We start from the raw sequence: 576716 nt of genomic DNA, 5'->3' as shown, positions 1-576716 counted from the left end.
GATCATTGATTAATTAATTTCAGGACAAATGTGTTCAGTAGCCTAATCATGACAGCAGAGTTGATAAGGCTGTCTATACAGTTACTTGCCATTAGAGGGTGCGTAAGCGATGCATGTCATTATCCGGTTCATAGAAGAGCCGCTCTGATGCATAGATCAGAGATGAAGCGGGCTTAATGTAAACAATGTTGGAGCATTTTCTCTATAAATGAACATTCAAGTTTTCTGCACACACTGTAATAGTGTGTTAAAGTACATGACAACAAGCACTGTTTATCTCCTTGTTTCATCCCAACCTACAATAACGTCAGCGATCGCCAGGAAAGCACGAAGATACATTCAGCTGACATCACACTATCACCAGAGAAGCGGTAGCCTATGTTATGCACTGTGTTTACGCAGCGTGTTATGATTTGACCAAAATTAAGTCAAAAGATCCGAAATATCCCACGATCCACAACGTGAAGTTTTAACGAACTCAAATATGTATATAAATTATATATCTTAAGTATCTTAAGATAGAATTTACTATTAACAGTAGTTTCATTAACAGTAATTAAACAATTCCCCAATTCGAACTTAACATTGCCTAAATGTGTTTGAATACACTGAACTAAGAATATCTTAAGAGGAAAATGCCAATACTTGCATTTCTTAAGTGTATTAATTTAAATTACATGTAAACAGTAGGCTAGATGCACATATTATTTGGAGTTCTCCACGTGCGTTTTGCGATATAAACGGTAACGATTAATTGATCATTAATTTCCATGACGATTATGTAAATGTCTGAAAACTGACATCCCTAGTCGGACTAAAGCATGACATGACATTTACATGACATTTTAAAATGATGAATTATTGTTTTTGTCTGATTGAGCTTAAAAACTGAACTTTAAAGGGCAAATAAACATGTGAGCACATGAACAGGGTCAGAAATAAACACAAGGCAAAATACCACTGAAGGTGACAAGAATGCCTCAGAAATTTTAAATATGCTGGCAAAAAATGGCCCAGTGGTGAATTTTTTAAAATAAAAATTAAATTAAATTAGACCCATCTAGTGGACATCACACAACACAAGTTGACCTGTAGTGGTCAGATTAGTGCACTGCATATTTAAAAATCTGTATTCACTATCTCAAAAGACAAGTGTTAATATAAGTGTAGATAACATGGTGAGGTGTTATGATTAAAAAAACTAAAATGACAACACTGAAAGCAAGAAACAAAAATTGGCTGAATTTGAAAAACACTCACCTACACAACAGTTGTTGCATTAAAATCCACGGTGAAAGTAGAACATTTAAGTAGAAAGTATAATTTAACATTGCGACCAGCCAATTATGATCTTGGGATCTTGTGCATTACATACAGCTAATTCTGCATTTGATGTTGATGTGATTTTATAGGCAACAGGTCTCAATTTTCAGACTGAGAAATTAACTGATTAAAGCTGAAGTATGTAACTTTTTCGGTGTTAAAATACTTTCTCCTAGCCCAGCTTAATATGCAGAGACAACAATAAGCAAGCGAATTGTAGGTTCATTTTCTCGAAAACTGTAAAACACGACAAAACAGCACTGACTCAACTAATGGTGTGAGTTTGGGGCAGGACTATCTATTTATTCAATCAACGGCAGACGGGGGCGTATTCGAAAAGCTGTTTGAAAACACTTTATTTTTGCAAATCCGTTCACTGCCGCTAGTTGCATAGAAATTACACACTTTAGCTTTAACTGAAGTGTTTGAGATAAATGGATGGCCACTGTGTGTTTTTATATTGTAAGATAAAATGCTCCACCTGAAATGAACTCCAGGGGGCAAATATTGTCCCTTAAAAAATTACATTTTGACACCGAATGTGACTGTGTAGAAAGGGGATATGGTAGAAGTGTGAGAAGTGTGTATGCCGTTCCAGAATTTCATGATTAACTGAGCAGATCTGAGCCATTCTGCTCCACCTCTCTCTTACAGTTAAGGAAACAACATGAACCTTTCATCTTTAGAGTTCAATACTTCCACACATCACTCATTAAATGATTAAGAGATGCCTGTCCCACAGGTTTGAGCAAGTACTCCAGAACGCAAAACTCTATAAATAAGACAGAAACGTGTTCCAACATGCTCTCAGATAATTCCAGCAATACAGAGCAGATAGCAAGAACCTTTGGGCCAAATGTGGGAGACAACGGTCACATCTGGCCTAGATCTGGCATGGCTGAACACGTGTGGGCCAAACTTTCACCATATATGTTTTGCCACAGCTTTAGAACTGGAGGGAATTTTCTCTTGGGTCACAACTGGCATTGAGGTATATGGCCCAGATGACAACACATATGTGCGGCTTGGCTATGCCATGGAAAACGTTAACTTGTGATTGACATTTGGTTTATATTTAATTCTATTTTCTTCCTAAAAGGTTGTGAGTGAAAAAGATATTGTCCATAGATGAGATTTTTCTAATATGACTACCTTTAATACACTTGACACAACATGAGTTATGTTTAACATTATCTTAAATGAAAAATACAAATAATTGTAAGTACACCACATCATGTATTAGACAATTCTAACCACTTCCAATGATACTACCAACATCAACACACTAATGTTTAACATGTTATTTTCACTTCAAATTAAAAAGATTGTGATTTAATTGTATGGCTTATGCTTGACTTATTGTGCAGTAAATTAGAGTATTGAATAGACTTGGTGTTCTTCTGGTTAAATTCTGGGAGAATACTGGCATTTAGTCTATCAGCCATATTTGGGCCACATAAGAGCCGTCAGGCCTTAACAGAACTCAGCCAAACAAGAATTACATATAAGGCCCATGTATGGGCCAAACAAACTTTGATAATTTGGCTTTCTACTGGTGGAGTTATGGCACTGTTTTGGTTCAGTTCTGGCAAAAAATTTGGGCTGTCATTCACTTTCTGAGCTGGGCCACATTTCAGCTGTTTATCTGGGCCAAAGCTGGGCCAAAGGAAACTTGCTGACTAGGGTAGATTTCAGGCTTTAAGCAAACACTTGCCTTGGTTAAACCAGTTTGTTTACTATTTTTTAGAATGGCTAATAACTCAAATTAAAAGCTCAATGCCAAAACCTACTGAGCTCCCTACTTAGACAGTATTTTAACCCTTTAACAGAGACCTCAAACTTTTGGTAGTGATTTCCATTAAATAAATAATCCAAGATGGCGGAAGAGTGAGAAATGCCAATTACAATTACATATATGCTTTTGGCAGACGCTTTTAAAAATTGACTAATTTACTGTATATCTGAATGAATATTGCATTTATATAGCGCTTTTATGATACAACACTTAAAGCATTTTACACAGTGAACAAGGGAATCTCCTCAACCACCACCAGTGTGCAGCATCCACCTGCATGATGCAATGGCAGCCATAGTGTGCCAGTACACTCACCACACACCAGCAGTTGATGGAGAGGCGAGAGTGGACTGATACTGCCAATTAATGGATATTTGTGTGTGCACTGTATTTTTAAGCTTATTAGAGTATAGTCTTGTTAGCCTAGTAACATGCTAATGCCAAACTCTATAAAGCGCAACAGTGCCCACTTTTTCAGCCCTCTTGGTTCTGGAAGTATTTTTCCCATTCATTTCTTCCATAAGGATTTCATAAAAGTCTTCCTAAAAGAGTTCTAAGCCATGAACCGAACCAAACTCCGAGCTGGAGTTTTACAAACATTACAAACTTTGATTTGAAGCAAAAACGTATTTGAAAATCAGACAGTGAGAAAAAGGTACAAGACTGTTCATTGATTAAAAACCTCAGAGCTCATGGTAGGTCTGTCTTTAAAGGTTTATAAGTTATTGTTAAAAACCGATTCGCTTATGGAGAAAACTAATGGAATTTTTACATCCAGAACCAGACTTTAGTACTTGAGTCTCTCATGTGCTTCCTGTGTACTTTAAAAACATCCCCACTGTTAAGGATGCTAATAGTGATTAGAAGTGATGAAAAGGAGACAAAATAAAGTTTCAAAACTCCCCACGAAACAGCGCTGCTCTCTTTTTCATGTTGTGTGCTCTCCCTCTCCCGCAGACCGACACATGACCACGCCCCCCATGCCACAACCAATAAAACACGTTTCACATTTCACTATCCTCTAGTGAGTGACTGCTTTAAACTGGAGGGAAGACGACAAGCAGACAATCTTGCTGTCTCACATAAGTAGATGCGTCACATAAAATTCAGTGCATCACTGGCAGTCTGACTAACCCAGCTAAAATAAAAACTGCAGCAAGTCAAACTGAGGGATCTGATGGACAGATTTCAATTACTACGTCCTACCCACAGATCTGCAGACCTCATTCTCAACCATCCAACACATCAGAATGAAACCTGAGCCTCGTTTGGACTACAGCTCTGTTCAAAACATAGCGAGATGCCTACATAGACAGTATTTTAAGGCATCATAGGTAAGCTTAAGACATGAAGGTCATGCAAGGTCAAAGGTCACACATTCACTCCATTTACCTCTCACCATCCTCTTTGAGTTTGCGGGCGGCTTGTTTGGACTGTTTGATCTGCAAGTCCAGCCGGTGTAAGTAGTCTTTCGCAGACAGCTCCTCGGCCTGCACGGGTCGGGTGTTGGGTTCTGGAACTCCTGGTTCTGGTGGGGGTGACGAGACGTCCATATCCTGACTCATGCAGGGTGACTCCTGCGGCATGCTTCCCTCACTGTCAGGCGACTCCAGAGACAGTCCATTAAAGAGGGAACGTTTTTCTGACTTAACGGGAATATTGAGTGTGTTTCGAAGGAATATGCAGTCATTGCTGAAAAGCTTATTTACTCGTTTGATTTGCTCCATCTGTATAAAAAACAGACATGAAAATATGAGCTTTTTATTTACAAAAAACAGTGTCTAATCTTAAACCTATCTATCTATCTATCTATCTGACAATGAACTTTAATCCTCGAAATGTGTCAACTACTAAGCAAACAGTCAGTGTGTTCATGTCAGCACGTAAATCTTGTTATTTCCTGCTGTAAAAGTGTAACACTGCAAATAGTTCATCTGTACACAAATCTATCTATCTATCTATCTTCTGTCTGCTTGTTCAACATTAACAGCATGTGCTTTTGTTACAGTTACTTAATCAAACTATATAAGTAAATATTTGCTCAGAGATGAAGAACACCAGTGGTTGTCAACTGGTGGGTTGCAGGTCTGACAAGGTTCTACTAACTCTAGAACTTACAAGCTAGCCAAATAAGGTAGACGTCAACATACACAAGTTGAATGACATCTCCTAAAAAACCTAAGCCGACTTGCCAAGAGAATATGCATGGTTTGTGTCGACCATAATGTGTTTTATGCTCAAGACACATTTAGAGAACAAAACTGTTTTTTTAGTTGACTTTTGTGCAGTAAACAATGTTGGTACTATGTTGGGTCACCATTTGATATCTAATTATGTTAATTCTGGTCCTGAAGCAAAACCAGTTTGGACCCAATGGCCATTAGGTTTACATTTCTCAAAATCACCTAGACATCTCGTAATATAGTGAGTAATAGCTGGGTGTGTGTAGTGTTATGATCAAAATCAGTTAAATCTCACATTTATTTTCAGTCTCATCATCAATGCACAAGCTGCCTGCAGGGTCAGATCACATGCAATCATCTTGTATTTGCATAGTCATATCATTTGAGATTAAAGGTCACACACAGTACATGCATCTGTGTATTTAGATTATTTTGCTTTTTGTTTTTTCCAAATGCGTAAACATATTTATTATCAATGAGTTTTATCTATCTTGTTTCATCATCACTGCATAAGTTACACTTAGGGATTTACAACATGCATCATCTCATATATTTGCATATATGGTCATCCTCTGTAATTAAAGGTCACATAGACTGTCTTATATGCCTAACTACTAGACAGCATTTTTGTGCATCAATGGTGAGTTTGCACGTTCAAAAAGCTGCACGTGCCTAAGATGCCCAAAAATGGTTCACTCACTTGAATGATGACAAAAATGTTGCACGTGGTTTAGATGCACAAAAGGGCTAAGTAGGGTGGCAACTACATTTTGAGCTACAGCCCGTTACAGCATTTTTTAGCATCTTAGAATGCACATATGATGCCAAAAATTGCTGTCTTAAAAGTGTACACAGCCCATGACAATGTGGACATCATAGTACGTGTATATGATTTCCAAAAATGCTGCAGCACGATGTCCAAATATGCTACAAGTGCTGCTAATGACGCACAAAAACACCTCACTGGTACCTCACATGGTTTTGAGCCACAGCCTCATCTGTATGTGTGTTTAAACTGATATTAGAATTATAATCTTACCGTAACCCCGTATTTGAGCGCTATGCCCTGCAGCGTGTCCCCGTCTGTGACCCGGTGCTCTATGTATTTCTCACCTACCGGCGCCGTGACGCTCGCGGTGCTGCCATACGAGCGCGTCTTTGTTCGGGCCAAACTCTGCGATAACTCACTGTCCGACTCCGAACCGGACCGGGATCTGGGGAACAGCGGCTGCCCGTACCGTCCGCATCCTCCATCATCGCGCAGCTGAGGCAGCACCGGAGAAAACTCCGCCATCTTCAATCCGTTATTACTATAAAAGCTTCACCACCGAATGATGTTATTCACAGGATAAAAATATGCATGTTTCCAGCGTCACACCGCACGCAGCGCATTTTTAGCTGTGATATTTAGAGGAAACGGGAGAGATGAGTGATTTTCCAGGCGCCATTGTGATTACCGTGAGCCTGCGCGAGGTACGCGGTCAGTCCGGTGAAACCTGATGTGCGCGCGCGTGTGTGATGATGACACACATCTACGCCGCCTGAGATAGAGAATGAGCGCGTCGCGTCTTTCAGAGTTGCGGCTGGAATGTGACGTCGGTAGCCAGTTAACTAGTCAAAGACTTATGCGAACGGCGTGACGCGACGCAACGCAACTGTCTAGACCGCTCCCCAAACGACGTCAGCACCCAGTCGACCAATCAAAGAGTTTGTTTGTTGCGTCGCGCCGCTAGCAGGGTAAAAAGCAACGTTGAAAATAGTAAGCGGTATTGATGAGTTGTGAAGCGTTTTTAGGGGGATAATAGAGAAATAATTTATTTAAAATAAATTTAAGTTTGTAAATGAGAACAATATCTTTTATGTCCGTTTGTTTAGGGAGGAAACCTTCTGGTATTTGACACTCTCAAATGCTTTAAGCTGCTTTCATATGATCAACTGAACATGTGAATATATGCACGTAACATAACCGAACATAAATTAAAAATGGCACTGCATTGGACTTTTTATAATAATAAAAATAATAATTATTAATGATGAGGATTTCCTTTGTGTTTTGGTATATAGAGCACAAAGACTGTAATTAAAAACAAATACAGAAAGGTGTTTTTTTTTTTTTTCATTCTCACCTCTGAGCTGTTTCTGGTAAACAGTAAACCACACATGACCTGGAAAGAGAAAGCAGTTGTCTACAGTTTGCGGAATTGTGGTAGCACCACCGTCAAGAGAGGAAACTGACAGGTAGAAACCACTATACGCTTATATGCATGTTCATATCTGTATTCTTTGATTCCTTTCAGTTGTGTTTTTGCTGTGAATTTAAATTATACAACAATTAAAACTCAGGTGCTCAGCTTGCCGTGTATAAGGTGTAGTGGACTAGGTTGTTCAAAATTAAGATTTACAGAATAAACCCCCTTTCAATTCATGAGGTTTCATTTGAACTGAATTGGCCACGCTCCACAGGAAGTTGAATTAGAATTGGAATTGGAATGATAGGAAGTGGAATTTACTGAATTTTGGAAGGAATATGAAGGTCCTGCTATTCTGCTGAACAGAGAGCAGTGTGTTACCCAATCAAATCATTTGACATCACCAAGGGCATAGATTCCAGGGGGGATGGGGGTAGGTAACCCCCCCAATTATAAAAACAAGCAAGTACAACCCCCCAATATTTATACTATGATCAATGGAAACATGTAAATGCTTCACGCTGCAACCCCCCAATCTTCAAGACAAATCTACGCCATTGAACATCACCCAGGAGAATGCGGTCCTTTCTGCCTCGTACAGGACTATACTGATACTACACACAAGCACAAAGTGACAAAGTGGGTTTTTACATCTGGAAGACATAGTTTTTTAGATTGTTTGCTAATCTGCAATACAACGTTTCCTCTCAGATGCCAGTAAGACATTCAGCAGTTGTCTTTGAGACATTACAGTTTACATTTATGCATTTGGCAGACACTTTTATCCCAAGTGACTTACAGTGCTTTTATTACAGGGACAATCCCCCTGGAGCAACTTGGAGTTAAGTGCTTTGCTCAAGGACACAATGGTGGTGGCTGTAGGGATTGAACCAACAACCTTTTGCTTACTAGTTATGTGCTTTAGCCCACTACACCACCACCACTCCAACATTATGATTCAGAATGTTTGTAAATCTGATCTTTTTAAGATGTTTAGCAGACGTTAATTAGAATGTGATGCTTTTCATGTGAAACCCCCTAAATAGTCATTTCGGGGATGTACAGTACGTGTGTTATCCAGGACACGAGCAACAGTATGAGGCAACAGGCTTTTATACAACAATTTAAGTCAAATATTGTTAGTATACATTTCAGACATAAATTGGCCAGTTTGTACATTTCTTCTCTACCTGCAAAAATTGTTTCAACAGAAGCCAAAGCATCAAGTAAATTCATTTTCTCCATTGCTCCCCTGATAGCACAAGTACACCACCCAGACATCTATTTGATGTGTGTGTTTTGTAAGAAAACATAAATAATTAATTTGTTTAAGAATCTTGTCTGCGTTTGACCACCAAAATAATGTAGGGAAATATATGCGAGATAAATGACACCTGAGCAGACTAGAAATCTGATTAAAATTCTCCACCATTCAATTTGTAATACAACAGGCTCAATGTATCTGCTAATAATTTATATGCAAGGAACTTAGCTCAATAATGAAATTAGTGACTGATTTGGGGAATATTAACAGAATCGATGTTTACTTCCGATCCAAGTCTTCGGCCAAAGATGAGTTGATCGGAACGTAAGATTAATTCTTACAGTAATACTACTTTCATGGCCATTGAAAATAATATCCCAAATAGATTGAAATATGTTTTATGAGCATGTAGCTTAGGATCGACAGATTTCAAGGGACTGATATGATTTAATTAAATACACAGTCAACTTCTCTTTGAATACAAACAAGACTTTATTAACTAATCCATAACGTAAAACTAACACATAGACAAACAAACATAAACACGGGTTGGTATGTGTGTTATTACAAAAGATGAGTGTAAAATTATCTGTAACAGAACAATGAACATGATGGAGTCTAGAGACCTTGCCTTAAACCACCAATACTTCATTTAGTATGTTGTGATTTGATATCGGGTAACTCAAATTATTTAAAGAAAGCACCAGATTTCAGCGAATGTCTGGAGGTACTTGCGTTGCGTTGTTTGCCGTTGAAGTCGATGTACTTTGGCTTGGCTTGTGGAAGTTCTTTGTCTGTTGCATCGAGGGATTGATGATGGAATGACCAGGTGGAGCCCCGGAAGCGAGGACTCCCACCAGGGAGAACTTCCCGGGATTGATGTACAGGTGTGTGTGTGAACGAAGAGTCAAAGGAGTGAGAAGAGAGTTCGTTCTAGGCGGAGAGGTTTTGTTGAGTTGAGGTTGGCCACACCCCAAAGGTGTCTTGAGCCAATCAGAAGTGTCTTTTGCTGGGTCATTTCTGTCCAAGATAATTAATTTATGGCCCATTGTTCTGTTTCCCACTCAAAATAGGGCAATGTTTAATCATGAACTAAAGATTGCACTAAAGAATATTAGAAAATAACCTTCATTAGCATCCGAGACATGCAAAATGAAACTCATTGATAGTAAATATGACATACTTTCATGAATATTCAACATGATAGTTACAAAACATAAAAACACCTGATTAAAAATCATAATGGTTAATTAATTGGTTTTACAACATGGATAATACATTACATGTTATGAGACACATACTTGTTGGTGTTATCATCTGCATAAGATGCATTTGTCGATTTTTGGTAAAATCCTACATACGGTTGTGTATTTGGATAGTAGTGAAGTAAGGAAAGTCCAAAGTCCATGTCAAATGTTCAAGAATTAAGCTTTATGTGAGATGGTAAGCCAGAAACATGCCACATGATTAGTATAATTATTTTAAGTGTAGAGAGTTAGTTAAATTGAAGAAGAATGGATTTCCAAGGGTTTCCATGGCGATTATAAAAAGAGTTCCCCAGCAAATGGTCTGGTCAGTCATGTGATGAGTTGCGGGTTTATCTGATTAATATCAAAGACCGAGGAGTTTCCCTATGCTTCCCCCACAGTTAAGATTTGCCATATGTGACAAACTCAGACTTGCTGGCACCAGTCCTAATTTCTTTATAGCCCAGGAGAATGTCAGTGTATTATTCTGGATTGAAGTCATTTTGCATAGAATTGTTCAATTTCTTGTAGTTCTCTTCTGCTTCGCAGTCCTACATATTCTCGAGCATAGAAGTTCGAAGTGGAAACATCAACAATCGCTGGAAAACAGGCAGAAGAAGCAGACAAACACAACAAATAACAAGACAACACCTACATCAATGGCTAAAAGACTGGTGCAGAGTAATGGATTGTATGGTAATAGTGTTCTAGCGTTGATATGTTTCTTGGGACTTTGTGGTACTATTTGGAGTCTTCTGTGATCTGTCGGTTTTGGAGTCATCTGTAATTATCGTTTGAGGTTCAGGAACCGGTAGATAATTTCGATGAGATTGGAGTAAATTGTCATGAATACAAGAGATTGATTGTATTGTCGAATCGATTGGGAATCGGTTCAATTAGTAGGATTCCTTCCTAAATGTTTCTGTTATGATTCAGAACCAAGGGTGTAGGAATACCCGTTTAATAACAGGAGAGACTGAGTGCTGTTTGATGCTCTTCACTCTGGACGTACTGTAAGGCTAAGTGTGAAGGATCGTGTTCTTATATACATTGATCCGCATGGTTAAATTGTGTAGCATAACACAGTAAGTTTCTTTACTTTAGTTGGGACTGTTTCTTTTCCACAATATCATGGCTAAGAACAAATTACTTATTCGCACTAGGCATTCTGAACCCTCACTGAATTCAAGGTTGGCTCATGAATGAAAAGCGTAAGGAGTCAATCCTGATTTAGTGCCATTGACTTCCTTACTGGCTAATTAATTTGGCTTAGCATTTTGATTTTTTTTTCCAAGAGGTGAGAATGTTTCCTATAATGTTTTATGTTCAGATTGTATACACATCTAATGTTCATCATGATGGCGCCACGGATGGCTGCCTCAGTGTGGAGCTCCTCAGTTCTTTTTTTGTTTTTGTTTGTTTGTCCTGGGTTTAGTTTAGTTTACTTCAGTTCAGCTTTCAACACCATCATCCCAGCTATACTCCAGAATAAATTACACCAACTCTCTGTTCCCATGTCTATCTGTCAGTGGATTACCAGCTTTCTGACGGACAGGCAGCAGCTTGTGAGACAGGGGAAACTCACTTCTAGCACCTGTACAATCAGCACTGGTGCACCTCAGGGTTGTGTGCTCTCCCCACTACTCTTCTCCCTCTACACCAATGACTGCATCGCCAAGGACCCCTCTGTCAAGCTCCTGAAGTTTGCAGACGACACCACTATCATCAGCCTCATCCGAGATGACAACGAGTCTGCATACAGAAGGGAGGTTGAACAGCTGGCTGTCTGGTGCAGTCAAAACAACCCTGAGCTGAACACCCTCAAAACAGTGGAGATCATTGTGGACTTTAAATTCTGAATTTAAGTCATTTTGCGTAGAGTTGTTCAATTTCTCTTAGTTCTCTTCTGCCTCGAAGTCCTACAGTTTACATCATCAAAATTTCAAAATCTCTGGTAGCCCTTCGGGCAGGCAGTCTTCAGATTTTGGTAGCCCGAAATGAATTTTACTAGCCCAAATAAAAAAAAGACAATTTTTTAATGTAGAAAATTGGTTAGGAGTCAAAACATCAATCAATAACTTTTTCAAAACACAAATATCAACAGTCGGATATAAAATAATCAAATTAGAATCATCAATACAAATATGCATCTGGTTCTAACTGAACTGAAATTTCTATGTACTTGTATGAACAGTATGGAACATGAATCAGTCTGTGTCAGAATCTGAATCTGAGATATCAACTGAAGTCACAGATGAGAAAATGCCACTCGATGTTGAGGGAATAGCATCTCCTTCATCAGCTTTCTTCTCCTGTGCATCAGTTTCCACTTCTCTGCTCTTTGTTCTTGCTGGGGTTTTATGTTTCAGGTGTCTTGAACCTCTTCCAGAAAACATCCAGGAAATAACTGCCTTGTCGGGGCAAAAAGATTCAACCGATTCCCCATTTATGGAGAGTTGCATGAGGTCATTCAGTGTTTCAGACTGTAGAGAAGTACGATATGATGTTTTCACTCAGTTCATGCAGGAAAATCCTCTCTCACAGATGGCTGTCGATGGACTTAGTGTCAGCATTAATTTCACCAACAACAAGATATGAGAGAGGTGTTATGGATTCTCAGTGAGGAGATCTTTGTACAAACAATCTAGCTTGCTACCCCGGTGCTCTGAAAGCCACGTTTTTAGATCCATCCATCCTTGTGGAATTTTCTCCTTCTCTTCCTCATTTAGCAAACTGGCAAAATGTGTGACAAGATAATCCACCTCTTCATCCCCATAATTTGCCAGCTCTTCTCTGGGGTGGGGAAGAATGGAAGGGTCAAAAACTTTGAAACAAGAGAGATGTTTTTCAGACAGATTTTTAAATCTGCTGTCCATGTATTTAACTGTGTTGTCAATAATCATCTGAAACTCTGCACCAATGGTGTCTTTGTCTGTGCCCTCACCTCTTCTAGCAGGTCGCTGGCTTTTTGTGAGCTGAGTTCCACAGTAGCACATGCTACCATCGTCTTTCACTGTGAACTTTGTGTCCAAGGCTTTCTGGTATTCTCCTGGTTATGTTTTCAGGCTGAGTAAGCGTGATGTGGTGCTCTCAACTAACTGATTTGTTCGCGTGATGTATAAGTTGTCATGCCGAAAACCAGTACTGCACTTGGATAATATGGTGCTGTAGTCCAACATGAAATGTAGGAAGTGAACAAATGTCTCGGTCTTCATCTCCTGCACCACCCCCTTTGCTTTTGCAGCATCCTCTGACTTAATATCACTTCCTCCTGCCATATTCTCCATATGCACAACAGTGGGAGTGTAATTTTTTTCCACAGCCTTCAGACATCTTAACCTGCTTGGGAGCCACTGTGTGCTTTTCAGGCCACTGAAATGTGCCACTTTCGCATTAATTTCACTTTTCACTTATTTCAGTCAGTTCTCTTTGCTTCTTTGGGGAATAGTAGTACATCTTAAAGATGGTTTTCAGTGTGTCCTCAAATTTTACCAGGTACTCACAGCCTTTCACACTATCCAGTACGGCTAGCTCTAATTTGTGTGCCACACAGTGGATTATCTTTCCTAAAATTACTGGTTCCAGTGACAAAAACACTCGTCGAGTCAGAAATAGTGGGGAATTGACGACACACTCGACAGAACATTGTGTTGTTTACCTTGTCATGTTCCAACCACAGAAATTATTTTGTCCATGACACCAAAAATCTGCGCTTTCTTTTTGCCTCATAGTCAGATTTTTCTGAACTCTTCCACTTTGTGGCTGTCTGCTTTTCTTTGTCTGTCCCTTCTTCATCCTGACCTGTTTTTTTGGGCCGAGTAGAACTGAAATACCGCCATAAATCCATGCTCCTCTTAACATTTGCACACACGCACACACAAAAGTGTCAATGATTTTCGCAATTTTCTCCACTGCGCACGCAATCTCTATCACTTAGCAACAGTAAATTAAGCGAGAACGACACTGCTTTACAGGAGGTGGCAGCACCAATTGTCTTTCCCAAATGTAAGAACTTGCAGTTGGATGCAGGAGGGATGGAGAAATAATGACTCTTAAAGCTTTGGCGCTTTTCTCTGATTGTTCCGGTAAATTCCGGTAATTGTTCAGGAGTGTTGAAAACAGTGTCACCTTGTGGCAGGTCAAATTTATAGCAGCCATAAACCCGAGGGCGTAGCTCTGTTGTTTTATCTATTAAGCACAAATAAAAGCCTGACAACGCTAAATGTGTTCATTTTCTGATGGAATAATTCACGTATTAAAGTGTTGCAATAAATTCAATATAATAATAATAATACCAGAGTTTTTTGGGGCAAGTAAATGGTGCTCTAATTATTTTATGCTGTTTATATAACAGAATATATGATAGTGTGTGTGTTAGCACATGGATTCAAACATTCTGACACGCAAAGTGAAGCTTCGTTTTTTATTGATCATGTGTTTCTCTTAAAACAATAGATTCTCGAGAAATTGCGCTGTGTACTCGATACACGTTTTGAAGCTAAACTTCACTGTGGACAAATCAGCATGATCAAAAACTTCCGCGATCATATTTTTCCTTAAAATATACAAGAGAGTGATTAACGTGAATCAAGGGAGGAATTTGATTACAATATTTCAGATAGCCCGTTGGGCAGGCCGGTGATGCATTTTGGTAGCCCGACTGGAAAACACAATAGCCCCGGGACGTCGGGCTAGCGATTTTGCGAGCCCTGGGTACAACAGAAAAGAGCTTTTGCCGTTGTTTATTGCGTAATTGTTTAAGTTTGGCTTCTTCCAAATTTTGTTTCCCACATGAATGTGTGACATGTCGTAGTAACAAATGCCTGACTCGGAGCTTCACAGGTGCACTTGAAGGCAGCAACTTTTTGGCTAATATTGCCCACAATCCCTTGCTCGACGGAAGAAGTGTTCGCTTGAGAACTACATATGTCATACATGAAAAGGTATGACAGTGTTTTACTCAAATCAATGATTCAGTGACTTACTAATAACATAATAGATGCTAATTAGTCGCCACCTGCTGGTATGAAAATGTCATCTGCAGAAATGGGAAACGAATCAGTGAATCAAAATGAATGGTGAATCACAAAGGGAGCACAGAGAAAAGGAGTGATACAAATACTAGTGCTGTTAAAACAGTATGACAGCACAATATCTGCAAAAAAAATAAATAAAAAAAAGATGTTTAAAAGACATAAAAACACCAAAGAAAAGGTGACCAGTCACTGCGTATATAACATACACTTTCCATTATACTGATATACATTTTTATCTAAAATCCTGAAAAAAGGCCGTGTTATTTGCCAACTACTGTAGGCTATTCAAACACATCTTTTTCATCCTCATGACCACGGTAAATGTCTCTCTGTAAAATGCTCTATAAACAAATCATCATGCCCTTCCATTTGAGTTATGGTGCTTTAATATTGTGGTCTGACTGGATAAATGACGTCATATGGTTTTAATGACATTAGTGTCCAGTGAAGAGCAGAGCGAATACATGTTTAAGTCTTTATTAGGAGCAGCAGGTGCTGCACATGTTACCTAACACCCTCAGCACACAACAGACCTGCCACTCTGCTTCTGTTCTCCTGTAAAACGTATTATAGAATGACTGAATTCATCTGCGTCATGTTTTTGTTTAGTTAAAGCCACTTGAACAATGCTTCCATAATGTCATTTGTACATTTAGTTATAAATATTGGGCCATTCATACACACATGCACATTCTCTAATAGAAAACAGTGTGGGAGAGGGGTTGTGTGGTTATGCATATTTTAAAATGAAGTTTTAGGGCAGTATATGATATTCATTGCTTCTGCAGCAGAGATTACCTGTGCAGGCGAGGAGAAATAGCCAGAGATTGTTCTGAAGCATGTCTCCTTATGATGAGGTTTTAAAACATCTTAATGACATAAAAATTCAATACATTGCATTGTTTACAATCAGATCAAATTAAATAGCATTACTTAATGTTATATATGGATGTAACAATGTTTTTACAGAAGATTAACACTGACAGAAGCCGGAAGTTGTGAAAATGTGAATCGTGTTTGCCCTTGCAAATCTTGTTGCCAGTTGCCACACTTCTGTGTTCTGGATGGTTGCTAGGGTGTATTGGGTCGTTGCTAGGGCATTGCTTATGTGATTGGTAAGGTGTTTTGAGTTGTTTTTAGCATGTTGCAGTTGTTACTGTTTTTTTTATATTTATTGCGTTACTTTGTGATTGCAAGGTTTTTCAGGGTGATTGCCAGGGTGTTCTCAAGTTTCTATTATATTATGATCCCCTTAATGTAAGTCTATGAGATATTTTCACCAGGTAAAATCAAAAATGAAAATTCATAGCACACCTTTTCTCAACAAGTCACATGATTTGAGGTATCATTCATATTCATAGCCTGGGATGAATTGCACAATTAAGTTTAATACTAGGGTTAGGGGTTTGTTAAAATCCTTAACCCAAAGTATAAACAATAAAAGTGATGCTTGCCTTCGTAAACACCACTAATAAGGACAAATGGTGTGATGAATAGAAATGTCAAGGTTTGTTTAAGCACAAGCAATCAGTGTTTGAAGGGTCACAGTGCTCTGTTTTGAGTTCTGGATGTTCATACGGCAGGTGTTCAAGGGCTCTGGAGGATTATGCATCTGTACCTGCTCACAGCATCTGTCCGTTCTCATGTGTTATCACTTTCCACAAATAAGGTTATTTGGTAAATGTGGTAAGATGAAGTTGTTGTTTTTTTTTCTTCTTCAACAAATGGTCAGTGAAAGGAGGTGCTTAAGGTTGATCATGCTCAGGAGGTTCAGATAAATATTATATAAATGGTTTTATTTTCTATTTACTTTATTTGAGGTTTTCCATTTTTGGCAACCCTGTTACTAAAACTTGCATGTCTAAAACCCTGATTTGTTTGTTTTTGTCATTTTCTAGGAATTAACACTTACATTTTATTTTAAAACTAAATAGATAAAATTAGAAAAAACCTACTGTATGTCAGAATGGGTAACAGGGTAACAGAATTAGCCTAAATTAAGTTGTCACTTTGTAGGTACGAGTTAATTTGGGACCAATGTTGGAACTGTATGTAGTTGTCGATAAACTAAAATTTTCTATAGATTCGATAAAAAATATTTGTTTGGCCATTTGTTCTTATAATAACTTTGGGTAGCAGAGTTGAGTGATTGATTCTGATGAAGATTGTGTAAGTCCTAATGATTTTACTTCTGTGGTGCCACATTTACAAAAATAGGGGTAGATTTAGGTCATGTCCCTATCAACATTAAGAAAATCAAAAATGTCCTGATCAACATTTGGGCAATTTTACCACTTAGAAAATACTTTTTATTTTCATTTGAATGACTATTAAAAATTCTCAGTATCATTATTCATGTGTAAATTATTGTCTGACATCTTCTGTAGCAGCGCATAAAATATTGTCATGTTGAACCTGTGGATGCACCAATCACAGTCGTGTTTACTGTATAAGGGCTTTTTTTAATAATTCTCTGGAGATTACACGGGCGGATTTCCATTTGTATTTTAGGTCCAATCCTTTAAACTAATAGATTTAAACAAGAATACTTTTCATGGACAAATGTTTCCTACCTAAGACTAAGTCAAAAAACATCCTGAGTTTTGTATGCAGCCCAGTGGAAGATTTTGACGGGCAGTAAGCGCCCTCTTGAGAAAGACACCTTTGAATTTGAGTGACTGTGCCCAAGCACAGGGGTTTATATTCTGGGGGGATGGGGGGGAGCTAACCCCCCCAATAATCAAAACAAGCAAGTACAAGCCCCCCATTATTTATACCACGTGCAAATGCTTCACGCTGCAACCCTCTCACTAATGTTCAAGCCAAATCTAGACCCTTGCCCAAGTAGGTATAGCTGCAGGAGACCTCCAAATGGGGGCGGGATCTCCAAAAGAGGGCATGGTTACTCCAAAAAGGGGTTACATCAACTCTAAAAGGGGGCGTCACTTCCACTCAAGGTTAAGGTAGATGCAGGATTTTAAAATGCAAGTAACTGCACAGACAACTGATTGCCATCCCATATTAATAATTTGGTGGTGGCCAGTGGGGCTGCACAATAAATATATCTTTTTTCGCAACACAAATTAACTTGCGGTATAATTTTAATGCATTCATCCGTAAGTGTATAAAGATACAAGGAGCAGAAAATATTAGGCACACATGTAGTATGTGTGTGTCTCTATGACAACATATAGGCGTGTGCGTGAGAGAGTCAAGCAAGCAGCTCGTCAGAATGAGTCAGTCTATGTCAGCGCAAGGATGTAGGCATTTTAACTAACATTTCATATTTTCTGCACACAATGTATAGCATTCATTTAGCCAAGACATGTTTTGTTTTGCACATCAGGGAACAACATCGGGGTAGATAAGAAAAGCATATTTTGTCCATAAAATTTGACCTTCATTATCAAAATAGTGCTAGTAAAAAAAAAAAAAAAGGCTAATATTTAATATGGTGGGGCAGAGGAATAGAAATTGTGACTTGTTGAAAGAGGAAATATTGTGCCTATAGACACTATACTGTACTTTCTCACATTCTTGATATCAACATTTTGAATAATTTCCTCCTTGCAATATGTCCCTACCAACTTTCAAATCAAGCCTACACCCTTGGTTATGTCTTTTTTAATGGTGGAAACTCATACAGTAACAGGATTGCACGCAAAATGTGGGACACAGTTAAATATTAGGTTGGTAATTAAAATTAGCTAATAATACAAATTTACTGTCATCCTCTTCTCCTTCAATCCACAGATCTCTGTTCTCTTGTCGGTCTTGGTCTTCACATCATCTGTGTCTGAAGTCAGGCAGGCAGGTTTGTGTGTGTGTGTGTGTGTGTTCGAGCAATGTATCACATTATCTCTTCATCAAACACAAAAGCTCCAGATTATACCTGTACATATAATACGTATAGATTAGGAGTTTGTTCCAACCTTTAAAGTAATGAGCAATAGTAAAATCAATTGATATATAGCAAGCATTATGAATACATTGTGTTAAAACTTAAAAACACACCTTCACACAAAAAAAATTTAATGATATAAAAAAAATAAATAAAAAAAACAGCACAGAGAAATACTTAGGAAATACTTCCCCCTGCTGGTTACTGTTGTCACTGCATTTAATTCCTCTTTCTATCTGTAGATGGCACACATGCACTGATAACTTTATTCCTCATTGTTTCAACTACCAAGCAAACAGTGTCAGTCTGTCTGTCTGTCTGTTATTTAGTGTCTCTTGGACATCTGAGCTTAAAACAGGCTTTCCATGCATAGACCACAAACAGTTTACACGTCAATGTTTAACTTCTGTCACACCTAGGATTTGTCCTTTGTATTGCAAGGACATTTAACACAAAGCACTCAGTGTTTACTTGCATACTGTGGATATGACATCACACACACACACACACAGATGTGTTTGTGTTCATTCACGTGGATCTTAACAATTCAGGCTTTCTGTCAAGTTCTATGATGTAAAGAGTTATTAATGGGTCATTCCTGGGATTCAGTAATATTTCAATGTGAATTTTTTTCCCCCGACTACATTTGATTAATTGTCTGAATACTCCAAAGCATTAGACACATAATAACCTCCAACAAATCATATTTTCCCACATCAGGCATCAAATCCCTTTTATTATTTCCTTTTTTATTTTTTTTTATTTGTACACCTTTTTTCTCAACCCTATCACGGAAGTGATTTGAAATTGATTCTTCACAATACTTGTTATAAAATAAGCTTCTACCTGCTGCTTATGTGTCCCTCATATAAATTTAATGACTACAAATTTAAAATTTCTGACAGTTTTCTTATTTTTATGTGATAAAGCTACAAAAAGTCAAATTGTGTGTCTGTGGCCTCATTGTTTTTTGTAAAAAATGTATTAAATTCAGATATGTAACTAAAACCCTAACTTTTTAGTGCTAGCCATTAACATGTCAGGCTGTGCTTAGCAAACTATTCACATTGATTTTTAATTGTGTTCCCATTTTAATTATCCAATATTATCACTCTTGTCTCAACCCCGTCACAACTCTCCCACCACTAGATGACTTGCACCCCGTTTCATTAAAGTAAGTACATGTAATGTGTAATGCATAATATATGGACTATTCTTGTTACAACATTCATAAATGAAGTGAATAACTCTGACAGTGAAGAAATGTAACAGGGTTGAGTGTGACGGAGTTGTGGATTTTTGCTCAAAATGGTCACTGTTCCTTGTGTGATGTAGAACAGAAGACCACATAGCATGCACGATATTAATAAATTCATATTTATGGATTAACATATATTGAAAAGTACTGATTTAATATCTTAATTTCATGTGACGGGGTTGAGTTGTTAAATTTGATCATACCAATCTTACTGTAATACACTTAATACACAATATGAATACAGATTATATTTCTTTCCTGTTTCTGTACCACGCTGTTGAAGACAGCTGAATGATTTCACTGCTGCTGTAATGTGACAAATGGGTGGAACCCACATTTTTAATGGGCTGAAAATGCTTAGTGTGATGGGGTTAAGTTCAGACTGAGGGACAAACTTTATAGCCTGGTTTTTATATATATAAAAAAACATGAACAGCAAAGGAAAAGAGATACACGTTGACATTAATGACAAAAATTATAGACAGTGTGCACTGTTTATTATAATTGTTTTCTAGGTGCAAATTTAGTGAAGTGCCTCAGTGATATGACAAAATGCCTGGTTTAAGATAGAAAGAAGACATTCTTTAATGATAAAGATAGTTTAAATGCACTAATTCTTTTCATTCATTATAATGGACATATCAACATCTTGTAAAAAAGCTTTCAACATTTCATTTTAATGAACCACCACTTCATAAGGTCTGGGGGACTGAAATATTACCGAATCCCAGGAATGACCCTAATAGATTGTGACTATGATTCCGTTTCAAAACTTAGTGAGCTGTATCATGCTCTCTACCATTTGAAACTGCCAGGAGCATGCCTATGATATGTTAAAATACTGACCACGTAGGTCACTCACTAGGTTTTGAAATAGGCCACACTCACTCACACTCTCTCTCTCACACACACACCACTCTATTTCCCAAATGAATCCCACATTCCATCATTGAGCGTCGATCCACTGTCAGGATTATGGCTTGGAACATTCTGGAGGATCTGAAATGTGATTCCATGAACAAACCCAGCTAACAGATGACGCATTTGATGCTGTCTGCTGAGATATGTGGTTTCTCCTTAACTCTGATACTATTACGAGTTTACAGAAAGGCCCATAACCATCAGTGTAGGACAAGTCTGATCACAGAAGAACATGAATACATCTGGTGCAAATACAGAACTTCAATGACGTCAGCCTCAGAGCTGAACATTTTCCATCCCTGTCTAATACACACATATAGTAATTTCCCCTGAAGCAGCAGTGAGGTTTGAGGGTTAAGGGTGAAATAAGCTTTATAGTTTTGAGACACTGCAGGAGTGATCACAGTGACATCATGTCTTCCCTTGCAATAGTTTGCGATCCCTTGAAATAGTTTGCGTTCCCTCGCAATAACTTTTGCATTCCCTCGCAATAACTTTTGCGTACACAATAAGTTTTGCGTTCCCTCGCAATAGTTTTGCGTTCCCTCGCAATAAGTTTGGCGTTCCCTCGCAATAAGTTTGGCGTTCCCTCGCAATAAGTTTGGCGTTCCCTCGCAATAAGTTTTGTGTTCCCTCGCAATAGTTTGCGTTCCCTTGCAATACCTTTTGTGTTCCTTTGCAATAGTTTGCGTTCCCTCGAAATACCTTTTGTGTTCCTTTGCAGTAGTTTGCGTTCCCTCGAAATAGTTTGCGTTCCCTCGCAATAAGTTTTGCATTCCCTCTCAATAAGTTTTGCATTCCCTTACAATAAGATTTGCGTTCCCTCACAATAGTTTTGCGTTCCCTTGCAATACCTTTTGTGTTCCTTTGCAGTAGTTTGCGTTCCCTCGAAATAGTTTGCGTTCCCTCGCAATAAGTTTGGCATTCCCTTACAATAAGTTTGGCGTTCCCTCGAAATAGTTTGCGTTCCCTCGCAATAAGTTTGGCATTCCCTTACAATAAGTTTGGCGTTCCCTCGATATAGTTTTCGTTCCCTCGATATAGTTTTCGTTCCCTCGCAATACCTTTTGTATTCCTTTGCAATAGTTTGCGTTCCCTCGCAATAAGTTTTGCGTTCCCTTTCAATCAGTTTTGCGTTCCCTCACAATAAGTTTTGCGTTCCCTCACAATAAGTTTTGCGTTCCCTCACAATAAGTTTTCGTTCCCTCGCAATACCTTTTGTATTCCTTTGCAATAGTTTGCGTTCCCTCGCAATAAGTTTTGCGTTCCCTTGCAATAGTTTTGCATTCCCTCTCAATCAGTTTTGCGTTCCCTCACAATAAGTTTTGCATTCCCTGCAATAGTTTTGCATTCCCTCGCAATAGTTTTGCATTCCCTCGCAATAGTTTTGCGTTCCCTCACAATAAGTTTTCGTTCCCTCGCAATACCTTTTGTATTCCTTTGCAATAGTTTGCGTTCCCTCGCAATAAGTTTTGCGTTCCCTTGCAATAGTTTTGCATTCCCTCTCAATCAGTTTTGCGTTCCCTCACAATAAGTTTTGCATTCCCTGCAATAGTTTTGCATTCCCTCGCAATAGTTTTGCATTCCCTCGCAATAGTTTTGCGTTCCCTCACAATAAGTTTTGCGTTCCCTTGCAATAGTTTTGCGTTCCCTTGCAATAGTTTTGCATTCCCTTACAATAAGTTTTGTGTTCCCTCAATAGTTTTGCGTTCCCTCACAATAGTTTGCCTTCCCTCACAATAGTTTGCGTTCCCTTGCAATACCTTTTGTGTTCCTTTGCAGTAGTTTGCGTTCCCTCGAAATAGTTTGCATTCCCTCGCAATAACTTTTGTGTTCCCTCGCAATAAGTTTTGCATTCCCTTACAATAAGATTTGCATTCCCTCGCAATAGTTTTGCGTTCCCTTGCAATACCTTTTGTGTTCCTTTGCAGTAGTTTGCGTTCCCTCGAAATAGTTTGCGTTCCCTCGCAATAAGTTTTGCGTTCCCTCTCAACAAGTTTTGCATTCCCTTACAATAAGATTTGCATTCCCTCGCAATAGTTTTGCGTTCCCTCGCAATACGTTTTGTGTTCCTTGCAATAAGTTTGGCATTCCTCGCAATAGTGTTGCGTTCTCGCAATAGTTTTGCGTTCCCTCGCAATACCTTTTGTATTCCTTTGCAATAGTTTGCGTTCCCTCGCAATAAGTTTTGCGTTCCCTCGCAATACTTTTGCATTCCCTCTCAATCAGTTTTGCGTTCCCTCACAATAAGTTTTGCGTTCCCTTGAAATGTTTTGTGTTCCTTGCAATAGTTTTGCATTCCCTCGCAATAGTTTTGCATTCCTTTGCAATAGTTTGCGTTCCCTCACAATAGATTGCGTTCCCTCACAATAAGTTTTGCATTCCCTTACAATAAGTTTTGTGTTCCCTCAATAGTTTTGCGTTCCCTCGCAATGTTTTGTGTTCCTTGCAATAGTTTGCATTCCCTCACAATAGTTTTGCATTCCCTCTCAATAAGTTTTGCGTTCCTTTGCAATGGTTTGCGTTCCCTCACATTAAGTTTTGCGTTCCCTTGCAATAGTTTTGCATTCCCTTACAATAAGTACAATTGCGTTCCCTCGCAATACGTTTTGTGTTCCTTGCAATAGTTTGCATTCTCTCGCAATAGTTTTGCATTCCCTCTCAATACGTTTTGCGTTCCCTCACAATAAGTTTTGCATTCCCACCAAAAATCCCACCATCTGGTTTCCACAAAAAATGTTGGTTACTACAATCAATATTACTATAGTAAAACCATGGTAAATATATTCAGAGGAAACACAAAACTATAAACTAACATCCATGTAGTAACATGTTTTTGGCAGAAACCATGATTTTACTAAAGTAATACTGTAGTAAGTGTGATTGCATTAACCATGTTGTACTATACCATGGTTTTACTATAGTAATATTTTAGACTGTATTAATCATAGTTTTTAATGGAAATCTTGTTTTTACTATAGTAATATTGTAGTAACCATGACTGTAGTAGGCTAACCCATGTTTTTTGGCAGAAACCATGGTTTTAATACAGTATACTGTATCTTTATAGTAACCATGGTTTTATTATAGATTAACCATGGTAAGTCTTGTGGTTACTATGGTATTACTACAAATACCATATTTACTATCCCAATAGTGACTAGTATCTTTCAGATTTTCCTTAGTACTTGAATAGACACTAATAACTATCAAGTTGTCATTCTGACCACTAGTTACTACAAATATTTAATAACTGTTATCTCATGCATAAGTAGATACCAATAAAGCATGAAAAATGTAATTATTTATTTTTAGTTACTACTAAATATAACCAATAGTGATTCTGACTAGTCATTACAAATATTCAATTAGAAGTAATACAAATTAAATAGATACCTTTAGTCACTATTTGAATAGACAAATATGTACTAATGAACAGTTACCAATACAATATAGGGACTAAGTCACTATTAAAAGTTACTAATTACTAAAACAAGTCCTACCTTTAAAAAACTAAAAATAATTGTATGTGAATGTTAAAGGAGCTTGCCACATTAAACTGGTAAGACCTGAGACTCTCCTTTCCATCAATGTATGGATCTTCTGTACCTTTTCCACTATTTTTTGCAGTTTTATTTTGTTGAGTAGATTTCACACAACTATCATAATTTTTTATATTTTGCCAGAGCTCTTGTTTCAGGGTTAGAGAAAAAATAAAAAATAAAGAATGAGCAAATCTGTAAAAACAAACATACACTTTATTGAGGACATATGATACTTAACATAATTGTGTGTTATTAACAGTACATAATAAGATTTCCTCTTCTGGAGTCCAGACATGTAGTATTAACATACAAAATCTCAGCATTACAAGCGGTGTATACAATACATGATATTTTGATGTATATCTTTATATGTGTGGAGTCATCTGAAAAGGATTTGAGATGGATCCTTCAAATAAACTCGTTAAGACAGAGCTCCTGCTTACGAACAAAAGCTTTAGCAAATAATGAACCATTAAACCCATAATGAATTAAACATGGAATGCAACATGAACAATAACCTGAAAAGTCAAACCTCACAATTTCATACAATTCAGCATTTGTTCACAAAGAAAAATAAAGGACAAATCAACAGAACAGTATAAAACGAAACACATTAAATCAACATGAGAAAAGGAAAAAGTAGAAGTTGGTCCAAGCATTTGCTTTAGAAGCATGTTCCCCTGTGTAATCCAGCTATATAATCCATACTGGCATGCTCAGATTGCTCAATCAGAGATGCCGTACGATGTGCGAAAAGGGAGGGTTCACCACCTTTCTCAAGAATACGCTTCTGTGCTCTATATTACACGTGTCCACAATCAATGAACTTTACAGGACGTGCAAGCTCACAGAAAATGCCAAGCAATAAGGATTAACTGGTATTTTATATTGTGTAGTTTTGAAAGCATGTTAGATAGCTTTAGTGAAAAGATAAAGCTTTGCATTACATGCAAACATGCATGAATGTGTGTGTGTGGGGGGCCGGGCACTGAATACACCAGGACCACCCCTCATCAGGACCGTGCACCACGGAAGTGGTCATTATTTACAATTAAACCGTTTCTTAAGCCTCTCTCTCATTTCTTAACTACCTACAGTTCCCTATATTCCTCCTCAGCACAGGTTTTAAGATCTTAAAATAATCTTTCTCCGTCTCTAGGCACAGAGATCCTACATGAACTAATCCTTAATAAATGCAAATAAATGAAACCCAAACTCCTACTTCTGGCCAGACCGCAGCTACAGTCATGAAAATGAGAGTATTTAGGTGTTAGTCTTTGGCATGGTATTAGAAAAGCCATTTCACATTTATCTACAGTAGAGATACTCATCTAAATCTACAGCTGACAACTACTGTACATCACATAGAAAATATCCCTTAGTACATTGCCGGGTGAGAATAACTGTTTCGAAGTTTACGGATTTTAAGCTATTTGTGAAACCAGTCAACCCTGGACCTGAAACCTGCACAGATGCTTTGAGTGTCAAATGGGCCAGAGTTCTCATTGGTGCTGATCTACAATGAGTTTTGCTTTCCATATCTCAATTAAATTAGATGAAATTGGGGCGTTGATCCTAAATTAGCCCTGTAATTCCTCAGACATATGTGCAGCCTGATAGTAGCTTGTGTGTCTTGGGAGTAGACGTGAATTTTACAAGACAATCTAATACACTGCGCACACACACAAAAAATTAAATAAAAATAAAAAAATCAATACAAATCAATCCTTAAAGAAAAAATTATCAGAAAAGCAAAATTGTGTTAGATAATAACACAAGAAGATGTTTTTTAGAGAAAACATCTTCAATGAAGTTTATTTTTCTGCACAAAATTCCATTTCACGCACAGTCAAGTGAGCCCATATGGATGCGTTTAGCACAATGAACGACAGGCGCATGTGAACATCACACGTTCTGTGCCACTGATGAAATTTGACGCAAGGACAAAATAAAGATGTATCGGCACGTGGAAAACCGAAGTACTACGGCGGTCAAATTACTTTGACATTTACCCTATTTGCATTTTTGTTTCTTGTTTTAAGTATAAATCTCACATATTTCTTTTTAATTTACACAAAAAAATATTTAAGCCTTTTTTTAAGATTTATGCATCTTAATTTCAGAACAAATGTATCAAATTAAGTAATCTTTGAAAAAATTTAATTAAAACAAACTTAAGTTTTATTAATTTAATATTGTTAAAGATTATTCAATTCAATGCAAATTTGTTATGACGCTGAAATATGTAAAATCTTAAAAATAGATTTTCTTTTTTTTTTTTTTTTTAACTATATGCTTCAAACAAAACAAAAATAGGCCTAAAGGTTTTCATATTCTCCAAAAAAAAGTCTTAATATATTACACAGTTTGCTTTTTAAAAATTTAATTTTTTTTAACTTGTTTTAAGGATGTTCACATGAAACGACAAATATTTTAGCCTTTTATTTTATTTTTTTTTATTTACGCATTTCAATTTCATAACAAAATTTCATCATATTGAACTATGAATGTTTATTATTATGTGACTATTATTATATTTTATTAAGCATTACTTAATTCAATTTTAATGGAATTCAGTTATGAAATGTAAATGTGTAAATCTTAAATAATTTTTTGGAGTGTACTGATAAAGGAAATAATTTTAGCAATGTAACAATGTCTTAAGTGCTGGATATGGGTATTTATTTTTTTTTTTTTGTCTTATTTTTCGGTAAAAACATCCAAACATCTTAAAATAAATAAATACTTGTGAAACAAAATGACAGGAAATTAAGTCTTATTTTCAGAGAAATCTTACAAAATTGAGTATGGGTTTTTGCTTATATATATATATAAAAAAAAAAAAAAACTAATTGCAAATGAGGTAAAAAACCAAATTTGTCTTATTTTTCCTTTGAATCAAGTTTTTTTTTTTTTTCTTAACCCATTGGCAAATAGTTTTTTCTTGTTATAAGCAAAAACGTAACTACATTTTGCTAGACTTCTTTGAAAAGAAGACTTAATTTCCTGTCATTCTTTTTTGCAGGTTTTTTATGTTTGGATGTTTTTACTGAAAATCAAGGTAAAAATACTATTTTTTCCTCCCCTTTTTTGCCATGCATGTAAATGTAGATGTGATGTGGTTTGTGTTAATACACCTATGAAACAGATTTCTTGAACAAACCTCTATGTGCTGTATGTATTCTTGAAAAAGTGCATGAATGGTCCTAAACTCAAGAGTTCCAGCTGCCCGACAACATCCACACACAGTCAGCGCTGAGAGAACTACAGCCACACAATCATCTTACTCACAGTGAAAGTTTCTGAGGTGTCCATCAAACTTCTTTAAGGAGTGTCCATTACGATCAGCATCACTCTCACTGGCCGACACTGCTGTGTGCGCTCCTTCAGACCTGTGCTCCAAACACAGACTCAACACATCTAGATTTAGCTCACATTTAGCAGGGAACACAGCTGATCCAGTTAAGCTGAGTCTAGATTTGAGTCAGCATGGGTGACAGGTTCTGACCCCATCCAGCCATTACCACATGTAACCATATTTAAACAGTTGTTTGATTTAGAGAAATTTTAAAAAGAAAAGAACAGAAAAGATTTTACATTTGCAAAAACTGAAAAAAGTAGAAGAAAACAAAACGAGTTGCAGTGGTAAAAACAAATGACCATAATAATAATACATGACAAAAAAAGATCACTGAGTATTAACAATCCAGTTGTGTCCCTTCTTCAGGTAAAACAGCTCCCTCAGAGGGTTTGGCACAAGACTCGAGAGAGAGTGTGAGAGATACAGTATAGTCTACATGTCTCTCTCTACTCGCCTCCGCCGCACTGAAAGAGAGGAAAAATAGACGTGTTAGTAATCGTATCATTTCACAGAGCTCAGTGTCAACATGCCGTGTGAACATGCTGTGAGCTAGGAGAACCTTTAATGAGATCTGCCCATTTAAGAGGCTTAATGAATCAAATGTGTTAGTCAAACCTTTATCCTGTTACACCGCTTCACACATTAACGAAATTTCAAATTTAAGGTGCGCTCAGCAAGTTTTGTGTTTGTCACACTGACACCTAGTGACATAGATGCAGCATCACGCAAGAGCAAAAGTAATCTGATTACAAAGTAATTACTTTAAGTCAAAAAGTAGTGTAACTTTACATTTAAAATTTTATAATCAGATTACAGTTACTAACGTTTAAGTTAATTACTTTAAAGTACATCACTTGAGTGTAAAAACAAAAGTAATGAGTAATGGGATTACTTTTTCATGAAGTAATCATTAAAGTAATCCAACAAAATGACAGCCACTTCCTCTTTAAACCATGCTGTTTTGTTCAATTCTAAATAAGGCCTGAATTGACTGCAGTGTGGATCTGATAACTTATCAGACTCGTATAACCTGATCCAATGTACAGATGAGTCATACAAACACTAACAAAACCACACACATTCTCAGAACATCACCTTATAAGACCTTCCCATTCGTGCTGTTAGATGCATGCCGAACATCAGAGGTTAAAGGTTAAACCCCATGCTCTTACACTAATACCTAATGATGCGTGTGACACTGGAATAGAGCTCGATGCATGGCATCATGTCTTACACTCCTAAAAGCGTGTAAAACACAGTCTCTCTGTGTGTGTGTGTGTGTGTGTGTGTGTGGGGTAATATAATAAGACTTGAGTGCAGGAGACAGATCCAAACATCACACACACAGAGAGACAAGATAAAGTACCATGAACAATGCAGTAAAGATTCTTTAGAAAAAGGGTCATATTTTACATATATTTATCCACATTTAATGTTAGTAAAGTTTCTTACACCTAAGATAATATTGTCATAATTTAGTTTTATGACCTTATTGCACCCTCTCGCTGAACCTTAATTAGGCTGTTTTTTCTACTGTACCTTTAAGAACTCTGTATGTAAATGGATTCTGTTTGATTGGCTGATCTTTTTGCATGAGAAATGAGTAACAACATGGCTGCATAACACTTGTGTTACTGAATACTGAATAGGTGTTGATGTGTACACATGGGCAGATGTGTAGTAATACTGTATATGGGTGTTGTTTTCAACTTCAAGCACTTTCATGTCCCAGAGGTTTATTTTTATAAAAACAAACAAGATTTCAACTTTTTTTCCATTATGTTATGAAGGTCTCATTAAAACTGAATTGGAAACTTTTTACCAGGCCTTATTAATTTATTTTTTGGTACTTTTCAAATGTGTTTTATGTACAGATTTTACTATTTTAGTTTAGTCCCTGACCCAGACTTTCAATATTAAACTATGAAAATCCATCATAAAAATAATAATCATTACATTTAAAAAAATATTATCTAACTAACTATTAAAAACAACTATCATCTTAACAAAGAGTGAAATATACCATTTAAATATTTATTGTCTGAAAATAATTTCTAGAATTTCTCAAATTATGACCCCAAACATACCTCCAAAGTTGTGGCAAAATGGCTTAAGGACAACAAAGTCAAGGTATTGGAGTGGCCATCACAAAGCCCTGACCTCAATCTGATAGAAAATATGTGGGCAGAACTGAAACAGCATGTGTGAGCAAGGAGGCCTACACACCTGACTCAGTTACATCAGTTCTGTCTGGAGGAATGGGCCAAAATTCCAGCAACTTATTGTGAGAAGCTTGTGGAAGGCTACCCAAAACATTTGACCCAAGTTAAACAATTTAAAGGCAATTCTACCAAATACTAACAAAGTGTATGTAAACTTCTGACCCACTGGCAATGTGATGAAACAAATAAAAGCTGAAATAAATCATTCTCTCTACTATTATTATTCTGACATTTCACATTCTTAAAATAAAGTAGTGATCCTAACTGACCTAAGACAGGGAATGTTTTTAATTAAATGTCAGGACTTGTAAAAAACTGAGTTTAAATGTATTTGACTAAGTTCTTTGTAAACTTCTGACTTCAACTGTATATATATATTTATTATTATTATAACCATCTAGAATTGATGGTTATTTGTTTTATTTGTGTACAATAATGTGCTTATCTGTGTAAAGTTAAATTGTAGCACAGGTGCAGTGACACCCAGTATTTTCACAAAGTTTAATAGCATAAGTATTTAAATGCATAGATATTTTCATGTTTAGCAGTGAAGTAAACATACTAGCGCAACAGCATTTCACAACGCTAGAAATGTCCCACCCCTTACTGAAACAGAAAATATGATTGGTTAACAAATATCCAATCGCGTCTGAAACAAATGTTCTGAGTGGTCGCTCAGCTGAGTCGGACTGTCTATCTTGCCGTGCCTTCGGGTCAGGGCTGCCGCCTCCTGCAGCTCCGTGTGCATTTAGAGAGAATCTCTGTCCACTTTTTAAAATAAAGAAAAGCATAATTCACTCAACGGTGCTGCAGCATCAGATTGAAAAGTTAAAGGTCAAAAGCCAACTCATGTTCTGGTGGTCATACGTATCATTAGGGGACAATAATGAAGGGGCAGTGGTAGCTCAGCGGTTAAGGCTCTGGGTTACTGATCAGAAGGTCGGGGGTTCAAGCCCCAGCACCGCCAAGATGCCACTGTTGGGCCCTTGAGCATGGCCCTTGACCCTATCTGCTCCAGGGGCGCCGTATCATGGCTGACCCTGCACTCTGACCCCAGCCTAGCTGGGATATGTGAAAAAGAAGAATTTCACTGTATATGTGCAAATGTATAATGTGTGATAAATAAAGAAAATTATTAATTATTTATTACTCATTTTAGCAGAGCAAACGCAAAATCCTTAGAAAGATACACTCACTGAGCATTTTTTTAGGAACACTTTGGTCCTAATAAAGTGCCAGATGTGGCTGGTTGTAGCCTATTCCCCTCAAGGTTTGACATGTTGTGCATTCTGAGATGTTATTCTTCTCAACACAATTGTACAGAGTGGTTATCTGAGTTACCATAGCTTTTCAGTCAGCTAAAACCAGTCTGACCATTCTCTGTTGACCTCTCTCATCCACAAGGCGTTTCCATCCACAGAACTGCTGCTCACTGGATGTTTTTTTGTTTTCTCTATACACTCTAGAGACTGTTGTGCGTGAAAATCCCAGGAGATCAACAGTTACAGAAATACTCAAACCAGCCCGTCTGTCACCAACAATCATGCCACAGTCCAAATCACTGAGATCACATTTTTTCCCCATTCTGATGGTTGATGTGAACATTAACTGAAGCTATTGACCCATATCTGCTTGATTTTATGCATTGCACTGCTGCCACACGATTGGCTGATTAGATAATTGCATGAATAAGTAGGTGTACAGCTGTTCCTAACATAATGGTCAGTGAGTGTAGGTGGACATAGGTGGAGTGTAGGTGGACATACCGCGTATACTTGTATATGCGCTAGATTACACTACTGGTCATTTCCATCACAGAATTCTATGAAACATAATACAGAATTTGAGATGTGCTGGAAATTACACAGTGGTGGGAATATTTATGACTTTCAAAAAAATGACAAAAAGTCCATAAATCTCCTGCGATGCAAGGAGATAAACATTGTTAGTAGAAAAAAAAAAAAAAAAAAAAAAAAAATTATGTGCATTATGTTTTAATGAGACTTTACTTTCTAGAAATCCTCAGTGCTAAAACTGCCCAAAGTTGAAGAAACACTCAGATTTAATAAACTGATGTTTTTTTTAAATGACCCGTTTCTGCCATTTAGTTTCAATAAATGTTCTGAGCTAAGTGAGGACGAAGTTTTGAGAATGTTTGCGTATGTCTACATACTGTAATTCATCAATCCCTTTAATTTTTACACGTGCAGGAAAAATTCAGTTTTACATCATATGTCCCCTTTAAAGCTTCACCATGGTAACAGCAGAGAGAGTAGAATGAGGGAGGACCAGTTATGACTCGCAGTAAGCCCCTCCTCTCTTCTGTCAATCAAACTCCTGTCCGTTTCTGTTGCGTGTAACCCATGTGTGAGAGAGAAAGTGTTCTCACCCTGGTCGTTGTTTTTTGTGATGGCTGCAGAGGCACGAGCTCTAGGACCCTGCTGAGTGAAGTGATACCCGAACTTCACAATGCTCATGTTCTGTTCCAACATCTTAGCGATCTCTATCTCTGTTGATGTGCCAAGCTGCTGTCGCTGAGAACCATTAACACACACGTCAGAGACATTTCTATCATATGTGATTACATAAGCCCACACACACACACACTTCTCACTATGAACAACATTTGCATTCATTTGCATAGCATCTTGCACGTCAGCGTTTTAACACATTTCAACACAAGATGCAGTATGATGCTATTATTGCATGTCAATCTTCCTACTTTATTGTTATCAAAATTAACAATCAATTATTAATTAACATTAACACCGCAGGTCTCCAAATACCATGTGCACGTAGCCTATTTTTTTTTACAATTTAAATATACTTATGAAATGCAAGTGGTAGAATTTTCATTTTAATACATTTTCAGTCCACTGTAATTTATTGCATTTATGTTTAGTATGAACTTAATTTAATTTATATAATTTATTATCGTTTATAGTAAATACTGTTGAATGGAAAACAGATCTGACTTTCTCCAATAAAACGTTTGTGTGGAAAAATATAAAACTATCGATTAAACGTTGTTGATAAAAGTGCATCATGGTAGCAGGTAGTACCTGGAAAGCGTGATTGCTGCGACTCTCTGATTGGTGGATCTTTCTCTTCAGGATCATGGGTAGTGTAGTTTCTTCACCAGGATTTATGTTATTTAATGTAATGTGATTTTTAAAAAGCAATGTTGAAATAACAGACTGATGGCTATGACAGAAGCATACACCATCAATTTACAACCCCTAAGCTCACGGCAAGTCTGTTTTTGGAGGGTTTAAAAGTAATCGTTAAAAATCAATTCCCATATGGAAAAACAAATGGGATTTTTACTTCTGGAACCAGACTGTTGTGCTCTATAGTGCAGGCCAGTACTTATTTGTTCATCTTCATTAAAAGTGAAATGAAAAGGCTAATATTTATTGACATGAAATGAAGTTGTGTGAGTGTGTTTGTACCTGGTTGTCGATCTTGATCTCTGAGAGCGTGTCATTTTCCCGCAGAGCTTCTACCAGAGCCTGAACTCCTACACTTGTGATGAAATTAGACTCCAGGTTCAGACTCCTCAGGGTCTTATTCTCTCGCAGCATATCGGAGAATGCCTGCATCAACACACAAACATCTTTACAGACAACCACATTTACAAAGAACAACCTCAAAGTTGTTAACTGGTTAAACAGCCTTCTTCAGAGGTTAAACAAATCCTATTTACAGTTGATGATATGTTGCGCCAGCACAAACAGCAGTGATGGCAAAACAACAGCACAAGAAAACACTTACAACACAAACGCTGTAATGCCATCAAATTAATCTGGTTTTGAAATTCCATGATTTCTAGAGTTTACTTTGCATAATAGGTGGCACTCGAAGCACAATTAAGACACATCCCTAAAGTCAGCAGTCATTACATCTCATTACAGATCTGAATTGAATCGGTCCCTCACCACGGCAACGGGGTCGTTGCTCCTGGTGGCAGCCATACTGAACTTCTTCACATGAGTGTTCCTCTCCATGGCTTTGGCTAACTCCTTCAGAGTCGGGATTGGAATGTTCTGGAAGAAAAGACAGATTTGTTATGCACAATTAAACCATCTGGCTCATATATGAAATCAATAGACTGGAGGACAGAAATCAATTGTCAAATGTCCAAGCACTCGTTTTAATGCATTCAGCATAGTAAACTGGGTTTCTTTACCTTTATGTTGTTGAGATTGACTTCCGTTAGTGAGGAATCATTGGATTTTATCCGCTGTAGAGTTTCCTCCACATTTGTAGGGTTTGGTGGCTCATCAAATACTGGCTTTACTTTCTCTCCTTTAATAACATCTATGACAGAAGTACATACACAAATTAGCTTTAACTGTGTCAAATTAGTGTGAGATAGTTAAATATAATATATAAAAGAATATTCTGATAGAAATATGACATTCAAAAGTGTATAAATGGATGCGTTATAAATGTTTTCTGCTGAAAGAGGAAGTGAATGAACTCACTGTTATAACCATCTTTACTGGTGCTGTCGTAACTCTGCGTGCTTGTCACCAGTGTGTTCACGCCAAGAATAGCTACACGAAAAACAAAACACATGAAGGAGTGGGGTGTACATCCAAAAAAGGTTGAGATCTATAGCAAAAATATTCTCTAAAAACACACGAATGAGCATGACTGCAAGCAAAAAAACAAACACATTTTGCTTAAAATTAGCCATATTCTACATATTTATAGCATTATATTTCAGAAAATGCCATTTTTTTCAGCTTAGTTTGAATTAATGGTTAAGTGTTGTGAATTTTACGAGTATGACATAGTACAACCCCAATTACAAAAATTTGGGACAATATGGAAAATGCTAATAAAAACAAAAAGGAGTGATTTGTTAAATACTTTTCACCCTGTGCTATATTGAAAGCACTACAACAACATATTATTGTTTTACCTAAAAGCATTGAATGCTTTTCTTTTTTTTTTTTCTTTTTTTTTTTAAAATACACTCAAATTGCAACACACTCCAAGAAAGTTGAGACAGGGAAATTTAGGACTAACAACAATCTGATGAGCTGAAATAATAAAGCGATGTGAAACAGGAGATGTTTAACAGGTGAGGCAATCGTGTTATAGTATATAAAAGGAGCCTCTAATAAAAGCCCAGTCCTTCAAGAGCAGAGATGGGTCAAGGCACAGAAATATGCAAATAGATGTGTCAGCAAATAATCCGGCACTTTGAGAACAATGTTCCCCAAAGACAAAGTGGAAGTATTTTGGGCTTTTCACCCTATATAGTGCACAATATAGTTAAAAGATTCAAGGAATCCAGTCAAATCTCGGTGCGTAAAGGGCAAGGCCGAAAAAAACTTCTGAATGTGTGTGATCTCTGATCCCTCAGATTTCACTGTCTTAAAACATAGTTCATCTGTAAAGGATTTCATGACATCGGATGTCATTCATGGCTCGGGAATACTTCGGCAAATCTTTTGACAGTCAACAGCATTTTCCGCTGCATCCACAGACGCAAGTTAAGACTTCACTATTAAAAGGAGAAGCCATACATCAGCACTGTCCCGAAGCACCGCTGACTTCTCTGGTATCGGTCTCATCTGAGATGGAAAGTAGAACAGTGGAATCGTGTTTTGTGGTCAGACGCATCCACATTTCAAATTGTTTTTGGAAAAAGGAAGAGGACCATCCGAGCTGTTATCAGCATCAGGTCCAAAAGCCAGTGTATGTCATGGTATGGGTATATTGAGGGCACCATTAATGCAGAGAAGTATGTACAAATTTTGAAGCAACAAATGCAAGATGTGTAGGATGTCCCTGCATTTTCCAGAAGGACAATGGCAAACCACATCCTGCCTGGATTACAAGTGCATGGCTGTGTAAGTAGAGACTGTGGGTGCTAGATTGGCCTGCCTGCAGTCCTGATCTGTCTCCAATTGAGAATGTGTGGTGGATTGTGAAGCGCAAAATATGGCAACGAAGGCCCCGTAAAATTGTGCAGCTGAAGACCTGCATAATGGATGAATGGGGGGAAATTCCGCTTGCTAAACTCAACAAACTTGTGTCTTCAGTGCCCAAATGCTTATGAGTGTTATTAGAAGAAATGTTACACAATGTTAAACACTCGACTGTCTAAATGTTTTGGAATGTGCTGTAATCATCCGATTTCAAATGAGTGTATATTTAAAAAAATAAAAATATTTATAATAAATTCACAAGGTAAAACATCAAATAATGCGTTGTTGTAGTGTTATAAATGTAGAACAGGGTGAATCGAATTTACAAATCACACTTTTTTGTTTTTATTAGCATTTTCCTTACTGTACCAACTTTTTGGGAATTGGGGTTGTACATCAAACTCTTAAGAACCAAATCTGGTTGTCCATATTAATATCCCTTTAAGAGACAAAATTGTCTGACAGAAATGGGACATGACAAGCAAAGGATTCTTCTCAACATTTATTTGCAATCCCTCAATACTATTTTTATATCTTAATATGGATGAGTTATATTCGGCACAGCTGACTAAAAACACTAACTGCATAGAGAGAATAAGCGTCTGTGGTTTATAATGAAGCATGCTGGGAGGGAAAGCAGCCAGGAGCAATCATTTAAAGCAGCATGCTGAAAGAGACAGAGGGTGTGTTTGCTATGCTATATTCTTAAGCTGTGAATAGTTGCAGCATGGGCGTTCAGACCCCCAGAGTCAAGGAGGGGATGTGAAACGATAAAAACAACAGAGAGAATGACAGAAAATACTAGAAACAGCTCGTGCTGTTAAGAGTTCGCTCTCTCTATTAAACAAAAAAATGTATTTTTTGTATTAAATTTTGCATAAAAATGTCTTTACTTTTGGCAGTCCAATCAAATAACGATGAGTTAAATAAAAAAAAGAGATGTTGTGCACAGTATCCATACTGTACTGTATACTGCAGAAACAGTACGAGCAGTATGTTAGTATGATATTCTGAACAAAGTCTCTGTGTGTCGTTTTGATCATTTCTCTGTTTGTGAGTCTGTCACTAGCTGTCTTTATGGTATGATTTCTTTCTGTACCTGCCAGATCCCCCAGTTCAATGTCAGTAGCGCTGGACAGTGCCTCTTCCAGTTCCGGGTCAAGGGTTGTGGCTTCCTCCTGATGCAACTCTATTGGCTTCTGTTTGGGCACCCACACCTTTCCTGCAGGACCAAAAGAAAGTAGCGATCAGTCACATAAATCTGTCTATAAACAATAGGGCTGGGTGATATACTGAATATTCATGATATATTTATGATGATTTGGCTGCCGATGTAAAATCAAGCAACACGCTCTTTAAGAAACGTAATGTCCATTTGTTGCTTCCATTGTAAGGGTCTCACTGTAACACAGATTTTTGCTTTTTTTAAAGAAAAGGAGGGACAAAGCTAAATACATTTTTGTGGTCAATATTAAATCAATATTATGCTACAAATGCTGTTGATTGAGCTCAACTTGTATTGAACATGGAACATTCCTTTAATGTTATTATTAAGCTTTACACAGAGTTTATAAGGATGAAAGTGAAGCAAAGCAGAGCTGGTATAGTTAGAACAATCCAGGAGCAAATTGCTCTACCTTCGGACATCACCATAAACACGACGGATAACGTACATCTGATCTGCACCGAATTCAGCACGTAAAGAATATAAGAAATGCACATGGCCGTAAAGTTTTCCACATTGTTGTAGCTGTTGTTTGCGTCTCCCTGTTGACAAGCTAGTTAACTGACTTCTTTGACGTGCTACTTTGACACAAAATGTCAAGCGGAAAACATCTATGTGACGTCCTTTCTTCACACGCTTACATATTTGATTACGGATAGTGTCATGTAAACTAAATGAAGACTGTAGCTCGACAACGCGATAGTTTGATTATAACTGCCCATGTAAACACACTCAGTAGTGATCCGGTCACAATGTGTCTTGGGTGCATTTACACTTGCCATTTGTTGTGGTCTAGTGCTATCTGATAGCGATCTGATCCAGGTGAAAATGGGGCCTTTGTGAAAAACAGCATGGACAACATGCTTTGATTATTTTTAACAAGATTTTTACTGTATTTTTCATCTTGCATTAAACATTATGAATCTACTTGGCTTAACTGTTTATATCGAGATCACAAGATATTTTTTGAGCTACATCATCAGCCCTAATAAAAACTGAAGACCACAGCACAGCAGCAGAGAGAGAGACATTGGGCTATTGGTCATTCAGACAAGAGTATGAATGGCTGGTGTTGATGAACTGGACACACAGATAATGATGGCACACAGGCCCATCATGATAACAGCTTCACCTCATAAGACTGCATTTATGTGCTATCAGACTCTCTCTGAAGCTCATAATGAGGCTGTGTAACATGAGCCGGTCTTGTGACGAGCTCGCTCTTTCTGTAAATTGAATAGCACAGTCTACAGCCTCATTCAGGACATGTGACTGCTGCTGAGCTCTCTCACACTGTGTGTTTGTCTATGTGAAGTGTGGGAGAGGAGATGTTCTGCTAGACCAAAAGTATCTCTTTTGTTTATCTATTCATTTTAAGCACAAATCATGCCGATTTTCAAGGTATTCCAGTACTTACATTTCTAAAAGCTAAAATCAAGCACTTTAAGCATTTTAAGGACCTTGTGTGAACCCTGACACCCTGTCTACACTGGAAGCTTCCGCTGACACGCTGCAGCGGCATGAGGCTGCCTACACTGGACACGTTGACACAAACGTTCTAAACCGTTTCATTTATGTAGCTGCACCAGCGCATGCAGCGCAAAATGGAACGCGACACCCGTTTATTGCCGGAGCGATGGGCGTGCCGCAACGGACGCTTCCAATGTAGACAGCATCATTGATTATAATGGGGTTCTATTGCTTTTGACGCGACACGCCACTCATGTCCGGTGTAGACAGGGTGTTACATTTGTTCTTTTGTACATTCATTCTTTCATACTGTACATTTGTTCTTTCTGGTTCATTCTTTCTTTTGTACATTTATTCTTTGGTACATTTGATCTTTCTGTTTTGTTCTCTTGCAGCCCTTTGTTTGCTTATTCTCTCTTTTGTTTGTTCTGTAGTCATTCTCTCTCTCTTTCATTCATTTTTTCATTCTTTTTTGCTCTTTTGTTTGCTCTTTCCTTCTTTCTCTTTCATTCTCTTTCTTTCAGAGGATACTTTGAATGGCTAGAACGCTCCATCATGCACAATATGCAATGGCAGTTGACAAAATAAAGCATACCCAAGGCAAAGGAACAGTTAACCCAAAAATGTTAATTCTGTTCTCAGTTACTCTCCCTCAAACAGGTGGTCATTCTGACTAACATCTCCTTTTGTGTTCTAAGGAAGAAAGAAAGTCACACAGGTTTAGCACAACATGACGGTGAGTAAATGACAACAGAATTTTCATTTTTGTGTGACATCTCCCTTTAAGTATCACTAACAGCAGTTGCATTAACCGAAAATTCTCCGTCATTTACCAATTTCTTTAAAACATTGACGGATAATACCAAATGCTTTCCATCATTTCGACACATACGGTGTATAATATTATATATAAATAAAAGAGAAAACTGTTTGCATAATTTTTTATTTAACTCTCTCTCTCACGTTTATTGCCTGGTATTAGGATGCATTTGGGCGATCCAATCACAAGTGGACACGCGCCATTGCCATTTACAGAAACATCACCATTTACACCTAATCGTATTATGTGTCCCTTTTGACCACTTCTGTTAGGATTTAGAGGGGAGTGCCCCTCTCAATGACTGCATACATCAATCATTACAGTACACCAGTTTATTACTGCATGATAATGAATTGCAAAAAGTACAAGAACAAAAAGCGTGAAAATAAATGAAAAAAAAAAAAATATCGGCTCACCATTTCTGCCACAATTGCTTCTATACGTGCATTTAATCTTAATGCAAACATGATATTTGGAGCTGAATTTTCCCTGTTATTTCCTATTTAACTGATCAGATGTGTTTGCTTCTCATCTGACACTTCAACCCTAAGATCCTTAGAGGACAAAAATGTCCGCATCAAAAACGTCATGGTTACTTGTGTAACCTCCGTTCCCTGATGGAGGGAACGAGACGTTGTGTCGATGTAGTGACACTAGGGGTCACTCTTGGGAGCCCGAGACACCTCTGGTCTTTGATAAAAGGCCAATGAAAATTGGCGAGTGGTATTTGCATGCCACTCCCCCGGACATACGGGTATAAAAGGAGCTGGTATACAACCACTCATTCAGGTTTTATGCTGAGGAGCCGATATAAGGTCTGGCCATTTCAGCGGGTAGTTCAGCACTGTGGCAAGAGGGACACAACGTCTCGTTCCCTCCATCAGGGAACGGAGGTTACACAAGTAACCATGACGTTCCCTATCTGTCACTCACTCGACGTTGTGTCGATGTAGTGACACTAGGAGTCCCTATACGAAATGCCACAACTGGCTGAACTGTGTTACGTGAACTGGCGGTGTGTGGTGGGCAGACTACTGTGTGCCTCATAGCCAGCACACCAGGTCGACACGTAACCTCACCCAACATAGTGATGAGTGTCAAACGGCCCTTTTTGGGGACAAGTCGACTACCCAAGAGATAGAGACAGGCTTAACCCAGTGATGGCCTCTTTTCCCCTTCTCTTTTTTCCACTCCCTAAAAAAGAAGGGGGATTATCCGACTGGGCCGCCAGGTCTAGTCGGGGGGTGTCTCTCCCAAGGGGAAGACACAGCAGAGACCACACCTCGCCCAAAGAGAGGGGGGGATATTTAAGTGGAAGGATACGTCACATGGTCTTTCCAACCATGTGGAGAGTCTTCAAGGTAGATCCTGCCCAATGGGGGAGGAGTTACTACAAACATGGAGACTGGGGCAGAGGGGCTCTGCCCAAGGAACGCAGTTTGCCAACAGGGAAACGAATTAGCGGAAGATATGTAAATCGCATGGGGTTAGCCTTACAGGGAACCGCCACATGCAGAGCACCTACCACAGAACAGGACTCTTAATTAGCACGTGTACTGGGCCGGCAGCGAATCTCTCCGAAAACTCGACTGCAACAGGGCTCGGAGGAAGTCAACCAGGGAACAAACTTGTGAACTCAACTGGAAATTAATGGCGCACGTCTTCAGCTCAAAAGTAGGTGGAAGGCGCTATGTGCAAGCCATACACCTGGCTGGCTATCCCGGGCTTATCCGCTTGTGTTGCGTGCCACTACCTGGGATGAAACCGGTTCCACCCGGAGGTTGTAGAACCTTGCAAAGGTGTTGGGTGTCGCCCAGCCCGCTGCTCTGCAATGTCCGTTAGAGAGGCACCTCTGGCCAGGGTCCAGGAAGCCGCTACACCCCTGGTAGAATGGGCTCATAGCCCTACCGGGGGCGGCATGTTCTGGGCGAGATATGCCATAGTTATGGCGTCAATGAGCCAGTGGGCGATCCTCTAACCTGACACTCGCGGCCGCCTGGGAAAGCATGTCTGTCATTTCGGCATCGGCCTGTGACTGGGCAATCGTCCTCGAAGGGGGAAGCCCAGCTGAGGCTTCTGCGTCCGACTGGACAAGCCCGCTCTCCGATGCTGCGCTCGAGAGCTCATCATCTTCGCAGGCTCCGAACAAGAAGCCAGACTCGCCGTGAGACGAGCCGGCGAACTCATCTGGAAGCCCGATTGGGGCAGACGAGCGTGCGGGGGAATGGGAGGTCCGGGGGGGGTACCCGGCGGAGACGATCCCATTGGGGTCCCCAAATCGCCCCCAGTGCTAGCCGCACTGGCCTCATACCCGTAGGTAGAAGGACCGAGGCTTGCTTTTCTTACAAAAGCAAGCCACGACCGCAACATTGCCATGGTCATGTTCTTGCAATGAGAACATGAACCATCCACAAACGCTGCCTCCGTGTGGGTCGCGCCCAGACACGAAAGACAGCGATCATGACCATCCGAAGTTGAGAGATAACGACCGCAACCAGGAGCAACACACAATTGGAAAGGTATCTTTAAAAAGATGTGTCTTTAAAAAGACGTTCCGTGTGTGCCGCTCTTTTAGAGAAATATATACTCTTTTAGAGGAAAAAAAGCTCTTTCAGAAAATATACTCTCTTGTTTTTCTGCCGAAGCGCCCAGGGGCATTCTCTGCAGTGCACCAGTGCAGAGGAGGGAGAAGCCGCTGAAATGCCGACACAACGTCGAGTGAGTGACAGATAGGGAAACTGCCATAATAATATTATATTTTAATATTATTTTCCACTTTCACTGAGTGAATTTTTTTAACCAACATCAGTCCTATTCATAACTACCAAATATTCTTTCATTTTCAGAATTTTAACCCTTTAAATGCCAGTTTGTTTATATAATGACACTGTTGTTTTTTTACACACACATTTCTCAATACACACATACAAAACATACTCTGACATCCATACCAACACACCCACACAATTTTAGCTGCATCATTTATTCAATTGGCCTGCAGTGCTCTATAATACAACAAACAGAAAATAGGAAAAAAAAGCATGTATTTGCTCCATAGGCTAAACATGAGAAAAATGGCACCATCTGGTGGAAAATATTTAAAATTTTAATTTTGAAGCCAGGGCTCCGGAATGAAAGCATAATATCACAGAATTCATGATTTTATGCTTTAATGGCACTGGGATTAAAAATATTGTTTTAATGGGTTTCAATGGGGACATTTTTGTCCTGAAGGTCCTGAGTGTAACTATTTTGTGTACACAGTGTATTATAGATGCATTATAGGAACTGATATTCCCCCCAAAACACACACCTTTGGCAAAATGTGTGCTTTTGGCATTAACACAGCCAAAATGATTGAAAAAAAAAAAAATTAAAATGTCCCAAAGGTCACACAAGGTTTAAGTTGATACACTATATTGCCAAAAGTATTCGCTCATCTACCTTTAGACGCATATGAACTTAAGTGACATCCCATTCTTAATCCATAGGGTTTAATATGACGTCGGCCCACCCTTTGCAGCTATAACAGCTTCAACTCTTCTGGGAAGGCTTTCCACAAGGTTTAAGAGTGTGTTTATGGGAATTTTTGACTATTCTTCCAGAAGCGCATTTGTGAGGTCAGACACTGATGTTGGACGAGAAGGCCTGGCTCGCAGTCTTCGCTCTAATTCATCCCAAAGGTGCTCTATCGAGTTGAGGTCAGGACTCTGTGCAGGCCAGTCAAGTTCTTCCACACCAAACTCGCTCATCCATGTCTTTATGGACCTTGCTTTGTGCACTGGTGCGCAGTCATGTTGGAACAGGAAGGGGCCATCCCCAAACTGTTCCCACAAAGTTGGGAGCATGGAATTGTCCAAAATCTCTTGGTATGCTGAAGCATTCAGAGTTCCTTTCACTGGAACTAAGGGGCCAAGCCCAGCTCCTGAAAAACAACCCCACACCATAATCCCCCTCCACCAAACTTCACAGCTGGCACAATGCAGTCAGACAAGTACCGTTCTCCTGGCAACCGCCAAACCCAGACTCGTCCATCAGATTGCCAGATGGAGAAGCGTGATTCGTCACTCCAGAGAACGCGTCTCCACTGCTCTAGAGTCCAGTGGCGGCGTGCTTTACACCACTACATCCGACGCTTTGCATTGCACTTGGTGATGTATGGCTTGGATGCAGCTGCTCGGCCATGGAAACCCATTCCATGAAGCTCTCTACGCACTGTACTTGAGCTAATCTGAAGGCCACATGAACTTTGGAGGTCTGTAGCGATTGACTCTGCAGAAAGTTGGCGACCTCTGCGCACTATGCGCCTCAGCATCCGCTGACCCCGCTCTGTCATTTTACGTGGCCTACCACTTCGTGGCTGAGTTGCTGTCATTCCTAATCACTTCCACTTTGTTATAATACCACTGACAGTTGACTGTGGAATATTTAGTAGTGAGGAAATTTCACGACTGGACTTGTTGCACAGGTGGCATCCTATCACAGTACCATGCTGGAATTCATTCTTTCACAAATATTTGTAGAAGCAGTCTGCATGCCTAGGTGCTTCATTTTATACACCAGTGGCCATGGAAGTGATTGGAACACCTGAATTCAATTATTTGGATGGGTGAGCGAATACTTTTGGCAATATAGTGTAACAGGCAACCGGCAAAGATAAAAAATAAATAAGTCTTGTTTTAGCTCAGCGTTTGAGGTAAAACTTTAATTGCGCTTGAGTCAAAAATATACAATATATCCACTGTCGTGTATTGCTTATGCCGTTATAATGGATGCTACACCCCTGAACGTAGCCTCAGTATTTATGAAATGCAAAGAAGTATGATGGAAATTTTCCAACTCAGTGTCAGAATTACGGATAAATACTGTTTCTAGCACAACCTCTGATCACCAGTAGTAATACAGTAGTGATGCTTGTTTTTGCAAAAAACACCCATTACATGTTCCTGAATTTAATTCTTCAATATTCTGGATCAAGATTTGTGCAGTTCCTCCAGTCCATCCATTAAAGCATGTATGGAACATTCCACTTCTTGACAGATTCTGAGAGAGATTTTTAAGGGTTGCTGATGTAACAAATGATTCTAGACATTTATGTATGATAGAATCTTTCCAAACATCAAAAAAACTGCTGACAGCAGAACTACAGCTCACAAACCTCTCTTTACACAGAGAGAAACATCTAATTAACCCTCAGCTCTGGCCTGGGCCTACACAACAAACACACTCATACTTAGTTCCCTTCCTTTCCATGTTCACTAAGTGTTTCTGAGAGCAAAGTCAATCAGTCAGACCTGTGAGCACTGGAAACACATTGCCGTTTTCATATAATTCAGAGAGACTCCAACACATTCATTATTACTATGAAAGATGCATTTTCATAGTGGCTCGCATGTTCACGCAAACAAAAACAACTGGATGCCAAGCAATGGTTAAAGGCAGAGGTACTCATGTTATCGTTTATAATCAGATTTATATTCGTGGCTTTGACGTTTAATCCATTCTTTTGCCATTTCTTTTCCTCTATAATGGTCCAGTAACTTAACAATACTGAGAATTACTGTAAAGGCTCTAGAAAATCGACACCTCAAAATTCTTGCACGTTAATAATTGTCATGACAACATCACACGGGCCACAAAAAGATGTTTTTTGGGCCGGATGTGGCCCACACGCCGGTTGAAGAGTACCATGGATCTAGGGTGTGCTTACATAGAAAAACTGCGCAGACGGACGCAAAACAGACATCTTCAATAAAAGCATGTGAGGAAGTTTAGGTGTGGGTCATGTAAAATATATTATTAACACTATAGCTATTTGTACGTGGGGCACAAGCGCTCCAAAACAAAATGTTAGTGTAAAGCCTTGCTTTTGTGTTCCAATAAAGTCATACAGCATAGGAACAAAATGAAGATGAGTCAATTGACAGAATTTTCAGGTGTTAGGCTCTCAAGAGTCATTGCTTAAATCTGTGACTGCTGCTCTTGAATTCCTAACTGGAAACTTGTGTTGTTCACTGTTTCCAAACAGAATGGCTACAAGTGTTAAGACCTTTCTGATTGTTCTGGACACAAGAGAAGGCTTTGAGTTTTAGGTGTGGCTGAATTCCTTCACGGTGGAAATACTCTGCATGCTACAAACATTTTATAAGTGCAGGCAAGAAATCAGAATCAGAATGAGCTTTATTGCCAAGTATGCTTCCACATACAAGGAATTTGTCTTGGTGACAGAAGCTTCCAGTACACAACAATACATAGATAATAATAAAATAGAATAAAATAAAAAGCTAAAAGAAAATACAAGTATAGAATATGGAGACATATTAGTAAAAAATCATTTCATGGTGCAGAGCCACTGGTGAGAGAGTCAGAGGAAGTCTGTATTGGGGCTGTTCACATAGGGTGTGTTTTTGCATTCTGGTTTAGCCATTTTTTAATAGCTGGTCTATGCACACATGTTCTAGATGGATGTTTCTGATAGCTATCTGAGCACCAAGGTTATTATAGTTTTGGGTTTTTAATTTAGTTTACATTTTTATTTCGTTTTCAACTTCAAATGATTATTTAGCTTACTTTCAATTATTTTACCAACTGTATTAGTTTTAGCTTAGTTTTTCAAATAATTTTAGTTTTTGTTTTTATTTTGGTCTCAGTATATTTTAGTTTTTATTTTTTATTTCTATTTTGCTTTGCAGGTGCACTTTTAAATTTGTTGGGTTTTTACTTTTCAGATACGTGCCACATGTTTTACTCGAGAAACAACTAGACATTTTGATTTATCGGCCAAAGCACAATATACAAAAAAACTCCCAAACGCCGCTGGTATGTCTCCTTCCGGTTTCTCGTTTGAAACTCATGGCCAGTAGATGGCATGTTTGCGAAGCAACAAAATGTAATTTTTGTTTTAATTTGGTTTTTCTAGGTTATTTTTTGGAATTCAGTTTTAGTTTCAGTTTCAGTTAACTACAGTATAATAACCTTGCTTCAAGACCTGGTAATTAAAATGAACAACACAGGGTAGAAATGTATTAAAATGGGTTCTTATGCAACAGAAACCACTAAGAACAAGCAGCACTGAAGTCAAAACAGCAGGACAGCATGATGTGGATTAGATCACCCCACAACTATTTTAACAAGCACAAATTAAAACTTGCTTTAAGCTTAAAATGTGGGAATTCTTACCCACTGCCATATTCAGACACTGTTAGGACTTTTATCATAAGATGCACGAGAATTAATGTTTAACGTCAAACCCTGACGCATATCAGATTTGCAAGCTCACAAAGTATGACTTCAGAAGTCTTGGAATATAGCACACAAAATCTTATGGACTACTTCTATGATACTTGAACTGTGCTTTTGTCCATTTTGGAGCTTGACAGTCAGTGCATTTACATCATACATGCACTTTAAAAGTTTGATTTTAGTCATGTTAAAACAAGAATTCTGTGATACCGAAATCGATTTTGACAAAAGTATAGCTGATTTTATTGCCACTTACTCATCTTACAAATCAATGTTTTGCTTAGAAATGTTTAAATAAATTTATATTTTATTGTTCTAAAAATAAATGATTTCCATTGAACATGGATAAGATCTGTTGAAAACATGACAAATTTAAAGAGAGCCACAATAAAGATAAAACAAGATAAATAATATAAGATAAATACAAGATAAAAATGTTATTTATAAAATAAATGATAACATGAAATTGATGTGAAAAGGTTATTTTGCACTTCTGTTTTTGCAGTTCTAAACAACAGACCTCACATTTTTCATCTGATAAAATATTGCAAATTCATATTATGCATTCGACAGACTTTTTCAGATTTTAGCAATTTATTTGAGGTATTTCTTTATATTACACACAGGTAAAAATGATTAACTTCATTCAAGTAATTCACGTAATTATAAAACCATTGGTTTTTCATGACCAATAAGCCGATGGTTTTAATTTGGTCAATAATTGGCAGTCTGATACGTTGGGGAATCCCTAAATAATATATATATATATATATATATATATATATATATATATATATATATATATATATATATATATATATATATATATATATATATATATATATATACACACACATACACACACACACACACACACACACTCAGGTGCATCTCAATAAATTAGAATGTCGTGGAAAAGTTCATTTATTTCAGTAATTCAACTCAAATTGTGAAACTCGTGTATTAAATAAATTCAATGCACACAGACTGAAGTAGTTTACAGTCTTTGGTTCTTTTAATTGTGATGATTTTGGCTCACATTTAACAAAAACCCACCAATTCACTATCTCAAAAAATTAGAATATGGTGACATGTCAATCAGCTAATCAACTCAAAACACCTGCAAAGATTTCCTGAGCCTTCAAAATGGTCTCTCAGTTTGGTTCACTAGGCTACACAATCATGGGGAAGACTGCTGATCTGACAGTTGTCCAGAAGACAATCATTGACACCCTTCACAAGGAGGGTAAGCCACAAACATTCATTGCCAAAGAAGCTGGCTGTTCACAGAGTGCTGTATCCAAGCATGTTAACAGAAAGTTGAGTGGAAGGAAAAAGTGTGGAAGAAAAAGATGCACAACCAACCGAGAGAACCACAGCCTTATGAGAATTGTCAAGCAAAATCGATTCAAGAATTTGGGTGAACTTCACAAGGAATGGACTGAGGCTGGGGTCAAGGCATCAAGAGCCACCACACACAGACGTGTCAAGGAATTTGGCTACAGTTGTTGTATTCCTCTTGTTAAGCCACTCCTGAACCACAGACAACGTCAGAGGCGTCTTACCTGAGCTAAGGAGAAGAAGAACTGGACTGTTGCCCAGTGTTCCAAAGTCCTCTTTTCAGATGAGAGCAAGTTTTGTATTTCATTTGGAAACCAAGGTCCTAGAGCCTGGAGGAAGGGTGGAGAAGCTCATAGCCCAAGTTGCTTGAAGTCCAGTGTTAAGTTTCCACAGTCTGTGATGATTTGGGGTGCAATGTCATCTGCTGGTGTTGGTCCATTGTGTTTTTTGAAAACCAAAGTCACTGCACCCGTTTACCAAGAAATTTTGGAGCACTTCATGCTTCCTTCTGCTGACCAGCTTTTTAAAGATGCTGATTTCATTTTCCAGCAGGATTTGGCACCTGCCCACACTGCCAAAAGCACCAAAAGTTGGTTAAATGACCATGGTGTTGGTGTGCTTGACTGGCCAGCAAACTCACCAGACTTGAACCCCATAGAGAATCTATGGGGTATTGTCAAGAGGAAAATGAGAAACAAGAGACCAAAAAATGCAGATGAGCTGAAGGCCACTGTCAAAGAAACTTGGGCTTCCATACCACCTCAGCAGTGCCACAAACTGATCGCCTCCATGCCACGCCGAATTGAGGCAGTAATTAAAGCAAAAGGAGCCCCTACCAAGTATTGAGTACATATACAGTAAATGAACATACTTTCCAGAAGGCCAACAATTCACTAAAAATGTTTTTTTTATTGGTCTTATGATGTATTCTAATTTTTGAGATAGTGAATTGGTGGGTTTTTGTTAAATGTGAGCCAAAATCATCACAATTAAAAGAACCAGAGACTACTTCAGTCTGTGTGCATTGAATTTATTTAATACACGAGTTTCACAATTTGAGTTGAATTACTGAAATAAATGAACTTTTCCACGACATTCTAATTTATTGAGATGCACCTGTATATACACACACACACACACACATATATACATACATACATACACACATGGCATTTTATATAAACGCTTTAGTAAGACTGAAATCATATTGTAGTCTTTGAACCGTAATTGACTTTGATCTTAATTTTTATTAGTATTTTCCACCTTTTGTCATAGATAGATACTTGCATAATGGCAACTGGAAGGGTAGTTGTAGGTTTGACCACTTCGTTATTTTAATTGCTTTCTCGTTTTGTTTGAAGTGCAATTTGAACTTAGAAATATCTTTGGTTGGGGCCTGGGTAGCTCAGTGGTAAAAGACACTGGCTACCACCCCTGGAGTATGCTAGTTCGAATCCCAGGGTGTGCTGAGTGACTCCAGCCAGGTCTCCTAAGCAATCAAACTGGCCCGGTTGCTAGGGAGGGTAGAGTCACATGGGATAACCTCCCCATGGTCGCTATAATGTGGTTCGTTCTCGGTGGGGCACATGGTGAGTAGAGTGTGGATGGCGCGGTGGATGGCATGAAGCCTCCACACACGCTATGTCTCCGTGGCAACGCGCTCGGCAAGCCCACGTGGATAAGATGCGTGGGTTGGCAGTCTCAGACGCGGAGGCAGCTGGGATTTGTCCTCCGCCACCCGGATTGAGGCGAATCACTACACGACCATGAGGACTTGAAAGCACATTGGGAATTGGGCATTCCAAATTGGGTAAAAAAAAATATATATATATATCTTTGGTTTGTTTTCTGTGTTTCAACAAATGAATTTAATTTTTAAAGCAAAATCAATAAAGCAAGAATATGGGGCCTGGGTAGCTCAGCGAGTATTGACGCTGACTACCACCCCGAGTCGCGAGTTCGAATCCAGGGCGTGCCGAGTGACTCCAGCCAGGTCTCCTAATACAGTGTTTTTAGTAGTTTTCGTGGATCCATGTGAACGGGGATCGTTTTGACAGCGTTGTCATCTGTATGCGAAACTTTTCAAAAATGCAAAAGGAAAAACTTTTCCGTTTTTAGTACATCGTTGTCGTGTTAACATACCCTCAGTCAAGTGATGATTTACAGTTAAAGGTGCATTCAGTAATTTTTTAAGCATGTAGTCTTAAAATTACGCTGACACCAAAGGGGCCTGGATGTAGCATCTTTCAAACACAATAATGTTCAGTTACCAGTGTCGTAAAAAAATCACTATTCACAGTCAGCCATGATTAATTTAATACACAAGTGAAATTGTCCATTAACATGGCGGTTACTGAGATTAAACAGTATTCGACTAGTCATGTGATCATACTATGGCAGCCCCCATGAGGGGACCCTCTTCATGTATAAAACAGCTTTTATAAGATTACTGATATGACTGGATATGTCATCTCATGTGAGTGCTCATGATTTTTATACATAAGTTTAAAATTTACTATTCATTTCTTTAGAAGTAAACGTTATTAATGAGGAAAGGAAATACTGAGTACACCTTTAATGATTTCAGAGAATCTGGGAAGATAATGTCAGAATTGAAGACAATCCCCAATCATCTCTTGAACAAGACACTTACCCTTTTACAGTAATAATTATCAATCCTGTATCGCTTGAGATAACATGCCCTCTAAATAACTGAAAATAACTAGATTTGTTTTTTACATTTCTTGAAGAAAATGTACATTCTGTACAGCACAAAATATACACACAACCCCCTTCTGTACTGGATCTGAAGGGGACTCTTTGTGTAACAGACCTCGCACTGAGAACAGAGGGAAAGCGTTATTAAAAGTACTTTATTTGGTGGTTGTTTTTTGTTCTGGTACAGAGAAAAGCCTGCAGCACAAACAGAACCAGTCAGAGGCAGAAGAGAGGAGCTCGGCCTATCACATGCAGGTCTCTTGAGCTCGGCTGATCTTGGCTGAACTCAACCTTCCTAACTACTTCCTGTCCTTTCCAGATCCAATCACATCCTCTTCTTTTCCCTGTGGACCAACACAGATGAGTCTTTCTGCTCGAGCACTGTCACAGCCAGTTTAACACTAAAGGACCCCAGCAAGACAGCAGAGCAAACAGAGAGGAAGTCATATAGACTGGAGTCTTAATGAATCACTAGATTTCAGCAGAATAAATCAACACTGCATCAACAAGTGAATATTTTAAGGGGTTGGCTTGATACCAAAAATTGCTTAGTGATAGACTGTTATGTCAGCCAGGCAGATTAAATAGACATTTTGAGATGATCAGAATCAGCTGTTAACTGCATCCAATTGGATGATTAACACAAGTATTATTTCCCCTGTGTTTCAACCAAAACAAACTGACAGCCCTGCCAGATAATGCATTTTATGTTTTCAAATGTTTTAGAGAATATAGAGGGGAAAATTTTTTAAAAATAAGTGTTCATTTATATTTCAGCAGTTCTGGTGTAATCTCGTTCAAATTCCAAACTGAAACCAGAAAGAAACTGCATTTGCACAATGTGATGAGTGTGATTCGGAGGTTGCATTTTCCCGTCTAACATTATATGTTTACTCCCCTGATGGTTAGGTTTGGGGTTTGGGTTAGGGGGTTCAGTTTATTAATATGCATTCCTCTTCACTGTATTACAGCCTGTACAGCTGAAAACAACTCACTAATGGATCTCACACATGCCTCCCCACAACACTTACCGCTTTGGCCACTGGGGGCATTGTTTCAAATGTCAGTAAGCACAGACCAATCAACCTACTGTTTCCGATTTCACAGTCTTGCTCCCAAACAAACAACTCTTACCAGCTGGTTCTTTTAGTGAATGAAAAACATACTGATCCACAAGTCATCCATTTTATCATGTTTGACTCAAAATGATCCAAGAACTGTTACAGTGTTATGTGTTGGCTACTTAAAGGTATTTCACCCAAAAATGAAAATTCTCTCATCATTTACTCACCCTCATGCTATCCCAGATGTGTATGACTTTCATCTGCTGAACACAAAGATTTTTAGAAGAATATCTCAGCTCTGTAGGTCCATACAATGCAAGTGAATGGGTGTCAACATTTTGAAGCTAAAAAATCCACACAAAGGCAACATAAAAGTACTCCAGACACTCTGGTGGCTGAATCCATGTCTTCAGAAGCGACACGATAGGTGTGGGAGAGAAACAGATCAATATTTTATTTTAACTATCAATTCTCCTCCCCGTTCAGTCAATCTCCACATTCACATTCTCCTTTTGTTTTTGGTGATTCACATTCTTCGTGCATATCGCAACTTACTGGGCAGGGAGGAGAATTTATGATAAAATTATGACTTAAATATTGATCTGTTTCTCACCCACACCTATCATATCATGTCTGAACACATTGATTTAACCACTGGAGTCATATGGATTACTTTTATGCTCCCTTTATGTGGATTCTGGAGCTTCAAAGTTCTGGTCCCCATTCACTTGCATTGTATGGACTTACAGAGCTTACAAATATTCTTCTAAAAATGTTTGTTTGTGTTCAGCAGAAGAAAGAAAGTCATACACATCTGGGATGACATGAGGGTGAGTAAATGATGAGAGAATTTTCATTTTTGGGTGAAATACCTTTAAGTAGCCAACACATAACACTGTAACAGTTCTTGGATCATTTTGAGTCAAACATGATAAAATGGATGACTTGTGGAAATGATGAGAATTCTCTTTTTTGGGTGAAATATCCCTTTAAGGCTCATGCGACTTAAACCAGAGTAATTACTGGATGATTGTTGATATGACATTGTGTTGTTAAAGACACACATTATGAGTGGTTGTAATTAGTGGTATTTTACAAAAAATTCATGAATAAAAAAAAAATCAAATTTCTTTTTTTAAAAGTCTGTGAAAACAAACCTTTTGCAAGAATCTGTCCTGTTAAAATATGAAATATAAATAGTAAAATATCAAATATAATTTGGTAACAAAATCCAATAAGTATTGACCCTTTGCTAAGCTCTGCCCCCCTTGGTTACGGCTGCTCGCTCTGACAAGCTCTGCAGAACTCCCCATAGGAATTAATGGGAGATTGGCAAAATATTCTCACAAACGGAATTGAAAATATTCTTACGTGGGCTGGTATGAAGAGTGACATTGTAAGGCATTTGTAACAGAAATCATTAAATTACACAGTAATTTGATTGAAAATTGTACAGACTGTGAATCAGAATAAAGAAAAACGATTACTGTCAATTGAAAAGAGAAAAGCGTCATTTGATGGCGATTACACAACTGATAACAATAGTGTAAGTGTGTAACTTTATAACGTCTCATAACACACTCATTTTGATGCTGTGAACTCTTTATCTACTATAGCTTTTACTATTACATGAATCAATACATAAATGAATAAACGTTCAGTTAGTTATTAGCTTTAAATGACCTTGGAGCAAATATAGGTGTCGTTGCAGATGTTATACATGTTCATTTGGGAATGAGAACTAACACAGTTTAATCCATAGCATGCTCTTCTCGACATTTATTTAAAAAGTTTTGTTTTAAAAAAAGAAAAACACTGCGTGTATCCTCTCTGGGTAAGTGACCCAGCAACATCGTGTTTGACATTTTTTTGATAATTTTGATCAAATTCCGCTTAAAACTACTCAAACACACACCACTCCTGTAGGCTCTCATTGGAAAATAGCAAATGCGAATCAGAGTAATGGCGGCCCAGCAACAGTTGCTAAGATAGGATTGGTCAGAAACGATTTTAAGGTGGGGCTTAGCGAAGGGTCAATTGCATTTCTTTTTTCCAAATACATCTTCCTCAAAAGTACTTAAGGAATAATTAAATTAAACCATTAAGGAACCGGAATTGTTTATGATTACATTTCCTACCGTCTCATACCGAAATGAGCTAAATACAGGTATTGTATCATTTTAATTCATGGTATCAACACTTTATTGTGCCAGTATACAGTACCATGCAACCTTGTTAAGGATTACACTCACCATCAGTCAAGCAAACTGACCAATCAGGGGTATCCCAGAATGCCTCAGTAACAAACCCTTTATGTGTAATGCCTGCCCACCCTGACAGCATTACCATAGTAACATACAGTAAAGAGAGCGATACGCAGCACTTCAACAAGCTCTCTCATTCTCTCTCATTCATCCCTGAGGAATTCCAGCAGTTCCTGTTTCCTCCTCCGTTCTCAAATGTGGCATTAGACAAATGTTCTCAAAGTCCAGTCTCACAAACCCTAAGGTAGGAGCTTTGAAGAAATATTTCCAAAAAAAACGTGTGGTACTTTTACAGAATAAAAGGCAAAAAGAAGCACATTCTTACAGAAGGGAGATGCAGTTAACTGTCCAGTATGGACACTGCATGATGTGTGTGTGTGTGTGGGTGTGTGTGTGTGTGTGTGTGTGGTAATGGGAGTGTCTGTCTAAATTGCAGTTGTGTGTCTATTGTAAACACAGATGCTTGAATTAATGATGGGACATTTCCTCAGTATTCAATGACCCAAAGAACCTTAAACTGTGCTAATGAGACATGACTAACAAGAACAAGAAAGAGAGACAAAGACATTCTGCTCTCTAGATATGTCTCAAGTCCCACCTTCAATGTAAATCTATGTGATTTTTCATCTGTTTACATATTATTACATTATTAAAGGAACAGTTCACCCAAAAATGGAAATTCTCATGATTGCAAGCTTGATTACACTTCCTAGTGTAATCGAGGAGACTGATGTCAAGATTTATAGTGAAAAAGGAGTTACATTTTGGTCTTTTCTCACCCAAAATCGATTGGATCACTGCTTTAGACATTGATTAAAACACTGGAGTTGTATGGATTACATTTATGTTCCTTTATGTGCTTTTTGGGGCTTCAAAGTTCTGCTCACCATTCACTTGAATTGTATGGACCTACAGAGCTGAAATATTCTTCTAAAAATCTTCATTAGTGTTCTGTAGAAGAAAAAGTCATACACATCTTGGATGGCATCAGGGTGAGTTAATGATAAGAGAATATTCATTTTTTGGGTGAACTATACTTTAAAATTAATAGTACGTGTTTCCTCAAAAAGCCGCACATGTCTGTAGCACAAATTGTCCAGGATGAGTTACATGCCAGAGCTGAATACTTAAGGTTTGTTTAAACCCTTTACCTTAAGTATGAGCAACAATAATAGTGATGCATGCCTTTAGAAACATCACTGATCAGTCTTGCTGCAAACTTAATACACACACACACACACACATCCACATTAAAGGATTTTTTTGGATTGTAATGCATTACAAAGTAATCAGATGCACGTGTATGTATGTATGTATGTGTGTGTGGTTATGCTGAATGTAGGAATATGATTTTAAACCCATTTGAGATGATGGACTTAACAGATGAGAAGCTCATGTCGAGGAGAGAAACTCTCACACTCAAGAGAACTTAATAATGTATTCCTGAGGAGTTTGACTTTCTTCTTTAGAAACAAACCAGAAAATGGCAGTACCACAGAGAAAACACTCACAGCAGTAAAATTCTCCAAAATCATTCAGATCTATTCAAGAATGACCACAGATAACTAATATTTGTCATTAACATCTGTATGGGATGTTGTATTGGAAGTGGCAGTAGGGAAATCTTATGTTAAAGAAAGACAAGAGTGTTTGTTGCATCAAAGAGGGAAAAGATGTCAAACGAAACTTAGAGTACTACACTCATCGGTAGCTGATAGCATGATCAAATCAGCTGAAATGTTTAAAGATGAAGTTTGTAATCTTTTTGATGTCTTATTTCCCAACATAATATGCAGTGACAACCATAAACAACTGTTTATACCAAATTTTTTTTTAGTTTCTATATGTAAACATGCTAGATGGACGTCGTTGAACGTTGTGCCAAATTTGAGCTTTTCAAAATGTATCTCAAGACACCTGCGTTCTGTTCCATTCATCTAGCTTTTTTTTTTTAGCAAAAACATGCCCAATAGAAAGCCATTCGTAGGTTGATTTCCTCGAAAACTTTAAACAATGTGTCTTTGTGGACCAATAAAAATATTGCTCTATTGGTTTGTGCATCCGACCGGCCAACACAGGCTAAACCAGTGGTGTGAGTCTGGGGTGGGAATATCTGTATGTTCGACCAATGAGAGATAGGGAAGCTGTTTGAAAACTATTTTTATTTTTGCAATTTCATTTCGTTTTACTGGAATGTGTCGGTCCATCATCTTGATAGAATTCATAAGAATATCCCAATTCAAAAACTAAAAACATTGTACATGCACACAAGTAACATACTACAACAACGATCAAATGGACCCTCTTCACAAAATTCAATTTCCACTAATTTAGAAGAGGATAAATATTAGGGATGCCCATGTCGATATCGGATTATGCTACTGATGCTATTTAGTTTCAAATCACTGATAATTACTTAAACAACTTGGAAATAAATTTAAAGGAATATTCCAGGTTCAATACAAGTTAAACTGAATCGACAGCATTTCTGGCATAATGTTGATTACCACAATAGTTCATTTTGACTCGTCCCTCCTTTTCGTTAAAAAAAGCAAAAATGGAGGTTCCAGTGAGGCACTTACAATGGAAGTGAATGAGGCCGATGTTTGGAGGATTTAAACAGAAATTTGAAGATTAAAATTTGATAAAAGCACTTACATTAATTCTTCTGTTAAATCTCATATATTATTTGAGCTGTAAAGTTGTTTAAATAATAATTTTTATAGTCATTTTAGGGTTTGTTGACATTACATCGTCATGGCAAGTTGTAAAATTGGCTTTAACTTTACACAGAAAAGGTTAGTAAGTGATTTTATCACACTAAAATTTAGTGTTAAATTAAAAAAAAAATTACATTTTTACACACTTATTGTTTACATCTTGTGGCTAAACTTTTGAAAAAGTAACATTTACAGATTGGCCCCATTCACTTCCACTCACAGTACCTCACTGTAACCAAGAGTTTTGCTTTTTTTAAAGAACGAGTCAAAATTATTTTTTGAGGTAATCAATATGCCACAAATGCTGTTGATTGAGCTTGACTTGTGTTGAACCAGGAATATTCCTTTAAGTAATAATTTCACTCTCTCAGGGTTCATACAGGAATCACTGAATGAAAATTAAGGCCTTTCAAGTACTTTTTCCAGCACAAATGTTTCATTTTCACTTGTATTACAAGTGACATGAACAATATTTACAAGTCAGAAAGTTGCAATTAAACTAATTCCAACAAGGCATAAATGGACCATTAACAAATGTACAGGAGGTAATAGGCCAGGAAAAGTAATGCACTATGTGTAGTATGTGAAAATATATATTATACACAAGCTGTGGTTGGTTGCTTTTCCACGCACAAATTACCACGCGCCCCATTGAGAGTGAGAACCACTAATCACGACCACGAGGAGGTTACCCCATGTGACTCTATCCTCCCTAGCAACCGGCCAATTTGGTTGCTTAGGAGACCTGGCTAGAGTCACTCAGCACACCCTGGATTCAAACTCGCGACTCCAGGGGTGGTAGTCAGCATCAATACTCGCTGAGCTACCCAGGCCCCAAAAAGCACATTCTTAACTTTTCCACTTTAGCTTTAACAAACTCATCACTTTCCTTGCTGTGTTGAGCTTTAAGGCGAGTAAATCAAAGGAGTTGTGATCAAAGTTTTAGCGGTACTTCCACATCGTGAAATGCTAGCAGTGGAAAGCGTAGAAATTGCAAATCTGCTGTCATTGTCGTCCAATTCAAAAGTAATTCAACACAACTGTTATTTCCTTTCACACACACAGCCCAAGTTGTAAGCTAATTGTCTGATGCGATTTGTTTTACTCCCTTTTGATTGACAGGAAATAATCGGCACTGATCATTGGCTGTTTTTAAACGATCAGTTGATTGTTTAATCTTAAATTGCTTTTATCAACTGATACCGATGTTTAGCCCATACATCGCTGCATCCCTGGGAAATACACATTTTTTCCCCCTCTAATTTTATCACTGTTTTATGGAAATGTAACATTTTTTTTTTTTCTCAGGAGCAAAAGAGAACCCTGCAACGGACCATTCATTATTAAAGACCAGTTACACACACTATCAGCATAAAGACGCAAGTGTATGAGGGTGTGTCCATCAGGTGTGCACTAGCAAAATCTAAGCTTCAGTAGATAAAATCAATGTGTGCGTATTAACTGGGCGGGACATTTACATGCCAAGCCAGTACGTGTACACACATAAAGATATGGAGTGTCTAAGCGCTCTGCAGTGTGTGTGTGGTTATGTAAGAACATACAGTATTAATGAATCATATGTGCAGAGACAGCAGAGTCTAAATCACTCCAGGAGCTTAGACAGCACTCACACAAGTCTCCTTCATAGGACCTTCCACCATAGTCTATCACTGCTTGGCCTTGCAAACTCCCCTAAATTCGTTCTAATAAACTCTCCTCGAAGAATAACGCAGCTAATCTTCAAGAGTCTGGATCATCACTGAGGAGAGATGAGATCGGTTAGCCTGTAACTCGAGCTTTCATGAGACTCTGAAACTGTTCCTAGGCTCTGAGCAAAGCACTATTTCCTGTCACATTCTTGTACCTTTCCTCTCTCCAGTGAAGGGGACAAAATCTTCTCTGTCTTCATACTCCATGGCCTCTTTCTCCAGATACTGCAGGAGATTGTCGCGGTTAAATGGACCGGTTGCCGTCTTTGAGGTCTGGTCCTTCTGTCGGAGTCCGGCTGGCAGTAAAGCATTCTGCGTAATGAATTCGGAACAGATGTGGTGTCAGTTACACTGCCAGTCAAAAACATTATCGCCAACACATTTTAAATACATATTATAGATTTGTATTTCTTTGGTAAGGATCATAGCCACACCTAAATCAAAACTTAGTTGCAACAAATTTGCATGTCTAAATTGCACACATATTTCTGCTCAATACACTGAAAAAACTAATTCATTGGTTTAACTTGATTCAATTGTGGACATTGGTTCCTTAACATGATATTAAAATGTAGGCTCTACTCAAATACTTTTTGTAGCATATTATATAATTTTGTACTCTATGACAATTGTTCTGCTGAAGGTTTACATATCCCAAGTCAGTCAGTATAATAACTGACTTGAAATGATCCCTCAGTATTTGCTTTATGAGAAAAGCAATACATTGATATGTCAGTAGTAGCACACCCAACCTGGATTTAATCATTGGCGCCACTCTTCTCCACAATGGTAACCTCCAAAAATATTCAACATAACAGAAACTCCTCTGAATTACAACATAACAGAATATTTAACAATATCAAGTCTGCTACTGGTCTCATTTTGCATAAAAATACATTAAAATAACACTTTATTTTTAAAATGTACTCTCCCAATTGAGTCCAATGCAATGCATGCTGGGAAATGGAAATCCCCTGCTCATTTTCAGCAATATGTTGATGCAACCAATTGTATTCACATAGTCCAACACAATTGGATTAAATAAATGTAGACGGATTGTACACAATGAAATTAAGTTGAGAACAAATGCCAAAGAATTGTGTTAGATTAACCTATTTTAATTAAGTTAATTGAGCAAGCAGTAAAATCACATTGAGTGAACACAATCTGTTAAAAAATCTTTTTCAACATTTCATAGCAATGTGATCATATCACTTTTGATGTCTGTGCTGAATTTAACTTGGACTTTATGCAATATAATTATGTTCTCATCTCAAACATATATGTATCGAGTTGATTTAAAGTGTACTGGTTTAGTATTTTCAGTAGAGCTGCTGTCTATTTTTTTCAGTGTTGGAAGATCTTGTCTTCAGGGGAGAAACCCGACTCGGTTTACATATAAACAAACAGATGTCGAGTTGTTTATGAGAAATCTTGTACACAGCCGAAACCCATCACAGCAGATTTACACAGGCTGATACACTGCAGAAGTGCACTTCATCCACCATATTTTTCACTTTCTTTTTATTTATTTTTTTTCCCCTTTTCTCCCAATTTGGAATGCCCAATTCCCACTACTTAGTAGGTCCTCGTGGTAGCGCGGTTACTCACCTCAGTCAGGGTGGTGGAGGACAAGTCTCAGTTGCCTCCACTTCTGAGACAGTCAATCCGTGCATCTTATCACGTGGCTCGTTGTGCATGACACTGCAGAGACTCACAGCATTTGGAGGCTCATGCTACTCTCCGTAATCCACACACAACTTACCACGTGCCCCATTGAGAGCGAGAACCACTAATCGTGACCACGAGGAGGTTACCCCATGTGACTCTACCCTCCCTAGCAACCGGGCCAATTTGGTTGCTTAGGAGACCTGGCTGGAGTCACTCAGCACACCCTGGATTCGAACTCACGACTCCAGGGGTGGTAGTCAGCGTCAATACTCGCCGAGCTACCCAGGCCCCCTGATCATTGGCTGTTTTTAAACAATCGTAAACACATGGGCTCTGAGTGCATATAGTTTTACCATTCAGTGCAAATTGTGGTTGTGAATTTCAACGGTTTCATCACACACTTTTATCAACTTTAATCTGGTTAAATGCACGATTCTCTGCTTGTTATAGACCATTTTCTCTTTCTTTGCGGGTACATAGACATGTCAATCTCACATCCAGTGTGACATATAAACATTTTTTATATATGTTTTATATTTATTCGTTATAATATATATATATATATATATATATATATATATATATATATATATATATATATTATTAAAATACAGTAGCCTGAAGATTTATTAAGGTGGAACATTCCAATACTCTCATTTTAAGTATTTTTATTCACATTTAAGCTGAGTGCACATGGTATCTGGTGTCCAACTTATACCTTTGCTGAGTTAAGGTTAATTCATTGGTTTCTTATTTTAAGGACTGAAGATTATGTCAATTCCTAAAACTGACATCCCTAGTCAAGTCAACATTATTTTTTATAGCACTTTCACAACACACATTGTATCAAAGCAGCTTTACAGAAAATTATGCTGTAACAGAAAGTGAAGATGTAATCATTAGACACATTTCCACTGTCGGGCCAAATGAGGGCGTGTTAGTGTGTGCCAGGGCCAGTTGCGCTCCCACTGTCACTTACTGGGCTCAATCGTGCCTCCTCGGGGCTTACTGAGGGCCAACGGCTAATGGCCGGCCAATTACCCCTGGGCCAAAGAAGGCCAGCTGGGGATTGAGACAGGTACCATGTCAAAGGCGGAGTTTAGTGAGACACTCATGCTGCGTTCCATTCAAGTCGGTTGTGGGATATTTCTACAAATCCTTCAAATCCCAAAGACGTAACATTACTTCACATTAATCAACTCGAAGAGCCTTGGATGAGTGCATGTTGGAAATATGACGTTTTAATTTAATTCTCAGTTGGCTGGGGTTTTTTTTTAGTCTTGTAAAGTTGCCATTCAGGTTGATGCACATGTTCCAATGGAATTGTTTAATATTCCCTAAATTATATTAACATTTGCTATTAAACTTTATTTTGCTATGAATCATCATCTACATGATTACAGCTCTGTGGAAATGAATTTTCTCCACGACATCTAAAAGTTTCACGTGAATGCATAGACGTTCATTGGGCAAAATACTAGTGTCACAATAACATGTCTTAAATAGCTTTTTGTCGGGTGAAAATGAGAGCATTGATGAGATTTGCGTGTAATTTACTTCAAGGTAAGCTGCAGATGCGCTGCTCACTGTAAAACAAATAATGTCAGCTCTGTCAGCAGATGTTTCGTGAGGCAGCTGCTGTAATCTAGAGACCAACAAAACATTAATAATAATTCTGATGCCATTCGGGAGGGACTCTGTAATCACAGTGTTGTATTTATTGTTTTTCACTTTCCTGAGAATGAGAATGTATACATATTCCAGCGAACTATTTGCCTTTAGCCTATTATACAACACCTAAACCCAGTGAATTCTTAGGGCCAGCAAAGGCTTCTCTGCTGGCCTAACATGCCAAATAAATAAATATTTTTCATCCTTTCATTCTCAATCATCTTTTTGCCTATGTATTTTTAATCACTTTCCACTCTTAATTAATCTACAAACAAATAGAGAAAAACGAAAAGTTTATTCAGTCAGAATTTCTTCCTTGATGCTTACAAGCAAAGTGTGACAACTGTTTCACAAATCACATGCCCGAAGCAGCGTGTGAGTCTGAGCTCCACCCCGTCAGGCCTTCAGAATTTCCACAGAATCCCTCAACAGTGCAAATTAATGGGCACTGTCAGATTCATCAGCCAATCAGATTGATTTATTTGTTCTTGGTTGATGTGATCTTTAGGATATGTCCCGGTCTAGGCCTTCTAGCTGGCCTTGAGTGACGCAATCATGCTTTAAGTGATGTACGTAATTTAAAAGCGAAGAGCGCGTGATCGTCATCACTGCCGCTATCGCCATTGAGAAAGGGATCCTTATGGATTTAAAAACACGAGATGTTCTGCATGATTGTGTGATTGCTTAATTTATTAAACAAAAAAGGAGGACTGATTTTCATTTCAAGTATATTGGTAAGTGCTTTTTGCATTGTTATAGCAACATCAGGAGTTTTCTAAGTGTAAATTAGGCTGCTTGAGCATTCAGTGTTGGATCAAGTTTTGAAAAGTGCTGCGTTCCATTCAACTCAAAGTTGGATTTTACAACTTCCTACTAGGAAAAGTGCAATGGAACGCATCTTGAAGTCAGAATTACAACTTGTAGGCTTGTGCAGAAACTCTGATTTCGCCAAGATGCAGATGCATGATGTCACAAACATGTGGACACACAGGGAGATATACAAAGTAAGTGATAAACATTCGCTTTATTAAGTAATATTGATAAATGAGCTCGTTTCCACATTACATGATATTTAAGCTTGTTTAACAAATGCCTGCAGAAACAGGTGTATAAAACATTGTAAATTATAATCTCTGTTGGTAATCGTACACCTGAAGCACAAATGCTAGCGCTGCAGCATTGATTATCAGTTAGGTTGCTAGGAGACATCTCTAATGAGAGTCAAACCCCTGCTAAGCTAACGGGAGCATTGCAGTTCCGAATATCGGGGAATGGAATGCATTTATGATCAGAGATATCAAGTAGGAATATCCCACAACTTGAATGGAACGCAGCATAACCGTGTACACTGACGAAATGAAATTTATTGCAAGCAACATTTAAATCGCAAATATTATTAGATAGATTTTTCCAGGTATTATATACCTCTTTGGTAGATTCATATGAAAAATTATGATTTTTGAATGTCTGTTCGGGAGACGTTCATTTCACAAATCAGCAGTTAAAATTAGGCTTACTTGAGCATTAAGGGTGTGTTCACACTTGTAGTTCAGTTCTCTTTGTCCGGACCAAAAAAAGAAAATGATACATTTAGTCCTGGTTCGCTTAGCGAAAAGTCACAACCTGATTGGACAGCTTTTATGACGTATATTTTGTGACAGAACTTGCCAAACATCCAAAACAATGCTGGCTGCTGGGCTAAATGCACTCGTTGGTATTATACATACTACAGTATGTATATATGGTGGTATTTTTACCAGCTGAGAACAAACGAAGAGCTAATAAAATGTGTAAAGGAGTCAAAACAGCACCAGGAATTCCTCTGTTGCAGACACAAATGAAGATATGCTGCAAGGACGGCTGATGGCGGTTCCGACGCCTGTACTGAACTGTAATGGGCAACATAACTCCTATGATGAGAAGAACCAGGTATGCTTGAGGTCAGTATTAGGCAAATTACTTCCTGTTTTTGGTCTGTTTAGACGTCTTTGGTCCATGTTGCGTTCATATATCAATCGAACCGCACCAGAGTTCGTTCAGGTGGTCTCAGTCTGCTTGTTTGGTGTGCACCAAGGTTCGGATGGCAGCGTTCACACTTGTTCAAATGAACCGCACTAACAGAACAATCGCACCAGAGTTCGTTTTAATCGGACCAAACCTGCCAAGTTTGAACACACCCTAAATGTTGTTTTAAGTTCTGGTTTTCGTGCGTGGACGTGTTTTTAAAATGTCAATTGGTATTATTTGATAGCTGCGACATAATATATGATGCCCAAAGTTATAGGGTGTCTTATTCATTGTGAAACTGTTTTCTTAATGGCATGAATCACACTGAAGGCCTAGACTTTAAATGCATGGCCAGCCACTGCCTAAACCTTTAAACTATAGGTCTAGATTATTTATGTTCTCTATTTGAATCAGAGGTTGTCAAATTATTTTACCTATTATTATTATTGTTGTTGTTGTAATCATTATATATATAAAAAAACATGGTATGTGATTATTATTGTAAAATAACATTTTTGCAAATTTTTTCTCTGTTGAATATTTTCTCTGTAAAATAAAGATTAAATAAAAAAATAAATGAAATAAAAAATAAAAACAAATAAAATAAAAACAAATCGGTTCTGCACATCGGTTATCGGATATGTAAACATACAAATAATAGTATCGGTTTTAAAAATCAATATCGGTCGATCTCTGCTCTCTGGGTCCTGACATGTTTGTGATGTCACGTACTTGCATCTCGGCGAAAAAAAAATTGCGGACATATTATAAATTTGTTAAGATGCACAATGGACAAATTGGTGCCCAAAGGAAGAACTTTCCATTATTCGTGATCATGGACGGTGTGCTGGGACATCGTCCTGCTGGAGAGACCACTCTGGACACCATGGAAGTTACAGTCAGTGAGTTGTCAACATTAACTTATCTTGCTAGCTAGCTAACGTTTACATACAATATAAAATTTATATTCTAGATAACATGCATGTTTGGTTTGGCTTGTGAAATGGGTGGCATATGTCTGTCATTTGCACCATGGCAGGGTATTAGGCTGGGTTTTAGGGCAATGCTGCGGGGATTTTGGCCTGATGGTGGGAATGCAAAGTGATTACGGTTTTGCGGCTCCAGGTTCGAGGCAATTGTCTCCGGCTGACCAGTTTATGGCCCTGGCTCGCACTGGCTCGATAGTGGAAAAGTGGCTATTGTGCAGTTTGATGATCCTCACCTTTCAAACTAATCATGTGTGATCGAATAGGCCTACATCATCAACAGAGTAACACGGATGTGAATGATGGCTGTCTCTCACCTCTGGATCGATCTCCTCCAGAGCACTCTCGAGCTGCTTAAGCTCCTCCTCGGACAGCTTGTCCAGAATCTCATCCTCATCAATCTCCTTATACTTCTCCAGATCTTTTTTAAACGGAAGAGCCATGATTCACACCACCCGTTGCGGAGAGGCTGCCGTCCAGTTTGAGGGTGTCTACGCACAAACACACAGAAAAATTCAATAAAACAAATATCATAACTGTCTCTCAGTGGAGGTGTTTGAAGAGGTGAGATGACATGGGCCACACACAACAGTCTCAATCATGCACTCAAATCACACTCAATCGGTTTCATGCATTCTTCAATATGCTTGAAAACAAAACAATGCTTCAACAATGAAAAATGGATACTTAGACAAATGCCATTCGCTTCTATTAGCCTACAGGTAATAAAATATTTCCATTTTTGCCAAGTAACAAGCAATTGTAATGGCGAAGGGTCATTAGATCTGATTATGATTATGCACTAATGATCTAAAAATATCTAAAGTCTGGGTGTATTAAGGAAGAGATGACAAATTTGGCTCAATTTTCAAAATGTGTGAAAAGGTAACTTGTTAGTAGGGAATGTATTAGCAACATGACCAAACATATGCAAATAAATGTGTGCGTTCCACCAGAAACATACTCTATGCAAGTATGCAATCTCAGACACAAATACCTGGCCAATGCATTGCAATATAATAATCAATATCCTCCTAATGCTTCATAACACTATTTTTAGCATTATGAAACTGTATGAAAGGAGACTGTATCCTGTAATATTAAGTACACACTAGGGCTGGGTGATAGCACGATGTTATCAGATATCGACGATGTCTTAAAAAGATCCCGATGCCGATTGCGACACTCAACACCAGATACCAGACGATGATTGACAATATCAGGAAATGGCAAAACCATGGATAAGGGAAGTCGCCAAATATATTAAACAGTGTCCAGGGTGTAAAACTACCACCCGCCAAATGCGACGAGGCCGAATCCAGTTCACAAGCTCCTCGTCCAAATGTATTTCATGCGCAGGTAATTTTGCTCAGGGTGACCTGTAAGACGTCTCGGAGTGACACCTGACAAGAAATGCTGTTAGTCACAAAGACACACGCTTGATGAAACACACTTTATTATATTTTTAAGAACAGACAAAAGAAAAGCTGTCAATGCTCGTGTCTGATTCGCTGTTTGTTCAGAGGCGTGCAGCGCGAGCTGGAACAGGTCTCGTGTCTCATGGAACAAGCGCATGTAAAGAGTTTTCACTTTTTTTTTTTTTTTTTCATTTCATCTGAAAACTGTTTGCAAGAATAATGTCATCTATGAGAATGCTGCAAATGATCTCAGATCATCTCAGGAGGTGCTGTGAGTTTAGTTCACTTTATTTCCACGCAGTTAGCATGCGTTGTGAACGCAACTCTGCAGGTTCAGTAATGTATATCTTTGAATTAAAGAAACAAAGACGAAAGTAATTAAATCGTAAAATAATACAAGACATGTTCACCTTGAACCTAAAGTGTAGTATTATTTTCTTTTCTTTAGGCAGCATTAACTGTATTAACAAAACACAATACAAACAAATTCGATAAGAACACACATTTGGCTGCATTATTTTGGGAACACAAGGGAATTTATTAGGCTTATTTATTTTGATTATTAGTGTCTTTAGTTCTTAATCTGTAGGCTATTAGTAATTTTTCACCTGTTGTCATTGACAGATGCTTTCGTGATGGCAAATGGAGCCGTTTGAGATGGTAAATGTTTGGATTTGGGGAGGTGGTTAAATAATACTTTGATCAATTCGTTATTTTATTGCTTTTCATTTAGTTAAAAGTGCAATTTGAATTTACAGTCTTTTGTTTATGTTTTTCGTGTTTCAATAAATGAATTACATTTTAAAAGCAAAATCAATAAGCAAAAAAATTCAGAGACCCTCGGCTTTGGGTTGATGATATAACTGTATATTGCGATATTTGATCAGGCAATTAAAATCATTTTTACATATCGCCCAGCCCTAGTACACACACTTGCAGTCTTACGTTACGTAACAAGCTGATTTTTCCACTAATCAATGAGAGAGAGGTACAGACACATGTTCTCCGTGTACGCCTCCCTCTCGGAACCTTTAACCCCGAGGTGAAATTAAACTCTGTATCTGCTCCAGATATCCTCTTTTTTAAATAATATTTGTATTATTAATTCTATTTAACATATGTAACCTTAATAAGACTAATATGTAATTTAAGCACAGCCTCTGTAAAAATATAAAGCCAAACGTGTAAAAATGATGATCAGTTTAATAGGGGAAATATTAACCGAACAGTCATTCCAGTGTCGACCAGCAGCATCAGAACTGTTTAGTCAACTAGTCTCGCACATCCCTAGTTGTACGCCGTTGTTGTGCCTGCTATTTGCTTCGATAGCGTTGTTAAAGATAAATGTTACCTTATACATCCTTAACATTGCATTCCTTTAAAGGAGATGGGAAGTTTACTCAATGAGCCTTTAAAATATAAAGTTTACAAGCGCACGCACAAAGTGAGCTGCAGCGACACCGGCAAAAGCGGAAATGATTCTGAATATGTCAGAAAAACCAGCAAAGAGACTGTCTGAACATTTTGTTAATTTATAGAGATAAATGGACATTAGGGTTGGGCCGACAGACGATGATCTTGGGGATCGACGATGGTCAGAGTGATCGCCAATAGCTGATGCCTTTGACGATGTCAAGACGATATTTGGCTCGTTTTCCCATGTATTAAATTATTATTATTATTATTATTATTAAGCTATTATTATCATCAAATTAATATTACAAATAATTTGACCATAGACACACAGACACGCACTTGAAGAAACACTTTATTTTATTAAGAACAGATGACAGAAAAGCCGTCATGCGCATGTATGTTTGTACAGAGGCGTGCAGTCTCGTGGAACACGCGTATCTAAAAGGTTCTCACTCTTTCTTTGTTTCTGTCTTCTGAATTTTTTTTATTTTTTTTATTTATTTTTTTCCCCAAGAACAGTATCGTCTATGAGTGCTGCAAATGACCTCAGACATCTCAGCTCAGGAGGTGTTTTGAGTTCAGTTCACTTTATTTCCACAGAGTAGTTCATTGTGACCACAACTCTGCAGCATATACATCTGTGATTAAAACATCAAATAATACAAAAACACATTTATCTCGAACCAGGATTTATATTTCAGTGATTATTATCATCATTATAGTTATTTTTACACTTAGAATTGTTTTTTATGTCTTCATTTGTGTTCAAAAATGTTGCATAGTGAGGATGTCTTCAAAAATAATGCCATAAATAGTTTTCATGTATCACTTAATGTCATACAAAGTCGGTGTGACACCTTTGCCTTTAAAACAGCACCAGTTCTCCTCGGTACACCTGGACACAGTTTTTCTTGGTTGTTAGCAGATAGGATGTTCCAAGCTTCTTGGAAGTCTCAACTGCTTCTGTCTCTTCATGTAATCCCAGACTGACTCGATGTTCAGTGGGGGGCTTTGTGGGGGCCATGACATCTGTTGCAGGGCTCCCTGTTCTTCTATTCTAATCTTTTCTATTTGCAAAAGTAATGTTTGGGAGTCTAACATTTATATATTGACACACTAAAGCTGAAGATATAAAATAACCATCTTAAGACAAATGTCTTTTGTGAAGCATCTTATGTGCCTAAGATTTTGCACAGTACTGTGTGTGTGTGTGTGAGATATATATATATATATATATATATATATATATATCTCATGAAGGAGGGAACAAAACGAATTTATTCACACACATGATGTATTTTCCTGGACAATGAAATACCCGACCAGTAGAGAATGCACAGATGAAGTAGGTTAGTTTCCAAAGAGATGCTGCCCTTCACAACTGTATAGCCATCTTTCAAAAAGTTGAACACACATTTTAATTGCACTTAGTTTTTTTCCAGTTTCATTTGAATTTTTGGTTAAAATAAATAACAATTGCTTTATTGTGTAGGCTTAACCCTAACCCTGCTTAATGAAAATTACCCCATAGTACCACCTGCGATAGTACAACGAGCGGTAAAAGCAGTGTTCATCGGTTTCCTGTGTTGTTGTTTTTTTTCTGTGACCGACCGACCGACCAATCAAAACTTGGTCGACCAAGACTCTTTTCATCGGCTAACATCTGGTCAACTATTAGGGGGCAGCACTAATTTAAGCACTTTCATACATTTCAATGTGGACAAGCAACTTTTAGAAAACGGCAATGTGGATGGAGAGCATTTGAAAGTGAAATTTTCAAATTTATCCGGATTAATGTGGACGTAACCTTATAGGTCAAGTCACTCAGTGGTAGGACTGTGCAATATGGCCAAAAATATTACAATATTTTTTTTTCATATTGTTTGATATCGATATTTATCACAACGATATACATTTTATACTATAAATGGGAAAGGAAATGCATTCCACATTTTTGTTAGACTTCAAGATTGAAGAGTAAGCAGGGTAAACTTTTGGTTTGAGTAGTATGCTCAGTTTAGGATTTAATCCTACATAAGGTGTGCATCCTCTTTTCAATTCATCTTCAGCAGACGTTTGACTCCACTGAAAGACTTTGTGACGTTCCACACTCCAGCTCAGTAGGTGGCGGTAATGCACCATAAGCTGGAATGCCAACCGGCAATAATATCACAAGAAGAAGAAATACTTTCTTGCCTGTGACAGTGATTTTATATGATGATAATATCTTATTTCAATATATATATATATTTTTTTATTTTTTTTTAAATACCAGAACCGAATGATGTTCTCGGACGTGCATTCTTCAGCAGATGCCGACGCAACACCATACAAAAATACTTTAATGATTTCCTATGCTACCACTTAGCGCAACAGCAACACCACTACTATCAGCAGCATGAAACATACAGCATGACCAGTGTAGTCCGATTCTGAACAAATGACTCTTATGAGCCGGTTATTTTGAATCTATACAGCAAAATATATATCACTTACTCCCGAATGAATAACTCTCAACAGTCGCACCATTCCAGTGTATAACCGCAAATCGCTATTTAATATGCCTAATGTCCAACTCGAAACGAACCAATAACTGTGATTTTACTGTGCTGAACAATGCAGTCAGTGCTCAGACCCATGATACACAAGGAAACTCTGACAGCCCAAAAATACTTCAATGAGTGATGTCATCTATGCACCAACTCAAATAACTTGTAATCTTTGGCTCATAACTCAAAAGGAAACACCTGGGTTCCACCACAACCCAACTATTCAAAATAGCGCATACTAGAGACTTATTAGATTTTGCCAAAGTACATAATGGCGGTCTCTGGGAAACACCACAGCACAAGACTACAGTTTATTCATGGAGCATGCAATTATGCTGTTTCATTATGTTTGTTTCATTACAGCCCATTTATTTGAGCTATTCTGACTGAGTAATTACGCAACACAAACGTTTAAGAGTTTATGGTAAAATGTGAATGTGTAGACAAGCTGTTTGTAACTGTGAATTAAAGAAATAAAGGATGTTACTGTTGGACGGACTGTTCTTTTACCAGTACTGGTGCCAAACCCAATGAATTAAAGCCGCATGTCGATCGTTTATTGAAACTGCATGTGTGTAAAGAGTTTAAACACAGCGCTCTGAATATTAAGCCAAACCTGAAAGAAAATACTTTGTTCAACTCAATCTAACTTATGAGTACATATAGGCTAAGCAAACCAGACTTTTACTAAGACTAAGAAAATCCTGTGGTAAATCCAGATAAAGTTTAAATCGCAGTTAGGCTGTTCAGCAGGATTGGTGTCAGCTTAACTTTCAAGTCTAAGTTGAGATGTGAAAGACCCTCACCGGGGTTCATATCTATAATATTCCCATTCATTTCACATTATAACAAGCCAAAGCTGCATTGAGGAAATACATACTAGAAGGAGCTGGCTGAAGAGCAAGTACCCATTGATTCGAAAGACTTCCTACTTGGTTTCCTACTCTCTACTAGTTACTAGTAGCAGACACAGGGACAGTCCACTTTGCGCAAACTGGGGTTTATTGTCTCAAGGGTTGGTGCTAAAACTGGGACATGAAAGTTCCTAGGTCGCCCCCACCTTGAAGCAATCTTAAGGGGTTTATTTAGCAATAATTACCAACCGACTGTACATTATCCCGCTTATTACATGGCTACCTACTCAAATACTTAAATGGACATTAAACGTTGATTTACCTTAAATTTATGTTATTATCTGAGAATAAAGAAATCGCTGCATCCCTAAAAACAGCTGAATTCCACCTCCGTTTTGCGTTGGTCAGAGTTCTGCTGGTGTTTATTTTGTGAACAAATATCCATCTGACTGCTCATTATCCCACTTATTACACAGCTATGTGCAGTATAATTAAATAAATAGACATTCAACATTGATTTCAGTTTAAATTACTTTATTAGCTTACTTGTAGAGATCCTAGATTGATACAAGATGTAGGAAAGATTAATCGCTGGTGCCCTGGGTTGTGTGGTTATTTCAAAATATCAGACCACTAGATGGTGCGATTGACCAATCTGATTGACTGTTTTTAAATTGAGTATATCGGCACTTTTCAGTAATCGGTCATCCTGCTCTCTAGATATCATATCTGTATCGGACATTGAAAAACCCATAACAATCAAACACTACTAGACAGGTGGACAGACCACGTCTGTGTGCGTCTTCTGCACAAGTGCCTGCCGTTAACTGTCCTAAAGCAGTGAGCTTCAGCTACCTTGCTACCAACCAGAACACCCTAGCCTAAGCACATAGCAACACCCTAGCATTGTAGATGTGACATTTGCATGGGCAAGCACCATAATATAATAATGCTAGTGATGTTATTCTCTGTGGCTGTCTGTCAGTCAAACCTTATCCACACCTTTAATCCAGTATACAGACAAACTACAGAGAAAGTCTGTCCAACTATATCCCCTGCTGTCTGCCATAAATGCATTACAGGACAACCCCATAATAAGGATGAAAAGACTCGGGGCGAAAGGTTACACAACCAACCACAACACACATGAACAAGACATCCGTACCCTGTAGAATGTTCTGGAGCAAAGAATGACAAAATGTTGTGTAGTGATGCTTTAAATGACTCAAGAAAGGTCATCTGCTGGGGATTGATCTTAGACAGGAACCCCGGTGTACTTGCACTCCAATAAAATAAAAATAAAAAAATACCCACAAAAACCAGAGGAGATCTGCTTCATTACAGAAATTTACTGAATGGAAAATTCTAAACTTAGCTGGACTCCTGAGGGTGACAACATTAATAATCTTTTCTTTCGCTCTTTCTCAGCCGTTACTTCCTCTGAAAGACAGAGACAGAGGCTTATGGAAACCAGATGGAGGGTGTGTTTTGAAATTTTTATTGTGTAAGAGGTACAACTCATCAGCATTGTTAGAGACAAGTGCTCTTTAAAGTGCTATTATAGGAAGAGAAATTACAAACATTGCAAACAAACTGTCCATTTCTCTAGCCTTTAGTGAGTATCCTTGCTCTGACTACAGAGAATGCAGATCTTTCCAACTCCAAAGAATATAACTAAGTAGGACTGGGTCAAAATATTGCTTTTCCAATTCACTCACTCGCTCGCTTGCAAAAATAAAATATACTTCATATTGTAATATATTTAAAAAGACATTGAACTTAAAAAGTTTTAGATGTAAAAAGTATGATTTTCCTGTATAATTAACAGTTGAAATTTATATTATGTTTAACAAGATGAGAGTACATGCAAATGATTTTACGGTAAATTACTGTAAAAATTACGGTAAAAATAGTAATCAGGCATTCCCAGAATTCCCTGCGTTACCCATCATATTTCATTATATTTTATGGGAATAGTTATGTTTCTTCTTTTTTTTAATATCAGTTATGTACTTTGGGGTGTTCTGTGTTATATTTGATGTAGTTTAGTTTACTGCATTATTTTTATTTCACATGTGTTACCCTGATGGTGTTTGACACTGAGCACTGTCTCTACATGTTTATTGATCATTGCTCCTGGAAGAGCCACTATTGATGAAGTTCATGTCATCATGTGCCTTTCTGTAATTACTATGGCAATTAACAATACATTATAAAGTGAAAAGCAGATTTTTACAGTTTCAGAAGTTTAATATATTACATTTATCCTTTAATTATATAAACGACGGTACTGCACCGTAAAATATACTGTAAAAACAACAGTTTTAACTGTGAAATTTACCGTAAAGTTGTTTACATTTTTACTGTATTTTTTTACATAATTATTCTGGCAACCACAGCTGCCAGTTTTTTCGTTTGTGTAAAAACAATGGGATTTGTTTAGTGTTGAAAATCGTGAGATCCCTGCATTCTGTTGTGCTTCATCTAGCTGACAAGTGTCACCGGCTCTCAATGTGTGGCAGACAAAAATACAAAGTTACATGTACTTCAAGCTTGAATTGCTACGATGGTAGGAAAATATGTAGGCCTACTTTTATTGTGCAAGGGGGCACAATTAGTTGCGTTCATTTTCCAACACGTTATTTTTTATTTAACATAAACCTTCAATATCCCACCCCTCAGTCACAGAGCCACATCTCATGTCAGCTCTCATCTAAGCCCAAAAAACAGGAAAGGATGCTTTGCAACCACTTCCTATATCCCTTCAATAGTTTCTAAATGGATTCTGTACTGGCAGACCTGTCTGAGACACTAAACACTCAATAAGCTCATCTTTTTGCTTGTCTATTGACCCTAAATATTACTGTTAATTCACTTTCATCTGGATACATTTTTGCCCAGTTTATTTCACCTTTTCAAAACAGTATCAAAGCCTCTTACGAATGCACACAGCGATTTAGAATTTACCACAACAAAACACAAATAGGGCTGAGCCGATACAATAAGATAGAAAAAATATCACGATATTTCGATATCAATATTAATAATAATAATCTTTAGATCCCTGTATCACAATTTTTATATTAATCTATTTCTGTATTCATATAATGTCCAACATTTCAATAATGATGAAGCAGCTCAAACTGTGAGAGCAACATTTCTCATTTCGGTTAAAGGTGCTTCTATGATGCGCGAGAGACACTGAAAATGAACCTGCATGATTCAAACTCTCTTGCGGACACGCTGCGTCTCTCACATTCTTAGCGCGGTTTCAATCATGATACCGTTATGATACAACAATGTATCGCAATATATTGAATTGTGACATCTGTATAGCAATATGTATCGTAACGTGAGGTGGTTTGAAATACAAAGCCATAAATACAACTATATTATTCACTGTTTTCTAAGCTTACAATACAATACATAAATATACGGGTCACGATTATCTGCCTCATCATAAATATACGTGAATGTGCGTCTGCATTTGTAATATTTTTTTAACTGTCATTCTGTAATGATGACGCACAAATGATATGTGCTATCATCGTATTATTCATCTTTGTTAATCAATTCATTCTTAAATCTTTTAACAAGTGAAAATATAACTTTTCAACATGTCATTCAATTTTTTTGCCAAACTTTATTCAACAGCATTCTTGCTTGTGAAATATTGCTTAATTATTACTATTATTACAGTGAATATTAAATTTTACTCTACAGTTGCTTTATATTTCTGTCACAATTTCTTCAATTTCGGAGCTCTAGCTAATATTTTGAAACATGCTTTTATTATGATGTGCATCTTTTGCCGGAAGCTTCACTCTACCGGATAAACAGTTCGCAACACGGTCCAGTGTGATCATTGAAAACTTTTAAGTCACGTCTGAAATCTCATCTGTTTACACTGTTCTTTGAGTCTGACAAATGAAATGTAGGACACCGTTTTGGAGTGTTTATATTTTAGATTACTGGTGAAATGTTTTACATTTTATTACTGTAAAGCACTTTGGTCAACTCATTGTTTAAAATGCTATATAAATAAAGTTTGAGTTGAGATTAAAGCGCAAATGCTGTGATTTAATTATATAAATATATATTTTTCATGTGCTGCGTGGTTCACAGTGGATTAGTGCTCTGCTCTGTCATCTTATACAACTTGAATGATTCTCAATGTCTGTGGAGTTTCCAGAGTATGAGCGGTCAGATTTATACATTCATTTAAAGTGTGTCAGTCATACTGCGTGTTGGTACCAGATAGAGTGTACTACCAGTACTGCAGAAACACTGGTACCATTACATCTTTTTTATTTTAGTACCAACTTGGTACCGAAGTAACGGTATTTTTACAACACTAGTTCAGCAACAAGATAGAAAGCCGAAGAAAAGACAGCTGATAACCCATTAATCGGAGGTTTAATAAACAGTATATATTGTTGAGAAGATTTGTTTGCATTCCCTTTTGTCTCAAATGTTCACACACCTTTCATAATTTATATAAATATAAGAGATAAAAAAAATATTTAGTTCTGCTCTTCACAATCTACTTTACAGATATTTACATATAGTATGCATATGGTAGGGTGTTGTTTTCTTGATCAATGAATGTTTGCACCTTGTGTGATGAGTCCCTAAATAGACCTTTTTCACACTCTGGGTTTTGGAACACGGAAGTAAATGATTGCAGGGTAAACTTCAACAGCGGTGAATGGGAGCAAATATCATTTTCACCCCATTTGCTCCAAGACCAAAAGAAAAAAATCCACTATTACATTTGGATGACTTTCCAAAAGAAAAAATAAAATAAAATAAAATAGAGAGTGATTGATTAAGACAGTCAGATGGGACAAGATGCCAAATTTACTGTCACTCTCTCAGCAGCTGTAATAGAAACCCCCTCACAGCTGTGGCAATTCATTTTTTTTTTAAACTAATTCCAGGGTAATATAACACAAAGCATAATGTTATAAACTTACACTCAATATTTAAAAAAAAAGTTCATATAAAACAATTTGCTAGATTTACGCTGCTAAAAACGCGTCACAGTCTGTGAAAAAGGTCTACTGTCCTAAGTGTCAAAAGCTTGATTTTTATATATAAAACACACACACACACACACACACACACACACACACACACACACACAGTACTGTACAAAAGTTTTAGGCACTTGTGAAAAATGTTGCATAGTGAGGATGTCTTCAAAAATAATGCCAGAAATAGTTTTCATTTATCAGTTAACATCATACAAATTCCAGTAAACATAAAAAAGCTAAATTAATATTCGGTGTGACACCTTTGCCTTTAAAACAGCACCAATTCTCCTAGGTACACCTGGACACAGTTTTTCTTGGTTGTTGGCAGATAGGATGTTCCAAGCTTCTTGGAGAATGTGCCACAGTTCTTCTATCTGTTTTGGCTGTCTCAATTGCTTCTGTCTCTTCATGTAATCTCAGACTGACTCGATGTTCAGTGGGGGGCTCTGTGGGGGCCATGACATCTGTTGCAGGGCTCCCTGTTCTTCTATTCTATTTGCAAAAGTAATGTATGTATGTATATATATAATACAGTACTGTATGTATGTATGTATGTATATATATATATATATATATATATATATATATATATATATATATATATATATATATATATATATATATATATATATATTTGAATTGTTTTCAATATTGCCTTAGTCTTTCTTTACTGTTACCAGATGGCCCAGACACAGAGACTACAAGAGTGCAAACTGAATGAAATCCCAGATGCAGTTTATTGTGCTACTCCAATCCCAATCAATAATTACCAGAAGAAAAAAAGTGGTACACATGGGACTCTTATTTTGAAATGCTTGTGCTCCCAGTTGTGAGCTCACTGATGGCTGATTCACTGAGAAAGTGAATCTGATTCAAACTGCTTACCTGAGCACCAGATTTCAAATCATCAGTTCTTTTCGGGTGATTCATTAAAAAAAAAAAAGACCCGATTCAAAAGAGTAATTTGTTCACGACTCTCTCGCGCTGGGTTTATTGTTGCGTGCGGAGCAGCGAGCTCGTCATCACAACAGAACAGGTGTAAAGCGGTGCGAGACACATTGGCACACGCTCTAAAAATGTATTCAATAACTCGCAAGAGGATATCTGACGAAACCGCATATGAACGCACACAACCCGACTGTCGCCATTGACGACTAGATTTTAAATTATTGTCACAATCAAGTATTTTTGGTCGCATTTGTGACCATCTTAGTCCCAGTCTGGAGCCCTGCACTATGTAACTTTGTGCTTTCTAGCGACATCTGTGGTTGAAATTAAAAATTGCAAGCAATCTGCGGAAGAACACTTTTTGTCGTGTATCGACACTGCTCTTCTGGTGGATGAATCTCATGATTTGAGGTTACCTAGACATCACCTGTGTAATCACGACTGGAAGATATTCAGAGCCAGAGACATAACGTGCAGTTTGCATGATTGATATTATGTTGTTATATGATTAAACATTTAAAAATTAAATATTACTTGCTTTGAAGAAGATAAACAACACTCTTATTTGCATATTTTTAATGAATGAACTGTACACTTTTCTGACACTACCTTCGAAGCACTTTTACACAGATAACAGGTTAAACTCCTCAGTTGCCAGTATAGTTATTGCATCGATTATTCAAGTGTTTTATCTATTACTAATGATTGTATTGTACTACACTTATAAATTTAAGAGGCGAAACTCGAGATATGGCTGATACAGTTCAATGGAAGACTTCATAATTTGTTACATTATGCACAGCCCAAGTTTTAATCATCATCTAGTAAAAGATATTATTTTCGTTGAAAGATGTGTCATATATTTCAGAGTAAAACTGACTAAAATGAATGAATATGACATGTCGAAATACAGACTATTTTTGAAGGACATTTTTGTAAAAAAAAAAAAGACAAACTATGACTAAACTGAAAAACTGTGAGAAATAAAAATGAACACTTGTACAGCCTCAGTTGATACAGCAAGTGAAATGCTGTAAACTAAAACATAAAACAATTTCAGGAGCATACTGCTGTAAATGTAGGAGCAATTTGCATCATCACACATATTTACGATGGCATCTTTTGTTATGAGCAATCTGCTGCGTTTTAATATAATATTATTAGGCTATTATTATGCATTAAATCCCATGAGTCAGTTATGTGAGGTCACGCCCCGGATGGAGACCACACCCGACTAACAAGCGCTCACACTCACAGCTGCGCGAGATGAGTAACCCGAGTCATCATAGTGGTAACCATGACACCTGCATCAGCTCGTGCACGTTATTAATCAATATTTAAAACAGCACTAATACAAAAGCTAAATTTATTTACAACTGGTTTTAACCAAACAAATCTTTCACATTATACAAATAAGTAAAAATAATACAAATATTGAAACTATTAAATATTAATATTTAAACCAATTAAAACTATTAACATTTGACCATTTTTACAGTCTTATATGTTGTATTAGGTCCATATTAGTTGCATTGAAAATCCTCCTTATCAAATTCAGTTAATTCACTGTATTTCAGGTTGAGCTATGAAACATCAGGCCGAGTCAGACTCGTTTTTATAGTTATCTGTAATGTAGTTTTGACAATGATGGGTGTGCAGCGCGCAGCGCACATCACATGTGGACTCAAGTGTTCCCTGAATAAGATAAAAGTGATCATGCATCAGGTTAGAGAGATTAATACGCATATATTAGTGGGTTTAGAGTGCTATTTTATGTTACATAACATATATGTTAGACATACATTTGTGCTATAGGATGATCTCATCCAGTTGGCCCGTCTGCTCGCGCTCAGAGACTCAGTGCTCGAGCACTTAGCCAGCTAACCCCATAAACCACACAAACAGTTAAATTTATATCATTTCACTATGTATATTGCTCAGACCGACAGAGGACAAAGCGTATCTCTTACCTTAAAGAAATTCCTCCACGCGTCTCCAACCTTTCTCCTTCTAGTCCTGGTCGGAAACCTAAGAAATTCCCACACCCGTCTTCACTACTGTCTCAGCCCAAGGGCGGTAACACAGGAAACCAGACACTAGTAATGCCCTGATTATTGACACTTACAACAGCCAATCAGAAGGTAAGAACACGCTCGTTACTAGTTTGCCTGCCTACAGGACACACACAACCAATCAGAGAGCGTAGAGTTGTGGGAGCGCAAAGAAGCATGGGATATGAAGTCCACAGATTGCGTCATTGCGGGACTTCCTCGAGAACAAATTTCTTGCTTCCTTACCAAGTTGTTAGTCTTTTTGGGGCGCGATTCTCATGCAAATATCTTAAACTCATCAATAATGCAAATAATAACTCATTTAAAAGAATAACTAAGGGATTTCAATCTCGGTAAACTTTCAGATTCAGTATGTCTATGTATCAATGTGAAAATTTGCTTTTTTTTATTTTTTGTTAGACACAACATTCATTTTTAGTCACATGGATAGCTATGATTTTTCTTTCTTTCTGAATTAACCCTTGTGCGACCTTCAGGACATTTTTGTCTTTTTCATTTTCGTTTTTCGATCATTTTGGTTGTGTTAATGCCAGCGGCATAAATTTGGCCAAAGGTGTGCATTTTTTGGGGAATTTTGATATTTCAACCTCAGTTCCTATAATACATCTATAATACACTGTGTACACACAATAGTTACACTCAGGACCTTAAGGACAAAAATGGCCATTAATACTGCAATATTTGATCCCAGTGCTATTAAAGCATAAAATCATGAATTCTATGATATTATGCTTTCATTCCGGAGCCCTGGCTTCAAAATTTACATTTTAAATATTTTCCACCAGATGGCGCCATTTTTCTCATGTTTAGCCTATGGAGCAAATACATGCTTTTTTCCTATTTTCTGTTTGCTGTATTATAGAGCACTGCAGGCCAACTGAATAAATGATGCAGCTAAAATTGTGTGGGTGTGTTGGTATGGATGTCAGAGTTTGTTTTGTACGTGTGTGTGTGTGTGTTGTGTGTGTGTGTGTGTGTGTGTAAAAAACAACAGTGGCATTATGTAAACAAACTGGTATTTAAAGGGTTAAAATCTTGAAAATGAATGAATATTTGGTAGTTATGATCAGGACTGATGTTGGTTAAAAAATTAACTAATTGAAAGTGGAAAATAATATTAATATTTAATATTATTATGGCAGTTTTTTGATGCAGACATTTTTGTCCTCTAAGGACCTCTGAGTAACTTTTTTTTATTGACACACAAGGGTTAATGCAGTGCTTGTATTGAGCTTTTGTATCTACATTTAAAGAAACCCGATTTGACTGTAATTATTATGTGAGTAATTCTCTGGAGTACTCATGTACACATTTTTATTTCTGTAAAGGGATTTTACTGAATAATAAAGGGCCAGCAATAAGATTCTTGTAAGAACCTATAGGAAAACTGGTCAGATTGGTGCACACAGTGTTAAATGAAGTGTCGCTCCACATCACATCCACCTGAAAGAACATTCCTTGAGGGAGGAATGAGCTATTTCAGTGCAAGTAGTTTTTTTTATGGGGGAGAAACTCACTCAAAAAAATAAAAAAAATAAATCTTTGGCTGAACTTGATACCATGTCATTTCAGTTTAAGTACTTTAAGTAGAGGGAACATAACTGAATCAAGTAAACCTACAAAATTATACATGTCAAAATAACTCAAATTCAACTCTTATAGTGATATGCTAGTTAGCATGCTGAATACATGCTGGTGAGAAGCACTACTGAGTGAAACAAACAAAGCATGATGGGAACTAGAAATCCTCAGCCCAGTTTCAGGTAACCAAATAAAAATAATCATGTTCTCCCAGTGCGAATGAATTTAGAAAAGTTTATTTTAGATTAATCAACTCAGTTAATTTAAGTTCCCTTGGTTACATGATTTATTTTATTTTATTTATTTATTTATTTATTTATTTATTTGTAGTAATATGAATATGGGAGGATTGAGCAAAACTGATGATAGTGAAAGTTTTTGAGTGTATGCTCTATGCTGTATAAAAAGCAAAGATCTTGCTTTATAATGAATTAAAACTGATAACACAAATACTTCATCTGGCTCTTTTGTAAAAAAAAAATTCAAGGATAAACAATTAGCTATACTTGATCTGAATCAAAGATTTTCAGTCTGTATGCTTACTGTTATAATTAGTCTTGGCTTTAACAGTGACCTTTGTATTTTTATCATTACTATAAGGCTGTAATAAACAAACTTACAATGAACAATACATTAACAGCATTTATTATTTACAGTTAATGTTCTTTTCAACATATACTATTAGTTAATTGACATTACAAGTTGTATGTTAACATTAGTTAATGCATTACTTACAAAGCTAATTATAATTAAAGATGAATAAATGCTGTAAAAGATTGTTGTTCATTGTACTGCAAGCTCACGTAATGCATAACCTAATGCTGAAATACAGAAACTTGTTGTAAAGTTTTACTGCTTTAATCTATTTAAGTGCCCAGTCCTGTTATAAAATCCTGTGCATCTGGTTTAAAACCTGGAGTGACATCAGGTCTGTTTATTTCCACACCTTAAGCCAGCACATTCAGCTTTACATCATGTTTAAAATTTATCCAAGAAAATCACAGCACTAAATAAATAAATAAATAAATAATTAAGCCTATTTTTTTTATATTTACGCATTTTAATTTCATAACAAAATTCTATCAAACTGAATCGTGTAATCTTTAATAAAATGACATGTAAAAAACTAAAATGTTTTACTAATTTAATTTTGTTGAACATTACACAATTCAAGTTGATGGAATTTTGTTATGAAATAGAAATGAGTAAATCATGAAAATAGGCTAAAATATATTTTTGAGCAGGTAGGTTACGTATTGAACAATGCAAGCCTTCCAAACTGACACAAGGATAAATGTATGCAGTAAACAAATAATATGCACTCTAGATTTTATTTCTCGTTAAAAAAGTCTTGCCTCTAAAGACATGAATACATTTTTTCACAACATAATACTGTTCTCTGACCTAAATGTTGAAAATAATCACACAATATTCTGTTGCTTAATTTTCATTTTATTGTTTTATTTTATATCCGACCAGTCATAATGTTTGTCCAGAACAAGTATAAGTTTCTTTAATATATTTATCATTGGACATGCTAATTTTCAAGAATTAAACAGATACACAAAAGTTTGGATACATCAGACTATTTTACATATTTTATAATAATAGTAAAGACATGTAATCAAAACTATGAAATAAGACAAATGGATGTATAGGAATTATAAAGTGTCCAAAATAGTAAAATAAATAAATAAATATATATAAAAAAAGTTAATAAATAAGTAAATAAATACAAATATTATATTTTACACTTGTTGGTTGCTTTTTAACTAACTCATCCATTAATACATAAATAAATAAATAAATAAATACCTATATATAGATTTATTTTTTAAATATACATGTTTGCTTTGTGAAGAAATTCACACATAAGCACAATTCGCATTAGTCAACAAAGCTAATTTCAAGTATTTACGCAAAATTTGAGCTAACACTATGAGAAAAATAAATTCAGTCTGTCCAAACTTTGACTAGCAGAGCAAATGAAAACTCAAACTACACATAAAGCTTCCAGACAAGAAATTAATTGGAGGTGTTTGGCGTCATCTTGTGGTAATAATCGGTCACTGCAGCCACATGGCTTTTATTCTTTAAAGTGTCAGTGGGGCTTTTATTTTATAAACCTTCACTCGGATATTGATGATTATTGAGGATGGCGGACATGGACGAGCTGTTCGGCAGTGATGGCGACAGCGACAATAATGAGCAACGAGGTGCATTAACCTACACATCTATCTTTTAAATTGTGCTCATTGTATGTGTTCAACATGTTTGCATGACCTCATCTCATATCTCATGTTCAACTTTTAGCCGGTCAGTTCCAGCACTGCACAGTTTTAATGGTCGCATTTGATCAGGAAGATCAGATATTAAAAGTAATTTACCATGGTAACCATAGTTCCCGCCAAATGACATCGTTACTACATGTTTTATTACAGTAGTTACAATAGCTGTGGGAATTATGATATTTTAGTGGAAACTCCACGGCAGACTTTTCACGATGATGCATTTTAGTGTCCCAATACTTTTTGTAAAGCAAAACAGGCACAACACATGTTTTTGTATAAAGGTTATCTGACTTAAAACTACTAGAGAATTATAGGAATAGTTTACCCAAAAATGAAAATTCTTTCATCTTTTATTCACCCTCATGCCATCCCAGATGTGTATGACTTTCTTTCTTCTGCAGAACACAAAAAAGATATTTAAAAGAATATTCTCTGTCCTATTGTAGGTCCATACAATGCAAGTGAATGGTGACCAGAATAATAATAATAAAAAAATAAAAAAAACACATAAAAGCAGCATAAATGTAATCCATTGGACTCAGTGGTTAAATCTTGCCCAGTAGGTGGCGATATGCACGAAGAATGAACCGCCATAAACAAAAGAAGAAGAATGCGAAAGTGTAAATTTATAGTATAAAAAAAAAAAGGACTTGAATATTGATTTTTCTCAACCACACCTATCATATCATTTCTGAAGACATTGATTTTACCACTGGAGTCATATGGATTACTTTCATGATGCCTTTATGTGTTTTTTTTGAGCTTCAAAGATTTCGTACTCATTCACTTGCATAGTATGGACCAACTGAGCTCAGCAGAAGAAAGTCATACACATCTGGGATGGCATGAGTAAATGATGAGATCATTTTCATTTTTGGGTGAATTATGAATAGGTAGATAATGAAACCCATCAAATGTCTGCCAATTTAGGAACAGCTTCTTTTGGAGGTGTAAATGAAGAATTTGACATGCAGTGATGCCACACAAAATAAGTTATTTAATTAAAACTGTATTGAGTAATCTCTTTAAATGTAAATTAATAACCCCAATAACAGTATCAAGGGAAATAATTGACAAGAATGATTTTTTGTTATAATCGCACAGGCCTGTTTTCCATTGTACATTTTTGCTGGTCATGGAAAACCTAGAAATTGGGCTTTTTTATTTTTATTTAGTAAGTATTAAACTAGTAATGCTTTGTTGTGTTTTTCAGAGTCCGACTCTGGTTCTGGCTCTGATTCGGAGCACGAGAGACCCAGATCTGCCAGCAACGCATCGGCCAGTGAGAGTGACCGAGATCACGATGACGACGAGGATGAGGACGGGGGAAAACCCAGCAATAAAGAACTGTTCGGAGATGACAGCGAAGACGAGCACGGCAGCCAGCACAGCGGCAGCCAGCACAGCGGCAGCCAGCACAGCGGCAGCCAGCACAGCGTTAGCCAGCACAGCGGCAGCCAGCACAGTGGCAGCCAATCAGAGAGATCGGGCAACCAGTCAAACGTGAGCATGCACTCTGACAACGAGCGCAGCGGGTCAGAGGGTCATCACGAGGAGGAAGAGGAGGAGGATGATGACAACAGGGGTCACAGGTCAGACGCTGGGAGCCTGGCTTCAGGGGCAGGAAGTCCCCAGTCTGATAGAGGTAGTGGAAGTCCGGGGTCAGATGCAGGAAGTCCACGCTCATACGCAGGAAGTGGTCATTCAGATCCAGGCACACCTCATTCAGACGGAGAGGGTTCTGGGAAAGACACGGCTCATTCTGGAGATGAGAACTGGGGAGGTCATGGAAAGAGCGACCAGTCAGATGAAGAGAAACTGCAGAACTCAGACGACGAGAGGGAGCATTCGAATGATGAAGGGGGGAGACGCATATCAGGTCAGTGAGACGAGTTCAACTTGTGCTGATGTAACGGAGTTGTTTACATCTAATGGACTCTCTTCACATTTTCATGTATTTTTTATTAGTGTCAGCGAGGGTTATATAACTTAAAGAATAATGTTCTAAATTTGAACAAGTTTGCTATATTTACTCTAAATGAAGGCAGAAATGACCATCACAGACTGTGAAAATGGTCTATATGCTCTGTTTATACCTTAAAGGAAAAGCTCAACATCATCATTTACTCCCCCTCATGTCGCTTCAATCCCATATTTCTTTCTTCTGTGGATCACAAGAGCAGAATTTGAAGAATCTCCAAACAGCTTTTTCTCATATAATGAAAGTGAATAGTGACTCTGGGCTGTTAATCTTCAAAATGGACAAAAAATAAATAAATAAATACAACAACATAAAACCAAAGTAAAAGTGGTTATTGTGGCTTGTGAACTATATATCAAGTCTTCTGAAGCCAAACAATCACTTTGTGTGATGAACAGATCAAAATTTAAGTAATTTATATTCACTATTAAACCAAATCATTGATCAACACCAGTTTGTAATCAAATATGGTAACTATAGTTTGATGAGTTCTGGCTCACATGTGGTTTGATGTCATAAGACACGCAAGAACCAATTTGATGTTATTGATCAACACCCAAATCGCTGTATTTGACTTGGGCGTTACAAACGGGAGTCAATCAATGATCACTTTGTGTTCCACGAATAAAGTAAGTCCTATGGGTTTGGAGTAAATAGTGGGTGAGCTATTCCTTTAAGAGACAGAGGCCCCATTTACACCGGGTGTTAAAGGGATAGTTCACCCAAAAATGAAAATTCTCTCATCGTTTACTCACCCTCATGCCATCCCAGATGTGTATGACTTTCTTTCTTCTGCTGAATACAAACAAAGATTTTTAGAAGAATATTTCAGCTCTGTAGGTCCATACAATGCAAGTGAATGGTGATCAAAACTTTGAAGCTCCAAAAAGTACATAAAGGGAGCATAAAATATATCCATATAACTCCAGTGGTAAAATCCATGTCTTCTGAAGCAATATGATAATATTAACATAAATATTTAAGTCCTTTTTTTCTGTTCGTCTTGACATCTGCAGTTTCCTTGGCTATCATGATTTCAAGCTCAATTACACTTCCTAGTAGGGATGCTCCTATTGGTATCGATATTCATGTCCTATGACTCGATCAGTAATTTGGCCGATCACATAAACCGATCGCTTATGATGCAAAAGACGTGCAGCTCCTTTAAGAATCAGCAACACTGTCATGACATCACAGAGTGTGGGGAATACTGGCATAGTGTTGTAAGACAACAAACTTGATTCAGCAGTTAAGAATAGAGGTCGACCGATAGTGGATATTACCAATACCGATAACTAAGTTGGGCAGTACCTGCCGATAACCGATTAATCAACCAATAGTTTTTAAAATTGATACTGAATGAAAAAAATAACACTGAAGTAAAATAGTGCTGAACTTTATTACAAAAATAAACAGTACTGAGTGAACCATGAAAGTGTACTTTTTTTAATGAAGTAAATATATAAATATTAATGTATATATATATATATATACAGTATATATGAACTAATATTCAAATTTTAAAGTCAGCTGATTTTTAAATTTATGTTGTTTCCTTAGTCCACAAAAGGGCGCAATAAATACATAAACCATTCAGCACTGTTATATTATTGCATTGAGTATTCCTATACTGGCTGTAAAAAAAAAAAAAAAAAAGAGCATTTCATTTTCAACTAATGTGCATAAAATAAACAAATAAAAAGTTTTAGTCTGTCCATATTCTCAAATGTTAAGTCAAAAGTCAAATGAGGGGGGGAAACGCTTCAATAGACAGTTCACATGGTGTTACACTTGCACTGATTCCTACTACTCCAGACTCAAAACTTCATAATAACAGCGAAATACCACATTGTGTTTTATTTATTACAGTTGTATGTAGAGTAGCAATATTCACAGATAGCAGTGGTATTCGGCTGAACTCGGTGGTGAAGTGGCTCAGACTATGAGCCCAGGCCAGGGGCTGTTCAGTCAGACAGAACACAGCAGAATGGAACTGACTGCGAGGATCTCGAGACACACATTTCCAAGTTGAACATCTTTCCTGACAAACCGTTTAAAAAAACCTCACTGCTTAATCTGAGAAACGCTTATAAGAGAGCAAGACACAATGACCAAAAACCTCTACTAACTGTAAGGGGCTGTTCACACCAAAAGCTTTTGCAGCCATCCATTTGTTTTTCTATATAAATGCGCGCTAGACGAAAGTCTTTGTTTCCATTTGTTTTTATTTATTCATAAAATATTGAGAAACCTGCTTTCTGTTCAACTGTATTTGTTGCGCTGTGTCTAGCCTTTTTTAGCGCAAGAATGTGAAGAATCAGAAGTCATCGTATTACAGTGAAGATAAAAAAATTAAGTTGAAATCAGATGCATTTCTGATTTATGTTTCTCTCAGCTGCATGAAGATATTCATTTGCTTTCTCATGTCACTAGCTTTAAATATGCAATTTAGCTGGCTAACGAATGCATAAACGTGACCAACTGGATATAAACAAATGCAAATAGATGGTAACAATCGTGACATTGAAACATTTGGGTAGGACTTGCGTGTATTTTTGTCACATTGTTGTAACCGCTTGAGGTTGGCTTTTATGTTAGCATCCTCTCAGCCTTGTTGGCAAACATACTGCTGTCCTCTACTAATGCAGCATCTAGTCAACAAATTAATTACTATATAATGATATGACAACGTGTACTGTAGCGTACTGTATACATACCTTTTCGTTGTTGATGTTTTAAATCCTCATCTGAAGTGTTTCGCTTCATTCAGAGTGTAGTCTCGTGTCAAAACAAACACCACAAGGCATCAGTGAAGTGATAGTATTTATTTCACCTCTAGAGGCCGCTCTCATACTGTATAACGACAGCGGACCCTTCCCAGCTGCTCCAGCACCGGACGCAATGGGGAAAAACTATCCGTGTGGATTTTTGCAGATAACCGATAGTTCCAGAAATCTGTTATCGGTGCCGATTAATCAGCAAAACCGATATATCGGTCGAATTCTAGTTAAGAACTATGCAGCAGGAGAGGTATGGCGAATATGAAATGTTTGTGTACTGTACTTTTAATGTGGCGTTTCACACGTAACAAGGCAAAGGGAAAACAGCACTAGCTGTGAAACGGTCTGTGACGAGGAGGAGGGAGTGGCCATGCCTTGAAGATGCACGCTCTGTGCTGAGTTGCACAATCAGCGGGAGAGAGATAAAGAAGGAGCCGGGGATGCCAGAGAGAGATGCACGTGGCCCCGCTGTGTGTGTGCGCGTCAATGTGTCGTTATGTTTCAGTTTTATGTTGGTGTCTAATTAAAGTCTTTGTGAGTGTTAACCCGGTTCCTGCTTCCTCCTTTCCCGATGAACAAGAGGCTTGTCTATCACACTGGTGCCGAATCCCGGGTTTGGCGGAAGACGCGCCGTCAGAGAGCCCTCGCTGCTGATGGAGGATTGTGACGGCAGGAGGCGGAGGAGCCCGCTGCCGTCCGCCAGGAGGCCCCCAAGAGAGAGCACGTGTTCCCCTCTGTGACATGTTCTTTCAACTCTCTCAAGGAGGAAGAGGGAGACGGGTAACAATTCAAGTTCAGGTTTTTTATTGCTAACACAAACTTCAAAAAGCTTTGCGTCTGCTGGTCATTGACCACACACGAACACACTGCTTCATGCCACTCTCTCCTCCGGTGGTCTGGATTGCCCTTTTAAATCCCTCTCCGCTCTCACTGCAAACACAAAACAGCTGTTAGAGGTGATTTCTCACAGGTGTCAATCCTTACCGTACTCACTCTCTCTGCCTCACTTTCCACAGACATCGCTCGGCCATGCCCCATCACCACATACCCCCATCACCCAATTCGGTGAGCCATCCGGCCTGTCACTTACTCCCCCCACCATTCCTGGAGAGGAAATCCACAACAGCCATCTGTGCCCCTGGCCTGTGGACCACCTCAAACTTAAAGGCTGAAGAGCTATATACCAATGGGTGATCCGCGTGTTGGCATCCTTTATGCGATGGAGCCACAGGAGCGGGTCGTGTTCCGAAAAGAGGGTGAAAGCATGTCCCAATAGATAGTACCAGAGGGTGTGAACCATCCATTTGATGGCCAAACACTCATTCTCGATTGTGCTGTACTTTGTCTCTCTCATCTAGAGCTTGCGACTAATGTACAACACAGTGCGCTCCTCCCCCTCCACCATCTGGGACAGTACAGCTCCCAACCCCCTGTCCAATGCATCCGTCTGCAAGATAAAAGGGAGAGAGAAGTCAGGAGAGTTCAATATCGGACTGAGAAAGAGGCAAGAACATGTCTGAGAATTTTCCTTGCAACGTGGCAACTTCCCTGACTTGTGACGGTGAGAGGTGGTCTCCGCAAGCACCTCCCTCTCCGGAACCACTGGCTGCTGGTTGTTGCACGTATAAAATTCGAGGCTCTGATGCTGGCATACAGAACAGTCACTGGGTCTGCTCCAGCATACCTAAAATAATTTATGCAGAGCTACGCGCCCACTAGAAGCCTGCGGTCGGCTAAGGAACGTCGCCTTGTTGTACCAACACAAAGAGGCACCAGAACACTTTCCCGGACTTTCGGCTTCATCATACCACGATGGTGGAACAACCTTCCCAAGTCCATCCGTGAAGCTGACTCACTCTCTGTCTTCAAAAAACGACTAAAAACACATCTTTTCCATGAGTACTTAACCAGTCATTAAAAAAATAATAATAATAATTCTTGTTGCACTTTATTCTGTTTTTAATACTATTCTGATGCTAGTGAAACTTTGTAATACGGCACTTTTCGTACCACTGTCTCCTTAAGATGATTCCCTTATGATTTCCTCCTTTGTAAGTCGCTTTGGATAAAAGCGTCTGCCAAATGAATAAATGTAAGAATGTAAATGTATCTGTTTGCTTGACCTCATAATCGATTTCCCCAACTCGCCGTGTGACCTCAAAGGGCCCTTGCCACTTGGCGAGTAATTTAGAGCTCGATGTGGGGAGTAATACAAGAACTTTATCTCCCGGTGAAAATTCCCGTTGCAGAATATGCCTATTATACAGCTGGCTTTGACGTTCTTGAGCCTGGAGCAAATTCTCCTGTGTTAATTGGGCCAATGTGTGGAGTTTTGCTCTCAGGTCAAGAACATATTGAATTTCATTTTTGCTGTTTGAAGGTCACTCCTCCCAATTTACCATAGGACGTCGAGCACACATGCGTGGTCAATGCCCGTACAATAATTAAAATGGGGAAAACCCCGTGGAGGCTTGCGGGACCTCTTGAACTGAAAATAATAGGGAGGGGCTCGAGCCAATTTTGAGCGTCTTCGTGCATGAACTTACGAATCACATTTTTTAGTATCTGATTAAATCGCTCGACCAAGCCATCCGTTTGGGGGCGATAAACGCTGGTCTGAATCGTTGTAATCCCCAATAATTCGTACAGATCGTGTAGTGTGCATGACAAACATCATGCCTTGATCAGTGAGGATATCTTTCGGAATCCCCACTCAGGAGATTATGCTGAAGAGTCTCTAAGAGGCACTGCTTCCGGATATCGCGTTGCGTAGTCCACCAGAACCAACACAAAGCGGTGCCATCTGCTCTAATGGCCCGACGAGATCCATACCAATTCGCTCGATCAACAGAAGGGGATGCAATGGTGCTCTTGGGGTGGCTGGTGGATTCACCATCTAACATTCACGACATGTCGCACACCATCTGCAAACATCCCCGTGAATGCCTGGCCAATAGAAAAGGGCCATATGGTCCTCAGCCAACTAGATCGCCTCTAGCGACGCCAAACGGTGGCACAGGACCCACTCTGCCATCCCCTTTGGCAGCTGCGAGACGAACAGCTCCAGCACCACGATGTTGATGACGTCATCGGTGTCGCCGTCCTCCTTAGCCAGCAACCACCACCGGCAGGCGTCGCAGAGCTGTTGTGCGAAGGCGTCAGTGTGCATAAACGCTGGTGGTGCTGTTCCGGCCTGTGGCCAACCCATTGCAGGATGGCTTTCTTCAAATCAGCATACTCCAGGAGGTTGGCAACTGGGAGTTGTGCCATGAGTTGGGCTTCCCCAGACAGCAGCGTTAGCAAATGGACCGCCCACTGTGAGCGCGGCCACTTCAGGGTTCTGGCCGTGTGCTTGAAGAGCTCCAGGAAGGCCTCCGGGTTGTCTTGTGGTGTCATCTTCACGAGCGTATCATGGGGTCCTGCCTGCTGATGGGGTTATGGCTGAAGCCCACTCCTGGGGCAGCAAGCTCCACAATACCCGCCGGTCCTCCGCTTGGGCCTGGAGGAGCACCTCGAAACAATTCTCTTGCTCCATCCTCAGCTCCATGAGGGCCTGGTGTTACGCTCAGTGGATGCTGGCGAGGGACTTGAAGACTTCCAGCGGCGAGGACGTCATGGCAGTGTATCCTTCCTCCTTCCCGGGTTTCGGCACCACTGTGACACATTCTTTCAACTCTCTCAAGGAGGAAGTGGGAGACAGGTAACAATTCAAGTTGTGTTTTTTTTATTGCTCACTCAAATTTCAAAAAGCTTTGCATCTGCTGCTCAATGACCACACATGAACACACTGCTCCGTGCCACTCTCTCCTCTGGTGGTCTGGATTGCCCTTTTAAATTCCTCTCCGCTCTCACTGCAAACACAAAACAGCTGTTAGAGGTGATTTCTCACAGGTGTCAATCCTTACCGTACTCACTCTCTCTGCCTCGCTCTCCATAGACGTAGCTCGGCCACGCCCCCATCACCACACCCTCATTGAAGTTCAAGCAGCAACAAGTGAAAAATTAACTATTAATACAATCATCCAACTAAATGAAAAGGCAGGGAAGGAATTTATAAATATAATAATTTTTTGTACAATGTTAAGATGTCATAATATAATGTATTAAATATAATGCAAAAGTAAAATAGAAATAAAATAAGGAATAATAATAATAATTATATGAAATAATGACAATGAATCAAAAACCAAAAATTTCACATTGTTTAATTGCACCTTTGGGTGATCAGTTTGTCTCCAGTTTGACACTAAGCTTAATTTTTATAGGGCTATCTATCTTGATATAGAGAATATTTTGTTAGCCTATACTTGTTTTAAAGTCTTTTTTTAATAAGCTTTTTTTAATAAGCCTTTTAATCTTTTTTTTTTTTTTTTTTTGTGTCATCAAAAACTAGGCAAAGTGATTTGACTGGGGAGAGGAAAATTGAGTTAAACAGTGACAGTGTGCAGGAAGCTTACATATAGCCAGTTATGACAGAGATCCTGATAAAAGGTGAAATTATTGGTATCTATATCAGAAGATCGGTATCGGCTGTAAAAATTCTGATCGGAGCATCCCTACCTCCTAGCGCTTGGCGCATGTGCAGAGTGCTAGATGGTGCTATAGGAAGTCTAATCGAGCTTGAAATCATGATCGTCAAGGAAACTGCCTAGGTCAAGATTTACAGTGAAAAAGGAGTTACAATTTGGTCTTTTCTCACCAAAAATCAATTGAATCATTTCAGAAGACATTGTTTTAACCACTGGAGTTAAATGGATTACTTTATGGTGCCCTTATGTCCTTTATGGAGCTTCAAAGTTCTGGCAACTATTCACTTGCATTTTGAGGAACAACAGAGCTGAAATATTCTTCTAAAAATCTTAATTTGTGTTCAGCAGAAGAAAGTCATACACATCTGAGTTAATGATGAGAGAATTTTCATTTTAAGTGAACTGTTTCTATATCACCATGTGTAAATGGGGCCAAAAACAAAATATGTCATTGTCTTGTAACAAGAATCATTCTGTGTTTTCGATTAATTTCAGAATCTATGAAAGGCAGCGATAGCGAGGAGGAATTCACATGGAAGAAAAAGAAAAAAATAGCTTCTGACTCAGATTCTGATCCAGAAACACAGAAAGGTGAGTGACAGACGCTCGTTATAATGAAACACAATGTCATACACAAACAAGAAACACAATGTCATACACAAACAGCATCTATTTTAAACTCTCTCTGCATGTGTGTGTGTGTGTGTGTGTGTGTGTGTGTGTGTGTGTGTGTGTGTGTGTGTAGATAAGAAACCAGAAGCAAATGACTTGTTTGGGGAAGCAGATGATATTTCATCAGACAGTGATGCAGAGAAACCCCCCACACCTGGCCAACCAATGGTGAGACACTTACACAGCACATTTCATATTTAAGCACAGTGTCGGAGCTTAATTTATTTTGCGATTAAACACGTGATCTAAAAACACATAACTGCTTCCAAACTGTCAAGAACAGAGGTTTTCAAACTGTTCAATGCCAAGGACCCCCAATATGATGATACCTGCAAGGGACCCCCCCTTCCTAAAATATAAAGTTAGCTTTATATTTTCATTTACAGTATAAATACCCAATTGTTCTGTGTAAGAAAAATAGTGTACACAAAAATAGAAAAAAAATTGTGATATTACAAAGATAACATATTAGCTTAATTAAATGATTGGCTTTTATATTGTCATTGTGCTTAAAAAGACCTAGAAATTATTTTTTTTAAAAATATTTTCTGTAAAATATTATCTCCAAACATATTTCTTTTTTAACTCTAGAGTTAATATTTTTTCTTATTTTATTGCTAACGTTTGTAAATAAACCTAAAGATAAACATTTTCAATCAAATTTAATTCAATTCAAACTTAATGTAATTTTCATAGCATGTTCACAATAATTATTGTTCTAAAGCAGCTTTACAGAGAATATGGTCTTACCCAGTGAGCAAGCTAAAGGTTCAAGAAATATTTTTTCATCACAAACCTATATGCATTTTGTTTTATTATTATTTCTTGCGGTTAAAAACTGTCTGTAGAACAATGAATAATAATCTCATAATTTCCAACCAGTCTTTTTATTATTATTATTAACATTATTATTAACATTATTTTTATATTTTTTCCCACTTTTATTTTAAATATTTTTTAACCAACCCTCTAGAGCCCCCGAGTCCTGTCCATATGCATATTTATTTCCTAATCTGCACATTCAAATAGTAATTTTTAGGCTATTAACGTAGTCTTATATGTAATAATTGTTTTATGTATAAAACATTATTTTCATAGTTCACATATTTAATCCTTTAATTTTAAAAATACTTAATAGGATGGGACACAAAAAAAAGAATTTATAAAAAATGTTTTTTATAATTTTGTATTTTTTTTCCCCCAATTTGGAATGCCCAATTCCCACTACTTAGTACGTCCTCGTGGTGGCTTGGTTACTCACCTCAATCCGGGTGGCGGACGACAAGTGTCAGTTGCCTCAGCTTCTGAGACAGTCAGTCTGCACATCTTATCACGTGGCTCGTTGTGCATGACACCGCGGAGACTCCCAGCATGTGGAGGCTCATGCTACTCTTCACGAATCCTGCACACGCGCCCCATTGAGAGTGAGAACCACTAATCGCGACCACGAGGAGGTTACCCCATGTGACTCTACCCTCCCTAGCAACTGGGCCAATTTGGTTGCTTAGGAGGCCTGGCTGGAGTCACTCAGCACACCCTGGATTCAAACTCGCAACTCCAGGGGTGGTAGTCAGCATCAATACTCGCTGAGCAACCCAGGCCCCCCCCAAAATTTTACATTTAACTTTTATTGCTTCAAGCTCAAATGACATGTTAAAGCACGTCTTGTAAAACCAGCTGTTGTAAAGGCATGTCACAACTTTACTAGGTGCTAAAAAAACAACAACTATGCTGTACAATTAAATGGGTCATATTCTACTCTTTAGTTGCATTTATTTTTTCCCTGATGTCCACTTTCTCCAAAAACTTAATAATTCAGTTTTTCAAGACATTTTTCCACCATTCTTCTCTCTGACCTTCCGTACTTCTGTGCTGTGTTCTTAAGAGTTCTAATGAAATTCACATGTATTGATCGATATTGATCAGATCAATTGATCTGAACTGCTCTGAATGAATAGGATGCAGAGGACGGTCTGGAAGGAGATCAGCCTGAGGAGGAGCCAGTTCCAGAGACCAGGATCGAGGTGGAGATTCCTAAAGTTAGCACAGATTTGGGCAGTGAACTATACTTCGTCAAACTTCCCAACTTCCTTAGCGTGGAGCCCAGGTGTGTGAGTTTGTCCAGGAAAACTGAAGGGATGGCTGCATGTAGCATCTTAAAGACCGGCATCAGTGATTTGGTGATCTAACACCTCTCTCTCGCTGTCTCTCAGGCCGTTTGACCCTCAGTACTACGAGGATGAGTTTGAAGATGAGGAGATGTTGGATGAGGAAGGGAGGACGCGCCTCAAGCTGAAGGTGGAGAACACCATCAGGTGGCGTGCTCGCCACGATGAGGAGGGCAATGAAATCAAAGAGAGCAATGCACGGATCGTTAAATGGTCCGACGGCAGGTGAGGACACAAACACAGTGCAGATTTCAGTGTTAAATTTTCATGCAAAAGCATTGAGCAGCTGCTCATTAATGCACAGGAGGAGATCCAATGAGGCAGAAATGTGGTAATCAGCTCTCTCTCTCTCTCTCTCTCTCTCTCTCTCTCTCTCTCGCTCTCTCTATGCAGCATGTCTCTGCACCTGGGGAATGAGGTGTTTGACGTGTATAAAGCTCCACTGCAGGGTGATCACAACCACCTGTTCATCCGTCAGGGTACAGGACTGCAGGGACAAGCTGTGTTCAAGACCAAACTCACCTTCAGGTGCGTCACACGCACACGCACGCTTTCTTCAGTGGAGATTAGTGATGTCAAAAGAACCGGTACTAATCAGTCTTCCTACAGTATCAGTATTCAGTAGTACTAATTAGTGACAGACCGATATATCAGTTAGGCCGATTAATCGGTTGATCTTTAATGTTTTATATAAATCTACCAATAGACCTGCACTTTCTGTTTAAAAAATGTTCCTTTTCAAGTTTATGCAAATTTGAGTAAATATTGCATAAAAGTGTTTGTTTCACTTTAGGGACCCACTTTATATTAGGTGGCCTTAACTACTATGTATCAAATGGTTAAGTACAATGTACTTATTATGTACATGCATGTTGTTGCATTGTAATTACATTTAAAGTACTTGCATTTTATTATATTTGTAGTTACACTGTTAACGTTACCGCTAACCCAACCCTTACCCCAAAACCTAACTCTAATCCTAACCCCAACCCTACCCTTACTCCTAAACCTATCTGTACCTCAACCTCAGTAGCAGCAATTGTGGGAATTTTGCAGAACAACATGTAGTTACACAGTAAAAAACACAGTAAAAACCCACTTTAGAAATTGATTTGTAGTTTTTAAATTGTATTATGTTTATCGTCATTTATATCATCCATCAGCCATCCTGCTCTCTAGATATCGGTATAGGCATCAGCCATTAAAAAAACGTAGCTGTCGACCACTAGTACTAATGGCGCGTTCCAGCTGAAGTCCCCGAGTTGAATTTCCCCACTTATGACCTCAAAGTGTTCCAGTCAATCATACATGTACACAGAAAGAGATGGCGTCATGACTCAACAAGAAATTTGTGTGTTATTTTGCCAGTTATGGAAAATCTTAAAAGTCATGAACAAAAATTACTTGCATTCACTTTTTAAAACAGCCAATGATGAGCAAAATAAGGTTTTGCTTAAATGTAAATTTTATTTTACATTATAATTGTACTGAACATAAAGGAATATTCCAGGTTCAATACAAGTTAAGATCAATCGACAGCATTTGTGGCATAATATTGATTACCACAAAAAATACTTTTGACTTGCCCCTCCATTTCTTTAAAAAAAGCAAAAATCTGGGTTACAGTGAGGCACTTACAATGGAAGTGATTGGGGACAATATGTAAACATTAAAATACTTTTTCAAGAGTATAGACACAAGACATAAACAATATGCATGTACAAATGATTTATTGTGATAAAATCACTTACTAACCTTTTTTCTGTAAAGTTATAGCCAATTTTACAACTTCGTTGGCATGACGATGTAATGGCAAGAAACCGTAAAACTCTAAAATGACTGTAAAACTGACAATTTAAACTTTACAGCTCATATAATAGATGAGTTTTAACAGAAGAATTAATGTAAGTGCTTTTATAAAATTATAAGCTTCACATTTCTGTGTTTAAACTAGTGGTCAACCGATATATCGCCAAGGCCGATAAATCGGCCGATATTCTGACTTTTTTCATTATCGCATCGGCCAATACATTTTCCCGTATGGCTGATTTTTTTTTTTTTCTTTTTTTTTTCTTGAGGCCACCAAAAATCGCCTGCTTGCATGTGAAGCGACTGAGACATGTAAATGGCCAGTCACGGTTTGTTTTGTTGTTACATGCATCATGTTACTATAATAGGCCGGTGTGCAACACAGTGTCATTTAAACAGTCCGCATATCAGAGCCGCGGCAGACGCGTTTGATCTCAAAAAGTGCTCGTCTGTTTCATTCTCCCTCTCTCTCCTCAACAGTTCCCTCTAACTTTTAACTGTATTGTCTAATGATAAAAAGGCAAATATCTATAAAACTAATGTCATATATTGTCTGCAAATATGTACATATCTCATTAAAACAGATAATGAATAAACCAACCTCACACAACTTCAGCAGATCCAGCATCCTGTGTAACGCTCATAAATCTTCCTCTGATGCACATATTCTAACAGTTTCTCCCCAGCAGATCCCTGTCACCTTTAATTTTATTTTCTAATGATAAAAGGCAAATATCAATAAAACTTTGATTATATACCATTTGCAAATATGCAGATATCTTGTTTAAACAGATGTAATTCACGAACCTCACGAAAATCCAGCATTTTCTTCCCGTTGAGCGCTCATCTAATATCTTCCTCTGAAGCGTGTATTCTATCAGCCAGGATCAAAAGTTCCTCTCATTCACAAATCATGACGGTCTGACCTGTGACAATCCAAGCAGGCAATCTAGTCCGTTTAATCTCAGGAGATTGCTGCTGCTAATGCTGGATCTGCATGAACACGTAAGTGCAACTTCAAGGCTGCGTCCGAAACCAGGAAAATGCTGCCTCCGGAGGCTGTATACGGAGGTAAGATAAAATAAGGTGCTTTTCAAACTGTTCGGAGACCAGATTCCTTAAGAGCTCCATTCATTCAAAACAGCTGTCAGTTAAGCCATTAACTGATTGGGCAGCAAGGTAGCAAGTCAGCTGCCTATGTTTTCGGATGCAAGTCATTTTTATTTGTATAGCGCTTTTCACAACACACATTGTTTCAAAGCTGCTTTACAGAAAATCATTAACAGAAAATGAAACTAATATTTTTTTTTAGAGTCATCATTGTGTAGTTTGATTAAATACAGTATGATTGTAAATTGTGTATAAAAATTAAATAATAATTGTATTTAGAACCCCGGTGAGCAAGATGAAGGCGACTGTGGCAAGGAACACAAAACTCCATAAGATGTTGATTAATGGAGAAAAATAACCTTGGGAAAAACCAGGCTCACTGTGGGGGGCCAGATCACTGTGCAGCCCAAAGTAAAAGCGCTTCATGTGTGCTATAAGTAAATGTCTTCTTCACTGTGCACTGTATGTACAATTGGTTTGATTGAGGTTCGTGAATTACATCTGTTTAAACAAGATATCTGCATATTTGCAAATGGTATATAATAGAAGTTTTATTGATATTTGCCTTTTATCATTAGAAAAGTTACAGGGAACTGTTGAGGAGAGGCTGATAGAATACGTGCTTCAGAGCAATCTGCTGAAGTTGTGTGAGGTTGGTTTATTACATCTGTTTAAACGAGATATGCACATATTAGCAGATGGTATATATGATATTAGTTTTATTGATATTTGCCTTTTTATCATTAGACAAGCCAGTTAAAAGTTACAGGGAACTGTTGAGGAGAGAGAGGGAGAATGAAACAGGCGAGCACGTCAACATTATGAGCTCAAAAGTGTCTGCCTCTGCCTCTGATATGCGGACTGTTTAAATGACACTGTGTTGCACACTGGTCTTCACATGCAAGCAGGCGATTTTCGGTGCCCTCAAGAAAAAAATTGGCCAAATGGCAAAATGTATCGCCCGATGCCGATAATTAAACAAAAGTCGGAATATCAGTCGATTTATTGTCCGTCGGCGATATATCGGTCGACCACTAGTTTAAACCTTCCAAAAAATGGCCCCATTCACTTCCATTCTAAGTGCCTCATTGTAAACCAGATTTTTTTACAGATTTTTTCGGCCGATCCCGATCCGATACCAGTGTTGTTTTTTCTTAATCGGTTTATAATGTCTGTACATCACTGTGTGGAACTAAGCGGGGATTATGTTTTACATGAAAAGAAACACAACTCTCTAACTACACATTATTTCAATATAAATGTGCAGCCTATTAAGAAAACTTAAGTGTTAACTAGTCTACTAGATAATGCAGCAGCAAAATTAACAGTAATTCCAGTGAAAGTCTTCTATCTGGACTTTAAAGGATTGAAATCTCTTTTCTTCACTTTAATTGTAAAAGGATATCAGTCCATTTTACAATCACATGGTTATTTTCTAGAACCCGGTCAACTTAAATATTACTGTAATTTGTAAGATGATGATGATGATAATAATAATATATTGTAGTAGTAGTAGTTGTGAAACTAAATATAAGAATATTATTATACAATAATAACACATTTCAGTTGTAATTTCTTAACTTTAAATCCCTTTGGCTTTCATTTTGGCGGAACACTCCAGGAAGACTTTGTGTGTGTGTTTGTAGGCTAGTTCACTGTAGTTTAATTCGCTATTGTTCAAAATCTGGTGAAATGCTCGACCAGTACACTTGTCAGTGTATAAGCAAACCGAACTGTGGAGCATTGAGTTTTTGTGGAGCACTCGCATATTGCGCACCACTCTGAATGCTAACAACTGCAGCGCATCACTAGCCCTGCGTGTGAGATGCAACCACAGATCTGCTCTGATTCCTGACTGCAGCCGTAGGACGTACTGTCAACCCACACAATTGCTTGTCAGGCATAAGGGGAAAATCAGTGGAACAATAAAATTCCTCATTAATATTCACTGGAATGTAGCTCGCTCAACCCACTGATTACTGTGTCCAATTGTGGCTCTGTTGTAAAGCTGAAGTTTTTCTGTAACTGCTGGTTTAGGATCAGTTTATACCACCCAAATCCATACCCTGACAAATAATGGGAAGGGAAAAGCTGACTCACGAATAGATGGTCAAAAGTAGGTCTGTCAGTTATTTTAAAACAATGTGTACAATCTTTTAACATTTACCAGTGTCTGGCCCCGTAGATTTCCATTGTACATGCAATACTGCTTTTGCAAACTGAGGGTCAAAATTATTTTCTGTGGTAATCAGTACCATATAATATCATGTGATAGAGTACATAGGGCTTAATTATTTTGAATGTGGAATTTTCATTTAGTATACTTAATCACAAGTAGTCTCATGTTTTTAATAGTTAACATAACTTATCTCAATTTTTCATTTGTAGAAATTCGCCTCTAAAGTCCTCGAGTGTCTTATTGCTTTTATAAAACAGCGACTACGTAAATATTGAGGGCATGAAATTTCATTAAAATGTTTTTTCTGAGATACAGTATAGAAGATATAGTCCCTGACATAAAAAATCTCAGTGTGTGCTGTGCAGTGATACAGTAATAAATGAACAAATGTTTCACATCATAACATATTTTTATAAAGTGTATTTTTAGCACAGCTTAGTCACAGTATTGGCCAATCAGCATACAGTGTTGGAACTATTATTTTATAATGATATTCCCACATCTGTGATTTTTTTTTAATTTTTTTATAGAGACAGGACTTACATTTTTTTTTAAGTGTTTGTTTGTCTCCAATGTGAGTTTTAGCTCAGTTGATGGGTTATTATAGTCTGTTAAGAACAGCCACTGATCCACCAGCAGGAGTCACTGTGTTACCACGACTGCAAATCTGACACACACTCCTCATTAAAACACAAGTGTGTCGTTTCTGTGACACTGGTGTCACCAAATGGAATTGCAAAAATACTGATTATCTAACAGGTTTCCCAAACACTCCCTATGTATTGCATACTTATAGTTGCTTGTATATTAAACTGAGATATTTAACATTGAAATGAAAACTACACACATTACATTTAAAGAAAGAAAGCCGCTCTAAACATCTTAACTGAGTGTACATGCATTAGTCCTCATTCATGTGACAGATGCTACAACATACAGATAATTAATTAATCTGAAGCAGTTTATATGTAAATGGATGTGGATTTCTGCATGTATAGATTAGTTTATATCTGATGTGTGTGTGTGTGTGTGTGTGTGTGTGTGTGTGTGTGTGTGTATGATTTTTAGACCCCACTCCACAGACAGCGCCACACACAGGAAGATGACCCTCTCTCTCGCTGACCGCTGCTCAAAAACACAGAAGATCAGAATTCTGCCCATGGCCGGACGAGACCCTGAGTCCCAGAGAAATGAGATGATAAAGGTATCACAAAGATTTGAGGTTTAAGTTTAGCCCTAGACTGACAACATGTGAGACTGATATCAACACAAATACACCCAAAGTTCTTGGCTAATTAAACATAATCGTTGTAAGATTGTGCACGTCTTCTCTTATAAAACCTCTATTTCCTGCAGATCTTAAGGTTTTTATGACCAAAAGTTGTTGTGCAGCTGTCGTGCTGGGGAAAAAAAGCAATATATTTTAAACTTTGAAAAGGAAAACAATGCACACAACGACAAGGGTATTTTAAATTTCCTTTGCAGATAATCTTTTCACAACAATCTGATAAGATGTTACATAAGACAGTCATCCCATATCAAAGTGATCAGATGATAAGCGCTCAGACCAGAGCATCTCCATTCACAGCATGTTTCCTCTCTCTTACACATACACACACAAATAAAAGCTGCAGCAGGTAGCATGCATGGCCGTTTTATCTAAACTGCTTGTCTGACCGTTAAAGCAGAGTGCTGTGTATGCTATTATCTGTTTAAAGGTTAAGTCATCCACAAATGTGTAAGGGAGCGTCCTATAGCTTTCCTATGCAGCCAAGTGCATGCACTCCAAACTTCTGGTCAAAAGTTCAGTTTCAGGTTGCAGATGATGTTTGCACCACTCAACATGTTTGGCAGACACGGGACAGTGGTACATAGATTCAGAATTTATAATGTAGAATTTCATTTTTTGATTAAATCAAAAAACTCTTCATCAACGAACGTTTTCCTCAGTTATTTCAATGACTTAGGGATGCTCCGATCAATCAGCCACTGATTGGTATCGGTCAATATTCATGTCCTATGACTCAATTGGTGGGAGTGTGGGGAATACTGGCATAGTGTTATAAGCCAGCAAACTTTATTTCAGCAGTTAAGAACGATACAGTAGGAGAGGTATTGTGAATATGAAAAGTTTGTGTACTGTACTGTTAATGTGACGTTTCACACACGACAAGGCAAAGAGTAAATGGCGCGAGCTTTGAAACGGTCCTTATTATCGTTAATGGTGGCAGCTTCTCAGTAATAACGCGAGTTACAAGATGTGGTGTAATTCAAACATTCATTAAATATCTCCCAATTAAACAGCATTAACATTAGTAGCACCTGTAGAGCACAAAGGGTTATGAAGTTCCCAGTTGTGGAATCCTGGAAATGTAAGGGGAATTTTAAAATTGTGATTTCCAGGCCTGTAAAGCATTTTCACAGTTGTTAAAAATGGTCTGAACACTTCGGCTCTGTGACGCTATCAGAACATTGCTCTGTTTGTTTCAACGTCCCATTCCCGACCAGCCTAAAACTGCAACAATGGCTCATTTACATTTATGTATTTGACAGATGCTTTTATCCAAAGCGACTTACAGTGCACTTATTACAGGGATAATCCCCCCAGAGCAACCTGGAGTTAAGTGCCTTGCTCAAGGACACAAAGGTGGTGGCTGTGGGGATCGAACCAGCAACCTTCCGAGGTTCATCCCGTACCAGGCTCATACAATGGCAGATGGAGGGAGTGTTTTGGATAACCTGTTTGATAAATGAACAATATTTTGTGTAATGCGTAGTTAATTCTTTTTTTAATAACTTAAAATGGTTCAATATTTATATCAACATACACTAATAAATGATGTATTTATTTAACCTGTAATCGTACTCATATTCTGCATTTGTTGTAGTTGTCTTTGACCTTTGAGTGTAAATCTGCAGTGACATTACATTTTTGTGATCTCTCTCTGTCTACGTAGAAAGAAGAGGAGAGGTTACGTGCATCTATCCGCCGTGAGTCGCAGCAGAGACGCATGAGAGAGAAACAGCATCAGCGCGGTCTAAACGCTGGATACCTGGAGCCCGACCGCTACGATGAGGATGAGGAGGGTGAAGATTCCATCAGCCTGGCTGCCATCAAGAGCAAATACAAGGGCGGAGGAGGACTGAGGGGTGGGTGATTTATAAAATACATGTGCCAAGAGCTCCAGTACCTCTAAGAATACTAGCAGCAGCTGTTTACCACTGTAGCTAGGTAACAACTCAGGAGGAGAAGATGGCAAAAATGCATATATTTAACCATTAAAAGCTGCCTTTTCACTGCAAAGTTGGTGTCACATTAGGTGTTGATTCTCGTGCACTGCTGGCTAAAAACAAGACGCGTGCTGACTGTCATTGCAGTGGCAAAGCGGCTCTGATGTAGCATTTTATTTCCACAGAATCAAAGCCTTAAATCTAAACTTACCCACAACTTTAACACTATTCTTTTGCTACCTTGCATACACTGTTATTTCCCTTAGGAAATTGGTGCTGTGTCCGAAGACTGAATGCATACATCCTTACAATGTAGTATGCCAAAAACAGAATGCCAATGGAGTAGTATGTCAGTATCCTCAATATTCATCAAACGAGTAGGCGAGAAATACCCAAATGACCTACTACATCCAATGAGATTCTGAAGTGCACATCCACTGGACACTGTACTATCTCATTATGCCTCGGGAGCTGAGGACACATCACATTCAAAATGCTGAATTTAAAAAAACTGCAGAGAACCGTGAGTAGGGTGGCGCATTTAAAGTGTAAGTGCTATATATGCCAAGAAAGTTGTTCCTTGTGGATAAACTATACATGTCTAACAAAACCGGAGTAGATTATTTTGGCAGTTGTTGTTGTTGTTATGTCATATGTTCGGGTCACAGGACAATGCCCACATTTCCCAGATGGAGTATGTCCGAAATATATTCACACTACTCGACTACATACCTGAAGAATGTACTTTTTACCAGCCATGAAGTGCGTCCTTCATTAAATGCACTACTTACTCTGACAGTGTGCGATTTTGGATGCAAGGCTGGTTTACTTCTGTTTTGTTTTTTTGGTTTTACTATCAAAAGTTATGCAAGCATCATTCTGTGCATGTTCTCTCTTGTGGTTGTCTTTAGGGTTCGACAGATATTTAATTTTGCAGACACCGATAACTAAGTTGGTGGAAAAGCAGATAACCGATTAATATGCAGATCGTTTTTAAAAACGGTTAATTGAATGCGTTTTCTTTCTAACAAAATGTAGTAGTCTTTCCTTACGGTTCCAAAAGTTCCAAAAGTATCTATTGGCACTGATTAATCGGCAAAACCAATATATCGGTCGAACTCCTGTTTACTTTAATATGGTCTGTGTTTGCTTTCAGCACACAGTCAATAAAATTATCTAGTATATGGACGATTACAATTGGAAAATGCAAAAATTATTCCCGAATGCCCAAAGCCAATATTAGATTTTGCAGATACTGATATCTAAGGTGGTGGGAAAAGACGATAACCGATTAATCTGCCGATTGTTTTTAAAAACGATTAATTTAATGTGTTTTCAGTAACACTTTATAATAAGGTTCCATTCGTTAAGTAAGGGGTAATGTACAGTCAGGTGGTTGTTATCGCACAATAAACCCCAACAGGGTGATCAGGATCTTTTCTCTTAAGTGGTTTATTTTGCGATAACAACCGACTGACTCTCTGTGGTCATTAAAAATCCACTAGAAAAAGACAATAACCAATTAATCAGCCGTTAGTTTTTAAAAGCGATTATTTGAATGTGTTTTCTTTCCTTACTCTTTCCTTACTCTGCCAAAAGTTAAAAAACAATCCTATTAATCGGCAAAACCGATATATCGGTCAAGCTCTAGTTGTCTGTAATATGGTCTGCGTTTGATTTCAGCACACAGTAAATAAAATTATCTCACATATATATATATATATATATATATGATTAGAATTGGAAAATGCAAAAAATATTTTTGAATGCCCAAAGTATACATGTTGGTTACCCAGCAATAGTCTAGCCACAATGAAAGCTTGCAAATTGCATTTGAAATTACAATGAGTTTTAAGCACAACATTCACCATAAATTCCAGCACTATTGTACTGCTTATGAAAGACACTACAACCTTGGCTTCCCTTCACCCTACAGCAATTGGCTGCCATCCTGCGTTTTTTTGCCTCTCAGTTGCATAAAGTTGACCATTAATTTCTGATGCTCTCATCACTTGCTCCTGCCACTCAGCTCTCATAGAATGGATTGAAAACACCTGCTCATCTCCGCACCAGTGGACACGTATGTTACATTAGGAAGTAGGGCAGTTGAAGTGGTTTCTGATCGGTGGTCGAGTTCTCTATCTGTCGTCTAGATTGAATTCTCTCACTCCTCCTGTGGATCAGTGTATCTGCACAACTGATTCTCTGAGTGAGTTTGAGACCTGCTGCGATCAGCTAGAACATTCTGCACTGCAAAAACAGCTTGTGTTCCCAAAACAGCACGTCTTGCACACACACTTTCTCACTTGCAGTAACAGTTGTAGTCATCAGCCGATTACCTGCTGGTATCTTAAGACTGCTTTATGCCGGAGTCCAGCTGAGATTTAGATTAGTTTGTTCAGGTTTGTTTGTTTGTACCGTTAAGATGTATTTACTGAAAGAACATCTCTCTGGAATGAAGATATGCTCTGGAATGCTTAAAAATGGGTCCAAATTTCTGAGCTGATTCTAAATGATTGTTTGTGTTTGTTTGTGGGTCACAGAGGAGCGGGCCAGGATCTACTCCTCAGACAGCGATGAAGGCTCTGATGAAGACAAGGCCCAACGGCTGATGAAGGCCAAGAGACTGGATAGTGATGAGGTGAGACACATTAACACACACTTTGACTTCACAAGAGACATTGGAGTGTTTCTGTAAACAAACAAGAATTTTCTTTGTTTGGGATACTATGAAAAAATGCAGTACTATAACTTTCAGAACTCGCTGTAGTCCAAAAGTCCATCTATTAAAACTAAGCTGCAAAAACAGCTTGCTTGGAACCTTTCATAATTATAATGTCATGTCAAGAGCACATTAAGGCTAGAAACATACATTACTTAAGTACGTGAACTCAGACCTGAGCACTTGGCCAACGCTTGATTTCGTGTGATCCAGTTGAACATACTAACTAACGAGCGTTGTTGTGGCAGTAAAAAACCTCAGTACTCAAGGGGGTGATGGAGTTACCTTCAAAAGTCTGTGCCATAAAACCAGACATGATATTAGTCAATGACATGACGCTCATTTGTTTTGTCCGGATCTATTAAGTTATTGAAAAATAGAATAAAAACGCAATTCACACAAAACAATTACTTGAGTACACTTCTTCTACAATGAACATGTTTTCATTTATTGAGTTCAAAGTCATTCTGATATTTTTTCTGGGGCTTAAAGTAAAATAAAAAAAAAATCATGTGGTGTAACCGTCTGGAGACTGAAAAAAAGTCTCATTAAAAATCACTGAAATTCTTGAAAAAAGAAATGTTGGCTTGAGTAATATTATTTCTTTAAAAAAAAAAAAAAAAAATAGCAGTGAAACAATTTTGTTTTAAAATAAAATTAATATCTGAAAATCTTCTGTCCACCCTCAATCAAAGTCAGCTGGTCTAAATAACATGTTGGTTAAACTCACCGTAGAAGTGGACAGTTTATACTAATCTCGCTATAGCACCCCTTGTGGCAACGTTGAGAATGCAACAAGTATTTGCGTTGTGTTATGAATTGCGGTTAGACTGATTTTAGAACGCAACAACACACAAAATCGAGTTTGTGTAGCTGGAAGCATCTGCGTTCATGTACATTTATAGAGTATGTTTCTGGCTTAAGGGTGCCTAAACGCTTGAGTTTATACTGTGTCAGAGAATGCTGCAAATCAGTTGATTTTAATATGAATGGTGCTTCGCAAGGACATAGAGAAAAACCCAAGTGTTCGCAAAAATGATACTCAGGGAATTTTAACGCTGACTTTGGCCTCTTTTGACCAATCAGGATTTCAGACACACTGGTGCAGTAATGCTTTCCGAAATCCAGTTCAAACAAACCATTTTAAGCTGTGTTCAGTTACCAATTGAGTAATGCATGTTATCCTTTCACTCTTTCAGGAAGGGGAAAACTCTGGGAAGAGGAAGGCCGAAGAAGACGAGGAATCTGCTGCCAAGAAACCCAAAAAATATGTTATCAGTGATGAAGAGGAGGAGGCAGATGAGTGATTTTTTGTTTGTGTATTTTGTTTTTTTTATCATAAAGTAGGAGGTTCCAGAAAATAATCAGCAGTTGTTTGTGTGTATATTTTATAAAAATTCAAGATGCTCAACATTACAACATGTCAATAAAGAACAGGACTCTCACAATCAGTCACTGTTTGTGCTTTATTAAATACATAACTTTAAGATTTAATTGTAATATGTTAATTTTCCATTGTGTGCACATATAGTAATGAGAACACGAGGTTGATTTTTTTAAACCGGTTAGTTCTGGTTCTCTTGTCTTACCAGGAGTGCTGACATTCAGCACAACAGCACTGGTAAGATGATCATCCTAATTATAACCTGTAATTTATGAATGTTGTTGAGTGAAAGCACATCCATCACAGGTGCAGTTTATTATTGACATAGAGAGTGTCAGTATGAGAGTTTTATTTGCTGTGGCTGCTGAGTCAGCTGGAGAGAGATTGAAAGACAGCTAGTTTATGTACTGATCTGCCCCATGGCTACAGAATGACTGACACACAAACACACACACTTGGAGGACTCCTGCAACAGATGGTATGGCCCTCACAGCGCCCCGATCCCAACATCATTGAGTCAGTCTGGGATTACATGATGAGACAGAAGTAACTGAGACAGCCTAAATAGATAGAACATCTATGGCAAGAAGATGATACATTGATGGATGGATAGATAGATCATAATAAGTCCAGAGAAACTGATAATTTTGCAGTGGTCTCTTAATTTTTTCCAGAGCTGTATACTACATTTATAAACAACACAATACTAATGTTTTGTCTTTGCTGAAGCACCCCCAGATCATCACGATCCTCCATCAAATTTCACAGTGGGTGCATGACTGGCTTCTAGGCCTCTCCAGGTCTCTGTCTAACCATTAGACGACCAGGTGGAGGATTGGTGATGATCTGGGGCTGCTTCAGCAAGGCTGGAATCGGGCAGATTCGTCTTTGTGAAGGATGCATGAATCAAGTCACGTACAAGGTTATCCTGGAAGAAAACTTGCTTCCTTCTGCTCTGACAATGTACCCCAACTCTGAGGATTGGTTTTTCCAGCAGGACAATGCTCCATGCCACACAGACAGGTCAATCAATTTGTGAATGGAGGACCACCAGTTCAAGACCCTGTCATGGCCAGCCCAATCTCCAGACCTGAACCCCATTGAAAACCTCTGGAATGTGATCAAGAGGAAGATGGATGGCCACAAGCCATCTGCTTGAATTTTTGTGCCAGGATTGGCATAAAGTCACCCAACAGCAATGTGAAAGACTGGTAGAGAGAATGCCAAGATGCATGAAATCAGTGAATGAAAATCAGGGTTATTCCACCAAATATTGATTTCTGAACTCTTCCCAAGATAAAACAGTATTGTGTTGTTTATAAATGAATATGAACTTGTTTTCTTTGCATTATTCCAGGTCTGAAAACACTGCATCTTTTTTGTTATTTTGAACAGTTATCATTTTCTCAAATAAATGCTCTAAATGACAATATTTTCATTTGGAATTTGGGAGAAATGTTGCCAGTACTTTATAAAATATAATAAATATGTTAATTTTACTCAAACACATAGTAGATACAGGGAAACTGATAATTGTAAAAATTTTTGAAACAACCAGACTGTCTTTTTCCAGAGCAGCCTGTATTTCTCCTGAGGTTACCTGTGGGTTTTTCTTTGTATCCCGAACAATTCTTCTGGCAGTTGTGGCTGAAATCTTTCTTGGTCTACCTGACCTTGGCTTGGTATCAAGAGATCCCCGAATTTTCCACTTCTTAATAAGTGATTGAGCAGTACTGACTGGCATTTTCAAGGCTTTGGATATCTTTTTATATCCTTTTCCATCTTTATAAATTTCCATTACCTTGTTACGCAGGTCTTTTGACAGTTCTTTTCTGCTCCCCATGGCTCAGTATCTAGCCTGCTCAGTGCATCCACGTGAGAGCTAACAAACTCATTGACTATTTATACACAGACACTAATTGCAATTTAAAAAGCCACAGGTGTGGGAAATTAACCTTTAATTGCCATTTAAACCTGTGTGTGTCACCTTGTGTGTCTGTAACAAGGCCAAACATTCAAGGGTATGTAAACTTTTGATCAGGGCCATTTGGGTGATTTCTGTTATCATTATGATTTAAAAAGGAGCCAAACAACTATGTGATAATAAATGGCTTCATATGGTCACTATCCTTAAATAAAAGACAGTTTTTTGCATGATCAGTCATATTTTCAAAATCAATGCCAAAATTTCACAATTTCTGCCAGGGTATGCAAACTTTTGAGCACAACTGTGTATATACACCGATCAGCCACAACATTAAAACCACCTGCCTAATATTGTGTAGGTCCCCCTCGTGCTGCCAAAACAGCGCCAACCCACATCTCAGAATAGCATTCTGAGATGTTATTCTTCTCACCACAATTGTACAGAGTGGTTATCTGAGTTACCGTAGATTTTGTCAGTTCGAACCATTCTGGCCATTCTCTGTTGACCTCTCTCATCAACAAGGCGTTTCCGTCCACAAAACTGCCACTCACTGGATGTTTTTTGTTTTTGGCACCATTCAGAGTAAATTCTAGAGACTGTTGTGTATGAAAATCCCAGGAGATCAGCAGTTACAGAAATACTCAAACCAGCCCGTCTGTCACCAACAATCATGCCCAAATCACTGAGATCAAATTTTTCCCCATTCTGATGGTTAATATGAGCATTAACTGAAGCTCCTGACCCATATCTGCATTATTTTATGCACTGCACTGCTGCCACACAATTGGCTGATTAGATAATCACATGGATGATTGTTGGTGACAGATGGGCTGGTTTGAGTATTTCTGTAACTGCTGATCTCCTGGGTTTTCCACACACAGTCTCTAGAATTTACTCAGTGGTGCCAAAAAAAAAACATCTAGTGAGCAGCAGTTCTGTGAATGGAAAGGTCTTGTTGATGAGAGAGGTCAACAGAGAATGGCCAGACTGGTTTGAACTGACAAAGTCTACGGTAACTCAGATAACCACTCTGTACAATTGTGGTGAGAAGAATAACATCTCAGAATGCTACTCTGGTTGGTGCTGTTTTGGCAGCATGAGGGGGACCTACACAATATTAGGCAGGTGATTTTAATGTTGTGGCTGACTGGTGTATGTTTGTACATATCTGAATATTTTGCAGTACACTTAAATACTGTATATTGATTCTGTACTTATAATCAACAACTTTAAAATAAATATTTGCAATGGCTCATGGGACTGTGGTTCATTTCCTAATTGTACATGTTTAGTACACAGTCTTCTATCTTTGTCTTTTTGTCAGATTTTCAAAAAAAAAGTTATCAAATCAAAGTTAGTAATTTTGTGATTCACCTCAGAGCAGGTTGTTTTGGTTCTTGGCTTATAACTCTTTTATAAAGTACTATATAAAATCCCTATGGAAAAAAATAAATAAATGGCAAAATACTTTAGGTACCAAGACTGAAAATGTGGCGGACACTGTAGCACTCTATTAATGAGCTGGTGTGTTGTATCAGGTGTGCTAGATAACGAAGACATGCAACGTGCAGTTTTTAAAAACATCCAGTTCTTTCCCTTTTCCTTACATTCTCTCTCTGTATCCAGGAGAAAGTAACTCAGAAGTCACGCTTGCATAAATCACTTGATAGTTATTCCACAACACTCTCCTCCCATCTTTTGCACACAGGGGAAGACTTTCTTTTAATCTGTATTTTGCTTCAGGGTTGTACTGGAGTTATGAAATCATATAAACATGCATCATATCACACTGTGTCTGTCACACACTCTCGTGTCCTACTTCTGCATCAGTAAACACAGACACACACACATCTTTCTCAAACTGCTTGCGTCAGCAATAATGTGCATCCCAGTAACATAAATAATCATTTAAAAAATGTTGATCATATAACCATTAGTGCTCTGAGTATGTGTGCGTATGTTTGAATCCACCCCCAAAATGCAGTCTGTAATCACTGCGGTTTGAAAAGTGTGTATGTACATCCTTGTCTTTCTGATTTCATTATTTTTTTAAAGGTTAAAGGCATTTAAAGGTGTGTAGAGTCCTGCAGTGTGTGTGTGTGATTTATTAGCTCAGCTGACAGCAGCTGTGTGTCGGTTTCTCTCTCTCTCTCTCTCTCTCTCTCTCTCTCTCTCTGCAGTAGTGTTATGTAATGGTGTAACAGTGCTGGTAGCAGGGGCTACCCAACACTTACAGTCCAGTATTAATATATTACAGTATATATTAATATAGAAGTATGATATAAGTATTATATTAATATATACATATTATTTACTTTTAATATTTGTAGTATTTTAAAGATTCAAGTATTGCTAATTAATTGCAAAATTTTGCTAAATTAGCTGCAAAAATAAAGGGCATCTTGTGGAGCACTTGCTTCTGTTTCACACATGACAATAAAATACTGAGCACAAGCTGGTCCTGAATAAATTATTTAATCTGTTACAATAATGACAACTGTGCATGTGCACAATTTATGATTTAAATGTATCCAAGTAGCTCAAGTGTTTTGACTACGTTCACCAAAATTCGTTCAGATCCATTTAATGATTCGGTATGACCTCTGCAGCATATCATCACTCTGTCCCCACAACCGCCCCCACTTCTCTGCCCTCTATTGCTCATGTGGCCAGTGCTGCAGTTGCTGGCTGTGCTCAGTATGGAGTACTAGTTTACTGTGTAGTAATTATTACTTGGCTATTTAAAAAAAAAAAAAAAATGGATATGAAATATTAATTTGAGCTTAAATTGTTTTATGTGAGAAGAGAGCTTAGAGAATGTTTGAGAGATAGGAAACCAGCACAGCTATGTAGGAAATCACTTACCTAGTGCAATATCAGTTATACATCATTATAAATGAATCTTTGACCAGAAAATACCACAACTGACCAATCATAATCAAGTATTGTGGGATACAGTACCCAGTGCAGTAGGGGAGAGCAATGCACAAACTAACACAGGGCTAGTTGTAACACACATGGTTTAAAAGCTTCCACACACACACTGGGATGAGAATTTTTTTCGTTGCTTAAATTAAGAAAACTAAGATATCACTGAAAGTTTATTTTTGTGTGCAATTTGTTCTCTACATAGTGTTTATATGGCAATGAGTAAACAAATAAAGAGAAAAAGTTACCATGTCAACACTATTGAAAAAAATAATAATAAATGCGGTAAAAATATACAAAGATGAACTTTTGGTATATTTTCCAATGTTTTTTATTTTATTTTAGCACTTTTTTTCTTTTTTTTTTTCTTTTTTTTTTCTCTACAGTTGATATGGCAACAAGTAAACATTAAGGGAACAAAATTGCCATATCAACATTGTGTAGAAAAATGTTTTGAATGTCTTGCAATTTTTCCTCTGTAGTGTTGATATGGTAAAGAGTAAACAAATGGAGAGAAAAATTTACATATTAACATTGTGTAGAAAAAAAAATGGCTACAATTAAGAAAACTTGTTTTTAATGCAAATTTTCTGTACACAGTGTTGATATATGGAGGATAAAACCTGCAAAAATTATAAATAAATAACTACACAAATACATGAATAAATAAGTAACGTATAATTGACAACGGGCCATTGACCACCTGCATGTCGTGAACGCATTACCACCTTGGGTGTGCATTATTTTTCAATAATTCAAAGGGCCGGAGTCAATTATTTCGCTTACACCACGGTTACCATACCTTAAGACATTATTCAGGGTTTTATCTCAAAACATTTTCTGGTTTTCGTTCCTAAAACACTTTTTTGAGTGGTACTACTTTCTTCCACCATGGATTCAGCATCTTGCTCTGATACAGTCCAAGCCTTCATTGCTATTTTGAAAACGTCACTTTAGAACTAGCAACGGAGGATTGCGAGGCTTGCGCTGCTTTACTGGAGCACTTACTGGAGTACAAATGCAGTGCGTGTGTGTGTGTGTGTGTGAGATTGTTTTTGAGGGATCGAAAGAGAGAAACTCAGAAACTGAGAGAGATTGCTTCTGGGATTACCTTTTTTGTTGCAGCTCTCATCAGAAGGAACATTGCTTCAAAATTGGCAAGATGTAAGTTTATGCACTTCTCAGCAGAAGCGAGTGTCACCATTTTTGTATGTAGCTTTTCTCTCCGATGTAAACCTTAACAACTGTTTTCAACCCCACTTAGATGCAGGTGTGCGCTGATATGACAGCTCTGTTTTTCATGTGTCCATAATGTATGTGTCAACGTGTGTGAGAGCTTTAGAGGTTTTTTTTTCATGCAATGTATTGTCTACCCAGTGTTGATATGGCAACAAGTACACAAATGAAGAGAACAAATTACCAACATTGTAAGAAAAAACACATATTTATTCCAGACATGTGTAACATTAAAGTGAAAAAAGAAAAGTACTTTGAACCCCAAGTGCATTTATATAAACTTGAGGGGGGAAAACGGTATCAGGTTGTGCCCAGTTGTGTTGTACTCGTTGTAATCTAACACACCTGATTCATCTAAGCTCAGTAGTAAAGTACCAAAATGTGAAGTGTTGGGGCCTCCAAGGACAGGGTTGGGAAACATCCTCATTTAATATATTTGCCTCAAGGCACAGGACATTTAAATGATTTACTGGATTGTTTGTGTTCTGAAACTGTGCCAGAGCTGAAAATAGAGTTATTGCTTAGACAATCAATATGATCAATATGATATGACTTTTCCTTGTGTCACACCACCTCAGTCCACACCTGACCTCAAATGACCGCACGGGCAACAACAGTAGTTTTGAATTCTCAAATTGAACTATATTGATTTTCTGTAATTCTGAGCAAAGTGTAAATGTTACTGCATTGATAACACAATAACAAACCAAGTGTTTACTTTAAAGAAAGATAGCAAGGTTTTAGGTTTGAAATGAAAAAAACAAAACAAAAAAAACAATAGATATACTGTTCAAAGTGATGACACTAAAGTATCTGGACACTTTCTAATTGTCAAATGTTAGTAGAACATGTTCATGGTTAATGTGCTGAAGTACACCTGTGGAACTTGAGGGGAACTCACTTCATACATCGACTAAAAATCACCCTGACACCAGATGATTAAAATGTATTGCAAAAGTGGCTGAGAAAAGTGAAGACAGTTCTAAGAGATGCTCCAGTCTTTTATGCAAAAGTTACAAACCGAGCCATTTTTCCCTCTTTCATCATTATTTCTTTGTGTTGGCTGTTTTTATTCAATGACACATGGTCTCCTTCATTACGGTGACTATTTGGAGTTCACTTCACAGTAGTTCTCTGCCATTTGGCTTTCCCAGAAAGTCATATGAGCTCTGTATGCAGAAACGCCCCTCAGCCGGCTTGTTTCCCCTGTTCTTCCCTCAAGCTTGTGAGGCAAGTATAATCATACAGTAACAGACAAGAGAGCACAGTAACACCAGAAACAAATCACTGTCATGGGCTTTATGTTGCATTCAATTCAAAGTTGGATGCAGGCAGCATTTTTACTAGTTGTGATTCCATTGTTGATTTTAGGAATGGGCATTTGCAGGGGCCTGGGTAGCTCAGCGAGTATTGACACTTACTACCACACCTGGAATCGTGAGTTCGAATCCAGGGTGTGCTGAGTGACTCCAGCCAGGTCTCCTAAGCAACCAAAGTGGCCCGGTTGCTAGGGAGGGTAGAGTCACATGGGTTAACCTCCTCGTGGTCGCTATAATGTGGTTCTCACTCTCGGTGGGGCGCGTGGTGAGATGTGCGTGGATGCCACGGAGAATAGCGTGAAGCCTCCACATGCGCTATGTCTCCGCAGTAATGTGCTCAACAAGCCACGTGATAAGATGCGCGGATTGACGTCTCAGACGCGGAGGCAACTGAGATTCGTCTTCCGCCAACTGGATCGAGGCGAGTCACTACACTATCTAATTGTAGATATCATAAATATCCTGCATGTAATTAAATATCAAAAGCTTGAGATATGATGCATTTTATTTGTTTAAATAAGTGAATGATTATCATTAACACTGTGTCCTAACCAGGAGCGAGATGACAAGTTTTTTAGTTACGAGCAATTTGTCCGTCCACACTGAACATGAAACACAATCACAGCCAATCAGCACATGACATTTAATGTACAGTTATGAGGAGCGGGATTTTAGACCAATGAAATTTCACAGTGGGCGGGGCTACCGAACACATGCTGCAGAAATGTCATGGTTACTTGCGTAACCTCCGTTCCCTGATGGAGGGAATGAGACGTTGTGTCGATGTAGTGACACTAGGGGTCACTCTTGGGAACTCGAGACACCTCTGGTCTTTGATAAAAGGCCAATGAAAATTGGCGAGTGGTATTTGCATGCCACTCCCCTGGACATACGTGTATAAAAGGAGCTGGTATGCAACCAGACAAGTTCCGGCCATTTCAGCAGGTAGTTCAGCATTGTGGGAGGAGGGACACAACGTCTCGTTCCCTCCATCAGGGAATGGAGGTTTCACAAGTAACCATGACGTTCCCTATCTGTCACTCACTAAATAAAACATATTATTTATGATTGTATACTCTTTTTTTAATATGGAAATTACTGCAAATATAGCAAATAATTCAATCAAACAATAACATCAATACACTAAAACATTTTTTTATATTTAGAACCGCAGGAAGGGTCTGTGTCGAGGAAGGATCAAGACATGGAAGTACACGTTCTTCAGGTCTACCACCGCGAACCAATCTTGATGCCGGACGCTTGCCAGAATGCGTTTTTGCATCAGCATCTTGAACGGGAGTCTGTGTAAGGCCCGGTTCAGTACTCGCAAGTCCAAGATTGGCTGCAACCCACCGCCTTTTTTCGGTATGATGAAGTAGGGGCTGTAAAACCCCTTCTTCATCTCAGCCGGAGGGACAGGTTCTATTGCGCCCTTCCGTAAGAGGGTAGTGATCTCCGCGCGCAAGGTAGCAGTGTTTTCGTCCTTCACCAAGGTGAAGTGGATACCGCTGAACCTGGGTGGGCACCTGGCGAACTGAATTGCGTAGATGAGTCGGATGGTCCGGATCAGCCATCGCAACGGATTGGAAAGCTCAAGCCACACATCCAAGTTCCACGCAAGGGGGACCAAGGGGACAACGTTGTCAGACGTACCGGCAGGTGGGGCCTCACGGCGGGGCGGAGCTCGAGGTGCTACACCACGTCGTGGCCGTGCTGAGTCTAGGGACATCGAAGCACTTACCTGGCTTCTTATGACCACCCCCGGAACAGCCTGGGATGGGGGAGGAAGAGGCCTGTCCTCGAACCCCTGAAGACTGCCACATCGGGGGCGGCTGCGTGCCACAGCTGGGCGCTCAGGGGCGGGAAGACCACCGCTGGAGCGCCAATCCTGCAAGGAAAAACCCGTGGACGGTAGTCATGATGACGACTGTGCACACCGGGTATGTGACCCAGGGAAGAAGGAAACCGCACTTTTTTGCTGAAATGTTGGGTACCGCAGCCACTTGGGCATGCGGCTAAATAAAAAAAAAGGCAACAAAAGATTCTCAACCCAGCCCTCCACCGGGGGATGTAGTGGTCTTCTTACCAGCTCCAGGTGAGTGGGTTTCTTCGTCCCTTCCGTAGGAGGGTAGCTATCTCCGCGTGCAAGGTAGCAGTGTTTTCGTCCTTCACCAAGGTGGAGTGGATACCGCTGAACCTGGGCGGGTGCCTGGTGAACTGAATTGTGTAGCCGAGTCGGATGGTCCGGATCAGCCATTGCGACGGATTGGAAAGCGCAAGCCACGCATCCAAGTTCCACGCAAGGGGGACCAAGGGGACAACGTCGTCGGACATCTCAGGGTTCTTAGCGGCCGACTGTGAGACGGGTGGCGTCTGCTTCCTGCGGTGGGCTCCACGCCGGGGCCGGGGAGAAGGGGCGGGCTGCGGCGGAGCCGGTGCAGTCACCGCAGGGGGACGCCCTTAGCGACGAGCAGACGGGGTGCGGGATCTTGAGCTGCGCTGGGGCAGGATATGCCGGATAGCCTCCGTCTGCTGTTTCACCGCCGAGAACTGCTGGGCAAAGTCCTCAACGGTGTCGCCGAATAGGCCAGCCTGGGGGGCAGCAAGGAACCGTGTCTTGTCGGCCTCACCCATCTCGACCAGGTTGAGCCAAAGGTGGCGCACTTGGACCACCAATGTGGCCATCGTCCTTCATCGGAGAGCGAGGTCAGTCACCGAGCGCAGTTCCTGCATCAAATCTGGGATGGAACTACCTTCGTGCAGTTCTTTCAACGCCTTGGCTTGGTGGAACTGCAGGAGAGCCATGGCGTGCAGGGCAGAGGTGGCTTGTCCAGCAGCGCTGTAGGCTTTAGCCGTCAGGGACGACGTGAACCTACAGGGCTTGGACGGGTGGGGGGCCACCATGTGGAGGAACCACCCATATGTAGAATAAAAGAGCTACAGTTGTAAAGTTACTTTGTTTACCTTTAATTACTGTCGATAAGTGTTAAATGCAGAGCAGTTGAAGATAAGAGACTATGATGCCACTTTCTCTGGTCTTCAAACTCTGTGAGACCTCTAACCTACTTTATAGCTATACCTGTTATCCTATTAAATTTAGCTCATTTCTGTGCTGTTTTGTTTGGGTGTAAAAGATCACAGTCCACCGGTCTCAGCAAAAGAGCCTCCATCACACCAGCCTAGTTGGCTTTGGATTGCTGCCTGTAAAGCCACTTGTTGACATCATAGTTATTTGGTAGAATTCAGAAGGGATATTGTCCAAAGACAAAGTCATCTAATGTGCGTCACAGGAGATTTAGACAGAGCTAAAACACTTTTACAAGAGACGGTTATCAGACAATAGTTTTACCTGGCAGGTCACACTTGGTTAATGATAAAGCACTTTTTGAAGAAATTGGTATAATCAGAATCAGAATGAGCTTTATTGCCAAGTATGCTTATACATAAAAGGAATTTTTAATGGTGACAGAAGCTTCCAGTGCACAAAAAATACAACAACAAGACAGAGATAATAATAATAAAAATAGAATAAAAATAAAAAGCTAATAGAAAATATAAGTATATATAGAAATACACTATAAGACGAAAACATTTTTGCTGTTTCGGAAGGAAATTGGTACTTTAATTCACCAAAGTTGCATTCGACTGATCACAAAGTATAGTCAGGACATTACTGATGTAAAAAACAGCACCATCACTATTTGACAAAAGTAATTTTGATCAAATCTAGACAGGCCCCATTTCCAGCAGCCATCACTCCAACACCTTATCCTTGAGTAATCATGCTAAATTGCTAATTTGGTACTAGAAAATCACTTGCCATTATATCAAACACAGCTGAAAGCTATTTGGTTCATTAAATGAAGCTTAACATTGTCTTTGTGTTTGTTTTTGAGTTGCCACAGTATGCAATATACTGGCATGTCTTAAGGTCAATATTAGGTCAAAAATGGCAAAAAAGAAACAGCTTTCTCTAGAAACACGTCAGTCAATCATTGTTTTGAGGAATGAAGGCTATGCAATGCTTGAAATTGCCCTCCAGGAACCGAGTTTGACACCCCTGAGCTAGACTGTAAGGTGAGTGAGAAGTGCCTAACAAGACAGCCACAAACTGACAGTTAGATTGCCAAGGATCTGCAAAGCTGTCATTGCTGCACGTGGAGGATTTTTTGATGAAAACTCTGAAGTAGTTTAAGAAGTTCTGAAATTTTTTTTCAAATTCTAATAGTAATTTTTCACGTTATTAATGTCCTGACTGTACATTGTTATGAGTTGAATGCCACTTTGGTGAATAAAAGTACCAATTTCTTTCCATAAGAGCAAAATCTGTACATTATTCCAAACTTTTGGCCGCCAGTGTATATACACTACCGGTCAAAAGTTTTGAAACACTTACTCATTCTTTATATATATATATTTTTTCACATTGTAGAATAATAGTAAAGTCATCAAAACTATGGAATAACATAAATGGAACTATGGAAATTATGTTGTGACTAAACAAAATCCAAAATAAATCAAAACTGTGTTATATTTTAGCATCTTCAAAGTAGTCACCCTTTGCCTAGAATTTGCAAACATGTACTCTTGACATTTTCTCAACCAGCTTCGTGAGGTATCACCCTGGGATGCTTTTAAAACAGTATTGAAGGAGTTCCCATCTATTTTGGGCACTTATTGGCTGCTTTTCTTTATTATTTTGTCAAAGTCATCAATTTTAAAAACATATACTGATAGTGCAAGGGAATGGAATGCAGAAGAGGTAGGATATGTTAAATGTAATTGACTAAGCTGTGTATTGCATGTAATTATTGCTCAGTGGTGCAGTTTTAACTGCTCATGAGATGGATAGCCTGAGGGAAAAAACTGTTCTTGTGATTTTTCCAGCCCTTTTCCTCACTCTGGAAGTGTACAGTTCTTGAAGGGAGGGCAGGGGGCAACCAAAAATCAGCTCTGCAGTCCGAACTGTCCTTTGTAGTCTTCTGATGTCTGATTTCCTAGCTGAATCAAACCAGACACTTATTGAAGTGCAGAGGACAGACTCAATGACTGCTGAGTAGAACTGGATTAGCAGCGCCTGTGGCAGGTTGAACTTCCACAACTGCTGCCACAGTGCTGTTCAGAATGGTGAGCGGGGTCAGTGTTGGGGTGTTCCTCCTAAAGTCCACAATCATCTCCATTGTTTTGAGTGTGTTGATCTCCAGGTTGTTATGGCTGCACCAGTGAGCCAGCCGTTCCACCTCCCTTCTGTATGCAGACTCATCGTCATCTTGGATGAGGCCAGTGACAGTAGTGTCATATGCAAACTTCAGGAGCTTGACAGAGGAGTTCTTGGCGGTGTAGTCGTTGGTATACAGGGAGAAGAGTAGTAGGGAGAGCACACATCCCTGGGAGGTACCAGTGCTGATCGTACATGTGCTGCAAGTGAATTTCCCCAGTTTCACTAGCTGCTGCCTGTCCATCAGAAAGCTGGTGATCCACTGACAGTTAGACATGGGAACAGAGAGCTGGGTTAATTTATTCCATAGGAGAGCTGGGATGATGGTGTTGATAGCCGAACTGAAGTCCACAGAAAGGATCCTTGCATATGTCCCTGGTCTGTCCAGATGTTGCAGGATATGATGCAATCCCATGTTGACTGCATCATCCACAGACCTGTTTGCTCTATAAGAAAATTGAAGAGGATCCAGGAAGGATCCAGTGATGTACTTCAGGTGGGCCAACACCAGTCTCTCAAATTACTTCATGACCACAGATGTCAGTGCGACAGGTCTGTAGTCATTAAGTCCTTTGATCTTGGCTTTCTTTGGGACAGGGTTGATAGTGGAGTATTTGAAGCAGCAGGGAACTTCACACTGCTCCAGTGATCTGTTGAAGATCTGTGTGATGATGTGGGCCAGCTGGTCAGCACAGGAATTTGGGCAAGTGGGTGAAACACCGTCTGGCTCCTGTGCTTTCCTTGTCTTCGGTTTCCGGAAGACCCGGCACACATCCTCTTTACAGATCCTAAGTGCAGGTTGAGTAGCAGCAGGAGGGAGGAGGGTGGTTTCAGGAGGTGTTGGTGTTTGTGTGAAATAAAGGTCAGAGTGGGTGTGGGCTGTGGGACTGGGCTTTTCAAATCTACAGTAAAACACATTCAAATCATCTGCAGTTGTTGATTCCCTTCAGAGTTGGGGGATGGTGTCTTGAAGTTAGTAACATCATTCAGGCCTCTTCACACTGATGCAGGGTCTCAGAGTAGCTTCTTTTAGCCACTTTAATTTCTTTAATCAGTGTTTTTTTGGCCTGATTATACACGATTTTATCCCTGCTTCTGTAAGTATCCCCTTTGGCATGACAAAGCTGTCTGAGTTTTCCTGTAAACCAAGGTTTGCTGTTGTTGAACATTAAATAAGTCCTAGTTGGAATGAATATTTCCTCACAGAAACTGATATATGATGTCACAGTATCTGTGAGCTTATCCAGATTTGTGTCTGCAGCTTCAAAAACACTCCAATCAGTGCAGTCAAAGCAGGCCTGTAGTTCCAGCTCTGCTTCACTGGTCCATCTTTTTACAATATTTACTACAGGTTTAGCTGATTTTAGTTTATGCATGTAGGTTGGAATAAGATGAACCAGACAGTGATCAGAGAGTCCCAAAGCTGCACGTGGGACAGAGCAATATGCATTCTTTATTGTTGTGTAGCAGTGATCCAGTATATTTCTGTCCCTGGTGGGGCATGTGATGTGCTGTCGGTATTTTGGCAGTTCACGGGTGAGGTTGGCTTTGTTAAAATCGCAGAGAATAATAATAAGGGAGTCCAGGTATTGTTGTTCCTTGTCTGTGATCTGATCAGCCAGCTGTTGCAGCTCTGCGTTCATGCATGCTTGTGGCGGGATGTACAAACTTACCAGAATAAATGAGGAAAACTCCCATGGTGAGTAGAAAGGCTTACAGTTGATAAAGAGCACTTCCAAATTAGGACAGCACATCTTCTTTAATGTTGTTACATCTGTGCACCAACTTTCATTGATGTAAAAGCATGTTCCACCGCCTTTCGTTTTCCCCGTTAACTCCGCAATGTGATCCGCTCTGAACAGCTGGAAGCCTGGCAGATGTAATGCGCTGTCCGGAATGGCTTCACTCAGCCAGGTTTCTGTGAAGCACAAGGTAGCAGAGTTTGAAAAGTCCTTGTTTGTAGGAGATGTAGTTCGTCCGTTTTGTTAAGGAGAGAGTGGAGATTTGCTAGATGAATACTCGGCAGCGCTGTTCAAAAGCCGTGCTGTCAGAGCTTGACCAGTGTGCCGGCTCGCTTCCCTCGCTTGCATCTCATAGCGCGCTTTAACAACACAGCTGCGCCTCTGACTAAAATGTCCAGCAAAACGTCCAAATAGTTCAAAACCAGGAAAATATTGTCTGGTATGTGCTGCGGAATGTTCAGTAGTTCATCCCTGGTAAAACTGATTGTAGAAAAATAACTAAACACAGGACAAACAAACAAAAACAACAAAAGAATTGGAGAACTCCACACCGAGGTGGCCATCCGCGGCGCCATCTTGAGAAAGGAGTCTAACATAGGATATGACCTGCACATTTCTCCAACCAATTCTGAACATAAACATTAATGAGGAAAAGCCGGCATTACAAACATCTCTGTTACGGACATGACAGTAGTAAAAGTGGCACTTACATGAGGGGAAAACCATCCAAAATGCTTTGAAACATGCAGACTTTGACCTCTGAGACATCAGTATGGAATCCATTAAGGCCGCGATATAAAATTAAAATCGCAATATAGCCTTGCGCGACTACTCCATTTTAAATAGTTTGCATTTACGGCTTCAGTCAGCGATGCATGAGCAAGCGGTTCTCCCTAGCAGTGTTTGTGGCACATGCTGAGCAGCGCAGCAATATTAAATTATGTTTATTATTCACAATTCAAATCTTCTTGCCTCATATTACTGGACAGCGGAAGACAACTTTTCCAACTCTCCCCCTCTGTGTAAAACATGGCTGAATACACGGGAAGTAGGTACTCTTTTCGTCAGACCGGGGGGTCCACCTTGGTCGTTTTGCCATCCAACTCGGGGGGAATGCACCCCTAGCACTCCCTTAGACCTGGCCATGGCTGAATGTCAAACCATACTTTCCTTACAGCCCTATGGTTGTGTAATCAGTGTTTATCAGTCCTACATTACTGAGCCCAACCTGGTGTCATTTCCGTTTTTCCTGTAGCTTTTCACAATTGATTTAATGACAGCATTGCATGACTTGATGTTGATGTTTTTTGTGATGTGACCAGGGGTTAAATTGGGGCGGAATGTTCCGGAATGGCATTCCGGCTCCTCAGCATGGCGTTCCGGCTTCTCAGAATTGCATTCCGGCAAGAAAAGAAAAAAGTCCAGTCTGTGTCGCGTCGGAACCTGTTCCACTATAATTCACCTAGAGCAGCACTATTTTAAGACCACATGTGCTCTGCTGCCTACTTCAAGCAGTTTAACCATTGGGATGAGATGTGTAGCACCACACACCCCCTACCTGTGCATTAAACAATTTTAATGCACACATTCCAGCCAATAAATGGCACTTACATGAGTATTCAGATAGATCATGGAATAAGACCTGTTATTTTATGGAACCTTTTTCTCCTTTTGTGTTTCACGAAACAAATAACTGCAAATTCTGGAATATTTGGAATGACATGGTTTGTTACAACCCTGACTTTATGAAAAACACGGTAACCTGCAATTGTTACCTCAAAGACCTATACTTGATCCAACCCATAAAAAATACCATTGCTGGTGTAACTTAACATTTTTGACTTGAATAAAACCAGTTAATTTAGATGTTAGAACATGAAGCACATTTTCAGGTGACCTCACAAAAAACTTTTAGTGTATGTTCTACAGTGAAAGTCAGGGACTATTTCTGGTTGGCTGGGGGAATAATTGCTTAACTGTTCTGACTGGTGTTTGTATGAAAGCAGGATCTCTTGTTTGCTTCTTTGCTCTCTCTCTCTCTCTCTCTCTCTCTCTCTCTCAGGTAGATTCACCTCTCTAGAGAAGTCACAGCTTTGTTCTTATTTGTGCTCACTTGTATTTGCAGCTCCCTATGATATTTGTTGCTGTTTTGTTATTCGACTCCTGTGCATCCTTGGTTTTCTCATTGGAAATTTACAAGAATTTGTTTGAATAAACTTATAATTACATTTTTGTGTGTGAACCAGCAAGCCATAAAATAATTAATGGTGACAGAATGTTATTTTTTGACTGATCTATTCCATTTAAAAGATCTCATCTGTGCTTTTTCATTACTATAGGGTGACTTGTTTCTCTTGTAAAACGACCCATAATATACACATATACATTCTCATGGCAGTTTATAACCTACAGGTCTGTGGAATCTGTGACCTAGCTGTGATAAACACCTTGACAGAACTGTTATCTAACTGAAACGGAGAGAAACATAGCTCTGCAGTCTTCTGCTGCATCTCCCTGCCGTCTGACATGGCGATTAAGTAACAGGAGAAACATAGAATGAGAGTTACACAAGAATCAAGTTCTGGAGCTTCTCTATTTGTGTTCAGAGTGAAAAAAACGGGAGACAGACCATTTTCCTACGCTGCAGTGAGGTCAGCATCCCTCCACACAGCCAGAAGATGCAATCTGAAATAAGAGCACAGTGATGGTGCAGACGACCATGATGCAGAGTATAGTTTTTATGCCCACATCTCAATCTGCTACATTATCATGCATAATAATCACAATCATACAGGGTCAGTTATGACGCATTTAGTAACTAAGTGTGTCCTTGTACCAGCTGCAGTTTCCTGAGTTATTCAGAGGTGGTGGCAGCTCTCTTTTGTATCAAGAGTGTGAGTCAGTCCCACCAACACCAAGGACTCGAAAGAAGTTGACAATAGTGACTGACTTGCTCTTTTGAAGTTCTAGATTTTTCTGTCTCTTTTAACTCATGTTGCATGTTGCTTGCTACTGTACATAATTTCAGCTGCTCGTCTCTGCTAGTAGGTGGTCTACAAAGAAGGTAGTTTTAACATAAGTGATGTTTCTGACGTAGCATAACTTTGCTAACATGTTTGCTGAGCAGTGTTAATTTTACACAGTTTTTTTTTTTTTTTTTGGTTGAAATGATCTTTTTAATTTAGTCATTCACTTTAATTGATTTGACTGATTATCTAATATTTATTGAGGAAGGTAACATTGAGTTGATGCAAATGAGCACATTGAAAAAAACCTGTTACAGAAAACACATTCATTTTGCAATGTTTACGCCTCTCATATACACTCCCTTACAAAAAATCTTGAGTTGCCACAAACTTACTACAAAATTAACACTCGTTAATTTTCACATGCAAATGAGCTTTGCGGCAAACTCTTCATTGTTGCCAAAGTTTTGCTGCAGGTTCACCACAACTGGTGAAGAGCTGCAAATTTCTGGCAAACATTTGCAGCGAATCGCAAGCTCATTTGCATGGGAAAATAATGAGCACCGAATTTGCGGCAAGTTAGCCAGAACTCTTTTTTATAAGGGCTAGAATGGCGTTTTCCTCCAGTGAAAACAGAGAATTTAAAAAACGCTCTGCATTAGCGTATACTTTGAAAACGATGACATTAGGAAACTAAAAATGGATGTTTTAAGACTAACAATTTAGTGCAGACATGGCCAAAACTGTAACTAAACATTTTAAAAATATACTGTACTCAAAACACTTTTACATAGATAACAGGGGACTCTCCTCAATCACCACCAGTTGCCAGTATATTTTAATTTGATTACTGAAGTGTTTTATCTACTAATAATATTTTATTGTAGCCTTCTACACTTATAAATTTAAGAGGTGAAACTCGTGATATTGCTAATTCGAGTTCAATGTAAGACTTCATTATTTTTACATTATGTAGTGTTAATCTCGTCAACAAAATCACTGACAAAAACATTTATTGAGGAAAGCATTTTTGATTTCGTCAGCGATAACAAAGATGAGACGATAAAGCCGCATCATGAAGATTAATTTATTTTATTAAAGCATACTGTTGATGAAAATATGATGATAAAACTTATACTGCAAGATGTTAACAGTGCAAGATATAAACAGAAGAAGAAACATCTTGAGAATCTATATATAGAAGAAGATATTAGATATGGATTCCTCCAATTATCCAGTATGTTGGGGACTGAGTTGAACGTGCTAATACTGGCAAAATGTACCCTTCAAGGGCGCAAAAAAGGCTGTTTGGAAAATGCCCAATTTAATATCCATTCACAGAAAATTAATAAGTCTCTAAAGCATGTAGAATTCAGAGTACAGTAGGCTAACTTCTAAAAAGTAGCTAATACTTCCATCAATAGCCTACATTATTATTTCAGGAGCTCAAGTTTTTCACAACAAGGACAGTATGTATATTTTACTGTAGGTTTGATACATGTTTATATTAGAAAATGTTTAGGCCTATAATATTTGAATATTTGATAAAGGTTTGGTCTGTTACAGTTTGACACTTTTTTGTCCATTTTGCACATCAAGTAAAATATATTATTTTCGTGGACTAAAATTTTATGTCATATTTGTCAGAGTAAAACTGACTAAAATTAATGAATATAACATGTCGAAAAATAGACTATTTTTAGTCTGGGAGTCGGCCACAGGGCAGGAGTAGGGTCGGGAGGCCTGGGAGGTGGCCACGGAGCAGGGACAGGGTCAGGCGGCCTGGCTGCAGGAGGTGGAAACTTAGAGGGCGGATCCAGAGGCGGAGCAGCAGGAGTAGGAATTGAGATCCCGATGTCGGAGCTGGGTCCGGAGATGGAGCGAGCAGAGCCGTCAGAGGAGGAGTCTCAGGGGGTGAGGGTGGAGCCGAGGGAGGCTCGACGAAGTCGGGTGGAGAAGAGGGAGGCTCGACGAAGGCAGGCAGAGCCGAGGGAGGCTCGACAAAGGTAGGTGGAGCCATGGAAGGTGGAGCCATAAGCCGTGAGAGGCTTGAGGGGCGGAACTGGGGGTCTTAGTGCCTGGAGAACAGCCGAAGGCTCGAAGGACCATGGTGGAGCCGGAGGCTCGGAGGACCAAGTCAGCGCCGTAGGCTCAGAGGACCAAGGTGGAGCTGGGGAATCGGAGGACTGAGGCGGAGCCGGTGGGACTGAGGACTAAGGCGGAGCTGTAGGGATGGAGGTCTCTGGTGGAGCTGAAGGATCGTAGAGCCGAGGCGTAGCCGGAGGATCAGAGAGCCAAGGCGGAGCCAGGTGACCGATGGACCAAGGCGGAGATGTAGGGATGGAGGTCTCTGGTGGAGCCAAAGGATTGTAGAGCTGAGCTGTGGCCGGAGGATCAGAGAGCCAAGGCGGAGCCGGAGGCTCAGAGAGCCAAGGTGGAGCCAGGTGACCGACGGACCAAGGCAGAGCTGGGGGAACGAGGGACCGTGGTGATGCCGATAGGCTGGAGAACCACGGTGGAGATGAGGGGACGTAGAGCCGAGGTGATGATGAGGGATCGGAGGGCCAAGGCAGATTCCGGGGCTCGGAAGGCCAAGGCGGAGTCGGAGGGTCGACAGATCCCCTTGTCTGGGAAGTCACTGGGGGCAATGGTTAAGCCGGTGACTTGGGGGGAACTGGCTGATCAGAAGGAGGAGGAGGAGCTAATGTCCTGGGTGGAGCCAACGGAGGAGAACGGGCCATCGTGCTGGACGGAACCAGCAGTGGAGAACCAGCGAGTCCATGATGCTGAACGGAACCAGTGGAGGAGGAAGGGCTAGGGTGCTGGATGGAACCAGCGAGTCTATGATGCTGGATGGAACCAGCGGAGGAGGAAGGGTACACAGGGTGGGCACATGGGTGGGAATCAACTCCAGGTCTATTAGCTTAGCAAGAGCTGGCTCTGGGGTGGACGAGGCTTCAAGTATTGGCTCTGGGACGGTCGAGGCTACAGGCATCGTCTCTGGGACGGTCGAGGATACAGGCTTTGGCTCTGGGACAGTCGAGGCTACAGGCATGGGCACTGGCTCGTTAACCGTGGCAGGCATGGGTGCTGGCTCATTAACCGTGGCAGGCATGGGCGCTGGCTCGTTGGCCATGAAAGGCTTGGAGGAAGGAGCCGTGGAAGGCTTGGAGGAAGGGGCCATGGAAGGCATGTAGCAAGGGGCCGTGGAAGGCTGAGGGGGGTTTACTGTGGGAGGTGATTCAATGTGCTCATCCGCCTTACCCACAGTGAAAGGGGAGTCACAAAGTTTCAGAGCCACCTCCACATAGTCGCACAACATCCAGTGGATCCGCCGGAGGCATTCATGCCCTTAGTGCACTATGAAGATCAACCCTGAAGAAAACCACCAGAGAGTGGTCATCATAGTGCACCAAGTTAGCCAGTTCTAGAAACTCACGGACATGATCCTCAACTGGACGGTCCCCTTACGTAAGGAGGAGAATTCTTACAGCCGCTAGATCCATAGTGTGGTCAGTTCTTCTGTCACATGTTGTAGCTGAGATGAGATGGGAGGTGATGGATCTAATCGCATCCTTTTAATAAAGATGATGATGGTGACACTAACTACATTTCCATCCAAGGATTTTTTGCAAAAAAAAGTTTTAGCGCATCAAAATAAAGCTGATGGAAACGCAAATTATCGCTAAAATTTCACAAATGTCGATATAACATTTTTCCGTTTAACTCTAGTGTATAAACTCTATGTCGATACTTCAAATGTTGTGAAAAACTGGTTTGGAAACACTTTTTGTCTAGAAAATTGTCATTAACGCAAAAATTTTGTGTCACATGAGCCTGTGTTAATCATGACGATGGTATACATCCTTGAAAGTCAATTTATTGTACGTGATTATGGATTGATCTTAACGGCAAATAGATCCGATGCTGCAAATATGACACTTCCAGGAGTGCCAACACAAATATCTCGTATCATGCACATCAACAAGTGCATGGAGAACAAATGAATGGCCACTGTTTGTGATAAATTTAATCACGGTAGCCATCTGTTTATTTATTAAAGTTGCTTTTACACACCATTAAAAATAATAGACGGCAGTCACGGAATTAGCCCATAATACAAAAAACATTTCATTTCAAAGATGTTTTAAATTAAAAATAAATACACAATACTAAGAGAAAAGCTTCAGTGTGCTTTTTTGGAACACTAACATATAGCCCAATTCTATAAAATTATTGTTTAGCTTACTTTTGAAAAAAATGCCGGCACAATTCCCCATATTAATTTAAATAAATTACCAAACGAAATTGTTTTTATTTTAAGACCTATATAATTGCCTTTTCTTTACACAAACTTAAATTAGCCATACCCTGTTCTGTAGACGAAAAAAGTCGGCTGAATGACATTCTCAGAATGTTCTACACTTTTTTCAAGACTATTTGTCCAATGCTGAGTTCACTTTCAGAAAATTAGATTTTGAACATTTTAAAACTTTTAAATATTTTAAATCTAACCCTCTTTACCTCGGATCGCATTTGCTGAGCTTCTTCAGAAAATTTAAATTGCATTGTGACACTAAAATTAATTTTAGATGACAATCAAGTTCAGTTGATTGTTAAAAGTTGCTGGACAAATATACGGGGCATAATGCAGTTGTGATGGCAATGCTTTAGATTAGATGAATATCAGGAATGTATCATATATGTAAACCCTGATTTTACACCGCATCAATTTTTTCTTTAATAGCTGTGCACACAACATATACACATTGATGGATGGTCCTTATACTAAGACCGAAAGTTTCCCCCACTACTTGGTGCAGGTTGCCAGCTTGAACAGGGCCATGACAATTCGCCTTCTGGTCGGAACCGGTGGCAACCTGCGATAGGCGCAACATCAGGACCAATAAATACAGTCCTATCAGAAGGGGAACAGCTCCTTTTTGATTACAGTTCCTCATCTTCTGATTGCTTTTATTTGTGAAATTAAAATGACAGAAAGCTGGCAAATTTCAATGAATTGTCTCAATACTCTCCCCATTTTACCAAAACATCTGGGAAGCGAATATACACACATTAATGTATGGAAACGGCATATTTTGTGATACACCAAAACTTATGCGACAAAGTGTTTTTTTAGGCATGACGTCATCATGCACACCATTTTTATCGATAAAAGGCCATTTGAATGGAAACAGGCAGAAGACGGCAAATTTCGCAAAATTTATGCATTTTCACTTTGTCGATAACAAAATAGCGCAAAAAGTGGATGGAAACTAGGCTACAAATACACGTGAGAATATGCACAGAACAATAAATCATAAACTACAAACTAACACATGGGTTATATGGACTAGAACTGACCAAGAGTGAACAAAATATCAGGGTATATATACAAACAGGTGTTGATGAGGGAATGGAGAACAGGTGAGGAAGATGGGGAACAGATGGCTGTGATGAGGGCAGTGCATTGTGGGAAATGTAGTTCATGGTAAACTGATGACAGAAGACAAAACACTATATCAAAATAAGAGTCCTTGAAAATATAATGGTGACACACTGTGACACTGTGACTAAAATGAAAAAAATGAAAAAATGAACACAGCAGTTGATAAAGCAAGTTAAACTGTAGGCCTAATAACACTGTAAACTAAAAGCATACAACGAGCAATAAAGGGGATAAAATATACTTTATTAAACATGAAAATAATATGTACAAGAAGTCATTTTCAGAAGTCATATGTATTAGTAAACATGCACGGTACCCCTGACAACGTACTGTAGATACATCATGATCGGTTAACATGCGTGAAATGTTCGATTCATAAAAGCACGACAACCCTACCAGACAACAACTGCATCCAATTCCAAGCATTAAAGCAGGTAAATAATTAAGTCAAACTGATAACAGATAAACATCCATCCACACTGAAGTGATGCCATTGTGATCTGTGTGACAGTGACTGCCTGAACTGAACAGCGTCCTCAGCCGGAACACATGACAGCCGGTACTTCTTTGCTGTGTTTACGGACAAGATGTAAGCAGGAACGACATAAGCCAGCGATTCCGTGCCAAATCTGACAGCTCAAAATACAAATTACTTTTATAGGCTTACCTAAATGAATCGGTGTAAGGTAAGGACATTGTTTTGAACACTGATTGTTAATGTACTTAATTAATGATGGCAATTTGTCAATTTTTAACCAAAAAAATCTTACATAACCACTAAACATGAAAATTGCTCATATTTCCGATATATAGCCTTTTTTTACACTATCACCCATAAGTCCTTCTTCATTTTCAATGTGTGTTAGCTCTTTACAATTTAATTTTATATATATATATATATATAAATTATTAATACAAATATAATTAGTTATAATAATATAATTAAATATAATATAATAATATAAATATAATAATAAAATTAGTTATAATCTGACCATAACCTGACCATATCTGAACTTTTCCTCCCATACTTTCTGTTTGAACTTTGTATATAAATTGATCTAAATCATAATAGAAATGTTTTTGACTAACAATGAATGGTGCTGCATATGGCCAGCCCATCCCCTTGACACAGTTTTAAAACTCTAACCACCTTTTTTCTCCAGCGGTCCAACTCTCACTCGCCTCTCCCACAGCGAGAAGAATTTTCTGTTTAAAAGGGAAAACTACTTGACCCACTTAAAGAAATTTGAGCATACACATACAAACAGACTCATGGGTTAGTTTGGCCAGCATGGCAGGCTTCATAATTCAGCTTCAAGACTTATTTGATGTCATGACACAACTATTACAAAAATTCACACTATAACATTAACACCAGATGTAAAGTCGGTCAGCACTTTATTTGCATGTGTGTGTGCGTGTCTGTGTGTTAACATAAAAGGCATTTAACATTGTGATCTGTTGCCTCTGCTGTGGACCACTAAAATAACTCATTTTCAGCACATTGTTCTCACCCCTTGCAGAATGATAGCTGATTATGGTTTGATTGAGCTGAACAGACCTTCTATTGTAGCTCTGAGCCTGGATTCAGATCTCTTTCATAACCAGCATTTGACCACCTGCTCCATAATAATCTCACATTCAACATGAAACTGCACCTTAAGCAGTTTAGAGGGCTGATTTGCTAGTTTGAACACTTAAGGAAAGTTTCCCGCATCTTTGTCATGTGGCCCATTTTAAACATCAGGTCCAAGGGTAGAACCTCCACATAGTTTTCATTTTGTTTCACAAAGCTGACAAATGCAAACAGTGCAATAAATGTTGGGAGGTATATGTATACTGAAGTCTTAGCATGTAACAAAAAATATATGCTGTACATGTTGGAGATCAAGAGACGGTCATATTCTACACTTAATGGAAAATCCAGAAGATATCAGGTCAGCTTTCTTCCTCTCAGCTTGGCCAACATGATCACATGGGGACATGCTGCTTCTGAAAGTTCCGAAAATTTGGGAGGGTTACTTTTGACATTTATTCAACTACAGAATACACAGTGGCGAATTCTCAGGGCCAGCAAAGCCTTCTCTGCTGGCCTAACATGTCTAATAAATAAATAAATATTTTTTCATTCTTTCATTCTCATTCACCTTTTTGCCTATTTATTTTCAATCGCTTTCCACTACTAATTCATCTAAAAGCGAATAGCAAACAACGAATAGTTTATCCAATCAGAATTCTTTCCTTGATCCTTACAAGCAAAGCATTACGACTGGTTCACAAATTGCATGCCCAAAGTCGAGCGCTTCTGAAGCAGCGCGTGAGTCTGAGCTCCACCCCTTTAAGCCTTCAGAACTTGTACAGAATCCCTCAACATTTCAAGTGACTAGGCATCTAAAGTCAGATTGACAGATTCATCAGCCAATCGGATTGATTTATTTGTTCTTGGTGGGTGTGGTCTTTAGGATATGTCCAAATCGAGGCCTTCTAGCTGGCCTTAAGTGACGCAATCACGCTTTAAGTGATGTATGTAATTTAAAACGAAGAGCGTGAGATCTAGCTGACGAGTCGGCTGTCACTGCCGCTATCCCCATTGTGAAAGAGATCCTTATGTATTTAAAAACCTGAGATGTAAACAGGAAAGGAGGGCTGATTTTCACTTCATGTAAATTGGTCAGTGCTTTTTGCATTGTTATAGCAACATCAGGAGTTTTCTAAGTGTAAATTAGGCTGGCTGGAGAATTCAGTGTCAGTTTAAGTTTTGAAAAGTAACCGTGTACCCTTACGAAACACAAATTATTGCAAGCAACATTTAGATTGCAAATGTTATTAGATAGCTTTTTCCTTGTATTAGACCTTCTTGGTTTTGGCTTTCGTGCATGTTTCTTATTAATTGTGAAACAGTGTTTTCTTAATGGCATGAATCACACTGAAGGCCAAGACTTTGATTACTCAAGGTTGGTAACATAATCTAAATACTTTGGATTACTTCTTCAGCACACACATATTTTTTTTTCACACAAATCTGCCATCACAGTAACACTAAATTCACTTATATTTCAAATACATTCTGTAGTGTTAATTCTTCAGTAAATTTACTTTACATTGCCCTGATATCAAAGGTCTTACTAGAGAGAGAAATGTATAATATATATATATATATATATATATATATATACAGTATATATATATATATATATATATATATATATATATATATATATATACACACACACACACACACACACACACACACACACACACACACACACACACACAGATGAAGTCAGAAGTTTACATACATTCTGTTAGTATGTGGTAGCATTGTTTAACTTGGGTCAAAAGTTTTGGGTAGCCTTCCACAAGCTTCTCACAATAAGTTGCTGGAATTTTGGTCCATGCCTCCAGACAGAACTGGTGTAACTGAGTCAGATTTATAGGCCTCCTTGCTCACACACATTTTTTCAGTTCTGCCCACAAATGTTCTATCCGATTGAGGTCAGGGCTTTGTGATGGCCACTCCAATACCTTGACTTTGTTGTCCTTAAGCCATTTTGCTACAACTTTGGAGGTATGCTTGGGGTCATTGTCCATTTGGAAGACCCATTTGCGACCGAGCTTTAACTTCCTGGCTGATGTCTTGAGATGTTGCTTCAATATATCCACATAATTTTCCTTCCTCATGATGCCATCTAATTTGTGAAGTGCACCAGTCCCTCCTGCAGCAAAGCACCCCCACAACATGATGCTGCCACCCCCATGCTTCACGGTTGGGATGGTGTTCTTTGGCTTGCAAGTCTCACCCTTTTTCCTCCTAACACAACAATGGTCATTGTGGCCAAACAGTTCAATTTTTGTTTCATCAGACCAGAAGACATTTCTCCAAAAAGTAAGATCTTTGTCCCCATGTGCACTTGCAATCTGTAGCCTGGCTTTTTTATGGTTGTTTTGGAGCAGTGGTTTCTTTCTTGCCAAGCAGCCTTTAAGGTTATGTCGATATAGGACTCGTTTTACTGTTGATATAGATACATGTCTACCTGTTTCCTCCAGCATCTTCACAAGGTCCTTTGCTGTTGTTCTGGGATTTATTTGCACTTTTCGCACCAAAATACGTTCATCTCTAGGAGACAGAATGCGTAATGATGGCTGTGTGGTCCCATGGTGTTTATACTTGTGTACTATTGTTTGTACAGATGAACGTGTTAACTTCAGGCATTTGGAAATTACTCCCAAGGATGAACCAGACTTGTGGAGGTCCACAATTTTTTTTCTGAGGTCTTGGCTGATTAATTTTGATTTTCCCATGATGTCAAGCAAAGAGGCACTGAGTTTGAAGGTAGGCCTTAAAATACATCCACAGGTACACCTCCAATTTAGTACACCTCCTATCAGAAGCTAATTGTCTAAAGGCTTGACCTAATTTTCTGGAATTTTCCAAGCTGCTTAAAGGCAGAGTCAACTTAGTGTGTGCAAACTTCTAACCCACTGAAATTGTAATATAGTAAATTAAAAGTGAAACAATCTGTCTGTAAACAATTGTTGGAAAAATTACATGTGTCATGCACAAAATAGATGTCCTAAACAACTTGCCAAAAATATAGTTTGCTAATATTAAATCTGTGGAGTGGTAAATGAGTTTTAATGACTTCAGCCTAAGTGTATGTAAACTTCTGACTTCAACTGTATATATATATTAGGGCTGTCAAACGATTAAAATATTTAATCGCAAAATCTTTATAAACATGAGTTTCCAGATGTATTTTTCAGTCATCCACACAAAACCACAAAACCTACCCCACCAACAGAGTTGAACACAACACAACTCTTGTAAAATTATGTACAAAATATGGTAGTTGTAAGTGTATTATGACAGGATTTATTTGCTTCTTTTTATGGAGTTTTGACAGACATGCAAAAAAGTCTGCACTGTCATTTACAATTGTATGTGCGAAGTACATCAAAAACTCCTTTTAGACCCCGGCACAATTGTAACCGATGGGATTAAATGGGTTAATGACAGTGTAGATTACCTGCAGGGTTCCAGCTCCAACATCTGCATTGGCTAGGGCACTATCAAACACTGTGACAGAACCTTGGAGACAGCAACAGTGTTTCCGTTAGCCGGTAATCAGTACAGCCGCTCAATATACGCATATTACGCAGTCTGCGTAAGGCAACAACTCTCTAGGGGGGCACCAGAAACTCCACCGGCTGCCCTTACTCGCACATTATATGTTATTCAAGGACCCGGTAGCAGTCGCGGAACACAGATGATTGCCTAGCACTCATACTTTCACTTCACACTTGCAACTTTTGCCTCGGGCTTACACCGCACCTCGCAGTGCAAGGTTTGTGGTGTTAAATTTTGCGTTAACTTCGACAGCACTAATATATATATATGTATATATATATATATATATATATATATATATATATATATATATATATATATATATACGTATATACACTACCGGTCAAAAGTTTTGAAACACTTGACTGAAATGTTTCTCATGATCTTAAAAATCTTTTGATCTGAAGGCGTATGCTTAAATGTTTGAAATTAGTTTTGTAGACAAAAATAAAAAAGTATTTGAAATTGATGACTTGGACCAAATAATAAAGAAAAGCAGCCAATAAGTGCCCAGCATAGATGGGAACTCCTTCAATACTGTTAAAAGCATCCCAGGGTGATACCTCAAGAAGTTGGTTGAGAAAATGTCAAGAGTACATGTCTGCAAATTCTAGGCAAAGGGTGACTACTTTGAAGATGCTAAAATATAACACAGTTTTGATTTATTTTGGATTTTGTTTAGTCACAACATAATTCCCATAGTTCCATTTATGTTATTCCATAGTTTTGATGACTTTACTATTATTCTAAAATGTGAAAAAAAAAATAAAATAAAAAAAATAATAATAATAATAATAATAATAATAATAATAATAAAGAATGAGTAAGTGTTTCAAAACTTTTGACCGGTAGTGTGTGTGTGTGTGTGTATATATATATATATATATATTGTCATGACAGAATTTATTATAACATTTTAGCACACTTAATTTAAAACTTAATACAAAATGTAATGGTAACAGGTACATTCAAGGGATAGAAATAGCATGTTAGCGTAGGATAATGCTAAATGTTCACGTGATCATTTATACAATGTTAACTATTTTTGCTGCTCCAAACATACTTCAAAACTTACAAAGTGTAAGCTAAAAAAAGACATGTTGTACTGATTGTATCCACATACACATGGATTCTGTCCACTGAATGAGGCCCAAAAATATATTATTTGTAGTTTTCTATACTAAATCAAATCAAATCAAAATCAAATCAAATCAAATCACTTTATTGTCACACAGCCATATACACAAGTGCAATGGTGTGTGAAATTCTTGGGTGCAGTTCCGATCAACATAGCAGTCGTGACAGTGATGAGACATATACCAATTTACAATAACATCAAATTAACACAACGCAATTTAAACATCTGTTATACATAATTACACTCAACTTAAAACATCAGATTAACACAACACAATTTAAACATCTGTTATACATAATTACACTCAACTTAAAACATCAAATTAACACAACACAATTTAAACATCTGTTATACATAATTACACTCAACTTAAAACATCAAATTAACACAACACAATTTAAACATCTGTTATACACAATTACACTCAACAATATACAAATAATAACATACACTGTACAGTATACAATATGCTGTTTTTTTTTTTTTTGTTTGTTTTTTACTATATAGATACTATATAGATACACATTATTCAATAAAAATTAAAATATATATGAAAAAAGTATATATATAGAATGTACAGTATTGTACTGTATTGACATTCAGGCTGTCGGTTGATAGTCAGTTGTTAAGAGAGACATAATATAATGACAGTAATATAATTTATGACAGTCCGGTGTGAGATAAAAGAGTAATAAAGTGCAGGGCTGATGTATTTTGATCGTGGGAGATCAAGAGTTCAGAAGTCTGATTGCTTGGGGGAAGAAGCTACATGGAGTCGGCTGGTGCGGGTCCTGATGCTGCGATACCGCCTACCTGATGGTAGCAGTAAGAACAGCCCATGGCTCGGGTGGCTGGAGTCTCTGATGATCCTCCGAGCTTTTTTCACACACCGCCTTGTATATATTTCCTGGAGGGAGGGAAGCTCACCTCCGATGATGTGTTTGGCAGTTCGCGCCACCCTTTGCAGTGCTTTGCGGTTGTGGGCAGTGCTATTGCCGTACCAGGCGGAGATACAGCCAGTCAGGATGCTCTCCACAGTGCAGGTGTAGAACCGTGTGAGGATGTGGCGGTTCATTCCAAACTTCCTCAGCTGTCTCAGGAAGAAAAGGCGCTGATGAGCCTTCTTCACAACGACTGTGATATATACTAGCATATACTATGCTAAAGGCTACATTGGTTAGCCTTTCTTATACTATAAAAATCCTTTTTTTACTGCATAAAAAAATTGACAAACTATATACTGTTATATTTGCTATTCATAGTTTATCTGTCAAAGTGTTTCTAACTTTTTCTGTTTAGCTGTAGAAACATGCTGTATTTCCTATATTAAACTCTGAAAGGAAATTTCCTTAATGTCTCGTATAAATGTAACACATCACAATAAATTGTTCACTGCTGTTAAAACACTCTTCGGATCGCATCATTTACATGGATAAACTAAATATTAAATAAAATGTATTTAATTTAATATTAAAAATCTGTAGTATCACAAATACATAATATTTCAAAATACATAATCCTGTTACATGTATTCCGTTAATCCCCAACCCTACAAATTATTGTCAAGTGCCATCCCCCATCATACATTTTTGCATCAATTCAAGCACAAACACATTTTCCTCTAGAGCTACTGTTGTGTAAGCAGCCTCCAAGACAAGGGTTCTGGTCCCATGGGAGTAATCACGTTTACACAAACAATTGTGAGCAAGATTTTGAGGTAGCATTTTCGCTCTAAAAATTACATTTGTACTCTAGTTACAGTTGGGTTTAGGGTTGGGGTTAAGGGGTAGAGGCCAAAAACAACAACAACAACAACAAAAAAACAGCATAGCTGGTCACCTGCTTATGTTGTGTTTTGAATGCTGGTGTGCCAACAAGGCTTTTTGACTCACCTAACCAGCAAGAATTTCTTGGTTAACCAGCACTGAAAAATCATACTGGTCACCAGTTTCATCTGCTAAGGTTTGCTGGTGAACAACATGGCTATGTTGGTATCAGCTAGGCTAGGACCAAATCAGCACTAACCAGCAAAAACCAGCCTAGGATGGGAATGACATGCTGGTTAAGATGGTCTTATAAGCAGGAAGCTGAATAGTGTGCCCTGAGTAAAGACACTGTACTACAGGCAAAGATGTCTGAATGATGATAACGTGTAGAAGATTCACTGTGTGGCCATTACTTTAAGTTTAAAAAGGCTATGAATGCCATTTTTAGTGAGAAATGTTAGATATGCTAACACATCAAATGCTGTTACCCAGATTAACCCCTTTCAATGCTCTTTCACTCTTGACATTTCAGTGTCACACCATCTGCCATTTTTCCACCCACTCATTCTCTGTCTCTCTCTCACTCTGGCCTTATGGAGCACCATTCCAAGCAAACACCACAGTAGCTATAAATAGGGCCCTGCTTTTAAAGCCCTAGTTTTCTCTACCGGTCTCCCTCCTTTTCTTTCCCTCTGTTAGGTGCTTTGAAAATAGCTGGTAGAATAAATAGCCCTCTTCCATCCCCGCACTACTGATGGGTTTTCCACCTCAAATAGATCACTGATCCTCACATCTTTAAAGTGAGCATTAGACACCCATGGCTGTTACAGAGAGAAACCTGTCCTGGTGTAGGGTGGCTGATCTGTATTAAAGTCCCTTTCAAGGCAAGTCAGTCCACTCGGCAGCCATCTTGGGAACACTACCAGGCAGCTATTTTCTGTGGATACGAGCAGCATGAAAGTACAGCTCCTATCTACATGAATGGGATAGACCAAAATCAAGATTACAATAAAATAACATATTTCAAATCAGCAGTAAAATCATAAATGGTATCATAAATTGACTCCGTCTTAGGCTGAATAGTCTCTGGCTACATTGAGTAAAACAAGTCTAAGCAGTGCTTTGTCCTAATAAGGCTTCGCATTATGATTACATTTTCCAAAATGTATCTCCATGGCTATGTTCGGAAAAGCATACTACCATACTGCTTTTACTATTTCTGTTGTAGGCTTTAAAGTATGTGAACTGAGTATTGTATGCAAATTTGCTGTATGAAATACCTGGATAACCTACTATTTGACTGTGTATTTCCAGTGTGATGAATGAACTGAAAGCAAAATCAGCTGCTATTTCAAAATGATCACACAGGAAGTCAGCATGTTGTTTCCGAGAGTTCTGGTACCCTAGGATTGGCCACATTACGCCGACTCACTGACAATGGCATCTCCTATCAGACATTTTTGCATCAGGTCCAGTTAGTTTACCTTTCCTTGTGTGACTGGAGGCGCGTTGTGTCTGCTGCATAGGAGAGCCGAGTTCAGATCTTGTGTTAAAACCAGGAAGTAATCGTGTTTGCAATAATCAGTAATGATGTTGCGTTTTCCTTCTAACATTACATTTTTACTCCTCTGATGGTTAGGTTTTGGGTTTGGACTGGGGGGTTCAGTTTATAAAATATGCATTCCTCTTCACAGTATTACATCCTGTACACCTGAAAACAATTTGCTTCACAACTCGCTTTTGGCACCCCTCTGTGGATATTTCACCTGAAAAATGAAGCTTACATGTGCCCATATGCCCAATAACAGTTACCGCTTTGGTCGCTGGGGGCAGAGTTTCGTATTTTGGTAAGCACAGACCGATTTCAGCTAAAGAAATGTCAATCTACTTTTTTTCGATTTCACTGTGAGATCATTCTGACTATTTTTAACATTTTTTTCATGATTCATTATTTAAGTGGACTGCCAAGAGTGTGGACTTTTTTTTTAAACACAAAATTCGATAAAAAAAAAAAAAGCTAAATACTTATGTGCGTGTAATAACCCTTGTAAAAATCGAGAGTTCAGGCAATCTTGCGGCAAATTCGCAACTTGCAAATTAGCTTTGCAGCAAATTATTTATTGTTGCCAAAGGTTTGCTGCAGGTTCACCACTACCGGTAATGAACTGCAAACTTCTGGCAAACATTTGCTTGAATTGCAAGCTCATTTGCATATGAAAATAATGAGTGGGAAATTTGCAGCAAGTTTATCAGAGATTTAGATTTTTTTGTAAGGGCATAAAACCAGAAAAGATCCTGCAACAAATTGCTGTTTCACATACTATTCTTAAAAATAGTCGGCAGTGTTCAGTGTGTACTGTGCAGTATGCAGTATGCTAGTATTTAATTCCGAAAATAGCCATTGAGTTGATTTTAACTGACACTGTGTTTTCATTTATGTAACATTGGTGTGTTATCATTAGTGTTGTTTTCAAACCTTGTTCCTACAAACATCTAATTATTTGTTTAATGTTTAAGCAGTAAATGCAAGACATTGTCAAGTATGTCTTCTTGAGTTGGCAAGGAGGCATATACTAAGAGCCCTCGACACAGACAAAGACATGTAGTTACAGTCAGATCAGCTCTATATGATTCAAATGATTTTCCTAACTGTAAGGGACAAACAGCTGTGTAATGCTGCATTCACACTGCCAGCGATTTTATCACTTGAGGTCACTAGTCATAGTTCTGTTGGTCACTAGGCATTTCTACTGCTAGTTACTCTAACGTCATCTGTTGACTGCACAACTGGCCAAACATTTAAAAAAAAAGAAAAGCAGGCTGGTTTTGGCTAGTTTAACCCCCAGCCTGACCAGCCAATAAATAGCCAACTGACCAGACTGGGAAACCAGCTAAGACCAGCCAACCTTCAACTATTCATTGGTGCATGTTATTCCAAATAAATGAAATCTTTGACTGTGTAATCCAAATTATAAGAAATTCTGAAACAACTTTTGTTTTGGCTGTCATCATCAAGCCCTCTTCTTTTTCAAACCTTCCCCTCCAATCACCTGTCATAGAGACCCACTTGTCACGATCCAGTCAATTCCTCATGGATAAAATCTAGCCCACCCACCCACTCGGCAATACGTGGCAATATGGAAGTAAAATGGATTGTAAACACAGTTTGTTGACTTTAAAGCAGGGTTCAAAACATCACGTAGCACTGCCTCATGCGTGCAGTTGAAGCATACATGGGTTTTAAATGTGTTATGTAAAGGGTTGGTGTGTTTCTCAAGTGGGTGAGAAAATCCTTGCTTCACTGCCCATAGATGTATCCAAGACAGAGAGATGGAGACAGACAGCCAGAGCGTGGGAAGAATGTCTCAGGGTGCTGAGATGCTCCCAGTGTACTTAACACATACACTTCATCCCAACAGACTTCAAGCAGAACATTCATAATAAACAAAGAACAAACACTTAAAACACATGGGACAGAAAACACACCCTAAAGACCAATTCAGCAGTCCTCTAGAGCAGGGGTGGATCTACCGGGGTGGCATGGGATGGCAACTGCCACCCTAAGAAAAAGTATTGCCAACCTATCTGCCACCTAAGCATTTGGTATGCCAATGTACAAAATATAAATTAAAGTATATTATAGTTGATGCTGATGTTATTTAAGAGTTTATTCAGACTGATCTCACAGTATATTCTGAAACAGTAGATGGACTTTTCTTAATTAAAATCTTTCTGTGCTTACCGAAATGCGAAACACTGCCCCCAGTGGCCAAATCAGTAAGTGTTGTTGGGCATATGAGCACGTTTGAGCATGTTTGAGAGGAATGCGTATATTATAAACTGAACCCCCCAACCCAAACCCCAAACCTGAACTTAACCATCAGTGGGGTAGAAATGTAATGTTAGAGGGAAAAATGCAGCGTTGAATCGAACTCGTTACTAATAAAGCAAACGCAACTACTCCCTTGTTTCTACGTGGGATCCGAACACGTGTCTCCCACACTTCTGATGCAACGTGCTTGCGGTCAAGCCATAGGGGAAGGTAAACACAATTGAGCCGATGCAAAAATATCTGATAGGATATTCCGCTTGTCAGTGAGTCGTCATAATGTAGCTGATCCTAGGGTACCAGAACTCTCTGAAACATCATGCCGACTTCCCGTGTGATCATGTTGGTTTATTCATGTTGAACTGTCTCAACTCTAACCAAATGCATAAATTTACATTTGACAGACACTTTTATCCAAAGCGACTTAGAGTGCACTTATTACAGGGACAATCCCCCTGGAGCAAACTGGAGTTAAGTGCCTTGCTCAAGCACACAATGGTGATGGCTGTGGGAATTGAACCAGCAACCTTCTGATGACCAGTTATGTGCTTTATCCCACTACGCCACTACGCCGGGATTTCTAAATTTGCGAAAATGTCCGGGATTCGGCTTTAGTTGCATTATGATGTGCATCTGGTCTAATACTTCATTGTGTGTGTGAGCATATTTGCATTGCTTTAACCCTTCTTTGTAAGTCCTGCCTTCTCGCACACCAATTGGTCAATTATAAGAGGCTTGCAGCAACTATTGGCCAAAATATTTTATTTTAGTACATGGACATTCAAAAGAATGTTGGAAATTTGTATTTATATATTATATTTATGTTAGGCTAATAGAGTGTCTTTTTCACTGTATTAAAGTTAGCATTCATTGTAACACTGTTTTGAACACTATTATTCCACCCCCCCGCCCCACGGCGAAAAAAAAAAAGGTGTCCTCTTTTTGGAAAACCAGAATATGGTCACCCTAAATAAATTTCATTTCGTCAGTGTACACGGTTATGCTGCATTCCATTCAAATATCATGTAATGTGTAAACAAGCTCATTTATCGATATTACTTAATAAAGTGAATATTTATCACTTACTTTGTTTATCTCCCTGAATGTCGACTTGTTTGTGTGACATCATGCATCTGCATCTTGGCAAAATCGGAGTTGAGAATTTCTGCACGAGCCTACAAGTTGTAATTCTGACTTCAAGATGCATTCCATTGCACTTATCCTAGTAGGAAAGTTGTAAAATCCGACTTTACGAGTTGAATGGAACACAGCACTACTTTTCAAAACTTGATCCAACACTGAATGCTCAAGCAGCCTACTTTACACTTAGAAAACTCCTGATGTTGCTATAACAATGCAAAAAACACTTACCAATTTGCTTGAAGTGAAAATCAGTCCTCCTTTCCTGTTTAATAAATTAAGCAATCACACGGTCATGCAGAACATCTCGTGTTTTTAAATCCATAAGGATCTCTTTCTCAACGGCAATACCAGCTGTGATGACAGCCGACTTGTCAGCAAGATCTCGCGCTCTTCGCTTTTGAATTACGTACATCACTTTAAGCATGATTGCGTCACTCAAGGCCAGCTAGAAGGCCTCGACCAGGACATATCCAAAAGATCACACCAACCAAGAACAAATAAATCAATCTGATTGGCTGATGAATCTGACAATCTGAGTTTAGTTGCTTATTCATTTGCACTGTTGAGGGATTCTGCGGAAATTCTGAAGGCCTGACAGGGTGGAGCTCAGACTCAGACTTTTTTTTTTTTATTAACGTTTTTATTGATTCAAATAAACAGGATAACACAAACAGAGCATACACACACTGAATCAATTTATAAAATTATATATCCCTTCCCCCTCGAACAAGACCAGAAGGCATGTAATAAATCTCCATCCTCCAACTGGCAACGCCAACAGGTGGGTGTGTCTTTTAAACCCAGCCTATACAATCTAGAGGGGGTCCAATATAATCGATGCAAAATCTTAAATTGCATCAGACAGACCCTTGCATCTCTAGATGTAGACTTAATGTTTTTTAGAATCCTATTCCACACTCCCTCCTCCAATACCAAGTTCAAATCTTTCTCTCACAATCTCTTGAGAGAAGTCGAAGTTCCATCCCCCAGACTCTGAATTAACAGGGAGTAATACACTGATGCCTCATGACCTTTTCCAAAAGCAGAAATCATCTCTCCTAGAGTATCTGCTGCTTTAGGGGGGTGTATGCTACTCCCAAAAACAGTACAGAGCAAGTGGCGTAACTGAAGATACCTAAAAAACTGAGATCTGGGGATCCCAAAATATTGAACCAAATTTTCAAAGGATCTCATCACACCACTCTCATAAAGATCACAGAGTGTATTAACCCCCTCGCAATCCACTCTGACCAACAAAAAGGGGACTTATTAATGCATAGTTTGGGGTTTAGCCATAGGCTCGAGGCAACATTTAGATAATTATCTGAGTTAAACACTCTGGACACTTTTGTCCATACTGAGTGCAAATGTGAAATGACAGGGTGTGATTTAACTTCTCTGGTTAGTTTGATGGAAAGGCTTTGCAATAGCAAAATAGGGGCAAGCAGTTCTTGTTCAATGCAGAACCAGGGAGGGGCTCTTTCAGGTGGAAGCGTCCAATGAGCCAAATGTCTGAGACCGAATGCATAATAATAAAACAGAATCTTGGGTAGGCCTAGCCCACCTTTGTCCATCGGCCTATGTAATTTACTGAAGTGTAATCTGGGATGTTTACCATTCCAAATGAAGGACTTCGCTATGTTATCAAATTGCTTTTTTGGAATACAGCTCATTTTAATAATATTAACCTTCCCAGTCATCGATAAATGTAATGAAGCCCACCTGCCCAGATTGCTCAAAAATCTTTTTATTATAGGGTCAAAATTAACACTAACTAAATCAGACTAATTTGCTGGGAATAAAATCCCCAAATACTTAATGGCCTGTTTGGGCCATTGGAAGGCACCCGGCTGGAAAGCCATTACTGGACAGTATGCTGTCAAAGCCAAAGCTTTGGATTTAGACCAATTAACTTTGTATCCTGAGAACTTGGAAAAGGAATTAATAATTCTGTGGAGGCAAGGCCTCCACAGAAGGTAGTAATCTAGTTAATAGTAACTAGATTACTACCTAATCTAGTAGGTTCACAGACAAATAATAAAATATCATCTGTGTAAAGCAGAAGCTTATGCGTCATACCTCCCGCCATCACCCCTGGAAAATCATCCTCCTTTCTTATCGAGGCTGCTAATGGTTCCAGGGCAAGACAGAACAATAAAGGGGAAAGAGGGCAGCCCTGCCGAGTGCCCCTATCCAGAGTAAAATAATCTGAAATTAATCAATTTGTTTGTACTGCTGCTATAGGGTGTCTATAAAGTAACTTAATCCAACCAATAAATGTACTCCCGAACCCATACATTTCCAAAATCTTAAAAAGATAATCCCATTCTACCATATCAAATGCCTTTTCGGCGTCAAGTGAGATGGCAGCGACCGGAGACTGATCATTCGCCACTGACCACATGATATTGATGAGACGCCTGATGTTATCAGAAGAGCTACGGCCCGAATAAATCCCACCTGATCTATATGTGTAAGAGATATTATAACCTTACGTAATCGGTTAGCCAAAATTTTTGACAATATTTTTACATCTAGTTGGATCAGGGAGATTGGAAGGTAACTTTTACACTCGCTTGGAACTTTGTCCTTTTTAAGAATCAGACTGATCCGAGCTTGTGTCATGGTTGGAGGAAGCTTTCCATTCTTTAATAATTCAGTATAAACTTCTAACAAAAGTGGAGCCAGTTCTGTAGCATAGGATCTAAAAAATTCTGCAGCAAAACCATCTGGCCCCTGAGCCTTGCCTGTAGGTAGGGACTTAATTACCTCATCAAGCTCCTCCAAGGTTATCTCAGAATCAATAGAGTTTTTTTGCTCAATCGTCAGTTTAGGAAGATCTAATGGTTCTACAAAGTTTCTAATACCTTCATCAGTAGACGAAGACATGGAACTATAAAGATCAATATAGAATTCTTTAAAGGCATTATTAATATCAATGACTGAGGTAAAAATTTTACCACCAGCAGATTTCACTGAGGGAATGATAGAAAGAGACTCTCTCTGCTTTATATATCTAGCCAAAAGCTTCCCTGCTTTGTCACCCGACTCAAAGTATAACTGTCTTGCCCTGAATAACCAAAACTCCACTTTCCGCGACGAAATAGTATTATATCTATATTTCAATCGGGTCAATTCTTTGAGGCCATCAGCTGACATATGGCGCTTCAGCTCTGCCTCTACCCTTTTAATATTTCCTTCCAACTCCACGAGTTCTCGGGCTTTGGATTTTTTGATGAATGAGGCATACTTTATGATCCGACCCCTAAGAACCGCCTTAAGTGCCTCCCAAGCCACGCCCACAGAGGATACAGAGGACCAGTCTCCATATAAACATTGATTTCAGTCTTTAACATTTGTTGGAAATCAGGATTTTGCAAAAGGAACACATTAAGGCGCCAACTATATGATTTATTTTTCTCTATATGTGGCATCACCTCCAAAATCTCCAGGGCATGATCTAAGACTAAGATATTTCCAATTGAGCAATCCAAAACAGATGAAATGAGGGATTTGAATATCAAAAAAAAAAAAAAATCTATTCTAGAATAAATCTTATGGACTGATGAAAAAAAATTATAGTCCCTACCAGATGGGTTCAAAAGTCTCCAAATATCCGTTAGACCAAGATTTTTACACATCCTGTGAAGCATCAGTGTTGCTCTAAGGGGTTTACACACTTTTGCTTCACTATGATCAAGGACTGAGTCCATCAAAAGATTAAAGTCTCCTCCCAATATTATATCATAAGGGGTGCCAGCAGTTTGCAACATCCCTTCAAGATCTATAAAAAAGCCCTGATCATCAGCGTTAGGTGCGTAAATATTAGCCAAAATCAACCTTTGCCCCTGAATTTCTGCTAAAACAATAATGACTTTCCCTAATTTATCTTTAATCTGTTTGAGACATTTGAATTGTAAATGTTTATTTACCAATATAATGACTTCCTTGCTCTTACTTGAGCCAGCACTAAAAAAAACATGTCCACCCCATATCTTCCCAAATTTTTCAGCTTCCTGCAGGGAGAGATGTTTTTCTTGAAGAAACACAATATCATATTTTTTACGTTTAAGAAAAGAAATAACCTTCCTTCTTTTTATGGGGTGCCCCAACCCATTCACATTCCATGTGGAGAGAGATAGTACACTCATATTAACATTTGACATTTTGATATAGTAGAAAAAATAAACTGTGTGTCAAAAACAAAATTATACAGACCACATTCCCCATTAGTGAAACAATCAAACCCGAACTTTCCCCTGAACAAACCAAACAGAAAAAAGAAAAACGTGCGCATTAACCCCGCGCACAAAAGCGCCAACTGGTGAAAATCCCTCTAAACTCAAAAGGTCCATGAAGGCCCACGAGCCCCCACAACAACCTTGCCATCGAATTGCACAATTTTGCCTCACACATTTGTGAGGCAAAATTACATAACAGAAAATACTTTGTCAAATAAACCCAGCCAATAGGAAGAATGAACACAAAGAATGTGTAGATTCATTCACAGAACTGTCTCAAAGGTGTGATCTTCCACAAAACAAATTCCAGCCGATATAAAACTGTTCAGATTCCTCGGACAGACAGACAAATGTTCAGTGAGCCAGCTGTTATGAGTTCAGCGGATGAAGTAATCATTCCAGTGTCCCGTAAAAACACTCAACAAAACAAACTACAGCCAGCAGGAGGAATAAGCACGAAGAACGAACAGATTAATCCACAGCTGTTTCAAAGGAGTGTTATTCAATAGAACAAGCTCCAGCCGCTAGGCAGAACCAATGCAAAAAGAAACAAAACTGGCTTCCCAGTTCCCCGGATGGTCGAGTCAATTCACTCGGAGGCCGCATAAAAGTATATACTATGACTAACACAATCCGTCAACTTTATAAAAGAGATCCTTTGTGTGAGCATGTAGATATTTTGTGGTCATCCATAGTGTCCACTCTCAAACTGGCTGGGAACTTCAATGCAAAAGTAATCTTTCGTCAATGCAAAAGTTTCTTTAAGGAAAAGTGTTATTCACAAAACAAGCTCCAGCCGCTCGGCGGAGCCAACACAAAAAGAAAAAAGAAACCAAAATGACACCCAGCTTCCTCAAGAGTAAGTACAGCGAGTCGACCCACTCATTTGAGAAACACCCAATGGTTTACTCAGCCATTGATTCTATAAAAGACATTGCCTGATTGGGACAAGTAAATACTTTGTGACCGTCCTTCATTTCTGTTCTCAGTTTGGCCGGAAACATCAGAGCAAAAGTAATTTTTCGCCGATGTAAGAGTTTCTTACATTCCTTGAACCGATCGTGTTTCTCTCTTGTCGAACTCGCAAAGTCCGGGAACAAGAAAATATTATGGTTCTTCCAAGAAAGCTTCCCTTTGCTCCTCGCCTGGTGCAACACAAGATCTTTATCGGATGATCTCAGAAATCTGGCCTGAATCGATCGGGGCCTATCTTCCTCAGCAGATCTGTGAGCTGGGAATCTGTGAGCTCGCTCGATTTCCAGCTTGTGGCCTGTTATGTCGAGCAGACTCGGGAAAAACTCATCTAGGAATTTCACCATATCTCTGCCCTCCTCATGCTCAGGAATTCCAACTATTCGAACATTATTCCTGCGGTTTCTATTCTAAAGATCTTCAAGCTTTTCAAGGAGATGTTCCAAATCAACTTTGGTAGCGGGCGGATTAGCGGTTAATTCCCTCTCCGAAGATTCCAAATAATCGATTCGTCTCTCAACATCTGACACTCTTGTAACTAGTTCAGAGGACTTTATTTCCATCACCGTAATCGATCGACGTATTACAGTGAGATCCTCCAAGTCAGCAAGAATCTTCGTCAACATCACCGACATGTTGGACAACTGACGCTGGATCTCCTCTCCCGCTGCGCCATTCAAATCGAGTCCCTGGTCTGTAGGCCTGTCGGGGCTTTCAACCTGAACACGTAAGTGTCTTTTAATGTCTCCAGAGCCCGAGGATTTTGACTTCTTTGCCATGTTTTGCATCAAAGAGCAAATGTATAACTGGGTGTATCAAAATTCAGCAGATTATAACATGAAAATAATAAAAAATTTAGCAAAGTGCACAGAGCTCATCGCTCACATGTCTGCTCCTTGCATGGCATCACGTGACCTCGGGCATGCGATTTGTGAAACAGTTGTCACACTTTGCTTGTAAGCATCAAGGAATAAATTCTGACTGGATAAACTTTTCGTTTTTCTCTATTTGTTTGTAGATTAATTAAGAGTGGAAAGCGATTAAAAATACATAGGCAAAAAGGTGATTGAGAATGAAAGGATGAAAAATATTTATTTATTTGGCATGTTAGGCCAGAAGAGAAGGCTTTGCTGACCCTGAGAATTCACCACTGGTGATTCTGCATCTGACAGGCATAGTTGCCAAGTTTTCATTTCATTAGAGACTTTGGGGTTTTATAAATATGGGCACTCGCAGGTTGCAGGTTTTGGGGCTTATTTTCAGAATACAGTCACGTTTTTGGGAGCTTGCTGGTGTGTGTCCACCATAGCTCAATAATAAGGTCAGAAATCCCCACATACTGTTTGAGCCGCACTCTACATCAGCGGTCTCAAACACAAGTCCTGTCCGAATGCTGTGTGACTTGTGTTTTTCAATGGAAACTGGATGTGAGTGATACTATCACAGGGCAACCTAGTTAATTTTCACACAACCATGAAAATAATGGTAAAAAGTGACACAAGACTTTATTAGCTCTAGATTAAGATGGTACGTGCATACACTCTCTTCTTCCATAGGTACATCCAGACTTTAAAAATAAAAAAACATTCGACTTGCATAAGGTGACTTTTAGTCCAATCCAGCGCTCAATTTAAAATTAGTTTTACACCCCTATTCTACGTAATCATTATTTATCACCCCAGTTTGTTTTCTTGTTATGTCCCATGTTTCTGCCTTTCTCAGCCCCTACCCCAATGATGCTTAATAGTGTGATCTATTCATTGACTTTAGATTGCCAGTTCTATATTTGAAATATTTTCATTAATTCTATCAGGGATGATCACATGAATGTTTATATGAAACCCATGCCACTGGTATAATTGTATGCTCAATTGTGACAACTTCCACTTATAGTGTGGACAAAAGATCACATGTGTTCAGTGAACTGTATCTTTTTTCCTTGGCAATAACGGTGAAAATGTTGCATTGCTTTTTTGTAGTATACCGATATGTACACATATACAGATATATGACTTTAAAAAAATAAACCTACCACCTACTCTGAAAAATATTTACTGGAGTAAAATGTGAGACAACTAGCACCAGTCAAGCTTTAGAACATTTAGAATCCGTTAATGTGTATAGAAAATGTCTTAATGCTCTGGAGATTAATAGTTAGTTAATTATTTTTAATGTTATGTAAAAATGGCAAAAATATATATATATTTTTTTGCAAATTCATGGGCATACTGACTTAAATGGACTAGTACTTGTTGCAATAAAGCTTGGTATCCTAATCCAGAAGAACTATGCATGGGCGCTTACTTTGGTGTTGCTACCCCTTGTTGTACTCATGCCACCCCCTTGCCACCCAATACATAATTCTCTAGATTCCCCTGTGTACTTCCTCTGTAATTCCCTTAGTGTAAAGCCGTGGTCACACTACACTTCGTGCCCCATTCACTCCCATTCAAATGCATCCAAACGTGGAAGACTGGAAACACAAGCTTGTTCAAAGAAATTTTGCATTCCGCTGCAAAGGAAAGTTCAAGTTTGGCAAACTCTTACCTGAAAATTTGTATTACGAGAAGATTTGTGTATGACATGCTGTTGCAGACTAATCACACTGTTAATCTGGCAACAGTATGTCAAAAATTATTCCGCTGAAATCAGTCTGTGCTTACTGAAATTCAAACCACTGCCCCCCGTGGCTAAAGCTGAAAGTGATGATATCCAGTTTCCAGATGAAATGTCCACAGGGTGGTGCCAAAAGTGATTTTCAGTTTTAGTTATAAATGATGTAGTCAACAGGAAAGCATATTTTATTAACTTTACCCCCTAACCCAAACCCCAACCCGAAACCTAACCGTCGGAGGAGTAAAAAAGTAATTTAAGAGCGAAAATCCAACATCTAAATCATGCTCACCATTGTTTATGTGAATGTGATTTCTTCCTGATTTCCATGGGACCAGAACCCATGGCCTGGAGATGGCTTGCGAACATGCTATAAGTAGCACTATAGGCAAAGTTGAACACATTGGAATTTATACAAAAATGTCTGTAATCTGGCAGAATGGAGTCGAGTTCAGGGTACGTGAACATTCGGAATCTACAGGTTGATTTCCTGTGTAATCATGTTGGCTGTTGATAGAGTTGTATTGAAATCAGAAAATTCCTTAAATCAAATATGTTCTTGCCTGCTTGTTCTGATGTGCTGAAATTTAGATACTGAGGCTAAGGTTACAGCAAAGAAACTTTCTTTATTAGCATCTCTGTCGTCCAAAATAAAAAATCCATTGACTTACACAACACTTGTGCTAGTGTTTGAGAGACACAGTCCTTCACTTGAGCTCATGCCTTGAGCAGTGCCTGCCTCCGATACTCCCTCCAGGACATATATACCAGGCGGTGTGTGAAAAAAGCTCGGAGGATCATCAGAGACTCCAGCCACCGGAGCCATGGGCTGCTCTCACTGCTACCATCAGGCAGGTGGTATCGCAGCATCAGGACCCGCACCAGCCAACTCCATGACAGCTTCTTCCCCCAAGCAACTGACTCAGAATCAGCCGACAGCCTGAAAGACAATACAACATACTGTATATTTTGTATATTCTAATTTTATTGTGTACTGTGTTTTCTGTATTGTGTGTATGTGTATTCTATATTGTGTGTATTGTATACTGTACATTGTCTATTATTATTGTATATTGTGTTGTGTAATTATGTGTATATTAGATATGTAAATTGTGTTGTGTAAATCTGATGTTTATTGTCATGTCATGTCATTACTGTCATGACTGCTATTTTCTAGGAACTGCACCCAAGACTTTCACCCACTGTTGCACTTGTGTATATGGTCGTGTGACAATAAAGTGATTTGATTTGATTTGATTTTAACTCAATTCTTCCTAGAAATGTTTGTGAAATTATGTCACCACACCTTGTAGTCTGAAGTTTAGTGATGATTAACAGCAGTTTCACAACTTTGCAGTGACAGCAAAAACAACTAGGCTAACAAAAAAAAAAAGAATTATTCATGAGTTGAAATCAGATGCACTCAACCTTACACTTGTTTCACACCACACACCAAAGCAGTATTTATGCGAAGCTGCAGTGTAATTGTAGCAGAAGGCTCGTGATGAGCATACACACTGATCACGATTTTGTTGTGTGACTGAGTTGCAGCTCTATACAGAAAATAAAGCGATTTTTAGGTAGCTGTATTAAATATTTCCATTAATTACCATAAATTAAGTTCTAAACTAAAGTTCGGGAGGAGCCCGTTCATTCAGACCTGTCAATCACGCCACTAGCATATACTGCATAAGCAGCCACTTACCGTAGCCCCGGGACAATTCTTCCGGCATCCTGCCTCCTCCCCAACTCTCTCTTATTCTCCAATATTCTAACCTTCCTTCCTCCATGCTGTAGTGGGGCGGGGGTTCCGTACCTCAAATCAAGTCTCGATCGTGAGCCCCTCCATCCGAGATAGCAAGCAAAATTAGTTTACCATTAAAAGCCGAAGGCTGGATGGGTGGGCGAACTAGTGAAATTATAAAATAATTTTCAAAAGTTGTCCATTTACAATGATTACAAATTTGATTGTTGTGAACATGCAAATGGTGATTAATCTAAACGAAAGGGAACACAAACCCCAAAGTGTGTAGCTATAAACTGCTTTTTTTTTTCTCCCCCTTTTCTCCCCAATTTGGAATGCCCAATTCCCAATGCGCTCTAAGTACTCATGGTGGTGTAGTGACTCACCTCAATCTGGGTGGTGAGGACGAATCTCAGTTGCCTCCCTGTCTGAGACCACAAATCTGTGCATCTTATCACGTGGCTTGTTGAGTGCATTACCGTGGAGACATAGCGAGTGTGGAGGCTTCACGTTATTCTCTGCGGGATCCATGCACAACTCACCACGCACCCCACCGAGAGTGAGAACCACATTATAGCAACCATGAGGAGGTTACCTCATGTGTCTCTACCCTCCCTAGCAACCGGGCCAATTTGGTTGCTTAGGAGACCTGGCTGGAGTTACTCAGCATGCCCTGGATTCGAACTCGTGATTCCAGGGGTGGTAGTCAGCGTCTTTACTCGCTGAGATACCCAGGCCTCCGCTATAAACTGCTTTAATCATATGGATTCAATCAGTTTTAATACACAGAAAGTGTGTCTGTGTACCTGTCTGTACATATGAAACTTGCATCAAGCCCAACAGATGTCTAATTTCAAACAATGGGTGAGCAGTTTTCTCCAGCATTGTACATTGCTTCAAAAATCTATATTGCAAAAGATTTTCCAGCATAATGGTGAAGGAGAACGTAGTAGGTGCATCCCTACTTCCTGGTGGGACAAAAATATACTGATTGAAAGACCAATGTCCAAAAAACAATCAGATGCTTTTTCCAATGCAAGCAACGTCCATGAAGCTCATTTTGGATGAGAATTCTTCAGTTCTTAAGGAAGAACTCCATCTTAAGGGACCTGTCCTGACTTCAAGATAGACCACATATCTGAATGTTTTGTTTTCAAACAAATGTCGGCCTTCCGTACAAATAAAAACCTGCAAATTGCTAGATCAGAACGTCAGTGCACCCCTAACACCATTTTGGAAGTCAGACAGTACAACAATATATAACCATTAGCCAAATCAAACACTGCACCACCCTTTTATCTCAATTCTTCCTAGAAATGTTTGTGAAAGTATGTCACCACACCTTGTAGTCTGAAGTTTAGTGATGATTAACAGCAGTTTCTCAACTTTGCAGTGACAGCAAAAACAACTAGGCTAACAAAAAAAAAACTTTATTCATTAGTCGAAAACAGCCACACTTAACTTTACACTTGTTTCACACCACACAGCAAAACAGTGTGTATGCAAAGCTGCGGTGTAACTGTAGCAGAAGGCTCGTGATGAGCTTACACACTGATCACGATTTTGCTGTTGGAGAGTTGCAGCTCTATACAGAAAATAAAGTGATTTTTAGGTAGCTGTATTAAATATTTCCTTTATTGATGGCTATAAATTAAGTTCTAAACTAAAGTTCGGGAGGAACCCATTCATTCAGACCTGTCAATCACGCCACTAGCATATACTGCATAAGCAGCCACTTACCGTAGTCCTGGGATAATTCTTCCGGCATCCCACCTCCTCCCCAACTCCATCTTATTCTCCCATTTTCTAACCTTCCTTAATCCACGCTGTAGTGGGGGGGTTCTGGACCTCAAATCAAGTCTCGATCTTGAGCCCCTCCATCTGAGACAGCAAGCCAAATCAGTTTACCATTAAAAGCCGAGGGCTGGATGAGCGGGCGAACTAGTGAAATTATAAAATAATTTTACAATGATTACAAATTTGATTGTTGTGAACATGCAAATGGTGATTAATCTAAATGAAAGGGAACACAAACCCTAAAGTGTGTAGCTATAAACTGCTTTAATCGTATGGATTAAATCAGTTTTAATAATCTTTAAAGGTGCAGTATGTAAGATTCAGAAACCCTTGTTATTAATGACACCTGTGGCCATTAAGTGAACTGCAGCCAGCTACCTGTTGCTCGTGATCGCGCACACACTCCATAGGGACATGAGCATAGACCAAAACAATGACATAACATACAAAGAGACAACTTGATTTTATGTCATCTTTCTATTGCCATTATAGTTATGCTTATCAAAGAAGCCAATAAAATGTTATATTGTATTTTAGGTCTAAATTAACGACACATCTTTAGACCTATCACGTTGCATGCGCAGATTGAGTGCGGAGATGGCTTTCCAATTATCAAAATATGTTAATATAATTTATGAAATGTCCCTTTGTATCTGAAAAACTGAAAGATGTGAGAAAGATACATTTAAGTTGTACTTAATGGACTTAAAAGTGGTTCAAAGCTCTCGTTAATTTAAGAGTTTTTACACACTACTTAGATAACAATGTTTTTGGGACACGCCGTAGAAGTACTACTGAAGTGCTACGTGTCACGGAATGAGGACCCAATTGCAGGAGTGAGGCAAAATAATGATTTTATTCAATGAAAGAACAAACAGGGAAAACAAACTCACAAGGGAGAAAAACTGAAAAGCAAAACAATAAAACCTTTAAACTGAAAGAAATTACAGACCGGACTGGAGGCTGAGCAAACAAAACAGACTGAACAACAAGAGAAAAAAAACGATCCGACAAACAAGAGGAAAGGGATCACAATATATACAGGTAGAGCACACAAGAAACAGGTGAATACAATAAACATAAGAACTAGACTAGGGGTGAGGCCAGAGGGAACAAGGGGGCAGAGTTGGGAGTTCCCCGTGGCCATCGACAGGCCACGTTGAAGACCACAGGTGAAGGAACATTAGTGGTCGCCCAGGTGTTAGCAGCAGACTCGGACCCCTCATGGCGAGATGCAGCGGACTCAGACACCTCCAGGTGTGCTGCAACAGACCCTGATGCAGTGACCCCTCTCTTCCTTCCTCCGCCTCCTGGCGGTCAGCAGCGTCTGCTGCCGGTGAGGGAGAATCGTTGACCTTGGGCTGGGATGAAGGAAGGAAGTCCTCCGAGCCACAGGCTGAGATGAACTCATCCCACTTCACGGCCAACTTGATGGTAGCAGCAAGACTTCCTCCTTCACCCATATCTGGGACACAAGACCTGATGAGCTCATTCAGACCAGCCCTAAAGAGTTGCATAAGGCTGGCCTGATTGTGACCCAGACCCGAGGACAGCACCAAAAACTCCAACCCATAACCCCTCACCGACTTGTCCTCCTGACGAAGTCTGAGGAGCTTCCTGGCCTGCTTGGCTCAGTCTCATGTGCGAAGAAGGGAACAAAAAGAAAAACTCATTCCTAAACATAAACATTTGGCTTAGCCATGTGCTCATACACAGTACAAACTCACAAAGATGAGAAACAGACAAAGACAACAGGACAGACAGAGCGGGATCATGACACTACTAGTGTTCTACCTAGCCTTGGACTCTTCTTATTGTGAAGGGCACAGACATAGAGGCAACAAGAGTCCAAATGAATCAAATCTTTGATGCAGATTATTGTGCAACCAAAATCACAATAATAACCGGAAATAAATAAGATTTGGTGCATAACGTGGGACTTATAACTACAAGTTTGAAATTCACTGGGGACTCTTATTTTGAAATGTATGTGCTCCCAGCTTACACAAACACATAAGGGCAACAATACATGCAATTCTGCAATCGTCTACAGTGTATTATAATACAAACACTATAAAGTAAACATTGTCATATAATAAGTACTTTATTAGCAGTAATTCATCAATAGTAGATCATCTTTCATCAGCTTGTCAATATTGTCTGGAATTCCAGTAATCTGGTATTGTATGAATACATGAACATTAACATGAAATTATGATTATATTATATTTACTGTACTTAACAACAAACCTCTTCGGAGCGCTAATTTTTATAACCTTACTGTTACAAATTGGACCCCCCTCAACTCCGGAAAACTCATCAAATCTGCATTAATCATAAGCAAACAAAACAAAACAAAACAGTAGTTCCAGTAGTTCCATAAAGCAACTATCGGTGCCAAATTAATTGGTAACACCAATATATCAGTTGACCACTATGAATAATATAACCAGTTAATATGGGCGACAAAAAAATATGCGCTGCTCACGCATTGCTTTCATTTGCGGTGTGAAACAGGCCTTATAATTTGTCTTGTGGGGACTTGAATGAATCTGTGTATCCTTTTTTGAACCACTTGATCTACATGAACAGTCAGAATGAACCAAAAATGAATCAGACTTCTTAGAGGACACAATACAATGTGTGCACAATACATTGTGACATTAAAAACACCAATATAGCATTTTGTCATGCTACACCGCTACTTGTTGAGAAAAATATCTTGTTACTGGAAAAGTTACACTGTTTTGAAAACAGCTGTGCTACTGTCTCAGTACTGAAAAATTTAATTGTGTTGGGTAGTGTCTCTACTTTTAGTTAGTTACTCCCCAACACTGCTTTTCTGTGGGTGTTTTTACTATAAACAGCCCATGATACTGGTCACTTAATGGGGGCCCAATTGTTGTGACATCTCTGAATGATTCCAATCTGTATGAATCAGGGGAAATTTATTTCAGACCGTTGCATAAAATATATCATATGACATTTACAACAATTCCTGTATCAGACATTTATATACAGTATATACACGGTTACATCACACATAAAACAATAAACATCACACCCACTGATTATCTGGACTGACACAGCACATCCAGCCTACACCTGTGATTTTATGTGAAACACAGGTGTACAAAATTAACAGTTACCAATTATTTAATCACTTTTGACATTTAATCACATGCTGGATATGATAGATATCTAAAATTACATTTTCACTAGTTAAAATGCTAATTCTTGATATCAGCAATGGGATTACTACTAGTGAAAATACAAATTCTTGATATCAGTAAATACATTTGAAATAGTGAAAACATTAACTCTTAATATATATATATATATATAAATACATCATTACTCACGGAAATACCCATTCTTAACTTTAAAAATGGAATTTCAACTTGTAAAAACTTGAACCAAAAAACTCTTTTTCTCAAGCAGAATTTCTCAATTATTTCACAAGAAACTAACAATTACAGATAACAAATAAATTTCTTACTATTTGAAATTCCAAATTCACATATATAAGTACATATAGATATGTATTTCTTACTAGGTTTACATCAATAATTAAATTGTTACTAGTACAAATATCCATTCCTGATATCAACAATTGAATTACAAAAATTTCTGACAAGGGTGCAAAATACAGTTTCATGGCTGGTAAGAAATTTTCAAATGAGAAGAGTGGTCCTTGGTTAAGTGGGTTCAGGATTCTGCAGCTCAGCTGATGGATATGACCAGAGCAGGATGAAGCCTAATTCATGAGTAGCTAAAAATAGCTCACATTCCATGTCCTGTCTAACCATTATTGATCAGTGCATTTATACTGTAATGGCACTGACCCCATAGCCGAGAGAGAGGGATCTCAACACTGTGTGTCAGGAGCGGCTGTTATTGTTTAATCTGAGCTAACGATGGCTGTAACTGTAATGCTTATGTTCTGACCACAAAAGAACTGCAAGGTTGCCTTCAAAGTTGCACACAAAATCATCAAAGGTGGAGAAAGAGAGAGAATGCAGTAGTGTTGGGTTTGAGTCCACCTTAGTCGAGTCTGAGTCAAGTCCGAGTCTTTAAACAATTGAGTCCGAGTCCAAAAGGGGCCGAGTCAGACTCAAGACCGAGTCCATAACAAGCTGAGTCCGAGTCCGAATGAATCTGTACATGAATCTGAATTCAAATTGTAACCGTTAACTCAACATCAATATTTTAACCTTATTTTAACTTTCACAACTAAGAAAACACAATTTTAAATATAAATGTAACCAAAACACCTGAACAAACTTCAAAGTGGTTTCAGAATGAAAGCATATGCTTTAGGTGTAGACAAAACGTCTTGGTTACTGTTGTAACCTCTGTTCCCTGATGGAGGGAACGAGATGTTGTGTCCATGTAGTTACACTAGGGGTCGCTCTTGGGCGCCCCAATCACCTCTGATCTTTGAGAAAAGGCCAATTGGAATTGGCGAGTGGAATTCGCATGCCACTCCCCCAGACATATGGGTATAAGTGGGAGCTGGCTCGCAACCACTCATTCAGGTTTTGCACTGAGGAGCCGAGACAGGGTCCCAGCCATTTCAGCAGGTAGTACAGCATTGTGGCAAGAGGGACACAACATCTCATTCCCTCCATCAGGGAACGGAGGTTACATCAGTAACCAAGACGTTCCCTATCTAAGACGTAACTACAATGGGAACAGTCCGCGAGCTGTGGTCTTTTCTCTCTTTTTTCTTTTCTCCCCATAGAGTGAAGACTTTTTTAGGCTGGGGCCATATGTATTCACGTCGGGGAAGGAGTTCTTCCCCAGGAGGGAAAGATACCATGGAGACCACATCCTACCCAAAGGGGAGGTTAACATGTGGCCAATACGACACATGGGCTTGCCAGCCACACGTGGAAGAGGTGCTTTGGTAGGTCCTACCCGGAGGGGAGGAGCTCTACAAACACGGCGACCAGAGGCAAAGGGAGCTCTGCCCAAGGGAGACGCGGATTTACCAACAGGGAAACCGTACTGCGGAAAATACATCACAAGGGGTTACAGCAGTAACCGGCACATGTGGAGCACCTACCCCAGTACACGGCATCCTAGCACACGTACTGGGCCCGGCTACGAATTCCTCCACCAAATTCGCTGGCCACAGGCTAGGGAGGAAGGACATCCAGGGTCCACCATCTCGTGAACTCATATGGGGGAAAACGCACATGTCTTCCCCTCCCGGAGGGGAAAGGCACTGTGCGCAAGTGGTACACCTGGCCACCTGGCCATTTCAAGGCATACAGCTGCCTCATAGAGGGAGCCCTGGCCTGAGTGATTGTGTCTACCACCGCCGGTAGTAGGCCACTTAGATCTTCCGCGTCCCATCCAGGGGCCATATGTGGAAATTCCAGAGGTCTGGGTGTGGGTGCCAGATGGTGCCCCATCCCTGAGAGAGGAGGTCCTCCCTCAGGGGAACTCGCCAGGGAAGGGCTGTTGCGAGAAGCGTGAGTTCCGAGAACCAAGTCTGGGTGGGCCAGTACGGCGCCACGAGGATGACCTGTTCCTCGTCTTCCCTGATCTTGCACAAGGTAGTAGCCTCGGTATATAAAATATAAAATTATATCAGATAACTTTAATCGTGCAGTTCTTTTAGCGCCTTGGCTTGGTGTACTTGCAGGAGAGCCATGGCATGCAGGGTGGAGGCAGCTTGTCCAGCGGCACCGTAGGCTCTAGCCGTCAGGGACGATGTAAACCCACAGGCCCTGGACGGGAGTCTCGAGTGCCCACAAGTGCACCACGAGCGCCTTGTCCACCTGGGGGATCACCGAATACCCCATGGCCACTCCGCCATCGAGGGTAGCGAGAGTGGGGGAGCTGAAAGACCGGGACCGGGAAGTAAAAGGTGCCTCCCACGATCTTGTCAGCTCCTCATGCACTCCCAGGAAGAAAGGAACGGGAAGGGGCGTGGCTGTGGGCGGCGCCCCGTGCCCAGGAACCGGTCGTCAATCCGTGAGGGTTCAGGGGAGAGTGGAGGGTTCCATTCTAGCCCAACGCTCGCGGCCTTCCGGGAAAGCACGTCCGTCATTTCCGCGGCGGCGTGAGACTGGGCGACCGTTCCCGAAGGAGGAAGCCGAGCCAAAGCCTCTGCGTCAGACTGGACGAGCCCACTCTCTGATGCTGCGCTCGATAACTCATTGTCTTCCGGAGCTCCAAACGAGAAGTCGAACTCGCGCTGAGATGAGCCACCGGTCTCATGCGAGAGCCTGATTGGGGCAAGCGAGCGTGCTGGGGAATGGGAGGTCCGTGGGAGGATACCCAGCGGAGGTGGTCCCATTGATGTCCCCAAATCACCCCCAGTGCTAACCGACGCGGCCTCAAACCCGTAGGTAGAAGGACAGGTGTGGGGAGCCGCTGGGGTGGCTTGCTTTCTTACGAAAGCAAGCCACGACCGCAATGTTGCCATGGTCATGTTCTCGCAATGAGGACATGACTCATCCACAAACGATGTCTCCGTATGGGCAGTGCCCAGACACGTAAGACAGTGATCGTGGCCGTCGGAAGCAGAGAGATAACGACCGCAACCAGGAATAACACACAAACGGAAAGGCATACCTAAAAAGACGCGTCTTTAAAAAGACGTTCCGTGTGTGCCGCTCTTTCAGAAAGAAAATAAACTCTTTTAGAATATATTCTTTTAAATGTTCTGCCGAAGCGCCCAGGGGCGTTCTCTGCAAACCACAGATGCAGAGGGGGAGAAGCCGCTGAAATGTGCCGTAAGATCCAGCAGAGAGAGGTGAATGAACTCGGCGGATGAATTAAGCTCAATGAATAGAACCGCTCGGCTCTGAAGAGAAAATCTGAATGAGTGGTTGCATACCAGCTCCTTTTATACCCGTATGTCTGGGGGAGTGGCATGCAAATCCCACTCGCCAATTCTCATTGGCCTTTTTTCAAAAAAGCAGAGGTGTTTGGGGCTCCCAAGAGTGACCCCTAGTGTCACAACATCGACACAACGTCAAGTGAGTGGCAGATAGGGAACTGTAAAATAACATATTTTAAGCAGCTTGTCAATGCTTTTAAAATAGAAAAACAATAAATAGGTGCTGTTTATCTGTTTTTCAGAGTTGCAATCTGCTTTAGCAATAACACTTTTTTCCCACTATTTAAAAAGTTCCAGTTAATTCATCAAGGACCAGTTTAAGCTGACAATACTGCGTGGACCATAAGAGACTACAGATGCCTACATGTGTGGATACATTACGCCTAAAAAGACTTAATAACCCAATATTAATAATATTTTTCGAAATTTAAATTTTTATATGTTGTTTTAGTAAACTGTGAGAGACATGATGTGGGTGACATGATTTAATGAAGTTCTTAACCACGATGAAACAGCGACGCGAGCGATTTTACCAGTTGGCAGGTCCCGTGCCGTGCGAAACTGCCTTGTAGTTTCTAGTACATTGGCTATATACCTGTCTTTATGTGTTCGTCGTGCCAGACACCTCGGTAATCAATGTTATACAGCAGTCTCCATAGTAACATTCTAGCATGCTGAAACAAACTCTGGCTACATCTACGAAATCAGGCGATGCTACAACTGCTTGCAGACAGAGTGTCCATTTATTTCGGTTTCGTTATTTTTATTTATTTATTTTGTTCATTGTGTCACAAATCTAATGCCATGGACTTGGCTGGACTCGGAAAAACATCCCTAGTCCCAAAGGCTCGATTCCGTGTCAAGTCCGAGTAAAAATGTATCTGAGTGCGTGACAAGTCCAAGTCCATTAAAATTGGACTCGTGACTAGTCCGAACTCGAGTACCCCAACTCTAGAATGCAGTTCACATTTTGCTGGAACATAAGGGTAACACACTCTCACAAGGAAACATAGCTCTACCATGTTTAGCCACACACATCCAAAACATTGCTTTTTGTTTCAGAGGATTCCGTGGAGCCTTAGTAACCCTTCACCTTGTTGCAGAGAATTGGTTATCTTCTAAATTTCTTTCTGGTTGTGGTATTTTACATGTGATTTTGGCTGAATTTGTCATCCCTGCTGAAAAAACCCAATAGATATTCTAATGGTTTCCAATATAAAAACTATTATGAACCATCGGCAGATAACTATTAAAACCATTACCAAATGGTTTTGGTAGTGTGTTGTGGACAATTTTCTATTAGGATTGAATGGTTTGTATTGGTTTCTAATACAAATGTGTAGAGGTGAACCGTGTGGTCCCTAATGGTATACAATGGACATAACATGCCCCCAGTAGAAGCCACAGTACCTGTAGAGACCCAAAGGAACCATTTTAGTTTCCATTAAAACCATTAAAATTTCTGCAAAGGTTTTGATTGTTTTTTCAGCAAGGATGAGAAAACAATCTGAACATCTCTCAGAATACACACTACTGACAGCTTGCATATTGTATCAACACCTCTGTTACCCTTGCGCCAAGGGAAGATACTGAGATCTTTTGCCCTATTGAAATTCTATCAGGTAGCATTCCAGCAGAGGTTGGTATGTTAGAGACCTACAGAAAATGAGGAGGAAGCAGGCAGTGAAATTATAAGCCAATTAGGTGCTTTTAAGAGTCCTCCCATAAATTGGGCACTGGTTTTAACATCTAGTATAATGCAATGAAATATTTGCAACACACAGACATTTTGGAGCCTGAACTTTTATTTCCCCCACTATAGCAGTTAAAGTCAGCAGTGTGAAAATACTTTGGGTAATTTAAAGACCCACGAGGCACCATCAATGTTGATGGTTACACAGTTTGAAAAGTTTGTCGCAAAAATAGTGTCACTAAGGCAATATACACTTCAAACTTACAATAAAGCACCATCTCCACGAGCATCATCACACTGAATTTACGGAGATAAATGTAAGTGAAAATACAGTATATATGATAATAAATTATACACTGCCTGGCCAAAAAAAAATAAAAAATTGCTGTTTGGATTTGAATAAGCAGATACTTAAGAGCCTATGATTGGATCATTATTGCAGTGATTAATATGTTTCAGCTGGCAACCCTAACTGCTCTTTTAACCCTAAATGATGCAGTGTGTAGCTTCTCATTTCTTAAACAACCATGTCGGAAGACATATCCCATGGTCGTGGAAAAGATGTTACTGTGTTTCAGAAGGGGCAAATTATTGGCCTGCATCAAGCAAAGAAAACAACTAAGGTGATTGCAGAAATCACTGGAATTGGGTGAAGAACTGTCCAACACATTATTAAAACCTGGAAGGATAGTGGTGAACCGTCAGTTTCACGGAAGAAATGTGGTCGGAAAAAAATCTTGAATGATCGTGATCGGAGATCACTAAAACGCTTGGTAAAGTCATATCGTAAAAAATCGACAGTAGAACTCACGGCTATGTTTACTAGTGAAAGTAAGAGCATTTCCACATGCACAATGTGACTGGAACTTACAGGATTGGGACTAAACAGCTGTGTGGCCACAAGAAAGCCACTTGTTAGTGAGGCTAATCGGAAAAAACGACTTCAATTTGCTAGAGAGCATAAAGATTGGACTGTGGAGCAATGGAAAAAGGTCATGTGGTCTGATGAGTCCAGATTTACCCTATTCCAAATCGATGGGCGCATCAGGTTAAGAAGGGAAGCGCATGAAGCGATGCACTTGTCATGCATAGTGCCCACTGTACAAGTCTCTTGAGGCAGTGTTATGATCTGGGGTTGCTTCAGTTGGTCAGGTCTAGGCTCAGCAACATTATGCTGCAATAAAATGAAGTCAGCTGACTACCTGAATGTACTGAGCGACCAGGTTATCCCATCAATGGATTTTTTCTTCCCTGACGGCAATAAGGTTGTCGAAACAATGCCACAACAAATGCGCACCGTAATCAAAGCTAAAGGCGGTCCAACGAAATATTAGAGTTTGCAACTTTTTTTTGGCCAGGCATTGTAGATCCCCTTTCACAAAAAAACAACAACAAAAAAAAACAGATACAATACAGTTTTACATGATTTGTAATGACTCATTGTGTTTATAGGTAGACTAACGTAATGTTTATCTTAAAATAAATGTAAAAAAACTTTTTGACAGTTTGGCATACAATTCAATTGCAGTAGCGAACATCTTTTAGTCTAAATTTAGCTATAAATTAACATTAAATAATATTAGCAATGCACCTTAATATTGTGATTTTTGTTTTTGTTTTTGTGACAGTTATACCGTGACAATCTCATACCATTACACCCCTAATCACTAAGAACAATAGTTCAGATCACCACATGAAATAACATAAAAAAGAGGAAAACAAAACCAAGCATGTGACCTTCTGAACCTGTTTGTTATTGTGAGAATGGTAGAGAACATTCAACAGAACCTTCAGGAGAACATAACAGTGTCATGGAGTCTCAAAGACAGAGGGAGAGAGAGAGAGAGAGAGAGAGAGAGAGAGAGAGAGAGAGAGAGAGAGAGAGAGAGAGATGAACTATTGTAATCGTCATCATGTTGATTCTGCAACCCAAACGGCTGCAACTGATAAAATAGCACTACACAGCAGGCACATGTGACTGACATGCACACATTGAGAGACATGCTGTGAGATCTTAGCTCCCTCCAAGAGAGCCAGCATGTCCAGAAACATTTATTTATTTATTTTTTTACAATAGATTGAACATATCATGTAAGCCCCGACTGAACAAACAGCTAAGATGGTTTGCTGGTCTCTCAGCCTGGCCAAGCTAGTGCTTAGCTGGTTCAGCTTGGAGGGAGTTTGAAAAGACCTTACTGAAAACCACATATTTCTCACCACATACACGCACAGGTCATCAGTTGTTGTGCTCTTATTGGTTCTTCATTAAATGGTCATCAGGAGCCCTATTCAGACAAGATTTGTTTCCTAAACGACGTTTGAGTTAGAATTATTATCACCCGATGTCTGAGATTTCATGTACTGATTTGGACGGGACTAAAATCTCTGTTTATTACAGAGGTGAGACTGTCTGTTTTCTAGATATGGTGTTACAGAAGTTTGAACACATTTAATTAATTTAGGTGATAAAATTAACTTATCTGTTAAACTGTATCTGTTTACATTTAAAATTACTTACTTTAAACAATACATTTTAAACAATGAATTATTACATTATTAATTGTACTTTTAATTTATTAATTATACATTATTAATTGCTTATTATAAAAACCCTATTAAAATAAACCTTACATAAGATTATAAAAGAGGCTGCTTATAATAAACCCACTGAAATAAAAAATAGCCTACTTATCTGTGAATTATATAATTATAACATTATGTAATTGAGCTAAGGTGAGTATTTTGCCTGACACTGATATTACAGTCTTAGTAGTTTCCGTGATTTTGCACTACTTGTTGATTTTATTTTTGATTTTTTTTTTTGTTGGATGACAATAAAATTTACATCCATATTGAAAGGTGCGCAGCAGGCAGAAGACTGGCGTGCATAAGTACGATCTTAACGGTAGTTCATATTGGTCAAAATAGGAGAAGCATTGTGGAAATGGAGGTTGTGTGAGAAAAACACAAACTTGTCAGATTCAGACAGGTTAAAATCACAAACTGCGTCTGTGAAACAATTTCCCTAACCTCCTCAGGGAAAACCAGTCCCCTCAGGGAAATCCTGTCCCATCCGAATAGGGCTTAATAATCATTCCAATTATTTGGCCGTCGGTCAGCATTTCACACTACGCGATCAAAGACTGCTGATTTTGTCCAATGACGAAAGAAATCTTTTACGATTCCCCAAATCTAGACTAAATTGTGGCCAAAAATCGTTGGCGTACTCTAGGCTTAAGCTGCTAAAAGTATGAAAGGTCTTGATAAGACCTGTAATCCAGGTAAGATATAAACTAGGAAAGCTTTAAACACAAATGGACACTCCTCTAATTGGCAGTGATAACATGCACAAAAAAACCCTGCCTCTCATCTTTTGCCTAATGTGTGAATAAAAGTGCTTTTAATACTTTACATTGACCAGCTATTACCATTTCAAAACATAGTGATATCATATTTGTCTCATTACAGTACCTGAAAGCTTAAAAGAGATTATCCTAACATAATCTTAAAAACCACAGAATACATTTTGATTGAAACAAGATGGATTAGAATTAAAACTCAGATTATGGAAATGGACAGGACTCGTAAAGTTCAGGTCCAGTGCTGGGTTTGGACAACTTCAGTGTTAGATATAATATCTTACACAAGAGGGTTTAAAACAACTCAAGCCAAAAGCCTTTGGGCTAAATGAAACCAAATAACCCTGACCTTTAACCCAGGCCTTCCTAAGCTAAACTTTAAAATTCTTTTAACTATACGTTTCCAAAATCCGAAATAACCGCCAAATTCACCTTAAACTGCTCACCCACACCCGTGACTCTTAACACATATGCATGTGTTTAAATTGTGCCGTGATCAGTTTTTGTTTCTCACTAAAGACCAAAAGAACAACGCGAAAGCACAATTGAGAAGCACATTGAAAAGAACACACTGTTCCCTATCTGTCACTCACTCGACGTTGTGTCGATGTAGTAACACTAGGGGTCACTCTTGGGAGCCCAAGACACCTCTGGTCATTGATAAAAGGCCACAGCCGACTAGGGCTTCGGGTCAACTGGGAAAAGAGCAAGCTCCTCCCGGTTCAGAGCATCTCTTTCCTCGGTTTGGAGTTGGACTCAGTCTCTTTGACAGCGTGCCTCACGAACGAGCATGGCCAGTCAGTGCTGGCCTGTTTGAAGGCATTCAAACAGAAAACAGCGGTTCCACTGAAACTTTTTCAGAGGCTCCTAGGGCATATGGCATCCTCAGCGGTAGCCACCCCGCTCGGGTTGATGCATATGAGACCGCTTCAGCACTGGCTTCAGACTCAAATCCCAAGATGGGCATGGCGCCGCGGGACACATCGCGTGGTCATCATGCCGTTCTGTCACCGTCTTTTCAGCCCTTGGACCGACCTCTCGTTTCTACGGGCAGTGTTCCCCTAGAACTGGTCTCCAAAACAGGCTGGGGCGCTGTTTGCAACGGGACGGGCCCGCTGTGGACGGGCCCACGACTGCATTGGCACATCAACTGCCTCGAGTTGTTGGCAATTCTGCTCGCCCTGCGGAGGTTTCGGCCGTTGATCCAGGGCAAGCATGTGTTAGTTTGGACAAACAACACGACAACGGTAGCATATGTCAACTGCCAAGGTGGTCTGCACTCTCATTGTATGTCACAACTCGCCCGCCGTCTTCTCCTCTGGAGTCAGCAGCACTTCAAGTCGCTGCGAGCCACTTACATCCCGGGCAACCTCAACACTACAGCGGACGCGCTGTCACGGCAGGTCACCCTCAGGGAAGAGTGGACACTCCACCCTCAGGTGGTCCAGCTGATTTGGAGTCGATTCGGACAGGCACAGGTGGACCTGTTCGCCTCCCAAGAATCCTCCCACTGCCCGCTCTGGTACGCCCTGACCGAGGCCCCCTCGGCATAGACGCGCTGGCACACAGCTGGCCCCCTGGCCTGCACAAATATGCATTTCACCCAGTGAGCCAACTTGCACAGACCCTGTGCATGGTCAGAGAGGACGAGGAGCAGGTCGTCCTGGTAGCACCCTACTGGCCCACCCAGACGTGGTTCTCGGACCTCACGCTCCTCGCGACAGCCCCCCCCCGGCGAATTCCGCTGAGGAAGGACCTTCTTTCTCAGGGACGGGGCACCATCTGGCACCCGCGACCAGACCTCTGGAATCTCCATGTCTGGCCCCTGGACGGGACGCGGAATACCTAAGCGGTCTACCACCCGTGGTGGTAGACACGATCACTCAGGCTAGGGCCCCCTCTACGAGGCACCTGTATGCCTTTAAGTGGCGTCTGTTTGCTAAGTGGTGTTCTTCCTGACAGGAAGACCCCCAGAGATGCGCAGTCGGATCAGTGCTTTCCTTCCTGCAGGAGAGGTTGGAAGGGAGGCTGTCCCCTTCCACCTTGAAGGTGTACGTTGCCACCATAGCAGCACACCACGACGCAGTCGACAGTAAGTCCTTAGGGAAGCACGACCTGATCATCAGGTTCCTCAGAGGTGCCAGGAGGCTGAATCCCTCCAGACCATGCCTCGTTCCCTCATGGGACCTCTCTGTAGTTCTTCAGGGTCTACAGAGAGCCCCCTTTGAGCCTTTGCAGTCAGCTGAGCTTAAGGCACTCTCCTTGAAGACTGCCCTCCTGACTGCGCTCACTTCCATCAAGAGGGTAGGAGACCTGCAAGCGTTCTCTGTCAGTGAAACGTGCCTGGAGTTCGATCCGGGCTACTCTCACGTGATCCTGAGACCCCGACCGGGTTATGTGCCCAAGGTTCCCACGACCCCTTTTAGGGATCAGGTGGTGAACCTGCGAGTGCTGGACCAGGAGGAGGCAGACCCAGCCCTATCATTGCTGTGTTCGGTGCGCGCTTTACGCATATTTTTGGATCGCAAGCAGAGCTTTAGAATCTCTGAGCAGCTCTTTGTCTGCTTTGGTGCACAACGGAAAGGAAGCGCTGTCTCCAAGCAGAGGATCGCCCACTGGCTCATTGACGCCATAGCTATGGCATATCACGCCCAGGACATGCCGCCCCTGGTAGGGCTACGAGCCCATTCTACCAAGGGTGTAGCGGCCTCCTGGGCCCTGGCCAGGGGTGCCTCTCTAACAGACATTTGCAGAGCAGCGGGCTGGGCAACACCCAACACCTTTGCAAGGTTCTACAACCTCCGGGTGGAACCGGTTTCATCCCAGGTAGTGGCATGCAATACAAGCGGATAAGCCCAGGATAGCTGGCCGGGTGTATCGCTAGCACATAGCGCCTTCCACCTCTTTTGAGCTGAAGACGTGCACCATTAATTGCCAGTAGTGTTCACAAACTATGTTCCCTGGTTAACTTCCTCCGAGCCCTGTGGCAGTCGAGTTTTCGGAGAGACTCGCTGCCAGCCCAGTACACGTGCTAATTAAGAGTCCTGTTCTGGGGTAGGTGCTCCGCATGTGGTGGTTCCCTGTAAGGCTAACCCCATGCGATGTATATCTTCCGCTAATTCGTTTCCCTGTTGGCAAACTGCGTCTTCCTTGGGCAGAGCCCCTCTGCCTCAGTCTCCATGTTTGTAGTAACTCCTCCCCCATTGGGCAGGATCTACCTTGAAGACTCTCCACATGGTCGGCAAGACATTCCCCCCTCTCTTTGGGCGAGGTGTGGTCTCCACGGTGTCCTCCCCATGGGAGGGACACCCCCCGACTAGACGACTGGGTTAGCCTGTCTCTATCTTTTGGGTAGTTGACTTGTCCCCAAAGGGCCATTCGACACTCATAACTATGTTGGGGGAGGTTACGTGTCGCCCTGGTGTGTTGGCAACGAGGCACACAGTGGTCTGCCCGTCACACACCGCCAGTTCACGTAACACAGTTCAGCCAGTTGTGGCATTTCATATAGGGACCCCTAGTGTCACTACATCGACACAACGTCGAATGAGTGTCAGATAGAGAACGTCATGGTTACTTGCGTAACCTCCGTTCCCTGATGGAGGGAATGAGACGTTGTGTCCCTCCTGCCACAATGCTGAACTACCCGCTGAAATGGCCGGACCTTGTCTCGGCTCCTCAGCATAAAACCTGAATGAGTGGTTGCATACCAGCTCCTTTTATACCCATATGTCCGGGGGAGTGGCATGCAAACACCACTCGCCAATTTTCATTGGCCTTTTATCAAAGACCAGAGGTGTCTCGGGCTCCCAAGAGTGACCCCTAGTGTCACTACATCAACACAACGTCTCGTTCCCTCCATCAGGGAACGGAGGTTACGCAAGTAACCATGACGTTATAAGCCCATTTCTGCATGTTGCTTATTGTTTTAATCTGTTAATACCATGCTTGTTCCCAATTTGTTCTGTTTAATGTGGCGTAAAGAATGTAGATCCATACAACTTATCGAAACACATTAGAGGCCACATAGATGGCTCTAAATACCAGGCAATGACCCAGTCACATATTGTTCAGGCTGAGGTAACATTCCTTTAATGGATGGCAGACAGACGTGACAGCAGTGCTTACTGCACATTCCACTTGTTTCATTGAGTCTCTGTTGTTCTGAGAGCACCTACAGCAATGTTACAGATTAGCTAAATTAAAAGTTTTGTTGTTGATTGCCTATGGACATGTTATGGTTAGACTAAGTTAAACTAAAATGAGATTAACAATTAAAGGAATAGTTTACCCCAAAAGTGATAACTCTCTCATCATTTACTCACACTCTGATTTTTTAATGGAGATATGATGTGAATATCCGTACAATGCAAGTCAATGGGGTTGAAACTTTGAGGCTCCACAAAGGACATAAAGGCAGCATAAAATAAATCAATACTGCTCAAGTGGTTTAATCCATGTCTTCTGAAGCAATACGATCGGTTTTGGGTTACAAACAAACCTAAATGTATTTCCTTTTTCACTTTCTCACGCTTCCTTAAGCACAGAGCGTTTTATTGATCTTTATGTATGTATGGCACACGCACACACTTCACTACAGACCCAGATGAGCAATATTTATTTTTGCTCTCAGCCAGAAAGCTACTCAAGGTAATCAGACTTACTTGAGATTGTTTTATATACAGCAAATCACTGGCCCACAGTGTGTGTGTGAGTGTATCGGCAATAAAATGGGGACAAATCATGGAAACTGGATGAAAAAGCAATGGTGTGTTCATGGAGATAAAGAAAGAGAGAATTATGTAGCCGGCCTACCAATGGGCACCTTGCTGCCGTTACCAAGGCAATGCCGCAGGCATCGCACAGCCACTCTTAAAATCAAACACACATCACACAAAATATTATTTCACTATCTAAACACATCAGCATATCAAAAACACAGACATTACAAAACCCACTAACTCTATGCAAGTACACAAATTCAGCCCATCCACTTCAAGTGTGCAGTCCTATTGTACATACTTAAAGGGATAGTTCACCCAAAAATGAAAATTTATTCTCATCATTTACTCACCCTCATCCCAGATGTGTATGATTTTCTTTCTTCTGCAGAACACAAATGAAGATTTTTAGAAGAATATCTCAGCTCTGTAGGTCCATACAATGCAAGTGAATGGTGGCCAGAACTTTGAAGCTCAAAAAAGCACATAAATGCAGCATAAAAGCAATTTAATCCATACAACTCCAGTGGTTTAACCAATGTATTCAGAAACGTTATGATAAGTGTGGGTGACAAACACATCAATAATTCAGTCCTTTTTTTTCTTCTTTTTTTTTTTTTTACTATAAATCACTTTCACTTTAAAATTCTTCTTTTGTTTTTGCCGAATCGCATTCTTCATGCATATCGCCACCTACTGGGCAGGGAGGAGAATTTATAGAAAAGGAGGACTTAATTATTGATCTGTTTCTCACCCATACCTATCATGTCACTTCAGAAGACATGGATTTAACCACAGGAGTTGTATGTATTACTTTTATGCTGCCATTATGTGCCTTATACCTTCTGAGTTCTGGTCACCATTCACTTGCATTGTATGGGCCTACAGAGCTGAGAAATTCTTCTAAAAATCTTAGGCTGCATTCCATTTCAAATTTTTATCCCCTTCCCTCGCAAACTTCACTCCGTCTCATGGACTCAAATGTACATCACTGCTTACGTTGCACGAGTGTCCACTACTGGCACAAGACGTGCAATGGGTTTAACTGGAACACCCTTAACCCTTGACCACTTGGAGCATGTTGAAGGCTTAGTTTGTGTTCAGCAGTTGAAAATAAGTCATACGCATCTGGGATGTCATGAGGGTGTGTAAATGATGAGAGAACTTTAATTTTGGGGTGAACTAGCCTTCTTGCGTTACTATGGAAACCTCAGTGTTTACAGTGGCAATATAGTAAACTTTAAATGTATGTGCCATTTAAACCGGATGTGTTATTATTCAGGTAGCTAGCTATAAGCAGATTCACTGTTTAATTAACTAAATTACCCAGCAATTATCTCTTTAACTGTTGCTCTCCATGAGTGTATAGTTAACCTGAAAGAGACAACTGAAAGTAAAAGAAGATGACTTACGGTAATGCATTTACAAGTTTAAGGTAATGCCCACTTGCACCCCATGTGGAAATGCTGAGATTGCAACAAATCATGAGGTCTGTCTCTCTAGCTCACATCATAAATATGTTTGGGTGAACTGGCGTTCAAGCCAATTTCAAGTACTGTACAATGTACAGCCAGGAAAAGCCGGTTTATGAGGTGATAATGATTATCTAGCTGTGAGTGGCGACAGATTACTAAAACCCATGTTCAGAGGTCAATGGAACACTTAGCACAGCCACATAACCCTTCCTGTCTTCTCTTAGAATCTTGTGCCCTCAGAGAAGAAGTTTTATATTCAAATCGTTCACTCAGATTATAGAACTCTTTCACAAAGTCTTGCCTCTTTATATTTTAAGGAAAGATCTGAAATCCTCCAAATTCACAAAAGGCTTTCAACCTATCAGGAACACAGATATTTCTTGAAGAGGAGCCTTATAAAATTTGAAAGAGTCAGATGCTGCTGATACAAAAAGTGGTGCAATGTCATCCCATAAACCCTAACTCTAAACTGTAATTCTAACCATAGAGCCTAAAGGCACCAATGTACTTCTAACGAAATCGATGAATGAACAGGTGTAACGTAACAAAAAATAAAATAAAAAAAAAAACTGGCCAAATAGAAGATGTTTTTAAGATTGTTGTGGTGGTTCGAAACAGCTTGCCAGCGGGAACTACTGTTCCTCCATTCATATGCCATCTGCAACCGAAAGCTATTCACTCTTATGCCCAATGTGAGATATGCCTCTAATTACTATTCTTTTGTCTGTATTCTGCTCATTGACTCATGTCTGCCAACCTTTTATACACCCATTGTTGCAATAGTATCAAATGTCTTTCTTTAAAAAACAAAATAAAATACAGCAACATATCAAGTGCATAGAATGGCCAAGAATAGCGTGTTAGCGTTAGCATTAGCATAAACAATTACACATTATCTACTGCACTGGAGGAATCAAATGTTCCTTGATATTTTGACATATACGAAGTCATTGTAGGGTACAACGGGGTTAAAGGCTCAGCAGGGAAAAAGGCTTCTTTGATTTAATTTTCTCCCAAAACACGAAATAGCATCAAAAACTACCACAGCACTTTTCTAAACACCTGTTTGACACTATGAACTGCAAAAATTTCCTGATACATGAGATCATTGTGTACAATGTCTAAAGGTTGATTTTGAGGCAGTTTTATCTAATATTTAATATTTTTTTAATGCTGTAAAATGCTGTAATAATGTAGCTAATGAAAATCCCTAAAAATAACACATTTCTTTTGAGACAAAATACTTATCATTTTCAGTTTTGTTCAAGGTCATTAAATCAAATATTTGGGGTAAAAAGCCCCCCATTGCAGGGGCTAAAGGCCCCTACAGGGTTGGGAGGGTTACTTTTGAAATGTATTCCACTACAGATTACAGAATACATGCTGTAAAATGTAATTTGTAATGTATTCCATTACATTACTCAAGATCAGTAACGTAATCTAAATATTTTGGATTACTTCTTCAGCACTGGCAGATTTTTTCACTTATTTTGACTATAAAAAAGTACAGTACAGTAAGACAAAATACACTTACAGTATGTTAAAAATAAATTCTCTGAAAAAATAAATAAAAATAAACATCTTATGCAGTGTTGCTTATAAAAGAGTAAATTGATCTTGTTTTATGGATTTTTAGATATTTAACTATTTTTGCCGCTCCAAACTTACTTCAAAACCCCAGAATATAAATAACGACATCATCTTTAAACCCTGTAGGGGCCTTTTACCCCAAGTGTGGGGTAAAAGGCTCCCTCACCACCTTTTTTTAAAAACTGAATTTTAATCAAAACAACTATCCGTTCTTATTGCTTTTCACACAAATTATGTTGCTCCATCAATATTCAATAACAATAAATCCATTTTTTTTTATCTTGATACATTTTGTGACCAGAAAAAAGCAAAGTTTCCTTAAGGGTTGCCTTTATCCCCATTGTACCCTACTATAAAAACTGTAGCAGGTTTAGGATGAGGCTCAGACAAGAAAGAAGTTTTAGTTACCACGGAGAGGCCGTTTATTGAAAACAGCAATAAAGTGAACAAGGGAATGTGAATTTGGCTGTGCAGTGGAAGTGCTCTGAATTCATGTGGATAATATAACACAAGGTACAGTTATATAAATACACATGGAATAATGTACATTAAGAATAACAGATATATTATAAAATATGATGCAATTATACAAAATTATATACAAGAAAACACTGGCTCACAGTCTTTTCTTTATTTAAATTATTGCAATACTTTGTTACAATATCCTTGCATTAAAAATAGCAGTGTGGTTCTGCAATTCATTTGTCTACAGTAAAATGTTGCATGTAAAGAGTCTTTTTATGGGATTTTACTACGAGCTTAGTGCAAACGAATTGCCGAACCTCACTGCTATGTTTAATGCCATGAGAATATAATAGGCACAGGCTACATATTAAATAATGTACATTAAGACAAAACACCATAAGCAGACTTTTAAAAACAGACTGGATTTATGTTTGAACTGCAACTATATATTTTTAAGCATATCATTTTGAACAACTGCACCTAAAGAACGGAGTTGGTGTAAACAGGCCTTAAATGTTTGGATTCTTTGGATTCATGGATGAATTCTTCTGAGAACCAAGGATTCAGGCTTTACAAAAAAATGGAAATATGTAGCAGTGGCAAAAATACTGGGCACAACAGTAATGCCAGTGAGTAACAAGTGTAATTGTAATGTTTCATCCACCTGTGTATGCTTGATATGTAAGGAATTGTATCGTCAGCAGTTTTTATCGAAATCTTTTTACCATATTTAAGATGCAAATTTATCGAGGCAGATCCCCTCCACTGGTCGACTGGCAAATAATTTGAGGGCAATTCCCCAGCCGGCGAATATCGCTTATTTCCTGACACTGGATGCGTATTGAAGCCTGTTGATCAAACAGGGGAATTCCCGGTTTAGCCATCCCTTATAACACTCTCCCTAGAGCTTGAAACACATTTATTAACCCTTCACATTTGCAGCTTGTGTTTGACTTTTTCACTCTTTAAATAGCATTCTTTTATCACCAAATCTTGTATGCCTTGTAAGTATTGGGGAGAAACAATGTGATGATTTTGTTCAGTTTTCTATTGTTATTTCAGTCGAATAACTGTTGTAGTTTGATTGTATGCTTTACATAAATTGGGACATATGAGATTTCGTAAATCAATTGCAAGTTTTCATTTTCAATTCTTGGATAATACAGTTCCACACTTGTAATGGCGGGAGGGTGTTTGCTTTTCAATGATGTTAGCCAATCATAACAGTGGGCATGTCTTAAAGGTGAAGTACACACAAAACCAAGTGTTTTAGACAGAGGGCCAAAAACAGGGTGGAAAAAGGTCATGTAATACTATATATATAATAATTATTATGGAAGTAAAATTAAAATGGTAAATCAAATGCTCTATTGCTCAAATGATAAATCAAATGCTCAAACTTGATTTAATTTCCTCGTTACTGGGTAGTCAGAATTGTAATGAAAAGGAAAAGAGCTAAAATTGTCTGAAATGTCATTTTTGTAATTAATCCAGTACAGTGCTGTCATTATTAAAAACTAAATGATAAATGATAAATCAAAAGCTCAAACTGACATCTCAACTGATAAATCAAATGCTCAAACTAATCATTCAAATGATAAATCAAATACAAATGACAAGTTAAGTTAGGCTTGTCAATCAAGTCCTATTAAGCGTGGCTTATTGACCTGTTTCAGTGACGTCACTTTTTCCTCGCAGCCACCATATTTATGACCATCAGTGTGTGGAAGCAATGGCGGTCAATGGAAAAACACCCATAAAACGATATGAAGAAAAACATTAAAGAACTGTCCAAGCCAAGTCCCAGGAAAAGTATATACAGGTCTGAAGTCTGCATAAATACTACTGTAACAGTTAAAGGTTGGGCAAGGAGGAGGCGGGAACCGTCTGAACAGTAAACATAATGTTTTATGATAAAACACAACAAAAATCATAAACGAACAGACACACATGCAACGCGGCCTCTCTCTCTCCTCTCTCTGTGTCTCCTCTCGCCCTTTCCCCAGCCTCCCCTCGTCTCTCCCCCAGGTTTGCAGGAGGTGGGGTGGACCACCGGCTGATAGAACGGCCGGAAGGGCAGCGTTGAGATGGGGGGCGGGGGAGTTAGTCAGACCGGTGGCGCCCCGGCCTCAATCGGCCGGGGAAGGAGTGTGACGAGGAGGGCGTGGTCAGGCTGTGATGGAGCACGGCCGGCGCTGAATCAGCTGATCAGCGGGAGAGCAAGATAAGGGGTGGCCGGAGATGCCGGTTCGGGAGAGAGAGAGATGCACGTGGCCGAATTGCATGTGTGTCTGTGTTTGTTTATGTATGTTTTAAGTTCATTTATAACATTAAAGTTTATGTTGACTGTTCAGCCGGTTCCCGCCTCCTCCTTGCCCGTCCTTGAACAGTTACAACTACTTAATTTGACTTTCACAGACATTTAAATATATTTTATCTACGAATCATCTCCATACGCGAGTGAGTCTGATGTGTGACAGACTAGCACACACGCCCAGTGGTACATCACCATAAACATCTCTCATTCAGAAGTTACAGATGTTTTTGTACTGTTTACTGGGGAAGTGGTACAGGGCTGAGCTATATGACAAGAAGAGTGTGAAGGAGATGCTCAATCAAGCTGATGTCTCGATGAAAGCTCTGGAGAGAAGTGGGCTGCCTGGTAGGTTTAAGGTTTGGGGCTACCAGCATGGGGTTCTTCCCAGACTCCTTCGGCCTCTCCTGGTGTATGAGGTTCCCCTGTCTACAGTAGATGCACTGGAGAGAAAAATAAACAGCTTCCTCAGGAGGTGGCTATCAGTTACCAAGAGTTTTTGTTCCATCGACCTGTATAGTACAGGGAGTAAACTGTAGCTTCCAATAACATCAGTGGTGGGAAAATACAAGGCAACAAAAGCAACCAAGCCATGATGCTCTGGGAACGCAAGGACGATCGAGTTCACCAGGCAAACATCAGCATCCGAACAGGCCGTAAATGGTCTGCAAGCAGGGTATTGAAGCAGGCAGAAGAACAGCTACGCCATGCTGATATCATCGGCAAGCTTGGCCTGGGCTGTGTCACCAGGACCAGTTGGAAGAAAGTGACATCAAGGGAACGCCATTACATGATGCAAAGGGAGATACGGCAGCAGAGGAAGAGGAGAGACATGCCAGAACAGTAGCCATGAGACAACAGGTCTGTGTGGGTGTGAGAGAGAGGTCCCTGAAATGGCAAGAGATGTGGAGTATGGAAGAACACCAGATCAAATTTCTTCTCTTCTCCGTTTATGATGTTCTGGCTTCACCAAACAACCTTCATAGGTGGGGACTAGCAGAGAGCCCTGGTAGCTTGGAGCAGAGCTGGCCTGATGTAAGGAGGTTCCGGTGGAGGCATGATCAGGTGCTAGCCCAGTTGGCAGGTGGTCTGGAGTAGGCGCAGAGGAGGACAAAACAGAAGAAAAAAGCAACTGGTCCCAGTTTTATTAACTTCCTCAGACCATGTGAGAAGTGTACTGTGGAAGGGGGAGCATAGGGGTTCTGCCCACAGCAAGTGATTGGGAGATGCAGACAGACCTCAGAAGGCAGCTAAAATTTCCAGAGGAGATCGCCAGCACAAGCCTTCAGCCAGATATTGTCCTCTGGTCCTGTGGCACAAAGCAGGTAATCTTCATTGAGCTAACAGTGCCCTGGGAAGAGAGGATTGAAGAGACACATGAAAGAAAGCTGCAGAAATATCAGTTTCTCATCCTGGAGAGCCAGCAGAGGGGATGGAAGGCCTGGAACCTACCAGTAGAGGTTGGTTGCAGGGGCTTTCCAGGAAAATCACTCTAGAGTGCTTTAGGGTTAGGCTTGGTGTCAAAGGTATAGTGTGGAAGAGACTGGTCACTGATATTAGCAAGCAGGTAGAGGTGGCATCAAAGTGGCTTTGGCTGAATAAAGGAGAGCGTTGGCAGAGTCAAGCTGACAGCCACAGGTAGGGCAGAGCATATCAGTGTATCCACAGGCGTGGTGGAGGGGGCAGTTCCAGGACGCTGGTCTTTGCTGTCGAACCCTTCCGAGGTGTCATAGGCTTAAATCAATGAAACACCAATGAAGGAGAGAGCCCAGAGAAGCTACAAAGGTTGAACCAGCTGTGCTTTGTTCCTGCTATTGGAAGGAGCGATTATTAAGCCAAATGGCTCACAGAAGATACAGGAGATAAGACCTGTAAAGTGAGCAGGCTGTGATAACCCCATCGTATTGCTGATATTCTGATACTGGTCTGATTTGGTCACAATATTACAAAACATACAGTATGTGATAATCCCATCTGTATGAATGTAAGAGCTTCTTTTATCTCATGAATACACAGAAAGCAACCGTTTACATTGTAGTCTGTTGGTGTGAATAAAATCTGTGCTTCATAATCTTATGATGTGAACATAATTGACTAACATTAGTAAGTACACATTATATATTCAGGACTGTATATTTATATTATAGTACTTTTTATGTATTTAAATGTTACAATTATGATATACCTTTATACAGTCAGGGTGTTATGAATTGTAACATTGTCCTATGTGCATTTCCAGTTTAATTGTATCCAACTCATTTATAAGTTTAATTGATGCATGTAATGACTTTGACTATGTCTGAATATATGAGCAAAAATTAAAAAGTGTTTATCCGGGTTGTCTCCCTTCATCGCTGCTTGACTTGGGTGAAATGAAACCGTGTCACATGAAATATGTAACTTTATTGAAAGAAAAATAAAAATTTTCACTGGTAAGTAAACAGCACTATCAGTTTTTCAAGATGTATAAATAAGAAACCATAATTTTGCCAGCTTTTGTCACATTCCACAGTACAGCACACTGAAGGTATATGGAATTCAGGTCACAAACATGGCGGCACGGTGAGTGCACAGGTCCCCGTCAGTTAGGCGCTGATTCCGTGTTTTGATACTGGGAAACAGTTTCCGCTTCAGCATCTTATAGAAGTTTTGAAATTGTGTTTGAGTCCATGAAACAGATTTTAATTAAAAGATTGTCACAGAAATGAACGTTTCACACCTACTCCAGTCGTCTCCCCTGTGCCGGTAAACCCCGCCCATTTGTCTTGATTGACACAGCAAATGGCTGACGTAGCATATCATTTGTATTTGATTTATCATTTGAGAAGTCAGTTTGAGCATTTGTTTTTTTCATTTTAGTAGTCAGTTTGAGCATTTAATTTTTTCGTTTTAGTAGTCAGTTTAAGCATTTGATTTATCATTTGAGTAGTCCGTTTGAGCATTTCAGTGACTGTTTGAGTAGTCAGTCTGAGCATTTGATTCGTCATTTAAGTAGTCAGTTTGAGCATTTTATTAATCATTTCAGAATTCATTTTTATTTTTAATTATGACAGTGATTTACTGGATTGATGCTTAAAATGAAACATCAAACACAGTTGATGTTTCTTTTTCTTTTTGTTACAGATTATGATTCTCCACATTAGGAAACGAAATTATATTTAAGCATTTCATTGATCATTTAAGCAGTCCTTTTGAACATTTGATTTATTATTTTAGCATTTAAGCATTTGATAGGTCATTGCCGGCTCTAGCAGTGTGGGCAGTGTCTGAATGTTTGCAAACAGTATACCGTTGCTCAGCAGTTTTAATCTTTTTAGCTCTGAGCAAAGAACAAAGAATTTCAGCGTGAGTGTATCTGGGCCTTAACTCTACAGTCTTACCTACAACATACCCCGCAGGAAAGACAAGCAATTGTTGTCTTTTAGGGTGCTTCCACACTAGCACTTTTGGTGCGCACACGAGTTCGAATGACGTCAAAGTTCGGTTTGTTTGGGTGGTGTGAATGCTGTTTTCCGAACTCATATGCGCACCTGTGATCCGCACCCAAGTCTACTTTAACGAACTCGGGTTCGGTCCAAGCAATCTAACCAAGTGTGAAAGCACCCTTAGTTGCTGGTCCCCAGTATGGAATGCTGGTGTGATGGTATACTGTTCTCAAAATCATGTCATCATGTACTTGACTTCTGTGACTAGACATATTGAAAAACCTGGGTATGAATTGAGATCATTACACCAATAAAACAGTATAGGCTAAACCAGCGCCACACTAGCAGACCCCAAACAACTTGATTTTGGCAGAGGGTGTCACACATGCAGATTGTTTTGCTGAGATCTCACTCTCCACAGTTGGAGGCATGACAAATTTTCCAATACAAAGTGGAGGGGTGACAAACATACCAACTCACTGCATCTCTCTGATTCCCTGTCACATGAACTCACCAAAATAAGAACAGGAGTACCACGTGAGCATTAACAATTGTAAAAGAGTGATTTAGGGTGTTTTCTGACCTGTAGCTTGCTTGATTAGTTCTGAAACAGGATAAAATAGTTACATTGTTGCATTTTCAAGGTTAGGGAAATTGGTAATATTTTAAAACTGACCAAACTGTACAAATTCAGTTGTGGTTATTTTTATCAATCATTAGTTGCTTCTGCATTATTTCTGCATTAAAATGTACCTGTTATTTGTATGGTCATGGTCAAAAAGCTCTCACAGTCACGGTTCTTAGCACGGTCACAAAGCTCTCTCTCTCCTTCTCGTGCCTGCACACTTGCACACAAACATAAATACATAAATACAGAAAGAGAGAAGACAAATTTCAAAAAGTTGCTGATGCCATCCTACCTCAGTCTGTTCTACCGCAATCCAAAAGAGAGAAGCGATCACGAAGATTGACCTACAGTATACCTAGTACAGCCACCAAAAGGTTATGCTTACAAAAATCGAGAGTTAATGGCAAATTTGCCATTGATTATTTTCATGTGCAAATGAGCTTTGCAAATGTTTTTTCCAAATTTTTTCCAAATGTTTGCTGCAGGTTCACCACTACCGGTGAAGAGCTGCAAATTTCTGGCAAACATTTGCTAGTGGCAAATGAGTGGCAAATTTGATGGCAAGTTTGCTAGAATTTTTTTGTAAGGGTATATCCACGTTTTGGTAATGAATTACAGTGACGAGTTAACCTACAGATTTCTTTTCTGTCCAGGTGGTCCGAATCTGAGTGCGACTGCGTGTTCGAACCGAACCAAGGGAGAAAACTCACCAGGTTCCGAAACAAATACTGCAAATGAGCCAGGAGTGAAAACATCCTTAGGAAGTGGAACTTTGCCTTGTGAAAGTGCGTGGTTGTGTATTTATCCCATCTGGGATTGCTGTAGAATGCAAATGTCCATATGCAGCTTTCAGTTAGTGAAGAAATTACATTGAATAAAAACAGAGTGTTGGGGCTCTGCTTTCTGATGTAATTTTAGTGTTGGCAAAAAGGCAGGAAACACTTGGTGACAAAATCACAATGGATTACAGTCAGCGTTTGTGATGATATGCATTTGATGATATTTCATGTGATGAAAACGTTCAGATCGGCATGACATCTTGCCAGTTCTTCGGTAAAAGAAGAAGCCCATTGTTCACTTGAGGAAGACAGAAGACCCCGCCTCGGCGACAGAACGATTATTTCTAACAATTTTGATGTGCTTTTCCATTGCTGGAACTATTAAATCAGCAGGGAGTCCCAACGGTCAAGTGATTAAAGACCTCTCACTGGCAGACGCTAATGCGTGCTTCGTCTCCTTGGCTGGCAATTATGTTAATGAAACACAGATCTGAAAATCAATGGAAAAATCGTCTAGTGTGTCACCGTCTTAATCAGTGCCTGTAACTTAGCTGCAGAAGCTAAGGGCTAACTAATGGTGTTTCAGAATCACATGGCAGTGCTGTCTGGAAGGGTGAACACTCAAAACAAGCAACCAAATCGGGTCCGAATGGATCAGACGGAGATAAAGCCTCTCTGGGCATGACTGCAAAGCTTTCTTTCTCCAAGCTCTCAGAGGGGATTGTTCAAAGGCTAAAGGAGCCTGACTGGCTACCTCTATTGGCCCCCATGCTTAAGTCCTGTTGATAAATTGTATGGTTAGTGAGTGCAAATCCCCTTACATCACAGAAAATCCAGATTCTGCTGTATCCTAAACTGCTCTCAAGTGCACTGAAAAACACACAAAAGAACATGATGTGACAGTGATGTCTATCCTGAGGCAAGATAGGCAGTGGAACAGTGTTACATCACATAAGCCAGAATGCAGCCAACAACTCATTCACACAATTCACTGACCCCAGGCCTGTCCTAACTGAAAGAGACCGCCTGCTTCTGATCCCAATCCTGTCCCAACTGACAGAAAAAAACCTACCACAAACCAAGATCTGTCCTAAATGAAAGAGACAACCTACCTTCAAGTTCAAGTTTATTTTATTGTCATGTGCTCAGGATAACAAGTTACTTTGTACAATGAAATTTTTAGTTAGTTTGTTCCTCCCAATGCTCAGCAGAAATGAATAAATATAAAAAGTATAAATAACACAAAAAATCTGCAGAAATAGCAGAAATATACTATCAATGACCACTTTATTAGGTTCACCTGTAGGCCTACTTATTCATACGATTATCTAATCAGCCAATTGTGTGGCGGCAGTGCAATGCATAAAATCATGCAGATACGGATCAGGAGCTTCAGTTAATGGTTCAAATCAACCATGAGAATGGGGAAAAAATTTGATCTCAGTGATATCAACCGTGGCATGATTGTTGGTGCCAGGCTGGCTGGTTTGAGTATTTCTGTTACTGCTGATCTCCAGGGATTTTCAGGCACAACAGTCTCTACAATTTACTCTGAATGGTTCCAAAAACATCCAGTGAGTGGCAGTTTTGTGGATGGAAACTCCTTGTTGATGAGAGAGGTCAACGTAGAATGGCCAGACTGGTTCGAGCTGACAGAAAGGCTACGGTAACTCAGATAACCACTCTGTACAATTGTAGTGAGCAGAATAGCATTTCAGAATGCACAACATGTCAAACCTTGAGGTGAATGAGCCTCACGTCGGGTTCCACTTCTGTCAGCCAAGAACAGAAAGCTGAGGCTGCAGTAGGCCTATTATCTGTGTACCTCAGCAGAAATTGAGATTCATCAGACCAGGTGATGTTTTTCCAGTCTTTAACTGTCCAGTTTTGGTGTGCCCACTGCAGCCTCAGCTTTCTGTTCTAGGTTAAAATTCTGTTCTGTAAAAACTCTGTGCTGTAAGTAAAGGGTTAAATTTGTCATGTGACAAAACAACATGGCAGCAATAAAACTACATTCCACCCCCCCAAATAAAAAACTACATCTGATAAGAAACCTAATTAAGTTTTTACATTGAAACCTGTTTGAGTCAAATAATTAGAGTCTCTAGCTTCGTCCGATATGCCGCTTTTAAAATTTGAGCAATTTATCACGAAACACCATGCTGCTGAACACAATGTACACTAATGTGTACTTTAGCGCTATTTTTTCTTAGAAAACCTGAAGTATATTTACTGTGCATTATCACATTGCGAATCAATGGGTTTATCCAAAAGCTGAAAATGTTTGCTTTCAGAGGCTTTTCATGGAGTTAGAATGGAGGTGCATTTTGAACTGTTCTGAGACCATTGCAGACAGACAGCACACTGGAGGTAAAGTCATTCATTAAATAGGGAGCAAGGGAGCATCCTATAGCTTTCCTATGCAACTAAGTGCATTAGCTCCTAAAATCTGGTCAAAAGTTCAGTTTCAGGATGCAGATACTGTTTGCACCACTCAACATGTTTGGCAGACATGGGACAAGGATTATCAGTACACAGATTCAGAATTTATAATGTATAATATTATTTTAACATGGTTGGCAGTGATTGGATAATGCTGACCATTACTTTGAATCAGAATTATTTATGCTAATTTCTGATTGGTAAAATGCTTTAGCACTGGCTATCACTTGTTTGTGCAAAAAGAGAACATTGAGATTTTGCTGCCAAAGTAGAAAAAACAAAACAAAAACATTGTAACATAAAAGTTCGATCAGGTCAAATCATTTTTGTTTGTATAGTTTTTTTATTTGTGCAATACACATTGTTCCAAAGCAGCTTTACAGTAATAACCAACACTCCTGTTAAAATAATAAAGAATTTCATTGAAAAAATCTGACTTTCTATAGCTTACTATTATTTAAAATTTCACAACTTATTTCCGCTGTCCACATATGTGGACATTCATTTTCAGAAAAACAATTTGCTCTAGAAAAAAGCATGTTTATTAAGTGCTACTAGTTACAAATCAAAAAGGGAAATGGAAAATGCACACAGCAGTCACGCTCAGGTCTCAGGAGGTTAAATACAGAGGTTGGAGGAAGTAGGAATTAGTGCATTAATTCAATGACAATAATGTGCAAAATATTGTATGATATATGAATGTTCAGTCTTTGTAGAGTAACTTCATTTATCTGATGAACAGAGTCCCAGTGTTGTGCGAAGGATCTTGTGTCTGTGAAGTGTAAATATTAATGTATGTGGTGTGCCAAAGTTCATCAAACATTTGACTTTTTTCAAATGGGGGGGGGGGATTAGAGTAATGGGTGGGAATTATTGGCTTGAGTCTGATGGCCTGTGGTTTACCTTCCTTTTCCTCATGTCAACAATCATTTCTTTATTTTTATTGACATTCAGGAGGAGGTTGTTTTTCTCACACCAAACTGCCAGGTCTGCTACTTCTCTCCTGTAGGCCGTCTCATAATTCCCAGTGATGAGACCTATTACGGCAGTGTCGTCAGCAAACTTGATGATCGTATTGTCTACATGAGTGGAAAACACAATCATGAGTGAAGAGGGTGGAGAGTATGGGGCCTTGGGGTGGTGGGGGGGATGTTTAAAATCAGGGTGGTGGAGGTTCAGTTCCCCACTCTGAAGGTCTAGGGTCTGCCTGTGAGAAAGTTGAATGTCCATTGGCAAAGAGTAGGGTGCAGTCAGAGTGTGAGAAGTCTGTCTGCTAGTTTGATGGGAATAATCATGCTGAAGGCCGAACTGTAGTCCATGAACAGCGTTGTCACATCTCTGTCCTCATTTTCCATGTGGGTGAGAACTGTGTGGACAGAAAAAGAGATGTGTCCTCAGCTGACCAATTGTGGTGGTATGCAAACTGTAAACATTCTAATGCATCTGGAATGATGTTCCGAATGTAGGCCATGATTAATCTTTCAAAGCATTTCATGATGATAGGTGTGAGAGCTACCAGTCAGTAGTCATTCAAACATGTCACCCTGGTTTTCCTTTGCACTGGGATGATGGTTGTTGTCTTGAAACAGATGGGTACAATAGCTTGGGTGAGAGAAAGGTTGTATAGGTTCGTAAGTACAGCATCAAGTTCCATGGCACAAGCTCTGATTGCATGTCCAGGTATATTGTCAGGACCTGCAGCTTTGCATGGGTGTACTCAGCGGAGAGTTTTGCACACATCTTTGACGGACACAGTGCTAATGAATTGTGGGTAGCCGTGCCATATGAGGCTGAAGGCCTTTTCACACAAGCAGTGAAACAAGAAAGTGAAATGAAACAAATATCTTAGGCCTGAAAAAAACAAAAATAAATTCACTCCGTTACTATAGGTGGTGCTGATCGACAACCAAATTAACATTCAGCTGATCTGCCACATGCCTATCCCAGAGAAGAAGCAAGCCAAAAGTAAGTAAGATTTAGAAGTTCCACTTCTGTCTTCATTGCCAGTTTTGTATTGTTCATCCTTTGGCATTTAATGAAAAAAAAAAAAAGCTTCTGGCATTAGCAACACCAGTGCACTAATATGTGTAAATGCAGCTATATGTGTAAATGATCCAGACCAATCACCCAAAGCTTCTATCTCAGTCAATCTCGGTCAAAAATCTAGGGGTAACCATCGACAACCAACTCAATTTCACCACCCACATCTCAAAAACAGCCTGATCATGTAGATTTGCATTCTTCAACATCAGGAAACCTCTCTGAACATGCCACACAACTCCTTGTTCAGTTGCTTGTCACATCTAGACTGGACTACTGTAATGCTCTTTTAGCCAGCATTCCTGCATGCACAATTAGGCCTCTTCAAATTATCCAGAATGTTACACCAATCCTTGTCTCTCTACACTGGCTGCCGGTTGCTGCACATATCAAGTTCAAGGCTTTGATGCTGGCATACAGAACAGTCACTGGATATGCTCAAGCTTACCTAAAATCATTCCTGCAGAGCTATGTTCCCACCAGAAGGCTGTGGTCTGCAAATGAGCAGCATCATGTCAGTACCAACACAAAGAGGCACCAAATCACTTTCCCGGACTTTCAGCTTCATGGTACCATGATGGTGGAACGACCTTTCCAACTCCATCTGTGAAGCAGAATCCCTCTCTGTCTTCAAAAAATGACTAAAGACATATTTTTTCCATGAGCACTTGACCATACACTAAATATATATATATATATATATATATATATATATATATATATATATATATATATATATATATATATATATACAGGTGCATCTCAATAAATTAGAATGTCGTGGAAAAGTTCATTTATTTCAGTAATTCAACTCAAATTGTGAAACTCGTGTATTAAATAAATTCAGTGCACACAGACTGAAGTAGTTGAAGTCTTTGGTTCTTTTAATTGTGATGATTTTGGCTCACATTTAACAAAAACCCACCAATTCACTATCTCAAAAAATTAGAATATGGTGACATGCCAATCAGCTAATCAACTCAAAACACCTGCAAAGGTTTCCTGAGCCTTCAAAATGGTCTCTCAGTTTGGTTCACTAGGCTACACAATCATGGGGAAGACTGCTGATCTGACAGTTGTCCAGAAGACAATCATTGACACCCTTCACAATGAGAGTAAGCCACAAACATTCATTGCCAAAGAAGCTGGCTGTTCACAGAGTGCTGTATCCAAGCATGTTAACAGAAAGTTGAGTGGAAGGAAAAAGTGTGGAAGAAAAAGATGCACAACCAACCGAGAGAACCGCAGCCTAATGAGGATTGTCAAGCAAAATTGATTCAAGAATTTGGGTGAACTTCACAAGGAATGGACTGAGGCTAGGGTCAAGGCATCAAGAGACACCACACACAGACATGTCAAGGAATTTGGCTACAGTTGTTGTATTCCTCTTGTTAAGCCACTCCTGAACCACAGAGAACGTCAGAGGCGTCTTACCTGGGCTAAGGAGAAGAACTGGACTGTTGCCCAGTGGTCCAAAGTCCTCTTTTCAGATGAGAGCAAGTTTTGTATTTCATTTGGAAACCAAGGTCCTAGAGTCTGGAGGAAGGGTGGAGAAGCTCATAGCCCAAATTGCTTGAAGTCCAGTGTTAAGTTTCCACAGTCTGTGATGATTTGGGGTGCAATGTCATCTGCTGGTGTTGGTCCATTGTGTTTTTTGAAAACCAAAGTCACTGCACCCGTTTACCAAGAAATTTTGAAGCACTTCATGCTTCCTTCTGCTGACCAGCTTTTTTAAAGATTCTGATTTCATTTTCCAGCAGGATTTGGCACCTGCCCACACTGCCAAAAGCACCAAAAGTTGGTTAAATGACCATGGTGTTGGTGTGCTTGACTGGCCAGCAAACTCACCAGACCTGAACCCCATAGAGAATCTATGGGGTATTGTCAAGAGGAAAATGAGAAACAAGAGACCAAAAAATGCAGATGAGCTGAAGGCCACTGTCAAAGAAACCTGGGCTTCCATACCACCTCAGCAGTGCCACAAACTGATCACCTTCTAGGCAGTAATTAAAGCAAAAGGAGCCCCTACCAAGTATTGAGTACATATACAGTAAATGAACATACTTTCCAGAAGGCCAACAATTCACTAAAAATGTTTTTTTTATTGGTCTTATGATGTATTCTAATTTTTTGAGATAGTGAATTGGTGGGTTTTTGTTAAATGTGAGCCAAAATCATCACAATTAAAAGAACCAAAGACTTCAACTACTTCAGTCTGTGTGCATTGAATTTATTTAATACACGAGTTTCACAATTTGAGTTGAATTACTGAAATAAATGAACTTTTCCACGACATTCTAATTTGAGATGCACCTGTATATACTGTATACTGTATATACTGGTGGCAAAAATTTGGAATAATGTACAGATTTTGCTCTTATGGAAAGAAATTGGGACTTTTATTCAACAAAGAGGCATTCAACTGATCAAAATGTATACTCAGGACATTAATAATGTGAAAAATTACTATTACAGTTTGAAAAAAAAAAATCAGAACTTCTTAAATTACTTCAAAGAGTTCTCATCAAAAAATCCTCCATGTGCAGCAATGACAGCTTTGCAGATCCTTGGCATTCTAGCTGTCAATTTGTCCAGATACTCGGATGACATTTCACCTCACGCTTCCTGTAGCACTTGCCATAGATGTGGCTGTCTTGTCGGGCACTTCTCACGCACCTTACAGTCTAGTGATCCCACAAAAGCTCAATGGGATTAAGATCCATAACTCTCTTTTCCAATTATCTGTTGTCCAATGTCTGTTTTTTTGCCCACTATAACCTTTTCTTTTTGTTTTTCTGTTTCAAAAGTGGCTTTTTCTTTGCAATTCTTCCCATAAGGCCTGCACCCCTGAGTCTTCTCTTTACTGTTGTACATGAAACTGGTGTTGAGCGGGTAGAATTCAATGAAGCTATCAGCTGAGGACATGTGAGGTGTCTATTTCTCAAACTAGAGACTCTGATGTACTTATCCTCTTGTTTAGTTGTACATCTGGCCTTCCACATCTCTTTCTGTCCTTGTTAGAGCCAGTTGTCCTTTGTCTTTGAAGACTGTAGTGTAAACCATTGTATGAAATTTTCAGTTTTTTAGCAATTTCAAGCATTGTATAGCCTTTATTCCTCAAAACAATGATTGACTGATGAGTTTCTAGAGAAAGCTGTTTCTTTTTTGCCATTTTTGACCTAATATTGACCTTAAAGGTGCTATATGTAATATTTGTACTGTACTAAATCATAAAATGACCATAATAGGTCATTAGAGAATTAGGCAACATGCTAAGCTGAAATACTGGCTTCTCCGATAACAATGCTACAGCCAGTATATTCTATGTTGAAGTTTCCATTCTGGGCCGGAATTTCTGTTTATGTTTTGGCCTGTGTGATCCCGCCCACTGCCCACTCACCAATAGTGTTTTGACACCGCCGGGTTGCCAGATTTGAACAAGTTTGCAGGCAAACAACACTGTGTACTGCAGCCATGGAAGCCAGAAAACGAACTGGATCAGAGATAACAGATTCCACCCAACCTAAAAAGCCTCGCCATCCATCTAAAAACCACCATGACCAGAGGCGTAGTAAAACAAGGATAAATACTGGAGATGCCTTTGGAAGATGGAGATAGCTTAAAGCCCAGAAATCCTTTAAAACGGATGCTGAGTTGGCTAATTTGCGTGTCAACATTCTGGCAACCAGCATGAGCTTCGAGTCTGGGGTGGGGCAGACAACTCTCCAATATTTCGAATTTGGACTGCAGTACCCATTTCAAACACTTGTTGTCAATCTTACATATAGCCCCTTTAAGACATGCCAGTCTATTGCATACTGTCAACTCAAAAACAAACACAAAGACAATATTAAGCTTCATTTAATGTTCCAAATAGCTTTCAACTGTGTTTGATATAATGGCAATTGAATTTCTAGTACAAAATTAGCAATTTAGCATGATTACTCAAGGATAAGGTGTTGGAGTGATGGTTGCTGGAAATGGGGCCTGTCTAGATTTGATCAAATGACTTTTGTCAAATAGTGATGGTGTTGTTTTTTATATCAATAATGTCCTGATTATACTTTGTGATCAGTTGAATGCCACTTTGGTGAATTAAAGTACCAATTTCCTTCCAAAACAGCAAAATCTATACATTATTCCAAACTTTTGGCCACCAGTGTATATAAACTATAAAGAAACGTCCCTTTTTCAGGACACTGTATTTTAAATATAATTTTGTAAAACCCCAAATTAACTTTATCTTTATTGTAAAGGGTTTAAACCCTTGTTTTCCATGCTTGTTCAATTAATTCACAATGAATGAACATAAACAATTACTGAACATGCACCTGTGGAACGTTCATTAAGACACTAACAGCTTACAGACGGTAGGCAATTAAGGTCACAGTTATAAAAACTTAGGACACTAAAGAGACCTTTCTACTGACTCTGAAAAACACCAAAAGAAAGATGCCCAGGGTCCCTGGTCATCTGCGTGAACGTGCCTTATGCATGCTGCATGGAGGCATGAGGGCTGCAGATGTGGCCAGGGCAATAAATTGCAATGTCCGTACTGTGAGACACCTAAGACAGTGCTACAGGGAGACAGGAAGGACAGCTGACTGTCCTCGCAGTGGCAGACCACGTGTAAAAACACCTGCACAGGATCGGTACATCCAAATATCACACCTGCAGGACAGGTACAGGATGGCAACAACAACTGCCTGAGTTAGGAACGCACAATCCCTCCATCAGTGCTCAGACTGTCCGCAATAGGCTGAGAGAGGCTGGACTGAGGGCTTGTAGGCCTGTTGTAAGGCAGGTCCTTACCAGACATCACCGGCAACAATGTCGCCTACGGGCACAAACCCACTTTCGCTGGACCAGACAGGACTGGCAAAAAGTGCTCTTCACTGACGAGTCACGGTTTTGTCTCACCAGGGGTGACAGTCGGATTCGCATTTATCGTCAAAGGAATGAGCGTTATACTGAGGCCTGTACTCTGGAGTGGGATCAATTTGGAGGTGGAGGGTCTGTCATGGTCTGGGGCGGTGTGTCACAGCATCATCGGACTGAGCTTGTTGTCATTGCAGGCAATCTCAATGCTGTGCATTACAGAGAAGTCATCCTCCTACCTCATGTGGTACCCTTCCTGCAGGCTCATCCTGACATGACCCACCAGCATGACAATGCCACCAGCCATACTGCTCATTCTGTGCATGATTTCCTGCAAGACAGGAATGTCATTGTTCTGCTATGGCCAGCGAAGAGCCCAGATCTCAATCCCATTGAGCACGTCTGGGACCTGTTGGATCGGAGGGTGAGGGTTAGGGCCATTCCCCCCAGAAATGTCCGGGAACTTGCAAGTGCCTTGGTGGAAGAGTGGGGTAACATCTTTTATTGTTTATATCCATTTATCCATCCATCTTTAACCACTTATCTGGTGGCAGCAGACTAAGCAAAGTAGCCCATACATTCTTTTCCCTGGCCACATCCTTGAGCTAATCCTAGGGGATCCTGGGGCATTCCCAGGCCAGCCGAGAGATATAATCCCTCCAGCATGTTCTGGGTCTTCCCCTGGGCTTCCTCCCAGTTGAACATGCCCGAAACACCTCCACAGGAAGGCGTCCAGGAGGCATCCTAATCAGATGCCCAAACCACCTCAACTGGCTCCTTTCGACGTGGAGGAGCAGTTCTACTCCGAGCCCATCTCGGATGTCAGAGCTTCGCACCCTATCCCCTAGGGTGAGCCCTGACATCCTACGAAGAAAGCTCATTGCGGCCGCTTGTATTCACTATCTTATTCTTGGAACATACACAACTGGTAAATTGAGAGCTTTACCTTCAGCCTCAGCTCCTTCTTCACCACTATGGTCAGGTACAGTGACCACATTACTGCAGACGCTGCACCAATCCGCCTGTTGATCTCACACTCCAACTTTCCCTCACTCGTGAACAAGATCCTGATGTACTTGAACTCCTCTACTTGGGGCAGCTGATCTCTCCCTACTGTATCTATATCTATATCTATATCCATATCTATATTTTGTTGCAGTCTAATCTCTGTCTTGGATAGTATTTTTCTGATGCAATTTAAACTTTGTAATGCAGCAGTTTTGGAACTACTGTCTCCTTAAGAAGAATCACTTATGTTGTACTCTTTTTGTAAGTCGCTTTGATAAAAGCATTTGCCAAATGAATAAATGTAAATGTAAAAATATTATCACGCTCTCAGAAGAAAAAACTTTTCCGGTGCTCTGCCATGTTTGATGATTTTAAAAGGTTTTGGTCATTGTGAGATTAGCTAAACCAGCTGAACAGCAGCTTGGACAAGCTGGGAGATCATTTTGTCCTGAAAACCAGCTAAGCCAGCCTCCAAGACAATCTAAAACAACTTTAACCAGGCTTGCAAACCACCAGGCCGGTTTATACCGATCTTTTCAACAAAGAATTTTCAAGTTATTTATCCTCAAGCATTCTATCACTGACCTCAGCCATGTCCTAACCAGAAGACTACATCCATCCAATTAAATGAAGTGAATGTGTTGTTTGTGTTTGATTTGTGTCCCTGTTGCTCTGTGTGTTGTGACCTTTTCTCCAGATGATGGGGAAAAAACACATTACAGATAGCAGTGAAGGTTCTTCACTCATCCTTTGACCTCCTTAAACAGTCTGCTAACACACAAACATTCTGGGAAGTTCTCTCTTCTTCTTGGGGACCTATCAATCAGTCAAAGTCTGACTTCTTCTTAACCTGTAATGAGTCATTCATTATCATCATCAGCAGCAGCAGATATGCTTTAAAAGATAAACACAACACTTAACATGATTGAAACATTGACTCAAATCCCTTTGACCTCGAGGTTACCAGCAAATCTGGATAAAGGATCTGATTATGACCTTTTACCAGAGAAAGAGAGGGAGGAACATATAGATGTACACCTATTGCATGTCCTTGCAGTGAAAGGCTACTGAAATATCTATGTTGTCTGATCACCAATTATCTTGGATGAGATTTTGAATCACAAACAGCAGTGAGAATGTAATGAAAGTCTGGTGCAGGCTGGTACTATCCGGAGTGATGCAGATATTCTAAAATGGAGCTTTGAGATCATTTGAAAATCTAACAGCAAATTGGGATTTCTAGGTCTCAATTTTTCAGGTATTTACAGTTTGCCATCTACTTTTTACTATTTCTGGTGGTAGTACACAGCCCCCTAAAGCTGCAGACACTCTCTGTATGGTGCTCACTGCCTTTGGAAAGTGGCATGAAGTGTCAGTGTATTATTCCTCATTGATTCAGAGTCTTGGTGATGGGGCCTTAACTGTTCTTAAGAGTTTATGGGAAAGAGATCTGAACTTGGTATTGGAGGATAAGAAGTGGGAAAGGATTTAAAAAATATTAAAACTATGTCTAGGGATGCAAGGGTATGCCTTATTCAGTTTAAGATTTTTAATTGTTTCTACTGGACTCCCTTTAGATCAGAGATGCCCAAACTAGGGCACGCGGGCCAAAGTTGGCCCGTGATGACCTTTGATTTCAACCGCCTTGACGTATATGACAAGAGTGAAAAAAAAAAAATGCTATTGATGCAGCTATTCATTGCATTAATTTAGCAGATTGCAGAGTCATTTTTTTATATAATGAAATCATGAAGAAGGGGAACCAGGGCAACTTTCATATTTAATATAATACAGTTAGCAGAGCCTGAAATTCGCGAGGGATTGCGAGTATTGCGCACAATTTTAAGAATTCCCGCAATTTCCTTGTTGATAATGCGGGAAATTCCCGCACACTTTTATTCACTTTACAGTGCAGCTGCGAATAAATAAACAAATAGATACAGATGTACAAATCAAATCAATAAACTTGTTTTTGTAACAAACTGTAATTCAAGAAACTACGTGAGTAAATCCGCTCTATTTTTCACTTTCTCATGCAGCTGTCAGCAGTGTCAGAAGTGTAAGCACGCGCAGTGAGGGAGTGCTTTGTCACATAGTTACTGAACTTAAGATGCCACAGATGTACAAACCTTTCTTAATCTGTTAATTCGACATGAAATGGCGTTATACCGCGTCTCCGTAAGCGAACGACATGATAAACCTATTGTTCCTGTTTATAAGCAACAAAGCTGTGAACATTGCAAGCGTATGCGCCTTTCATATCTTGGTGCTCCCTCATCACTCATAATGCAGCACATTTGCAAGAAAGGCAGAAATAGCAAAATGCTTTGTGTAATGTACCAGCTGTTTGATGAAGAGAGACACTTTAACACCTTTTACATCTCACATTTCCATCTCTAGTTCCATCTAGGGGCAGAAATTAACGGAGGCTCTGGGCAAACACATTCCCCTGCAATCTGATATAGTTCCAAATATATCCATCGCGATCGTCATTTGAATTTTCTCTGAACATTATTTGTTTCATGCGGTCTGTTGTGCAGATGTTGTCGTGTCAGAGGTGGATGTTTACACCCTAAACAAGCACAGATGGGCACTCCGCTTCTCACGCTCCTCATCAGTTCGGTGCCGTGCTCCCACGCTAAAAATACCAAATGCTACAATGTAGTTAATAATAATATGAGCTAAAATAATATCTGGATGTGTTAAATAGCCTTGATGTTCAATAAAATATTACTAATGATCAGTGTTGGGAGGGTTACTTTTGAAATGTATTCCACTACAGATTACAGAATACATGCTGTAAAATTTAATTTGTAATTGTAAGGAGGAGGTGAGAAGCAGCTTTCCTGGTTCAGGTAAGGATTTATTTTCTCTCTCTGCAGCACAAATTACAGTCTCACAGTCTTTGCGTTATGCACTAAGTTAATCTACAATCACACACCGCTTCACAAAATAAACTCTCATCATTTGTAATAAAAACTCTTTGCTTCTTGTTCGGGTCTGTGGTGCCCAGGCTCTCTCTCTCCCTTCTATTTGCGGTGTGTCTCTATTTATGCCGCTCTCCCCGTGCTCACTGAAATTAGAGACAGGTGTTAGACATAATTTAGCTCAGGTGTAAGCGCCCTTACCGCTTTCTCTCTCTCCGGAGAGATGCTTGACCACGCCCCCGCTGCCAAAGTAATGTATTCCGTTAGATTACTGAAGGTCAGTAACGTATTCTAAATACTTAAAAATCACCGGTAGATTTTTTTCACTTGTTTTGACTATAAAAACTCTGTCAGTACAGTAAGACAAAATACACATGTTAAAAATACATTCTCTGAAAAACCTAAATATCTTATGCAGTGTTGTTTCTAAAACAAGATCAATCAAATTGATCTTGTTTTAATGATTTTTAGATATTTTTACAGGAAAACGATACAAAAATTATCAAGAATATGATTTTTGCCCTAATATCAAAGGTCTTACTAGAAAAAAAAAGAAATATAATGTGAATTTTCTTGATATGAAAATATGACCGTGCCTGGTAACGTGCATGTAAAATGACTAGAAATAGCATTTAATTTAGCGTAAAGCTGACAGTTTACACAAGGTTTACTTCTATTTCTTCTGCTCCAAACTTACTTCAAACTTACTTCTCTGTCTGCTCGTATGAATGTAACACATCATAAGAAAGTGTTTCACCGCTGTTCAAATGCACTTTGGATCACATCATTTATATGTATAAATGTTTTCCATCTGAAAGGACTAAATATTAAATGAAACAAATGACAATAAAATGCAAAGTAATCTCTTCAGTAATCAAAATACTTTTTGAATGTAACTGTATTCTAATTACCAATGACTACAATTACTGGAATACAGTTACTTATATTTTGTATTTTAAATACGTAATCCCGTTATATGTATTCCGTTACTTCCCAACCCTGCTAATGATACAATAATAATTTTACAGAACATGAACCACTTTTGGTGTATTAATCATATCTCTGACTAATGTTCATTGTTTTATTAAATTGGCTTGAAGGAGTTGCTAAATTGTTGTTTTTTTCATAAGCTCCTCATTCCAAATCTGGAGAAATGCTGCCATCTATTCTGTGTCAGTGCATTTGTTTTGTAGGCTGTTAATTTAATAGCCAAAATATTTGGAAATATGTGAATGAGAAGAAAAAATTTGTTTCAGTAACAATGCACATTATGCAATGTAGATATCACGCAATTTTGTAATTATTGAAACATCCCATTTAAAAATGTAATTAATTGTTTAAATTAAAGAATTTGACATAAAAGGATGACGGAGTCATAAGGCTAGAAAAAATTAGCTTTGTAAAGGTAAAAAAAAATTCCCCCCATATGAGCCGTCTAAGGGCGGGAATTCATTTTCAGAAATAAATTTCAGGCCCTGAGTTTGGTATAATGCAATGTTCTCTTTTGGCCCACAGCCCTCAATCAAGTTTGACTTTTGGCCCTTTGTAAGAAAAAGTTTGGGCACCTCTGCTTTAGATTGTTTAGGCTTGGTCTTAAAGACACACTTTGAAAGTGTCTTTAAAGACACACTGTGCTAAGATTCAAGAATTCTGGGTACAAGTCCAGAATTATATCGGTGAGGTTTTAGATACTCAAATTTAATTCTGCCCCAGGCAATGTTTACTGGGTGATGGGGCGGTCATTAAACTAGGTGACAAATGTACAAAAAGCTGGGTCCAAACTAGTGTAATGATTGGCAGACAGATAATTCTTAGAGGATGGAATTCAATTGGTGCTCCCTCATTTCAAGAACAGTTCACCGAATTGGGCAGGGTGGCGGCATTTGAGAAGATGTCATATAAACAGCTTGGCAGAATAGATGCGTATGGCAAGAAATGGGACAGGTATTTGGCCCTTCTGGAAGACTCTCAGTAAGGACCATGTGGAGAGAAACAGAATTGTGGTGGTAATTATAAATTCTATTCTTTGTGGAATTATTTATTTTCTCTTTGTTTGTTGGTTTTTATATTTTTTTTCATCTTTTCAAATATTTTCTTTTGTTTATTTGCTTACATGTGTGAATGGTGTAATATAGGCTTTGACCAAAGGGATATTTGTTGAGGGACAGAGTGTGGTTGTGGAGGGGTAGGGGATATAATGGGAGTTAAGTTTATTCTGTGTGTACGTATATGCTCTGTTTATTCCATATTTCACTTAAGAATCAATAAAAATGTTAATAACGAAAAACAGCACAGAAAGATGCAAAAATATGTTCGGTGTAAACAACCCTACAGTAATGAGAAGAATACAATAATGAGAATCTCCATTGAAAATAAAGGAAATTATTAAAAGCTCAAAATTAAGAAAACCAGATGCATTACACTGTAAAAAGTGGGAACCTTGAATTGCTACCCTAATGAGATACAGTATTTCTACCTGATCTAACCCTTAAAATGCATATTCAGGTTCATTCAGTGATATTAAATAATATTTTTGACTTGAATTAAACCAGTTAATTTGTTAAAGCACACTTTTTTTTTTCAGTGTATGATAATGAGAAATTTGGGGAAAATGTGCTTAGTTGTCATGATATCTTAATTGTCCTTAAAATAGGCTTAATTTTCTTATTGAAAGTCAATTTTATTTTATTTTTTGTTTTTTTCTCTTTTGATTTTGAGGTGAAATGTGACTTGGACAGGTTTTCATAGGTTGATCCATATGACAAGTGCTCAAAAAGCTTATGGACACTTAACACACAGGTAGAGTGAATGACTGAAAGACAAATAGATACAAAGAGAAAAAGGAGGAATTGAAGGAGAGAGAGAGAGAGAGAGAGAGAGAGAGAGAGATAGAGAGAGTCAAGTGTTCTGTAATAGGACTAGAGTTGGCACTGACTACAGGACCATACACAGAAGAAACTCCGCCCCCTTCTTTCCCAGCCTATAAGAGTCCACTATGGAGCCGGAGTCCAGAAACAGATGAGTGTTCTTCCAGACCACTAACACTCTAGACACCCTCTTGCTGTCTGTGTCAGCCTGTCATTAACTGGACTGGATACTATCTTTTGGATACTTTTGTTCTCTTCTTTGGCATATGTGCATGGATTAATAACATAAAAATGTGCTTCCAGCAGTCATTGAATGAATTCAGCCATGGTAAGTTACCCATTCCCAACTGACTAACTTGCTGAACCTTGCTGGTTAACTTGTGACCCTTGGTGGAAGGACACTAATGAGGTGACGCTTTCAAGACCACACGCATACTTTGAAGGACCTTTCTCGCTGTGTCATTCTCTCTTTGGTGACATGTAAAATAGACACACAGAATGTCGGGCTAATTTATGATGACAGGTTTGGGTAGGGTCCAGGGAACACAGTGAACATGTACAGCTTCAGGATTTAGGAGCCACAAGAAGGTCCCGGCATGTCTCAGTTCTGCATAGCACAGCCTTAAAGGGATAATTCATCCAAAAATGAAAATTCTCTCATCGGTTCTTCCACTTTCTTTCATGGAACAAAAAAGTAGGTATTTAGTAGATTGTCCAAGCTGGTCTTTTCCGTGCAATGAGGTGGATGTGGACCAGGGACAATTATGGTCACCATTCACTTTCAGATAACTCAGTTGAGTTACGCAGAAGAAAGGGGCTTGAAACGACATGAGGCTGAGTAAATGATGACAGAACTTTCATTTTTGGGTTAACTTTCCCTTTAAAACTTCCCTTAAGCCTGCACTGATGGATTTTATTTAGCTTCTTTTGAACATCATTAAGTGAATGGTTTTGCCCTGCGTATTTCCTAATGTAATTGTAGGGTGTAATAATCAATGATTTGCTATGAAGAGCCCTGTCTCCTTAATAAGATTCTAATAAGAGGTTGTTTGACAGCATGTATTCACAGACAGTAAACAGAGCATGGTACACAGGGCTTCTAGCAAGGAGAGAGTCGTGAGAGGGTGTAGGAGGCTCATTGGACCGTTATAACTGGCTCACTGGATTATGTAAACTATAGATCATGGAACATTCCTGTATGGCTTTATTGTTTTCATCAGTAATTTCTCAGAAACGTCAGGGACCACAACAGTAGGATGTCAATCATCTAACAGTTATGTAATTTATGGTGTCAATGTTGGGTGGTGGTAGTCCACTGGTTAATGATCTGGGCTGCTTACAAAGGTTTTGGAGTGGTGCCATGTAGGGGTGACCGAGAAGCAATAGAGTCACACTATCAACACTTTGCCCTTGGGGAACCTCGAATTGCTACCCTAATGAGCTACAGTATTTCTACCTGATCTAACCCTTAAAATTTATTTTATTGGTATAGCCTAATGTATTCAGGTTAATTCAGTGATATTAAATACTATTTTTGACTTGAATCAAACCAGTTAATTTGTTAAAGCACACTTTAACATTTTTTTTTTTTTTCAGTGTATGATAATGAGAAATTTGGAGAAAATGTGCTTGGTTGGTTGTTCTAGTTGGTAGGTTTTGTGTAGTTGCTATGGTGTTGCAAAGGTGTTCTGAATAGTTTCTACAACGTTTTTAGGCTCTTCTACAGTAGGTGTTTGCTAGGGTGTTTCTAAGCGGTTGCTAAGGTCTGAGTGGTTTCTTATGCATTTCAATGAAATTTTGGGTACTTGCTTGGGTGTTGCTAGGCACTTGCTAAGGTCTTCTGAATGGTATATATAGTGTTTCTACTGTGTTCTAGCTGATTACTAGGGTGTTGCTAAGTGATTGCTAAAGAGTACATAGAGTGTTTAGGGTGTTCTAGCTGATTGCTAGAGAGTTGCTAAGTGGTTGCTAAGCTCTTAGTGGTTTCTGGTGCATTTTTAGGGATTTTGGGGTAGTTGCTAGGGTGTTGCTAGGCAGTTGCTAAGGTCTTCTGAATGGTTTATAAAGTGTTTCTAGGGTGTTCTAGTTGGTTGCTACGGTGTTACTAAGAGGTTGCTAAGGTGCTCTACCTTTAAGGACAATGTCTCTAGGACATTGTTAAGTGGTTGCTTACTGCACCAAGTCAAAAGTGTCCACAACCAAATATCTATGATGTTCTGGTCTCTAGATATTAGTCTGGTCCTGTCAGTGCAAGTTTATGGGAATTTTTTGAAGTTTTGACATCTGACAGGTGAAAGTCATCCATCTGGTTGATTAATAGCACACCTTTCCTCAACAAGCCGCATAATTGCATTCATGTATCTTTCATTGCATTAGAAAAACAGTGTGAGACAAGTTATGCATCAATGTTTAATACTTAGGGTTAGGTATATATATATATATATATATATATATATATATATATATATATATATATATATATACACACACACACACACACTCCTAGCACACCAGCCACAACACAAGCCTAATATTGTGTATTTCCCCCTTGTGCCAGCAAGACAGCACCAACCTGCATCTCAGGATAGCATTCTGAGATGATATTGTCATGTGTATTTTGTTGATTCGTGTCTTTTATTTTGAAAAGTTTAGTTCCTGTTCCCTTGTCATGTGATTTCATGTTTTCCCTTCATGTTCATGTGTCATGTTTTCATTGGTTTATTGTTTAATTATCTTGTTAGAGATCTGTTTGTTCATTGGTTTATGTTCTCCCATGTCTTGTATTTAAGCCCTCATGTTTTCCATTGTCCCTTGTCAAGTATTGAATGTATGTGGATGTGTTTTGGTCAAGTCAAGTCAAGTCAAGTCAAGTCAAGTCACGTCACGTCACGTCACGTCACGTTCATCGTCACGTCACGTCACGTCACGTCACGTTTATTGTCAAGTTCAAGTTTAGTAAAGGTAAAAGTTAGGGTTATTGGTTATCACGTTTGTAAATAAACTGCACTTGGGTTCTCTACACTCTGTCATCATCTTCATCATTTCCAGCAGCCAGCAAACGTTACAGAATACTTGAACCGAATAATGAACCCAGCAGTTCGGCTCATACGCCTACGTCAGGGGAATCGTCCCCTGGAGGATTACGTAGAGGACTTTTGCGCTCTGGCCAGCCAGGTGGATTTTAATGTGGTCGCCTTCAAGGACATTTTTAGGGTGGGGTTAAGTGAGCCGATCTCCTCCTTGATGCCTGGCGGTCGCAGTTCCCTCAGCCTGGCTCAATATATCGACCTCGCCCTACAGATCATTGGTTCCACGTTCACTGTGGGGGAGGCGGATGCCGAGCCAGAGTTCCACAACATGGCCGCCGCCGAGCCAGAGTTCCACGTCATGGCCACCAAACCAGAGTTCCTAATCATGGTCACTGAGCTAGAGCCATATTTTGCTCCATGCCACGTCACAGCAACACCTCAGCCTGCTCCATGCCACGTCACAGCAATGCCTCACCCTGCTCCATGCCATGTTACAGCTACACCTGAGCAGTTGGACCTGGAGATGGTTCCCACCCTTATACCCACCCTTAGTTCTCCTGAGCAGGCAAGGGGAACTTTCGGCCCTCCGAGCTCTGGACTTCGTCTTGGCCTGTCGGTCCCTCGACATTGCCTCAGCTCTGCGTCCCCTCGGCTCCACTGCGGTCCTTCAGCTTGTCGGCTTTGCAGGGGTCCCTCGTCCCTCCGATCTGTCAGCTCCACCGGGGACCTCCTTCCCTACGGCTCCACCTTGGTCCTCAGTCCCACCGGTTCCACCTCAGTCTTCCAATCCCCCAGCTCCGCCTTGCTCCTCTGCCTCCAGCACCGCCTTGGTCCTCCCTGCCATCGGCTCCACCCTGGCCCTTCGAGTCTTCGGCTACTCTCTGTGCACCAAGTTCCATGGATCTGCCCCTTGAGCCTCTCACGGCTCTGCCTTCCATAGCTCCGCCCCTCGAGCCTCTCATGGCTCCACCCCCCATGGACTTTGCCCTGGTCCCATGCCCCACGCCCCATGCCTCAAGACACCCCCCACACACCCCTCTCCCAGCTCCCTACAGAACTTTGAATTTATGTCATATTTTACGTGATTTGTTTGTGTTGGGGCGTCAGGAGCCACCCCTTAGTGGGGGGGATATGTCATGTGTATTTTGTTGATTCGTGTCTTATTTTGAAAAGTTCAGTTCCTGTTCCCTTGTCATGTGATTTAATGTTTTCCCTCCATGTTCATGTGTCATGTTTTCATTGGTTTATTGTTTAATTATCTTGTTAGAGTTCTGTTTGTTCATTGGTTTATGTTCTCCCATGTCTTGTATTTAAGCCCTCATGTTTTCCATTGTCCCTTGTCAAGTATTGAATGTATGTGGATGTGTTTTGTTCTAGCCAAGTCAAGCCACGTTATGTTTATAGTCAAGTTTGTTTCACGTTTGTAGTTAGGGATATTTGTTATCACGTTTGTAAATAAACTGCACTTGGGTTCTCTACACTCCGTCATCGTCTTCATCATTGCCAGCAGCCAGCATACGTTACAGATATTCTTCTCACCACAATTGTACAGAGCGGTTATCTGAGTTACCATAGACTTTGTCAGTTCGAACCAGTCTGGCCATTCTCTGTTGATCTCTCTCATCAACAAGGCATTTCCATCCGCAGAACTGCCACTCACTGGATGTGTTTTGTTTTTGGCACCATTCGGAGTAAATTCTAGAGACTGTTATGTGTAAAAATCCCAGGAGATTAGCAGTTACAGAAATACTCAAACCACCCCATCTAGCACCCTGACTGTATGAGTCCGCTATTTTAATTTTAACCACGTTTTTTTGACTGAAATGTGTCGTCAAAACCTTTACTCTTAATGTTACATGGCAGATCCAAACAGACACACTACTAGACACTACAAAAGATCAGTAATACAGATAGTGTCTTTATAAAACATGAATCATATTAGATGATTTTAGGAGCATAAACCATAAATGAATACCCTATATTACACAGTGTACAAGATCTGCTATGGCATTAATTTGGTTTCACATTGTTAATGTATAAAATAAAAAAAAATTAATTCACTGCTTGTTAATTTGTATCTATTGTACATTAAAAGACCCTCTCCAGTCGCAATGTTTGCATAGGTCACACTTGTGTTGTGTGAGTTCATCTGGGTTTCTAGAGTGGCTGACCTATAAGACGTTTGGTGTGAAGCAGGGCTGTATGAAACTCTTCCATCATAAAATGTTAATTAGGGGTAACGCTATATGTCTCTTGAGTTGCACAACATCTTTGTCACCATTGAGATGGGTAAGAGCTTTTAATATTTCCAATTTCCAATGTGATGTGGTACAGACTTGGAAGCACATTATATAACCTCTATATATGCAGTACATCTTTAAACCTGTTTTAAAGACAGACAGTAGCAAAGCCTGAGGGACAGACAGATCAACAATCAGACAGATACAGTATATCACACATAATAGGGTCAGAAATTAAGCATGAAACAAAAATGCCACTGAAAGTGACACAAGTTGCAAAGAAATGTATAATGTGGTGGCAAAAAATGCCCCTGTTACATCTACTGTATTTCTTTAAAATTCTGTTCTAGGAATAATTAGTGTCCTGGTTAATTGTTCGCATGAAGATTTTATTTTAATTAACTGATTAAACATTTGACATAGTTATAAAAAAGCATAGCATGCAGTATGCCCTCATAAAGTGGAAAAAAATGTCCCTGAAAATCAAATCCAGGGGAACTTTTGTCCCTTAATAATAATAATAATAATAATAATAATAACAATATTTATTATAATATTAATTATTATTGTTTTTAATCATTTTAATTAATATTAATTTTAAATAATAATAATTATTATTATTATTATTGTTGTTGTTGTTATTATTATTATATTAAAAAGGTTCATTTTGTGGACAGAACCTAAAGGACGCCCTTATTATTATTACTGTTGTTGTTGCTGTTGGACAATTTTTATTTTTATGATTTTGTGATGAATTATTAAGTCATGGTGTATGTTACACAGGACATAGGCCTACTGTGCTTTTTGTAATCCCAAATGTTTTGTATTAATAAAGGTAATATAAAAATTACATAATGTGTTAGTAATATAATAATAAAATATGGATGACAAAAATGTTAATGCACACAACACGATGCCGAAAATAGTAAATGCCAAAACATTTTCATGCTGGCGTTCAAGAGGATATATTGGCTGTACATTGTGTGATGGGTCGGGCGCACACATGGCAGTGCTGTGGTGTTGTTAAGCGCAGTCATAGTGCGGCATATTCGCGAGCACATGGGGATACACATGCTGCTGATGCTGCGCCGCAATCCATTCATTCCGCACTGACGCAGGACATGCAGTCCTGATCATTCTCTTCCAGCTCATGTAGCTCAGCTTAGCGACGTTGAGTGTGTTTTAAACCGTGTTTGGTACTTCATCAGTCAGTGGACATCTTGGAGTGCTGTTGGACTTTCAGATGGCGTTTGGACAGCTCGTGTGCGCGGGTGTTGCAGCATCATCCTGCAGTCTTCTGTTGCAGTCCTCTGCTCATAGCCATATGAAGAGACTAGGATAATATAATCATAAAGATTATTCTGGAAATAAGCGAGACGGAACACGGTGAGCGATTGATCGACCCAACTGCAGTAAGTGGAGCTGGATAAGAACATTCAGTCTGCATATCAGATCAATAGCTTACCTTTGTGACATTCAAATATGCAAAGCTTAATGTTTTTCTGTATAGGCTAGTTCCCCGTTACTCTCTGTTTAATTATTAACAAGTGACGATGTTATCCAAAATGTGAAAATAAACGGAAAATGTGCTAATCACCCAAATAAAAAAGATAGGCCTAATAATGTAAACAGATACATTTTCAACATTAACAACCCTCAAATGCAAGACAGACTATTCCAAATTAACTGTCAACATAGACCAAGCACTATTAGTACAGCAGCGCTTTAATGGTATGGCAATAAATCCTGACTGATGGGAACATTGAGATCTTTAGCAATCTGCCCCTACCGGCGGATCCAATATCAGCAACGACTCAGTTCATTGAGAAATACAGTCGTAATTTTATTTGTATAGCGCTTTTCACAACATATATCGTTTCAAAGCAGCTTTACAGACAATCAGGCATTAACAGAAAATGAAACTGTAATATCTATGAAGTCTTAAGAGTTATTGTGTTGTATGATTAAATATGATTGTGAATTGTGTATAAAATAAATAATTAAATAATAATTGTATTTAGAACCCATGTGAGCAAGCTGAAGGCGACTGTGGCAAGGAACACAAAACTCCATAAGATGTTGGTTAATGGTGAAAAATAACCTTGGGAGAAACCAGGCTCACTGTGGGGGCCAGTTCCCCTCTGGCTAAACAACATGAATATAATGCCAATATTAGTTATTTATGTGCAGTGCAAGTCTTGCACACACATGTGTAAACTAAGTAAGTGTTAAGGGCCAGTGTTTAAACAAAGATTTTTTATGAACTGTATGATTAATGACTAATGTCTTTGAAGTACATCCTGGATTAGCTGCAGAAGTTCACATAGATGCATTGTCCTTTGTTATCGCAGAGGTATAGATTATGAGAAATGTTTCTGAGAAATGTTTCTGGTTCCAGCAGACCTAACTAAAGCAGCCTAATTATGAGTTGATGGATTAATTGGGTGTATGCCTGGCTAAATAGATGAGTCTTTAGTCTAGACTTAAACTGAGTGAGTGTGTCTGCATCCCGAACAATGTTAGGGAGACTATTCCATAGTTTTGGAGCCAAACAGGAAAAGGATCTACCTCCTTTTGTGGATTTTGATATTCTAGGAACTATTAACAGGCCAGAATTTTGTGATCGTAATGAACGTGATGGAAAACAGCGTGTCAGAAGGTCACTTATGTACTGTGGAGCTAGACCATTCAAAACCATTCAAGACTATTTAACAGAATTTTTAAATTAATATGAAATTTAACAGGTAGCCAATGTTACGATGATAAAATTGGGCTAAGATGATCATATTTCTTGGTTCTAGTCAGCACTCTGGCAGCTGCATTTTGAACCAGTTGAAGTTTATTTATTGAACTTGCTGGACATCCTCCCAGTAATGCATTACAATAATCTAGTCTTGAGGTCATGAACGCATTAATTCATTTTTCAACATCAGCAACAGAGAGCATGTGTCATAACTTAGCAAGATTTCTGAGGTGGAAGAATGCTGTTCTACAAACATTGGAAATTTGTCTGTACGCAACGTTGTCAAAACGATCCCCGTTCACACGGATCCGCGAAAACGACTAAAAACACTGTATTATGCATGCCAGGCCAGTAGTTGGCGATGTCACTTTGTAAATAAACACTACGCGCCTGCGCACATAAGCAGTCTTCCACAGAGCGGTGAATACAAACAATGAAGATGGCGATCGCTGGTCGTAGTAATGATGCAGTAAATCTACATTTTGCTGGAGAAGCGTCAATAAACTCAAAATCTTGAGCAGCACAAACACAGTCCTGTAGTCTGGCATTGTAGTTTTGAATGTCTTGCGTGTTGTTTTGAAGTACTCGCGCGCATGCCTATAGACTGAACACGTAATACGCGTGCGCCTGACGTCATCGTTTTCACAAATTTGCGTTTTTTTATGTTTACACGGAGACGATAACAGCCGTTTTCAGGTCCCAAAACGTCGTTGTCGTGTAAACGAACAGCCAAAATGCATAAAAAGTTTTCCGTTTTTAGTTGAAAAGGTTGTCGTGTAAAAGGCCCCTAAAAGCACTGACCAAATTACTCCAAACTGACCCAATTAAAGAACTAAAAATGCAATAATTATATCAATAAAAAATGAAGTAAGTCAATGTGATTGTTGACTGTAGAAAGACAGTATTATGACAAAAAAAAAATTTAATTGAATTCAAACTATTCATGTAGGAAATCAAGCACCATTTGGATACTAACTTTTATTATGATGAAAAGCTAAATTATACAATGTAATTTGTGTGGCTGGGAATATTAGGAAATGTTTAAAACAATAACTGTGTTTCCTGGAATGGTGAAAATTTAAGATGTATTTATTTAATTGTTTATTGATTTAATGTGTAACTACAATTTCATTATTTCAAGTGCTCTGAGGCAGGGAGGAGCGCAAAAGCGTTCAATACGCATGCGTATTAACGCGTTGCAGCTTAGGCGGTTAGATATAGAAACGCACAGTGCGCATGCGCAGCAGCGCTTTATATACACACAGGGCTTGAACATTAGATCTTCACACACACTGCAGTCAGCACGAAGTACTCGTAGGGAGCGCATGTATACCTGGCCAAAAGCGGTTAGGAATAAAGCATACATGACACCCGCGAGAAGAGTAAGTTCATGTATAATGTTTTTATTTTACATGTGACTGTGTCTGTAGAATATATGTGGTTATTTTGTAAGGTAAAACGGGTTATTTTAACAGTGAAGGGCGGCGCGAGGATCAGACGCGGTACAATAAGCTTCTTTGTTCAGGTGACGCGCCGAAGCGTCCTCAAATCATGACGATTTTACACTTGAATCTTGTACAGTGTATAAAACGTTCATTTGTGATATTAGTAGTTGTGTTTCACAGTTATAATACCTTTTCAATTGATTTTTTTAGGTGAATTGGTGTTGATGTTAGTCCTGGTCGCTATTCGATATTGTTTTTGGTTTAACGCCGATATAATTTTGTTTATATACCTTGGATTTTCCCTCTTTTACTGGGTAATTGGTCGTATTTGTGTGTTTTGAGTATAAACAGTGTTTAGACCCTGAGCCGGTTTAGCTTTAGCATGTAGCCTGACAGTAAAATGGAGGACTAACTGAACAACAAAACCTTAAAAACATCCTGATCAGCTGTACACTTCACAAAACTACAAATAACTAACTAGCACTCTGTTACGTATTAGAGTGAGTTTACCTCATGATTGTTATTCTCCTTAAAGCCAACATACATCTGATCCTGTTAACATACTATTGAATTATGAATTCGTCTGTGCTGTTCTTCCTGCTCTGTTCAAGTGTTTAATGTGGCAGCGTATTGTCAGTGAGGGTGTTTATTTGTCAATGAATAGTCGATGTGCGTGTTGGTATATAACAATAATCTAGTAGTGGGTTTGTTTTTGTAACGCACACACACAAACACTTTCTCTTTAAATTATAGTAGTCCTAATACTTATGGGTAATTGACAAGGTTGTCCAAGCTGTTAAAACAAGAAATCTTAAAAAATAAATAAATAATAATAAATAAAAAAAAAAACTGGTTTTAAACACTTGTCATTATCAGAAATGTAATCCTTTGTGTCAAATTTGGTTTCATACATTTTTGAAAAACTTCATAGCATTTTCTAGTACTACAAAAACAAAAAAACAAAAAACAAATGTGTGATGTGGTGTAACCAAGTAAAAAGTAAATTAATACTTTCTTTGCACCTTGAATACATCAGAGTAAAAACAACTTCATTAATTTCCAAAAAAGTTTTCAATCAAATATTTTTATGGTCAAAAATCATCAAGAATATCAAGAAGTTTTCTCAGGGTTACACCACATGACTTGAACAACATGTGCTTTTTCATTAAAAATGTCATAATGAACATCAGATGTTTTTTAAAACTTCACGCTCAGTCTTGAGGGTCTAAAGGTGTCCGCTCTGTTTAATGGTTATTTTGGTCAACATAAACCAAAAAATGGCTACCATGTTGATTTCACCCAATAACTTTGATTTGGTGGACAAAAGCGTTTTTAAATATATTTTAGAACACAATTGTTTCACTGTTTAGTTTAAGAAATAACAAAGATTATTGTGCACTAGTCATGCCAACTTTACTTTTTTTTTTTTTTTACGGTTTCTGGCCACCACATGATTTTTATTTTTTTACTTTAAGCCCCAGAAAAAAATATCAATATGACTTTAAACTCAGAAATGGAAAATATACTCCTCATAGAAGAGGTGTATTCAAGTAAATGGTTTGTGTGAATTGCATTTTTAAGACATTTTTTCAATGCATTTTAAATGTAATCGATCTGGACAAAAATGAGCATCACTTCATTGATCATTAGGACACATGAATATAATATGCACCTGTTACCCTCTGTTATTGTATTTTATGATTAATTCTGTGAAAATAATCCACGGTTAAGCGCATGAAAAAGGTTTTATTTCTAGATCGCTAGCCTACTGTCACTGACATGCATTTTTTCTACTCCAATAACTGAACTAGTAAAGGAAGTTTGTGCTTTTTCTATGAAGGATGCTTCAACCTTAGTGTTAAAGTTGCTCTACACACAAAAGCATTTTATGGGCAAAACCCTGAAAATTGGTTACATTGAAAACATGTACATGATGTAACTGAACACTCATCATAGCAATATCTTACCTTCTGTTCTCTTCTTTTTAATGAAAGACTAAATATTTTCTTGGCCATTTTTGAAAGTGCACGAAACTTTTGAAATCGTGCTTTACCTTGAGTGGCGTAAGTTTCATGTGAACACTAGGAAGGACAAATCAATGCATGGCTAAACTCCGACATACCTGTTTGCCGGTGTTTTCCGAAATCCTGAGTCTTTTCACTGTGGAGAGAGCTCACGCGCTCATGGTTGCCAGATTGCGTGACTAAAGCGTCACCGTGGCAGAATATTTCCAAACTGTTCAAGTTTGAAGATCTAATTGTGCGATGACACCTAAAGAAACTTGGCAACCCCACACATGTCGAAATGTAATTCTGACCGGCTAATTGCCCTTATTTAAAGTCTGTTATTTATCAAACAAAGAAAATGAAATATTTTACTTGCACGATTAGTTCCAAGTAATACATTACACAATTGATCTAGGGGGGATGGTGGTTTTACAAGGGGGATGATTTTTGGTATTTATTGCAACAAGGGGGATGGCATCCCCTGTCAACTTGAGCCCTGGTTGACAGCCGTTTGGCTATCATTTCCCTCACACACAGTACTGCAACGTGGCTGAATCATCACTAATGAGACCTATGTTAATCCATTACATATGTGTTACGATCAGTGCGTGGTGTGTTTTACTGTTTGGGGAGGAGAAACAGGAACCCATGACATCAGATAGCAGCGTAGGGATGTCAAAGATGGGGTACCAATGCACACAGGAAACATTCGCCAAGGTTTCAGTCATAACTGTGTAAGATGGAACGATTTCATTCAGAAAGTTCAGAACTGAACAATCAATTGTGTGTTTCTTAGTGTACCCACTCTACCCTGTTTTAAACAAGTGTGTTCAGTCTAGATTATGTTAAGTCCACTTCACTATCCTTTATACTGTCTCATTAAGTTTGAAAGTGGCTCAAATTCATTCCAGCATGGCGAGATACGTCTCGCAGTGTTTGTTCAATAGAAAAGGGAGAGTGTATAATAAGTGTGTGTGATGAATGGAATTATAATCAGCTTTGTGTTTTCTCTCCAGAGATGCAGCAAGTTGCTAATATGTTGTTTTTCTGCTGTTTTGTAGGGCACCCCAGCTTAAAATGGAGGATAGTTTCGATTGTGACTGCGGTGAGCTGGAGCCACCTGATCAGTGAGAAGGAACTGTCTCGCTGAGAACAGCAATTCCCTTCAGTTTTCCCTGGATCTGGTGCTTAGAAAAGTAAAAAGCAAAAAAAATAAAAAAATAAATAAAAATAGAATATTCACCATTTATTTGGACCGTTTGAAAATGCTGCTACTCAGAGCCAGTCATACACTGAAATTTTCTGCACTGTGACAATGGTTTTATAGGTAGTGACTTTAAATTACGTTCAGAGTTTTTTGATTGGCCTCCAAATTCATTCCATAACGCCCCATTAAACTTTGAAATAAAACAAAATTCTCCCACAACCTACGTAGAAAGCTGCTGAAGGTTTTTCAGATGATGACAACATATCTTTGTAACATATCCCAATCTGTTCCCGTTATCTCTCTGAATACGCTGTGACAGCCGGTCAGGTGCCACTCGAGTCCTCTGAGGCTTGAGGTTTCTCGTCTAGCTATAGTTGTTGCAATCAAAATCTGCTGCATATCGGTTAAATCAGAAATCCTTCCTGCTATAATATCTGCACAGAACTGCTCCACGTGACCAGAAGAATGGCAGAGAAATTTGAAAGTCTTATGAACATTCACGGCTTCGACCTGGGCCCACGCTACATGGATCTGAAGCCGCTGGGCTATGGTGGAAATGGCCTTGTGTTCTCTGCCGTTGACACAGATTGCGACAAGAGGGTCGCCGTGAAAAAGATCGTCCTGACCGACCCTCAAAGTGTCAAACATGCGCTGCGCGAAATCAAGATCATCCGCAGGCTCGACCACGACAACATTGTGAAAGTGTTCGAAACGCTGGGGCCCAGCGGTCGGCGGTTGACGGAGGATGTTAGTTCTTTGACGGAGGTTAACTCGGTCTACATCGTGCAGGAGTACATGGAAACAGACCTCTGTAAAGTACTGGAACAAGGCTTGTTGTCCGAAGATCACGCACGGCTTTTCATGTACCAACTGCTGCGGGGACTCAAATACATCCATTCAGCAAACGTGCTTCACCGTGACCTCAAGCCCGCCAACCTCTTTGTGAACACCGAGGACTTGGTACTGAAAATCGGGGACTTTGGACTCGCCAGAATTATGGACCCCCACTATTCCCACAAGGTATTTATTTTCCCTTCAGATTTATTTCAGAGTCTATTTTCAGATGGTTTCTTGTGTTTGGCTGAGATATGAATGGGCTTCCATTCTAGTGTTGTCAAAAGTACCGGTACTTTGGTACCAAGGCGATACTAAAATAAAAAAGATGTAACGGTACCAGTGTTTCTGCAGTACCGGTGGTACTGAGCACCGACTCTATCCGGTACCAGCGTGCAGTATGACTGACAAATGACAGCTTTAAAATGCTCACAGGCTTCATTTGAACACGTGCTCTGTTACTCCTTTTACATTGCAATGGAAAATTAATCCAAGTGACATGTCCTAATGTGATTTATTAAACCGCTGAAGGCTGCAATCTTAGCATGGATGAGCGGAGTACTTTGAATGTATAAATCCGACCGCTCTTACTCTGGAAACTCCACAGACATTGAGAATCATTCACGTTGTATAAGATGACAGAGCAGAGCACTAATCCACTGTGAACCACACAGCACATGAAAAATATATTTATATAATTAAATCCCAGCATTTGCGCTTTAATCTCAACTCAAACTTTATATAGCATTTTAAACAACGAGTTGACCAAAGTGCTTTACAGTAATAAAATTTAAAACATAACATTTCAAAATGACCACATACACAAACACCAGTAATCTAAAATATAAACACTCCAAAACGGTGTCCTACATTTCATTTGTCAGACTCAAAGAACGGTGTAAACAGATGAGATTTCAGACGTGACTTAAACGTTTTCAATGATCACACTGGACTGTGTTGCGAACTGTTTACCCGGTAAAGTGAAGCTTCCGGCAAAAAACACCCGTCACAATAAAAGCAAGATTTATAATAAAAGCTAGATGCCTGAAATTGAAGAAAATGAATTAAAATATATTACAACTGTATAGTAACATTTTATATTCACTGTAATAATAATAATAATTAATCAAAATATCACAAGCAAGACTGCTGTTGAATAAAAGTTTGGCAAAAAAATGCAATGACATGTTGAAATGTTCTATTTTCACTTGTCAAAAGTTACGAATTTATTGATTTGACACCATTTTGATGAATAAATTTAAACTTTAAAACATGTTTTGGAAAATAATAATTAAACTAATTATTAAATTAAAAATAACTAAACTGGTGTGTTCAATAGCACGTTATAATATTAGCATATTTTTGCTGTGGTATAGAAATTGGTATCGAGAACCGTGAAATTTCACTGGCATCGGTACAGACTAAAATTTTGGTACCGTGACAGCACTATTCCATTCATTGAGTCGTTGTGTCACAGGAAGTAAACAGTAGTGCTGCAAGAATCCCACAGTTCTTAAAATAACCCCTCAACTTCCTGTTTCTGTCAAACCCTTTCCCGTACCTTAACTTCCAGTGCAGTTTCCGCATGCAAGAAGTTGTATTCCACTACTGTGCAACTGGTAAGTGCGTGCCTTGTGTATTCTGAAAGGAAGCCGGTAGGAACACTTCAGAAACATCATGAAAAGAACCCCACAGGTGTTCTTTCATCATGCACAATGGAAACAGAGTAGAATTTCCAACATTTATTCACATTCTCAATTGGGAAATCTGAATAGGGTTTAGAATTCAGCAATCTGCTTTGCCATTCATGTCAATGTTTTTTAGTCTGTCTCTTGTTTTTTTTGTGTGTGGTTTTGTATGTACGTTGTGGAGAGCTGGTGGTAATTGTTTTGCTGGATTCAAGTGTACACGTGTCTTAAATTTGTCATCGGTTCTCCGCTATGGCCTCACATGATCCATATGCCAGCCAAATCTTCTCACGTGCATGTACTCCGACTCCGTCACCTCCTTGGGATCATTTTAGAGAGAGACAGAGCTGTTCCTGCTTAATTTCTGTGAATAGCTGCAAACTCTCGCCACACACATTCTGCTCTGGGTTTTTTGTATGGGGAACAAGGAAATAGAGGGACAGTGTCAGGTTCTGGCTCTGTAATTACTAAGCACAAGACTTTGGTGAAAGTGTCAGCTGCTCTGCAGACTTTTGATTACTTGCCAAAGTTTGAGAACTGAAAGATCCTCAGTTCAGATTAACTTGTTTTTTTCATCATATATGTTCTTGCTGAAATAAACTTCGAAAATAGAGGGTATATATATATATATATATGTATGTTAGGGATGTAACGGTTCGGTTTGTATCACGTTTTTAGGGTAATGGTTTCGGTACGGTTCTGTATTTGCAGTGTACAGAAAAAAAAAAAAACATTACTGCAAAATTTGGTAACATACACTTCAACAGGTTTGCCCTGAATAAAAATTATTGTTCTACAGTAACTATAGTTTAACTGGTATTTGTTGTAAAAACTTAGTAACCACAAAATCAACATGGCTACTGTCATGTTTACAATATATACTGTAGTATAATCATGGTTACTATATGGAAACTACAGTATAACTGTTGTAAAACCGTGGTTGATTGTATCAAAACCATGGTTTCTGCAAAGAAACCCATGACCGCAGTCATGGTTACTACAATATTACTATAGTAAAACCATGGTTTAACTAAACCCTTTTCTCGAATTAATCAACATTTTAACTTAATACCTGCACTATTATGCTACATGCATCGACATAAAATGCATTTCAAACTATACTGCACATATATTCAATATTCAGAAGCTGTACATCACTACAGAAGGAACATTTCTATTAAAATGGATACGAGGGATGCTGTGATGCGGTTCAAGTATTTTAATCATACGCGGAAATCACATCATCGTCAGCGGAGTAGGGAAACATATCATTGGCACTGAGCATCCCAGTCCCTTTAGTTATTGTTTTATGCCTGTCCGAATCAGCACTGAGTGCTTGCACATACTCCCTTTAATTTTTAAGCAGTTTCGGCTCATCTGCGGCTCTTTTCCCGGTGATTTCGGCATAAATGATCATATGTCAATGTATTACCAGTATACAGCACTCGTGTCGAGCGATGTCTGCAAACAGTGCCTGTTTTGTAAATGTTTTTTGACAGAAAATGTTTCCAGACAGGAGACGTGAATAACGCAGGAGGTTTCTCTATCAGCGGCTCATTTTCTCCACTTGCCATTTTCAACTACACACAACACATGCAGAACAGTGATGTCATCAAGTTGACCCACGTAAAACACAGGCGGAGTGTATCCATTTACAGATCCATTCAGGTGCATTAGCGGAGGTTGTAACTTCGCATGTCTATTTGACGCTTTATTTTCTTCACAAAACCTTGTGCTCCAGATGCGTCAATAAACTTGAGGTGAACCGCGGTGCCAATGCTTCCCGAATCGTGGGTGGCAAACCGTATGGTTCGGTTTTTTACCGAGAACCTTTACACCCATAATACATGTACATTATTTGTATAATTTATTATTATTTTTTTACTGATTTTCTGTAGAAAATCCTTCCATCTGGATGATGCCCATGACAGCCGTAGTGCGCCATTGTATGCTCGCCACACACCAGCTGTTGGTGGAGAGGAGAGAGTAGAGTGGTGCAGCCAATGGGATGAGAATTATTGGGAGGCCATGATTAAAGGGATAGGTCACCCAAAAATGAAAATTCTCTCATCATTTACTCGCCTTTCTGGCATCCCATATGTTTGACTTTCTTCTGCAGAACACAAATGAAGATTTATAAAATTATATTTCAGCTCTGTAGGTCCATACAATGCAAATGAATGGGTGCAAAAAATTTGAAGCTCCAAAAGCCATATAAAGGGAGCATAAAAGTAATTCGTATGAGTGGTTAAATCCATGTTTTCAGAAATATGATAGGTGTGGGTGAGAAACAGATATTAGCCTTTATTATACCGATATATCGGCATCGGCGTATATTTTTCCGATGTGCACCGATAGGAAACCTTTTTTTTTTTTTTTTCAGAACATATAATGCAGAAAACAATGCTTTAGAATTGGTGTCATAGCGTAGTTTGTCCAGTAGAGCACGCTCCGACTCCATTGTTTACAGAGCTGACTCTGAACTGACGGTGGTTCTGCAGACAGGGCGGAGTTAAACGGTGCGGATTTGAGCGATCTTTTCTCCGTAAATTGCTAACTAATTTGTGAAATACATATTGGAAAGTTAATAAATTACCCCATCATTTTATATAACTAATATAACGTTAACCCTGTCCCTGACAACCGTCACTCATGTCTGTTTGCTGTTAGCCAGCTATAGTTGTCAGTGCAGTCAGTAATGTAGCAGATTGAAAGGTAAACATCAGAGCATCTTTTTGCAGCTCAGCAGACAATGGTGCGGTGGTGGATTGTGTGTGGTGAGTGTTGATTTCACTCTATGTTGTTATCTAGTTGGTGAGATGCAATGCTGGAAAGTAAATAAAGTCCATCTTTTACTCTCCGTGACAATGAGCTTATAGCTAACTAGCTAATCACCTAGCTACTTTCATTGTTGTCAGCTGAGTGGAAGCTAATGAGTAAACATGTATTCACCAAACTGTTTTGTTCAGGATTCACAGTTTGGTACCCCTTCATCCGAACAATTCCAGTCGTTGCATTTACATAATGTAATATTTAAAAGTCTGGTTTTCCAGACATTAAAATAAAATACGTAATAAAAGTAGATTTAATAAATAGTATATTTACCCTGTGTAAATAATAATATATAGGAACTGTATCTAAAATAAATGAGGGGTGATGAATACTAATAAAACAGGCTGGAAAAATAGACATATATTCATTTTAATATCCTAATATATATATTATTTTGAATGTGTTGAAACTTGACACTGGGCGACGCACCCTAAAACGGCACCGTTAGATCTGTTTCATACTGAAGTAATTTTTTTTTCTCTCTCTCGTAAATGTAAATGAGTGTAAATGCCAACAACATCATACTGATGCCTGTCAACCAAAACATGAGCTCATTGATGTCATTAAATATCAGTCTGCTTTTTTTATTCCATCAGTTACTCCTGGTTGGAGGCTGCTGTAAATATTTAGTTTATACGAAGGGTTACTTCCACATAAATGTAATGGTGCAACGCTCAAATATTTAGTAGAGCATAAATTGTGACTTAGTGCCCATTTACGCCACAACTAGGCTAAGTTGTAATGTACGTATAGCTGGTGCAACCGGCCTCTGATGTTTATTTAGCTATTTATTTTATTTACATTTTCTTTATTTTAATGGTCAGCAATTGACTGATACTAAACAGTAATACTGATGTTTATTAAGCTATTTATTTTATTTTTATTTAATGTTTATTTTCTCAGTGTTCATTTCTAGAATTTGTTGACAGTGTATAATAATAATAATATAAAATGTTCTTTGATAAAAATATTTAAGAAAGCAGCCTTCTGAGTACCTTTGCATAGTCATATCGGTGCACAATCCACATAGAAAAGGACTTTTCAATCCAGCTCAAAAATTAACTATATCGGTGAATTTTCCCTCTCTAAAATCGGTATTGGTCTCAATCCCATACTGGTCCGGCTCTAGAAACGGATCAATATTTTAGTAAAAAAAATGTATCATAAATTCTTCTCCCTGCCCAGTACGGGGCGATATGCATGAAGGACTTAAATATTGATCTGTTTCTCACCCACACCTATAACATCGCTTCAGAAGATTTAACCCCCAGAGTCCTATGGATTACTTTTATGCTCCCATTATGCGGCCTTTGGAGCTTCAAAATTTTGGCACCCATTCACTTGCATTGTATGGACCTACTGAGCTGAGATATTCTTCTAAAAAATCTTTGTGTTCTGAAGAAAAAAGTCATACACATCTGGGATGGCATGAGTGTGAGTAAGTGATGAGATGATTTTCATTTTTGGTTGAACTAACCCTTAAGCAAGGCCAATGGGGGGAATTTTGCCAGGACATCGGGGTTACACCTCTACTCTTACAAAAAGTGCCCTGGGATTTTTAAATACCACAGAGGGTCAGGAACTCGGTTTAACATCTCATCCAAAGGACGGTGCCTCTTTAAAGTATAGTGTCCCCGTCAATGTTAGGACCCACACAGACCGCAGGGTGAGCACCCCCTTTAGGCCTCACTAACACCTCTTCCTGCAGCAACCTTAGTTTTCCCCAGGATGTTCGCTTCAAAACTGAAGTACACTTTGGTCTTTACTCGGCCTCATGCCATCCCAGATGTTTGTAGAAAAATATGTCAGCTTTGTAGGTCCGTACAATGCAAGTGAATGGTGGACAGAACTTTGAAGCACAAAAAGGCAGCATATAAGTAATCTATACAACTCCAGTGGTTTTAATCGATGTCTTCAGAAGCTATTTATTCTGTTCAGGGTCAGAACAGATCAAAATATAACACCTTTTTCACTATAAATCTTCACATCAGCAGGCTCCTTTGAGCAATTATGATTTCAAGCTTGATTACACTTCCTAGCGCCATTTAGGAAGTGTACAGGAAGTGTAATCGAACCTAGAGACTGCAATGGCAAGATATTCAGTGAAAATTACATTTTGGTCTGTTCTCACCTTAAGTGAATTAGATCGCTTCAGATGACAGGGATTAAACCACTGGAATCGTATGGATTACTTTTATGCTGCCTTTATGTTCTACACATCTGGGATGTCATGACGGTGAGTAAATGAGAGAATTTTCATTTTTGGGTGAATTATTCCTTTAACACAAAGTATGCACAAGAACTGTAATAGCGACGCTTTCCTTCGCAAGCACCACTAACAAAACTTTTTCATACTCCAGTCCCTCTATTTGTCTTTGCTACTCCCATTCCTCTCTCTCTCTCATTTTCTCTCTCTTTGTTGCGATGTATTGTCAAACTGCTGTGTGCCCACTTTTGCTGACCTGTTTAAGCAGTTTTGTGCATTGATAGATGGAAAAAGGCAGTCTGTGTGTGATGCCTCTGCGAAAATGACAATTTCCTGCAGTCAGCACTTTAGTGGTGGCTTGTGGAGTTTTGTGGAAAGCAAATCTCAACCCAATGTGGTCTCTAGTATTAAATTCACCACATCTTACTGCCAATGCATCTGCTTTTCCATTGCAATTTTTAGAATTTCTCTACATTAGATTATTAAGGGAAAAGTTCTCCCAAAATGAGAATTGTTCATTTACTCACCCTCAAATAATTCCAAACCCATCTGACTCTCTTTCATGGAACACAAAAATATATATTTTGCATGAAAAGACCAGCCAGAACATACTGTAAATCTCCTTTTGTCTTCCATGAAAGTCATATAATATGAAGGTAAAATAGTGCCTAAATGGTTTGCAAGTGCAGTGTAAGATTTAAGTGTAAATCAAATTTCAAGTGTAAAAATAAATTGCATGCGCATAGGTTTTTATAAAGGTGTAAATCAAGTTGCAAGCGTAAGAAAATAATATTAGCAATACTTTAATGCTTTCTTAAGTGTAATTCATGTGTTGTGGATTTGCGCAATGTGGTCTGTGTTCTTCGGACTTCATGTTTTTTTCACGCTTACACTTGACACTGTTTTTGCACCTAAACATGGCCAAAAACATTGCAAACCTACAATCAGCGATATGCTAGCAAAGAAAGGGTTTAAAGAACAGCAAAACGGATTGACCACATAGAACCAGTCTGTATGTGTAAAATAAACTACTGCAAATATATAAATGTGTTTGTGGCATAAATATTTTCCAGAAATAATCCGATATACACTGTTCCGTTTTGTTGAGCTCACACTTTTGTGATATCACAAATTTCTCACTGAAAAGAGTTTTGCAAGCGCAAGGGGGAAGACGGGTCTACCAGTAGCACAATAAAAGAATGTGTATGTATTAATATTTCAGTTTAATATTTAAGAGAGGAGAGATACCCAGAGGAATGACGCTGAGCCTTATGAAGCAGCTGTCTGTCACGTTGTTAAACCAATCAGGTCAGAGTAAACTAGTCAAGGAAAACCTCGTTTGTTTACTAGAAGCAGGTAGACCCGCCTTCCCCCTAGCTTGCAAAATTCTTTTCAGTAGTTTATTTTACACATACAGACTGAAGGTGTCTCGTTTTACACAGGACGCGGTCACTGCGCTTTCCCAATTCATTTTCAATGAGAGAAAGGCGGCAGGTGGCAAAACGGAGGTAGCAGTCGAAGTGGCGGCACTTTCCAAGCTCGTTCATGAAAATCCTGCCGCTTTGTGCACGACAGCTTGTGGCACACACTGCGCAAGATACAAATATTTTATCTGGCTACCGCTTGTCACTGACCAATCAGAGCTGAATTTATTCACAACCAATCAAACGACACATGGTTTTTAAGTAATCAAAAACAACATGGAGACGAATATACTTGCTGTTGCTGAATTTCCTCCTGACAAATAATGTTTCAGAGCATTTATAGAGACATGAATAGGAAAACAGCCTCGTGGAAAGCTGTGAGGGGACGAGTCGGTGGACGAGTCGGTGTACCAGGTGAAAATAGACAATGGAAACATGTATAGCTTATGTTTGGAAAATAGTAATGTATACAAATTGGCCATGGACTTTATACTTGAATTTTATCTTCTGCAACAGGTATCTGAAACATCAACTTTAGATAAACAGAAAATACAATTGCCCAGTGGATTTTGTGTTGTGGATTTTTAATGTTCATTTGTAGCCCTCCAATTTAAATTACTGATGTGATGTTATTTATTCTATACCAATTTGCCAATAAAAATATGAAGTAACATGCTGTCTGTTTTAGTCATTTAAAAAAATGCGGAACTTTTGAAATTTGGAGACATGTGGCAAGACACCATCAATATTTAAAATTACATTGTTTAGCCTTGATATTATAATTGTACATTATATAAAAAATAGCCAATTACAATATAGTTATAAAACATTTTATAAAAAAAAATATGTAGCATGTTATTTAAGTGCAATCACTTGCATGAAAACTAATACAATATTTACAGTAATCACCTCATTACGCAGTATCTGAGCTGAAGCAGTGGGTGGCATTATTGCACTTCTGGCGCATTTCGCACCACTTCTCGTGTGAATGGAAAACGGCTGTACAACGAGAAGCGGCAAGATCGCAAGCAAAGCCTGCTGCCCACCGCGTCCCGTGTAAATCCGCAATTAAGTGAATTACATTTAAAGCGTTAATGTATTGCTAATAATTTTTTCCTACGCTTGCAACTTGAAAACATTCTGTGTGCACGCAAAACAGTTTCGCTTGCAGTTTGATTTACACTTTCACAAATCTCACTCTGCGCATGCAAATCATTTAGGCACTATTTTAGCTTCATAATATAATATCTTTTGTCAGTTAAGAGATGGTAGAATCCGATAAAGCCGGTCTTCCAAATGGCCAACATTCAGTAAGAAAGGGTTTCTGTCACACACAAACGGGGTCAATTTTAAAGGGTAAACATGATCTACATGCAAGCTATAAATGCAAATGGGCCATTTAAGTGCTAAACATAAGCTAAGGCTCTCTGGCTGAGAAATGTTCCTGTTACGAGTATGGAATTACTAGTCAGAGCTGATGAAAGTGTAATTGGAGAATGTTTGAACATTGTTTCTCAGATCCGGAGAAAGGTAATGATTCGCCTGTGATTGGAGGCCCTGTCTCTAAAACCCTTCTATGTTCAGACTGTAGTGTAGGATGTGGATTATTGTATAATGTCAAAGATAATTTTTGCAAGAAGTAATTTTATTACATTCCTCCATATGATGTTCTTAAACTGTCTGACTTTTGAAAGAATGTTTTTAAAGAAAAAATACCTGTACCTGACATAAAATGATCTTTTTAAAGGGGTCATCTCATTGAGAACATGATTTTTCTTACCCTTTTAAAATAGTTATACGTATAATGTACATATAATTGCTGCTCCTATCCCTAGTGTGCTGCCTTGCTGTCTACTGCCTATACTGGTAGTTACTTTTTAAAGGCCAAAGTATACTTCGGGTTTCTGTGTGCCGTGTACAAGACTGCACAGTGCACGTGACACAAATTTCGTCATCAGCACAATACGTGCAGACTATTTTAAGATTTATTTTAAGATATTTAAGATTCTTATTATTCCTCCCATTTTCTGCCCTAAAAGTGTGTGGGTGGCAAAAACTGTAAGTCCTAGGGGTCAGGCGCATAAACGCACCCCCATCCATCTCTGTGTGGTGCTATAATAAGGCTATTTACATTTTGACCCATTGCTCTGGAACCTTAATGGCTAGAATTAGTTTCTTTTTCTTTTTTTTTTCTTTTTTTCTCTGAATCCTTGAGTCAAACCCTAAAATATCTCCGATTTCATTTCCATCTATAAAATTTTTCTGCCCTTTTGAATCTTCTGAAAAATCTACTTTTTCGTACTCCGTGTAGACTGTTTGTCCAATTCCCACGAAATTTCGTATACATCATCTATAGACCCTCATGGTAAAAAGTTACAATTTTGAGATGTGAAATCGATTTAAAGATATAAGCGAATCAATTTGTTCGGTTATGCACAATTTGATTCATTGACTAATAACCTGTCAACACAGCCCAAATGTGATTAAACCCGGTACACATAGTCAACAGGACATTTTGAGCATGCACACACATTTTCAAACAATGTTTTTTGCGTATGCATGCCATGTTTATTGCCTGGTGGTATTAAGATGTGTATTAGCAGGTGCCATCACCATTAACACCTGGTAATATGCGTGTCTCTTTACCAATTGTGTTTTTATTTTGAGGAGAGTCTCTGAATTAATGACTGCATACATAAGTCATTACGTTAGTATTTTACTGGATGATTAGTGTGTTACTTTAGTCTAATAAAGGTCAAAGTATAATTAGAATGCGAAAAAAGTGGTTCATCTTTTCTGTGAAGTACTTTAAGCACAAACATTACGTTTAGAGCAGAATTGTCAGTTATTTCAGAGGAGTAACTGCATTAGAGCTTCAGAGATGTGTGTGCTTCTCATCTGTGACATTTTATTGTGATATCAGGCACACAGACAACGCTCTGTGAAATTGTGCATGTATTCATGTGCGTTTTCAAATATTCCGATTGGACGTTTATTTCCTTTTATAAGCTGCATATAACTGGTAATGTTTTAAAATCTTGTATTCCCGTGGTTGATTGACAGGTAGAACTTTCAGCCAAGAACTCCTTGGTTTCAGCACTTGTGCTTGGGAGTCAAAAAATATATGTAAGTTGAGCCTATCCACTGTCATGTACTGTATATGCCATTACAATGGATGCTACGCCCTGAATGTACTGGTTTGTGAACTGCGCTTGGTCTGTGCAAGTTTCTCTTGTTGCCGCCTCCACGTGACATTACCAACGAGCTTACGTCATCCCCCTCATGAGCGCACGTCACAGAGGGACATGTTTTACAGAAGCAAACATTTGTAGTTAAAAAGTATATAAGTATTGTTTTGTTTCTAAAAATAATCAATCGTTTGGGTTCAGAAGAACTTTATTTGTCGACTGGAGTTGTGTGGATTATTTTGATGCACCCTAAATATGCATTTTGGACCGTCAAAAAATGGAGGACATTCACTTGCATTGTTTAAAGGAGGAGGCCTGAAATGAAATCCTAAAAGTCTTAAATTCTGTTTTGATGAAGAAAGAAACTCAGATACACCTTGGACGGCCTGAGGTTGAGTAAATTATCAGTAAATTTTCATTTTTGGGTGAACTATTCCTTTAAACATGTTACCCAAACTCAGTCCAACACTCATATCTCAATTAACATACTACATATTTTACATATTCACATAGCGTAGGGTAAATAAATAATTCAACTCACATTTGTAAGATGCTGTCTTCACAGAAGTTTCTGTAGTTGCAACGTTCAATATTACAATTGTTTTGTCCGGCCAAGGGGTGGTAAGCCAACCCCATGCGTCGAGCACTGTGTGCATGAAGTGTCCAATAATCCACACGTCATTTTGGTACTCGTAGTACACTTTGTTGCATTTTTCAGTGTGAACATACTACTCGCACTTAGTGTTGTCAAAAGTACCGGTACTTCGGTACCAAATCGATACTAAAATAAAAAAATGTAATGGTATCAGTGTTTCTGCAGTACCGGTAGAACTGAGCACAGACTCTATCCGGTACCAGCGTGCAGTATGACTGACAAATGACAGCTTTAAAATGCTCACAGGCTTCATTTGAACACGTGCTCTGTTACTCCTTTTACATTGCAATGGAAAATTAATCCAAGTGACATGTCCTAATGTGATTTATTAAACCGCTGAAGGCTGCAATCTTAGCATGGATGAGCGGAGTACTTTTAATGTATAAATCCGACCGCTCATACTCTGGAAACTCCACAGACATTGAGAATCATTCACGTTGTATAAGATGACAGAGCAGAGCACTAATCCACTGTGAACCACACAGCACATGAAAAATATATTTATATAATTAAATCCCAGCATTTGCGCTTTAATCTCAACTCAAACTTTATATAGCATTTTAAACAACGAGTTGACCAAAGTGCTTTACAGTAATAAAATGTAAAACATTTCACCAGTAATCTAAAATATAAACACTCCAAAACGGTGTCCTACATTTCATTTGTCAGACTCAAAGAACGGTGTAAACAGATGAGATTTCAGACGTGACTTAAACGTTTTCAATGATTACACTCGACTGTGTTACAAACTGTTTATCCGGTAAAGTGAAGCTTCCGGCAAAAGATGCACGTCATAATAAAAGCACGATTTTTGATAATTATGATGTCAAAACACTCAAAGACAGTATAAACTAAATTGCAACTTTTTTTGTGCAAGAAACGGTGACTTTCAATTTATAAGTGGACTTGAGGGGAAAAACTAAAATGCTACAAGAGTAAAATATTGCCCTTTTACATATTGCAAGAAGATTACTGTATTGAAGGGCAGCTGCTTGTTTTTCAGGGGTCTTTTCATGTTGAGCTGCTCTTCTCTAGATATCTGACCCAGTCTAAGGAATGTTTGGAATTCACGTGCGGATCAACCCCCCACTTCCCTTCCTTCTATCCTTCTCTTTGTCTGGGTTTGGCTAAGCGCTCTGGATTCTGGTCTTCCTCCAAGTGCTGTGTTTGTGTGCGTGCCATTGGGTTCAGACTTGTTCTGCCTTGTCGCTGCTGCTGTTTGAGGTTTTAGGAGAGTTTTTGTCGAGCTACCAGAGGCTGGTTTTTTCCCCACACAGCCGTATAGGGACTCCTCTGTTAGCTGTGCGCATGTGTATATGTATATGTTTAATGAAGTGTATAAAGACTCTTTGCATTTGACACACAGGGTAATTTGAGAGGCATAAATCAGGTCTGGTGTGTCACAGAAAGGATTTTGCATGTCTCAACTGTTTCTGTCACATTGACCTCATTATTTTACAAAAGATCATTCCACAACAAGCACTGAAATCAGTCTCAATTACTACACTTTGAATCTGACCCACTTTTGTGCTCTCTTATGACCCAAACAGAAATTGACAGGGGTGATTTTGTGTCTACAGTCTACATCATGCTTTCTTATGAGACGCTAGATCAACAATGAGGTGTTACTTCCCTTTTTTGTGTGAAATAAAGTGTTTTAAGTGTTTCTATCTGTTTCAGGATGTTACATGCCATAGTTTAATAGTTCAATTAGAGGGTTGTTCAAAACTTTAACAATAGCGAAGAGCAATAACAATGATGATTCTTGCCACTCGTGTGCTAAGTATGAAGTGTGTGAGTGTGTTTGTCATGTCTGTCTCATTTAAATGTCCTGCTTGTTGGTTTGGAGCCCCTCTCGGTCTGTGTGAGTCATCTGCCACCTCACGCCACCAGCGAGGGTGGATTTATTTAACATTCAAATGAGTTGCTTAAAATATGTCATGACTGGTTTGGTTCTCTGGAAGCACACTCTCTCACAACAGTGTCTTGCACACGTTTGTATTTCAGAGGGTCACCTCGTTGAACTTGCAGAGTGTGGCATTTGCATCACTTCCTGAATGAGCAAATGCTGACTGATTGATCTGTCTGTTGTGAAGTCAGTGAGAACCGCAGACAGAACTGTCTGGAAAAACCTAATTTACACTCTCTTGGTAAACATGTTCCTCAGGCCCTGTTTTTTGCAGTTGGGTGTGATTTAGACTAATCACAACACGCTCCAACAACTGCTTTAAATGAGAGGATGAGTTTTCTTTTCCAAATTTCCCACCTTGTTGATACCCAGTTTTTGTTCTTTTTAAGTCTTGTTAGAAAAATAAATTTTGAGCATCTTTTATGGCTTTTTAGTTATTTATTTTTTTAACCTGATTTTTGCCATGAAAATAATAGATGTACTGGTATTTGGTATTACTGTATAATTTACAAGCATTGGTATGTTTTCGTAGACACTTCAGAATAGAGGTGGGCGATATGACCAAATTCTTATCACGATATGAGTAATTTTATATCACGATAACAATATCGTGATTAGTTTTTTTTTTTTCTGGAAAACCAATACTAATCGGTTAACATAATAACCATATTGTAATGCCTATTTTTGAAAAATCTAGTGAGTGAAATAAATACTCTTATATAATTTTCTCTTTATTTAGGTCTTGACAAAGTTAAAAAATAAATGCTCAGTTTTAAATCAGCCTTACCATAATACTCAATTTCACATTGTGCCACATTTCATGTTGTTGACTAGTTTTAATATAAACTTTCCTCAAGAAACTGAAGACCATTTTAAAGTAACAAAATATTACATAATTTCTTTAGAAAATACACAACAAAACTATTTATAAACACTTCTTGCAAAAACAAAAAAAAGATTTAAAAAAAGACTGTATTAATGTGGAGCGCATCTTTTGAATTTCATAATATTCTTTAGCATGCTTCATTTTAAGGAGGTAAAACAGATTGTCACGCGACAGTTTGCGATTTTAAATTTTTCGAATCTGTCAGCTTTTATGAACAAGATGTAGCACCTGTTTTAATAACAAGCTCCCTTTCATTTTCTTTTGATCACTTCAGCAAAAATTAATCAAATGATGGAGACATACACATGTGCGGTGTAATCAAGCACACCTCGGCATGTTAAAAGATGTCTGGATCACAGTGACGCTGTAGAAAATGACATCTGGTCAAAACAACAAAAAAGATGCAGTGTTTTCAGACCTGGAATAATGCAAAGAAAACAAGTTCATATTCATTTATAAACAACACAGTATTAATGTTTTAACTTAGGAAGAGTTCAGAAATCAATATTTGGTGGAATAACCCTGATTTTCAATCACAGATTTCATGCATCTTGGCATTCTCTCTATCAGTCTTTCACATTGTTGTTGGGTGACTTTATGCCAATCCTGGCACAAAAATTCAATCAGCTCGGCTTTGTTTAATGGCTTGTGGGCATCCATTGGTGGGCTTCCTCTTGATCACATTCCAGAGGTTTTCAATGGAGTTCAGGTCTGGAGATTGGACTGGCCATGACAGGGTCTTGATCTGGTGGTCCTCCATTCACAACTTGATTGACCTGTCTGTGTGGCATGGAGCATTGTCCTGCTGGAAAAACCAATCCTCAGAGTTGGGGAACACTGTCAGAGCAGAAGGAAGCAAGTTTTCTTCAAGGATAACATTGTACGTGGCTTGATTCATGCGTCCTTCACAAAGATGAATCTGCCTGATTCCAGCCTTGCTGAAGCACCCCCAGATCATCAATAACATTTCTTTCAACCTGTTTTATAATGTAATCCAATACCATGAAAATACCATATACCATGATTTTGTAGTTTTACTATGAAAATGTGATAGTAGACATGTCTAGAAAATAGCCATATAAGCTTACATGCCGTTAAACAAACAAATAAATCTAGTTAGTAGGGCTTGATTCCGTGTGTAATTCATCTTGCACTGTTTGTGCTATGGACAAAGTGAATTTGTGCAGCTTGTTGAGCTAATGTGTGCTATTGCTTTTCTAATGCATGCACTAGCAATTTTCACACAGTGGACAAAAACAGGAACATCCCATAGACTTGCATAGAAGAAGGGACTCGAGACCCTCATATCCATGAAGAACATCATATAAATTTGCAGTTTAGGCTCTTTGGCTTGGGCAGTTGGACTAGTAAGCAACCACCAAAAAATTACTTGGATCACCTTAGCAACCACATGGCAATGTGCCAAACACTCAAACACCTTTGTGGTGGCAAGTTTTGCCCTGACAAGCACTACTCAAATTTCTTAATACACTGAAAAAATCTAGTTTACAATGATCTGTGATTTGAACCTCACACTGAGCTTCAGTTTAGTTTCATTAGCAGGCACAGGTTTGTGTTTAGTCCTTCAGCAGGATCTTTGTTTCCACAGTCTTTGCTGGAATTTGATTTGATTTGAATGTTGGTAATCCACTCCCAGGTAATCTGCTCTCATTGAATTATGTAACCCAGCGCTAGACCTTTTGCGCAAAAACTGTGACTATGACGATTGTTTCGTAATCCCTTTGGGCTGGTGTTCTTCCAAACACTTGTGCCATTTTAAGAGGAGCAGAGTTCACAGCGGTTGGATTGTGATGGTGTGTTAATTAATTTTTAATCTGTTTGGCTCTGCAGGTGTATGTGTGGAAGAGAGGATGATTTTGTTTATTATGTTTTTAGGAGTCAGTCGAGAGAAGTTGTTCAATGGTAGGTTCAGAGCATCCGTTCTGCTGTAATCTGGCTTTAACAGCTTGACAAACACTCTTAGTGAGGATCAAAGCAGATCTGTGACCGTAGAGACAGAAATAACCCTCACACTGAACAATGGGAAATATCCAGCCTGTGGAATCACTGAACTTTGAACTCTTGTGTGTTTTGGGTCACTGGATGGGCACTTTTGTGTGTTTCTGTGTGAAGAGTGGCCCAGAGGTTCAGATTGGTGTCACTGTCTTGTCACTTCACACGAGACAGATTATCCTGGTTCTTTGTCCAGAGGGTCTGCTGCTTATCTGTCTGTCTGTCTGGCTGTCTACTCCTTCAGTCGTAATCTGTAACTTGCGTCCTTTTGCCCTTTAGCCCTGGGTTTGCTCTCTCGGTAACTAGGGATGCAACTATATGGAAGTTCTAGGCTGAAATGATAACATATAATTTTAATCTTTTTTTTTTTTCTTTTTTTCGTCCAACCATTTAAACTGGAGGTTCTAGTTAATTAAACTGCTCAATTGACACAAAATAGGTGTCTATTAAAAGCTCTCATATGATCGTATAAACATACTGAAAATATGTTAAAACATCATTCAGATTGGATGGTTAGCTTATGTTATGTCAAAAGTGTCAACTCGTAAAATACAAGCACATTAGTTTCACACTCAAATTGGTGCTTTTAGCCAAATTTGCATCTCATGTCGCTCTGTTAGGATTATTTCAACATCTCTGTACTTTGTTTCGTTATGTTTGAGCTCATTTTAATCAGGATCATCTACTGTGTGTCTGATGCCACTTTTTTTTTTCTTTTTTTTTTTTCTGTCTTTTATATCAAATTATTAAAAATACATTACAATTGCAATTCACACAACAATTACTTGATACTCTGTGATGAATGTGTTCAGTTACGGAATTTTTTTGTGATGGAAAAAAATGTCATGTAATCTTCCGAAGACAGTTAAAATGTATTTTTATAAATGAAAGAAAATCCAAGAAAAAGGAAATGTTGGCATGAGTAGTGCAGAATCATCTTTTATTATTATTGGTTAACATGATTATATTTGGATAACTTTTGTCTACCAAACCAAAGTCATGTGGTGTAACCAACATGTTGGTAGCCATTGTGTTGTCATGTGACAAAACATAAAACACTTTAGACTTCTAGAGTTTTCATTTTGACACAACATCAGATATTTTGACATTTTATGATAAGGCTCGTTTTCAGTTTTTTTTTTTTTTTTTTTTATATACCTTTTATTTAATGGTTATACCACATGACATTTTTAAAGTCATTAAATCAATTTTTTGTAGAAAATGCTATAAATGTTATTCAAAAAAAAAAGTTTTTTTTCAGGCCTTTTTTCTGGAACTGTAACATTATGTAAAATGTAATTAATTTATAATGACCATAGTTCTCTCTCTCTCTCTCGTAGGGGCATCTGTCCGAGGGTCTGGTCACTAAATGGTATCGTTCTCCTCGTCTGCTCCTTTCCCCAAACAACTACACCAAAGCCATCGACATGTGGGCCGCTGGTTGTATCTTTGCTGAGATGCTGACTGGAAAAACACTCTTTGCAGGTACTTAAACATTTTGTGTATAAATGAATTGTGCAGTCTAGCCATTTGTGTCTGCCCTATCTGTTCAGTCAATTTTTAGTAGTTTATTTCATTGTGACACTGATTAGGTAGTGGAAGGTCATTGGTAAGCGGTGTGTTGTTTACTCAGTGCTAAAATAAACTGGGACAAGGTGTTTTTTCCACAGTAGTGGAGAGCAGCAGCTTTTATGTGAACTCCAACTTAATGGAAACTAGGACAGAATTGTTGATTCCATAAATGTTTTAGTGTATTAAAGTTTAGATGCAAGTTTGGGGTTACTTTTGAGGGTTATCACGGTCATGAAAACCTGGTTATACCTGGGAATTTTTAAATTGTGACATTTGTGTTTGCAGGAGCTCATGAGCTGGAACAGATGCAGCTCATTCTGGAATCCATTCCTGTTGTTCATGAAGAAGACAGACAGGAGCTTCAGAGCGTCATACCTGTCTTTATCAAGAATGACATGTCAGAACCACACACGCCACTCGCCATGTTACTGCCTGGTGTCAGCCCTGAGGGTTAGTTACACAAGCATATTCGCAGAATGCATACATTACCTAAAAACTTAGACCTCTCTCACTCTCCCCTCTTAAGACCCAATTCCTCACTAATCCACTGCTTGCTCAATCATTTTAGAAAAACATTAGGTGCGTGTGGTTTGGCATAAAGAATAACTGAATTTTAAAAATATTGAGCTACTACTCCCTTTTCCTTTAGAAGTAGCCTAGGCTAATCTCTTGTCCATTACTCCAATACAGCCTTGGATTTCCTGGAGAAGATCTTGACCTTTAACCCGATGGACCGGCTCACTGCAGAAGAGGCTCTTGCTCACCCATACATGAGCGATTACTCGTTCCCTCTAGATGAACCTGTGTCCACACACCCCTTTCACATTGAGGATGAGGTGGACGATATTTTGCTTATGGACGAGAGCCACAGTCACATCTACCACTGGGACAGGTGGGCTCACACCTAATGGAAAATTCCAGATTTAGTTTGTACTTCAGTGAGATCTTGGGTTAAAATATAGAGCAGATAGAGACTTAAGTGATTTGAGACTTGACAGCAGAGCAGTCCAATGGAAAGAGTTTTCATGAAATCACATGCTCTAATCTGATTGGCTGGGTTTACACAATTTCCAGGAGTCAGGGTAGACAGATTTTTATCAGTCCGCTGGGAGCCCAAGTTATGATATTTGGCTGCAACAATGAGCAAGGCAAAACCTCCATGGGAAAACAAGAACAAGTATTTGAGGATGTTCAGGAGTTTTGCGACGGCTGTAAGTAAACAAGATGATATTTACGAAACTGTCTCGGGTTTTGCAAGTCTGGTTGTCAGAAGTAGAGGTAGACCGATATATCGGTTTTACCGATTAATCAGTGCTGATAGTTTCTTTTTGGAACTATTGTTATCGGCAAAAAACTGTGTCAATAGTTGCAGATAGTTTAATAATTTCTTCACTTCAAAATAAGAGTCCCTGGTGTATTTTGTGCTCGTTTATTATTAAAAGTCCCACATAATGCTCCAAATTTTCATTTTTTTCTGGTTATTTTTGGAATTTTGGTAGAACAATAAACTGCATCTGAAGTTTTATTCATTTTGGACTCTTTGACTGTGCCTGTCATAGTAAGGAAAGAATAAGATTTTCTTTTTTATTAATTTTTTTGCCATTCTTAAAATTGATCGGTTATCAGCCTTTCCACCACCTTAGTTATTGGTATCGGCAAAATCCAGTATCGGTCAACCTCTAGTCAGAAGTTTGAGTCTTTGTTCATGCGTCCTACTTTGATAGCATTTGTAGAAGTTAGACTTGTGAGAGTCAATGATATTGGTATTTTGGCTGTCATGTGATGTTTTCTGACATTGGCTGTCCTCTTCCTTGTGCAGGTATCATGATAGTCAGTTCTCAGATCAGGACTGGCACCTGCACAGCACCCATGAGATGGAGGATGTGCAGCGTGATCCTCGAGCCATGTCCGACTTCACAGATGAGGAGGAGGTCCAGGTTGACCCGCGCAAATACATGGATGGAGAATGCGAGAAATTCCTTGAGGATCCTTTGTTCGACCTTCCTGAGCGCTCGTGGCAGCAAGATGATCACCACGAGAACAAGTATTGTGACCAGGAGTGCAGCTACACTTGCAACTACAAAGCTGTGTCCCCATCCTACCTGGACAATCTGATCTGGAGGGACAGCGAGGTGAACCACTACTATGAGCCCAAGCTCATCATTGACCTCTCCAACTGGAAAGAGCAGCAGAGCAAAGAGAAGATCGACAAGAAGGGCAAGAGCAAGTGCGAGAAGAATGGACTGGTCAAGGCCCAGATCGCCCTGCAAGAAGCATCTCAGAATCACAGCGTGGCAGAGAAGGACCGCGAGCAGGAGAAACACCACTTCGACTTTGACTCGTTCATCGCCGGCACCATCAAACTCAGCCTGCAACCGGAGCCCGGTGACGTGGACCTCCTGAACGAGCTGAACACATCCGTTTCTCAGCTAGACACCCGGGTCCCCAGCGGCTCCATGTCCAAATCCATCAGTCAGGAAAAGGAGGAGAAGTGTCTGGTGAACCTGGCGCAGCTCAGCGTCCAGGCGCCTTGTCCTTGGGAAAGTTTCACGGACAGTGGCGGCGATGAGAGCAGCATGATCGACGAGGCTTGCTGGGATGTCCGTAAAGACGAGCAGCTCCAGAAGGAGAACAGCAGCTGCCAGAGCAGTTACCTCGATCGGCTTTTCAGCAAGCGTGAGGAGGTAGAGTCTGAGTTACCAGAGCCCATCGAGGTGTCTGCTCCGGTGGACGACTTAATTTCCTGTGGTGCCGAGATCGTCTTTAACATGCAGCTGGAGTCTCTGGCCATTCCGGGGTTTGAGGGAGTGGACAACATTCCTCTGAAGTCCATCCAGGCCACGCTAACGCCCTCTGCTGTTAAACGCTCCCCTCAAATCGTCCACAAAACCTACAGCAGCATTTTCAAGCATTTGAATTAAAGAAAAAACCCACACCCATTCAAGCAGAGTCCAGCTTATTTTTTATAGAGTTCTGTATTTCTGTACTTGAATCATTTCATATCTTTTTACATATTGGTTACTTTTTAAGGAAACTTTTATTTTTGTTTTTTATTTGTGGATTAAATGTAGATGAATTCAGTATGTAAATTCGTGCTGGACTGTGTTCCCTGTTTGCACACATGAACAATGTTTTGGCCCCTACTGATCTTCAGTTTTCAAACTCTGATATAAATATTATTATTTTTTTTTTTGCGGCATGAAATTTGCACACAATGTACTGTAGATTCAGAAACATAATATGGAAAGACAGAGGAATGACTGTTAAGCAGAGAAATAGATGGTATATTCAATGTAGGCAAAGGAATAGAGGGCGGAATAATGCACTAAACGTGTGGGAGACGCCTTCCCTGAAATCATATTGTGATCTTCTGACTGACAACCAATAGGACAGACTTGAGCAAGTGCATCTTTGCCTTTCTCCTCGTTTTTTTTTTTAACTAAGGCTAATTTATTTATTGATTGACTTTTTTCTCCCACCTCATTTCCATTAAAAGCAAAGCCTTTTGCCATTTTGTTGATACTGTAAACTCCCTCAAACGTGATGCCAGCACAGCAAGCGTTAACCATAGGTTTGCGATACTTTAACTGTAGGTTCGTAAAGGCGTTATCTACCTCAAGGTAACAGCAGAAGGTTCTGTCTCCCAACTGTAGTGCTTTAACCAAACACTTGCCCTCTCAACAATGACTTCTGTTGTTTTTCATTTTGCATTTGCCATAGTGAAGTGTTAAGATCATTATTTATTTTAAAGCAGATGTGAGATATTTATTTTAAGAACATTGTAATTTTTTCAATGTGAGGCACTGGACCTCCATTCTGGTCCGTTTTGGCGCTCTGTTTGTGTAGCCTTGGATGATCGCTCATCCGTTTGAGTTGTACAGAAATTCATGATGCTTTCCCAAGTTCCAGCATTTTTTTTTTTTAATGAATATTCAGTATGAGGGTTTCTTTTTTTCTTTTTTTTAATTTTTTTTTTTTTACTTGTAGGTGCTTTTGTATGAGTGGAATATTGTTTAACGCATTTTATGCGCCTAAAAGTCTTAATTTGTTTTTTGATATATACATACATACATACAATGTTAGAATTGTGTGCATGGAAGAAAACCAATGGAAGGTACATTAAAATGAAGTTAATGTTGAAGTATATTGTAAGTCATTAATTTTATTTTAATTGTATGTTTTTATTACAAAAGCCCCCCCCCCCCAAGCAAGCATGGTTGAGTTAGGTTCAGATTTAGCATGTAGAACACTTAAAATATTTCTTTTCTTAATTTTGCTTTAAGTGCTGGTTTCTATTGTTATCATTTGTTCCATTGTAAAATAACATCAATAAAATGGCCAGCGAATATTAATGTCTTTTTCATTTTTTTTACATGGGGAAAAATCCACAGGGGCAAAAATATGTACATTATATTTAGACAAGGGATTTACCTTTCTTAGTGCACACCTGTGCAGCTACAGTTATTACACTATTGAAGAAAGGCAGGTTTGTGAAATGTTTCATGAGTCCGTCACTCATCTGGAATCTACAGCTGCTCATCTTTGGCAATAAGAGTCTTGTGAGAACTTATCCATGTAGATTCCAGATCACAAATATGTGACACATGTAAACTATTGTGGGCATGGTGCATTCAGTGACTGCAGGGAACACACCATACATTTGTGAGAGCAGATCAGGACACCATTAATTATTTTCCAACCCTTAAAAAGCATACTAATGTAAAAGTACAAACAGAACTCAGTTACTCCTTTTACCATGCCCACCACCCAACTGAACACACTATGTTACGGAGTAAGACCCTCCCTTCTCTAAACGGTACTAATAAGCTCACAGTTATGTTCATTAAATGCAACAGCCTTGTTATGACTTGGGTGTGTACTTTCAAGTATTTGCAGACACAACATATTTGAAATTGGCTGTTTCCAGTGGCATACTAGTGTAGTGTATTTTGGATGATGGTCATCTGGGTATTAGATGCACACACAAAAATAAAGATACTGCACAGTAAACAATATATGCCAGAAATGTTTATTAGTATGGTATGGCAGTATGCTATTTCCAAATCTGGTTTTGATTAGCCTAAACATTTTTAATTAAGGTCATCCTATAGGTTTCTTCTCTAATACAATCAGATTGTGAGATTACAACTAATAGTTTTCAAATAAATGTTCAATATGTCACATTATCGCTGAATCACATTTACCATGTCAGAGCTCAGATGCAGATAAGAGCTGCAGTGTTTGTTGATCATCAGTAGCGATCTTGTGATCCTGGGGCAGAGAAGGTGTAGCTTTTGGATAGAAACTATCTTCTTGATAAGTTTGTAATTAGCACACTATGGTAACAGCAGATCTCATTCAAATACACAGACTTAACATGGAGTGTTAATCTCATCTAAATGGCCTCATCATTCACAATGTGACCACATTGTCCTTATGGACACCAAGGAGCCTGAATCAGTGAATGTGTTAACACTTTATAAAAACTAAACCGTAAAAGTATTTGTAAAGCATCAGTTTATAGTTAATTCATTATTTCTAAATCATTGTTCCTACATTGTTAATACACTGAGTATATACAAATAATATGTTAACACTTAACAATAAAGTGCCATTAGTTAATGTGAACTAACAATGAATAACACTTTTACAGCATTTTTTAATCTTTAACATGACATTAATACATTTTTAAAATCTAAAGTTGTATTTGTTAACATTAGTAATATGAACTAACATTAACATTGAACAATTGTCATTTTAACAGCTAACAGTAAAAAAGCTTAATAAATGCTGTAATATATTGTTCATTGTTATTTAATGATACCTAATGCATTAACTAATGTTAACAAATGGCACTTTATTGTAAAGGGTTACCATTATTCTTTCATATTTACTGTAGCAAATGATGTATTATTGTTTAGTAAGTTCATTTGTCAGCAGATTGATAATGGTCATGTTTAGTTAACAACTTTTAAGAGTAATTGATTAATAATAAATATTTAATAAGGCATATACAGTTCTCATTTTAGGTCATGAAAAATACTTAGCGAACAATTATTCTGTGCTTTATTACAACCTTTATTAAGCATTAATTGCTTAATAAAAAGCATGAATTATGCTTTCATGTATATTCAAATCATTACACGCATGTATATATATATATATATATATATATATATATATATATATAGTCTTAATTAAATTAGATAATATATAATGTATTTTCTTACAAATACTTTACCACTGGTTTGCATCAAATGAAATAAGTTATGCATGGTTAACAAGTTGTTTACTAAGGATGGAAAACATTATTAAACTGGAATTTATTAACTACTAATAAATTGTTACTACAGTGAATATAAATGAAAAACATACTACTTGTACAGTATATAGACTATAATGTATTAATCTATACATTATCGGTTCTAATACACTACAAATACTCTATACTGTGTAGTTATTATAGTGTTACCATGAAGGGGTTGTCGTGAAAGCCCACAGTCCACTGCTGATATGAAATGATGTCACTTTTCATGCTCTATGTACGGTATTACATGTATATCCATTATTAGTGTCACTTTCAGGGTGCAGTGTCATTTGTGCTGAAATAATAATAATAATAATAATTTAGGATTCTTTTTATATCATTTTATATTATTTTATATTTATTATTCTACATTAAAATGTAGTATTTTTTTTCCTTCACTTACATGTACTTACACATGGAAAATGTTTAGAGTACACATGGAAACCCATCTCTCCATGGACAGGAATTCAGGTCAATACCAGCTGACTAATGTGTATCTAGAACATGTCGCATATCTCCCTCCAGGCCGTGTGGACATGGTAACCACACACTTGTGGCTGCTGTTCCTAAGGAAGAGGGTGTAAGGACGCACACATCTATGGGCTGGGCTGCTTGTCCGCTGAACTCAGTGTCTTCATTTAGATCAGATCATTCACTTCTGTTGCACTTTTTCTTGAGCAACTCTACAAATTATTCTTTGATGTTACGAAATCAAACAGCTCACATATTATTGATCCATATAGTGATTTAATAGTGCTTGATAAGTTTATTTGTCATATGCTCAGCTGGTGAAATGGCTGTGAAAGGTATGGACACCAGGCCAAATACGATGCAGTAGAGCGGATACCATCTAACACTTTTTGGTTTTCTTAAGTTTGTGTAAACGCACTTGGGGTTCAAAGTATTTTTCTTTTTTCACATTAATTTTACACATGTCTGGTACAAATATGGAGACTTGTTTCATGAATAAACCGTTTACTTTTTTTACCATCTACTTGGAAAAAGGAAAGTGAAATGTTACAACGTGCCCCGTTGTAACGGCTGAGGGGCAACGTGACCATAATGACAGCTTAAAATCCCCATCTAACAAGTATATCTGATCTACACACGGTCAACAACTTTGGGGGCGTGTTGAAGCGGGTTTCACCCAAGGCACCATACAACCACCATCCCCCCCTTTGGGGGCGTGTTGAAGCGGGTTTCGCACAGGGTGCCATACAAGCTAGAACCGCCACTGAGTGTTACAACTAGCCCCATGTTAAATTTGTGCCCGCTCTCCCCCTAATAATGGAAATAACAACATTTTGTTCATTTTCCAAAGAAAATACGGGTCATGTTAAGGTGAGTGGTTTTAAACAAGTTGCTCTGCAGTTCCTTAGGTGTTCCGGCTGATTCACTGGGACATTAGCTGCTTTTCCACCATCGGGTCAAACGGTTACCCTCCCTGAACGGTGCCGTTTTGTCCCGACCTGGGCTCATTGACAAAATATGGATTAGAATGGACTGACTGGGCAAGTGACTAATCGTGAATCGCCACTTCACCAGTGTTAATTTAGGCTTGTACAAGATGTTTCAGCACTAATTTACAATGACTGGATTATTTCAATCAATTCTTTCTAGAGCTTTCTGTCTTTAAATAAAAAAAAAAAAAAATGAATAAATTAGTGTTAGTGCATTGTTAAAATCTTGCAAAAAAAAAAAAAAACATTTCTTGTCATATTTTCTCCAACAGTATGTTTGAATTAATACCGTTTGATTATCACCATGATGTGTCTTTTTCGTCTCGTACTTGTTATCGTTGACAAAATCAAAAAACCCTTCATCAACGAACATTTTCGTCAATAACTTCGTAATGACATTAACATGTGCCATCATGAAAGCCATTCCACACGGTTCCCTGTCCTGAGTACGGTTAGCTAATCGCTCTGAAAAATGCAACCCACTCTCATGAACATTACGTGACCGTGGCAACATTTTACGAAACGAAATTATGTGCTTTATTACATGTTTGGCTGCAGTTTCCCAGTAAAATGTCAGTGCATCTTCTCAAGGTAGTCAAACACAAGAGTAGCAAAATAGCGCTCTCAACTGACAACTGTTACGAATGTGAATATGGCGTTAAACCTGACTGATCTGCTTCAACGACTACACTCTGAGAACATTGAAAAGCCTTCATGTAAACACAAATTGTTGCTTAGTGATTTTTGCATAGCGTCCCATCCGCGGCTGTTGTTTAAAGTCCCTGTTATTTTGTTTCCATTCCATTCCATCTGTAAACTCCTTTAAGGACAACTCTCGCCCCGTCTTTACTTCGTACTCGCATCCAGAGATGCCTGCGGTTACATTTGAGGAGGAATGGGCATGAGGCAAATATATTGTTAAATCAGACAGGGTATTAGACGCTGCTTCTAATTCTTTGTTTGCCGAGTAGAGTGAGTAACATAAGAAGAAAACTTTTCTGGCATATTTTTTAGATATCTTACAAAGCGGGGGCCTGGGTAGCTCAGCAAGTAAAGATGCTGACTACCACCCCTGGAGTCGCGAATTCGAATGCAGGTGTGCTGAGTGACTCCAGCCAGGTCTCATTAGCAACCAAATCGGCCCGGATGCTAGAGAGGATAGAGTCACATGGGGTAACATCCTCGTGGTCGCTATTATGTGATTCGCTCTCGGTGAGGCACGTGGTGAGTTGTGCGTGGATGCCGCGGAGAATAGCGTGAGCCTCCACTATGTCTCCATGGTAACGTGCTCAACAAGCCACATGATAAGATGCACAAATTGACTGAGATTCGTCCTCCGCCACCCGGATTGAGGCGAGTCACTACGCCACCACGAGGACTTAGTGCGCATTGGGAATTGGGCATTCCAAATTGGGGAGAAAATAATAAATAAATAAAAAGATTATGAATCAAACTCACATGCTTCAATGAAAGTCCAAGGCATTTTTTTTTTTACCTGTTTTATCATATCACCTGGAGAAAATCCGATGACTTGGAAAAATATAAGCACATCTGTCCACAACTAGCCACAAGGCCTGAGTCATTGGTCTTTATTAGTGCCAGCAGAGAATCTAAATATGAAACTTATTTTACTTTATTTGACACCAATAAACCACAATTACAGCCTCCAGATGCTACTTTTGAATTGTTCTAGCAGTTAATGTGCCTGTGTTTCCTGTGAGTATTTTGGGGTATGTAATGGCTCCCCCTCGCATGCTGTAATTGGCACTCAGTGAAAATGAACATTTGTGACCTTGAGTTAATGAGTGCTTCGTTAAGCTTCTATCAGCTGACTACCTTCAAAAGCAGCTTATCCTTTTGTTCGATCACCCTGGCTGTCATTATTTTTATCCTAAGCCATCTGACAGTTTGACTGTCAGTGAGGGTGAATGTGCCCATGTGTGAATGACACAAACCTGGTCCAACACACACACACTCGCACACATGCACACGCACGCACACACACACACGCACACACATTGAAAAGCAGAGCATGTTGTCATAGACTCTCACATGGGCTCAGTTTACTAGAGGTCACAGCAGAGAACTGTTGGTTGGCTGAAATGGATCCTCTTTATTGGAGATTGAAGCAAGTGACGCTTCTGTCACTATATACCCTGCTGTTGTTGATGCATTTAGCGTAGCAGTGTAAACGCTAGTGGAGAGAGTGCTGAAGTGTGGGATTTGAAATTCAGCTTGTCACTAAAACGAATAGGTCACCCAAAAACTGACAAATTTGGTAACCCTTTACATTAATGTTCCCTTTGATAAGGGTTTACAAAGAGCTTTATTAATGACTAATAAGTCATTTACAAATGCATTATATATCGTTGATATGCAGCTCTATCAACATGAATAAAAAGAGGGACTTAAATGCAAAACTTGTAAAATAATGAGCATTTTAACTTACCTTTTATAAATGCTTAATAAATATACTTATAATAATCAAAAACATAAAATGCCTTAATTCATGATTTATGTCATAAAACAGCAACAAAAGACTATCACAGTGGGCTTAAAATAAGGGATTATGTCACTTTCTGTTTATATTCATGACTGTAATGTCTTGACACACCTGTGTTGTCACTTTCATTGTCACGTTGAGATCAAAAGAATGGTGCTACTCTGAGTGCTGTCCCAACTTAACTAGTCCTAGTCCTAAACTAGTCCTAAAGTCCTCTGCAAAAACACTTTTCAACTCTTCATGTTCAAGCTCAAGCTGACAAGTCGACTGTCATCACTGCCACTAAGAAAGAGATTCTTATGGATTTAAAAACACGAGATGTTCTGCATGATCATGTGATTATTTAATTTATTAAACAGGAAAGGAGGACTTATTTTGACTTCAAGCAAATTGGTAAGTGCTTTTTGCATTGTTATAGCAACATCAGGAGTTTTCTAAGTGTAAATTAGGCTGCTGGAGCATTCAGTGTTGTTTCAAGGTTTGAAAAGTAAACATGTACCCTGACGAAACAAAATTTATTGCAAGCACCATTTAAATCGCAAATATTATTAGATAGCTTTTTTCCATGTGTTATAGACCTCCTTGGTAGGATTTTTGAAAATCAGTTCATTTCACAAAACAGTCATGCTGCAATTAATTCATTGTGAAACTGTGTTTTCTTAATGGCATGAATCACACTGAAGGCCTAGACATTAAATGCATGGCCCGCCAATGAGTTCATTGATAGTTCATGTTAACTAATGTTGTTAATTAATGTTAAAAAATGGAACCTTATTGCAAAGTGTTACTGAAAAATGACTTAAATTTCAGGTTGTTTCTCAGCAAAACATGTCATATGTCTTCAGAAGACTTGGAATATGACGCACAAGCATGGTGGTGAGTAAATTATGACAGAATTTTCATTTACCAAAGTCTTAACCCTCATTTGTGCTATAGACATGAATGACACCTCAAATTGTGTGGCTTGTTGAGGGGATATGTACTACTTTTCTAAGCAATCAGATTCATGATTTTTACCTGCTGCATGATAAAATGGGCAAAAAAATCCCCTTACATTGAAGGAGGAACCTGAGCCATATCTACATACGGAATATCATATAGAGACTTGGAGGTGGGCTCTTTTGACTTGATCCAGAAAGCAACCACATAGCAACCACCTGTAACACCCTAGCAACCTCACTGAAACATGCTAAAAGCCACTCAGAACACCTTAGCAACCGCAAAGCAACATCCTGGCAACCACACACAGCACCCTAAATTTGTGGTGGCAAGTTTTTGCACGAGTAAGGTGCACATTGTCTTAAAAATTATTATTATTTTCTTTTTTTTTATAATCTTTTTTATTCTGTTTCAGAATTGTTTTACAGTTTCAATTGCTGTATATTTAAAATAAAGTATGCATACAGCAATTAACTTTCAAAAATAAACCTATACTGAGAAATATTCACTGAAGTAAAAAAGTGTGACAACTAGCCCCCGTCTCCCTTAGAATTAGTCTTTCTCCATGTGTAGGAAGACCAGTGCTATAATCATAACTCATACAGGCCTTCAACAACAGCCTCTCAGAGCAGTCTGTCCCATGTATGTGTGTCCAAACCCGGTTAAGTATTATTGTTCAGTGTTAACAGATATAAAACTGAAGCACCATGTTGAAAGGCTCTATTGATGCAATATGATCTTGTGTTTACTCTAGTCTAAGCACTCAGCAACGGCATACAACAACACAGAAACACTGAATGCTATGAAAAGAGTATCATATGCAGGCTGAAGTCCAGAGCACAAACCATCATTATTGTCAAGTACCACTTTATCACAGCAAAAACTATTAATGCAATATGCATAAGAACACACTGTCCATATCTTTAACATTGTCCATACACAGACAGACCAGTTTTACCCTCATTTAATAGACATCTCTTTTTCCTCTGTGCTATTAAGGGAATATTTCACCCCATTATTTTATATCTGACATCATTTACTCACCCTCATGTCATTCCAAACCCATATGACTTACTTTCTTATGTGTAACATAAAAGGAGATGTTTTGCAGAATGTTTACAATGCTCTGCACAATGTATATTGATGACCAGGGGCTGTCAAGCTCCAAAAAAATACTAAACAAGTTCATAAATAAAAGAAGTGCATATGACTCAAAAGCTATATTCCAAGCCTTATGAAGCCTTAAGATAGCTTTGGAAAAAAGCAGCATGAACATTCTTCAAAATATTTTTTTTTTTAATAAAAAATCATCTGAATTTAGTGTATGCCCAGCTGGCTAGCCACATATTCCAGCAGGCTCTCACACACTTTTGGGCTGCATTTGAGAGCGCTGCAATTCTCAACCAGTCAAATGAAAGTAATGAGGATAGACTTTATGGTTAGGTATGAAATAAGGTAGAGAACCTTCAGGAGGTTCTAACACAGGACTTGTTAGACAGGTAGTTACTCGCCTTTGAAGCACCTGTTAACTGTGAACTCACTAAGAAGAAGATGACTCATGAATCATTCTCAGAAATCAAAGAACACTGAATCACAAATCCCTTATACATACGAAACTCTCTTCCATTTACAAACAGCAGTTTCTCTCTCGCGTGCACGCACACACACACACACACAGTGTGCACTCTGCATATTGCATACAAATGTGTATACAACAAAGTATCACATCATAGGAGTATTGTGTCTTTTGTCTTTTTCTGTTGTGTGCAACTTTGCATGCACAGGCAGTATATCTATGTGCAGTTATGTTGTAATGTATGTCAGTGCAAGTGTTTTAAAAATATTTTAGGCTTTATGCATTTCAATTTCATAATGAAATTCCATCAAACTGAATTGAGCACTCTTTAACCAAAAAAAAAAAAAAACTTGGATACTTAAAAAATTCCAGAATTGGAATGCCTAAATCTTTAAAAGATGGCTCGCAGAACCCGGATGAGCAGTCTAATACGTCTTAATCCCTGGATGAGCTGTTGTTACACAGCAATATCTGACCGCTGGATAACGGCATTGACCAATCAGAATCGAGTAGTCCAGAAAGCCTTGTAATAATGATGCTTATTTTACTCACCTTGTGTGAATTATCTTCATTGAATGAGGCATGGAGTCATTGATACACATTTAATGTCATATTAGTTGATATTTCATGCAGTCTTGAGTGTCCTCATATTTAAATGCTCCTCTAAATGCCTCCCACAGTGGCGTGGCCTTTGTGTAAATATTAAAAGTATGCTGTTGCTCAGCTGTTTCTAACTTCTTTTTGGCTTTGAGCGAATGAAGAAGCACTTTGCCGTGAGTGCGCCCGGGCCTTTACTTTCTCAAGACATATTTTTCGCATTTTAGTCTCATAGGACTTTTTTCTTACTATCAGTGAAACCTTTAAAAAGAACCATTTGATTGCACATATGGGGTATTGTTAACTCGTGAGGCTTTCCCATCCCGACAGTTCCCTTCTAGACATGACCTATGTTCAGTCCGAAGGGCACTGCAAAGACATAGGAAACAAGTGTACATCACATTACTTTGTAGGAAGTGGAAAAGGAAATTTACTCAGTACTACAGTAAAGTTTGGCCAAATTACAGTGAAAAAGAGTTGCAGGTCTGTCGTTTTATTCAGTTTAATTCCAAATCAACTTCTACAGAGCCCCTGCTCAGTGTGTAGGGAGCAGTGAACACTGTGTAGAGGCCCTGTAAAACAGAACACAGCTATGGAGTTTTCCTATAAGCACAGCAGTGACCTACTTGCAATGTGGGACAAGATTTTGTGGCCAATGGAGACCTAGACAGAGCTTTTTGGCCAAAATTCACAAAGCTAGGCTTGCCACAATTTTAACACTGCCAACACCTTAAAGTCACAGTAGCAACAGTGAAGTAGTTGTTGCTGGTATCATTCATTCCTTTACACCTGCAACTGAAAGGTTTAAACCCTGCAAGTGTTGATCCATGAACTATGACCCATTGTGCCCTTGAGCAAGACACTTAACCCTGGTTACTCACGGGGGACTATTACACAACTGGGCTCTTTGCAAGGTGCTTATATAGTAAAGGATCTGACAGTGGCGTGATGAGCAAAGTGGTTTCATAAGAAATGGCGAAAGTACAAAGGGATGATATAAGCATCAACGTCAAACACGCAATAGCATAAGACAAGTAAACAATCCAAACCTCCAAGTCAAACAACATGAAATGACAAGGCAATAATGACCAAGCCCAGCTCAGACAACAGAACACATGGGAAACTTTAAGGAATGCAGTAGGTATTGGCAACACTTCACAAAGAGCTTTTGATCAGTGAGACTAAATAAACAGTCAACATGAAACAGGTGAAAATTATGGTTGCAGAATTCTGGGGATGGTGGCCTCTGTTGGTGAGGCAGTGTAACTGCAGATATTTCAGAGGGCAGTTGGCCGCAAAATATAGGAACAGATATAACGGAAGCTTTTATTGCCAGGTTTCACAAACAAGAATGAAATTAGAGAGTGGAATTTTTCAGTTAATAATGATAACAATGTTGGTCTGTTCTTGACACAAAATATCAAATTGCTTCAGAGGACTCCGGTTTTAGCATAAAAGTCATGTGGATTACTTTTAATGTGCTTTATTGGTCCTTTTAGAGCTCAAATGCTCAAACACGGTTCCCATTCACTTTCATTGTATGGAAAATAGCATATCTACCTATCATATTTCAGATTTATTTCTTTTTTCCCCCACCTAGGATCTAACAGCATTTGATCTTAACATTGTTCATATATACAGTGTGTGTGTATATATATATATATATATATAAACGTCACATATTATTGCACGGCTCTTTGAAATACTTGATCCTGATTGGTCAATATCAGCATTCTGAGGTCAAATATTATTGATTAATGACCACTTAACTGTATAAATGACCGTTGTCCTAGGGCTAGGCTACTTATTTCCCACAGCTTTGCTAGTTTCATGTCTCTTATATCACACACTAATCTCCCCTCTCACATAATACAATTATTTCAACTTAAAAATCATTATTACATGTCCATTTATTTATTTATTTGGTACATAGTCATGTAAGAAGAGGGATAATGTACAGTCAACCGGTCATTATGTAAGTGATAATGTACAGTCACAGTCATTATGTAGTGACAGTCAGCCGGTTGTTATCATAAAATAATTTTTTTATTTTTTGTTTATTTTGCGATAACAACCGGCTGACTGTACATTATCCCATTTATTACATGGCTATTAACCAAATAAATAAATACATGAACATAAAATATTGATTTGCATTGAAATTATGTAAATTATATGAGAAGAAATAAATAGCTGAACAGCTGAAATCCACCTCCGGTATGATTTGGAGTTCTGTTGGTGTTTATTATCCAGCTCATTAAGAGATTACTTGCCAAATAAATGGACATGAAACATTGATTTGAGTTGAAATTATTTTCTTAGCTTACTTGTAGAGATCACACAGTGATCTGAGAAGCAGGAACGATGATACACAATACCCAGATGAGAGGTCTGATATGTGGATGTGCGGTTGTTACTGAGAAATATCAGACCACTAGAGTTCTGACCGTTCTAAATATGACACAGAGATAAAGTAGTCGATCATATTATATTTCAGAAAAACTGGCATTAACTGACGTGACTGTAGTAAAAGTGACACTTACATGATGAGGGAAAACCAACACTTTGAAACCTAAAACCAACGCTCTGAAACCTGCAGACTTTGACCTCTGAGATATTGATCCATTAAGGCTGCAATTTAAGATTGAAATCGAGATATGTCCTTGCGTGATAACTAAAGCGCAAAAGACTTTGTTTAAATCATCTTTAATGACCGATTCAGTCAGCGATAGGTGAGCGAGTGACGCCCTCTAGCGAGTGTCTACAGCACACGCCTCACAGCGCAGCAGTATTAGATGATGTTTATCATGTTACAAAATCGTCTTGCTGGACAGCAAAAGATACCTTTGATAGCATAAACATTCACATCTGTCTTGAACTTCATCATGATTATTTGTGATGTTGTGTTGGATTTTAATCAGAAGGAAGTTTCCCACAGTGCTGATCCATGTGTGGATATTAATATCAGTGTGAGCCAGCGGATAAATATGTGTCATGCTCTCAGTCTTTCACTATCAGTTACCAGCACAAGTAAATCATCTCACTTTCCTTAACATGTAAGGGCAGGGGATATTTATAACCCATCAGCATTCTCAAACACATGGGAATTGAGCAGCACTGCTGTATTGTGAATGAGTCCAGTGTCCCAATCAGTAGCGGTTCTAGCTTGTATGGCGCCCTGGGGGAGGGCTGGTGGAGATGGCTGGTGGAGTTCAGGGCACCCACTTTGTAACATGTCGCCCATGCCTAAATCCGCCACTGGATATCCGTCGTCCTTCAAGTCTCTCACGGCTCCACCAACAGGCTGAAGGACTGCAGAGGAGCCGAGGAAACATAGAGCCGTGGTGATGTCGAGGGATCGACAGGCCAAGGCGGAGTCCAGGGCTCGGAGGGTCCAGGCAGGGTCAGAGGGTCGAAAGTTCCCCTTGCCTGATCAGGAGAACTAAGGGTGGGTACAAGGCGGGAACCATCTCCAGGTCCAATAGCTCAGATGTGGCCATGACATGGCATGGAGCCGACTTAGACGTGGCTGTGTCATGGCATGGAGCAGGCTCAGGCGTGGCTGTGACGTGGCATGGAGCAGGCTCAGACGTAGCTGTGACGTGGCATGGAGCAGGCTGAGGCATGGCTGTGACGTGGCATGGAGCAGGCTCAGGCGTGGCTGTGACATGGCATGGAGCAGGCTCAGGTGTGGCTGTGACATGGCATGAAGCAGGCTGAGGCATTGCTGTGACATGGCATGGAGCAGGCTGAGGCGTGGCTAAAGATGGCACTAGCTCAGCGACCATGATGAGGAACTCTGGCTTGGCGGCTATGACGTGGAACTCTGGCTCGGCGGCCATGATGTGGAACTCTGGCTTGGCGGCCATGATGTGGAACTCTGGCTCGGCGGCCATGACGTGGGACGCTGGCTCATCGACCATGACGTGGGGCTCCGGCTCGGCATCCACCTCCCCTACAGTGAACGTAGAACCAATAATCTGCAGGGCAAGGTCGATATACTGAGCCAGGCCGTAAGTACTCTGACCGCCAGGCATCAGGGAGGAAATTGGCTCACTTAATCCAAAACGGAAACAGTCTTTGAGGGCGACCTCATTAAAGTCCACCTGGCAGGCCAGAGCGCAGAAATCCTCTACATTATCCTCCAGGGGAGGATTCCCCTGACGTAGGTGTAGGAGTTGGATTGCTGGGTTCATGGTTAGGTCAGGTATTTTGTAACGTGGCTGGCAAAGACACAGGAACGGACGAAGATGATGATGATGTGAAGAACCCATGTGCAGTTTATTTAACAAAAGTGAGATCCAAAAAAACCCTAACTATAAACGTGAAACATAAACATAAACATGAACAGGAAACATGAACCTTAACTATAAACTTGACTTGACTCTAGGCTTGACTTGACTATAAAACAAAACATGAACTAGACTTGACTTGACTTCCAAACATCGTACATAAACAAACATGAATCAACAAAATACACATGACAGGCACATGGCTGTAAAAAAAACAACAACAACCAAAAAAACAATTTTTTTCCAGTGGTGGAGATCAGGGGTGATACTAGGATTTAAATCTAAGGGGGGGCTTTGTTTTGTTTACATCATTCTAAATTTTCATTCAGAATATTATCATTTTCTATCATAAACACACTTATAAAGTGATAAGAATAATTGAAACCGCTTAAAGAACCATTCAAAGAATATATTTTCTATTTCTTAATTTATTGACAAAAATTGTAGAACATGAGTTAATAATTTTGCAACTTCTATAAATGAAAGTGATATCAAACTCCACAAAAACCTATTATTACAATAAATGTCATATAGAACCTGGTCTCATGAACATAATGTGACCGTGGCAACAATTTTGCAAAAACAAAATTATGTGCTCCATTACACTTTTGGCTGCAGTTTCTCATTGAAATGTCCATCTGGGGGCGCCAAAAGCCAGTGAAATCAAGGTGAAATTAATTTAAATATTAGATGAAAGTTTTAATGAGTAAAACTTACCTCCCTAACCTAAAACTTGAACTTAATCCTAACCAACAGTGATCCAATGAGAGTTACACAAAACAGACATCCTTACCCCAACACCTTAACCTAACCGATAGTGTCCAAATACAATAAAGATAAAAGAAAAGCACATTTTCTGAAGCAACAATATCATCTCGTGTCGCTTCTGTCACTTTCCTCCAAGCCCCAAGTCCAACACTATATCAGGTTAGCTACCGCAGAAGCTAATCACATTAGAATAAGTGTGTAAATGTATGAGTCTGTAATACAAGCGTTAAAATGTACAATTTATCAAATGATGCATTATAGCAAAAGTGTTTCGATATCATAACACAGCAGTGTAAGAGTAATTGTGAGAAAAATAAGTGTTAAAAAAGTCATAATCAGCTGTTTTACTCGTGATTTGTGTGAAAGTGAATAAAACGCACAGTTGTTGTAGCACCTCTAGTGTTAATTTTACCAGGAATTCTGCACGTAAAAGTCAGTTTGCAAAAATGTAGTTATAATAACATTTATTCTATGAGACAATGTTGCACATTTGGCTTGGTCGTTCTTTGGAGTGAATTTATTTGGAGTTGATAAAGCGCCACCTAGTCGTTCACAACCAAAACAAGTCTAATTATATTTAATTGTGCTATCATTTTAAAAGGCTGAGATGAATTTTAGTGGGGCTGAAGCCCTCCTAAATAGGGTCTAGTAACGCCTATGGTGAAGATACAGTTTATTTAACACACTTTGACCTTTAGTAACATCCTTTATGGGCTAATTTATAAGAAGGGGAGTCTGCTGCTGACTGACATGAGAAGAATAACTTTTTTGAAATATGAAATACTACATAATTAAACCAAGTATTAAACAGATATGTATTTAATATATATAATAGGGTACTTAATTGGTTTTCAACTAAATTTAAACAGTAAAACTGTTATGAAACACAAAATTATCAATAGATTTATCTAGATTTATCAAATAATTAGGATATAAAATATCAAATAATAACTTTTATACAATTACAACATCAAGAACAAGTGACATTTATGAAAAATATTTTCATTGTTAATTGTTCTGAGAATGCAAGTTCAACCTTTTGGTTAAAATTTACATTATATCCATTATATAGTTCATGATATTCTTTCTCTAATATCCTAATAGTAATATCCTAATGCCTAATAGTTTAACAATACGCTGGTGTCAGGAGCACAACCTCTCCCTCAACACAAGACAAAGGAGCTTGTGGTGGACTTCAGGAGAAAAGACAGAGAACACAGTCCCATCACCATCAATGGAGCACCAGTGGAGAGAGTCAGCAGCTTCAAGTTCCTGGGTGTCCACATCACTGAGGAACTCACATGTTCTGTCCACACTGAGGGGGTACAGTGTATTTTTATTGTATACAGTCTTCTTATTTTGTGTATATTGTATATTGTATATTATTAGGTGTATATTGTGTTGTGTAACAAGAAGTTTAAATTGTGTTATGTGTAAATCAGATGTTTATTGTAATTATCATACTGCTATGTTGTTGAGTGACAATAAAGGGATTTGATATGATTTTGATACAAGATACTTTTGAAAATGCATAAATCACATGACAGTAGACTGGTGAAACAGAGTGAATCACAAACTGACAATAATGATGTCCTCTAAAACTGCAATGTGTATCATACTTATAAAGTGAGGTGAAACTCAACTGTGGTGAGACATTCACATCTATGTAGTTGTTTTGTTATAAATGAAGGTTCTGCGCCCTCTACTGAGGAAACCAGAGCCTAGAGGGCAGAGATGTATTATACTTGAAAACAACCTCCGCAGCTCGATCTTTGGCTCTATCAAAATGAGAGCGTAACTAAAGTCTTTTTAGCTCAACTAGCGTGTTACGATAGAAAGTCACCGTTTGCGGATACCATACAAATGAATGGGGAGAGCCGTAAACTAACACCTAACTGTCGCAAAGTTTATCGTTGTAAACTCCACACATAGTTCACTCCAAAATGATTATTTATTGTAAAACATATATCAGATTAGCGATTATTAAGTGAGGAATTGTTCCCTCACAAAAGCAATGTATTTAGCGAATTGAAGCATCTCCAAAATAGACATATATTAAAAAATAAATAAATAAATAAAAAAAAAACGACCTCTTGTCTCCTCGCCATGGACCGCTGCGTTATGCATTGCTTTGCTAACCTTGTAGTCTCTGTAATAGAAGGGCTCTGTACAGGGCATGATGACGTTATGAAATGAATCTAGGATGCTCAAGCACTCCTCAGTTAGTTGAGGTATTTATTTTAATCAAGTTGCTTTCACCTACGAGGACGTGAATGATTAAATGCTGTAAAAAAAGTTCTCTCATATTTTTTTTCTATATATAATTTGAATATAAGGAAAATAAAAGGATATTACTTCGAATAAACCATTGACTCCTTCCCATTGTGCTGAAAGAATTCATAAAACAGTGACTGCAAAAATGCAAAAAAAAAAAAAAAAAGAAATAAAGAAAAAAATGCAAAAAAAAATGCAAAAAAAAAAAAAAAAAAAAAAGAAGGAGAAAAGAAAGCAATGCATAACACAGATAGGCCAACAATGTTGAAATATAAACATAAACATACTAAAATAAACGAGGCATTTACATATGATAAAAAAAGATTTTGTAGTTTTATAGCTTTTTTAAAGAGTTTAGTGTTCAGTTTTGTAGTAGAGTTTCTATGCAAGTCTTTAGGTAAATATTGCAAAGTACAGGATATACAAATACTTATTTTGTTAATGCAGCACCATGGCAAAATTATGATTTGATTTAGAGAAAAACAAAAGTCTGACATTGAAAATCTGAGATTGAAAATCTTATTTAAACCTAAAAATAAAACAAAGTTTTAGTGTTTAAAAACAAACAAACAAGACAAGTTATGATCATGTAAAATAAAGAAGAAATATTTAAGATTCAGCACTATTTCTTATTACTAATAAAATGTGAGCAAATGTGTGACATTGACCAATTCCACTGTACAAAAGGTCAGATTTCTTTGCTTCCATTAAAACACACAAGATGCTCCTTGGAACATTCTTAAATCATGCTGGATAACATGATCAGCAGGTTTTGTTTGTGCCAGCTCGAGTGCATGCTGTCATCAAAGCAAAATGGAGACATAATAAATACTAAGATATTCTGAAATGCATGTCCTTTTTTTAATTCAACATGTCACTCAAATTCTAAGCTAGAATTGCAGCTAATATACTAATTTGTAATGGGGAAAAATGAGACTAGAGTCTCTAACTCCACTGTACTTACATTTTCTGATATGACTAGGCTTGATATGCATAGGCATAGTTCTGACATATCCAGTTTGAAAAGTATTTGAACAGTATGTTCTATATCCCCAATTCATGTGTTGCATAATGTGCATGTATCACTAATAGTACAGTGTCATTCAGAGAGACAGGGAGGGAGTCAAAGGAACAGACAGAGAGGACAACAAGGGTAGGAGAGGAATAGAGAGGGCACTGAAGTCATGGCTGGCCTACATACCTTCTGTATTGTGAGGATCAGACAGATCAGATCTCTCTGTCTGAAGCGCACATCAGACACATGTTCCTCCAATGATTTTCATCTTCCTCCTTGCCCTCGTAACATCAATGGAGCGAAATGGAAATAACCCTCAGATAGGAAAACACCTGTCATCATGTCTAACCAAACATGACGCAGTATTAGCACTGCCTTACTCCACATTCGATTAGCACTAGACACCCTTGGCCAGGTTTGTGGCATATGGGTAATAAACAGAAATAAACAAATAAAATAATGTATGATTCATGTTTTCTTTATATGGTACTAGGCAGCACAGATGTGGACATGCCGGTTTGCCTTTGAACATTCTGATCTGTAAAAAATGTACTGAATGTGCAACCGCAAATAACTGGCACATGTCAGCATGTCCACATGGTTTCATTCTGTTTGTAATGTGCATTAATAGTCTTCACTTTATTTGAAACCTTAAAATTAAAGGAATAATTCACAAAATGAAAAACCAGTCATCATTTGCTTACCCTCATATCATTCCAAACCCAAATGACATTCTTCTCTGCAGCATACCAGGATGTTTTGGAGAATCTCCATGCTTATCTTTTCTATAAGATGAAAGTGAGTGGGGGCAGATGTTTTCAAGCTCTTGAAATTACAAAAAAAGCACTATGAAGGTACTCGATACAACTTGTGCACTATATTCAAAGTCTTATAAGTCAGGGTCAGGCAAAGATTATTCCAAGGACCCCCAAAATGATCCCTTCGCATGGGATCCCCCCACCCCCCCCCCCCGCCCCCCCAAAAAAAGAAAGAAAAAAAAGTCCCATTTATACTGTGTGAGAAAATGAGTAAGCATGATATTAAATAATTGGAAAGTGTTTGAATAAATGATTAAATAAATAACTGTATTAAACAAATAATAAAATTTAATAAAAAATCCTAAAAACTAAATCACTTTTATGGATTTTATATTGTCACTGTTCCAAAGCCAAAAGAAATGAATAAAATATTATCTGGAAAATATTTACTTTTGTATTAAGTTGACCACCACTATTAGAGTAATATTATGAGTATAAACATGAAGAAAAACATGTTAAAGTCAAATGTATTTGAAATCCTTAGAAAACAGAATGAAACAATAATAATGTAAAATTGGTAAATGTTCACTCAAAAAAAACTTTTTTTCTCTGAAGTTTCCCACGGACCACCAAGCATTCCCTTGTGGCCCCCTGAGGGTCCCTGGATATAATAAGTCATAGCCAGGCCGAAATTTAAGTCATTATTCACTGAAAACATTCCCCTTCGCCTTAGCTTTCAAATTTAATTTGCATTGTGTACTTTCAAATATGTCACATCAAGACGTATTTTACCACTTTTGACGTCAATGATGCCAAATGGTAATGGTTTCTTGTGTGTCTCATAACCAGTTGTGATGCACCAAGTTTGAATATGAGATTTAAGAGCTGCGGCAAACGTTCACAGCAAATAATGATTTCCAGTTATCTTCATAAGACTTGGAAAAAACACACGAGTCAAATGAACCACTTTTGTGGCGCTTTTGTGTCAGTTTTGGAGCTTGGGTCCGCCCTCGGTCACTAAATGCTTTCATTGTAGGTAAAATAACATCACTAACATTCTTTAAAATTTCTCCTTTTGTGTTCAGCAGAGTAAATGATGACAGTATTTCCATTTTTGGTGAAGTATTCCTTTAAATTCAGACTATACTTTCTTCCTCATTCATGTGTTTGCTTTGTGGGGGGGTTGGTGTTCCATTAATAATGTATTTGATGCTCACTCTCCTTTTGATGTCACAGATGTTCTCAGGTGATTTCCATAGTTACTTGATGTTGTTCACAAGTAATATTGAACACAATCAGCTGGCCCAGTGAGCTCACTGGGCGGAACATAAGTGATGTCATAAAGGACGGTCCTGCCAGGACTTGTTTTAATGTCAGGGTTTACTGTTTGTCTGGATCTCTGAACCCTACCTTTCCCAGAACTAAGGCAATTCCCTTCCAGTAACCCCAGTTACATCTGAGACAGCTGACTACAGCATCTCTTATAAACATGCTTTTGCATTTCCACTACCGGAAAAATTGCTGATGGCCTGGGTTTTAAAATCCAACCACTCACTGACACTGTGGAGGAAGGTTTTTACGGAAATCTGGGAATTTCCCATTTCTATAATCTCTCTGTAATCCCAAAAAACAAACAACTTCATAAACAAGGCTGGACATTACAACGGCCAGATGTTTTGATGTAGATTTTTGACATAAACAAGAACACATTGTGACTTTGTGAGGTTAAATTACGGTTGGTGTCCTTCATTTCATTAGCAACAATACTTCATGCCAACAATGTCATTAGCAACAATACTCTATTCATGATTACTGCCACAGGAAATGAGGTCAGTGCTGTTCCCTATGGATTCTTGCACAATTAGTAACCCTTAGTGCCTTTGTTTCATGAACACAAAGAGTTAGAACAAATTTTTCTTGCCTCTCCTTGGGTTTGACACTCAACATGACTCATTTTATGGTTTTCTGTGGAATGAATAAATGCATCTTGCCCTCGGCTGCCAAACTTATTATGATGTAAAAGCTGAATCTCAACACTAAAAGAACTCTTATTCATTTTGTTTGTTTTCTTGTTTCTTTGACTGTTTCTTTGCTGACTTTAAGAAGTAACAAGATATATAATATTGTTGTAGGGTCAAATATTGTCCCATTTTTGAGCTGCAAAATGGCAAAAATGTTCCATACTGAAGTGGCAAAATGCTCAAGCATTGTGTACTTGCATACGGGATGCCTATTGTCCCGTATTTAAGCAGCGAAATAATCTAGGGGATGGCAAAAGTGTTACATTTTGAAGCAGAAAAATGCTCAAGAGTACCGTATTCGCATACGGGATATCTATTGTCCCATATTTAAGTGGAAAAATGATTGAGGGTGATGGCAAAAATGACCAATATTGAAGGGGAAAAAGGCTCAAGAGTCCCGTATTTGTGTACGGGACGACCATTGTCACGTATTTACGTGGCAAAATGATCAAAGGAGATAGCAAAAACGTTCCACATTGAGGTGGAAAAATGCTCCAGTAAGTATTTGCTTAGTGAAAAATTCACTCATTTTACACAAACTTCTTCAAGCAAATCAATGTAAATGTATTGTTTATCATTGTATTTTAGGTGGTTTACACGCATGATTCTGTCGAACCCTGGTGCTTTTCCGTTATCATTTGCGTCACAAACGTGCACATGATGGAGAACACAATGCGGGTCGCTATATGTGTGTGTTTTTATTAATTTGGTGTCAACTTCCTGAACAAGTGCGGACCCAAGTACAGGTTGCTTTCTCACTCATGTGAACTGTGCCATAGTTCCTTTTGCAACCGAACTCAGACCACCCCCTACAGGTAGTCTCGGGTTCGGTACCGCGGTCCGCTCCCCAATCCGCAAAACAGCTTTCACATTACCAACTTTTCATGCGAACCGTGCCCTCTTTTGGACTAAACTGCCAGTGTGAAAGCCCCCTGAAATATATAAAAAATTTGAGAGTGAGCATGAAGACAATTTTCAATTTATCTCTTAAATATGGCAAACAAAAACTATTATATTAAACTATTATATAAAAAGTAGAAAATATGATTTGATGCTTGCCGACATGCTGCTAGGGTGTTTTGCATTGGTTGCTAACTGGAGCCCACCCTTAAGTCTGGCCCCTAGATATGCCTCATGACCTCAATTTCATTCTTGTTCTTAGCACAAACGGTGCAGAACGATTTATGAACATAAGTTTAATACTTAGCGTAAGGGGTTTATTTAAATCCCTAACCCTAAGTATGAGCAAAAGTAATAGTGACATTTGTCTTAGCAAACACTACAAATAACATAACGTCCTCAAAGACCTGATCCACCAAAACACTGGAATTTTAGCACCCTCCACTCCCCTGAAAATTCAGCATCTGCTGTTTGTATTAATGTACTGTAAATGAGGTTAGTGAATGTTTAAGCTTTAAGCATCCCCTGATGACACACTTGGATGTATGAAATAAACACAAGAGCTCTGCTCCAAAATCATATAGCTACTTACATCTGGTCCAGAATCTATGTAGCAGAATAGGCAGAATTTTAAGGCATCATAGGCACACTCAATAAGCTCAGTACATAAATTTACTCAAGAAGGCAACCGAAGCAATGGAGCGGAACAGTCCGGTTTCAGAAGCAAAAATCATTCAATTCCATTAATTTGTTCCGTAGGGGAACTGATTTTTAACTTATAAACCTTTAAAGACAGACCTACTGTGTGCTCCGAGCTAGTTTATTGTTGGTATATGCTCCTGCCAAAGCCGTTAGTCCTTTTTATTTCAATGTCACTTAAAAAATTTGTTCAATAGCAGAATTGCTGGTGAAGAACTACACTACCCATGATCCTGAAGAGAAATATCGACCAATCAGAAAGTTGCGGCAAAAGAGCTCTGCAACGACCGCCATAGCATTAGCTTAGCAACATAGCTAACACCAAACTCTATTAAAATTGTATTGAAATTAAAATGGTGAGTCATCCCATTTGTATGTTTTCAGCCAGAAAGCCTGAACAGACAGCAAGGCAGATTACTAGTTTTTGGAACTGAGCCAACACCTATAGTAACAGCCACCTTTCACTAAAGTGGACAAGGAAAATGTTTTGTGAATGAGAGGCATAATCTGATACATATCATGACAAAAGTCCCTCAAAAACTCTATTAATAGCTAACAGGGGCCAAAAGGCTCACTTGAGAACTGCAAACAGATATGGAAATATAGGACTTCTCACCTGTGCTGTTCAAACACATGCAGAACACAATTTTCCATGGAAACAAGCACAAGAGGTTGTATCGCATGTTTTATCAGATCCCTCATATCTGGCTATCATTTCAGTGTGTGATATAGATCACAGGATGAACCGCATGGCGTCCATATCTCCATTACATGCTCTGGCTTGCAGAGAGCACGTGATTGACAGCTATCAGTGGAGGCCAGGAAAAAGCAACGTGACACTGTAGCATGAAGCACCTCAAACGACACGGACAGAGTGTCCCAGACAGGTACAATGTACAGATCGACACTCTTAATACTGTTTAATATTTAAAGGAACACTGGAATAATGGCCGTGCTAGAGGAGAGGCTCCTTTACACACCTCTGTGGATGAACGGTGGAGGTGACAACCTAACAGGACGCGTCTAGATGAACTGTCTTTCACAAAATCTCTGTTATTATAAAAACTAGTTTTTAAAATATTTACAATAGTTAATACATTTCTAGCTATATAGTTTTGAGCTGAATACACAGAAGCACAGAATCATGAATTTTAACAAAGATAATATCCAGCAGAACATCTACAATGATGAGTTTATTCAGTGCTAAATGTTACAAAGCAGCCGAGACAATTACTAAAAACTTTTATCATTATTATTATTATTATTATTATTATTTGAGACTTAATAGTACTACATGGTATTATGGGAATTTAATGGCACTACCTTTAGCACAATTAGCAGACACTAATTGATTGAAAGTAACATTAACTAAGATTAATAAATGCTGTAAAGTATTGTTCATTGTTAGTTCATGTTAACTAATGTTGTTAACTAAGTTTTTAATTTTTGGGTGAACTATTGCAGAAAAAACATTTGCCAAGTCTAGTCAGAGAATGCCTCTACATGGAACAGTTTCATCCTTATTCCTCTGTTTTGGGGGACTTTGTTTCAAGCCTCATGACCACACAAGTCCAAACTTGAGATATTTAACATAGTTTCTGGTTGCACTTTATTTTACAGTATGTGTTCTTTCAGTATCCTTACAGTGTACTTACCCAAGAAAGTACTGAGTAATACCATGATTTTAATAGGATTACAGTTACGTCACTCATTTGCATTGCATAAATAAATATGGAATGAGGAACCAGATTTGTTCATAGACATTTCCTCTAGTAAAATAAAGTGTTAGATAGGAAGCTAGCTAAAATCTGATTACTGTTTTGAATCAATTTGAAATACTGTTTGTTAATCAGTTGGTCTAAAAGTCATACCTAGTCTAAGCCAAATCTTATAATAATGATAAGAAATGACATGAGGGTGAGTAAATGATGACCATTTTCATTTTGAGTAAAATATTCTGTTAGGATCATTAAAGCAGCATGTTGCAGCAAGTATATGTGGCTTTCCTCTATTTAAAAGGTGTTTAATTATAGGAGCTCAGGAAAGGACTAGGCAGACTGAAAATGAGCTGAAACAATATGAAATTGGCCCTTTCCTTTATGCAGCCAGAGAACATGAGACTTTATCACCAAGACAGGCTGGTAGTCTTATAAGCTTGATTACTGAAAGTCTGGGTGGGTTCTTATCCTGACCGACATTCCTGTTGAATATCTGTAAGAGGAACTAGGTAGCACTGTATTTTACAGTACTGTTCTACATTTACGTACTATATATGTATACACCGATCAGCCAGAACATTAAAACCACCTGCCTAATATTGTGTAGGTCCCCCTCGTGCCACCAAAACAGCGCCAACCCGCATCTCAAAATAGCATTCTGAGATGATATTCTTCTCACCACAATTGTACAGAGCGGTTATCTGTTACAGTAGACTTTGTCAGTTCGAACCATCTGGACATTCTCTGTTGACCTCTCTCATCAATAAGGCATTTCCATCCACAGAATTGCCACTCACTGGATGTTTTTTTGTTTTTGGCATCACTGAGTAAATTCTAGAGACTGTTGTGTGTGAAAATCCCAGGAGATCAGCAGTTACAGAAATACTCAAACCAGCCCATCTGGCACCAACAATCATCCATGTGATTATCTAATCAGCCAATTGTGTGGCAGCAGTGCATAAAATCATGCAGATATGGGTCAGGAGCTTCACGTCAACCATCAGAATGGGGAAAAATGTGATCTCAGTGATTTCGACCGTGGCATGACTTTTGGTGCCAGGCGGACTTGTTTGAGTATTTCTGTAACTGCAGATCATATATATATATATATATATATATATATATATATATATATATATATATATATATATATATATATATATATAGGCATCTTAACAATAAAAAACAAAGAAAGAATACAAAAACAGAAAAGAGATATGCAGGACAGGTTAGAAACCCTTATGGGCTTATTTGAATACCTCATCTTTTCAGTAACAAACATTTAACTCAGTATGAGAAAAGAAAGAAATGTAAAACAAACAAATATATATATATATATATATATATATATATATATATATATATATATATATATATATATATATATGCAGGTGCATCTCAATAAATTAGAATGTTGTGGAAAAGTTCATTTATTTCAGTAATTCAACTCAAATTGTGAAACTCGTGTATTAAATAAATTCAATGCACACAGACTGAAGTAGTTTAAGTCTTTGGTTCTCTTAATTGTGATGATTTTGGCTCACATTTAACAAAAACCCACCAATTCACTATCTCAAAAAATTAGAATATGGTGACATGCCAATCAGCTAATCAACTCAAAACACCTGCAAAGGTTTCCTGAGCCTTCAAAATGGTCGCTCAGTTTGGTTCACTAGGCTACACAATCATGGGGAAGACTGCTGATCTGACAGTTGTCCAGAAGACAATCATTGACACCCTTCACAAGGAGGGTAAGCCACAAACATTCATTGCCAAAGAAGCTGGCTGTTCACAGAGTGCTGTATCCAAGCATGTTAACAGAAAGTTGAGTGGAAGGAAAAAGTGTGGAAGAAAAAGATGAACAACCAACCGAGAGAACCACAGCCTTATGAGGATTGTCAAGCAAAATCGATTCAAGAATTTGGGTGAACTTCACAAGGAATGGACTGAGGCTGGGGTCAAGGCATCAAGAGCCACCACACACAGACGTGTCAAGGAATTTGGCTACAGTTGTCGTATTCCTCTTGTTAAGCCACTCCTGAACCACAGACAACATCAGAGGTGTCTTACCTGGGCTAAGGAGAAGAAGAACTGGACTGTTGCCCAGTGTTCCAAAGTCCTCTTTTCAGATGAGAGCAAGTTTTGTATTTCATTTGGAAACCAAGGTCCTAGAGTCTGGAGGAAGGGTGGAGAAGCTCATAGCCCAAGTTGCTTGAAGTCCACTGTTAAGTTTCCACAGTCTGTGATGATTTGGGGTGCAATGTCATCTGCTGGTGTTGGTCCATTATGTTTTTTGAAAACCAAAGTCACTGCACCCATTTACCAAGAAATTTTGGAGCACTTCATGCTTCCTTCTGCTGACTAGCTTTTTAAAGATGCTGATTTCATTTTCCAGCAGGATTTGGCACCTGCCCACACTGCCAAAAGCACCAAAAGTTGGTTAAATGACCATGGTGTTGGTGTGCTTGACTGGCCAGCAAACTCACCAGACCTGAACCCCATAGAGAATCTATGGGGTATTGTCAAGAGGAAAATGAGAAACAAGAGACCAAAAAATGCAGATGAGCTGAAAGCCACTGTCAAAGAAACCTGGGCTTCCATACCACCTCAGCAGTGCCACAAACTGATCACCTCCATGCCACGCCAAATTGAGGCAGTAATTAAAGCAAAAGGAGCCCCTACCAAGTATTGAGTACATATACAGTAAATGAACATACTTTCCAGAAGGCCAACAATTCACTAAAAATGTTTTTTTTATTGGTCTTATGATGTATTCTAATTTTTTGAGATAGTGAATTGGTGGGTTTGTTAAATGTGAGCCAAAATCATCACAATTAAAAGAACCAAAGACTTAAACTACTTCAGTCTGTGTGCATTGAATTTATTTAATCCACGAGTTTCACAATTTGAGTTGAATTACTGAAATAAATGAACTTTTCCACGACATTCTAATTTATTGAGATGCACCTGTATATATATATATATATATAAACAACAAAAATAATAAAAAATAAAAATTCCCATCATTAATTACAACAACTATAGTAATTAATAGGTACTAACCCTAAATCTAACCTGAACCTTAACCCTTATTAAATAACCTAAATTAGGTTCAGGTGAGGGGTTAAACTTAGGTAAAATCGTAATGACATGGTCCATTGGTTTGTTTACATGTCTCTATGGGAGTAAAATTTGTAGTTCTTTGTACGAGCTAACTAAAATAATTTATGATTTCGTCATATTGTACTATAAGTATATATACATGTATATGTCATTAGACTGCATTGGAATTTCAAAACAAAAGTGGATGGTGATTTATACTGCCCTGTTCCAAAATGGAAAAAAGCACTATAAAAGTAGTCCAAATGACTTATGCTATATTCTAAGTCTTTCAAAACCATATGACAACTTTGTGTGAGGAACAGATGGAAATTTAAGCATTTATTCACTGATCATCTTCCCCTCCACCATAGCTCTAAAATCTCACTTACGTTCATCTTTAATTAAAAAAATGTCGCCTTTAGATGTGTCTTGCCAGGTTTGGCATTTATGATGTGAAATGTGATGAAAAATAATAATAATAAAAAAATTGCAATGGTGGAGGCCAAGATTATCAGATAATAACAACTTAAATTTTGTTCTGTTTCTCATATAAAGCTTGGAAGTCTTGAAACACATATGTCATGGACTACTTTTATGACACCTTTTAGACCTGTTTGGTCTAAAGGACTAAAAGGTGTCATAATATGTGTTATTTATCCTATAAATCAACATCTGCTTGCCTTGTATGTGCCTTGGCATTCTGCCTAACATCTTTTGTGTTTCATGGAATTAGAATACAGTAATACAGGGTTGGAATGACATGAGAGTGACTAAATGATGACCGAATGTTTGTTTGGGGTGAAATATTCCTTTTAAAGTAAGTAGGAAGGTCTGGTTAAAAAAAATAAATAAAATAAAATACTATTATACTGTATCTGAAACCATTATTGCATTATTTCAAAGAGTCCATCAATTTCTAAAGGTGCCTTTGTTTAGGTTGAGTATAGTGCATATATTGTTAGTCAGTCTTTGTGGAAAGTGTAAAACCATCTGTGATGTCAGAAGCAGAGCAGGAACAGGATACAGCTCAGCGCTTTCATTGGTAGAAATGCTCAGAATTGCAACAGGAAAAGCGCTCTGGCCCTCAACATGTCACCCAGTGCAGATGGTGCTAGACCAAAAACACATCTGCAATTAGCTCAAAAGATGTTCTGCAACTGTCAGCAGTCTGAAACTAGAGCTATGTTTACATTTATGGGTCACTTTGACCCAGACTTTTGATTTTTATACTCTAAAGTCAAAAGGAAAGAGTTTTTCTGACAGATTTTTCTGGGTCAAAATGACTCAGATTGATGGAGCAGGTCACATAAAACATTGCGTGGTATATTGAATCAACCTTTGCATGTTAATTTCTTGTTAACTGATTTCTTGTTAACTTGCTCATCCTCATGTCTTTTGAAACAGACTAGAAGATATATTACAGCATTACTTTTCCATATGGGTCAACATGATCACAGCGGAAGTCGGCATGTTGTTTCAGAGAGTTCCGGTACCCATTATGTCGACTCACTGACAAGCACCATCTCCTATCAGAAATTTTTTTGCATTGGCTCCAGCGCATTTACCTTCCCATGTGTTGCCTGGGAGACCAGGTTTCGGACCCTGCTTCAAAACCAGGAAGAAATCGCGTTTGCATAATCAGTGATGCTCGCGAATCGGAGGTTGCATTTTCCCCTCTAACATTACGTTTACTCCACTGATGGTTAGGTTTGGGGTTTGGGTTAGGGGGTTCAGTTTATAAAACATGCATTCCTCTTCACTGTATTACAGCCTGTACAAATGAAAACAACTTGTTTCACAACTCACTTTTGGCGCCCCTCTGTGGACATTTCACCTGGAAAATGGAGCTCACACGTGCCCATATGCACAACAACACTTACCGCTTTGGCCACTGGGGGCAACGTTTCGGTAAGCACAGACCAACTTAAGATAAAGAAAAGTCAACCTACTCTCCGATTTCACAGTGAGTTCAGTCTGACTGAGACACTGGCTGTCGAGCTCCAAAAATGACAAAACAAGCAGCATAAATGTAGTCCACATGACCTGTGCACTTTATTCTAAGACTTCTGAAGTCATATGATAGCTTTGTGTCAGGAACAGACTGAAAATTAAGCTGTTATACACTGATAATCTCCCTTTCTGTTCCTAAATCTCATTAAAAGAAAAGTCACAAAGGAGATCATTGTACTATGTCAATTGTTTCTCCTAGATAGCTTTAATATTAGATGGAACATTTTGGCTGACGTCTCCTACTCAGACATTTCTCTCAACAAAAATGAGCTTCATTAGAGATCTCAACAATGAGATCAAAGTGAGTTGTTTTTAGCTGTAAAGCATCTAGTATGGTAAAGAGGAATGCATATTGTAACAAAGGATAAAAGTTGGGAAAGGAGGCAGCGAGAGCCAGCTTAACAATATAAATAATATTTAATGGTTAACTTAAACAAAAAGACAAACACAAACACATGCCGGGTAGCTGCCCATAACTCTGTCTCTTGAACTGCCGCCTCAGGTCACCTTTATCCCTCTCGAGGGCTTGATTAGCCTGATTAGGCGCCAGGTGTGCAGCATCACGACCCGGCCCCGCCCTCCTCCCTGCCACACTTATTTTTTTTAACTCAACCCCCAAACCCTGAACTTATCCAACCGTCAGTGGAGTAAAAATGTCATCTAGAGGGAAAATGGAACTTCCAATTTGCGGTAGTCATTCATTATGCGAAAGCGATTTTTCCTAGTTTCAACGTGGAATGCGAACCCGGAGGTGCATGACAAATCACATACTTCTGCACTATTCTATGCCATTTTGAAATGTAAGTAGTGTTAACACTGACAATGCTACAATGCAAGGGTACTGGAATATTCAAGCAACATGGCGACTTCCTGTGTGATTATGTTGGAAAAATTCCCACCACCGTGTCATTTCCAGCACATCTCAAATTCTGTATTGTGTTTTATAGTATTCAGTGGTGGCAATGCCACTGATGAAAATGACATTTTTAACTTTTGTGAAACAAAACTGTTCCGACTTCTAATAGGAGTAAAATCTATATAAAAGGCAAAATGCACAAAAAGGCATTTGAAAAGCACCTATATACTGTAATGAAGCCCTGGTAAAAAGTTTCCAATTCAGTTGTGACCTTCCTATATATATATATATACACATTATATATATATATATATATATATATAAGAATGTTAGTTTTAATAAAAATCAGCCCCCTTGGACATGAAAGTGCCAGAAGTTAAAGAAACCCAAAGATGAATGTTATGATATGGGAGAGTTCTGCAGGCTGAAAATTGTGAGTTATGTGCAAAATCAATTGTGCATGTTTAACATTGAGTTTCAGAATCATGGGCATTACTAAGAGTTGGTCCTCCCTTATATCAGCTTTCCTCTTCTAAGAACATTCTAGCTTTTTACTAGAGGTTGGAGCACAGCTGTGGGGATTTACTCTCATTCAGACACAAAAGCATCACTGAGGTGCCCAGAGGTCAGTGGGGCTTTGTCTGGGTTTCGTGCAAGCCAATCAAGTTCTTCCACATCAGACTCAGTACAGCGTTTCTTTATGGACCTCACCTACACAGGGCGATCAGTGCTGGAATAGAATTCTGCTATAAATGTTTGAGATTTCATGGCTGTATTCTTGATTTTATGCTCCTGAAAGTAATGGGTAAAGCTGAAGTATCCAGACCTGTTAATTAGAAGGCAGTGCCAACACAATTTTTGCCATGTACTTTATATTATATTCAAAGTAAATGTTTGCTTTTTGTTCACCATGCATATGCAAAATGCATGACTTATGTATTAGTTTTTGCTTCGATATGCTCATATAAAACTTTGAATTGCATAATTATCTGTATACAAAATATTAATGTCAACTATTGGCACCCAGCTGAAGATCTTTGCAGTTGTTTAGTTCAAGCAAATGCAGACATGACCGAGTTGAGACAATGAGCAAGATAAAGTCTGGATCACTTGTGAATGGAGAAAATAGATCCTTGTTCTAGTTCCCATCAGATTTGTGAATGAGACAGGGATAAGGCCCATACGAACCTCATGCAAAGCACTGACAAATTCAGTCAATCAATGCAAAGTGAAGGAGCGAGATAATGTTAAGAGGTGTAAATACAGACAGACAGATGGACAGTCACCCAGTTCTAATGCATGTTTAAAGAAATCCTGAAATATTCCAAGCAGAGGACATTCCTTTCTGTATTTATCTTCTGTAACATCAGCATTTGGTAAGTGCTGAGTGCTCTGCCAAGTCAGCTGTTCCTGGTTTTGAGAGACCAGGGAGAGAAATGAAAACATATTGCCTTTGCTCTAAAGAATCTAATCTTGACCATGCAACACTTCCTTTGCATGACTTGTGGTCAGTATTTTGCACTGGTGGCAGGTATTCTTTAACACACGCTGTTAAAGTGTTCTCAATCTTCCTGACCTAAAGAGAATGGAGCTATAATCCTCGTAACCCTTCAACAGGCCCAGGTGGATTCTGCAGACTTTTTCTTCACATTTTCTGTGCTGATTTTGGGGAAAAATCTGTGGAATACTGCAGTGTCGATTTAAAATGATGAGAATACTGTACACATATTGACAGCTTAAAGCAGAATCAAATCAGCTAAAATGTTTAATACACAAACATGCAAGGGACTGCGGGATGTGTACAACTTTGTGAGTGATGGGCATTCCAGTTCTAAAAAAAAAAAAGGTAGCCGACAAAACAGAACTGTTCTTTTGCAAGGATCTTTAGTGTACAGACTTGATGGAAACACAAAAGGATGAATGGCAGAAGCCGGAAATTCCCTCCAAATTAAACCAGACAGCTCTGTGTGTAAAATCATTATTGTAAGCTTACCAAAGTGACCCAGCATTAGGCTACAAAGCATTTTTGAACACAGATTCTGGCTCAATAATAATGGTATTTATAAGGTATTTTGTTCATTTCTGATGAGAAATCCATCGTAGTGTAGCTTCAAGTCTCCTGCTTGTCACACTTTTCTTGGACCATCTCCATTGAAATAAATGGATTCCAAAACTGTAGTGCGAGGGCCCTGAAATTGAGCTTGCAAAGCATTTACATTCACATACTTGCGCAAAGTACGATTCAGGCCAACATTCAAAAAAATATTGTAGCCTATTTTTTAGATTTACGCATTTCAATTTCATAAAATTCAATCAAATTGAATTGTGTAATGTTTAACTAAATTAAATTTAACTTAAAATATTTAGGTTTTTTAAATTATATTTTGTTAAAGATAACAAAATTCCATCATGTTGAATTGAGTAATGAAACTGAAATGCGTAATTTTTAAAATGAAAATGTTTTAAGTGTAAAAATGCCTAAGAAAAAATAAATGAGGTCTGATTTACATCCAATATAAAACACATTTTATTAAGAGAGAAGTTAATAAATAAAACAATGCAAAAATATAATGTTTTTAAATTGTTGGGAATTGCCTAAACAGTAATAATTCTGAAAGAGGTAAATAAATAAATTTACAATGTAAACTGGTCACTTACAATTGGGCAGAATATCACAGATGCTTGAGTTGAACAAGCTAGCACCTTTAACACAAATGACTTCCCGGACAAAACTGAGAGACATTGCAAAGGTGTAAACGCTTGTGCGTAAACCAGCAGTCAAGGCGAAAAGTGGTCAAACTCCTTATACCGTCAAGAATTGCTCTGTCATTATGAAGTATATGCACTTTTTGTCTAATGTGTTACAATGGTTTGTGACTGTGATCAGTGAAGCATCTTATTGTTTTTGTACTGAAGGCGTGACTGAAAAAACATTACAAACTGTGGTTTCATTCTCACAAAATTAACTGTAAATGCTATCTAAACTAACAAGGTTTACACAGGAACAAGTGTCAAAAGCAATTACAAAATCAAAAGCACCATATTAGATATGTAAAGAATCAGAACTTCAATCTTGTTTCCAGAAGGCCATATTAATAATGTACAATCAACATGTATGTATGAATGACCAGTTGCTACAGTTACAGGTGTGGACATTGAAAAATGTGCAAAAAACATTCGTCTGAGAACTTGACGACCAGTTTCTCTTTAAGAGCCATTTTTACCTTGTCCAATGACAGAAAACAAAAGAGCAGGTGTGTGTGAAAGAGAATAGCAACTAAAATGTTAGCGTACTAAGAGAAAGGTTAGGCCAGCTAAACCCACTCCGGCCGCTGCGAACAGTGCTGTCTTCATCGACGACTCTTGGTTCAGCTGTCTTGCGTTGTGGAAAAACCTGCAGAAACCCTCCTACAACAGACAAAACAGACCAGGGTGAGTTTCAGATTTCACGTGAACTTCCTACACGAAGATACAGTTGAAGTCAGAAGTTTCCATACACCTTAGCCAAATACATTTAAACTCAGTTTTTCACAATTCCAGACATTTAATCGTAGAAAACATTCCCTGTCTTACGTCAGTTAGGATCACTACTTTATTTTAAGAATATGAAATGTCCAGAATAATAGTAGATAGAATCATTTATTTCAGCTTTTATTTGTTTCATCACATTCCCAGTGGGTCAGAAGTTTACATACACTTTGTTAGTATTTGGTAGAATTGCCTTTAAATTGTTTAACTTGGGTCAAACATTTTGGGTAGCCTTCCTCAAGCTTCTCACAATAAGTTGCTGGAATTTTGGCCCATTCCTCCAGACAGAACTGGTGTAACTGAGTCAGGTTTGTAGGCCTCCTTGCTCACACATGCTTTTTCAGTTCTGCCCACAAATTTTCTATCAGATTGAGATCAGGGCTTTGTGATGGCCACTCCAATACCTTGACTTTGTTGTCCTTAAGCCATTTTGCCACAACTTTGGAGAATGTGTCTCCTTCCTGAGCGGTATGATGGCTGCATGGTCCCATGGTGTTTATACTTGCGTACTATTGTTTGTACAGATGAATGTGGTGCCTTCAGATATTTGGAAATTGCTCCCAAGGATGAACCAGACTTGTGGAGGTCCACAATTGTTTTCTGACGTCTTGGCTGATTTCTTTTGATTTTCCCATGATGTCAAGCAAAGAGGCACTGAGTTTGAAGGTAGGCCTTAAAATACATCCACAGGTACACCTCCAATTCAGTACACCTCCTATCAGAAACAAATTGGCTAACTGTCTAAAGGCTTGACATCATTTTCTGGAATTTTCCAAGCTGCTTAAAGGCATAGTTAACTTAGTGTATGTAAACTTCTGACCCACTGGAATTGTGATATAGTCAATTAAAAGTGAAACAATCTGTCTGTAAACAATTGTTGGTAAAATGACTCATGTCATGCACAAAGTAGATGTCCTAAACAACTTGCCAAAACTATAGCTTGCTATTATGAAATATGTGGAGTGGTTAAAAAATGAGTTTTAATGACTTCAACCTAAGTGTATGTAAACTTCTGACTTCAACTGTATGATCCAGTTGCATGACAAACGCAGCAGTATTTCTGACCCGTTTTGTCATCAAGTAGCTAAAAATCTCAACAATGAACGGGGTGTTACATAATACACCACCTACTTCCTCTCTGAGCATTATTATATAACCCTGCTATCAGGGTGTACAAAACATAAATATTTCACAATATTTCAAATTAAATGATCATCAAATCTGTGGCCTAACGCACATGCTACACATTCATGTTAGCTTAGCAACATGCTAACATCAAATTATTTCAATTGTGCATCTCCTGTTCATGCCATCCCACAATGCTATCTTATGACATCTAAACACTTTTACAATAGTGCATGACTTGTAAGGCAATACATTTTAATGTGTCCATTACATAAACTAAATATACAAGCTTGTTCAAGTGTGTTCAAATTGCACAGTAGCTCAACTGATTGAGCGTTGCACTATGGAATGCAAAGGACCTGGGTGTGAGTCCTGAAGAGCACGCAAGTCAACACGTGAACTGAAAGTTTTAAAGAAGCACCACGAAATGACGTGGTTGCTTCAGCATTTGTGTTTTCATATCACAATCGCTTTTATGACACTCTCGGTTAGGTTCAGGTTTAAGGTAGGGAGCTTGGTTTTTAAAACTCTCTTTTAATCGCCACACAGTGGACATTTCACCTCTGAACTGCTGGGAATCGTGTAAAGAACCATGTTATATCATTTTGCAAAGATGCAGCTTTCATGGGCTAAATGGTATTTTAAGGGTTAAATGTAGATATGACAGAGGCACAGACTGGCTTAACTGCTGTTTGTAACCATCTAAGGTGCCAAACAAACAGAAGAAGGCTTGAGGAGTCAGGCAAAGCAGCTGTCTTCAGTCAGGCACCTGCTGTGCTGGTCAAAGCGAGTGAGTCCAGGTGCGCTCACCCACAGTCATATGCTGCACATACTCTGAGTGAAGCACGGAGACCAACCGTGTGTTACACGCAATAGACTAAATGGCTGAGGGGCCTTCAGCTCTGCTTCAACTGCTGCCAAATAAAAGAGAAAATAAAAAACTGAAAAAAAGAAAGGGCTGTGCCAGAGCTCTCCAACTATTCATTCATGCAAATACAAGCTGCCGTTTGCCTTGACCCAACAGTGATAGCACTCGCTTTTAAGACACTACCATAATGCACCTAACTGGTTTATAGGGCTAAGTTCACCCAAAAATGAACATTCTGTCATCATTTACTCACCCTCATGACGTTTCGTGGAACACGAAAGGGGAAGTTTGCCAAAATGTCCCAAACGCTCTAAAGTTATTTACCAAAACTCGGTGCTTCTGCCAAAGCTCTCAATTCAAGATTGGTTCCTGTGTCTTGTACTCGTTAGAAACCAGTGTTGGGTGTAATCTGATTACAAAGTTATTAGTTACTGTAATCTTATTACTTTTTAGTTCAAAAATAGTGTAATGCATTAGTGTAATTTGTTTAATCAAATTACAACTACTGACTTTCTATTAAGTTCATTACTTGGGTTACATATTTCTAAAATAACATTTAAGTAGGATGAGGAAATATAGACATTATTTTGAATTTGTTGAACAGAAAAAAAAACGTTCTTGTGAAAAGTTTTTTAGAAAGTAACTTAAAGGAATTAGTAGTGCGATTACTCTCCCCACGAAGTAATGAGTATCGTAATCTGATTAAAGTTTTAGAAGTAATTAGTAATTAGTAGTGGATTTCTTATTCCATTAAATCATGACTTCAGAAATCATGGAATATAGCGCATATAAGTCATAAAGACTATTTTTATGATGTTTTTTAAGCTTTACAGCCCCTGAATACTTTCAATGTATGGAAAAGAGTAGCCTAAGCATTCTGTCATCTCCTTTTGTGCTCCACTGAAGAAAGTCATAGAGGTTTGGAACATTTGGGGAGTAAATGATGGCTGAATTTTCATTTTGGATAACATATTCCTTTAAGGGAGTGGCCTCTTTTTAAACGCGATGAAGTACATTCGTAACACAAGTTATTGACAGGGGCTTGGTCTCATTGCTTTTATTGTTACAGCTGAAATATTTCCCTGCCCTCTCATTTGACTGTTGACTAACATGTTCCTCTGAATCAAGCGTGTAATTATAGCAGATATCAGTCAGTATAAACAAAGTGTCCTGATGTTACCAAATAAAGACATGAACAAGGACGTTCAAATACTTGAAAGTTTGCCATGTTCTTTTTAAACCCAGAAACCCTGAGCTGGTTCAAATGCAGTTCTGCTTCAGCATAGACATTCCCTGAATTCTTTGGCTTGAGTCACTGTCTAATTCACAAATACAAGAGCGGCCACAATAAGGTGTTTGCAGCTCGAATCTAAAAGTTAGACCGGGATCTCACTACAGTAGGTACCTTTCAATTACAGTTTAAAATGTATACTTTAAGATGGAAAAACTTTGAACAACAAAGAGATCGTGGGATCAAATGCTTTGTGCAAGCACGCTGGGTTTTTCAAATTGCACACATGAATGATGAAAGAAATGTGATATGATACCTTTTAAACACCCACGCAGTTTCATTTTAAACAGAACTGGTGTGGATACACCTCTCTGGGTGTGGAAAACCCCAACTAAACACTCCATCAGTTCTACATCGAAACCAGTGGATCTGCGGAGGGTCTGCCCCTCTCCGAGTCCCTCTTGTATTGTTTTTTTTTTCTTCTTCTTGGGTTTAAACATTCTTCTTGGTCAGATTGACTTGTGATAGACTAATAAAAGGCCACAACAATTAATTAGCCAATTTTGGGCCAATCTGAGAATCTTATTTGAGTTTCCGATGTGGAAGTACCTCCTAAGAGCCTCCTAATTCTAAAATCTACCGGCAGCCATGTCAAAAGATAAACATTGTACATTTTCAATTTCCATTTCAAATTTCCTAATCCATTTTTTTAGTATTTCTAAGGCTTACCCAGCCTCCATTTTCCACCAGCCAGTCTTGTTTTTCCCCTCCCAGATAGTCAGCTATGGTCTCGGCCAGTCTCTGGGAGCGCTCGCAATTCTCTCCTCTGGAGGTCAACTCGCTGGCCAGCACACCAGCGAAAGTGAAGATGGAGACCACCCTACCCCAGTTCAGTTTTCCATCTACCACCAGTTCCCTCATAACACCCTGAAGACACTTGCTGGGATCCGATCCACAGGCGTCAATGAATTCTTGGGAGAGAGCTTGGAATTTGGTTCTGTGCTGTTGCTCCATCTCTTTGGCCAGGTATCTCATGGCCTCTGCTGACTCGCTGGGAGGCGTCTGTTGGATCCCGCTGCAGAACCCGATGTAATCTTCTACCAGCATCAACGTTTGTTCCCTCAACCAACAGGACATTTTCTAAATTAAGTCAGGGTCAAAATATATTAGACCAAGCTTTATGTCAGTTCAACAAATAGAAGTTTCAAAGTCAAGTCAATCAAACAAGTTTCATTGAAGTTAAGCTATGCAACATTTTTCTCTAATTAACATAAAGCATCTGAAAAAAAATACACTTTCCCTCATACATTCATAATGTTAGCCATCTGTGCTAAAAAAGTGCACATTATTTGTCAAATCCCCTTATAAGGTTTAGATGTAAACATCGCTTCCACCGAAACATCATGGTTACTCCAGTTTTTGTTACTGCTATTAAATTATAATAAATTATTATCTTATGTCTTTCAAACACTGAAGGCAACTTTCACAAATATTTGTCATTTTGATTTTTGTTTTATGACAGTGGTGGCTAATACTGTAGTAAATGTGATTTTGGCCCACACTATAGTAAACATCATGTCCAGAAGTCTGTGCATTATTGACCCTACAGAGCCCAGCTGACTGCATAAACACACTGAACCCAGATCAGTTCAGAAACGGGTAAATCATTCATTATAACGGCCTTCGTGGCTGCAATAAGCATCGGCTGTTATATAATTCGGGTCTGGGAGGAAAAACTCACCGGTATCCCTCTAAAACCGGCTTAAAATCACGTTCAGTTATTGAATTAACACATGAACCATCTAAAACAGCTTCATTTTGCGCGCAATGGTATGAAACACAAAGCCGGCTGCGCCATTACAGTACGAGCGCCACACAAAGACGCGAGAAAGCATCACAGAATTGAAATGAGCACGCGCCCTTCTATTCATTTGCATTCCGCTTGGATCTCATAGTCGTTTTGGCACGTGTTTGTGGAGTATGTCTTTCTAAAAGTGAGAATAATAAAGCCACTCACCCTCCCAGCGATGTCAGACTACGATCTCCACCGACAGTTGCGCAAACAGAGATAACTTCTCAGAGAAGACGCACTTGCGTCACTCGCTCGCTGTATTTACTTAGACCACGCCCACGGGATCGTTAATCCCGCCCAGTGCCATGACGCCTACGCTTAGTTCTTTCCATTTCTCAGGGGGTTTTTGTTCCGAACAAATTCTTGAACTGAATAAACAAATACAATGATAATATGATTTATGAGTTACTCTGTTTATACATTAACATACACTCTAATTAAACATTCTACTCGAAACCACTGGTATTCATGGAGATTTAGTGATTTCCTAATTGATTCTTCCATAAAATTCTTCAATAGTGTTTTATAAGCAGAAAATTGAAGTGCTTCTAAAATACTTCTTGAATATTTTTTTTCCATCCATAGACCGTTATATCATAGCCTATATATTGTTAATTATTCAAGTTTACATTTATAATTTTTTTTTCAATTTATAAATGGTCAATCGATATTGTTAGTTATATACAATATAAAACTTTTTTTTGAAGAATTTCAAAATTCAAAAATTCTATCAAATTGAATTAATCTTTCAACAAAATAAAAAACATTTTAACTTTTATTTATCTAATTTCGTTAAAAATTACACAGTTTTTTATTTTATTTTATCCCCTTTTCTCCCAATTTGGAATGCCCAATTCCCACTTCTTAGTAGGTCCGCGTGGTGGCGCGGTTACTCACCTCAATCCGGGTGGTGTCTCAGTTGCCTCCGCTCTGAGACAGTCAGTCCACACATCTTATCACGTGGCTCGTTGTGCATGACACAGTGGAGACTCACAGCATGTGGAGGCTCATGCTACTCTCCGCGATCCACGCACAACTAACCACGCGCCCCATTGAGAGCGAGAACCCCTAATTGCGACCACGAGGAGGTTACCACATGTGACTCTACCCTCTCTAGCAACCGGGTCAATTTGGTTGCTTAGGAGACCTGGCTGGGGTCACCCAACACACCCTGGATTCAAACTCGCAACTCCAGGGATGGTAGTCAGCATCAATACTCGCCGAGCTACCCAGGCCCCCTAAAAATTACACTATTAAATTTGATGGAATTTTGATATGAAATTGAAATGCGTAAATATTAAAATTGGCTAAAATATTTTTTGTGTATTGCTTATTTAGCTTTTTTATTTTTTAGTGTTATTTATAAATTGTTTTCTTTGCAACTAACTCAGATTTGTTGAAATTATATTTTTACATTTGAATGTGTTTGCTGTTGTACTGTATATTTTGTTGCGTTCAATATTTAAAGGTGCTGTAAGTGTTTTTTTTTTTTTTTTTTCATGGAAAAGTATGCAAAAATGTTTCCTTCTCCCTTAAAGATATGAATGAAATAAGTGTCCTGGGATATCTCATCAGACTCTGTGACTTTGTAAGCAGCAAACAAAATTGTGTCAACAGACAGTGGACATTGACGCTTTTCACCTGTCAATCATTTTGCTCGTTCTCATAGTGTTGTATTTGAAGCAGATCATTGAGGCTATGATGACAATGTTTGTCAGTTGAGGGTGCTATTGTGACACTGTTGAATTTAACAGCCACAGGAACAAGCAATGCTGCTCTTTTGCTCGGTTTTGGTCTCAAAATTACCTTTGGAGGGCGGAGTTTTGGAATGAGGGGGCGTGGCTAATTCAATAGCTCAGTTCTGAAAGCTTCAGAACAATAAAATCGCTTACAGCACCTTTAATAATATTCATTGTAATCATACTGTATAAACACACACACACACACACACACACACAGAAGTAGATAACATTTAATTCTGATTACAGTGACAATTAACAATATGAGACAACAGTAAATACATAGTGTACATACATTTGAAACATTTCACAATATCGGCTAATTGATTTTGATTGTCTACACATTTGACCTGAAGAAGGCCTATAGTCACTGGGCAGCTTTTAACAATTCCTTTTTTTACATTGTAGTGCAAGCAAAACTCATTCATAATGATATAATTGTGTAAGATAAATATATAAAATAGTGATAGTAAAGTGAATTTCAGAGAAAGTTCTGGATATAAACTCCTAGGTCTGTTGCACAAGAACTGATATCAACTCTCTTTAAATCATTACCATAAAATGTACCTACAAAAGTATTGACAATTACATTAAAACATTCTTTAGATTTGTGTAATTTACAAATTAATAAAATGGCAATCTATTAAACATTTTGTATTTTACTAAAATAGAAGGAAAATAGCAGGATAAAAAAAAAAAAATTTAGTCATTTGTGCTAAGATCAATAAAATACAGTAATTGTGTGTTGTGTGATGCTGAGAAGCCCCTCTACAAATATCTCTTCACACACATGTGCACGGCCAATCCTCAAGCCCAGATCTGTAGCAAAGAAATGAATAAGAGTTAATATTAAACTGTGTTCTTTATGTGTTGAAAATACAATCCTAAATTATCATCAAAATCACAGAAGAGGAACACACAAAGAGAGAAAGAGGGGTTTCTTTTCTTCAGTCATCTAAAGGGTACAAAAGAGAAGAGTGCGGGGAATGTATGACGTGTGTTGTGTGGTTTCTGTCACAGGACAGATACCACAGGTTGGTGTAAAGCACCTTTGACTGCTGCCAGTCATAATCTAGAGCTGCTCACTGATGCCAGTAAGGACCAAAACCACGGAATAATGGAAGTGAAAATGCAATGAATAAGTAGTTGGAACATAATATGTCCATGAACATCAGGATTTTATGTTCAAATTTAAATGAATGTTCAAGCGTAGTAGCAAATTTTAGGTCCTGTAACTGATCACCATTTATTTTTCACGATATTTAATCACATGTGACCTTCACTAGTTCCTTTTAATGGTCCTATAGTGTGACAAATTAACTGTCAAAAGCACAAATACTCCATATAGTCTCTCAATTTAAATGAGGACATAAAATAATACATAACAAATGATGAAATAATGAATAGTTTAAACTCCAGGGCGATACAAAACCCCTCATCACACAGTCGAGGGTAATTTTGCAATAATGACCGCCGGACTGTACATTATCCCTTACTTAGTTTCTTAATTTATTTAAAGCTAAATGTATATGGTCTTTTGAAATACTCTCCACTTGTACTTTCTATTTATATATGTCATGACTGTAACTTTGTGATGATTGTGAAACTTGACACATATTAGGTGATTTTCCTCAGTGGGCGAGAGGCTGACACTCACCCGCAGGGTGTTATCCCATGACCCTGAGCAGAACGCAGTACCATCAGGGGAAACTCTGACGGTGCTGACCCGGTTTTCATGGCCAAAGAGAATAGACACCCTGGTACCTTTCAGGACATCCCAGACGTTAATGGTGTAGTCATTATAACCCACAAACAGCAACCGGCCTGTGAAAAAGAGACAAAATTAAAGTTCCATGATAGCGGCAACATTTTTGCAATGTTGTGAAATGTCCACTGAGTGGCGCTAAAAGCGAGTTTAATTTTCTCCCAAATGGTTGAGGTTTTTAATGTTTCTGTTATATTGACTTTTAAATCAACAAAACCTACCTCCCTACCCTAAAACTTAAACATAAACCTATCCGATATTTTAATAAAAAGCAAATGTGTGATGAAAAACACAATTGCTGAAGCAACTATGTCATTTTGTGGTGCTTCTATGACACTTTCGGCTCACGTGTCGACTCTCGTGCTCTTCAGGACTTGTACCCTGCAATTTGATCACAACAAAGCTTGTAAATGTAGTTGGTTAAGTAATGCAAATGTTAAAATGTATCACCTTACAAGTCATGCACTATAATAAAAGTGTTCTGATGTCGTAAGATAGCATTGTGTGAGGAACAGGCCGAAAAGTAAGTGTTTATGAACTGATAATCTACTGTTTTACTCGTGATTGATTGAATAAAAGTCTTTGTTGCTGTAGCGCCTCTAGTGTTCATTTCACCGGGAACTGCAGAGATACGTACAACGAGCCACGTGAAATGTAGGTAAAGTGATTTTATTAGACCAGGTTGGATATTTTACCATCTAATGCAATGCCATTGAGCTACTTATATATATGGATATATTGTACTCTTATATGTTCATAATCACAAGTGAGACACATGTTAGACACATGCTATCACAGAGTGTAGGCGTCACAGCTGTGATATCTAACCAGCATTCCTTTGAACCCCATGTTTGATTACAGCTGGTATGAGTCAATATAAACTATGTGTACTGTTTAATAAATATGTATTGGCACACTGTATTTAGAGAAATAACCAGTAATATTTTCTTAGAATAGTTTATGGTAGTCATTGCACAACATGTAAGTGACAAATATGCTTCCCAACGACTAGTTAACATACAGTATAGGATGGGCATGAATCAGAATTGTTAAAAATAGTGTTTTCATCATTGTAGCATGTTCAATATTAAATATATATATATATATATATATATATTCAATATAAAGCAATAGTTCAATATTCATGTCCTCAGTGGAACAAAAAAAGGAGTTTTACTGAAATGTGTCAGATCTGAAATGCAAGTGGCACTCTAACACAGCTGAGCACTCCCCATATGCTCATCCATAAGCTTTCACTCTATTTTATGATCTCACACACCACAAAGTTCAGTCAAACATCTCGGCCTCTGAGTGGACTAGAAGCTAATTGAAATACTCAATTAAATAAAAAAAAGGAGATTAGCTGAAATGTGCCAGGTGCTCAAAGGGCTGTTAAGCTCTAAAAGGACAAAAAAAGCACCATTTAAAGTAGCATAAAAGTAGTTCACACTAGGGGTATGCACGAAGCCAAATACCTTATTCGAATATCGGCTTCAAAATGAATAACGAATTCACCCGAATAATCGAAAAAATATTCGGAAGAATGATCATCCAACGAGCACAGGCATAAAGCTATTTTTTAAATAAACATATCAAAAATGACAAAGCAACGATGAGTCTGTGAAGCCAATATTACTACAGTGTAAACCTATAAATGAAAATGCGCACGATGTGATTTCAAGTTCTGATCGGATGGCCACAGATTCAACTCCGTTTGCAGACAGTCTCCATTAATTGTGCACATCTTAGGAATCTAAGCTTGTAATAAGCCTTGAGTGTATCATAAAACTTTCTGATAGAGATTTACGGTGCTTTCAGTTTGTAGGCTATATTAATTTATTATCATTACTTTTAATATTCGTATTTGTATTTATATTCGCTGCAAAATGTGTGCTTTACATTTTACAATTGCTTGACACCTCGTGCCTCCAGAATAACGTTGTTATACTTGCACACTTCACAAACATAAACAAAAATTCTGTTTCAGCAGACATTAATGTCCGAAATACCTGGAGAAAACACAGTTAACAACATATTCCACAGTTTATGTAGCCGACATATTCAGCTTCATCTGGTGAGAAAAAATTAAGAATATATCAATAATATAATTACATAATAATACAAATTTAATAATAATTATTATTAATAATAATAATAATAATAATAATAATATTTAAATAGGCCTAACTGAGGCATACTTTATATACAGAAGCTATAGCCTAAATGTAAGAGAGTTACATTTTAAAATTAGTTTGACACACTTCCGATTTAAGCCACGCCCACATCCGGTTCTATCCGAATACAGATACAGATACAGATAATTTTGTCATAGTAACGGCGTCGCTGCACACCCCTAGTTCACACAATTTGTGTGCTATATTCCAAGTCTTATAGGGCTATACAATAGCTTTGTGTGAGGAACAGACACAAATTGAAGTCATTATTTACAAAAAAATCTTCCCCACCACCGCAGCTCTTAAATATCATTTGTCTACATTAAAACATACCATGTCAAGACATGCCACACCAGTTTTGACATTAATAATAAGACACGAGAACCAATGACGTTTGATGTCACTGATTTCAAACTTGATGACACGTCAAATATGAATAAATGTGAATGGAAAACACATTTGAGAGCTATGGTGGAGGTGAAGCTTTTCAGTAAAAAATTCTGTAAATTTGGGTCTGTTCTTCACACAAAGCTTTCATCCGACTTCAGAAGACTTGGAATATAGCGCACCAGTCGTATGGACTTCTTTTATGCGGCTTTTTGGAGCTTGACAGCACCAGTCACCATTCACTTTCATTGTATTGAAAAGAGCACCAGGAACATAGTCCTAAATTTCATCACTTGTTTTCCACAGCAGAAAGAGAGCCATAGAGGTTTGGAATGATGATAGAATATTCAATTCTGGTTGAACTTTGGCTTTAAGAGCAGAATTCTGTCTCACCACTGAGAGAAAAGTCCACACTGGAGGCTCCAAATATGATGCTCTCTTTGGCGTAGATGGCCACCTCACGGTCAGCTCGCAAGTCATACAGACGACACTGAAACAACATCACACATGAGCTCAGTATGGATTCAGACTGTTTGACATTACATTGATCAACGGATGACTAACAAGTCAAATGATTGGATTTAAAGGCAAAGACACGTTTACATGGACCTTGACCGGAAATATCAACATTAGACGAACACACAAACAAACTCTCTCACCTAATGCCATTAGCTCATCAACATTATTCAAAGACCAAAAGAGAAAAATCAGATCATTTAAGTCAACTAATCATAAGATCACTTGATTAACTCAACCAATTACCAAGACATTCATTAAAGTATGGCTCAAGAGGGTGAGTGTGGAGGCGGAGTATTAATCAGTCTACACAGAGGTTTAACATGACTGAAAAACAGTCTTTTGTAACCTTTAAATATTGAAAACTGTTTTGTGATGGAATGGTTTCACTGATGTTTAGTAGCACAGAAGAACTCACCGTAGAATCATCAGATCCAGATGCGAAAGCGTCTCCACTGGGATAATATCTGTAAACAGCAACACACACTCATATACTGTATAAGACTGAAGTTCTGAAAAAGACTTGAGCCTATCAGTATATCTATTGTTTTACCATTTGAAACCATTTTTTTTTTTTTGTACTGTTTTGCTTGAAAAGTGTGCTAAGTTTCACCATTTGGTTTGATATTTTGGAAATAATTAAATGACATTCATACATTTTAAAGTGCAGCTAAAGTGGCCAAATACGTTTTAGGGCTACTGAATATGGAATATTCCTTTCATTAACCTCTTCAGATCTGCTGCATGTTATAGCTGCCGCCTGCATTTTCCACATCCAAATATAAAAGCTCACCTTACCCACATACAGTGGACAAATTGGAAAATATAGGTCTCATTTTACAGAATCACACACCTTCCACAATGTTTCATCAAATATCTCGGCCTCTGAGTGGACTAGAAGCTAATTCTTGGTGTCATTGGAAAGTTGATATTTTTTGTTTATCACGTTTTTCTGTTAAACCGCATTTTTTTTCTGGACATCTAAGACATAACATTACATTATTTACCCCAACAAGCTCACAGACAAGTAGATAATAGCTCATTCTGAAGAAAACAGTCAAAGGGAAGAGCCGATATAGAGCTCGTGGCTACTTGGGGCTTGATTAGAGCAGACATAAGACGTTTGTTGTCTTACAGCGATCATATTTCACTTCGTGATTCTTTTGATAATCATTGAAACTGTGGTGTGATGGCAAAACAATACTACAAAAAACTGCATAGTTATATTCCTGTGAATGAATGCTTTCATTTGGTATATAACTTGTCTTGAAATACGTAAAAAAAAAAAATCCAACACCACCACAGGACAGCATTTATTTGTGACATTTTACAAGGTTTTGAGGTCTTTTATTGTTATTTTATGTAACATAAATGCAAAAGTGTCTGAGTTCCATGAAAAGTTCAGAAAAGTTCAAAAGTTCAGACCACTTAAGGCTATTTATATATACTATTGACATTTTAAACATAAACTTTTGACCTCGCCATGAACTGCTGGCAAATCCAGAGAGTAATGCAGAGCTAAAGAAGTTATGGCAAATATATGAGGAACAAAATCCCAAAGTGCCATTTGTGACAGGTGCAGTTTTACAGATACTGACTCGTCTCATATATGATGCTGCGAGTGACGCAATGTTTGTCAGAAACATGCAAGGAAAAAACATTGTCAAAGGGAAAACTATATTTTTTAAATAAAAGCAATGTAAACTAGTTTTATGACTGGTACATTTTCAATTGTGGCAACAAAAAAGACATTTGGACATTTGGACCCTGTACATCACTATGGGCAGCAACAGGAAGTGTAAGGCTGTGGGTCACTCACTTCACACTGTTGATGTCAGAATCATGAGTCTCAAAGGACTGAACGTTCTGCCCCGAGCGCATATCCCACACATTAGCCTTCTTATCACAGCCCTGAAACACACATACACAGCACTTTACAGACCAGCAGAGCAACACTCACAACAGGCTGAATCTCATGACAATGATGTGCTAAATATAGCTGCATTATATAAGCGGACACTGACTGAATCAAGAACATTACAGATAAAATCAGAGAGTTAGAGGGCAATTTCTATGAATAGGGTACAAATTGGCATCTCATTACTTTTTGTAAAACAGCACTAAATGCCCAAAACCCATGTTCTTGGGGAATTGAACTATTAGATCTCATAAAATATTATGTGACATAGAATTAACATTGCATGACAAGTAGAGTCAAATGTTACGGACCCACTTTATATTAGGTGGCCTTAACTACTATGTACTTAACTATTTGATACAATGTACTTATTATGTACATACATGTTGTTGCATTGTAATTACATTTAAAGTACATGCATTGAATTACATTTGTAGTTACACTGTTAACTTTATCCCTAACCCAATTCTTACCCCAAAACCTAACTCTAACCCCTAATCCTAACGCTAACCCTACCCTTTCCCCTAAACCTACCCGTACCTCAACCTCAGTAGCAGCAAATGTGGAAATTTTGCAGAACAACATGTAGTTACACAGTAAATACATTGTCTTGTATTTATTTAATGCCAGTACATAGTAGTTAAGGCCACCTAATATAAAGTGTGACCAATGTTACTTTAAAATTGTGAATTTGTCTGTCCCATCACAATTATGACAATTTGTTGAACTGATATTAAATTAATTGTAGGAAAAAAAGGTAACGTTGAGCTATGTCACAAATTTTCTTGCGGGGCCCCTTAGATGACAAGACAGAATTTTTTTTCTGAAATAGTTTTGCGCACCCTCGCAATAAGTTTTGCATTCCCTCGCAATAACATTTGCATGCCCTCATCTAGTTTGCGTTCCCTCACAATAAATTTACCATGTTTTACTAGAGTAACCATATTTTAACCATGATATTCGTAGTGAAACAGTAGTAATATTACATGAAAATTAAAACTATGGTAATAACCATAATAATTTTGTGGTTATTATTTTTTAATTACAAATACCATAGTTTAGCTTTGGAGCTTTCAGTTCCATCCATGACGAAGACACGTTACTCATCAGACAACTCAGGAAGTAGAATTAGGTAAGAAACTGGTCTTATATATGTTTTGTCTCCTATTTTGATGTCTGCTGATCAGACACGTCCATCCACACTGGTTGCCACACCAATGACTCGACCCATAGGCCAGGAACCACGGGGTAGTTGAGGATCCAAAATCAACACTGGGTTTCCTACTTGGCTGTTCTTCACTTCCCGCTGCCACTTCCCACAGGGGTGAAGACTGGGAAGATAGTCACAAAGAAACCTGGCCCAGAAATGATCTGCCAACAGTTGACTAGTTGACATTTCCGACAACATGGCCCGTGGCAGGGAGGCATCCAGCTGCCCCATCAAGTGCCTTAAAGCCATAAGGAAGGCATCAGTATCAAGATTCTCCAATAGGTCAAGATGCACACAATGGGTAGTTAAAAACATGAAAAGGATATCTTAATACTGAAAGGACCAAAGCACTCAACACCAGTGGACCAGAATGGAGGCTTGAAAAGACGTAACCTTGCTGGTGGTAGGTCTGTCATTTTTGGGAATGCTGGATTAGGTTCCCACTTGCAACATTCTGTGCAATTATATTGATGCTTTCGAATGGCTCCTCTACCCTTTATAATCCAGTATCTGTGCCTTAATTCACCATAGACTCTTTCTGGACCAGGATGTAGTAAATTCTCATCATATTCTTTGATGAGGAGCCTAGTTAGAGGGTGCTTGGCATCCAAGATGATGGGATGAATGGTGTCAGGATCCTAATCCTGTGCTCTTTAGAGTCTCCCACATACTCGCAACAGTCCAATGACTGGATCCAGCTCAGGAGATAATGGCAAGAGTCGAATTCGTCTGGGTATTGGCTGTCCTTTCCGTAAGGCATTGGGTTCTTTAGGGAAGCTAACTACTTGAGATCGCTGAAGAAGGAGAGTCTCTGCAGAGAGAGAAGTGGAGTCTTTGACAGTGACAGAGTTGCCTATGAATTGTTCAGTGGCAGAGAGCAAATCACGCCATGTGGAATGTTGAGAAGCATCAGGCAGCGTTATCACTTATGTGGACAATTTAAGGCATTGGGCTGATTTCTTCAACTCAGATTTCTCTGCAGTAGAAAAAAGGGAATCAGAAACTGATTTGGGAACAACTGGCCAGAAACACTCAGACTGAAGCAAGAATGGAGTTCCCATACTCCATCTACATTAGTTCCTTGAGTGTCTTACCTCTGGTTAAATAATCAGCTGGATTATTCTGGCTATCAACGTACCTCCAATATTCGGGATCCGTGAGTTCCTGGATTTCTACGACCCAAGTGCAGACGATTGACATTTAACCATGCCAAGACTGTTGTAGAATCACTCCAAAGAACACTTCTATTTATAGGGAGAGTGTGCTCAGTCTGCAGCATGTTTGCCAACTGAGCACCTAAAAGAGCTGCACTTAGCTCTAGGCACAGCATAGAGAATTGCTTCTTTGGTGCGACTTTTGAGAGGGCCATGACGAAAGACACTTGAGCATGAACATCTGAATCACAGACGCAAAGGTAACCCACAGTCCCATACACTCGTTCTGAGGCATCACAGAATATATGCAGCTCCCTCACGGCATCTGTTCGATCAGCACATGTAGATACATAGTATCCGGATACATCAATGCTGGAGAGGTCAGAGATTTCTCCCTCCCAATTCTGCCACTGTTTTAGAAGCTCAGATGGACGGAGGGGTTCATCCCAGCCTCTCTTAGTCCACCAAAGATCCTGGATTAGCACTTTTGCTCTGCTTGTTTAAGAAAGAAGGTATCCTAAAGGATTGTACTGTCTGGCCAATGTTTGGTAGATCTGACGCATTCTTGGGACGTCTATTGGTGAGACACAATGCTCATATCCTTAGGTATCAGGAACACAACACCAACTTAGTCCGAGGGTCAATTCTTCTGGATTGAGTCCTGCCTCTGAAAGCCATAAATCGGTGCTGGCTGATCATACCTCTGGTCAAAGATGTTGGACTGCCTCAGGCATGTTGATAGCCCACTGATGAATTTCAAATCCACCTTTGGCCAGAAGAGCATGGATACGCTTGAGATGCGCAATGGCATCTGCTGAAGAAGTCAAATTTTGCAGGCAATTAACAAATAAAAGGCCTTCATCACCGAATCCTGTACATCCTGATCATTTTTTAGGATATGCCCACACTAATCTCTGCATAGCGTAGATGGCACAACAAGAGCTACAGGTAGTGCCAAATGGCAAAACTTGCCATTCATAGATTACTCCATTTTCGTTATCTCACCACAGAAAATGGAGTAATGGTTTGTCCTGAGGTAGCAGGCATATCTGATGAAACATAGCCTTTACATCCCCACTAAATGCTATGGAATGCTCTTGGCAGCGGAGAAGGACACCAAGAAGAGAAGGGCCCAAGATTGGTCCTGGAAGGAGGCAGACATTCAAGCTTTGGCCATTTACTTGGAAAGAACAATTGAAATCCAGATGGTGCTTGCCACTGGGTTGCTTGATGATGTGATGTGGGAGATACCAAGACTCAGTGGCACGTAAGTCATCAACCAGGGAAGACACTTTCATCACACAGCCTGCTTCCACCAACTTTTGAATTTCCTGCTTATATATTTCAGCCAGTTCTTGATCTTTCCTCAACCGTTGTTCTGTGGCCCAAAATAGAGACAGAATGTCCTGAGGTGAAGAGGTTAAAGGTGGACTGCTGGGGCTTCTAAGTAATGGTATAGCATAACGGGATGCAGAATTCACTGGCAGGACAGTAGTTTGGGTTTCCAACAAATTGAGAGCATCTTGATGTTTTAAATGAGTCACATCTTTTTCTTTCCGGTTTGGAAAGGAGTCCATCTTCCACAATCGCTCTACACTCTCAATAAACTCAGCTGTAGTGGGACAAGCTATGGAACCACAAAGAGTAAAGAGGCTCCTAGTGAATTCCTTCCTGTCCGGGAATGCTGACAATGATGCAGAATGTGCAATACTCTTGGTTTGAGCTTTAACTTGAAGCTGTGCTGAAAAGTCCACCAAATTATAATTCTTCTCCAATCCATCTTTGAGAATTCCTTGTTTGATACAGTGCTCTATGAACCCTTCACGATAAGAAACTGGAAGTTTAGCAAGCAGATTATCGACATGTGATCCACATCGTAATTCACTGTCCATGGTGCTTTTCACTGACTGCAATAGACCCACCAGGGAATGGACTGAAAGAGCAAAGTCCTGGAAAGCACTGTGGTCACCTACTCTGATATGTTGGGACTGAAGGATGTTGGCAGTTTCATTTTGCACCAACCGATGAGGTTGTCCATACCTTCCTCACAGAGCCATAAGAGTTGCCGTGGATGGGTTGGCTGCATGCAGGTAGGATTTGGCTAATTTGTATGCACTAAGCAGTTTGAGATGGTCCAAAAAGATCTAGAATTTATACTGCTCAGTCAGGTGATCATGAATGTTCAACAAACTCTCCAGTGCCATGTCAAGCAGCACAAAATCACTTTTTTCCCACTGTCAAAGTATGGCAATTTAGATTGGGGTATAACATCCGCAGTAGATATCAATTCCATAATGCTAGCCCCTCCATCCGCCCATTCTGCTTTAACTTGCTGTGTTTGCTGGATAACTGGCTGATGGAAAAGATTTGTTTGATCTGGTGGTTGTTGAAGAGAAGACCCTAAACAAGATTTAGGATAGAACGATGGAGAGGAAAAGGTGTTGATACACCACTTGATTTCAGTGGCCCTTAGGCTAACGGACTCCTTTGCAGTGGCCTCTGGGCCACCTGACTGCTTTGCGGTGGTCTAACAGGGTGCTTGAAGATCTGCATCCAGATCTTCATCTGGTTTCTCACCAGTGATGAAATCAAACACGCCTCCTCTAGTTCCATTTTAGCTTTAAGAAGACATCTTTGCATGGTAACAGATCTATTCAATCTCTCACACTCCTTTAAGGCTTCTTGTGCCTGAGCATCCAGTTTACAAGTCTGGTTATCCATGTTCAATTCCTCTTCTATCTGACGTTCCACCTCCCGTAAAGCATTGATTTTCCTCCTCCAAAACAGCCATCTGCTATGAATTAAGGTTAAAGGCTGATTGCCCAGAAATACTACTCCCACTGGTGTACGTATAACTGGTTTCAGAGCCACTTGATTGCTTGTGTTTTGAATGCTTTGATTTGGGTCTACCATGAGAGACCTTACTACTGATTACAGAGGTGGTATTATGGTCACCATGGGTGTAGTTATGAGTTAGTTCATCAGGCAAAGGGTGCACCCCAGGTTCCAATGAGTGATTAATATCAGCAGGAGGAGGAGGAGGGTTATGTGACTTTGGTCTTTGCTGATGGCCATAACTTTTTATATTGACAGATTTGTTCATCTTTTGATTGGGAATGTCTGTATATCGCTCTGGAGGATGCCTCTCCCCAAGAGGTCGTGCAGGGAGCATGGTAGAGATGCTTTAGTTATTGCTCCATTAGAACATTTTGGAGCCTCAGGTAAGGTGACATCCTCTTCCAGCTCGTTTGATCTAGCTGGTGATAATTCCATCCCTTTGCCTGTCATACAATCACCCTTAAGTTCTGGCTCGAAGGACCATTGAAAGATACTGTATTAGTTGATTCGATTTTAAGGGTGCAGGATAAGGTGAACAGGCTGGTCACAATTAAGTGACTAGGATAGATTGATCACATAGAGAGACTGGTTGATGTTCCAATTACCCTTCAAAGGGCCTTTTATTTCCCACAAAGCAGAGACATCTTGAATGTCTCAATGGTGAATATGTAGATGGAGGTATTCGTATTCTGTGTGTCTGTGTGGGTGTGTATGTGTTAGAGGTCTGCAACCCGACAGGTTTTGGGCCGGGTTCAGGTCAGTTTTTTCAAGTAGGACTTCGGGTTCGGGACAGGTTCGGGTTTGTAATTAATGAAAAAATAAACAGGCTTACCGAACTTGTTTCACGCATGCGCTCTCACTCATAGACACGTGCGAACGGAGTTAGGGGCCGTTCACACCGAATGTGTTTTTGCGTGCGTCTGTTCTGTTTTCCCATTGTTTAAGCACATGCTGGATGAATGTCTTTGACATTTGCGACACGTCTCGTGCGGGACCTGCGTATTTTAAACACCATGTCAAGTTAAAAAGAACTTCAAATTGTCAAAAATGCATGCTGAGACACCTGCGCTCTGTTTCATTCTTTGCGATGCATCTAGATTTTTTTCAGCACAGTTGTCACAAAGATTCAACATTCTAAACAAGTTCAGGCTGCATAGAGGGACTGTTCTGCAATACTTTTTTCCCTTCTGCTCTAGTGTACTAAGGGGCTGTCGTGTCTTGTTAAAACTGTGTATGTTTACTGTTTCAGTACTGTTACGAATGTTGCCTATATGCTTACATAAAATACAGCCTATTGCAACAGTACTTCCTAGGAAAAGAGATTAGATAGTAAGCAATTTCGGGTTTGGATTGGGTTCAGGCTTAAAATCTGACGGTATCATTCAGGCCGGGTAGGGACGGGCAACATGGTCTCAGGTACGGGTCCCATGCAGACCTCTAGTATGTGTGGTTAACATCAAAAATGTTGAAGGAAAAGGAAGAAATGGCTTGCATGCTGTGCAGCGAATTCCATTCAAATGAGCTTGCCCCTGAACAGGTACGCTCCCGTCTACTATATTCATAAAGCGCCAAGAACGTGCACGTAATCACATGACCTGTAGAGTAGCTGGATCTACTTGACATATACTTTATAACGAATATTAAACTGTTAAATCGTCATTTATAAACCCCCAAAAATATATAGAATTTAAAGTGTCTTTTGACAGTAATATTGCAGTAACTATGAAAAGTAAGTTAAGCAACCATGTTTTTTTTTTTTTTTTTTGGCCGGAAACCATGGTTTTAATACAGTGTACTGTATAATTAAATTTTCATTTATTTATTTATTTTGGCATTTATACAATTCATGACAGTTTATTCCATCCAACATCATCCTTTTTATTTTTTTAAATGTCCGAAAAGCTTATTATGCCTACCCTTTTTACCTCTCTAGTTTTATATTCTCTCTAAATATTTCCATTTACAGTCCTATTCACAACTCATAAGAAGAAAAAGCAAAGAAAATATAAAGAAAAAAATAAGAGCAAGATGGCTGTTAACATTTATAAATTTTTACTTCACCCTAACAAATAAATTATTTGAAGCAAACAACAAAATTTACCATTTGCTTTAACTGCTTAATTTCTATATAACACATATGTGACACATATTATATTTATACAAACATATTTACATATCTACATAATACATACATTCTCTTACATTTATTAATTGTTTTACACAATTTTATTTCAATTTAAGCTTAAAAACCTACAGTGGTATTTGCAGTAAAATCATAACCTCAAACTTATGATTTTTATTATCATAGTTTTCATTTTCCTGTATTATTACTATGGTTTTACTACAAATATCATGGTTAAAATATGGTTACTGCAGTAAAACCATGGTAAATTTATCATGAGGAAATGCAAACTATTGTGAGGGCATGCAAAACTATTTCAGAAAAAAAGTTCCCGAACTGTGATCTAAGGGGCCACATATTTTCCCACATTCAACCCTGTTCAGTATGATTTCCCCCTAATAAAGCACTGGAACACTCAATAAATTGTGATATTCAGGAAGCAGTATCATACAAATTAGGGTTTTATTTAGATATTTAGACAAATTTTGGTAACAGGGTTGAAAATATTCCAAATAAAACAATCAGAAAACAAAATGGCTCATCTAATAATTAGTTTCTCTGTTCAGAATGTTTTTTTTTCACCTAATTTCACTGACCCTTTAAAAAGTACAAATAAAAATATTATTATTATAATTGTTTTTTGTTTTTTTTTACAAATTTCAAGCCCTATTTTGTACCCTATACATATGGAAAGTGCCATAATGTTAATACTGATGACAGATTAGAAATTATAATTAAAAATCCATGCTTTCCAAATGCCTTTATAAAATGAAGCGAGTATTCTGCTGATTTTGCTGTACAGATAGAAATCTCATGTGTGTAACAGGTGAGGGCGGTTGAGGTGTGTGTATGTGTTGAGTGTAAACAGGTGTGTGTTTTTTCTGACTGTAAACAGGTATATCTGACCCCAGACACAAAGGTGTTTCCTGTCTCAGAGGGAGCGAGGTCCAATGAGAGCACATCCGCCGAGTGACCGTGGAAACTCTGCAGCAGCTGCCCACTCTCAACATCCCATAATGCACATGTGCCATCACCACTTGATGTCAGAATCTGAAACACACACACATCTATGTTTGTCTCCTGTTTGCTTGTCAAATGGTTAACTAAGTACAGATAACTTGAATTCAATGCTTCTACATTTTGCAATGACTTGGATGGCTGATGACGTTTTCAAAAAAGGATATAATACTTTTATCGCCCTCATGTGGGGGTATTGGTCGTGACAATGATAGCACCAAAAACACTACTATATTCCCCATAACAAATATTGAGGTTTGAATTTGGTTCAAGAAAGGAATCGAGTCATGCAGATGAAATATTTCAGAGCACAGCATTACTAGGAAAAATGATTTACTATAAAAAGTCCATGACTTCTAAGATTTTACTCAAATCCATGAATTTTCCAGGCCGGAAAATTGCAATTTTAATATCCCTCGATATTTCCAGGTTGTCCATGACATGTTCTGTGGACACTGCCTCTTAAACTGGACCTATTTTACGATTTGAAGGTGATTTTTTACACTGACTCTATATCAGTTGAATATTTCAATTTAAATCAGTTCAGGAGGAAACCCCCAACAGAGGTTGTTATAACTGTGGAAATCAGTTATAACACTTTCTATTGCTCTTTAAATAGATGTATTCAATCCCCTACCTTGACATGATGACTAAAAATGGCATTTCCTCTTTTTACTTTTTATTGTAGCTTACAAGAACACAATCAAGAAAGAGGAACAAACTTTGACGTGAGACAATACAGAGAAAAACCCCCAACATGCAACTTCCTAAAACAAACACAAACCCAATGGAAAACTGCTGACGTTATTAATGCAAATTTCTATTCCAATTTCAGAATAGACAAATAGACAGGTCACATGCTAAAGAAATTCAGCTATTATCAGTCACATATTTTAAATATTCTTATTCGGGAATGTTCCACAGCAGGGCTTCATAATGTATCACCACGAACAATGTATAACTGTTCAGCTGCTATTCATTTCATTAAAGATCTTAAAGAGTATGTTTGTACATCAATTTGTTACTATTTGTTATAAAAATGTAAAGTATAGCTCTTTCTCCAAATTCTGACTGGATAGGCCACGGTCAAAGCCACACACTTGTGAGTGCACAGCAAGTTGCATTGTTCCTTGGCAGGTACAGTGTACAGTTAAAGGGATAGTTCACCCAAAAATAAAAATTCTCATCATTAACTCACCCTCATGCCATCCCAGATGTGTATCAATTTCTTTCTTCAGCAAAACACAAAAAAAACTCTGTTGGTCCTCACAATGCAAGTGAATGGTGATCAGACCTTTGAAGGTCCAAAAGAGACATAAAATATATTAAATATAGATCTGTTTCTCACCCACACTTTTCATATTTCTTCAGAAGACATGGATTTAACAACTGGAGTCATATGGATTACTTTTATACTGCTTTTATGTGCTTTTTTGAGCTTCAAAGTTTTGGACCCTGTTGAATTGCATTGTATGGACCTACAGAGCTGAAATATTCTTCTAAAAATGTTCATTTGTTTTCTGCAGAAGAAAGAAAGTCATACACATCTGGGATGGCATGAGGGTGAGTTAATTTTTGGGTGAACTATCTAAAATCACAGCAGGGGAAAACCAGCGCATTGCTATGATTGTTGTAATGAGTAATATGTGTATGTTCTATAAATAACAGTTATTATAAACTCATCCTTCCAGAGATGTACAGTTTAATTATTCAACTCTGAATTATTAAAAATGGTTTATCTCCTCACACAGTGCAGTACAGATTCAACACTCAGCTCAATGTACTGATGTCTGCAGACCAAACGACACCAAACAAGGACAGTTTATTCTCTGTGCACAAATGTTAAATTACATCTGAGTTTTGTTTTATGGCCTTTTGTTTTTCTTATGTCATGTTAAATATATATGTAATTACTTTATTAGGCTAATGTGAAAGGTGCACTAAGTAATATTTTGTTTATGTTTCGCCGACCAATTTGACAGTCGTCTTTGACTTTATACTGACACCTAGTGGTGTGGATGCAGTCGATCGCGTTTATGTGCGTACAATGCAAGTCAATGGGGTCCGAAACCTTCACAATCCAAAAAGGACATAAAGGCAGCATAAAGGTAATCCATACGACTTCTGAAGCGACGCGATCACTTGGGTGAGAAACAGCTTCTCTCATGAATGTGCCAAGGAGACAGCAGATGTCAAGATTTATAATGAGTAAGGACTTAAATGTGGTCTGTTTCTCACCCAAAGTGATCATATCGCTTTAGAAGACATGGATTAAACAACTAAAGTTGTATGGATTGCCTTTTAGGAGCTTGAAAGTTTTGGACCCCATTGACTTGCATTGTGTGGACAAAAACACCTCATTCCTTCTTCATAATAACTTTGTTTGTATTCCACAGAAGAAAGAAAGTCATATGAGTTTGAGAAGGTATAAGGGTGAACGATTATTTAGCATATTTAAATAAGAACATACCATAGACTTCTGTTGTTTTATATAAAGCTAATTATAAATATCATAAACCAGTGGTTCTTAACTTGCCACTGCTACGAAGACAACCAAGGCCCCTTCATGTAGGCAAAGATATTTCGATTATTTAGCATATTTAAATAAGAACATACCATAGACTTCTGTTGTTTTATATAAAGCTAATTATAAATACCATAAACCAGTGGTTCTTAACTTGCCACTGCTACGAAGACAACAAAGGCCCCTTCATGTAGGCAAAGATATTTCCTTTCATACTTCTTCTGTAATGATGCCAAAGCTGCTTGTTATCAAATTCTGTTAAAAAAAACTAGGAATGGCAATACATTAAAATAATTAACACAATTAACTTTGTGCTTCCAGAAACGTCAAGAAATGTATGTTCTTCCATAAAAACAGCTGTTGTATTGAGTTAGGTGTAGAAATATGATGTCAGTTTACATGTTGTACATCTTTATTTTTAGTATGTATATTTTTGTAGCATTTCTTAGATTTACTATAACAAGTTACATTATTATATTATAGCTTATTAACTTATTTTTAAGAATTTAAAGTCATCGTGAGACCCCCTTGGAAATTTACCTAGGCCCCCTGGTTGAGAAACACTGCTCAAAAGAAATAAACTTTTAGGAAAAAAGAAAAGACAAACATTTAGGACTTTCAGATTATATATACTGTATATTCAAAATCCATCTTTCCAAACAGGAATATCCCAATCTCCAAAGAGAGGTTTTGTCAGATTTAGATCACTACTGGAGCTAAATCTGTCCTCAAACTCAAATAGCAGAAGTATGGACGCACACTCACCTGCATATCAGAGTTAGTGAAGCTGCAGGAAGACAAATAGTTGGTGTGCATGGCCACAGATTTCTTCTTAGCTGCCAAGTTCTCATTTTTATCCAGAGAGAGAGGATAAACAGAGCATTTATTATCCAACCCACTGAGAGAAAGAGAGAGATTTTGCATAGTAAGGAATATTTTATATACCGAGTAGATAAATGGATTACATTACCAAATCAGAGATTTTATTTACAGTAGTTGTGTTTAATGCTGACTCGCTGTTCTTTTATAACACAGTGGATACAGCTGATATTGACTCAAACTCACCCACAGGCCACAGCGCAGCCAGAGGGGGCATACGCACAAGCCATAACCCAGGTGCAGGGCATAGTGACTGCATGCTCCTGTACAAAACACACACCACAAACATTCATTTCATCACTATTCCTACAAAACTGACCGAGATGAAATGTGAGGAGCCATGTGCAAAGATTTATTAACTATCAAGGTAACAAGATGTAGCCACCATCAAAAACACACAGCCAGAAGTGCAGTGATGGCACCGGCATGAAGTATAGTTCATAATTGATTCTGATAAGTCAAATGCGTCATTCTGGGCTCAAATATTTACGTTTGATGACCGTGGTATGGTGTGTGTGTGTCTGCAGGATTATTTTTGCACTAATACTTTAGACATCCATTAGAGTGCATTACAACTGTAAAGCATGCAGATTATACTGTAAAATGGCTGTAAAACTGAAAAACATCTCTCTACAGCACACACAGTTCTGTGCGACAGATAGACTTACCTTGTTGGTAGTAAATGCATCCCACACGATGACTTTTCCATCCTACAGAGGAGATACATTTCAGTGAAAAAAAGAAATACAAAATAAAATATAAAAAAATGAGTGGATAACTTAGCACATGGCATTTCCTTTTCTAATAAATGTTAAAGGAATAGTTCTTTAAAATGTATCATTTTATAGATACAATGCAATGAAAGTGAATGGTGACCACATCTGTCAAGGAAGATTTTCAGTGAATAACGACTTAAATTTCAGTCCGCTCCTCACACACAGCTATCCTCTGGCTTCAGAAGACTTGTCATATAATGCACAAGTGATATGGACTACTTTTATTATGCTTTATTATGTCAAAAGTCTTTTTGGAGCTTGACAACCTCAGTCCCCATTTACTTTCATTGTATGGAAAAGTGCAGCTCAGACATCCTGCTAAAATTCTCATACATGAGGGTGAGTTTCATTTCTGGGTGAACTATCCCTTTAAAAGCGATCGACCAATGTCTTTCCATGAAAGCAGGACAGTGCTTTGGTACTGTGATGGCCGATAGTGATGATAATACATCCTGTTACCTGAGAGGAGCTGACGATTCTTCTCTTGTCCCGGCACCAGTCCATGCACAGTACTTTATTACCGTGTCCCTTTAAAGTTCTCCTGGTCTTCATGACAAACTGACCCAAAGAATCGATCTTCTCTGCCACCTGATGTACTGCAGTTAGAAAAACACAAATCTTCTTTTACACACAGCTGCTACATGATTTATGATCTGCATTTTTGGGTGGTAATGAGGACATCAGAGTCCCCCAGGATTAAAATTATTACATGTTCATACTGTTACAGAAACCTGATAATACTTAAAAACAAGAAGAATTAAATTATTATGTTAATATATGGATTAATTTTAGGCTAAACGTGATATTTAAACCAAAATATAGGCCAACATCTAAATATAAAATCTAAATCGCACATTTGACAATTAAAAATGCAAATCGGTGCCAACAGACTAAAACATCATTCACAAATGATTTAGGATATGCTATGCGAACATCTTTCGATCGCACTAGATTATATTTTGGAGAAAAGCAGTCATGTCTTATATATGGCTGTTTCAAAAACCTAGTGAGCTGCCTACCTGGACAGGTTTCCTAAGTGCGATGCCCATAAATGCAGTCTATGTAGGCAGCTCAGTAGTGATCGACACACCGCCGCTGTGTTTTACTCACGCTCGACATCGTGCAGTTTGGCTCTCTCCTCCTCCAGTTTGGATTTCAGAGATTCAGACTCCGCTTTCAGCGTGTTGATGGTTTCGCCCTTCGCCAGTCCCTGACAGGCCATCTTTAATAAATCACCGGTACATGAAGAATATCAGTAAATATGAGCTGTGTCACGAGCTGGGCGACTGATACAGCTGATGATGCGCTGACGTCACAGCGAGCACGTCACGTGACGCGTCACCACCATCAGTATCACACCCCACTGACTGTAAAATACCCCAAATCACATTTAACCACATTTCTTCATTTTCACTAAATCAGATCATTTAACTGAATAAAAAAACAAACAACAAAATAATAATAATAATAATAATAAATGTTTGCATAAAAAAAACCGGATATATTTCTAAAACAGGCCTATAATGTGGGTTATTGATAAATAACGTTCAAATAATTTATTTAAAGTTCATTGAATAGTCCAGTGGTGTAACAAATAATTTTTCTAAGTACAAATATTCCATGTACAGTCTCTCAATTAAAATGAGGTAATAAAAACTGAACAATAATTATACAGGAATTTAAAAATGGTGTTTAAAATAGTTTTAGAGTATAGGAGAGGCTATAGCATGTTTCACATTATAGCACTGCTGGACATATCATGTGAACTACTCATTTGTTATATTTCTATTCTGTTCTGTTACTAAATTATGTTTTACCTGCCATTTTTTTAAAATATCCTGCATATTGTGTATATTATTTTTAAACTATTTATTCTTTCTTTCTTTATTTTTCATTTCATTACTTTTTTCACTTTACTTTAAAATTTGCCATATCATTAAAATATCCCGCATATTGCATATACAGTATTTGTTTTTATTAATCTTCATTGTCTTTTCTTTTTCTAAATGTATTTATATTTTTATTTTAGTCATTCATTTTTAAATTTTTTATTTTTTTATTTTCGTATTTCCCTTTTTTCACTAACCCTTAAATTTGTATTTTTGTTATATTTTTTGTTATATTTCTAAAATAATATTTGTACCACTACTACTAAAATAGTTTTTTTTTCCTGCCATATCATTAAAATATCCTGCATATTGCATATATTTGCTTAATTAATTTATTCTTATTTTTAAATTTATTCATTCTGTTTTTCATTTTCTGGTTTCCCTTTTTCAATCACCCTTAAAACTGCCAATTGTCATTTTTTTATTTTTGTAATATTTTTTACATTTTATATTTCTAAAATAAAATTTTTACCACCACTTCTATACTAAAATAGTTTTCCTGCCATATAATTAAAATATCATGCATATTGCATAAATGGTCAGTCCATGTACATTTGCATTCAATCATACAATGTTATTAAAAATAAAAATTATATATTACAGACCAACTCCCAGTCAGCATATTGCAATGTGATGTGGCTTGCGATCTCTCATGCATTGTCCATTAGAGGCACCTCGCAACAACACCATGATGTGCCCAGCAGCAATATTCTAATACATATAGCATGCATAGGTTACAGTTAATGGTGGTTCAGAACAATATTTAATGAAAATTGGGACAAATTTGCAGAGCAATCCCAACTCTAATTCTGTCTGATAGGATTAAGGCAGTACAGAAGACGGGGCGGGTTGACTGATCAGATGAAAGGGGCGTTTCAGTGCCGCTCACATGTGCATATCAAATTTTCAAGCCATAAATACATTTTTTAAACAATGAAAGAAAACAAAAATTAAGCCATTTCCCCTTTCTCTTTATTAATTTTTAAATAGAAAATGAAATAGTTTGTATCTGCTTATTCTATTCATCAGTGTTAAAACCAAAAAACACATTTTTCTTTTTTAATTTTTGGGTTTAAAAAGTAAAAAAGAATGGACGCAAAAGTACATGGACCTATATATTTGCATTTTTTAATTGTTCATTTATTTTTCATTTTCATATTCTTTTCTTTATTTACCCTTAAAATTGCCAAATGTCATTTTTATTCTAAAAGTATTTTATAAACTTGATGTCTGGATGTTGTTCTTGTTCAAATGTTTATCTGCAATACAGAAACACATACAATAGCTTTGTGTTTACCACATAAAAAGAAAGAATCATGTACATGTATTTCATTTTGGTGTTGGTGTTCTGTATAAGTGTCTGTGCTGTTCTCTAGAGGTCTGCTCATGACTGCATGTGTTATTAAAGAGCTCTCAGATAAAGCACTTTACATGCCTGTTATGACATGAGGAAATGTTTTCCAGTGTCCTTCACCACCATGAGACAAACAATCAAGGCCAATAAATCAACAACATTTAACAGAATATGAAACAACACTCGTTTACAATGAAACAATTTAATATAGCAGACAGAAATCAGTTTCTGAGAGATTCTGAGAGAAATCTTAAAATAAGCACTGTGTGTGATGACATACCAGCTCCACACACAGCGAGCAGTAGTTGACGGGCTCATTCTTCAGATAGATGTTCATCAGAGGTTTGCTCTGACTGCAGTTATCACACGGGCCAAACGTGATGGCCAAAAATGTCTGGTCGCACATCTTTGCGTCTGTTTGAGGACGGGCCTGTAAACATGAGGATAAAAGGATGGATGGATTCACAGCAACCAACAACTACTAAAAAAAAAAAACTATTTATGACCCCATGAACTCCAAATGTGACATTTTTATGGCTTTTTTTATTTCATAGGAATTAAAAACCACAAATTAGATATCCTTAATATCTAAATAGTTTCTCTTCTTGACAGCAATAAGATTAAATGGAGAGCAAATATAGACGTTTGTTGAAGTCTCTTGCTTCTCAGATGTTTCTCCAGAGAAAAAGACCCCAGTAATCTCACATGTGTTTCCTATAGAGATTCAGAGGACAGCTCAATAATGTTTCAAACTGTGCTCAAATTTGGCCAAGATACAAACTCTGCAATTAAAAATCAGAGATCCCAATATGAACCCACAATTTCTAATCAAATTCTCCTATTCTCCAGATTCTATACCACCTGTCTACAATTAGAAGTAACAAGTATCAAATCATGGTTCATAGCTGTTATGTAGGTTAAACTATTTAAAACTAGTTCAAAGAACTTTTGGGGTCTTTAAATGTTTATATAATAAGAAAGCAATTAAAAAGTGTAAATGTTGAACGTGTACTATCTTGGTATCAGTGTTGTACCCATGTGTTTTAAACTAGCTGGGTGATGAAAGTAATTACCCAAGTCCATGCAGTACCAACCAATAACAATATAATATCAAATAAATTATGTGTTCTACTAAGGACTGTGTGTGTGGCTACAATTGGAGAAGCATACTCTTACTATTGCTGCTCTATGTAGCATGTATACAGTGCACAGCATGCAAATGTTCTGGATGGATGACCTAATTGCCAATATGTGAAACAGAGTTCACTGCATGGAAAACTGTATCCCACAGTAATTCGCACAACTTTGTCCATTTCCGGTGTGACTGATTAACAGCAGAGATCTCTTTCATGTCTCATGACTTGACAATTTAACAGAAAATTGGAATAACCGTTTTTATTTTCAAGATGACAACGGGACACCTGAATTAAACATGCAATGTACTGTAATGAGGTCATGTGACAACAGTGTAGCATACTATAGTGCTGTTCAGGCTGTAGTCAAACACCCGGAAGAGAATTTGCATTTTGGAGCCAACAGTTCCCACAGGATTTTCCTATGGGTTTTTATAATGGCAGTTTTGGATTTATAAGTAAAATAAGGTCTGTGGTGAACATTACTTTAAGATACTTGGACTTTTTGTTTTGCAACATAAATGATACACAGTCATAACAAAAATTTGAATTTTAAAGCCACCATGTTAAAAAAAAAAAAAAAATACAATATGTCATTAACAAGTTGCTAGATGCTGCATAACATTCAACTCAGAAAGTCAGAATTCTAGACCCTACATAAGAGTTAATGGACCCCCCATAAAAGCCAAAATAATGTAAATTGTGGGGTTCCCTGGTTTTTCATCAAAACTAGAATCCTAGAAACATAAAGCTAGATTTTTTTTAAATGTTTGTTGTGACATAACACAACATTGTGTATTAGCCTATCTGTCCCAGCTTTCATAAATAATCCGAATGAGATTTTTTTACGTTGGAAAATTCTAAACAGCACAGTATTTTAGTAAATTCTCATTTTCACCTCACAATAATAGTAACATATAATCCTTCTTTGACGTATTATTGTTGGTACTCCAAATTTACTAACATAACATCATCTTTTATTTTAAAACTAAACTGTTGTAGAGGTTAATTAATATGCACGCCGTTAATACGCATTTAGTTTTGCCGGTATTTATTGAACACTATATATTAGCTAACAATAAAACAGTTGGAAAGTTATCATATGGATGTTATGTAGAGAAATATCTTTGTCCATTAATTATACTGTGCCTGTGACGAGCGGCCCTCCCTCAGTATCTTTAAATGCACAATAAATGATGATAAACGATAATGATAACAGAAAAGACAATGCATCATGGCATTTCATAATTCACACGAATTAGCTACATCGTTTTACTCTACCATACACTGAATCTCAGCCACAGTGACCACAATTTAAATTCTAAAAATGAATCTATTATTGAGCCTGACATCTTACTCTTTTATGAAAACTCATTAAATATCAAAATTACTACTTTTAATCAATATATAAAATTATTCTTTGAAGTTTTGGTAAGGATTCCCGTAGTGATTCTTGGGTAGTTGTTCTTGCGTATGATGTAATTATTCAGTTCAAACGGAGCAGACAGTCTTGCGCTTTCGCAGCTACCAGCATTTTTTCTTCCAGAAAAGGTCAGTGTAAGGGGACCCCCCAAGAGCTAAGACTCAGTTTGAACACAGGAAAAATGCAAGACAGACTTCCAACTTGGAAACTCGCGCAGAAATCTTCAACTCTGATTTCGCCCAGATGCAGGTGCTTGACATCACGCAAACATGTCGGCACCCAGGGAGATGCAGTTAATGATAAACATTCACTTTTATTCATTAAAATCAATCAATGAGTCAAAATTCCTGTTTATCAAACATTTGCAGAAACAGGTGTTCAGAATCTTTTGATAATAGTACACCTGTACAACAAATGCAAGTTTTGCAGGATTGTTTATCAGTTTGGTTGCGATGAGACATCAAGCTAACGGTAGCATGGCAGTTTTGTTTGCTTATACGACATCTTTGAGCATCAAGCAATGGAATGTCTTTATTGTTGGAGATCGGAGATATCAAGTCGGAATTTCCCACAAGAATGGAACTCAGCAAAAGAAATACCACAGTTTTCCATTTCGTCAGGCACGTTTACTTTCATGCTTGTGGTATTTGTAGTTCTTATCTAGTGACTTGTTAGCAACATCCATTTTTTAAAAAAAACAGTGCGGCTTTAAAATTCACGTTAAAGGTATGACTGTGTGTAACTTGTACAAAAAATCATCCAAGTATCTCCAATCAGTTTTTTCCACAGTCCTAATTTAGCGCTAGAACTTCCTGGTTGTGCCTTCCAATTTCTTCCATTCATTAAGTAGAAGTGACCCGTCTCTGCTAAATAATCTCTGGTAGTATTCAGTAAATAGTTAGCAATTATGCCATGCCAAACAAACCTTGTCAACAGCAAGAGCATAGATTTGGCTTGAACACTGGGGGGTTGTAGTGTGAAGCGCTTACATATTTCCATTGATCATGGTATAAATAATGGGGAGCTTTTAAATTAAATTAAAATACTTGCTTTTATGACGAGTATTCAAGAACTTTAAAAACCACACCATATTAACACGTTAACATAACACAATCACACGTACTGTACTGGAAATGACGACACAACATTACACCCGAGCTAAATAAAATTCAGAGTACAACAGTACTGCAAATGTTAATGCATTTGAAAACAATAATCATCTACACATTTTTAATTTGCCTTCCTACCCAAGCAAACACACCATACATACTGTATAAGATAATATTTACCATTTAACTGCATTCAAACTTACCAACACAATCTATGCACCCACATAGATAGTGTACAGTGCAGTTAACTGAATGTTTTTAAGGACATTTTGCCTTTATTTCTCTAAAGATTCTTGTCCCACTACAGACACATGTAAACATTTGTGATATTATTTCATTTCATATTAAAGTTGAACAGAATCTGTTTGTTTAAAAACATACCTTTCAAATGATTCTGACGTGTGCTGCCAGTATAGGCTGCAGTCTTCAGAGGGAGGAGAAAGGGATTGAACCTGCGAGAAAGGCAGGAGATAAGCTCCTTACAGGAGCATTAGGGTTTATACCCTAGAGAAGTTTTACCAGCTAAAATAGTAGCCAGTCAGAGACAGAGACTTACAAGCGCTCACAAATAGTCCTGATTAAGCTGGTTAAAGCTGAGGGCCTGTAGTTCATCAGTGAAACACTGATCTATGCAGAAATACTGTAGTTACAGTATGTGGTCCTGAAATAGCCATATAGATCCTGACATCTGCATTTATTTTATTAAGTGAGATAGCAATCAAAACAGACTGTGTTGTACAATGATGTATTACACACTGAAATTAAACCTTAACAAAATAGTGAGCACAATGTGAAGTCCAAACAGCACCTAGTTCAAATGATCACCCAATTGTTTTAAAGGAATAGTTCACTATAAGTTGGTCTGACCCAATCAACTATACTGTAAACATTTTTATTGTTTTGCAATAGTTTAACAAACTCTAAAGGGATAAATCCTGAGATTCGGTAATATTTCAGTCCCCCAGACCTTATGAAGTGGTGGTTCACTAAAATGAAATGTTATTATTGCATTTATACTATCTTTATCATTAAAGAATGTCTTCTTTCTATCTTAAACCAGGCATTTTGTCATATCACTGAGGCACTTCACAAAATTTGCACCTAGAAAACAATTATAATAAACAGTGCACACTGTCTATAATTTTTGTCATTAATGTCAACGTGTATTTCTTTTCCTTTGCTGTTCATGTTTTTTTATATATATATAAACCAGGCTATAAAGTTTGTCCCTCAGTCTGAACTTAACCCCATCACACTAAGCATTTTCAGCCCATTAAAAATGTGGGTTCCACCCATTTGTCACATTACACCAGCAGTGAAATCATTCAGCTGTCTTCAACAGCGTGGTACAGAAACAGGAAAGAAATATAATCTGTATTCATATTGTGTATTAAGTGTATTACAGTAAGATTGGTATGATCAAATTTAACAACTCAACCCCGTCACATGAAATTAAGATATTAAATCAGTACTTTTCAATATATGTTAATCTATAAATATGAATTTATTAATATCATGCATGCTATGTGGTCTTCTGTTCTACATCACACAAGGAACAGTGACCATTTTGAGCAAAAATCCACAACTCCGTCACACTCAACCCTGTTACATTTCTTCACTGTCAGAGTTATTCACTTCATTTATGAATGTTGTAACAAGAATAGTCCATATATTATGCATTACACATTACATGTACTTACTTTAATGAAACAGGGTGCAAGTCATCTAGTGGTGGGAGAGTTGTGACGGGGTTGAGACAAGAGTGATAATATTGGATAATTAAAATGGGAACACAATTAAAAATCAGTGTAAATAGTTTGCTAAGCACAGCCTGACATGTTAATGGCTAGCACAAAAAGTTTAATTAAAAATCTGATTTATTTATGTATTTATTTATTTATTTTAATTAAGAGATAACAGACACACAACTGGACTTTTTGTAGCATCATCATATAAAAATGAAAAGACTGGCATAAAGGTTATATTTGTAGTCTTTAAACTGGTATAAGGGACACATGAGCAGTAGGCAGATATTTTATAACTTTATCTTTTAAGACAAGTATTCAGTGCTGGGTGGAAAATGCAATCAGTAACATTATCTCATAGATTAAATTTTTGGGGCAATCTAAAACGATTACTTTTGGATTACTTTCGAATTACATAAGAGCTTCTTATGACATTTTTAAAAAGTGCATTAAAATGTACATAAATGAAATAAACTTTAAATCAAACAACAATGACAGTTGTAACATCTGAGGTTGTTACCCCTCCTACCAACCACCAGAGGGAGCCCTCTCCCGAATACTAACTCTGTACCATTTCTTCTTTGGTGACTTCCTGTTTGAACTATATAAATACCATGCTGTTCCATTTTGACTTTGTGAAGTTTTGCCAGTTTACCCTGCCATACAAAGTGTTTTTCTATTGCCTTTGCTTATTGTTTTCATATTATGACCATTGCCTGTTTTCCTGGATTTACTGCCCTTTGGATACCCCTTTGTTTTGTTTATATATATATATATATATATATATATATATATATATATATATATATATATTATGCATTTATTTATTTTGTGGAATTTGATAATTTTCCACAGCACACCTGACAGTCTTTCACAGCGCACTAGTGTGGTTGGGAAACACTGAGTTACTCAGAGTTTTGCACACGTCACTCAAATACAGAACCAGGAAATACTTCAGTGTTTCAGTTCAGCAAAAACGAAACTTAAGTGTTGTGGAGTTGTCGTATGTGTTTCTCTATCTGTTTACATGCAGTGAAATGGCAGAAGCCAGTATTTCAGTGGCTCAGGATCAGTTGAGTTGTCCAGTGTGTCTGGATCTACTGAAGGATCCAGTGACTATTCCCTGTGGACACAGTTACTGTATGAGCTGTATTACAGACTACTGGAATCAGGATGATCAGAAGAGAGTCTACCGCTGCCCTCAGTGTAGACAGACCTTCACTACAAAACCTGCTTTAAATAAAAACACCATGCTGGCTGAAGTGGTGGAGAAACTGGAGAAGATTAAACTTCAAGCTGATGTTCCTGTTGATGCTGCAGCTGGAGATGTGGAGTGTGACATCTGTACTGGAAGAAAATACAAAGCTGTCAAGTCCTGTCTGGTGTGTCTGAACTCTTACTGTTACAATCACTTCGAACAACATGAGAGTTTCTTTAAAGGTAAGAGACACTATTTGATGGACGCCACTGGACGACTCCAGGAGATGATCTGCTCTCAACATGGTCGACTGCTGGAGTTTTTCTGTCATGCTGACCAGAAGTGTATTTGTATGTTGTGTACGATGGATGAACATAAAAACCATGACACTGTATCAGCTGCAGCAGAGAGGACAGAGAAAGAGGTATGAACTCAAATTATTCATTGTATAATTGATGTATTAATACTAAATAGTCATTCTTAGGAAGCAGTGGCAATTGTGCCACATTTGTTTCCACATGACTTACTATTGATATAATTAACAGGACACTGAAGTAACTGACTTATTTATTGTTGGGGGGGGGGCAGGTTTAAATGGTTTACGAGTACTTTTTTTAGGTTACAAACTGGTAATTACAAGGGTATTATGTTATAAATGTGGTTTATGAGAACATTTCTAGTGTCCCCATAAATCAAATATCTAAACAATGTTTTTTTTTAAATGTAAAAATGCAGAAAGTGTTTTGTGAAGGTTAGGTTTAGGGGTAGGGTCAGTGTTAGGGGACAGAATCTATAGTTTGTACAGTATAAAAATCATTATGTCTATGGAGAGTCCTCATAATGATAGCTGCACCAACATGTGTGTGTGTGTGTGTGTGTGTGAGAGAGAGAGAGAGAGACAGAGAGAGAGAGAGAGAGAGAGAGTGTGTGTGTATGTGTGTGTCTCGGGGTGGAATCAGAGATCTCAGTGATTTTTTTTTACAAATGTTTTAGAGGATTTGTCTCTTTGCACAGTAGGATACAATTCTGAGTGCTTTTTTAAGTCAAGTCCTACTCTTGACTCCAGCTGTAAGAGTCGATGGAATGAAAGAATACAAGATCGCACTTGTTGTCACACACTGTTGTGTGTTTTTTTTTTTTTCTTAAGAGTTCTTGAAAAGCATGACAAAAAGACATAAACTCCTGCTATTATAAAAACATTAGTATGACTTAGTATGACTGTCCAAAAAAGTCCATTTCACATTTCCTAAATTGTTATCTGAAAATGTATGCCCCTCAACAACAATAGAAGTCATGTGATAATTGAAACACCATGGTGGAGCCGGGCATGGAACTGGAGATTTTTGTGGTGGCCATGGATCTGGAGACCACAGGGAAGCCAGCAGAGTGGGTGACCACAGTCGATCCATCGTACAAGGAGACTGTTGTATCATGAGTTAAAAGTAAATGACACATCAGGAGTTTTCGTCTTTATTGAGCTTCACAGATGCAGTGCGTTTCACAGAGTCAAAGTAAAAGTGAAAGTGGAGAGAAAGGGATTGAGCTTCAAACTTTTCTCTGACTATGTGCATGTGTATGTGTATCTTATCTATGGTGTGTTATGTGTGTGTGTGTGCGTGTGTGTGTGTGTGTGTGTGTGTGTGTGTATATGTGTGTGTCTTCGGCCAAGAGCCTTGAGGCCTAGGTGGTTTGCTTCTAGTTATCTAGTGTCTGCTGGTGTCTGGCACTGTGTTTCTCATGCTAGAATCCCACACATACCAAACCCCCCTCGCTATCACACAGGTGGAAAAGTACAGTAGTGAAATATAGTCTAAGCACAGTATGATGTACACAGTTCTACACAGAAAAATAGCTTACATAGAAAAATTTCTGCCACAAACTGGCTGCTCCTGCACTTTAAAAATGTGAAACAGCTCTCTACGACTGCTCATATGTTCTCTTATCTAAACTTTCCACCTGGAAAGCAGTGCCAGCTGCCTCCGCGAACGGGCGCCGTTCCGGCTTCATGCCATTAGAGTTCAATTTTATTTGAAAGCGAAAGAAACAAAGATTAACTATTCAATCCAACCAACATTTCAACCCCCAGCATTTTTAATCAGGTTCTGCCGCACAGGTGATGCCTGTCAGCCTCATTACCATGCCACAGCTTGTTTAGGGGGCGTGCTCTATTCAGCGATTGTTCGTCTTCTTCTAACATGAATATCACTATTGTTTCTCCCTCCAAAGGGCCCTTTGGAGCGTGATTTATTTCATTCTGAACACAGGGGCATCGTGCAACACAGAACTCCCTTCAATCGACCAATAATCTAATGACAAATTCTTTTCAAACCAACGCAGACATTTTAACGCAAGCTCGCTGCCGCGCAGCACTGGCTCTGACCATTCCACAGCACACTGCAGTTATACACAGCCTCTGTCCAAACAGACACGAGCCGAACTCAGCTCTGCAAGAGGCGGATCATGCGCCGCATTCCAACTCATTCATAATCATTCTGCAAGGTGTCTCGCGTCCTCTCAGCATTATTGACATATATTGACGTATATTGAACAGCAGGAGGCAGTCATACTCTTACGGAGCGAATGACCACAACTGTGTCCTTCAGTAATGATTGCAAGTCCATTTCTCCTGCAAATCTGCATGCAGTTCAGAGCCAAAGCTCTTATTTCTCAGATCATTTTATGCTGTTTCTTCACATTGTTTATTAAGACATACTATATTTCCCAGCACATTTCTCTTGCATTTCTGTATGCAGTGCAAAGCTGCAACTCAACGCATTTCTAGATAATTCACACCTATTGTTATGCGATGCATTTCCTATGCAAGATGTATATTGTACTACAGACAACAGTTATACTCCTAGCAGCGAATGGCCTCAAGTCAATCCTTCAGTGATGATTGCAAGTCCATGCATATCTGCATGCATTACAGAGCCAAAGCTCTTATTTCTCAGATCATTTTATGCTATTTTTTCACATTGTTTATGAATATGTACTGTATTCCCTAGCACATTTTTTCTAAAGTTTCACCTAAATATGATTATTTTGTCTTTTCTACAGCAACGCCTGAAATTGCGCTTTCCGCAGGGTCTCACCAATATTACTTCCAGCAGGTCTCTGCGAGAGCCCATTTAAATTCCTGTCACTGGATTGTACTCAGGTTTACCTCTCACTTTCTCTATCTAGGTGTCTTTTCAAGACTTCACCATTACCTACCAAGAAGCCAAAGTTTGGAACCATTTTAGTTAAGAAAGCACAACTGCGGTGCTTCTGCCTTCGGCTCAAAACATCCCTAAGCAGCACAAATATGCTGTCTACGTGCCACAACTGCGGCGTCCTTTGGGTCATGCAACTAACCCCCATGACACCACAAAGCAGAGCAAACATGATGTATAGGTGCCGCAACTGCGGTGTCCTTCGACCATGCGACAGATTCCCACCACACCGCAAAGCAGCGCAAACGTGCTGTACAGGTGCCGCAACTGCGGTGTCCTTCAGACTATGCGACAAACTTCCACCACACCGCAAACCAGCGCAAATGTGATTTACAGGTGCCGCAACTGCGGTGTCCTTCTGACCATGCAAAAAACTCCCACCACACCGCAAAGCAGCACAAACGTGCTGTACAGACCATGCAACAAAATTCCACCACACCGCAAAGCAGCGTAAATGTGTTTTTCCAGGTGCCGCAACTGCGGAACCTTTCAGGCCTTGCCACTAAATCTCCCACAACACCGCAATCATGTTTCCTGTTTCCTCTTATGTTTCCCCTTATTAAAGGGGCACAGCTCATAAATATATACCCATCACAAACTGCAATTCAGCAAGATTCTTTACTCTGCGCCACCCGCCATTCGAATGCAGTGTGGGCCCTCCTGTTTGAATGCTATGCAGGCTTTCCCATCGAATTGCAGTGTAGGCTCTCCTGTTCAAGTGCAGTGTGAGCCTCAGTGCATTGGTCGCAGGCTCTCATGTTCGAATCGCAATGTGAGATTTCATGTAATTCATTCCGTGGGCTCTCCCGTCTGAAACGCATTATGAGCTCTCCTGTTCGAGTGCAGTGGTAGTGCAGTAATCTTAAGAGCATTTTAGCTTTTCCCGTTAACCGTGGCATTGGCTTTTCCTTTGCTCATGGTCGAAATGAGCCCGACACACAATAAGGTGTGCCTAAATGTGATAAAATATGTGTGCCCTATTTGATACTGCAGCCACAGTGCCCCACCAGATAATGTGCTGCAGCGCCCACCCACGCTCGATACTGCCACAGCATCACCCCTTTCGCATTTTGATACTGCCGCAGCAGTGCCCTGCCATGACAAATGTAATAAAGTTGTATTCTTAACTAACCTTTCACTTCCCTCAAAGCTGCATATAAACGTAACTGACACGTTTTCGATAACTAACCTTCTGCTTCCCTTACAGATGTATATAAAGTTACATATTCCTAACTAATATTTGCTCCCCCTACAGGTAAGTACAAACTAACCTTTTGCTTCCCTTACAGGTGTTGATGATTCTAATGAAGTCTTTTGTGCCCTAATTAATACCGCAGCAACAGTGCCCCGCCATGACAAATGTAATAAAGTTGTATTCTTATCTAGATTTTTTGCTTTCCTCAAAGCTGCTTATGAACGTAATTGACTGCCGCAGCACTGGTTTAAACTCCGCTCCCGCAGGAGGCCCACTTTACTGCCGCAGCAGCGTTTTACCATGCTTCTGCCAAAGCCTTTTTGTCTTTGCTTCTCAGCAGCTGCAGCTAGCATTACAGGAGATAGTGGTCACCACCTCCTCTTCTCAAAGAACCATATTTCCCTATCTGTGGGTAGTCTACTGAGTGAGGCTACCCCTGTAAACAAGCCTCGTTCCTCTCGTTCTCATTTTCCCCGTTTGATTGCTTGCTGCTGCCGCTGCTTACCTGCTTCCTGTGACAACTCTCCTGACATCCCACCTCCACCCCATCTCCACCTATTCTCTAGATTCATTATCTAAATAATTAAAGTCCGGGGGGTAATCAGGACTTGAGTCGAGTCTCGAGCTCCGAGCCCTCCAGTATACGGACAGCAAGCCAAATACATTTACTGCTTCAACACAAGATTACATTAACATACAAACTACTGAACTAACGTTTGATTCATTCAACGGTTTACATAATGATTTTGTGATATGCAGTTTTATGAAACATTTTTCATGTTTCTGTAGTTCACATGTTAATGTATTCCTTGAATAGAAGTAAAGGTAAATGGATTTGGCTCATCCAACCCCCCCCCCCAACCTCCCTGAAAGCAACAAAAAGCAGTATAAGGAAGGACTCTCTGAGCTTTGTCAAGTAAGCGGGGCAAAAGTGCCACAAATAATGGACCAAGCAGTTACCAATTGCGGAGGCAGCCTCATGTAAGGGTTGGCCTGGGGATTATAAAGATGTGGTGATCTATGAGATAGAATTTTGAGAGAGTAAAGAAAATAATGAAGAGAAGATGGAAGCATTGTAGCAGTCCCTGATAGCACAGGTACATCACCAAGATGTTATTTGATGTGTGTGTTTACATCAGTCTATTAGACATATTTCAATAAGTATGTCTCGGATGTCAATAAGACTTTTATGATTTAGGATGTTTATAAGTCTGATCTTTTAAGATGTTTAGCAGATGTTAATTAGATTGTGATGCTTTCCAGTTGAAAAGGTCTATAAAACATCTCTGAGACCTCGCAGGTCTGCCCCAGGTGAGAATGAACCCCCTCCGCTCATAGACAGTCAGGCCCACCTCGCCCAGAACTTGACCTTAAGCCATCTCCAGACACAAGCTATTCGAATGGGAGAGCTCACTCTGCGATTCAAATGGGAGAACCCCACTGACGAGTGTGCTGTCACTCCTAACATGTGCTGACACATCTAACTCGTGTCGGGGGGTCTGGAGGAGCGGGTCGGGTGGCGCATCTAACTCGGTCGGTATCCTCCCCACTCTGCTCTTGGACTTGCGAGGACACCAGTGTGTGCACAAGGAGATAGAAGCCAGCTCCCCGAGGAGAGCCACGCTCTGCGTTTTAATGGCAGCATTGATGATGCTCCATTCACATAGAGGTGTCCCTCATCATCCGCTGCCCAAACAAGGCTCATTAAATAGCACCCCTCCTCTCTCCTGCCCACACCTGTTTTGGGCCCTCGGACATGGGGCGACAATATCGAGCGGGAGGTGTGGGTGGTTCCGCCACATCTCCCTCCCCACCTAAGCAATGCTGCTCTTAGTCAAGAGCCGGAGGTGCACACTCTTAAGCCGCCCACATGGGAATGATACTTCCTCAATCAGGCCCAATGGTCAGAGTGGGCATGTAAGGGGTACCTCTCCAGGCCAGCTTACCCCCTTGCTCGCACCCAGGTGGGGACAGTGAGAACACAGTTTAAACACGACAGCCTCAACCAACTGCAGGGTGAATGCTTATTAAGTGGCATTTACCCTTTTGGCAGTTGGGAGGCCATCTCAGTGGATTCTACATCCTGCTCCAGGCTTTCCATCTTACTGGTGAACGAGAGGGCAAGTGACGCCACTGTTGGTGCCCAGCTTTGCTGTCTTTGCCCACAAAAGTGCCTGCATTCTCCACCACTGTGGCGAGGTGAGCAAGAGACAGACACTGGCTGAAAGATGGCCCTCAGAAGCAGGGCAACATTGACAAGAGGGAGGGGTGGGTCATTCCGCCACATCGGACTGAAGCTGTATGCAGCCGAAGGGAGTTGTAGCATGGTCAGAGCGGATGCTGCTACGGCAGCGAGCTTACGCTAAAATGTCTGCTCTGGTTTGGAGAGATGGAAAGATGTTTGTAATTAGAGTTGCGGTTGTTTGAAAGGAAGTTTGCTTGTTGTGTGATAAAAAACGAGCTGCACGGCGAGGTCATCAAGGCTGAGAGGAAACACCTGAGCGGGAGAACCCAGGTTAAAACACTGGAATGCGTTGGAATAATGTCTGAATTCAGTTGCTAATCTTTTGATTCCCTCACCTTAAATTAAATATGTAATAGAGCTCAAGTGACATGAAGCTGGAGCAGTGCACGAATGAGGAGGCAGTCTCACGCTAGGGACCACTCCAGGTGGAAAGTTAAGATGAGAGGACCTGTGTACAGCCATAGGGAGCTGTACCACAGATACACAGTGAAGCAGTGGCTGCTTTTAAGAGGCAGCCTTAAGGCCGGTCTGTTTGGGTGAGGAAAGATTAGAATGAAGGAAGGACAGGGCAGAAAACAACAGCTAAAGTAGAAGCCGCCTTTGCCATGAAAAGACTGTCACATGGATCTGTGGCCGGGCCGGGCCAGGGCCAAATGCCGGAACTATTGTCACATTAGTGAGGTAAGCAGTGGTTTACATATGCTTACTCTGGCATTGTGATTGGTCGGATTAAATGAAGATCCTGCCGAACTCTGTTTGTAAATTCCATTTGCTGTTATTTCTGTGCTCAACAGAATCCAGATGAAACGCAATGACAAAACAATGTAAAAAATGTGGGCTTATGTATCACCCCTTCTGTGTTCAACAGAAACACTTGAGAGAGACACAGAGAAAATACCAGCAGAGAATCCAGGAGAGAAAGAAAGATGTTCTGCAGCTGATAGAGACTTTGGAGTCTCATAAGGTGAGTTTTGAGCAGAAGAGAAGTTTGAGACTCAGTTGGGACTCTCCTCAGTGCTGGAGCTCTTTCGCTGTGTGATTGTAATGTGTGTTTAACAGCGCTCTGCACAGACAGCGGTGAATGACAGTGAGAGGATCTTTACTGAGCTGATGCGCTCCATCGAGAGAAGCCGCTCTGAGGTGACACAGCTGATCAGAGATCAGGAAAAGGCTGCAGTGAGTCGAGCTGAAGGACTCTTGGAGCGACTGGAGCAGGAGATCGCTGATCTGAGGAGGAGAGATGCTGAGCTGGAACAGCTTTTACACACAGATGATCACATCCATTTCCTGCAGGTAACAAAGATCTAGAAAAACACTACAGTGCTCTTTAGCAAGAACATGCTGTTAAAACTACATTCACTGGCTCTTGAGTGACTAAAGATAAGTCAACAAGAGCAGCATAAATTTGACTGTAGTGCAGATTTAAGGCAGTAGTGTGCAGGTGGTGAGGTTTTTTCCCCTTTGTGTGTATTTTGTAGAGGTTCCAGTCTCTCCCTGCATCTCTAGAATGTACTGTCAGAATTACTTTCAGTTCCCCTCTCTCTGTTGAAGATATAAGACAATCTGTCTGTCAGCTGAGAGACAAAGTGGAGGATTTCTGCAAAGAGCAGATTAAAACGTTTTCTGGTAGGTTAAACACTGAACATTCATTTACTCTCACAAATGAGTCATAAATCATCTAATGTCTTGTAGAAAACGCCTTAGAGCATATTAAAGTGATTTCAGAATGGACACAGTTATGATTTTGTCTTTACATGAGAATGACACTGTTTATGTCTGTTGATTTTCAGTTACACACATCAACATTGTTCCGAGGATCAGAGAGGAGTTCCTACAATGTATGTCACAAAGAAAAAGCACAAAACATATTTAGTGTGCTAAGATACTTATAGAAGGTTTAATTTTTGAAAGGTAATGATGATTCATGTAACTGGGAAAAAAAAGTCATAAAAAGAGTCTTTTTCAGATTATGCAGTTAAAAAGCACTCTGTAGGAAAAACAGTTATGCAACTAATGTATAAAAGAACCAACATTACTGCTGCTGTCTTTAAATGCCTTGTAGTTTTTTAACCTTTAAAATAAACAGCCTTTCAGCCTTGAAGAACATGAGACTCACTAATGCAGAAACTAAAAAATATAGGAATAATTCACACACAAATACAAATTCTGCCATCTTTATCTCTAATTGTTCTGAAGCCGTATGATTTTCTTTATTTTGTGGAATACAATAGGAGATTTTTAAAAAGTCAAACTATATATTTAGCTACTAATTAAACAGACAGTATTTTAAAATGGTACTCAGCAAATATCAAACTCTGTAGCAACACACCTTTAGTGAGAAATAAACACTTGTTAACTGAACACATTACAGAAAAGATCCAACTAGTGATTTGAACCCATGTTGTTGTGTTGAGAGTACTGAACTCTAACTACACTTCTGGAGACTGGACCAGAAATCACAAACAGATTGGCAGATTGCGAGGAACAGTTCAGTCACTTAAACTAAAGTTCAGCAATGTTAATCTATGGATTAGCGTGCAGTCAAAAAACAAATAAAGTGTAAGCAGAAGTTCCCAAAAAACTCTTTCAAAGTAACAAAACAGGTGAGAGCAAAAACACAACTAAAACGTTCACATAAAATAAAATAAAAAAAAAAATAAAAAAAACGCTGAGGCCAGATCAGGAATTGATGCAGAAACAGATGCTTAACTATTCACTAGTTCTCTTGAAGTACACTCAAAGACTAAGGAAAACACATGATAACAATACACAAGATGCCAAAGTATTTAGAAGTGAAAACTTAATGAATAATAAAACATGGTCTTATTTGTACCTTACTAAATCCAATCCCAAAACCATAATATAGACTCTGGACTGGAAGACAACATTAATTATGATCATGTAAATTAACATATAAATAAAGGATCATCTAGTAAGATCTACTAAACACAATACTTGATACATGACACATTTATTAACAGTTCAGCTACATAAAGATCTTTATTTTCATGTTTAAATTTCACATTTACTGATTCTGGTTTGTTTTACCTCCATCAGATTTCCATCGGTTCACTCTGGATCCAAACACAGTAAATGAACACATCTATCTGTCTGAGGGGAACAGAGCGGCTTCTTACACTCACATACGCCAGCGGTATCCTGATCATCCAGACAGATTTGATCGTTTACGTCAGGTGTTGTGTATAGAGAGAGTGTGTGGACGCTGTTACTGGGAGATTGAGTGGAGTGGGAAAAAAGGTGTGTTTATATCAGTGTCATATAAGAGCATCAGCAGGAAGGGAGGTGATGAGTGTGGATTTGGAAATAATGATCAGTCCTGGAGTTTGTTCTGTTCTCACTATAGTTATTCATTCAGTCACAATAACGAACAGACTAATCTCCCTGTACGCTACCGCTTGTGTAGAATAGGAGTGTATGTTGATCACAGTGCAGGAACTCTGTGTTTCTACAGTGTTTCTGACACAATGACCCTCATCCACAGAGAACAGACCACATTCACTCAACCTCTATATCTGGGGTTTACTGTTTATAGTGATTCAGCAGTGAAACTCTGTGATTTAACAATATAGATTATACAGAAATTATATCAGTAATACTGTCATACAGCTTTAATCAGTAACAGTGAGATTTCTGATAAATAAATAAATACTACAACTGAAGGTCTGCCACTGATATCACAAGTCAGATATTACTGTAATAGAGTAAAAACCTCATCAGATTACAGTAATCTTTTAATGATTGTGCTTTAAAAGTGAGTTAAGGATAAATTAGAAAATTACACATGCAAACAATACCGACATAAATCACAATAGCAAATCATGAGCAAATCTGCTTAAACATACTAATAATGCCTTTATGAAAATTTTGAAATGCAAAATGGTTTGTATGAGGGTTAGGTTAGGTTAGGGTTTAGGGGTAGGGTTTGGGATAGGGTTTGGGAATAGAAAATATAATTAGCTCAAAAACAAAAAAAAAAAAACAAACAAAAAAAACAATTATGTGTGTTTTCATTTAATGATATTAATTCAAATTATATTGCAGTTTGAAATTTTTTTTTTTATAATCACTACTTTCAAAAGTAACTTTGAATTGTCATGAAACAGATTGTTAATATAAAATATTTTTTATTTGGATATTGGATTTGTTTGTATTCTTACACAAAACAATAAAACTGAAATTAAAAAGCAACCTCTCTCACTTTCACTCACAGATGAGCTTTTATGTAATGATGAATGTTTCACAAGCATTTGAGTATGACTTTGTTCCACAGGTTTGTTTGACCATTAAACATTAAAAAGGTTAAACACACTATGCGCTTAATATTACTGTACTGCACCATTGAATATATCTGTGAAATACATGTGTAAAGGTCTAGTGCTCCTTTTGAGCAGTCCATCTATGCTTAACACTCTGATGTATGATGTCCACTATAGTGATAGATCTTTAACATTTATTTTTGACCAATCAGGGTGTGATGTTCATATCCAAACCACCTTTGTCCTTTTCCCATAATTCTGTATGATTGTCCTCTTTATATGTCAAATTTTTTTATTCATGACAACATCAAATGAACATGGCTGATGAAAGTGGTGAACTCTAAAATAATTATCTACCTCCATCTTTTATTCCAGATCCAGACAGGTAAAAATATTTTCTGGACAATCTGTAAAAATTTATAATTAGGGAGAGATAATGATTTATTAAAGTATGTTTAAAAAAAATGCATAGTGTCGACTCCAACTCTCTCAAAATCATTTTGATAAGAGAACAATTGGGAATGATTATATTCTTGTTTTGAAATAAAACAAACAAACAAAAACACTATGATATTTTTTATTTTGCAATTTAATAATTCATGCATGAGAGGTAATATACACGGTATCAAGTAAATCATGACGTATGCACATATACAGTATAACATGAGCTTAGCTTTAAATAGGCAAGTCTAACATATATGTAAGGATTTTAGAGATTCAGTCAATAGAATAAAGGCAAGCTTCAGAAAGAATTTAAATTTCAGCCTGACCAAACTTGACAAACTAGACTGTTGCTTATGTAATAGATAAATTAATGCAAACACTTACAAGACAAAACATGTTCATTTTTTGTGCAAATGTGCATTCATTAATGCTGTCACAATAGTAAACGGGTAAGTTTTTCTGTGTGAGACTGACACATAGTGTCTTTTGTTTCAATTTGGGAATGTGTATTAAGTAACAGGTAAGTCACTTACAGACAACCCTGTTTTGCACATGTCACTCAAAGAACCAGTTCCTCACTTCATAAAAACACTAAACTCAAGAGTTGTTAAGCTGTTATATGTGTCTCGCTATTGGTGTGTACATGCAGTGAAATGGCAGAAGCCAGTATTTCTTGGGTTCAGGATCAGTTGAGTTGTCCAGTGTGTCTGGATCTACTGAAGGATCCAGTGACTATTCCCTGTGGACACAGTTACTGTATGAGCTGTATTACAGACTACTGGAATCAGGATGATCAGAAGAGAGTCTACCGCTGCCCTCAGTGTAGACAGACCTTCACTACAAAACCTGCTTTAAATAAAAACACCATGCTGGCTGAAGTGGTGGAGAAACTGAAGAAGATTAAACTTCAAGCTGATGTTCCTGTTGATGCTGCAGCTGGAGATGTGGAGTGTGACATCTGTACTGGAAGAAAATACAAAGCTGTCAAGTCCTGTCTGGTGTGTCTGAACTCTTACTGTTACAATCACTTCGAACAACATGAGAGTTTCTTTAAAGGTAAGAGACACTATTTGATGGACGCCACTGGACGACTCCAGGAGATGATCTGCTCTCAACATGGTCGACTGCTGGAGTTTTTCTGTCATGCTGACCAGAAGTGTATTTGTATGTTGTTTACGATGGATGAACATAAAAACCATGACACTGTATCAGCTGCAGCAGAGAGGACAGAGAAAGAGGTATGAACTCAAATTATTAATTGATGTATTCATTAGATGCAACAGAAACACTTGAAAGAGACACAGAGAAAATACCAGCAGAGAATCCAGGAGAGAAAGATGTTCTGCAGCTGATAGAGACTTTGGAGTCTCATAAGGTGAGTTTTGAGCAGAAGAGAAGTTTGAGACTCAGTTGGGACTCTCCTCAGTGCTGGAGCTCTTTCGCTGTGTGATTGTAATGTGTGTTTAACAGCGCTCTGCACAGACAGCGGTGAATGACAGTGAAAGGATCTTTACTGAGCTGATGCGCTCCATCGAGAAAAGCCGCTCTGAGGTGACACAGCTGATCAGAGATCAGGAAAAGGCTGCAGTGAGTCGAGCTGAAGGACTCTTGGAGCGACTGGAGCAGGAGATCGCTGATCTGAGGAGGAGAGATGCTGAGCTGGAACAGCTTTTACACACAGATGATCACATCCATTTCCTGCAGGTAACAAAGATCTAGAAAAACACTACAGTGCTCTTTAGCAAGAACATGCTTAAAACTACATTTACTGGCTCTTGAGTGACTAAAGATAAGTCAACAAGAGCAGCATAAAGTTGACTGTAGTGCAGATTTAAGGCAGTAGTGTGCAGGTGGCGAGGTTTTTTCCCCTTTGTGTGTATTTTGTAGAGGTTCCAGTCTCTCCCTGCACCTCTAGAATGTACTGTCAGAATTACTTTCAGTTCCCCTCTCTCTGTTGAAGATATAAGACAATCTGTCTGTCAGCTGAGAGACAAAGTGGAGGATTTCTGCTTAAAAGATTAAAAAGATTTATGGTAGGTTAAACACTGAACATTAATTTGCTCTCACAAATGAATCATGCATCAACTAATGTCTTGTAGAAAACACCTTAGAAAATATTAAAGTGATTTCAGAATGGATATAGATATAATTTTGTCTTTACATAAAAATTACGCTGTTTATGTCTGTTGATTTTCATAGTCACACACATCAGTATTGTTCTGAGGATCAGAGAGTTCCTACAGTTTAAGTCACAAAAAATAAAACAAGCAAAATACACAATTGTAGCACATGATTTATTCCCTAGCATCCAGATGGCACTAGGCACATGTGTGTCTTTATTTTGTAATTCTTGGCTGCATCCGAAACCAAGAAAATGCTACCTCCGGAGGCTGTATACGGAGGGAGGAAGGGACCAAGGCACATCCGAATCCAATGTTCGTGTCACATCCTGTCTACTGAGATACTCTCATCTGATAGATTTTTTTTTTTTTTTGTGTAATTAACATTTTTTATTGATTCAAAGAAAAAACACAACAGAGAAAAACACAACATATACACACTGTATCAACATTTAACTTTTAACACTCATTAACATCCCTCTCCAAATACCAACCCCACCCTACCTCAAAGAACACCCCTGTGGTCACATAAAATAATACTCACACACACAAACAATAAAATAAAAAAATAAAAATAAATAAAAAATAAAATATATAATAAACATACATAGTTAAACTAAACATCTCTCTCCTCATCCCTTCCCCTAGAGTCCTCCAAAACTGCCAAATACCTACCCCACTTCCTGAAAAATATCTTCTCCAGCCCCAGCCTTCTATCTATCATCTTCTCATAAGCCGCCACCCTCTCCATCTCCGCACACCACTCCTGAAATGGTGGTGCTCCGTCTGACTTCCATCCCCTTAAAATAATTTGTCTACCGATGATCACGTCAGTCAGAACCACATTTTTTATATATTTGTCGCCCGAATTTATAACTTCCCCATCGCCCAAAATGCAAAGTCTGGGGCAAAGTAAAAATTTAGTGCCCAGAATGTCATGCAAATACACTATATTGCCAAAAGTATTCGCTCATCTGCCTTTAGACGCATATGAACTTAAGTGACATCCCATTCTTAATCCATAGGTTTTAATATGACGTCGGCCCACCCTTTGCAGCTATAACAGCTTCAACTCTTCTGGGAAGGCTTTCTACAAGGTTTAGGAGTGTGTTTATGGGAATTTTTGACCATTCTTCCAGAAGCGCATTTGTGAGGTCAGACACTGATGTTGGATGAGAAGGCCTGACTTGCAGTATTCGCTCTAATTCATCCCAAAGGTGCTCTATCGGGTTGAGGTCAGGACTCTGTGCAGGCCAGTCAAGTTCTTCCACACCAAACTCGCTCATCCATGTCTTTATGGACCTTGCTTTGTGCACTGGTGCGCAGTCATGTTGGAACAGGAAGGGGCCATCCCCAAACTGTTCCCACAAAGTTGGGAGCATGGAATTGTCCAAAATCTCTTGGTATGCTGAAGCATTCAGAGTTCCTTTCACTGGAACTAAGGGGCCAAGCCCAGCTCCTGAAAAACAACCCCACACCATAATCCCCCCTCCACCAAACTTCACAGTTGGCACAATGAAATCAGACAAGTACCGTTCTCCTGGCAACCGCCAAACCTAGACTCGTCCATCAGATTGCCAGATGGAGAAGCGTGATTCGTCACTCCAGAGAACGCGTCTCCACTGCTCTAGGGTCCAGTGGCGGCGTGCTTTACACCACTGCATCCGACGCTTTGCATTGCACTTAGTGATGTATGGCTGGATGCAGCTGCTCGGCCATGGAAACCCATTCCATGAAGCTCTCTACGCACTGTTCTTGAGCTAATCTGAAGGCCACATGAAATTTGGAGGTCTGTAGCGATTGACTCTGCAGAAAGTTGGCGACCTCTGCGCACTATGCGCCTCAGCATCCGCTGACACCGCTCTGTCATTTTACGTGGCCTACCACTTCGTGGCTGAGTTGCTGTCATTCCCAATCGCTTCCACTTTGTTATAATACCACTGACAGTTGACTGTGGAATATTTAGTAGCGAGGAAATTTCATGACTGGACTTGTTGCACAGGTGGCATCCTATCACAGTACCATGCTGGAATTCACTGAGCTCCTGAGAGCGGCCCATTCTTTCACAAATGTTTGTAGAAGCAGTCTGCATGCCTAGGTGCTTCATTTTATACACCTGTGGCCATGGAAGTGATTGGAACACCTGAATTCAATTATTTGGATGGGTGAGCGAATACTTTTGGCAATATAGTGTAATTCTGAATCTTTAACCAAAAATCTTGGATCTTAACGCATCCCCAAAAAACATGGGTTGTGTCTCCAACTTCTGATTGGCATTGCCAGCAGGTGGGTGTGTCTTTAAGACCAAGCCTATATAATCTAGAGGGGGTCCAATAAAATCTTTGCAAAATCTTAAATTGCATAAGGCGAACCCTTGCATCTCTAGATGAAGACTTGACATTTTTCAGAATCTTAGTCCACACTCCATCCTCCAATACCAAATCAAATCTTTCTCCCATAATCTCTTAATAGAAGTTAAAGCTCCATCCCCCATACTCTGAATTAACAGGGAGTAGTACACTGATGCCTCATGACCTTTTCCAAAAGCCGCAATCACCTCTCTCAAAGCATCTGCCTCCTTAGGGGGGTGTGCTACTCCCAAAAATAGTACAAAGCAGGTGGCAATTGTAAATACCTGTAAAACTGAGGTCTGGGGATCCCAAAATGTTGGACCAAGTTTACAAACGATCTAAACACTCCATTTTCATATAGGTCACTGAGAGTAACAACCCCCCTCACAATCCACTCTGGCCAGCAGAAAGGGGACTTGCCAATACATAATCTTGGGTTCTGCCATATGCTCAAGGCAACATTTAAATAAGTGTCCAATTTAAACAATTTGGACACTTTAGTCCATACCGAGTTTAAATGCGAAATAACGGGGTGTAACTTAACTTTTCCGATTAGTTTGATAGAGATGCTTTGTAATGGCGAAATAGCGGCAAGAACTGCCTGTTCAATAACAAACCAGGAAGGGGCTCTCTCAGGTGGAAGTGATCAATGAGCCAAATGTCTGACAACGCATAGTAATAAAACAAAATCTTGGGTAGGCCTAGCCCTCCTTTGTCAATCGGCCTATGTAACTTATTAAAATGCAATCTGGGACGTTTACCATTCCAAATGAAGGACTTCGCTATGCTATCGAATTGCTTGAAATAAGAGAGGGGGATATCTACAGGGAGAGACTGTAGCAGGTAGTTAAATTTTGGAATACAATTCATTTTAATAACATTAACCTTCCCAATCATTGATAAATGTAATGAAGCCCACCTGCCCACATCGCTCCAAAATCTTTTTATTAAAGGGTCAAAACTGACACTAACTAAATCAGACAAATTTGCTGGGAATAAAATCCCCAAATACTTAATGCCCTGTTTGGGCCATTGGAAGGCACCCGGCTGGAAAGCCGTTACTGGACAGTAAGCTGTCAGAGCCAAAGCTTCGGATTTAGACCAATTAACTTTGTATCCTGAGAACTTGGAAAAGGAATGAATAATTCTGTGGAGGCAAGGCATAGATCTAGTAGGTTCAGAGACAAATAATAAAATATCATCTGCGTAAAGCAGAAGCTTATGTGCCACACCTCCCGCCACCACCCCTGGAAAATCATCTTCCTTTCTTATCGTGGCTACTAATGGTTCCAGGGCAAGACAGAACAATAAAGGGGAAAGAGGGCAGCCCTGCCGAGTGCCCCTATCCAGAGTAAAATAATCTGAAATTAAACCATGTGTTTGTATCGCTGCTACAGGGTGTCTATAAAGTAACTTAATCCAACCAATAAATTTACTCCCGAACCCATACATTTCCAAAATCTTAAAAAGATAATCCCATTCTACCATATCAAACGCCTTTTCAGCGTCAAGTGAGATGGCAGCGACCGGAGTCTGATCATTCACCACTGACCACATAATATTGATGAGACGCCTGATGAGCTACGGCCCCGAATAAACCCCACCTGATCTATATGTATAAGAGATGTTATAACCTTACTTAATCGGTTAGCCAAAATTTTTGACAATATTTTTACATCTAGTTGGATCAGGGATATTGGACGATAACTTTTACATTCGCTTGGATCTTTGTCCTTTTTAAGAATCAGACTGATCCGGGCTTTCCATTCTTTAATGATTCAGTATAAACTTCTAACAAAAGTGGAGCCGGTTCTGTAGCATAGGATCTAAAAAATTCTGCGGCAAAACCATCTGGCCCCGGAGCCTTGCCAGTAGGTAGGGACTTAATTACCTCGTCGAGCTCCTCCAAGTTTATCTCAGAATCAAGAGAGTTTTTTTGCTCAATTGTCAGTTTAGGAAGATATAATGGTTCCACAAAGTTTCTAATGTCTTCATCAGTAGATGAAGAGGTGGAGCTATAAAGATCAAGATAGAACTCTTTAAAGGCATTATTAATATCAATGGCTGAGGTAAAAATTTCACCACCAGCAGATTTCACTGAGGGAACGATAGAAAGAGACTCTCTCTGCTATATATATATCTAGCCAAAAGCTTCCTGCTTTGTCACCTGACTCAAAGTATGACTGTCTTGCCCTGAATAACCAAAACTCCACTTTCCGTGACAAAATAGTATTATATCTATATTTCAATCGGGTCAATTCTCTGAGGCCACAGCTAACATACGACGCTTCAGCTCTGCCTCTGTACATTTAATATTTCCTTCCAACTCCACGAGTTCTCGTGCTTTGGATTTTTTGATGAATGAGGCATACTGTATGATCCGACCCCTAAGAACCGCCTTAAGTGCCTCCCAAGCCACGCCCACAGAGGATACTGAGGACCAGTTGGTCTCCATATAAACATTGATTTCAGTCTTTAACATTTGTTGGAAATCAGGATTTTGCAAAAGGGACACGTTAAGGCGCCAACTATATGATTTATTTTTCTCATTATATGGCAACACCTCTAAACTCACCAGGGCATGATCTGAGACTAAGATATTTCCAATTGAGCAATCAACAACAGATGAAATGAGGGATTTGGATATCAAAAAAAAAAAAATCTATTCTAGAATAAATCTTATGGACTGATGAAAAAAATGTATAGTCCCTACCAGATGGGTTCAATTGTCTCCAAATATCCGTAAGACCAAGATTTTTACACATCCTTTGAAATGTCAATGTTGCTCTAGGGGGTTTACACACTTTTTCTTCACTATGATCAAGGACTGAGTCCATCAAAAGATTAAAGTCTCCTCCCAATATTAAATCATGAGGGGTGCCAGCGGTTTGCAACATCCCTTCAAGATCTATACAAAAGCCCTGATCATTAGAGTTAGGTGTGTAAATATTAGCCAAAATCAACCTTTGCCCCTGAATTTCAGCTAAAACAATAATGACTCTCCCTAATTTATCTTTAGTTTGTTTGAGACATTTAAATTGTAGATGTTTATTAAACAATATAATGACTCCTTTGCTCTTACTTGAGCCAGCACTTAAAAAAACATGTCCACCCCATATCTTCCCAAATTTTTCAGCTTCCTGCGGGGAGAGATGTGTTTCTTGAAGAAACACTATATCATATTTCTTATGTTTAAGAAAAGTAATAACCTTCCTTCTTTTTATGGGGTGCCCCAACCCATTTACATTCCATGTGAAGAGAGATAGTACACTCATATTAACATTTGACGTTTTGATATAGTAGAAAAAATAAATTGTGTGTCAAAAACAAAATTATACAGACCACATTCCCCATTAGTGAATCAATCAAACCCCAAACTTCCCCCTGAATAAAACAAACAGAAAAAAGAAAAATGTGTGCATTAATCCCGCACACGAAAGCGCCAACCGGCGACAATCCCTCTAAATTCAAAAGGTCCATGAACGCCCACGAGTCCCCATGACAACTTTGCCATCGGATTGCTCAATTTTGCCTCACAAATTTGTGAGGAAAAAATTACATAACAGAAAATACTTTGTAAAATAAACCCAGCCAATAGGAAGAATGAACACAAAGAATGTGTAGATTCATTCACAGAACTGTCTCAAAGATGTGATCTTCTCCAAAACAAATTCCAGCTGATATAAAATGTTCAGATATGTTCAGTGAGCTGGCTGTTATGAGTTCAACGGATGACATAATCATTCCAATGTCTCGTAAAAAAACTCAACAAAAGAAACTACAGCCAGCAGGAGGAATAAGCACAAAGAACGAACAGATTAATCCACAGCTGTTCCAAAGGAGTGTTATTCAATAGAACAAGCTCCAGCCGCTAGGCGGAACCAATACAAAAATAAACAAAACCAGCATCCCGGTTGCCCGGATGGTCGAGTCAGTTCACTTGGAGGCTGCATAAAAGTACTGTATATACCATGACTTACACAATCCGTCAACTTTATAAAAGACATTCTTTGTGTGAGCATGTAGATATTTTGTGGTCATCCGTAGTGTCCACTCTCAAACTGGCCAGGAACTTCAATGCAAATGTAATCTTTCGTCAATGCAAAAGTTACTTTAAGGAAAAGTGTTATTCACAAAACAAGCTCCAGCCGCACGGCGGAGCCAATGCAAAAAGAAAAAAAAAATGTCGCCCAGTTTCCTCAAGAGTAAGTACAGCGAGTCGACCCACTCACATGAGAAGCACCCAGTGGTTTACTCACTCAATGATTCAATAAAAGACTTTGCCTGATTGGGACATGTAAATACTTTGCGACCGTCCTTCGTTTCTATTCTCAGTTTGGCTGAAAACATCAGAGCAAAAGTGATCTTTTGTCGATGTAAGAGTTTCTTACATTCCTTGAACCGATCGCGTTTCTCTCTTGTCGAACTCGCAAATTCCGGGAACAAGAAAATAATATGGTTCTTTCAAGAAAGCTTCCCTTTGCTCCTCGCCTGGTGCAACACAAGATCTTTATCGGATGATCTCAGAAATCTGGCCAGAATCGATCGGGGCCTATCTTCCTCAGCAAATCTGTGAGCTGGGACTCTGTGAGCTCGCTCGATTTCCAGCTTGTGGCCTGTTATGTCGAGCAGACTCGGGAAAAACTCGTCTAGGAATTTCACCATATCTCTGCCCTCCTCATGCTCAGGAACTCCAACAATTCGAAAATTATTCCTGCGGCTTCTATTCTCAAGATCTTCAAGCTTTTCAAGGAGTTGATCCAAATCAACTTTGGTTGCGGGCACGTTAGTAGTTAATTCCTTTTCCGAAGATTCCAAAAAATCGATTAGTCTCTCAACATCAGTCACTCTTATAACTAGCTCAGAAAATTTTATTTCCATCGCTGAAATCGATCGACGTATTACAGCGAGATCCTCCAAGTCAGCAAGAATCTTCGTCAACATCACCGACATGTTGGACAACTTACGCTGGATCTCCTCTCCCGCCGCGCCATCCAAATCGAGTCCCCGGTCTGTAGGCCTGTCGGGGCTTTCATCCTGAACACGTAAGTGTCTTTTAATGTCTCCAGAGCCTGAGGATTTTGACTTCTTTGCCATGTTTTGCATCAAAGAGCAAATGTGTAACTGGGTGTATTAAAATTCACCAGATTATAACATGAGAATAATTAAAAATTTAGCAAAGTGCGCAGAGCTCATCGCTCACACGTCTGCCCCTTGCATGGCGTCATGTGACCTCCATCTGATAGATTTTTGATGGCAGCATAGATGTATCCTTTGCTGCCTATGGAATTCCACAATCCTGTGCGTGCGGATCCACGACGGTTGAGCTGAAGAAAAAAAATGGTGGCCGAATAGGCAGTTGATAGCCAATATATGTATAAGTGTTATAAATCACTTTTTCCAACTTTTGATTCTATTTCTAGCAAGAAATTTGTATTTTAGTTTTGAAATATACACTTGGATATTGCCAAAACTCTCTTGATTTTGTTCTAGATTATTAGACCATTGTGGTTCAGTTGGACTGAATGAATGTGTTACATTTAGTGGACACCAGATGGTGATAATCAGTTGCTGATTTCCTAACAATGATGTGACATTATGCAGCCTCAGTAGCCTGTACAAAACCAGTTTCTGGAGATACCTTCGTATGCAAACGCTGTCTGTTGAGTCATTGAATGATAGGGCAGCAAGGCAACAAGACAGCTATCTTTGGTTTCGGATGCAGCCATTGTGTCTTTTATCTCTGTCTTACCCATGATTGCTCACAGGTGTGTCTTGTTTACCTAGTTAGTCCTGGTGTATATAATGCCATCACATGCTCTGTGTTTTGGTCTGTTCTTGTCTTTTCATAGTGGTTTGTTTAGGTTTCCAGTGTTTCTTGTTCATAGTGTTTGAGTTTAAATTTATATTAAAATCCCTCAATATAGATTTGTTTCCTTTCATCTTTCAGCTTTACAAACATTATAGAAGAACTGACCCACTCATGGATCTAGCAGCTATAGAACTCCTGTCTTAAGGTTGTAACACCAAAGAGCAGTACACAGAACAGTTCAGTGCTCTTGCCCATGTGCTCAGTTGGGGAGAAATTGAGCTTATGGACTACATTAATTTTAGCCTCAACAAGCTCGTGAAATCCTGTCTGCCGGTAGGCAAATATAACCTTTCATTGGTGGAGTTTACCAACTACGCACTAAGGCTTACTTTCTCCTCCTACACATGGTAGTATGGCAGTTCCCCCATTGCTGCACCCAGCGCACTCTTGCCGAAGGAGGCAAGATGGAAAAGGAGGAGGAGGAAAAAAGGAAACTGCTTACCCGGTGCTCCCAGCCTCGTTGGTCCCAGCCTTGGTGGTCCTGGTGGTCCCATCTTCAGTGGTCCTAACTTCTGTGGCCTCTGTGGTCCCAGCTTTGGTGGTCCCAGAAGTGGTGGTGCAACCTTCGGTGGTCCCCGGTTCAGTACCATTGCCCTTGTCAGAGTCCCCTAGTGCCTTGACCTCGCCTGAGTCCCCTAGTGCCTCGACCTCGCCTGAGTCCCCTAGTGCCTCGACCTCGCCTGAGTCCCCTAGTGCCTCGACCTCGCCTGAGTCCCCTAGTGCCTCGACCTCGCCTGAGTCCCCTAGTGCCTCGACCTTGCCTGAGTCCCCTAGTGCCTGGACCTCACCCTCTGAGTCCCCTAGTGCCTCGACCTCGCCTGAGTCCCCTAGTGCCTGGACCTCGCCCTCTGAGTCCCCTAGTGCCTCGACCTTGCCTGAGTCCCCTAGTGCCTGGACCTCGCCCTCTGAGTCCCCTAGTGCCTCGACCTCGCCTGAGTCCCCTAGTACCTTGACCTCGCCTGAGTCCCCTAGTGTCTCGACCTTGCCTGAGTCCCTTAGTGCCTCACTCTCACCCTCTGAGTCTGCTAGTGCCTCGACATCACCCTCTGACTCTCCTAGTGCCTCGATATCACCCTTTGAATCCCCTAGTGCCTCAATCTCACCCTCTGAGTCCCCTAGCACCTCAATCTCACCCTCTGAGTCCCCTAGTGCCTCGACCTCTGAGTCCCCTAGTGCCTTGACCTCCCCTCCTAAGTCCCCTGGTTCTCAACTGCTTTTGCTTCAGGGTGCAGATTTTACATTGGGCATCAAGTGGCGACCCACCATAGTAAAAAACACAACCTGTGTTTAATGTGTCTTGGGTCGCATTTTGTTTTATCTTGCATAATTTTGTTCATGGGTTTTCAAGTATAAGGGCATGCATTAAGTGACATTATTGTTAACAACAAAAATATTTTTTCACCCCTTTTAAAAAAGTAGATGAGCCTATTTATTTATATGAGTCTATTATATTTATTGTTCAGTTTATTTCCTAATAACATAATTCAAATAGAATGTACGGTAACACTTTCTATGAAGCACATATAATGCATTAAACTGCATTCATAATGCCTCATAATACACCTTATAATATGTTATAACTTCTCATAAATAATTATAACTACAGTTATGATACATTATAAAAATTCCCCTATTCATAGTTATACTGTAGAGTATAATGCATAACACGAGCAACATCCAATTTTAACGCAGCAGAAATTAATAAAGTTAATCGTAAAAGTACTGTATAGTGTAAACAGTCCAAAGGCTTTCTGACATGATTGTATAATATGGGGTCTTTGCCAGTTTTAAGTTACAAAAGCAATATCTTCTTATAAACAGCCATAACGTCCTGGTTACTTGCGTAACCTCCATTCCCTGATGGAGGGAACGAGACGTTGTGTCGATGTAGTGACACTAGGGGTCACTCTTGGGAGCCCGAAACACCTCTGGTCTTTGATAAAAGGCCAATGAAAATTGGCGAGTGGTATTTGCATACCACTCCCCCGGACATACGGGTATAAAAGGAGCTGGTATGCAACCACTCATTCAGGTTTTGTGCTGAGGAGCTGAGACAAGGTCCTGGCCATTTCAGCAGGTAGTTCAGCATTGTGGCAGGAGGGACACAATGTCTCGTTCCCTCCATCAGGGAACGGAGGTTATGCAAGTAACCAGGACATTCCCTATCTGTCACTCACTCGAAGTTGTGTCGATGTAGTGACACTAGGGGTCCCTATACGAAACACCGCAACTGGCTGAACTGTGTTACGTGAACTGGCAGTGTGTGATGGGCAGACCACTGTGTGCCTCGTAGCCAGCGCACCAGGCCGACACGTAACCTTCCCCAACGCTGTTATGAGTGTCGAACAGCCCTTTGGGGATAAGTCGACTGCCCAGAAGATAGAGACAGGCTAGCCCAGTCGTGGCCTCTTATCCTCTTTTTTTCCCTCTCCCCAAAAAAAGAATTAACCGACTGGGGCCACCAGGTCTACATCGGGGGGGTGTCCCTCCCAAGGGGAAGACACCGTGGAGACCACACCCCACCCAGAGGGGGGGGGGGGGGTATTTTGAGTGGAAATACGTCACATGGTCTTGCCGAACTTTGTCAGAAGTATGTCATGTGGAGAAGTCCCATGGTAGGTCCTACCCTACAGGGGAGGAGTTTCTACAAGCATGGTGACTGGGGCAGAGGGGCATCTGCCCAAGGAAGACACAGTTTACCAACAGGGAAACTAATTAATGGAAAATATACGTCACATGGGATTACTTATGGGGAACCACCACATGCGGAGCACCTACCCCAGTACAGGCCTTAGTTAGCACATGTACTAAGCTGGCAGCGAGTTTCTCCGTGAACTCATCTGCCACAGGGCTCGGAGGAAATCATCCAGGGAACACAGTTTGTGAACACTACTGGGAGTCAACAGCGCACGTCTTCAGCTCAGGGGAGGTGAAAGGTGCTATGTGCAAGTGATACACCCGGCCAGCTGTCCCGGATTTACCTGCTTATGCGTGCCACTACACGGGACGAAACCGGTTCCACCCGGGGATTGTAGAACCTCACAAAGGTGTTAGGTTTTGCCCAGCCCACTGCTCTGCAAATGTCTGTTAGAGAGGCGCCGCTGGTCAAGGCCCAGGAGGCCGCTACACCCCTGGTAGAGTGGGCTCGTAGCCTTGCTGGGGGCGGCTCGTCCTGGGCATGATATGCCATTGTTATGGCGTCAATGACCCAGTGGGCCATCCTCTGCTTGGAGACAGTGCTTCCTTTCTGCTGTCCACCAAAGTAGACAAAGAGCTGCTCAGAAACTCTAAAGCTCTGCGTGCGATCCCATCCAGGGGCCAGACATGGAGATTACAGAGGTCTGGTCGTGGGTGCCAGATGGTGCCCCGTCCCTGAGAAAGAAGGTCCTTCCTCAGGGGAATTCGCCGGTGGGCTGTCATGAGGAGCGTGAGGTCCGAGAACCATGTCTGGGTGGGCCAGTAGGGTGCTACCAGGACGACCTGCTCCTTGTCCTCCCTGACCTTGCACAGGGTCTGTGCAAGTAGGCTCACTGGGGGAAACACATATTTGTGAAGTCTAGGGGGCCAGATGTGTGCCAGCGCATCTATACCGAGAGGTGCCTCGGTCAGGGCGTACCAGAGCGGGCAGTGGGAGGATTCTTGGGAGGCAAACAGGTCTACCTTTGCCTGCTTGAATTGACTCTAAATCAGCTGGACCACCTGAGGGTGGAGTCTCCACTCTCCCCTGAGGGTAACCTGCCGTGACAGCCTGTCCGCTGCAGTGTTGAGGTCGCCCGGGATGTGAGTGGCTCGCAGCGACTTGAGGTGCTGCTGACTCCAGAGGAGGAGACGGCGGGTGAGTTGTGACATACAACGGGAGTGCAGACCGCCTTGATGGTTGACATACGCTACCATTGCCGTGTTGTCTGTCTGAACAAACACATGCTTGCCCTGGATCAACGGCTGAAACCTCCACAGGGCGAGCAGAATTGCCAGCAACTTGAGGCAGTTGATGTGCCAATGTAGCCGCAGGCCCATCCATGAGCCAGCGGCTGCGTGCCCATTGCATACAGCGCCCCAGTCCATTTTGGAGGCATCTGTCGTAACCATGATGAGCCTGGAGACCTGTTCTAGGGGAACGCCTGCCCGTAGAAACATGAGGTCGGTCCAAGGGCTGAAGAGGTGGTGACAGATCAGCATGATGGCTATGTGATGTGTCCCGTGGCACCATGCCCATCTCGGGACTCGAGTCTGAAGCCAGTGCTGAAGCGGTCTCATATACATCAATCCGAGTGGAGTGGCCACCGCTGAGGATGCCATATGCCCCAGGAGCCTCTGAAACAGTTTCAGTGGAACCGCTGTCTTCTGTCTGAATGCCTTCAAACAGGTCAGCACCGACTGTGCATGCTCATTCGTGAGGCGCGCCGTCAACGAGACTGAGTCCAACTCCAAGCCGAGAAAAGAGATGCTCTGAACCGGGAGGAGCTTGCTCTTTTCCCGGTTGACCCGAAGCCCTAGTCGGCTGAGGTGTGAGAGCACCAGGTCCCTGTGTGCACACAACACAACCCAAGAGTGAGCTAGGATTAGCCAATCGTCGAGATAGTTGATGCGAATGCCCACTTCCCTTAGCGGGGCAAGGGCTGTCTCTGCGACCTTCATGAAGACGCGAGGGGACAAGGATAGGCCGAAAGGGAGGACCTTGTACTGATACGCACGACCCTTGATTGCAAACCGCAGGAAGGGTCTGTGTCGAGGTAGAATCGAGACGTGGAAGTATGCATCCTTCAGGTCTATCGCCGCGAACCAATCTTGATGCCAGACGCTCGCTAGAATGCTCTTTTGCATCAGCATCTTGAACGGGAGTCTGTGTAAAGCCCGGTTTAGTACTCGCAGGTCCAAGATTGGCCGCAACCCACCGCCTTTCTTCGGTACAATAAAGTAGGGGCTGTAAAACCCCCTCTTCATCTTGGCTGGAGGGACAGGCTCTATCACATCCTTCCGTAGGAGGGTAACGATCTCCGCTCGTAAGGTAGCGGCATTTTCGCCCTTCGCCGAGGTGAAGTGGACGCCACTGAACCTGGGCGGATGCCTGGTGAACTGAATCGCGTAGCCGAGTCAGACGGTCCGGACCAGCCATTGCAACGGGTTGGAAAGCGCAAGCCACGCGTCCAAGCTCTGGGCGAGGGGGACCAAGGGTACAATCTTGTCGGACATACTGGCAGGTGGGGCCTCGCGGCAGGGCGGAGCCTGAGGTGCCACGCCGTGTCGTGGCTGTGCTGAGTTCAGGGACATCGAAGCACTTACCTAGCTGGGACGGTGGAGGAAGAGGCCTGTCCTCGTGACCCATGGAGACTGTCACATCGGGGGTGGATTTGTGCCACAGCTGGGCACACAGGGGCGGGGAGACCTCCGCTGGAGCGCCGAACCTGCAAAAATGGAATGGTGGACGGTGATTGTGATGACGGCCGTGCACACCGGGTATGTGACCCAGGGAACAAGGAAACCACTCTTGCTGAACTCTTGGGTACCGCAGCCACTTGGGCATGTGGCACAATTAAATGCAAAGGTAACAAAAGATTCTCCTCCCGGCCCTCCACCGGGGGATCTGCTTATCAGCTCCAGAGCAGCAGGTTTCGTAGCCCCTGGGTCGCCTGTCTCAGGGGCGCTTCGAAGCCTTTCGCAGGTTCTTGGCAGCTGACTGTGAGATGGGTGGCGTCTGCTTCCTGCAGTGGGCTCCACGCTGGGGCTGGGCCACAGGGGCAGGCTGCGGCGGAGCCGGTGCAGTGACCGCAGGGGGACGGCGATGAGCAGATGGGGTGCGGGATCCTGAGCCATGCCGGGGCAGGATGTGCCGGATAGCCTCCGTCTGCTGCCTTGATGGTGTCGCCGAACAGGCCAAGCTGGGAAATGGGGGCAGCAAGGAGCCGTGCCTTGTCGGCCTCTCCCATCTCAACCAGGTTGAGCCAAAGGTGGTGCTCCTGGACCACCAAGGTGGACATCACCCGCCCGAGGGTCCGCGCCATGACCTTCGTCACCAGGAGAGTGAGGTCGGTTGCAGAGCGCAGCTCCTGCATCAATCCCGGGGTGGAACTACCCTCGTGCAGTTCCTTTAGCGCCTTTGCTTGGTGGACTTGCAGGAGAGCCATGGCGTGCAGGGCGGAGGCGGCTTGTCCAGCGGCACCATAGACCTACAGGCCTTGGACGGGAGCTTTGGGCGCCTGCGCCAGGTGGTGACGCTTTGTGGGCATAGGTGCACCGCGAGCACCTTATCCACTGGTGGATTGCCGAATAGCCCTTGGCCGCCCCACCATCGAGGGTAGTGAGGGCGGGAGAGCTGAAAGATCGGGACAGGCAGTAAAAGGTGCCTCCCATGACCTTGTCAGCTCCTCTTGCACTTCCGGGAAGAAAGGAACTGGGGCGTGGTGTGGCTGTGAGCGGTGCCGCGAGCCCAGGAACCAATCATCGAGCCACGAGGGTTCAGGGGAGAGCGGAGGGTTCCACACTAGCCCGACGCTCATGGCTGCCTAGGAAAGCATGTCCGTCATCTCTGCATCAGCCTGTGACTGGGCGACCGCACCCGAAGGGAGGAGCCCAGCTGAGGCTTCCGCGTCTGACTGGATGAGCCCGTTCTCCGATGCTGCGCTCGAGAGCTCATCACCTTCGCAGGCTCAGAATAAGAGGTCGAACTCGCCGTGAGACGAGCCGGCGGACTCATCCGGAAGCCCGATTGGGGCAGACGAGCATGCTGGGGAATGGGAGGTCTGTGGGGGGATACCCGGCAGAGGTGGTCCGATTGGGGTCCCAAAATCGCCCCCAGTGCTAGCCACGCTGGCCTCATACCCGTGGGTAGAAAGCAAGCCGCGACCGCATCGTTGCCATGGACGTGTTCTCGCAATGAGTATATGACCCATCCACAAACACTGTCTCCGTCTGAGCAGACAGAAGGCAAGAGATAACGACCGCAACCAGGAATAACACACAAACGGAAAGTCATCTTTAAAAAGACATTCCGTGTGTGCCGCTCTTAGAGAAATATACTCTTTTAGAGAAATATACTCTTTTATTCCTGCCGAAGCGCCCAGGGGCATTCTCTGAAGTGCAACAGTGCAGAGGGGGGAGAAGATGCTGAAAAGCGCTGTCAGATCCAGCAGAGGTGAATGAACAGCCGTGGGAATTCAGCTCAGTGATCATCGACCGTTCGGCTCCGAAGAGAAAATCTGAATGTGTGGTTGCCATACCTATTATATATATTACTAATACATTTAATACATTATAACTTCTGCAGATAAAATTGGATGTTGCTTGTGTTATAATGCATTATACTCCAAGGTATAACTTTGAATAGTTAAGTATTATAATTGTGGTTATAATTATTTATGAGAAGTTATAACATATTATAAGGTGTATTATGAGACATTACGAATGCATTATAATGCCTTTACTATGAAAATCAAATCAAATCAAATCAAATCACATTTATTGTCACACAGCCATATACACAAGTGCAATGGTGTGTGAAATTCTTGGGTGCAGTTCCGATCAATATAGCAGTCGTGACAGTGATGAGACATATACCAATTTTCAATAACTTCAAATTAACACAACACAATTTAAAGTCTAATATACACATAATTACACACAGCAATATACAAATAATAACATACACTGTACAGTATACAATACGCACAATATAGAATACACATTATTCAATAAAAATAAAAAAGTATATATAGTAGTATATATAGAATGTACAGTAGGCTGTATTGTACTGTATTGACATTCAGGCCGTCGGTTGATAGTAAGTTGTTAAGAGAGAATATATATAATAATAATATAATTTATGACAGTCTGGTGTGAGATGTAAGAGTGAGTTTAATAAAGTGCAGTGCTGATGTATTTTGATCGTGGGAGATCAAGAGTTCAAAAGTCTGATTGCTTGGGGGAAGAAGCTATCATGGAGTCGGCTGGTGTGGGTCCTGATGCTGCGATATCGCCTGCCTGATGGTAGCAGTGAGAACAGCCCATGGCTCGGCTGGCAGGAGTCTCTGATGATCCTCCGAGCTTTTTTCACACACCGCCTGGTATATATTTCCTGGAGGGAGGGAAGCCTCCCTCCGATGATGTGTCTGGCAGTTCGCACCACCCTTTGCAGTACTTTGTGGTTGTGGGCTGTGCTATTGCCGTTCCAGGCGGAGATACAGCCAGTCAGGATGCTCTCTACAGTGCAGGTGTAGAACCGTGTGAGGATGTGGCGGTTCATTCCAAACTTCCTCAGCCGTCTCAGGAAGAAGAGGCGCTGATGAGCCTTCTTCACAACGACTTCAGTGTGGATGGACCATGTGAGTTCCTCGGTGATGTGGACACCCAGGAACTTGAAGCTGCTGACTCTCTCCACTGGTGCTCCATTGATGGTGATGGGACTGTGTTCTCTGTCTTTTCTTCTGAAGTCCACCACAAGCTCCTTTGTCTTACTGACATTGAGGGAGAGGTTGTGCTCCTGACACCAGTGTGTCAAAGTGTGCACCTCCTCTCTGTAGGCTGTTTCATCATTGTCAGTGATCAGACCTACCACTGTCGTGTCATCAGCAAACGTAATGATGGCATTGGAGCTATGTGTTGCCACACAGTCATGTGTGTACAGGGAATACAGGAGTGGGCTGAGAACACAGCCCTGTGGGGTTCCAGTGTTGAGGGTCAGTGATGAGGAGATGTTGCTGCCTATTCTAAACACCTGGCGTCTGCTTGACAGGAAGTCCAAGATCCAGCTGCACAGCGAGCTGTTTAAGCCCAGAGCCCGGAGTTTCTCATCTAGCTTGGAGGGCACTATGGTGTAGAATCCTGAGCTATAGTCTACAAACAGCATTCTCACATAAGTGTTCCTTTTTTCCAGGTGGGAGAGAGCAGTGTGTATTGTAGATGCAATGGCATCATCAGTGGAGCGGTTGTTGCGGTAAGCAAACTGCAATGGGTCAAGAGAGAGGGGCAGCATAGAGCAGATATAATCTCTGATTAGTCTCTTAAAGCATTTGCTGATGACATCCACAATGGTGGATGTTTTAAAGCATGTGGGGACTACAGACAAAGAGAGGGAAAGGTTGAAAATGTCTGTAAAAACACCAGCCAGTTGGTTCGCGCACGCTCTGATGACTTTGCGGATATTCACCCGTCGGAAGGATCGGGTTACATCCGCTACAGAGATGGAGAGTGAACTAACCTCTGTAGCTTTGGCCGTGAGAGCTCTCTCCGCGAGAGCGGTGTCATTTCCCTCAAAACGAGCATAAAAAGTATTTAGCTCATCCGGGAGAGAGGCAGCGGTGTTCATGGCGGAGTTTTTATTCCCTTTAAAGTCCGTGATGATGTTAATTCCCTGCCACATGCTTCTAGAGTTGGTGGTGTTAAACTGTCCTTCAGTCTTGTTCCTGTACTGGCGTTTTGCTGTTCGGAGGGCATAACTGGCTTGTTTATGCTCCTCTACGTTCCCGGAATTAAAAGCGGTGGTCCGCACATTAAGTGCCGCGTGAACATCGCTATTTATCCATGGCTTTTGGTTCGGATAGATCCGTGTTGTTCTGGTTGGAACAATGTCCTCCACGCACTTTTTGATGAAACACATTACGCTATCAGCGTAAACCTCGATGTCGTCATCAGAGGCGGACCGGAACATCTTCCAGTCCATGTGATCAAAACAGTCTTGTAGCATAGAGTCTGACTGGTCCGACCAGCACTGGATCGTTCTGTGGGTGGGTGCTTCCTGTTTCAGTTTCTGCCTGTAAGCGGGCAGAAGCAGAATGGAAGAGTGGTCTGATTTGCCAAATGGTGGGCGGGGGAGGGATTTGTAGCCATCCCGGAAGGGAGAGTTGCATTGGTCCAAAACCCGATCCCTGTGAATGTATTATAAATATGGGCTTCATAGAAAGTGTTACCAAATATACTAACTTTGTCCATAAGGTAGAGGTCCAGACTTCAAAGCCTTAATGTACTTGCCCTTATATTTACAGTGCAATGACATAAACGAACAGGTAAGAGCATGGATGGCTCCTCATTACCATGGACAGGTCAGTGTGTCTGGTCTTTCAAATAATAATACTAAAAAATAGCCTCATAATAAATTACAGTATTTATGAAAAATTAGTAGCCTAAACACATTTTGAAACATTAACTACAACTGCCACTGTTGTGATATAAATGAGAATAGATTCATGAAACTCATGAACTCATGAAATAGTTTTGTAGAAATAGCAGTTACTGTTAACACTGTAAAATCTTGAAACAGTTTTATAAGGATAATGATGTGATGATGTGAAAAAAAAAACATATATATATATATATACTTTATTTTGGCACACACGACAATGTTTCTCTTTTCCTCTTCAGTGCTGTTTACCATGTCGGTGTGGTCTACTGTTTGAGAGGTTTGACTTGAATTCCCCCATAGCGCTTGAAACTAGAAAATTCTCACTAGAATTCAAATGGGTCACTTTAGTTTTGTAGTCTGCATGCCACAATATCGCCACAATATCGAAGGAAGCCCCATTTATGCAGGCACGCCAGAGTGCAGAGCAGCAGATCATTGGCGTGAGTGGTTCTGTTACACTTGCGAGAAAACAAACTTTAATTGCACCACGAAAATGTTGCGTTGCAGATGAGAAGCCTGTAGTGTTTACAGAGATTATCATAAAATTTGCCTCGGCAGTGCTAAATTTCATTTGGGTGGCCACCTAAAAAATGTAAATGGGAAAACCATTGCATTGTTCTTTTCCTGCTGTCCACGACCCAGTCTCAATAAACCTGCGAACCACTTATGTGTCGCAATCCACCAGTTGAAAAACACTGCCCTAGTGCCTCAACCTCGCCCCCTGAGTCCCCTAGTGCCTCGACTTCACCCCCTGAGACCCCTTGTGCCCTGATCTTGCCCCCTGAGTCCCCTTGTGCTTCAACCTTGCCCCCTGAGTCCCATAGTGCCTCGACCTCACCCCCTGAGTCCCCAAGTGCCTCAACCTCACCCTCTGAGTCCCCTAGTGCCTCGACCTCACCCTCTGAGTTCCCTAGTGCCTCAACATTGCTCTCTTGAATCCTCTAGTGCCTCGACCCCTGTGTCCCCTAGTGCCTCGACCTTGTCCCTTGAGTCCCTTAGTGCCTCGAACTCGTCCCTTGAGTCCCTTAGTGCCTCGAACTCACCCTCTGAGTCCCCTTGTGCCTCGACCTTGCCCCCTGAGTCCCCTTGTGCTTCGACCTCGCCCCCTGAGTCCCTAGTGCCTTGACCTCACAGCTACCTTTGATTTCGGACACAGTCCTTGTGTCTCTGTTCTCTGTCTTCCTCATGATTGCACCCAGGTGTGTCTCATTTACCTATTTAGTCCTAGAGTATATAATGCCCTCATGTGCTCTGTTTTTTGGCTGTTCTTGTCCTTTCATTGCTATAGTGGTTTGTTTAGGTTTCCAGTGTTTCTTGTTTGGAGTGTTTGATTTAAGTTTACATAAAAATGCCTCAGTGCAGATTCCTAGTGCCTCGACACTGCCCTTTGAGTACCCTAGTGCCTCGATATTGCCTTCTGAGTCTGTTAGTGCCTCAATCTCACCCTTTGAGTCCCCTAGTGCCTTGATATATTGAATATAACACTTAATCCTGCGAATCACTATATGAACAGATCCTTGAGAAAACTTTGTTATACATCTTCCTCTCAGGTGGTCTAAAGTGACATACTTAACCGTGGTTCTATGACTGGCAGAAGACCACCATGGCCTCCGATCACTCGAGGCAGGTTTACAATCTTCTGATGGATTTTTATTATTATTAATTTTTTATTTTTTATTCAGTGATTGTTGAGTCTGTGATTCAGGCTTTGACATTTTTGAGTCTGTGATTCAGGCTCTGTTTGCTATATGTCCCTTCAAAAAGTGCTAATTTCACTAGATGGGAGCAAGTATTAGGGCAGGGGTTGGGAACCAGTGGCTCAGGAGCCACAAGTGGCTCTTTGTTAAAAATCAAGTGGCTCCCCGGGTGTCTCACCATTCACCAACACATGATCATTGAAAACTTTCTAGTGATAATTTTCCAACAGAATGTGTGGGTGCGATTGCAAAGCTTGAAGTCAATGACACTGTTTTGATTTCCTTTCTTCCAAATTTGTCATACAGCCTACTCCTGGTGAACAAGGTTTGAAATGAACACCCGCCAAATGTGGATTTTTCATGCAGAGTATTTTGCTGATGTACCAGCCACTGTGGAAGGCGACCTGTAAGACTCTCGGAGTGACACATGACAAGAAATGCTGTTAGTCAAAAAGACGTGCTTGAAGAAACACACCTTATTATATTTTTAAGAACAGACAAAAGAAAAGCCGTCAATGCTCGTGTCTGATTCGCTGTTTGTTCAGAGGTGTGCAGCGGGACTCTGTCTCATGGAGCAAGCGCATGTAAAGAGTTATCACTCCCTTTTCTCTGTTTCATTCGACTGAAAACTGTTTGGAAGAATAATGTAATCTATGAGAATGCTGCACATGATCTCCGATCATCTCAGGAGGTGCTGTGAGTTTCACTTTATTTCCATGCAGCAGTTCGCTCTTACGCATTGTGAACGCAACTCTACAAGTTCAGTAATATATATCTTTGTATTAACGAAACAAAGACGAAAGTGATTAAATCATAAAATAATATGACACGTTCTCCTTGAACCTAAAATTATGTTCTATTTTCTTTTCTTTAGGCAGCATAAACTGTATTAACAAAACGCAATACAAACACATTTGATAAGAAAACACATTTGGCAGCATTATTTTGGGAACACAAGGGAATTCATTAGGCTCATTTATTATGATGATTATTATAATTATCTTTACATTTATAATTGTCTATAGTTCATAATTTGTAGCTATTAGTCATTTTTTACCTGTTGCTGCTGACTGATACTTGTGTGATGGCAAATGGGCCATTGGAGAAGGTAAATGTTTGAATTTGGGGAGGTGGTTATATATAAGATTTTTTAATCACTTCGTTATTTTAATTGCTTTTTTCGATTAGTTTAAAGTGCAGTTTGAATTTAGAAATATCTTTTGTTTAAGTTTTTCATGTTTCAATAAATTAATGTAATTTTTAAAGCAAAATCAATAAAGCAAAAATATTCTCCGACCTTGGGGATTGACCATATAATCGGATATCGTGATATTTTAAATGCGATTATTATTAAAATATATTTTACATATTGCCCAGCCCAAAATGGATATTACATTTTTCATGAACAATTGTAAAAAGTAATTTATGGAGACCTGCACAAACACGTGTACTCAGTTCCATATTGCAACATGTTACCTATTAATTACCTATTAAAAGTGATGCAACAAGTACCATTAGAATATCTACTTCTATCTTTTATTCCAGATCAAGGCAGGTAAAAAAATATATTTTTCAGTAAAAAAAACAAAACAAAAAAAAAAAAAATATATATATTTTTCAATATATATAATACCAATATATATATATATATATATATATATATATATATATATATATATATATATATATATATATATATATATTGGTATTATTGATGAAGTTTGTTGTGATTTACTTTCCATAAACTACATTTCAATTGGAATTTCCGTTCAACTGTTTGTGACTATTTCTAAAGCCGATCGCAAACTGGATGAGAAGAGCCATGCCTCATTGTGGATAGGACAAGGCATAGGTATCATACATGGGATGCGTCAGTGTGGTGAATAGAGGTTGCAGTCTAAAACAGTAAATCTAATCACAGTACAGACAAAAGTTACATGCAAAGGATTTTGCACTTCGTCAAGAACGAACAAAGTGATGTTGATGAGTTTGCAGGTTGGTATATGAAAATCTCTATATGAAGCCTGGGCTTTATTCAAGCCGTGAAACCACAAAAGACATTGTTACTGAAAAATGTATACACATTATACACAATCATTTGGCCTAGGCTGAAGTCAGAATGTCCCTTGATAATGATTTGAGTTAACTTGAATGTAATTTAATGGAAAAATATGTGAGTGGCCTGCATTGATACAGCAGAATTTTGAGCAGCATCCACAAGTCATAGATGCTTGCTGGCGACAAACGATGAACAGTGTCACCAGTATGCATACATTCATAGAAAACAATATTTATACATTTTAGGATGCTGTGTCGTCCACCTGACACATCTGGTTTGCGACACTCTTAAGACTATTTCATGAGTTAACAAGTTCAGAATTTCCTTGAGAGTATTGAGGTAATGATGCACAGCTACAGTATGCTCCTGGTCCAAGCTTGGGCATTTCAAGGCTAGACTACTTAAATGCTTTGTTGGCCAGCCTCCCAGCTAGCACAATTAAGCCACTGCAGATGGTCCAGGACAAGGCAGCGCATCTTGTCTTCAATCAACCAAAGCTGGCTCACATCACCCCACTCTTGATTTCACTCCACTGGTTACCTGTAGCCACCTGCATCAAATTTAAGGGTTTGACTCTGGTCTTCAGAACAGCCAATGGTATAGCACCCTCTTACTTCCATTCACTCCTTCAGGTCTATGTCATCACTCACTTTCTGAAATCAATGAACAAGCAGCATCTGAGGCCACATTTCAGAGGCACAAATTCCATTTCATGATCATTCACTTTCTCTGTTCCTCTGTGGTGGAATGAGCTTCCACCCTCCACACGATCTGTTGAAACCATCTCAACATTCAAAAACTAGCGAGCACTTAATCAGCCCACAGTAAATGCACTTACTATTTAACAATAATAATTAAAAAAAAACTTGTCTGTATTTTTCTTCTGCGCTAGCTTCTATGGTATTCCAGCTACTTTAAGAACTTGGCAATGCAATAATGCAGAGATTGTTGGCTTTTGTATGAAAAATTGCTTGCTATGTTATTTTGTAAGTTGCTTTGGATAAAAGCATCTGCTAAATGAATAAATGTACATGTAAACGTCAAGGGATTTGCCGTGTTGTCCATAACGGAGGGGCTCGAGCATGGAACTGAGCTTGAGATCTAAGATCCCATTTTTAAAATGATTATGAAATGTTCATGAATTATGAACTTGTTTGCGGAGCTCCCCTGGCACGTAGGGGTCCTAGGCTGCCATTTATATCACCTATGGGATGGGCCGGACCTGCTTCCATGGCCTCAAGGGTTGCTGAGTACAGCATTGCTGCGGCAACAGCAGCAAAAAAGCAGACACGTGGGAATAATAAATGCAATGTTGCAGCAGAGGTCTTTGATAACCATGTATCATAGACCTCCCGCTGGATGGCCATAGTGTGAAGGAAGAAAACCTCTTAGTCTACAATGATGGACTAAGTGCGAAGGCACATGGGGGAAGGTCGACAAGAACCCCTGTTACAAGCAACTTAAAATCCCCAAGAAATACCTTTGGTGCGTTGATGTATTTCTCACTGAAGCATGAAGTGCATGTTAAAAGGCTTTTCCCTTTTTTTCAAAAAGCCTTTAGGCTTTAGTGTACATCGCAGCCTGGAAAAGCTAAACACGTTACCCTTTTTCCTGTGCTTCTTCTCGTGCCAGCGCCGGTGTTCAGCCTGGGAAACTGAGAAGCGATCTCAATACAGAGCCCGACTGCTTTTCCACTGACTTGAGAACTGAACAATGATCTAACTGACCATGTTACTACATAGCCAGCCCACAAGAAACACAGCACATTGCAGTCTTTGCTTACAATGAGACTGGAGCCGTTGTGCAAGTCCAATGCAGATGAATGAGAAATGAGTGTAAGAAATCACAAGTACAATCTATAATTTTAGTACCGTTTTCAGTTACAATACACTAAACATAAAGAATTAAGAACACTTATAGCTCCCTCATTCCATTCAGAAGTGATCATCCCTATGCCCTATTCCCTTTGAAGACAATTAGCCTCCTCTGTGAGAGCTTTGGGAACTAAAAGGAGATAACAGTCTTTCAGAGCTCACTTTGTAAGTAATTCTTATTGATCATTCTGTTTGGAACAACCCTACAACATGGATTTTCCTTTCGAAGTGCCCTGCACAGGCATCATCAGCGCAGGTGGCATGCTAAACAGATGCAGGGCAAAGGTATGTTCTAGAAAGCATTTCATGGTCTTTAAATTATGTAATTGGAAGACCCCAACTTATTTTGCACACATTAGCTCACCATACGAACTGCGCAGAGGTAGCATTAGTTATGCTAATAAAATGTGTATTTTATTTACAAATATTCTTAAATCAACTACGTGTCACTATATGTGTCATAGAGAATTTTCCATAAATCACTTGTGGAGGAAGCAATAGATGAATCTGCAGACACAAAGGAAAAGTAAGATGACCGACAACTGCAAAGGGAGTGGTTAAGCGCTCATGGATATATATAAAAGAAACATGCAGATGTACCTGCTGAGAAGTGAAAACAATATACATATACATATAACCTGTTCTTGCTCAAGTTTTGCTCTAAACACTGTCCCCTCTGCCCATGTATTAATTACATGCTTATTATTATTTGTATCAAGCATGAGGAAGTATAATTGAGCTTCAAATCATGATTGCACCAAGGAGACTGCAGATTAGTTAAATTTTGGTCTGTTCTCACCCAAAACTAATCATATCACTTCAGAAAACATGGATTAAAACATCCGTGGCATGGATTACCTTTGTACTGCCTTTATGTCCTTTTTGGAGCTTGGAAGTGTTGGACCCCATTGTTTTAAGGATATTTTTGTTTGTGGCAAAATCGTGAATTTAACTAGATTTATTTTAATTGTGCAAACATTTATGCAATGGAGTAAGGAATAATAGACTACAGCTTTCTTTTGATTAATTTCTTGTACACAGTCAAAAGAATTGAAAAAACTAACATTTCTGTACATGAAATGGGAGCTCAAGGCCAGGCTACCTGACTGGATTATAATGTAATCTAAGACAACAGCCTTTTGCAATCACTTGCAATAGACCAACACATACCAACTAATAATAATTAATCAACTGGGGAGTGCATCCTCTTCTGGTTTTACAGTACACAATATGACAATATTATTTAGCTATGAAAAAGTCCATAAAGAGATTAATTAGAGGAATTGAAATAGTTTTGAGGAAGAGCGCCCGCTGCATGACTAAATTGTCTGAATAACAAGATCTCAATGGCAGAGAGGAGAGGAGACATTTGTGTTTGAGAACGAAATTCAGACTCAGGAAATGTGAGGTTTTAAAATCATTAGAATTCTACATTAAGACGGTGGTAACACTTTACAATAAGGTTCCATTTGTTAACATTAGTTAACAACATTAGTTAACATGAAATAACAATGGCCAATACTTTTACAGCATTTATTAATCTTGTTTAATGTTAATATATTACCATTAATGTTAATACATTTTTAAAATCAAGTGGTAGGCCTATATGTTAATATTAGTTAATGCACTATGAACTACTATGAACTAACAATAAACAATTGTATTTTTATTAATTAACATTAACATAGATTAATAAATGCTGTAAAAAATATATTGTTCATTGTTAGTTCATGATACCTAATTCATTAACTAATGCTAAATAACCTTATTGTAAAGTGTTACCAAGAATTCTGTAATTATTGATTTCCTTCTGTTAAAATAACGTTTGACTAAAGTAGACCTGGAGCAGGTACAATTTCAGAGGCAGCCTCATGCTCATGTATGCTCCAAACAAAGTCTGGAGAGCTCCTGATCAGTGGTGTTGTCAGGGCCATACACATGTACATGACGTATGCTTACTTTTTTCCAGGGCTGTTTGCGTATAACGACTGCTAAGGATCAATATTTGCATATACCCTCGGTATACCCACTTGTTTTGCAGCTTCAGATGTCCATAGTCTGTTGTTGTGTAAGCTTCCCCTTTAATTGCATCCCATGCTGTTTTGCTAAGCTGCCGATTCTTTGTTGTAATTTGAGCATTATTAATTGAATTCTACCATTCCCCTCCCTTAATAACCACTGTCATCACCATCACCGACTGAGGGAAGATATGGCAGTGAGTGGAGAGAGAGACACACTCACATTGAAGCAGTGTCAGGTAAAATTACTAAAAGCAAAATATAGTTATATTAGGATTTGAATTAATATATATATATATATATATATATATGTATATATGAGGGTGACATTATGACACATGTCAATTTGTTGAATTTGATGTTGTGCCAATTTATTTTTGATTTTGTATTTTTTTATTTTTTTTTTCATTTTATTATGGCCAAATCACCTGTTTGTAATTATCTAATTCTGATTTGTAATTATCAATGAACATGTCACGATATATTGTCCAGACAGAGTAAGAGAAACATCTTCAATGTAGACCAGTTCAGCTCCAATTCGTCAGGAAATTCAGAGGCAGAGACCAGCTCAGATCAGACCAGCACAGTGCAGACCTCCAGCTCAGGTCTATCCAAAGTAGTATGGCAATATGGATGAATACTAGAAGTAAAGCACAGTGGAATTGCTCAATAGCCATAATAATGCTTTTCATTTGCTTCCCAAACCTGCTGACAGACTGACAGACAAGCAGATAGATAGACAGATAGATAGAATATGTGTACCCATTCTCAGGCAGCTCTTGCCGATGATCTTACGATCAGTATTGTTTGCAACTTAGGGTGGCCAGATGTCCCGTTTTTCCCTGGGACAGACCCGTATTTAAGCACTTTTTCTAGTGTCCCGATTTATTCTGAAAAAATCGTGTTTTGTCCTGTATTTCCCCTCTCCTAAAATTTCTCTATCGTCTATGCGGCTTTCTCAGTCACGTGAGTACTCTAATCAAAGGTAGCCAAGGATACGTCTTGTAAAACCAATAACATCACTCCGTGTTATTTGAAGTACATGATTGGATTAAACTATCCAATCACAATCCCCTATCAATAGACGTCCAGTTATAGAACTGATTGAAGAGTCAGTCAGTTTGAAAGAGCACACAGATGAAATTTCGGCTGGAAAAATGTCAAGGAAGCGTGCCTGTACATTTAATGAGGATCTTCAAAAATAGTTTACATTTATGAGTCAAAGACAGAGCCTAGTAAAGTGAAGTGTGAGATTTGTGGAGCTCGCTTTTCCATCGCCAAGGCCGCACCGACATCGCGCAGCATGTTCATACAAAAAACTTGTGTGTCATACAAAAAAATCATGTGTATGCTGCTAAAAGTAAGTGTGCCACACCAAGTTAGTGATTTTTTTGTGAAGCAAAGTTCAGAATCTGATAAAGTGCATGCAAGTGAAGGACTTTTTGCTTATTATTCTGTTGTGCATGACCATAGTTTTCAGTCAGCTGACTGCACCACGAAATTGATCAAGAAATTGCATGATCCGAAATGTTCTTCTGCCCGCACCAAATCTGAAGGTGTCATATGCAACGCACTCGCTCCTTTCTCAGAGGAAGAAGTTCAGAGTGATTTGGACAAGTGCTTTTTTGTCACACTGACTGTGGATGCATCCAATCACAAAGACATAAAATTGTTCCCTGTGCTTGTGCGTTACTTTAATCCACTAAACGGAATAAAAGTCAAGATAATTGACTTTTCGTCTCTGCCAGGTGAGACATCGGATTTGCAAACTGTCATTGATTTCCAGTGTCACTAAAAAACATGGCCTTGATCAAAAACTAATTGTGCTCTGTGCCGACAACAACAACACAAATTTTGGAGGTGTAAAGACACTATCTGGAGAAAGCTGCAGTCAAAGCTAGGAAGGGAAATTTTTGGGATTGGCTGAAATGCACCCATCATCCATAACACATTGCAAACAGCAGTGGATTGTCTTCAAAAAGATTTAGAGAGTTTTGCTGTGAAGGTGTACAAATACATCAATATCTACACAGTGCGCAAAAGACGTCAATATCTACACAGTGCTCAAAGACGTTTATGATTTTGTACAGCTGGACTTTCAGAAATTACTGCAGCATGGCAACACATGTTTCCTCTCTCTTGGTCCAGCTCTTCAAAGAATACTACACATTTTCAATGGTCTGTGTGCATACCTTCTTTCTCAAGAAGTTTCTAAGAGACATTTTCAGCAATCCTTGCACAAAATTTAGGATTGGCTTTGCACTCAAGCAAACAGCCACTTTTAATCATGCACTGGAGATAGTAGAGCAAGACCACATATCAGCCACAGAAGTTACTTTGCACATTCATGACCTGAGAAAAGTCTTGCAGGCCAAGCTGGAGGAATCATTAATACCCTCTGACATTAAAAAGCAGTTGGAAGCCCTGGTTGAAGCTGGTGACATGCAAGCGGATTATTTCTTTTGTGCAGTGAGAAACTTTTATTCAGTTTTGGTGGATTACCTGCAAAATTGGAGCCGCTCATTGGAGAACACAGAAAAACTTGAGTGGGCCCTACTGAGAGACATTTCAGAGTGAAAAGACATTCAGAGCAACCTCGACCACTTCTGCTCCAGAATCCCTGCTCTCATTTTGATTGAAGAAACCACGCTCTTTGATGAGTGGGCTTGCACGAAAAACATTGTCACTCGTCACATCACTGAGGTCGTGGAGTTTGATTTATACCTGCCTGGGACATCTGCATCTGTGGAGCATGTGTTCTCATTAATGAACGCAGCACAGACACCAGTTAAATCTTGATTCAATGTAACAGTCATGAAAAAAAAAATCTTAATTTTGGACTGGACTGCTCTGCATTTTTCGATAAACTCTTGAAAGACAAGCGCACACTGAGAAAATTTGCTGCCAGTGATATGTACAAGGTAACAACAGTTACAGATGTGGATGCACCCTCTACTTCACATTGATCTGCACCTAGGTAAGGATACATCAATTTCATTTTTGCTGCGAGGGGGCTGTCCCATTTTCCACAAGCAGGAATCTGGCCACCCTAATTAACTGTATGTTAATATCATTCAATTTTTATTTAATCGTGACAAACTATACATCATAAGAAAGGTCTAATACTTCAACTTTGATATTTAGCCATTGTTTCACAAAATACATTTTACTGCCTGAGTAATTTCTTAATTTATGTCAACATATCAATAATTACCATTAACAATATTAAAATACTTCAAAATCCAATGTGAATAAATCTTAAGGCCGCTCTAAAAAGCATCAATGCAGGTAGCGGATTTAATAGACAGAGGCAAATAATTCCACAATCTAGGGGCTGCAATGGAAAAAGCACGGTCACCCTTGCACTTCAGGCGAGACCGAGGAACAGTGAGGCACAGCTGGTCAGTAGAACGCAAACATCTTTGGGATTGGTGACAGTTGATTAAATCTTTAATGTAGCCAGAAATTGACATGTCAGGCCCTCTAGAAAAACAGAAATGATTTGAAAGTGCACAGTGTTTACACCCTTCATGGAGGTCAATCTCCGAATGGCTTGCTTATAGTTGTCTCTGCACATTAATCTGGGACAGAAGAAAATTTTAACATCCAAAGAAATAATAGGTCACATAAAAAAAAGTCATAAACACCTCGACTTCTCTTCTGTTTTTTTTTGTGCTGGGTGGGGGTTGTTGACTTCCAGGGACTAGGTAAGAGTAAACCATTTTTTTAGGACTACACTATTACTGCTGACAGAGAAATACAGTAGGTTAGCTGTAGCACAGATAGAAAGTACTGGAACAGCTGCCACATGTGGAGGCAGCCACTTGCCATGGGACCTGTGTCTAGAAGGTAACCCCTCGGCAGCCAAAGTCTCACAAGAGTCACATTTGGTGTTGCTAAGATTAGGTTTAGGGTTAGATTTAGTTGTAGAGGTTGGTGTAGGGTTTCAGTGGGACTCCAAATAAACACCAAATAAAAATAGTGTGTGAACGTCACAAACGACTCTCGTGAGACTTGGGCAACCAGGGACTGCTCTAAGAAAAGAAAGATAGAAAAAAGGTGTGGTCCCTAAAATGGAAAGAGTAAAAATTGAGAGCTGCTGCGGCAGCTCCAATTCGACAGTAAAATTACTTGAGATGAGGAATAACTTGTGGGATGAGTAGAACAGCTTTTTGAGCACTTGAGCTTTGAGTAGAGAGCCATGGAAGTGAGCCATGGGGACAAACGGTAGGGAAGAAAAGGGTCAGTTGTAACATTTTTCACATTTCTGGGTAAATCTCAGAAAATAAATAAGCTGCATTGGTACACAAAAGAGGTACATTTGTAAGTAATTCAACCAATGAAATATTTCTACCTTTTAAATATTTGAAGATACTCTAAATAAAGTCAAGCAAGTGAAATGTTACAATCAACCCCAACCTCAGCATCAGTTGTAACATAATCTGGGGTCAGTTGTAATGTCTTGTTTCTGTCAGAGTGAGAGTGAGACAGAGACCCAATGCAGAAGAACAGTTCAAAGGATTTCTTAACAACAAATGTCAGAATAAACTGTGCTGGCGATGAATAGGAATCCCAGCTGCAGCTGCAGTAGCAGGAGGCGAGGAACATGTCTGTGTGTGCGTTGTGGCCGTGCAGCGGGCAAAGGATGAGTGTGTTCATAGACAGATGTATGCATTGTGGAAGTCAGGATCAGATCCAAAGGAAGAGTCCGTTGAAACGTGGTGTGGTGCCGAGAGCAAAGCCTGGATTAAGGAGTGCAGTTGTATTCCCATCACACGAGCTAAGATGAAGAATCCTCCACTGGCATTTCGTGGGAGGCGAGGACAGGCATACGGCAGACTGAAAGGTAACCACACTTCCTGACATGCAGGCAGAGACAGGCAACCAACAGATACACAAGACAGCACCAACTAGACAAAGAGAGCAAGGTTAGCCACTTGACAGCACAAGCAATAATCTAGCAAAGACAGTGAGGGCACACAAGGACTAAGTAGGGAGTGCAATCAGAGTGGAACAGGTGTAGCTAGCACGTTAATCAGCGGCATGATCAGCGCTTCCCCCGGGAACGATCAACATTCCCATGGAAACACTGATCATGTGTGCTGGCTCCGCCTACAAGACATGAGGGAGAGAGAAAAACAAAACAACAGAATAAACCGGCGAAATAACCGGAGCCGTGACAGTACCTCCTCCCTTAGGGACGCCTCCAGGGACCCAACACCTCTCCTCAGGTCCATAGCCCTCCCAGTTGGCCAGGGTATAGGTACCCTCTGCCTAACTTCGATCAGTCTCCTGACTGTATACGCTAGAGAGCCCTCAACAAGATGCGGGGTGGGATGGGAGTGGTGGGGTACAAATTGGAACGAAAAAACGTTTTTAATTTGGAGACGTGAAAAATGGGGTGATTACGTTTGAGGTGAGGTGGTAATTTGAGGCGGACCGCCACCGGACTAATGACCTTGGTGATGGGAAACGGCCCGATAAACTTGGGACCCAGCTTACTTGAGGGCAGTTGGAGTGGAATGTCCTTGGGGGACAACCAAACCTTCTGCCCGCACACATAATCTGGGGCGTTAAACCGGTGTCGGTCCGCTGACCTCTTGATGTGAGCGCCAGTCCGTACTTCTCTGGTGGTTTTCCAGGTGTGTCGGCACCTCTGAAAAAGGCATGTATGGACGGGACCTGAACATAGGGCTCTTGAGTGGGGAACAGAAGGGGCTGGCTGCCGAGGCTACACTGGAAGGGCGATAAGCCCGTATACATCGACGGCAAGGAGTTGTGAGCGTACTCGACCCAGACTAAATTATCACTCCAAGAAGATGGGTTATGGGAGGCCATACAGCACAGGGTCTTTTCCAGTTCCTGATTAGTCCGCTCCGCCTGCCCATTTGTCTGGGGGTGGAACTCAGAGGACAAACTCACTGTACCCCAGCTGTCGATAGAACTCTGCCCAAAAACGTGACACAAACTGGGGGCCTCAGTCAGAAACCACATCGACCGGAAGGCCATGAATGCAGAAGATGTGGTTTATGACTGCTACCACTGTCTCTAGTCTAGAGTTGAGGTGTTTTGCGCTACGGATGTACTCTAGTTTCTTATGCTCAATCCAGACCTCGAAAAGTATCTCAGAACCCTCTAACCAATGACGCCACTCTCACTCTACCGACGTTATAGTTCCATTCAGCCGGTGTTAAGCAGTGCGAAAAGAATGCACATGGATGCATCTTTCCATCCTAGGGAGAGCGCTGCAAAAGGACCGCTCCAACACCAATCTCGGACGCATCTGCCTCCACCACGAACTGACTAGCAGGGTCGGGAATAATCAAAACAGGTGCGGTAGAGAACCGCTCCTTTAGCTTGGAAAATGTGGCTTCAGCCCACAGGGACCAGCAAAAGTCAGTGCGGGTGGAAGTGAGATCCGTCAAATGCGCTGCGACTTGGCCGTAGTTTCTAATGAACCTCCGATAAGAGTTGGCAAACCCCAGAAACCTTTGCAATGCCTTGCGAGAATCTGGGGTTGGCCCATCAGAGACGGTTTTGACTTTAGCAGGGTCCATATGCACTCCCTCAGACGAAACGTTGAACCCCAGGAACGAAACAGACTCTGCATGAAAAGCACACGTCTCCACCTTGACAAACAGACGATTCTCTAGCAGTCGCTGAAGCACCTGCCTGACATGCTGTACATGGTCCTGGATATTCTGGGAGAAGATCAGAATATCATCAAGATAAACAAACACTAAACTATCAACCATGTCTCTAAGCACGTCATTTACGAACCCCTGGAAGATGGCGGGGGCATTGACCAATCCGAAAGGCATTAACAAATATTCTAAGTGCCCCCTATGAATGTTAAAGGCCATCTTCCACTCATCCCCCTTCCTGATTCAGACCAGGTCATAAGCATTGCGTAGGTCCAACTTCGTAAAGATGGACGCCCCCTGCAAGAGTTCGAAGGCTGAAGACATCAACGGCAAAGGATAATGATTCTTCATCGTGATATCATTCAGCCCCAAATAATCTAAGCAGGGTCTAAGTGAACCATCCTTCTTCTCCACGAAGAAGAACCCTGCCCCTGCAGGCGATGAGGAAGGGCGGATGAGACCGGCTGCCAGAGAATCATTGATATAACTGTTCATGGCATCCCTCTTGGGAGCCGAGAGTGAATCCAGCCATCCCCGAGGAGGAGAGGTGCCAGGAAGCAGTTCAGTGGCACAGTCGTACGGGCAGGACCGGCTGAACACCGCCCTCAAGTCATGGTACATCAACTGCACTCCGGACAAATCTGCTGGCTCATCCTGCAACAAAACACAAGACTGGACAGGGGAGACAGCAGAATTAAGACAATGTGATGAAAAATAAGAGCTCCAAACAAGAACAGTGTTGGTTGTCCAATCTATGTGTGGGATGTGCGTTACCAACCATGGATGCCCCAACACTACTGGGGTCGATTGATATTAGATAAGATAAAATGACAGATGTTCTGAGTAATTACCAGAGATGAGGGTGACTGGCTTGGTAGAATGGGTGATGACTGACAGGGGCGTATCACTGAGGGTGTGGGCAGTGATGGGTTCTTCCAACTGGACCCTGGGAAGCCACCACTTGGAGGCCAAGTCCATGTCAATGTAGTTTCCCTTGACTCTGGAATCCACCAGAGCCGAGAACTGTGTGGCTGGCAGAGCCGTATTGCAGCCAGGCAGGGAGAAGAGTACGACATCCAGGGGCTTTGTTTAAAGGTGTTGCGCTCGCCAGTAACCCCCTTCCTACTGATGAGCGGTGTCTTTTAACGGGCAGGTAGAAGAGAAATGGCCCAGCCGAGCATAAGAAAAGCAAAGTTCCTTAACTAGGCATCGCTGCTTCTTACGTGACATCGGGGTTCTCCCGACTTGCATGGGTTCAGTGTCAGGCGAGATTCAGGTGACCTAGTTGAAGAAGTGTGTCATACGGAATGGTCAGCTGCTCGAGAGGGTGAAGAGCGGCGTCGACGGTGATTGCGGGAAGATCCAAAGGATAAATCTCATCCTGGACATCGTCGGAAAGCCCACACAAGAACAGGTCCCACATAGTGTGGTCATTCCACTCGCAGGAAGCGGCCAGGGTGCTAAACTCAATCATATAGTCAGCGACTCGCCGATCTCCTTTGGACAGTCCGGATAAGACCCTCCCCGCCTCCCAACCTTGAGCCACGCAATCACGGTATGTCCGTACACTATTTTTTTTTTAAACAGAATATCAAATTTCTCTTTCAAACAGTTTTAAACAGCTGTTGTAATGGCTAACAATTGAAAACAAGATATAATTGAATGAGTATTTCAGTTTTACCATTCAATCTGATTTTGCATTTGCATTTGGAAGATGGTGAAAATAAAAATATAAATGCTAAAGCTTAATCAGCTTAATCCAAAGCTTATTTATTATTTATTTAAATTCACTATTCCGCCGTAGTTTTAACACATGATTGAGGTCATTTGTAACACTTACAATAGACCTTTTTTCACTACGGGTTTTGGAAGGCAGAAGTAAACGATTGCAGTGTAAACTTCGACAGCGGAAAATGAGAGATCAAAGACAATATTATTTTCACTTACCAAATAGAGAACGGTGGATTAAGACAGTCAGATTGGAGAAGATGCCACATTTACTGTCACTCAGCAGCTAAAACAGAAACCACTTCACAGCTGTGGTCACTTGTTTTTTTTTAAACTCATTCCAAGGTAATAAGACAAAGAATAATGTTAAAAATTTACACTCAATATTTAAAAAATACAGTATCTAAAATATGCATTTCTCTTCACTGTATAACAGCCTGTACAGCTAAAAACAACTCGCTTCAAAACTTGCTTTTGGCGCCCCTCCATGGACATTACAACCGGAAAATGGAGCTCACACGTGCTCCTTTGCCAAACAGCACTTACTGCTTTGGCCACTGTGGGCAGTGTTTCAAATTTCTAAAAGCACAGACTGATTTTAGCTAAAGAAAAGTCAGGTTTCACTGTGAGATCAGTCTGGATACCAAGCAAAAATAACCAGGCTTTAGCTGGCAACGAGTTGAAAGATATACCAGTCTCATGCTAACATGTAACGTTTAAAAGATATGGCGCTCAGCGAGTATTGAAGCTGACTACCACCCTTGGAGTCACTAGTTCGAATCCAGGGTGTGCTGAGTGACTCCAGCCAGGTCTCCTAAGCAACCAAATTGACCCAGTTGCTAGGGAGGGTAGAGTCATATGGGGTAACCTCCTCGTGGTCGTGATTAGTGGTTCTCGCTCTCAATGGGGCGCGTGGTAAGTTGTGCATGGATTGCGGAGAGTAGCATGAGCCTCCACATGCTGGGAGTCTCTGTGGTGTCATGCACAACAAGCCACGTGATAAGATGTGCGGACTAACGGTCTCAGAAGCGGAGGCAACTGAGACTTGTCCTCCGCCACCTGGATTGAGGTGAGTAACCGCGCCACCACAAGGACCTACTAAGTAGTGGGAATTGGGCATTCCAAATTGGGGAGAAAAAAGGAATAATAATAATAAAAAAAAGATATGGATATACTTTTAAATTATTGTTTTAAATTAAGCAGTAAGTCTATATTATGAAAATAGTCAGAATGTGCAGCAGAGTCAATTCTTCCACTAAGATACTATTACTTGCATGCAAATAATGAAAGAATGTTGTTATGCAACAAAAAATAGTGATAATCCTGTGGGTGCTGCACATTGACACACACAGTGGCTTGATGGACAGGTGTTTCATGTCATAGCTGTTAATACACTCAGCTAAAGGTCAAATGCGGTTAGCCTCTGCAGGTTGATGCTATAACTGCACCAAACATTAAATGTAGCCATGTATTCTGTAAACATATATTTATTTATTTAGCATATACATCCAGGTAGTATAAACTTTATTGGTTGCAGCATGCCTAGTCGGACCATACATCTATGTATAAACAAAGTTGAATGATTATAACTTTATGTATATTAAAAACAAAAGAAAATACAGAGCACCCAGATTGTGACTGAATTCATTTATTTAACTTCAACAGGTTTTGACATTATTATATCACTCCATGAATTGCATTGATGAACACATGAAATAATTCATTACACCTACAGGAACTACAAATTCTGGTGCTTCCCTTCTGAAATCCTCATCTGCCAAATCTTTCTAAACAAGTCAAACTGAGAACCAAACGCATGAGACGTTCAACTCATCTGCATTACTACAGCAATAACAATGTCTGTAAAAGCTTTTATGCAAGCATGAGTCTGAGCTGAAAATGACTGATACAGTGAGCTTCAGATTTGAACTGACTGCTGAACCATAATGTGGATGTAACTGATGTCAAACCAATCAATTTAGAGAAAACACTGAATAATTTCAGTTCTGAATGGTGACCAGTTTTCAGTGCAACAAGATTGAAGAAAGTTTTTGAAGACCATAAGAGTGCAAATGAATGTGTTAAGAGGCATTTGGATTTTTATTACTACAAATGTATTTTAAGTTTCCATTTGGAAGTATACCTGCTTTAATATTATGGGTTTATAGACAGTTAACCAGTGAAAATAAAGCAAAAAAAAAAAAAAAAAAACTAGAAAAGAAACTGATGTTACATTGACATGCTGTTTTTTCAGAGGCAAGGCTTTATATCAAATATGGAATATTTATTTTTAACATTTTCATTTGTTTGTGTTCCAGTATAATTTCATACTTTTCCATTTGACGTGATATGCATCTTTAACAGGGTGCATCTGTAATTCATTCATAAGTTTTATTAATGCTCTGTAAAAACTAAACAATAAAAATCACATCACATCATACACAGTACACACAATGGTCCCATGATCATAATTAAACTCCTGAATGATTCTGTGTAGTAATGATAGACTCATCAATCATTTTCTTAATCAGTATTTGTGTCTTGTTTTCCAGTACAAATACTAAACATCCTTTAGTTTTTAGTTTTTTCTTGTGGGCTTTTTTTTTTTTTTTTTTTTAAACATAAACCTCACTAAATTTTGTTAGATTTATGCCTAAACCATTACCAAATGGGGTTAGAAAAATAAGCTTAATTCAAAATAATTTCTTAAAAACAGTAATATCTTTTGGATATTAAGATATTTTTACTGGAAACAAGGCAAAAATACTGATTAAGAAAAATATTTTTGCAGTATAATGTATGTACACACACACACACACACACACTGGAAGGACTGTAACTACAGTAAGGCATGACATGATAAAATACAGCACACTACAGTGAAATAACATAACAAAAGATGTGTGGGAACGTCCAATAACACACTGAACTAGTGTGGAAGATTTTAAAGCTGAAACTCTTGCATTATAGAGAAGAAACAAAGCATAAACATGCTTGAATTGCTACTGTGTGTGTTCTGGTTTCCTCTTTCTTTTGCCTGACCCTAACACTTGGCTCACATGTGTGAACAGGATATATATGACATTATATGTGTGTAATGGAAGTGTGACTGTACTGGGGACTGCTTTAATTTCAGGAGTTACAAATCAAAACAAACAGCTATAAAAGACATCTGACACATTCAAGATAACACAAAAGAAAAAAAAAAAAGGTTTGTTCATAGATATATTAAATCATTCATATAACAGCAAATCCTGTAAAAGCAACAGTTTTATCTAATTTTTAAAAATGTTTAATACTGAAATAAATAACAGCAGGCTTCTGATAAACATCTTCATGTCTTGTTGAGAGTCAGTAGTGTGGGTTTTCTTAATAGTTTCTTAAGGGATATCCAGTGTTTACAGAAGACACCTGGATGGATCTTATGAAAACTGTCTAGATATGTCATATACAGGTCATATTTCAGCTCAAAATCAAAAGAAAAAAAATGTTTAGATAAACTGTAACATCACTGTAATGCCAATAAAAAAAAAAACCACATATATATATATATATATATATATATATATATCATTATTTCAATACACAAAATAAATTGTAAACTACATTTGTAAATTCAGCTGTACAGTCTATATCATGGTATTATCTGTTCACAGCAAAAAAAAAAAAAAAAAAAAAAAAAAAAATTCCTGAAACAAGATAAAATAAATATCTTGAACAATGACAAAATGACAAGATAATTTGTCTTTTTTCAGAGAAATCTTACAAAATTGAATAATGTTTATGCTTACAAAAAAAATAAAATAATAAAAAATAAATAAAATAAAATTGCCAATGGGGTAAAAAAATTAAATCATAAACTTGATGGACAAAAGTGTGTTTTTAAAATTGTTTTATTAAATATTTTTTTCTTCTTTTTTTTCCAAGCATACATCCCACAATATTTTGTTTATTTTTTGTTTATTTGTTTAAAAACAAGATTACGGATATTTAGATATCCTGGAAAACAAGACCAAAAAAAAAAAAAAAAAAAAACTTTCATAAAAAAGTTTATGATTTTAATAAAAAAATAAACCTTTATGTCCACACAGGATTATTATCATTATTCTATTACAGTAATGAGAATTTGGGGGGAAATTGTGCTTAATTGTGTCACAATACAAAAAATCTTAATGGTCCTAAAATGGGCATTTCTTTATGTAGAGTAGAATTTATTTTATAATTTAAATTATTTATATTTGATGTTTAATATTTAATACTAATGTTTAATATTTATTCTTTTATAAATTATATATTTATTAGATTTTTTCTTTGATTTTGGGGTCAAATATGACCTGGACATATCTTCATGACAAGAACATGGTAGAGGGCCCAAACCATCTAAAACCACATTAAACCTCATTCATAAGAATTGATCCCACCTAAACCGGGTCTAGCTCTGATGAAACCCGTGGAACCAGAACCCTGGAATCTCAGGCTTTGGATAGGGTTGAAACTCAAATGACCCCATCACCTGACCCCCCCCGAAACACCCCCAGTATGCCCTTGGTCTGGACTCTACCATCTCTTTGGAAAGGTCTACTGAATCAACGTCACCACATGCTACTAACAAATAAACATCAATGTTAATGAAGTCAACAGAGCTCCAAGGTCTTTTTAAACAGGTCTAGGCTCTTTATGTGATATGGATGAGCAACTGGATATCCATGTTAGCTAGCACTGGAGAGAAAAATATCTGATTAAGCAATAAATAAGATATCCTAGCATCATACATATTCATATATTCATATATATATATATATATATATATATATATATATATATATATATATATATATATATATATATATATATATATAAAAGATTATACAGCCCCATGACGGTATTCTGGTTGTGACAGTGGTCTGAAAAGGCATTTGTGTTAGAATGAGTGATTTTGACTTTCTCTTTTTCTTCCATAACGTTCTATTCATTATGCAAAACATCCATTAAATAATCCATATTTTGGACTGAATCTCACAAAAACACACCCGGTCACATTTGACCCCCCAAAAATAAGAAATTATATTTTACACAAAGAAATTGAAGTCTCATTACTGTAATGTGAAATAAAAAAAAACATTACCATAATGCAAATAAAACCTCATTCATAACCATAATTTTACTTTAATTTGACTTCAGTTACTTACTGTAATGTCTACTATAATTCTCATTCTCAATAATGATTTCCATTAGATTCTCATTACTGTTATACAATAGAACTATTGTATTTGTAAATAAAATCAGAATAAGTTAAAGGCAGTTCAACAAATACAAACATGATGTATAATTACTTTACCATTTAAATAGTACATAATGTTTGTTTTTTTCGCATTAAAATAATAAGAATAAGAATTTTTTTTTGCATTACAGTACTACAAATTTGGATGGGAATTGTGCTTGAAATTGTCATCAAAATATTGTCAGAAAGTAAAAAAAAATCTTATTGGTCCTAAGAAATAAGGCTTACTTTTGCTAAGTCAAAATAAAATTCTAATTTTCTTCTTTTGATTTTGGGCTGAAATACGACCGATAGGATATATTCTTGTCAGGTTTTGTGAGATTCAACCTTTGGACAAACCAAAGTGATGCGTGAAGGAAAGAGCAATAAGAGGGATTGGTGCCAATGTCTGAATTGTGTTCTCTTTGAGTGTGTGGTTTGTTTCAGTAATTATTTTTTTATTTTCTATATATTTTAGGTGTCTGTTCATGTCATGTGATTGGCTGAGGTGAGGTGATTGACGGGTCTACACACGAGTGAGGAAGGCCAGATTTAGGCTGCCAGGGATCTGAATGGTTTCCAGGGCTAGGGAGGAGGGGTTAAATGGGAAGGTCACGGGGTAGATGAGTTTCGTGTCCATCAGCAGCTGAGGTGACTCCTTTCGATCCCGTAAACGTGTCTGACAGAAGAAAAGATGCAAGTCAGAGCATTCACATATAAACACACATACACTGAGATTCATATATTCATATAAACAGCAAAAGAACCAGTATGAGTTCAGGTAGGGCTGGGCGGTATGACCATATATACTGTGCAGTTTAGTTGTTTATGGTTGCCAAACAACATGATCATGCCACTGTAATATTGAATTAAATTGTTGTGCGTTAACAAGTATAACAGCTTTGAATGTGGCTCATCCAATCAGAATTGAGAATCTGAACTCTTATTTGTTTTTCTGTTTTGGGTCTTTTGTTTTTAACTCAAGTGTGAAGCTGTTTTATATATATATATATATATATATATATATATATATATATATATATATATATATATATATATATATACATATATAGTATACAGTATGAATATAGTACATATGCAGTATATATACACTGACAGCCAAAAGTTTGGAATAATGTACAGATTTTGCTGTTTTGGAAGGAAATTGGTACTTTCATTCACCAAAGTGGCATTCAACTGATCACAAAGTATAGTCAGGACATTACTGATGTAAACAACAGCACCATCACTATTTGAAAAAAGTCATTTTTGATCAAATCTAGACAGGCCCCATTTCCAGCAGCCATCACTCCAACACCTTATCCTTGAGTAATCATGCTAAATTGATCATTTGGTACTAGAAAATCACTTGCCATTATATCAAACACAGTTGAAATCTATTTGGTTCATTAAATGAAGCTTAACATTGTCTTTGTGTTTGTTTTTGAGTTGCCATAGTATGAAATAGACTGGCATGTCTTAAGATCAATATTAGGTCAAAATGGCAAAAGAGAAACAGCTTTCTCTAGAAACTCATCAGTCAATCATTGTTTTGAGGAATGAAGTCTATACAATGCTTGAAACTGCCAAAAAACTGAAGATTTCATACAAAGGTGTTCACTACAGTCTTCAAAGACAAAGGACAACTGGCTTTAACAAGGACAGAAAGAGATGTGGAAGGCCAGATGTACAACTAAACAAGAGGATAAGTACATCAGAGTCTCTAGTTTGAGAAATAGACGCCTCACATGTCCTCAGCTGATAGCTTCACTGAATTCTACCCGCTCAACACCAGTTTCATGTACAACAGTAAAGAGAAGACTCAGGGGTGCAGGCCTTATGAGAAGAATTGCAAAGAAAACTTTTGAAACAGAAAAACAAAAAGGAGTGGGCAAAGAAACACAGACATTGGACAACAGATAATTGGAAAAGAGTGTTATGGATCTTAACCCCATTGAGCTTTTGTGGGATCACTAGACTGTAAGGTGCGAGAGAAGTGCCTGACAAGACAGCCACATCTATGGCAAGTGCTACAGGAAGCGTGGGGTGAAATGTCACCTGAGTATCTGGACAAACTGACAGCTAGAACGCCAAGGATCTGCAAAGCTGTCATTGCTGCACGTGGAGGATTTTTTGATGAGAACTCTTTGAAGTAGTTTAAGTACATTTTTTTCAAATTGTAATAGTAATTTTTCACATTATTAATGTCCTGACTATACATTGTGATCAGTTGAATGCCATTTTGGTGAATAAAAGTACCAATTTCTTTCCATTAGAGCAAAATCTGTACATTATTCCAAACTTTTAGCCGCCAGTGTATATACACACATACATACATTGTGACATACAGTATACCATGATTTAAAATTACTTATACTGTGATATAACATTTCGTACAGTCCACCTTAGTATGGATGTATTTTTGACACATACCTGTATTGTTCTTATGAAGTTTACTGACACGCGCTCTTCAAATGCATTGACAGGTGTGTACAAATTCAGCACCTTCACAATCTGAACAGAGAAAGAGAGAGATGATAAGTGTGTGAGGAAGATAGGTGTGTGTCCAATGTAATTTTAATGGCTCAACGGTAGAGGCGGCATAAAAAATTCTGATCGAAGTAGACAGGAAAGATCTCAGGTATCACTTCCTAGAGTAATGTGCTCTAAGAAACGCTGTTGTGCAGAGGATGATGTAACAACCTCTTATCTGCCACTGGCTCCAGTTAATGCTAATAATCAGACTCAGGTTGCCCTTTTCCCTTCAAAATCCACCACCAGCACTTTTATGTTTGTGATATTCAGCTACTGGTGGTTCACACTAAAACACTAGACATAGTAATCTATCTACCTCCTTTTTGTTTTCGGAGTCAGTTCCATTTTCAATCATGCATCCTGTTGAAGAATAATATTAATACAAGAACTTAATACAAGAGCTTACTCCTCAGTACAACAAATAAATGTTGTTGTACGAGTAGTATCTCTGTAACTGGATATTTCACAGGACATTTACATTTATTTCAAGTAGGATTTCACATAAAAGTTATTTTACTGTGATAATGTCCAGTAATAAGTCAGCAATATGACAGTTATGTTAATTAAGGTTTGTATACAGTAACTTCACTTGTAAAATGATTGAAGTTATCATGTTAATGTCATAAATTGTTTCAGAAATTTTCTACAGTTCCCTTAATAAAATTTACAAAATTTCCACCAATATAGCTTATCACAATTATTATAATTTTATTACTACTTAAAGACAATTTTAAATTAATTTGAGGTCTTCTTCAAAGAATGTGTGGGACCAGTTTGGTGTTGTATGTAGTTTTGTTACAGTAAATAACAGAATACATTGTTACAAATGAATGTTATTTGAGTGAAATTATTTAAGGTGGTTATTTAAGAAACAGCAATGGCTGTTTAAATAGATGGTTGTTTCAGTTAGGACCACCTCCATCAAGTGTATACCTTTACTGACAGCTGAAGCAATCTGTTGGATGTTCTTGGCTCTTTCCACCCCCATGGGTAACAGAACCGATCCAGCAGAATTACATTACAGAATCAGAATCAGAATGATCTTTATTGCCAAGTATGCTTACACATACAAGGAATTTGTATTGGCGACAGAAGCTTCTAGTGCACAAACAATACAACAAGACAGAGATAATAATAATAATAATAATAATAATAATATATATATATATATATATATATATATATATATATATATATATATATATATATATACGTATGTACAATATACAAATACAAATATGTTATATACAGAAGCAAAGGACTGTATTGGCAGAAGAGGTATGGTATGTTGGATAAAGATAAATAGACTAAGCTGTGTATTGCACATAATTATTGCTCAGTGGTGCAGTTTTAACTGTTCATGAGATTAATAGCTTGAGGGAAATAACTGTTCCAGTGCCTGACGGTTCTGGTGTGTGGTGCTCTGTAACGCAGACCAGAAGGCAACAGTTCAAACAGGTAGTGGACTGGGTGAGTGGGGTCCAGAGTGATTTTTCCAGCCCTTTTCTTCACTCTGGAAGTGTACAGTTCTTGAAGGGAGGGCAGGGGGCAACCAATAATCCTCTCAGCAGTCCGAACTTTCCTTTGTAGTCTTCTGATATCTGATTTTGTAGCTGCACCAAACCAGACAGTTACTGAAGTACAGATGACAGACTCAATGACTGCTGAGTAGAACTGTATCAGCAGTGCCTGTGGCAGGTTGAACATCCTCAGCTGGCGAAGGAAGTACACCCTCTGCTGGGCCTTTTTCACAATGGAGTCAACGTGGGTCTCCCACTTCAGGTCCTGTGAGATGGTAGTGCCCAGGAACCTGAATGACTGAATGCTGTTTAGAATGGTGAGGGGGGTCAATGTTGGGGTGTTCCTCCTAAAGTCCACAATCATCTCCACCATTTTGTGCATGTTCTGCTCCAGGTTGTTTGACTACACCAGTGAGCCAGCCGTTCAACCTCTCTTCTGTATACAGACTCATCGTCATCTTGGATGCGGCCGATGACAGTAGTGTCATCTGCAAACTTCAGGAGCTTGACAGAGGGGTCCTTGGTGGTGCAGTCATTTGTATACAGGGAGAAGAGTAGTGGGGAGAGCACACATCCCTGGGGGGCACCAGTGCTGATTGTACATGTGCTGGAAGTTAATTTCCCATCTCACTAGCTGCTGCCTGTCCATCAGAAAGCCGCTGATCCACTGACAGATAGACATGGGAACAGAGAGCTGGGTTAATTTACTCCATAGGAGAGCTGGGATGATGGTGTTGAAAGCCGAACTGAAGTCCACAAAAAGGATCCTTGCATATGTCCATGGTCTGTCCAGATGTTGCAGGATATGATGCAATCCCATGTTAACTGCATCATCCACAGACCTGTTTGTTCGATAAGCAAATTGAAGGGGATCTACAAAGGGTCCAGTGATGTCCTTCATGTGGGCCAACACCAGTCTCTTAAATGACTTCATGACCACAGACGTCAGAGCGACGGGTCTGTAGTCATTAAGTCCTGTGATTTTGGGTTTCTTTGGGACAGGAATGATGATTGAGCATTTGAAGCAGCACGGGACTTCACACTGCTCCAGTGATCTATTGAAGATCTGTGTGAAGATGGGGGCCAGCTGGTTAGCACAGGATTTTAGACAAGTGGGTGAAACACCGTCTGGGCCCTGTGCTTTCCTTGTCTTTTGTTTTCGGAAGACACGGCACACCTCCTCTACACAGATCTTAAGTGCAGGTTGAGTAACAGGAAGGGGGAGGTGTTGATGTTTGTATGAAGTGAAGGTCAGAGCGGGTGTGGGGTGAGATTGGGCCTTTCAAATCTACAGTAGAACACATTCAGGTCGTCAGCCAGTTGTTGGTTCCCTACAGTGTTGGGGGATGGAGTCTTGTAGTTAGAAAATTGTTTCAGGCCACTCCACACTGATGCAGGTTCGTTAGCTGAAAACTTGTTTTTCAGCTTATCAGAATAGCTTCTTTTAGCCACTCTGATTTTAGTAACTGATATATGATGTAACAGTATCTGTGAGCTCGTCCAGATTGGTGTCTGCAGCCTCAAAAACACTCCAATCAGTGCAGTCAAAGCAGGCTTGCATTTCCAGCTCTGCTTAAATATTCCATCTCTTTACAGTCCTTACTACAGGCTTAGCTGATTTTAGTTTCTGCTTGTAGGTTGGTAGAAGGTGAACCAGACAGTGATCAGAGAGTCCCAAAGCTGCTCTAGGGACAGAGCGATATGCATCGTTTATTGTTGTGTAGCAGTGATCCAGAATATTTCTGTCTCTGGTTGGGCATGTAATGTGCTGTTTGTATTTGGGTAGTTCACGTGTGAGGTTTTCTTTGTTAAAATCACCAAAGAATAATAATAACTGAGTCCGAGTATTGTTATTTCGTGTCTGTGATTTGATCAGCCAGCTGTTGTAATGCTGCATTCATGCACGCATGTTGAGGAATATAAACACTCACCAGAATAAACGAGGTGGTACAACATGGTACAATATGGTACAGATTGTTTCATTTGCATTTATGTACATTAATGTATTTTTTATCATTTCTTGACACTTCATATAACTTAGGTGTCAGGGTTCATGGAGAAGGTAGGACTCAGTCTCAGACAGAATTGCAAATTAAGTACATTAATTTGTAGTGAAAGTCCAATCAGAAGGTGAAATGTTGAAATCAGGGTAAGTAAAACATAGCAAGTGTCACAAAACAGGAGATCACAGACTGAAATCATGACAAGATGTTAAAGGAATGTTGAATACACGTTAAGCTTAATCAACAGCATTTGTGGCATATTGTTGATTACTAACCCTAAAACAATGAAATGACTCAAAAATGAGAAAATAAGATTTTGTTGAATTATGTTTTTTTTTTTTTACAAATAATTGATTACTGTACTCATATGATAAAGCATACTGTAATAATTTCACCTGTAGTAAGTCAGTCTGTCCAAAAGCAACCTACGCCCAATAGCAGTGTTTTTCACGATAGAACATACAAGTCAATTAAATTAATGCTCAGTGATGTTTTAGCGAAGTGTGTGGAGTTTTCAGACGGTCCCTTAAACACCACAGGTGAATAGCCAACGGATATCAAACTTGCAACCAACTTTACCTCGCTAAACCAGAGACATTGCCTTTATGCTTTACAGAAAACAGTGAACACTGAGCTCAGAATTACTGTCAAAGTGATAATACAAGTGGATAATAAAAGTATACCAGTACCTACAATGCATGACATGTATGAGTATGACAGGTTGTGTTGTGTTTCACTGAATTCTGTACTGTACCCAGATAGCAAGATGTCGATTCAACGTCTATTTTTAGTTGTAATGGTCGGGATCAGTCGTCGATCTAATTTCAATGTTGAATCAACATTCAATATTTTGTCAGTTCATCAGAAGGTTGTTATCCAAAAACAGAACATACAGTGCATCCGGAAAGTATTCACAGCGCTTCACTTTTTCCACATTTTGTTATGTTACAGCCTTATTCCAAAATGGATTAAATTCATTATTTTCCTCAAAATTCTACAAACAATACCCCATAATGACAACGTGAAAGAAGTTTGTTTGAAATCTTTGCAAATTTATTAAAAATAAAAAACGAAAAAATCACATGTACATAAGTATTCACAGCCTTTGCTCAATACTTTGTTGAAGCACCTTTGGCACCAATTACAGCCTCAAGTCTTTTTGAGTATGATGCTACAAGCTTGGCACAACTATTTTTGGGCAGTTTCTCCCATTCTTCTTTGCAGGACCTCTCAAGCCCCATCAGGTTGGATGGGGAGTGTCGGTGCACAGCCATTTTCAGATCTCTCCAGAGATGTTCAATCGGGTTCAAGTCTGGGCTCTGGCTGGGCCACTCAAGGACATTCACAGAGTTGTCCCGTAGCCACTCCTTTGTTATCTTGGCTGTGTGCTTAGGGTCGTTGTCCTGTTGGAAGATGAACCTTCACCCCAGTCTGAGGTCCAGAGCACTCTGGAGCAGGTTTTCATCAAGGATGTCTCTGTACATTGCTGCATTCATCTTTCCCTCGATCCTGACTAGTCTCCCAGTTCCTGCCGCTGAAAAACATCCCCACAGCATGATGCTGCCACCACCATGCTTCACTGTAGGGATGGTATTGGCCAGGTGATGAGTGGTGCCTGGTTTCCTCCAGGCATGACGCTTGCCATTCAGGCCAAAGTGTTCAATCTTTGTTTCTCATGGTCTGAGAGTCCATCAGGTGCCTTTTGGCAAACTCCAGGCAGGCTGTCATGTGCCTTTTACTGAGGAGTGGCTTCCGTCTGGCCACTCTACCATACAGGCCTGATTGGTGGAGTGCTGCAGAGATGGTTGTTCTTCTGCAAGGTTCTCCTCTCTCCACAGAGAAATGCTGGAGCTCTGTCAGAGTGACCATCGGGTTCTTGGTCACCTCCCTGACTAAGGCCCTTCTCCCCCGATCGCTCAGTTTGCCAGGCGGCCAGCTCTAGGAAGAGTCCTGGTGGTTCCAAACTTCTTCCATTTACGGATGATGGAGGCCACTGTGCTCACTGGGACCTTCAATGCTGCAGTAATTTTTCTGTACCCTTCCCCAGATCTGTGACTCCATACAATCCTGTCTCTGAGGTCTACAGATAATTCCTTGGACTTCATGGCTTGATTTGTGCTCTGACATGCACTGTTAACTGTGGGACCTTATATAGACAGGTGTGTGCCTTTCCAGATCATGTCCAATCAACTGAATTTACCACAGGTGGACTCCAATCAAGTTGTAGAAACATCTCAAGGATGTTCAGTGGAAACAGGATGTACCTGAGCTCAATTTTGAGTGTCATGGCAAAGGCTGTGAATACTTGTGATTTTTTTATTTTTAATAAATTTGCAAAGATTTCAAACAAACTTCTTTCACGTTGTCATTATGGAGTATTGTTTTTTTTTAATTTTGAGGAAAATAATGAATTTAATCCATTTTGGAATAAGGCTGTAACATAACAAAATGTGGAAAAAGTGAAGCGCTGTGAATACTTTCCGGATCCACTGTACTGTACTGTATATTCAACGTCGGAATGAGGTTCATTCCTCAACATGTACCGCTGACCAATTTGGTCAAAATCTTAACGTTCGTTCTATGTTGAATCTTGGTTAGAGATGTTGGAGTTCTGCGCATGCGTGTTTTTGAATCTACACCGGGCCAACCGTCAGTGGATGCGCCGCTAGAAAAAGGTAAGCATAAAAGTTCTTTTATTCATCATTTTTATTCAAGTTTTGTCAGTCTATCATTGAATATCATTTTAGATTTGAATTGTTTTATCCCTCAGTGTTTTAAAAACATTCCCGCTTGGTAATTTTGTAATTAAACGCCCTATTTGCACACTGCCCAGTTTTCCGTGAGGCAGCCGGTAACTGAGGTCAATTTAGATAATTCACAATGTTGGACTCATTTCAGTTGTTGTAGATGGTCAACTTCAACATGATCAATTTCACTCATATTCTCTAAACTTTAACTTTAGTCCATAAATGTCCTTTGACACTGCGAGCCTGCAGTGGTGCCGCACAAGTCATACTGAGTCAATAATACACAAAGTGAATAAATGTTAAAACTGTCATTACTTTCTCAAAGACTGTGACTGTATTTTAATTTTAGGGACAAACCTTGTGGCATTTTCTGCACTAATGTTCACAGAGGTCCAAATGAGCAAAGATAGACATCTCAAGTTATCTTTATAATATTACAATTGTATGTCTCACAGCAATATAACATACATTGTCATCTGCTGTACCTATAAATTGTGTTTTACCTAAAGTATTAAATATGATGATTTTATGATTATTATTAGCTGTGGGACTGTTAATAATACTGCTTAATAATGTCAATTTTTTCTATTTCAGAGAGACGTCCAGTGCCTTACCCCTGTTTCATTTGCTTCATGCTTCAGGAGGTAATAGTTTTTAGACAATAACTTTTTTTTGCATTGTTGAAACTTTTCAGCTGCAATTTATTTAAATAAAATAAAAAAATAAAAATGTAGGGATTGTCTTTCCAGTAAATCCACCCCAAAGAGGCTCAAATACAGGATACAGTGGTATTCTTTCTGAGTATTGTATTGTAATGCCAAATATCTCAAGATAATGTTTGATATACTGTAGGGTGGAATTATAATTCTAGAATTTACATTCATAAGATTTGATTTTATTATGGAATGACCCACTGTTGAAATGCAGTTTCACTGTGATTGATGTCTTTTTTTTACCTTTAGGGAGGAATGTCTCAACAGAGCAAAATCAAAGTCTTTCTCATCATTGATCACAATTTTCCACCTTTGCAAGCTAATATGGTGCAAACCAAAAAACAGATGTCAATGGAAATAAATGTTGCCTGTACATTTACTGACGCACATACTCCAGAAAAAAACACTTCAAAAATAGTTTGTAAGCCTGCTGATCATTAACCCTTAAAAGGGCAAGAACATAAAAATACCTCAAATTCATTCATGAAAACAAATTAATTTATTGCTATTTTCTAACATATTAATTTTTATTAGTTTTTTCTTCAACATACTTCTTTTATTGGCAGTTTCATGAAAACAACATGTAAAAGGAAGGAACATTTGCTGTGAGGTCATTGGATTTCTCACAATGCTGCCATGTTACTTTAAATTAAGATTGTGAATTTATGCCACAGTTTTAATACAGAGTCACATGACCTTAGTATTTGTAGGGATTCTATTTTCAATTATTTTCACAGAAATTTGGCCAACGTACTCACTGCTCCTCGCTTCAGCTTCTCAAATGTTGTGTCGCCCAGGATACAAAAACCTTTATAGCAGTAGTGTCTAGTAGTAGTCTAGAGCATACGCTGTCTGCCCACCTATCTACCTTAGGATTTTGTGTATGCACACCTGACATAAGTGATGATACGTATGGCCACCAGAACGAGTAGTCTTTTGACCCGGAACTTTCAATCAACTAACGCGATGCCGCAGCACCGTTGAGTGACTTGTGTGTATATATACATTACTGTGCAAAATCTTAGGCACATAAGATGCTTCACGAAACATTTGTCTTAAGATGGTTATTTATATCTTCAGCTTTAGTGTGTCAATATATAAATGTTAGGCTCCCAAACATTACTTTTGCAAATAGAAAAGATTAGAATAGAAGATCAGGGAGCCCTGCAACAGATGTCATGGCCCCCACAAAGCCCCCCACTGAACACTGAGTCAGTCTGGGATTACATGAAGAGACAGAAGCAGTTGAGACTTCCAAGAAGCTTGGAACATCCTATCTGCTAACAACCAAGAAAAACTGTGTCCAGGTGTACCGAGGAGAACTGGTGCTGTTTTAAAGGCAAAGGTGTCACACCGACTTTGTATGACATTAAGTGATACATGAAAACTATTTATGGCATTATTTTTGAAGATATTCTCACTATGCAACATTTTTCACAAGTGCCTAAAACTTTTGCACAGTACTGTATATATATATATATATATATATATATTTTCAAGTGTAAAAAGATTCTCTCTTAATGCGCAAGGAGCAGTGGGAGTGCAACTGATGGCACTGGTAAGACAGACAGTCCGACTAAGCTGATTCACCAATCAGAACATTCATTTCAGACGCGATTAGATATTTGCTAACCAATAATATTTTCTGTTTCAGTAAGGGGCGGGACATTTCCAGCGTCTGATGCATAAACATCCCTGGAGTAACCATAATTTGAACTGCAAATTTATTTCCCTGCTCAATGTAAATGTATGTATATACATTTAAATGTAACTTGTGCAGTTAAACCTTGTGAAAATACAGCATGTTATTGCACCCCTGCTAGTTTCTGATGTTTTTTTTTTGTGCCATTTACTGCTGTCGGTGGCACCTTTTTCTCGTGATATCAAATAATTTCAATTAAGTAGGAACAAAAACAATTTCACTATACACAGAAAAGCACATAATAGTACACAAATAAAACAACCATTCATTTTTATGTAGGCTATATATGGTAATACTAGATAACTTGTTAACGTGAACATTACTACACTCTTATTAGCTACAATGCTTAACAGTTTATTGCATATTATGAATGAGTTTATTAGAGTAATAATAAATGATTAACAATTTTCATAGTAGCCTAATAAAAGGAACATTAATGACACCTATTAATTTAAATACATATTTAATATAAAGTACCATTCCACTGTTCTTAGTAGTGTACACTACACCATGCCAGCAAGAAACTTACCCTCATATACATTTTGTAAGTTCATGTGGGACTATAATTCCAACAGTCATCTTTCTTACACATTTTACATATGTATTGTATATAAATGTAAATTAATTTTAGAGATCAGGTGGGGGTTGGGTCTTTCATAAATTCACAGTATGCCCAGCTCTTCAGACACTACTACACCACTGCTGTATAGAGTTTTAAAGGCATCATAAGAATTGTTATAGTATTGGGAATACTTCTGTGACCAGATAAGATTTGATACTGAAGTGGGTAATATGGCAATTTTTGATTTGCATTTAAAAATAAATAAATAAATAAATTATTGCAGGTCTTCTGTTTTTCTGTGAGCCCCAGTTGAATGCCGAGGACTTACAGATGTTGGCCTTAACCAGTGTCAACCTGGACAGGCATCTATTCCAGTCCTACCTGCACCACACAAGACTTTTATCTGCTTTTATTTGGATGGCTGTCTACTTGCAAATTCTCTTCAAAATTAGATATATGCAAATATAACTTGAATTGCAAGAGCAAAGAACTTGATCCAGTTGCAGAGAATCTCTTAAGTTAAAGGAATATTTCACCCAAAAATGAAAATTCTCTCATCATTTTCTCACACTCATTCCATCCCAGATGTGTATGACTTTCTTTCTTTTGCAGAACACAAAATTTTTTTTTTTCAGAAGAATATTTCAGCTCTGAAGGTCCATACAATGCCAAGTGAATGGTGGCCAGACCTTTGAAGCTCCAAAAAGCAGATAAAGGCAGCATAAAAGTAATCCATTCGATTCCAGTAATTTAATCTGTCTTCTGAAATGATCCAGTTTTGGGTGAGAACAGACCAAAATGTAACTTCTTTTTCACTACATCTTGCCATTGCAGTCTCTAGGCATGATAATGATTTCTAGCTCGATTACACTTCCTAGTGCTTGACAAATGCACAGATTGCAAGATGGCGCTAGGAAGTATACTCGAACTTGAAATCATGACTGTTAATGAGGCTGCTGATGTCATGATTTATAATGAAAAAGGAGTTACAGTTGAAGTTAGAAGTTTACATACACCTTAGCCAAATACAATTAAACTTTTTCACAATTCCTGACATTTAATCGTAGAAAACATTCCCTGTCTTAGGTCAGTTAGGATCACTACTTTATTTTAAGAATGTGAAATGCCAGAATAATAGTAGAGAGAATGGTTTATTTCTGGTTTAATTTCTTTCATCACATTCCCAGTGGGTCATAAGTTTACATACACTTAGTTAGTATTTGGTAGCATTGCCTTTAAATTGTTTAACTTGGGTCAAATGTTTTGGGTAGCCTTCCACAAGCTTCTCACAATAAGTTGCTGGAATTTTGGCCAGCAAAACTGAGTCAGGTTTGTAGGCCTCCTTGCTCGCACATGCTGTTTCAGTTCTGCTCACAAATTTTCTATCAGAGTGAGGTCAGGGCTTTGTGATGGCCACTCCAATACCTCGACTTTGTTGTCCTTAAGCCATTTTGCCACAACTGTGGAGGTATGCTTGGGGTCATTGTCCATTTGGAAGACCCATTTGTGACCAAGCTTTAAATTCCTGGCTGATGTCTTAAGATGTTGCTTCAATATATCCACATCATTTTCCTTCCTCATGATGCCATCTATTTTGTGAAGTGCACCAGTCCCTCCTGCAGAAAGCACCCCCACAGCATGATGCTGCCACCTCTGTGCTTCACTTTTGGGATGGTGTTCTTTGGCTTGCAAGCCTCACCCTTTTCCTCCAAACATAACGATGGTCAATATGGCCAAACTGTTCAATTTTCGTTTCATTAGACCAGAGAACATTTCTCCAAAAAGTAAGATCTTTGTCCCCATGTGCTCTTGCAAACTGTAGTCTGGCTTTTTTATGGTGGTTTTGGAGCAATGGCTTCTTCCTTGCTGAGCAGCCTTTCAGGTTATGTCGATATAGGACTCGTTTTACTGTGGATATAGATACTTGTCTACCTGTTTCCTCCAGCATCTTCACAAGGTCTTTTGCTGTTGTTCTGGGATTGATTTGCACTTTTCGCACCAAATTACGTTCATCTCTAGGAGACAGAATGCGCCCCCTTCCTGAGCAGTATGATGGCTGCATCGCCCCATGGTGTTTATACTTGCATACTATTGTTTGTACAGATGAATGTGGTACCTTCAAGCATTTGGAAATTGCTCCCAAGGATGAAACAGACTTGTGGAGGTTCAAAAAAAAATTCTGAGGTCTTGGCTGATTTCTTTTGATTTTCCCATGATGTCAAGCAAAGAGGCACTGAGTTTGAAGGTAGGCCTTAAAATACATCCACAGGTACACCTCCAATTCAGTACACCTCCTATCAGAAGCTAATTGGCTAATTGTCTAAAGACACGACATCATATTCTGGAATTTTCCAAGCTGCTTAAAGGCACAGTTAAATTAGTGTATGTAAACTTCTGACCCACTGGAATTGTGATATAGTCAATTAAAAGTGAAACAATCTGTCTGTAAACAATTGTTGGAAAAATTACTCGTGTCATTCACAAAGTAGATGTCCTAAACGACCTGCAAAAACTCTAGTTTGCAAATATTAAATCTGTGGAGTGGTTAAAAAGTGAGTTTTAATGACTTCAACCTAAGTGTATGTAAACTTCTGACTTCAACTGTATACTTTGGTCTGTTCTCACCCAAAACGGATTGGATTGCTTTTTGGAGCTTCAAAGTTTTGGTCATCATTCACTTGCATTGTATGGACCTACAGAGCTTAGATATTCTTCTAAAAATCTTCCTTTGTGTTCTGCAGATAAAGGAAAGTCATACACATCTGGGATGACATGAGAGTAAATGATGAGAGAATTTTGGGTAAACTATCCCTTCAAGAAAAATGTAGATATAATTGTAAGAATATTGCCACTAAGGGTTTGCTTAACTTAAAGGGAAAACTCTCATTATTTCCCTCATGATATCCCAGGTATGTATGACTTTCTTTCTTGAGCAGAACACATTTGAAGAAAAATATCTCAGCTCAGTAGGTCCTTAAAATGCAAGTGGATGGTGATCAGACTTTTGAAGCTCCAAAAATCACAGTCAGCATAAACGTCATCCATCCATATTTAAAGTACTTTTAAGTACTTTTTAACTCTAAACCATCGCTTTCGGTCAGCAGCCATATATGCATTCACGAGAGCGCTGCGTACACGTCTCTCGTGTAATGAATTTGCGCTGGCATGTTACAGCCGTTTTTCTCTCGAGACATCCAGGATAAGCACACAAACGCACCATTGTGAGTAAACAACCAGATAAATACAGATATAAACCAAAAATCAATGAAGATTCTTTACAGCATTCCTCCTACTCAGCTGTAAACAGCGCTGCTCTTCCACGTGTCGCATGTACATCAGTTCTCGTGTGAACATGCCAATGCGATTCCATCACATTTGCATACTACTGCTGACCGGAAGTGAAGATTTAGAGTTAAAAAGTATTTAAATATCGATCTTCTTGGCACCAAAACTTATCGTGTTAGAAGACATTAATTTAACCGCTGGAGTCGTGTGGGTGACGCTTATGCTGACTGTCTGTAATTTTTGGAGCTTCAAAAGTCTGATCACCATCCACTTGCATTATAAGGACCTACTGAGCTATAATATTTTACTATATTTCTTCAAATGTGTTCAGCACATTTCTCTATCTCTCCCCCGCCATTTTACCACCCTTGGTGAGCCAAGCTGCCTAGTTTGGCTATACCAATTCAGCAAGCTCCTATTGCCAACATCATTAAATATGATACTGGATTTTTTCATGTGCGCACCCAGGCATTTTAGAAATCCCAGCAGGGATTTTTAAAAGAGTCTGTACTGAGATATACATTTTGTTAAACAGTATTGGTATAAGATTTTGATATAACACCTCTACGTCATTTATTCAATACAGAACATTAATTTCCTATTAAACTTGCTCAACTCACAGCCATGATACATTTTACAGTATCTTAATGCATACCCACACCCATTTGTGACTATGTTTCAATTGTTTTCCATTTTGTCAACCACAAGATGTCACTGTGGCCTCCAAGCTCCACTATAGAGCACTCTGAGTTTGACTGCTATGCCTCAGGGATAAAGCACGCCCCCCTCATTACCATACAGACACAGAAATGCAGAAATAAATAAATGTGGAAATATATAAAAGTGGAAATTAAAATAATATGGAAATAAATAAATGTGGAAATAAATGTAGAAATAAATAATTAAGGGAATAAATAAATGTGTAAATAAATTAATGTGGAAATAAATAAATGCAATTATACTTAAATAAGGAAATAAAAGTAAAAATGCTTATGTATGTCAGATTTTAACATTTATTTATGTATTGATATGTGCACTTTTTCATTTTTTACATTTATCTGAAGATATATATTTTTTATTTTATTTTTACATGGTCACATTTGGTCCTCCATAGGCAACAGTACTCAAATAGGATGTGGCATTTAAGCGATGATTGATTGGTACCAGATTCTGACGTTACCATCTGTGTGCCTCAGCAGAAATCGAGATTCATCAGATCAGGCTACGTTTTTCCAGTCTTCAACTGTCCAGTTTTGCTGAGCCTGTGCCCACTGCAGCTTTAGCTTTCTGTTTTTTGGCTGACAGAAGTGGAACCCGACGTGGTCTTCAGCCGTTGTAGCCCATTCGTCTCAAGGTTTGACATGTTGTGCATTCTGAGATGCTATTCTGCTCACTACAGTTGTACAGAGGGGTTATCTGAGTTACCGTAGCCTTTCTGTCAGCTCGAACCAGTCTGGCCATTCTCTGTTGACCTCTCTCATCAACAAGCCATTTCCATCCACAGAACTGCCGCTCGCTGGATGTTTTTTGGTTTTCGCATCATTCTCTTTACACTCTAGAGACTGTTGTGTGTGAAAATCCCAGGAGATCAGCAGTTATAGAAATACTCAAACCAGCCCGTCTGGCACCAACAATCATGCCACGCTCCAAATCACTGAGATCACATATTTTCCCTATTCTAATGGTTGATGTGAACATTAACTGAAGCTCCTTATCCGTAGCCGCATGATTTTATGCATTGCACTGTTGCTACACAATTGGCTGATTTGAATAATCGCATGAAGAAGTAGGTGTACAGGTGTTCCTAATAAATTGTTCAGTGAGTGTATATATATTAAAAAGAATGACCCATAAACAAGTTAACATGCATACAACATATATTTCCAGAAAATTTTTATATTATAAATATAAGATATGAATAATATATGTCTGAAATGCCACCTATATTTTTTTATTATATATACTGTAAATTATATATATATATATATATATATATATATATATATATATTTTTTTTTTTTTTTCATTATACTTAAGAAACTAACTTTCATTTTATGGACAATGATTGAAGGACACTTCATTTCCCAGAATGCTCTAATTTGCTCAATATATTTAATTATATAATCAATCAATAGATTCAGATTTTGATGTAAATATTTATTTTTAGGTTTTAAAAATACAAGTTATCTGAAAACAATGTGGTGCTATATGGCAAAAACCAAATCTATTTTGAAGACTGTTAATAGTCTTGATTTTAAGAAATGTCCATTCATTTGGGGGAAAAAATGTATTCTGCATAATTAGTAAAAAAAAATGTTAAAAAAATGATGTAACTATCATTTGTCACATTGGCATTGGCTAATGAAATTCCACTGTTGAGTGATTGTGTTCTTTTAAATGCAATTCAGTTAATTCCATTTCCTGTCAAACTCCACAAGATGATTTAAAAGGCAGCCAAGTCTTGAATTCTGAATTTTGCTCAACCCTAATGGGTGTGTATGTTACCTGTGCAGTAGAGAGGGTGTTACACATGGAGCAAATGGCCTCAGCATCTTCATCAGTTTTCTTCTTCACCTGCAGCAACTGAGCGGCCTGAATGAGCGGCTCCAGCGTCTCTTTAGCGCCACACATCATGAGGTTCTTATCTCTCAGCCACTCCTCCAGCTGACTAACATTATACCTGAACACACAAACACATGAACCCTTACACTTGACATAAGATTACTGGACATAAACTGAAATATGGCTAACATCTGAATCCTAAACTAATTGGACATACACTTCTGACTTTTTCAATGTAACCGACACCTCATGGCTACACGGCTAGAATAGTGAAGTTAGTTCTGATACTTTGTTTTCTAATGCAGTACCACTCAGACCATTTTAAAGTGTGACTCAAGTTTTCAAAGACTTCTGGGGGGCCACTGTACATGTGCACACACCTGATCTGCATGCCCTTGCTCCAGGAGCACATGTCTTTACGCAGCAGCAGGTTGTTTAGTGTGACGGCTCCAATGATGTAGAACTGCTGTTTGACCACCTGTTTGATGAGCTCCGGGTCAGTGCCGTGCTGACACATGATGGAGTGGAAGGTGTTCAGCTGGCGGATGATGGAGTCCAGTGTGTACGTCCCCTCATCAGCAATACTGGACGTCCTCTTACGGAGACCAGTGGGCTTCACCCCAGACACGCCCTGAATGGTTTCATGTTCCAGCATCCCAGAGACTAACGATAGAAGACAGAAGGATAAATACAGTCAGATACAGTTTTGAGAGCCATACAGTACCTTATGCAGCATGACTCTATTCTATTCTATTTGCAAAATGAATGTTTGGAAATCCAAAAATTGCTACTTCCTAATGCAGAAGATTTAAAATAAACCATCTTAAGACAAATATTTTTGTGAAACATCTAATGTGCCTAAGACATTTATGTCGAACCTTGAATAAGTTTGAGAGAAACATTTGTGAGTGCTCATATCGTATTGTATCGTATCGTGAGGCTATGCATCGTATCGCATCGTGAACTTTGTGTATCGTTACATGCCTAATATATATACACACATATACATACAGTATACACCAATCAGCCACAACATTAAAACCACCTGCCTAGTCTCGTGTAGGTCCCCCTCATGCCACCAAAACAGCTCTGACCCGTCGAGACATGGACTCCACAAGACCTCTGAAAGTGTCCTGTGGTATCTGGCACCAAGACATTAGCAGCAGATCCTTTAAGTCCTGTAAGTTGTGAGGTGGGGCCTCCATGGATCGGACTGGTTGGTCCAGCACATCCCATAGATACTCAATCAGATTGAGATTTGGAATATTTTGAGGCCAAATCAACACCTTGAACTATTTGTCATGATCCTCAAACCATTCCTGAACAATTTTTGCAGTGTGGCAGGGCGCATTATCCTGCTGAAAGACGCCACTGCCATTAGGGAATACCGTTGCCATGAAGGGGTGTACGTAGTCTGCAACAATCTTTAAGTAGGTGGAACGTGTCAAAGTAACATCCACATGAATGCCAGAACCCAAGGTTTCCCAGCAGAACATTGCCCAGAGCATCACACTGCCTCCGCCGGCCTGCCTTCTTCCCATCGTGCATGCTGCTGCCATCTCTTCCTCAGGTAAACGACGCACACGCACCCGGCCGTCCAAATTATTTAAAAGAAAATGTGAATCATCAGACCAGGCCACCATCTTCCATTGCTCCATGGTCCAGATCTGATGCTCACGTGCCCATTGTTGCCGCTTTCGGAGGCGGACAGGGGTAAGCATGGGCACTCTGACCGGTCTACGGCCACGCAGCCCCATACGCAGCAAGCTACAATGCACTGTGTGTTCTGACACCTTTCTATCATGGCCAGCATTAAGTTTTTCAGCAGTTTGTGCTACAGTAGTTCTTTTATGGGATCGGACCAGACGGGCTAGCCTTCGCTCCCCACGTGCATCAATGAGCCTTGAGCGCCCATGACCCTGTCGCCGGTTCACCGGTTGTCCTACCTTGGACCACTTTTGGTAGGTACTAACCACAGCACACCGGGAACACCCCACAAGACCTGCCGTTTTGGAGATGCTCTGACCCAGTCATTTAGCCATCACAATTTGGCCCTTGTCAAAGTAACTCAGATCCTTACGCTTGCCCATTTTTCATGCTTCCAACACATGAAATTTAAGAACTAACTGTTCGCTTGCTGCCTAATATATCCCACCCCTTGACAGATGCCACTGTAACAATATAATCAATGTTATTCACTTCACCTGTCAGTGGTTTTAATGTTGTGGCTGATCAGTGTATATACATTGTATATATATATATATATATATATATATATATATATATATATATCACTCTACTATTGTATTCTAGACAACTGAATCATCTCTTAAACATGCCGATAGTGCGGTTGACTACAGAGCACATCTGGATATATACAAGGTTATAATGCTCTTCTCCATCATTTGATCATTATTTAATTAATTTCTGCTACCACAATAAAAATAAAATGTACACAAACATCTCTTTTAAATAAAATTTAGATTATCATCTACTTTCCTTGGGTGATAACAGCTAAATGTTTACTGCATCAGGCAAATAGTGCTGTGTTTTGTGAATAAGGCACTATATTTATATATAGTAAGTCTAATTAACATGGAAAGGGCTAAATGTTTGCACTAAAAAGAAGAACAATGACATAATTTGCCAGGGCAGTCTCATGACCTCAAGACATTTGCCTGCATCATCAATATATCATTGTTATGATGTTCTCACGTCAATTCGAATGATTCCATCAAAGGCTTTGCAATATTCGGATTTATCATGCATGTTTAACTGCAATCTGTTTCATCATTACACTTAAAAATATAAGTTTAGTTTCATTAAACTGTCATATTGATACTTTAGTTCCCTTAACTCAACCCCATTTGTAAACCACATCACTTCAGTTAATTTTGTTCCTGGTTAAACTGGATTGCAGGTGTTTAGTGAGAGTTTAGTGAAGGTCACATACTCACCGATCATGGGCTGCAGGATGTTCTCCATACACTTGATGAGCTGCTGGTAGATCTGAATGGCCAGATCACTCAGAACCTGCCGGTATTCGGCCAGGTCAAAGTTGGAGAGACAGTGATCGTTCTGTTTGGGGGAGTTATGCTTCATGAATTGCTGGAGACAGATGAAAGAGAGAGTATTTGAGTACCACTGCACACAGAGAGAGAGAATGTTGACACATTCACACTGCAATTAAATACAGTTGTCACATTCTGAGTCTTTAATCCAGTTCTGTGCACAAAAAGGTCTTGGTTACACCACGATTCTTCGAGAAGAGGGTCTTTGCTTTCATGACGACATAGAGTATTTACTACATCACTGTTACTGCATGTTGATCAAATTTATAAAAACTGTTTGGGCTTCTCCAAGTTTTCTGATTGGATGGTTGTATTAAAGCCATACCTTAAAATTTAAAACTCTTGTTTTGGCATGGTGATTGTGTGTTTTTCGAGTAGGCAGTCCTTCATTGTTGTCTGGAATGCATCAGGACACTTTAGAGTTTATACTACCAATGCAATGTGACCACATGCGGACCACCTCAGAAAGGGGTTTGAGTAATCTGATCACAAAATTTTTTGGACCCTATTTACTAAAGCAATAAGCGGTAGATGCGAGGCCATGCATTACACTGATTTGACCACAGGTAAAGCGGGGGAGGTGGTGTATTCTTAGGCATGACACAAAGCAGTCGTAGATTCGAGTGGTTTATTGCTTTTATAGAATGGCGGCAATAGCAATAAGACAATGTTTACAAAGAAGTTCACTTTATTTGTAGACTACTTTGTAGAATTCGTAAATACATTCTATCCATCAATCTATCATCCATCCATCTACATGTATATATCCATCCATTATCCATCCATCCATCCATCCGTTATCCATCTACTATGCAACCATTATCCATCCATCCATCCACTATGCATCCATCCATCCATTATCCATCCTCCATCCATCCAACCATCCAACCATCCATTCATCCATCCATTATCCATCCTCCATCCATCAATTCAACCATTCATTCATCCATCCATTCATCCATCCATTCATCCAACCATTCATCCATCCATCCATCCATCCGCTAGTCTGTCTGACTATCTGGCTAGCTGGCTGTTTGTCTTACTGTAACGTCTGTATAACCATCAAACTTCAAACATTTAAAAGTAGTTTAAACTTTCAGAGAAGGCTTTGCCATGCCAACATCAAAGTTTGGCTTGACACACTTTACTTATCTAGTTCTGTGTGATATGCCATTTTATTATGCCATTGTTGCCTGGAGAGCTTTCTTTGTTCTGTATGTTGCTGTAATTAACAACAAAGCCGTACATGAATATGCTTTGGAGTTATGAGTGTTGCCATAGAAAGGAAGTATTAGAATCTCTGGATGTTTTTCAATGCAAAGAATGCAGAGAATGGTCTTGCATTCTTATGAAGACCAGTCTTGACAAGCTACCTTTGAAGACTGAACTTGGAAGGACAGGAGAACGTAGAACGCATCTATTGCAAGCTTTGAGATGTGCTGCAATCTTCCTTTTGCACAATTGACCGTCACAGCACATTTAAAGCCTGTGAGAGAACTACTGGCATTATCACACCAGTGACAGCATTATTATAATCACACCAGTGAGGTTTTGCAGGACTATTGAGATGTTAAAAAAATAAATTCAGTAAACACTAGTTTCCTCCATGTGTTTATTACTTTATTAAAATGATGCCAAAAAATTAAATAATAATAATAATTGACGGAGTATAAAGATTCTCACGAGCCGTCAGACTTTCGTGAGCTTATAGCGGGAAACTCTCAAGGAAAATCACAACGATAAATGTCCTTCGTCTCCCACTGTAGTACCGGGTTCTTGCCTACAAGTCAGCATCTAATGCATCCTCAATATTCGGCCTGATAATAACAGGTACAAAGTTTTCTACAAGCGCATTCTAGAACCAAATTCATTGTCTAAAAATTCAGGTACTGACGACCATATTTCCTTTAAATATGTGTGGTGTGCAGGGAATTAAAATGGTTCAAGGAACGAAAAAGAAAACCGAAAATGATTTTTCTTTTTTTAGTAGAACATTACCAACAACCGGAACAAAGTGATTTTCAATTGTTCCACAGTGAAAACATTATTTTTAAATGCTGGTAACAGATTATAACCGGTTAATTTTGTTCTGATGATTTTTTCATGAAATTAAAGGCCAGAGGGTTTATCACAGTAAATTGTTGGATCTACACCTCTTCATGTTGCCTGAAAAAATGAAACATGTGCTTTGAACCTGAAGGAAACTGCTGCATCACACATTTTTTTGCCTAATTGCCTGTTGTGGATGTCAAATTCTGTGAATGAAGAACTTTTCAAAAAAGTACATTTCTCAATTGTTTCCAAGTCTTCACTGAATTATTGTTAGATATGATGCATTAATACAGATTTGATGATGCCGGGTTTTGACTCAGAAGCAGATCTGTAATTAAAATAATACTGTTAAATAACTGTATGCTTGTTATGATTTCTATGGTGATAAATCCACCACACAAGAAAAAAAAAATAGCTTATTTTCAGTTATTTTGATGAGGAAAGTGGCTTATTTTGGGCTTGTTTTTCCAGACCAGTTCACTTGTTTCTCTTGCGAGATCTGGCAACACTGTAATTAGTAATTCACCACCCCTGAGCATAGAGTACTGTCATTTTAAAAAGAACATTATTAACCGTTCTTTTATTTTATTCTAACTAGTAACCTTTTGGAAATGATTCTGCAGAACTCTGAACCGGAATGAAAAAATTACAGTTTTTGCTCTGAATGAACCGAAATGAAAAACATTTCATTTTTAGCTCCTGTTAGTGTGTACAGAACAAAACAAAACAACTAGATGTTAATTTAATTAACTCATTTTGACACTAGTCTGTCTCTTTCCACTGTAGTTTCTCTTAGCAGCCCTGCGGTCTCAGGATAACCTGTACATTACAGTCCAGAGAGAGCATAATCTTTAAAAGTAGCCACCTAATGAGCATAACAAAACAAACTCAGTTGATGGTGGTTTAATAACAATTGCCAGACAATTAGTCAACAATCTGGTCATTAATGCTAGTTTGTAAAAAAATAGCTAACACAAAATAGGTTAAACTATTGTTGTCCTCCATGCTTGAGCCCCAATAAACTGGTATAGTTACTGCCACTGCAATTGCAATTCACTCCAGCAAATACAACTGAAGTCAGAAGTTTACATACACTTAGGTTGAAGTCATAAAAACAAATTTTTTAACCACTCCACAGATTTAATATTAGCAAACTATAGTTTTGGCAAGTCATTCAGGACATCTACTTTTTGTATGACATAAGTAATTTTTCCAAAAACTGTTTACAGACAGATTGTTTCACTTTTAATTGACTATATCACAATTCCAGTGGGTCAGAAATGTACATACACTAAGTTGACTGTGCCTTTATGCAGCTTGGAAAATTCCAGAAAATGATGTCACACCTTTAGACAAATAGCCAATTAGCTTCTGATAGGAGGTGTACTAAATTGGAGGTGTACCTGTGGATGTATTTTAAAGCCTACCTTCAAACTCAGTGCCTCTTTGCTTGACATCATGGGAAAATCAAAAGAAATCAGCCAAGACCTCAGAAAAAGAATTGTGGACCTCCACAAGTCTGGTTCATCCTTGGCAGCAATTTCCAAATGCCTGAAGGTACCACGTTCATCTGTACAAACAATAGTACGCAAGTATAAACACCATGGGACCACGCAGCCATCATACCGCTCAGGAAGGAGAGCATTCTGTCTCCTAGAGATGAACGTAGTTTGGTGCGAAAAGTGCAAATCAATCCCAGAACAACAGCAAAGGACCTTGTAAAGATGCTGGAGGAAACAGGTAGACAAGTATCTATATCCACAGTAAAACGAGTCCTATATCGACCTAATCTGAAAGGCTGCTCAGCAAGGAAGGTGCCACTGCTCCAGAACCGCCATAAAAAAAGCCAGACTACAGTTTGCAAGTGCACATGGGGACAAAGATCTTTTTGGAGAAATGTCCTCTGGTCTGATGAAACAAAAATTGAACTGTTTGGCCATAATGACCATCGTTATGTTTGGAGAAAAAAGGGTGAGGCTTGCAAACCGAAGAACACCATCCCAACCATGAAGCATGGGAGTGGCAGCATCTTGTTGTGGGGTGCTTTACTGCAGGAGGGACTGGTGCACTTCACAAAATAGATGGCATCATGAGGAAGGAAAATTATGTGAATATATTGAAGCAAAATCTCAAGAAATCAGCCAGGATTTTAAAGCTCATCGCAAATGGGTCTTCCAAATGGACAATGACCCCAAGCACACCTCCAAAGTTGTGGCAAAATGGCTTAAAGACAACAAAGTCAAGGTATTGGTGTGGCCATCGCAAAGCCCTGACCTCAATCTGAATTTTGTGGGCAGAACTGAAAAAGCATGTGTGAGCAAGGAGGTTTACACACCTGACTCAGTTAAACCAGTTCTGTCTGGAGGAATGGGCTAAAATTCTAGCAACTTATTGTGAGAAGCTTGTGGAAGGCTACCCAAAACATTTGTTAAACAATTTAAAGGCAATGCTACCAAATACTAACAAAGTGTATGTAAACTTCTGACCCACTGGCAATGTGATGAAACAAATAAAAGCTGAAATAAATCATTCTCTCTACTATTATGCTGGCATTTCACATTCTTAAAATAAAGTAGTGATGCTAACTGACCTAAGACAGGGAATGTTTTCTACGATTAAATGTCAGAAATTGTGAAAAACTGAGTATAATGTATTTGGCTAAGATTTATGTAAACTTCTGACTTCAACTGTAAATGCAGCTGTCACTCTCATATCTGTGTAGTGTGTAAGTGCCCAAAGTGAGACAGAGAGAGAAAAGTCAATCCATGTCTGAGATCTCACATCATCTCCGCTGTACTGTTTCAGGCAGTGCAGAAAACGACATGTGTTCGACAACCAGAAGGAAACGGTCTCAAAGTCGTCTCCTCGTTTCTGTAGATAAAACAAAGGGGGTAAAAAATGGTAATCATGTTATTCTGCCTTTTCAATACTATTCTGTAAAGAGTATCAGTTGAGTAGTGTTGCAGTATAGACGTGTGTATGTGAATATGTGTGGAGACCTTGAGTATCTTCTTGATGCTGTTGATGATGGAGGTGAGCAGAGATCTCACTTTCTGGTCGTCATTAACGTAATCAGCATGCCGCAGACACATGAACAGGATGTAGGCTGGCAGACCCGGAATCAGATTCACCGCCACACCTCGAGGCTTGAGCTCTGGCAAAATGACAAACATTATCAGACATGGCAGTTCTTTAAAAAATTACTTTTACGGAATGGAGAGAATGGGGAGGAGCAATATTGCAAGCTTGTGTCGCCCACATGAACACAACAGCACAATGTTTCAGAACATTTTGTGTGTATGTAGAAGTGCAAGTACAGATGCCCAAAAATGTATTTGGACATTTAAAGGTTACGTGTGTATTTTAGTTATTTTATGTTTTCTAAACACACACAGTTAATTACTATATAAACGAAAAAAATCACATGTACATAAGTATTCACATCCTTTGCTCAATACTTTGTTGAAGCACCTTTGGCACCAATTACAGCCTCAAGTCTTTTTGAGTATGATGCTACAAGCTTGGCACACCTATTTTTGGGCAGTTTCTCCCATTCTTCTTTGCAGGACCTCTCAAGCTCCATCAGGTTGGATGGGGAGCGTCGGTGCACAGCCATTTTCAGATCTCTCCAGAGATGTTCAATCGGGTTCAAGTCTGGGCTCTGGCTGGGCCACTCAAGGACATTCACATAGTTGTCCCGGAGCCACTCCTTTGTTATCTTGGCTGTGTGCTTAGGGTCGTTGTCCTGTTGGAAGACGGACCTTCGCCCCAGTCTGAGGTCCAGAGCGCTCTGGAGCAGGTTTTCATCAAGGATGTCTCTGTACATTGCTGCATTCATCTTTCCCTCGATCCTGACTAGTCTCCCGGTTCCTGCCGCTGAAAAACATCCCCACAGCATGATGCTGCCACCACCATGCTTTACTGTAGGGATGGTATTGGCCAGGTGATGAGCGGTGCCTGGTTTCCTCCAGACATGACGCTTGCCATTCAGGCCAAAGAGTTCAATCTTTGTTTCATCAGACCAGAGAATTTTGTTTCTCATGGTCTGAGAGTCCTCCAGGCAGGCTGTCATGTGCCTTTTACTGAGGAGTGGCTTCCGTCTGGCAACTATACCGTACAGGCCTGACTGGTGGAGTGCTGCAGAGATGGTTGTTCTTCTGGAAGGTTCTCCTCTCTCCACAGAGAAACGCTGGAGCTCTGTCAGAGTGACCATCGGGTTCTTGGTCACCTCCCTGACTAAGGTCCTTCTCCCCCGATCGCTCAGTTTGCCAGGCGGCCAGCTCTAGGAAGAGTCCTGGTGGTTCCAAACTTCTTCCATTTACGGATGATGGAGGCCACTGTGCTCATTGGGACCTTCAATGCTGCAGAAATGTTTCTGTACCCTTCCCCAGATCTGTGCCTCGATACAATCCTGTCTCAGAGGTCTACAGACAATTCCTTGGACTTCATGGCTTGATTTGTGCTCTGACATGCACTGTTAACTGTGGGACCTTATATAGACAGGTGTGTGCCTTTCCAAATCATGTCCAATCAACTGAATTTACCACAGGTGGACTCCAATCAAGTTGTAGAAACATCTCAAGGATGATCAGTGGAAACAGGATGCACCTGAGCTCAATTTTGAGTGTCATGGCAAAGGCTGTGAATACTTGTGATTTTTTTATTTTTAATAAATTTGCAAAGATTTCAAACAAACTTCTTTCACGTTGTCATTATGGGGTATTGTTTGTAGAATTTTGTGGAAAATAATGAATTTAATCCATTTTGGAATAAGGCTGTAACATAACAAAATGTGGAAAAAGTGAAGCGCTGTGAATACTTTCCGGATGCACTGTATATACAGGGTTGGGGAGTAACGGAATACATGTAACGGGATTACGTATTTAAAATACAAAATATAAGTAACTGTATTCCACTACAGTTACAATTTAAATCATTGGTATTTAGAATACAGTTACATTCAAAATGTATTTTGATTACTGAAGAGATTACTTTGCATTTTATTGTCATTTGTTTCATTTAATATTTAGTCCTTTCAGATGAAAAACATTTATACATATAAATGATGTGATTCAAAGTGCATTTGAACAGCGGTGAAACACTTTCTTATGATGTGTTACATTCATATGAGCAGACAGAGAAGTAAGTTTGAAGTAAGTTTGGAGCAGAAGAAATAGAAATAAACCTTGTGTAAACTGTCAGCTTTACGCTAAGCTAAAATGCTATTTCTAGCCATTTTACATGCACATGTTAGCAGACACAATCATATTTTTTTATCAAGAAAATTCACGTTAGATCATAATTTATTTCTTCTAGTAAGACCTTTGATATTAGGGTAAAAATCATATTCTTGATAATAATTTTTGTATTGTTTTCCTGTAAAAATATCTAAAAATCCTTAAAACAAGATCAATTAGATTGATCTTGTTTTAGAAACAAAACTGCATAAGATATTTAGGTTTATCAGAGAATGTATTTTTATATGTATTTGTGTATTTTGTCTTACTGTACTGGCAGAGTTTTTATAGTCAAAACAAGTGAAACAATCTACCGGTGCTGAAGAAGTAATCCAAAGTATTTAGAATATGTTACTGACCTTGAGTAATCTAATGGAATACGTTACAAATTACATTTTACAGCATGTATTCTGTAATCTGTAGTGGAATACATTTAAAAAGTAACCCTCCCAACCCTGTATATATGTACTGTATATATATATATATATTAGGGCTGTCATTCGATAAAATTTTTTCATGAAATTAATTACATTACAGATTAATTAATCGAATTAATTGTAATAAATTGCATATATAAATATTTGTTGAGAAAGGCCCCCAAATAACAATAATTCAATATATATTAATTAAATAATAATAAATAATTATATTTAAATAGTTATAAATTAATATATATTATAAGTAGAACAATTCAGATAATTAAAATGCATTACATGATTGTGGCAGACAAGTAAAGCATTTATAGGACAAAACAAAAAGTGGCTTTGTAAGTCAATAAATTATTTATTTCCATATTATTGAACATAAGCCTATCATTGGACTACAGTTAATCACTTTTGCAACTGAATTCGTCAATCTGTAGATTTATTATAAGGGCTTTTCTAAGGACACGACAATGTTCACAGGCACCAGACAGATACTTCTGGAGCGTCTTATTTTAGTTGCGTAGCATCATAAGCACAGCATTCTTAAGTGGCTGTGTCAAGTTAAATTTAGTTTTCAAACTTGGGAAAACTCATCTCGAAATCACTTCATCTGGAATTCCACTCCTTCCAGCTGTGTTTGAACACAAGAATGCGTTTTCATCTTGTGTTGTCGTTAGTGTCAAGCAAGCCAGAGTGTTTTTTGTCTGCACAGCTGCGTGTTACCTACAACGTTCCGCTTACTGCCCCCTGCTGAAAACAAGTGGTTCTTCAAACTTGAATTGCTCCGATGGTAGAAATATTCCTTATTATGAGCCAGGGACATGATTAACCGTGATAATTTTTAAATGTCAAAGGGGTCATGACATGAGGAATCAAATTTTCCTTGATCTTTTGACATATAAGAGGTAATTTGACTATAAAAACATACTTTAAGTTTAAGAACTGAAAACTTCCTCCTTAAAAGAAAAATAGCACTTATTTAAATCAGGCTCTAGAAATGGGACGTTTGGAATTTGTGGAACCTGTGATGTCACAAGGACCAAATACATCTGAATATGACCGCCTCTTCAGCAAGACATCAATGCTTATTTCTCTGTCATGCAGACAGTTCTTCCATCCTTGTGCGCTGCCCTGGCGGCTTTCGCTGTTGCGCGTTGTCTCCGTGTTTCGCGATATCCACGTCTCCCACTGAACGTGCTCTGATGCGCTATACAATATGGAACAGCCTTCCTGTGGCCCCCCCCTCAAGCCCGGGCCTGACACAAAAGGTCCAGTTGTCCCCCTTATTGATGGCCCTGACAGTGGCCATTTATATTGAAGTCTTGAAGGACCAGAGATCTTAAAACCAAGCATTTCAGACAGAGGGCCAGAGACAGGGTAGAAAATTTTTATATATTATTAAATTATGACTGTTTTATACTAACATTATAAGTGGACCTCAGGGAAGATAATACAATTATAAACAAAGAGTATGTCATGACCCCTTTAAATCAACAGCCCTAATATATAAATATATATATATTTGTACTGTATATATAGTCTTACCCAGTATGAGGTTTTTGACCAGTTTGAGTTCATCCTCTTTCTTGTATTCCAGCATTCCCTGGAAATCTTTCTCTCTGCGTGGAATGTTCACTGGATGAACAGGCTCATCGGTCGTCTGTCCTGGAGACACATCCATCTGACCACCTACAACACACACAGACACACAAACACACAGACACACAGACACACACACACACAGGCTCATAATCATGCAACATATGACCAAATTTTTGTGGACCTTCTAGCACCACACCATATGTGCTTGTTTTTGCATATATACATCATTGATCATGATTTTGTCCTCCCTAACTGCTTCCACTTATCTGGGAAGGCTTTTTTTTTTTTTTAAATTCCCAATTCCCAATGCGCTCTAAGTCCTTGTGGTCGCGTAGTGACTCGCCTCAATCTGGGTGGTGGAGGACGAATCTCAGTTGCCTCCACATCTGAGACCGTCAATCCGTGCATCTTATCACGTGGCTTTTTGAGCACGTTACTGCGGAGAACTAGCGTGTGTGGAGGCTTCACGCTATTCTCCACGGCATCCACGCACAAATCACCACGTCCCACCAAGAGTGAGAACCACATTATAGCGACCACGAGGAGGTTACCCCATGTGACTCTACCCACCCTAGCAACTGGGCCAATTTGGTTGCTTAGAATACCTGGCTGGAGTCACTCAGCACGCCTGGATTTGAACTCGCGACTCCAGGTGTGGCAGTCAGCGTCTTTACTTGCTGAGCTACCCAGCCCCCCCAACTGGGAAGGCTTTTAAGGTGACAAGTGTTTCTGAACCTTTTGAAGCTTTAAAAGCCGTATCTAAACTCTGTGCTGTCTTTGTCTCCTACCTTCCAGGTCGTTTATCTTCTTGGCGAAGACTTTGAGCTGTTTCTTCAGTTTGCGGACCGTCTTGTCCTGTTTCTCCAGCTGCTCCATGAGATCCTGCAACACCAGAGGCAGACATCCCATCATCATCAGACAACAGCTATCGCAACTGCATCTTTTTGGCAGCAGGGAAAACAACAAGGCTTATTTTAGTGACTCGGGACAAAGCAGGTCAACAGAGCATTCTCCAATTCTGCAACAGAGCAATCGATCTGTCCATCCATGCAGCTCATTGAACAGGGAAAAAAAAGAGAATCAGAAAGAGAGTGAGAGATGGGTGAATCTCATGAAAACATGTCCAGCCCATATTTCACCCAAAAATGAAAAGAAATAAAGAAGAAATGATTTTTTTGCATAATGAAAATGAAATCTCCTTCAGGATCGTTGTGACATTATTTTCATGCCAATTAAGCACATTTTCACCCCAAATTCTCATTACTCAAATGTGAAAAATTCTTATTCTCATAATCGTTACAGTTTAAAATAATTCTGCACAATGACATTTTTATTAAAGTCAAAGTGAAATGCCATTCACAGCCCATTTACTTCCATAATTTGACATAACTGCAAGTGAAACGATATTCAATGAGTAAAAATGCAGGACGGCACTTGATTTTATCTATTGGGAATTGACTAGATTGTAAAAAGTGGGCGTAACATACCATAATGGTGGTTCGAGAGAGGGGTTGTACTTGGTGACATTTGCAAAAAAGGAAAGCCATTTCAGAGATGGAGTTAAAATTTTTAGGCAAAATTTTTTTTCCCCCTGTGGAATAATGTGCAGAGATGTACAATAACACCAGAAGTATGTATTAAGAAAATAAATAGGCTCAGTATGGTCAATGTTGACTTTATATTCAGGGCAAAAATTATTACAATATGATACTTACAATTGTATTTTATAAATGTAGGATTGAAATAATATACCAGTATATTTTTTTCTCATTACAATAATGAGAATGAGCTTTTTTGCCATTACGGTAATATAAACAAGGAGGAACATTTGCTTAATTGACGTGAAATGACGTATGCAAAAAATCTGAATGGTCTTTAAATAGGCCTTATTTTGTTATGCAAAATATATTTTCTAATTTTTTTCTTTTGATTGTGTGGTGGAATGTGACCCAGATATGTTTGTCAAAGTTTTTGTGCAATTCACCCTGATAGTGAGCGAGAGACAGATAGATTAAAAGAGTGTGCTGATTCACAGCGCTGTGGGGTTAAATACACATAATTGGAGCTCAAATGCATCAGAGATTCAGTGTGACACAACAGTTCTGTTAGTGTTCAGATACATGCTGAAATGCAAACACACACACACACACACTCCTACATACAACCATCCTGCGTAACATGCTGATTCTGTAGGCTTTATACTCCTTCGGGTCATCTGAGTTAAGCTCCTGTGAATTACACATCTCTACATCAGATCTTACACACAACTGGTGTCACAGGACAACACTGAGACCCAATTCACACTCTGGGAATTTATTTATTAACAAAAGACTTCACAGTAGAAAATCTGAACTGAAATGTACTATTTTTATGGTGCTTTTTTGTCATTTCTGGAGCTGGCAGCCCAAGTCGCCATTCACTTTCATTATATGGAACAGAACACCCTGGACATTCTTCTAAATCTTTTCATATTTGGTTCCTTTAAAAAACTGAGACAGAAAGTTGGGGTACTATCACATGTAGTCTTCATGGATAAAGCAATCCCATTATGAACTGCGATGATCTCCATGAAAAATGTTGATCTAAGATGGCAAATATAGTTTATATATCTTTATTTGGAATGTTGTTACTGATGTAGGCCTATAGACTCATTTAAATGCTTCTGTTTGGGCATTGCATTATGTCTCTGATTAGCTGCAATGCTCAACAGCTGCATATAGAAAATAAAACAAAATAGAAATAGAAAACTTTGATGCAACGGGAGAATGTGTTAAATGGATCTATCGCTTACGTCTCCTAGATCCAATTGGAAAACAAGAGTAACTCTACCAAAAAGTAACCAAATGAACCATTCTAAATTGTGAGGAACTTTCAGTTTCAGGCCAGCATAGCTGTCTGTGTAGTGAGATATTGAGAGATTGTGTTCTGACCAGGTTCTCGTTGGTGAGGCGAGTGATCTCGTGTTGCAGGCTGGCCTCGATTCTGGCCTCTGGAGGAAGCTGCAGGTTCTGCGCCAACAGCTGCTGCTGACGGTTATTGTCCTCTTTAACGCTCTGAAGCTCTCCACGCAAAACCTCCACCTCATTCTCATGAGAGCGCCGCTGAGCCTGCAGCTGAGACTCCAACAACCTTTACACCAGACAGACAGAGAGAAAGAGAGAGAGAGAGAGAGAGAGAGAGAGAGAGAGAGAGAGAGAGAGAGAGCGAGACTGCGTTTGAGCTGAGCAAATCCACAGAAACACAGGGCCAGTTTCTTTGCTAGCATTAGATTCAGTTTATTACAGAACCCCTTAAAAGACAGAAAGGAAATGTGTTTTCTGAAAAAGTTTTGTGTTCTCTTACAATTATTTTGGGTTTCCTTCTCAGTAATTTGATCCATGCCTTATGAACATTTACCATGGTTTTATTACAGTTACCATAATTTAACCATGATTTTTGCAGTAAAACCCAATGTAATAATTCAGGAAATCCAAAACTATCATAATACAAATCTAATCATATAGTAAATATATATATATATATATATATATATATATATATATATATATATATATATATATATATATATATATTTTGGCAAAATGATTATGATCTTTATTGTTACCATAGGTTTGGTCTCCTACGGTTTTGCTACAAATATAAAATTAAATTAAATATGGCACATTTTGTGGTTACTGTGGTTTTACTATAAATATCATAGTTAAACTATAGTCACAATAGTAAAACCATGGTTCATTTTCATAAGGGATGGATAAAGTTATTGTGAGGGTACCCAAAATAATTGTGAGTGAATGCAAAACTATTTCAGAAAATTAATTCACTTCCTGTCCTCTAAAAAGGGGCTCTGTAATTTTGAGTCCAAAGCTTTAAAGGAATAGTTAAAAAAGAACATTTCTGTCATTATTTAACCCGCTCATATTTTTCCATATGCTGTCTTTTTTTTTTCTGTGGATCAAAAAATGAGAAATTTTTAAATAATTTTTGTTCCCACCCTCCTCCATACAATGACGGTTCATAATGATTGCGTCTGTCAAGCACCAAACAGGACCAAAAAACATAATAAGTGTCCATACAATTTTTGTGCTATAATCCAAGTCGTCTGATACAGAATAAAAGTCCTTATTCACTGATAATCTTCACCTCCGCCAAAGCTCTGAAATCTTATTCATGTCCACATTCAGATTCAGTAACAGTGCCCATGTTTCATTCCAGGTTTAACGTCACAGACACCAATTGGCACTGGTTCTGATGTGTGTTGTAACTGAACGTGATGCGCCAGTTTAAATATGCGGATTGACGAATGAGATTTAAGAGCTTTGGTGGAGGGGAAGATTTACAGCAAATAACAACTTATTTTTGTCTTCAGAAGACCTGGAATATAGTAAGTCATCTGGACTGCTTGTACAATACTTATATAGTTCTTTTTGTTCTTTTTGGAGGCTGACGGCCACTGATCCGTATATGATTTCATTGTATTCAAAAATTCTCCTTTGTTTTTGTTTTCCATGGAAAAATGAAAGTCACACTGGTTTAGAATGACATGAGGGTTATAATTATTGGGTTAACTATCCCTAATAGGGTTGAGAAACTTGCCCATGATTTGTTGCAGTGCAGCAGTCAGCATTCAGACTCTGTTATTTACCTTTAATTATGCCCTCTCTATGGCAGCCGTAAATCCATGCAGTTTTAAAATAAGCCTTTTGCAATGAAATCTAATTTTGTTGAGCCCAGAATTCACACTAAAAGAGTTGTTTCAATTTTTGATCCCATGAAGCACTACAGTACATAAGTTAAGGAAAACATTCTGCAGGCAATAGTGTTTGGGGAAACAGAAACAGCACAATGTTAGATGATCACGTCTTTAAAAGCTGAGGAACCAAAGTCAGAAGAAAACTGAACGCTCACACTCTCACATTTCTACATGCTCTCTCTCTCTCTGCTCTTTAACCTGTTAGTTTCCTTTAACCCTTCATAAACCAGCCACAGTTCCCCATCCTCGTTCAGCTTATGGTAGTCAGGGAAAGGGGATCTGATGGGGTGGAACAAAGAAAGAAAGAAAAAAATGAACAAAAACACCAAAAAAATGAGAAACTTTGATGCGAGTGGAAGGCCGGGGATAAGATTTACATATTTTTGAAAGAAATAGTTCACCAAAAAATGAATATTCTGTCATCATTCACTCACCCTCATGTCATTTCAAACTTCAGTGGAAAACAAAAGGAGAAATTTCAAAGAATGTCTTGGTCTCTTTTTCCCATAAAGTAAAGGTAAATGGAGACAGGGATGTTCATGTTTTTCCAAAATAAAAAAATAAATAAAAAGACAATAGTTTTTTGGGAGGAGCAGACCAAAATATCAAGTCATCATTCATTGATAATCTCCACTTCTGCTCTCAAACTTTGTTTGCTTTCACATATATTCCAATGTAACGCATAAAGACGCACTATACCAGTTTTGACGTCAAGATGTTGAAAGCCATTGGTTTTCACGTTTCACATGACAAATTTGAATATGTGGAAGCATACATGAGATTTGAGAGTTGCAGCGCAAGAGGAAGATTTTCAGTGAATAAAAACTTCAATTTAGGTCTGTTCCTCACACAAAACTGTAATACAGCTTCAGAAGACTTTGAATATACAGTAGTGCATTAGTCATATGGACTACATACACTTTCATAATGCTTTTAGTAGGTCATTTTGGAGCTTGACATCCAAATCCCCATTCACTGTCATTTCACGAAAAAGAGCGTCCAGGACATTCTTTAAAATTTCTAATTTTGTGTTCCACGGAATAAAGAATGTCATACAGGTTTGTAATGACATGGAGGTGAGTAAATTATGACATAATTGTTATTTTTGGGTGTACTACTCCTTTAAGGATCTCTGGTTTGGGTGATTCTTAATAAGGATTATGTTAAGTAGTTGACAGACAAGTAATAACATTCAATCACCAATAAATAATTAAATAAAAAAATACTCAAAGATGAAATTTTATAAAATGTGAACAGAAATAATCATGGAAAGGAAATCATGACAAAGAGGACCACAAGTATAACAACATAAAATTAATTAAAGAAAATTAGAAATGTAAAAGAGCAATTCATGTTAATTACAGTAGCTATCTGTCCATTCACTGGATTTGGGTAATAAATGGCATCTAGTGTAGTCTGCCAGAAGCCACATGTGCAGGTTCATTCAACCAATTAGAATGCTTCACATCCACCAAGAGTTCACCTTATATTGAGTCACATGACCAAGCATCGCCATCACAGCCTGTTAAACCAAGAGCAAAGCCGCTGATGACTAATTGACTGTGCTTGATCGCTTTACATGCCAGTGAGAATAAGCTGCAAACTGGACCAGACTTTATGCCGATAGATATAAGTCAGGCTACACGAGACTAGGCTTGGCTTGACTCATTCTCAGTGACCTGCAGTGTTAAAAATGTCAGTATGAAAAAGAGATGGCAGCTGATCCCGTCATATTAGTCCTCCTTCAGGTCAAAGGTCATGCCTGTTAATGAACTACAGTATCAAAGTTTTCTGCATATCATCTATATTTTGGGTAGTTTAATGAAGCTGATTTGGCACTCTACTCTGAGCTGCACACACATGCCTTGCGAGCCACCCGTCATGCCTGTCCATCTGTTACCTCAGCCTGCTCATGAGCTCGTTCATTTCAGTCGGCCTGCGAGTAAACCTGGGTGATCTGTGCAGGACAGAGATGAGCATCAACACAGACAGACAGACAGACAGAGACAGACAGGTAGGCAGATATTCAGACAGAGAGACCAACAGACAGGCAGACAGACAGATAGATCACAGACAGATAGACAGATAGATAGAGCTGGGTGATATGTCTTAAAAAATTATATCTCTATATTTTTCAGCCTTTTGATGATTTTCGATATACAGTATATCTCGATAATTATGTATTTGCTCTAAATTGGCTCAAAAGTGGGGTTTTTTTTTAAATCAGAGGACCCATCATTTCATCCAATCAGCCACTGTAGCCAAGTAGATTCAATATTTTAAAGACATTAAATAAAATCTATTTAAAAATAATTCGTAAGGGAGAATGAAATTCAAACATTTTCATTGATATGCACTTTATATTTAACTTTCATATACAATGATACATATTAGCTTAATAAAAAACATTATTTACCTTCAAATGTTTTTACTTATAAATTTTTGTGAATGAACAAGGTGTGCAAAGCTACTTCACTGACTTATTTTTGAAACCCCAGTTGAACATTGCATAATACTAAATTGTTACTGTGGGACACATCAGGTTTATTATTATAATATAATGCTGAATTATCATTATTATTCTGATTATTAGATTTGTGTTATACAAAAGTAATATATTTCTGTCCTGTTTACCTCATCTTCACCTGGGGCTTTTATTTTGACACCAAAAGTGCTGTTGTATTTACTTCAAGTTCACAAGGAGCAATGTGTATTTGACAGTTTAAAAATGTTCCGCATTTCCTGAAACACTGTAATCTCCTACTTTTCTGTTATTCTGTGCCGCTGTTGTAGATTTGTATAATAACTTGTAACTGATACTAATGTTTGGAGTTGCGCGAATGCTTGAATCTGCATTAATTTGATTTCACAACGCACATGAACTGATCTGAGAGCGCTGCCATGAACATGCACACAGATCAGCGCATCACCGGTTTGTTCTCAACTGCACACAGACCATGTTTATCTCTCTTTAAATCACAGCCTTTTGTGGATTAATAATCACACATAACTCGCCATTGTGATGTTATTTTGATTAATTGTGCAGCCCTGAAGGATTGTGAAATTAGTCTACTGATGCGCTCTTATGAAACTTAATGGCCAAATGAAAACACATTCAAATCATCACGATATTGGTCAATTTTACATCGTCAGCAAAATTATCTTGATTATATCGTATATATAAATGTGCACATGTTGAATATATATATATACAGGTGCATCTCAATAAATTAGAATGTCGTGGAAAAGTTCATTTATTTCAGTAATTCAACTCAAATTGTGAAACTCGTGTATTAAATAAATTCAATGCACACAGACTGAAGTAGTTTAAGTCTTTGGTTCTTTTAATTGTGATGATTTTAGCTCACATTTAACAAAAACCCACCAATTCACTATCTCAAAAAATTAGAATATGGTGACATGCCAATCAGATAATCAACTCAGAACACCTGCAAAGGTTTCCTGAGCCTTCAAAATGGTCTCTCAGTTTGGTTCACTAGGCTACACAATCATGGGGAAGACTGCTGATCTGACAGTTGTCCAGAAGACAATCATTGACACCCTTCACAAGGAGGGTAAGCCACAAACATTCATTGCCAAAGAAGCTGGCTGTTCACAGAGTGCTGTATCCAAGCATGTTAACAGAAAGTTGAGTGGAAGGAAAAAGTGTGGAAGAAAAAGATGCACAACCAACCAAGAGAACCGCAGCCTTATGATTGTCAAGCAAAATCGATTCAAGAATTTGGGTGAACTTCACAAGGAATGGACTGAGGCTGGGGTCAAGGCATCAAGAGCCACCACACACAGACATGTCAAGGAATTTGGCTACAGTTGTCGTATTCCTCTTGTTAAGCCACTCCTGAACCACAGACAACGTCAGAGGCGTCTTACCTGGGCTAAGGAGAAGAAGAACTGGACTGTTGCCCAGTGTTCCAAAGTCCTCTTTTCAGATGAGAGCAAGTTTTGTATTTCATTTGGAAACCAAGGTCCTAGAGTCTGGAGGAAGGGTGGAGAAGCTCATAGCCCAAGTTGCTTGAAGTCCAGTGTTAAGTTTCCACAGTCTGTGATGATTTGGGGTGCAATGTCATCTGCTGGTGTTGGTCCATTGTGTTTTTTGAAAACTAGAGTCACTGCACCCGTTTACCAAGAAATTTTGGAGCACTTCATGCTTCCTTCTGCTGACCAGCTTTTTAAAGATGCTGATTTCATTTTCCAGCAGGATTTGGCACCTGCCCACACTGCCAAAAGCACTGAAAGTTGGTTAAATGACCATGGTGTTGGTGTGCTTGACTGGCCAGCAAACTCACCAGACCTGAACCCCATAGAGAATCTGTGGGGTATTGTCAAGAGGAAAATGAGAAACAAGAGACCAAAAAATGCAGATGAGCTGAAGGCCACTGTCAAAGAAACTTGGGCTTCCATACCACCTCAGCAGCGCCACAAACCAATCACCTCAATGCCACGCCGAATTGAGGCAGTAATTAAAGCAAAAGAGCCCCTACCAAGTATTGAGTACATATACAGTAAATGAACATACTTTCCAGAAGGCCAACAATTCACTAAAAATGTTTTTTTTATTGGTCTTATGATGTATTCTAATTTTTTGAGATAGTGAATTGGTGGGTTTTTGTTAAATGTGAGCCAAAATCATCACAATTAAAAGAACCAAAGACTTCAACTACTTCAGTCTGTGTACATTGAATTTATTTAATACACGAGTTTCACAATTTAAGTTGAATTACTGAAATAAATGAACTTTTCCACGACATTCTAATTTATTGAGATGCACCTGTATATATATATATATATATATATATATATATATATATATATATATATATATATATATATAAATAATATATTTTATATTGCCTAGCCCTACAGATAGGTGACAGACACACAGACAGAAAAATAGACAGACAGAAAGATGACAGACCGACAGATAGACAGGCAAATAGACAGACAGAGAGATGACAGACAGACAGACAGATAGACAGATAGATAGATAGATAGATAGATAGATAGATAGATAGATAGATCTAAAGAAGTTTACATACACCTTAGCCAAATACATTTAAACTCAGTTTTTCACAATTCCTGACATTTAATCGTAGAAAACATTCCCTGTTTTAGGTCTGTTAGGATCACTACTTTATTTTAAGAATGTGAAATAGTAGAGAGAATGATTTATTTCAGCTTTTATTTCTTTCATCACATTCCCAGTGGGTCAGAAGTTTACATACACTCTGTTTTTGGTAACAGATTTTTGGTAACAGAGTATTTGGTAGCATTGCCTTTAAATGATTTAACTTGGGTCAAACGTTTTGGGTAGCCTTCCACAAGCTTCTCACAATAAGTTGCTGGAATTTTGGCCCATTCCTCCAGACAGAACTGGTGTAGTTGAGTCAGGTGTGTAAACCTCCTTGCTCGCACACACTTTTTCAGTTCTGCCAACAATTTTTCTTTCAGATTGAGGTCAGGGTTTTGTGATGGCCACTCCAATACCTTGACTTTGTTGTCCTTAAGCCATTTTGCCACAAATTTGGAGGTATGCTTGGGGTCATTGTCCATTTGGAAGACCCATTTGCGATGAGCTTTAACTTCCTGGCTGATGTCTTGAGATGTTGCTTCAATATATCCACATAATTTTTCTTCCTCATGATGCCATCTATTTTGTGAAGTGCACCAGTTCCTCCTGCAGCAAAGCACCCCCACAACATGATGCTGCCACCCCCATGATTCAGTTTGGATGGTGTTCTTTGGCTTGCAAGCCTCACCCTTTTTCCTCCAAATATAACGATGGTCATTATGGCCAAACAGTTCAATTTTTGTTTCATTAGACCAGAGGACATTTCTCCAAAAAGTAAGATCTTTGTCCCCATGGGCACTTGCAAACTGTAGTCTGGCTTTTTTATGGTGGTTTTGGAGCAGTAGCTTCTTCCTTGCTGAGCAGACTTTCAGGTTATGTCGATATAGGACTCGTTTTACTGTGGATATAGATACTTGTCTACCTGTTTCCTCCAGCAGCTTCACAAGGTTATTTGCTGTTGTTCTGGGATTGATTTGCACTTTTTGCACCAAACTACATTCATCTCTAGGAGACAGAATGCGTCTTCTTCCTGAGCGGTATGATGGCTGCGTGGTCCCATGGTGTTTATACTTGCGTACTATTGTTTGTACAGATGAACATGGTACCTTCAGGCATTTGGACATTGCTCCCAAGAATGAACCAGACTTGTGGAGGTCCACAATTTTTTTTTTCTTAGGTCTTGGCTGATTTCTTTTGATTTTCCCATTATGTCAAGCAAAGAGGCACTGAGTTTGAAGGTAGGCCTTAAAATACATCCACAGGTACACCTCCGATTCAGTACACCTCCTATCAGAAGCTAATTGGCTAATTGCCTAAAGGCTTGACATAATTTTCTGGAATTTTCCAATCTGCTTAAATGCACAGTTAACTTAAGGTATGTAAACCTCTGACCCACTGGAATTGTGATATAGTCAATTAAAAGTGAAACAAATCTGTCTGTAAACAATTGTTGGAAAAATTACTCATATCATGCACAAAGTAGATGTCATAAATAACTTGCCAAAACTATAGCTTGCTAATATGAAATCTGTGGAGTTGTTAAAAATGTAGTTTTAATGACTTCATCCTAAGTGTATGAAAACTTCTGACTTCAACTGTAGATAGATAGATAAATAGAAAGATAGATGACAGACAGATGGACATACAGACAGACAGACAGACAGACAGACATATGACAGACAGACAGATAGCTTATAGACAGACAGACAGATAGATGATAGACAGACAGACAGACAGATGACAGGTAGACAGCCAGTCAGATAGACAGACAGATGATAGACAGACAGATATGACAGTCAGACGGACAGAATACAGAGAGACAAATAGATAGGCAGGTAGATGACAAAAAGACTGACAGACAGACAGATACATGACAGACAGATGGACAGACAGACAGACAGATAGATGACAGACAGACAGATGACAGACAGACAGAAATACAGACAGACAGAGAGAGAGAGAGACAGACAGATTACAGACAGACAGACAGATAGATGATAGACAGACAGACAGACAGATGACAGGTAGACAGCGAGTCAGATAGACAGACAGATGATAGACTGACAGATATGACAGTCAGATGGACAGAATACAGACAGACAAATAGATAGGCAGGTAGATGACAGAAAGACTGACAGACAGACAGATACATGACAGACAGATGGACAGACAGATTCATGACAGACAGATGGACAGACAGACAGAGAGACAGACAGATATATGACAGACAGATGGACAGACAGACAGACAGACAGATGGACAGACAGATAGATAGACAGACAGATGACAGACAGACAGAAATACAGACAGACAGAGAGACAGATGGATGACAGACAGACAGACAGACAGACAAAAGACAGATGTTTTGCGGTTCAGGTTATGATTGAGACATGTAAAGATAGTAAATGTACCTGTTGGTCTCTTTCAGTCCCATGTAGGCCTGTGAGATCTCCTTCGCATCAGTCAACTTCTGTACATCCTCAATGTACGGCAGAGGTTCAGTCATGGTCTCCTGAACACACACAGAATGTCTACATTAACGTGACAGTTTTACAGCACTACATCCATCAACTAACAATTTGAACCACAAACATCTCAAGAATCAGTTAGTGCAGCGGTTCTCAAAGTACGGGGCAGCAGGGAAAACTGCCCTCTTCTCAGATCTTTCCACATTCTCACATCCAAATTTGCAGCGCTGAAGGAAGAACAGAAAAACTAATGTGCACGATTTCTTTACCTCCACCTTTTGATGTCAGGTGCACTCACTGAGCTTATGATGTTCTCGCGAGCGGGCCAGATTCGATTTCAGTGAATTAACACTTACATGTCAGTCCGTTCTTCACACAACGCTACTGAATGGTTTCAGTAGACTTGAAATGTTGCGCACTAATGATATGGACAACCTTTCTGGTGCTTTTGCTTTTTTGGCAAAAAGTATATATGAAGATTTTAATAATATGATTATTAATAAAATTATTCAAATTCTTATATCAAAATTCTGATATTGATTAAATGAAGAGTGTAACTTTATTTTATTCAGGAAACTGAATAATGTATTCAGTTTTCATTGTATTTTTTAATAACATTTGTGACATGATGCTGAATCTTTATTTTGGAATCTAAAACCAAACAATTCCATGAAATAACAAAATTTTAGTTAGTGCAACAATTAAGACAACAGTTAACATGAACTACCAATGTCAAGTATATTTACAGGCAGCATTTCTAAATCTTGTTTGTTTAGATTCCTATTTATTTCTACATAGTCTAATAGCTTTTTCGTATTAAAAGTTAACATTAGGCAATGCATCAGGAACTTACAAAGAACAATATTATAGTAATTAATAGTACAGTTATTTAAAAAACTTTTGATTTAATCATCTTGAACAAAACTTGAAATTGAAAAGTATTTTGTCTGTGATAATGTGATGACTGATCATGTGATAAATGTGTTAATTTCAGGGACTTTTATTAGTTACATCAATTTGCAACATTTTCAAAGTTATTAAATGTTAGATCAAATCATCTCAGAATCATCCTTTAGACATTACACACGATGAGCTCATGGAACAGGAACATTCTGCAGTGTGTAGTGACAAACCGGTTTTAGGAAAGTACTGTGGTAGGTTTTGTTGCTATTTAGTGTTTTGGGAGAAAATCAAATCAAAGGTGCCCTTTACCCCGTTGTACTCAATCACTCAAAAGTGTTCCCACACATTCTTGCTCTACATTTTACATGGTTTTCAGGTAAGATTGGTGTAAAAAGAGATGAGAATCAATTCAAATATACTGTACTGCCCCTTTGAATTGCTTCAATGTATTTAGCTTCTTTTTTATTCAGTAGCTTGTGGTGTAGCTTCACCAACACTGAAGGTTAGACAGTTTTAGGATTTGAATTTGATTTGAAGCTAAATGAATGAAAAGATCTGCTGTCTGACCAACATACCTTCTCATCCTGATGGGAGTGAAGCAGAAGAGAGAGGAAGAGATGAAGTTAGAAATGTTGAATAGAAAGTTAGTGACAGATATTAGTACACACAAATTTGTCTCTTTTCTGGGTCTATGTTCACAAGACATTTTTATTTATTTATTTATTAGTATTATCTTGCTTTCTAGTAAAAACATCTAAACCTCCTTAAAATAAGACATTTATTTCAGAAGCATTAGAACAAATATTGAGAACATTTTGTAAGATAATACTTGTTTTCAGAGAATATACTGGCTTTACAAAGTGTTTTTTTTTTTTCTTCTTATTTTAAATATAAATCTAACAAAATTACTGAGGTTTTTGCTTTAAACAAGAAACAACAATTTGCCATGCATGCTATTATTTTGATTAAGGCTGTTCACATTTTTTTTTTCTAAAAGAAAATGTTTTTGTGCAAAACCGGCTAAAACCAACCTAAGCTGGTTGACTGGTCTTAACAGATCTAAGCTGGTCACCCAGTCTGACCAGCTGGAAAGTGCCCAAAACCCCTCTGAAACCAGCAAACCAGACCAGCCTGAACAGTTTAGGCTGGTTTTAGCTGTTTTTTCCCCCCGACTAGTGTAGAAACACACATGGAAATTCTGTAACTTTATCTGCTGTAAGAATGGCAGGCTTTGTGTCTGACCTTGTGCTGCATGGCCTCTTTCTGGCTGACGAGTTGAGAGCGCAGGATGAGCACCTCCTCCTTACGCACCTCCAGCTCTTCGTTGGAGGAGTTGAGCTGGTCCAACAGAACAGTGTACGCAGGAGAACCAGGAGCGGCAGAAGTGGCCTCAGCGCTTCCTCTCAGAGACTGACGCATCTCATTCAGATGATGTTTCAGCTTCTTATTCTCAGACTCCAACTCCTGACGCTGAACATACAAGAGACATAATTCACAATCAGTAACTAAATAAATAAAAAGGAACTGAGAACATTTTTACATTCAAAACATACCCACAAAACATAGTATTGATATACCATCTAAACCTCCAGTCCAGAATAGTGGACTTTATTGTTCTACATTTTCAAGCTCTTCAGACATCTTTGAACATTTTGTTATTATAGAATGCTACTGTTATGAAATGTGAAAATCGAAATGGAATACATTTATTTTTTAAACAACATTTCCACATTTAAATTTCATGTCCAGTATACTGGACGTTTGGATTCAGTGAGTAGCATATTTTACAACTGTGTACTTGTTACACACAACTGAATGTCAACATAATTACAACAGGACGAACAATAGTAAGTTGCAAGCTGCTCCAGGAAGTAATTACATATTTAAATCATTTACATTCATGTTATTCACTATTTACTTGTGCAACTGCATTATGAATGTAAAACATTTATAATAAGTGTATTACACCTTTATTAAACCTCAATTAATATTTTATAAAAATAAAAAAATTGGTGGAAATACAGTAAACACATTTATCCGAATGTCATAGAATTCATGTACATAACTCCAAATGTTAAGTATACCTGTACCCCCCCCCCCCCACGCACACACACACAAAGCATAATTAATGCATTTATGCTGCTATTTCATATGCAGCACTTCACCATTACTATAACTGAAAAGGACTGAGGAGAATATAATTAACATCATATATCTTACTAATATGCAATGATGTATTTTTCACTTTAAGCTGAGTGTGTGTATGTGTGTGTTCACCTTGAGAGATTCATACTCCAGCTCAGCACTGCGAGCTTTCTTATGTTCCTCATCATCCTGATCGACAAAAAACACAACATTATCAATAGCAGTGACACAGTGTGTACAGTGTGTGCAATGTGTGTATGTGTGTGTGTGTGTGTGTACCCTGGCTCTAGCCCGCTGAAACTTCTCTTCTCTGCGGTCAAGTTCGTTCTGCAGTGATTGTTTCTCCTGCTCGAGTTCGGACACTCTCTTCTGCAGCTTCAGGAAGAGCGACATGTCCATTGACTTGGAAACATCCTGGAAAGAGACAAGGAAGCACATCCCAGAATTAAACACACAATATTTTATATTTAGAAAACAAGTTAATTTACTTTCATTGCTATGACCTTTAAAAAGGCAAAAAACAAACAAACAGTAATTACAGAATTGGCCTAAAAATTGAATTTAAATTCTATAAAATCAAACGAAATGGAAACACTTTATAATCACTTCACAGTATAAAGTATTTGTAAAGCATTAGTTTACAGTTAATGGTTAATTTATAGACTATTGTTCCTACATTGTTAATTCATTAATAGGCTTTATACAAATGTATATTCATATTCACTGTAGCAAACAATTTATTATTGTTTAATATGTTCATATATAAGCAGTTTAATACTGTTTTCACTTGATACAAACCAGTGGTAAAGAAGTGTTTATGAGAACACAAATGAATATGTATTGATGCTATTAATATTTATGCTTAATTAATGTGTTTATTACTTTCTATTACAGCTATTGATGCTTAATAACGGTCGTAATAAAGCATTTACTAATTGCTAGCTAGCTAATGCCGAAATAGGCATTATATAATATAAATGCAGTCAATGTATCAATCAAAGAAAAGTGATTACTTCAAACTACAGTCTCGCATAGTCAGACCTATATCCACACTTTGTTTTAGCCCTGTTCCAGCACTGGAGATTCAAATATAATATACAGTCTCAAAATTTGTGGTAAAACAATCATAACTGTGTAATTTTAATTATGCTACCTCATCTGTCAGCATGATGCTGGTGAATCACGTTGTCTCTTTGTACGTTACGTCATTGTTCTGGCCAATGCTCGCGTCCCTATGGAGTGTGTGCACGAGCGCGAGCAACAGGTAGCTGGCTGCAGTTCACTTAACGGCCACAGGTGTCATTAATAACAAGGGTTTCTGAATCTTACATCCTGCGCCTTTAACTATAAATGAATGCTTTACAAATACTGTACTTTACACCATGTAGTTATTATAGTGTTACCAACAAATTCAAGTTTGAACGGTAAATTTCTGAGTAATGTGCTTGATTTAAATTATATTCCTCATTCTCCTCTCACCTCCCCCACACGGGACCCCTCCTCGGACTCTGCAAACTCAGAGTTGTAGGTCCAGTCTGATCCGTTGCTGCTGTGTGTGGAGTCTGTGCGTCTGTGACCAGGTTTGGGAACATTCTAGAAGAAAGACAGCACAAATAAAAGGCTTTTTATTAACAGTAATGAGTCTGAGATGGTGTGTCTGTATGCGTGTGTGTTAGGGATGGTTAAGGACAGTTGATTAGTTGCTGAATGCACAACATGTCTTCCATGAACGCCTCCTACGAAACACATCTAATTGGAGTCTGGTGGACATTACCCAAAATCAATGATATTTTTTACTATTATTTTATCTAGGGCTGACAATCAGAATTAAAAATTTATCAAATTAATCACATGATATGCCACTTAATTAATCAAATTAATCAAAACTGTATTTGCATATATGAAGGCCCCCAAATACAGATAATTCAATATAAAATAATCAAAATAATTATGAATACAATATATATAATAAATATAGTAATTCAGATAATTCAAAACATTACATTAATGTGGCAGATGAGTGATTAGACAATACAAAAAGTAGCTTTAGATGTCAATATATTGTTTGTTTTATTTCTATATCAGTGAATCACTGGCCTGCAGTCCACAACAATACGGTCACGGGGACATGATTTATTGCATTCATTTCTTTAATGTGTTTATATACAGTATATATATATATATAAAATTAATCACACTGAATTAACTCGTAATAGACTGACAGCGTTGTTCTTGATTATACAGGGATTCTGAAAGAAAGACTGGTCAACTTGTCATTCAGACAACCCACCGACTAGTCAATTATGAATGAAAATATTTGGTTTGTGAGGTGCTATACAGTGAACGAATGAGTGTGTACCCACCATGGTGAGAGTGATCTCCTCTTTCAAATCGTCATATTTCTCCTCGAGTCGCAAGTGTTCGGTAAGGAGGTTCTGGTAGCGAGAACGTTCCTCGTTTAAATCGTTTTCTAACTGCTGGGTTTCCTCTTTTAGAGCTCTCTGCATTTTCTCTGCAAACACACACACACAACATGTTAAATACCAGTCACACACATTCCCACAGCATAATATTTAATAACACAATCATCTGACGGCAGACTGATAATACTGACGTTGTAACAGGATAGGAAGAGTATCAAATCAGCAAAGCACAGACAAGATATGAAAAATTAATTTATCAGGGTTTGGATTGATTTGTCAGTTTCTGCTGCACCTGTCCAATGCTGGCTCTGCTCCTGGATCAGTCGGTTCAGGTCGTCTTTCTCGTTCTTCAGCAAGTGGTTTTGCTCCTTCAGTTCTGAGATCATCTGTCACAAACATTACACAAACACAGTTAGTCCACTGGATGACGTTTCCAGGCTTTAAAGGTGAAGTGCACCACTAATGTCACCAAACTGCAAAAATAATCGGCAATGAAAGTCAATGGGGCAAGACATTCTGAAAGGGTTTAAAATGTCCAGCTCATATTTTTGTTAAAGGTGCATGAACTTCTGGCTGTTACAATCTTGTGACAATACTTTAAAAAAAGTGACCGTTTTAACTTTAAACCCAGTGCAATATCTTGCCCCACAGACTTCCGTTGTAAGTGCTTTACTGTAAAATTGTGGGATGAGTCCAAATTATTTTGGTAATCAACAGCAAATTGAGATTAACTTGTATTGAAGAATGAATATTCCTTTCACAACTGACAACACTATTTTACTCAAAACATATTTAGGACCTCATTAAAGCTGCTATGTGAAACCTTCTAGTCTCTAGCACCCTAAACTAAAGTAAAACTACTTCTAAAATTAGTGCTGAGCTCTAGTCACTATCTCTCTCTCTCACCTGTGTGAATGAACAAGTTTCTTCTTCTCCCAGGTTTAAAGCTGAGTGTAGGTATCTCTAAACCCTGAGTCTGCACACACACGGAGTATATCTGTGTCTTTACAGTGATCTACACTCTTATACAGCTGTCTTCATGCAGGGCGATGGGGTAACACTCACAAAATGGGCTAAACTCGAACTCTACTTTTGTATGAGCGTTTGGGATATAAATCCAACTTCTGGGAAACAGTTCAAACTCACACTTATATAAATTATTCATTCATGAATGAAGAGTACACAAATAAATGATTTTGAACCAGTTCTTTTAAAATGAATCTGTTGAACTGATTCACAAAGCATCTGTGAATCTGATTTTTGAATGAGTTCATTTATATGGGCTATTCAGTGGAACTGACTTCTGGGTACACTACTAAGTGATAACTTCAATTAATCAGTCAATCGTTTTTTTTAATTTTATTATTCCGTTCATTGAAATGAGCTATACAGTAATGAATCAAATGCATATGTGAATTGTTTTTTGTTTTGTTTTTTTAAATCAGTTCATTGAAATGAGCCATCCAAATAAACTGCCTTCTGAGGACACTACTGAGTGTTGACTCATGAATCAGTGAATTATTTTATTTTTATTGAATCAGTCCATTGAAATTTGCCATCCAAATTAACTGCCTTCTGGTGAAACTATGGAGTGATAACTCAACTGAATCAGTGAATAATGTTTTTTCTAAACAGTTCATTGAAATTAGCTGTACAGTGGTGAATCAAATGCCACGGTCAATCTGTTTTTTGAATCAGTTCATTTAAATGAGCCATCCAAATAAACTGCTTTCTGATGACACTATTGAGTGATGACGCAAATGAATCAGTGAATATTGTTTTTGAGTTCACTGAAATGTGCTGTCAAGTGATGATTCAAATGCAAATGGTCAACTGCCTTTTGGGAACACTATTGAGTGATGACTCAAATAAATCAGTGAATCGTGTCTTTTTAATCAGATCCTTAATATGGACTGACCAATGCTGATTCAAATGCAAAGGTCAATCATTTTTTTATATTCAGATCATTGAAATGAGCTATACAGTAATGAATCAAATGGATTTGTGAATCTTTTTTTCAAATCAGTTCATTGAAATGAGCTGTCCAAATAAACTGCCTTCTGATGACACTTGAGTGATGACTCAAATGAATCAGTAAATTATTTTTTGAATCTGTTCACTTGAAATGAGCTGTCCAGTGATGACTCAAATGCAACAATCAGTGTTTTTCTTTCTTTTATCAGTCCATTGAATGAGCTATCCAAAAAAATTAAAAAATTAAATAAAAATAAAACGCCTTCTGGGAACACTGTTGGGTGATGACTCAAATTAATCAGTGAATTGTTTTTCTTGAATCAGTTAATTAACTTTTTTTTAACAGTTCACTGAATTCAGACATCCACTGATGATTCAAACGAGCCATCCAAATAAACTGCCTTCTGAGGACACTACTGAGTGATGACTCAAATGAATCAGTGAATTGTTTTATTTTTATGGAATCAGTCCATTGAAATTTGCCATCCAAATGAACTGCCTTCTGGTAAAGCTATGGAGTGATGACTCAATTGAATCAGTGAATAATGTTTTTTCTAATCAGTTCATTGAAATGAGCTGCCCAGTGATGAATCTAATGCATCTGCGATTCAGTTTTTTAATTCAGTTTATTGTAATTAGCCATCCAATTAAACTGCCTTCTGATGTCACTATTGAGTGATGAATCAGTGAATATTTTTTTTTAATCAGTTCACTGAAATGAGCTGTCCAGTGATGATTCAAATGCAACGGTCAATCAGTTATTTTTTTTTTATTTTTTTATCAGTCCATTGAAATAACCCATCCAAAAAAACTGCTTTCTATGAACACTCAGTGAATTGTTTTTCTTGAATCAGTTAATGAACTTTCTTTTTTTTATCAGTTAATTGAAATGAGCCATCTAGTGATGATTCAAATGCAATGGTTAATCAGCTTTTTGAATCAGTCCATTGAAATGAGCCATCCAAATGAATTGGGAGCACTATTGAGTGATGACAAATGAATGAATCCTTTTTTTAATCAGCTGATTGAAATGAGCAGTCCAGTGATGATTCAAATGCAATGGTCTATCAGTTTTTTTAAATCAGTCCATTGAAATGAACTGACTTCTGGAAACACTATTTAGTGATGACTCGAATCAGTGAATCATGTCTTTTTAATCAGAGATCATTTATGCAGTAAATGAAAAATAACACACAACCGTAGCTTGTAAGAACAATCAGTATTTTTTGCAAATACATATTAATTGTTCTTGTAAGCTACCTTAGCTAACTATGGGGCATTTTTTTCTTTTCCTTCATAGTAGTTAAATGTCTTACGTACCTACCAGTATTCATTCAGGATCCTTGATTTATTGTTTGCATCAGTTTGCATCAAAACTATCTTACACCTTGTCCCATCTGTCCCAAGTTCCACACTTTGGTGATGTAATGAGTGTTGGGCAGTAGTGTAGTCTGCACTAGTGCGAGCTCGGCAAATGGATGCATCATGGCCACAAGGGGCGCTTGTGAGCACGCTTCTGAATCATAAAATGATAAATGGGACACCTTACGGTCTCATGGATTTCACAGGCATGCTTGATGAAGTGCACCACTGGGACAGGGCCTCACGCCAGCATGCGAATGCCTGCACACAGAGAAACACGTAGACGGCCAGTACCTGTTCCATCTCGTCCTGGTATGTTCGCGCCCAGTCCTCGATGACTTTCTTCTCTTTCTGTGTGTTCTGCAGGTCTTTGCGCAGTCGCTCCAGCTCCTCCAGGAGAGAGGTCACTCTGTTTGCATTGTTTTTGGCATCCTCCTCCGCCCCTCGCAGACGCTTCAGCTCCCCACGCAGACGCTCAGATTCTGCAGCATAATTGATCTCCAGACCACTCAAACGCTCGCTGAGAGAACGGTTCTCTTTATTCTAGTGCCAGAAGAAAATGGAAGGTCAAAGTATATGTGTTGGATTTATGCAAACAGTCTTCACAGTTTGAAATAAAACCAAACCTACGAATCGCTTACTTCTACAGTTGTTTCTGCATATCAGGTTTGTATAGGAGAAAATGACATTTCAGCTTTATAAAAACCCTCTTGAATGCAAATTTAGGCACCATAATCCAACGCATCTTTTCAGTGTGCAGTATGGTACCTGCTCGTCTATCCTCCTCTGCAGTTGCATGATCTTGTTCTCCATGCCGATGTTGAGCTTTTTGAAGTGTTCGACCGATCGCGCCTCAATCTTGAGCTTCTTGAACTCACGCTTGGCTCGCATGCGCCGAACGCAACACTGCAGGTACACGATGGCTTTGAGCGATCGCTTGTACCACTGCCGCGCCAGCCAGCCACGAACCATCTTCTGAATGATGACGGCCTTGTGCTCGCGCAACAGCTACACAAAAACACCACAAACACACAGAAATACACAGTTCAGGAAGGAAAGAAAGAAATAATGGAAAGTAACAGAGATCAGTCCAGTGTGAGCGCAGTGAAATACAAATTTTCTGTCTCTCTCACACCTTCTGCCTTTTTAATTTGCAGATATTACACATCCTGCTTCCAAAATCCACTGCTGATCAAGAGAGCACTGACAGGATGACAGAGAGAGAGAGAGAGAGAGAGAGAGAGACTGCAGCAGTAATATGCCTGCAGCTGCTGTAGTCTGTCAATGGGACAGTCCCTAATCATGACCACAGACAAACACACTGGGTCAGAGAGGTGAGCTCATCACAACACTATTACTACATCATGTCTACCAACTTTAAATAAATAACAACCCTAAACAGAAAGCATATCTAGTTGAAATGCTTGCATGGATGGTTGCATTTATGCCCAAGTTCAAACTCAGCTAGTTGCATTTTCCGATAAATGTATTGTACAATACTTACAATATACATACATACATACATACATACATATATATATATATATAACACAGCGGGGTTATAGCGTCCACTTGTGACAATTCTATTATCATAAATTTAATTATAAGCATTACATATCCATGTTATCCCACAAATGTGCTTATTTGAAATTATGCAGAATAAAAAAAATTAAAAAAAATCAAATTCATAGCACATCATTAAGCTTCTTTGTTTACCCTTTTTCAAAATATTTTTTTTCCTGTTTATTTTCACATTTAAATGAGTTTTTTTTTTTATTAATCACAATTAATCCTATATAACAAATATTTGCTGAGAAAGGCCCTCAAATAGCAATTCAATAAATAATTATTAAATAATTATAAATATAATATACAGGTGCATCTCAATAAATTAGAATGTCGTGGAAAAGTTCATTTATTTCAGTAATTCAACTCAAATTGTGAAACTCGTGTATTAAATAAATTCAATGCACACAGACTGAAGTAGTTTAAGTCTTTGGTTCTTTTAATTGTGATGATTTTGGCTCACATTTAACAAAAACCCACCAATTCACTATCTCAGAAAATTAGAATACATCATAAGACCAATAAAAAAAACATTTTTAGTGAATTGTTGGCCTTCTGGAAAGTATGTTCATTTACTGTATATGTACTCAATACTTGGTAGGGGCTCCTTTTGCTTTAATTACTGCCTCAATTCGGCGTGGCATGGAGGTGATCAGTTTGTGGCACTGCTGTGGTGGTATGGAAGCCCAGGTTTCTTTGACAGTGGCCTTCAGCTCATCTGCATTTTTTGGTCTCTTGTTTCTCATTTTCCTCTTGACAATACCCCACAGATTCTCTATGGGGTTCAGGTCTGGTGAGTTTGCTGGCCAGTCAAGCACACCAACACCATGGTCATTTAACCAACTTTTGGTGCTTTTGGCAGTGTGGGCAGGTGCCAAATCCTGCTGGAAAATGAAATCAGCATCTTTAAAAAGCTGGTCATCAGAAGGAAGCATGAAGTGCTCCAAACTTTCTTGGTAAACGGGTGCAGTGACTTTGCTTTTCAAAAAACACAATGGACCAACACCAGCAGATGACATTGCACCCCAAATCATCACAGACTGTGGAAACTTAACACTGGACTTCAAGCAACTTGGGCTATGAGCTTCTCCACCCTTCCTCCAGACTCTAGGACCTTGGTTTCCAAATGAAATACAAAACTTGCTCTCATCTGAAAAGAGGACTTTGGAACACTGGGCAACAGTCCAGTTCTTCTTCTCCTTAGCCCAGGTAAGATGCCTCTGATGTTGTCTGTGGTTCAGGAGTGGCTTAACAAGAGGAATACGACAACTGTAGCCAAATTCCTTGACACGTCTGTGTGTGGTGGCTCTTGATGCCTTGACCCCAGCCTCAGTCCATTCCTTGTGAAGTTCACCCAAATTCTTGAATCGATTTTGCTGGACAATCATAAGGCTGCGGTTCTCTTGGTTGGTTGTGCATCTTTTTCTTCCACACTTTTTCCTTCCACTCAACTTTCTGTTAACATGCTTGGATACAGCACTCTGTGAACAGCCAGCTTCTTTGGCAATGAATGTTTGTGGCTTACCCTCCTTGTGAAGGGTGTCAATGATTGTCTTCTGGACAACTGTCAGATCAGCAGTCTTCCCCATGATTGTGTAGCCTAGTGAACCAAACTGAGAGACCATTTTGAAGGCTCAGGAAACCTTTGCAGGTGTTTTGAGTTGATTAGCTGATTGGCATGTCAAAATATTCTAATTTTTTGAGATAGTGAATTGGTGGGTTTTTGTTAAATGTGAGCCAAAATCATCACTATTAAAAGAACCAAAGACTTAAACTACTTCAGTCTGTGTGCATTGAATTTATTTAATACACGAGTTTCACAATTTGAGTTGAATTACTGAAATAAATGAACTTTTCCACGACATTCTAATTTATTGAGATGCACCTGTATATTTATAAATATAATAATTCATCTGTCTAAGATCTATATATTATAAGGGCTTTTCTAAGGAGGTGTCAAAGTACATGTGTCAGACAAACGCTTTTATTTTTTCATTGCATCATAAACACAGCATTCTTACAGTAAGTTGCTGTGTCAAGTTAAACGTAGTTTGAAACCCTGCATTCGCAACTGCACTCCATCCAGCTGTGCTTGAACACAAGGACATGTCCTCATCTTGTGCTGTCACTAGTTCAAGCAAGCCTGAGAGTGTTTTGTTGTCTGCAAAGCTGCGCGTTAACGACACCTGGAGTTTTGCTTACTGCCCCCAGCTGAAAACAAGTGGTTCTTCAAGCTTGAATTGCTCCGAGGGTAGGAATATTCCTTTTCAGGGTCTAGGGACATGATTAATTGTATACATTTTTTTAATGTTTTATTTATATATTTTTTTAATTATTCGCACTAAATTATTCAACAGCATTTTAGTGCCACGTAATTTTTGTAAGTCAAAATTAAGTTTTAGCATTATGAGATTAAAGTCGCAGCAACACAAGATTAAAGTCGGAATATTTTGAGAATAAAGTCAAAATTACGAGAATAAAGTCGCAGCATTTTGAGAATAAAATTGTAACATTTTGAGAATAAGTTGCAAGGAAAGTAACATCAAAGTGATGTGGTGGACAACAGCAAAGTGGAGCGTCGGTGTCTTTACATACAGTAAACATCACTAACCATGGAGATAACATTGGCTGTGCAACTTTGTTATCAAGTTAGCCAAGCTGAATTTGTGGGAAGAATTTCCAAGCTCTCTGTTCATGAATGAGATGTGCATATGTACAGGAGTTTTCAACCTGTACGGAGGTGCAGAGGTATTGTAAGGGGGTGCGGAAGACTGACCAGTCCTCAAATCTCATTCATTTTCACACATTCAACAAAATTAGTGACAATAAACACAAGAAACAATGTGCACAATTTATTTTCTCCTGCCTTGTTTAAACTTTTGTCTGGCACTCCAGCACGTCCTGCATGCGCAGCTCTCGACAGCCCAAAGCATTCATGATGTCAGGTGCGCTCACAGCACTTATGTGAACAAGAGGTTCTCCAGTGCGCACCAGTTTCAAATGAGTGACGAGGTGAATTAACACTTAAATTTCGGTCTGTTCCTCACACAACACTATCATATGGCTTCAGAAGAAATGAGATCTAAGGACGACTTTAAGGTGCTTTGATGTGTGCTTGGACAGCCACAATCTTGAGTTTCACAGATGAAAATATTCACACTTCAAAAGTTAGATCCTTTTTAAGTGAAGATTGTAACTTATCGTTCAGTTTTCATTGTATTAAAAAAAAAAAAGATTTGCAACATGAAGATGAAATATAATTTGGTTAAATCTTTTAAAAGCATTTTTTTTCAGTAAAAATGTGAAACATTATTGATTTTATTTTTAATTATTATTGATTCGATTATTTGTGGGGGTGCGAAAGTTTTTCTTGTTTCAAAGGGGGGCGTGAACCGAAAAAATTCAGAACAACTGTCCTAAAGTATGATTTAACTAAATCCACCACATACATTTCATGCATACATACATTAATGAAGCTGCTGGCTTGGCATCCATTCTATCGTAGTGATAAAGGCACTCTGTTTAGCCTAATATTGTGATTTTTTTATTCTCAAAATATTACGACTTTAATCTCATAATGCTACGACTTTATTCTTGAAACTTTATGACTTTATTCTCATAAAAGGCATGTTATGAGACTATTCTCAAAACATTTAGACTTTATTCTCGTAATACTTTGACTTGATTCTAAAAACATTACGACTTTATTCTCGAAATCGTAGATTTGTTTTTAAGTGGCACTAAAACGCCGTCGTAGAATTAACACGTTAAATCGACAGGCCAAAAATAAATGTTTATTTGACATATTTAGCACAATATCTAAGCAGGAAATCATTTGGCAATACATTTTTGAAATTCTAATGCTTATAAAGCACCCTAAATTTACAATTAAGAATTAAAAAATTGGGGGCCTGGGTAGCTCAGTGGTAAAAGACGCTGGCTACCACCACTGGAGTTCGCTAGTTTGCTAGTTCAAATCCCAGGGTGTGCTGAGTGACTCCAGCCAGGTCTCCTAAGCACCCAAATTGGCCCAGTCAACAGCCAATTCAAGGGTAGAGTCACATGGGGTAACCTTCTCATGGTCGCTATAATGTGGTTCATTCTCAGTGGGGCGCGTGGTGAGTTGAGTTGAGCATGGATACCGCGGTGGATGGCATGAAGCCTCCACATGCGCTATGTCTCCGTGGTAACACACTCAACAAGCCACGTGATAAGATGCGTGGGTTGGCGGTCTCAGATGCAGAGGCAGCTGGGATTCATCCTCCGCCACCCGGATTGAGGCGAATCACTTCGTGACCACGAGGACTTAAAAGTGCATTGGGAATTGGGCATTCCAAATTGGGTGAAAAAGGGGACAAATCCCCCCCCCCCCCCCCCCAAAAAAAAAGAATTGAAAAATTACAACTGAGTACTGAGTAACAGACTTTAAATAAAGAAAGTTTAAAACTTCTCCAACAGCAGGAAGGAGTCCCATTCAATACTCCAGGGATGTAGTTTGCACAGCTTAAACTGGTCATGTGTCTCATGCCTGAAATTATTCTATAGTTTCTGCAGTGTTAATTATAAACCAACCTGCCAGCATCATATGTTACCCTGATATATGTTTCTCACTCATTATGTAACGTTTGGTTAAATATTACAGTAATGGCTGAACTAAATCACACATTTCTTCCTTCCAAATAAAAGTGTAATATACTGAGAATACAAGAGTTAAAAGTGTCTATTAGAAGAGTAATAAGAGCAATGTGTATGTGACTGCTGTAGATATATTTATAAATGTGTACAAGAGAATACACACGTCATGTTTCCTGCTTACCGCTTTGTACAGTTGTCTGGCCATGTACGCTCTGAGTATGCACTGCATGACCAGTGCTGCAGCCTGCTTGCGTTTATAACACCTTCTCTGCACATACATGCGCTGGTATTTCTGAATGATGATCGCAGCACGTGTGCGCCGCAGGAACTTTGCAAGACTAAACATGGAAAACAACACAGAGGTTAACACATACTCACTGACAAAAACTTTGAGACTCATTGACTAATAATTCTGTACAAGTGCTGTTATGTGCACAGAAAAGGTTTGCATGCAAAATTTCCATCAGATTCACAACAGGTGCATACGCATACAGTATACATTTGTTCTTAACAAATTCATGAATCCAGATTATTGTAAATGACGTAATGCATTACCATCAGTTAGTATTTGGCACAATACATGCCATTATTTTCATTAATTTATTTTTATAAATAAAAACATTTTCTCTCCAGTTTGGAATGCCCAATTCCCAATGCGCTCTAAGTCCTCATGGTGGCGTAGTGACTTGCCCTCAATCCGGGTGGCAGAGGACGAATCTCAGTTGCCTCCGCGTCTGAGACCGTCAATCCGCGCATCTTATCACGTGGCTTGTTGAGCGCGTTACCGCGGAGAAGTAGCACGTGTGGAGGCTTCATGCTATTCTCTGCAGCATCCACGCACAACTCACCACATGCCCCACCAAGAGCGAACCACATTATAGCGACCCCGAGGAGGTTAACCCATGTGGCTCTACCCTCCCTAGCAACCAGGCCAATTTGGCTGCTTAGGAGACCTGGCTGGAGTCACTCAGCACGCCCTGGATTCCAACTCATGACTCCAGGTGTGGTAGTCAGCGTCAATACTCGCTGAGCTACCCAGGCCTCATACATGCCATTATTTTATTTTTTTATTTATCCTTTTTATGCACAAATCTGTGCATTCATGTGGTTAGTGAATGAGACTCAGCATGAGCACAATGTCAGGTTCATGTGCTTTTTGTTTGTAAGAAATGTTGTTTGGCCATTATAGGCTGAGTCCCCGCCCCCTCACCAGCGGGCCTGGTATCCACGGACGTATCTCTGAATGGTCGTGGCAGCGTGTTTCATGCGCAGGTACTTCTTGCGTGCCAGCCAGCAGCGGATCGTCTTCTGTATACGGATGCAGGCAGCACGCAGCTTATCAGCACGTAGTTTTTCCAAGAAAGCGACCTGCCCCGCCCGGAAAAAGATCTTGGTCTTGCCAAACTGGTACTTATCTGGATCCTATCAGCAGGACAGACATGGAGAAAAAATCTTTTTTTGAAAAAAGACAGACGAAAGACTCTTCATTTACTGTATCTTTCAACTTGATATTTACACTTTCTGAAGAAAATGCGAGTGCAGTTTGCTTGGGCAAATTATGGGTGGTTGCCAGGGCATTAGCTACAGACTGGCTTTTAGCCCATTTCTATGCAGTTGCTAGGGTGTTCTTGGAGGTTGCAAGGGCATTGCTAGGTGGTTGATAGGGTGCTCTGAGTGGTTGCTAGGGTGTTGCTAGGGTGTTCTATGTGGTTGCTAGGGTGTTGCTAGGCTGTTCTGGGTGGTTGTTAAGGTGTTTCCAGTGATTGCTAGGATGTTGTGGATGGTTCCTAGGGTGTTGCATTGTGGTTGCAAGGGTGTCGCTAAGGTGTTCTAAGTGATTGCTATGGTGCTGCTTGATGCTTGCTAGAGTGTTCTAAGTGATAGCTAGGTTGTTGCTAGTTTGTTCTGGGTAGTTGCTAGGGTTTTGCTAGGTTTTGGCTTGGGTGTTATAATTGTTTGCAAAAAAGTTACTTTGTGTTTGCTATGCAGTTGCTAGGATGTTCTATGTGGTTTCTATGGTGTTGCTAGGCTGTTCTGGTGGTTTTTAAGGTGTTTTTATGTGGTTAATGTGATATTGTGGATGGAAGCTACTATGTGGTTGCTAGGGTGTCATTAAGGTGTTCTAAGTGATTGCAAAGATGTTATTTGATGTGTTATTTGAGTGTTTTAAGAGGATCCTAAGATGTTGACATGTGGTTGCTAGGGTTTTCAAAGTGGTTGCTAGAGTGTTGCAAGTTTGTTCTGGATGGTTGTTAAGGTGTTTCCATGTGGTTAATATGATGTTGTGAATGGTTGATAGGGTATTGCTATGTGGTTGCTAGGATGTTGTGAGTGTTTGCCAGGGAGTTGCTATGTGGTTGCTAGGATGCTGCTAAGGTGTTCTACATGATTGCTAAGGTGTTGCTTGCTGCTTGCTACAGTGTTTTAAGTGGATCCTAGGATGTTGCTATGTGGTTGCTATGGTGTTGCTAGTCTGCTCTAGTTGGTTGTTAAGGTGTTTCCTTGTAGTTAATAGGATTTTGTGGAGGGTTACTAGGGTGTTGCAATGTGGTTGCTAGGATGATGCCATGTGGTTGCTAGGGTGTTGCAATGCAGTTGCTAAAGTGTTTTTAGGTGCATGCTAGAGTGTTCTAAGTGGCTCCTAGGGTATTCTGGGTGGTTGCCAGGGAGTTGCTACGTGGTTGCTAGGGTGTCGCCAAGGTGTTCTAAATGATTGCTAAGTTGTAACTTGGTGCTAGCTAGAGTGTTTTAAGAGGATCCTAGGGTGTTACTATGTGGTTGCTAGGGTGTTTTAAGTGGTTGCTAGGGTGTTTCTAGTCTGTTCTGGGTTCTAGTTGTTAAGGTGTTTCCATGTGGTTAATATGATGTTGTGGATGGTTGCTAGGGTGTTGCCATGTGGTTGCTAGGGTGTTGTGGGTTGTTTCTAGGGCGTTGTAATGCAGTTGATAAAGTGTTCTGAGTGGTCGCTAAGGTGTTTCTAGGTGCATGCCAGAGTGTTCCTAGAGTGGCTCCTAGGGTGTTGCTATTTGGTTGCTAGGGTGTTTACAAGGGTGTTGTCATATGTATCCTAGGATGTTGAAGGTGTTTGCTAGGGAATTGCTATGCAGTTTCTAGGGTGTTCTAATTGGTTGCTAAGATATGGCTAGGTGTTTGCAAGAGTGTTCTAAGTGATAGCTAGATTGTTGCTAGGGTGCTTTGGGTGGTTGTTAAGGTGTTTCCATGCAGTTACCTTTAGGGCTAGGTATCGTTAGCCACCTCACAATACAATACAATATGTATTGAGACACACATGTCGAGACACACGTCACGATTCGATATCATCACGATCGTGGTTCAATTTCGAATCACAAATTTTTGATTTCAATTCATCTGGGTATATTTAGGTTATATTGTCCATTTGGCTTACATGCAGAATGAAAGCAATTCTCTTTCAGCTGATACTATTATTAATTATACATGGGACCTTCCAACTTGGTAAAAGCATGGCAATATATATTGTAGATATTTGATTGTATCAACACAGCCCCTAGTTACTAGTATGCTGTGGATGGTTGCTAGGGTGTTGCCATGTATGTAGTTGCTAGGATGTTGTGGGTGGTTACTAGGGTGTCACTATACGGTTGCTAGAGTGTTGGTTAGGAGGTTGCTAGTGTGTTGCTAGGTGCTTGCTAGGGTGTTCATAATGGTAGCTAGAATGTAGCTAGGATGTTCTGGGTTGTTGTTAAGGTGTTTCCACACAGTTACTAGGATGTTGTGGATGGTTGCTAAGGTGTTTCTAGTTAGTTGCTAGCTTGTTCTGTGGTTTCTTTCTGATATTTCTTTAGAGCTATATTATTCAGGCCTAATTCAGACTTGTGATGGATGTGTGGAATTGTGTTCTTCAGTACCTGCACCAGATTCTCCAGAACATTCTTGCAGGTCATCTTCCTATCTGTCAAAACATCTTTCTGCTTCATCAGTACACGGTACCTGCTAAAGAACTCTTGATATGTCCACCTGACAAACAAAAACAAACAAACATGTATAGTCAAGAGCTGCTTGACAAAGGGGAATGCAGTGTTCAGTATGATACTGTATGGATGTGCAGTGTACCTAGACGGGAACCCGGCCGCAGAGATGCGGATTGTTTCCAGAACTCCACATGCGCGCAGCTGCTGTACTGCCCTCTTTGGGTCGAACCTAGAAATGACAGAAATCAAATATCAGCCCTGCTGCAGCACACAGTAATGACTGCAAAATCTATGGAGATAAATGCCGTTTTATAACCTAGAGTTTATAATACACAATTTATAGATATTATGATGGGTCACTTGCATGAACACAATAAAAAAAGAGAGGGTTAGGCTGTGTCTCAAAAACTAGCAAGTTGCCTACCTAGACAGCATTTTTGGCGTCATTAACCTAGATTCCATCCACTTTTCGTGCTGTTTTTAATCAACAAAGTGAAAATGCGTAAAAACAATTTGCGAAATTTGCCACTTCTGCCTGTTTCATTTCAAATGACCTTTTATCAATACAAATGGTGTGCATGATGACGTCATGCTTAAAAAAACACTTTGTCGCATAAACTTTGGTTTATCGCAAAAGAAATCTGCCCTTAAGCCGTTTCCATTCAGAAATGTGTGTTTATTGCTAATTGTGTACCTTTCGCCTTCCAGATGTCCCTAATTTTTCCCTCCTGTCATTGTCACTGTCATTTTAATTTCACAAATAAATGCAATCAGAAGAGGAGAAATTGCAATCAAAAGGGAACAGTTGCCCTTCTGATAGGACTGTAATATTGGTCCTGATGTTGCGCCTATCGCAGGTTGCCACCGGTTCCGACCCGAAAGCGAATCGTCATGGCCCTGTTCAAGCTGGCTACCTGCACACAAAGTAGTGGGGGAAACTTTCGGTCTTAGTATAAGCACCATCCATCAATGTGTATTTGTTGTGTGCACAGCTATTAAAGATAAATTGATGCGGTGTAATATCAGGGTTTACATATATGATACATTCCTGATATTCAATAGGTTATTTTGAACAATCATCTAATCTAAAGCATTGCCATCACAACTGCATTATGTACCGCATATTTTTCAGCAACTTTTAACGAACAACTGAACTTGATTTGTCATCTAAAATTAATTTTAGCGTGATAATGCAATTTACATTTTCTGAAGAAGCTCAGCAAATGCGATCTGAGGTAAAGAGGGTTAGATTTAAAATATTTAAACGTTTTAAAATGTTCAAAAGCTCGTTTTCTGAAAGTGAACTCAGCATTGGACAAATAGTCTTGAAAAAAGTGTAGAACATTCTGAGAATGTCATTCAGCCGACTTTTTTCGTCTACAGAACAGGGTAAGGCTAATTTAAGTTATATATTGGCCTAACAATATAATTTTTTCGTTAGGTAATACATTTTTTTATTTAATGCTTTATTCATTTGGTAAAACGGGGAATTTTACCAGCATTTTTTCAAAAGTAAGCTAAACAATAATTTTATAGAATTGGGCTATATGTTAGTGTTCCAAAAAAGCACACTGAAGCTTTTCTCCTTGTATTGTGTATTTATTTTTAATTTAAAACATCTTTGTGCACATAAATATGTTTTTTTGTTTTTAATTATGGGCTAATTCCATGACTGCCGTCTATTATTCTGAATGGTGTGGAAAAACAACTTTAATAAATAAACAGGTGTCTACAGCGACTAAATTAATCGCAAAGAGTGGCCATTCATTTGTTCTCCATGATACGAGATATTTGCATTGGCACTCCTGGAAGTGTCATGACACAGATGTGTTTGCAGCATCAGATCTGTGCAGGAATGCCGTTAAGACCAATCCATAACAGTGCATGTAATGCTTCATGTACAATAAATTGGCTTTCAAGGATGTATACCTTGTCATCATGATTAACACAGGCTAACGATTGGGGTAAATGCTGTCATGTGACACTATATTTTGCATTAATGCCTATTTTCTTGACAAAAAGTGTTTCCAAACCATTTTTTTGCATCATTTGAAGTACTGACATAGAGTTTATATGCTAGAGTTAAACGTAAAAATATTATGTCAACACTTGAGAAATTTTTTTGATGCGCTACACTTTTTGTTGCAAAAAAACCCTTGGATGGAAACGTAGTTATTGGCATACCCCCGACATAAACGCTGTCTAAAATTGTTGGTAGTAAAATATGCTACCTTATGAGATATAAATTTTGTCCAAAATTTGAGGCAACATCCTTTATGGATAAGACCATCCTTAAAGAACATTTACATTTATGCATTTGACAGATGCTTTTATCCAAAGCAACTTACAGTGCACTTATTACAGGGACAATCCCCCCGGAGCAACCTGGAGTTAAGTGCCTTGCTCAAGGACACAATGGTGGTGGCTGTGGGGATTGAACCAGCAACCTTCTGATTATCAGTTATGTGCTTTAGCCCACAACATGAAATCATGCTCCTGGTCTTATTGTTACAAATTCATATGTCCATGTTATTTCAAATGAAATTTCTTCATCAAAATAATAACTTCATAAGTAATAACTTGCTGTGCCTCTAAAACAATTTTCCTTTTTGGATGACGTCACAAATCCCTCTTACTTTTTCAAACCCTCGCCTTAACCACCTGGCCCTATTCTCATATATACACTCACTTATCATGATCCAGTCAATTACACTTCATTCCAAATGCTGTATATGTAGACAGTTGCCAAACTTAGAAGTAGACAGCGAGTCAGCTCACTAGGTTTTGAGACACAGCCTTAGGTTGCGAACTAAGAAACAAAAGATCTATTGCAAGATCAAGAGAATCCCATAAGCTAGGATCACAGCATGAGTATGTTGGAAGAAACAAATACAAACAAAAACTGACGTGAAGGCATATTTGTTATCATTGGGTTTGATGCAGCGAACGTAATGTGGCGTTGTTGCATTCAGCGTCTCCATTAGCAACTGCAGGGAGTTTCGGAACTAGAGAGGGAGAGAAATTCAACATCATTATTTCAATATTTTATTTAGTCTTTGTCAGTATCACTGCTTAACAATTTGTCCCAAGACATCAGTCAAAAGTTTGGGCACACCTACTCTTTCTTTATTAATATAACTGTCCACATTTTAGAATAATAGTAAAGTCAAAAGTAAAGTGTAAAAGAACACTAATGGATGAACGGGAATTATGTAGTGACCAAAAAAAAAAAAAAAAAAAAAAGGAAACAAATCAAAACTGTCTTATATTTTAAGCTTACGTTACTTATATTTTAAGTTGCCACTTTCCACAAGTGCTTCACTATCTGGTCCAACTCCTTTAAAAACAAATACATAGCTAAGTTTTAGTTTATTAAAGATATCCATATGCAGGCACAATTAGTATCTGTCTACAAAACTCATTTCAAGCATTTAAGCATAAGCCTTTAGATCAAATGGTTTTTAAGATCAAGAAAAACATACTTTCAATCAAGTGTGTTCAAACTCTTGACTGGTTATGTAAATATTCAGTAAACTAACGAAGAAGAGACTGAAGACCAAAACATACTTCACGCAAGTACGTAAATGCAGACGTGAGCGCTTGGCCAATACATGGCCAACTCGTAGTCCCGTTGTACATACATTACGTGAGCTCTTGCGTTGCTTTGGCGGTTACAAACCTCAGACCACAAGAGGGCAATAGATTTTTTAAGCGTGACCACGAAACCGGTGCTGCGTCCGAAACCGGTATTTTATAGATCCATGTCCGAAATCAGGAAAATGCTGCCTTCGGAGGCAGGATGAAAATAAGGTGCTTTTCAAACTGTTCGGAGACCAGTTCCTTAAGAGTTCCATTCATTCAAAACAGCTGTCAGTTAAGCCATTAACTGTTTAGGCAGCAAGTCAGCTGCCTACGTTTACGGATGCAGCCGGATGTGGTAGATGAGTCGATAGTTAAGGAGTCGGGAGAGACACAGAGCAAAAACAAGATCATTTGAAGGACTGGGGACAAAAAGTCGTATATATTTTTTAGAAAAGATTAATCTAAAATTGCTGCCCGAGTCCGCCATGACAGTCGTTGATTGAAAGAAGAAAATCTGCTCTAGCGCCCCTTGCGGCAACGCTGAGAATGCAGCATGTACTTGCGTTGGGTTATGAATTGAGCACTGACACATTTCACAACACGGTGACACGTGAAATCGAGCTTGCGTAGCAAGGTGCGCTGCGTTCACATACTTGCATAGAGTATGTTTGGGCCTTGAGTTTTCACCTGCAGTCCGACAGTCTTCTTGTGCTCTTTGCTGGCCTGGCCGGCTTGCCTGATCTTGTCTGGTTTGACGCTGAGGCGAGTGCGCCCTCCAGTGGCAGGAACAGCTCCGGCCGGACTCGTGGCTTTCTCCTCATCCTGGAACAGCTCCACTAGCAGGTCAAACTGGGAATTACAGCCAAGACAGCCTTAACATACAAGCCATGAGGTGACAACGGACGCTAACATAACATTATTAACCAAAGGTGCTTTTTGGCTTGGAAATGGAGAGAGGATCTTATGAAAAATGTGTCATAAGCTTGTGTATATCATTTGTATTTACATTATCTTAACTAATGCTAATTCTAGTTAATTACTAGTTAAATTTTACAGATGCTACGTGATCTTTGCTAGTCTAAAGACTCTTTGGCCATGTACACAATTTTGGTCTTGTACAAATGTTGTATTTCTTATTCATAAAATCTGCAAAGTATGTACAGAACAAGAAAAAAAAAAATTGTTAATCCAGCGGATTAAGACATGCGAGAATGAGCAAAATACGGTATTTCTGTCGACAGTGGTTGCATAACAGTTGTTGGGCGAATGCACAAATTTGGCCAAAAGTTACTCTTAATGGGAAAAGTAATCACATTACAAATTACTTGACTTTTAAATTACTTTCTAAATTTTCTTTTGTTTTTCCACTCAACAAATGCAAATTAATGTGTATATTTCCTCCTTGGTCATTGTCCCTGTCCCTTTAGCTGTCACCGAAACACAAACAGACACACATACGAACATAGTTAATGTTTTAAATCTATTCTACATAAATAATATTATTTTAGAAATATGTGTAACCAAAAGAATGTCCTTAAAAATAATTAACCTGATTAAAAATCAGTTATTCAAATTGTAATGTTACACTACTTTTTGACTAAAGAGGTAATTAGATTACAGTAACTATCAGAGTACATAGAGTAGTAATCAGAGTACACCCAAAACTGGTGTTTACATGCACAACAATACAATGACAACTATCACAAATTAGCTTTAAAAAACAAATAGTTGATAAACTGGTAAGAACGTCGATAAATGCGTTTACAGGCAATGCAAAATCTACGTTTATGCTTAAACTGTTACTGACCATAACCCAATAAAGAAAAGCCGGTTTAAGGCCTTTACATGACCACACATGCTGTCGGCTTATTAAGCATGATCATTGTAAAAATGTGCATATAAACATGCTTAATGTTGGAATTCATATTTCTTGTTTGCAGTCACCGGATGGCAAAACTTTGCAACAGTTATCACAACAGCTGTCAATGACCAAATGTTTGGTGTAGCAGGAGCGACTCCTTTATTCTATAAACACTTTGAACAATAATTTAAGGGATACATTCTCACAGGCAATGCGATTGCCACTGCCAAAACTTTGCAGTGTGTATGTGGCCTTTGAGAAATGAACTACCAAGTTACATCACTTACACTTACTTACACTTTAAGTAGCAATTCTTATTAGCCAGAATAACCGTGCAGTAAGCAAAGCATTATCAACAAGTATGCACGCAAATGTCAATTGTTATACAGTGGTCTAGTAATGAACAGAATGGGCCTTGTTCTCAGATAGTTGATCCCAGGGGCCTCGTTTGCATTGATCATGAGGACTTTGAGCAATGAGGGACTCTAGTGCTGGTACTATGCGGCATGCAGCCGAAGCAAAAATGAAATAGTCCTTATGGGGCCAACACACTGCATCAAACTTACTGTTTGTTTCAAGGAATAGTTCACCAAAAAACAAAAATTCTGTCATCATTTACATCACCATTATGCCGCTCCAAACTCGTATTCTGATATTTTTTCGTGGAACACAAAAGGAGAAGTTTTGAAGAATCTTCAATAAGATATTTTCCATAGAATGACAATTCATGGTAACAATGTCTGACAAACTCAAAAAGGCACATCTGAATGTGCATGTGAATGAGGTTTCAGAGATTTGGCCAAGGGGAAGATTGGTGAATGAATTAAATTTAAGTCTGCTCCTCACACAAAGCTAGCATATGGCTAGCGAAAACTCAGAATGTAGTGCAGAAGGCATATCGAATAATTTTATTGTGCTATTTTGTCCTTTTTAAAGCTTAACGGGCCAGGAAAGCATTCTGAATAGGTCGAGACAAGAATGACCCCACAAAAAAGTAGAGGACCATGAGCTGGTTTTGATGAAAATATAATCATTTCATTTCAGACTGATGGGAAAATGAAATGGGTTGGAGTAGCTCTGCATTGTCCATCAGCCAAAGGTGCGTGGCAACCGCCGTTTCCAGTGTACATAGTTCGGCAGGATATTACAGGAGCGATGTAGCCTTTTCCAAAATGCATTCTCTTCCACTTTCATTTTGATTGTGGAGAGCACACAAATCGGAAAATCCATTGATTGCCAATAATTTTCAATAATAAATATAGCTGCAAACAGCAATTACTGGGCCAAGCATGACATCATAATATCCGGTGCAAATTTCATACTAAGTTTTGTAAAGACATGCCAATGCGTTTGTAAAATACAGCATTTTCTGACAAAATGCTTACATGAAATTCGACTCTGTATGCCTCAAGGAATATAAAAAGGCCATTCTCATGATTTTAGACCAAACTGTTCAGATGTTTTTAATAAAAATATCAATTATTTTATGTTTCGTAACCAGTAGGTGGCGCTGTGCCAAAATTACTCAGGGACCCTCAGTGCATGATGGCTATGACATACAGTATATTTAGTTTCAATACACTAAAGTGTTGCCAAGACATATCTTCATGTATAGTACATGCACAAATGGCAATGCACTGATTAGAACCGTACATCAAACACGTCTGTCAAAGGACCGATTTCAGTTAGAACTCAATTTTGGTAAATGTGTAGTTACTGCGATTTGCCTTTGTAAAGCAGTATAATAAACAGCAGGAGAGAGTTTCAATATGTGACATTGTCAGGCTCTTATACAGTACCTCAGTTTAACAGTTTTCCCAAATCGCAAAAAGTTTTGGCCTAGTTTTATCATGAAAAACATTCCTACATAACACAGACATAAACAATTAGTGTAACTCCTTCTGTATAGTCTAACTGCATAATAGCATTATCTCATTCATTTTCAATGAGAGCTGGCAATTGCGCCCGTTAGCGACTAGATGTGGGCGTGGCCAGTGACTTCAGAAAGTTGAGAAAAGTCTAACTTTAAGCAAATGAGGAGCGACTATAACAAATAGGAGTGAATAGGACGGTGTCAGTGGAGCTCACGTCACCCATCTTCTTTGAGATAATGTCGAGTGCCGACAACACAAAGGAGTAGTTTCTGTGAGCGATTTCACTGTTCTACGTGATTTGTCTGTAAACACATACATAGATATAATAAAAATGGTGCATGGAAAGGAAACTGTTTCTTTTTAGCAACAACAACAAAAAAAGATTCCTCGTCAAATAAGAGGGATATCATAGTTTTACGATGCAATATGTCTCCTCTGTGATAAGATTGTATTTTTTTTAATTTTTTTTTGTTTGGAATGCCCATTCACCAATGTGCTCTAAGTCCTTGTGGTGGCATAGTGACTCGCCTCAATCCGGGTGGTGGAGTTGCCTCCGCATCTGAGACGTCAATCCGTGCATCTTATCACGTGGCTTGTTGAGCACGTTACCGCGGAGACATAGCATGTGTGGAGGCTTCACGCTATTCTCCGCGGCATCCACGCACAACTCACCACGCGTCCCACCGAGAGCGAGAACCACATTATAGCGACCACGAGGAGGTTACACCATGTGACTCTACCCTCCCTAGCAACCGGGCCAATTTGGTTGCTTTTGAGACCTGGCTGGAGTCACTCAGCACACCCTGGATTCGAACTCACGACTCCAGGTGTGTAAGTCAGTGTCTTCACTCGCTGAGCTACCCAGGCCCCCAGGTCAGATTTTCAAAGGTATGGCCAGTTGTGCAGTCCACCAATAACACTACAGTGATAGCAGTAGGAATGCCCACTAGCGGTATACAGTACAGGAACTAGCGGCATGAATCAAATAAACAATTAATCAATAGAAAGCATGTATTTCATGCATATTCTACCACACTGTATGTTAACAAAATTGTCCTTTTGTGTTCCACAGAGGAAAGAAAGTAATATAGCTTTGAAATGACTTGAGGGTAAGTAATGACAGAACTTTCATTTTTGGGTGAAATATTTCTTTGTGTAATAAAAAGCACTAAAGGGTCAAGCTGTCTAGTTGCAGTCAAAACATTGAAACTATAAAAGATGTTTAATTAGGGGGTATTAGATTGACGTGTAGAGAGATCTATTTGAAGCAGGTTTCAGTCCATCACTGGGAATGTGTTCCTAACAGCAGAGAGCACCAGCAGAAACATGCTGAGATACACACACACCCACACACACACACACACTCACTCAATCCGATCTACTTGTACAGCATGCATCCAATCTCAATTAAGAGAAAGAGAGAGTGAGAGAGCAAAAGAAACAGCAGTTATTTGCTAAGTTTTACCTTCTGCAGGGGTTCAGGTTGTCATGGTCACAAACAACACATAGACAACACAACACAATGATGAGAAAACATAAACAGAATAATAAAAAAATACAGATACATCAGTCAGATGTAGTCTTCTAGACCAATAGCAAAGCAGTGCAGACACCAGAAGTGATCTATCTATCTATATATCTACCTACATACCTATCTACAGTTGAAGTCACAAGTTTACATATATTTAGGTTTAAGTCATTAAAACTCATTTTTTTAACTGCTCCACTGTACACTAGGTTAACTGTGCCTTTAAGCAGCTTGGAAAATTCCAGAAAATGATGCTTTAGGCAATTAGCCAATTAGCTTCTGACAGGAGGTGTACCTGTGGATGTATTTTAAGGCCTACCCTGAAACTCAGTGCCTCTTTGCTTGACATCGTGGGAAAATCAAAAGAAATCAGCCAAGACCTCAGAAAAAAATTGTGCACCTCCACAAGGTCTGGTTTATCCTTGAGAGCAATTTCCAAATGCCTGAAGGTACCACGTTCATCTGTACAAACAATAGTACGCAAGTATAAACACCATGGGACCACACAGCCATCATACCGCTCAGGAAGGAGATGCATTCTGTCTCTTAGAGATTAATGTAGTTTGGTGCAAAAAGTGCAAATCAATCCCAGAACAACAGCAAATGATGCTGGTGGAAACAGGTAGGCAAGTATCTGTATCCACAGCAAAATGAGTCCTATATCGACATAACCTGAAAGTCTGCTCAGAAAGGAAGAATCCACTGCTCCAAAACCACCATAAAAAAGCCAGACTACAGTTTGCAAGTGCACATGGGGACAAAGATCTTACTTTTTGGAGAAATGTCCTCTGGTTTGATGAAACAAAAATTGAACTGTTTGGCCATAATGACCATCGTTATGTTTGGAGGAAAAAGGGTGAGGCTTGCAAGCCGAAGAACACCATCCCAACCGTGAAGCATGGGGGTGGCAGCATCATGTTGTAGGGGTGCTTTGCTGCAGGAGGGACTGGTGCACTTCACAAAATAGATGGCATCATGAGGAAGAAAAATTATGTGGATATATTGAAGCAACATCTCAAGACATCAGCCAGGAAGTTAAAGCTCATCACAAATGGGACTTCCAAATGGACAATGACCCCAAGCATACCTCCAAAGTTGTAGCAAAATGGCTCAAGGACAACTAAGTCAAGGTATTGGAGTGGCCATCACAAAGCCCTGACCTCAATCCAATAGAAAATTTTGTGGGCAGAACTGAAAAAGCGTGTGCGAGCAAGGAGGCCTACAAACCTGACTCAGTTACACCAGTTCTGTCTGGAGGAATGGGCCAAAATTCCAGCAACTTATTGTGAGAAGCTTGTGGAAGACTACCCAAAACGTTTGACCCAAGTTAAACAATTTAAAGGTGCAATATGTAATATATTTACTGTACTACAGCATACAATTATCATAATGTTATCAGAGATTTAGGAAACATGCTCAGTTGAAATACTGGCTTCTCCGAAAACAATGCAACAGCCAGTATATTCTACTTTGAAATGTCCGTTCCGGGCAGGAATTTCTGTTTGTGTTTTAGCCTGTGTGATCTCGTCCACTGCCCTTTTCCCAATAGTATTTCGACACCCCGAGTTGCCAGATTTGAAACAAGTTAGTGGACAAACACAGCACGCTACAGCAATGGAAGCCAGCAAAACATCTAGCTAACATTGACAAAGTTATAAAAAATCCACATGAGCTGGTTTATAATTTGCAAACAATAAAAACATTGCAAACGTATACATTAGCTGATCAACTTACAGTGTAAGGCTCATCGCTTGCCATTGTCAGTTTGCTCATTCCTGTTGTGTGTCCTCAACCTGGCAACCCGCGTGAGCTTCGAGTCTGGGGAGGAGGGGGCGGGGGAGACAACTCTCTCCAATATTTTGAATTTGGCCTGCAGTACCCATTTTAAACGCTTGATGTCAATGTTACATATTGCTCCTTTAAAGGCAATGCTAACAAATTCTAACAAAGTGTATGTAAACCTCTGACCCACTGGGAATGTGATGAAACAAATAAAAGCTGAAATAAATCATTCTCTCTACTATTATTCTGACATTTCACATTCTTAAAATAAAGTAGTGATCCTAACTGACCTAAGACAGGGAATGTTTTCTACAATTAAATGTCAGGAATTGTTAAAAACTGAGTTTAAATTTATTTGGCTATGGTGTATGTAAACTTCTGACTTCAACTGTATCTATCTATCTATCTATCTATCTATCTATCTATCTATCTATCTATCTATCTGTCTGTCTGTCTGTCTGTCCATCCGTCTGTCCATCTGTCCATCCATCTACAGTATCTATTCATCCGTACGTCCATCCGCCCATCTACAGTACCCGTCCGTCTGTCTGTCTGTCCGTCCGTCCGTCCGTCCGTCCGTCCGTCCGTCCGTCCGTCTGTCCGTCCGTCTATCTATCTATCTATCGTGTCCATCCATCCATCCATCCATTCATTTATCCATCCATGCGTCTGTCTGTCCATTTGTCTGTCTGTCTCTCTATCTATCTATCTATCTATCTATATACATTATTCATCCATCCATCCTTCCTTCCTTCCTTCCTTCACGTTTTTGAGGATATTGTAGTTGGTGTCTGATTTTATTTCTACTACAGATAAAAATGCAAATGTGAACATGACAGATCTTGACTGTAAACAAACAGATGAACACAATGATATGATGTGATATGATATGATGTAACATAATTATCAATGATATGAATGTGAATCAAAGGAATATGGTAAAACCAGTTGACCTATGACCTGTAACATGTGATGTGAGGGATTTAGATTAACTCCTAACAGACTAATCTGGATCAACAAAGTCATCTGAGCCTACTGTATTACTGATATTAAACATTAATAACATTGTAAAGATAGACTTTTAAGAGTAGTTAAGACTAAATTTGTCAATGAAATTCTGCTTATTTGAGTCGTTACTGTAGCATTATTATTCTCAGGCAGTGTGGGTTAATTCGGCATGTGTTGGCTCTTACCGCACACATGTACTGCCTCACACTGAGGGGAGAAAGTGCTGAAGTGCTTTCAGACACTCAGACAGTCTCTATGTAGAATCAAAAGACACTCAAAGCTGAATGAAAACATATTAGTAAAAACTAAAATATTAACATTGAAATACTAACTTCTATTTAATTCTAACTACTACTGTCTATACTGATTATCCATTTTGTTCATTGTGCTTCATTAATACTGTATATATATTTGTTTCTACATATAACTGTGTTCACAACTCATTTTACTTCGATAATTTCACATATTTCCGAATGAAACAGCATATATTCAGTGAGGAAAAAATGAAGGGCAGAAACTGATTTTATCCATCAGCAACTGATTGGATTGTGAAAGGTGGGCGTTACACATCAAAATATAACTAGAAGTGGAGGGACTGAAAAATTTTAGGCAATTATAGAAGTTGTCTTTTTATGTAGTTGATTATTACATTATTACATTTAGATGAAAGATAACTATGACCAACAATATTTTTCTTTGGAATAATTTGTTGAATATATTAAGACTGTTGACCTTAATGGACAGGCCAGTAAAATCGAGGACCACAGAGGCATTTGTGGATGCTTTAAGAAAATTGCATTGAATTACCATGTTTATTTGAAGTAACATGGATAACCACATAAATACCATGGTATATAAATATCAGAATCATTCAATACCATGGCAGTGTCTGAAATTTAGATTTTTTATTTTATTTTTTATATTAATTAATTTTCAGCACATTACAAAACATTACAGTTCTGAACATTAGACAATACAAAAGACATAGGAACTTTTTAAATATGGAAAACAATACAAAGATTTTTCCATGACATTCAAATATAAAATTGGGTCAATATTTACTGCTGGAGCAGATTTTTAAGGGCCATTTTTACTTTTATCAGGGTGTGTATATTTGTAACTGTATAAAACACACAGTGTTTCATCCTTTTATATAAAATACATTTAATAATTTACTGGTAACACATTACATAAAATTTCTATTTATTAACGTTAGTTAATGCATTAGATATCATGAACTAACAATGAACAATATTTTTTACAGTTCATTGTTTGTTCATGTTAGTTCATAATGTATTCACTAATATTAACATGTGAAACTTTTAATGTAAAAAAATGTTTTAGAATATGCAGAAATTAGCATTAACTAAGATTAAAAAACTCTAGCCAGGTCTCCTAAGCAACCAAATTGGCCTGGTTGCTAGGGAGGGTAGAGTCACATGGGGTAACCTCCTCGTGGAGGTGGTATAATGTGGTTCGTTCTCGGTGGGGCATGTGGTGAGTTGAGCGTGGTTGCTGCAGTGGATGGCGTGAAGCCTCCACGTCTCAGTGGCAACGCGCTCAACAAGCCACATGATAAGATGCGCAGGTTGACGGTCTTGGGTATTCCAAATTGGGAGGAAAAAAAAAAAGATGTGAGGTATTGTTCATTGTTTGTTCATGTTAGTTAATTTGCATTAAATAATGTTAACATATACCACTCTTAAAGTAAAAAAAATTACTGTGTTAGTATATGTAGAAATTAGCACTAACCACGATTAATAAATACTGTAAAAATACTGTTATGTTAGATTAAAAATATTAATAATAATTTATATAGCACCTTTTAGCAATCAAGCACAAAGTGCTTCACAAAAAATAAAATCAAAAACACACACAGCAATTCCAAATATTCACAAAAAAATTCTAAAACATTTTTACATTAAAAGTTGTTAATTCATAATGGATTAAATAAAGTCAACATATAAAAATTTTAATGTAAATATGTGTTAGTACATGTAGAAATTAGCATTAACCAAGATTAATAAATGCTGTAAAAATATTGTTCTTTATTTGTTCTTGTTATTTCATTTCGCATTAAATAATGTTAACATATACCACTTTTAATGTAAAAATAAAATAATTATTAGAATATAAAGGAATTTATATTAACCAAGATAATAAGTGCTGTAAAAGTATTGTTCGCTGTTAGTTCATGCTATGTTAATGAATACAACTTATTTTTAAAGGGATACCAATTTGAATAATTAGAAAAATAAAACAAGCAAAAACAAAAAACAAAAACAGGAATTACAGAAACTCCTTTTCTGTTTTTTATTTTATTTCATTTTTATTCCCCCTAAGATTAATTACATTTTGGTAGCATTTTGTCATTTCAGTGGCTTTTTTTGTTTTGTTTTTCACCCCAAGCCCTGACTAATTTCTGACCCTGCACTATGTTATCTTGTATATCAAAAGTACCATGGTATTACAATCCGATACCATCAATGTACCACTTCTGTGCTGTACTTTTTTATATGGGTTATGTGTGAGCCACAAGTTGTTAAAGGTTAGAAACCTCTGCTATTTAGTCTTTCATCAAATGTAACCGTGCTGCCAAAACAGCACCAACCTGCGTCTCAGAATAGCATTCTGAGATGATATTCTTCTCACCACAATTGTACAGAGCGGTTATCTGAGTTACCGTAGACTTTGTCAGTTCAAACCAGTCTGGCCATTCTCTGTTGACCTCTCACATCAACAAGGCATTTCCATCCACAAAACTGCCACTCACTGGATGTGTTTTGTTTGTGGCACCATTCTGAGTAAATTCTAGAGACTTGTGTGTGAAAATCCCAGGAGATCAGCAGTTACAGAAATACTCAAACCAGCCCGTCTGGCACCAACAATCATCCATGCGATTATCTAATCAGCCAATCGTGTGGCAGCAGTGCAGTGCATAAAATAATGCAGATACGGGTCAGGAGCTTCAGTTAATGTTCACATCAACCATCAGAATGGGTAAAAACGTGATCTCAGTGATTTCGACAGTGGCATGATTGATTGTGACAGATGGGCTGGTTCGAGTATTTCTGTAACTGCTGATCCCCTGGGATTTTCACGCACAACAGTCTCTAGAATTTACTCCGAATGGTGCCAAAAACAAAAAACATCCAGTGAGCGGCAGTTCTGTGGATGGAAACGCCTTGTTGATGAGAGAGGTCAGCAGAGAATGGCTAGACTGGTTTGAACTGACAAAGTCTACGGTAACTCAGATAACCGCTCTGTACAATTGTGTTGAGAAGAATATCATCTCAGAATGCTATTCTGAGATGCGGGTTGGTGCTGTTTTGGCAGCATGAGGGGGACCTACACAATATTAGGCAGGTGGTTTTAATGTTGTGGACGATCGGTGTACGTGCTATGTGGTGTGATGGGGCAGGTATTTCAGCCTGGGCTCAGACAGTGTGTTTTTGAGACATCAGAGCAGAACGAACTGATATTCACTCACCTTACTGGCCTTCAGCACATTTATCTGCTCCTCATTCACTGTATCCTTATTCTTCTCCAGAAAACCTTCACATTGATACTCCACCTGAAATACAGAGAGAGAAAGATCAAGGAGATCTCTTTAAAGGAATATTTTGAAAATTCTGTCATCATTTACACAAAAGGAGATGTTCCAAATCTTCTTTTTGTGCTCTACTGAAGAGAAAGTAATTCAGGTTTGGAACCTGACAGAATTGTCATTTTTGCATGATCTATCCCTTTAATATCTCAACTGTTTCTCCAAGACATCAATGAGAATAAATGGAGAACAAACTGGGAGTTTTTCTTTAGTCTCCTGCTTCTCACATTTTTGTCCTCCTTTTGTCTCCTCAGTTTCAAAAAGATCCCAACAATGTTTCACATTTTGCTCAGATTTGCCAAGATCCCAAAGTCTGCAATGAAAATTTAGAGATCTTTGTTTGAACTCAAACATTTCCCATTATATTCTTCCAAGATCAAATGACCTGAGATATGCTATCTACATTCATTGTACTGTATACCTCTATACTCTAACTATGCACCAGCAATTGTCTCATTTATGTCTAGTTTCATATCTCCACAATGAATTTCAGGAGAAACATCTGAGACAAAGTCCTAAGAACTCCATTAAGTCACCTGAGCCATGAAAGAGCAACATCTGAGCGTTAACATTTCCCTCTGGGAATGGTTATACTGTATATGTATTATATTTAGATTGCTGTATAACGCTGACTGGAAACGGAAGCAGTGTCAGATTAAACCCTCATAATACTGTTTAAGAAATCAGCTGTTCAAACTCTTTGACTGAGAGTGTTTTAAATGTCTATTACACACTTCAAATGTGTCTTATAACCCTCACCCTCCTCCATCTGTGTCCTCACACAGATATGTGACACTGACTTTAAAGCTGATCTGAACGCCACTGTCACCATCATGAACTCATGTGCATCACAGACACACATACACAGTCACTGCTTGCTGAACACACTTACAGTAGATTGTTGTCTATGGTCTATATAGGCAGCATCCTAACTGAAATGTAACCTTAAGTTAGTGCAAATAGTGCTTCTCATGCGAATTGCACAAAAGGATCAACTTGAACTGATTTCAATCTACTTTTATTACATTAACATTTAGGGCTGGCATTGATAACGATTTCCTGATTCGATTCCAATTCTCAAGCGCTCAATTAAATTCCAATTTCGATTTGATTAATTCTATATTGATTCATATGGGTATATTTCAGTTATAATGTCCATTTTGCTTACATATGAGGAAAGAAAAAAGCTCACACACAATGTCCAAAGAAACAATCTTCCAGGTTATTTATTAAGAGGCCAAAAAAGTGCCAAAGTGCACAGTGCAAGAACTAAATGTTTTTGATTTACATCATCATCAGTTTACATATGACAGAAATTCTCTCTCAGCTAATGCTGTTAATTATTCAGGGGCCCTTCTAACTAGGTACATTACGAAAATATTAATTTGACAAATTATATTTTATTTGTTTGTCATTATTTTAGTCACATTATAACTTTTTAAGAATGTACAAATCCATGTATTCCATCAATAATTGTAATATTATATTGCATATATTATATTTTGTAACATCTTTACATCTGTTTAATGCATAATTTATACTATTTACAAGTATTTACGTTGATTTGTTGAACACGTACTGTCTCTTTAAGAAAACCGGCAGTTCTATAAAGAGTGTCTGTAAATGAGCGCATATTAACAAGAGAGGAGTTGAATAGCTTCTTTACATCATCCCTGCTATGCGTGATTAGAATTAAATACTTTTTTGTTTTTTTGATCAACAACTGTCTGTAAAGAACAGCAATGACAAATGGATTGCGTGGATACCATCTTTGGACACATGTTACACAGAAAGAGTCAAACCAAACTTTTACTCACTCTCAACATGTAGTGAAAGGATCTCGGTGCTGAACTTCTTCCCCAATATACTGTACTTCTCAATCACTGGTGGGTGAAATCTGAAGATTTACCAGCCAGTGGCTAATCACAGATATTTTTAGTTGAATGAGGTGAAATTTAGTCTCATGCAAGTGATTTACTGGCCATATAGAGAATTGTGCATTTAGTAAAACATAGAACTTGGGATTTAAGAATCGATATCCAGATGGTTTAAATGTAGATCGCGATGCATTGGAAAATCAATATTTTTACCCAGTCCTATTAACAATCATTAGTTTAATGTTAGCATGTTGCTAAGCTAACAACGCAACACTCTAAAGTGACTTCACATCCGGGCGTCAATGCAATGCTCAATGCCAGCGTCCAGTGCCTCTCTGACGTCCACATGACAAGCATTGCAGAAAGCGCCACGGAGGGGCGATTTTTCGAGTTTGTCAAACAAGAAAGCGGGTGGTGTGCACAGTAAGCATTAAAAAATTGCATTTGGACTTAAAAGTAAAAAGGTTCTGGCGATTGCTTTTTAGACATTTATTTACTGCAGAAAGTAATAAGACTTGCTATTGTTAAGGTCTTTCTTGACCTCTGGATGCTCAGAAACAAAATCTTTATAAATCTTTATAAATAAAAAGTATTATGTGTCTCTCTTCATAAGGTTGGACAGTTTTTATATATTCCTTGATGCTTTGTGCTCTAAAAGACATTATTAGTGAGGCAAAAATGTGTTTGCTGTTAAGTTGGACCTTTCATTGCAAAGACAAAGACCTTTTATTGCAGTTTTTAGTGTGATCTGAGCCAAAGAAGCACAATTTATGATACAATTGTTTTCACACTTAACTGCTGAGTTAAAAAATGTTTTTTGATCATAATCTTCTTGACCAATTGTTTTGGAGATTTCTGTCTTTCCCCGTTCAAGTAGATAGGAGCTGTACTTTCATGCCGCTTGTTTACATAGAAAATAGCTGCTCAGTCATGACCGAGAGCATTTTGATGCTCCAAAATCCACATAAGGGCAAAATAAAAGTACTCCAGACGACTCTGGTGGTAAAATCCATATCTTCTGAAGCGATTTGACAGATTCCTGCTCAGTCAATTTCCTCTTTACTTTCACTTTCTCATTGTCCTTCTTCTGTTTTTGGTGATTCACAGTCTTTGTGCAAACGCCCCCTAATGGGCAGAGAGGAGAATTTATGATAAAAAAAGTACTTAAATATTGATCTGTTTCTCACCCACACCTATCATATCATGTCTGAACACATGGATTAAAACACTGGAGTCCTATAGATTACTTTTATGCTGCTTTTATTTGGATTTTGGAGTTTCAAAATGTTGGTACCCATTCACTTGCATTGTGTGGACTTACAGAGCTGAAATATTCTTAATTTGTGTTCTGCAGATGAAAGAAATTCATACACATGCGAGTAAATGTTGAGAAAATTTTCATTTTTGGGTGAACTAACCCTTTAACCCTGTAGCTTCACTCCATAGTCTTTAATGTATTTGGCAATGCTGACATCATATGGAAGCCACTTAATAAGCATAAAATTACATAGCACACAAATATGGGGCAAAATAGTCATATGTGTATAAATACTTTTCAGTATTTAATTACATTTAAGTATATTTATGATCAACAATCCTCACATCTAAATATGCATACTTCCGTACTATATTGTGCTAAAAGCAACACGTCAAATGTGTAGAATGTCTGAAACGCAATATTTATAAAACAATAGTCGAGAAATATCCAATGACCTTCTACATTCGGTGTACACATTCCACTTGACACTTTACTATCCCATAATGGCACGGGATCCAAGTCACATTCAAAACGCTGGATTAAAAAAAAAAAAATGGCACAGAACCCGCGAGTCGGACGGCACTTTTCAACTTAAGTGCTATATATACAGAGAAAGTTGTTCCTTGTGGTTAAATTGCACTTGTTTAACAAAACCAGAGTAGATTTTGTTTTCGAGATTATTGTTATTACATCATATATTCGGGTCACAGGACAATGCCGACGTTCCTGGATGAAGTATGTCCGGCATGTGTTCATTCTACTCACCAACATACTTAAAGGTAAACATAATTTATTAACGGTCAAAAAGTACTCCATCAAAAGCAGTACATACTCTGACAATACACCCATTAGGACACAGATATTCTCTTGACTTGTCTACCAAATTGGATTTATTTTCTCACTGAGCTTGTCGCAATGCATTCTAAATTGTCTTATTGCTGAAGGATATATGTAATACTGCAGTAGAATTTGGTTAAATGAAGGTATCTGAGAGGCAGCATTACTATGTTGCTTACCTCTTGGAACAGAATTAGTGTAGGCAGCTCACTCGGTTTTGGAACAGAGCTACAACATCTCTGTATTTATACATTGACAAATGAACTGACAAAAATACAGCAGCTTATGAGAATGTGCTGAACCAGCCTCAGTGTGAGTGTCAGCGTGTGTACCTTATCTGCAAAGTGCTGAATAATGAAAGCTTTATTGGACATCCGCGGCTTCTCAAAAAGTGCACACGTCTTCAAGTGAGTGTTATACAGTTTCTGAGCCCACGAGTCATCAGAACCCTTCGGCATCTGAGAGAGAGAGAGAGAGAGAGAGAGAGAGAGACTATAAATCAAATCAAAGTGAAACAGAGCAAACCAGCAAGGTTCTGGAAGTAAAAATCCTTTTTAAATCTCCATTGAGAAATTAATACATTTTGTGATAATGTATACATCTTTAAAGACAGCGTTACCACAAGCTTTGGGGTTGTTAAATGATGATATATGCTCATGTAAAAGTAAAAAAGTGTGATATCATCTTTAATTGTGGAACTACACTACCCACAATTCTGTAGCAAGATCCACCAATCAGAGAAGTCACTATTACCACAAATGGCCACGGTGGTTTTTGCAGACTACATAGAGAACACTAATTAGCAACTTATCAAATATTAGCTAATATGGTATTGTTGTGGCATTATGGCATTTAAGAGTGTTTTCTGATGAGAAAATACATTAAAAACACCAAAAATTCAGGCTGCTTCAATGATATAATTTGCTTTGCTATATAGGATGAGTTCATTCATTCCCTCATAAGTGCATAGTCTTTTTTTTATCTGCAAGAAGGCTTGATTAAGAGTTCATTTCTATTTGTTTTATTACACTGACATTACTCTCTTTGTTAAGAGTTTAATGTTTGCATATTGCTTAGCTAACAACATGATACTCTAATAATCATAAAATAACATGACGCTATGTATGTTTATTGTTCAATCCGTGTCTTTCCTTTGTTTATGGGTTTTGTAGTTCTTTTTCATGGTCTTTGTTCATTGGTCCTTGTGTTCATTAGTGGCAGGTGTCCCTCATTTCATCATTAGTTCTCTGTATTTAGTCCCCATGTTCCCCTGTATTCATTGTCAGTTGTTTTCCATTCATGGATGTAACAGTTTGTACTATTTTTGTGTTTGAGTTTCTTTATGTTTATTTATCATGCATATAGATCCTTTTCTCTCGCCTCATTCCTGCAATCGTTACAGGCACACACAAATATTGAGTAAAAGGTCAATTTTTAATTAGCTACAACTATTTTTATTGATACTTCTCATATTGAATGACTTTAAGTATATTTATACTTTGAAGCATTTCCCCATGTCCAAATGTGCATACTTCTATAAAATATATCAGTGTGATATCAACTTCATGTTTAACCAACCTTTTAATGCATACCATGGGTCTTTAGTGACCCGGGACCTCATTCCACCCATTGTACCTCATCAAATTTTTTTTTTCCCATGTTATGTCCACACCTCTTTAGTACTCCTTAACATTTCTCTTAAAAATAGTGTTAAAAAAAGAGGCAAAATTGCAAAATAATAATAATAATAATAATAATAAAACAAATGATATAATAATAAAAATACAGTAAAAAAAAACATTAATAACTGATTTGTTACCAAAAGTGTATAGGGTCATTAAAGACCCATAATCTGTAATAGTGTTGCTTTTTTTTTTTTTACATTTCAACAAATCAAAATGTATTTTATTATTTCATATCTATATTTGCTGACTATCACATAATGTATATATATGTTTATTAAAAGACAAATTAGTACTATATTCACACAAATAAATACAATATCATGATGACATTCTGAGTGACAATTGTGAATTATCAGGATCTCATAGTCATGTACACATACAGGTACATGCTATTTCATACTCAAGGTGGCGCTGTTGTTTCAGTGATTGAATTGACTTAAAAAGAATTTTTGATGAAGAAACAACATGGAAGTAAACTATAGCAAGTGTAACACATTTACAGTATCATATCACTATTGTCATTTGGGTGTACTACTGAAATTCTGTAAGTTGTGCTTCTATTTAGACTCAAAAAGTTACTAAGAAAATATATAAGTGCAGCTAATGTGTAACTTATGTGTAGCTCAATATGTGTTTGACAGCCAGTCGCGTCTATGTTTGTTGCATCAACTCTTTGATATATGAAAAATAAAACATGAAATATATCAGAATATATTCTATTCTATTATTTTCTAATTGTTTGAAAAATATTTATAAAATATGACACTATCTGAGCATTTTGTATATCCATTTGTGATAGATATACGTGTCGGGTCTCTAAAAACCCAAGGTATGTAAAAATGTTTGGCGAAACACCCATGTATTTAAGGGTTAAAAAAAAAAAAAAACTTCTTTAGTTGCTGAACTGCAGTGAAAACCTACACTACCCACAATCCTAAAGTGAGATCCACCAATCAGATAAGTCACTGTTACCATGGAATCACAGCAATTGCCAAGGTGGGTTTTGTAGACTTTTTGCAGGCTAGCTAGAAATGTTTACTAACGTTACCTAACATAACCTAAGATTAGTTAATATGGTGTTGAACATTAAAGAAAGTCATGTTGTTTTCGGATAAGAAAATACATTAAAAACCACACGAAAACCCAGGCTGATTTAATTACAACATTCAAAATGAGTTCATTAATTCCCTCATAAGTACACAGCTGTTTTGTATGTACTTCTTCTTTATTTCTGACTTTTTTGTCTTTAATGAAATGCTGTAATATTGTCAGAGCTGGTTGGTTCGGTTCAAGCCATAGAACCCTTTATTGATTCATTTTTCCAACACACACACACACACACACACACACCTTTGAGGCATCTCATAAGCTGGGTTTCCATCCACATATTTGTAAGCTAATTTTAGGATATCACATAAAAAGTGCTCAATGGAAACACCAAGATGCAAATAACGAAAAATAAAATAAAATAAAATAAATAACAAAATTGCAGGGGGAAAAAATGCATATGAAAATGTATAGGCTCGCTTGAGGTGGATATGTTATTTATTCAGTAAGAAGACACACAACAATGGAAACACATTTACCAAATAAATTCCTAGATGTGCATAAAAAAAGTCAACTCTAGATGCTATGTTTTTCATACTAAGCTAATTATGTATATTTACACACACACACACACACACAGAGAGAGAGAGAGAGAGAGAGAGAGAGAGAGAGAGAGCTGATGTGAATCCTGCTACAGTGGTTTTGATGATGTACCTTGCACTCTTCATCCAGCAGGTCCAGGACGCCCATCTTGGCCTCAATGAGGTTGATACACGGCTGATTGTCATAGAAATCAATGAGAGTCCAGGGGATCTGCTCCTTCATATACTCCTCCTGCTCCAACTTAAACACATGCTGAACATTGCAGCACACACAAAGACAACAGGAGATATCAATCACAATGTATCATCAGCAATCAAACAATTTCAATGAGATCTGGTCTCATGTGGAATGGGTCTTACCATGTTGAACTGTTGCTGTAGTTTCTCATTGGCATAATTAATACAGAACTGCTCAAAACTGTTGATCTCAAATGTTTCAAACCTGGAGAAATAAAACGAAACTAAATCAACATCGCAAAAGCAAGAACATTTTACAGGACTTCATTTTAAAACGGCATCACTAACAAATACTTTGTGTTTTCAGATGTTACATATTTGACTGAAGATAATGTTTCAGAGGAAGTGTGGTCTGTTCTCAGAGGTGTGCATTTGAGTGGCTGAACACATACCCGTAAATGTCTAGGACGCCGATGAACGAGTGCTGTTTGACCGTGGAATGCAAAGCTTTGTTCACATGATCGACGATCCAGTTGAAGAGTTTGGCGTAAATATGTTTAGCAAGAGCGTCACGGGCGTTTATGGCCTGTAGTTTGGGAATGGGCTTTATGTAGGTCTCGGTCGCTGTCTTTAGCTTCTTATGACACAGCCAATGAGACATGTCCTGATACGTAATGCCCATTAACTCACAAAACACACTCAGGTGACCGTTGTTTGGCTGAAGGGAAAAGAGAGAGAGAGAGAATTCCAAGCTTAGTAGGTCAATGGCAAACATCCAAGTGTCCAACATGTGTTCAAGTGCCAAGTTCTTAGAAATGCAATATTTGGATTCATGCTGGTTTCAAATGGTTTTGAAAAGCATTTATACCATTTTCAACAAATGTTTTCATTTAATATACTTTAAAAAATGGCCTGTGGTACAACCATCAAGTAAAACAGTTTTTTTCTTTCACATTCAATACATGTGAGGGTACAAATCTTCAATTAAAGAAGAAATAAATATTTTTGTAAAGAATTTTTAAGTCATAATTAGTCTTAGTTTTTTTTTTTTTTTTTTAATAAAATAAATTTTAATTCAGAAATCAAAAACATTTGCATCATACAAACAGTGCATTTAATTAACTGAATACATGAATTGCATTTTTGATGTATTTTTCAAATAATTAGTAGATACAGACATCAAATCATTGACCCTTCAATGATTTGGGGGGCTTTCTCGGGGGTTTAGGATAAAATCGAAAGAAAAAAGTTTGTTAAAAGTATGCGTTGATGTGCATACGTGCCTTTTTTGTTCAACAGGAAAGGACAAATTGCAGGAGTGAAGAGTGAGATGGAGGGGGGTACAGAGAAAGAGAGAGATTGCAGTTCGACTCACTGGAATAACACTGCTGTCTGAGTCTCTGTCCTTCACTTCCACATTCCCTAGGTGTAAAATGGAAGCCAGAATCTGAAACAAGCCCATCTGATAGGTCTCGTTCACACCTGAACACAGACATCAACAAATGAACTACACGTCAGTGGGCTAGCTAGTCAGAACAGTCTGAAGGTCTGTACCAAGTTTGGTCAATATAGACTGAAAGCTTGAGGAGGAGTTACAACTGGAAATTTTGGTCTTGGTGTAGGGAATCTGGAAAAAACATATTTCAAGCCAACATAATGGGTCTGTTCCAAAACTACATAGGCAGCTGAAATAATGCCTTATAAGAAAGCGATTTGGAACGCTCTATATAGGCGGCAGCTCCGTGTGTCATTCAATTAGCACTCCTCACATGCAGCACACGGGACACTCGATTTGCAACTGATTTCAATACAGGTGACACAAGTATAACGACGCGATCCTCTAATGAGCATAAATACGCACAGCACACACACGTTTTGGGTAAAATGGTCAGTTTTCTATCATATTATGCTATTTTTTATTTATACTTTTTTAGTATTGAATGGACTTTGGAACAGACCCTTAAAATTCTGACATTAGGTTTTAGAACATAGCTACTAGGAATACATCAACAGCACTGTTGGGGAGACCTGTCACGAAATTTGATTATTAATTAGATTAATCTCAATCTCAGTTATTTTGCATGAGTCTCGCAACCAGAGATCAGTTGAACCCTCTGTCTGACCTAACAGCGTAAAGGCATTCCTGGTGCTCGACATCTCCTTTGCATCATCCACACCGTCTATCACCGGGTTCCTGCCTTGTTTAGTGTAGTGAAAATCATTAGCCATGCCTGTGGGGAAAAAAAAACACACACAAATAACCCTTTATTATACCACACAAATGCAAAAAATACACACACAGCAGATCTACTGAACAGCTTGTCCCAAAGCTACGCTATTATCAAACCAAAGCTTTTCACAATAATTATAACCCTGGGTTAATATCTTTTTTAACCATGTTAAGGCCACTTTTAACCCTGTGTTAAGAAATGTTTACACTTTTATGCTTTTAATGGGTTATAAAGCCCTGTTCCAGAGCAGGGTTAGCATCGCTAACTGTTAGCATAGGTTAGCTAACCACAAATTGCGACGCTAAAGCTATGCAGTGTGACGCAATGCAACGCTAGAATGTTACAGTGACTTGTTTAGTGACAAACATAATAAACTATGTGCTTTAAATCTGCAGAAATCTCAAAAACATAGTCAGAACTACACAGATCTGTGTTAATGAAACTCAACATCAATGTCTCAGAGACACAGACCGTAAAAATACAAAACCCTCTTCATAGATTAAGGGAATGATACTTTGTCGCTTGGCAACAGAGAACGTTTGAGACACACATACATAGACACACAAACCCTTGCATTAACGGGGCGTCAGCTGAGCAAGAAGTCAGCTGAGTGGGCAAACAGCAGGAGAGAGCACAGAGCCAGCAGTGTGTGTGTGTTTGTGTGTGTGTGTGAAGCAAACAGTATAGAGATCTAGAGGGAGGTTCATGGACACTGGGCACTGTATGCTCGCTCATGAAAGTTCATATGTGGTTGAGTGAGTGTGTGTGTTGCATAATGTGTGTGTGCATGCACAGCCCGTCTCTCAGTTGGAGAGCTCTGATAGCCGCTCTACATGCTGAGCAAACACGAACACACTCTAATCAGACACATATTACACACACATACACACTTTAACTTAGCTATGTCAATGAACACATACCATAGACTTATTATTTTTATATTCATATGAAATGTGCTGTTGATGAGTGTCCTTCTCACCCAGTTTGAGGGCTTTAAATTCAGGCAGTTTAGCTGACGCGCACAGCTGATAGAAGATGTGATAGTTTCTCTCTTCATCCGCCTGCACATGAGAGAAACACAAACACAAACAGCACATCACAACACGGTCAGCGTCAACAGTCAGTTCAGTGTGTACTTGCAGAACTCAAGCACAACTTTTCTATAACTCATGTTACTGAAGCCGCACACAAACACGGTTAAGATTTTTGAGAGATCTGAAGAGCAACACTCATGATTAAACTAGCTTGTCTGTGTTGTGATGTGTGTGAGGTGTCAGCAGAGGTAATAAAGCTGATGAAAGGGTCTGTGTACTGTATGTGTAATTTCTGCACAACCTTTTGTGGAGACTGTTGCAACCAGAGGTTGACCGATAGTGGATTTTGCCAATACCGATAACCAAGGTGGTGGAGGCCAGTAACCGATTAATCAGCCAACAGTTTTTAAAATTGATTTATAGAATATATATATATATATATATATATATTATTATTATTTTCTTCCATGACAGGCACAGACATAGAGTCTACAAGAGTCCCAAATGAATAAAATCCGAGATGCAGTTTATTGCAGTTAATTAAAATCCTGATGATAACCAGAAAAAAATGAAGATTTGGTGCATAACACAGGACTTTTAACTATAAACAAGCCCAAAACACACCGGAAACTCTTATTTTGAAATGACGGAGACTTGACCTTGTTACAATGCTCTATGTTAAGTATTAACCAAATCAAGCTTTTTATAGCCTTAATATTTTAATATATTAAATATTTTATTTTCACCAGATGAGGTTTAACGAGGAATATTAAACTATTATATTATATAATATGACATATTAAACCGCTGTTATATTGTAGAACTAAGCCGTTCTAACTGTAGATTCCTCCAGCACTGGCCACAGAGGAATGCGAAAGAATACAAAATAAAAAATAAAAACTAGCAGCAACTATTGGCATACATTTTTGCAGATAACCGATAGTTCCAAAAAGCAACTATCTGCACCGATTAATCTTTAAAACCAATATATCATTCTATCTCTAGTTGCAACATTCTTTGAATAAATTATTGAATGAATAATGTATATATTTGTGGTCGAACAACAGTGGATATGCCAATCCCGATAACTAAGGTGGCAGGAAAAGCAGATAACTGATTAATCGGCAAACAGTTTTTTTACATCAATTTTTAAGAATGTTAAAAACATTCTTTCATTACAATGACGGGCACGGACAAAGAGTCTACAAGAGTCCAAAATGAATAAAAATCTAAAATTAATCGGTAAACCCGATATATCGGTTTACCTATCCCTAATTGTCCCATTAAAACAAATTGATCCCATGGTTGACGGTTGTTTGGACGAATGCATTAAAATAAAAAGCTAGATGCAACACAACTAATGAAAAAGAATGCAGGGTTTTTTAGTTGTTTTTTTAAGTTAACTTAAGAGTGAGACACAGCATTTTAAAATGTGGTGCTCATGAGCAAGCCTAACCGTGCGTCTGACAAAGAGTTACACAAACATAAACATCTAATTCAAGGAATTCCCCAAGACACAACAGTAGTCTGTATGAGTGTGTTACACAACGCTGTACAGACATGTTTAACTCCCTTATCTTCATTCCTGCTCTGTTTAACTCCAGAAGGAAAATCCTCTCAATATCAGCTTTACTTGGGCCAAGTAACATGATTTCTACAGAACTGGGCCAGCAGTGCAGGTAAGCATGGGTCTCATATCACAGCATAAGTGATATCACAACCAGAATAACTTTATCATATGTAATAAATACTAAATAAATAATAATAACTACTAAATAACAATAAATAGTAAAAATATTATTAATTGTGTGTTATTGCTTTATTACATTATAATGGTAATATTTTAAAATATTTTTTATATTATAAAATATATAATTTATTTATATATTCTTTATTATTTATATTTTTATATATAAAATGTATATATACAGCATATATATATATATATATATATATATATATATATATATATATATATATATATATATATATATATATATGCATGCTGTATATATACACATGCATATGTTTTAATCACCTTGCTGTTTATAACAATAGCAATATAACCTTACAGTGTAATATATTGGAGTTCAGCTTGTTTTGCATGGAGGGTGAGAGACTGAAATCAAGACACATTAAATGTGTCTTTCGCTTTTATAGCCACTAGAGGTGGTCCAGCTGATTTGGAGTCGATTCGGTCGAGCACAGGTAGACCTGTTTGCTTCCCGGGAATCCTCCCACTGCCCACTTTGGTACGCCCTGACCAAGGCACCCCTCGGTATAGATGCGCTGGCACACAGCTGGCCACCTGGACTACACAAATACGCGTTTCCCCCAGTGAGCCTACTTGCACAGACCCTGTGCAAGGTCAGGGAGGACGAGGAGCAGATCATCCTAGTAGCACCCTATTGGCCAACCCAGACGTGGTTCTCGGATCTCACGCTCCTCGCGACTGCCCCCATGGTGAATTCCCCTGAGGAAGGACCTTCTTTCTCAGGGACGGGGCACCATCTGGCACCCGCGACCAGACCTCTGGAATCTCCACGTCTGGCCCTTGGACAGGACGTGGAAGACCTAAGTGGCCTACCACCCGCGTTGGTAGACATGATCACTCAGGCTAGGGCTCCCTCTACGAGGCGCCTGTATGCCTTGAAGTGGTGTCTGTTCGCTAAGTGGTGTTCTTCCCGATGCGAAGACCCCCAGAGATCGGTGCTTTCCTTCCTGCAGGAGAGGCTGGAGGGGTGGCTGTCCCCCTCCACCTTGAAGGTGTATGTAGCTGCTATTTCGGCTCATCATGATGCAGTAGGTGATAAGTACTTGGGGAAGCACGACTTGATCATCAGGTTCCTGAGAGGCGCTAGGAGGTTGAATCCCTCCAGACCGCACCTCATCCCCTCGTGGGACCTCTCTGTAGTCCTTCGGGGTCTACGGGGAGCTCCCTTTGAGCCCTTGGAGTCAGCTGAGCTTAAGGAACTCTCTTTGAAGACTGCCCTCCTGACTGCGCTCACTTCCATCAAGAGGGTAGGGGACCTGCAGGCGTTCTCTGTCAGCGAATCGTGCCTGGAATTCGGTCCGGGTTACTCTCACATGATCCTGAGACCCCGACCGGGCTATGTGCCCAAGGTTCCCATGACCCCTTTTAGGGATCAGGTGGTGAACCTGCAAGCGCTGCCCCAGGAGGAGGCAGACCCAGCCTTGGCATTGCTGTGTCCGGTGCGAGCTTTACGCATCTATTTGGATCACACACAGAGCTTTAGTAGCTCCGAGCAGCTCTTTGTCTGCTTTGGTGGACAGCGGAAAGGAAGCGCTGTCTCCAAACAGAGGGTTTCCCACTGGGTCATTGACGCCATCGCGATGGCATATCAGGCTCAGGATGTGCCACCCCCTGCGGGGTTACGAGCCCACTCTACCAGGAGTGTGGTGGCCTCCTGGGCCTGGGCCAGTGGCGCCTCTTTGGCATACATCTGCAGAGCAGCGGGCTGGGCAGCACTCAACACCTTTGTGAGGTTCTACAATCTCCGGGTTGAGCCGGTGTCATCCCGTGTATTGGCAGGCACGAGCAGTTAAGTTCCGGGACAGCTGGCAGGGTGTACCGCTTGCGCATAGTGCCTTTCCCCTCCCTTGAGGTGAAGACGTGCGCTCTTGACTCAGACTGTGATCCCTGGATGACTTTCCTCCTTAGCCCTGTGGCAGTTGAGTTTGCGGAGAAACTTGCTGCCGGCCCAATACATGTGCTAATGAGGCTCTGTACTGAGGTAAGTGCTCCACATGTGCTGGTTCCCCGAAGGCGACCCCATGTGATATCTTCTGCAAAATCATTTCCCTGTTGGTAAACTGCGTCTTCCTTGGGCAGAGGCTCGCCATGCTTTGTAGAAACTCCTCCCCCTTCGGGTAGGACCTACCATGGGACCTCTCCACATGACATACTTCTGACAATACTCGGTAAGACCATGTGATGTATTCCACTTAAAATACCTCCCCCTCTTTTTGGGTGTGGTGTGGTCTCTGCGGTGTCTTCCCCTTGGGAGGGACACCCCCCGACGTAGACACTTATGGCTCCCAGTCGGTTAACAAATTCCACTCTTTTTGGGGAGAAAAAATAGGAAAAGAGGCCTCAGCTGGGCTAGCCTGTCCCTATTGTTGGGCAGTCGACTTGTTCCTGAAGGACCGTTCGACGGTCATAAGAGCGTTGGGGGAGGTTACGTGACGGCCTGGTGCGCTGGCTACGAGGCACACAGTGGTCTGCTCGCCTCGCACCGCCACTTCACGTAACACAGTTCAGATAGTTGTGGCATTTTGTATAGGGACCCCTAGTGTCACTACATCGACACAATGTCGAGTGAGTGACAGATAGGGAACGTCATGGTTACTTTCATAACCTCCGTTCCCTGATGGAGGGAATGAGACGTTGTGTCCCTCTTGCCACAACGCTTAACTACCCGCTGAAATGGCCGGGACCTGGTCTCGGCTCCTAAGCACAAAACCTGAATAAGTGGTTACATACCAGCTCCTTTTATACCCGTATGTCCGGGGGAGTGGCATGCAAATTCCACTCGCCAATTCCCATTGGCCTTTTTAAAAAAAGCAGAGGTGTTTGGGGCTCCCAAGAGTGACCCCTAGTGTCACTACATTGACACAACTTCTCGTTCCCTCCATCAGGGAATGGAGGTTACGAAAGTAACCATGATGTTTTTTTTGCATGATCAGTCATATTTTCAAAATCAATGCCAAAATTTCACAATTTCTGCCAGGGTATGCAAACTTTTGAGCACAACTATATATAAAGGTACTGTGCAAAAGTCTTAGGCACATAAGATGCTTCACAAAAGCATTTGTCTTAAGATGGTTATTTATATCTTCAGCTTTAGTGTGTCAATAGGAAAAATACATTTTAGACTCCCAAACATTATTTTGCAAATAGAAAATATTAGAATAAAAGAACAGGGTGCTCTGCAAGAGATGGCATTGCCCCCACAGAGCCCCCAACTGAACATCAAGTCAGTCTGGGATTACATGAAGAGACAGAAGCAATTGAGACAGCCTAAACAGATAGAAGAACTGTGGTGAATTCTCCAAGAAGCTTGGAACATCCTATCTGCCAACAACCAAGAAAAACTGTGTCCAGGTGTACCTAGGAGAATTGGTGCTGTTTTAAAGGCAAAGGTGGTCACACTGAATATTGATTTAGCTTTTTTATGTTTACTGGACTTTGTATGATATTAATTGTTAAATGAAAACTATTTAAGGAATTATTTTTGAAGATATCTTCACTATGCAACATTTTTCACAAGCGCCTAAAAAAATTTGTAGCAGGTAGAGGGCCTAAGAGAGGGCAAGAATATTGCTCAAAGAATCTTCAAACTGCAGACAGACACAGAAGCCTTAAAGGAAGTGTCTGAAAATCTGAAAATATCTGTGTGAATTAAATCTGGGAGGTATTTGAGAGGAGCTATAAATAGAGCTGACGTACAGTGTGCTTTAGAGGGTGTGGCAGCCTGACTGCTCCTGAGTGTGTGCACTGTCTCATACCATTTCTGAAAACACTTTCATATTAGGGGAAACTTACATGTTCAAATTCATATGCGATAAAGCAACAACAACCAGCTGACAGACAGCAGAATTTAAAGGAATAGTTCATCCAAAATAAATGATAATTTATTCACCCTAATGTCATTCCGAATCCGTATGACTTTCTTTCTTCTGCAGAACACAAAAGGAGAAATTTTGTAGCATGTCTAAGCTGCTCTTTTCCATACAATGAAAGAGAATGGAAACAGGGCTGTTGAGCTCCAAAACTGACACACAAAAAAGCACCATTACCATAACATTAAAGTAGTCCATACAACTCATGCGTTATATTTAAAGTCTTCTGAATCCATACGATAGCTTTGTTCAAGGAATTATTTACTACAATTTTCAACCCACGCCCTATAGTTCTCAAATCTCATTGCACCCATTCGAAGAGTATGGTGCCTTTTGACGCAGAAAGCCAGGTTTGATGTCAATAATGAATGGTCACCGGACACGTGACAAATAATGACATTTTATGTAATTTGCATCAAACCTGCTGAAATGCAAGTTTACTGGAATCAATGATGCTATTGGGTCTTGCATATCACATGGTGACAGTGTGTCTTGAGGCCAGGTTTGAACATATAATTCTACAAATAACACCTTAAATTTCAGTCTATTTCTCAAACAAAGCTTTCGGATTGCTTCAGAAGACATCAGAAAAAGTACTGCGTATGAATAATATGGACTACTTTTGTTTTTGTTATTTTTGGAGCTCAACAGTCCCATCCGTTCCATTGCATGAGTTTCACGGAATAAAGGAAAGTTTGGCAGAACATGATTTTTTTTTTTTGTGAATTAATTTTTTGTGAGCTAACAGAACTTAGAAAGTGGAGAAAATGATTAAAATTGCCAAATTTTAAAGAATAGATCTGTCAGTGGATTTTTAGAACTTGCAGTACAAGGGTTAGCCTAACCAAACATTTACCTCTGATTTCATTTCGGTTTGCCATTTTGAGTTTTCAATATAAAATGCTCATCAGATTCACAAATGTTTTTAGCATGTACTATCTAGAGACCATTTTTTGATGAATCAAAAATAATTTTAATAATGTTCACGAGGGTCTCTACATGAATTGGGCAAATGGTCTAGGAGGAGTCTGAAAAAGTAGGCTTGTCTGAAAACTCAAAATAGTGGAAAAATGTTATGGATGGAAATGAAATCAGAAATATTCCATTTGTTTAGCTTGACTCAAAATTAATGTTGAAAGAGATTTGGGACCATCTTGCCAAATTTAGTTTCTCTTGGACAAACGGTTTTGGTGCATGGACCCAAAATGAAGAATTATAAGATAACGTATTGACAGCCTGATTTCATGAACATTAGGCGACCATGGCAACATTTCTGCAAAACAAAGTTACGTGCTTTATTACTCATTTCACTGCAGTTTCCCAGTGAAATGTCCGTTGGGGGGCGCCAACAGAGAGCGAAATAGTGTTGTAATCAGATGAGATTTTTAATACAAACATTAGATGGAGGTTTACATGAGTAAAACATACCTCCCTAACCTAAAACTATAACCTAAACCTAACCAATGGTGTCCTAAAAGCAAATGAGAGGTGAACAAAACAGACATCCTTAGCCTAAAGCAACACCTAAACCTATCCGATAGTGATGAAAAAGCAAGTGCGACATGAAAAGCACATTTTCTGAAGCAACCACGTCATTTCGCGTCGCTTCTGTGACACTTTCGCCTCATGTGTAAGCTTGCGTGTTTAGCTGGCCTTGATCCTCGGTCTGTTGAGTCCAGAGTTCAACGCTCTATCAGGTGAGCTACCAAAGAAGCTAATCACAGTGCTAAAAGTGTGTAAGGTGAGCAGTAAAATGTATCAATTTTCAAATGTATTATAGCAAAAGTGTTTCAATATCATAACATATCAGTGTGTGGGTAATATTGTGAAAAATATGTGTTTATAAAGTCATAATCAGCTGTTTTACTCATGGTTTGTCTGAAAGTGACTAAACGCACAGTTGTTGTAGTGCCTCTAGTGTTAATTTCACCAGGAAACTGTGACGAAAAGTAGAAGGTGACACGTACAACTCAATTTTGTTACACACACTTAATCTCTGGACCACTAGGTGTTTGATAACATCTGGTGGTAATTTTGAAACACAACAGCCTTTTAGTCTGAGATTCTAGAGAGAAACTAAACATTCATTCATTCAGTATTCCACAAGGAAAAAAAAACATGGAAAAACAAGTATGACGGTAAAGAGAGACAGATCAACATTTCCATCGGTGAGGCCAAAAGTGTATCCACCAATCCAGGGACAATAATCAGCCATTTCAGAGTCACTGGGATTTCCATGGGCTTCTTGCTCACCATGTGGTTACCAGATTCTGGATTGTTTTTTTAACAGTCACATAACCGTATCTGTTTTAAAGGGGTCATAATAAAATACACTTTACATTAATGTTCCCTTTGTAAAAGTAGTAGTTCACCCAAAAATGATAATTCTCTCATCATTTACTCTGTCTCAAACTCGTTTGACTTTCTTCTGTATGATCTGTTTATATCCATATAATGAGTCGTATGGATTACTTTTGTGCTGCCTTTACGTCCTTTTTGGAGCTTGAAAGTGTTAGAGCCAATTGACTTGCATTGTACGGACAAAAACACCTTACATCTCCGTCCAAATCTCTTTGTGTTGCACAGTAGAAAGCAAGCCATATGAGTTTGGGATGGCATGAGGGTGAGTAATTGATGAGAGAATTATAATTTTGGGGTGAACTATTCCTTTAATTAATTCGTCATGTGTCCACTTTACATTAGGGTACACTTTCATTGGTCACTAATGTTGAATAAGTGTTATTAAGCATTTATAACATGTGAAGTAATATGGCTCACTATTTGGCAGGTTTTGCATGAAATTCACCTTTTGTATGCATGTTGTTACAAACACATATACATTTTTTTATAGTGCATTTGTAAATGACTTATTGGTCATTAATAACCCCTTTTATAATCCCTTAACAAATGGAGTATTAATGTTAAGTGTTACCAAAGAGTTCGATGGACTATGATGAACTATGTATTCACATTAACAGTCACAATGCAAAATTCCTTCCCCACTCCACCCAGACCATTAATTGAAAATAATCATTGCAATTATGACATCACAACCATCATCATTAACATACTCTTCATCTCACATATCAATGCCTATACAATATTACATTCCGCAATCATGTCTTCAATAATATTATGATGTGGGTTTTGTTACTAACTTTAAATGGGAAGAACTTATCCAATCAAAACAGATGTAACTTACATATACATCTTAAAGGTACAGTAGCATAAAACCTTGTTTAATTCTAAGGGTGTGAAATGGTCATGACACACAAAATTACAACAGTTTTTGGTGGAAGAAACCCTGACTGACATTGAAAAAAACAAAATGGTACAGAAATGTATAATATTAGCCCTTTACGATAAAGGGACCAAACTTGAATAGTCTCTTTACAGGGACAGATTGTTATGCATGCTCCTCACCTGAAATACGACTCGTGATTTCTCTAGTAGATACGTCCTCATGTTTGCTCCAGTGATGTGATATTTCTTATCAAAGCCAATCTCAATATATTTCCCAAAGCGACTGCTGTTGTCATTCCTGGTGGTCTTGGCGTTACCTATGGACTAAACATGAAAGGAGAAGAGACATCTGCTTGAGTGAAAGTACTGGACTGACCTGTAGCACACCTGATTGTATGAGAGTGGAGAGGACAGGGTTAAAGGTTTAAGGAGCCCACAGAGTGAGTATTGATTTAAAACCACTGGGCCAGAAGATCATATGTGTGTGGGAAAGTGTATCTCCAGCAGGTCAGGAAGTTGATGCTGTCTCACCGACAGAGCAGGTCCACTGGGATTTGACTGGATAAGTTGCCGTTACATACCAGAATAGAAGCAGACCTGAATGCAAGTTTGCTAAAACAATGCCTAAATAGTTATTTGACAGTCGGTTATGATTACCAAAAGGCCAGCATGGTCAAAGTGACATCAGTGGAAATAGAAAGTCATTTCAGAGTTACAACATTTGGATGAAATATTACAAAGAATTAAATGTCCTTAAGAAAAAAGTGCAATGATCATGCATAATAAAACCAGGAACGTGTGATGAAGTACATTTGGTAAATTTTGATTTCACGTTGACATAAAAATTCTTTCAATAATTATAAACTATAAACAAATCTATTTTTATTTTTTATTTTTTAAACAGATGTCATTTTCTTTTCGTTATATGAAAGTCACATTAAAACTGAATTGGAAACTTTTTACTAGGCCATAACAATTTATTTGTGATATTTTTCAAATGCCATTTATGTACTGATTTTATTGTTTTCGCCTTGTCCCAGACCCAGACTATCAATATTAAACAATGAAAATCCATTATAAAAATATAAATTATTAAATGTTTAAAACTATGAGCATCTTAAAGAGTGAAATAAACATAAACCATTTCAATATTTGTTGTAAAATGATTTATATAAATTTTTTCAAACATTACCCACAGTTGATTGTCGCACAGTTGTGCTGTCATTTTCACCACATCAAATAATTTTGTTCCAAATAAAGTTTTTTTTAAAAGTTATTGTACTTGTTAACCAAGTCAACAAAAGCTGAAGTGAAGAGCATACTTAAGATGAAATATGAGACAATTGATGTTGGTAGCAATGATACATCAAGGTTAGTGTTGTCAAAAGCACCGGTAATTCGGTACAAAGTCAGTCCTAAAATAAAAAACATTTAACGATATCAGATTTTCTACAGTACTGGTAGTACCGAACATTGACTTTATTTGGTGCCTGCACACTGTCTGACTGACACACGACTGCTTTCAAATGCTCACATGCTCATTTGAGCTGTGCACTTCTAAATTAACAAATAATCAAATTAAAATTGTGATATGTCCTAGTGTGATTATTAAAATGCAAAAGGCTGCAATCTAAGTCTGCATTCGAGCTGAGTGTTTTAAATAAATGCGTGAAGCAGACGGCCCTAACACTGGAAACTCCACAGACATTGAAAATAATTTGTGATGACAGAGCAGAGCACTAAGCCACTGTGAAGCACTTATTACATGAGGACTATATAATTATATAATTAAACCACAGCAACTGCGCTTTAACGCCATGCAGTGCACTGTTTATCCATCAAATGAAGTTTCAGTCAAAACAGCACATCAAAATAAAAGCATGTTTTATAAAAAAACACATCAAAATAAAAGCACGATTCAAAATAAAAGCTAGGCACCTGAAATTGAAGAAATTGCAACAGAAATATATTACAACTGTATAGTAAAATGTAATATTTACTGTAGTAATATTAGAATCAGAATCAGAATGAGCTTTATTGCCAAGTGTTCTCATGTACACAAGGAATTTTTCTTTGGTGATAGGAGAAACAAGTGCACACAGAACATTTCAGTGAGACACAGAGTATAAAACAAGGTAAGAATATAAATAGACATACAAATAATATGACACAACATTGAATGGCGTATGTACATGTGCAAGTGGTAATGTATGTGCAAGGTAGGGGTATGTACAGTTTATATGAGTGAATTTAAATATGTACATGAGATATTTATTTACATTACTGCACTATGGGGAGTCCTGAAGGCAGTTTAATCGTTCATGTGGAAAATGGCCTGAGGGTAAAAACTGTTCTTGTGCCTGGTTGTCCTGGCACTGAGTGCTCTGTAGCGCCGGCCAGAGGGCAACAGTTCAAAGAGGGAGTGGGCAGGGTGTGTGGGGTACAGAGTGATTCTACCTGCACGTTTCCTCACTCTAGAGATGTACAGGTCTTGGAGGGTGGGCAGGGGGGCACCGATAATCCTCTCAGCAGTCTGTACTGTCCGATGTAGTTTCCTTCTGTCTGATTTGGTGGCTGAACCAAACCGGGCAGTTATAGATGTACACAGGACAGACTCAATGACGCCCGAGTAGAACTATTTCTCCCGAAGGCCACTATCATCTCCACTCTTTTGAGCGTGTTCAGCTCAAGGTTGTTGTGACCACACCAGACAGACAGCTGATCGTCACCGTCACGAATGAGGCAGATGACCTTGGTGTCATCTGCAAACTTCAGGAGCTTGACAGTGGGGTATTTTGCAGTGCAGTCATTCATGTACAGGGAGAAGAGCAGTGGAGAGAGAACGCATCCCTGAGGAGCACCAGGGCTAATAGTTAGGGTCCCAGATGCGAGTTTCCCCAGTCTCACTAGCTGCAGCTTATCTGTCAGAAAGCTGGTGATCCATCGACAGATTGGGATGGGCACGGAGAGCTGGGTCAGTTTGGTTGTGAGAAGATCAGTCATGATGGTATTGAAGGCTGAACTGAAGTCCACAAATAGGAACCTTGCATAAGTCCCAGGTCTTTCGAGGAGTTGCAGGATATAATGCAGTCCCATGCTGACAGCATCATCCACAGACCTGTTTGCTTGAGAAGAAAACTGAAGGGAGTCTAGCAGGGGTCCAATGATGTCCTTCAGGTAGGCCAAAACCAGTCTCTCAAACGACTTCATGACCACAGATGTGAGAGCGACAGGTCTATAGTCATTAAGTCCTGTGATTTTTTTGGGGGGGGGGGGGGGGGGACAAAAATGATGGTGGAATGTTTGAAGCAGCAGGGAACTTCACACTGCTCCAGTGATCTATTGAAGATCTGTGTGAAGATGGGGGCCAGCTGGTCAGTTCAGACTTTCAGACAGGCAGGTGAAACACAGTCTGGGCCTGAAGCTTTCCTACCCATTTGTTTCCAAAAGACAGGCACACATCCTCCTCACAGATCATAAGTGCAGACTGAGTAGCAGGAGGGGGGAGGAGGGGGGTTCCAGGAGGTGTTGGTGTGTGTCGTGAAGTGAACATCAGAGCAGGGGATGGGTGTGAGACTGGACTTTTCAAACCTGCAGTAAAACACATTAATTTCATCAGCCATTAGCTGACTCTTTACAGAGCAAGGGGAAGGTGTCTTGTACTTGGTGCTGCTTTTCACGCCTTTCCACACAGATGCAGGATCATTGGCTGAAAGAAAAGCTTCTTTTAGCCACTCTAAATTCCTTAGTCAGTGTGTTCCTGGCCTAGTTGTACAATATTTTATCCCCACTTCTGAAAGCATCCTCTATGGCTGACGAAGCTGTCTTGAGTTTTCCTGTAAACCATGGTTTATCATTATTGAATGATAAAAATGTCCTAGTAGGGATGCAGCCTCAAAAGCACTCCAATCAATGCAGTCAAAGCAGGCTTGTAGTTCCAGCTCTGCTTCATTGGTCCATTTTTTTTACAGTCTTTACTACAGGTTTAGCTAATTTTAATTTCTGCTTGTAGGTCGGGAAAAGATGAACCAGACGGTGATCAGAGAGTCCTAAAACTGCACGTGGGACAGAGTGATATGCATCCTTTACAGTGGTGTAGCAGTGGTCCAGTATATTTCTGTCTCTGGTGGGGCATGTGATGTGTTGTTTGTATTTTGGCAGTTCACGGGTGAGGTTAGCTTTAATAAAATCTCCCAGAATAATGATAAGAGAGTCCGGGTGTTGTTGCTCCGTCTGTGATGTGATAAGCCAGCTGTTGCAACGCTGTGTTCACGCACACTTGTGGCGGGATATAAACACTCACCAGAATGAATGAGGAAAACTCCCGTGGCTTAGAGTTAATAAAGAGCGCTTCCAAATTAGGACAGCACATCTTTTTCAACGCTTTTAAATCTGTACACCAACTTTCGTTGATGTAAAAGCATGTTCCACCGCCTCTCGTTTTCCCCGATGATTCCGCAGTGTGATCCGCTCTGAATGGCTGGAAGCCCAGCAGATGAATCGTGCTGTCCGGGTTGGCTTCACTCAGCCAGGTTTCCGTGAAACACAGAGCAGCGGAGTTAGAAAAGTCCTTATTTGTTTGAGTGAGCAGAAGCAGTTCATCCGTTTTGTTGGTGAGGGAGCGGACATTCGGCAGATGAATACTCGGTCCTAAAGCCGCGTTGAGGAAGCTTCACAAGTGCGCCGGCTCGCTTCCCTCATGTGTGTCATTTGGATCGCTTGTAGAGCACCGCTGCGCCTCCAACTAAGATGTCTAATAAAACATCTGAATAATTGAACACCGGCAAAAAATTATCAGGTATGCTCTGCCAAATATTCAGCAGTTCATCCCTGGTGAAACTGATCGGGAAAGAGTGACAAAAAAACATGACAAACAAACAAAAGTAACAAAAACGCTAGAGAGCTCCACACTGAAGCTGCCATCTGCTGCGCCATCTTGAAAGGACGTATAATAATAAATAATGATTAATGAATAATGATTAATGATGATAATAATAATAATAATAATAATAATAATAATAATAATAATAATAACTATTAAGCAATATATCACAAGCAAGAGTGCATTTGTACTGAATAAAAGTTTGTTTAAAAATGCAATGGTGTGTTGAAAAGTAATTGTTTTATTTTTTACATGTTAAATGTTTTTTTTTTTTTTTTTTAGTTTTAAGAATTAATTTGCTTAGACACCATTTTCATGATTAAATTAAATTAAACTTTAAAACATGAAATTCTGAAAAAAAGAAAAAAAAAAGGATTTGGGATTTCAGTAGGGCCCTGCTTAAAAACACTTCAGCAATGCATCCTTAATTGAGAAAAAACTTGAAGGAAACATGCATATCTTAAATTTTTTTTGATTTATATTGAAATTAACTTCAAACAGGCTAAAAGAGTGTGTTCAATAGCACATTAGCACATTTTCGGTAGCAACTACTGAAATGTTGGTATCATGATAACAATAATCAAGGTAAAAGTCACTTGTGAGCATATTTTTCCAAGCTATCATTTGCCACATTAAACACACAAAAAAGGAAAGAAAATATTATTTAATTGTGTGTATTTAGGATACATAATATGTTAACAATAAAATAGCCTTAGCAAGACAAAAAAAAAAAAAGGTCTGCCATTTTATTTTATTTTTTTATGTTAAAATTTAATTTTATTAAACACAGTACAGAATTTGAGATGTGCTGGAAATGACACTGTGGTGGGAATTTCATGACATAGAAAAAAATGACAAAAATGGCAAATGACAACTCGGGTGTTGCATGTACATACACTGTTGGACATTGTTAGTAGCCAACTATACAAAAAATACTGAGATTGTGAAAAATGTTTTAACAGGATTTTACTTTCTATAATCCCCAGTGCTGAAAGTACCCGAAATATACTGTAACAAAAAAAAAAAAAAAAACATTTGATTGTGTCAGATTTTGAGTGTGGTGAGGACAGCAAAGAAGGTCATCTGAGATTTATGCTAACGCTATGTTGGGCCTCATGTATTCAGATAGAAGACAAAGGCAGGCCTAACAGTCATAAAAAAACATTCCTCAAGCCCCCTCCTTCTAAGTCATAAATCTTACTGATAAAATTGCACCAAAATCAAACAAAGGGAGTCCTAAACAGACTACAGATCCATGAAGCCTTGCCCACTAAAGGATCGAGCACTCAACTCCTATTGGATGAGGCACACAACAGAACGTCCCTCGAACATGACATCATCCGGACTTCAAATAATTCTGAAAATGCTTCCAAAGTTGCTTCCGGCTACTTCGTTCACCGAATACGGACGTAGCTTTTTGCTGCTCTCCGGTGTAACCTCGTGGCATAAGGAAGTAATGTCCGACTTGAAACTGTAGCCATACAATCTCCATCTCGCTGGACGAGTTGAGATTACTCTGTGTTCAACCGAACACTCTAACGGATCCGAAGGAGACCGCCGAGCAATTCGCATCTTCATCCATTGGCCTACAGAAGTGAAGAGATTAAAGATTTCTCTTCCATCTTCAATCAAGTCGACATTTCTGAGTTCTCCGCCAGCCCGCCGAGAATCAACAGCCGTACCGCCCTCTGAGAATCAACAGCCGTACCGGCCGCCGACAGCGCGAGGAAACGGCTCTCGTCATCACACGAGCCTCAAGAAACCGGGTCAGAGTTAAAGGACGGAGGAAAACACATTCTACCTGTGTCCTCATGCGATTCAAGTAAGAGGTTACGTCTGGGCAGAGATAGAATATTATAGCGTGTTATTCTTGTGTTTCAAGGTTTTTGCTTGTACAGTTTACGGACCGCCATGTCCGCTCATTATTAATACCCAGGGTATTAATTATCACGAATTTGTTTTGCTGTATTGTAGTCCAACCAAATTGGACTGTTGTGCATTTTCGCCATCGCGGGTGAGACAGCAACTGAGTTCATCCATTAAAGAGTCAAATAACAAGGGACTTTTACGAGCCCCGCTCGTAAAACCGCGTCTCTGAGTGATGAACACGGCTGCTTCATCTCCAGCTATCGCGAAATCAGCTTTCGGGCTGTCACTTAATCATCTCTCTCTCTCTCTCTCTCTTACTAACCACACTGACACACACACACACACTGTCACACACCTTGTGTTATAGGATTATTTTTATTTCCATATCTAATCATATCACTGTTTAGTTTGTAGTTGTAAGTCGGAAGTTTATTGACTGCATTGTATTAATTATTAATTTATATTACTGCATAAATAAACTTTGTTTATATTACAAAGAGAAGTGTTTTGGTTTGTTTTGCATACGCCTGTGTCATGCTGACGGGATGTCAGTGCTCGGATTCAAACCTTCATTCATTGTTTTTTTTATTCGAAAATCGATATTCTTCGGATGTCGATTTTCCTAAGAAAACAATCTAATATTGAGACTGTTTTACTATCTGGTTATTAGTCCCTGATTTCAGGGTGGTGCCCCGTCAATGTTAATCCTTATTAATATTCTATTGATTTTGATAATTGATAATTATCTTTGATTGAATTAGAATGATCAATAAGCTAGTGTTAATTTTAATGTTTCTTCGATGTTAACAATTGATAAGTGTTGATTTTAAAGGATTAAAAAAAAAGCTAACATTGATTCTCATCAATGTTCTATTGATTTTAATAATTAATAATTATCTTTGATAATTATTAATTATTGCTAATAACCAAACTTGCTCCTAAACGTAGCACACTACATTTACTGGAGTCCTATATGAGGTTTTAATGAGTTAGATCCAATTAATTAATTTAAATATTGATTAATAACTACAGAAATAATTATTAATTATTTCTGATAGTAACACTGATCTAAACAACCAGTAAAGCCCTACAGCTAAATGTATGCTAATACACAAGTGAGTGCTGACACGTGCACACACACACACACACACCTCTCTCTCTCTCTCTGCTGCTGTACTGAGGGAGATGAGCCCAGGGGAGATGAAGACCATGCAGTGAAGGGCAGATATAACACTGTGAATGAGACACTACTTTACACTGGTGTTCAGGGCCAGAGGAGCTTTTAGACTCTCAGCCTGAGGGGTTTGGCTCTCTGTGATAGAAACTTCTGTATTATTAAAGCCCTTCATGAAAACAAACAGTCTGAGTTTCCCAGATCACAAAACAGCACAGTGATGTACACAGCGTGTACGTGTAGATGCGTTTGGAATCAATGAAGCGCACTTTGAGGTTGTGTAAGACAGTGGGCTCGTGCAGGTAGCTGAGCGCTGTCAGGTCATTCTCTCCAACCAGAATATCTGGATTACGCAAGTGCGGCAAGTTGTTTGTTTTGGGGTCCAAAGAGTTTCCCAGATCACAAAACAGCACAGTGATGTACACAGCGTCCAAAATGAGTACTCACCAAGCTTCAAACGCGAGTAAAAATATTTTGGTGTTATTTGCCTGTAAGAACAATAGTCTGAACCTCTCTGGTGTAAGTTAAACATTTACTTAGCACCCTGAATGTACAGATGCAGGACACAGGGCTCACCTCCATGATGGGGTTGGATGCCAGGACTTTCTCCTCCACACTAGCCTCGCTGGCAGAGCCGCTGACGGTGGCGAAGTACCGCATGGCATATTTGGCAGAGACAGTTTTACCCGCACCAGATTCTCCACTCACAATGATGGACTGATTCCTCTCATCTCTGAATGATATGAAAAAAAGACAAGAGGAAAGGAAAAGACAATAAGTATATGCAACGGTTGTCCGATTCGTCAAGCACGTAAACTCACATCGTTGTGGTATTTGTAGTTCTTATTTAGTGACTTGTTAGCAACATGTTTTTAAAAAGGCTTCGAAAGGCTTCAAAATCCAAGTTTAACATATGATTGTATTTAATTAATGCTTTATAGCAACTCTTCAAGTAATGTTTGCTATAGTCTGTTTTAGATCTTTTAATTTGGAAAGCATTACGATCTTAAAAAGATCAGATTTACAAACATTCTAAATCATAAACATCTCAAAGACATCTGCTGAATAACATATTGACATCCGAGAGGAAACCTCTTTTAGATGTATTGCAGATGAGCAAACAACCTAAAATATATGTCTTCCAGACGTGAACACACATCAAATAGACGTCTGGGTGATGTAAGTGTGCTGTCAGGGATATAGTCCTCATAAAACAAAATCCGCTGTTCTAAAAAACCAATTGGAAATTTCAGATGGAACCCATAGCTTTAAAGTGCTAATTCTATTCCAGGTTTTAGAACTAATAGCTAGTGCCATGTTTGTTTGGAGTTTATAGTCATGAACTACACTACCACCCCATTGTAGGTCCATTGATCAGAGTCAGAGAGACAAGACAACGAGAAATTGAGAGAGAAACGTGTCCTTGGCGGATCTATTTTTGGTCGGGCTGCAGTGAGCAATGTCCTGACCTACAAACCTTCCATTCAGATCGAGCAGTATCGCTCACACACTCACAGCATGGTAAATCCAGAAACACACTCAACACAAGTAAGCAAACTCAAATGCTTAGCCAACACATTGCAAGTACACAGCTCTAAAGAACATACTTAAAATACATTCTCGCATTGCTGTGGCAGTAACAAACCTCAGTACTCAAGAGGGTGAAAATGTTACCTTTAAGGTCTGCGCCATTAAACTGGATGTTTTTATTCAGATAGCTAGCTATTAGGAATGTGAAAAATCAGTATTAAAAACCAAAGTGTTTGTTTTTTCTGATTATGTTTGTACCTAAAATCTTCTACTGTGTTACTATTTTGTATCAATCATAAAGAAAAAGTGTGTTAAGTTAACTGTCAGGTTAAATCAGTTTTCTTGATGCATCTGGTCATTATTGATTCACATATGTTGCCTCAGGTAAATGTAAATGGTAAACACATTTTATTGACTTGATTAATGGACATTTAATGGACATGATGCCAAAAATTACTCATATGAAACGTTCTGCAGGAAAGGCAGGAGACTTGAGCAAATCGTATCGCACAAAACCTATTCAGTATTTTGCAACATTCCTAATGTTAAAGCCAAAAATGCATAAAATTCATTTCTAGCCAAAAACACACATTAAAACTTGAACAGTAACAGTCTCATCTCTTTAGATTCTGAAGTGGAGACACAACATGTGTTGTCCTGGGTTCCCCTTTTCATTTTGACTCAGAATTGCAAAACGATTCACAAAATGAATCGTACAGGGGTGCGTTTCCTGTACAACAATGTAACTCACTGCTTAACCACCATAGTAAGATGCATCATTGGAGAAATTAACTAGCTGGTCACGCATGTTTCCCGAAACCCTAGTAACTATGTCGCACATCCATCGTTCGAACTACATTGGTTCAACAATACAGAGTTGTCATTAATGACGTTACGCAGGGGGTGCAGTAATAACTTCCACGAATATTAAATTATAAAATCTCATTCACACGTACACCAGAAAGCCATTTAATGCAAGAAAGCTGCTGAAGACAGGAAAACTGCATGCACTGTGTAATGCTACAAATACATTGAACTGCAGTAGTGGGGATTCCCTCTACATCAGACTTCGGGGTTCCCCCGACGCACTTGAGCACATGCACACTCTTCAAAAACATATAAACGGCACATTTGTGTTGACATAAACACATAAATGTCGAGTTCTCCGACAGAAACCGTGTGTGATAAAGCGCTTTCTCTTAACAGCCTTTAATCCCTTAAACAGCTGCATTCGCATTTGCATGATGTTTCAGAACACAGCTTCTGGAATAAGTAACTTTCTTAAATACATGTAAACGTGGTCAGAGTCTTGACAGAATGAAAGATAAATATGGAATGAAAGATATAGAAGCCCCAGCAAAATGATGCCAACATGGCAAACTAACAAGAAACTATGTTTCTAACCACAGGTGGAGAGCTGTAGTTCCAACCACACAACTGTGCGATGCTGTTTGCGAATGTACGTTGGAACCACAGTTTCAGAAAACATTAAATCGTTGAACTATGTTGGTAACGAAGAAACTCGTGACTATTGTTGGCTAATGATGGCTTTGGGAAACGCACCCCATCTGAATTGTTTTCGAATCATTTTGACCAACTGATCAAAGTATTCAACTATAAAGATTTGTTTGCGAAGCAGACATCACTATCACTGAACATTGCATTGCTTAGTTCAGTCATGACAACTCTCAGAAATAGTTAGCATGTTAATGTGGGTATGAAATATTGTTATGATATTAGTCTTGCCGGATAAGATACAGAGATTTGCTTCTGCTAGAACATACACAGACACACTAAGTTAAGCATGTGGACATGCTGCTTTTGTTGCACAATTAGAAAAACACAAGACATGCTGCATCAAGCATGCATGACATCAACAGATCTAAACATGTGGAGATGGGGAGGACGGTTTCTCAGAAAAATCTCACAGCGTGCACCTGCTTACATGCAAACTGAGCAAATTTAAATGTTAGACAAAGGGAGAGTAGGCAAGTTGACTGGCTACCCGATTACACAAAGGACCAATCAGCTTACACCATGTGAGCTGATTGGCTTGACATATCGCATGTGAGCAAGCCAAATGGTAAACAGATAAACAAGTTCAAAGAATGCATGAAATCAAGCTTGAATAGGTAAGACTTTAAGAGAGTTATAATGATGTAAAGAGAAAAGAAAATGGATTTTGCAGCTGTACTTTTATATTTACTTTATATACTTTATTTTACATTATATATTGTTGTAATTTTACATATTATATATTTTACTCCAGCCTACTGAAGTACTTCAACTTGGGAATTAACATTACTTGCATTTGAACATCACATTTTCGGGTAAATCGGTCATTTTTCATTGAAGCAAAGAATTGTGGGTTGTGAGTGCCAATGAAGGATACACCTCTTGCATCCTCCGAATGCCTGTGAAAGAAGGTCACATTCGAAGGCTGCATTCGGAGTGTCCTACTCGCTTTTCTGAAACGAGACAGCCTCGATGACGTATGCGGCCGACAAATGCGACCTCTGGAGCACACAGTCTTCGAAACGAGACACAGCCATAGACACATCTGTAATGCCCACCTGGCCATCTGTTTATAAGCCTCTTCTGCCACTGCAAAGATGTGTGGGTCCATGTCGCCCATATTCTGCCCGCTGTACGCATTAATGATGTCGGTTCCATAGATGGGCAGTGTCTCATATGGGTTTATGGCAACTAGAACAATACCTGCGTCAAACAGAAAGAACCATTGAGCCCAGTGATATCAGACAAATGAAGTGTGTATGAGTGTGTCAAGGATGTGTGTTTACCACAGTAAGTGTAGATGAGTTTGGAATCAATGAAGCGCACTTTGAGGTTGTGTAAGACAGCGGGCTCATGCAGGTAGCTGAGCGCTGTCAGGTCATTCTCTCCAACCAGAATATCTGGATTACGCAGGTGCGGCAAGTTGTTTGTTTTGGGGTCCAATTTATATTCCAGTTCCTGAGCAGAACAAATCACAGCACAGCATTTTGACTGATGGACATTTTCTAGTATGTGGTTCAAAAATAACATTTACAAACAGCATTAGATGTTATTGATGTTAAACATGGCACAGAGCATCTTGAGGCTGTACATAAGTGTGAATGAGGTTTGAGAGCTTTGATGAGAGGAAGATTTTCAGATCCAGACATGGTCTGTTCTTCACGCAAAGCTATCATTGATGGGTTGTAAATCAGGACAATGAGGTAATAAAGATATCTGAAACATATAGAATACTCCTAGTAGTTCAGGGAAATTACTGCATTGTAATGATCATAAAATGTTAAAGATACCATCAGGTCTGGTCTTGCTGTCATTACCCCCCAAAGAGACCACTGATATGAGATCTGAGATTTAGACACAGCGACCCAAAGGCATTATTTAAATGATTATTTTACTGTGGCTGTGAGGTCAGAGGCTGTTATGAAATACAATTGTGTGACTGAATAAAAAAAATTAAAAAATAAATAAAAAGAATCTTTAAAACGTGCCATGCACATTATTTCATCAAAGTATCTAGACTGTTTTTTTGCTCCCCTCCCCTTTTTCTCCCCAATTTGGCATGCCCAATTCCCAATGCACTCTAAGTCCTCATGGTGGCGTAGTGACTCGCCTCAATCCGGGTGGCGGAGGACGAATCTCAGTTGCCTCCGCGTCGGAGACCGCCAAGCCGCACATCTTATCACGTAGCTTGTTGAGCGTGTTACCACGGAGACCTAGCGCGTGTGGAGGCTTCATGCTATTCTCCGCAGCATCCATGCACAACTCACCACGCGCCCCACCGAGACTGAACCACATTATAGCGACCACGAGGAGGTTACCCCATGTGACTCTACCCTCCCTAGCAACTGGGCCAATTTGGTTGCTTAGGAAGCCTGACTGGAGTCACTCAGCACCTCCTGGATTCAAACTCACGACTCCAGGGGTGGTAGTCAGCGTCAATACTCGTTGAGCTACCCAGGCCCCCATCTAGACTCTTTTTGACTCATTAGCTGATCAATATGTTTCAGTAACATTTATTACGTTTATTTCAGATAATTATAATGCATGCCCCTGGTCTTCCCTGCCAATTATTTCACAGACACACAGAACATACAGTCCTGATCTTGTTTTCTTGCTTCTAAGCACCTCAAACAGAACTCTTTTTTGAGAATCTTTCAAAGATTTTAGGCAAATCCAGTTAACTAATCCAGACTAGCTCTTCCTCAAAAGAGCTCAGTCTTTCTTTCAGTCATCTTTAAAACATGACTTTGGGAAGTTTGTTCTATTCCTTCCATGTCCCTTCTTGGCATCCTCATGTGGATAACTTTGCAGACATGGCAATTTTATCGAACCATGCTAACACATGTAGGGTACAACGGGGCATAAGGCCCCTTTTGATTCTTTTCTCCTAAAACAACAAAAACTACCACAGCACTTTCCTAAACAGCTGTATCACTATGAACTGCGTTATTTTATTATTATTATTATTATTACGATTTTTTAAAACTTTTAAAATGTTGCACATTTGTCTAGCTAATAAGAAACCCAGAAATTATCATATTCATATCATAAAAAAGCTTGAGAAGCAGAATGACATCCGAAACTGAATTAAGTCTTGTTTAAAAAAAAAAAAAAAAAAATCGAAAACATTTAGTGGGGTTTAAAATGAGGAAAAAAAAAAAAGAAAAAAGCCAGTGGTATAAGAAAAATACTTTTCATTTTTTATCCCACTGGCAAATGTCTTTTTCTTGTTGTAAGCAAAAATGTTACTAAATTCAGTTACATTTCTCTGAGAAAAAGACAAAATACCTAAAGTCATTTTGCTTCTCATGTAAATTTATCTTGATTTAATAAGAAATGTATTTATTTATTTATTTTGCAGTGAAGGTGATTAAATTGAAAGCTTTTCAATAACTGTCCAATAAGTAAAAGGATACTATTTGTGTTATAAAACAAATAAATAAAAAACAAACAAAAAACATACTGACATAAATAAAAATACCACCATAAACACATTGTTTTTCTTAAGTTGGGGGAATAGATTTGTCATAAAGATCCAATCACAATGTAGCTTAGTTTGCTTATAGAATACATGAAATGTTACGAAATGCCAAATGTGATTGAAATTAACAGGAAATGGTGCACCATTTTCTGAAGTGGTTATTTTGAATAAGCAATGTTTTAATTTGTTCCTCAAAAAAGTTGCTTGCTGTCTCAAGAAGTATTTGCATACATTGATAAATTTTGTCCTATAGCTATTGCCCCCATGTCTACTGTACATTATGTCACAGTAAACCCCCTGAGGGCCTTTTACACTAAAAGGCCTCCTCGCCACCTTTATATATTAAGTTACTTTTTAATCAAAACAACATTTCATTATTATTTTATTTCACGCAAACTATATGGTTATACCTCCATGTGATATTTTAAACGCTTATTCGAAGTGCTGCACACTTGCCTGCTAGACTTTCATTAGAAGTGTATTTACTGTTAATGCATTTCCCATTCATTTTTACAAACTGAGGGAGGATTTGGAATGATTTTCTTTAGTAATCAACAGTGTCACAGATGCTGTTTATTGACATTATGAAAATAACCCAGAATATTTCTTTAATGCATATGATGGTAGATTTGACATAATGTCAGATATCGATTAAGCATGTGAAGGTGAACAAATGCTGTGTTAATAAAAATAAAAAAAAATTTAAAAAAATAAAAAGAAGCAATGTAACAGTGGTAAGATTATCCTAATGGTTAATGATCTATGCCACTAACAAAAGGGTTGCAGGTTCAATCCATTGGAATGATCCCAGGAAAGTGACCCAGTTAAAGTACTCCAGTAAATCCAGGTCACTTCAGGTACATCATACCTGCATTTAGTGTACTGTAAGTATCGTTAATGAAAAGAGTCTTTTGAGGCTTATCCAGCCAGGCAAGATGTTAGCTACATGCCATTTGTCTATCCACACTGACAGCAAAGGGGCAGGATTTTGGAATAATGAGCTTTCACAGCAGACAGGACTATCCAGAGGCTGCAGAAATAGAAACCAAGCGACTGACAAATATCCATTCTCTTGCCGCTTGTCACAGTCGCAGCTGGTTAGGACAAAAACTCATTAACATTGAAGACATAGATTTTATCACTTGTTGCATTGATGCATTTAGCCCTAACACACATACACACACACACACACACACACACAGTCACTGACCGATCCATCCTCTAGTTGTAGCTGCAGCACTCCGTCTCCTTGTCTGTAGTCCTTGGTGAGTTCTGCCGATTTCCACACTTCCTCTACGTCTGGAATCCAAACCCGTGCATACTTTACAGAGAGAAAAATCAGTTAATATCATGTACTCACACAAATAAACAATGGCCCTTTAATTAACTCTCTTTAATTAGTTCTTTTAACACACTTAAATATGAGGCGTTGTGATTGAGCACTTGAGAAAAAGAGAGATTCTTCTCCTAAACACATCAGCTGATTCTGAAACCTGTGAAAAACAGATTAAATCACAGATATCACGTGACATAGGTATTCAGAAAGCAGACAAAAGAGTCAACATTTAAACAGAACATGAAATCAAAATGGACTCGATTTTGATTTCTTAGATCTCCCTAATATTACTGTGCACAATTATTCATTTTAATGTAATAAAAAAAAAAAAATCTTTCCATAATCTTTAAAATTTACTAACTTTTTCCACCTCTAAAATGACTTTCTATTTTAGTTGACATCACTATGTGGGCAGGGAAAGTAAAATTGTACATGAATGACTGACCCCTTTTCATAAACATGAAGGAGGGTGGAAGAGAAGGAAGTAACGAAGGATGGAAGAAATGAAGGAAGGAAAGAAGTTGGAAATGAGGGAAGAAATAAGATGAGAATGGAAAAAGACAGGAAGAATGGAATAAAGAAATGAGGAAAGAAAGGAAGGAAGGAAAGAAGGAAAGAAGGCCAGAGGGAGGAAGGATGTTGAAAAGGAAGAAGGCAAGGAAGGAGGAAAAGGATGAGGAAAAGATGGAAAGAGAAAAGGAAGAAGGGAAAGAAGGAAAGGAAGGGATGGAGGAAAGATGGTGGGAAACAGGAAGGAAAGAAATAAGGAAAGAAAGAAATAAAGGAAGGAAATTAGGAATGAGGGATGAAAAGAATGGAGGATGAAATGAAGATAGGAAGGAAGGAGGGATGGATGGAGGACATTAGGGAAAAAATGAGCGGAGGATGGAATGAAGATAAGAAGGAAGGAGGAAATGGATGAGGAAAAGAAGGAATGAGAAAAGGAAGAAGGGAAAAAAGGAAAGGAAGGGAGGGAGGGAGGAAAGATGGTGGGAAAAAGAAGGAAAGAAAGAAGGAAAGAAAGAAAGGAAGGAAATTAGGAAATGAGGGAAGAAAAGAATGGCGGATGAAATGAAGATAGGAAGGAAGGAGGGAGGGATGGAGGAAATGAGGGAAGAAAGGAAGGAAGGGAATGATGGAGGGAAGGAAGGAAAAAAGGAAGAGAGTGGGTGCTTCTCATTTCAGAAATTGTGCATCGTCGTTTCCTTTCCTTCCTTCCTTCCTTTCCTCGTTTCCTTGCTCCACCCTCTTAGGAAATGAAGAAAGGATGGAAGGAAAGGACGAGGACAGAGAAATCAAGACAGATTTATAAAATGGAATGTCCTGCTCACTCACGCGTCACTTCAGAGCGCCGTCTCCGTGCAGCTGCAGTACACTGGAGCGCTTGACATTATGTTGTTGATTAAAACTTGATTTATTGATATTTTCATAGTAAAACCTAATAATTCAAGATGCACAGTTAAAGTATGTGACAATTATTTTTTATTTAAACCGCAAAGGTGAAACATGAATTAAAACTGTTGTGTCAGATGTGAAGGGGGAGGAGAATTTATACGTGCGTCAGGTGATTCGACCAAAAAGTCTTTCGCATAGGATGCTCCTGTGCTTCCTCGCCTAAGTGTCCTCAGTAAGCATCCTCGATCCTCACGGTGCATTTAGACAACTGATACGTCCTTCATAATGGTGGACTTCGATCGGTTTCTGGGTCACGGGCTCGATGACAGAGGAGCGAGGAAACGAGGACGCACAATTTAGAAAATGAGAAGCACCCAGTTTATTCTAGAGAGCACCTGATTTTTGCAAACATTTGCACAGATGCCTCTGAGTGCATTTTGCTGGTCAATTTTCCCAGAAGAGCAAGACTGTAAATTTGAATAATGTATATCAGATACAATAGGATCTCTAAAGAGGCAGCATCAAATGGGAACACAACTTTACACTAAATACAAAACACCTTTAAAAACTGTGATAATTAGCAGTTTTTCACTTTTAATTCACTACAAAAAGAACATAGAATGGCACAGAGATATTTGGGAACACTTGAATATAGACACAAAATATAAACAGAAAAGAATGTAAATGTAGACAACAGTATATTGGAACAACCATCTTTATATCAAGTAAGTCTGTAACTTGGCAACTAAAAAAGAAAAAAACATCAGAAGCCCTGCATTTTCAGTCATATGTACTGTAGCGGAGCGACCTGCCCCTCCCTCTCATCATCTTCATCCCGCCTCTGAAGGCCGTCCTTCAGCCAGGCTCACGATGGGAGTTGGGCAGGAGAAGAAAAGAGGCGCATAATTAATAAGCCTCATTTGGGCAGCGGGGGAATGAGGCACTCCTGATTGTGTGTTTAGCCTCATCACCGCTGCCATATAAACTTTTCGTGGAGACGGCTTATATTCTCCATGTGTGCACACACTGGAACCCTTGCAGGCTCAAGATCAGAGCAGGGAGGGCTCGGCTGAATTAGATATGTTGCCGGAGAGGACAGCACGCATTGTGGCCGATGGGCTAGAGGCCGGGCCGCCTTCCCCTCTCACCTGCCAAGGGTCTGGGAAGACAGGCCGCCTAGGACACCGCCGCCCCACGTGCCACGGACCCAGGAGGGTAGCACGTGCGGCCGTCAGACCCCACTCAAGCCTGGGCCATTCCTTGGACACTCCCACAACCTTCATGGAGCCCCATTTCACCGTGAGAATGCCAGATTCCCCATTATTTCGATCATCATTCCCCCTGGACACTATTTTCCCCATTTATGAACACTTTAAGTTTATTATTATTTTCAGTAAATGCCTCTCCCAGGCTTGACGCCATACCCACTGATTCTGTCTCTTACTCACCTGGCCACAGTAGCATTTCACTCAAACAAAACCATTAATTTCAACAAACATAGACTGCCAGGGCAGTATACCAACGAATGTGTGTACAGCTGGTACAGTTGCATTTTGAGCGGTTCTGTGGGCGGTTTGACTTTGTGTCTGTGGTGATTACATCATAGTCACACAGGCCAGATGGGACACAGTCAAGCCTTCCACACCATCATTATAACTCTTTCATGTATGAGACGTACACGTTGCCCTGAACTGCTCAGAGAACTGCTAACACATCAATGGAGTAATTTTAAATCATTATTAAAGTCTACATTCTGTTGTTAGCCTAAGTCTTGGCACATAAAAAAATCCCAATACCATCTGATATCTAAAAAAACTTTGGGCTCAAGTGTTTAACATTGTTACAAGGCCAAACATAGGCTCTATACTAAATTTTGTTCACATTTTTCAAAATGGTGCAAAATTGTACAGTTTCTAGCCAAATTTCTTTTTTAATAGGTATTTTTCACTGTAAACCAATGGGCGAGGAACAACAGATAACATACACCGATCAGCCACAAAATTAAAACCACCTGCCTAATATTGTGTAGGTCCCCCTCCTGCCGCCAAAACAACGCCAACCCGCATCTCAGAGTAGCATTCTGAGATACTATTCTTCTCACCACAATTGTACAGAGTGGTTATCTGAGTTACCGTAGACTTTGTCAGTTTGAACCTGTCTGGCCATTCTCTGTTGACCTCTCTCATCAACAAGGCATTCCATTCACAGAACTGCCCCTCACTGAATGTGTTTTATTTTTAGCACCATTCGGAGTAAATTCTAGAGACTGTTGTGTGTGAAAATACCAGGAGATCAGCAGTTACAGAAATGCTCAAACCAGCCCATCTGGCACCAACAATCATGCCACGCTCCAAATCACTGAGATCACATTTTTCCCCATTCTGATGGTTGATGTGAACATTAACTAAGCTGCTGACCCGTATCTGCCTGATTTTATGTATTGCACTGCTGCCACACGATTGGCTGATTAGATAATCACATGGATGATTGTTGGTGCCAGACGGGCTGGTTTGAGTATTTCTGTAACTGCTGATCTCCTGGGATTTTCACACACACCAGTCTCTAGAATTTACTCCGAATGGTGCCAAAAACAAAAAACATCCAGTGAGGGGCAGTTCTGTGGATGGAAATGCTTATTGATGAGAGAGGTCAACAGAGAACGGCCAGACTGGTTTGAACTGACAAAGTCTACGGTAACTCAGATAACCGCTCTGTACAATTGTGGTGAGAAGAATAGTATCTCAGAATGCTACTCTGAGATGCGGGTTGGCGTTGTTTTGGCTGCACGAGGGGGGCCTACACAATATTAGGCAGGTGGTTTTAATATTGTGGCTGATCAGTGTGTGCCAATGAAGTAGAGTTTAGCAGAAAAAAAACAGTGTCTTGGTTGAATGAACAACAACATTTGAGACACTGGGATGACAAATGTGCTTTAAAAGCGGTCCAGTTCTGGGTTACCATAGCGATGGGTTGCCCTTGGGGACAGAGCGGGAGGCAGGTGCAAATGATAATGTCATAGGATGTAGGGAGAAGCTACAGGAGTGGGCAAGGTTTACCCAATCAGCCTAAACCAAACGGTCTAAATCTATTTTTATATCTCATTTCCTGTTGTCTAATTCAGAGAACCAATTCGCAGAGATGTTGACACATCAGAACCTCCAAATAAGTGAAAGCAAGATGCAACAGACCATCTCCATGGTGACATTACTGCACAATGCATGGGACCAACTGGCCAATTCTATTGTCATGATTGACAGTTAAAGGGCGGAGCTTAAACATGCACAAGTAATGAAACAAAACACACACACTGCGCGATATGAAGGCAGGGATTTAAAGATATGATGAGTGTGTTTAACCTGAACCTCTGGGGGAGACTATCCCAGAACTAAAGCTCCTAGCAACAGACACACGAACATGAGGAAGAAGGGTAAAAATAGCACCTCAACACACACCCATACACACAGTCAAAAACACGGTCACTACTGTCAAAATTATCTCTCTTCCACTTGCTCACGTTCACACTCAGTGACAATCAGCGTGAATCAGAGTGAAATAAGTGTGTGTGAGTGTGTGTATGATTACAGTGAATCAGGAGAAAACATGAGATAATCCTCAAGTGACACAAGCACATGATTCAGCAGCCACACACACACCTGACCCAGCACCAATGAAAGAGCATCTATAATGTGACATAATGCATGAGCATGTGGTATGTGCAGCACACATGCTTAAGTGCACCCATGCAACTGGAAGGTTGCACTAGTGCTTCTGGCAAACATTTGTGGCAAATCATTAGCTCATTTGTATGTGAAAATAATGAATGGGAATTTTGCGACAAGTTTGTCAGAACTCTAGATTTTTTGTAAGGAAACGAAGGCTGATTTCGAGTTCACCTGACCCCAATCAGATGTATTTACATAAGACACGTTCTTGCATGTTCTATACCGGACTTGAGTGAAATCCTTAGAATGCGCAGAACCAAACTAAACTACTAGCTGTTAATACAGTGACGCCACTCTCTTTTGTACATGGACAGCTCATCTGAGGTACGGTGGTAAAAAAATAATAATACACAGAAACTGAGGTACATATATTAACTCAACTGCAAATGTTGGTACCTGCCTCTCTTAAACATTTTTGCTCCCACCCTGCAATTGCTCCCCCCGCCCAAACTCCCGACTGGGCCCCTGAAAAATGATACCTAAGAGGCCCCCTCAGTCTGGCCAATCCGGGGGGTGGGGGGAATGGGAGAGGGGGTTTGTGCGGCAGTATATGTTGGTGTGCTGATATATGTTGCGGGCAATGCGCACGGGCGATCTCCAGATGATGAGAGACATCGTAGCGGAGGTGCTGCACTATTGGGGGTGTTGGACTCAAGATGGCGCCGAGTATGGCTGCTGCGTTGCGAGCTCCGACACAACATAGCAATGTTTTGTTTGTTTTGTTCACAATTCTTATGTTTTTTGTCTTGGATGTTGTCTGCCTTATTGTCTACGACAGACAAACACTTTTGGACATTGGTTCAGCGATCTCACACCGAAAACCGGACTTCACATTCCTCAATGCCGACCTGCTGTTTACAAACACGCAAGCAGAGCCCTTTGTCTGGGCAGCATGGCCACGGAAACGCAGGAGGAAAAGGGGAAACAGAGCCGGCGTTCTCATCAGAGTAAGACGCCGTGCAAATCGACCCCCGCTACCCACTATTCTACTGGCAAATGTTCAGTCTCTGGATAACAAGCTCTGCGAGCTGAAAGCGTGGATCTCTTTCCAATGAGAGACGAGGGACTGCTGCATTATCTGCCTAACAGAAACTTGGATGTCTGCGGAGATTCCAGACTCAGCCATTGAACCCGCGGGGTTCTCCATGCACCGAGCGGACAGAGCGAAAGACCTCTCAGGTAAAACTAGAGGAGGTGGTGTATGTTTTATGATCAACAAATCCTGGTGTGATCAGAGGAACGTACATTCCATCAAGTCTTTCTGTTCTCCTGATCTGGAATTTCTTATGCTTCTGTGTCGACCATTCTGGCTACCGAGGGAATTCACAGCGGTCATTATCACTGCTGTGTACATTCCCCCACAAGCCGACACAGACCGGGCACTCAAGGAACTGTATGGGATTATAAGTCAGCAGGAAACTGCGCACCCTGAGGCCGCGTTCAATGTGACCGGGGACTTTAATAAAGCCAGTTTAAAATCAGTCGCACCAAAATATCACCAGCACATTAGTTTCAACACACGAGGGGACCGGGTTTTGGACCATTGCTACTCTCCGTTCCGGGATGGCTACAAATCCCTCCCCCACCCACCATTTGGCAAATCGGACCACTCTTCCATTCTGCTTCTGCCCGCTTACAGGCAGAAATTGAAACAGGAAGCACCCACCCTCAGAACGATCCAGTGCTGGTCAGACCAATCAGACTCTATGCTACAAGACTGTTTTGATCACACGGACTGGGAGATGTTCCGGTCCGCCTCTGATGACGACATCGAGCTTTACGCTGATAGCGTAATGTGTTTCATCAGAATGTGCGTAGAGGAAGTGATTCCGACCAGAACTGTACGAATCTATCCGAATCAGAAGCCATGGATCAATAGCGATGTTCGCGCGGCACTTAATGTGCGGACCTCCGCTTTTAATTCCGGGAACGCGGAGGAGCATAAACAAGCCAGTTATGCCCTCCGAAAAACTATCAAAACAGCAAAACGCCAGTACAGGAGCAAGATTGAAGGACAGTTTAACACCACCAACTCTAGAAGCATGTGGCAGGGAATTAACATCATCACGGACTTTAAAGGGAATAAAAACTCCGCCATGAACACCACTGCCTCTCTACCGGATGAGCTAAATACTTTTTATGCTCGTTTCGAGGGAAATAACACCGCCCTCGCGGAGAGAGCTCTCGCGGCTGAAGCTACAGAGGTTAGTTCACTCTCCGTCTCTGTAGCGGATGTAACCCGATCCTTCAGACGGGTGAATATCCGCAAAGCCGCTGGCCCAGACAGCATTCCGGGCCACGTCATCAGAGTGTGCGCGAACCAACTGGCTGGTGTTTTTATGGACATTTTCAACCTTTCCCTCTCTTTGTCTGTAGTCCCCACATGCTTTAAAACATCCACCATGGTGCCTGTACCAAAACAATCAAAAATAACTTGTTTAAATGACTGGCGTCCTGTTGCTCTGACCCCCATCAACAGCAAATGTTTTGAGAGACTAATCAGAGATTACATCTGCTCTGTATTGCCACTCAATCTTGACCCGCTGCAGTTTGCTTACCGCAACAACCGCTCCACTGATGATGCCATTGCATCTACAATACACACTGCTCTCTCCCACCTGGAAAAAAAGAACAATTATGTGAGAATGCTGTTTGTAGACTACAGCTCAGCATTCAACACCATAGTGCCCTCCAAGCTGGATGAGAAACTCCGGGCTCTGGGCTTAAACAGCTCGCTGTGCAGCTGGATCCTGGACTTCCTGTCAAGCAGACGCCAGGTGGTTAGAATAGGCAGCAACATCTCCTCATCACTGACCCTCAACACTGGAGCCCCACAGGGCTGTGTTCTCAGCCCACTCCTGTATTCCCTGTACACACATGACTGTGTGGCAACACATAGCTCCAATGCCATCATTAAGTTTGCTGATGACACGACGGTGGTAGGTCTGATCACTGACAATGATGAAACAGCCTACAGAGAGGAGGTGCACACTCTAACACACTGGTGTCAGGAGCACAACCTCTCCCTCAACGTCAGTAAGACAAAGGAGCTTGTGGTGGACTTCAGAAGAAAAGACAGAGAACACAGTCCCATCACCATCAATGGAGCACCAGTGGAGAGAGTCAGCAGCTTCAAGTTCCTGGGTGTCCACATCACTGAGGAACTCACATGGTCCATCCACACTGAAGTCGTTGTGAAGAAGGCTCATCAGCGCCTCTTCTTCCTGAGACGGCTGAGGAAGTTTGGAATGAACCGCCACATCCTCACACGGTTCTACACCTGCACTGTGGAGAGCATCCTGACTGGCTGTATCTCCGCCTGGTACGGCAATAGCACCGCCCACAACCGCAAAGCACTGCAAAGGGTGGTGCGAACTGCCAGACACATCATCGGAGGTGAGCTTCCCTCCCTCCAGGAAATATATACAAGGCAGTGTGTGAAAAAAGCTCGGAGGATCATCAGAGACTCCAGCCACCCAAGCCATGGGCTGTTCTCACTGCTACCATCAGGTAGGCGGTATCGCAGCATCAGGACCCGCACCAGCCGACTCCATGACAGCTTCTTCCCCCAAGCAATCAGACTTCTGAACTCTTGATCTCCCACGATCAAATACATCAGCACTGCACTTTATTATCCTTACTCTTATATCTCACACCGGACTGTCATAAATTATATTATTATTATTATATTATGTTCTCTCTTAACAACTGACTATCAACCGACAGACTGAATGTCAATACAGTACAATACTGTACATTCTATATATATATATATATATATATATATATATATATATATACTTTTTTTATATATATTTTTATTTTTCATTTTTATTGAATAATGTGTATCAATATAGTAAAAAAAAAAAAAAAAACCAGCGTATTGTATACTGTACAGTGTATGTTATTATTTGTATATTGTTGAGTGTAATTATGTGTATAACAGATGTTTAATTGTGCTGTGTTAATTTGATGTTATTGTAAATTGGTATATGTCTCATCACTGTCACGACTGCTATGTTGATTGGAACTGCACCCAAGAATTTCACACACCATTGCACTTGTGTATATGGCTGTGTGACAATAAAGTGATTTGATTTGATTTATCTCTCTTGCCCCCCCAGTAGCTGGGCCCCTAAAAACCCTCTTTTAGGCCCTTATGGGTGGCCCTGTGTACGTGGACTATGAACATGCAACACTCATAATGGTGCTTTTCAGAAGACAGTGGAAAGGTAAGGGTCAGGGGTTGGGGTGATGGCAAGGGTGAAGATTAAAATTAGGGTTGGGGTCAGGGGTGGAAGTATATTCCAAAACGCGATAAATGTTACCTAAGCAGGGGACTTTGAAGAGAGAACAGTCATGTTGTAAGCTGTGCTCCAAAACCTAATTATTTATCTACATAGACAGTATTTTAAAGCATATTATACGCACTTCTAAGAATGACTGTCCAAAAGGTACTCAAGAACATTACACGCCCCCCTAAGATACATTTAAGGCAACATCTCATGTATCCTTCACAGAAGACAATCCCAGAATGCACTGTGAAAAGCTCAATGGGAAAAAAAAGCTTTACAATAAATATCCCTCACTCCAATTAAACATTGACTGTTTCACCCAATATTTGCTAGTGCTTTGTAATTTTATGTGGCACAACAGTCTAAGGCTACGTCCACACTAATCTTTTTCTCTACGTTTTAGCCTTCCATCCAAACAGAGACGGCATTTTTTACATAAAAAACTGTGCTTTTCGAAAACGCTCTCCCAAGTCGATAAATTGAAAAAACCATCTTTGCATTGTAGTGTGGATTGGAAAAACTGAGACATTGGAGAATGATTATGTAATTGTTGTCATGTGACGCAGTCAAGCCAAACAATCAAGATGGTGGCCCATGTTGAAGCGGCATTGTTGTCCACTTTGATTGTGTTGTTAAAGATAAATGTTACTTTGTAAAACATTCACAATGCATTCCTTCAAAGGTGACAGAAGTTTCCTCAGAATTGCTTTTTGGCGGCGGAACACAAGGACAATTGCATTTCAGACCGTACATGGCACAGTGATTTTTTGCATGCATAGTAAGGGGACTTAAGCGTTTTCATATGTTCAGTGTGTATGAGCAACTTTTGGAAATAATTTATCCGTTGACATGTACTAAAGCCATCTTTACACTGCCAAGGTGGCACAGAAGCTGCATTTAAACTGGCATTTAGATGCATTTACACAGAATGTTTAATGCTGCTCAGAGCATGCATAAATGCATTTACACAGAAGTTACAATTGCACACATAATATGAGATTAATGTTTTAAATATAAAAATTTTCATACAGAAATATGAAATGAATGAAAATATGAAATGTTACCTTAAATATGAAACTAAATTATGAAATATAAGCTCTATAATGACAAAAACGAAGTTTACGGCTGCTTTGAGGTGGGTTAGAGCAGGCTTAATTTAGACGGGCTTGTATGCTGCATTGTGTCTTTACACAGAATGTTAAGCAGACACAAAGCAGGATTAACTTGGATGTGTAAAGACACCTTAGGACATCTGTCTAGGCCATGTTTACATAGAAAAACTATTAAAAACAGCACGGACAGACACAAAAATGCCCTTTGTACAAAGGGGCCTCATTTTGTTCCTGGGAGGCAGCAGATGCCCTAACCCTGCCCCCACCCTAATCCTAACCATGGAGGCTGTAAGGCTGAGTTCCCTCCCAGGAACAAACTGAGGCACTTTTCTCCCATCGTGCACCAAAACGTGCTTGGTTTGAACAGTGCCTTAAAAGGCAGCCCCTTGTGTTGACTGCAAGCCATCTCACTATGTTCTGGAACAGAGATGTACAGTCATTCCAAACAGAAGTGCTCAAAAATAATTGCTTCAAAGAGTGTGTTAGCATTGTGTTTGTGAGTCAATGTGAAGTGAACCAATTTAAACAGTTTGTGAATAAGTTATTCAGAGCCCAGCATGAGGAATTAGATGAGGCTAATCTCAACTGGGTACACCTCTGAACAGTCATTAGTCTAAAGTCATTAACTTGATATCCACTTGATGTGACATCCAAATCTCACTCACCTGTAACTTCATTCAAACCCAACAGTGATCTCATGCTCAACCACGTGAACACTCCAATCCAGCCACGTCATTCACTTGAGATGACATTACACGACCATCATGATTTTGAAGTTGAGTTCATTCAGAGGACAAACTGCTACGCCATCAAGAATGCAGTCTTGAACATTATGTCTATAATGCCTCGGTGTAACAATTGCTGTTTCCCAAATTATGCACCATACACTACGCACTTAGACAATCAACATGCCATGTAGTGTATGAATTTTCAAAGTGTAGTATCGTCCCAAATGGAACACTTATCTTTTTTTTACAACATGGAAGCATTCAGCTTTTAACAGCTGAGCGAAGTGATGTTTCAAATGTATGGGATACGTTGCCGCTAGCTTTAGCGCATTAGCAAACCTCAGTTCAACACTTGTATCTCAAAAAACTTACATATTCACACAGTGTGGGGTGATGGTAAAGCATCAAACTCACATTTGTAAGATGCTGTCTTCACAGAAATTTCGCTAGTTGCTACATTCTCCATTATTTACAATTGTTTTGTCAGACCACCAACACAGCCAGGTAACTCTGCCCCTTCTGCTAGGGTTCAAAGGAAATGGGGAATCTGGCATCTTTGTGGTGAGATGGTAGTTTGCATAGTATATATAATAAAAGATTATTTAAAATCTTTTCATGCTGGAGAAGAAATGTCCTCCTCTTCAAAAATGAATTGTGGTGTTCCGCAAGGATCCCTGTTAGGGCCAATATTGTTTTCACTATATGTTACCGCTTGTGATTCAAAAATACAACATTAATTTTCATTGCTATGTAGATGACCTGTAACTGTACAGGTGCATCTCAATAAATTAGAATGTCGTGGAAAAGTTCATTATTTCAGTAATTCAACTCAAATTGTGAAACTTGTGTATTAATAAATTCAGTGCACACAGACTGAAGTAGTTGAAGTCTTTGGTTCTTTTAATTGTGATGATTTTGGCTCACATTTAACAAAAACCCACCAATTCACTATCTCAAAAAATTAGAATATGGTGACATGTCAATCAGCTAATCAGCTCAAAACACCTGCAAATGTTTCCTGAGCCTTCAAAATGGTCTCTCAGTTTGGTTCACTAGGCTACACAATCATGGGGAAGACTGCTGATCTGACAGTTGTTCAGAAGACAATCATTGACACCCTTCACAAGGAAGGTAAGCCACAAACATTCATTGCCAAAGAAGCTGGCTGTTCACAGAGTGCTGTATCCAAGCATGTTAACAGAAAGTTGAGTGGAAGGAAAAAGTGTGGAAGAAAAAGATGCACAACCAACCGAGAGAACCGCAGCCTTATGAGGATTGTCAAGCGAAATCAATTCAAGAATTTGGGTGAACTTCACAAGGAATGGACTGAGGCTGGGGTCAAGGCATCAAGAGCCACCACACACAGACATGTCAAGGAATTTGGCTACAGTTGTCGTATTCCTCTTGTTAAGCCACTCCTGAACCACAGACAACGTCAGAGGCGTCTTACCTGGGCTAAGGAGAAGAAGAACTGGACTGTTGCCCAGTGGTCCACAGTCCTCTTTTCAGATGAGAGCAAGTTTTGTATTTCATTTGGAAACCAAGGTCCTAGAGTCTGGAGGAAGGGTGGAGAAGCTCATAGCCCAAGTTGCTTGAAGTCCAGTGTTAAGTTTCCACAGTCTGTGATGATTTGGGGTGCAATGTCATCTGCTGGTGTTGGTCCATTGTGTTTTTTGAAGTCACTGCACCCGTTTACCAAGAAATTTTGGAGCACTTCATGCTTCCTTCTGCTGGCCAGCTTTTTAAAGATGCTGATTTCATTTTCCAGCAGGATTTGGCACCTGCCCACACTGCCAAAAGCACCAAAAGTTGGTTAAATGACCATGGTGTTGGTGTGCTTGACTGGCCAGCAAACTCACCAGACCTGAACCCCATAGAGAATCTATGGGGTATTGTCAAGAGGAAAATGAGAAACAAGAGACCAAAAAATGCAGATGAGCTGAAGGCCACTGTCAAAGAAACCTGGGCTTCCATACCACCTCAGCAGTGCCACAAACTGATCACCTCCATGCCACGCCGAACTGAGGCAGTAATTAAAGCAAAAGGAGCCCCTACCAAGTATTGAGTACATATACAGTAAATGCACATACTTTCCAGAAGGCCAACAATTCACTAAAAATGTTTTTTTTTTATTGGTCTTATGATGTATTCTAATTTTTTGAGATAGTGAATTAGTGGGTTTGTTAAATGTGAGCCAAAATCATCACAATTAAAAGAACCAAAGACTTAAACTACTTCAGTCTGTGTGCATTGAATTTATTTAATACACGAGTTTCACAATTTGAGTTGAATTACTGAAATAAATGAACTTTTCCACGACATTCTAATTTATTGAGATGCACCTGTATTTGTCGTGGAATCCCAATGATCTGACTAATTTAAATGTTCTTCAAGTGTGCATAGTATATATATAAAAATGGGACTGTATGCAATTTTCTTCAGTTAAATACTGATAAAACAGGTTGTTATAATCGGACATGATTCTAAAGAAATTAAATTAAAATCAGATTGAGTCAACAATTAGTCAGGTGGTCCCAAATAATCAGTAGTTGGTGAAAAATTTGGGAGACTATTTTGATACTAATTTAAATTTTGAATATCATGTGAGGAAGTTAGTTCAATCTTGTATTTATCAGTTTCCAAGGTTAGACATGTCTTGTTTGACATGTTTTAAGGGTACAGACAAGCTTATTCATGCTTTTATTTAGTCTCGCCTTGAATATCGTAATGTCCAGTTTTCAACTTTAAATCAACACACTTTAGCACAGCTACAATCCGTACAAAATGCTGCTGAGAGACTTTTGACAAAAACTGTTTTAGCTTCTTTGCATTGGTTACCAAATCATTTTAGGGTTGATTTTAAGATTGAATTAATTACATATAAAGCATTACATGGGTTGGCGCCAGAATATTTAGCAGAAATTTGAAGACCTTATAAAACTGTTAGACCTCCTAGATCTTCCTGTTGTGAATGGTTGTTGGCGGTTCCAAGATCTAGATGCAGAACTAAAGGTGATACGGTGTTTGTAGTGAAGGCACCATGATTATGGAACAGCCTGCCCTGGGATATTAGATCTGCTGAATCAGTGACTGTTTTTAAGTCTCATTTAAAAACTCATTTGTATTGACTTGCTTTAATTACTATGTGGATGTGTTGTGTTTTACTGTGTGTGCTGCTGTTATTACTATGTGAATATGCTGGGTTTTGCGATGTGTGTTTTTGATTTTATGTTTTGTGAAGCACTTTGTGCTTAATCGCTAAAAGGTGCAATATTATAATTATTAAATTATTATTATTAAAAACTGCTGACAAAAAGCTTTGTCCTTTAGTCCAAAGTAAAGGTAGGCCTATTACATATATAAACAGTTTTGTTTTTTTTATCTGAAAAGTCATGTATATTGCATTGAAACATGTAGTTAGCACAAATAACAAAAATAATAATTCATATAACAGAGATAGAAATGATACTCGAATAATAGATAGATAAACTACACAATTCTTCAATTAGTACAACTATAGAAATTCTGATACTATAGTGAAACATGACAACAGCAGACATGTGAGGATATTTGAAGTGGATCTCACAAGATAATAAGGCTCATAAAATTGCCATATCACGTTTGGCTTTAAACTGCGACAATGAGATGTCCTTGCTCATAAAATAAAACCAGCATGTGTGTGTGAGTGTGTGTGTGCAGGGTGCCACACACAGGATTTGTAAATGGGTTCACGGCCAAAAAGAGATCATGGAATTAACCCTTTAAGTATCTCAACTTTCACTTCAGAAGTCACAAATTCCTTTCCTTTGCTGTACAATCACTCTTCCCTTCCTTACTCGTCCTCTAAATAATAAGCATAGATCCATTTTTACCATATGTGCTGATTTATGTGTTCAACAGTACTGGCTAAAACCCTAATTCACACTTTTATACAGTCAGATCCAATCAAAATAATACATTTCAAATTTAAACCTATGCTGCCGACCAAAATCACAATTACACAAGGACCCTGGTACAGCCCTCTTCTATTCATAATTTCAAAAACAGAGACAGCACTGCATATCCTCCCATCCCATATTAAAACATGGCTGTCCAAAAGCTTAAACATTCCAGAATCAAATGAGCTTCTTCATCTGTGTGGCCTTCACATCTCAGCTGACTACAATCTGTGTGAGGGATTTGAGTGAATCGATTAGTTCTGTGAAAATCCATCATGAATTGTTCACCCTCATTTCGTTACAAGTCTATATAAGAGCAGAATGTTTGTTCAGTGAATTTCTGAATATCTGTCACATGCATGCAGTTACAGTCTCCAGTTAGCTGTATGACTTTCTGAGGGGAGGGGGCTTTTGGTTAGTGAAAAAACTGGGTTGCTGGTGACTTTGGAAGAGCACTAACCACGATGGCCTGTGAGCCTGAAAGTTGAAGTCTTGCTCGTATGACTTTTATGTGTTATTGTTCATACAATGCAAGTCAATGGGGTCCAAAAAGGACATTAAGGCAGCATATAAGCAATCCATTAGTGAGACAAAGCAAAAATGCAGTCCTTATTTACCAAAAATCCTCACTTCCACCCAGATCTCCTGTGCATGTTCAAAAGAGAAGCTCAATCACGCAACTTCGTGCTAACCCGTATACGCGTTTGCATGTTCTTGTGAGAACCGACTTGTGCATGATACAAACATAAGTTCTTACATGCGCACGTGCACGTGCATAGGAGAGCTGGCAGGAAATGAAGCATTTTGGTGAAAAAGGGCTAAATTTTTTTGTTTGTTTCTCACCCAAACTGATCGTAATGCTTCAGAAGACATGTATTAAACCACTGGAGTCAATGGATTACCTTTATGCTGCCTTATTGTTCTTTTAGGAGCTTTGGACCCCATTAACTTACATTGTATGAACAAAAACACATCATACATCCTTCAAAATATCTTCATTTGTGTTCCACAGAAGAAAGAAAGTCATACAAGTTTGAGACGGCATAAGAGTGAGTAAATAATGAATGATCATATTTGGTTGAACTATCCCTTTAAGTGTTATGTGATGCTCCGGTCTTTGACCTCACTATATCTGAAGAAGAAAAAGAGAGAGAAAGAGAGAGAGAGAGAGAGAGAGAGAGAGAGAGCAGAACAGACCATCACATGACAGACGCTCATGTGAAAATCTGCTGCCTGCTGTTTCCCAGAGTCTCTCTTCATACACCTCACACTGTTTCTACTGACCAACTCTTAAATACCTTCCAAAAATCTCTCAAATCCCACAAAATCTGTTTGTTGGACAAAATAACTAGCTCTGGACTTGTTTACAGTTGCTCCACGCAAACAAGCTACAGTAAGTCACCCAGGAACACCACAAAAAAATAAAAACAAATTCTTAAAAATATTCTGAAGTAGTATTTGTGTCTTGTTTTCCAGTAAAATACCTGGACATGCTTAAAACAACATATATATATATATATATATATATATATATATATATATATATATATATATATATAAAATGTTTACATTTATTTAAAGCAAAATTTCAGAAAACAAAATGTAGTAAGGTTTATGTTTGAAAACAGAAAAAAACAACTTGCCAATGGGGTAAGAAAAAAAACTTAAATCCCAATATACTATATACTCTGAAAACTAGGGATGGGAATCATAAGGAAAGTGACGATTCCGGTACCAATTCTTCTTAATGATTCCGGCACTTGCTTTTTTTATTTTTATTTTTTTATTTACTTTTTAAAATTTTATCCCCTTTTCTCCCCAATTTGGCATGCCCAATTCCCACTACTTAGTAGATCCTCATGGTAGCGTGGTTACTCACCTCAATCCAGGTGGCGGAGGACAAGTCTCAGTTGCCTCCGCTTCTGAGACCGTCAATCTGCGCATCTTATCACGTGGCTTGCTGTGCATGACACCGTGAAGACTCGCAGCATGTGGAGGTTCACGCTACTCTCCGTGATCCACACACAACTTACCATGTGCCCCATTGAGAGCAAGAACCTCTAATCATGACCACGAGGAGGTTACCCCATGTGACTCTACCCTCCCTAGCAACCGGGCCAATTTGGTTGCTTAGGAGACCTGGCTGGAGTCACTCAGCACACCCTGGATTCGAACTCGCGACTCCAGGGGTGGTAGTCAGCGTCAATACTTGCTGAGCTACCCAGGCCCCCTATTCCGGCAGTTCCTTGACAGTTACATTACTTTTGAGGAAGAAACATTTGGAAATAAGAAATGCTATTTTTTTATTTAGTTTTTTTACTGCCCTCAGCAGTCTTTTACCAAATCAGATAATTTAATTTTTAACATAACAGCTTCTTGCAAAAGATGTGTTTACACAGACTTTTGAATTAAGATCTTTTATTCACTTGCATTTCAGTATTTGATTCACTAAAAAGAATTGGCTGATAAGAGTGATAACAGGGTAGCACTGTATGTTTTGCAGCATAGATTCAAAAGAACCAACTCATAAGAGTAATTTGTTCGGGAATCATGCTAAACTGGTCAAGCTGTATGTTTCATGCTGTAGATTTAAAACAATTGGATCATAAGAGTCATTTGTTTGTGAATCATGCTACTCTGGTTGTGCTGAATGTTTCAGGCTGAAGATTCAAAAGAATCGGCTCATATGAGTCATTTGTTTGGAAATCATCCCTCATTGGTCACGCTGTAGGTTCCAGGTGTAGAAGAACCAACTCATTAGAGTTATATGTTTGGGAATCTGGCACTGTAGATTCTGGAGGGTCAGGGTATTTTATGAGCGTAGGAATGCACGTTTGAGAACCGTTAAGTTCATGAAAATCATACAGCTCAGCTCCCAACCCTACAAAAAACAAGTCTTATTCTCATCCACAATTGTGCTTCTCAAGTAAATGTATCTTGTTTTTAGGATCTTTAGATATGTTTACAGGAAAACAAGACAAAAATACTGATTAAGGAAATTATTTTATGCAGTACAAATGCAAAAGATTAAAGGAGACTAACGGATGCTGACTGACAATCTTAAACACCAAGAGAGCATCTCATCCAAACGCAATGATGCAAGATTAAATGAATTCAAATTAAACAGAGACACAACACTCACACGGATCACAAAGCCCAGTGGCATGAGTACACAGCACATTTTATACAGGTCACTGAACAGATCGTCTGTTTTATCACCATAATCATTACACGATTCAATCTTAATCTGTTCACCCTGAGTCATGTCTTTACATAGTGAAAAAGTTATATCAGCCAGGATTAATCAGGCAATATTTCACTATATTGAGATTACCACCATTAAATAACTGTGCCCCTTTGGAAAATTCCAATGCTGATTACCACAAAATAATTTAGTCTTGCCCCTCCTTTTCTTAAATGTTTTTTTTTTTTTTTAATCTGTGTTTCAGTGAGGCACTTACAATGGAATTGAATGGGGGCCGATCTGTAAACCTTACAATACTCACTGTTTCAAAAGTATAGCCTCAAGACATAAAGGATATATGTGTATACATGATTTTAGTGTGATAAAATCACTTACTAACCTTTTCTGTGTAAAGTTATAGCCAATTTTACAACTTCTTTGTCAAGATGACGTAATGCCGTAAACCCTGTAATCCCGGTAAATGCCGATTTAAACAACTTTCCAGCTCAAATAATACATGAGTTTTAACAGAAGAATTAATGTAAATGCTTTTATAAAATTATAAGCTTCACATTTCTGTCTTTAAACCATAAAAAAAAATTGGCCCCATTGACTTCCATTGTGAGTGCCTCACTGGAAACTCCATTTTTGTAATTTTATATATATATATATATAATTACAAGCAACTAACCCTAAACCAAACTCTTACCCTAAACCTATAGTAAGTACATGTTGTTAATAACCAGTAATTAATTGTGTAATTACACTGTAACAAGGGCACATAAAAATAAAGTGTAACCATATATATATTATTTTTCACATTTATTTCATTCGGCAGTTGAGTCAATGTCTTATTTGCCTTCATTTAATTATATTATTTCAGTATATTATTATTATTATGTATCTTTAAATTAACTAGAGCCGTTTTGGATATATCACTAACATATTTCTGGTAAAGTCACAGTATTTTACAAATATTGCAGACAACAATGCAGACATTTCACAAAATGTAAATTGTTATTTTTACAGGGTGGTGGTACATTTAGCAGTATGGCTACATGCTTGTAAAAGCGTAAAAGGGACTCTTTAAAAAATTCAATAAAGACTAGATCAGACCAGTATCAGATCAGACTGATCACAGTGTACTGGTTATCGGTATCTGGCTCAAAATTGATGTAATCGTGCACTCCTTATTGCAACGTACTAAGTATTTACCAGATCACAACTAAAACCGAGACCACATAACCCTGATACACACCAAAACGTGAGAAAACTGAACCATTACACCCCTTTATGACCATCCACACAAAATGCAGGCACAATGAAAATATTGGCCCATTTTAAATCAGTCCAGCCCGGATTTTATTTATTTATTTCTTTTTAAACAAGGCAATAATTTAATCATAAAGGCAAGAGAACAGTCAGTCCCTCTTCGAGAAAATATCAGAATGGTCAATATTCAGTATTCTACTCCAGTCTCTGCTTTTAAAAATAACTAGCAGTTTTAGTTATAATAACCTTAACAGTAACCCTCCTGAGCAAGTGAATGGTGAAATTACATCCAAACAGGCAAAAGGACATTAACTCCAGTACTTACTTTAATGAACATAAAATCCAATTCCTGGTTCATGTTTAAAGCATAAACTGCTCTATATCATACTGAAGGGAAGAAAAATGACGTCTGTCCCACTTCTGCCAGAGCTGTGAAACACGCTAGGGAGCATTCAGTGCATCTGATTGGATCCCTGATCCCAGATGCATTTATATTGATAACTGCGTCTGAGAGATGGTCTTACGACTGGTTGATGCTCTAGTCAGCAGAGTGCATTGTTGTCTGTTCCCGGAAGATGTTCTCACAACTGTCAAACCCTTCCAGTGTCACATGAACAAGAACAGAAGAGTTTTGAAAATAGCATCATTCTGCAAAATATTGAATATAAAACTATTTTTTGTTTAAAACCTGTGTGTGAACCGCCAACAGATCCCACATTCAGATGCAACATTGAGCAGCCACGGCAGTTATACTGCAGGGACCTTGCTTATTTTACCTCGTTTACAGTAATAATGCGCTCATTTACCTCCTAGTAATGCAGTGCACATGTTGGCAATCACAAAAGAATAAATGATACTTCCCCAGATAACCTTTTAAAAAAACAACCAGCTCATTCACAAATCTACCCAAAAAACATCTGTCTAAAAGTAGAAAAGTTGAAAGTAAGTGTCAGGGAATTCTCCAAATAAAGAGAAAAAATAACACAAGAGAAGTCTTTCTTTTTCTCAATGGAAGAAAGTTTATTTGGCTGGGACAGAGGTCTCTCATACAAGAGAAGTCTTCTAAACAACATCGTAAAGAGGGGGAATTTCGGTAAACTTTTGAAAAAGTCATTATTTTAGCGATTCTGTTTGGTGACACCCTTACAGAAGTCTAGAGCTCTGGCAAACTAGCTGCAAACTTGCCGCAAATTTGCCACTCATTATTTTCACATACAAACTAGCTTGTGATTCGCCGCAAATGTTTACCAGAAGTTTGCAGCTCTTCACCGGTACTGGTGAACCTGCAGCAAACCTTTGGCAACAATTGACAATTTGCTGCAAGTTTGCCGCAAAGCTCACTTGCAAGTGAAAATGATTAGTGGCGAATTTGGGGCAAGTGTGCGGAAAATTTGCCACGGACTCTCAATTTTTGTTTGACATGCTTCACTTTTAAAGACAAAATAAAATGGCTTTAGCAACCCATATGATTCTGTGATTTATTTCAGTGAAAATAAAATGTAGACTTGATTTTCTCTGTTTAGAATTGATTGTATTGTCATTAATGACTAATCCTTAAACTTTTACATTTCACCACCCCAAACGAAAATGACATCCTTGGTAATGCTAGATGCTTTAATTGTAACGTTGCTTTATTTTATTGTAGTAACTTTACTCCAGTAATGTTTATCAGCTTTAAATTACTGTGATAAAGGAATATTTCGAATTCAATACAAGTTAAGCTCAATCGATCCCATTTTTGCATTCTGTTGATTACCGAAAAATAGGAGGTTACAGTGAGGCACTTACAATGGAAGTGAATGGGGCCAATTATTTTTATGGTTTTAAGGCAGAAATGTGAAGCTTATAATTTTATAAAAGCATTTACATGAATTCTTCTGTTAAAACTCATGTATTATATGAGCTGGAAAGTTGTTTTCAAATTTAAAGTTTTATGGTCGTTTTAGGGTTTCAGGGTTTACGACGTTACAGTATGACGTCATGGCAAATAAGTTGTAAAACTGACTATAACTTTACACAGAACAGGTTAGTAAGTGATTTTATCACACTAAAATCATTTTTACATGCATATTGTTTATGTCTTGTGGCTATACTTTTGAAACAGTGAGTATTTTAATGTTTACGGATTGGCCCCCATTCACTTCCATTGTGAGTGCCTCAAAAGGAGGTCATCTTTGGGGAAGCATTTTGGTCCTTTGGGTGGGCAAGTGTTTATCTCATTGGCATTGGTCCGGGGGGCATTAGAAATTTCATGAGAGATCTAATCAAGGAAAATCTATCTATCTGTCCGTCCGTCCATCCGTCCGTCCATCATTCACAATAAAACCTAGTAATGCGTTTTCAAAAAAGTAAATAGGATCTATTTTGACTTTGTGACTTGTGACTTTAAAATTTGTCCTGTTATGCAAAACATTGACAAATCTTTTAGCACAGCCTGAAGTTCATGTGAGAGTTGCGATTTCACTCTCTGTCATACGGATCTGGTGATTCTGAATGAAGAATTCCATAATACTACTGGAAGAACAGACCCTTCTCGCCATCAATGGAGTTTTATCCGCAGGACATGAACTCAAACAAAGACCTGCGTGTTCTCAGGGCTGCCTAGAAACCCGTGGAAATTAAGGAAATGCTTCCTAGATTCTGTGACCTCTCAGATGCATCGTTTGATACAACATCTCATGCTGTCTGTAGACTGCCAAATGAAATATTTAGACATGACATCATTGCAGTTAGGATCCATTTAATAGTGCTTTGTTTCTGTACTGCATCACAATCATGCTGCGTTTACAAATAGCCTATATCACTGGAGGTCATCGCTGTACAGTTGCAAGGAGTTCCAACTCAACGGCTGTCTCCAGATGTATCAGGTAGTGGATCATGCGAGTACCTTTGTCTGCACTCTCATTTACAGTAGGGCTGGGCAATATGGCTTCAAAAATATATCTCGACATTTTTCAGCCTACTGACGATATTTGATGTATTCTGTATCTCGATAATTATGTATTTTCCCAGAAATCGCTCTAAATTGATTTTTCCCCCCATCATTTTCTCCAAATAGCCATTGTAGCCAAGTAGATTCAATATATGAATGGCATTAAAAATTAAGCATTTAAAAATGAAGGCATGTTTCCCAGTTTTTCACTAAATGAACACAAGACAGAATGAGACTTAATCATTTTCAATGATATGCACTTTTATATTTATATTCAAACATAATTATACACAGTAGCTTATTAAAAAGCATTATTTACCTTCATATATTTTTACTAAAACATTTAAACACATAGGTCTTCTGATCAACTTCCACTGAAGGTTCCTCGTTGCCGCTATAGATCTAAGAGTGACCGTGCCTTTTCTGTGATAGGTCCTAATCTATGGAACAGTCCATGTGTGGTCAGCTTCATCATTAGCCATTTTTAAATCTTCTTTAAAAACATATTTTTATTCTGTAGCTTTTGAATAGATCAATGAATAGTTTGAAATGGATTAATACATGATGTTGTATTTAAATGTTTTTATTTATTTTATTATGTTTTATATTTAACTTTAAATCAATCTGTTTTTATATATTTTGTTTGATCTGTAAAGCACTTTGGGTCAACATCTGTTGTTTTTAAATGTGCACTATAAATAAAGGATGACTTGACTTGAATATAATGTAATGTAATGTAATAATATAATATAATATAATAATTACATTATATTTTATTTCTGGCCAATTTACTTGACCTTCACCTGGGGCTTTTATTTTAACACAGAAAATGCAGTGTGTATTTGACAGTTTACAATGTTTCGCATTTGCCATTCTATAAATTCTCCTCCCTGCCCAGTAGGTGGCGATATGCACAAAGAATGCAAATCGTCAAAAACACAAGAAGAATGTGAAAGTGAAACTGGAGATTTATAGTAAAAAAAAAGAAAGGATTTACATATTGTTCTGTTTCTCACCCACTCCTATCTAGGGCTGAAACGATTAGTCGACGTTATCGACAACGTCGACAATAAAAAATTGTCGACAAAAATTTCAATGCAAAAATACAATATAAGTAAATACAGAAGCACTCTCATTGAGGAATAAGTGGAGCTGGAGCTGCCGCTCCGCTGAAACAAAACTTGTGGAATGCAGTTATATTTAATGCATTGCATGTGATGACCGTGTACGTCAGCCACAACCGAAGACCATTTTTGAACCAGGAAAAGCCCTGCTATGTGCTTTTGCAGTTTCATAATTTTGGTACCTATTCACTTGCATTGTATGGACCTACAGAGCTGAAATATTCTTCTAAAAATCTTCATTTGTGTTCTGCAGAAGAAAGTCATACACACGTGGGATGGCATGAGGGTGAGAAAATGATGAGAGATTTTTTATTTTTGGGTGAACTATCCCTTTAAGAAATTAGCAAAAAATAAGGAGGCTATGGTAAAAACAATCAACACTTTTAGGAGTATTTTAAGTAGTATTTGACCAATAAATTGGCTAGTCCATACAATCAACTGATATTTGACCATTTTTACACTATATGCATTGGCCAATAAGACTGATCACATTATGAATTCGGCAACAGGTCGAAATTTCTTCAGCTTACATCAGTTTGTGCGTACTGAAATTTCAACCACTAACCCGAAGCCAAAGCTAACTCCATTTGTCGGGTAAAAATGTCCACAGAGTGTCGCCAAAAGCGAATTGTGATGTATTAAATGGCGTAATACAACAGAAATGCATATTTTATTAACTCTACCTCCAAACCCCAACCCTAAACCTAACCATCAATGGATTGAAAATGTCATTTTAGAGCAACAATGCAATCTCTGAATCATGCTCACCATTGTTTATATGACAACATTTACTTCCTGGTTTCCATGGGACCAGAACCCATGTCCTAAATGCTGCTCCAGTGGCATCACAGGGAAAGGTGAACACATTTGAAATGGTGCAAACCTGTCTGACAGTGGATGGCACTTGTTAATAATTTGGAAAATGGGGTCAAATTGAGTGTACATAAACATTTAGAAGCAACCTGTTGATTCCCTGTGTGATCATACCAGGCCAATGTGTCAGTTCCCAAATGAAAGCCTTGTCAATAATAATAAATAGTTAAATAGTTAATAAATAAATTTTAGAATAAATAGTGTATAATATAAGTGTTTATTTTATTTCCGTAATTTTGTTTCATTTGCTATCTTCATTATTATGTCATGATTATATTGGCTGCCCTGCTCTCTCTAGATATCAAATTGGCAGTTATAATCTACAATGGGAACCGTTGAAAATCTGGGACTTTTCTTTTAAACCTGTTTTAGGATTTAAAGGGATAGTTCAGCCAAAAATGAAAATTCTCACATCATTAACTCACCCTAATGACATCCCAGATGTGTATGAGTTTCTTTCTTTTGCAGAACATAAAAGAAGATCTTCACAAGAACATCTCAGCTCTATAGGTCCATACAATGCAAGTGAATGGGTGCCAACGTTTTTAAGTTCCAAAAAGCACATAAAGTCAGCATAAAAGTAATCCAATATGAAGCAATATGATAGGTGTGGATGAGAAACAGATTAATATTTAAATCAGTTTTTACCATAAATTTTCCTCCATGCCCAGTAGGTGGCAATATGCACAAAGAATGCAAATCACCTAAAACCAAAGAAGAAGAATGTGGAAGTAAAAGTGAAAGTGGAGAGTGATAGTAAAAAGGACTTAATTATTGATCTGTTTCTCACCCACACCTATCATATCACTTCAGAAGATATGGATTTAACCACTTGAGTCAAATGGATTACTTTTACGCTGACTTTGTCCTTTTGGACCTTCAAAGTTTTGGTCACCATCCAAATGCATTGTATGGACCTACAGAGCTGAGATACTCTTCTAAAAAATGTTTTGTGTTCATTTTTGGGTGAACTAACCCTTTAAACATTTTTAAAACAATGAAAAGTTATAACGTAAAATAAAGTAGAAATAATTAAGGTTCTGTGCTATTCCAAGGCCACTGTTCAAATGTAAGCAAATGTGTGACATTGACCATGCATCATTGTACAATAGGTCAGATTTCCTTGCTTCCATTGAAGCACATAAGATGCTCTCTGGAACATTCTCAAATCATGCTGGATAACATATTCATCAGGTTTTGTGCATGCTTTCATTAAAGCAAACGGAGGACATCCTAAATACTAACTGCAAATTCAGGTGAATTCACCTTTTCACTCAAATTGTTATGCAAGTAATATAATTTGTAACAAAAACACTACTAAATGAGAAAATAGCAAAAAAAGCAGCATTTTCACTAGTGGTTTCAGACTTTTTGACCTATATATTTTGGCATTACATCAACCCATATTGGTCATTATAAAACCCATATTGGTCAACCACTAAAAATAAGTGTTAGTTATTTCCACAATTCATCTCATTTGCTATCATTAACTTATATTATTACACGGCGATCTGGAATACTCGATTCTGATTGGTCAATGGCACCATCTAGCGGTCAGATATTGCTCAGTTACAACCGCATATCCACATATCAAACCACTCATCCGGGTAGGGCTGTCACGATTATGAAATTTGGCTGACAATTAATTGTCAAGCAAATAATTGCGATTATGATGATTGTCTGTTTTAGGGCTTTCACGATTAATTGTCAGAAATTGTCATATTTCTTAAGATGCATGTGTGCTTCAAGTACCTTAAGAAGTATTACTAAGGTAAGTAATTTCTACATATTTAACTTAAAATATATAAAGCAAATAAAAAAACAGGGATATATGATTTCCTTTTAAGGCTTTAAAAACTTATGAATTACATGAAAAATTATTTCTAAATACTTACTATGTATGTCTTTTTGGTCAACTTTAGTTTTGGTTAATTTTACATTTACACTTTATTTTTGGAACTCATATCTTATATATAGTTATTATATTTTTTTTTATATTATATTATATTATATTATGCAATAGTTAAACATTTCTGTCCTAATTTCTTCACTTTCACACGTTATTTTAAAGCTCTTTGATTAAACCCACAAGCTCTTATTTCTCATGAAGCAAAACCTCGGGATTTAGTTTCATCATTTTATCACTCCACAGAAATAAAGTAAGGTGCGGCTCCTCTGTGTCACTGCGTGTCATTAACACTGCGTGTATGAACCCGCTATGAGCAGTAACATTGCCATTGCACAATCGTTTAAAGTGAAGCCAGAGCGCTTTACGTTCACTATCAATGCTTTTATTTGTTTGTTTATATTTTCGCTGGAGTTTGGTGCGAGCCTCTGCTGACGGCACACACATCAGAGTGCTTGAGAAGTGGTTCACGTTTTCTTCCGGACAGGATCTTCTGCTGTGCGGCTCAGCGACGCTCTGAGTTCAACTGAATGACACACAAAGGCACCATTGATGGATATGCATAAAATTCCCTTATTTGGGCATAAATCTGGGAATTGTGAGTCATCTTTTCTGCTTCTCGGATCACTGTGCATCTCTACAAGTAAGCTAATAAAATAATTTCAACTCAAATCAATGTTTCATGTCCATTTAATAATTTATTTATTTGGCAAGAAGTCTTGTAATAAGATGCATAATGAGCAGTCAGGCAGTCATTAATTACAAAATAAACACCCACCATTGAAAAACTCCTATCAGTCAACCACTAAATGTAACCACCCTACATTAAAAATATCACAAAGTCTATTACAGTCATATCCTGTAATACAATGTGGGTTATTTCCTTGGCTGAAATTTTTGATTTTGTTAAGACTTTTTCTGAAGAAAGATAAACATAAATGACAAAAAGCCAAAATATTGAATGCCACTGATCAATATTTAAAGAGTAAGCCATTATTTTGTATAGTGAAGTCAAAATGACCATTTTCACCTATATGATTTTGGAGCAAAAATACAAGTAAAAAAATGAATCACCTTAAAAAGGTGGCAGTGTCATTATTTTATTTGTACACAGAGATAGGAAAGTCTATTATTAAAAACACTACATCTACAGCATCCCTTGTTGCAGTCCAAATACTGCAAAAAAAAAAAAAAAAAAACAATTTCTAAAGTTGGAGTGCTTATAACTCCAGAAGCATTTTAGATATCTTAATACCCTTTTAGGTTCTGATTCACAACTAACTTTTTTTTTTGCATCTTAATTTTTAAGGCTCTATATATGGTTAAATCCCAGAGATATGGAGCTCTCAATGAAGTCCAAAATTTTTTACATTTTACTCATTTTCAGTGGTCGAAAACCAAATGTGGACAACATAGTATGAGGCTAGTTTTTCTTGTCCAACAAAACAAAGATCTTAAGTCCAAATAATGTTAAAACTAGAAATGTAAGTTCAGCGTAGTTCTAGCAGGAAGACTAGCAGCTGTACATCATTGCACCATTGGCTAGGTAACTCCTAGCCAATCACATGTAAGCCATTGCTTTATAAGTCTGCTCACAATCTATCACATTGCTGTTTCAGTGTGCTACCATGGCAACCTCCACCACCCCACCACCACCAGTTGAGTCCCATCCTGCACGGGGGTAGGCTCCTCGCCCCTGCCTCCTATCTCCGGCAGGATATGACGGTTCCGAGTACAACTTTTTCGGACCGCCAGATGGGGCTTACACCAAAGAGAGACATTACATTTCTGTTTTATATTCACCAAATAAATGTCATCTTAAATGTCACTCAAGTCTGCGAGTATTCCATTTTTCACACACACAAAAAAAGTAAAAATCTTGATTTTTAATAACCCAAAAATACATTCATATTAAGGATAAGCGACACATGTGGCTCTTTAGTTAGTGCAATACCTAGTATATCAAGTTTAGTGATTGGTCTGCAAAGCTCTGGAATGCATCATGAGGGGCACCAATGATGCTAAAACCTGACTGTATTTGTAATGATATTCTTGTTGTTGTTGTTGTTGTTAAAAGGGTCTTGGTTGTCAGGAATTATCAAAAAACGAAATTTTAGCTGAGGACCTCTGGTTGAGTTGACACGGAATGACCCATCTATTAAAGTCTACTTACAATGACTTGAACACAAATGGTTTTCCATAGCCATGAACCCTTGTTGTCCATGCTTAAGGCCTGAATCTAAATAACTGTGCTTTCCTCTCTTAGTTTTCAAAGGGATCTGTCAGTGCACTAACAATAAGACAGCTGCATCAAGGGAGATGGGTGGCCTCCCCCCACCGCTCTCTCTCTCCCTTCAGTAATACCGGCCAGCCATTTGTCATCTCAGACATCATTACAACTGCTTATGATGTCATGCCTCGGCTGCAACGCAACAATATTCCACATTTTTCCCAAGGAGACACGCCTTTTGAGTGCGTAGAGGCTTACAGGATGCAGTAGAGGAAAACAAGCTGGAAGATGTGTGGTGCTGATGTGAGCATCACTGCCTCCTGAATGGTTGCGATGTTAGAGATGGTCTCATCTCATTCAGGCAGAATGCTCGCATCAGCACCGCCCGCATCCCACTGGCTCACTGCGGTCAGTCATCAACTCACACAGTGACCCATATCAATACATCACAGGCCTTTGAAAACCTCCACCTGCCTGTCCAATACTACAAATCTCAAAATCTGTCAAAGGTGTTTGTTTGACTATCATCACAGTCCAGCTAAAGCATCTTTACATGCATTATCTGCAATATATATGAACAGCATTGCAACATTTACACAAATACTGTTTTTTGGTGCCATATTTCGCCTTTTCCATCCAATAACGTTGTCTATTTAAAGGGCAAATTGCATAGTATTCTAACATAAATCTCTCCAGACAAAAACAACAACAACAACAACAACAAAACAAACATATAAAACACAAGGTTGGGGTGAAATCTAACAAATCGACATATATTAAAATAAAATAATACATTGTTCATCAGAAAAAGGCATGCATGATGAATTGTTTCCAGTGATCAGAGGGCAATAATGACAACAGAAGCCCAACGCCGCTCAGCAACGCATGATCGACAACAATAACCTTGCATTACATGAATATTTGACATTTGATGTCAGGTGGCGAGTCTGTCAATGACTTTACCTTTGTGTATAACTCAGACGCAGCCATGATGATGATCGCACAGTGTTCCTGCAATCACAGTCAACTGAACATCCGCGCAGTCCAGATCACATCACTCGTGTGGAACGCGTTTAAGGGGATGTCATGAATGCAGAGAGGCTGACCGTGTGCCTCGGTTGGTTCCTCGTGAATGTGTCCGTGTTTCTGGCTTGTCTCTGTTCGTTCTGGGGGCAATCGATGCGGAGAAAATGAAAACGCGGTTGCCATGACCGAGACAAATAATGACGCAAGAGTGCGCTCTGCTGGACAACACTAGACATTTTTCTCATGTTTTGTTTGTCATTTTCTTTTATGTGATTTGCAATAAATAATAAAAACGCATTACCTTTCTCTTAAAATAAATAAATAATAATTATTATTATTATTATTATTAATATTATTATTATTATTATTTTAATAAACACACAATTTTGTCTTCTTTTTTATTCTGAAAGTCAGGAAAATTTCCACCACAGTGTCATTTCCAGCACATCTCTGATTTTGTATTGTGTTTAGTAATATAATTATGTGAACGGAAATGACATTTTTAACGTTTTTAAAATAAAATGGCCGACTACTTTGTCTTGCTAAGGTTGATTTCATATCTAAAATTGTATGTATCCTTAATACGCACGATAATTATAATACATTTCACGTTTTGTTTCATTTGGAAAAATTACAACTTGACTGGAAATTATAAGTAATAAAAATATTCAGCTCACAAGTAATATTTACCTTGATTTTTCTTTGTTTTCTTCAAACATTGTCTCAAATTTCATCTTAAAGGAATGTTCCGGGTTCAATACAAGCTGAGCTTAATCTACAGCATTTGTGGCATAATGTTGATCACCACAAAAAATTATTTTGACTCATCCCTAATTTTCTTTAAAAAATAAATAAATAAAAAAAGAAATCTGGGTTACTGTGAGGCACTTACAACGATTTTTGGAGGGTTTAAAAGCAGAAATCTGAAGCTTTCGAAATTGTCTGGTGTGGTGGAAATGATGTATTTTTTTAAGAAATTTATATAAATCATTTTCACACAATAAATATTGAAGGGACTTATGTATCTTTCACTCTGCATTTATATTAGCATAGTTTTAAACCCTTGTGCCCTGTTTACAACAGTTTCAAAAGTTTTTGAAACATTTTGTGTCACACCTCTTAACTAACTTCTTCCATAGTTATTGGACTTTGGTGGACTTTATCAATTTAGACCTCAATTAGGTAAATTTTTTATTACCTTTACTTTAGTAAAAAGCTAAGTTTAATTTTTATTTAAAAAAAAAAAAAAGACTGCTATGTGTCATGCATTAGGAACATCTGCTGCCTAACAGGACAAGAATATGACAGTTTCAAAGCAATGACAAGTATAGCCTATAGGTGGCCTCAGTGTTCCCCTTATTGTTGCCTGTTCTCTGTAACTCAATGCTGTAACTTATTTTATAGATATTATCACAAGTTATGCATTTGGATATATATTTAGACATTATAAAAGACTATTTTCTGTCAAAGTTTACCCTTTTTTTTTTTTTTTTAAACCACTTGTGCTGAATATTCTGTTATTTTATTTTACAGTAATACCAAATGTAGTGCTCAATGTACAGTTAAGTCTGACCATGTGCCACAAAGAGAAAACTTGGAATAGGCTAAGTAGTTTGTTATTTACCATTTATTTAGCAAAAACCATTCAATAATATCATGCAATCAATTTAGAGCTATGAGAAAATGTGTTTTCACCGGAATACAAGAGTTTCCAAAACAATTAATTTCTATGGTCAGATAAATTTGTCCAAGAACAGTCACATTTTTTTTGGAAAACCACCTAAACGTGTGCGTTTTTAGATGGTAAAAAGAGAAAAAGTCACAAAGTTCTACAGCTTTCCGATAAAGGATACCTTTATATACACAAAAAATCAGACAAAAATGTCCGAACAGTACATGAAAGTTAAACATACTTTGTGTTTTGTGATGAATTTCATAGTTTAATATTGAAAGTATGGATCTGGGAGCAGGTTAAGGCTAAAACAGTCAAATCTATACATAAAATGATTTTGAAAAGTAACAAAAAGTTTTCTAAGTCAGTTTTAATACAAACTACATATAACAAATAGGGAGAAAAAAGTTGAAATTTATTCATTTGAATAAAAATCAACCCTCGGGACATGAAATTGCCCGAAGTTGGAGAAACACCACATAATATAAGTATAATATAATATAATAACACTATAATAATCTAATGCTTTTAAATGTATATACAGTATACAAATTAAGGGTTTATAAATGTGTATATTAAATTGTGTTCATATAAAAATTGTAGTAATAAAACATAATACCAATTATTTAATTTAAATAATATTTAATATTAAAATAGGACAAAAATCTAAAAGATAATTTCTTGGAAAATCCATCAGTTTCCCTTCCACCCTTTGTTGGCACATTCCCCATTGTGTTAGATGGGCCTCACTAAAAATGGATGGGTCAAGTTCTCCCATTTATTTATTTTTTGTACAAAATTTTCCTTAACAACAGAATAGTGGCGCATGCAAACAGTTCTTTCGCACTTTCAGAAATTATAATTTATGCATTTTTTAAAACTGTTTTATAAATAGGTTTGTGAAGTCAAAGAATAATCTCTAATATTCTGGGTGGGCCTGGGTCTACCTTGGCTACATCACTGGGTACATTAATAATTTTCATTTAGCAGCTGCTTTCTATCCAAAGCAACTTCTTACCTGGTCAAAGACACAATAGTGTTGTTAGCTCATGAAACATGCCTTGCCTTCCAAGGTTTGAACTAACAGCCTTTGCAATTCTTTATCAGTGTCTGCTAGAATTAAACACACTGTGTCTGTGGTCTGGTTCTACATTAGCTTCAGACATTTGTTTCCCCAAATGTACAGTAATACAGTTAAAAATACACAGAAACATCAAAGCATTGTTTTGGTTAACAATGTGATTAAAGAACAGTGTAAAATTAAACACATAAAAATCGTGCGACAGCTTCATGAATGCCCTTCAGTTTTTAGCTCAAATCTACCTTCATTATTTTGCTGACCATTGCCTTTATGCAGTGTGGTATTGTGTTCACTTGTTTACCTATAAGCTATTGCAAAAATTGTGATATTGGAATTAATTTAGTGTGCAAAAAATTTGACTTTTGAATCATCATAACCTTAAAGATACTGAAATATACAGTAGCACTACCTAGATAGAAACAGTTGAAGTCAGAAGTTTACATACACTTAGGTTGAAGTCATTAAAAATCATTTTTTTACCACTCCAGATTTCATATTAGCAAACTATAGTTTTGCAAGTTGTTTAGGACATCTTCTTTGTGCATGACACGAGTAATTTTTCCAACAATTGTTTAAAGACAGACTGTTTCACTTTTAATTGACTATATCACAATTCCAGTGGGTCAGAAGTTTACATACACTAAGTTAACTGTGCCTTTAAGCAGCGTGGAAAATTCCAGAAAATGATGTCAAGCCTTTAGACAATTAGCTTCTGACAGGAGGTGTACTGAATTGGAGGTGTACCTGTGGATGTATTTTAAGGCCTACCTTCAAACTCAGTGCCTCTTTGCTTGACATCATGGGAAAATCAAAATTAATCAGCCAAGACCTCAGAAAAAAAATTGTGGACCTCCACAAGTCTGGTTCATCCTTGGGAGGAATTTCCAAATGCCTTAAGGTACCATATTAATCTGTACAAACAATAGTACGCAAGTATAAACATTATGGGACCATGCAGCCATCATACCGCTCAGGAAGGGGGCGCATTCTGTCTCCTAGAGATGAACGTAGTTTGGTGCGAAAAGTGCAAATCAATCCCAGAACAACAGCAAAGGATCTTGTGAAGATGCTGGAGGAAACAGGTAGACAAGTATCTATATCCACAGTAAAACGAGTCCTATATCGACATAACCTGAAAGGCTGCTCAGCAAGGAAGAAGCCACTGCTCCAAAACCGCCATAAAAAAGCCAGACTACAGTTTGCAAGTGCACATGGAGACAAAAATCTTACTTTTTTGAAAAATGCCCTCTAGTCTAATGAAACAAAAATTGAACTGTTTGGCCATAACGACCATTGTTATGTTGGGAGGAAAAAGGGTGAGGCTTGCAAGCCAAAGAACACCATCCCAACAAAGAAGCATGGGGGTGCAGTATAATGTTGTGGGGGTGCTTTGCTGCAGGAGGGACTGGTGCACTTCACAAAATAGATGGCATCATGAGGAAGGAAAATTATGTGGATTTATTGAAGCAACATCTCAAGACATCAGCCAGGAAGTCAAAGCTCGGTCGCAAATGTGTCTTCCAAATGGACAATGACCCCAAACATACCTCCAAAATTGTGGCAAAATGGCTTAAGGACAACAAAGTCAAGGTATTGGAGTGGCCATCACAAAGCCCTGATCTCAATCTGATAGAAAATTTGTGGGCAGAACTGAAAAAGCATGTGCGAGCAAGGACGCCTACACACCTGACTCAGTTACACCAGTTCTGTCTGGATGAATGGGCCAAAATTCCAGCAACTTATTGTGAGAAGTGTGTGGAAGACTACCCAAAACATTTGACCCAAGTTAAACAATTTAAAGGCAATTCTACCAAATACTAACAAAGTGTATGTAAACATTGTGAAAAACTGAGTTTAAATGTACTTGGCTGAGGTGTATGTAAACTTCTCACTTCAACTGTAGATTTATTGGTGACTTAAAATATTGCAGATTTAAAAACAGACTCATAAGCACAGAAGGTTTGCAAAACTATTTTATTTACAAGTCAAAATGGCTCAAAAGCGACCACAGTTTATGCTCATGCAGACCGTGGCGTGAGGAGCCAACAGACAACTGCTTTCCTCCTCTGCATAGAAGACAAGATACAGGTGATCTCATGGAGTTTATCGTGAACATTAGAGGGTGGAGAGGCCTCCTCACTGCTTGCTGTCTAATACCAAACACGAAAAGTCATATATGAAATGAATGTGTTGTGAGGATCTAGAACTGCTTGCCAATCTGTGCACTGACACTACATCATTATAAGGCTTTAAGCACTATGATACAAGGCAAGCTGACAGCAGCCTTAGAGATCTGCATTACATGCTCTCAAACATGACCAACTGAATGTCCTCCACATAAAGCTGAAACATTACAAAAAGAAAAGAGCCTTCTCGTGAAAGAAACAGGGTGCAGATCAACGACATTATTAGCGTTTACTTTCAGTTCATTATCGATTCAAGCACAACTCCCTAATTAAAAGGATGGTTCACCAAAAAATGAAAATTCTGTCATTATCTGCTCATCCTCACGTTGTTTCAAACCTTTATTCTTAAGGCCATATGATGAAAGCAAATGGGGACTGAGGCTGTCAAGCGCCATAGGTGTCCACATGACTTCTGAAGCCATTTGATAATGAAATGCAAGATGTAGGGTGAGTAAATTATGACATTTTTTGGTGAACTATCCTTTTAAGCAGTGGGTAATTCAGGAATGGTTCCAATTAAAATGTAAAACAACTTGTAAAATGCCATTTGCCCTCACTTACTAGTAAATATGTACACTTCCAACTATATACTATAACACATTAAATATCAGAAGACCTTTGAGAACTTCACCCCCTCTTGGGCCACAAGCAACACATCTCACAGTGCTGCAGTTCGGTACAGCTCTGTAACATCTGCAACCCTTGAATATTCAGTGTATTTTCACATGGAGGTAAGAGAAGAGAGGACAGGACAGAGTCAGGAATGCAGGATCAGAGAGAAATGTGGATGACGAGACAGGTAGTGGGAGTGAAGGCCAGCAGAGGGTATCAGCCGGCCAGTTTGCTGGCCACCAAAGAGGGTTTCCTCTGCGGCAGGTCCTGAGGGGTTGGGATGTGGTCGCCAGTGATCTCCGCCTTCTCCGTCTGAGCTGTGGGAAGCTGCTTGTTCTTGATCTTGGCCTTCGCCATATTGTAGTCGCCCGAGTCAAAGTACTTTGGCTGGAAAAGAAAGCAAATCGGAGGAAAAGTTGACATGAGTGAATTTTGGCACAATAAATGTGTTCAAACCAGACACGATGTGAAAAGTTTCCGGCGACAAGAAGTTTGTTAGCCCACACTGGCACAATGTGACAATCACAGCCAATCAGAAAAGATTTCATTTTTAATTCCCAGTTATGTGGATCAGGATTTTGACCAATGAGATTCACAATGGGCAAGAATACCCCGTGCAACACTGCAGAGATCGGTTAAATGGTCAAACACTCCCATTTACGGAAGAGCTTTTGTTGCTTGTTATGTTTAGGAGAAAGGGGCCATTCAAATGGAACATTTTTATGTCAGTCTCTGAGCTGCTTTTCTCCTGCTTTTGTAAATGTGCGCAAGATGGATGTTTTTGTTGTGCTGTCTCGCTGTTTTTTGTTTTTTTTTAGAATCTCATGCAAGGGCGCCACATTTTTGTTTTAGACTTCGTGTCAAGTTAAAAGTAGGGATGCACCGATTCGATACCTGGATTGATATCGGCTCCGATACTGAAGTTTTTAGACGAAACGATATTAGTCCGACTAGCCCGATCAAAGTACAATACGGTCATGTTCGTTACTGTCAAGTTCTAAAAATGACATTAAAAAAAACTTAAAAGCACCATTAAAGTAGTTCATATGCATTTTATTCAAAGCCACTTGACGATTTGCGATAGCTCTCTGAATCGCAAAAGGCTGAGTTTAATAAGTATATATACACCGATCAGCCACAACATTAAAACCACCTGCCTAATATTGTGTAGGACCCCATCGTGCCGCCAAAACAGCGCCAACCCATTCTTCTCACCACAACTGTACAGAGTGGTTATCTGAGTTACCGTAGACTTTGACAGTTTGAACCAGTCTGGCCATTCTCTGTTGACCTCTCTCATCAACAAGGCGTTTCCGTCCACAGAACTGCCGCTCACTGGATGATTTTTGTTTTTGGCACCATTCGGAGTAAATTCTAGGGACTGTTGTGTGTGAAAATCCCAGGAGATCAGCAGTTGCAGAAATACTCAAACCAGCCCATCAGGCACCAACAACCATGCCACGCTCCAAATCATTGAGATCACATTTTCCCCATTCTGATGGTTGATGTGAACATTAACTGAAGCTCCTGACCCGTATCTGCATGATTTTATGCACTGCTGCCACATGATTGGCTGATTAGATTATTGCATGGATGATTGTTGGTGCCAGACGGGCTGGTTTGAGTATTTCTATAACTGCTGATCTCCTGCTGATTAGTATCACTGCTGATAAGTATCACACAGTGAGGTATAGATATTCTAAACTGATTATGAGAAGAAAAAAAAAAACCCACTGGTATCGGATCAGGATCGGCCGATACTGAGAATTCAGGCAATCGAATCAGAGGGGAAAAGTGGTATCAAAGCATCCCTAGTTAAAAGAACCACAACTTTTAATAGTGAGTATCAAGGCTAGAGGTACAGCTATATATCGGTTTTACCGATTAATCGCTGCCGATGGTTGCCTTTTGGAACTATCGGTTATCTGCAAAAATGTATGCCGACAGTTGCGGGGATTTTTTATTTTATTTTGTCCTGTGTGGCTGTCGCTGGAGGATTCTACAGTTAGAATGCATTGGTTCTACAGTATACCAGCGGCCTCTGGAGGTGAAATACAAACAATCACGCGGGGATTTGCTGCATCTAGAAATCTTTCATAATTGACAACATTCATCTATTATTTTATCCTCACTTCAATACATATTTTGTTATTTTGATTAAGTAATGAAGTGTTTTAAATTGAAGCGAGGACCTGCAAAGAAAAATTTGACTATATGAATATGTGCTCTGTCAGCACATATTTCATATCTTGTGAATATTGGTAATAATAAACATTAATTCTTATTAAACCTCATCTGGTTATGAGTTAGTTATATACATATAAAACCCTTCATCTGGTGAAAATATGGGCTATAAAAATCTTAATTTGGTAAATACTTAAATATAGAGCATTGTAGCGGAGCCAAGTCTCGCCCGTTGTACAAATGTGCCTCAGTTTGTTCCTGTGAGGCAGCAGATGTCCTGATTCCACCTCCGCCCTAATCTTAACCATATGGAGCCTGTAAGGCTGAGTAGCCTGCCAGGGAACAACACATGGCACCTTTCACCCATGGTGACAAGGCTCCATCATTTCAAAATAAGAGTCCCTTGTGTGTTTTGGGCTTCACATTAGGCACCATTTTATCTGGTTATTATTGGGATTTTGGTTAAACAATAAACTGCATCTTGGATTTTATTCATTTTGGACTCTTGTAGCCTCCATGTCTATGCCCGTCATATTAATGAAAGGCAAATTTTTTTAACATTCTAAAAATTTATTTTTAGAATAAATTAGTTTTAAAAACTATTGGCCGATTAATCTGTTAGCGGTATTTTTCACCACCTTAGTTACCTATCGACCCCTACTCAAGACACCTACATTCTGTGCTATTCATTGTGCTTTTTGTTTTTTATCAATTAATTTGTATGGCAACACCCAAAATGCAAAAATGGATCCATGTGTGGCCTTGTTGTCGATTACAACAGGTAATCATGACATTAATTCATCTCTATATGTTTTTGCTATATGCTTAACAGCAAAGAAAACACTCCAGGTAACAGTGGCTACAGTAAAATGTTATATAAAACAGAAATATACGCAAATTTACTGCTGAGGCCGCTGTCGTTTTGGTTGTTTTTACATTAGGTCATAACAGTCAAGTCAGAGATTTCGTAGAATTCAGTTTCTCAAAGACATGAATGTTTTGTTTTTTTGGGGGGGATTTTTCCCCTTTTTCACCCAATTTGGAATGCCCAATTCCCAGTGTGCTTTTAAGTCCTTGTGGTTGCGTAGAGATTCGCCTCAATCCAGGTGGCAGAGGATTGATTAATTTCAACCCAGTTGCCTCCGCGTCAACTCACCACACACCCCACCGAGAACGAACCACATTATAGCGACCACGAGGAGGTTACCCCATGTGACTCTACCCTCCCTAGCAACCAGGCCAATTTGTTTGCTAAGGAGACCTGGCTGGAGTCACTCAGCACGCCCTGGGATTCCAACTAGCGAGCTTCAGGGGTGGTAGCCAGCGTCTTTTACCACTGAGCTACCCAGGCCCATGAATGGTTTTAACAAGCCAGAATCTTGTCTTGTAATTAATGTAATTCCGATATGACGTGAACGCACCACAAGACACGTGAAAACCAATGACCTTGTCTAATGTGTCATCACATTCCATATTTTAATGTACGTGAAAATATCACCAGTCATATGGACTACATTAAAAATAGTTTATGGTGCTTTGTTGTTATTTTTGGAGCTCAACAGCATCCATCCCCATTCACTTACATTGTATGGAAAAGGGCAGCTTGGACATCCTGCTAAACTTCTTTTGTCTTCCATGTTAAAACAAAAGAAAGTCATATGGGTTTGGAACAACGTGGGGGTGATAAAATTATGACAGAATTGTCATTTTTGGATGAACTACTGTTTTGAAATTCAAAGAAACTGTGTATTGACTTAACATTGATATACTTATGTAACTATACTACTGAACATATGAATTCAGAGAAGGTCTCTTGTTACGTTTCTGTGTGGTTCTGGGGTACTGAAGCCCATTTTCTGGTGAAGTCTGTCCATCTTACCATGACCGAGTCTAATGATCTCAAACCGACCAGAACGGAGTGTGTAACAAACACGGCTCTCAGTACTCGCTCCATCTATGGCTCATGAGTCACATGCACTGACTGTGTAAAACACTAAAGCCCTGTGATCTGTGCCAGCATTACTAACCCAATGGCCTACTAAAAATAATGTTTGTTTTATCCCTTTGTCAGAACAAAACTTTGAGAAATTAAGAAATGGTGTCGAACAGTGAGAATCGCACCCCTTTCTGCAGTCTTTTCCTGAGCAGGTCAGATCCTCCGGGTTTATTGCCCAGGTGAGGGTATTTGGCCTTCAGTTTGGCTTCCTCCAGTTTCTCTGGACAGAACTTATTCTCCTCATCCTGAGAAAACACACACAACACACTCAAAAGTGACTTCAATGGGATTTGTTTGAACACAATTATTAGGTTATATTTAACTGTTCATATCTGTACATCAATATTAATAATCCTATGTTGGTGTGCACAGATTATGATGAGATGACTGTGTTGTTATATGAAATTATTAAATATTGTGCTTCAGTACACTTAGCTTCACATGCTAACTGCTGGCTAACGCCATCACAGCCCAATCCAGAACAAAACAAACCAACTTCAGCGTTATTATTAATCACTACTTAACATTTAGAAGTGTTACATATGTAAGATGATCTGGTTATTTCTGTGTTAGCTCAAAATATTGATAGAATGACGGAGGACAAGGCCTTTCTACAATAGTAAAGCTTAGCAGAGCTTTACACAGCATTAAAATGCACTAATAAGACAGAAAATAAGGCATTAATCACATATAACAGCAATACTTCAGCAGGTTTTATTCGGAGAAATAGTATTTCAGTCGATCTGTTTTCGGCTGGATCTGATTTGCTCGAGTCTGTAAAAAAAGGTTATGTAGCGGACAGGCTCAAACGTGACTGACATCAGCGGTTTGATCAAATCATTTTAATCTACTCACTTTCTGCTCCTCCACGGGCGTCTCCTCAAGCTTTGTGTCCTCCATTTATTTGGCTGTAATTACTCCTGTCGATGGATTAGTGCAGAAATCAACGCCTGTGCTCTAAATCTGCGCACTATGTGCTAGTCCAGCCCGCCCACGAATGTATCAAACCTACTATGGCGAAGGCTCAGCTCATGAATATCAATTACGCAACGATACGTTCGCCCAATCGTACATTCCAGGCGCGCATTATAAATATTAAATACGTACTATACTGTTCACTACTAAGTGAACGCACGTAACGTAATTAATATTAATAAATACTACTATTACCATAGTAGAATTTAAAAAACCAAACCCTCCCACACTCTCAGTGTAGGCGTGAGAACGTAGAAAGTTCCACGATAAAACTTGAAATTGCTCATAAAAAATATTAAACTGTTGACCTGCTGACCTAGTAGTACTGATGAACATGTTAGTACTGTTTAAAAAATAAATCGTTTTAAACGCTCTGTGTGTGTGTGTGTGTGTGTGTGTGTGTGTATATATATATATATATATATATATATATATATATATATACCTTTCAAAAGTTTAGGGTCACTTACTCATTCTTTATTATAAATTTTTTTCTTCACAGTTTAGAATAATAGTAAAGTCATCAAAACTATGGAATAACATAAATGGAACTATGGGAATTATGTTGTGACTAAATTAAATTCAAAATAAATCAAAACTGTGTTATATTTTAACATCTTCAAAGTAGTCACCCGTTGCCTAGAATTTGCAGACATGTACTCTTGACATTTTCTCAACCAACTTCTTGAGGTATCACCCTGGGATGCTTTTAACAGTATTGAAGGAGTTCCCATCTATGTTGGGCACTTATTGGCTGCTTTTCTTTATTATTTTGTCAAAGTTATCAATTTAAAAAACTTTTTTTTATTTTTTTTAATTAAATTTGAGTTTTATAATGAAATAAATTAATATGGTGGCACAATTATATTTTTGTCTACAAAACTAATTTCAAACATTTAAGCATACGCCTTCAGATCAAAAGATTTTTAAGATCATGAGAAACATTTCAGTCAAGTGTTTCAAAACTTTTGAACGGTAGTGTAAATATTCATTTTTTATTCTATTGCATTTAAGAGCAAATATAGGATACATATATGTGTGTGTGTGTGTGTGTGTGTGTGATTTTTTTAACCGCTCTGTAATGCGTATTTGCTCTTAAATCCAATATATGTTTTAAATAAAGAAATTAGTAATTGAAAATAATCATTAATAAATAAAGCAGACAGCTCAAAACCTAAAAAGTGCTTTCCATGTTTGTGTTGGTTTTAATATGCATAGGCATGAACAACACAAAGATAAATGTTCTGTTTTTGGTGTAACAAGAGAGATGAACTCTATTGTATCATCAGAAGATTATTCAATCACTCTGACTCATCTGTGATGGGGGAGGAAGTTTTTTTAGATTTACTTTATATCCTCATATTCATCCTTACATAAGACAAATGATCTAATAATTATCCATTCTTCCTGGAACACATTCGATTTATCCTGGGGACAGACATCACTATCAAATTTCCTTAACTTTCTGCAAAATACATTGGTCATGCATGCAAAGGCAGCACGTTAAACACATTGATTTCTTCGCCGAACATTCTGTTCACCAGTTCTCTCCCTGTTACAGTTCAGAGTCAAACATTTATGTCCTCACTTTACTAACAAAAAGAGTAGCATGGTACTACTATTTTTGATTAATTTTTATTTATTTATTTATTTACTTTTTGGACATGCACCATAGTTTTCTTTTCTTGTTTCTTGCATTTGAATGGCATTCCTTGGTACATTAACACGGTTATCATTCAGCACCATGTCATTCCCATCTATACCACCACTGTATGGTACCAACACAGCAGGCTACTTTTTGTAAGGGTTGTTAACAGTTACAGTGAAGAATTATGCCAAAGATTCTGAACTTTTGCTTCAACGCATTTTCAGTTGCAACACACTCCACAAAACTAATTTAAATCTCACTGCTGTAACATGCCCTAGAATGATGCAGCATCTGGTGGTTTAAACCACAACAGCGGTTCTCTGGACACATTCTAGCCTTTTTAATAGTAATGTTATGTAACCTCCACAGTCGGCAAACAGACATGCAAATCTGTGTTTAATCCTCCAACATTCAGATGTGATGTAAAGCATGCCACAAATAAGTTTGTACAAGCCTGAAATGGCCACACAGTGATCTTGGTATGAAATCCATGGCATGGATTTACCAGAGTAAACTGGTCACATACTGTATGTTACATAACCAGAAACTTCTACAGGGGGATTACTCTGTTCCTGTCACATGTTTTCCAAGCAAGAATGACACCCTTCCAATGCATGATCTCAAAATGTTTGTATGGATATAAAGTATATCAGCTAATATGATGCATGAAATGTCCCATTCATTTTTAGTGTCTTGAACTACTCTTCTGGAACTTGTGACCTTTATAACAGAGAATGCAGAGTTCTAACATAATTTGACCAATGAATTTCCATGATTTCTGGAGGATTCATTAATTTAAAAAAGATTGGTTTTACAAAGACGTAACCAGTGTCAGCAAATGGAATTACAGAAATAATGATTATTTTCAAACAGGTTCCCATTTTCCATTGGTTGGACAAACAGATAGTCCTGCCCCAATCTCTCACCATTAGTTGAGCCAATGTTGCTGTATCAAGCTGGTCAGGGTGCTAAAACAATGTTTTGAATGACAGCGCCACACTGTTTACACCTTTCTGAAACCCAACCTACAAATGGCGTACTTAAAGTAATTTAAGTATATACTTAGTGATTACAACTCTCAGAATAAATTTGCCGCACAATTAGACATAAACTGGGTCTCAATCCAAATGTTTTCCATTTTTAAGAGCATTTCTAAAAATCTGACAAAAGAAAATGCAGAATTTAATTTCGGTATTCGAGCACTTATTTGTATTGGGAGTAGATCATTTTATTAAATGCTGCCAGGAGATGCCGCAGAAAGAGCGTAATATCTCATATAATGAGCTTGAAATGGCTGCTATGTCCATACGCCTTCAGCATCTGTATACCTGGGAGTGGTCGCGTTCAAATCTGGTCTGACAGATTGTGAGGACCCACATTAACAACCAGCTGTGGGTTAAACACTTCCGAATGTCAAGGGCTATGTTCGAAGAATTGCTTTGTTGTGAAAAGGAGCGGAAACGTGCACAAATTGTCAAAACACATCCTCGTTTTGCAAATAAACTTTTTCCATCACATTATTGAGCATTTTGCCATATGCAAAACTCTAGAAAATCCACCTCTGCCTAGCGCATAAACCTCTGAGAGAATTTTGACATTTTTCATGTGCATATCAAGCATTCACATTCAGGTTTTCTTAAGCGCAAATTAAAAATGTGCATAAAATAGTTGGATGGAAACCCAGATTTGTGTACAATAACTAATAGATCAAAAGGAAAACATCTTGGAGCGCTACTTGCTGGAGGGACCTTGTGAAGTAATCCCAGAAGGTGCTCTTTGGTTGGGTTTTAGTCATAAAAATTAGAAAAAAATCCAAGGCACTTCAGGAACAAAAGTTAAAACGCCTTTATTATTATTTGGCTAGTCACATTAGGACATTAAAATTGTTAAAGAAGTTACAAAAAAATATCATTAACTGCACACTGATGCATTTCGGCAAACAGCCTTCCTCAGAGTGTGTCAGTACCCAATAGGTCATATGGACTAGGTCATATGGAAGATAAACAGATGGACTGTCTGTGGACCTCGCTCAACTATGGAATGTAAGAAAACTTTATCTTTTTCTCATGAGGAAGGCCAAAATATTATTGTGGCAGGGACTTTGTTTGTTGGATCAAACACATCTGATGACTGTAATAAGGACCTAAATTGTGCCTTTTTGGAATGGAAAACACTCATTCAGAGAGATGTTAAACTTGAATTGAATGCGATTACTCTCTCTGACTATTGGAGACGTGGCCTCATTCCACGAGGATTACGTATCAGCAAATTTCCCACCTATGGTAAAGACAACAAGGAATTTACAGAGAAATGGGAAGCTTTTGTCAATAAATGTTCATTAGACTTAATGCTACTGATGATTGAAGAACCCAAACAAGATAGAGAGAAGGTTAACCCTTGTGCAACCTTCGGGACATTTTTGTCTTTTTCATTTTGTTTTTTCGATCATTTTGGCTGTGTTAATGCCAATGGCATAAATTTTGCCAAAGGGATTTTTTATATTTCAACTGCCGTTCCTATAATACTCAATCATATGTCCCCATTGAAACCCATTAATACTGCAATATTTGATCCCAGTGCCATTAAATTATAAAATCATGAATTCTGTGATATTATGCTTTCATTCCGGAGCCCTGGCTTCAAAATTAAATTTTTTCATATTTTCCACCAGATGGCGCCAGTTTTCTCATGTTTAGCCTATGGAGCAAATACATGCTTTTTTCCTATTTTCTGTTTGCTGTATTATAGAGCACTGCAGACCAATTGAATAAATGATGCAGCTAAAATTGTGAGGGTGTGTTGGTATGGATGTCAGAGTGTGTTTTGTATTTGTATATTGAGAAATTTGTGTGTGTGTAAAAAAACAACAGTGGCATTATGTAAATAAATGGGCATTTAAAGGGTTAAAATCCTGAAAATGGATGAATATTTGGTAGTTATGATCAGGACTGATGTTGGTTAAAAGAAATTAACTAACTGAAAGGGGGAAATAATATTAATATATAATATTATTATGGCAGATTTTTGACATGGACATTTTAGTTCTCTAAGGACCTCTGAGTAACTTTTTTTATTGACACACAAGTGTAAGAGATCACTGAAATTAAGAACAAGATTGCAAACAATGTAAAAATGGAGGAAAAGGAAAGTTTGGAAATTCAGTTAAATGATGACCACATTTACAGAAAATCTAAAGAAACAGAAAGTGGATAAATTTAGGAGAGATGAGAAGGATTGAAAAGATGGAAGGGTTTATACCTGGAAAACAGCTACACTCAGCAAGCTGAGAGGGTATGCCCCAAGAAGGACACAGCTCAGTGATCATTCAGTCTCCTTTAATTTGACCAGCAGTGATGATGATTACCTTTCTGATAGCAGAGCGGATTCAAGTAATTTTTTTACAGTCACAGCCAAAGCCATTTACGGACAATCCAATACAAAGAGAAAGAACAGGAGGGGGAGAAAAAAGGCAGCAAAACTATCATATATATATCTGGTTTTCCATTAACGGATGATGCAGTACAAGTTCTATCAAAAGGTCTCTCATTTGCCCAGATGATGAAATGACAGAGTTTAAAACTCAAATAGATCTATTTAGTTTTCATCAGAATTTACAGTTGAGAGCATAGGATGGGCGAACATGACACTGCTTCTGGAGACAATCAGGACTCTTCAACTATTCGCTGCATGTTTAAAGCAAAATCATTGTTTATGCCCCCCATACAGAATGCTACAATTAACACTTTTGTCAAAAAATGTTAATTATGATGTTGAACTTCTTTTTAAAAAGGTGTCACACCAGTAAAGAGGAACCTAACAAGAAAAGAGCAAGAGGTGCTGATCTCTCCAGCAAATAACAAAGATTTGGTGATTAAGCCAGCAGATAAATGTGGAGCAGTAGTAATATGGAGTAGAAATATGTATACAGAAGAGACCTATAGACAACTCAAGGTTAAGAATTTCTATCAATGTTTACGATGTGATCCAACTGAGATGATGAAAACAGAACTGTTATATTTACTCACTGATGCAAGAGATAATAAGTGGATTACGGATAATTAATTCAAATTCCTTTATGTAACAAATGCACGTATTGCATATTTCTATATGCTGCCAAAAATCCATAAAAACTTGACTAAGCCTCCTGGACGTCCTATTATCTCCAATAATGGAAGTCTTTTAGAACCACTTACACAATATATTGATTTTTTCATTAAACCTTTGGTACCGAGGCCTACTTTTCCAGCATTTATCCAAGATACAACGGATGTGATAAAAAATAAATAAAGAAATAGGAACTATTGACTCTGTATCTTTTTTTGGTGGTTATGGATGTGGAGGCTCTGTATACTAATATTAATCATGATGAAGGTCTTAGAGCCTTAAGACACTACTTCCTCCTACAGATTTCATTTCAACACTTACATAATGGACATTGAAACACAATGTTTTTCTGTTTGAAGATAACTTCTTTCAACAGATCAAAGGCACTGCAATGGGGGCATGCTTTGCGCTGAATTATGCCAACCTCTTTTGGGGACTGTGGGAGGCGGAGCATGTCTTCAGTGTTGCTGTAAATCCTTTTTGTAATAATATAAAATGGTGGACCAGATATATTGATGACATTTGCATGATTTTTGAAGTAAATGAAACGGAATTACAAAGTTTTCATGCTTTTCTGAATTCTACAAACAGCTGCATCAAATTGAGCCTTGAATATAGCAAAGGACCAAGGACCAAGATGGATGCCTTCAAACTTCACTCTTCAGAAAAAATATGGACCGTAATACCATTTTACATGCAAAGAGTTTTCACCCTAAACCTCTGAAGCATAATATACCTCTGGGACAATTTCAGAGACTAAGACTAAGAGGTATATGTGATCAAGATCCAGAATTTTCAAATCATGCTACAGATATGGCAAACCAGTTTAAGAACAGAGGATATCAAAAAAAGAGTGTTGGATCAGACTTTGAATAAAGTGACAGCTACAACAAGATGATCTACTTAAAAAGAAATCCAAGAGTAAAATCTCTGCCTCACAACTACATATTCAACGGATAATCAACAAGAACTGGGGAATTATCCAAAGTGATGCAAGTCTAGGTGAAATTTTTCAGGAGCCTCCAATTGTGAGTTACAGAAAAGTCCCTACTATTAAGGACAGAGTAGTGAGAAGTAATTTGGTTGGACAGAGAAATAAAGGTATTGTTTAAATGTGGACATTGTAATCCATACAAAATATTTTGTTGATGTCTTTACTAACAAAGAGTTTTCTATTGGATCATTTATCAATTGTAAGAGTCCATATGTAATCTATAGGCTTCAAAGTCCTTGCCACTGTTTCTATGGAGGCCGGACTAAGTGTAGACTAAGCAAGATAGGCTGTGGGATCATAAGAATGCAACCCACACAAGAAATGAAGATTACCCTATGGCAGAACATTATGCATCTGTACATAATTCAAACCCTTCTACTTTAAAGATTTTTAGTTTATTGGGAAGGGGAATAGATTACAAAGACTTCTACAAAGAGAGGCTTTTTGGATCTTTCATTTGAAGGCCACCACTTTCCCTGATCTGACCCCATTTCTGTAAAAATATTTCCCTTCAACTTGTAATTCTCGAAGGTTGAATGTGGGAATTTGTTAATACATACATGTGGTGAAATGCTTTTTATTTAGTATGTATGTTTGTATCTTCGTTATTATGATCCTGTGATGTCTAAAAATAAGACGGGTCCCCTTCAAGGTTTTGGATCTCCTCGGATTCAGTAGTTAATTGCACTTACACCTGTGACCTGATGGGTACTGAAACACTCTGAGGAAGGATGTTTGCTAAATGCATCAGTGTGCAGTTAATGATATTTGTTTGTAACTTCTTTAACAATTTTAATATCCTAATGTGACTAGCCAAATAATAATAAAAAGGGCTTTTTAACTTTTGTTCCTGAAGAAGTGCCTTGGATTTTTTCTTATTTTCATGCATATAATCCCATTGAAGCAGATCTAGAGTTCAGTTACATCAGTTCTGTCTGGATGAATGGGCCAAAATTCCAGCAACTTATTGTGAGAAGCTTGTGGAAGGCTACCCAAAACATTTGACCCAAGTTAAACAATTTAAAGGCAATGCTACCAAATACTAATGAAGTGTATGTAAACTTCTGACCCACTGGGAATGTGATGAAACAAATAAAAGCTGAAATAAATCATTCTCTCTACTATTATTATTCTGACATTTCACATTCTTAAAATAAAGTAGTGATCCTAACTGACCTAAGACAGGGAATGTTTTCTACGATTAAATGTCAGGAATTGTGAAAAACTAAGTTTAATTGTATTTGGCTAAGGTGTGTGTAAACTTCTGACTTCAACTTTATACAAAATTACAAAGAATTTATGAATCTGTGAAGCCAATATTTCTAAAGTGTAAACTTGCGCATATTGTGATTTCAGATCGGATAGCCACGGTCTCAACTCCGTTTGCGGTCTCTGTTAATTGTGCGTGTCTGGAGCTTATAAATTGTAACATTAACATACGACATCATATACACTTTCTACTTCTTGAAATGTCTGTTAATGTATCACACGATTCACACGTGATTCTCGTGTTTATTTATAGCCTAAACCTGAGCGTGATGTTAAACTCCTGACATGAAGTGATGATTTCACGTCGGAGCCCGTCCATCCATCTCTTAAAGTTGACCACATTTATATTCACTTCAGCGATTAAGGAAATTATCTGGTTAAGACTTTATTCTGAAAAAAATAAAAATAAAAGTTGAAATGCTCCATAGAGTATTCATCTATTAGGAATATTCCTCCTTATGTAAAGCAAAGAAACTGAAACTTTCACCGTCTTTTTTTCTTCTTCTTCTTTAAACTGTGCTACCTCTGTTAAGGTGCTATATACATTTTACATTATTATTATTATTATTATTATTTAACTAAATAATGGTGACTTATCGTAAAAATTCCTTATAGATTTACGGGACTTTCACCTGTTTGTATGCTATATTTTATTTTCATTTCTTTTAATGTGTGAATTTGTATTTATTATACACTGCAAAATGTGTGCTTGACATTTCACATTTTGCTTGACACCTCCTGCCTCCAGAATATTGTTGTTATACATGAACAGACAAATGAAAACTCTGTTTCATGCAGATATTAATATCAGAAATACCAGGAGAAACCACAACATATTCCACAGTTAATGTAGCCTACAAATTCAGCTTCATCTGGTAAGAAAAATAAAAGAATAAAATTATATTTTTTTTAAATAATAGTTGTAAAGTAATAATAATAATAATAATAATAATAAAAATATCAAGCTATTATTATGAAAAGGCATATACAAGGCATATTTTATTAATAGAAACTATAAATGTAAGAGTAACATTTAAAAATGGGCATTTCATTTATTTTTGACGCACTTCAGGTTTAAGCCCCGCCCACACCCGGTTTCTATCTGAATACAGAGACAGATACAGATCATTTTGTCATATGAATAGATACAGATACAAATACAGATAACGGCTTCACTGCACACCCCTACCAGGAACCCTGTGAATGTTTTTTCCCATTTTGTAGGTTGTTGAAAATGGAACCCAAAGACGTGCATGTTTACAGATAATTTTATAGATATAATATATATTTCTTTTATTTAAGATCTGAATTTGAAAGACAAAAATACATGGCATGATTGAAACATATTTTGCACTACATCATAATGTTTTGCACAACAGGCATCACATGTGCAGTAAATGAAAGTTCAATTTAAATATTAAATAACTGATGACAAAAAAGTAAATATGTAAACACTAAGCTAGTAAAATATTTTTTTCTATTGCAACACTTCCGATTAAAGTGGTTTGGTAACAGTATAAAGAATGAAATCCTTGAACAAAACTCATTTTCATTCCAGTTATGGAAAAACACAGTGCTCTTCAAACATCCTCTGCAGTTATTCGGTTATTAGTCTTCTGTTACAAAATGGTCCGTGGATTTAGTTTTTCTGCATCAAGTTCTCGAACCACGCCGAACATCTGGGAATAAGCTTTGAACTTGTAACTAAATCAAAGCTCTCAACCATCTGTTGTTTTAAACCTAATATCATTTGCACAGATGATTCAATGGTGACATTTTCTTTTAGGAAAGGGGCATTATGTTAATAGTCCTTCCGTGAATGTGTGTGCAAGTGAGTGGGTTTCTCTATTTTTAATTCACGTACAGGCAAATAAAAGATTTTGATTAAGTAAGGCCCCTGTGCTGCATTATGAACGGACTAGTTTAGATTTGATTAGCATCTGGGAGAGAAAGGGGGGTCGGCAGGCGACTCTGTGAAAGACTTGAGCTCATAGGCAGCACCACTGTCCACTTCCATGGATTTACGGGAGAAAAGAAGCCGGATGTCCCGATGGAGGTATATCTTTCCAGATTTGGAGCTCTGGAACCTGACAGACAAAGAGGACAGAAAACACAAGACAAGAGAAAGAAAGAGCAAACAGTTAAAAGGAGTAAATAGTGTCATGCATAAAACAATAATTTAGGCATGATAATAAAGTAAGCTGCACCATTGGGTGGCAAATGTTACTGGGTTATTCTATGCCAAAGCAACCAACCTTCAGAAACTCTGGCTGAAATATTTGATTTTTTAACTTTTTTCTGAAGAAAAATAAACCAATTATGACAAGCCAAAATATTAAATGCCATGGATAAACATTCAGTTTAATTTTGTAGAGGGGGGTCAAAATGACAATTTCGAATCCAGGGTGTGCTGAGTGACTCAAGCCAGGTCTCATAAGCATAAGCAACCAAATTGGCCTGGTTGCTAAGGAGGGTAGAGTCACATGGGGTAACCTCCTTGTGGTCGCGATTAGTGGTTCTCGCTCTCAATGGGGCACGTGGTAATTTGTGTGTGGATCGTGGAGAGTAGCATGAGCCTCCACACGCTGTGAGTCTCCGCGGTGTCATGCACAGCGAGCCACGTGATAAGATGCGCAGATTGACGGTCTCAGAAGCGGAGGCAACTGAGACTTGTCCTCCGCCACCTGGATTGAGGTGAGTAACCGCGCCACCATGTAAGCAGTGGGAATTGGGCATGCCAAATTGGGGAGAAAAGGGGATAATAAATAAATAAATTGATGATGTGATGAGATCATGCAAGTTAACTTCGACGTCAACATTTAAAATGACATTTTGAATTATCTTGCAGGGTTTTTCCTGCATTGAGAATTTTTTGGTTGCGGGGTGATTGAAGACGATATGATGATATGGATCACATGCGCGATTAAACTGGGCTGCCCTCGATATCGTGGGGCAGAAAACAAAACTTATGGGACTCATTTGCATTCTACAGGAGAATTTTCTATTTCAAAGCGCTATGGAGCAATTCAGACATTTCAAATGGCTAATTTTCCCAGACATTCCGAACAGCACTGACGAGGGAAAGAGAAAACACCTGCCCAGCACCAGCATCAGTTACAAGACTTTATACATCTACAGTACCCTTACTAACATGCCCCAATTTGGCATGCCCAATTCCCAATGCGCTCTAGGTCCTCGTGGTGGCATAGTGACTCGCCTCAATCCGGGTGGCGGAGGACGAATTTCAGTTGCCTCCATGTCTGAGACCATCAATCTGTGCGTCTTATCACATAGCTTGTTGAGCGCGTTACCGCGGAGTGGAGGCTTCATGCTGTTCTCCACGGCATCCATGCACAACTCACCACGCACCCCACCGAGAGTGAACCACATTATAGCGACCATGAGGAGGTTAACCCAACATGACTCTAACCACCCTAGCAACTGGGCCAATTGGTTGCTTAGGAGACCTGACTGGAGTCACTCAGCACACCCTGGATTCGAACTTGCGACTCCAGGTGTGGTAGACAGCGTCTTTACTTGCTGAGCTACCCAGGCCCCCATATGTGTTTAGGCTTTTAAATAAACAATTTCTTTAAAAAAATACTTGTTAACATAAGGGCAAGTACAATGTAGAATAAAAATCTAGACCTTTATAAATTGTGAACAAAGTCAATTGTATAATAATGTCATTTATTTCCTGCTCTAATGATCTTTGATAATAGGAAACAAACTGGCTTGGTTTGGCTTCAGATATTCCTTGAATCACAATGATTCCTAAATCAATAAGAGTCTGATAAAAGCAAAACAATGTCTGTTAAGGAGTAGAAATCAAGGATTTTCACTATAGAACAGCAGTCCCAAATCAGTAAAGTGGTATACTCATGAATATGTAAAAAACAAAAAATCAAACTGCATTATGTATGTGGATGACCGTGTACGTCAGCCACCACCAAAGACCATATTTGACCCTGGAAAAACCCTGTATTGCGTGGCAAAAACAAAAAAGTACACTTTTGGGGGATGATTCAAATAAGTATATAAATTGATTAATAGGCATGTTGGGAGCCACAAATGAAAAGTCGAAAGGGCAGTCCAGCGGCTGCCTGATGAGTAAGTGTAGTTTAGACCAACAGCTTCATGGTCTTATGATACTCTACTGGACAGTTAACCACAATATTTCGCAACGAATTAAAACACCCCAGCGAGCACTTAGTGTGACCTGCATCATTCCGCAGTACTGACCTCAGGTGGACGAGGTAGCGGAGGGTTCGTCCCTGCCCCAGCACGTGCATCTTTTTGTTGTTCTGTCCGCTGAACTCGCGTTTGACGGGGACTGAGAAGGTTCTCTGCCGCAGGAATGTCTGTTGGCTGGCGGGCATTTCTCTCAGATCGTACATCACCACAAACATCTTCACCACTGTCTTATTGGGGTTAAATAAGGTCTGACACAGAGAGAGAGAGAGAGAGAGACAAAACAAGTGCTGAACATCAAAGCTACACAATCCACAATAGAAAACAATAGAAAAGCCTTGTAGCCATACTTTTAAAACATTAAGTATCCTTCCTGCGTAAGTGCCTTATATAAGCACCATTTTTGCCTCAGGAAACAAATCAAAACTATTTTCTGTGGTAATCTATATAATGCTTAAAAAAGATATGATTATTTTGAACTTGTATTGAACCCCAAAAAAAAATCCTTTAATGAATGCATGTTTATTGCAGGTTTTGCATTTTCTATCTATCACCAGTAGAGGACCCATCTCCAAACAAATGGAAGTGGAGAGGATCATGTAGCAGACAATCTCCTTTGTTCTCAAAGTGTTGTGTCTCATAATTAGTATTACACACCATCACATGCATTTACAGTTATTACTCATATTCAAATGGGTGTCATGCCCATGACACATACTTTATAAGCAGATGATGGTGAATGCATTTTAAATAATGAGACATTCTTACCACTTGAATGGTTCCTGAATGAGGTACTCGATATCCCCTCTTACCGAGAGACTCTAAATTTATGACACCCTGAAGAGACCCAGAAAATACTCAGTCAAGGTCAAATATGAGCCTTTTAAAGCATGTACAACTTGGCAGTAATGCATTAATGAATCTTTAATAACGTTACTGACACCTTCAAATGGAATGTTGTCCTTTTATATCACTTTATCGAAATAAAAAAGATATAAAGGTAACAAACTACTCTTAATAATAATGCTAATACTACCTGGGGAAATGTTAATAACGTAACATCCAACACAAACACACAAACAGAATATGTGAGACACAGGGCATGGCCCATTACCATGTAGGGGGAAGGTGCATTATCGTCAGAGACGCTGTAGAAAGACACGTCCACAGGTAATGTCATGTGACTGGGGCAGAACGTTCCGCTGGCACCCACCTCAGCCGTGAAGCCCTCGATGGTACCCAACGGCTCCAAACGATAGTTCAGAACACACTCCTACAGACACACAAACACGAAATATAATTGAACAATGGTTAATCCTTCTCTTGATCGATTGATCGGTCTGTCTGTCTGTCTATCCATCCATCCATCCATCCATCTGTCTGCCTGTCTAACCATTTGTCTTTCTATCTGTCTGTCCATCCATCTGTTTGTTTATGTCTGTCTGTTCTTCTGTCAATCTGTCTGTCTATCTATCCATTTACTCTGTTTGTCAGTCTGTCTGTCTATGTTTTATGAATTATGCATTACACATATATTTCTTTTTTACATTCTTTACAGATAGGGAAACCTTTATTAATCTTTTAGGGACAGAGGGTGTTGACACTGAGGGCTAAAGGATAGTGTGTGTTTGTGTGTAATTATTTGGTGATTGTTTGTGTACCTCAAAGTTTCCCAAAAGGCTAAGGCTGGCAGGTGGGGCGCTGGCACTGAGGATCTGCTGCTCATCACAGTCTTGTAATCTTTTCAAAACCCTGCAAACACACCCACAATGTTCTGTCAGCCATTTTGGGTTGTCTGTAGCTTTAGGCCTAGTCTTTGTGTGCACAGCAGATGGCAGTGTATGTAGGAAAGCCTTAACAAAGGAAATGGCCCTGTAATATGGAACAATGGCACTACAGCAGGAAATTAAGTGAGGACAGTGAGGACAGATGGTCATACCTCTTATTGGCAGCCCATGGTACACCTTTGCAATGAATCACAGAAGTGTCTAAATCAAAATATCCTGACTGGCTTTTTCTTTGAGGAACCTGTGGGGGAAAAAGAGGAAGTGAGTGAACACATTTACATCTTTGTTTTGCACATTTAAAATATGATGGATGAAATAAACTACATGCAACCATTTGCACAATGTTTGCATTATTTATCAAAGTTCTCGCATTTTTACAAAAAAGTAACTATGTTTGAAAAATGGCATGGTACTAAATGACAATGATATTCATATCTAATAGTATTTACTTCAGAGAATACCATGGTAATACTATCGTACATGTACATATAAAAAAAGAAAGAAAAAAAGAAAAAATGGCAGTACTGTGGAAACATGGCAAAAACAAAAAGTACCCTAACAGTTCAAAAATACCATGGTAATACCATGTTTTTACATGTACCATAATAGTACCATTGTATTTTTGGTAGTGTGAGGGAACTTTTTGGTAAGTGCAGTACCATGGTATGAGACCAAAAACATAGTAGTACCATGGTACATGTCTAAAAAAACTATGGTAAAATCCTGGTACATTTCCAAAACATGGTAAACGTAAAATAAATAAATAAATAAATAAATAAATAAATAAATAAATAAATAGTAGTACCATGGTACGTCCAAAACAAAATATGGTAATACCATAGTATTTGTCTACAAAATCATGGTAGTACCATATGTGTCTAAAAAAAAATATCAGTACCATGGTAAATATCCAAAAAACATGGTAATACCATAGTATGTGTCTTCAAAACCATAGCAGCACCATGGTGTTTCGAAAAAATAAAATAAAAAATATGGTAGGACCATGGTACATTTCCAGACAAACTATGGCAGTACCATTGTATGTGTCCAAAAAAAAATGGTAATGCCATGGTGCCATGTACAAAAAACAAAACAACTCTGGAGGTATCATGGTACATGTCCAAAAACCAAGGTAATACCATAGTAATTTTTGGTTTGTGTCGGTTTTGATCTTTGTGTAGTTTGTTTATAAAATTCTGATATAAAAAATTAAATCATTGTATTCAATCAATTGTAACATTTAAGGAAAAACCTGAGTGATAATTAAATCCGAGTGGACCTCTAGAAAACAAAAGAAGCACTCTTGTGGAGTAGAAGAACCAGACTCCCACACAAGTGCTTGAGTCACACAGCACACATCTCAGTCCTCAGAGTGAAGCTGCCATTAGTTTAATTTCAAAACACTCACGGTCCAATCACTGAGAGAATTAAAGGAAATTATTAATAAAAACGTCCTCCCTATAAAAAGTTATACGGAGGAAGTGGCTCTATTTTGGCCCCTGCCACTTCATTAGCATGTGATACGGGAGGCCCAAACTGCAGAAACTCTACAAAAGACAGGATGTTGATACTGGATACCTGAGTCTGGACAGCATTTGAGACAAACAAGGAGTGATTCAGATGTGAGTGCAGATGAGTCACAGACACACACAGAGACTCTTTCAATAATTGAGCAGATGCTGTGCTCAAGTCTCTTTGTTGGAGGGCCACTGAGGGAACTGTGCTCTTACTGGGCTAGATAGGAGAGGCAGGCCAGTGCAGGGGTGGAAGGCTTTCGTTGCTGTTCCTTCTATGGAGTGACGATTCTGTTTCCAGTTACTGCATGGCTTCAGTGGAAAGGGGGGGCGTCTCTGCATTTAGGGGAAAAAGAGGAGTGAAAGAACCTTAAAACTACATCAAAATAAAGGCTAGGGTATAATTTTTCCACTTGCTACACTCAGCCTCTACGCTCTACTATGCTCTTCTGACCGTGAGCACTTATGGACACGTTCGGCATATGTGTGCTACGACTTCCTTGTGATATTATTTTAATACAGTCTGTGTGCAGACAACGTACACTGTCTAGAAAATCTGGGCTGCACGAGGACAGTCATAATGTGTTAATGACAAAACTTGCGTCACACCCAAAGTGTGTGAGACGTAGCATCACTTGGAAAACCAAAGTATACTTTGGCATTTAACCATTGGGTTTAAAAAAAATACAGTAGTTTCCAAACCACATGGACAAAAGGTATAGGTCAAATCCAATGACTGGAGAGCAATTCACTTTTAATTCAGGCATGCAAACTGTTTTCAGAGAATTCAGAATCTTCTTGGATCAGAGTAGGTTTAAATAGATTTGATGGAAAAATGTTCGTCTTAACCAGGCACGATGGGGCAAGATTCCAGCGACAAGTAATTTGCCAGTCCACACTGGAAGCAAAAATGCTAATCGATGCAACACAATCACAGTCAATCAAAACATATCTGTTTAATATACAGCTACTGTATATACAGAATTTACAGGGTAGAGTGGGATTCTGGACCAATGAGATTTTACTGTTGGTGGGGCTGTCCACTGTCCTATAGCTCATCGTCAATTGTCAGACCTGATAAGGACATGGTGTTAATATACAGAATTAGTTTTCCTCACATGGTTTCTGTTGGTAAGAGTAATCAAGCTTCAAATCATGATCGCACATCACATGACCTCATTGACTTGCATTGTATGGACAAACAGACGTATATCCTTTAAAATATCTCTGTGTTTCGCAGAAGAAAGACATACAAGTCTGAGACGGCATAAGAGTGAGTACATAATGAAAGAATTATCATTTTTAGGTGAACTATTCCTTTCAGGCTTAAAATGAGATATAAAAAGATTGTAAGGTGGGAGAGACTGATATCTACTCACCATATGACTGCTTGGAGTAGGACCAACAGAAGGACTGGGGGTGCAGTGAGTAAAGTTGGCAGGTTTTCTAGAAAGAGATGCCCAGGGCTCCTGGTTCTCATCCTTCTCAAGACTGGAGGACCCATCCTGGATGTGCTTCTCTGCTCCTTTCTCCTGGATTGACTCTTGTGTCTTGGAAGGCTGGAGGTATCCAATTAGTGTCAGCCCATTCTCCTGAGGAGAGCTTGTGTGGTCTTTCAAGGAGGTCCAGGATTCTCTTTTGGTGTTCTGTTTGTGATTACTTGCCATTAAAGGCTGTGATTTTTTTATGCTGAGGTCTTCAAGTTTTAGGCTGGCCACATGTAGTGGTCTACTAGAACAGTCTTGCTGGCTATGATTAGAGTCAGGAGATTGACAACATTTTGTTGCTTGAGAAATGCGAGGCTTTGTGCTTGCCTCGCCATTGGTTATGCTTGAGGACTTCTCATGGCTTGGTGGAGATACATAGCCATTTGAATGGGCATCATGGCTTTCGCCTACTTGTTTATTTTGATAGGACTTGAATTTATAGGTGCCGTTCAGAAGACTGTAGGACTGTTGAAGTCGCTCCTGAATCAATCTTGAGATATCCTGAACTGCGTCTGCAATCATAGAACCTTCAGGAGAATGGTCACTTAGTACAAGACGCCGACAGGTTGACAGCTTTGGGGAAGTTTTTGCTTCGTGGTCCACTTGGTCTAGCTGCTTTCTGCTTCTAGGGCTCAAGGGGGTGTCAAAAAGAGATGACCGGCTCCTCTCTGGGTTTTCAGGGCCAGTTCCATTATTAGTTTGAGGAAAAGGGAAAAGGGATTCTTTGGATTTCTTCAAGCGCTCCTTGTCCTGCAAGGAGCTCCAGGGTGTTTTGTGTCCTGGTGGTTCATGAGAAGTGAAGAGGGCATCAGGGAGATGAGGACCTGTAGGGTCGCAGAAATTTAGCCGTTGAGCAATGCGAGCAATGACTTCCTGCCTCTCCTGGAGCAAGGAGCCAATGAGGGGGTTGGTTTCACCTGAGATGGAGCTTGGACTCAGGCTAGGGGTTGCTAAAGAGTCGGCAAGGGACATTGATTTGAAAGCACGAACTGGCGACTCCATTCTTGACGTCTTAGGTCTCTCTGCACCATTAGTACACAAGCTATAAGGCTCGGTTGGGGGGATGTCCACACCTCCATTCAGCCGAGAGTAAAACCATTTGACGGCTTTGCCTGGCGGGAGAGGGGACTTTGGGCAGGGCGGGCATTTACGTGGGCTGTGAGGAGGTGGAGAAGGATGTAGGGGCCTGGAGAAGAGTGGAGACCCTGGCAGACGGAGGGAACTGTGGTTCTCTCCAGCATGGGTGCTCCCCTCACCATGCTCCAGGCCTCTTTTACCCAGGAAAGCTAGACCTGAATGGATGCTACATTTGAGTACGGGGTATTTAGGCTGGCGAGGCAAAGACTGCACCCGCACTTTGAGAGCGACACTGTGCGATACATTTGGGACAGGGAAGGCATGTTCATAGGGGGTCTGCGAGAAGTTCCATATCAGTTCCTCATCAGCTGCACTTATTCTGCAAAATTCAGCAAAGAAGGTAGATCAACAAACGGGATCAGCAAAAACCATGCAAGAGCTCCAGTAAATTCACATAAAAATACACACATGGAAACACATATACACACACAACCTCTGTTCCTAAACCTAGTGGGCTGCATACATAGACAGCAATTTAAGGCCTAATAGGTAAGTTGAGTCTCTCCGGCACTTAACTTGAGCAGCGCTATTTGTGTGGCGAGTGTAGTTGCTGCCCATGTACAGCGTTCCAAATTAGTAACTTGCGTGGTTCTATTTTAGTTAGGATGCTGCCTTAGAAGGTAGCTGCATACCTAGACAGATGGCAGCAAGGCAGATCACTAGGTTTTGGAAAAGAGCTATTGAGGTACACCGCAAAAACTATTCTTGATTTGTTGTGGCTAATTTGACATCTACAAAGAGTCCTCATTCTTTCTTATATTTGAAACAATCCCTGCATGTGTAGCGTGTGCTACCTGTAAAGGATGTTTCTGGGTACAAGTCCATGAGAAGCACTGAGCCACGCACTGAGCTGTGAGAAAAACACATAGGAACGTACAGCCAAGAGCAGGGTTTTCTCCTCAATAAAGCGATCTCCACTCCTAAAAGAAACACCAAATAAAAACGTTGTTAAAATTATGTCACTACCTGTGTGAAATAAAGTGTTTACAATGTAAAGTATTAGTAGTACTGTAAGTGAAGAGTCTTACTGTCTGGGCACTGGTTGTAAAGTCCATCTCTCCAGTAAGAGCGCATCTTGCTTTATTGCTGGGTCATTTAAGTCCGTTCCGTCTGTGGTCGGGCCTTCGTCGCTATAGCAACAGTCAGGAAGCAGCATCACCTCAATCATGATGGGGATGTGATTGCGCCATAGCAACATGACCTTTGACCTCGTTCTCCTTGCTTGACGACACTATATTGGGAAGATGACTTTTTTTGTTCAACTTTTTACATTGTTTACTGTATTAGACAAACTTTGAAAGTTTTCAGGAGGCAAAACAAGACAAACATCATACACTAAATCAACAAGCCTTGAGTCAATAAGGATGCACTAAGTCATTTTACACTGACAACTATCCGCATGGATACAGCCGCAAGAGCAAAACTTAATTGTGCGCTCCACCTTTGGAGGATAGATTTTAAAGGTGTGGGGAAAAAAGGTGCAACCTACCTGTGGTATTTTGTCACTGCATTCATGTTTGGTGAAGACAGGCATAGCTGACTGGGCAGGTGGGCAGTGAAGCCCTTCGGTCCGACCCTTTACGGAACATTCTGGAGTCCGCCCCTCTGTGATCAGGAGTGTCAGGAACATGAGGAACTCCTCAGCATCATACTCAAAGAACTCCTCAGCTGCTTCTAAAAAGACAAAACAGAGACATGGTTCGAGTTAAGACAAATCTCTCTCTATAGAGCACAGCAGTGACCACCCACTTTTCTAGCAGCTTCACGCAGCATCATGCACAATGCTTTATGAAAGTGTGCGAGCCATTTTGCCATGATTCCCATTTCCATGACAACAGAGACTTCTCTGATTGGTGTATATTGCTTAAGGGTTTTGGGTAGAGTAGTTCTTCACCAGGAATCTGGCAATTAAGCAACATTTTTCTTTAAATTAAAGGTGCACTAAGTAATTTTATGTTCTTGTCATCTTGACTTTAGAGTGACACCTAGTGGTGTGGATGCAGCATCATCCAAAATCAATAATTTTTAGTTACTGATGCCATTGTAGAAATTCACTTTTCACAATCAGCCATGATTAATTTAATCCAAGAAAGTGTCCAATAACAAGATGGTTACTGAGATTGAGTGAGTAGTATTCAGCTTGTCATGTGATTCTAAAATGGCAGCCCCTATGAGGGCACCCCTCCCTCATGTAGAATAAAACAGCTTTTGAAAGGTTACTAATATGACTAGAGGCCTCATCTCATGTGTGTGGTCATGATTTTATACATATGTTTCAAAATTACAATTCATTTCTTTAGGAGTAAAACTTTTTTAATGGGGAAAAGAATTACTGAGTACACCTTTAAGTTAAAAATGACATTGACTCAAGGCTTTTACAGAAGCATATAACACCAATTAACAATTTCAGAAGCTCATAGTAGGTCTGTCTTGAAAAGTTTATACATTACTGCTAACAATCTATTTATCTATAGAGAAATGATTAAGATTTTACTTTCTGAACCCCACACTTTTGTGCTCTAATTGTGAAACTTATCTACAATATATTCAAGAAAAATTTGTCAGGTTTTTGTGTGAGACCTCTGTGTTTAAAGATCAATTAATGCTTTGCTACTTAGATTACATATTTAACCAAGTTTTAAAGTTTGTTCAAGTACCATAAGTAATTTTTCATTTTCATTTTTATTATTTATTTATTTCATAAAACCACAGACAAACAGCTAGTAACACCGTTTCAAAAAAGGTAACACTGTTTATCCATAGCAAACAATCTTTGCCTTATTTATCAGCTATGGAAACTGGGCTAAACAAACATGCCACACTATTGTGCCAGCAGCAAAACATACCTGATCAACAGCTTAATAAGAACGCAATTGTCTGTAACTGCATGGAATGCAGAAATACATGTTGCATGCATTAAATGTAATTCTGAGTCAGTTCTGGTAAAATTCCAAAACAGGACTGGATTTGACACCCACAAACTGTTTGAATACCAAAAGTGTTGTGCATAAGCATAAAAATAAACATGGCAATTCAAATGAGGCCTTGTAATAGCCAAAACGTTAGTCTTGTCATAAACATCGCAGGAAACCCTGAGCTGCAGGTGAATCACTTTATATTGTACATACAGAGCAGGCATGCCACGGGACTGTAAGGACAACAAAAAGTTCACAGCAGAATCGTTTGTGCTCATAATTATTCCATGTTTCTTGAGAACCAGACAGAAGCGAGATACACTACAGCGGAGTGGGTTTACCCACAGCTTTGAGACACAAACAAAAGCATCTACATGGCAGTTTAGGTCCGTTACATCCAGCAAATGGGGCTATTGTTTGAAAGCGTCAGAGACCTGGGAAAACAGGGCAAGAGAATGTCCCATTCCTGAATGCACACCCTTATTCCACTGATATGAGGGTGTATGCTTTATAATAAGTAATACAAAGTCAAATAAAGTTTATAGGCGCAAAGGTGTCATTCTTTCCCCTTTAAAAAAGTTTTATTAATTAAAATGAATTGTAATTTTGAAACATATAAAAACATAACCGCTTACATGAGATGAGGACTCATATCAGTAACCTTATAAAAGCTGTTTTATTCTACATGGGAGGGGTGCCCTCATGGGGGCCACCATTTTAGAATCACATGACCAGCTGAATACTACTCACTTAATCTCAGTAACTGTCTTGTTATTGGACACTTTCACTCTTGGATTAATCATGGTTGATTGTGAATAGTGAATTTCTACAATGGCACCTGTAACTGAAAACTACTGATTTTGAATGATGCTGAATCCACACCACTAGGTGTCACTGTAAGTCCAAGATTACACAAGCAAAAGTTACTTTTAAGTTACCTTTAAGATCCAAAGGAGTATTCCAGTGAAATCATAAAAGCTTAAAAAACAGCCTAAGACAATTATGCTTATGTTTTAAGTTTAGGTATATATTTACACAAAAGGATGCTTTTTGCCACCTAACTTACTAACATTAACAAATGGAATACTCAAAAGGTAAAAAAGCCAAATCTCTTGAATTAAGATCACTATCCGTCCCTGTCTGCCATTAGTCGAACAGATAGTGCCATTATCTGGAATAATGTAAAAACTAATGCAACTGATAATTCGCAGCATGTTGTGGCCGATAACGATAACCGATTATTTTGCAGCATGTTGTAGCTGATAACGATAACCGATAATTCACAGCTTGTTGTGGCCGATAACGATAACCGATAATTCACAGCTTGTTGTGGCCGATAACGATAAACGATAATTCACAGCTTGTTGTGGCCAATAATGATAACTGACAATTCACAGCTCACTGTGACCGATAATGATAACTGTTAATTCACAGCTCACTGTGACCGATAACGATAATTCACAGCTTGTTGTGGCCGATAACGATAATGATAATTCACAGCTTGTTGTGGCCAATAATGATAAACGATAATTCACAGCTCATTGTGGCTGATACCGATAATGATAATACACAGCTTACTGCAGCTGAAATCGATAGCCGATAAAATATTTCACAGCTCATTGTACCAGTAGCCGATAATTTTCCATTTTGCCTTTACCCCTTTAAACTGGTACTTCTAGCAAGATAATTAAGAACCACTCACTTGAAACAAATAGGTGTTTAAAAGTTTTGAATCTGGACTTGATTCCTTGGAACCTGACCAACTCATTCTCATGTGTCATGACTCATGAAGCAAGCGAAAACATGACAATGACTGCCCCTAAGTAATATAAATATATATTTTTTGTCACATTTTCTCTTATTACTTCATGAAACATAAATAGAATATGGGAAATAGCATATTGTTACTTACAGCAGATGGTCTGATTAAAACAAGCCCAAAAACAACATAAAACAAGTTGAAATATTCCTCACAGAGCGATGTGACATGCTTACTCAATCGTTTCATACTGGCAGATAGAATCCTGAACTTCACCTGATGTGATGTTAAAATTAGGTTGAAAAGGCACTGCACACAAAGAATGACCTGAGGGTGGAGGACACACAACAGAGCTCTACAAAAAAAAAAAAAAAAAAAAAATTACTCTCTATCTGTCAACAGTTTGGAAACCACATTTTACAACAGGGCTCTTTTGGTGACTGGGTGAGCATGCATGAATGAACCTTCGTTTCCAGATCCATACTGGTGACAATTTAAGCCAAAGCACGTCAGCTGGTCTTCACATGGCAAATTCACACACCATGCTTGCCTTGTAGCTAAAATAACACACTGCAAACCCAACGGTTGGTGACACTGTTGGACTGCTGGACCGGTTTAATCTAGGAAAACAACAGGACACTGTGGAGAACTGTTCCCTGACCCACTTCTGTAGAACCAGTTTACTGACTTCCCTTCTTTCCTTATAGGGTGTTCAACAAAACACAGCATATCATTATGTATCTATCAGGCACCATGGCAATGTAGGTGAATAATACATGAAAGAATTCCTAGAACTGTGCCAGTTTCATCATTTTAAATTTAAAAGGAACGTTTAGCCTGATCATGAAAATTCTGACATCATTACTTACCAAATGTCCCCAGTATCGAAAAGAGCTCTCTGGACATTCTGCTAAATGTTTTCTTTGTGTTTCATGGAAGAAAGTAAGTCATGGGAGGCTGAATAAATGACGACAGGATTTTCATTGTGGTATGAACTATTCCTTTATATATTCTCTGTTTACAGTGAATCATTGTTGACTCGTTCAGAGCACTGTATCTGTTGAAATCAAAGAATCATGACATAGGCCTGGCAAACTAATGTGGCTTTCATAAACAGATGGTATAACCGTTCTACAGCTCTGCCCTGCTCTATACCCTTGTTGTACGGGTACAGTCACGGATGGTGACTGACTGAGACTGGCCGTGCACTGTTGCCCTGGAGATGGGACGAGTGCTCTGTGGCAAACAAGGCAATGTAAACTGTGGTCAGTTTCTGCTGGAAGAAAATTATTTTTTTTAAATTCAGAACAGAAATTGCTTAAACCCATCACAGCAGGATACATTTATTTGAAGTACACAGGCCAAGTCTTACAGCCTCTTACTTTGAGAAATCTATTTTTTGTTTTATTCCATCATGTTATTTGTGGCTTGTTGTAATTGAGGGCCACTTTTAGCCAAGCTCTGGTACTACAGGTGTCTAACTAGCCAATAAGTGTCGATTGACTCGGGTTCTTGTTCAGAACCAGAACGGTAAATGGTTCCTAAGCGTGCAAATTTCCGCCAATGCACATCGTACGAATACTCTGCCAGTGTTTTCTGCAGCGCAATTCAGCAGCAGCCCCACTACTGAATCTATTCTACAGCGTGCAACATACTGCACAATCAGTGTAGTTCGACTTCATCAAAAGTATTAAAAGAATCTTTAATTGAAATTTTAAAGGGTTAGCTCACCCCCCAAAAAATAATTCAGTCATTGTTTACTCACCCCTGTGTTGTTATAACCCCATATGACTTTCTTTCTTTTTGTTAACACAAAGGGAGACATTGTAAAAAAGTTGTTGTGCTCAGTGATGTCATACAATGGCAGTTTATGGTGACCACCTCATCAAGCTTCAAAAGAACACAAAAGTATAATTCAGAAGTCTAATAAATTATTCCATGAGACTACTGATTGTTAAAAGGCATACGATGAGGTTTGGTGAGAAACAAACTGAAATCTAATGTATTACTTAGTGAAACTGTTGACCGACTGTTGCTCTCCTCTGTGCGTTCATGAGACTGCACGAGAGCACGTTTAAGCAGTCCGCTCATGAAACGGGGCATTCAAATGACAACTCGTTTTGTTTATCTAAAAACAGGTCCACCACAGCAATACTAACAACAGAACACAACACAGCTGCACACAATACAGAGAACAGAACTTACTAAACAAGTCTGATGAGTTTGAAGTTGGAGAATAGATGCATTTCTATGCTCAGCCTTATCTATTTGAAACATCAAACCGAGAGATACAGGAGGTGGAAATGTCTCTTCTCCATTCTGAAATGGTGAGCATTTGTGACAGACCTCTGACTGAAGAGAGCGATACCTCAGCGAAAACATTCTTGGCCAAAATCAAGTAATTTTTAGCCGGCTAGTGAGATGCTGGCTTCAATGAACAGAATGTCCCATCGCTAGTCACGGTTGGTTAGGACAAAAACTCTGATTAACATAGAAAATATATCTTTTATCATGTTCCGTTTGCTGTCAGGTTAGGACACGGTGTGACTGTAGCTGCCTTCAGCCTCCTCTGTCTATCTCTCTGTTTGATTGATAACTCCGTTTCAATTCTCCAACTTCAAACTCATCAGACATGTTTAGTAAGTTCTGTTCTCTGGTTTGTGTGCAGCTGTGTTGTGTTCTGTTGTTAATATCGCTGTGGCGGACCAGTTTTTAGATAAACAAAACAAGTTTTCATTAGAATGCCCCATTTCCCCATTAAGCTTGATGAGGTGGTCACCATAAACTGCCATTGTATGACATCACTGAGCATACATTTTTTTCACAATTTCTCCCTTTGTGTTAAGAAAAAGAAAGAAAGTCATATGGGGTTCAGTGTTTCCCCAGGATGTTTTTCAGCAGCGGTGCTGTTGTGCGTGCCTCCACGAGCCCATAACGCCGGACACGTATTTAGGCATGTCGGTGGAGAAACAGCATAAACAACCTTAGAATCATTATACTTCCCACTTCACTTTTATTGTCACACAACCATCTACACAAGTGCAATAATGGGTGAAAGTCTTGGGTGCAGTTCCGAGCAACATAGCAGTCATGACAATGATGAGGCATATACCAATTTACAATAAACAGATTTACACATCACAATTTACATATCTAATATACACATAACTACACACAACACAATATACAAATAATAATATGCAATATACTGTATACAATACACACAATATAGAATATTGTACAGTATACAATACACACAATATAGAATACACATTATACAATAAAAATAGTATATATAGTATATATAAAATATACAGTAGGTTGTATTGTACTATATTGACATTCAGGCTGTCGGTTGATAGTCAGTTGCCAGTGTGTTGTTAAGAGAGAATATAATTTAAGACAGTCCAGTGTGAGATAATAAGATTAATAAAGTGCAGTGCTGATGTATATTGATCGTGAGAGATCAAGAGTTCAGAAGTCTGATTGCTTGGGGGAAGAAGCTGTCATGAAGTCAGCTGGTGCGGGTCCTGATGCTGCGATACTGCCTGCCTGATGGTAGCAGTGAGTGCAGCCCATGGCTCGGGTGGCTGGAGTCTGATGATCCGCTGAGCTTTTTTCACACACCGCCTGGCATATATGTCCTGGAGGGAGGGAAGCTCACCTCCGATGATGTGTCTGGCAGTTTGCACCACCCTTTGCAGTGCTTTGCGGATGTGGGCAGTGCTATTGCCGTACCAGGCAGTGATGCAGCCAGTCAGGATGCTCTCTACAGTGCTGGTGTAGAACCGTGTGAGGATGTGGCGGTTCATTCCAAACTTCCTCAGCCGTCTCAGGAAGAAGAGGTGCTGATGAGCCTTCTTCACAATGGCCTCAGTGTGGACGGACCATGTGAGTTCCTCAGTGATGTGGACACCGAGGAACTTGAAGCTGCTGACTCTCTCCACTGGTGCTCCATTGATGGTGATGGGACTGTGTTCTCTGTCTTTTCTCCTGAAGTCCACCTAAAGCTCCTTTGTCTTGCTGACGTTGAGGGAGAGGTTGTGCTCCTGACACCAGCATGTCAGAGTGAGCACCTCCTCTCTATAGGCCGTTTCATCATTGTCAGTGATCAGACCTACCACCGTCATATCATCAGCAAACTTAATGATGGCATTGGAGCTATGTGTTGCCACACAGTCATGTGTGTACAGGGAATACAGGAGTGGGCTGAGAACACAGCCCTGCAGGGCTCCAGTTTTGAGGGTCAGTGATGAGATGTTGTTGCCCATTCTAACCACCTGGCGTCTGCTTGACAGGAAGTCCAGGATCCAGCTGCACAGCGAGCTGTTTAAGCCCAGAGCCTGGAGTTTCACATAAATCTTGGAGGGCACTATGGTGTTGAATGCTGAGCTGTAGTCTACAAACAGCATTCTCACATAAGTGTTCCTTTTTTCCAGGTAGGAGAGAGCAGTGTGTATTGTAGATGCAATGGCATCATCAGTGGAGCGGATGTTGCGGTAAGCAAACTGTAATGGGCAGCACAGAGCACATGTAATCTCTGATTAGTCTCTCAAAGCATTTGCTGATGATGGGGGTCAGAGCAACAGGACGCCAGTCATTTAAGCAAGTGATTTTGGATTGCTTTGGTACAGGCACAATGGTGGATGTTTTAAAGCATGTGGGGACCACAGACAAGGAGAGGGAAAGGTTGAAAATGTCACCCGTCAGAAGGATCGGGTTACATCCGCTACAGAGACGGAGAGTGAACTAATCTCTGTAGCTTCGGCTGCGAGAGCTCTCTCCGCGAGGGCGGTGTTATTTCCCTCGAAACAAGCATAAAAAGTATTTAGCTCATCCGGGAGAGAGGCAGCAGTGTTCATGGCGGAGTTTCTATTCCCTTTAAAGTCTGTGATGATATTAATTCCCTGCCACATGCTTCTAGAGTTGGTGGTGTTAAACTGTCCTTCAATCTTGTCCCTGTACTGGTGTTTGGCTGCTCTAATAGTTTTGCGGAGTGCATAACTGGCTTGTTAATGCTCCTCCGCATTCCCGGAATTAAAAGTGGAGGTCCGCGCATCCAGTGCAGCACGAACATCGCTATTTATCCATGGCTTCTGGTTGGGGTAGATCCGTACTGTTTTGGTCGGAACAACATCCTCTACGCACTTTGATGAAACACGTTACGCTATCAGCGTACACCTCGATGTCGTCATCAGAGGCGGACCGGAACATCTCCCAGTCCGCGTGATCAAAACAGTCTTGTAGCGTAGAATCTGATTGGTCCGACCAGCACTGGATCGTTCTGAGGGTGGGTGCTTCCTGTTTCAGTTTCTGCCTGTAAGCGGGCAGAAGCAGAATGGAAGAGTGGTCTGATTTGCCAAATAGTGGGCGGGTGAGGGATTTGTAGACATCCCGAAAGGGAGAGGAGCAATGGTCCAAAACCTGGCCCCCTCGTGTGTTAAAACTGATGTGTTGGTGGTATTTTGGTGTGACTGATTTAAAATTGGCTTTGTTAAAGTCCCCGGTCACAATGAACGTGGCCTCAGGGTGCGCGGTTTCCTGCTTGCTTATAATCCCGTACAGTTCCTTGAGTGCCCGGTCTGTGTCGGCTTGTGGGGGGATGTACACAACTGTGATAATGACCACTGTGAATTCCCTCGGTAGCCAGAATGGTCGACACAGAAGCATGAGAAATTCCAGATCAGGAGAGCAGAAAGACTTGATAGAATGTACATTCCTCTGATCACACCAGGATTTGTTGACCATAAAACATACACCACCACTTCTGCTTTTACCTGAGAGGTCTTTCGCTCTGTCCGCATGGTGCATGGAGAACCCAGCGGGTTTGATGGCTGAATCTGGAATCTCAGCAGACATCCAAGTTTCCGTAAGGCAGATAATGCTGCAGTCCCTCGTCTCTCGTTGGAAAGAGAGCTGTGCTCTCAGCTCGCAGAGCTTGTTGTCCAGAGACTGAACATTTGCCAGTAGAATACTGGGTAGCGGGGGTCAATTTGCGCGACGTCTTACTCTGATGAGAATGCCGGCTCTATTTCCCCTTTTCCTTCTGCGTTCCGCAGCCGGGCTGCCCAGACAAAGGGCTCCACTTGCGTGTTTGTAAACAGCGGATCAGCATTGAGGAAATTGAAGTCCTAAAGTTTTTCTGTGCGCTATTGCAGAACCAATGTCCAAAAGTGTTTGTCTGTTGTAGACAATAAGGCAGACAACATCCAAGACAAAAAAACATAGAATTGTGAACAAAACAAACAAAAAACTGCAGTGTTGTGTCGGAGCTCGCAACACAGCAGCCATACTCGGCGCCATCTTGAGTCAACATAGATGGGTTATTCATGATCGCCTTGTCATGTGTGTGTTTACTGGGGGCTTTTGAAGGGCTCTGGGGGTACAATTTACTAAAATATCTGAACATTTACAAAAATCTTACCTAAATCTCATGGAGGTTACAATTCTTACCTTAGAATTATTTTTAAAATATGTAGTCTAATTATGGTCCTCTGCATCAGTCACTTGTTTCTCAGCAAGACGTTATGCAATCATGTGCTGACTTACATTTATGTTGTTGTTCTTGGCAGATACCTTTAACAAAGACTTTAACAAGTAGTTAAAGGGCATTTCACCCAAAAATGACATTTCTGTCATTATTCACCCCCAAGCCTGTATGAATTTCTCTCTTCTGGAACACAAAAGGAGATGTTAGGCAGAATGTTAGTTCCAATCACCATTTACTGTCACTGTTTTTTTCCCATACATTCTCCCTAATATCGCCTATTGAGTTCCACGGTAGAAAAGAAATCATAAACGTTTGCAAGTGATGACAGAATTACTATCACAGTTACATTAAAATGGCCGTTTAATGTTGACAAAATCCATTGAAAAATGTTAACAGATGAAATCCTGAGAGAACCTTTCTTATATTATATGTATATTAATGATAGAAAAGGATGTACTACCTTATTATGTACTGTATATTATTAATATTATATTATTTATATTACTATATTATTATTAATTATGCATATTTACATAATAATTAAAATGGACTGATTCACAGGCCAGAGAAAATACCTGTACAGGTCAGATGGAGCTCCAGAGAGATGGAGATGACAGATGTAACATGTGTTTTAATTGTTTCTCTTCTCCCTGCAGTAGTTTTTCTTTGCTGTGTCTGCCTTTCTTGTCAAAGGTTCTGTAATATGATATGAGGAAGTGATATGTAAATGCGGCGTTATGAAAGGCGGGAAAACTAGATCGCTCCGACGTCGCACACTTGCAGTGTTTACAGCTTTGCTTTGTTGATTATAACCAGGAGCGATAGTTTTACAGAGACATGGTACAACACCATTCGCTGTCGAATCTTAAGTTCAATAAATATGCGACATACTTACTTGTGACTTTCTTTCTGCACGTGCTTACACGAAACTCAACAAGCATTTAGTGAGGTGCACGAGAGAGGGATGTGGAAGAGCTGATTTAATTGCGCAGATTCTGGAATTGTAGTTTTATTCAAACACAAGATTTTTGTTCATCAGTATGGATTGGTTTACTAATTCGCAGCTACTTGTTCAAATGAATAAAAGTGTGAGGTAATTCCCCGCATTATGAATGTGGAACATGCGGGAATACCTGCAATCCCATGCTAATTTTAGACCCTGCGGGTATCCTGCTTCTCCGTTGCAGAACACGCTCACGTTGGACTGCAATATGGTGATGTCACTGTGATTACGTGCATGTGTTTTTGTGTGTGTGCGGTGGGGTCCCTTTTGTTTCACACCAGCCCCATTCAACAGCGTGCAGGGTAAAAATCGTGCAGTTGACTGGGCCTAGCAAGCGTTACGTTGCGAAAGAATATTAAAAGAACCATGTGAAATCTCAGCAGTGGCGATAATAATTTTGCAGCGGCGGTGCTGCTGAATGCATATAGGGGAAACACTGGGGTTATAACAACAAGGGGTGAGTAAACAATGATTGAATTTTCATTTTGGGGTGAACTATTCCTTTAAGGAACCAGAATATTTAAGAGGAATCAGAATCAATTAAACCCTTTCAATTCTCATCCCTAATGGTTTTCGCTTGAATGCCCCATGTCGTGAGGGGGCTTCGTGAACTGTTGCTCGTGCATTCTCATGACTGAGAGGAGAGCAACGGTCAGTCAACAGTTTCATTAAATTATACTTTTGCTTTTGAAGCTTGAAGAGGTGGTCTCTTATTCTTTTCACCTTTGCATAGTACAAATCTATTCTATTTGAGGGCTCACTTCTACTTCATTCAATGTCACACGGTAAAAAGAAAATGCTTATAAAAAACTATTGACTTCAAACACAAGTTCTCTTCCTTCTACGAAAGTGCCCAATAATCAGGGGGGTTACAAAGATAAAGTAGAATTCGGCCACCATGAGGAGACAATCTGCCATATGTACAGTACAATAAACCATTTTTTTTTGTATCATATGTTTTAAAGTACTATTTATTTCTTTAGCTGTAGAACTTGGGAAACAAAGTAATAATAATAATCATAAAAAACACTTGTTTAAAAGCACCTTTAAAATATTAATTTAAACTTTAAATGTTCATCAAATGAAAAACAAAAAAAATATGATATCACCCTCCTCTCTGCATTCTATCATTCCAGCACAAACACAGCTCTTTGAGCCAATGGGAGGGGCCAGAGCACTTCTGCCCAATCAGCACGCCCAAAAGCTCCTGCCAATCACATGATGCAGCACAGAGGGTGGAGAAAAGCCACATGCAGTGTGAGCGTCACCCCAAGCGAACAGCTGATAGTTAATCTTGCGTGACTTAATGAAACAAAGAGCCAGCTCTCTACACGGAGCCCAGCCAATAACGATGTTTGTTCCTGTTTATTCCTGCTGTTTACATTTATCCTCATCAGTATTCCATAAACACAATCTTATAAAAGCCCGAAGGGCTTCCTGAGTCATTATTGCGAGGTATTCTGGCCAGTCAGTTTTGTACTGCACTGACCGGCTGTTGCAGTATGCATTTCCATGCGCGTGTGTATGTGTGTGTGTGTGTGTGTACACATTCTTGCAGGGAACTCCACCGCAGACAACAGAGCAAGGGGAAGCTCTAAGGGAGGAGGTAAAAGGGGAAAGAAAGACAGCAAGAGAGCTTTTTTCTCTCATGTAGGTTAAAGGTAAACTTTCAGCAGGGGAGGCGAGACAGAACATTGGGTTCAGATGAATGAGGGAGGAGCAAATGAGAGGCTGAAAAACACTGCACAAAGGAAGAATAAATGACCAGGACCTCTACGTTTCTTTCTTATAAACTGTCTGAACGCTCTCATGCAATCAAACAAAACTTTGACTGGGAACAGTCAGGTGTGGGGAGGGTTACAGAGTGAAGAATTTACGTTTCCATTGATCATGGTATAAATATTGTGGTGGTGGTGGTGGTGGGGGGTGGACAGGGTGTTTCTGTGGATTTCAAGTAAAGGTGGAATGACAATGATGGAAATGACTTTTTTTTTTTTTTTTGGATTTTCTCCCCTTTTCTCCCCAATCTGGCATGCCCAATTCCCAATGGGCTCTAAGCCCTCGTGGTGGCGTAGTGACTCCCTCAATCTGGGTTGTGGAGGACAAATCTCAGCTGCCTCCACGTCGGAGACCATCAATACGCGCATCTTATCACATGGCTTGTTGAGCGCACTACCGCAGAGACCTAGCGCGTGTGGAGGCTTCACACTATTCTCCACGGCATCCACACACAACTCACCACGCGCCCCACCGAGAGCAAGAACCACATTATAGCGACCACGAGGAGGTTAACCCAACGTGACTCTACCCACCCTAGCAACCGGGCTGCTTAGGAAGCCTGACTGGAGTCACTCAGCACACTCTGGATTCGAATTTGCGACTCCAGGTGTGATAGTCAGCGTCTTTACTTGCTGAGCTACACAGGCCCCCTGGAAATGACATTTTTAAAGTTTTTGAGATTATGCCTCCTCCTTTGTCTTGCCAAGGCTAATTTTATAGCTAACATTTTATGTATCCTAAATACACATAATCGAATAATCTTTTCACACTTTTTGTCCAACTTGGCAAAATTACAACTTGATTGGAAATGACGGCCAATAAAAATATTCTGCTCACAAGTAATATTTACCTTGAAGTTTGAGTTTTCTTCAAACATCACTCGTCTCATATTTCATCTCAAGCATGCTCTTCACTGACACTTTTGTACACTTGGTGAACAAGTACACTTTTCAAAAAACTTTTTTAGGTGCAAAATTGTTTGATGTGGTGGAAAAGACACCACAACTGTGGGACAGTCGTAATTTTTGAAAAATTTAAATAAATCCTTTTTACACACTAAATATTGAAACGTTCATGTTTATTTTACTCTTTCTTTAGATTTTCAGTTTCAAACATGTAATTATTTGTATTTTTTAATGGACTTTCATAGTTTAATGGGTCATTGACAAATAAAGTTGTCCAAGAAAAAAAAAAAAAATCAAAAACTTTTAAAGATATGGTTTAAAACACGTCAAGTTCATCAAAAATGTAATCTGTGGGTCCAATTTGGTTTCACTAATTTTTGCAAATTTTTTATAGAATTTCATATATATATATATATATATATATATATATATATATATATATATATATATATATATATTTGATGACTTTAAAAATGTCATGTGGTGTAACCATCAAGTAAAAGGTTAACAGGTTTAAAGTTTATTAAAATATTTTCTTTGCACCTTTAATACATGAGAGTGCACACAACTTAATCATTCATTTAAAAAAAGTAAAAAATATATATATATATATACAGTACTGTGCAAAAGTTTTAGGAACTTGTGAAAAATGTTGCATAGTGAGAATATCTTCAAAAATAATGCCATAAATAGTTTTCATTTATCAGTTAACATCATACAAATTCCAGTAAACATAAAAAAGCTAAATCAATATTCGGTGTGACACCTTTGCCTTTAAAACAGCACCAATTCTCCTCGGTACACCTGGACACAGTTTTTCTTGGTTGTTAGCAGATAGGATGTTCCAAGCTTCTTGGAAGTCTCAATTGCTTCTGTCTCTTCATGTAATCCCAGACTGACTCGATGTTCAGTGGGGGGCTCTGTTGGGGTCATGCCATCTGTTGCAGGGCTCCCTGTTCTTCTATTCTCATCTTTTCTATAAACAAAAGTAATGTTTGGGAGTGTAACATTTATATATTGACACACTAAAGCTGAAGATATAAAATAACCATCTTAAGACAAATATTTTTGTGAAACATCTTAAGTGCCTAAAACTTTTGCACAGTACTGTATATTTTTAACATGTTCATCATGTTCAAAACATGTTTATCACAGAAGAAGGGTAATCAAGTCATTCAAAAAAATGAGCATCACGTCATTGACCTTTATATTTAAAGTCTGTGTCAGGGACAAGGCGAAATCAATAAAATTAAAGGTATTTGAAAAGTACCTAAACTAAAGGATCAAGGGCTGGTCAAAAGTTTCAAAGTCTGTTTTAATGTGACCTTCATAACAAAACTGGGAAAGAAAAATGTACGTTTTAATAAAAATCGACCCCTAGGACATGAAATTCCCCAAAGCTGAAGAAACACCCAGTAAAACATAACTCTGCCCTACACGCGAGTACATGAACGCAAATAACTGAATGCTTGAGGGTTGGCAGAGAGAAATGTATTACAATTATACAGTCTTACACAAAATAATAATAATAATGACTGTTAATACCATTTCTAATGGAAGCAGAACATAAGCAAAATTAGACTTAATTTCATAATATGAATTTGATTAAACCAAGCAGTATGGCGTTAGAATTGTTTCTAATTCAGAGACAAATGGAAAGAGATTCAGTCTGAGACCCCTACTCTCAGACTGAAGAGTTCTCTTCTCTTCAGTCTGAGAAGAGAACTCCAGTTGTATTGTTCAATTCCAGTGTTTGTGTGTGTAAATACATGTACTCAAATGTATTGTCTTTTGTAGTTATATGCATGACAACCTGTAATTTGTAACCAAAAAAAAAAAAACATTTTAGCCAACAGACTTGCTTTAAAGTGTAAAAAAAAAAAAACCAGACACTCTTCAAAACCTATTTACCTCAAAATGCCTTGATAGAACTCAATAAAAGATTTGTCACCTAAATGACAAAAGTATTTTGTCAAATGAGATGACAAATCTGAGATGGCTATCTCTGAATTAGAAACAATTCTAACTCCATAAAGCAGCCCTAGTTTGCTTTTCCTCCACTCGTATATCTCACGCATGCTCTGCTTTATTCCCAAGCACTGCAATAACCTAAAGGCCTCTCTTTTGGGTTATTCTGTGATCCTGCCTAGTACTGAAGACGTGTCCAACCATACACACACACTCATAAACACACATGTGCCTGTGACCTAAAGACATTGTCACAAACACACACAAACATGCATGGGGATTGTTGTTGATTTATTTTTTTTTTTTTACTTTTTTTTTTTTCTGTCAATTTATACTTTTAGTCAAGGTTTCTTGCACCAAAAAAAAAAAAAAAAAACATTTGACCAATGATTTAATGACCATTTTCCACCCTTTCTCTGAGAACAGAGTGCAACAGTATGGTACAGAAAAAAATCCCATTCATTTTCCCAATACAGTACATGAATTGAAAATTAACAATAAATACTTAAAATGTTTTAAACACAGACCTATACAAGAGGTTGTTAATTGAAGCCACCAGTCTGTTATTTTAACTTCACCCATGATCCTGCGGGGGAAAATCCACCAATCAGAGAATTACGGTAAACAAAGTAGGCCAAAAGAGCTCTGCAGCAACCACCCACTTGCATGATGCAGTTGAGTCAGTCTCCATACACTCTCAAACTACTTATTTGCATATATTTGAATATTTTGCTATTATCTTAAAATATACTATTTCTATGCTTATAATCAACAACTTTAATTCAATAGTTTTGTCTTTTTTTCCCTTTGTTTTTTATTTGATTACGTCATTCGCAAAAACCCTTGGTGACGTACTTTATGAAATGGAAAAAATGAATGGGAAAAATACTTTAAGAAGCAAAAAGAATGAAAAAGTGAGCATGCACTGTTGCACTCCATTGATGTTGTTATGTAAATGTGGACGGTCATATGTTAATTAGCTCATGGTTGAAATATAACCATGATGCTTTCTGAACAAGATGTTTTTGCTGTTTAGTTTCAATAAATGTTCTGAGTGGACTGGGGAGGAAGCTTTAAGTTGTAACCATTGAGTATGTCTATATGGTACATCAAAATGACCAATTTAAAAGACAAAATGCATTTACAGATGGCACACCATTAATAAGTACACACAGCACACAGAATCACTTATAACTTCAGCTCCACTCATCATACAGAAAAAGCAATCTTGACCCACATTTACCGCAAACTCGCCAAAATATAATCCATCCTCTCTGTCCACATAATCGGACGCCTTTGAGGGAGCTCCACTGGTTTCTCCTGCTGTAGATTAACCCAGTGCAGCAGGAAAAAGTTAAGCTGTACGTTTATATAACCAACAGCAGTAGCGGTGAAACAGATTTCAGGGAATTTGCTGCCGCGCTGAAATTTCTCTCAACTGGGATCAGAGTGATGGCTGTTCTGTAATAATGAGGACAATTTCACGTCCCATCACCCCTCACTGCAATCCCGATGACTGACAGAGAGAGAAATAGAACCTGTAATGAGATTATAATAAAGGTCTATCTTTCTGTCATCAATAGATGAACAGCTACTGAGAATAATATGGTTGATTACAGGTGACACAAATCTTTCCCTTTTCCTTTTCTACCTCTTTAGTTGTACTGGCAAAAAAACAGTTATTACAATATAAAAGAGAAAAAGAAACCACATTTATTAGACGCTTTGATCCAAAGTAACTCAAGGGCATTCAGACCAAACATGTGCTTGCACTAAAAAAAATTATCTGCAGCGCAACGAATACAGCAGAACACACCTGTCTTGAGATGCGCTTTTACGGTTCTTTTTAACTTGACACTGCATTTTAAAAAACTGCCGCTTCTGAGGGAGACACTGAAAAACGAGATTCACCGCAATGGTCAAAGAAGTCAATATCGCACGTTTACACAAGAAACCGTTTGAAATATAGCGCAGATGGACGAATAAACGTGCTATTGTAAATGGCTCCTTATTGTGAATTCAATGTGTATATGCTGTTTGCATGTGTGTGCATGTGTGTGTGTGTGTGTATACACACACACACACACACACACTATATATAGTATACAGTTGAAGTCAGAAGGTTACATACACTTAGGTTGACGTCATTAAAACAAATTTTTTAGCCACTCCACAGATTTAATATTAGCAAACTATAGTTTTGACAAGTTGTTTAAGACATCTACTTTGTGTATGACACAAGTAATTTTTCCAACGATTGTTTACATACAGACTGTTTCACTTTTAATTGACTATATCACAATTCCAGTGGGTCAGAAGTTCACATACACTAAGTTAACTGTGCCTTTAAGCAGCTTGAAAAATTCCAGAAAATGATGTCAAGCCTTAAGGCAATTAGCTACTGATAGGCTAATTGGAGTCAATTGGAGGTGTATTTGTGGATGTATTTTAAGGCCTACCTTCAAACTCAGTGCCTCTTTGCTAGACATCATGGTAAAATCAAAAGAAAGCTACCACCTGAAGGTACCACGTTCATCTGTACAAACAATAGTACGCAAGTATAAACACCATGGGACCACTCAGGAAGGAGACACATTCTGTCTCCTAGAGATGAATGTAGTTTAGGGCAAAAAGTGCAAATCAATCCCAGAACAACAGCAAAGGACCTTGTGAAGATTTTGGAGGAAACAGGTAGACAAGTATCTATATCCACAGTAAAATGAGTCCTTTATCGACATAACCTGAAAGGCTGCTCAGCAAGGAAGAAGCCACTGCTCCAGAACTGCCATAAAAAAGCCAGACTACAGTTTGCAAGTGCACATGGGGACAAAGATCTTACTTTTTGGAGAAGGAATCGGGAATTGCACAACTGCAAGATTGGGGAATTGCAAATTGCACTATGCAAATTGCACTATGCAAATTGCGTTCAGTTGCGTGTTTGCGCTGTTACCCCATTTGTATGATTCCTTTAGCGAATCGAGTGCTAAACAGATAGCTCATTCAATTAAAGCTATCAGGGGGTGCAGTTCATTCTTAGTGATCGCACGGGAAATCAGCATGTTATTACCGAGAGTTCCGGTACCCTAGGATCAGCCACATTATTCAGACTCACTAACAAGCGCATCGCCTATCAGGCATTTTTGTATCAGCTCCTGCATGTTTACTATCCCTTGTGGCACAAGCAGAAGCTGTGTCAGAAAATCACAATAAGTGCTTTGTTGCTCCTCCTCTGGCTTTCATGGCGGCCTGAATTCTTTGAGGCATAGACTTCACTAATGAAAAACAATATTCTCCATCAAGCTGGTTCCAACTTTCTCGAATAGCAGTTGACAGATCAGCTTTGCTGAGCCTTGTCATGGACCAATTTTTCAATTTCAACCATAAATGTTCAATCAGATTGAGGACTGTTTGCTGGCAATGTCATTGAGTTGATATGCCTTTCCTGAAGAAATACTTTAACGCTCTTTGCTCTGGGGCAAGATGCATTATTATTCAGAAAAATGACTTCATCATTTTATATCGATGGAATGAGAAAATTGTTCAAAATTTCAAATGTACACCAGTGCATTTACTGTTGAGGTAATGGCTGCAATCTCCCCTGGTCCTTTACCTGACATGCAACCACATATCATAAATGACCTGGGAAATTTGATTGTTTTCTTCAGGCAGTCATCTTTATATGTTTCATTAGAACGGCACCAGACAAAAGTTCCAGCATCATCACCTTGGCCAATGCAGATTCGTGATTCACTTTCATCCAATCATCCACACTCCATGATTGCTTCTCTTTAGCCCACTGTGGCCTTGTTTTCTTCTGTTTAGGTGTCAGTTCTGGTTTTCGTTTGGCTTTTCTATATGTAAATCCCATTTCATTCAGCCGATTTCTTACAGTTCTGTCACAAACATTGACTCCTGTTTCCGCCCATTTGTTTTTCATTTGTTTTGTTGTGCATTTTCTATTTTCAAGGCATATTGCTTTGAGTTTTCTATCCTGACGCTTTGACATCTTCCTTGGTCTACCCGTATATTTTCCATTTATAACCTTTCGATTTTGTTTATACTTGAACCAAAATTTAGACACAGCTGACTGGGAACAACCAACTTCTTTTGCCACACTCCGTGTTGGATTTCCTTCATTGTTTCAATTGACAACTCTCTTGTTGGGGCCATGCTTCCTTTCAGTTCGCCAAGTCCAACAGCTCGATAAGGTCTGTAAGCACTCTTTTTTAACTGCAGACTAATTTGCATTTTTGGACTTGTACCGGTATTTGTTTTAGAAATGCAAATGACAAGGTGATTCCATAATTTTGTCCTCAACACTGAGTGATAAAATATTTTTTTTTCTCTCTTTGATCTGGAAAAAAAAATATGTCACTAATTAAAATAACATAATTTAATTTGTTTGAGGGATGTTTCACGAAGCCAGAATGTTCAGCTATTAAACAAAAATTGTTTCGTGTCATATCATTGATTTGTTATTTGCTATGAAGTAAAAAAGCTGGGTGAACTTCCTCGAATTGTGGTGGTTCCATATTTTTTGCCAGGGGTTGTAGTGCATTAAACACTTATATTTCACAAAATCTTGTTTTCGATATGACGCCTTTAAAAAGCTCAAAGAACATAAATACTGGGTCTCATGTGCACTGCATGTGAACACTGCAAACCAAGGAACGTGTTTGTCAAGACCTAGCACACACCTTCCTTGTTTTTTCATGATTACAGTCCTGCAATGTCAGGTGGAAGGTTTGATCATGACGTTCTGTACCTGCACGAGTGTGTATGCAAAAGAGGCTTTATCAGTCCATATGGACAAAGCTGGCACATATAACAGATTACAGATGACTGCGGCACAGTAAATCTGCTTACCGCCTGCACCAGCCAAATCAATTTAAACACTAACACAGTTCTACACCAGCACGTTCCGCTGCAGGAGGCCGTGCACACTGATAAGGCCTCCGTGGTCAAAGGGGAAGGTCCTTTTAGGGTTTACGGTGTTACGTTGTCATGGCAACAAAGTTTTAAAATTGGATATTTACACAGAAAAGGTTAGTAAGCGATTTTATCACACTAAAATCATGTTAACACACATATTGTTTCAATCTTGTGGCTATACTTCTGAAACAGTGAGTATTTTAATATTTACGGATCGGCCCCCATTCACTTCATTGTGAGTCCTGCACTGTCACACAAACTTTAGCTTTTTTTAAAAGAAAAGGAAACAAAGTCGGAATTAATTTCGTAGTAATCAATATTATGCCACAAATGCTGACGATTGAGCTTAACTTGTATTGAACCTGGAATATTCCTTGATTTTTAGTGCACTTTTGATCTAAGCATCCTAAAGAACACCATTTGCAATATATAAGAGCATAAAGACAAATATATTTAAATGGCATCTATGATTTATATATCAGTACTAAAAACGATAGAAAGTTTTCCGCAAAGTGTTCTGAAACACTGAATCAACGATTTGTTTGCATCGTCACTCAAAAATGTTCATAGAAATCTCCATGTGGTTGAAAGAAGTAAATTAATTCATAAATGTTTTTATTTCATTTTTTTAAATTTAAACTTGTGATTATATTTCTTCTGAGAAATAAGCTACTGTAAGCGACAGTTTCGGACACATTATATCCTTCAGGAGAGACAGATATATAAAAAACAAAACATGCGACAAACACTAGGATCCACACACACAGCCCACGCACATGTCCCAGTGACCTACAAACACCATTCACGTTGTCTAATTATTATAATCGCACCGTTTATTGGTTTTATCTAGTGCTGCCCATGGCAAACTCATCTCTCTCTCAACTGCGAGCGGTTTTACTGTACTACTATAGCACTCACAAGCACACACACTACTAGTACACAGTGTGGTTGTTTTATTATTTTATTTTTACCAGAGACAGATTGACAGGCAGCAGGTCATGCCGCAAGTAGGGCGCTCTTAAATTGGGGCGACTCATCACAGGGTTGTTCAACCAGGAAAGCAGAGGTCATGACATTTGCTCTGCTCCTGGTCTATCTACACAGAAATATATATATATATTGCATGAATACTATTTCAAGTGCACAAAAATACCACTTCCAATCTAAAATAAAATCTGCAAGTAAAGCACAGTACCTATGTTTTAGGGTAATGACAGGCATAGTAAACTGACAGTGAGAAAATAACGCAAAAGTAACAGTAGTGTTACTTTCTATAAAATTTTACGATGCAACTTTTATTTAATGTTTAATTTGGTTACTTTAATTAGGGAGTAACGCAACGCAAAGTAAGAATAGTGTTACTTTCTAGGAAAAGTAAATGTAATATTTATTTAACATTTAGCAATTATTAGAGAGTAATGAAATGCAAAAGTAACAATAGTGTTGTTAAAAAAAAAAAGCAACAATGCAACATTTAAAGCTTAATTTATTTACTTTTATCAGGGTGTATTGCCCAAAACTGGTCATGTATAACATGAGTACATAAATAATCAAAGACACACAAACACACACATAAATACATATAACACGCATGCTCAAATGCACCCAAACATGAACAAACATAGTAACCTGTATACGCACACATTGAATAGTTTGATAGGCCAATATAACATGGTACTGAATGATTCATATATTCATATATTATGGAATTTAAATGGTACTCCAATGCACTTACAAGAATACAGCGGTATTGCCATGGTACATGTCCAAAAAAACACGGTAACACCATTGTACTTTTGGGAATATTTTTGTTAGCAAGGGCTTATCTAGTGAATGAATGGTAGGTAACAGACCAAAAATGGAAACAGAGAGAGAAAAAGACGAATAGAGAGAAGACAGGTCAACCTCACTGACTGATCTAAATGCACCCCTATAATTACCTCCTAAAACATGCTGTGAATAGAAGCCGACCACATGATGTACATCACAGCACTCTGAGAGACAGTATAGCTCTTTTCCAACGCCTAGTGAGCTGCTTTTCTGTCTACTGCATACATGGGCAGCATACCTTACAGGAATATTATGGGTTCAATCTAAATTAAGCTCAATCCACAACACCTCGTTTATTAAAAAATAAATTAAATTGTGATTACAGAAAGACACTTACAATGGAAGTGAGTGGGGCCAGTCAATAAACGCTAAAATGCACATCATTTCAAAAGTATAACCAAGTTGTAATATTGGACATAATTTTTATCACACTAAAATCATGTTAACGTGTAATGTTAGGTCTTGTGGCAATGCTTTTGAAACAGTGAGTATTTTAATGGTTACAGATTGGCCCCATTCACTTCCACTCTAAGTGCCTTACTGTAACCACAATTTTTGCTTAAAAAAATAAATAATAAAAATTAAAATGAGTTGAAGTTATTTTTTGCTTAACAGGCAGCATACTAACCTGAAATTTGTGAATGATTTGAAACACTACATAGGCAGCAACTCCTAGTGCTACGCTAATAACGTTCCTGAAGTCAAGTGCAGTTCACAATTGATTTCAATCGATTTTGAAGCTAGCATGTTGCTAAGCTAACAACGTGATACACTAATAAGCAAAACTATCCATACCTTACACAAATATTGGGTCAAATATATATATATATTTTTTTTTATTAGATTATTCTTGTTAAAGGAATATTCCGGATTCAATATAAGTTGAACTCGATTGACAGTGTTTGTGGCATAATGTTGCACATACAATGGAAGTGACTGGTGCCAATCCTTAAACGTAACCCTTTTATGTGTAAAGCTATACCCGATTTTACAACTGCGTTGCCATAATGATGTAATTCCGTGAACCCTAAAACAACAGTTAAAACGACAATTTAAACAACTCTACAGTTCAAATAATACACAAGTTTTAACAGAAGAATTAATGCAAGTGTTTTTATATTTCACCAAGCTTGAACTTTGGTATGCAGCATCATACGAAATTCCTTAGCCTGAGCTTGCGTTTCCGGTCTCCCGCATTCCGACCGGCCTTTATCTTGTACTGAACCCTGAATATTCCTTTAATTGATAGATTTCATTCAATACTGTAAACTAATTATTTTTATCGAGTTCATCGCAGTGCATTTTGGGATAGCATTCTCTGCAAAGGATAAATGTGATGCTGCCTTTGAATTGGTTCAAAACAAGGCATCTCAGAAGGCAGTATAATGTTGCAGCCTACATTTTAGAACAGCGTCCACAACGAGAACACACCTATGACGGGTGTCAGTGGCTGTGGCCGAAATCGTTCACTCGTTCACTATTTCCTATATAGTGAATGGCAGTTAGTGCACTATATATCAGCAGTGAGTGAACGAAATGAGTGAATTTGGACGCTGACGTATACACCGAGTGTCAAATCACTCAAATCAAATCACTTTATTGTCACACAGCCATATACACAAGTGCAATGGTGTGTGAAATTCTTGGGTGCAGTTCCGATCAACATAGCAGTCGTGACAGTGATGAGACATATACCAATTTACAATAACATCAAATTAACACAACACAATTAAACATCCGTTATACACATAATTACACTCAACAATATACAAATAATAACATACACTGTACAGTATACAATACGCACTATATAGATACACATTATTCAATAAAAATAAAAAATAAAAATATATAAAAAAGTATATATATATATATATATATATATATATATATATAGAATGTACAGTATTGTACTGTATTGACATTCAGGCTGTCGGTTGATAGTCAGTTGTTAAGAGAGAATATAATATAATAATAATATAATTTATGACAGTCCGGTGTGAGATATAAGAGTAATAAAGTGCAGTGCTGATGTATTTTGATCGTGGGAGATCAAGAGTTCAAAAGTCTGATTGCTTGGGGGAAGAAGCTATCATGGAGTCGGCTGATGCGGGTCTTGATGCTGCGATACCGCCTAACTGATGGTAGCAGTGAGAACAGCCCATGGCTCGGGTGGCTGGAGTCTCTGATGATCCTCCGAGCTTTTTTCACACACCGCCTTGTATATATTTCCTGGAGGGAGGGAAGCTCACCTCCGATGATGTGTCTGGCAGTTCGCACCACCCTTTGCAGTGCTTTGCGGTTGTGGGCGGTGCTATTGCCGTATCAGGCGGAGATGCAGCCAGTCAGGATGCTCACTACAGTGCAGGTGTAGAACCGTGTGAGGATGTGGCGGTTCATTCCAAACTTCCTCAGCCGTCTCAGGAAGAAGAGGCGCTGATGAGCCTTCTTCACAACGACTTCAGTGTGGATGGACCATGTGAGTTCCTCAGTGATGTGGACACCCAGGAACTTGAAGCTGCTGACTCTCTCCACTGGTGCTCCATTGATGGTGATGGGACTGTGTTCTCTGTCTTTTCTCCTGAAGTCCACCTAAAGCTCCTTTGTCTTACTGACGTTGAGGGAGAGGTTGTGCTCCTGACACCAGTGTGTCAGAGTGTGTACCTCCTCTCTGTAGGCCGTTTCATCATTGTCAGTGATCAGACCTACCACCGTCGTGTCATCAGCAAACTTAATGATGGCATTGGATCTATGTGTTGCCACACAGTCATGTGTGTACAAGGAATACAGTAGTGGGCTGAGAACACAGCCCTGCGGGGCTCCAGTGTTGAGGGTCAGTGATGAGGAGATGTTGCTGCCTATTCTAACCACCTGGCGTCTGCTTGACAGGAAGTCCAGGATCCAGCTGCACAGCGAGCTGTTTAAGCCCAGATCCCGGAGTTTCTCATCTAGCTTGGAGGGCACTATGGTGTTGAATGCTGAGCTGTAGTCTACAAACAGCATTCTCACATAAGTGTTCCTTTTTTCCAGGTAGGAGAGAGCAGTGTGTATTGTAGATGCAATGGCATCATCAGTGGAGCGGTTGTTGCGGTAAGCAAACTGCAGCGGGTCAAGAGAGAGAGAGGCAATACAGAGCAGATGTAATCTCTGATTAGTCTCTCAAAGCATTTGCTGATGATGGGGGTCAGAGCAACAGGACACCAGTCATTTAAACAAGTTATTTTTGATTGTTTTGGAACAGGCACAATGGTGGATGTTTTAAAGCATGTGGGCACTACAGACAAAGAGAGGGAAAGGTTGAAAATGTCCGTAAAAACACCAGCCAGCTGGTTCGCGCACGCTCTGATGACGCGGCCCGGAATGCCGTCTGGGCCAGCGGCTTTACGGATGTTTACCCATCGGAAGGATCGGGTTACATCCGCTACAGAGACGGAGAGTGAACTAACCTCTGTAGCTTCAGCCGCGAGAGCTCTCTCCGCGAGGGTGGTGTTATTTCCCTCGAAACGAGCATAAAAAGTATTTAGCTCATCCGGCAGAGAGGTCTGGGGCTGTCGCAGAAACAACATCACATATGAACTTTTAAAATACTTGGGCCTTACTTGTTATTCTTATTAAATAATATATTAATAAAATAAATCTTCATTCTGTTCATCCATTCTATTTTTAATATATATGTTAATATAAAGAGTAAACACATTTTATCAAATGTATATTATTGTATTTATTTGTTATACTTCAGTATCTTTAAAGTCCAATATAAGCTGGGTTGCGTTTCTGGGTGCATAGTGCCCTCATCCGACCAAATTATCATAAACTACATGTTATAACCAATTTTTTTTTTTTTCCCTTTTCTCCCCAATTTCGAATGTCCAATTCCCAATGCGCTGTACGTTCTCGTGGTGGCGTTTTGACTTGCCTCAATCCGGGTGGCGGAGGACAAATCTCAGTTGCCTCTGCGTCTGATACAGTCAATCCGCGCATCTTATCACGTGGCTTGTTGAGCGCGTTACCACAGAGACCTAGCGTGTGTGGAGGCTTCATGCTATTCTCTGTGACATCCACGCACAACTCACAACGCGCCCCACCGAGAGCGAGAACCACATAATAGCGACAACGAGGAGGCTAACCCAACGTGGCCCTACCCACTCTAGCAACTGGGCCAATTGGTTGCTTAGGAAGCCTGACTGGAGTCACTCAGCACAACCTGGATTCGAACTCGTGACTCCAGGTGTGGTAGTCAGCGTCTTTACTTGCTGAGCTACCCAGGTCCCCATAACCGAATATTTAAATCATTCACAGAATTATAATTTCCACTGTGTGCAGTCTCCCGAGTTAAAATAATATCACCTCAGTGAATTATTTACCAAATAAAGAATTCTTCAGCTTAATGGCAAACTTATGTATAAATATAAATAAAGAGTACATTTTAAAATGTATCTGTATATTTTGCCTCATTTTATTAATGTTATTTTAATCAATTAATGATTTGTCAAAATATAAATTCAGCATGAAATAAAACATTGCAGGAGTGAAGGAAGCAGTAAACTGGCATCTCTCTTTTGCCTGCTCGCTCACTCGCACTCTCTCTCTCCTGCACATGCTCCCTCTTCCAGCTCGAACGTCTTCCCAGCAGTGGATTATGGGCAATTAACCGTCATTTGATGTACACTCGAAATTATTGTGCATTGTGGGTAAGAATGAGTGAACAAAAGAAGGGAACAAGTGGCTCACTCAGAATTCGGACACCACTACAAAATGGCCAACACCTGAAATAGTTAGTGCACTATATAGTGGATAGGGGCGGTTTCGGACACGCTAGTGTGTTGTAATTGTCAGAGCAATTTTTCCCATGGGCTGCCATCGTCTTTGTTCTCTGTTGTGAACACAAAGAGACTTTATGCATTCAGGGTTCTGCTTCTCTCCACGCCTGCTTTCCACCAATTCACCCTCTATGCCGAATCCTACACGACTAATGAGAGTTTAATGTTTTCTTTGGTTCTTTTTTTGCCCATGGAACGGCTGCATTCTGCCACAAAGTTCCCGCCACATCCCACTTTTCCTTTGAAAAACTGCATTTAGGTCTTGCTTTTCTACCAAACACTAAAATCACCTTGGCGTGGGCATGAAAAACCTTTCCCCCCTTAAGTTTTACCACAGCAAACTTTCCTGCCAGAGTTCAGTGGGGGTAGACTCCAAATTCACATAGCAACAAGCCCTGTGCTATGATTGGACGGTGGCTTCCTGCCAAGCCGTGAATACAGTTTCCTGTCTGTCGGCCAAACAGAGAGTGTGTCTCTGTTTTAGGTAGCTGCTGAGGCTTTGTGTATGATTTTAACCCAATGGCTTGTCAACGTACACATTACACACATATGTTAAACTCTTGGGTGTGGGCTTGAGGGAACCATGGAAAAAGATCCAGAAACTCACAAACACATCAGCACACTCGACTACAAACAAGTAAAGATTTCTTGTATACTTACAGTGAGCTGAAAACAATTTGTTCTCTACCGTCGCCATTTAGCCTGAGCTTTTAATCATGTTCGCAAACAGTCATTAGGGATGTTACGTAAAGAGCTACGAGGGCCATACTATTCCATTTACAGAATTGAACAATTTTGTGGATCAGGGAACCGCCAGTACACAAGGGAAAAACAGGAGACTTCAACTGAGTGATGGGACAGAGGATAGATTAAAAATAATAATAATTGCAGGAATAGTTAAGCCAAAGTTTCTTTCTGCTGTGAAAGAAAAAAAGGAGATGTTTTGCAGAATGTCCAAGCTGCTGATTTCCAAACTGTCAAGCTCCAATAAGGGCAAAAAAGCCCCATTAACCCTAAAAAGGGCAAGCATTTAAAAGGTACCTATGTAAATTTATTCACTGATATTTTTCAACACATTAGGGCCCACATACATTTACATGACATTTTCTAAAATATCGCTTTTATTTTCATTTTTTTTCCTTCCCATTTTCATATTTATTTTATAGCTTGTAGAAATCATGAAAATAACATTGAAAAGATAGGAGCTTTTGCCTTCTCAAAAAATTATGCCTTTTTACCTTTAGATCGAAGATTGTGAGTTGATTCTAGACTTTATATACAAAGTCACATGACCTCAGTATATTCAGGGACCCCCTTTTCAATAACATTTGACCGACTCACGCATTGCTCCTCTCCCCAGCCTCCAGGATATGACTTATGCACTACATTCCAATTATTTCTTGAGGAACTTTTATTTTGACGCCATAATATTGCTGATATACAAAAATGTGTACGAAATGGCACTGCAAACAATTAGGCGCTAACAATTCAGCGGTATTTAGAAAAAATGAATAAAACATGTGATTCTTAACTGAAACTGTTCTCTCCTCCACCATGTTGAAAGTTTACATCGCCTCCCATCTCGGAAACTTCACAACTTCACAAAATTCCCAGTTTCCCAGTCATAAATATGACTTGGGGGTTGTTCATGTGACACTTCCGTGTGAGAAATTTGTATTTCCGATCATTCCAATAGCATGTGAAGGCAGCATAAACCTACAAGATCTTTCTTCATTGTTCCGCCAAAATTAAGGATAGAGGGTTTGAAATATTACTTTTTTATAATAAAATTCTAATATCCATATAATTATAATAATAATTTATTACTATGAGTAGTAGTTAGAGCTGCACGATTAATTGTTAAAAGATTGTGATCTCGATTCAGACACCCACGCAATCTCATTTCTACATGACAACGATTCTGCAATGAATATTTACGTTCCCATGGCATGCCTTTGTAATGCAATCAAATTTAAATTTAAAATTCACTTCAAGATGCATTTTTAAATGTTCATCTTTTAAACTTTATATGGCATATACAAAACACAGCACTCCTGCACGAGACTCTGAATAAACTAAAACCACTGCTAAGTGCCGTACGTTTGCGCTGCGCGTGGTAATGGTCAGTTGTGAAAGTTGCAGGATTGTGAAACAGAAAGTTTTTTTTTTTATTTAAAAGTTTTTAAATAATTCACTATAATAAAATTACGTCGCTGCTCCACCATAGTGAGTGAGAACTCTTAAGAGAGCCAGATCACGTAAACTTTGGAAATGGTGCATTATTATGGCAACAATGTAACAAAATGTTAATATATCCCATTTTAATATAGAAACGTATACTAAATACATTTATACATAGGGCTCGCATGACTACTCATTTATACAAGAATTTTGGCTTGTGCCGTATGTGAAAATTTATATTTTAAATATCCGCAGCGCTTTGCAGCGTGGTTCCTTTATGCTTTAAAAATTGTATTGTCACTTAAGCACAATTCCAAACATACTTAAACGCAAATACAAAGGACACACTTTGTGGATTCATGAATTTTCCATACAACAAGTGCAACTGTAATCATGTGATCTACAAATAGTCTCACTTGTCCCCTGTGATTTAATTGTCATCCGAATGCATGAGTTTTATCACAGAGGAGCCATGAAAATGTACTTTTACAGACGTTACCCTGAGAAACAATTGCCGTCTGAATAGGGCTTTTGTTTAATCCCCTTATGTCCAGGTTTTGTAAATCACTGAAATAAGCATTTTTCTTCAGAATCGTGAGAGAATCGTGATCTTTATTCTAAGCAAAAAAATCACGTGCAGCTCAGGGGGGCCTGGGTAGCTCAGTGGTAAAATACGCTGGCTACCACCCCTGGAGTTCGCTAGTTCGAATCCCAGGGCGTGCTGAGTGACTCCAGCCAGGTCTCCTAAGCAACCAAATTGGCCCGGTTGCTAGGGAGGGTAGAGTCACATGGGGTAACCTCCTCGTGGTCGCTATAATGTGGTTCGTTCTCGGTGGGGCGCGTGGTGAGTTGAGCGTGGTTGCCGCGGTGGATGGCGTGAAGCCTCCACACGCGCTATGTCTCCATGGCAACGCGCTCAACAAGCCACGTGATAAGATTCACGGGTTGACTGTCTCAGACGTGGAGGCAACTGGGATTCATCCTCCGCCACCCGGACTGAGGCGAATCACTATGCGACCACGAGGACTTAAAAGCACATTGGGAATTGGGCATTCAAAACTGGGAGAAAAAGGGAAGAAAAAAATACAAAAAATAAATAAGAAACGTGCAGCTCTAGTAGTAGTAGTCATAGTAGCAGTAAACATTTATAATTTCTGAGTTGACTGGGCTCCAAAAAAAGGAAAAAAAGAAATAATATAAAATAAAAATTCAAAGATCTTGCTCAGTTTTGTGACCAAAATAAAAGGCTCAAAAGTTTGAAAAAATAAAAAAAATTAAAATACAATTTTAATATCCAATATAATAATAATAATAATTATAATAAATTATAATAATTATACATTATAAATATTCTAGCTTATAAACATTTATTTATAAAAAATACTTATTTATGTTCTATTAAAGAGGACTCAAGTGCGAACACCCTAAAAGAGTGACTTTTAACTGGCTGCAGAGGGTGGGCAAAATATGATTTATTTTGAAGACAAAATAAATCTATTACTAGTATGTAGTTTTTGCACAACATGAGAGCTGCTATTTTAATGTGCTTTTTTTGTTTTTTTGTTCTTTTAGCCTTAATATCTAAGCAACAATATGAGAAGTTAAATGTTTACATATTGCAGTTCAAATTCGCAATCGCAATTTTTGGCAAAATAATTGCAATATCATTTTTGTCCAGATCGTGCAGCCCTAATTCCAAATTTCTGAAGGCATACAATAGCTTTGTGTGACTAACAGACAGAAATTTGATCCAAAAGTCATTATTCACTGAAAATCTCCCCCTCCACTCCAGCTCTCAAATCTCATCTGCGCTTCAGCATTTTCAAACATGGCATGATGCAATCGGTTATGAGAATGAATCATGTCTGCTGTCACTGACATCACACCTGCCGCATCTTCACATGGCAAGTTTGAAAATGCACAAAAGTGGATAAGGTTTCAGACTACAAAAGGAAGGAAAGATTTTCTTTTTGGCCTGTTCCTCTGAAAAAGCTATTGTGTGGCTTCAGAACACTTGAAATATAGAGTATGAGTTGTATGCTTTTAGGATCTCAACAGGCCCTTGTGACAATATGCTTTCAATGTATGAAAAAAAAAGAAAAAAAAAATAAGAGGAAAAAAAAAGTTTGAACATTCTGCTAAACATCTTTTGAGTTCCACAGAAGAAAATTATATGGGTTTGGAACAACATGAGGATGAGTAAATCATGACAAAATGTTCATTTTTTGGATGAACTACTCTATTAAGAGCATGTACAGTATACACACGTATGGCTACCTGTATCTGTAGGGCTGTATCTGTCTCAATAATGCCAGAAAAGCTCAATGATGAGTGTGAAAAACAACACTAGACCGCAACATGTGATCTGCAACATATGAGCAATGCCATCTGACTACATTTTAATTCTTTAAAATATTACACTGCTTTCATCTGCATCCAGAGAGTGACCTTGAGTAGGTAAGGTCGATTGTGGTCTGTTCAGACTGCTTTCATGAGGACTTGTTCATTCATTCAGAGTTTGAGTGGATGCTTGACCCCATCATGTCAAAGAGAATGAGGGATAGAGTAAAAGCATGAGATGAGAAACAATCTGTTCCAAAACCTAGTGAGCTGCCTTCTAAGGCAGCATCCTAACTCAAATGGAACCTCATCAGTGAGTCCGGACTCTACAGCTATGATGACTTAAAATGCTGTCTACATAGGCAGCTCACTAGGTTGTGGAACAGAGCTCCAGTGTGAGGGGTTTATGTGAGATATTGCAATAAATTATGTTTTTCATGGTGCTGCTGGTTATGCAACTGGATCAAATCAACAACACACACACTCCCAGACAACAAAACCCAGACAAAAGACACACAGAAAGGCTGTGGTTATGAGACAAAGAGAGTTTGAAGAGAATGACACAGACATCATTGTGAAACTAATAAATGTTCAGGGAGTGATACAATGTTAGAACTGTGTTGAATTCAGTTGAGTTGTTGAGTTACCTAACCTAAACCCAAATTACACCTCGAGGCAACACTAGATTTTCACACTTTCTGAAGAAAATGTGAGTGGTGCTTGCCCTTGCAAAACTTGCCACCATAATGTTAGGGTGTTGTGGGTGTTGCCAGGGCGTTGTGGGTGGTTGCTAAGGTGTTGTGGATGGTTGCCAGGGCATTGCTAGGGTGTTTTAGGTGGTTGCCAGGGTGTTGTGAGTGATTGTCATGTGGTTGCTAGGGTATTGTGGGTGTTACTATGTGGTCTTTAGGGTGTTGTGAGTGGTTGCCAGGGTGTTGTTATTTGGCTGTTAGGGTGTTGTGGGTGTTTGCCAGGGTGGTTGCTCTGTGGTTGGTAGTGTGGTCTGGGTGGTTGCCAGGTTATTGCTATGTGGTTGTTAGGTTGTTGTGGATTGTTGCCAGGACATTGATAAGTGGTTGCTAGGGTGTTGTGGGTATTGCCAGGTAGGGCTGGGCGATATGTAAAAAATATTGTGATATCCGATTACATCGTCAAACCACCTGCCGAGGGTCTGTGAATTCTTTTGCTTTAAAACTTTAATTCATTTGTTGAAACACAAAAAAATTAAGACATTTCTAAATTCAAATTTCACTTTAAACTAAATGAAAAAAGCATTAAAGTAACGAAGTGATCAAAAAATCTTATTTAACCACCTCCCCAAATCCAAACATTTACCATCTCAAACGGCTCCATTTGCCATCACGAAAGCATCCGTCAACGACAACAGGTGAAAAATTACTAATAGCCTACAGATTAAGAACTAAAGACACTAATAATCAAAATAAATAAGCCTAATAAATTCCCTTGTGTTCCCAAAATAATGCAGCCGAATGTGTGTTCTTATCGAATTTGTGTTTGTATTGTGTTTTGTTAATACAGTTAATGCTGCCTAAAGAAAAGAAAATAATACTACATTTTAGGTTCAAGGTGAACATGTCTTGTATTATTTTATGATTTAATCACTTATCATACTGTTTCTTTAATACAAAGATATACATTACTGAACCTGAAGAGTTGCGTTCACAACGCATGCTAACCGTGTGGAAATAAAGTGAACTAAACTCACAGCACCTCCTGAGATGATCTGAGATCATTTGCAGCATTCTCATAGACAACATTATTCTTGCAAACAGTTTTCAGATGAAATGAAAAAAAAAAAAAAAAGAGTGAAAACTCTTTACATGCGCTTGTTCCATGAGACACGAGACCTGTTCCAGCTCAGAATCAGAATTTCTCAAAATCATTGTGCGGATAAAGCCGCGTTTCCATCCCTTGCATTCAAAAGAACAAAATCTTCACTTCTGGGGAAATTGTATTGACTGTGTGACTCTTTTATTAATAAATAATCGCGGTTAAGGAGGCGCAGACAAAACACTTTAATGACTCGTTTCATGACTGGAAATGACAGCGCATCACAGTTCTGGGAGCACTATGTGTGTGTGCATTCCTCCATCATGACTTTGCGGTGTGGATCTATAAGATATTCTTTAAAAGTATCAATAAACCTGCTCTTTGGGGAAAAGTGCAAGTTTGTGTTTAACTTATTTGCTCTGCAAACTCTATGCAGGCTTTGGAATTTTAGGACATTTCAGAATGACCAGGGCAACAATTCAGCTGCGATGATTGGTCCGCTGGTTCGTCCAGTTATGAATGAATTATTCAGTCACGTGATTTTTTTGATGCGCATCTTGTATTCCTGTTAAATTTAATAGGAGTTTATTCGGTAAATGTGTTTCCATCATAGTTTATGACATTTCTTCTTATCGAATAAAAAAAATGTATCCACCTCAAGGGAGCGTATAAGTTTTCCATGAGTATTTTGGAGATTTTATTCGCATCTTGGTGTTTCCATCCAGCAGATTTTATGCGATATCCTAAAATGTGCATAAAAAAGCATTGATGGAAACAAAGGTTTGCATACCCTTGGAGAATTGGTAATATATGTACCATTTTTAAAGAAAACATGAGTGAGCAGGCAAAACACATTTCTTTTATTTCTTATGGGATTCATGTTCAACTGTAGGTTATAACAGAATGGCACAATCATAAAACAAAACATGGCAACAAAGAAAAAAATGAAATGACCCCTGTTCAAAAGTCTGCATACCCTTATTTCTTAAAGGGACCTATTATGCAAAATTCACTTTTACATGGTGTTTGAACATAAATGTGAGTCGGCAGTGTGTGTACACAACCACCCTACAATGTTAAAAGTCCACCCACTCCTCTTTCTTATATTTCTATTAATCTAAAACAGTGTCTCAAAATGACTGGTTTTTGTATCCGCTCAAAAGTGACATCACTTCAGAGCAGGCCACGCCCACGAATGGTGATGGACTCCACCCTATTATCAAAGATCCTCCCCTGAGTGATCTACACACAGTCCGCCATTTTTCTCTGCTGGAGCAGCTACAGTGAGAAGAATAATGTCTCAGCTTCGTAAGCGTCATAAGTGTTCTGTTGTTGGCTGTAAAAGTGAACATAAGAGTCTTCATGTACTCCCGGCGTCAGAGCCACTGAAGACGCAGTGGACAAGTTTTGTTTTTGAAGAAAATGTGCCCCAAAACATACCAAAATTCATGTATGTTTGTGCAAATCATTTTACACCGGACTTCTTTGTGAATGAGGATCAATATAAAGCAGGATTTTCAAATTTTTTTACTCTCAAGCATGGATCAGTACCAACTGTTCATGTTCCAGCTTTACATCCTGAAGATGTAAGTATCGCACTTTATATTTTGTGAATGTTTGCAAATCGCCTTTCCGAATGTGCTGGTTAGCTGATTCCACGGCTAATGCAGCTGAAGTTACCATTGTCTCTGATTGTATTCATGGAGACCAAACCTATGTCGTTATAGCTTGTTTGCACATGACGTCACGTCACTGCGTTGCTGTGGCGTGAAATGCAGATGGAGGGCAGGAAGTGATTTTCTACATAAGAAGCACTATCACAAACTCAAAATGCCTATGTTTTGCGTCATTTACGGTTGCTTATACATATATGGCTGAACTCCAGTATTTACGGTGTCAGTTATATTAGTTCTGATTTGTTGTTGCTATAGTATCCGAAGCACGAGCTGTAAAGGCACAGCCCTCTTCCGGAAAGTAGGCGGGGAGCAGCAGCTCATTTGCATTTAAAGAGACACACACGCAAACAGCGTGTTTTTGATTCCACCCAAAAAAGGCATTTACAACATGGTATAATAAATGATCCGTGGGGTATTTTGAGCTGAAACTTCACAGACACATTCTGGGGACACCTGAGACTTATATTACATCTTGTAAAAAGGGGCATAATAATACTGGGTATTGCCCCCTTTAGCATCAATGACAGCGTGCAGTCTTTTGTAATAGTTGTCTATGAGGCCCCAGGTGGTATAGCTGCCCATTCGTCTTGGCAAACTGCCTCAGGGTCATGCAAAGTCTTTGGTCGTCTTGCATGAACCGCAGGTTTGAGATCTCCCCAGAGTGGCTCGATGATATTAAGGTCAGGAGACTGTGATGGCCACTCCAGAACCTTCACCTTTTTCTGCTGTAACCACTGGAGGGTCAACTTGGCCTTGTGCTTAGGGTCATTGTCGTGCTGGAAAGTCCAAGAGCGTCCCATGCGCAGCTTTCGTGCAGAAGAATGCAAATTGTCTGCCGGTATTTTCTGATAACATGCTGCATTCATCTTGCCATCAATTTTCACAAGATTCCCCATGCCTTTAGAGCTCACACACCCCCAAAACATCAGTGAGCCACTGCCATGCTTCACAGTGGGGATGGTATTCTTTTCACTATAGGCCTTGTTGACCCCTCTCCAAACATAGCGCTTATGGTTGTGACCATAAAGCTCTATTTTGGTCTTGTCACTCCAAATTACAGTGTGCCAGAAGCTGTGAGGCATGTCAAGGTGTTGTTGGGCATATTGTAACCGGGCTTTTTTGTGGCATTGGCTTCTTTCTGGCAACTCGACCATGCAGCTCATTTTTGTTCAAGAATTGTTGTATTGTGCTCCTTGAAACAACCACACCGTCTTTTTCCAGAGCAGCCTGTACTTCTTCTGAGGTTACCTGTGGGTTTTTCTTTGTATCCTGAACAGTTCTTCTGGCAGCTGTGGCTGAAATCTTTCTTGGTCTACCTGACCTTGGCTTGGTATCCCAGAATTTTCCACTTCTTAATAAGTGATTGAACAATACTGACTGACATTTTCAAGGTTTGGATATCTTTTTATATCCTTTTCCATCTTTATAAAGTTCCATTACCTTGTTACGCAGGTCTTTTGACAGTTCTTTTCTGCTCCCCATGGCTCAGTATCTAGCCTGCTCAGTGCATCCACGTGAGAGCTAACAAACTCATTGACTATTTATACACAGACACTAATTGCAATTTAAAAAGCCACAGGTGTGGGAAATTAACCTTTAATTGCCATTTAAACCTGTGTGTGTCACCTTGTGTGTCTGTAACAAGGCCAAGCATTCAAGGGTATGTAAACTTTTGATCAGGGCCATTTGGGTGATTTCTGTTATCATTATGATTTAAAAAGGAGCCAAACAACTATGTGATAATAAATGGCTTCATATGATCACTATCCTTATATAAAAGACAGTTTTTTTGCATGATCAGTCATATTTTCAAAATCAGTGCCAAAATTTCACAATTTCTGCCAGGTATGCAAACTTTTGAGCACAACTGTATATGAGAATGCTTCAAATTCTGAAGATTCTGTTTATTGTCTATCAAATGTTCCTCATCTAAGACCACTCCAAACAGCCCCAGCAAAACCAGGAAGAGAGGAGGATCAAGCCTGCAGTACAGACACCACAACACAGGAGAAAACCTGGAGGTAATTGAGTCTTAAGGTCCAACATGCCCCAAATCAGTCTGAGCTCAACAAAAGAGCCAACAGCCTGCAGGAGCCATCAGCCACCTGTCTGAACTCTGTTGCTTATACACACACACACACACACACACACACAGGTTTGTTTCCCTATATAAGTGAGGACATCTCATATAATTCCCTTGATTTCATAGCAGGGTAATTATATTTTCTATCCCCTACCCCTAAACCTAACCCTCAAAAAAAGTAAAATACCTCCATATTGCTGCTTTGTGCTAAAATGTCGTGCAATAACATTAGTGACCTATCGCCACACAAGAGTGTGTTCACATTTTCCACAGTACACGATCAGCTGATTGCAGTGCGTGTATGTGTGACAGAGAGTATTTGAGATGCTGACAAACCAGGCCACCAGTGCAATTGATCCCTGTTGTCAATAGCAACAGAGGACATGTCAACATGTGACTGTGAAAAGAGCCATGCAGATCTGCTTTTACGGTGTTTTGCAGTACTGATTATCAAAGGATGGTAATTTACTGGTAATTTGAAGCAGAAGGGACAGATGTGCCCTCAGGCACACAGTCTGGGAGAAAAACTGCTAAAAGTTACCCAAGACATCATCAAACCTCAGCGTGAACCAGACCTGAGTGAAAAACTTCCATAACAGCCATTCTAAGGAGTCACACCATGTTTCTAGTGACAGGGCGGGTTTAGAGGTTTAGTTTTACCACCTAAACCTCAACATAAGCTTCCAGGACAGAAATAAACAGTGCTCAATCTCTGCCTTTGTTCCACTGTGGTTTTATAGAGGTTTTGGAAGCTGGTCCTATGAGCTCTGAGCTTTTGTGGAAAAGGTCCCAAAAGGACAAAGGATCAGCAGAGAAGGGCGCATACTAGCACAGACCTGAGCACATGCATGAAAAGATAATTAGCTGTCTGACAGGTTATTTAAAAGTATAGTTCACCCAAAAATAAAAATTCTGTCATTTACTCACCCTATATCCTAAATCTGTATGCCTTTCTTTTTCCACGGAATGCATAATCCAAGCTGCCGCATTGTGATTGGTTACAAGACATGCGAGAAGCAAAAGCGTTCAGCTTCATTGACGACAAACCTGACACAAGTTTAAGGGTGTGTTCACACTTGTAGTTCAGTTCTCTTGGTCCGGACCAAAAAATAAAATTATACCTTTAGTCCTGGTTCGTTTAGCGTTCACATTTTTAACACCGAACCTAACAATACAAAACAAAAGGCATCAGGAAAAAGTCACAACCTGATTGGACAGCTTTTATGACGTTTATTTTGCGACAGAACTTGCCAAACATCCAAAACAATGCTGGCTGCTGGGCCAATTGCGCTCGCTAGATTTATATATGTATATGGTGGTATTTTTACCAGCTGAGAACAAACAAAGAGCTAATAAAATGTGTAAAGGAGTCAAAACAGCACCAGGAATTCCTCTGCTGTACACACAAACGAAGATATGCTGTAAGGATGGCTGACGGCGGTTCCGACGCCTGTACCGAACTATAATGGGCAACATAACTCCTATGATGAGAAGAACCAGATATGAGATATGCTTGAGGTCAGTATTAGGCAAATTACTTCCTGCTTTTGGTCCGTTTAGACGTCTTTGGTCCATATTGGATTCATATATCAATCGAACCGCACCAGAGTTTGTTTGGAAGTGGACCGAGACCCACTATTCAGGTGGTCTCGGTCCGCTTGTTTGGTGCGCACCAAAGTTCGAGTGACATCGTTCACACTTGTTCAAATGAACCGCACTAACAGAGCAATCGCACCAGAGTTCGTTTTAATTGAACCGAACCTGCCAAGTGTGAACACACCCTAAATATGCTTATGCGATAAGATACAGTGGAAGATTTTCAGTAAATAGCGATTTAAATGTCAGTCTGTTCCTCACAAATAGGCATTTCAGTTTCTGCAGTAAATACAGGGTGGACACGTTGTAATGAACGATTTCTCCGATAAGATAAAATACTTTTTCTGTGATAAAAGCATACTGGTCTTCATGTCATAATTCAATATTCCCTCATAGGAATAGATTGTTGCTGTAGACAGACAGCATTTGTAATGTACACTTATATGGGTCACTAATCGTGTCATCAGAGAAATCAAATGTGAAAAACAGATATGTTGTAGGCTGTTACACAACTTGCCTTTGCATACATTTGTCCTTGCCGTTGTGTCAAGACAACCTATATATCCACTGAACATGTGTCCTAGAATTCCCATCCCATGAGGGAAAATCTGACTCAGGCTACCAGAGCTGGGATTAAATCAAGTCTTGATTGATTGAGCTTGGCATAGGACTTGCAGCTACTTTAGTTGTCCAAAGAGGCACTGTGCTTAGAGACGTAATTAATATCTTACCGTAGTAAATCATGAGTGTCTTATTACCTAATACAGTGTGGGAGGATCTGAGGAGATGTTTTAAACTCACAAGAGCTCATCAAAGATGAATTTCAGGATGTATCAGAGATAAATTCAGACTTTCTCTAAGTATGCTTTAAGAGTTGTACTCCCCACCCCATCCACTGTTCTTCTTCATGCTAGCTTATTTAAAAAAAGAGCAGCAGAGACGCAGCAGACGGTGGAAAATCTTAGCGTGAACCAATGTTGTTTACCAAAGCACACTCACTGAGCTGAAAAATTAATATGAAACTAATTATCTGCACAGCTTTTAAAATACAACTCCATTTTAATGCAGATTTTTGCCTTGATATTAAGGTTGATAGATTTTAAAGATCCAATTAAATTGAAATTGGAGTCCATATGTTTCAGCTTTGACGCCCTCGAAATGCTAGTTAAGCAGCAACAAGAAACATAATAAATAATATTACTTTTGGTCAAACGTTTTGCTGCCGAAATCCATCTGTGCTTACTGAAATTCAATTCACTGCCCCCAGTGGCCGAAGCTGGAAGTGTTGTTGGGCAAATGGGCAGGTGTGAGCTCCAGTTTCCCCAAGTACTGTAGGTATAGCTGCAGGCCAGAGACCTCCAAATGGGGGTGGAATCTCCAAAAAAAGTGCGGGGAACTACAAAAGGGGGCGGTGTTACTCCAAAAGGGGGTTGTGCCAACTCCAAAAGGGGGCGTCACTTCCACTCAAGGTTAAGGTTAGGGCTCCATATTTCTTTAATAGCGGTTTGGAGCTCCCGTCCCCTTTTGGAGCAACGCCTGCAGCTATACCCTTCTTAGTTTCCTGGGGAAATGTCCACAGAGTGGAGCCAAAAGCAAGTTGTTTTTAGTTATAAATGATAAATGTAATACAGTCACTAGTAATGCATATGTTATTAACCCTAGTACCTAACCCAAACCCTAAACCTAACCATCAGTAGAGTTTTAACTTAATTTTAATGCAAAAATGCAGCGTGACTACATCCTACTGGTTCACGCAGGACCAAAACCTGCATCTCCGAGGTTGTTCGAGCAACGTGCTTAAAGTGCCACAAAAGGAAAATGTGATTTTGGTTCAATGGATGAAAACGTATGTAATGGGGAAAGGTGCTAGTCAGTAATTCGGCAGTATGAGGTTGATTTCAGAGCACATGAATATTTTGAAGCTCCATGGTCGACTTCCCGTGTGATCATGCTGACTGTGCATAGTATACATACTATTTACTGCAGAAATATTGCGATTAGTATGGTAGCATGGTATTTTGATCATAGCCATGGTTTTGCCAGACTGATGTAAGCTAAAGACAATTGGTCATTTAAAAAAGGACAAGTCCTATGGTATGTTTACAAAAGATAAAATAAATAAAATTAAATGTGTTAATATGAATTTAATTAATTAATTTTAATTAATAATATTAATTAATATTTTAGTAACATACCAAGTTAGAAGGTCCCCTGTATAATTAACATTTGATTAGAATTTCTTTTATACATAATCAAAATGGACATGATAACTGAAATTTGCCCAAATGAATCGGATTTGAAATCGAATAGAAAAATCTCTATCAATAACCAGTCCTAATTAAAAAGCAGTGCAGGTCGGAAGTCAGAGGATATATTATATGATGTACCATCCAGTTACTCGACCGTGCTATAGGGAGCACAATGTTTCATGTGTCCTCAAAAAGGACAACACCGAAAAAGATTGTAATTGATGATGGAACGCAAAACACAAGACAAGATGCCATTGCAAATTGCAAATGAAATGGCATTCATTAAATTTGCATAGCAGCTCTACTGCCATGTCCTGCTAGAGTTATATTAGAGCAGTGGAGGTGTTCAGGTGTGGTCGAGTTGTGTTAGGTATACAGCTTGTACACGCACCAATAATAGAAACGCCCAGAGCGAGTGATTACACCAACAGAGAGAAAAGCTACAGGTCCAGATGGTCTCCTCTCTTCAAGCTGGGTCTACTGTGCGCGCAGTTCTGCTCTGGTCTAGGAACGGTTTCGCCTGTCCTGAACCTGCCCTTCACCATGCAGTGAGAGTGATCTGAACTGATCACAGCTCTGCTTCCAGCACTAAGTCACAGTGGCCATCATGAAAGATCACAGCCAAACAGGAACTAATGTCATCCCCCCCCCCCCCCAACCCCAACCCAGATGAAAGAGCAAATGGTCATGCGAGAGGCAGATTACGTAAGTCTCACTGTTTCCACACTCCATAGATGCTATGGAGGACAGCATCACAGAGCCTGTCATCGGTATAAACCCTTTAAATACGGCAATGGTTCAGAGAAACATTTTATGTTTATATATATATATATATATATATATATATATATATATATATATATATATATATATATATAAGGTTTATTAACTTATAAACAGTACTGATGTTTATTTAGCTATTTGTTTTATTTTTATTTATTCTTTATTTAAATGGTCAACAATTGACTTATACTAACCATACAGTACTGATGTTTATTAAGCTATTTATTGCTCAAAAATTAGCTATATCGGCCACCATATCGGTAATCGGTGAATTTTCCCTCTCTAAAATCGGTATCGGTTGGGCTCTAGTTAACAGTACATTTAGAAGTGCAAAGCAGATTTTTGTAGTCCCAGTAGGCTGGTATCAACATGATATAATTTAATGATACAATACTGAACTATAAAACACATACAGAACTAAAATGAGAGCCTGTGATTCCTGAACAACATGATCACACGGGAAGTCGGCATGTTGTTTCCGAGAGTTCCAGTATCCTAGGATCACATTAGGCCGACTTATCGACAAGCACAATATAAGAAATTTTTGCATCAGCTTAAGTGCATTTACCTTCCCTTGGCGTGACCGTCAGTAGCGTGGAAGACCTGGGTTCGGATCACACGTTGAAGCCAAGAAGTAATCTTATTCACATAATCAGTGACGAGTGCGATTCAGAGGTTGCATTTTCCCCTCTAACATTACGTTTACTCCACTGAAGGTTAGGTTTGGGAGTTCAGTTTATAAAACATGCATTCCTCTTCACTGTATTACAGCCTGTATAAATGAAAACAACTTGTTTCACAACTCGCTTTTGGCGCCCCTCTGTGGACATTACAACCGGAAAATGGAGCTTGCACTTGCCCATTCGCCAAACAACACTTTCCGATTTAACCACTAGAGGGAGTGTTTGCATTTCGGTAAGGCTGATTTTAGCTATAAAAAAAAAAAAGTCAATCTACTTTTTCCAATTTCACTGTGAGATACATCTGGCCTGAAATGTGGACAGTGTGTTTTATTATGGTAAATTTCTGGCAACCACATCTGCCAGTTTTTTTTCCCCCATAAATTTACCAGAATTAATTTGACTCTTCTCTGCACATTTCGGCCCTTTTGTGGCCACCTCTTTTAAAAAAAATTTTTTTTAAATATCTTAGAAACAGCACTGCATAACAGTAATGAGAACTAGAATGGAAATTGTGCTTAATAACATCACAATGCAATAGTCTTAAAAATAATCTTCTGAAAAAAAAATCTTAAAAATAGGCTTCATTCATCTGCAAAATACATTTCCTTAATTTCTTTCTTTTGATTTTGGGGTGAAATGTGACCTGGACATGTTTCTGAGAGATTTCGTGAGATTCCCTTATCTGGATTTGCTGTGTACATACTAGATTCAAGAAAACCCTGAAAACTGCACCGATAAGCTTTACAAACAATGCCTGGTGTTCTCACCAAGGACTTTAAACCTGGCTGATGATGACCTGTGAATTGGTGAAAATCTAACCCCTGCTAAGACAAAACCCAGAGCAAACAATGTGCAAACTAGCAACCATTAACACGCCGAATTTCCCTTTGAATGGGGTGTATACACCACACACGTCCCTGCTCCGCCCAGCCCAAGGGAAACCGTGTCATAACAAACAGCTGTTCGACAACCCAAACACTCACAGCTGACTCCTGCAGGCCTGCTCGAACTGGATATACCAGAAACCTGACGAAATATGACATCATCTCTCAGTGAAACCCGTTTCCACATGGCTTTCACAATGCAGAGTTCCTGGATCTACAAGTGCTCCATCTCATGACATCACAGACAATCATATTTCATTACACATAAAAGACTAAATCATTTTAGTGTAGCTGCCATTAAACCCTCATAATAGCCATAATGTGCTTTTAATCACAATCAAGGCAGATATTCAACATTACTCCTCAGTCAAGTGCTATCAAATCAAATGTGCAAAACTACGGATTTTCAAAATCATCCTGTCGATGCATTGCCTAAAGGACTAGTCAACTAAAGGCTAGGGTATACTACGGTTTTCCGCATGCCAAAGTATACTCAAAGTATACTATTTTACCCTTCTCTGTATACTCAAAGTATACGTCATACAGATGCGTTTGCCGCATGCGCACTACAACTTCTTTGTGATACTCTTTGGCACGGTCAATGACAGGCGCATGAGAGCAGACTGTCCGCATGTCTAGAAAAACTAGGCTGCACGAAGACAATCTGTACGTACTTTGCTGATGACAAAATTTGTGACAAAGTTTCGGGTTCACCTGATCCCAATCATACACGTTTCTTTACACAGGACGTGTAGCTGCGTTCAAAAACAACTAGATGGGCGGGCGGGGGGGGGCTGGGTAGCTCAGTGGTAAAAGGCGCTGGCTATCACCCCTGGAGTCGTGAGTTCAAATCCCGGGGTGTGCTGAGTGACTCCAGCCATGTCTCCTAAGCAACCAAATTGGCCAGTTGCTAGGGAGGGTAGAGTCACATGGGGTAACCTCCTCGTGGTCGCTATAATGTGGTTCGCTCTCGGTGGGGCAAGTGGTGAGTTGTGCATGGATGATGTGGAGAATAATGTGAAGCCTCCACACACACTAGGTCTCCGTGGCAACACGCTCAACAAGCCACATGATAAGATGCACAGATTCACATCTCAGACACGGAGGCAACTGAGATTCGTCCTCCGTCACCCAGATTGAGGCAAATCACTGTCTAACAGCTAATGCTCAGTTTTATTTAGCTAATTAAAACACCACTGCCTAAAATATCCAAAATAAAAAATATAAAATACAAAAATCTAGATGAAAACCTCACTAATCAATTGGTCAGTTGTTGGGCCATTGAGTCCCATCCCTAATCAAAACAAGCAAGGATCAGTGCTAAATCAATAATGCTGAGCAAGAAAAAAAGCGTATGTGTTTACTATGTCCAACTAGAGCTGTTTATTGGTGTCAGCTCCGGCCGAATTGATTTTCAGCCCAGATAGAGTCCAAGGGAAGCCACGTGATACTGTTACATGTCTGAGTTTATGGTGAGTGTCACGCTAGTGCCAGAAACAAGAGAGTCCCTGCTCAAAAACACTCTGGCACAGAACCCTTGATATATGAACTCTTAAAAGAGACACTCCAAATGATGTGGAAAGAGTTTGCAGCATTGTTTTAAGTTCTAGAGTAGAGGGAAGAAATCAAGACGGCTGGAAGTGAACAACTTGCTATTTCCATTTGTGGAACAGTATGTTCCAAATAACAATAGCACAGAGGGGATGTCATATCTGCTTCAAAACAGACTTCTAATGGCAGTCAACTCTGACTATATTAACCAAACCGAACCAGAGGGCTCTAATTCACAAAGAGAAATCCAACTGATTTTAAAGACACCAAAGGAATGGAGTCGTTTGCGCTGTTTTAGATGTATGTTTTCGTGACAAAATTGTGTTGCAACTAAAACAAATTGGCTAGCTGAGGTTGTTTGTTGGCTTTTGTAAACTGACAGCTTTGGCTGCAGCAGTAGGGGCAAACCACAGTCACAGGGTCAAATTACAAGCAAACACAACTCCAGCCTTTCCAAACATGAGAGCTTAGAGAACCAAGATTACAGCAGTTATGTGCAGATGGTCTGGCAGGTCCGAGATCATATAAATACTGTGGCTTTATTAAAAGATGCTGTTACATTTCACATGTGCTGAGGGTGCCCTTTGAGAATGACATGCGGTAGCCTACATTTCTCACCTTTGTATCTAGTGAAAGAGAGACAAAAGGGGGAGGGGGAGGGGGGGGGGAGATAATGTCATGCAAATCCAGACAAAATGCCTACTCACTGAAATAAGTTCAACTCTATTCACTGTTAGCGGAGTTATTCATCTGATCTATTACATTTTCAGAAAGCAATGGGCCCTATCTGATATGATCATATTCAACCCAGAAAAACAAACAAACAAAAACAACATAAATTTGTACACAACAAAAAAACAAAACATATTCCCAACAAAAACAACCATGTACCCAGCCAAAAAATAAACGTTTAACCAAACAAAACAAACCAGAACCCAACAAAAACAAACATATTCTGAATCCTAACAATAAAAAACAAACAAACAAACAAACAAACATGTACACAAACAAAACAACCCTGTTACTAGCCAAAAAACAAACCTGCATTTAAACACCTAATATATACCCAAAACAAAAACACGTGCACAAACAAAACCATACCAACAATATACAAACCTATACCCAAATTAAACAAACCCCTTACCAACAAAAACAAACATATACTCAAACAAAACAAACATGTCCCCAACAAAAACAAACATATTCCTAACATTAAAAAACATAAATTGTACCCAAGCAAAACAAACCCATACCCAACAAAAAAATATGTACCCAAACAAAACAAACGTGTAACCAAACAAACCCACTGCCAACAAAAAACAAACATGTAGCCAAACAAAACAAACATGCCCCCCCCCCCCCCCCCCCAAAAAAAAAAAACTAATCTTTAGCTGACCAAAACAAACCCATACCCAACAAAAAATCTGTACCCAAACAAAACAAACGTGTGCAAACGAATAGAAAACAAACACAACATGCAGGGCACACACACAGCTGATCCAGGATGCTTTGTTCCCTTCAGAAAGCGGGAGAAAGCGACGATGGCTGCTTACTTACGCATTCACAGCCAAATAAATAGCGTTACAATGTATCAGCATTGCGCACGCACAAACATGAAACAATGTAACTAAAACACATACCGCAGCACTGTTGCGTCACAATCACCATCCGCTCACAGACTGATGACATTCAAACACACTCTTTCACTGATCAAGCAAACGGTGTTTTTTGTTTGTTTGTTTTTTTTTTTACCTCTGTCGGGTTTCATGTTGATCACAGACACGGCGATGCCTTCCAGGACGCCTGCGCTCCGTCTTCCGTCCTCGGATCTTGGTTGAGACTTTAAAACTCGTCCCTTAGACATTGGTTAGCTATCGATCTGGCGCACAGCCATTCGGATATAACTGATCTGAGATGGTTAGATCAAATAAGCTGCTGTATGCTAGTCTAGTCAATCAAACCCTCAGCTATATATCTCAGACGTCCGATGCCAGTCGCCTCATTGCAGCAGTGCCACTGATCAGCTCAAATGTAATGCCACTTGAGACACATCAAGCCCCTCTGGATAATCATCACCAACCCCCCCAAACAGCTCGATCAGACTCCAACATCATCTCCAGACAGGAGAAACGTTACGTGGCTGTTTGGAGTCTGATTTCGACCAAACAGAAGTGTCTCATAGCTATAAAACCCCTTCTCGAGCACTCGTTCATAAACCAGCAGAATAACAAAAAACACTGAATGTCTCGTGAACTCTGAGCGACTAGTTCGGCAGAAAACAGCGATGACAAACCGCACAACAGAAGTTGAGAAGCTGTTCGCGTTGATCTGCAGGGACAAAGCTCATGTTCTGTGTATGTATCTTTCTCTCTGCTTGTCAAAACAGATGCAGGAGGACAGCCTCTCAGTCATGTGTCCCAACAACAACCCGCCCCGCCTACTCGGCCCTACGTCACTTCCGCCCAGCGGCGCTAGCGTGAACTCGTTGCCAAGGCAACGCGTAAAAGTAACCCACTTAGCCTGAGCACATTTAGCTTTACTGGGTCTAAGGTGGCCCACTTTTGTTCACACTTCTCAAGATTTTTTATGTCAAGCGTGGCTAGTTATACGTTAACTTGAATAACAGATGTGTTGCAAAATGTAATCGTTTTATTTTATCGTGTATCTTTTTTATTATTATTATTATTTGTGCTTAAATACATTGACATTGGCCTAGAGAGAGAGAGAGAGAGAGAGAGAGAGAGAGAGAGAGAGAGCGAGCAAGACAGACAGTCCGACTAAGCTGATCCACCAATCAGAACATTCATTTCAGACGCGATTAGATATTTGCTAACCAATAATATTTTCTGTTTCAGTAAGGGGCGGGACATTTCCAGCCTCTGATGCATAAACATCCCTGGAGTAACCATAATTTGAACTGCAAATTTATTTCCCTGCTCAACGTAAATGTATGTATATACATTTAAATGTAACTTGTGCAGTTAAACCTTGTGAAAATACAGTATGCATTTTTTTTTAAATTTATTTATTTATTTATTGCCAGTGGCGCCTTTTTCTCATGATATTAAATCATTTCAATTTATATTTCTAAGTAGGAAAACAATTCCACTATACACAGAAATGCACATTATAGTACACAAATAAAACAAATAACCATACTTATTTAGTCTATATATGGTAATACAAGATAACGTGGTAACGTTAACCAAGGGCGTAGCCAGGAAATTACTTTTGGGTGGGCCACATTTTTTTTTAACAAATTTTCCTTAA

The 576716-nt window shown here is 38.9% G+C and overlaps 10 protein-coding genes and 1 pseudogene across 13 annotated transcripts in view; 4 read left to right on the top strand and 7 right to left on the bottom strand.

Annotated features, from left to right (window-relative positions):
* The window catches only part of lysmd2 (LysM, putative peptidoglycan-binding, domain containing 2), a 12253-nt gene extending 5292 nt beyond the window's left edge, over positions 1-6961 (bottom strand). Inside the window, exons 1-2 of the mRNA XM_051656728.1 lie at positions 6341-6961; positions 4511-4845 (exon numbers count right to left, since the gene is read on the bottom strand). Coding sequence (XP_051512688.1) covers positions 4511-4845; positions 6341-6595 — 590 coding nt within the window. The 5' untranslated portion in view covers positions 6596-6961. The remainder of the gene's footprint in view (positions 1-4510; positions 4846-6340) is intronic.
* A 17896-nt stretch (positions 6962-24857) lies between these two features.
* On the bottom strand, positions 24858-79404 carry tmod2 (tropomodulin 2). Its single transcript, XM_051656724.1, has 10 exons — positions 79290-79404; positions 65416-65589; positions 58919-59075; positions 37290-37412; positions 34733-34804; positions 34435-34565; positions 34184-34291; positions 33698-33841; positions 32635-32779; positions 24858-28487 (listed from the first exon to the last, which is right to left on the bottom strand). The coding sequence occupies exons 2-10, from the start codon at positions 65539-65541 to the stop codon at positions 28456-28458; spliced, it is 1038 nt and encodes a 345-aa protein (XP_051512684.1). The 5' UTR covers positions 65542-65589; positions 79290-79404; the 3' UTR covers positions 24858-28455.
* Positions 79405-83102: 3698 nt separating this feature from the next.
* LOC127417024 (RNA polymerase-associated protein LEO1-like) lies at positions 83103-107895 on the top strand. 2 transcript variants are annotated; one of them, XR_007893225.1, is made up of 11 exons: positions 83103-83188; positions 84477-85142; positions 93049-93144; positions 93299-93393; positions 95184-95332; positions 95439-95618; positions 95787-95921; positions 101560-101695; positions 103449-103641; positions 103989-106363; positions 107644-107694. XR_007893225.1 is itself a non-coding variant. In XM_051656710.1 (11 exons), exons 1-11 carry the CDS (start codon positions 83128-83130, stop codon positions 107749-107751), a joined length of 1917 nt encoding a protein of 638 aa, XP_051512670.1. In that variant the 5' UTR covers positions 83103-83127; the 3' UTR covers positions 107752-107895. The 2 variants fall into 2 exon arrangements, 1 of the variants encoding a protein (XP_051512670.1); XM_051656710.1 differs by having other exon boundaries at positions 106266-106363; positions 107644-107895.
* A 90757-nt stretch (positions 107896-198652) lies between these two features.
* LOC127417023 (mitogen-activated protein kinase 6-like) lies at positions 198653-234677 on the top strand. 3 transcript variants are annotated; one of them, XM_051656709.1, is made up of 6 exons: positions 198653-198782; positions 210979-212144; positions 230100-230244; positions 230617-230781; positions 231022-231223; positions 232151-234677. In XM_051656709.1, exons 2-6 carry the CDS (start codon positions 211590-211592, stop codon positions 233250-233252), a joined length of 2169 nt encoding a protein of 722 aa, XP_051512669.1. In that variant the 5' UTR covers positions 198653-198782; positions 210979-211589; the 3' UTR covers positions 233253-234677. The 3 variants fall into 3 exon arrangements, with proteins under 3 accessions (XP_051512669.1, XP_051512668.1, XP_051512667.1); XM_051656708.1 differs by lacking the exon at positions 198653-198782 and adding an exon at positions 205007-205135; XM_051656707.1 differs by lacking the exon at positions 198653-198782 and adding an exon at positions 207739-207848.
* Positions 234678-266635: 31958 nt separating this feature from the next.
* On the bottom strand, positions 266636-273010 carry bcl2l10 (BCL2 like 10). The gene is made up of 3 exons (XM_051656730.1): positions 272896-273010; positions 271608-272018; positions 266636-267534 (listed from the first exon to the last, which is right to left on the bottom strand). Exons 2-3 carry the CDS (start codon positions 272013-272015, stop codon positions 267412-267414), a joined length of 531 nt encoding a protein of 176 aa, XP_051512690.1. The 5' UTR covers positions 272016-272018; positions 272896-273010; the 3' UTR covers positions 266636-267411.
* Positions 273011-274684: 1674 nt separating this feature from the next.
* On the bottom strand, positions 274685-301116 carry LOC127417035 (guanine nucleotide-binding protein subunit beta-5b-like). The gene is made up of 13 exons (XM_051656722.1): positions 301039-301116; positions 297273-297422; positions 294860-294971; positions 294209-294345; positions 293642-293683; positions 293160-293236; positions 292860-292992; positions 289460-289603; positions 281131-281222; positions 279730-279778; positions 279189-279285; positions 276127-276293; positions 274685-275288 (listed from the first exon to the last, which is right to left on the bottom strand). Exons 2-13 carry the CDS (start codon positions 297396-297398, stop codon positions 275277-275279), a joined length of 1188 nt encoding a protein of 395 aa, XP_051512682.1. The 5' UTR covers positions 297399-297422; positions 301039-301116; the 3' UTR covers positions 274685-275276.
* A 2236-nt stretch (positions 301117-303352) lies between these two features.
* Positions 303353-314461, top strand: LOC127417033 (E3 ubiquitin/ISG15 ligase TRIM25-like). Its single transcript, XM_051656721.1, has 6 exons — positions 303353-304024; positions 311121-311216; positions 311312-311545; positions 311731-311878; positions 312043-312090; positions 313310-314461. Exons 1-6 carry the CDS (start codon positions 303440-303442, stop codon positions 313840-313842), a joined length of 1644 nt encoding a protein of 547 aa, XP_051512681.1. The 5' UTR covers positions 303353-303439; the 3' UTR covers positions 313843-314461.
* Positions 314462-315626: 1165 nt separating this feature from the next.
* LOC127417038 (E3 ubiquitin/ISG15 ligase TRIM25-like) lies at positions 315627-357347 on the top strand (annotated as a pseudogene).
* myo5aa (myosin VAa) lies at positions 357237-498498 on the bottom strand. Its single transcript, XM_051656695.1, has 40 exons — positions 498329-498498; positions 468529-468639; positions 465124-465295; positions 464896-465040; positions 461369-461525; positions 453048-453191; positions 443927-444008; positions 442840-442947; positions 442092-442198; positions 441169-441434; positions 440900-440981; positions 440652-440792; positions 437538-437663; positions 433117-433200; positions 422261-422422; positions 420899-420996; positions 418134-418220; positions 417929-418037; positions 415252-415463; positions 414223-414379; positions 408609-408848; positions 408135-408383; positions 404797-404890; positions 404445-404593; positions 403561-403674; positions 402361-402495; positions 402214-402270; positions 401179-401406; positions 398977-399077; positions 389657-389855; positions 388889-388954; positions 387515-387608; positions 386670-386813; positions 382462-382616; positions 382244-382333; positions 377297-377447; positions 374720-375002; positions 374283-374457; positions 359144-359224; positions 357237-357389 (listed from the first exon to the last, which is right to left on the bottom strand). The coding sequence occupies exons 1-40, from the start codon at positions 498353-498355 to the stop codon at positions 357237-357239; spliced, it is 5535 nt and encodes a 1844-aa protein (XP_051512655.1). The 5' UTR covers positions 498356-498498.
* A 4603-nt stretch (positions 498499-503101) lies between these two features.
* On the bottom strand, positions 503102-509134 carry arpp19a (cAMP-regulated phosphoprotein 19a). Its single transcript, XM_051656731.1, has 3 exons — positions 508978-509134; positions 508248-508367; positions 503102-504329 (listed from the first exon to the last, which is right to left on the bottom strand). The coding sequence occupies exons 1-3, from the start codon at positions 509020-509022 to the stop codon at positions 504159-504161; spliced, it is 336 nt and encodes a 111-aa protein (XP_051512691.1). The 5' UTR covers positions 509023-509134; the 3' UTR covers positions 503102-504158.
* Positions 509135-517195: 8061 nt separating this feature from the next.
* On the bottom strand, positions 517196-575835 carry LOC127417021 (protein FAM214A-like). Its single transcript, XM_051656705.1, has 12 exons — positions 575199-575835; positions 528718-528902; positions 528257-528459; positions 528023-528148; positions 525984-527547; positions 524821-524940; positions 523243-523331; positions 522965-523055; positions 522418-522576; positions 522072-522140; positions 521355-521554; positions 517196-519199 (listed from the first exon to the last, which is right to left on the bottom strand). Exons 1-12 carry the CDS (start codon positions 575308-575310, stop codon positions 519046-519048), a joined length of 3072 nt encoding a protein of 1023 aa, XP_051512665.1. The 5' UTR covers positions 575311-575835; the 3' UTR covers positions 517196-519045.
* Between the last annotated feature and the right edge of the window lie 881 nt (positions 575836-576716).

The sequence above is a fragment of the Myxocyprinus asiaticus genome, chromosome 26 (assembly GCF_019703515.2).
Source record: "Myxocyprinus asiaticus isolate MX2 ecotype Aquarium Trade chromosome 26, UBuf_Myxa_2, whole genome shotgun sequence".
Lineage (NCBI taxonomy): Eukaryota > Metazoa > Chordata > Actinopteri > Cypriniformes > Catostomidae > Myxocyprinus > Myxocyprinus asiaticus.
Note: the sequence above shows the minus strand (reverse complement) of the source record. Positions and strands in the feature narration are given on the sequence as shown.

Coding starts and splice junctions, on each gene's coding strand:
- arpp19a (XM_051656731.1), bottom strand. CDS start 509,022: ATGGAGGACACAAAGCTTGAGGAGACGCCCGTGGAGGAGCAGAAA. Junction 508,368..508,977: donor CGCCCGTGGAGGAGCAGAAA/GTGAGTAGATTA, acceptor GTGTTTTCTCAG/GATGAGGAGAATAAGTTCTG. Junction 504,330..508,247: donor GGAAAAGACTGCAGAAAGGG/GTGCGATTCTCA, acceptor TTTCTTTTCCAG/CCAAAGTACTTTGACTCGGG.
- LOC127417024 (XM_051656710.1), top strand. CDS start 83,128: ATGGCGGACATGGACGAGCTGTTCGGCAGTGATGGCGACAGCGACAAT. Junction 93,145..93,298: donor TGATCCAGAAACACAGAAAG/GTGAGTGACAGA, acceptor GTGTGTGTGTAG/ATAAGAAACCAGAAGCAAAT. Junction 95,619..95,786: donor GTTAAATGGTCCGACGGCAG/GTGAGGACACAA, acceptor CTCTCTATGCAG/CATGTCTCTGCACCTGGGGA.
- bcl2l10 (XM_051656730.1), bottom strand. CDS start 272,015: ATGTCCTGTTGGTTGAGGGAACAAACGTTGATGCTGGTAGAAGATTAC. Junction 267,535..271,607: donor TGGTGGAAAATGGAGGCTGG/GTAAGCCTTAGA, acceptor TGTCTGTTGTAG/GAGGGTTTCTGCAGGTTTTT.
- LOC127417021 (XM_051656705.1), bottom strand. CDS start 575,310: ATGTCTAAGGGACGAGTTTTAAAGTCTCAACCAAGATCCGAGGACGGA. Junction 527,548..528,022: donor CCCAGAAACATCCTTTACAG/GTAGCACACGCT, acceptor TGAATTTTGCAG/AATAAGTGCAGCTGATGAGG. Junction 522,577..522,964: donor GCCTTTTGGGAAACTTTGAG/GTACACAAACAA, acceptor GTGTGTCTGTAG/GAGTGTGTTCTGAACTATCG.
- LOC127417033 (XM_051656721.1), top strand. CDS start 303,440: ATGGCAGAAGCCAGTATTTCAGTGGCTCAGGATCAGTTGAGTTGTCCA. Junction 304,025..311,120: donor CAGAGAGGACAGAGAAAGAG/GTATGAACTCAA, acceptor TGTGTTCAACAG/AAACACTTGAGAGAGACACA. Junction 311,546..311,730: donor ATCACATCCATTTCCTGCAG/GTAACAAAGATC, acceptor TGTATTTTGTAG/AGGTTCCAGTCTCTCCCTGC.
- tmod2 (XM_051656724.1), bottom strand. CDS start 65,541: ATGGCTCTTCCGTTTAAAAAAGATCTGGAGAAGTATAAGGAGATTGAT. Junction 32,780..33,697: donor AGATCAAGATCGACAACCAG/GTACAAACACAC, acceptor AATGGTTCTCAG/CGACAGCAGCTTGGCACATC. Junction 28,488..32,634: donor CACAAAAAACAACGACCAGG/GTGAGAACACTT, acceptor CCTCTCTTTCAG/TGCGGCGGAGGCGAGTAGAG.
- LOC127417023 (XM_051656709.1), top strand. CDS start 211,590: ATGGCAGAGAAATTTGAAAGTCTTATGAACATTCACGGCTTCGACCTG. Junction 230,245..230,616: donor TGGAAAAACACTCTTTGCAG/GTACTTAAACAT, acceptor TTGTGTTTGCAG/GAGCTCATGAGCTGGAACAG. Junction 231,224..232,150: donor CACATCTACCACTGGGACAG/GTGGGCTCACAC, acceptor TTCCTTGTGCAG/GTATCATGATAGTCAGTTCT.
- LOC127417035 (XM_051656722.1), bottom strand. CDS start 297,398: ATGTGCGACCAGACATTTTTGGCCATCACGTTTGGCCCGTGTGATAAC. Junction 294,346..294,859: donor CAAACTGCACGATGTCGAGC/GTGAGTAAAACA, acceptor TTCTAACTGCAG/TACATCAGGTGGCAGAGAAG. Junction 289,604..292,859: donor TCACTAACTCTGATATGCAG/GTGAGTGTGCGT, acceptor TGTGTGTTTCAG/ATTCTGACATCAAGTGGTGA.
- myo5aa (XM_051656695.1), bottom strand. CDS start 498,355: ATGGCTGCGTCTGAGTTATACACAAAG. Junction 433,201..437,537: donor TTCAGCACTTTGCAGATAAG/GTACACACGCTG, acceptor TCTGTATTTCAG/GTGGAGTATCAATGTGAAGG. Junction 402,496..403,560: donor AGGGGTCCCGTGTGGGGGAG/GTGAGAGGAGAA, acceptor GTCTCTTTCCAG/GATGTTTCCAAGTCAATGGA.